The sequence below is a fragment of the Astyanax mexicanus genome, chromosome 4, assembly GCF_023375975.1.
Source record: "Astyanax mexicanus isolate ESR-SI-001 chromosome 4, AstMex3_surface, whole genome shotgun sequence".
In the NCBI taxonomy this organism is placed as follows: domain Eukaryota; kingdom Metazoa; phylum Chordata; class Actinopteri; order Characiformes; family Acestrorhamphidae; genus Astyanax; species Astyanax mexicanus.
In genome coordinates, this window is record NC_064411.1 from 43,082,628 (window position 1) to 43,610,854 (window position 528,227).

General features: G+C 37.6%; 17 protein-coding genes across 29 annotated transcripts; 6 read left to right on the plus strand and 11 right to left on the minus strand.

Annotated features, from left to right (window-relative positions):
* The first annotated feature begins 122,597 nt into the window (after positions 1 to 122,597).
* On the plus strand, positions 122,598 to 292,039 carry dock10 (dedicator of cytokinesis 10). 8 transcript variants are annotated; one of them, XM_049478669.1, is made up of 58 exons: positions 186,083 to 186,501; positions 187,746 to 187,977; positions 211,263 to 211,382; positions 216,706 to 216,795; positions 218,497 to 218,579; positions 226,187 to 226,259; positions 226,594 to 226,731; positions 230,554 to 230,688; positions 232,336 to 232,522; positions 233,862 to 233,947; positions 234,840 to 234,923; positions 235,701 to 235,853; positions 236,628 to 236,882; positions 237,876 to 237,998; positions 239,265 to 239,347; positions 240,492 to 240,614; positions 240,739 to 240,818; positions 241,246 to 241,433; positions 242,048 to 242,113; positions 242,205 to 242,297; positions 242,392 to 242,515; positions 244,081 to 244,202; positions 244,792 to 244,875; positions 244,972 to 245,064; positions 245,951 to 246,069; positions 246,236 to 246,305; positions 250,587 to 250,700; positions 251,495 to 251,566; positions 251,766 to 251,912; positions 253,731 to 253,814; positions 254,681 to 254,777; positions 254,890 to 254,922; positions 255,815 to 255,993; positions 258,077 to 258,193; positions 259,325 to 259,442; positions 259,753 to 259,847; positions 259,965 to 260,079; positions 261,052 to 261,118; positions 262,126 to 262,173; positions 267,083 to 267,184; positions 269,492 to 269,601; positions 270,333 to 270,451; positions 271,099 to 271,236; positions 271,860 to 272,042; positions 273,273 to 273,383; positions 274,086 to 274,301; positions 275,346 to 275,403; positions 275,968 to 276,066; positions 278,947 to 279,053; positions 279,724 to 279,846; positions 279,971 to 280,084; positions 282,860 to 283,006; positions 284,001 to 284,211; positions 285,298 to 285,488; positions 287,158 to 287,258; positions 287,815 to 287,953; positions 289,213 to 289,275; positions 291,182 to 292,039. In XM_049478669.1, the coding sequence occupies exons 2-58, from the start codon at positions 187,813 to 187,815 to the stop codon at positions 291,230 to 291,232; spliced, it is 6,606 nt and encodes a 2,201-aa protein (XP_049334626.1). In that variant the 5' UTR covers positions 186,083 to 186,501; positions 187,746 to 187,812; the 3' UTR covers positions 291,233 to 292,039. The 8 variants fall into 8 exon arrangements, with proteins under 8 accessions (XP_049334628.1, XP_049334626.1, XP_022534485.2 ...); XM_022678760.2 differs by having other exon boundaries at positions 186,084 to 186,501; positions 259,726 to 259,847; positions 291,182 to 292,038; XM_049478671.1 differs by lacking the exons at positions 186,083 to 186,501; positions 187,746 to 187,977 and adding an exon at positions 122,598 to 122,857 and having other exon boundaries at positions 259,726 to 259,847; positions 291,182 to 292,038.
* On the minus strand, positions 289,081 to 317,280 carry LOC103043150 (guanylate cyclase soluble subunit beta-2-like). 2 transcript variants are annotated; one of them, XM_049478674.1, is made up of 17 exons: positions 316,718 to 317,280; positions 316,355 to 316,428; positions 315,353 to 315,447; positions 314,535 to 314,695; positions 313,837 to 313,936; positions 313,527 to 313,750; positions 313,341 to 313,434; positions 312,826 to 312,929; positions 312,449 to 312,665; positions 311,803 to 312,123; positions 309,296 to 309,444; positions 308,726 to 308,872; positions 308,403 to 308,557; positions 307,656 to 307,873; positions 307,326 to 307,442; positions 306,924 to 307,166; positions 289,081 to 289,309 (listed from the first exon to the last, which is right to left on the minus strand). In XM_049478674.1, the coding sequence occupies exons 1-16, from the start codon at positions 316,718 to 316,720 to the stop codon at positions 306,970 to 306,972; spliced, it is 2,376 nt and encodes a 791-aa protein (XP_049334631.1). In that variant the 5' UTR covers positions 316,721 to 317,280; the 3' UTR covers positions 289,081 to 289,309; positions 306,924 to 306,969. The 2 variants fall into 2 exon arrangements, with proteins under 2 accessions (XP_049334631.1, XP_007258446.3); XM_007258384.4 differs by lacking the exon at positions 289,081 to 289,309 and having other exon boundaries at positions 306,339 to 307,166.
* Positions 317,281 to 319,537: 2,257 nt separating this feature from the next.
* cul3b (cullin 3b) lies at positions 319,538 to 338,244 on the plus strand. Its single transcript, XM_022678753.2, has 16 exons — positions 319,538 to 319,813; positions 322,750 to 322,947; positions 324,652 to 324,765; positions 324,860 to 325,020; positions 325,596 to 325,710; positions 325,931 to 326,159; positions 327,171 to 327,316; positions 327,512 to 327,688; positions 331,648 to 331,818; positions 332,610 to 332,717; positions 332,811 to 332,935; positions 333,418 to 333,514; positions 333,631 to 333,765; positions 334,242 to 334,428; positions 334,794 to 334,939; positions 337,088 to 338,244. Exons 1-16 carry the CDS (start codon positions 319,751 to 319,753, stop codon positions 337,217 to 337,219), a joined length of 2,304 nt encoding a protein of 767 aa, XP_022534474.1. The 5' UTR covers positions 319,538 to 319,750; the 3' UTR covers positions 337,220 to 338,244.
* A 1,717-nt stretch (positions 338,245 to 339,961) lies between these two features.
* LOC111194495 (protein FAM124B) lies at positions 339,962 to 348,846 on the plus strand. Its single transcript, XM_022678754.2, has 4 exons — positions 339,962 to 340,384; positions 341,638 to 341,669; positions 341,858 to 342,645; positions 345,758 to 348,846. Exons 1-4 carry the CDS (start codon positions 340,311 to 340,313, stop codon positions 346,319 to 346,321), a joined length of 1,458 nt encoding a protein of 485 aa, XP_022534475.1. The 5' UTR covers positions 339,962 to 340,310; the 3' UTR covers positions 346,322 to 348,846.
* A 665-nt stretch (positions 348,847 to 349,511) lies between these two features.
* On the minus strand, positions 349,512 to 381,240 carry mmp28 (matrix metallopeptidase 28). Its single transcript, XM_007258383.4, has 8 exons — positions 380,999 to 381,240; positions 376,282 to 376,358; positions 374,842 to 375,032; positions 365,518 to 365,739; positions 361,932 to 362,177; positions 352,470 to 352,613; positions 351,402 to 351,569; positions 349,512 to 350,332 (listed from the first exon to the last, which is right to left on the minus strand). The coding sequence occupies exons 1-8, from the start codon at positions 381,089 to 381,091 to the stop codon at positions 349,932 to 349,934; spliced, it is 1,542 nt and encodes a 513-aa protein (XP_007258445.1). The 5' UTR covers positions 381,092 to 381,240; the 3' UTR covers positions 349,512 to 349,931.
* Positions 381,241 to 381,979: 739 nt separating this feature from the next.
* Positions 381,980 to 391,437, minus strand: taf15 (TAF15 RNA polymerase II, TATA box binding protein (TBP)-associated factor). Of its 3 annotated transcripts, none has more exons than XM_022678756.2 (16): positions 391,330 to 391,437; positions 389,260 to 389,293; positions 389,092 to 389,137; positions 388,903 to 388,969; positions 388,663 to 388,804; positions 388,440 to 388,561; positions 388,073 to 388,256; positions 386,668 to 386,702; positions 386,076 to 386,108; positions 385,774 to 385,883; positions 385,325 to 385,454; positions 385,120 to 385,236; positions 384,944 to 385,028; positions 384,777 to 384,856; positions 384,458 to 384,569; positions 381,980 to 382,404 (listed from the first exon to the last, which is right to left on the minus strand). In XM_022678756.2, exons 1-16 carry the CDS (start codon positions 391,337 to 391,339, stop codon positions 382,365 to 382,367), a joined length of 1,347 nt encoding a protein of 448 aa, XP_022534477.2. In that variant the 5' UTR covers positions 391,340 to 391,437; the 3' UTR covers positions 381,980 to 382,364. The 3 variants fall into 3 exon arrangements, with proteins under 3 accessions (XP_022534477.2, XP_022534478.2, XP_022534476.2); XM_022678757.2 differs by having other exon boundaries at positions 384,458 to 384,488; positions 388,663 to 388,807; XM_022678755.2 differs by having other exon boundaries at positions 388,663 to 388,807.
* Positions 391,438 to 395,844: 4,407 nt separating this feature from the next.
* On the minus strand, positions 395,845 to 426,453 carry porb (P450 (cytochrome) oxidoreductase b). Of its 3 annotated transcripts, none has more exons than XM_022678750.2 (16): positions 426,339 to 426,453; positions 419,657 to 419,846; positions 409,208 to 409,256; positions 408,756 to 408,884; positions 408,033 to 408,182; positions 405,256 to 405,380; positions 404,306 to 404,395; positions 403,051 to 403,149; positions 402,320 to 402,436; positions 402,057 to 402,175; positions 400,252 to 400,433; positions 399,713 to 399,862; positions 399,333 to 399,600; positions 398,430 to 398,575; positions 397,592 to 397,677; positions 395,845 to 397,303 (listed from the first exon to the last, which is right to left on the minus strand). In XM_022678750.2, exons 2-16 carry the CDS (start codon positions 419,830 to 419,832, stop codon positions 397,159 to 397,161), a joined length of 2,031 nt encoding a protein of 676 aa, XP_022534471.1. In that variant the 5' UTR covers positions 419,833 to 419,846; positions 426,339 to 426,453; the 3' UTR covers positions 395,845 to 397,158. The 3 variants fall into 3 exon arrangements, with proteins under 3 accessions (XP_022534471.1, XP_022534472.1, XP_022534473.1); XM_022678751.2 differs by having other exon boundaries at positions 426,279 to 426,343; XM_022678752.2 differs by lacking the exons at positions 419,657 to 419,846; positions 426,339 to 426,453 and adding an exon at positions 413,487 to 414,076.
* A 1,619-nt stretch (positions 426,454 to 428,072) lies between these two features.
* On the plus strand, positions 428,073 to 432,962 carry sbds (SBDS ribosome maturation factor). The gene is made up of 5 exons (XM_022678747.2): positions 428,073 to 428,271; positions 429,317 to 429,446; positions 430,525 to 430,725; positions 430,813 to 430,977; positions 432,161 to 432,962. Exons 1-5 carry the CDS (start codon positions 428,144 to 428,146, stop codon positions 432,287 to 432,289), a joined length of 753 nt encoding a protein of 250 aa, XP_022534468.2. The 5' UTR covers positions 428,073 to 428,143; the 3' UTR covers positions 432,290 to 432,962.
* A 280-nt stretch (positions 432,963 to 433,242) lies between these two features.
* Positions 433,243 to 436,298, minus strand: LOC111194493 (claudin-4). Its single transcript, XM_022678748.2, has one exon. The coding sequence runs from the start codon at positions 435,116 to 435,118 to the stop codon at positions 434,462 to 434,464; it is 657 nt and encodes a 218-aa protein (XP_022534469.2). The 5' UTR covers positions 435,119 to 436,298; the 3' UTR covers positions 433,243 to 434,461.
* A 979-nt stretch (positions 436,299 to 437,277) lies between these two features.
* Positions 437,278 to 477,226, minus strand: LOC103032540 (claudin-4-like). The gene is made up of 2 exons (XM_022678749.2): positions 476,782 to 477,226; positions 437,278 to 438,773 (listed from the first exon to the last, which is right to left on the minus strand). Exon 2 carries the CDS (start codon positions 438,763 to 438,765, stop codon positions 438,133 to 438,135), a length of 633 nt encoding a protein of 210 aa, XP_022534470.2. The 5' UTR covers positions 438,766 to 438,773; positions 476,782 to 477,226; the 3' UTR covers positions 437,278 to 438,132.
* Positions 442,130 to 443,248, minus strand: LOC103032228 (claudin-4-like). The gene has a single exon (XM_022678746.2). The coding sequence runs from the start codon at positions 442,844 to 442,846 to the stop codon at positions 442,241 to 442,243; it is 606 nt and encodes a 201-aa protein (XP_022534467.2). The 5' UTR covers positions 442,847 to 443,248; the 3' UTR covers positions 442,130 to 442,240.
* On the minus strand, positions 446,820 to 448,872 carry LOC111194492 (claudin-4-like). The gene has a single exon (XM_022678745.2). The coding sequence runs from the start codon at positions 448,629 to 448,631 to the stop codon at positions 447,909 to 447,911; it is 723 nt and encodes a 240-aa protein (XP_022534466.2). The 5' UTR covers positions 448,632 to 448,872; the 3' UTR covers positions 446,820 to 447,908.
* Positions 451,239 to 457,504, minus strand: LOC103032635 (claudin-3). Its single transcript, XM_049478676.1, has 3 exons — positions 456,936 to 457,504; positions 454,228 to 454,237; positions 451,239 to 451,850 (listed from the first exon to the last, which is right to left on the minus strand). The coding sequence occupies exons 1-3, from the start codon at positions 457,418 to 457,420 to the stop codon at positions 451,254 to 451,256; spliced, it is 1,092 nt and encodes a 363-aa protein (XP_049334633.1). The 5' UTR covers positions 457,421 to 457,504; the 3' UTR covers positions 451,239 to 451,253.
* On the minus strand, positions 459,558 to 466,900 carry cldnf (claudin f). The gene is made up of 3 exons (XM_007240446.4): positions 466,330 to 466,900; positions 465,197 to 465,206; positions 459,558 to 460,731 (listed from the first exon to the last, which is right to left on the minus strand). Exons 1-3 carry the CDS (start codon positions 466,803 to 466,805, stop codon positions 460,006 to 460,008), a joined length of 1,212 nt encoding a protein of 403 aa, XP_007240508.3. The 5' UTR covers positions 466,806 to 466,900; the 3' UTR covers positions 459,558 to 460,005.
* On the minus strand, positions 471,488 to 473,258 carry LOC103033265 (claudin-4-like). Its single transcript, XM_049478675.1, has one exon. It carries the CDS (start codon positions 473,168 to 473,170, stop codon positions 472,544 to 472,546), a length of 627 nt encoding a protein of 208 aa, XP_049334632.1. The 5' UTR covers positions 473,171 to 473,258; the 3' UTR covers positions 471,488 to 472,543.
* A 10,587-nt stretch (positions 477,227 to 487,813) lies between the features above and the next one.
* LOC111189379 (claudin-4-like) lies at positions 487,814 to 492,183 on the plus strand. Its single transcript, XM_022663074.2, has 2 exons — positions 487,814 to 488,331; positions 491,052 to 492,183. Exons 1-2 carry the CDS (start codon positions 487,856 to 487,858, stop codon positions 491,716 to 491,718), a joined length of 1,143 nt encoding a protein of 380 aa, XP_022518795.2. The 5' UTR covers positions 487,814 to 487,855; the 3' UTR covers positions 491,719 to 492,183.
* Positions 492,184 to 502,094: 9,911 nt separating this feature from the next.
* Positions 502,095 to 503,972, plus strand: LOC103034216 (claudin-3-like). The gene has a single exon (XM_007240452.4). The coding sequence runs from the start codon at positions 502,110 to 502,112 to the stop codon at positions 503,109 to 503,111; it is 1,002 nt and encodes a 333-aa protein (XP_007240514.3). The 5' UTR covers positions 502,095 to 502,109; the 3' UTR covers positions 503,112 to 503,972.
* Positions 503,973 to 528,227: the final 24,255 nt, after the last annotated feature.

The following is a 528,227-nucleotide window of genomic DNA, read 5'->3' on the forward strand; positions in this document are numbered from 1 at the left end:
AGCAGTGCTGCTGGAGTTTTTAAACACCTCAGTGTCACAAAAAATGAATGATGGGTATAAAAACAACGAGGTTGTCAAAAGTATATCTATATATAAATCTAAAATATTCTGAAACAATTGCAGATTTTATGACTTCTTATTTAAATTAATTCATCCATCTATCTTCTTAGCTGCTTCTTTCTGGTCAGGTTCATGGTAGATTACATGGAGCTTACCTGGAAACACTGGTGCAAGACAGGATACCCCCTGGACAGAGTGCCAGTCCATCGCAGGGTTCCACAAACCTGTTCATTTATACAGTCATACTTTAGCATGACCAATTCATTTAAACTGTTTTTATTTGGGGGGGATGAGAGTACCTGGGGGAGGACAACACATCAAACTCCTCCCAGAGAGTGGCTGAAACAGGAATTAAACCCACAACCCACAACTTCAGGGCCTTGGAACTATGCACCAAAAATGTATTACCTACTTTAAGTTTTATGGATTAAGAGCCTTTTTGATGGGAATGTGTAATTACATTGAGCATGCAGAAAAATACTTTAAAAACGTGCATTGTGGTGCAGTGGATCAATGCAAATTTACATTCATTTATTACATTTATTGTATTTAAGGTTTAAACCATTTAAATGTGAATGCATATTAGCTACAGAAAAGTAACAATATGTATATTCACAAGAGTAACCTTTTAGTTGAATGTAAAAGTGTTTGCAATTGCATCCAACAAACCTACCAGACCACTTACTGTTTTCAGAATGAAATTATATTTTAGACATTGCAGGCATAGTCCACTGATATCGGTTGTTAGAACATTATGGCTACGTTCACATTACCAGGCTGAAGTGACTCAAATTAGATTGTTTTGCTCAATGTGGTTCAGATCTGATTTGTTCGTTGCTGTGTGAACGTGCCAAATTCGATTTTTTTCATAGCATTTTTGAGTCCTAAATAGGATATGTATTTGATCAATGGACATGTGACATGAATGGAATTGGAGTACCCACACATCTCTTGGTGCAGCTGTGCAGCTATAGCTGCAAAAACAGCAAAAGCAAACCACTTGGCCTTTTATTACCTCCTCGACCTGAGCATGTTCTTCAGACCAGCTGTTTACTCTCCACTCCAGCTAAAGATGCTCCACATATGAGCTGCTAACAAACGCACCCATTTCCCTTTTTAAAGCTACGAGTCGTCTCTCAAATATGAGTTTTTTGTTGTTGTTGGTAAAGAACGCGACGTTTATACATGTATCAGTGTGCGCATGTGAGATGTTTCAGGGACAGATTCGTTCACATTACACACAGATACAGATCAACCGACAAAATAACCAAATCTGATCTGAGTTAAAAATTTTGAGATTTGAGCAATATGGCTTGCAATGTGAATGTAGCCTTAGTTACCTCTCAACTCAGGAATACTGCTGTTATTAGTTAAAAAATAAATAAATAAATAAATCACATGGACTGCTGCTTTAATATGTACTGTTTTTTGCCTTTGAATGTGTTTTTGATTAGATTCTATTCTACAGTGTCTGCACGAGTCTTTTCTGAAGTGGTTATTAATCATTTATTATTGCTTATTGTGGTAAAGAAGGGCCTAAATTTGCAGTAACTCATGAGGGCATCCTTGTGAATAGCAGTAAGCTATTCGGTGTGATATGCAGTGATCCTCTGTCTTGTAGTTAAAAACAGTTGAGTTGGAGGCAGAGAGGAGTGGGACGATTCTCCCTGGAATTTGAAGCCGAGCGCTGTTAAAAAAAAAAGAGAGAGAGAGAGAAAGAGAAGAAGTGAGAAATATTGGTTTGGCCTTGCAACCATTTTTGGCAAGGCATTTTCACATCTATGTTAGCAACTACCTACATTCAGAAGAAGACAAAGAAAGAAAAACATAGGTAATTAGACCCTCAAGGCTTGGCAGCAGGAGTAAATGTTAGAAGAGCATTTCACACTGAAGTGGAGCGATTTCGGAGAGTAGCGGGCCAATTTTCCCTGCAATGAAGAGCATATTTGCGGTGAGGCCCGGAGAAACCACATTATTAACGGCAAAATGCACCGAGCTACATTCTACTCATACGCTTTGTGTACAGCCAACCAGGGAAAGCTAAAAAAGATCAAATCTACTTATAGCTTCAATAAGGCCTCTACATTCTGCATGGCCTTTTCTAACAATGGGTCAGAGAATCTCCGTTCCTGTGCTCTTATTCAATTTGGACAACATTGTCCAGTGTTGGGCCCTCATAATGCTGGTTATGTAGCCCACTGACGTTGCCTGAAGAGGACTGAAATAGGCCCTCGTCATCTATTGGCCGGACAATAATAGTATTACCACAGTAAAGCAGCAGCAAAGAACCTAAGATAATCGACAATTTCATATCAAGCAAAGATTTTAGTTGTTCAGATATACCTCTACCTCTAGAGCACACATACATGATCTTCTTACTGAAATTGCAAACAAACATTGTGCAAGTGCAAAAATACAAGCTAAGACACTGTATTAAAATATGAATAAATTTAGTCTGAGCATAACCAGTAGCTTAAAGATGAATTTTGATCTTTTATTATAATATACATAAAGCATTTTTTGGTAAAGTAAATATTAACAAATAATGCTCTAACCTCCCAAATCCACCCAACACCATCACTCTGCCTACTAGGAGACACAGCTATATCAACCACTAATACAACACCAGAAAACAATAAATAATCTTAATGTTGAGGGTTATCGCCAAGAAAATTATCCTCATGAACTGGAAAACAAAAGATAACTAACATCAATCTCTGAAGAAAGTATATATTAACAGACGATCTCCTTCTAGACACACTCAGAACCCACCAAAACAGAGATTCAGACCCAATTTGGACATATCTAATTTAAACATTAGACTAAATCATAATAATCCAACACAAGATAAACTGTAGCAAAATCATTAGGTAAAAATTTAATTTTTTGCTTCTTTGTTCGTTTTTATTTCTATTTTTTATTTTAGCTGACACTCTAATCCAGAGCGACTTATAAGGTTATTCATATTACAGAGGTGGACATATGTAGTGTTAGGAGTCTTGCCAACAGGCTCTTACTGGTGGTGGAATTGAACCCCAGTCTCCCACATGGTAGATCACTGGTAGGCGGTTGTGTTATCCACTGCACCACGCCAACCAAAATTAAACACCAGGGATGGACTAGAGGGGTATTGGGTCTTACACAGACAATTCTAGCCAGACACTGCTGGTCCCAATCAGAAATTTGTCATCTAAGCAAGAGGTGCCTACTTTTAAGAATCTAAAATAGAAAACATATCCTGGTTTGTATAACACTTTTTTGTTTAACAAATAGTTCTATATGTTTTCTGCATAGTGGATAATAGATGACTTTGGTATTAATCGACAATGCAGAACCTTTTTAAATGATGAAAAACCACTGAATGTAAGGTGTGTCCAAACTGTTGACTTGTGACTACTATATGTGACATTGTGATGTAAGGAATGTTAAATGACCACACAACTTTAGCAATGGAATGTGCCATCCATCTGCCTCTCTCCAACTACAATCATTCCCGTTGCCTTGCCATGAGCACACAGTCCAGTGTTTAGCCAGCCCTACTCACAAGATAACACCTAACCACCATTAAATACTACATTAAGTGACTTTACAGTGATGTGGGTGTTTTCAAGCCATTCCCTGAGATAACACTTCATGATCTACTTACACACTGCTACCCCATGCTGCTTTTGATATGTCAGTGTGGTTTGAATGGTGTGCGATGCTAGACTAATGTTGCTAACAACCACTATTGAATTTCTATTGCTACTACTTCTACTCTACAGAGACTAGACGAGCTGTGTGCGTGTACATTTCACATCTGTATCAGCAGGTTTGGATCTGTTTTTAGGATGATTTTGGTTCAGTTCAGAGCCCAGGCCTACACAAACAATCACACACAGGCCAGACTCTTCTAAGCCCACCATTGGGGTTTCTCTGTACCGCTGCATCCATCAGCTCGCATGCAGCAGAAAACTCTTCATGGCGCTCTCACTCCCCGCTCTATTCTTCCGTCTCTCAATCTCCCGGTCTTATCTAGACCCCGGGGCTTCACCTGGACCATGCCTGTGCTAAACGAACGTTAGAAAAACCTTCGCTCAACATTCCGCCCCCTACAACAAGCGCGATTCCCCAACGGTAAGCTTACTAAGATTCTTTTTTCAAGGCTCCTTTTCTCCCTGTTTTTCTTGTTTCTTGTTTTTTTTTCCCCTCTTCTTTTTGATAGAGAGAGCAGAATAGCAGAGCGCAGAACAGCTCCCTACCGTTTTTCAGCAACAGCTTTACAAATTACTTAACAGCCAAGCAGCGCAATAAAGCAACGCATACCGATTAGCATGCGTTAATTGATGCCTAATTAATTTCTGCTGCCATGCATAAATTAAGGGCTGTGCAGGAGACCCAGGCAAGGGCGCTACTCTTCAAGCGGAGCGCAAACATATGAATAAACATGGAGGCAGGCTAGTAAAGCCCAGCGTGCGTTAGAATCACCAGGTGTGGAAGAGTTGAGGGCTTAATAATCAAGCAGGCATATGCGGGAGGCACATACGAAGGCTCACACCCCCATACGCACCATCACCAGGCAACACACACAGTTTATCAGAGTCAACAAAATATGAGACAACAGCATAGAAAATATATTAAAAAATTGTTGTCACTTTGTTGAAGAAATGGTTGGAAAAATAGTGAGATTCATATACAGAAGTAGTTTGCACTGTATGTGTAACACAATGTGGCAGGCGTCCTAGTATGGAGTTGTAGAGGTTCCTAATGGCGTCCCAGCAATATTTCTTCCTATACAGCTCGAAAATTCACCATGACACCATGCCTTCAACTGTTCATATTTACACAGATTAATTGGGGATCTTCAAGACAGTCTGGCAAGTCTACCAAATAAGTTTCATTTCTGTTGGTTAAATTTCTTTTTTGGACAATAAATGTAGAGTAAATTACATATAACTGGCATCTGTGTAGTCATATCTATACTGCATATAGTATTTTACTTACCACTCAAAAATATATGTATGATCCACATCAGTGATGTTAATATATACACAATATTATATACACAATATTAATGTACATATACAGGAGATACATTGAAACTGAAACACCTGTCATTTTAGTGTGGGAGGTTTCATGGCTAATTTGAAGCAGCCTGATAGCCAATCTTCATTAATTGCACATTGCACCAGTAAGAGCAGAAGCATTGTGTGAAGGTTCAATTAGCAGGGTAAGAGCACAGGTTTGCTCAAAATATTGTAATGAACACAACATTATGGGTGAAATACCAGAGTTCAAAAGAGGACAAAATTGTTGATGGACATCTTGCTGACGCATCTGTGACCAAGACAGCAAGTCTTTGTGATGTATCAAGAGCCACGGTATCCAAGGTAATATCAGAATACCACCAAGAAGGACGAACCACATCCAACAGGATTAACTGTGGTTGCGAGAGGAAGCTGTCTGAAAGGGGTGTTACCCGGATTGTGTAACCCGGATTGTATTCAAAAAACTTAAAGCCACGTCTGCCCAAATCAAATGTGCACCTCAACTCTGCCGTTCCCACCAGAACTGTCCGTCGGGACAATAAATGATTGTGGTCTAAAACCAGGTGTTTCAGTTTAATTGTCTAAGCCCTGTATTGTTTATCATATTTTTTTTGTGATACATGTGCATATATCAGATTCCCATAGGCTTGTATGATTCCCTATGTTCCCAACCAGTTAGCTATTAGCGTTTAAATATTTAAATCCAATGAATGCATCCAGTATTATATTTAAAGGTATATATTTACAGACTTTACATTACATTTTTTAATGTGCTGCCATCTACCAGCTAAAATACTCAGGCTGACAGCTAATCACAGAACAGCCATGACTTCATAACAGACTCCTGGTACCACCGATAGAACCCTTAATTCACACTGCAGAACACATCTATCAGAAAAGGAACACCTTCAACCCTCAAACCTCTAGCCCTTATCCCTCTGCAGACACCAATCCAGCCCCAAATGCCAGTCCTCTGAGCTTCTGGGGGCGGAGGAAGTGTGAGGAGAATGACATGGGCAGATTTCTCCCCTAATTTGTTTTAATTGGTCGCTGATAAAGTGAACCAGGTCAGAGTCGTGGAGATCAGGCACTCGGAGCAGTGAGGTTAATGATGAGGAGAGGACGCCGTCAGATTAAAAAAAGCTCCTCTCGTGACTCCTCCATAAATCTGCACAGTTTAAGCATATACTTAACAGAAAAATAATAATGACTCCACAAAGCTTTGCTTTTCTTATTGAAATGTCAGTTTTTGTTGAGTAAGAACCTTTTTATTGATTGTTTTTAACATAAACATTTATTAAAAGGGAATGAAAATGGTTGTTATCAAGCAACTGCTTAGTAAAAAAGAATGAAAGCAGCAAACAATGTACAGTATTTAAGCATATACATGTTGGTGCATCCTTGTATAAATTAAATGGTGATCCTCAAAACATAAAATTCTCCTCTTATTCCATTTAGTATGACACAATCAGACTAAATATATAATATTATACCACACATTTTATATGTCTATTACTGTTGTGATTGTAATCTATACAAATGGATCCTTAACAAATGCTGCATTCAATTTAAAATCCTTTAATTTTTCCCCCCAAAAAATCACCTTATAATGCAGTGCATCTTATGTATAAATTTTACCGGTCAGGTTGTAAGGAGTAGTAAAGTTACTCTGCTGAAGTGCAGCGTTATAGTGCAGAGTTTCAGTTTCTCTGGCACTGAGAATAAGCACTAGTTCTTTTGCCATTCAGAGGTGAGTATTATCGGCCTGTAGCCTGCTGCTGCTAGCACTGCTGGAGCAGCATTAGCATTACCCGTTAACCGCGGTAAGCGATAGCTTTTTCGCCGATCAGAGGCGAATATTTCGAACTGTAGCCCTGTAGTTTTACCGTGTTAAAACAAGCTACGTGGGACAAACTGCTAGCTGATAGCTTCCTGGGTTACCGTAACACTCAGGGTTCCTCAGTGTAGCGCTATTGTGGGAGGCATCAGTGGAAAATCTGGAAATCTAAGCTTACTGTGAATAACCAGAAGAGTTTTTATCACCTAAAAAAAAAAGTTTTCTGAACAGAAATTAGTGTAGATTAACATCCAGTGCTCGTTAGCTTAGCTTTACAGGTTTTGTCACCCAGCTGGGAGACCTGCTGAATTAGAAGGAAAACATGGCAACATCCTTGTTCCTTACTAGAGTGGCATAATGTGCTTTTAATCCAGTGCGCCTTGTGTATGAAAATAGACCAGCAAATAGATGTTTTTTGGTAGTGTGCCTTGTAGTCTGGTGCCTTATTGTTTTATAATGCGAAAAATATAGTATATGGCAATATTAAAAATATTAATATGCAGCTCTGAGGTAAGATAAAGTTTATCTTTATTTTATAGTTATATTTAATGCTCATTTTACCATAAAAAAGAAACCAAAAAAGATCAGCTAACATTAGCTAACTGTTGATAAATATATTGATAGATTAGTCTGATTAAGCATGGCTGTGCTGTTCTCATAAATACAATTAGTTATACAACTAAACTGGATTAAATTAGATAAATCAGCATTTTAAATCACTGATATAATCACAAACAAAAACCTTATGAATAGTTTATAGTGTTAAAGTGAATAATCCACAAAAAAACATTTATCTGCTTGGGATGGCTTCTGCACTTGCACAGATCTCCCAATCAAGTGGGGGGCGTGTATAGTTAGTAAAAAGTATTAAGTTTAACATCAGCTCATCTCAGTAAAAGCCTCTGTAAAACACTGTTTGGCAACTTTTGTTTTTAAGGCCACAAAAAGAAGATGGAGCACTGAAATAGAACCTACAGCATCTCCCAGACATACCCATTATGACTCCAAGATGATCCAACGCGATGTCCCAGCATCTCTTCACGTCTGCTGCTTTCCTCCGTAGTGCTGAGTGTGTGTTTGCACGTGTGCAAGCTGAGGAGAGTGCTGCCTGGGTGTGTGTGGCATCGTACCCAAGTGCACTAGAAGCCGGTGACAACCACAAAGTGCATTAAGAGTGAGATATATCTGCATGGAAGCTCACTCTGGAGTCAGACCACCAGACTGATGGATGTCCGGCGGTGGCTATTTATGATATGGCGGCTTTTAATTCCTAAAAGGAGCCCCTTATCAATCCGCAAGACCCGGGCTCGCATTTAACCAAGAACACTAGATCATAATGCTGACGGGAAAAAGAGCAAATGTAACATTAGATTGGCCACTAAATGCATAAAAGCCGAACGCATAATAGCTCCTACAGTTGATCAAATCTAAATCAGCATCTAACCTGATACACCTCCCTCGCTCATTTTGTCAGTGGAGGTGATTTCACGGGCAGGATAATATTTTCAGCTTTTCTTTTTCAGTTTTTTTAAAGTAATACGTGGCTCATAGATGAAGGAAAGACACTTGATAATTATTTCATTACGTCTTTTCTCGCTCCTGTATGGGTTAAGCTTGACAGGTGAGTTATTAGATTGTTCCCTGCTCAGATAAACATATTAATTTAATGCCATGAATGACTGCATCAGGTGCGCAATATGAGCAAGGAGACTGCAGTCTTTTATTATTAATTGCATCAGACTGGAATAAAGATCTTTTTACTGAGAAAAAATAAAGATGGCAGTTATTGTTTGTGCATTATTATTATGTTAGTACAGCTGAGACATTTAGTACATGCCAAAATAGCTGTATTTAACTTGATGTAACTTTACGTAAGTGTAAGGCTTGGGAATGGCCACATCTGTTTTATAAGTTGTGAGGTGTTATCTTGTGAGTGAGGCCTGCTAGTGGGTGTCAAATGGATAGGGCCCTGTTGATATAGAATTAGCTAGAATTGCCCGTGCAAACAGTCAAGTGAGTCTTTATAAATAAAATCCACATTTATTGCAGGTTTAGCTTCCATGGGACATGGCAAAAGTCATGGGACACAATGCAAGTCCCTTATCTCATGGCTTTTAGAATGTCAGTGTATAATTGGTGTGAGGTTTCTGTCTGTGATGGTTGTTTGTAATTCTTGTAAACATTTTCTTATTTTTTATTTAATACATATCTTAAGTATTTTCATGTTTTAAACATCAGAACTGTTAAAAACTCAGCACAACTAAACAAAACATGGTGTCAGGAATAATGCAGCAGGGAGCAGAGGATGAGGAGAGCGAACACAAATGCAAGAAATTTACTACAAAACAGAAAACCAATTAGACAACAGAAATAAAAGGAGATAAACAAAACATAGACAACAATGAATACACAGAGACTAGGAACTAAGGAAAACCATCAACCAAATAGACATAAAGAGACGTCATAAAAAAGAACTGACACTGACACTGGGATAAAAGAACTATGTATACACATGGATGAAACAGGAAACACCTAGGGACAGGTAACAAGGAGGCAGAGCTACAGATGTAACACAGGTGAAGGCACTAGATGGGATGGAGACACAGAAGAACATACAACACGGCACATGGAGGAGATAAACAAATAGGAGGGCAGTAATAACACTGAGACAGAACAGGACAGACACAAAAACAGGGCCAGCAGGTGACACATGGAGGCAGCTATAAATAAGTGCTATAAGTGCTATAGTGCTATAAATAATTCTCAGTTTGTGTAATTGTTTTAGTATAATTGTATACTGTATACTTTGTTTTAGTATTTTTGAGCATTTATTAAGACGTTTTTTTGTGTGTGTTGTGTATTCTATAGTGTATTACTAATGATGCAGCCTTGTGGTGAACATTCCTTTATTCCAACATTTAGCAACATTTTGTAAAAGTTCCAAGAAGGTCAGCCTGTAACATCACAAAAATAGTTTAACATCACAAAATGTTTCAGGTGATAACTCTTAGAAAATGTGTGACATAATAATGGTTTTCCTTATAACATTATTTAAAGGTCACCTTCCGTCGTTTTTTCTTTCATTTTAAAATGTCTAGTTGTGGTCTCTAGTATGAATGAATGACATGTGAGCCGTTTTTGTAAAAAAAAAGTGCTCAGGTGTCTCTGTATAGCTCTTTTTTAATGGACTGTTTTAGGGGTGTGTCCAAAATGACCGGATTCCAGCTTTGCTCATGAATATTCATACATGCAAACAGCATGCAAATATCTCTCCTCTGATTGGCTAGGAGCACTGCGACGCCCCTCCGCCGCTCTGCCGCTCACTGCCTCCCACCTCCTAACTGATGAGCGGTGATGTTGCGTCGCTTCAGCTCCGCCTCTGGGAGTTTCTCGAGCCAAGGTGGGCTGGTCTGTGAGTTTCTGCCTACGTAGGCAGAAAGATAATTCAATATTCACCCGTTTTTCGGAGGGGGGGAGGGGGGATTTCTTTGCTTAGCTCCTGCAGACAATGGGGGCTGCAAAACAGTTTAATGTGCAGGTGTACACATTCAACTCGGAGAGACCTACTGTATTCCACAAAAAACAAGAAAAATCGGATTTTCGCGGAAGGTGAGCTTTAAACGTTTCTTAAACAATGTTCCCTGCTAAACAAATATTAACAGTATGGACACATTAAACGTAATTTTCCCAAAACTCAATTCAAACATTGACACACAACTGAGAGTGATGTCAATTGCAATGACTTTACCAGCTTGTTTGAAAACATTAAATAAAAATGTTCTAAGAACATCCACAAAACTTGTCAGGTTAAATATTCTAAGAATGTTATTTTTAAGGTTCAGATCAATTACATTTCAGTCATACAGAAATTAAAACACATGCATTTTTAACTGAGTTCTGTTAACCTCTTAAACTTCACACTTACAGACTTAACTTAGGAACAATTTAGTCAGTTTGCATTACTTTGCATGTACAATACATACAGATTGGTAAACCTAAGGGTTGAAAAAAGTCACATAAGTCACATAAGAAGCACAAAGTTAATTAACTAATCTCCCTTATGCGTATTTATATTTTTATAAAACCAATGCATGTAAACTACAGCTACAACGAAAGCTGCATTTACAGCCTTTAGAGCCAATGGACTTCTATTGCAGGTTTTTCGAGTTCTCCAGTAGAGTGATGGCCCCTATTAGGAGTGCAGCGTGTAGAAAAAAAGATGATTGGTTCAGATGATGGAAGATGTGCGAGGATGTGAGGATGGACCAGGTCTCCAGGAATCCCTTGGGAAATTCCAATAGGACCCAGCGGTAATATAGTCCCCTTTCAGCTTGATGTAGAGCTTCAACAGTGAGTGTTCAGACAAATGTGTAAGCTCACACACACACACACACACACACACACACATACATGCAGGCACACATTGCAGATCATCACATAAAACAAATGTGGATTACGAATGTACATGCTATTTATCTATTTAGAGCTATAGATTTAACAAACAAATTAAATGCGCCTAAATGGAATGTACGGTGTAGAAAAAAACCCAGAAACTTTTCAGAGGATGCAAATGAGGCTGGGCCTCCTTCGAAAATGTGATCTCATTAAACATTAGACACTCTGTTCTTTTTTTTATATTTTTTATACTATTGAACTGTTCATCCCCCATCACTAGTGATGCCACAGCACAAGAAGGATGAAAACAAGCACATGCCTCCTCTGACACAAGTGAAGCCAGCCACCTCCTTTTTTAGAACTGTTGCTGATGCATCATTGTGCTCGGAGGAAAGCGCAGCGACTCGGTTCCGATAGATCAGCTCACCGATGCCTTGTGCTGATCAACATCACCCTAGGAATTAAGAGGGAAAAGAGTGCCTCTACCCACCCAAGAGTGAGCAAGGCCAATTGTGCTCTCTCAGGGCTCCGGCAGCTAATCGCAAGCTGCATAGACAGGATTTGAACCAGTGAACTTATATATTCAGTCTGCTACAGCAGCAAAGCCTCTCCTTGCTCATCTCACATGCACAGCCAAAACTCAAATCATTTGCACATTTGTCTCAGGATGTCCACCAAGCACCAACTACATAAAAAGAAAAAAATGTATGAACCAATTAGCTATGAGTTGATCATATTGGCATAGGCCTTGTAATTTTACTCAACTAATAGGGGTTAACACTGTAGGGAACTGTAAGCTTTTAGTAGAAAATTACTTTGCGAAATTGTAATTTCTGCAGCAACTGGAATTATGTACTTTTCATTGATCCTATTATCAATACAGATGTGCAAATGCACGCACTTTGCATGTTTAGTCCATATAGAGAGGTATTGCCAATAGAAAATGAGTCTCTGGAACAAGTAAACATGGATGAACCTATTGACACCATGCCTGATGTCTAAAAAATCCTTAGCATTGAAATGTGGAGCAAGCGATCTGTGTTCTCTAGAATTATGGCTCTCCATATAATATTTTTGGGATAGGTTATCACCAAAAGTAATCAAATCTTTACAATAATGCTCAAAATTTTACCCTGAAGACGTTTAAGCTATGTTTATTAGCCTTGATCCTTTTAATTTTGGAACAAACGATGAAAAAAGTTTACAGTGTAATTCATGAAACTTCTTCTTTGCAGAAGCTTCTTTTAAAATATCCCTTTTGGAACTATATTTTAGTGCATTTTACCTTTTCTCTGCTGTTCTTTTCTCAGTGCACTGTTGTGTCTAAGGCCCCTCAGCTAATTTTCTTGTTTTGTCTAGAACAGACTGACGACCAAACAACCACACGCCCTGGATCTATAACTGCTGATGCATGGAGTTAGTATATACATCACCTTATACACACACTTTATCCAGTCATTGTTTCAGTCTTTCCGACATCTTGACATTTTGAGACCTGTCCAGACCTTACTGTAGCTGTCAGCTGTGTTTATGTGTGCTGAGGTTTAGCTGATCTTATCACACTGACACAGATATTCCTTCTCACACACTGGACTGTAGGTGTTCCAGTGAATTGAGCTGTGTCTTCCGAAAGATAACACCTCATCAAGTGAAAAGGAACAATAGTTTCAATCTCAATGTTGAACAAAACGGTGCAAAGAGTCATATTTTTAGTTCTGAGAAAGTTTTAGCTCATTTGATATACAGTATATTATATGAAACGTTTTTCAGACAGAGATTAATCCTAGGCTTGGACTACCCAACATTTTGACTGAGGAACTGACTTTATCCCTGCCTAGGAAAGCAACCCTACCTGGTCTGGATGTTCTTGAGTAGGGAGTCTAGATAATTAAGTTCAACTACTTTACATTATCTACAAATGGATGTTGTATTGCTTTATACTCCAAACACCATTGGATAAAGGCATGTACATTGATGATTGAAGAGTTTGGTGATTGCCACACCTGTATAAGTTGTGAGTTGTTGTCTTGTGGTCTCAAGCTGGGTGCCAGACGGATGGGACTTTACTGGAGTTCTGAAGTTCACAGTTAATCTGCACATGTGAACTGGGAATACATCATATGTCAATGTACCGTTTTTTTCCCAATCATATTGCAGCCCATCATGAGTCTAAGCCATAAGTTTGCTACTTGACCTCACTAATAGTCCCATGCTCCCTAAATGCCATCAAATCATCACAACAGTGTTCAATATTCTATTGTAAAACCTTTGTAGACAAGAGAAGAACTCTGGAGTAGCAGATATCTACAAATTATTTTATGTATACAATAGAGAATGACCCAAATACAGTCCTGACCAATAAAGAACAATGATAAAAAAGTGCAGAATATTTTGGTGCGTCTTGTATATGAATTTTACCAGTCAGTTTGTATAGAAACAGTAAAGCCACTCTGCTGAAGTGCAGCATTATACATGAGTTTCAATTTAGTTCTCCAGCAACGAGGCTGAATGAGTATTAGCATTAGCCGCTAACCACGCTAATCACTAGCTCTTTTTCTGTTCAGAAGTGAGCTAGCACTGCTGCAGCACTTACTGCGGCTAAATGCTGCAGCACCCAGCCTTATAGAAAATCTGGAAATCTAAGCTTAGTGTATATAAACAGAAGCTCTTCAATCACCCAAATATACAGTTTTCAGGAGAGAAATCTGTGTAGATTAACATCTAGTGCTTGTTTGACTTTAAAATATTTTTTTTAAGAATTACAGTTTTGTTTACTTAGCTTATCTTTACTTAATTTAGTTACCCTCCCCCACCTCCACCCAGCGTTGAGATCTGCCGAATTAGAAGGAAAACATGTCGACACCCTTGTTCCTTCCTAGTGTCACATAATGCACCTTATAATCCGATGCGCCTTATAGTGCAAAAAATATGATACATATAGACATGTACAATAGTAACAGCACTAACAGTAATATACATATGTTTTACATTTTATATATACAACAAGATTATTATTAGCAGTAGTGTATATTAATTATTATATTATAAATAGTCTAAGCTATAGAGAGCTGATTTTATTTGATGTGTGACCTCAGCCTGACCACCTCCTGCACCACAAATACAAACACAGAGCTTGTCCAACACACACTGTCAGTCAAACAGTAATTCATTTGGGCCTCCAGACTGATTGACAGGCCTCCATTGTTTCAATTGCAGCAGACTGCAAGCTGAGGTGACATTTCCACAAAGTGCATTAAGAGTGGAGCATTAGGACAAGGGCCTTCCCATGAGGCCTTTTACCCCCTGACAGTCCACAAAATACTGCCCTGTGTGAGGATGGGTTTAGAGTTCTGATGAGTTTAAGAAGAAAAAACCCTAATATTTATAATGCTCAGAAGCAGAACACCCGAAACATGTTCATTTACATATGAAGAGATTTCTTTACAAATCCTGTACACTGTAGTTATTTGTAACAAATCTAGACTTTAAGGTGTTTGAAAAGAATAGCAGCTGCTGATACATGTGATGTTAATGGCTATAATATATATCTAAATATTATAAAACAAGCTTTGTGGTGATTATTATGCATTTATTAATTATTCTATTATCAGCATTATTATTATTCTATTACCGGGTGTCCTCGACTCTGATGTACATCTGAGGATGGAACATTTTTTCATCATATTGCTTAGAAAAGTTTTTTATAGTTGCAATATATCTCGTGTGAGTAAAGCTTACTCCCAAATATCCATGTCTTAACCCATATTTAACCCTTTAAAGCCTGGACCTTAAAACATTTATTAAATTAAATACATCTTAAATATATTTCAGGATAATATTTTATGAATACAGCTCTGGAAAAAAGTAAGAGACCACTTCAGTTTCTGAAGTTTCTGTTTCTCTGATTTTGCTATTTGTAGGTATATGTACTGTTTATGTAATAATCCTGGCTTTAATTCATGCGTCTTGGCATGTTCTCCTCCACCAGTCTTACACACTGCTTTTGGATAACTTTATGCTACTCCTGGAGCAAAATTCCAGCAGTTCAGCTTGGTTTGATGGCTTGTGATCATCCATCTTCCTCTTGATTATGTTTCAGAGGTTTTCAATTTGGTAAAATAAAAATGAAATCGACATTTTTAAGTGGTCTTTCATTTTTTTCAAGAGCTTGTATGTTAATTTGTGGATGGGGTCATTGCCTGTGACGATGATGATGATGATGGAAACACTTAGCTGACGCTCTCATTCAAGTTATTCCTGTTACAGAGGTGAGTCAGTGTAGTGTTAGGAGTCTTGCCCAGGGACTCTTATTGGTGTAGCGCAGTACGGGAATTAAACCTCAGTTTCCTCATGATGTGGTAGCTCACTGGCAGGTAGTGGTGTTACCCACTGCGCCTGTCTACCTCTGGACCAGACTCTTTCCACTATGCCAACCCACTGATTTCCACACTTCTACAAACCCCTTTGTTTCTATGAATTGATATGACCTAGTGCTAATGTTCTGTCCTGCCCTGATTAATCTGACTCTTCACTACACTGCTGTATCCCTGTGGCTATATTAATATAAATTTAATAACAAATAAATGAAAGCATCTGTAAGAAAATGTTTTTATTCATGTGGTTTATGCATTTTTTTCTATTTTTATTCTCTAATACTTATTTTACAACTTGTATGTAGGCTTTATACTAATTTTATATACAGTAGGCTATCATCACCACTGATGCTAACACCACTGCTAAACTTCCAGGGATGACCAGTATCATAGAAAATGAGTTTATCCATACCTCAAAGCCAGTGCTCCCTCCTCCTCCTTTCAGATAACAGCGGCATCATGTAGATCCCAGCTAGAAGCAGTTAGGTAGAAATGAGAAGCACAGAGGAGGCGAGTTTGTTTTGATAATCTTATCATTTGCCTGCGCCTCTTAGGAGAGCTAATATGCAGGTAATGAAAGACTCTGAAACCGGTTCCTTTGAAGCGGGGGCTCGACATAAGCTTTGTGGTGATCATTATGTATTTATTAATTATTCTATTATCAGGACGGTTGGGTCCCCGGATTGAACGGGTGCCGTTTGAAAGGCTCTGATGTACATCTGAGGACGGAACATCAGTTAAAACACATAGTGGAATTAATGAAGGGAGCAGAATTCAGCATGAAAAGGCAAATAATTAACAAATGTGTCTTGGGGGAATACTTCAAAAAGGGCCTCAAAGTGCTCCGGTTCAGAAAAAGCTTCCCTTCAAAATGTAACGTAAACACCGGCGTTTAGGCAAGATCAGAGCTTCTGAAATCTGCCCTAACGTCTCCTATTAAAAACACAAAACGTCCATTCATCACTTTGAAAGTTAGCGGGGTCACGTCTGCGCCTGCGTGTGTGTTCCAGCGTGTGCCGGCGTCTTTTGATAGCGGTCGACCTCGTCCACCTGGACTGAGGACTTTGCTTTTACTTTGGTGAGAAACGGAAAGTTGGCCGTCGTTTGATGGTCTTTGATGACGCGGGCGGGGTCCGGCGCAGCGGTCGAACGCTGGATTCGCTCGCTCTGGAGTCCATTCTCTGGGTTTACAATGAGATTAGAGTGACATAAACAAAGTGAGCGCAATTAGCAGTTAGCTCGTCAGCGCTGGGGCCTTGTTAAATGATTTGGCTCGGCAGGAAATAAATGAGGCCACTTGAGTGGGCTGTGCTGTTGCGAGGTGACTCAATGCAGGAATGTAATTACTTGGGTTCAGTGTTGGCACACACACACACACACACACACACACACACACACACATACTGTATATACAGCTAGTTCTCCATTTCCTTTTCGTAATGCACAAAACGACCCTTGGCGCACATTAGGACTTTGTATTGGCAAGAACCTAATCATATGATACATGGAATTAATGGACAAAAGTTTTGGAACACCTGCTTTTTTATTGTTTATCCTGTGTTGATTGGAATAACTGTCTCTAGTTAATCGTTACTTTGCTTTCTACTAGATTCTGGAACATTTCGGACCACTACTTGGGGGGATTTATACCTCTATACAGCCCAAGCCTGGCATTTGTATGTTTACAGCTTTGTATGTTTATCTGCTCCAGAGAGTCTATACATTGTACTGGCAGTACTCTTCTTCTACTAGGACTAGACAAGCTGTGTACACATGTCTACATTTGTACATCTCTGTCAGCAATTGGGTGGCTTTGTGGCTAGCAAATGTTGTTGTAACTGTCAGTTCTGGGGTCTTGGGTTCAAGTCCCTACCTGAGTGGAGTTTCTATGTTCTCCATACTGTATGTCCACATGGGTTTTTTTTCTCTGTTGGCTTCATTCATGCCCTCATTAGAAGGCGTGTCCAAAAAACATTTGGACATATAGTGTACACACACACACTCTCACACTCACTCACACACTCTTACACTCTTACACTCTCCTAACCCCAGGCCACCAGCATCTGTGTGACCATCCAGACCCCACAGGTTCTGCCCAATGGCTGGCAGAGGTAAGTGTATCCACTGGCTTATGTTGAGCTCAGGAGTCAGGGGACACATTTACAGCACATTAAGAGGTTAAGAGCGGGGAAGCCCACCATTGTTCTTCCTCCACTTCCTCCTCCCCCTCTCTCTCTCTCTCTCTTTCTCTCTCTTTCTCTCAGGCCCACCACACACTCTGCAGTGCTGCAGTACAGGGTTTCAGACAAACGCCAGCCTTTTCAGGCCGGAAAATGCTTAACCTGACAGTTGGATGGCTCTCCAAGGGACAGGGGGATGCCGGGAATGATCCGGGTCGGAAGTCTGGGGCACGGAGGGACGGCGAGGCATTAAAATAAAGTTCCCACACTGACTCAGAGAGAGGCCACACATGCTGCTGTGGTTAGCGTGTAATGCAGTAATGACAAATGCCGCCATAAATGCTGAGCATTTGGCAGCGTTACGGGGTTGTAAGCCGGGCTACTGGCGTGGAACATCATGATTGTCTATTTCCTCGCTGCGCTGCGGCCTCTCCTCAGACACATAAACTTTATTTAATCTCTGTCCTTTGACTGAGGCACGCTGGGAAGGTGACTGGTGGAGGGGGGCCAAGCACCGAGCCTCGAGACAAATTAATTGTCTTGTTTGGGCGATAGTAATTTGACAGCCATTAGTGGAGAGACATGGGGGCAGTGGTGGGTTAACGGGGCTGTGTGTGGAGGTGTGTGTGTGAGAGAGTGAGAGAGAGAGAGAGAGAGAGTGTGTGTGTGTATATTAGAGAGAGAGAGAGAGAGAGAGAGAGAGAGAGAGAGAAATATGCCTCTCTTTGACTGGTTAAAGGGGTGGGCATGATTGTGGACCACTTATAGAAGGTGTGAGAGAGGAGAGGAAAGGAGATGAGATGAGGCGCCTGCTAGTGTGTGTGTGTGTGTGTGTGTGTAAGCATGCCTGTGCCCAGACACTGTAATCTCTAACCTCCTTCTTCAACCTCTCTTAATTCTCCTCCTCTCTCTTTCTCTCACTCCTCTTTTTCTTTATGATCTCTCCTTTCTCTATCTTTCTTTCTTCTGTCTTCAGTCACAAATTCTCTCTCTCTTTCTTTCCTTGTTCTCACTCTCTTTCAACTTTGTTCCACCTGTTACTTTCTTTCACTTATTAACATTCTTACCATAATTTTCACTTCTCTAACTTTCGCTCTCTTTTCTCTCTTTTTCCTTCTTTGCTCTCATCTGCCCTGTTTTTCATTTTCTTTCTCTTTCTTTTCTCTTTTGCTCTCTTTTTGTCTCACTTTACTTTTAGTTTCTCTTGTTTCTATCTTTATTTTGTTCCTGTTCTATTCTTCTTGTTTGTTTCTTTTGCTTCCTCTCTGCATCTGTTGTTAATTCTTTACCTCCATGTTCCCCTGTCTTGCCCTTTCTCTCATTCTTTTTTTCTTATTTCTTTCTTTAAGTATCCTCCCTTTGCTTCTTCTTGCTTGCTTACTTTCTCCCCACCAAACTCTTTCTCTTTTTCCATCACACCACTTTTAATCTCTCCATCGCTCCCCTGTACTTTTTTCTAGCTTTCATCCAGTTCTCTGCTCATTTTCCCTCTTTTTCTCCTTTTTTATTTTGCTTAATTTCTCCTACACTCTCCCACCATTTCCTTCTTTCTCTCTGTCTCTTTCTCCACTTTTTACCTTTTTACTTTTTTCTGTTTCTCTCTTCCTTTTTTTAAATTTTCTTACTTATGTCTCCCCATTTTCTCACTTTTCACTCATTATTTCAATTTATTTCTCCATTTCGCTCTGTCTCTTTTCTTCTTTTTTCCCACCAGCATCTTCATTTGCTTGCCACTTCTTTTCCCTTTCTTCATTCTCTCTCTCTTTCTCTCTCTTTCTATTTTCCCCATCTCTCCCTCTATCTGTCTTTCTCTCTCTTTTCCCCATCTCTCTCTCTTTCTCTTTCTTTTCTCAATCTCTCTCTCTCCCTCTTTCCCCATCTCTCTCTCTCTCTCTCTCTCTCTCTCTCTCTCTCTTTTCCCCATCTCTCTCTCTCTCTCTCTCTCTCTCTTGTCCCCATCTCTCTCTCTCTCTCTCACTGTTTCTCTTCTGGTAATGTCGCTGTGTCCAGCCTGCGTTACACGGCCGGCCCTTAATTTGACAGCGTCGTAGGGATCCATCTTCATTCTCTCACTCTTTTCATAATCCAATCCCTCACTCCAGCATGCAATTAGTGCCCCTAACCCCTCTCCACCCCCCCCCCCCCCCCCGTATCCCCCATGCGGCTCGCCTGGAGCGGGGCCGAGGCGGGCGCTGCCCCGCCGCCGCCAGATTGCTGCAGCTCTCTCTCTGCGCAATCCATTTACAGCCCTGCTCTGTAATGAATATGTACATTTTAAGGACCTCGGCTGGGGGAGGGTCGCCAGCAATCAACCTTGAATTCAATTATGGCAGTCAAGGTTAATGACTGTGCGCGGTGGTCAGAGGCACGTGCCGATTATACTCACCCCCCCCCCCCCCCAAACCCACACCCCAACACACACACATACACACACACACACACACACACTCCCCAACACACAGTGTGTCATCCCACCACCACCACCAAGATCCACACTGCAAGAAGAGAGAGAGAAGGAGAGAAGGAGATCGAGAGAAGGAGAGAGAGTGGGGGAGAGTAGGCTTTGAAGAGACATTGAAAAGAAAGTAAGACAGTAAAACAGAGACAAAAAGAAAGAAAGCAAATGAAAGAGAGAGAAAGAAAAAGAGATGTTATGAAAGACAAAAAGAAAGAAATGAGAAAATGGTGACAGAAAGTAGATGCAAGAGAGAGAGAGAGAGAGAGAGAGAGAGAGAGAGAGAGAAAGAGGGAAGGATGTAGGGGAAAGAGATGGATAAATAGAGAGGGGGTGAAAAAGATAATCAAGGCCTCCATAAGGCTAGGGAGCAGAGAGAGAGAGAGAAAGATAGAGAGAAAACAGAGGGAAGAAAAAGAGATAGAGACAGGAAATGTGGGAGAGAGTGATAGGGAAGAGAGATCTTTGGGAAAAGAAAGAGAGAAAATAGAGGAAAATAAAGAGTAGAGATAAATAAATAAGGTCAGAGTGAGTGAGAAGGAAAGAGGGGATGGATGGATGGATGGATGGATGGATGGATGGAGGGAAAAGCAAGAGACAAGGAGCTGGTTGGATTTTTGAGGGGTAGAGACAGAGAAAGAGAGAGAGAAAGAGAAAGAGAAACAGAGTAAGAAGGGATGGGTGCAGGGAAGAGCAAGAGGCAAAGCCCCTATGAGGGAGCTAGAGACTGTGCTTTGGGGGTAGAGAAAGAGAGAAAAAGAGAGAGAGAGAAGCACATGACGGTGTGTGTAGATAGATGGGTAGATAGATAAAGCAATGTCAGGCGTGGGCGCTCGATTACACTGAGTTCTCCCGGGCAAATCAGATTGCAAGGCAGGTTAAGCAGCCCCCACCTCCTCCACCAATGCCATCCCTCTCTCTTTCCCTCTCTCTCTCTCTCTCTCTCTCTCTCCCTCTCCCTCTTTCTCTCCCCTGGTTGCTGTAATATGATTAGTCTACATAAAGACGTGTCTGGAGTGTAATTCAGTGCTCGCTAATGAGCCGCCTGTGTGAACTCATCTCTCCTCCATCTCCCCAAGGCTGCACCCACTCACCTGCTGCTGGAGAGAAAGAGAGAGAGAGAGAGAGAGAGAGAGAGAGAGAGCACTGAAAAAAGCATGTATTAAATTTACTGCATGTAAATGTGTACATTAATATACAGCTATTGCAATTGCACTATTATAATGAAAAAATATTATTGGATATTGGGGAAAAAACTAAAACCCTGTGATAAAACCCTGTTGAGCCAGGATACAATACAAGATACAAGATGAGATATGGTTTGTCATTAAGACATACAGGTTCTTTACAGCATCCTGTAGCACATTTGCCCACAGATGTTGCAGTTGGGACTGTAGATCCTGCTGCACACTTATAGGGTCCCAACGCAGGTTCAATATATGCTTCCATACAGTAAATGCTCCATTCGGAGGCCAAGCAAATTTTCAAACTGGAAGACACATCCCTGAAAACTCCCTGCTGTGTGTGGGCGAGCATTGTCCTGCTGAAAAATGTGAAAAGCTGGCTTGTGGCTATGTGCAGCACTCTAAGTAGATTGGGGCTGACCATTATAGGTGCAAATTGGTGATAATGTGTGTCAGAGCAATCCAGTTTTAGACAGTTTTGTTTTTCAGGGTTTATTTTGAGCACTTTACTTATGTTATCCTGTTATCCTGGACTGAACTGAACTGAAGTATGCATACTCTACCAATAATCTATCAATAAAATCAATACAAATTCACTAATTAAAAATATAAAACCTTTTTTTTAAATGTGCGTTCTGTCTTAGGCATGTGCACAGTACTATGCGGCCTTTCATGAGAATAAAAAACAACAAAACTGCCAATCAAATCAATCAAAAATTAATTATAGTGTGTATTCACTGTTCCAGATGGATTAAATTAGAAAAGTTTATGTACATACACACGTGCTGTATATGGCAACACTTGTAACAGTGTATCTTCTTTTATGTGGTTATAAATGTGTAATAAAGAGAGAGAAGGGAAAGCTTAACTTTATACACATGTATAAAGCTGTACTACAATAATGCATCAATAATGATGAATATTTAACCAGTAGATAACTCATTACTACATAGGTTCATAATGTGTTATGTTCTATAATTATGTAAATAAGCTGGTTTCCATTTAAATATTACACTATGTATGAAGTGTCTGTAATAACTGTTTATGTATAGTTAAATCTTGTATATCTAATTAAGCAAATTTGACACATCCCCCTTTTCAGTGCATGTAAATACACACACACACATGCCACAGTGGTGTGACTGAGGGCCCCAGTCTGGCTATTTGTTGGGAACAGGTTGGGGGGCCATCTGGCCACTGGCTGATTTGAGAGAGAGAAATGACATTCTACAGGACAGAGGGCTTTGATGTTAAAAACACTGGCTTCATTGTTCTCTCTCTCTCTCTCTCTCTCTCTCTCTCTCTCTCTTTCTTTCTCTCTCTCTTTCTATCTATCCCCCTCTCTATTTGTGTACCTATTTGCTGTATCTCAAAAATGAGTCAACACAAACAGATCATTGTGTCAACTGAGCATAACCTTCCACTTATACACCAATATACACAACAACACCTTAGACCAACCAGACCAGAATGACATGTAGGCGTCACTTTTAGAAATTGTTACATATACACTTATCATCAAAAATAAATACATGCTATTTAGAGGAAAATAAAGATTTAGATAATTAATTGTTGCATACAGACGTAGTGTGCAATGCCTGTGCAATACAACAAACCAATGGTCTTGGCACTGAGTTGTAGAGGTTCCTAATGGTGTTCTGTTATAATCCATCATCCCTTGCAAATTGAGTATTCTAATGCAGTTTCTGCAGATTTTGTGGAAGGGGTAAGGGAGTGTTGATTGCCCATCCAATAGCATACCACACATTTTCAATTTCGAGGACAAGTCTAGTCATGTGTCTGGCCATAGCATAGTACATGGGCCTTTAGATGGCAGCAGAATGTGGTTGAGCATTGTCCTTTTGGAATAGGTTGTACAATCTTATTAATGTACCATTGGGCTGCCAAAATGCCTGTAATGAAGACCAAAGGTGATCTGGTATTGTAAAAAATTGCACCCCAAACCATGACACCGGGCATTCTAGATGTGCAATGAATGACAGCATGACAAACATGGATTCATCCCATTTTTTGGATGATGCAAGATCACATTTGCTCTTTACAGCTCAAAATTACATTAACAAGGTAATAAAATTAGACTTCCCAAAAGCCTCTAAAAGCTGTCTTTGTAAAAGTTATTGTACTTAAAATATTTATAAATACACCGCCTAGTCCTGAAATACTGGATTGTAATAGTTCTCACCATGGGAGGAAGGATACATGCAGAGAATTGTAAGAGAAAGTAGTCCCAAAAGAAAATCCATTTACTTTAGCACATCATACATATTCTTTCTTGCCCATTAATAAAGGTAATCCCTTGCAAATTTATAGAAAACACCCAATGCACATGCTCCAGGAATGTGCTCACACATACACACACACACACTCTTGCACACAGTCTGGCCTGTATCAATCTGTCCTGACGTATCATGCGTTATAGATGACATTCAATGCCATGGAGGGCCAGCTAGTTGTAGTTCAATCAGACGGGGGCGTAAATGTCACCATAAGGAGATTCATAGACAGCAGAGGACACGGCACTGCACTTGACCTTTCCCTGCCCTCTCCAGGGGTCACCGCCAGCCTTAAGACCACCCGCATTTAGCCCCAGTGTCAGCCACCCTCTTTTACATTAGCCTGTTATGCATATATAGCACAATCAATATCACCTATTTAATATTCCACTACTTGCACAATTTGCAGTTGTACACTGCAAAAAATATATAAAATATACATCTTGGCAACTAAAAGCAAATGTTGGCAAAATATCTGAAAATGATGATTTCTACATTCTATATTATTTTAATCTGTTGTTTCTTGAATTAAGCTATCTTTCAACAGAATAATAAATTAGACAATGAAAATAAGTAAGATATAAGTAATTAGAGATGACATCTATGAGTTTTATCACCTCACGTTTAATAAAATAGCTATCTGTCCACTGCTACACACCGTAATTACACTTTGGGCGCGTGTTTCCACAGAGATCCGCGTAAACACAATAGCGATTGGAAATGGAGGAGCTACTGAATGCGATGTCACGTAACTAGAAAGCCAAAAAACTCAATGGTCCACCTGTTTTTTCAATTGCAGTCCAGATACAAGAGTTTTATCACTGAGTAGAAGTGTGAAATATTTTTCACAGACGTCCCCCTGAGAAACTAATCCCGGGCTTTAGAAACTGCTGTAGATAGGTCTAATGTTTGGGTGTCCCAATAATTTTGTCCATAAACTTGGATTCCCTACATGAACAAATGCACAAATAAATACAAAATAAAAGAAATTTAAAATTAAGAAATGAAAAAAGGGAACATTTTGGAAATTTACTCTTGAGCTTATATTGCGTGTATCCAGACCACTGTCACACTGTGTTGCTTATAAGCAGCAATAAAAATAAAATTCAAAAATAGGTCAAACTTGCTTTTCTGAATTCAGTACAGAAATCTGTGTTGTCCATAAGCGTTGTTGATATAAGGTCCTCTAAAAGAACAAAATGTATAATGTATGTAATAATTTATGAATCCATTCATTAGTTCAGTCAGATTCTTCCCTCCATTTTTAATTCCATCCATTCCTAATTATTATTGTATTATGAATATATAACCCAGAGACAGCAGGTTTATTGCAGTAAACACCCTCTACTCCTCTGCTCCTCTGGGAAGTGCAGGGTGCTTGAGCGGGCATGTCTACTGTACAGGAACTGCTTTGATATTCATTTGAATGTCTTGCTTCATGCAGTCTCTGACACAAATGTTGAAAACAGATGTCAAACTGAGGTCCAGCCTCAGTGTAGGTAAGTGTGTGTGACTTGCATTTGGAACATGGACCCATTTCTCTTGAATGGCAGGGATTGCTGATTCCACTCTGGCGGTGCTCCGTGTCCAGACAATATTATTGTTAGTGAATCAGGGCTATATATATATACAGTATACACAAACTGCCATAAAAGCCCGGCAGCACGACAGCCAGCGCTAACAGCCTCAGCCAGTCAATGTGAAGTGCTCTCGTATGGCTGGTGGCTAAACGCACTGAAGGCCTGATGTAGTGAATGGGCTGGAGTAACAGCTGGCTGCTCTCTCTGGGTCAATAGGGGAGCATCCCTGGTGTGTGTGTGTTAGTGTGTGTGTGTGGATGGTAAATCTCCCCGTGCTCTCTGCTGCGCTCTGTAAATCACACACTCCGACGGGCTGCCCGACTAATGGTGGGTTAAGCACTTAGTGATGAAACGATTACTTCCAAAAGGTTGTGCAGCTCAGTCTGGCCACCAGCAGAATACCAGGTGTGTTAGTGTGCCTTTAAAAACCCATCAATACTTGTAAAGTTCTTTATCTCTTAACATTGTTATCTTCCTCTAAGTGCAGCAAATAAAGAGAACAGTTATTTAGAGCTTTGATGCCATTAAGATGAATTTCCGTTCTGTAAAGTGTGTGGCTTATTCTAAAAGTCATTTAAAACCATGCAAATTAAGGACAAAACATGGCAACCCAACATACTACATACATACTAGTGCATCTCAAAAAATTTGAATAGCATTGAAAAGTTATTTTATTCCAGTAATTCAGTTAAAAATAAAAATTATGTTAAACTAATATATTATATAGATATACTACACACAGTGTATGTTAAGTGTTTATTTCTTTTATTGTTGATGATTATGGCTTAAAGCCAATGAAAACCCAAAAATCAGTGTCCCAGGAAATTTTAATATTCTAAAAGACCAGCTGGTACTTTTGGCAGTGTGGGCAGTGTGCCAAGTCCTGCTGGAAAATGAAATCCACATCTCCATAAAAGTAGCCAGCAGACGGAAGCATGAAGTCCAAAGTCAGTGCAGTGTTTTCCCAGATTTTTGCTTCCCTGACAACTTTTATGGAGATATGAATTTCATTTTCCAGCAGGACTTGGCACACTGCCCACACTGCCACAAGTACAAATTGGTCTAATATTATAATATTCTAATTTTATGAGACAGTAAAAGAGCCGTAAAAATGTAAGGAAGATTTTTACTATCACTTTGATTAAGGAGATGATTTAAAAAAGGTGATGATGGCAGAGATTATTTGAGAGAGGTGTGAATAGACATAAAATGTTAGAGAGTAGGAACACAAAGAACATTGTGATATAATGTCTAGTTTTTCAAAAATGTCAAAAAAATTTAATTTTTTGGATTGGAATGGGAATGTGTACTACTGCTTCCATTGCTGGTGTGACTATTTTCCTATATGTATGAAGACATAAGTGGATGTATAATGACATTTTAATATTCATTTATAAGTGGTCTGACCAGAAGAGGGTGGGTTCTTCCTTATATATTAGCCTTGATAGTACATGATTCTTCTTTCTCCAGCTCTGCAAAAATATTTCCTTCTAAAATCACACTAAGATTTTCCCTTAGAGCAAATAGAGGAGGATATTTTAAAACAGTATGACTAGGCAAACATTCTAGAATAGTGTACTTAGAGGAAGACATTTTAAAATAGTAAGAATATTGAGATAGCACAGAGCGAGATAACATTCTAGAACATTCTAAAACAGTCTGAACACAGGAAAGCATTCTTGAATCAATTGAATAAAGGGATGACATTGAAGAAAGTTTACATAAAATATAAAGTATTTTTAAGAAGAATTCAGATAAGAAAACATTTTAGAACATTTTTAATGGATTGAACATTCTAGAACAATGAGTGAATGATAGAGAACACTTTAGAATAAGGCGTACAGTAAATGGCAGTAAAAGACGGGAGAACATTCTAAAACAGTTTAGATGAAGAAAAACATTTAAGAATAGATTGAATGAATTGATCATCCTAGAAAACTTTAAATCACAGAGAACACTTTAGAGTAAGTAGAGTACGGACAATGTAAATGAGGAGAATACTCAAGAATAGCATGGATGGGCAAGGATGTTGTAAAATAATGTGAGTAAATAGTTTTATTCTAGAACAGAGTAAAAAATAAGGGAATTCTAGATAAATGACTGGGTAAGTAGAACAGAACATCAGACACGAGTATGACACACAAACCCAACGTTTGTGTTCACTGTTGTTGGTTTGTGCTAGCTGGGCTGGTGAGAGGCCTTTAGAGACTGAATCTGAAGAACCCTTTGGGTCCCTTTACTCTGATCAGTGTAGGTAAGGTGGAGTTCATGTATCTGTGTAATTTCCAGACTCAGAAAAGAGGAATGAAGCTCATGGGCCAATGCAATATCAATAAACTGGCATTATTCCTCATCTAATTCTCACCAATCCTGCTTGACAGACTGCTTTTCAAGCCTTTTATGCCATTTCCATGTGTGTGAGGGAGTGTGTGTGTGTTCTTCGGAGGGTGTGTATGCGTGTAAGCCGGAGTCCCATCCATCACGGCCCTAAAATAGGCTCCTTCATTTCAGGACTGAGGCAAAAGTTTGCCTCTCCGATCCCCACCCTCATATAGTTCCCATTGTTCTCCAATGAGAGAAATATCAAATTTCAGATGAAAATTTATGGAAATCGCATCAGCGCCATTACGCTCGCGACTTTTCAGGGCAATATATTCTTAGCAGCACGACAGTCCTCGTCCGGATGATAAATTCAACGCGCTCTTAAAGCATATGGGAGGCTCTTCTTTTTTTTTTCTTCTTCCTCGACACGGAGCAGGGCCACGTATTTCTTATTAGAGCGAGTTTAAGTAGATGAGGGCGCATACGGAAAAAAAGTCTCCACCCTTTTCCACTTTGCTTCTCGGCTAGTCTCCTTTTTTATGGATCCCCATTATTATTTTTGTATTCTTTATTTATTTGTCATCAGGAGTCTAACGTCATTGCCTCTTCTTTTCTTTTTTTTTTCGGCCAAGTGCACGAGAGTTACTGTAAATTCAATTTATGGAGCTACTGCTTTACGGGGGTCCATGCAGAGGAGGCCTCGGTGGGGTCACCAGCTTTTATCATGTATATTTATCACTGTGTCAGAGTCCCTTCTTCCTCTCCCTCTCTCTTTCTCCCTCTCTCTCCCTCTCTCTCTCTCTCGCATGCTCTCTCTCTACCCTGGTTGCCATCCATTTCGGCTGCAGTGGCCCCCGTCCCGCCATGATTGCCTCGGTCACATCAAAACAACATTAATTCCTATCATTTATAGCCAGGCCACATCAAGGCGGCATTAATTCAGATGACGCGCCGGAGCTGAGCGGTATTGGCTTCCCAATCAATGCGCTGATTCTCATGGAAAGGGCTATTATTCAGAAGCCTGCCTCCGCCTGCCCTCGCTTTGATGCTCCAAAATATTGATTTTGCATTCCTCGCAAATAGCTATTAAGTTGCTTGGTGAGCAAACAATCAAAGGTGTAAATAAAGATGACAATAGGAACTCTGGAAGAGTCGTCTGTCTTTCTCTCGCAGGCTTTCTCTGTGTATCTGTTCTGTGTGTCTTGCTTGCTTAATCTATATCCATGTATATTATCTTTCCATGCATCTAGATATGTATAGAGTGTACAGTATATACAGCAATGGGAAAAAAAAAAATAAGAGACTGCTTCAGTTTCTGAATCACTTTCTCTGATTTTGCTATTTATAGGTATATGTTTGAGTAAAATGAACATTGTTGTTTTATTCTATAAGCTACTGACAACATTTCATCCAATTAACTATATTGGCATTTAGAACATTTATTTGCAGAAAATGAGAAATGGCTGAAATAACGAAAAAGACGCAGAGCTTTCAGAACTCAAATAATGCAAAGAAAACAAGTTCATATTCATAAAGTTTTAAGAGTTCAGAAATTAATATTTGGTGGAATAATCTTGGTTTGTAATCACAGTTTTCATGCATCTTGGTGTATTCTCCTCCACCAGTCTTACACACTGCTTTTGGATAATTTTATGCCATTCCTGGTGCAAAAATTCAAGCAGTTTAGTTTTGTTTTGATGGCTTGTGATCTTCCATTTTCCTTTATATTCCAGAGGTTTTCCATTTAGTAATATATAATATACTGTATATAAATATATAGGAAATACTGTAAGCAAAACTTCATCTTATTTATCTTATTTATCATCTTAGGAGGAACATATTCATAGATATACTGTATAGTGAATGGATTGAGGAGAAAGGAAGAGAGAAAAGTGGTGAAAAGTGAAAGTAGTTGAGAACATATCCACTTAGAGCAGCCTGTCAGCCACTGACAACTCAGAGTTGGTTGGATCAATACCCTCGAGCCCCTCCTGACAGCCCACCAGGCCGTGTGTGTGTGTGTGTGTGTGTATGCGTGTGTGTGTGTGTATGTGTAAAAATGTGTGGACAGGTGCCTGCCCTGTCAATGAGAATAAAGAAGTTAATTACTTTCAGCAGCAACACTGATTGGCCGGCCCTTTCTACTCCTAACTACCCAACTAACCAACCAACCACACACAACCACCCATTGACCCCTGATGACCTTTCACAGTCATGACGGATGGGTATGACAAATTTGCCGGAGGGAGAAAATTTGCATTTCACTCTCTTAACTGAGACAGGGGCTATACCCTATTGGTCCAGATGGAAGTGTCAGATTGTAAAGCTATTCGGATGGAAGATAACGCTTTGGAAACACCTAAATTCAGTGTTTTTCTCATTATTTTATAATACCCTGCATTCTCAGTCAGCTTTGTGAGGAGGTCACCTGGAATGGCTTTCAGTTAACAGCTGTGCTGAACTTGTCAATAGTTAATTAATTGAATTTCTTGTCTCTTAATACGTTTAAGAACATCAATTGTAAAGTTGTAAAAAGGTAGAGTTGGTATACAGTGAATAGCTCTGTTTGAGTAATGTTCTAATCCAAATTATGGCAAGAGCTACTCAACTAAGTAAAGAAAAAACTTTAAGAAATGAAGGCCGGTCAACCCGAAAACATTTCAAGTATCCTCAAGTGTTGTCACAAAGACCATCAAAAATGTTAGGATGGTAGGAGGTATGTTAGGAGGTAACCTCATAGCATATTTCCAGTTACAGCTGAGTTCACGCTTTTAATCCCAGAAAAAATGCTGTAATTTACCTTTGTAGCCCCAGTATTGTAGCTATATTATCAAAAACATGAACTCAAAAATAAACACAAATTGTGCTGCAGTTTGTCATTGTCATTGATTTGAATGGGATTTTTCTCAACATCCTGCAAATCTTGTCTAATCCTAACAGTAACTATGTAATAATGCATTTTGTGAGCTGAACACAGACCTGGTCAGTCGGTATTGAGTTGCTGAGTCATCATCCAGTGCTTGCTTTCCTCAGAGAAGCCTGCGTTTCTCCAGTCAGGCCTTCCGGTCCTGAATCAATCCTAATGCGCACTCTTCCAGCACAATGAACAGCGCCACATAATACAGGGAAGTGTGATAATTACTGCTATTCTGAGAAAACCCAAACGCAGAGCCGGAGAGGACGAGAGACAGAGGCTGAGACAGAGAGAAAGCGAGAGAGAGAAAGAGCGGGAATTATTGTTCTGCGCTAACAGTGACAGGAAATACACATTTCCCTGCCTGGTGGTAAATATTTGCCTCAGCTGACTAAACTGAGGCAGCGGTCAGGCGGAAATGTGCCCCGGAAAGGCTCCAAATGGACCATCGGCATGGCTCGGCCTGACCCCCGTCCTGCCCCGCCCCAATCTAGCCCCCATCTGATTAGCCAACCGCTGCACCCTATCGCAGCGATGACAGCTCGTTTCCCATCATGCCGTGCTGCCGGGGCCGCAACGTCCACGCCAGGAAACAGAAGGGTGACGGCAGGGGTGTAGGCCCACGCTCACGGCCCTAATTGAGTTGTGCTGTGTGGAACACGAGTGTGTGTGTGTGTGTGTGTGTGTGGGAGAAGCCATGTGCTGTGCGCACTTTACTTGCACAGGAAAAACCGATGAGAGAAACCCAAAACAAAACGCGATGAACAGAAAACTATTGTTTCTTCATACGTCAGTTTAGAAAAGAGTTCATCAGGCTAAGTTCATAATTACATTCACCTTTAGAGCACTAAATATGATTACTGTCACAATGCCACCTTAATTCATTTAGGTTATAAAGCAGTTTTTACACATCATCATTCAAAAATACAAATACAAATTTGTTTTTTTATTTTACTTTTTTGGCATAATATGAATCTGGCAGTTGTAATACTTTCTTCAGAATGCTTACCTCTTTCTGTTCTAAAGTGTTCTGGAGTTTTACCCCCAAAAACACAAGAACATTTACTAAAAAAAACTTTTTAAAAGTATTATTAAGTATCAAGAAAAATGCCCCAAAATTACCTGGTTTAAAACCTACATTGACGTCCACTTAAAATTAAGAAAGTTATTGTCTTCTCCTGTAAAATTGTTTTTCTGGAGATGGGAATTTGTTTCCTGACAGCAACACTTACTTACACACTGTAAAAGGGAAATTTCTCATTTCAATGCCAAAAAACATCTATTTTCTTTGATAAAAATTGTTGGAAGTGTAAGATAATTTAGCTTATTTTAGGAATAATTTTAATTTGTTAATTTGTTTTATTTAAAATGTTTACCTTATTTTAAGTAATTTGGACTTAGAATTTGGATAAGCACAAGTTATTCTGATACTTGTGTCCAAATTTAAACCTAAAAATCAGTGATTTTTGCTTGATTTAATTTTTTACTTCACTCATTTTGAGATTTTGTAATTACTTACTTTATGAAATCCTACTAAGAAAATTAGCTTACCCCATTGGTAGATGTTTTGCTCAAAATAACCCAATACGTCCCAACATACATATATTTTGTCAAATTTTTGCAAATGACTTTTTTTTTGCAGTACATTCTAAATACAATTACTTACTTACTCATTATACATTTTTTATTGACAGGTGGAAGTCGAAACCTTATTAATATGAACAAAATATTCTGCAGAAATATGATATATATTATATATAATACTTTATTTTCCCACAAAACATGCCATCTAATTTAAATAATTGCTAATACTATACAAGTCAATTATCTGCAATACTATTTAAACACAGAAGTGGAAAATACTTGATTGAATGTTTATATTATGGCTTACTCACAAGACTGCTTTTCATTTCATTTATTTATTGAGAGAAATGATGCAACATGTGTGAAAAAGTAATTGTGCCCATAAATAAAACAAATTTAACCACACCAACAATTTATTTTCCACATATTAATCATTTGTTAGAATTTTACAATATTAGAAACAGTTCCATTTCCATTTCTTTGCACAAATTGTAAAGTTTCTTTATCATTTTGTAACTTCTGATTTTATATTGTTTAATGCATAATAAAGTGTATGCATTGCTCAATTCTGTATTGACAGGTTTTTCTATTTCACAAAAAAATGCTTTCTGCAAAGATCCACACAACAAGAAAGTTAGGAATCTGATTATGACTGAAAACTTAGAGATTTAGTTAAAACAAATATTACAGCATGTTTTTATGGTCACTGGAAAACATTTCTGCAACTTCTAAGGGTAAAGTATCTTAATTAGCTAGAATATTTTAATAGATTTAACTTCTTTGTGAAAGTTTTAGCATGGTTTTGACCTTGTTGGGTCACATTTCCCATATTTTCCCCCTTCACCTGAGACACTATTCTGGTTATTTGACCTTTATACCCCTATAAACAATACAATTGTGTTACTGTAGGGTTTTAAAACATGTTCGGCTTTTCACCAACTGGACGGAACATATGACACTATACTGAAAACAATAAGCGATTGTGGATTTTTTTTTTTTGTGAGTCAGTTGGGGAAGTTTGTGGATGGCTGAAGTTCAGTTATTGAACATTATATTTGTAAGTTGTCTTCGTCAAAGTTTTTTTTTGTTATATGGAGAACAGGTGGTGCAATTGGGGCCAATGTTTACTGAGTATAAACTCTGGGTTATTCGTTTAACAATCGAAATAACAAAAACAATTAGGGTGGGCAGAATATTAGCATTAGCATTTGTTTATTTTTAATGTTGAAAACTTGAGTGTAGCCAGGGTTTATCAGGTAACTGAAACAATATGTTTTAATGACCTCATGCATTTCACATGATCTTGTGTGGACATGCGAGTGTATCTATACTATTAGAAACATAATTCATGTATATGTTTGACCTGCAGCTCATGAGGCCTTGTTCTGCCTTCTCACACCCCCTGCCAACCTGGCCTAGCAGACGGCAGAGATGAAGAACACACACACACACACATATGACCACACAAATACACACACATACACTCCCCCACATTCACAGGAACACAGCTGCACCCAACGGGTTCATGTGATATCTAACATACAGTACAGGACTTTATACACAGATAATTATAGAATGTGTAAATTTACCATGTGTTATCTTACTAAATTCCTATAGGGTTGTGGCCCATGCCACATGCGCCAAAAAAAAATACACACTGCAAAAAAATTATACCTTGGCGAGTAATATTTAGGTAAATCTTACCTAATCAAACATCTCTACCATCTCTAACCATACCTCTCCACTCTAAGAGATTACCAAATTGAAAACCTCTGGAATATAATCAAGAGGAAGATGTACGATCACAAGTCATCAAACCAAACTGAACTGCTTGAATTTGAATTGCACCAGGAGTGGTACAAAATCATCTAAAAGCAGTGTGTAAGACTGGTGGAGGCGAACATGCAAAGATGCATGAAAACTGTGATTAAAAAACAGGGTTATTCCACTAAATATTGATTTCTGAACTATTCTAACTTTATGAACATGGACTTGTTTTCTTTGCATCATTTGAGGTCTGAAAGCTCTGTATGTTTTTTGTTATTTCAGCCATTTCTCATTTTCTGCAAATAAATGCTCTAAATGACAATATTTTTATTTGGAATTTGGGAGAAATGTTGTCTGTAGTTTATAGAATAAAACAACAATGTTCATTTTACTCAAATATATATCTATAAATAGCAAAATCAGAGAAACTGATTCAGAAACTGAAGTGGTCTCTTAATTTTTTCCAGGGCTGTGTATCGGCCAATTAGCTCATGTTGTGTTATTTTGAATGTCAGTGTTTAGATATGGAAACATGTGACTTATATTATTTTACATTACTGTTTCTTATGCAGAAAATCGTGCTCAGTGCATTTAAAAAGTGCTGTTATGAATTGCAAAATGTGTGTAAAGCAGAAAATGTGTTCATAATTTTTGAGAGTTAAGAAGAGGTTATACCTTCTGTTTGCTAGTTTAAATAAATGTGCTACACAAGTCATTTTTAGTGTGTTAGCACAAGAGTTTAAAGTTGAAGGTGTCACACATGGCACAATTAGTAGTTAAATATTGTAATAACTCTCTGGTCACACAAAAGGGATAAAAACCAAGTATGTATATATATATATATATATATATATATATATATATATATATATATATATATATATATATATATATATGCAGTGTTTGACTCATCAGGCGATTTAATCAAAAAGAAACATCAACTGATGTGTGAGTAAGTGCTATATACATAGATACGCATTTTTTGCAAACTCCTATACCTTCCTCCAGGCTAATCGGCAGAAACTCTTTAACTACGCAAACTGAAGGCCTCAGAGCGAGCATTGTACAACTACTGAATAAATGATGAAGCGCTCACTGTCTGTATGTGCCTAACATGAAAAGGAGCGGCTTCTCGCATTCTCTGAATATTTTCGTCTCTTCAGGGAAACTAATTAATAACATAACTATCTCGATTATGCTCAGAGGGGTATCCTTAATTGGATTTTACTTTGGAATCGTTATGTAGTTAGGATTCATTAATTAATCAAAATAGTGTGCAGGAATGTGTGCATGGGGAAGGAGGCCGAGATGCTGTTTTAATGAGCTGTTGGGGAATTAGAACTCATCGGAAAGGTCACGGGGTAAGGGCAGGAAAAACAGTATTTATCTAAACGTTCACTCCAGCAGTCGAACCAAAGCAAGGAAGGGGGCTTTCAGGGGTGGAATGTGATCAGTGATTACGAGATCTCAGCGCACTGTGTTTTTACAACGGGCACGACCTCAACCTTGCCCTCCTCTGATGAGAGGGGGGCAAAGAGTTTTATAGCATCCATTGATGTTGCGCAAAAAATCTTGCGATTACTTTTATCTGTTTTTATTTTATTTTATTTTATTTTATCCACTTTTTTCCCAATTTAACTTTGCCAATCACTGGGACTCCTCCTCTCATATCTCTCATATTATACTTATGAAGCCAGATACTTCCTCTTTTCTAACCGGCCTCAATCGGGCATCACCAGACTGCCGACCCGCTTTGAGGAAAGCTACAGATCCCCAGCTCTGATACATCAACCAACAGATGCCTGTGCTGACCAGCATACCAATGGTAGTTTTGAGAGGAGAAAGTGCCATCTACTCACCCAGAAAGAAAATGAACAGTTCTGCTCTCTCAGACTCTGGCTGCTGATGGCAAAGCAGCATAACCCTGGGATTTGGTCTCACTGTTTTTGAGCCACAATGTTTAGTTTGCTAAAGCCTCTTAGGGCAGAATTTGAGAGAAAGGAATTAGAGCATCCAAGTCAAGACAAGACAGTCGTATATAGTTGAGTGAACACACATACATAAACCTGCAGTGAGCAAACATGCCCTGAGCGGTGGGTAGCCTTTGCTTTGACACCCAGGAGAAGTAAAAGTTAAGGGCTTTGTTTAAGGGCCCAATACTGTCAGCCCACCAAACCCAGCTATCAAACCCACAACCTTGTTATGGATGGATCCGTGCTCTAACTGCTGAGCCACCATGGGTTTGACTAAAGCTAGACACACTATAAAATAGACACATATTACACATGCATTTCTGTACAAGCTGAGAGATACAGATGTATCAGGTATATAGATAAATGGTGTGAGTGCAGCATTTGAGAAGAAGGAATTAGTGTGTCCAAGACAAGATAAGACAAGTCAACCATATATAGCATGCCTCGACCACTCAACCATGTAGTGAAGACACACATACACACCACCAGTGAGCACACATGCCCGGAGCAGCGGGCAGCCGTTGTTGTGGCACCCAGGAGCATTGATGGATCCCCAAACTCTTGGTTTAGCTCAAGTATGGCAAGATGTTATATAATATCATCCAAATGTTCGTGGACACACCTTCTACTGAATGATGAAGCTATTGCTGACAACGATGTGTGAATGCACATACACACACAGCTCATCCAGCCTCTGTAGATAAATTCTGTTGACCCTGGAGGGGCAAAAAATATATATATTATTTCCAGCTAGTGTAAATACAGTTGAACATTCTATGGAAGCTTTAATTAATGCACAGCGTGCAGTTTTTTTAAACTGTACATCAGTGAGGTGGAGATAAACATACGAGTGTAAATGAAGCCTGATTAACATTAACAATGTAAAAAAAAATCACGGTTATTTCTGAAGAGGCGATGTAAGAAAACAGGGTGAGCGCTGATTGGAAAGTTTTCTGCTTCTTTTGATCATGGGAGACCGGCTATCTGCGCATGTTTGTGCGCGGGAAAAGGAAAAGTGTACATTCCGACAGAGCAGCACTATTTCATCACTTTCTCTACGTTTCAGTTCTCTGATTAAATATTTCAAAAAGCTCTGGGCTGCTGTATTCTTCAGCGCACACACAGCGCCAGCGCTCAGCGAGAGCCAACTGTCGCCCTTCTCATCCCTCACTCTATCACTCTCTCTCTCTCTCGTATACACACACACACACACACACACACACACACTTTTAGCGACAGGCTTCCTCTTCAGTCAGAGAGGCTGCCGAGCCTCTAATCCCAATTAGACTAATTAACCAGAATTCTCAGTCCAAACACACACACACACACACACACTCACACACTCTCCAAACACGTACACACACACACTGCACAAAGAGCTGATTTCCTGTCAGCCAAGGAGAAAGAGACACAGCAGAGGTGTAGAGAGAGAGAGAGAGAGATAAATAGAAATAGAAATAGAGAAAGAGACAGATAGACAGACAGATAGAAATGCAGACAGGCAGAGATGAATAGAAACAGATATACAGAGCAAGGCAGGTACATAGAAAAATAGAGGCATACAGAAAGAACCACAGGAAGAGATGGAGAAAGAAAGACAGCAAAAGAGATATATTGCTAGACCAAAAGAGGTGAGAAAGAAAGGTATACACGAAGGAAGGGGGTAAAAAAGAGAGACCCAGATAAGGAAAGGGAGACAAATAGAGAGACAGGCAGACAGAGAGAGATAAAGAGAGAGGTAGACTAAAAGAGAGAGAAAGGTAGACTAAAAGAGAGAGGTAGACAGAGAGGGTGAGAAAAAGAAAGACATTCACAGAAAGAGGCAGAGAGAAAGAGAGAGAGGCAGAGAGAAATACAGAGAGTGGTAGACATTGACAAAAATGAGAAAGAGAGAAAGAGAATACAAGAAAAAGAGAGCAATACAGACAGGTGGACAAAAAAAGAGATTGTCAGACACAGATAGACACAGAAAGAGTGAGAAAGAAAGGTAGACAAAAAGGAAGAGTAAAAAGAGAGACATAGAGAAAGACAATTAGACAGACGGTGAGAGATAGAAATAAAGTACAAGAGAGATATAGAGAGAGAAGTCGACTAAAAGAGAGAGGTAGACAGAGAAAGACAGAAGGGATACATGGGAAGAAAAAGAAAGACACAAATAGAAAGAGGCAGAGAGAAAGTCAGAGAGTAGAAGACAGATTGACAAATAGAATGAGAAAGAAATAAAGAGAATAAAAGAAAAAGAGGGAGATATAGACAGGTAGACAAAAGAGAGATTGGCAGACAGAGATAGACACAAAAAGAGATAGAGATACAGAGAGGGATAGAGGTGGGGAGAAAGAAAGAAAGAAAGAAAGAGACATACACAAAAAGAAGCAGAGAGAGAGAGAGAGGAAGAGACAAAGAGACATACAGAGAACGAGGCAGAGAGAGAGATAGACAGATTGAATGAGTAAGAGGGATAGCAAGAAAGGAAGAGAGTAGAAAAAGAGAGAAAAAGAGATAGATAGACAGCGACAGATAGATATACAGAGAGAGAGACAGACAGAGAGATAGAAACAAAGAGTGAGAAAGATAAAAAAAGAGACTGAGCCAGAGATAGACAATAAAAGAGTAAAAGAGTGACAGAGTAAGAGAGGCACACAGGGAAAAATAGTAAAAGATAGAGACAGATAGAGATGTACAGGAAGACAGAAACATGGGCAGATACAGAGAAGGAGAGAGAGATACACAGAGAGAGACAGACAGACAGATAGAGAGAGATAACGATAGGTCATGGGTAAATATGGGCCCCATCTGGGTTGTACACTGCATACTGCCTAGATGAGATGAATGATGGGACCCATTTGGGAAGCAAAACTGGGCCCCAGTAAAACATATATACAAAACCTTTCAGAGCTCATGCCTGCCTGAAACCCACCTAACCCATGTTCCACACAAGTGAGCCTCACATGAGCATGCTGGATGGATTTTGGATTTCAATGGCCCAGCTAGGCATTTTACTTTTCCCCAGTTTTCAGCCTGCCCTCGTGGCCTTTTATCCCTTATTCGAGTATTTCTGCTAAATGTAGTGGACAGGATGTGCATCTGTAACCAGGAAATGAAAGTCTCATAATAAAACTGAATGTGAGGCTCTCCAAACTCTAATACACACTGTCACAAACCCTCCTGTAGCATTCATGACCAACACGAGGAAATAACATCATTCCACCCATCTATCCATCCACTCAACATCATCCCAGCTCAGCATAGAGATTGACGTTCGCTTCATTCACCAATAAAACATTACAAACAAACAAAACATATTTTTATACTAAAACAACAATGAAAAAGGATAAACAAGAAACTTTCCCCACTAAAAATGGCCATTTGGATATATTTGGATTTGAATGAGAAATATTTCTGGCTCTGGCTATGCTGTACCTGACCTTTTCACATCCACAAATTCAGTCCCAGCTTTTATATTTCATCTCAGTTTCATTTCATCTCAGCCTCTTTACACGTCTTCTTTAGTGTTAAATGAAGTTAAATCTTCGGTAACACTTCACTTGGATGGTCCATTTGATGGCTTCCTTGATGCTCAATTGACATTCAACTGAGTGTCTATTAACTGCAACTTATGTTGAATGTAAATTATTCAAAATAGAAAATAACCCTTATTCAACCCTAAAATCTAACCCTACACTTAACCCTAACCCTAACCTAAACTTTAAATCTAACTCTAAACCCAAGGCTAAAATATTAATACATATTTTAATAAAATATTAAGATTAGAGTTTGGGATAGAGTTGGGTGTAGGTTTACATTCAATAATAAAAAATAAAAAAATACTTTCACCTTTCAGTTCAGTTGCATTTAATAGACGTGCAGTTGAATGTTAGTTGAATATCAGTTGAGCATCATCAAATGGACCATCCAAGTAAAGTGTTACCAAATCTTCAAATAGGTTCTTGGACTTCACTTGGCATATGGTTTGATTTGCCTGTCTTACCAGCATATAAGCAGTTCTACCAGGATACTCCAGAGAAGAACATATGAAACATGGAATTTTAATGTAGACCATAACTTTACAGTTTGATCTAAAATGATATTTAAAGTAAATCTTTGATTTTAAGTAAAAGTCTTTGGTCCAGGTCTTGTCTCATATGGATCCTTGCAGATCCTGCCGTTTGTTAAAAAAAAAACACCCTGACAAACCACCCACTTCTGAAAGCAGAAAGACAGGTGTGATTAGACATCCTTTAAAGAAAGATGGAGGCTGGTGATTGGTCAAGATAAGGTTTTAGTCTGTCAGAACCGTGCTGAAGTTATATTTCTCATATTAGCCTCCACATTTTTTTTAACACTTCTGCATTGCAGACACCTCCCCTTTCTTGTAGGCATGGATTTTGGCCACACTTTCAGTAATTCTAACCATGACATGCTATGCCCCATAACAATACCTCCACCTTGTTTTAAAGATCATGTGGTGTTTTGGTGATTGTTAAACCTTCATGTATTTTTTTTTGTTCATACTCAAGTTAATGTTGGTTTCAATCTGAACTTTTGGAGCATTAAGAGTGGCTCCCAGCATGCTTTGCTTCCACTGTGGTTGCCATATCTTCTTTTTTGGAGTTATTTTAAGAGATTTTTAATGTGTGGGTACTGTGTTTATTTGTTATTGTTTGGTTTAGTTGAGGCAGTTCCTCTAAAGAAGCATGGCTCATCCTTTTGGTGTTAGTGTGGAAGGTGGATAAGGTCATCATTAGTGGGGTTTTATTTAAAGAAAGAACCACAGATTATTGGGTTGTTCCAATGAATTTGTCTAATGGGATTATGGCATGGCTTCATTACTCTGCACTTATTGGTCATTCAGTATATAGTACCAAAGTTTATAAGGTTGAGATAGTTTCTTGATATCATTTGATTCTGATGTTCTTTTTGCTTTCTGCTATTGAAATAAAAAAAAAAATAATAATAATGTTCCGTAACACTTTCTATGAATCAGGTATCTATAAAGCATTATAAATGCATTCATAAAGCTTCGAAAACCATTTATAATGCTTTATAACACTTGACAGAAGCCTTTGTAACTATACATAAATGTTTATAATCTCAAACATAAAATTTTATAACACCACAGTAAAAATCTTTATATCACAAAGCGATATAATGCATTATAATATATTTGCATTTGCTGTTCCTAACATTATTGGAGAGACCTGTTTCATAAAGCTTAATAGACGTAATGCTTTATCAAGGTCCACAGCGATGACTTCCCTCTAACTGCTATATGTTATAAATTGTTCTGTAAATGCACATAACATCTAATAAACACTTATAAGTGCTTTTCACAGACTTTGGGTAAAGTGATGAGTTATTCCACATTACCAAAGACATACAACAAATTATAAAGCTTCATAAGCACTTTTTTTACAGACTTTATGAAACAGGTCTCACCAATAATGTTAAGAACAGCAAATGTAAATATATTATAACGCATTATATCGCTTTGTGATATAAAGCTTTATACTGTGGTATTATAGTATTTGATGTTTAAGATAATAAACATTCATGTATAGTCGGAAAGGCTTATGTCAAGTGTTATAAATCATTAAGCTTTATGAATGCATTTATAATGCTTTATAGATAGCTGATTCATAGAAAGTGTTAGCAAATGTTCATGGCATTCAGAATAAGGTTCTAGTTCTCCCGGTAGAACCTTATATTCCACCATCAGCTAAAGGGATATATATATTGCAGATGTTTGGGAGGTCCTCGGCCCCCTGCCTGTGCATTTCTCTTAAAACATCCCTCCATTTAGCTCTCTGTCCATACATGCCCATCAATCGCGTCTGTCCCGGAGACATCCATATATTTATGTGTGTGTGACACGCGTGGCGGGCCACGCGCCGAGGCTTGATGGACGTGTAATTCCACACAAAGTAAATCAATTAAAGCGCCCTGTCACCCCCAGGGGAGCGTGTGTCTAAGGAGGAGAGACAGAGCGTGGGGGGGGGAGTGGGGGGATGAAGAGGGCTGAGAGAGATTTGGTATTAGTGTGCGATTTCAGTATTTCTCTGCTTAATTTGATTCTATCTTCTCCTTCATTTGCCCCCTCGGGGCAGTTCTGTTTCTCTTCTGTCCTCCGCGCTGGGCGTCCCGCTGTTCCGTCCGTTCCTCCTGTCTTGTGTTTCTCTTTGAACGAGGTAATCATGACGAGGTGGAGGTAAACGCTGTATCGGATTAGCGTGTTTGAAAAACAATGAGCTAGAACAGATTAGGCCTAATCCAATCTCCTGCTCGCAGGTGTCTTCACTGATCGCTAATCGCTAATTGCTAACACTCTCAAAATACACACACTCTCTCACTTTCACTCCCTCTCGCGTATACTGTACATTATATGTCCTAATGTTTGTGGACATAAATAGCTTGTCTTGTTCCTATAAAGAAGAAGTATTGCTATTAGAAAAGTTATCGGCTCTCTGTATTTATATGTATTGCCTGGTGTGCGTGTTAGAATTGGTGGTAACACTTTATTTTATGTGGTCTTTGTAAAGCGTCAGTAACACAATCTCTGTAGTAGCTATAGTAATGAAGCATCTAAATACACAGAGGTACTGTCAATATCTTGAAGATGTACTGTTCATGCATTACTTACATTGGTTTTACAGTGGTTTTATTTGGATGGTACACTATAGATGCCTCATAGATGCTCAACTAACATTTAACCAATAACCAACTAAATGTCTATAATATGCAACCAAGCTCTTATTTGAAGGTAAATGATTCTGAATAGAACCCAACCCTACTACTGACCCTAAACATAAATCTCCCTACAACCTTACCCAAACCCAAACCTTATAATATAAGCCCTGAATCTAACCTTAAACATCTTAACATTTTGATAGTCTTAAAATGTTAACATTAGGCTACAGGTTACAGTTAGGTATAGGTTAGCATTCAATATAGAGTTATTCACTTTAACCTAGATTAGTTGTATTCAGTAGACATGCAGTTGAATGTTAGTTGTGCATCAATGAGGTATCTACAATGGACAATAAGTGTACTGTTGTTATGTTACATAAAATAGACTTATTTATGCCCATTTCACTTACCTGAAACAAAGCTCTAATCTTAAAATCAGTCCAAAAGCTTACCCTAACCTCAGTCCAAATCCTAACCTAAATTCAGTCCAAAATCTAACCCTAATCTCAGTCCAAATCCTAACCTAAATTCAGTCCAAAATCTAACCCTAATCTCAGTCCAAGTCCTAACCTAAATTCAGTCCAAAATCTAACCCTAACCTCAGTCCAAATCCTAACCTAAATTCAGTCCAAAATCTAACCCTAACCTCAGTCCAAATCCTAACCTAAATTCAGTCCAAAATCTAACCCTAACCTCAGTCCAAATCCTAACCTAAATTCAGTCCAAATCCTAACCCTAAATTCAATCCAAAAGCTAACCCTAACCTCAGTCCAAATCCTAACCTAAATTCAGTCCAAAAGCTAACCTTAACCACAGTCCAAATCCTAACCCTTAATTCAGTCCAAAATCTAACCCTAACCTCAGTCCAAATCCTAACCCTAAAATCAGTCCAAAAGCTAACCCTAACCTCAGTCCAAATCCTAACCCTAAAATCAGTCCAAAAGCTAACCCTAACCTCAGTCCAAATCCTAACCCTAAATTCAGTCCAAAAGCTAACCTTAACCTCAGTCCAAATCCTAACCTTAACCTCAGTCCAAATCCTAACCCTAACCTCAGTCCAAAATCTAACCTTAACCTCAGTCCAAATCCTAACCCTTAATTCAGTCCAAAATCTAACCCTAACCTCAGTCCAAAATCTAACATTAACCCTAATCTTAACCTCAGACCATATTCTTACCCTTACCCTGGCCCTAATCCTAATCTTAACCTCAACACAAAACCTAATCCTAAACATTATCCTTGACCATGTTCAAAATTTAAACTCAAACCTTAATTAGTAGAGCTGTTACATTATCCCCAAATTCTCTGGTTTACATCTACAGATAAGTACAAGTCTAAATTGATGGTCTACTGAATGTTCAGATGATGCTACATCAAATACAGTGCCCTCCATAATTATTGGCACCCCTGGTTAAGATGTGTTCTTTAGCTTCTCATAAATTGAGTTTTGTTCAAAATAATATAGGACCACGATGGAAAAAAAGAGTAAAATACAACCTTTAACTCAAGTGAATTTATTCAGTAGAAAAAAAATCCCACATTAAGAAATAATTATTTAACATCAAATCATGTGTGCCACAATTATTAGCACCCCTGATGTTAATACTTTGTACAACCCCCTTTTGCCAACAAAACAGCACCTAATCTTCTCCTGTAATGTTTCACAAGATGGGAGAATACAGAAAGAGGGATCTGTGACCATTCCTCTTTGCACATTCTCTCTAAATCATCCAACGACCTGGGTCCTCTCCTCTGCACTCTCCTCTTCAGCTCACCCCACAGGTTTTCAATGGGGTTGAGGTCTGGGGACTGAGATGGCCATGGGAGGAGCTTGATTCTGTGTGCGGTGAACCATTTCTGTGTAGATTTGGCCACATGTTTAGGGTCATTATCTTGCTGAAAGACCCAGTGACGACCCATCTTCAGCTTTCGGGCAGAAGCCACCAGATTTTGTTTTAAAATGTCCTGGTATTTTAGAGCATTCATGATGCCATGCACCCTAACAAGGTTCCCAGGGCATTTAGAAGAGAAACAGGCCCACAGCATCACTGATCCCCCGCCGTATTTCACAGTGGGCATGAGGTGCTTTTCTGCATACTCAGCTCTTGTGTTACGCCAGACCCACTTAGAGCATTTGTTGCCAAAAAGCTCTATCTTTGTTTCATCTGACCAAAGCACACAGTCCCAGTTGAAGTCATAGTACCGCTTAGCAAACTCCAAACGTTTGCGTTTATGATTGTGAGTGAGAAATGGTTTCTTCCGTGCATGCCTCCCAAACAGCTTGTTGGCATGTAGATAGCGCCTGATGGTTGTTTTGGAGACTTTGTGACCCCAAGAAGCTACCATTTGTTGCAATTCTGTAACAGTGAGCTTTGGAGAACTTTTTATTTCTCTTATCATCCTCCTCACTGTGCGTGGTGGCAAAATAAACTTGCGTCCTCGTCCAGGCTTGTTTACCACTGTTCCAGTTGTTTTAAACTTCTTAATAATTCCTCTGACAGTAGATATGGACAGGTGTAGGCGAGTAGCGATTTTCTTGTAGCCATTGCCTGACTTGTGAAGGTCAACACACATCTGCCTCACTTGAATGGTATGTTCCTTTGTCTTTCCCATGTTGAAGATAAATGGCCTCTGTGTCACGTCATATTTATACCCCAGGGAAACAGGAAGTTGTGAATTACTAATTAAATGTTCCTACATACTCTGATCAACTTCGTAAACTACTGTAGAAGTGACAGAAATACTTTTATTAAATTTATTTCCTAAGAATTGTTAGGGGTGCCAATAATTGTGGAACAGGTGATTTTATGAAGAATAATTATTTCTTAGTCAGGGATTTTATTTCCCCCTTAAAATTTACTTGAGTTAAAGGTTGGACTTTACTTTTTTTCCCATCATGGTCCTATATTATTTTGAACAAAACTCAATTTATGAGAAGCTAAAGAACACATCTTAACCAGGGGTGCCAATAATTATGGAGGGCACTGTATATGTAGTTGTTAAGTTACTGAGATGACCGAGATGATCTGGTAGAAAGCCTTCACTCCTGGACAGTAGAGACTAGAGTAGTTACTCCAAAAGAAGCATATTTTCATGCAAAAGTCATGGGGCAGGAACTAGTATTTGACATGTCTCATGGAGGTTAAAGAATGCTGCATTAAGCTGTGGAATAAGTGTAAGTCGGGTCTCCTGCAATAATTTCCAATGTGATTTCTGCAAAAATAGTCGCTTTTGTCTGGTGTCGTGGACAAACTAACCAGATGCCGCTGGTCATAACCATTAGCATCCACTGCACTGTCCACTGTGAGTAGTAATGCCTTTTATATTCTGTACCTTTGGAAATGAAATGTCCCATCCATTTAATCTGACTCTAATTCTGCTGTTAAATGCTGGCCACCTCACAACACACACAACGTACAGTCATCCTCTGTTTAAGCCTGAGGTAAGCCAACACCTAAATAATCATTGTACAGTACATACTGTTTTATTTTATACTTATTTTATACTCATTAGTGAGCTTTTTATTGTATTTTTATTTGTTAAAACCTGCAATTTCCATGCAATTAGTTAATCTAATAAGTGATATACTGTACAGTAGCTTCCCTAGCTAAAACTAATCTGTCTGGAATAGAGCTGTGCTCAATCAGTGACACTGCGAGAAATAAATGCATCCCACTTATTGTACAATGATGAAAATTTGCTCCAGTGCGCCGTGGAAGCGTTTTTATTAAGGACACCTGCACTCCGTGACACGGATTAACATACAGCGCGTACGATAAAGCGTATTAGCGCCGCTAAATATTCTCCTGTCCTGACAGAATGGATGTAGGACGAGGGGGAGAAGCGTCCCGGTGCTCAATGGAACAGTCATCTCAATTGCTGGCAGGAAATTAAATGTCCTGAGAGGGCCCCCTCCCCGTTCTTATCAAGCCCATCTCTGAGCATTTAGCGACCCCCCAACATCCACACCCAGCCAGGCTCCCACATATCAACCCAGCCACACGCCACACACCTGCCCCGACCTCTCACCCGCACACCCACGCGCTCGGAGAAGGCCACGTGGCCAATCAGGAGAGCGAAAGATTAAGATTTTAATCGGCGTGCTGTAGGTTAGAGGAGATAATGATGACCGGTCTCTGTAGGCCAGAAAAGGGACCATTCATATGCATTTGCTTGGCGTCAATCAGTCTGTTCCACTGGGACCATTAAAAAAGCTGTTCAGCAGTGTGGCACGTGCCTCACACCAGCACTGAGGAAAAGCTTATGCCGGCATTTAATGTAGGAAAATACATAATAAACACTTCTTACCAAACAGTTCTTGATCTTAAATTACAATAAAATTGGTTAGCAAATTTAAGGCTTAAGTTAAATATGTAGATCATGTTCGATCCTACTAGTAAGTCCAATTTAATTTCATTATTATATTCTTTTAGAACATTTAGGGCCCTGTTTTAGCTCAATGTAGGGTGTGTTAGTGTGTCTTTGCTATCCTAACAACAGGAAAAGCTAAAAACGCAAAAAAAGACATGCTAATTCTCTTAAATTATCATGAGTGTGTTTTGGGTGTAACATACAATAAACCTTTCAGCGTTTTACTTGCCATTGCATTTAAGAGCCTTTAAGAGACTTTGGAAAATTGCTATGTCAGTGGCACAGTGTCCATGTTTGCATATCAAGCAGGAGTTTTGTGTTGAGAATTCACTGCCAAGATAGCAATGGACATTTTTTTCAGTCAGTGGTGCACCTGTGTTTTCCATTGCCAAAACAGCAATACGCCAGAAACTTATCTAATATAGTGCCTATAGAGTCTTTTTACTTTTTGATTCTTGTTAAGACACTTTATAGCAGTTTGGGGGCGGAGCATCCATCTCCACCACACCTGAGTTAGCTTAATGAAGTGTTGGTAATTGCCCTTTGGTAATAAGTTGCTAACAAACTGTAACTTACAGTGCTAGAGGATAGTTTTGAATTTACTGCACATACTGACTTAGGATTACGATGTTTTCTAATGTTTTATTAATGTTTTATTAATATTAATAGGCGTTGTTAGGTGATGTTGGTGCATTTCTAAGCTGATATTTTTTTACTGGCCAGATCAAGACTTTTATACATAATGGTGTACGATCTTTGCCAAGTATTGCCGGAAGGCAATGTGTTTATATATCGATACTGACAGCAGATGTGTAACATCTGTGTTTTTCATAACTTATTTTAGTAGCTTATGTATAGTATACAGAATATATACAGTACAGAACAATATATTTCATTGTTTTCATACTGTATAGTGTTTGGCAATGTATGTATGTGCATGTTTTGTATTTTATTGTGTAAATATTGTGTTGTGTAATTTATTACTGTGCGGGACAATGCACCAGTGTTTTTTAACAGCCAGCTTTGCACCTATGCTCATGTAATGCAACATTAAAAATATGTTAATAATAAGAAACACCAATTCATTTAATTTAAAATTTTAGTTTCTCTATTGCTGGCTCATCCTGGTACAGGCCTCCTATTCCGACTGCAGGTTCTGTGCATGTGTGTGGATGTAATGAGGAATAGGCATATGCAAAAGTTGTTACTCCAGGGTAATCATTCAATATTTCATTAGATGTGAAAAAAACACACCCTCCGTTCCCCCCTTTCGTTCTGGATTTATGCATGCCGGACTCTAACAATCCTTGTCCCAGGGCAAAACCCCCCCGTACACATGCTGAATATTTGATGCAGGCGATCATCAAGCACAAAGAAAAGCTACATTCTCTAGCTTTTCATTATTGGGGTGGTGGTGGGGGTGTTGGGGTGTGAGGAATCAGCCATTTGATATAATATATAAATGCCTCACTGTATCTTGGCAATGGAGATGCATATTGGCAGGGCTCATTTGCTTTTCACAGCAAATGAAAAAAAAAAAGAAAAAAAAAGAGGAAAAAAAGGCTCCGCCCCCCTTGGGATGAGCACGTGCACGGGGAGCGGCGAGGGCGCGCAGGCCCCCAGCAGCAGGTGGCCCATTGCAGCCTAATGAACGCGGCAATCTGTTAGCATCGGCGCGGCGCTTTTCACCACACAATTAGGCGACTAAGCGTGTCATTATGCCGGGGCCAACGAGAAGAGGCTTCGCCTCTAATTTCGCCTTTTCATTTTCTGTTTACTCACCCTCGCTCCTCTCATTAATGGGAGCTTCTCCCAGTTCTATGCTAATTGGTTTCAATAACGTTCATTTCAGTTGAAAGGAAAACGATTCTGATAATTGAGGACTTGGAAAAAAAAGGGAGGGGAGTGGGGGTTGAGGAGAAAAAAAAAGGCGGGAAAAAAAAAGGACCTGAATCTTTTTCATTCTCGAGTGCTTCGCTTTTTGACGAGCTCTTTTGAAGGAGCTCAACAGGTTCGGGGGCTAATGAAATTAAGGGATGCCGGCCGTAGCAGACAGGAAAAAGCCCAAATTAAAAGCAATTTATTTCTCATTTGAACATGTGGCAGCGCTCGGGCACAATTAATGTGCCCGCGTGCGAGGAGAATAAAGGAAGGAGGAAGAATGCTAATGATGCCGAGGTTACTATTACACTTGCATTGCAGGATGGCTGAAATGGCTAATATTAATGATTGTATTATTCACAATATGTGGACAGAAGGATTGGGGTACCTACACATTACATCTAGGACAGCTTTTATGGCATCACTTCTAAATCCATTATCATTAGTGTGGAGTCGGCCCTCTTTGTGCAGTTCTAACTGCAGGTTTGGAACGGTTCCACAGTTTTTGATTCTACAGAGTGTTGGAGACTTTCGTGCTCTATACACCTCTAATAATACCACTCACTGCTGATGATGTAATAGCCAGCAGGGAAGAAATCTCACCAAATGACTTAGTGTTGAAACATTGGCAACTATCCATTTAGTAGCATACTCGAATTCAGTGAACTCTTTAGGAAAACATCCAATCCTTCATAAAATATTGCAATGCAAAGAACAATGACATGGCATGATGCTTGATTTGATTGATGACCTGTGGTGGCAGTAGGACTAGTTTAAAAAACTAAATTTGTTGATTGGGAGCGGTGTCCCTCTACTTTTGTGCATATAGTATATTTATAGGCTATTTTAGATAGTTACTTTATATAGATAAAGTTGACCGACTTCAGCATGTTTAGCACAGCTTCACCAGCAAAGGCCAATGCTAACAACATCGCAGACACACAGGATACGTACCTCTGACTGAGGTCAATACATTTGCTAGATAAGAACAAAAACACGCTGATTTGTATTGAGTCATCACTCTCATATGATTCACAAAAGTCTTAACTAGCTCTAAAACAGGTTTCAGTGTTCTCCACTTTCTCCCTGTGGTCGGCGAGTCCAGGCTTATGTAAACTATGACTCAAAGCTTTTCTCGGCAGACCTCCTCCGGTACAGCTAACACAAGATAATTCGAGGCCCATTTGCATCTCATTTGCATCCTATCAGGACTCCAGCTACAAATAGGTATGAGTGTGTCTTAATTGCGATGGGCTGCGCTTTTCAAGAACACACGTTGGCATTCTAATTGAGTTAGCGCCGAGCCTGAATACATGAAGCAAATGGAGTGGAGCGAAAAATGCCTGTTTGGAATGTATATAGTGATGTTAAGTAATTATGTTCTATTAAGTAGTCTGAGCTATCCCTCGTCCCCTTAAGTGATTGACTTGATGAGTTATGAATTTTCATGTCAGGGGCTGATGCTGCATAATAATTGGTATAGTGTGGATAAACTATATGTACAAAAATATCACAAAAACACAACAACAGCTCATTCATTGTTTATTTCTATATTAATGGTCTTTAAAGAGTTTAGCAAGAGTTTACCTTGCTTTTGTTTGAGTAGCTTGTTGGAGTCTCTACTGTCCAGGAACGACTTTCTACTAGATTTTGGACGTAAGGATTTGCCTGCTTCCAGCAAGAGCATTTTAAAAATGTGAGGATGCTGGATGTCAGATGATCCCTACCCTTGTCCTAAAAAAATGAATGGAGCAGCACCTTCATTCCTGGAAACACATTTCTACTCCACCAACGCTCAATGCAACTTAAGGTAGCTTAAAACCATATTAAGAATGGGTATTGACAAACCTCGGTGTGTTAAAATATGGTGTATTATTTCTAATGTGATAAGGTGTCCAGATAAGCAAATCCAAATAAGTTAAGTTCATAAAACTCAAGTCAAGTCAAGTAAATTTTTTCTAGAGCACAATTAAAAACCATAATGGCCAAGATAAGTAAACAAGAATAGTGTCAGCAAACTAGATTATACTATCCCTGGACATACAGATAAGTCATTAGAACTTACTATAACATTGAAAGGCCTGAGAGTACAAGTAGGTTTTTAGATTAGACTTAAAAACCCGTAATGGTGGGAGATGCCCTAATAAAAACAGGCAGACTATTCCACAGTTTGGGTGCCGCAATGGGAAAAACCTCTGTGACCCTTTGGTTTGAGGATCTTAGGACTCTTTGAGTTGATTATGGACACAGAAGGGAAGAGATGTATGGTGAAGACATGCCATTTAAAGCTTAAAGCACATTAAACTCAACTCTTGATTTGACAGGCAACCAATGTAGGGAGGCCATACAGAAGAGATGGACTCCCTTTTCTTAGTCCCAGTTAAGAGTCGAGCAGCTGCATTTTGGACCAGCTGCAAAACTGACAGAGCTGATTGGTTAACACCCAGATAAAGAGAGTTGCAATAGTCTAAGCGTCAAGGATTTCAAGATCCTTAACACTTAAAATTTGCACTGACCACAGAGTTGATCCGTTTTTTAATTTTAAGTGCAAAATTAAAAATTACTCCAAGGTTTCTGGCATGACTATGTTCATTTACAGATAATGGGCCTAGGCATTAAGACCTGGTAGCCCAAAACTGCCACTATCTCATAAACACTGTGCTACAGCTATAGTCTTTAATTGGCTGATGTTAGTGACCCTGTTCTTAATGCAGCCTCAGCTTTCTGTTCTTGGCTGACAGTAGTGGAACCCAATTTGGTCAACTGTTAGGTGTAGTTCAAGGTATAGTCCTCAAGGTTTGAGGTTATGTTTATTCTAAGATGCTTTTTTTGCACAAGCTTAACTTGTGTGTACAGTGTCTCTTTGATGTCAAACAAAAAAGAAATAATAATTAAAAGAAATATATATATATATTTTTTTTGCCAACCTTTTGGCCAGCAGGGGGCCCCCTGATTCCTGGGGCCCCAAGCAATTGTGTGGTTTGCATGGTGGTAAAAGCCACCCCTGATACTACTACATCATACCAATGTCATAAACATATGACCATATAAAAAATTTAAAAAACTCATTATTAACCTTTGTAAATCTTTGACAAAACATTATTATGGGGGATCCAGGTGGTCCAGTGGGCTAAGTGCTGCACAATAATCGGGAGATCACTGGATCGAATCCTGTTTATGTAGCTTGCCATCGGCTGCCGGAGCCCTGAGAGAGCACAATTGACCTTGCTCTCTCTGGGTGGGTAGATGGCGCTCTTTCCCCTCATCACTCCAAAGAGTGATGTCAATTAAAACAAGGCATCTGTGAGCTGATGAATTGGAACCGATGCTTTTTTTGCATTTTACCACACACACTAAGAAAAGTAAATACAAATTTGTACCTAAAAGAGTACAAAGCTTGTCGCTGGGGCTGTACCTTATATTGAGGTACAAAAAGTACCTTTCAGTAAAAGTCCTTTTTTGTACCCATATTTTTGTGCCAGTAAAGATTATAAAATTACAAACATTGTCATCAACTAAATATGTGTCAAAACTTGATGATCCAAAATTGTCTGGCTTTCAAATGAAAAATGTGCAATTAAAATATATATATTATATATTAGTAAAGTGATACAGAATACTAAATGTAACTTTTGGCTGGTTAAATGGTACAAATCTGTACTTATTGCAGTTAGGAATCACTTTGTACTTCAAAGGCAACAAATCTGACCCTGTTAAAGGTACAATTATATAGAATGTACCTTTGAGTACAAAAAAGTACTCATATCGTACCTCTGTTTTTTAGAGCGCAATTATACAGAGTAGTTTTTGCATCTGAGCACCTGAGCACTTGTATCTATCCAGGTCAGTCTCTGTTGATTCCTCAAATCAACAAAACGTCAAGTAATTGTAGAGTTGGTCGGTCAGCAGGTTTGAAATGTAGACATTGTTGAGTCAGACTTTTTTTACACAATGCTCCTCAGCACTCAGACATTCAGACATGGTCTGACACTTAATGGCTGAGTTGCTGTAGTTCCTTAATGATTCCATTTGTTTATAAATAGTACCACTCACCCGATGATTCCACCAAGACCCTAAACAGGAAGTAGTGAATGAAATGATGGATTAATGAATGCATTTACTGTAAGAATAAATGGATGCATAGACATTATCACACCTTAAAAGTTTGCATTAAACACATTTTAATGAGTCTCAAAACTTTTAAAGCTGGATTTGTTGGATTTGGTTACAAACAGCAGCAATATGTGAACAAGCACAACGAGGAAAAACCAAGAGAAAGAGAAAAGGAAGGAAATGAAAGGTGGATGCTGCAGACAAAGAGGTGCAAATGAAAAAATTGTCAGCCATATTTTCATGCCTCATTAGCAGTTACACACCAATTAGTTACAGTTTCACTACCCCTCCTCTCTTTCTTCCTCTCTCACTCTCTCTCTCTTTCTCTATCTCCCTCCGTCTGAAGTATGGCGATTAATTGATGTGCTGCGCCGTATTCAGGGCGGGTGTAAGAGTACCTGAGGTTGCCAAGGTTACCAAATGGAATCCTCCCTCAGACATCCCTGATCTGCATAATTTCATCATATCATTCATGTGCGTTTCAAAGTGAGGTTGATGAATGGCACCTTCAGAAGATAATATTTCTGCTTGGATGTAATAAATCTTATGTAAAGTGCTCTGCATTTCATACACCGGCGAGGGGTGGGCGGGTGGGCATGTGTGAGTGTGTGAGTGTGTGTGTGTGTGTGTAGGGGGGTGTGTTCGATGAGGTTATGACAACAGGAAGGTTCTCTCTCTCTCTCTCTCCCTATTCCCCCACTCTCTCCCTCTCTCTCTCTCTCTCTCTCTCTCTCTTTCTCTCTCTATCTCTCTTGCTCACTCTGTCCTGCCGCCCTCTACCCATCATGAGCATTAAAGTAATTTCCTCCCGTCCCTCTCCCGCGCTGGCTGGGGCGGTGCGGCCCGGACTCCGATGCCCATTCATTGTATTTAATTACAGAGGTAAGATCAGGCCAGCTTTTATAGCTGCTTTACCTCCAATATCTAACACTAATTGGTCCTTGGGCTGAACTCAATTCTGCTGGGTTTGGCATCTTCGTGGGGAATATACTGATTATATTTTGCTAAGGTTGCACACTTATAAAAAACTTTATTTGTACAGACTTGCAAATTTGTGCAGACAAGGTCACGTTAATATGAATTAAAAGTCACCCAGATGGGTGTAAAAACACAAATATGTGTAGTTATCCCAAACTTTCTATTGAATTGCAGTAGAACCTTAATAAACACTGTTATAAATACTAACATTGATTTTATGAATAATTGCAGTATATTTAAATATAAGTACGATGTTGTGAAAAGACCTATTACAGTTGTTCTATTTTGCTAAATTAGCGCTTTAATAAATACACCATACACATCTTATAAATACTTCATTACACCTTTATAACAACTTGTGAACATTTTTTTATACATCTACTTCCATCATCTATGCAAACACACAAATCTGTTTTAAAACATTTTAGGTCTATATAACAACCTTATTAATACATCATACCATGGTTATTAACACATGACCATATAAAAATCTATTAGAATGAGCTTTAAACCTTCATTAAAACTTTGTAAATATTTGACAAAACATGATTATGGGGGCTCCGAGTGGTCCAGCAGGATAAGCGCTGCAACTATAATCGGGAGACTGCTGGTTCAAATCCCATTCATGTAGCTTGCCATCGGCTGCATCACTAGTGATAGGGGGAGTCCTAATAAGAGAGGTGATTGGCCTTGTAAATTGGTGAGAAAATGGGATAAAAATTTGACATAAAATGTAATAAATGTAATAAACATGATTGTGTACTGTATATACTTTTTTCCAGTCATCCTCAGCTCTGTACATGCATGCACCCTCATACATTTTTTCTTATCAAATACATCTTATAAATACTTAATTACGATATTTATAAATGCTTATGAACATGATTATGTCCATATATTTACCACCTACCACTTATGAACCTATGCATACTTATACTACATTAGAACTGTAATAAATATTACATAGCACTCATAGCACTAAGTTTTTGCATTGTTGTCCAAAATGACAACAATCCTCAACCTATAACAAATTATTAATCTATCTATGAAAATATTATAAAATTGTACTAAATAAAAGGCCTAGAAGTTGCCTAGTACTCCTTTATTAAAGTATTTTCTGAGCCTGTTCCCACTGCAGCCTCAGCTTTCTATTCTTGGCTGACAGAAGTGGAGCTTGATTTGGTACCATGCTGTTGTGGAACACAGTGCACTACTACTCTGCAGATCAGTGCTAAGGAGTTTTATACCCCTCTAGCCCACCAATGGTGTAAGACAAGTCAAGACAATCATAAAAAGACCAATGTGTGCTGGAATTACTGGAGTTATCAATGACTTTGCACTAAAATCACAGCCCAAATTGAATCCTGTCTATCTGTTTTATCATCTTCTATTCTATTGGCATATAAGTCTTGTATTTTTGTCAGGGATTAGACAAGTTTGAGGACACTTGTGTGTGTATGCATTTCAAGTAGCTGCATCTGTAAGCATTAGAAGGTGTGTCCTCAAACATTTAGACACTTACAATATATTTATATACATGTACAACTCTGGAAAACATTACAAGACCACTTCAGTTTTTAAATAAGTTTCTCTGGTTTTGATATATATAGCTATATGTTTGAGTAAAATGAACATTGTTGTTTTATTCTTGTTTTATAAACTACGGACAACATTTCTCCATCTTCTTCTTTCAATTTTTCTTTTCAATTTTGTAAAATCAAAGAAACGTATTTGTTTTACTTGTCTTTTATTTTTTTCCAGAGCTGTATATGATGAATTCTCAGAACTCTCAGTGCTTTCTGAACACCTAGAAGAGTTTCTAGACTGACCTAAACCCTTCCACACACACAAACACACCAAGAAATCACCAGTACTGTATCTTGCCTTCAAATATTAAGGGTCTTCTCCTCAAGGACCCCTACATCGACTGCTTTTACACAAATGAAACAACACACTTACAAAGGAAAGATGGTGAGAGGAGGCGGTGAGGCGGTGGTCTGCATTGGTCTATTGGGACCCTACTCAGGCCAAGACACCAGAGCAGCACCTGTGATATTGATCTCGGTTTCCAAACATTCGGTGACCAACAGCACGGGACGACATGTTCCTCCATACCCTCTATTAATTATACAGCTGAAGGGGTCAAGCAGCTCTGACCCCGGACCCTCGGCAGCGTTCGGAAAGCCGGATTGATCCCGCCTCCGGTCGCTCCATCGCTCTTCACTTATTTATGGCTGTGGTTACGTCTCTTTTCATGTCTCCGCCCCTGTCAGCCGCTTTTTGTTTGCCTTTAGCTGGTGCATGTATTTACCATGCATTAGGCCTCATTAGGCGCTAATTGAATGTTGAGTCGCTGAGGGGCAAGTGGCGACGGAGACGGCGTGATAACCAATAACAGGAGAGGGGAAATAAAGACAGAGGGAGTGTATGTGTGTGTGTGTGTGTGTGTGTTTCATTTTTCTCCTTCCTGTAGTCTGTTCTGCGCTGCGTCTTCTCGAGGTAAACAGTCTTTACTTAATTTCCCACTTCTGCTCTTTTGATTTTCATTAAAGCAGAGGAAGAGGGAGAAAAAAAAAGCCTCATTCATTTCCTGCCACTTTGTGAGCGCGAGTGCGCCCAAAATTAAAGTCAAAAAGTGTGTATTTCCTCCACTGTGGCTGTGAGTGATTGCATTTGTTTACTAATTAGGTTTTATTTTCCATTATTAATGTTTTTAATAAGCCCAGAGTCAGGTGGAGCTGACAGTAATGAATGACTTATTTGAGCTGATCGTTATTGCCGAGCGGCTTCGCTCCCTAATAAAGCGGATAATTACTCCATGTTTGCTCACAGACACATAAAGAACTGCGTATTGACTTTTTGACAGGCCGTGACGCCGCCAGCACTAATGGCTTTTTAAATTGTACCGTTATATCCATCAGGTGCTGCAGCCGCCTGTCATGTTTTCAATTAAGAAAGTCATAAAAAAACAAGTTCTTTATTTCTGTAAAATAAAGTGACTTCAATGTGCGTTTCAGAGCAGTGACTAAATGATCAGAACTAATCATAATCATAACTTATAGTGACCTAACCTGCAGTTAATGCCAGCAATAACAGGAGTAAAAATATGAGAGTAATTAGTAATTGAAATGAATACCTGTACTTATACTTAGACCAGCGAAATATTCAGCAGATAGCAGATTTGAGTTTCCATACTTTTGAACTCCTATTTTGTTACGGTTCAAACTGTCCCATTTCAAAGTTGGAAAAAGTTTTAAAACCTTTTTTTTTATCTTGAAAGAATTGAAATTCTTAAATTGAACCTTAACTAAACTAAATGAATAAATGAGTGAATTATGAGTAATTTAATTTAATTAAATGTTTTAACGCATTATTTTAAAACATGCTTTTCCGGTCAATTTGATTCAGCAGTGACAAAAAGGCCTCAAAACTTAAAATGTACATCAAAACTAAGGCCTACTGAATAATGTATTTATTTTCTAAATTTCTGTAAGATATAATTTTTTTGTGGGTGAAAACTTTGATTGAAGTATTAATTACATTTCTATTAATTGAGCTAAAGATAATCTTTATGGAAAAAAAATCTATTTTGTCTATTTTATCCATTGTATTGATTGTTACATATGGTAACATTTACATGGTTGAGCAAAGATCATTTTGTCCTGGGAATATAACTGTTGTTTCTTGAAGATGAACATAACCAGAGGGTTAAAAGGCCCATATCATGTAAAATGAGATATTTGGAATTTTCAAAATAAAAGACTTTGATGTTAAACTTTTAAATACACTAAAAAGTACAGTAAAAAAGTAAAATTCTTAGGCATAAATTTAAAAATAAATTTCAAACATTAACAAAAACGCCATTCTGATTTGATTTTAAAGATGGGATAATGCAGTGTTTAATATTATTGAATTATATTAAATTATTATTATAATTTCATTATTCAAATACAACATTGCCGATACAGAGTTATAGAGTGTAAAATAAATATACAGTACATTTGAATTATTCTAAATGTCATTATTATGTAATGTAATCAGAAAAAAAACTAATTCAATTTGAATAGTGCAACAAAATACATACTGAAGTTCTTTTGAGTTCAGGATCATTTTCCTGATGATCTGCTGTCAGGTTTCACTAATTTCAGCACGAGCCAGCGTTATTTGTATTATAATAGATAATAGGAGACTCCTGATCTTCTGCTGAGAGATAGCAGGGTCCTCTAGGTAAGACAGGAAATTACACACTAAGTGCCCTTCTGACTGATAGCGGAGTTATGGGAGAACACTATCAGATCGTCTTTAATTAAATACTGTCTAGTGGGATTTAAATATGAACAAATACATGCATTTGTTATGGATTTGTAAGTGGGCACTGGTGTGGGATGTAGCATTGAAGGGACAGCAGTAGCCAATGGTCGTGGACTCCTCTTTTAATGAATGCATTCAGCTACAGGAGATTATATTAACCCCTTGCTGACACACATGTGCAAATTCTCACACAGACAGCTTGTTTAGTCCCTGTAGGGAAGTATTGCCAATAAAATAGGATACTCTAGAGTTGTGGAGTTGAGGATGAGATCATCCAATATCTCCCTAATAACTCCCTAATACTTGTGTCACTAAATACAATCAAACTCTTACAGAGATGCAGAATCTAGTAGAAAGCTCCTCTGGAAGAAAACAGAAGAGACAGTTACTCCAATAAAAGCTAAAAGAATAAACTATTAATTACAAAAGAAACAACAAATAAGAAGGTGTCCCAATACTTTTGCCATACAGTGCAATGCTAGTTAGAATGCTATTTACTGTAGTTCTTCTGGATGTTGATTTGGCATCCTTTGATTGGTTACTTAGCAATGAGAAAACACTTTATATAGTGTCACACCCTATTTATTAACTGAATCATTAAACATTAATAATCTATTAAATAGCAATTATAGTAATTATAAGGGATAATGTCACTCTTACAGTCTGCCGTATCAGCCTGCCGTAGTACTTCTTATGCACTGTAAATGCATGTGTTTCTGTGTCAGTTTTGGGGGTGGGGCAGCATGGGAATGCTTATACCTGTATGTATGTAAGTTGTAAGGTGATCTCTTGTGAGTATGGTTAAACACTATTCAGCATGCTCATCCTCTGTGTACTTATCCTGTGCAACTCCGGTAACTCCGGATCTTCCTTTCCTGGGGTGGTCCTGATGAGAGCCAGTTCCATCATTACTAATCATTCCATCATGACTTTAGTATTAATCTACAATGCAGAACATTTTAAAATAATGAAAAAAATAAAACTTTTGACTAATACTACATACACTGAAAAAAATATTCTTTGGACCACCAAAAAGAATTACTCTAATTTGTTACACCTAAATATATTCGTTTTTTTTTTTTTACTTATATTTGTGATTTAGTTACAATCTAACATTTTGATTCAAAATCAATGAATAAATTAGTTAACCCAAGTACCTAGAAGTTTTATAAAACAAAGAAAAAAGATTATTAAAAATAAATACCTTTTTTACACTATTATTTTGATCTGGAAACAAATCTTTTAAATCTATAAAAGCCATGTATAGTATAATTTATCTTTGTATAAACTAATTTAAAAAAATATTCTGACTAAAGCAAATTGCTCATACAACCTACAACACTGCGTACAAGCATTTAGCCATCATATAAAACTTCCCTTAGTAGCTCAGAGAAGACACCATGAGGGAAACAACTTCACAAAGATGGTGAGGGGGTCACACCCTTTTCGTGTAATAGTGATGAAGTAAACCAATGGGAAGAGAGTGAGACTGACTGACAGAAAACTCCAGGAGGAGTGATCTGATGTGATGATGTCATAACCTCTGAAATAAAGTACAAAAAATATTATTTGAGTTAAATTATTTATTTTATGGACTCTTTCAGGCAAACTGAGAAAACCAGGTTTGAACTAGAAAACATTATGTTTTATTAGACCAATAAAAAAATGTACTTTGAATCAATGGCATGGTTGTTACACTTTTTTCAGTGTAAAACAACAGTTCAAACATTATTTTACTTCTCATGTAATTAATAGTGTAATCATACATCCATATGATAACAGAATAGTGCTATTTCTAATTAGAACAAATTCCCATAAACAACACACACACATACTTAGAGAGAAGTGTGTTTAGTCTTCACCTTAAACGCTGTTCTGAACAGTTCATTTAGCACTAATTACCAGCCCTTCCTGGCTACTGAGAGAAAGAAAGAGAGGAAGGAAGAAATGAAAGGATGAGAGTGAGACAGTCAAACCTCCCTTTTTAATCACGCCATTCCTAATTCATTGTTGTTTTCTGACAGCCGTTCACTGTGACTACACACACCCTGCCAGCTCTAATGACGGCCTGCGTCTCTGCAATCTCCCAATCAAATCATCAGCGGCATTATGAAGTTAATTTCAAATGATTGACAGTCTTTTATATGCATGTCGCTAATCTCCTGTAATTTATTTTCTTAACAGGAGGAAAATGGAGAAGACAGAAGGACGGCAGACAGGTTTGTAAAAGTAGGAAGAATTTAAACCTAGGTTTGAAGAAAGAATTTGTTGGGGTCAAAATGAAAAGTGTTGTTGACCAAGCTGGCCAAAAGGTTATACCATAGATTAGCCTTTACGTAATTTTAACCTTCTGTATTCTCCCTTTTTTTGTTCTAAAGGTTAAAATGGCCTAAAAAAAAATCAACTACCCTGTACCCTGGTGGTGTTTCAATGTATCTAATGTTGGAATCATATCTATCAATCAATCTATAGGAGAAACCAGTACATTTATTTATTTTGAGAAAAAGAAAATTTAGGGGTTTCTCTGCTGTTAAACATGGTGGCGGGTTAAAAAATGTGTACCAAGTGCTAAACATCAGGCAAATATGTAAATGGTTACAGTTGTGGTCTGATTAGACTCCGGTTCTTGCCACAGGAGGGTGTAAAAGTGTTTCCCCCTTTGACCTAACCTATCAAAAAAACTCTCAGAGGCTACTGAGAGTATCTCTTGGTGAGAGATCATATACCATGGGATGGCAATTAAGTTTGGCCATGTGCCAGATATTTTCCAAGCCATTATTTAGCGGGCCACAAAAAAAAAATCTGTTTTGGAAAGTGAAGTGTAATGGGATGGAGTGCTTCAGACTAGTAGCTCTCCAGCCCAGAGGGTTGTTGAACCCAGTTGCAGAACAGTCGATCTCAAAGCAGGTAAATCCAAGAAGAAAGGAACAAATAAATAAATAAACACACCGCTCCTTAAGAACATGGATCAAACCCAGGTCATCAGGGACACAGTCCAATACACTACCGCTGTCTCGGCTAGTGAATTGAGACATGGCCAGGGAGAAAAATGCTCTTATAAGGAGATAGGGAGCCCAAGAACGGGTGGAAAAAACGAGAACGGGCGTAAACTAAAGTCACATCGAGCTCCACAGAGAAACAGGGGAGGAAAGTAAACACAAACTCACCAGAGAAGTTTTTAATTAATTTATTTATTTTCATTATCATTCATTATATAAGTTCAAACAACCTCATGGGCCAGATGTTTCGCCTATTGCCGACCCTTGTCATGTAAAGATAGAAATGCCATAATAGTGTATTTAAAGATATTTTGCCCAGTGGAGCTGCATCTTCAGACTGAAAGAAGCAGGTTTGTTGTTTTGAAAAATTGCCAAACATGTAGGTCATTCACAACCCAGTATCCTTCAGCTTTGTTTGCAGAGATGTTGTAAACAAGAAACCTGATTTTCCATGGAATGGAACCATATCATCTTCCAATCCAGCCTGTAATGTGAAGTAACACACTAACCCAACTGTTGGTGTGATGATCAGAGGAACCTTTGTATACAACAGTCAGTCACCCCTAGTAGTGATGACTACTACAGTTCGTTTGTGCAGGACATCATGTGGCCACATACTGTATGTTGGGGTGACCAAACGTCCGTATTACCAGGGACATGTCTGTATTTCACGTACTGTCCTGGGCATCCCGGGTTTTTTTTTTTTTCAGAAAGTGAGGAAATGTGCTGGTTTTTAAATTACCTTCATTGGACCAGAGAGCAGTAGACAGCGTGACTGTCAGCGTGGAGCCCTCCCTCCCCCCCTTCCGGTGCAGTCTCACAGCACACACACAACGCTAGACCCCTCAACCCCACCCGCTACCAGGTGTCCTGGTTTACCCAAATGAAAATATGTTCACCCTACTGTATGTTGCCTCTCATGGCAGGGCTTCCAACTTTCATTTTTCAGCAGGGCAATGCACACCCACATTTCTTAACCTGCCAGTACAGTTATATTACCCAATAAACATATAATTTCACTCTAATACTGTAATCACTTACATATGTCATCATTACATTCCCACATAAACATTCATTCAATTCAACAACTCTTATTTTTGTTTGTGTGTAAGAGGAGGATTTTTTTTTTTAAATAACTACAGTACATGACATCCTAAAAGTGCATTTTTTGTACAAGAACACAATGTGTTTCTGTGGTAAAATATGTCTTACAATTTCTTAATGTATCACACTACAGTGGCACGACAGGCTATTTTTATTACAGCATTAAAGCAGATTTATAATTTTTATCCCTCTGTTATCCCATCCAGCATTTACTGCTGATATGGGCCTGATATCAATACAGCATATTGGATTGGTGTCATCTTGAGATTTTAGTGATTTAATGCCATTCCTTTTTGACTTGGTGCAGAAGTGTCTAAAGTGTGTGTGTGTGAGTGTTTATGTGTGTGTGTGCTGGGGGGTGGGGGGTCTGAAATAAGAGCGGCCCCCAGCTGTTGCCTCCTGTTATCTATCAGAGATTAGGGCTGATCTATCAATTAGAGAACAAGTGATTTCCCCTGACAGTGTGTGTTTGTAGCGTCTGCGGAGAGACTGGACATAGGGGTCCTATAGGGCACGAGGGGCTGTGTGTTTGTGTGTGTGTGTGTGTGTGTGTGTGTGTGTGTGTGTGTGTGTTTAAATAGCACTGGGCCAAAACATTTAGCTGCCCTGGCTTCTGCTGAAGCAACATAATCTAATCTGGGCCTGAAAACAATAAAAAATTACTAGCACCCATAGAATAAGACAAAATTTAAATAAAAATTAAAATTCATTAATGCATCCAGTTTGCCATTTTATTTTTCACTCCTTTAGAAGTTGAAAGTTATTGCTGTGACTTTAATAGACTACTCAAATGTAATTATGTAATTAGGCCTGTCAAAGGGTTTTAATCATTAATTAAGCTCCACTTTGCTGTTGTTTTTGTTTCTTTGTATGAACGCAGGTCCTTTGTCTAGCACATGTCCTTTTCTTGAAGTAGCAGCATTTTGCAATAATTGGTATATCTTGCTCTTTTGCTCGCCGTACAGTTGGAAAATGTAGCTATAAGGTATGTATAACTTTTGTGACAAAAAAGACCACCCAGCTAGAGATCTGTATACATGCAGAGTTTATTTGTCAATCTGTATAAGCCAAGGTTCTTGTATAGCAGCCTATCATCTTCCAATTTTTAAAACACCGGTAGATAACATGAGGGCAGTCTGATATCGATCAATGAGGAAACAGACAAAAGCCACACAGAAGAAAAGATAGTAGGATCAATGTGGTTAGGGTAATGGTTAGGCCAGTTCCAGCCACAACATTGAAACCAGCTCGAAGCAATGAGGTCATCTCAATGTTATGGCTGGTCAGTGTAATCAGTGAAATGTATATACGGAACTATGGTTTTTATGTTGTGACTGATCAGTGTTTTAATGGTGTATTATTGCAGTCTTATGCGAATATACCCATCCTCAAAAAAAAAACAAATAGCACTCAGAAGGAATTAACCAACAGGAATAAAGCAAGGTCCTGCAATCAGTGGCTCTACCTTTTCTAAACGCACACAACAGTGCACTATTCCAACAGGACAATTCTTCTCCACATACTGCTACAATCTCCTAAACTTGCCTTGAAGAGACAAAGACCTTGTGGTGGACAACAACAACTTTGCATAAAATTCAAATTAGAATTAAAGTGAAAGTCCGTATTATTTAGTTTCTAAAAGCTAACTAAAACAGAAGCATTTCTGCGTGGAGAAGGGACAAAATATTGTGTTTAATGGTGCCAGTGTGCTGGAACGTCCATCCCTGCTAAGCCTAATATATTTATTCTAAAAACTGGGGTGTCGGGTCGCTTTTTCGCAGGAGTTCTTCTGGCCAAATTATGCGTTATGTACTTACGTCACACGTACAGCCTCTAAAAGAGGATCCGGCTCAGTTTTACTGAACACAAGCGGCTGGTGGAGCAACGGAGACTTCAGAAGGGGAAACTCAGAGCTCAGTAGCTCATTCAATCATAGTAAAAACAAAGTGTGTAGTTGAAGTAAAGTTTCTGACTGAGCGCTCTCTCTCTCTTTCTCTCTCTTTCTTTCTCTCTGACTGAACATAACCTGGAATCGGATTCATCCGCTCTGAAAGGAGACCACATCACAACCGCCTGTTTTAAAATTATTCTTCCGCATGCTCGCTGCAATTACCAGTTCTCACCAGAGAGGGATCTAAATTTCAAAACTTACAGACTTTAAATATTTTCTCTAGTACTTTTACACCCAGTTGTTGTATGAAATGCAAATGTAGGCACCTTTTTATTATCTCTTTTAGAAAAGTGTTAAAAATGAAAACTTTTCCATATGTGTATAATAGTGCATTTCAAACAATTAGAATATTATTGAAAAGTAGTCAACCATGTCATCTACTGATGTTGGTCCACTGTGTTATATCAAATCCAAAGTCAGTGCAGAGTTTTCCTGGAAAATCTTACAGCACTTTATACTTCCCTCTGCAGATTTTCTTTTTCTTTTTATTGGCTGTGAGCCATAATCATCAACAATAAAGTAACTTTTCAATGATATTCAAATTTTGCTTTAGTATACTGTATATGTATGTGCATATCTGTATGCACGTGTATAGGAGCCTTCATCCCTAGAGACAGGTCAAATTTATATATTTATGTTTAATCTAAAGCCCTAAATCACAGGTAATGTCAGGTGAAAGTCATGTTAATAGAATCGGCGGAGGGTGAGGTCATCGCTGCAGGAACAGGGAAGATCACAAGAACCACCGTTCTCTGCAACTCTCGTTCCTCTGTTTATTTTACGGCCTCCAATAAAACGTTTAATTGCAAAGCTCAACATGAAGCAGAATTAATCCAGTGAAGAGTTCCCCCGGGGTTCCGTCCTGAGAGTTCACCCGTGGACCCCCGTTTACTAAACGTTCCCAGTGCGGAGAAAAGCTCCCTCCCCATCTTAATTTCATGTTTGAAAACATCTCCCAGGTTTGTTTGGCTCCATATCAATCTTTTCGGCTCCACAAAGTGCAGAACTGGGAAATATACATTTCAGCATATTGTTTGAAGTAGGCATGATTACACTGACAGTTTGTGAATTTACAGCAATGTGTGATGAAGACCAGCTCAAACTCACTCAGAAATCTGGGCCTGGGAGTTTTATACTGTTCAGAGTCAGACAACTGGTCTGGAATCAGGACTTTCATGTACAGTTTATATTGCAATAGGCCTCTAGGGGGCCATGATGAATTAAGGAACAATATGCTTTTCTGAGTTTGAACCCAATATTTTTTTTTCTGGACAGCTTCATTTTATTTATTGACATTATATAATTATATATAAATTTTACCTCCTTACAAAGACATGAATAGCTTAAAATGTTTTATGTAAGGTTTATTTTAACGAAGAGAAAGAGATAGAATATCAAAAACAATCCAGGAACCTGTTAAATAAAGGTTATACATTCATTTTTATTTGATTAAGTGAAACAAGCATTTGATCCTGAAGCAAAACCTGACGTTCTTAGTAAAAAATCCCTTCTTGGCAAACACAGAGTTCAGACACTTTTTGTACTTAGTCACAAGTTCGTATACACCTTATGGGGGGCGGGGGTTTGGCCTGAAGGATTCATGAATGTCGCTTGGCAACTCAGAGTTAGAGCTCCCTGCACAGATTTTCTATGAGATTAAGGTCCAGAGACTGGCTAAGCCACTAACGAATCTTAATTTAATTCTTTTTAAGCCACTCCTTTGTTGCCTTGGCTGTATGTTTTGGGTCATTGTCATGCTGGAAGACCCATCCACAAAGCCATCTTCAGTGTGCTTTCTGAGGCCAGGAGGTTCTCATCAAAGATTCCACATATAAGGTTTATTATGGGTACTTTCCCAAAGGAACAGGACTTGTTTATGTGCTTTATGAGCATATAATCTGCCTGTGTTGAAATTCTTGCTGGTTAGTAGTGGATAAAATACTTATTTCACTTAATCACATAAAAATGGATTTATAACACTCATTGATTGTCTCTCTCTGTCTAACAAAAACTACCATAAAAATCATAGTGTTCATTTTCAGTAGATCAAATCATTATTTTTCCCTCAAAAGGTCACATTTCTTCAGTATCTTCCAGCCTAAGCTGATCTACATCAAAACTGCACCAAAACGTTTAGACTGGACTTGAGGAATTCCAGTTCACGGTGTTTAGGTAAGCCACTCTAGACCTCAGGCTCGAGGCAACCCACAGTTTATGGAAGTTTATGGACGTTTTTTGGAGTACTCTTCAGAGGTTGCAGAGGGTAGAGTTTAGCACAGTTCCTGCTGATCATTTTTCTCATTTTTTACTCGCAGATGGAAGTGTTTTATCGTCTCCTGTAAAAGACGGAGGGTGTTGGTTGAAGAGGGATGGAATTTTCACTATAACAGATTCTCCACCACCGTCTTCTGCCAGTCAGGACCGAAGCAGGTCCGCCAGCTGGACTGTGGCCAAGAGTCGACTCACTGAAACACCGCAGGAAATTAAAGCTCGCAAATTCAGAAATTTGGTCTAAAGTTTTACTACAATGAAAACGTCACTCTGGTGAATTATGGAGTCGAAATGAATTCAGTGCCTGAGCTTGAACTGTGGAAATAAACATGTCTGACAGGCCTGCGCTGTTCAGTGTTCTTCTGCTCAGCACTTCAGCCAAGTTTTCACAGAAGTTGCTAAGATCCTCCTCAGGGCTGGACGGAAAATGATTTTCCATTAGATTAAATCACTTTATTGCCTTCAGCTCGTCCCTCTGCTGCTTGCTGTCTCTAATCATGTTTATTTAGCCTCTATTACTCTGCAATGATGAGACTTTGATTCACACAGTCCTGCTAATAGTGACAGATCACGGTCGCCACTATGAGATTTGGTGCACATAGTATAATGAGCAGCTTTCACAAACAAGGATTTCTACTTACTTCAGTCTTTGTGGTGTAAACAAAGTCATTGGTGTAAAATTATACATTGAATAGAGGACATCCCTGACTCTGATTTTATTTATGTACAGTGTTGGCAAAGTGAAATTACAAAGCAAAGATACTTTCTTTACCAGGCATTGATTTATGGGTCCATTTGTTGTGTTCTGATAAATAGCTTTTATTAAGATTTTTTGTTGTTGAACATACTGTATTATTCTCACACTGAAAAAATGTTTGAACTGATGATCTGTCCAGGTGATAGTCCAGCCTTACACCCAAGATTCTGGGTTGGCTCCAGACTCAGACTTGAAAACTGTGCCAGTAAGTATTATTTTTTTCTGTTCAGATTTACACAAATAATCTGATTTAAATCTGAGATGCAAATAACTCCTGTGTTTGCAACAAAGTCAACCTTTTTTTTTTTTGCTCTGCTCAGGAATCTTAAGAACAACTAGACTCCAATCAGTTATACAAATCAATTAGATTTGGATTACTGGAGTGAACATTTTGATAATTTGGTCTTTTTTTCTCATGTGAAATATTCAGATTATTCAAGTGTGTTGTAAACATATGTAAACACATCTCTTGTTTAGAAGTCAAAAAATCAGATAATTCAAATTTGCAGTGCTGGTCTGAACATTTGGACAATTTGGTCTTTTCTGTTCAGACTTCTGCAAATAAAAAATCTCAATTCAAATATTCAAATTTGGACTGCTGATGTAAAAAGTCTGTATATTTATTATATTCACACATTAAAAACAAATAAGATTTTCATAAAATATGAAAACAATTCAAAATTCAAATGTTGGTGTAAACCAAAACAACATTTCAAGAACAACCTCATTCTAATTAAATATGAAATAATTCAGATCTAGACTGGCTGGTGTGAACAAGGTCTGTAAGATTTAAGTGTCTAAGAATAAGTGCTGATCTAGAATCAGATTTCACTCTTATTTACAAACATATGACAGGCTATATAGTTATTATAATCCCTGGTCTTTTGACTGTAACCTAAAGCTTTAGCATATTCTCTTTACTGAACACTTCCATCGTAGGACTTTTCTTAATGAAAGTTCTAAGACATTCAAGGTGGGCTGGATCTTGCCTCCAGTCACCATTTACATTTACAGCTGCTGAATTGCATTTTCATAGCTGCTCCAAAAGAGAAATTGCGTGTCACAGGTGATTTATACTCGCTGGAATAATAAAAAAAATCTGGGGTGATATTAGATGGCTAGTTGTGTCACACTCCCAGTATCTCCCTCTCTGCTGTTAATGTTGTATATTAAAAGCACTTAATTAAAAGCAGGAAGGCAGAAAGCGGCGGAGAGCGGCTGCGGGCCGACGTGAGGATGATTGTAATTTGGTGAGTGGCAGCCGCTGGCCTTGACCCTGCGCTCACTGCGGCGCTGAATGACTGCTGAGCCTATCATTGCGGCAGGCATCATTAATTATCCTTATTGATTGTTGCTTTCCGAGATAAAGCGTTCTGCTGACTGGGAAACACTCACTGCTAGCACAAGGTCAAGGCTAAAAAAAGGGAACTTGGATAATCGCGCCAGGGGCAGGGCTGGGCCGGGCCTGCACACTGGAAATATATATGGCTTCATCTCTCTCTCTCTATCTCTTTCTCTCTATCTCTATCTCTCTCTCTCTCTCTCTCTTTCTTACTCTCTCTCTCTTTTTCTCTTTCTTTTTCTCTGTTTCTCTCTCTCTCTCTTCAGTATTCTGTATCTCAAATTGCTTCCCAATGATGAAAAGTTTGAAAGTTGCCAAAAGTTCCATATTCAGTTTAAATAAACTGTAATACTAATCTTTATCTAACAGTTTTATTGACATCACTACATTTACATTGTGTTTTAATGTTTGTGAATTAAATTTGTCAGAGTTTATCTAGTCTATCTATCTATCTATCTATCTTACTGCCTGTCTGTCTGTTTATCTATCTGTCTGTCTATCTGTATGTCTGTCTGTCTGTCTCTCGGTCTATCTATCTACAGCCATATTGACGTGATCATGTGCTGATGGACACATATTGAGCTCGATATCAAGGTCTAAATGTAAGGGTATTAACCTTTGATCTGTTTCTGAGTGACAGGCAAAGAGCGAGAGAGTGTGTGAAAGAGAGACAGAGAGACAGAGAAAGAGAGAGACAGAGACAGAAAGAGAGAGAGAGAGAGAGAGAGAGAGAGAGAGAGAGTGATGAGAAGTTAGCGGGCGCTCAGTCCGATTAGGTTTCCCACCCCCGTCTGCCATAATGGAACCAACCAGCAGTGGGCAGGAAGTGATGGTTTTATATTTACACACCAGTACATCACTCTCCTGCTTTCTCTTACTCTGTGTGTGTCTGTGTGTTTGTGTGTGTGCGTGTGTGTGTGTGTGTGTGTGTGTGTGTGTGTAGAGAGAGGGAGAGGGCCTGTGGTTTCAGGAGAGCAAAGAAGGCAGGAGAAAGAAACTCACAACAAGAGAGAGAGAAAGATGAAGCAAAAGAGAGGAGGAGAGCACAGCAGGCTCTTGTTCCTGTGTGTGTGTGTGTGTGTGTGTGAGAGAGAGAGAGAGAGAGAGAGAGAGAGAGAGAGAGAGAGAAAGAGAGAGACAGTAATGTAACACTGTAACTGTGAGGCAAATATGAAAACATGCTGTGCATCCCAGCTCATTAGCACAGTGCTAGCACATGGTGAGAACATGATGTCTGGCATGGTATAAAGACACACCCACACACACCCACACACACACATTCTGAAACAGCACTACAATAGACAACGCTACCTGTCACTGTCACTACAGGCACTGTAATACTGTATTTTGTTTTATGTCTTGTAATAAATGTGTTATTAGACATTAATTAATAAATTAATATTTTACATGTGCACACAACGCAATACCTATAACATCTAAATACTGTACATATAACTATAACATCATTAATACATGTAACAGTTTAACACAAAGAGCAAAAAAGCAGTATATATTTAAGACTCAATGTGATGTTAATAGTAATTTTGGGAAACTAAAACTTGCCAATGTATCTCAAATTAAAGTCCTATAAGAGTTCAGTACATTGAAGTGACAAACTGTAAACCACAAACACTGGTGTTCCTACTTCAAAAAAACAACCCAGCAGAACTAAAAAAAGGAGCTGTAAAACAGACAATTTCCAAACCTCCCAAACTGTTACATCACAGTCTTGACTCATTATATGTATGCCCTAAAAATGCCTGCCCAGTACAGAAGCAAGGCTTAAAATAACATGGCTAAAAAAAGCTCATGCTTGGCTGATTATGGAACAATGATGATGCTGATATATATATATGCACAGATATCTGTAGAGCAGCTGACTAAAACTAAAAGCTAATTCTAGGTTTTAAAATTAAAGGAGGAGGCCTGTAATGCCTGTAAGATATTTTAATGGGTAATTAGTAATGGGAGGGTCTATTCAGAGAAAAACTATGAAAGTAAGACAAAGAATATATATGTTCATTCTTGTTACTGTTTTAGGATGTTTTGGGCTATGCTATGCAGCTGTTTTGTTACTTTAAAGCTAGATAGATCCTAGATGTACTGCACACTACAGAAAGATGGCACTAAAAGTCCTACTAATAAGGACATTTAGGTATATTAAATTGCATCCATATTGTATCCAAATGTCTACCTTGTTGAAGAGAAGTATTGTCAGTAGAACTGGACACTTTAGAGCAGATAAGCGCAAACCTATCAACACCATGACTAATGCAAATCCAGTCATGGGCTAGAAGGCTAAAGGGGTATAAAGCCCTCCAGTATTGAGCTTTGGAACAGTGGAAGAACTGTGTTCTCTCAAATGATGATCCATGCAATATTTTTTGGTTGATTTGGGAATGCCATTAAATATATCCTCCCAAATACTCCAAAACTCCTAAACCTAGTAGACAGGTTTCCCTGGACAGAAGAGACAGTTTCTCCACTAAAAGCAGGATGAACTCTTTTTAACCTTCTAGAAACTGGCGTCCACATTTGTGGACAACACATTTAGTGTTGTCTAGACCACAACCCTAAATTTAGCTCTACAAGGGCCTGGTGTCCTCATATGAGGCCATTTTACTGTCACCTAGTCGATTTTGTTCAGAAATACAAATGAACAGTAAATACAGTAATACAGTCAATGTTCATTTTTTATTTTTTTTATATCTTCATGTGGAAGCAGCACTTCAAATGAGCCACATTGCTGAAAGGGGCCCAAATATTGTTTCTACTTTTGTTTTGCACTCAGAAAAAAATGCTGCTGTGTTCAGGCACAAAATACATGTTTTGCACATCATTACTAATTGTGACGTGTTCTATTAAAACAGAAAACTAAAGTCCTCATATGTGGACATCATTTTTCTCAGAAACTGTGTCATGTGAAAATATAATTATTTGTTTTTACACTAATCATTTGCCAATTAGCCCAAATATAAAAGAGAAATAAAAAATGGGTCTTAGGAGGATCTAAGGAGGTTAAAACCCTTGATTTCAGAAGAAACAATACATAAACATGTGTCCCAGTACTTTTTTGTTTTCTGCCCTAGCCTTCACGCTGAACCTCTTGACAGCCTTCCAACACAGCTCACAATGGCTTAGCTTAGCGCTAGCCTGCACTCTAGCCGTGCAAGACAGACAGAAAGTGGGTCTGACACAAATGCATTCGCTTTTCAAATGGCCGTTTGAGGGAGCCGGCCGTGGCCCCGGTCGCTCCACTCCTCTCCTCTCATCCCTCCTTCCGTGATTGGCATGTCTTCATATGAGGATTGTGTTCCTCCTCAGCCTGACTCTCTTTGTACAACCGCCTCCTGTCAAACACTAGATATATATAAATAAATATAAATATACAGACGGAGAGAGAGAGAGAGAGGGAGAGGGAGAGAGAGAGAGAGAGAGTCTGGATAGCTGTGAGGAAGAAGTGGACCCAAAAGCACCAAAATACACAGCGGCACTCATATAAAGAAAGACACAACTGTGCTAGCATTGCTAGCGCTTACTGAAGATAAATGTCTCAACTGGAGTGCAGAGTGAAGTGTGTTGGAAAGGACAATACTCCAGAGAACACACACACATACAAATACACACAATCACAACACACACACACACACACATATACACACAACACACACAGGCTGCTTTGAAGTCTATCAATAGCCGAGAAAAAAAGGTTAGAGCCTAGCGTTAGCGCTAGCCGTATAGACCCAGCAAACAAGAGAAGCAGAAAGTCTGTCTCTTCTCTTTTCTTCTCTTCGCTTTGTGTGAAGTTTATCACACGGGGCATCCCAAGGTCTGTAAATTCATTACGGCTGCTTTGGCTTCTGAAACAGCCGCAGAAATGAAAGGGCAGAGGCTGCCGCGCTATTGTATTCAGAACGGAATTGCTAAGCAGTAGCCTGCGGGCACGCGAAAAGCAGTCCGGCCCAGGTAGCGGCCAGTCATTACTACAGGGCACCAGACTCTCCTGAGGATACAGCCCAGCAGGTGTGTGTGTGTGTGCGTGCGAGTGTGAGTGTGTTATGTGGGTGAGAAAGATATTTTTTAGACCAAAAAAGATTAACAAATGATTTTTATTATAATAATTGTTTTGATTCACTGGAAACACGATAAAAGCAAATTGAGTCATCTGAATATAAAGTACTTGTAGTGTAGTTTAAATAGCATTATCTATCAGTTTATTATTAAGACCATTAGTATATTGTAAGAAAAAAAACATACTAATTTAACAATTAATTTACCATTTCCATTTTAAGCTTTAAGCTTTGATCATTGTTTTTGTTTAACCTTCCTGACCTGTTTTATAGTTAAAAAAATTGTGGTTATTTTTTTGGAGCATGAAACATTTTCCTCTGGACATAATTAGTATAATAGGCATGTAAAATAATACAAAAAGAATGTTAAAAATGCTTTTTTTACAAAATATAAAAAAAAAAAAAATTCATTTTACATGTTTGCATAAACCATAAAGCATATAGAATATAGAATAGGGGCTGCAACCGTAACCAATACAATAAATAAAAATATAAAAAGTGATTTATTTTCTTTTCAAAAACTGGAGATATAATATCAATATCATAAATAAACCACATATATTTTACAATGGATATTTTTATTACATTAAATATTTATTATATTTATATTCATTGAATTAAAGACAATGTTTATAGAGAAAAAAAATACATATATACTATTTAATGATTAGAAAATGTTCACCAATTTTACCCAGAAATATAATTGCTGTTTTTTACAATTATCGAACATAAGATGAATTAAATCCTCTAATAATAATAACAAAACCACATCTAGAGTTATTAATTTAGATGTCATTAAATATGTCCTATATCTTCTTCTATTGGTTTGATTGATTGTAAATGTAATAGAAAAATGTGGTTATCAGAACTTACTTGAGTGGAGTTAAGGTTTCTGTGTTATACTTATTGTGCTTGTATATTTTAGTACATGAATAAATGATTTAGCCATTAGTAAATAAAATAAAAGTCTCAAAAATGCCTAAAGTAATAGAAAGTTGTCTTTAATATAAAATAATAACAAAAAATGTTACAAAAAAAAGATCTGTAATTTAGTTTCATACATTAAACAAAGGAAGAATCAAGGTGGAGCAGAAAAGAAAGGTAGAAAGGAACAAAAGCACGCTGCCCCTATAGGAAAGGAAATATAGATTTGGGTTTAAAATCCATACTCCTTCTCTCCTGACACCTCACAGCTCCAGGGTGCAGACAACTACAACTCCCAGGGTGCCCGTGTCCTCCGGTGCTTTAAGTTCATTGGTTTTTGATTGAAGCCAGGTGTGATACAGACAGGAAATAACAACAAAGATGCATTTTAATGTCAAAGAAAAGGAATTATTTCACAAATTCCAGTTGTACTTACAGTAGATTAGGCGTAAAGACATTATAGATTGTACTTCATTTTTTACATGTCCTTCACAGTCACACATCTCATTTATAAAAAGCTAAGGTTATCTAAAGAACTGACACACTTTTTTTAGCAAATCAATAGTGATGTTGATCTGTGCCATGTTTAGTATTAAAAATCCATTTTTGTGTACTTTTAGTGACGCAAACAAGAACCACTTTCAAATATTTTACATTTTTAGTTACGTTTTTAGACTTGGTTCTTCAGCTGAATTTTTTATGTATAGCATAAAACTCAGGTCTTCAAATCTGGACCTTAAATCCAGTTTCCAGTCCTGTTTTTTGTTTGAACTGGAAAAGTTAAGGGAACACTAATAATGTAAATGATTGGCTATGTAGCATAAATAAGACATTTTAGGAGTAAATAGTGGATTCAATATCGATTTGATTCGATTTAAAAACTTTTTTTATAAAGCACTATTGGCTGTTTACGTTCACATTACCAGACTGAAGTGTTTTGAATCTGATCTGAGTTTTTCCCAGAGGTCAAATGTCAAATGGATGTCAAATAAGATAATGTAATTTTTGCTGTTGCTCCATGTTAAATTATTCAGAAATGCTGCATGCATTAGTCCACAACATAGGATCTTCTTCCTTTCCTTGCTTCTTTGTCAGTTTTAACCAATAAGCAGAAAGTAAATAAACTGGCTCACATGGTTTGTTGTGATTCGTTTTGTTGCTGCATTTGGATTTTTTTCCCCTGTGTGAAAACAAATCAAACCAAACCAAAAGGAAAGTGGTTCAAATTTACAAACTGCTTTTACTGATTTTAGAACATTTTTGTTGTTCTGAGTTTTGAGTTGGTCAATAATGTAAAGCTACTGTACCATATTATGATCTTATTCAATTTTGAGACTGAAACTTATGTGAGTAATGCGAGTTCACTTTTCATTTGGAGTTGCACGTCTGAGTGATGTTCCAGTCGTTTTAAATCTTTGTCATCATTGCTAAGCACATTATTATTACAATTATTTAATTGCTTTGTTTCTGGTTAAATTATCTAATAAGATCACCTCCAGTGTTACTGATGTAGATATATAAATACACGTCAAGCAAATGATATTTTAAAGATGATCCATCGGTCATTCCGGAGCCCAACACTTAGATGCGATTTCCATTTTCATGTTTACATAATGCTTCTAGAGGAAAGAGGACACATAAATTGCATGTGTGTCTATATTGGTATAAGGTTACATGCACACACACAAGCACATGTATGCACACATACACACACACACACACACACACACACACACATGCAAAATGATTTTGGGGCGTTGGTATTCCGGCATGATGCCCATCTATCTTTTTGACATCTCCTAACCCAATCCCCCGGGGGGGGTAACTGAATTTAATCCTGAACATTAGATAAGCACCTACCTCCTCCTAGCCTCCGCTTTGTGTGTGTGTGTGTGTGTGTGTGTGACAGAAAGACAGAGACGGACAGATATTGTTTAGAGACGTGGCGTTGGTACGTGGGATAGGCCCTGCGATGGGATGAAGGGTAAAAAGAGGATAAAAGAGAAAGATAGTACAGAGAGAGGAGCACATGCTGACATGGTGGATGTGCTCAGTGTTGCCAAACAACTGCAAACAACTTCTGCTTAGTTCGGTAAGTATCATCAATTAATCTATCTTCATGTTTGATTGATCAACTCATAGAACTGATCGAACAAGTAGAACACCATTATTAAAGTGTCAAGTTTTGACATTGCAAAGCAATAATAGCAATATTGCCCCCAGTGGTTTATGTGGGGTATTGCAATTTGTCAAAACTACTATTTGTCTCTTACAAACATTTAAAAAGTAGTGCACATCTTCAAATTTGAACTCATATGGATGTCAGTGATGAGCCCCCCGGAAATGTTAAATATGGGCCCCATCTGGGTTGGTGTATGGATGGATGCACCATCATTCTAGAAAACACAGTGAACATTTCCTTCCACTTCTCCACAGCTCAGTGCTGGTGGGCTCTCTAGCTGTACCTCTGTAGCCTTTGTCTGGCATTAAGCATGGTGTCGATAGGTTCATGTCACTCAGTGACAAAAGCATTAGTGAGATCAGGATGTTGGATAAACACCATCCAAACAAAATTCTTCTAGGCAAGTCACTCAATGCAGACATTTTTTGCAGTTATTTCCAGTCATGGAAAGTCCAGGCTCATATCTATTTGAATGGGGTGATAGCAAAATACTGGAAACTGAAGGGCAGAAATCTGATTAAAGTACAGTTCATGTTTTTTTTTCAGTTTGGTATGGCTACTGCACTTGCACAGATCTTTACAGCAAGCTAACCCTCCTCCACCCTCAGCACAAATAACAAGCTAATTGTCTCTTTTTGTTAAACAAATTTACTTTTTTTCTATTTCATGCTTAGTGATACAAGAAATCCCATCCCATGGTCTTATCAATAATAGCATCTTTCACTCATTATTAGGTCTGTCACAATAACTAAATTATCGAATTATCGTTCAATAAATTGACATGGCTTCAATCATTTTAATAATCGTGATATCGTCTATTGTGCTTAAATATTTTGCGACTGTGAGTGTGGCTGCAGTGACCAGGTAGTACAGGGAAGCACAGAGAAACACAGAAACAGGGAGTGAATGAAAGCAAAACATACCTTTATTAGAAAAAATGCGCTCCATTAACACCCACAACTTGAAGAAACATAATAATGGCTCAGTGCGGCTCTAGTTGCTTAAATTTAGCGTCTTAGGTTCATGTTGCCTCAACCTTCCACTCACCATCAGCGTATCTAGAGTGAAGGCCAAGACAGGGTCTTCATGCCGGTTCAACGTGGGCCAGCTGGGACAGATCGTGGCTGCACGTCATAGTGTGGGGCAGACCCGCGGTTCCCCTGACTCCGCACTTTCCAAAATTAGGTACGGCTCCAAAATTGGAGGAATGGAAAGTTTATTGTCTTTAAAAGGGTGTAATTCCAATTGCAATAATTTCTGGGACAAAATATCAGTCGCAAAAAATTGCTATCGTGACAGACCTGCTTATTATGGGCCCATTCTCCAACCCATTTCCATAATTCCAGAGAACACAGTTGTTCCACTGCTCTACAGCTCAATGCTGGGGGGCTTACAGGTAATACCCCTCTAGCCCACACCTTGCATTAAATGCATTCATTAGAATACTGTGGGTGTCCACAAACATTTCGTGTCAGTAACACCCTCATATTTACCATTAATCATATATCAGACACATACATTACACGGCAAAGAATCACTGTTCTCAGATCAGTTACGGTGCGTAAATAAAGCTCTCTGTAGGCCCTCTGTTAACCTCTGACGTGAAACAGAAGATGCCATTCAAAGCCAGAAGGCCGGGGTCCAGCTCCGCCGCTGTGATTTACTGGACACCTCAGATGGGAAATGAAGTGATCTTGCTCACTCGTGCCAGTGCCTGTCTTTTACTTATTAAAGGAAATCTGAGTGGGTTTGAAGTTTATTGGAGAAAGCACGGCTCTGTGAGGGTAGTCTGCATGCGGCGGCTCGTGAACTCTCGGTTTATGGAACGAGTCTAAGATGAGTTTCTGTGTAGGCTTGACCTGGGCTGTTTATGTTGGAGGGTTCTGGAGGATTTGTGGGGTAAGAATATGTGTGTGTGTGTGTGTGTGTGTACGTGCCCGGAGTGTAAAGACCAGGTTAAACTCGCATACCGAACTATCAGCGTGAAACTTTATGGTGGCTGCCTGCTTCCCACAATGCAATATCAGCATGTGCTGAAGAACATCTCAATCTCTTTTTAATGGTCAGGCCAGAACTTACCTAAGTGGGATGGTTGTAAGATGACTAATAACAAAAAGAGTGTGTGTGTTTGTTGTCACAAAGCTGGATGTACATGTGCTTATCTATGTGTGTGTGTGTAAGTGGACGTGCTTGCGTGTTACGCGTTAATGAGAGGGATTGAGAAATGACAGTGTGTAGACACTCGTGCTGGACCCAGCCCAAACACTGACCTATTATTAGCACATCCGAGAACAACAGGGGTCCAAGCACTTAGCCCTGAGGAACAACTGTAGAGGATGTATCTTTATGTGTGTGTTTATGCGGGTGTGCGTGTGCATGCATGTGCGTGTGTGCGTGTGTGTGTGTGTGTGTGTGTGTGCGTGTGTTGGCAAACCCATCAAACGATATATGTGTCTGTCTATCAAAACCATTAAAACTGGGAGGATACCTATGTTGCAATGTTTTATGACAAATTTCAATTTCTGTCTAAGAATGAACAAATTATAGAATAAGCAGAGAATAAGCAGATGTACAGTGTCAGTCAATTCAGTGTTTTTCTGCATTGTAGATTAATATCAGTATATGTTATTATTTTATAAACAAAGAAGTGCTAAACAAACCAGAACATGTATTATGTTTTAGATTCTTTAAAGTAGGTACCACTTATTCAAGATCTTTGAAAGTATACTCATGTGCAGTTGCAAAGACCATCATAAATGTTATGATGAAACTGGCGCTCATCAGGACCAACCCAAGAAACGAAGACCAAGAGTTTCCTCTGTTGCACAGGATCATCAGAGTTACTGAAAAAGCGTTAATCTGTCCATCTACTTTCAAGAATCTAAAATGTAAATCATTTTCTGGGTTGTTTAACATTTTTAAGTTACTACATGATTCCCTATGCGTTCCTCCATGTTCTGATTTGACTAAATGAATTTTTCAAAAAATATACGAATGTATATTATTAAAGAGGGTGTGCCCAAACTTTTGACTGGTACTTTGTTCAGAGGTAAAAAAAATTAATGGCACAAGTAATAATAATTTGTTTACTAAATTAAGAAATTTTCCTCTTGTGATGTCAACCCCCACTTCTGCAGTTCTGTGATTGGCCACCCTTTATTTTATTAGATCTTCTTTTGTCTAAAAATGCACCATTTGATGCATATATGTACTATTTAAGATGTTGTTTGATTTATATATATACATATATCTCAGTCTTGGATATTTAAAGTCAGTCTGTCTTACAGTAGTGTTTTAATTATGTGAGATTTGCTTTGAATAGTAATGTAAGTCATAATCTGTATCACTTGTATGTCTTTGTTGCTCATTTTTCATTAATAGAAAATGATAGGAGTCATCAATCAAACTGTGACCTGACTAAGCCCTGCGCTCTCACTTTTTCAGTCTGCTGTGTTTCTAAACCACACACACACACACACACACACAGTAAGTAACACTCATATGTAATTGTCTTCTTATCAGCTCAGTCCTTGTTACCCACTGACCCGAGGTCAGAAAAGCAGCGCATTAGCTATGACCCATTGAGCGCCTATCTACTGTTGTGTTAACAGTGTGTGTGGAGGCATCCTGCTCTTTAACCAATGTGTGTGTGTATATACAGGTATGTGTGTGTGTGTGTGTGTGTGTGTGTGTAGCTCCTTTCCAATGCCTAGAATGCCTGCAGTCGATGTAGGACTATGAACAGGAATTCTACTTTTTTAAAATTAATTTCTAATTTTATTACAATTTCTCCTCAATTTGGAAGGCTAATTATCCATCCCGTCACTAGGACTTCCCCTATCCCTATCACTAGGCCTAATGCACCCAACAAAAGTAGGGTGAAGGCTAACATGTCCTCTAGAGGACTTGTTTTCCATTTTTTTGCTCAGCATTTATCGTTTTCCCTTTGTGTTGTACATGCACAAATAATTGTGTGTAAACTCAGGCTGCAAAGATACATCAGATTGCTTCACACAATATGTCAGCAACAATTTTGTATATAAAGAATCATGAACTTCATAAAAGCATTTAATTACCCAGTAGCAGAGAAATGCAGCCTAGCAAGTTCTCCTCCCAGCGCTGGGGTTTTGGGTTCCAGTCTCTATCTGGGTGGAGTTTACATGTTTTCCCTGTGTCTGAATGGGTTTTCTCCCACAGTCCAAAACATGGAGATCAGGTGAATTGGATATTCTAAATTGCTCAGAAAATTGGATACCATAAAAACTGCCATGGTGTGTGAATGTGTAGGATAGGGATAGGGATGATGTAGGATAGGATGGCAAAAATGCGCCATATAAGTGTAATTGTAAGTAAGTGAAAATAAAAACATTGATAGTAGTAAAATTTCATCGATGTTACCAGAAATATTAAATAAAAATGTACTAAAAACATCCAGACAGCTTGATAGATTGAACGTTTAGAATGTTTAGAAAACATTCTACTAACCAAAAATTGGTAGCTGGGCTGTGTGTGGACAAAATTTTTTTTAAAGTGTACAAAATACTGCTTTTAAAGTAATGCATCGAGGTACATTTAATCACTAATGGAATGCTATTAGTATGTATTGGTATATTGTTACATGTTTCACTGTATTTCCTTGGCTACATTTAAATAGTATATGTGGTTTCTCATGAGACCTTGTGTTTAATTTTTTTTTTCAAATATATTATAAAAAGGGTTCAATCACCTGGCATGAACTAGAATGGTTGCTTGTTTTACCAATGAATGCAACTTAAAGTACTGCAGCTGAGTGCATTCATTAGAATGGGGTTTCCATTCTAAAACATTTGGACGTAGGTGGACTGTATTGTACGGGGTAGTACAATGTATTAACCCCTTAAATCTTGGGCTTGTCATTTAATTATTAATTATATTAAATGTGTGATATTAACACTGGAACCTTGAGGAATCCCACAGGACTTTATTCTAGGGTTTCAATATAATTGGTGTTGATAAGGATAACAATGTCATTATGAGAGCGAGTGTAAGGTATAGGTTTACATACCTTACTGTCTAAGATGTTCAGTGTGTGTGTATGTGTGTGTGTGTGTCAATGACATCATGTGATGAATGACTGCGGTCTTTAAACGCTTGTTGTGGGGTTTTCCAAACTGACGTGTGCTGACCATTATGAGTCTTTGATGTTTCCATACAAACTGAGTGTTTTAAAGAGATAATTAACAGTCCATTGGTCAGAATTACAGCATCCAGAATGTCAGCAACAAGTTCCGTCTGGTGACATTGAGTAACGCACAGCTATGTCAACTGTGTGTTTGTTTTTCTCTTTCTCTCTCTCTCTCTCCCTCCTGGCTGGACAGGCTGACATTTCACATCCCGCCCTGCTGGAAATCATCGTTGCTCTCAATAACGAAGACGAGCAAAATTACATTTCAGCGCCATCGATTTTTATTTCATAGTAAATGGCAGGCTAACAAACCACCGGCCTTGCTGACTTGCGTGTAAACGTTTATCGGATAAGCGCACTTAAAGAAGTCCAGAGACTCGATAGTCCCCTGGCCCAATGGCAGCAAAATCAATTCTAATTCAATCGGAGACAGCAAAACAAATTCCACCCATATTGTTCTCAGTGTAATCCTAGGGGAGGGAGGCCCAGGTGGGGGGTGGGGGGGGGTTGGGGGTATGTACAGAGATGGCCAGTGGAATACGAGTCATATTTCAAATCGAAGGCCCTGGCCGTCAAAAGAAAGTCCACATTATTTAAGTGGAGGATTTAACACATGATTAAAGGAGCAGTTTGGCCAAAAATCTAATTTACACATTTTTTTTTATCTCTCCTGCAAATGTGGCTGTACAGACAAGACATATCTGCAGGCTTAAATCTGTAACTTTAGCTTTAGCACTGGAGCTACAAACCCAAGGTAGCCTTTAAGCAATGCATTGCGCAAGACTATTGTCCTTAAGCTTTAGTAAACTTAGGCATTTAATAAATGTAAATAAACATAAAATTGGCAACATTGATTTATATTCAATTTATAACTGCTAAAAAAAATAAATGCTGAACTTTCCCTGTATTTTTGGGAGGCTTTTTTTTTTTTTTACATAATCTCATGGTAATTTTGATGCTTTTTAAAGTTAGAATCCTTTAATGTGCTGAGTAAAAGTTAAACAGAGCCTTATTAAAAACGAGCAGCTTTGCCTAGAGAGAGCATAAATAAATAACTGTTGACCTGAATCACAAAAAAAAAAAAAAGGTTTCCAGAATAATTATATAAACAGTTATTGTATTTTCTCCAGGTGTTTCTCAGGATACCAACTCCATTCAAACTTGGATTCATGCCATATGGATGACAAGGGCTTGTATACAGCTTTTGCATGAGTGCAACATTACCCAATTAAAATGTGTACATTTACATTTAACCAAAACTTCCAACTTCTCTACAGGGCCAGTTTGGGTGTAGATTTCCATTCTACAATGGATCAATCAACCATCACCTGATACTGTTCAGTGTAATCATAGGGGATTAATATTTTCCACACAAACAAAATGAGCCTTACTAAAAATTTAAAAATTAACCAGAAAGAAGACAACTTTCAAAACTGTTTATTTAATAAAATCTAATTTAAACAGTAGTAACAAGTAATGGAAAATAAAAATCAATAAAACCATGCTGATTACAGGATTACAGATCAGCAGCTTTAGGTATTGTGGCAGGGCTTCAGACAGTGGTGAATCAGGAAAAATCTGCAGCTGTGCAATGAAAAAGAAAGATTACATGAGTACAAAGTTTACATGATCAAGCTGTAGCATATTTGGATACATTAAGAAATTCACATGTTCAAAACACTTAATCATTTCAGAGGATTTAAAACTCATTGGTCTTCTGTAAGTACTTGAAAATCGTTTGGCTGATCAGGATTAGCCAGGAAAAATTTAAGTTAAAATAAATCAGTTTTTTTTTTTTTAAGACTCAAGCCACTGTTCAAAATCAACCCCCTCTTTCAGACAGCAATGTAAAACATTAGAAAACTTACTTACTGAACTGTTCCCATGTTAGATATGTACTGAAACATCTAAACTCTAATTAATTACTAAGCTTTCTAGAGCATTTTAACCAAATTATGTATTTTCAGATAAAGCACTTGTGCTCTTTGGATGATAAACTAAAGCCAGGTGTTAATCTCCCTCTATTATGCTAAAAGTAAAGTTACATGCTAACATCAATCACCTCAGTGCAAATCTAATCTCTACTCTCTCTTCAAGGTTTATCAGTCAGAAGCCAAAATGTTCTAATCAGTTACAAACATTCATCCACACTTACTCAAGTTCCAGCATTTCAGGTTCAAGACAAGCAAAGGCACAATAAGGAGATCTGCTGGCTTTTATAGGCCCAGGATTATTTGGAGCATGCCCAGTAAGGGCTGTATGGGATGGTCCAGGTTAGAGGGGAAAACAAAGTAATTAAGAGTTATATTTTTCTTTATTGTTCTTAATGTTTCAGTGTTTTCTGCTTCTTTCTTGTGTCTATAGCTATTTTATGTCTTATAGTTAATGAGTATATAGATATTAAATATATACGTAAGTGTGTAATAATGCTGTTCTGAATTAATTGTTCCCTAACAAATGGGTTATTCCTGTTCATTTGAACCAGTATCAGAGTTGCCAGGTTCATGGTTTTCCCGCCAAATTAGGGTTGTTTGAAAATCCAGTCGCAGGTGAAAAGTAGGGGTGGCAGGGTGCGTTTTTTGGGCTACTTTTAAAAATGATCACTGCTGCAAAAAAAAAAAAAAAGACAAAAAGTGCCTTGCATGTTACATAAACGAGAGAGAAAGAGAGAGAAAAGAGTTCAGGAAGGGCAAAAACATTAACGAGTAAATAAAAATCAGTTCTTTTTTTTTGTTTATTATGTTACTATTACCAGTAAATGTTATTGACTGGGATATAAAACTGTTATTAAAGAACATTTAAGTGAAATATTCTTGTGTTTGTATGTGTGTAAATTACGTTTGAGAGCATTCAAGTTTTATGTAGTAATTTTCAGTTAAACAATTCATAGACTGGAACATGGCGGTTTTACTGATGTGTATTTTATACACTGTGTATTTTATTTCAGTGTTCACGGTGGTCTTGGGCGTAAGACAGAACATACCTTTAATAAAACGTTTGAACCATCATTTGGAGTTAGGCACTTTTATCAACCAGTTAGTAAAAGGTTGGGTACAGCTATAAATATTATTAATGACTTTAAGATAAATAGCAATACTAATAATATATCCCTTATAAACAAAATACTAACTAAATACACAGACACTCAGCTGTTTTGATATTTGCTTCAAACGTGTGATAGACATATATTTTGGGCTAGTTTAAGCTTCTGAAGGGCGGATTTTAGACTGACTTTGTGCTGGATGTTTTTGTTGTGATTAAAAACCAGAGTTATTCCATCAAATATTGATTTCTGAACTTTCAAAACTTTATGAATAGGAACTTTTTTTGGGCGTTATTTGAGGCTGGAAAGCTCTGCATCTTTTTTTATTTCAGCCATTTCACATTTTCTGCAAATAAATGCTCTAAATGACAATATTTTCATTTGGAATTTGGGAGAAATGTTATCTGTACTTTATAGAATAAAACAACAATGTTCATTTTACTCAAACATTTACCTATAAATAGCAAAATCAGAGAAACTGATTCAGAAACTGAAGTGGTCTCTTATTTTTTCCAGAACTGTATTTGCTTATGAAGAATCAGCTATAGGTAGGAGTGTCTAATGAAGGTACAGTGAGTAAACACAGTGTTTAAAAACTCCAGCAGCACTGCTGTGTCTGATCCACCATGCCAATGTCACTGCAGTGCTGAGAATGACCCTCCACCTTAAAAATAGCTGCTCTGTGGTGGTCCTGTAGGGTCCTGACTATTAAAGAACAGGGTGAAAGGGGTGTTTTCAGTGTGAACACACTGGAAAGCATTAAGCCTGCAGAAGCAGTGATGGGATGTGACATCATTTGGGAATGCCCAACAAATCCACCCTGATCTGGATGCAGCTATATAGCAGTGTGTGTGTGTGTGTGTCTTTACATCTGTCTGAGGACTAAATTAGCCCAAAGACGTGTATTTTCCATGTGAGCACCTTGCCAAAAGGTGGAATTTGGCCCAATCTAGCAATGTATTATTAATTGTTTTGTGTGTGTGTGTGTGTGTGTGTGTGTGTGTGTGTGTGAGGGGGGTGAGTGGGTGGGCACTGAGAGGGTCTGGGCTGCTATAGGGGGAAGAGAGTCCTCGGGGCTGTCTGGCACAAAGAGATGGAGAGAGTGAGAGACAGAGAGAAATAGAGAGAGAGAGAGAGAGAGAGAGAGAGAGAGAGATGGAGGGGTGGAGAAAGAGAGGAGGAGAGGATAGAGGGATGAGTGAAGCTGGGAAGGGTAAGGGGAGCCATTTTTGGCCGCAGGCGCCCTCCTCTGATATGACAGCTGTTACAGCCAGCTCATAGATCCTGGCTGCTCGGCCCATGGGAGGATAGAGCAGGAAAGGTGTGTGTGTGTGTGTGTGTTTGTGTGTGTGGGTAGGTGGGTGGGTTTGTGTGTGTGTGTGTGTGTGTGTGTGTGTGTTCATTGTCATATCATATGAGAGTTCCACCTGTGTTTTTAAGAGATGTGTTTAAAGGTAAGTTCTTCCATGTCAAACATGTTCAGCTGCGTGACGGACAGCGGCTCCTGACGTTCCCAAACCTCCCAAAACATTCCCAAAAAAATCCTAACTGTTCCGAGTTTTCCCACATTCTACCCCTAAACTCTACAACTGCTCAGCAAAAATACCAGCAACCGCTATAATCTCTCATTATTCAGTTTCTTCTCTCTATTTCTCACTCTCTTTTTCTCTCATTCTTCAGTTTCTGCTCTTTATTTCTCTCATTTTTTTTTATTCTTTATTCTTTTTTTTCATTCATTTCATTCATTTAGATTTCTCACTCCATGCTTCTCTCTTTCTTCAGTTTCTGCTCTTTATTTCTGACTATGTTTCATTATTCAATTTTCCTCTCTTTTTCTCACTCTTATTTTTTCTCATTCTTCAGTTTCTGCTCTCTATTTCTCACTCTTTTTTCTGATTCTTCAGTTTCGGATCCTTATTTCTCTCTTTCTCTCATTTTTCAGTTTCTGCTCTTTATTTTTTGCTATTTCTATTTTTCTGATTCTTAAGTTTTTGCTATTTTCTCATTCTTCAATTTCTGCTCTTTCTTTCTCTCTATTTCTCATTTTTCAATTTTTGCTCTATTTAGCACTCTCTCTTTTTCTTCTGTGTTTGCTCATTATTTCTCTATTATTATTTCTCCTTCTTTAATTTTTGCTTTATATTTCTCACTCTCTTATTCTCTTATTCTTCAGTTTCCACACTTTATTTCGCTCTATGTATCATTATTCAATTTTTCTCTATATTTCTCACTCTCTTTTTTCTCATTCTTCAGTTTCCACGCTTTATTTCCCTCTTTTTCTCTTTTTTTCTTCAATTTCTGCTTTTTATTCCTCTCTATTTCTCATTTTTTCTTCAATCTCTGCTCTTTATTTCTCTCTATTTCTCATTTTTCAATTTTTGCTCTATTTATCACTCTCTTTTTTCTGATTCTTGAGTGTTTGCTCATTATTTCTCTCTATTTCTCTTTCTTTAATTTTTGCTTTATATTTCTCACTCTCTTATTCTCTTATTCTTCAGTTTAAACACTTTATTTCTCTCTATGTATCATTATTAAATTTTGCTCTATATTTCTCACTCTCTTTTTTCTAATTCTTTAATTTCTGCTCTCTATTTCTTACTCTCTTTTTTCATTTGTCTCAGTTTCTGCTGTATATCTATCTATCTATCTATCTACCTATCTATCTATCTATCTATCTATCTATCTATCTATCTATCTATCTATCTATCTATCTATTATTGAATCTCATAGAATCCATACAACACCTTTCATTCTCATACTCTCACGCTTTTCTCTCAGCCTCTCTTTCTGTGTCTCATTTCTCTCTTTTTATCTTCTTGTCCTTAAACCTACATCTCTCTTTTAGCCTCTTTTATTTCTTTTTTTGTTGCTCTTTTTCTTTCCCTTTATCTGACTGACTCACCTCCCCCCCTCTCTTTCTCTCTAAATATGCCAGCTAGGCAGAAATGTCACTAGCAGGCTAATAGGTGCAGCGTGCTAAATCTAATTGAGGCTCCTCTTGACCTCGGCCCACAGACGCTCTTTTGACGTGGCGCTCTCTTTTTGAGGGCGAAATCGGCTTTCTTTTCATGTAAGCACTACAGACAGGTGGAATTTTATCCGTCCTGAGATGAATGAGTGGCAGAGGACTCAATTACCGCTCGCTATTATGTTGTACGGCCCTTTTTCATCGGGCTGCCCGTTCTCTTGGATGTGTGCTTGTTAGAACAGAATGCTGCAAGACACTGTGTTGGCTTCTTTTCCTCGGGTCCAAGTGGCATGAGGTTTGGACCATTTCCAAGCAGCAACCAGGGAAGGAAATGAGTTTAAAGACAACACTGTGTACAATGATCAGCCATAAGATTAAAACCTCCTGCCGAATATTGTGTATCTCCCTCTGGTGCCACCAATACTGTTCTGAATGGAAAAATAATTGACGTTCAACTTATATAGCGCCTTTCTAGAAACCCAAAGATGCTTTAGGATTTAAATGTAATTCACACAATCATTCATACTCAACACCGGTGAGAAGCGGCAGCCAATAGCGCTTAGCGTACTCTCAACCGGAAACGACTGTCCACCTGCAGGACTGCATTGAGCACTACAGCATTTACCCAGGACAGAGTGCCATTTAATACCTGGGCACAGTCATGCATAAATGCTATGCACACACAGACAAACTTACATACATACCTCACACTTTCATATAGAGTATCCAATTTACCTTATCTCCATGTGCTGTTTAACTGGTGTGCAACATTTTGCAATACATTATGATGACGTGCTCACTAGAAATTTTGGTAAAGTGCTCATCTAGCCCTACTTGAAAATGTTCCAATGGTTACTCTTTCCTTTAGAAGAAAAATGGGACTGAAAAAAAATAGTCCAATTGTGGATTAAAGGTGATGTGATGCCCTATAGGTGCCCATCACAATGGGATAAATTCTACCACATAAAGTAAGAACTATTCAACTACATAAAGAAACTAAAAATGATTTTAAGAAATCAAGATCAAACTTTGAATGTATTCTCAATTGCAGTCTTAAAGACCACCAACACATTATGATGAAACTGGCTCTCATCAGGACCACCCCAGAAACAGAACAGCAAGAGTTACCTCTGTTGCACAGGATAAGTTAGTCAGCGTTACCAGCCTCAGAAACCACAAGTTACAGTAACAGCACCCCAGATAAGAGCACCTAAATGCTTCACAGAGTATTTTGGTTTGTTTAATCTTTTGAAGTTACTACATGCTTCCTTATGTGTTCCTTCACAGTCTGGGTGACCGTAATATTAATTTGTATTAATGTAGGAAAAAAAACATTGCATAAGAATAATTAATTCTTCATTATAATGTCATCCTCATTCATTTTCTCTTATAAAAAAAAGCCCTCGAAGAATCTTAGCTAACTGACAGGTCTCTGACTGATTAATTGACTCATCAATTTTCAGGGGGAAGCTCTGAATAAAGTGTTATCAAACATGACCTCAGTCTTAGTTTAGTCCAGGTTACAGTCAGATTCTGAAATGAATCAACTTTTCCCACATTTTCCAAAACCTGCACTCAGTCGCTGCTTTCTCTAATCCCCTACACTTTCTCCATCTACCTCCCTCCCTCTCTCTCACACACACACACTCACACACACACACACTCACATATAAAACCACATCTCTCTCTTCTGCCTTGAAGACAGATTTTCCAAAACGGAAATGAAAATGCAGAAAGAAAAGAGGTAAAAACCTCAGGCATTGTGGGACAGCTAACAGCGCTCTCTTACCGGCCAACAAGTGGTTTGTGTTGTTGAGGCTGAGGGGGGAGTACCGGGGGGGCTATGGTTACTCCAATTCAGGGGAGTCTCAGATTACATACACGTTCCATAAATGTTTAGAGCGATGTTAAAATTGCAGGAACACTAGTTACAACATGAGAACCTTAAACGAGTACATGTTTATTCTCTCTCTCTCTTTCTCTCTCTCTTTCAGTTTTTCTCACTCGCTAAATTTCTCTCTCCGTTTCACAGACTGAAGGAAGTTTATACACTTACAGCTCTTTCATTGTTTTACTGAGAGCAGAAAAAAGTAGTGAAGTTGTAATGAAATGTAAAGAAATTTGCATCTAACAATTAAAGGAATTAATCAAATTATATTATTATATTAAGCACAAAATTCTATTCATGATTAATCACACCTGTTCTTGCTTAAGGGTTTAATGATGGATATTTCAATGTAAATAAAATAATCTGTGATGGATTGGCAGAAGAGTGTTAATCATTGAAAAGTAATGAATCATACTAGACACAACAATATTCTGTGATTACACATTAATTTAAATTTAGTTGTGTAGTGTTGTATGCCTGGCAAACAAACTAGAGCAAGGTTGTTTTGATGATTTTCAAATTCGAATCTTTCAATGTGCTGAGTAAAAGTTTAAGGAAGATCTATCGGAGACAAACACCTCAAATTGAAGCAAACTGTGTAAAGTTTGTGAAAGAGAAATAGATTCAAAGAAAGAGAGAGAGACAGAGGGTTAGTTATGAGATTTAATCTATAATTGTCAAGGTGCGGGAAGGAAGGACGAGGAGAGCGGACGCAAATGCAAGTGAATTTATTTAACAAATAACAAAAGACAAAAATAAACAAATAAACTGAAACTAAACTGAAACCAAGAAACACAGGGAACAGAGACGCAACCATAACAGGCTAACAAAGCACAAGAACCGACACGAGGGAAAGGGAGCACGGACTATAAATAGTGTAACACACACACAGGAAACAGAAAACACCTGGGGCTAAAGGGCGGAGTTACAATTGAACACAGGTGAGGGCAAGAAACACTGAGGAACACGGATCACGTGGGAGACACACTCACAGGCACAGAAAAGGTAAATAAATACAGAAACACGAGAACAGACAGGGACCACGTGACAATAATTGAGCACAAGTAAAAGGTAATCTAGCTACCTTCTGAACTTGACAGTAAAGACACTTTGTTTATATCCCCTAATAAAACCGCTAATAAAAACAATATTTTAAAGTTTTTTACATAAATACTTTGTTACATATTGCTTAAATGCACCTGCTATGCTAAACATGAAATTAAGTTTTTTTGTGGCATCACTAAACCGTTAAACTAAAAATTGTTTCTTTTACAAGCTTATCATATAGACTGCTTGGGGTCAGGAGGGTGGCAATGGTATGTTTTAAAGTAATAACTGTGTTTATTTACAACATCAGCTGTTTCCACTCAGAATATCCAGTTTTCTGTGATATTGGCCATTTTAAAAAACACAGATCTGAAATAATGCAAGAAATCTATAGGTTCTAGCCTAAAATGATGCAATCTTTTGAGTCTCACTCAAATGCCTCTTATTAAATCATCCAATCGCTTTGAGCAAATGCCCTGAGAATGTGCTGAGATGCAGAAATTCCTTCTATGATGACGTTCCTTAGAACCAGTTGAGCCTCCGGCAAGTGCTGCTTAACCTGCTTTCTTTGGGCCGAGCGCTTCCCGAAACGTGCGAAACGTATCACGCTTTGATCAAATGCTGGAAAAGCTCTGAAAGGTCTTTGGAAGCTCATTTGAGCAGAGTTGAATACACAAATCAGGCAGGAGGACGGAGCAGCTCCAGAATGTACAGGGATATAGGCCAAAGATAATCAACACCTCTTTTCCACTTCTTTAAAGACCTGTGTGTGAGAGTGCTGACCTCTGCCTCGAGGGACTCCCTGCATGGCTTGTGTATACACAGCTAATTCTTCTGTAAACGTGGATTTGATGGACACAGGGTTTCAGAAGTCCAGAGCTCACAGAGCTCATAGTTCTTTGTATGTTCTGGTCTTATTGACTGTGGCTAACTGGACAAAGTGAATTTCAGCTGACCTGTCTGTGCTCTACTTGGGTTTTGTAGTTTCTTTTAACAGAATGGACAAACTGTATGAATATCTGTGAATAAATCTTTTTTTTAGACAGTGTAGTGAACTATTCATTTACATTTACACCATTTTAGCTGAAGCTCTTATCCAGATCAGATAAGGTGGGTCAATGTAGTGTTAGGAGTCTTGCCCAAGGACTCTTATTGGTATAGCACAGTATAGTTACCCAGACCTAGAATTGAACCCCAGTCTCCCACATGATAGCTCACTGGCAGCCGATGGTGTTATCCACTGCACCACACCAACCAGTTACTCATTTTTGCCAAATAATAAAAATATCACCTCTGTTTCCTTTTACCATGCATTTTTCAACAAGACAATGCAAACCAGATGCTGCATACATTACAAAGACGTGACTGTGGATGAAGAGGATACGGGGACTGGATTGGACTGGTCTGACTGCACTCTGGACCTGTCCTCACTAATCTACTCGGTATATTTGCTGCCTTTTGTTGATTTGTGATGCAGGCCTGAATTGCTTGATTTTAAATAAATTAAATTAAATGAGAACTCTGGTGTAAAAATGACTTTTGGTGTAGTAAAACATGATAAAATGTACTTACCTTTGTTGAATAGACCACCTTTGCTCTGCTACAGCGTTCCGAGATACAATAATGTTGTGCTTTTTACCCAGTACACTGTACAACGGCTATATCAGGGCATATTTTGCCCCAGTAAATCACTTTTAACACCGTTTTTTTAAGTTATTAATGCCTCGTTTGAAATGTCAGGGCTCTCCGGATTCGACCAAGGGGGTGTGGAGCTACTTTATGCCTTTATGCAGTGTAAAAAGAGACTTATTGGGCCAAAATATGCCCCGAAGTGGCCATTGTACAGAGTGCTGGGCAAAAAGCACAACATTACAAAAAGCTTTTTTTACACCAGAGTTCTTCTTTAAGTTGACCAAACAAACCATGAAATATCTTCATACTGTTCATACTGTCTGAAATGGAATAAATGCCAAAGCAAATGTAAGAAACACAGTGCATATACTCTATCTTCTAAAAAATAGTTGTACCCAGAAAGAAGTGTTTATTTAAAAGAAAGATATAGATTACCAGGAACAAAAAAATATTTAACATTTAGACTGATATGGGACATCTTTATTGCGATACAAATACAGAGGTAGTTTGTAATGCAGGTAAAACACAACCATGCCAAAGATCTAGGCATGAAGTTGTAGAGGTTCCTACTGGTGTCCTATAATAATTCATCCCATGCAGCTTGAATATTCTCAAGCAGTTCCTACAGATTTTGCAGTGAGGGTACAAAATATAGCTTTGGTGATGCTGCTGGACAAGGTATAGCATCTGTGTCTTCAAGTCATACTCTTGAGATGGCAGCAGTATGTGAACAAGCATAGTCCTTAAGGAATTGCACACAGGCTTGTGCATTCAACCAAAGTATGGCCACTGGTTGCAGGACCTCATTAACATAACGCTGGGCTGTCCAAGTTGTTGTAATGAAAACCTGGCATGACCTGGTATTGTAAGAAATTGAAGCCCACACCATCCCCCAACCAGGACTTCAGGAACAACAAACAGTTGAACTTATTGTAACAAAAAACGGATGATCTTACAAACAATGTACAGTATTTTAATGATTGGAGAAGAATCTTAACACATGGATTCTCTTTTTCTCTCTCTCTCTTTCTCTTTCTTACACACTGTGCTATGTTTAACTACACACTCCACGGTATCATTATCGTTAGCGCTGCAAACCACACTGTGTTTTCCCGCCATTAAAGTCTAATGATATGGTACTAAAATCACAGCGTGTTTCTGGACCAACGTTTACACAGGGACTTGTAGGAATGTCATCACTCGTTTCTGTCTGGAAGAAGTGTGGGTTCTTTCTACTTTCTTTTTTCCTTCCTTTTTTTCTTTTTATTTCTTCCTACATTTGATTCCCCATAGTTTCTCTGGCTTTTCTCTTGCCCCCTTTTCTCGTGACCCCTCTACGTATGTGAAGGCCATCTCAATAAAATTGCTCATCAAAACAATGCAAAACATGGAGTCCATTCCCATTACCCTGATGTATCAAACCCACCCTGGCGACGGCAACAACAGCGCTTTGAAAAGGCCTGCCGCAAGTCCACTGTGATTTATTTCATATTCACCAATGAGTCAGAGGACTTACTTGTCTCCGCCAGTCCTCTGCTGTGGTTCCTCCTGTGTTTATAGCTGGTTGCTGGAGAGAGAGACAAACTGGATTTGGACTGGAAGTGGGAAGTTGAGGGGGGGCTCAAGGTCTTCAGCAACCCATTCCAAGCAGAACACTCAGAACACTGGACCAAACTTCTTTAGCAGTGGATCAGCAAGGATCCCTAGACTACAGCTGTTTCTGGCATACTAAGATTACAAAAAGTAATATCTGAGTCTACTAATAAAATGAAAGCAAATAAAAATTAAACTACAACAAGTTAAACAGAGGCTATAAGACTTTATTAGACTGTTCAGTTCATGACCATTAGCACGTAAATGTGATAGACAATTAAATAAACCTGTGTGTACTGTATATAATACAGTTCAGGGGAAAAAAAGATTGAGTTTCTTTGATTTTACCAAATTGAAAAATATAATCAAGAGGAAGATGGATGATCACAAGCCACCAAACCAAGCTGAACTGTTTGAATTTTTGCACCAGGAGAGGCATAAAGTTATCCAAAAGCAGTGTGAAAGACTGGTGAAGGAGAACATGCCAAGATGCATGAAAACTGTGATTAAATATTGATTTCTGAATTATTAAAACTTTATGAATTTAAACTTGTTTTCTTTGCATTATTTGAGGTCTGAAAGCTCTGCATCTTTTTTTATATTTCATATATTTGTTATATATTTTTCATTTTCTGCAAATAAATGCTCTAAATGATCATATTTTTACTTGGAATTCACATATACCTATAAATAGCAAAATCAGAGAAACTGATTCAGAAACTGTGGTCTCTTAATCTTTTCTAGAGCTGTATGTGTTCCCTCAGGAGATGGCTTAAGAAAACCCACACCTACCGTATATAAGGTGTGAGGTGATATCTTGTTTGTAAGTTTGTAAGTTTGAGCAAGGCCTGATAGTGGATATCAAATGGATAGGACGTTCTATTTCCGAACTTGCACAGACATTTAACATTCCCCTATCCACAGTGTCATATATGTACAGTGAATACATCATCATTCACATTACCTCCCACAGTAGACAGTGCAGTGTAATGGGAGTGGTAATGATTGTGACCAGCAGCATCTGGCTAGAATTGTCCGTGTGAAAAGTGAAGCAACTCTATCAGAAACGACATCTATGTGTAGTGCAGGAGGCCACTACAGGCCAGTACACATTATTTAGTTTCTATGGCATATGGCAAAAGTCATGGGACACTATATTAGTCCCATGTCCCATGACATTTGGCATGTCAGTGTATAGCCTACGCCTTATCAAAATTCTAGATTTCACTGTTTGTAAGGATTGTAATTTTGTTAGTGTACGATATGTCAAGTTTGTTATGTTGCTAAATGGTGACATTACAGAATTCCACTGCTCTGATTGGCTTTGCCATGTTTAACACATATGTGTAAATATACTGATTTTATGTCTCCTCAAAACTGTAAATTTGAACTTCTACATGGAAATAATCAATATTATGTTTTGAAAAATTGAACAATGAACAGTGTTTCCACATTATCTTAAGTTTTTTTGTTTAAAACTAATATTTTTTCATTATTAATTAATTGTTAATTACTATTGATAAAATGTTAAAATAATAGACTTAAACTTTTACTAAGAGATTTAGCACAATAAAAGAAAATAGTGCAAAGAAAGTACAAAACTAGGAACTTGCCTTATTGAACTTATATTTCATACACTTCGGGTTTATAGGAAAGAAGATTTATATAAAGTACATAATAATGCATAAAGTGTACAATAACATTAAAAGTTTTAACATTACATTAACATTTATTTAAAGCAGTAGTAGTAATTAGTGTGCTGATCCTGAGTCTTTTTGGAGACTTTTCTCTGCTTCAAAAATTGTGATAAAACTGTGATAAAACTGTGATAAACAGAAAACACAAAGCAACAAAGAAAAGTTAGGAAGATGTTAGAAAATGTGAGAGAATAAAGTGAGTAAACAAAAGTAGAAGACAAGGGAAAAGAGACAAAATGTTTTTGGGGTCACCAAAAGTTTTTCTTTTTGCTAAAGTTTTGAAAGATGCTATCTGTAAATGTGTGTCTTTTTTTAAGCTTCTCAATATCTAAATGTCCCAATGTCTAAATATGGTGACAAACTTTAGAAAGTTATGCAGGACTTAATGAATTACAAAGCCGTCTGTAATCCTGAGCAGGAGCTTTGAAAAGTAGCTGGAAAGCAACTGATTAGCAGCTCCATCTCCTTTTATGGTTTATTTACAGGTTCGCTCGTTAAGAGTTAGCGATTTTGCTCCCAGGCTGCACCTTAGGTTACAGCTATCTTTGAGTTGGTTTCGCTGTTTCAAAACAAGTATATTATGCTGTTAGATATTTTATTTTCCAAATGCCAAATGTCAAATCACAGCCTTGTGACTGGAAGGAATCCTTATGTTAATATCCACGCCTGTTAGCGTTCGGATTTATAGCGGTGCTGCGTCTCATTCCCCTATGAACTCTGAGGGAAAGCGGGTTTGTGTACATATCTGTTTCTCTTTCTATCTGCGTGTCTTTTTCTCTTTCACCGTTAGACAGTAAAAGTAACCTTTCGGGGTGGTGGGGGGGTGTCGCGCCCCAGGGTATGCGTTCAGTCTACAGCTAGCCTAGACGGCTAGGCAGGTTCTGGGTCTCTCTCTTTCTGTGTCTTTTATTTCTCGCTCTGTTTGTCTGTCTCTCTCTCTCTTTCTCTATTTCTTTCTCGCTGTATCACAACGTCGCTTTTTTCTCTCCTCAGGAAAAGAACAAAACAAGCGGGAGGAATGTTTATTAACACCTCTGCTGGCTCACTTGGCCCCGCCGGGCTGACCTGATTATCGCCTGTCTGTAATTACGCTGAAACCAGAGGTGTGCTGCTCCTCATGGGGGGCTGCTGATTAGGGAGGCGAGGCGTTCTCGCTGTCTACCCAGGAGCCTGTGTGAGTATTAATATGGCGGGATAGGCCTGTTGTTTTTGGCACTTTGTTCTAAGGTACATATGGTTGAGAGGTGGATGCTACCTTAGGCAGTGAGATGCTGCGTTTCAACAGCAAAAGAGAAAGAGAGAGAAAGAGAGAGAGAGAGAGAGAGAGAGGGAAGGGAGGCAAGGGGAGCATGGCTAAGCAAAGGGTGCTATTGTGGTAGGCTGAGGCTGTTGTTTTTTTTTTGTTTGTTTCACGCATTCCTTTACCATGAGTTCTTTTGTCTTGAGCGAAAAAATAAAAACGGGAAATCAAATAGCAGAAGAAACAGGAAGAGATGCAGGGCTTTAGTTTGACTTTGCCAAGTTCCAGCACCCAAAGCAGATAAATACAGAAACCGCTTAGCTCAATGGTGTATCCACAGGGAATAACTCGAAAGTAGTCTCTGAGAGCGCTCGCCGCTGTGTTTGAACAGGCAGTTTGTATTAGTGGGAGGTTTGTGCATGTGCGTGTTTGCGGGAAAGTGCAAAGTAAGATTTTAAAGCTTTCAGATCACTAAAATAGGCCTCACTTCAAAATGAGGGTCCACGCCTGGTCCTATACAGATTCATTGGCCACTATAACCCTGTTTGCTAGATTGCAAAAACTGCTCAGACCATTTCCAAGCAACATGTCCCAACATCCCGGTTGCTGAGTATAATATGGGAATCGACCACTGAATCAAATGAGCCAAAATCCTGCTTGCCAAATATAACAGGGGAATTAGGCTGAGCTGTTTTGCCAACACCCCGGATGCAGAGTATAATACAGATATCGTCCCAAGTCACTTATGCCAACACCTCGGTTGCTGAGTATAATAAGGAAAACGACCTGAGCCAAATGTGCAAAAACTCTGCTTGCCAAGTATAGCATAGAAATTGGCCTCTGCTGTTTTGCCAACCCCCGGATGCAGAGTATAGTATGAATACTGTCCAAAGTCACTTATACCAACACCTTGGTTGCTGAGTATAATATAGAAATCGACCCTGGCCACATATGCCAAAACCCTGCTTGCCAAGTATAACATGGAAATTGGCCTGGACTGTTTTTGCCAACACCCAGATGCAGAGTATAATACGGCAGACTGCCCAAGTAGCATGTGCCAATAATCTATGACTGAGTATACTACAGTAATTGGCCTGAACTGAATTGTGCCAAAACCCTGCTCAAAATATAGCATGGAATTTGCCTATGCTGCCAACTCTCCGGTTGCAGAGTGTAATGCAACAGTCATCTCAAGCTCCATGTGTCAACACCCAAGTTACTACATTTGTACCAAAACAGCATGGCTGATGCTGAGTCTCAGCCTATGCTGCCATACATCAGCTGAGCCCTGTCAAATTCTTATTCACACTCTCTGGCTTACATCTGGTCACTTCATGTGACTAGTATCTGGATTGAATTTGGATAAGATTTTATTTAACTACATTAATTTACATGTAGTTCTCAAATGCATCTCTAGGGTTAGTCAGATTGAAATCTGGGAAATTTATAAAGATTTGTGTGGAAAATTCACTTAACTATCAAACTATTATTACTTCTGTTTCGATCTGTTGTACTGGGAGGAGTTTGTTAAATGAGTCTCGGAGTGAGTCTCGGATGTATTTAGCTACAGTGCTTCAACATGTGGCTCATATGCATCACTGATAAGTAACTCCTGAAATGGTATGAGTGATTTTGTCTTGGTTGCATTCACACTGTGGCTTGGTCTTATATAGATATAAATCTGATTTATTCACAGGTCACATGAAGGTATATTATGGTATATCACCAGGACCAGGACTGGGTCTTGTTCTATAAAACCTCATAAAGGTTAAAGAGTGGAAATTTGCCTCTCTTTGCAAAAATTATTAGCAATATTTTCAATTAGTGAATATACTGTCTTGAGCCAAATGTGCCAAGACTCTTCTTGCCAAGTATAACAGGGGAATTGGCCTGTGCTGTTTTTGCCAACACCCCGGATACAGAGTATACTGCGGCAACTGGCCTAAGCCGTTTGTGCCAATAACTGTTGCCAAGTAGAGTACTGTATATAGTCAATATGTAGTTAGTAAATATAGATTTCACCATACTTAAAATTAATTTTGTATGTACTGTAAATAGGCCCACTGTCTTTATTGGATCTCAAGTCAGACAGCCCAAAGTGTGGCTTGAAAGCCAAAATTGCCTCATGTGGATGTTTGATTTAAACCATCCCTCAATCTAAACTGAGAACATGTTTTGATATGAGTTATTATATTTTTATTTTCCTGTTTTAGAACATGTTGTCTGAAGCAGAACATAGTGTAGTGTTCCAAATTACAGTTACATACTGTAATTTGGATTTTGTAAATTTGACATAATTTTAAAATTGACATGTCAGGAAACATGACTTAAATCATATATTGTTCTTCACAGATTTGTCAGCTTCTGTAAATATACTTATTTTGAGAAATACAACCACTTTATATAAAATGTAATCCATTACCACAAAGTAATTCTTTGGCCTGACTTTGACATAACTAATACAAGTCTTGGACTTGACTCAGACTAAATTAATAAAAGTATTGGTCTTGACTCAGTCTTGACTAAAAAAGTAGTAAAACTACTTAAATCCTTGTCTTGACTCAGACTCAACTACTTAAAGTCTTGGACTTGACTCAGTCTTGACTAAAAAAGTATTGTTATCAACTCAACTACTTAAAGTCTTGGACTTGACTAAGACCTGATTAACAAAGGAATTGGTCTTGACTCAGACTTAACTATTTAAAGTCTTTTTATGGACACAGACTCAACTACTTAAAGTCTTGGACTTGACTCAGACTTGAATAAAAAAAGTATTGGTCTTGGTTTTGACTCAGACTCAACTTCTAAAAGTCCTGGTTTTGACTCAGACTCAACTACTAAAAGTCTTGTTCTTGACTCTGACTTAACTACTAAAAGTCTTGGTCTTGACCCAGACTTAACTACTTAAGGTATTGGTCTTGACTCATACTCAACTATCAAAAGTCTTGGTCTTTACTCAGACTCAACTATCAAAAGTCTTGGTCTTGACTTGGACTCAATGTGTTGCCAAAATCTTTGCGTGTTTATACTGTTTGCCACTTCAGCCATGCAAACAAATACTGACTTTTTGACTGACTGCTTCCTCCCAACCATTTTATGCTGAGAACCCAAGCACAGCTAGGTGCTGCCATCTACTGGCCAGCCGGCCGATCTCCAAAGAAGGATTATGATTGAAGACCTTGAGCCCTAACACATTTGTTCTTCTAAAAAAATCAATCTGCACTAATTGGTTTCGTTATGACTGAACTATTACCATACAGGCCATGAGCTGAAAGGTGAATTGTGTTAAATATAAATGATATTGTAAGTATAGAACCTCCTTCCTCACAGGGCTGAAGATCCTGCATGCTGACGCTACCTCTCTCTGGCATTTTAATTTCACTTCCCATGCAGATGTTGGTAGTGTGACCCCTTCTGCTTCAGCATTAACCTTTCACTTGCTTGGTTTTCTTGCTGTAGGACAGTATGACTCTCGCTCTGTGAGGGAAAAGGCAAAAAGACAAAAACATAAGAGCATCTCTGGTGAGCTGGAGCTGAGAGTGCAGCATTTTAATAGAGCGGGTTGCTATAGAGAGAGCGAGCAGATTAATGTGGTCAGTTCTGTGTGGAATTGGTATTGCAAAGGGTTCCTTTTATTCAGCTGAAGTTCATAATGGTGCATTGTTTATTCCTCAAGACTGGGAGAAGTCACATGACCTCACAATTGACCTGCATAGAGTCAGATCTTTAGCGAAGGCCTCTGTTGCGAGGGAGGACAAGTTCTTTAAATATCAAATACCAAATGAAAAAGCACACAAATCAGGATTTCTAATCTGTGTACATTTAGATCGTTATTCATCTCTGAACTCTTAAGACTTGGCAAGCATGGTTTTGTCGGATTGCCATTGTTTGTATAGTTTCTTCCCAGATAGCATGAGATTAGGGTGGGCTGTTATGATGGGACCCATTTAGGAAGCCCAACTGGGTCCCAGTAACAACATAAATACAAACCGAACGCAGAGATTAAGAAAACTAGACTGAGAAATATCTTAAATATTCTTTAAACACATTTTCCATTTTTTCCAACTTTTCAGTAGCTTGTTATTGATCAATAAACCTGTTGCTTTACCCTACATTTAAATCAGTAATGGATTAAAGCTTATAAATAGATAGAATGACATCGATATCAACAGATAATTACCAGATATTACCAGATATTATCATTGGACATACAGTATATACAGTACAGTTCAATATGCACACACTATATGAGAACTATACGGGAAACCTCTTTATTTATTGTTTCTCCTGAAATCAATGGTTTTGAAAATGGTTGCCACAGCATTGCTGTAAGGATTGTTGATTGCATTCAGCAACAATAGCATTAGTGAGAATCAGGATGTTGGATAATAATCTCGCAATTTTAACTCTTAAGCTCGTCTCAAACAGTATTGGACAGAGTATAATTGTGCACCATGTTGCCATTATGTTTATATTTATCTCTTCCAGAGAGGCCTGTTTTGTTGGCAATACTTCGCTACGCTGCGCTGCCCTCACTCTCTAACTATAAACTTTACCATGAAATTGAATTATTAAAATCCTTCAGATATATTTTTTGCATTGTTGTGTAACTCCAAATCCCAGCTATGCTCATAAAATATATAAAAATATATATTTTTATAATAAATCCATAATATTCTAGTTAAAACACACATTTTAGATGTGGATCTGGGTTTCACTCATTCCTGTTACCCTAACAAATTACCCCATATGAAAATATGACAAATCTGGAACGTTCTACAAGTCACATCTACAACAGGAAGTTACATGAGTTGGTTCTTTTGAAGATCATGGGAAGATTAAAATTAAGTTCCCTCTTTTGTTTTTCTGTATATTTGCTCTTAGTGTAACTATGAATGAGGAGGTCAATCTCAACACTTATTCCTGTTACCTAAATTAATTCATAGATCTTATTTATTTATTTATTTATAAATTTGGGGGGAAAAAAAACTTCACTAGAATATGCATCCTATATGTGTCCTCATGCTATTAGAATAGCTGCCATTTATTTATTTTTTTAAGTTTTTGCTAATTCTGTGCTAAAACTCACTCCTGTTACTTTCATTCCTGTTACTCAAAACATAAAAAGTAACAGGAATGAGTGCCAGTAACAGGAATGAGTGCCAGTAACAGGAGTGTTTTTTTTAGTCTTAAGTATCAATTATTTGAACATGCGGTCATCCATTTCTTTAAAATAAAGATTTCCTTGATAGAAAATCAAAGGAATTAGTGGACTTGTAATAAATTAAGTAAAGCTGCCTGAGATTGACCTGTACATGTTTTAAATAGTTAAATAGACGTGTTATTGGATTCAGCGTTGAAAAAAAGATTTTAAAATATGTTTAATTTGCAAGCAAATGGCTTCCATTCAGTGGAATGACCCACATACAGTTATGTACTGTATATTATGTACGCTATAAACATTGGCCTATACAATTCCATTATCAGTGCACCCCTACTTCTTCTTCTGTGTGAGGCAGTGTAAAGCAGTGTGAGGCTGCACATAAGATGAAGGTATACTGTAGTTTAGTTCGAAGTGATGGTCTCGATATGCTTTGCTGAACTTTTTATTGGAAAGCTGCGGAGTGCGGGCTAAAACAATTACAGCGCCATTAGCTTTCTGCGGGTCACGCTCGCGGCCTAATGCAATAGCATTCAACTGGGCTATTCCTTAGATAGGCCCATTCAATTCAATTACGCCGGCCACTCGTTGGCTGCCCGTGAGGCTGTCTGACAAAGAGCGAAGCGTCTCAGGGAAAAGATGAGAAAAACCAACAAGCGTTCCTTCCCCTCCCCCCTCCCCTCCTCCCCTCGCTTCTCGTAAAAAAGGACGGAGGGTGGTGAAACAATGATGGATAGACTCTGAAAAGTGCATTATTCCTGATGCATTTTTGATTATTCTTTCCTTTTTTACATAATGCAATAAGGATGAAATGCCCAATCTTATGACAAACACATGAGTACTGTGCTGTCCAACAAACTCTCTCTCTCTATACCCCCTTATTCTATCTCTCTATTTTATTCTGTCTCTCTCACTCTGTCTCTATCTTTGCCTTTACTTCATGCATCCTGCATTTTTATCTCTTATTATGTCTCTCTCACTTTTACTCTCTCTCTACTCTATAGACTCCACCAATCTCTCTCTACCAATGACCATCATGACCTATCTCTCTCTTTCTCTCTCTCTCTCTTTCCTTTAGTTTTTGCATCCTGCATACATGTATTTCTTTCTCTTTCTAATTGTATCTCTTACCCAGTCTCTCCCTCTATTTCTCTCATTCTGACTTTATACTCTATGTGCTGGCTTCTAATTTTTGCAGCTTTTCTTTCTAGATCACTCTATTTATCTAACTCTCTATCATGCAGGAGCATCTCTCTGTGAATCTCTCTATCTCCCTTTCCTTCACTAATCCTGTATCCTGCATATTTCTCACTCTAAGTTTTATTATTTCTTTATTTTATTACTCTATGCATTGGTCTTTTATCTCTATGCATCTTTCTTTATCTTCATCTCTCCCTCTCAACTACTTCAGCATCACGCATCTCTCATTTACTTCATGCGTCCTGTATCGCTCTGTCTGTGTCGCTATCTCTATCTCTATTCTTCTTGCTCTTATTCTGTCTTTCTCTCTCTCTCTCTCTTTTTTCTCTCTCTCTTTTTTGAGTCCTTGTGTCCTACATTTAACTGGCTGGTTTACATCTGGCATTAACATGCATTTTTGCTGAATGGATCAAATTCGGACTTCACTTTTTCAGGTTTAAACAAAAAGAGTTGTCTCCCAAATGCAATGTAATTGGATTATGACCTGATCACTCAAACCCCATTCGAAGGTAGTTAGATCCTGATCTCATCCACATGTAATGCATATATTATATTAATTCATTTGAGTGTACACAGAATCAGTTTTTATCATTCAAGCTGAAGTACGTCTGTCATTAAAATATATATATTAATATTAGTAATTAATACAGCGGATCTCGGCATTCCTCCCCTTAGTTAAAAGCAATCGAGAGTTGTGGTTTAAATTGCCTGTTACAGGGATGTAAAAACATATATTGTTTTACCACACTATAAACTGACCACTGTTACTCCAAACTGTTTACAGTCTCCAGGATCACAACCATTATAACAGTTTACAGGAAGTAAAACTAAAATGCTGTATGTGTTGATGTACTTTTTATTTGAGACAGTAAAAGCTGGGGATGCATTTTTGCAAAAAAATGTAAAGAAAATTCAGCCCAATTTTATACAGCTCTGAAAAAAAAGAGACCACTTCATAATTATGAGTTTCTTTAATTTTACCAAATTGAAAATCTCTGGAATATAATCAAGAGGAAGGTGGATGACCACAAGCAAACAAACTAAAATGAACTGTTTGAGTTTTTGCACCAGGAGTGGCATAAAGTTATCCAAAAGCAGTGTGTAAGACTGGTGGAGGAGAACATGCCAAGATGCATGAAAACTGTGATTAAAAACCAGGTTATTCCACCAAATATTGATTTCTGAACTCTTAAAACTTTATGAATATGAATTTGTTTTCTTTGCAATATTTGAGGTCTGAAAGCTCTGCATCTTTTTTGTAATTTCAGCTACTGTTCAAAATGACAATATTTATATTTGGAATTTTGGAAAAATATTGTCTGTAGTTGATAGAATAGTAAAATCAGAGAAACTGATTCAGAAACTGATGTGTTTTCTTAATTTATTCCAGAGCTGTATATACTACCCGGATACAAAGCGTATGTTGTAAACAGGTGTAAACAGGTGTACTTTCGGAGGTGGTCAGGGATGCAAATGACCAAGTCATTATTTGTAGTGTGAACACCAAAGTGTCACAATGGGTCTCAGCGTGTCCCCGACAGCAAAGAATCCCCAAAGATTTACCCACATCACTGCTGTCCACCGTCTGGAGGAGTTAGCCGAATACGCTACAGTAACAAGCTAATAGGTATAGTTGATACTTGTCGCTTGTGCACAAGATGAACTAGCTGTCTTATCTCAATTCAGTCAGATCATAAGTTGTTACAGGAGATGCATGGTTGGTGTGGCACAGTGGATAACACTACCACTCATCACCATGTAGGAGACGGAGGTTCAACTCCCGTTATTATGTTGCACTACACAAATATAAGTCCCTAAGTAAATTGCTCTGTTAATGCTTCTCAGTAAGTTTTTGTTTTGTAATTTGGTTGATTCTGATTGGCTCTGATCTGGTGCATACCTTATCTTTGTGTATCTGTCTCACTCTTTTTCAGTCTTTTACGTCTCCTTTCATTCTCTCTGTGATTTTCTCTCTCAGTCTCTCTTCTTCGTCTTTCTCTCTTCTCTGTCCCTCCTTCTCTCTCTCTCTCTCTCTCTCTCTCTCTCTCCTTCTCTCTCCCCAGCTGGATTTGGCGGGCCCTCCTCTGTCCCAAAGGGTGGCCTTCTTTCGCTGCCCGTCCAAATGGTTTCAAGGGCTCATTCAGAGTAAACAAATCAATAAGCAGAAGACAATTTCCATGTGCTGTGTTCACAGCGTGCCTCGCACTCTCCCACTACCTCTCCTCGTCCTCAGGAGAGACGATGACCTCTCTGCATGTTTACATAATTCATACACTCGCTAAACAGGAGCGTCCTTGCTTGTGTGTTTACATAAGCATCTGAGTCATTAAGATTTCATGCCCAAGTGTGTAGTTATATCAGTAAACCGAGCCGGAACGGGAAAAATAAATCCTGCTATCAGGGCACCATATGTGGATCCGTAGTCAAGGCCTAGATATAAACGTTGCGCCTCAGAGTAGCATTTGAGCTACATATCAATCAACATTCCATTCAGCATTCAGCACTATCAGCAATGGTCAGATGAACTCTGTTAGACATTGTCCTCCTTATCCATAATAGTACATCACTGAGATACACTACACTGAATGTCCAAATGTTTGTGGACACTCCTTCTAATGAAGACATTGCTCTATCCCTTTATTCCAATGGTCCATTAGAGATGCACATAGATTCAACTAAGCTTTAACTGCATGTCTATAAACTTCAACTAAACTCTAAGATGCAACCCTACACTTATCTCTAACCCAAAACTATAATCTTAACATTCAGATTTGTTTTAGGGTTTTAGGTTGTAGGGTTGATTTGTGGTTGAGGTTAGGCTAATGGTTAGGGTTATTATAAGGTTAGCTTCTATACAGAATCTAAATTTAACTAATGGGTTACGTTGCATTTAATAGACATGCAATTGAATATTACTTTAATGTGAGTTGAGCATCTATGAGGCATCTGTAATGCACCATCAGCAGTTAGGGAAGTATTGCCAAAAGAACAGCACTACCTGGACAAGATGAACGCGAATCTATTGGCACCAGGATTTAATTCACGTGTTTTTTTATTGGTTCAAATTGATTTGATTTGGATTGTTTTAAATGTATTTGGGTTATTTTAAAGATCTCTGTAAACAGATCTGGATCTCTTCAGAGAGATTTGCATAATTTCAAGTTTCAAAGTGATTTGGGTGCTTTCAAATGTATTTATACTGATTAAAAATTAGGTGGATTCAGATTGTTTCAAATTGATTCAGAATTTGCCAGTTTTTGTGGTGCAATTTTTTTCCTTTCCCTCTTTACGATGTATTTGCGCAGAGAACTTTGTGGTTAGCCGAGGGCCATGAGCTATAGAGTTAGGGTAACTGAGGGCTGCTGAAGGTACATCAGTTGCTTCTTCCAAATTGCGCCATTTCTCAGCTGTATATGAAGGGTTCTTCAATTTGGAACAACCTTTTATGGTCTATAGTGAGTGGAGAACCCACCCTACCTCGGCTGCATCCTAGGCTTTGAGACAGAGCTTTAATTTGGTGCTGCTACAGTATATGATGTAATGAATTTGTTGCTGAAGTGTTAATGTCAACTCTAGTATAAGTAAGACATCCGCTCTCCATCATCACCTCCACAACTATTATGACTCAAAGCTTACCCAAGCACTCCAAACACTGTAAAAATGACCTCAAACTCACATACTATTGACCCTTATCTGATTCACTGCTCTGTATTATAAATTACATATACTGTATTTCAAAGCCTACATTTGCGTACAGATCAATACAGCTTTTGACTGGGTGCCAGGCTTCACATTTGGCTGAGATTTACTCTGTCACTCCTTTACTCCTTATGCTGGAAGGTAACTGCCTCTGACACTGCTTTGATGTTTGCCAACGCTCAAGAGACCCATGCCAGTCTGCGTTCATGCCACCTTGCCATCCACTGTGATGTGGGTGAGCTTGGCAGCACAACTCAGGAGCTTGCCTCTTGTGGAAGATTGTGTTCACATCAGCGCAGAGCTTTGATAAGGCTTTTTCTTGGCACCAGACTCTTTTATTTGTTTAATTCAGGAGTGACACTGCAGAGTAGGTGGGATTCCTAAGGCTAGTGGCTAGTGGCAATCTGGAAGCAATGGATTGGAGATTAGTGCAGAACTTTAGAGCAGAACAGGACAGAGTTTGCAGCTGGGAGGTCAGCAGGGAGCTGGCTGGCTGGTACATCTCACAGGCAATAAGAAGATATGAGAGTGGGTTTGAGAGTGGGTGCACTGAAAAAAAAAGAGGAGTAAAATTTACTTTAAAAAAAGTTTAGCTACTTTCTGCATTTGCTTTTTTTTAGCGGAGAGTAAATTTAATTTCAGATAAATTTAAGTAATTTCATCTCGGTTTTAAGACTTAAAGGTTACATAGAGTAAATAAGTGCACTGAAATTTATTGAGTAACCTTTACTCAATTTCTACATACAATATTACCTAATTATAATTACATAATTTATACAATATTACTCATAAAATGTATGTTAGATAACATATTATAATTCCTGAAATTTAAATATTTTCAGTTAAAACACTCATTCAAATATTTACCTAATCTCAAAGATTTCTTTTGTAAACAGACCAAGTCTCACTGTCTCAACACATGGATGGCATGTAATATATTCTTTTTAGTATACAAAGAAGAATGTATTACATGCTATTCATATGTTGAGACAGTGTAATATGTGTAAATATGTTTTAACTTAAAATATTTAAGGAATTTTCAGAAATTATAATATATTATGTATCATAAAGTATTTGAGTAATATTGTATAAATGAAGTAATTGCAATTAATTAATATTGTATGCAGAAATTAAGTAAAGGTTACTGAAAGAATAGATTGATTCAGCAAAAATAAATTAAGTAAAGTTTACTAAAAGTAAGGATTGACTGAAGTTCAGTTCACGTTTTTACTCCATGTAACATTTATGTCATGCCCTTGCTCTATTTCCATTTGTTTCTCTCATTTTCTCTGTGTGTTTCCCCAGTAATTTTCCATCACGTGTCTACAATTTGTAGCTCCGCCCCTCGTTACCTGTTTCCCCAGGTGTGTGCTTCCTTTGTGTATAAATAGTAATAGTATAATAGTATAATTTTTTTCAGTGTGCCTGGACCCCTGACATTTGGCTGGAGTGTGTGTTTGTGTCATTGTGTTAAAAGGAGGGCGGGTTCAGATTGATTCAGCACAGAGATCTAGACCTGCAGGAAAAGGTCAAAGACTGAAGCATTTGCCTCTCCTATATCACTGCAAAAGACTTTAAGTGATGAGGCAAAAATACACAAAAACACACAGAATATATAAAATTAGTTTTCCATACTAAATGAATGCCAACTATTGGTGTCAGGTTCAGTCAGGTTAGAGTATTTTGACTCTGGTAAGCAGTTTATTCTCAGGCAGATATAAATACAGTATAAATGATTACAGGTGTGGTCTGATTAAACCACAACTTGCCTAGGCTATTTGGGTAGGTTGGGTAGTGCACCTCTTGGTGAGAGATTGCTCGCTGCTATACATATCTTTATTGCTGTGATACAGGATACTGAATATCTAAAATGGAAAAAACTACCAATGAAATGCTTATTTTAGGCTGAAAATCCTTGATACTAAACTTGGTTTGGAGCTTTAGTTAGTGATTTTCACTCAGACTAGGCTATGGTTCAAGCACAGGATACTTTTTTTCTGCAACTGAATCTAGACAGAATATTGTCTGGGTACAGATTATTTGTTAGGTTTACAACATTTCAGAATTTTATATCTTATGAATCAGTGTAAGTCTATTGAATTGGCATACAGTCAGATTTAGACAGACCTTTCTGTTCCTATAGTTGGTTTAAGATATAATTATATAGCCTACAGATGAATTAAATATTGCTTTAGTAAAATTTGCAGGTATAGATTCAGATTTAGACAGATTTTAAGACTGTATTCAGTTTAATTAGGCTTATAATTAAATTACGATAGATTTTAACACTGATTAAGAAATATTGTATTCTGTTGAAGTAAGAGGTACCCCTTTAAAATATGTTCCATTTAAAAAGGGTTCATAAATAGTTTATAAAAGAGTTAATTAGGCTGTAAAAACACTGTTATCAGAATGCCCAACAACAAGGGGGGCCCTCCAGTTAGTTGCTGACAGTAGCCAGCCAGCCAGGTTCATGCAGCTGGCAAAATATGAAACTTCAGAAAAAAACAGTTATAATGATATATGATCATTTACACAGGACAACTCCTTTATAAACTATTTATAAACGTTTTATAAAGTAGCCTTATTGTTGGCAGACAAAAAAACTTGCACACACACCAAAGGATAAGGAAACATTACTTTTATATTAATTAATTTTACTTTTTTTAATTAAATTTAGAGTATTCAGAGGTGAAATGAGTTTTATCCTTTTTCTTTTTGGAAGGCCCTGCCTCTGCTTTCCTTTTGGAAAAAAAAAGCCTTTATTTGACAAAAATTGACAGTTACAATATCACAAGAAATCGCACAACATCAAAAACATTTAATATCATATTACAATAATTATTAATATTGCCTCCGCCATGACCTGCTTTCTTTCACTCACTGAATAATTCCCATCCGGGCGGGGGGAAAAACAATGCCCGCCCACACTTAAAACTGATTGGCTGTCTCACAAACTCATTGCAGAGAACAGGCCAATCAGAACCCTCTCTGTTTTCTCTCTCTCCTTCCCACACGCGATTAGAGAAAAAATGTCTGTCGCCTGTGTGCGCGTTTGGGGCACTTGTTCTGAATTCCGGGAGAAGATTATATGTGACTCGCGGGCATCAGGGAGCCACTACCGAAATGCGGGAGACTCCCGCAGCTTCAGGGAGACTTGGTTTGTCTGTGTTGGGTACACTACAGACACATACAGACAGAAATTTGTAAAATGCAAATTGCAGTTTGTTTTCTTTAATTGATTGAAACTCAATATAGTAAGACTGTGGTCCACATGGGACAAAAGTTTTCTCTACTCACTATACTCCCATTTCCCATTTATGATTTCCTGAGTTACTTTCTTTCTTTCTTTCTCTTACTCTTTCTCTCACTCTCCCTGACGTCTGCTTTCTTTTCCTGGTTTCCTGTCATTGTATTCCTCCTCCCTCCTCCTCTCTGTGTGTTTCCTGTAGCTGTCTCCTTCTCTGTCCCACACCTATTCATCTGCTGCCCCACCTGCTAATTAATGTTAGCTTTAAATGCTCTGATCTAAAGCTAAGCACAACATCAGCCCACTTCTCTACATACCAAGACCTGATAAAAGAAAACAAACCAGCCTTCAACCTCCACAAAATCATCAGCACTCTGAAAATCCTGAGTAATGTTGAGTTCATGATTCACCGAGCCTCAAGAACAATTGTAAAGATTATTAGTAGAGGGTACTAAAGAATGTTTCAAGGGCATTTCCTCATCTTTAGGCAATTACATTTTAGTAGAAATTGACTATTAGCTGCCATCTAATCTTAAAATCATTAATAAATGTATTGATCATTACTACAGGTCAAAAGTTTTAGAACACCACTGTTTTTCAGTTGTCCAGTAGCAATGCCGTATGGCCTTTATTACTGCACTTACAGCGCTCCACTGCTTAGTACAGTATTAAGGTCAGCTAAATGCATTCCTGTATCAGTTTTCTCCAGTTTCCAATAGTCTTTTGAAGCTGTAGGAAACAGTACTCACTGCTCTCTGAATTTATTTGTAATTTCTCTAAAGAAAACACTTTTAATAGGTGCATACACTGTAAACCCAGAAGTTGTTTGAACTCGAATAAATTAAGTCTGTTTTACATAAAATTGGAGATTTCTAAACAATACTCAACTATTTTGAGTTAGATCAGGGGTGTCCAAACTATGGCCCGCGGGCCATTTGTGGCCCGTTTCCTGTTTTGAAGCGGCCCGCAAGGTATTTTAGAAATAGAATGAAAGTTGGCCCACTGTTAAACAGGTTTTTATAATCTGCGCATTTCTAGCGCAGAAAAACGAAGCAAAAGAATCTAAAAGCGGAGAGAGTGCGCAGTTTTAGCGCAGAAAAACGGAGCAAAAGTGTCTAAAAGCAGAGAGAGTGCCCATTTCTAGCACAGAAAAACGGACCAAAGAGTCTAAAAGCGGAGAGGGTGCGCATTTCTAGCACAGAAAAACGGACCAAAGAGTCTAAAAGCGGAGAGGGTGCGCATTTCTAGCGCAGAAAAACAGGGCAAAAGTGTCTAAAAGCAGAGAGAATGCCCATTTCTAGCACAGAAAAACGGACCAAAGAGTCTAAAAGCGGAGAGGGTGCGCATTTCTAGCTCAGAAAAACAGGGCAAAAGAGTCTAAAAGCGGAGAGGGTGCCCATTTCTAGTGCAGAAAAACAGGACAAAGATTCTATAAGTTGCCGTAATTAAGGAGTTTAATATTAAGAGACATCATGAAATTAAACATCAATTTGAAAAATCTTAGTTTACACAACACTGTCAGATAAAGATAGTAAGTCAAGTAAAATGGTGTGTAAATGAAAGGAATCAGGAAAAAGTATTATTTAAAGTGGTATATTTCATTGTTTGTTTTATTACAGAGTCTGTGGCCGGTGACTTCAAATATATTTCTCTTTCTGGCCCCCAACAAAAAAAGTTTGGACAGCCCTGAGTTAGATGAACATTCGTGAGCACATATACATTCAAACTGAGATCTTTGAGTTGAATCAACTTTTATATATATCGGGTTTCACAGTGTAGTTATCTCTGTTTCTATGTCTTTTTCTAGTTATTATGATGAAAGTGTGAATGTGTTTTTTGTGTGTGTTTCCAAAGTTTAGTTTATTTCCATTGTTGGCTAAAAAATTACCTCCTGTTTTTTTTTAAATATATGATTTATGTCCACTAAAATAACTTTTTTCAGGTTTAGTTACTTTGGTTTCCTTAAAGGCCCTGTCAGTTTACTGCACATTTTTGTACACTGGATTTAAAAAAAAAAAATGGTTATTGACTGAACCTAAAGTGGAAAAATAAAATGAATGTATTAAAAAAATGGATCATTTGTATATAATACATAACCCATCAGAAAAAGTGTAATTCTGATACGTTAAAAATGTGAGGCAAGTGTTCTGCAGTGTGTGTGAGTGTGTGTTGAGTCTGCCAGTGTGTGCTCTTTCCTCTCCATTAGCACGTCGTACTCGGGGTGATATTTTGTTTAGTCCTAATGAGTTGTAAGTGGTCAATACTTTCTTCTGCAGGAAACCGGTGTCAAACTAATTAACTTTTAATGAGAGGGAAGCCACTGATTAGTGTGTTTACATCGGCAAATGGTGGAAGTGTCCATGCGTACACACACACACACACACACACACACGCTTACACAGGGAGGGACGCTGTCTGTGTTTGACCAGCTGCCGGCCGCCTGTCCAAGACTGTGACAGGAAAGAAAACAAAAAAGTGAGAGAGAGAAAGAGTTGCCTGTTGTCAAGCAAAATTAGGCAAAGGCCGTGCAAACCTTTCCTTACAAGGCCTTCCTAAATGTGACCATGTACTCTAAGGTTCCATGGTACAGTGCTCAGTCAGGAAGGAAAAAACACTTTCCTACCAAAGAAAAAAGCTACCTCAACATGCCCTACAGTCATTTGCCCACCATGCCTTATTTTTATATTCCCTCTGAAGAACTGAACTGATGCACTATGAAACAAAGGGGTCGAGTGCAATTCTGCCAATAGAGTGCACAGATCAATCAGGATGTACAGTGTATTCATACCCCTTAAACCTTTTTTCATTTTGTCACCTTACAACCACAAACTTAAATGTATTTTATTGAGATTTTAAGTGATAGACAAAAACAAAATAGCACAGAATTGTGAAGTGTAACTAAAACGATATATATATTTAAAACATTTAATCAACTAAAAATCTGAAAAGTGTGATGTGCAAAAGTATTTGTAGAGCCACCTTTCACTGCAATTACAGCTGCAAGTCTTTTGGGGTAAATCTCTAGCGGCTTTGCACATCTAGAGACTAGAATTTTTGCCCATTCTTCTTTACAAAACAGCTCAAGCGCACCCATTTTTTTGTCTTGGTAAGTTTATAGTTACATTTTCCATTTTTGGAGGATAGATTGAACAGTGCTTCTTGGGTTGCTTAAAGTGTGAGGTATGTTTTTATAATCTAACCCTGCTTTAAACTTCTTCTCTACAATTTTGTCTCTGACCTGTCTGGTGAGGTCCTTGGTCTTGATGCTGTTTGTTCAATATTGTTCTCTAACAAAAAACACTGAGGCCTTCACAGAACAGCTGTATTTATAATGAGACTAAATTACACACAGCTGCATTCTATTAACTTATTAAGTGACTTCTAAATGTAGTTAACTGCACTGGATTTTATTTATGGGGTTTAGAGTAAAGGGGGCTGAATACTATAGCAATTCACACTTTTCAGATATTTATTTTATAAAAATGCTGAAAACAACGTATCAGTTTTTTTTATTTTACTTCACAATTATGTGCTACTTTGTGTTGGGTTATCACTTAAAATCTCTTTAAAACACATTTAAGTTTGTGGTTGTAAAGTGACAAAAAATGTAAAAATGTTTAAGGGGTATGGATACTTTTGCAAGCCAATGTACTATATAATAATCACTAAATCTGTCACTAACTTTCTCTGTCTCTTTCCCAAAATGTCTGCAAGCAAGCTTCAAATACAATATACTAATTGTCATTGCCTCTGTCATGTGTATGTGGGAGAATCCTGGGAGTCACAGGAGAGGTGGGATGTCTGTGATACCCATTAAAGTATCCATTAAAAAAAAGAAGTCACCAACTTGTTTTGTGTTTGTAGCTCAGCTTAACAAAGCTAAAACAAGTTTTAGTTTCAGATGTGAAGAGAAATACATCTTCCAGAGCATTGAACATAAACAAAATAAAATAAAAATCTTTAAATTACTTTTTTTCTATTTTGTTAGATCACTCTTTATTATATATCCAAGAAACTGTAGAGGTATAGAGCTAAACAGCAAAAATGGCGGCCACTTGTGGGCCTATGGAAACAGGTTAAATACCAAGGCCAATTCTATACCTTTTCATCCCTGAGACATTTGCATTGACCCACATCTACCATATGATTCTGAAACCCCCCTCATCAGTAATTATTGATCATCAGCATGCATAATGCAGCACATTCACCAATTATCAAAAAATCGGCAGCCTTTTAACAGCCTGCAGAATCTCTCATCGGGTCTGATCCGCGCCATAGTGTGGCTCGTTTGATGCTGCGAGTGCAGAGAAAGCTCTCGCAGGCCGAACGGCGTCTGTTTCATCTCACAATTACCGAATTAGTTTGAAGTGTGGATGTTCCGCCTTCATCTGCCACAATATGGCTCAAGTTTGTTGAAGTGTGACGGGGGAAAAAAAATATTTTAAAAAAGAGTCAGAAAAGAGGGGTAGAGGCAGCTGGTGGTGTTTCAAAGGCACCGGGGCCCTTAAAGATGATTCGTGTTTTGTTTCATGTGCCGTAGACCCGGCCTTATGAACTGGGCTTTGGGGTTTGCGGTGCTTTTTTTTTTTTCTCTTCTTTTTTCCCCCTCGTTTTTTTTTCCACCAGAGAAAGAGAATCTGTTTGATTTGTCTGAAGTTGTGTGTAGATTAATATACAGCTGTCACGGGCCCAAGGATCCACACCTCATCACAGGGCTTTCATCTGCGCAATAGCACCTCGGGCATTGCTCACACACACACACACACACACACACTATAGTGTGTTTCTACACACAGCTATGTATACTCCTCTGTTCTCTCGCTCTCTCTCTATTATAGACACTCAGTTCAATTTAAATTCCATTTAAGTATCTGAATTGTGCATATTAGGTAGATATGTAAGTGTGTGTGTGTGTGTGTGTTATATGTGCTTTGCTGTGCTGTGACGGGCTGTCTCGGTTGACTTTGCCCTGCTGTGTAATTGACTGTGATGTGTTTTTGAAAGGCCATTTGCACTCGCGGGCCCCTAACACACACTCGCGTACTCCAACTCACACTCGCGCAGGCTCACATGCCTCCAGATCAAGAGCCTGCCTGTGATTTGGGCCTCTTTAAATAAAGCTTTAGAGGGAGAGAGAGAGAAAGACAGAGAGAGAGAGAGAGAGAAAGAGCAAGGGATCTAGAAATACAGATGGAGAGGGAACCATACAGAGAGAGAGAGAGAGAGAGAGAGAGAGAGAGAGCGAGCATAATATCTAAAAATACAGATGGAGAGAGACCCACAGAGAGAGTTTGAGAGAGAGTTAGAGAGAGAGAGAGAGAGAGAGAGAGAGAGAGCATATTATTTAGAAATACAGATGGAGAGGGACCCACAGAAAGAGAGATAGAGAGAGCAAGAGATCTATAGAAATACAGATGGAAGGAGAACCACAAAGAGAGAGAAAGAGAGAGAGAGAGAGAGAGAGAGAGAGAGAGAGAGAGAGAGAGAGACTTTCACAACCTGAGGGAAAACCAGTGTGGACAAAACCACACAATATAAATGATTATAACTAATTTCTTATATTACTGATTTATTGCTTATTATTACACATTTATAAAGTATCCACACGCTTATTTACTTTTATTGTAAATTATCATTAATATATAATATTTATAATTGTTAATCCTGAAATATCCTAATTTCCTGTTGTTGTAATTGTATGTATCTTTCTTTTGTTTTTGTTTTTTTATATATGTTTTCTGTTATATGCCTTGGCAATAGTGTTGCTTGTTACATTCATGCCAATAAAGCACTGTTGAACTGAACTGAACTGAACTGAACTGAGAGAGCACGATACCTAAAAATACAGATGGATAGAGTCCCACAGAGAGAGAGGGGTGGGGTGATCTGGGGGTCAGGCAGGGATATATTAGGATTTGTGATAGGATTTTTTTTGGACATAAAATGGACTGTATTTTACCAACACTCTCACATCTAATGCACACCTGGAACACACCTAGCCCATGCGCATGGTGATGGCTGGGAGTATAGTCAACTGTGCATTAATTAAAGCCCCAGCAGATGCATCCTGGACGACCATCCTGCCTCCTTAGGCCTATGGTGTCAACAGAGAACAACAGCATAAAGGGGTACCGGGAATGACCAGACACTTTAGAGCTGATAGAAAGGCTACAGTAGCTCATATGACCTTTCTGTTAGGGAACAACAGAACAAGCTACAACAACAAAGGCAGTAGTGACATAGTCTAGTATGGACCTAACCTGTTTGTGCAAACAGTCCAGGCGGGTGGAGAATGTGATGTGGGTTTGAGAATGTTTTCCTGGCAAAATTTTTATCAATCAATCATCACTTGAATGCCACAGCCAAATTCAGCAGTGTTGCATCCCTTTATGATCACTGTTTATCTTATTTTAACAGATTTAAACAAATAAAAAGAAAAAAAGAACAACTACCATTAATTGGGGAACTTTATAATATCAAGATGTCTATCTCTTCACACAATCTGACTCTGCTGCTTTACAAATTACAGTGTAATTTGCAGCAAGAGAGATTTCAAAAAGCCAAAAAAAAATGTTTCCAATTTCTCCAATTCATTTTATTAAGATATTGCTCCCAAATGTGAGATGCAATAAACTGCTCAGCAGTGCATTTTGTCAAATTAATGTACAGACCATTTAGGAGAACATTTATTTTAAACTGGCCACAGCGTGGCACTGTTCACAATCATCTGCAAATATTTCTATAGAACTCACGAAAAAAGGGTTGATTGTACTTTTATGTATTAAAGACATACGTACTTTTAAAAATTTTTAACATACTTAAACTAATATGATAAACAATGGAGTCAAAAAGCAAGAAAACATACTAAACATTACAGGTTAAAAATACAATATAATTGAAATGACTAAAATGAATGCAACAAATAGTAACAAGATGTTATAAATAGTAAGCATTAAACAACACATACAACACATAAATAGAAAGGGCAACAGTGGCCGGTTGTGAACCAAATCTCTATTCCACATTCACTTATACTATACTTATATGATATAATAATTATAATTTTTAATTTAACTATATTATCATATCAAATGACTAAACTGACTTACTATATTATTTTTTTACATATGTTAAAAAGTCATTGCCACTGTTGTTCTTTCTATTTTTGTGTTGTAAACACTGATTAATGTTTAAAAGTATTTACAACTTATAACCATTAAGTTAGAACTATTAATTAACTCCTGTGTAAAATATTTATTTTTCTGAAATGCTGTTACTTATCTCATATGTAACAGGACACACACCTTCCAGAAAGTTCCACTTTTGTCTCATCTGCCAAAAGAATATTTTCCTGGAATTTGGAATATTTATACTTTATATAATATTCTGGAATATATTCCAGAATATAAGTCCTGGGGATAATCAAGATGTTTGTTGGTATGTTTCTGTTCCTTTTGGTCAACAGTCCTTTTCGCTTTGGAACCCAGCCTCTTTCTTATATTTGAATCATTAATAATGACCATGAGGCAGGTGTGGATTGCATTTGTTCAGATGTTGTTCTTGGTTCTTTTCGGACCTCCTGGATGAGTTGTCCATGCCCTTTTGGAGAACCCTTTGAAAAATCCGGATTGCTTTAATTACTACAATAATTAAGGCTGAAAATATACAGGAAGGTTCAAATCAGTTAACTTTCTAAATGTACTGTACAGTAAAGCTTAAGCTTAAGCAAATGCTTCCTAACCATAGACTAATTTACATACAGTCTATGTTTCTAACAAACCTCATACAACTGAGAGAGAGAAAAGGACACAGACAATGCAGACCATATGTTAAAAATGTGCAGAATTTTTATCTCTAATACTTTGGCTCCATCTACTGACAGAGGAAGGATCTGCAGATCATCCAACATTTTTGGGTCATTTGCACATTTTTAAAATTGCTTTTTAGTTTTAAAACTATGACATTTATGTTAAATTACTTACAAAACTGTGGACTTTGACTGCTACTGATGTGATATAAATAAATAAAGCTGTCATAAAAAAAAGATGACAAGGAGATTAATCTACAAAGATAAATACAAAGGAAACATACTCTGAATAGATATCTCTCCTGTTGTTACTACATTATTATTCATTATTAATTCACACCATTCAATCGTGTTGATGCTTTTGAATATGAACTAGTTTTCTTTGCATTATTTGAGGTCTGAAAGCTCTGCTTCTTTTTTTGTTATTTCAGCCATTTCTCATTTTCTGCACATACGTGCTCTAAATGACAATATTTTTTGGAGTTTCAAAGAAATGTGAAAGAAAAGTTGTCTGTAGTTTATAGAATAAAACAACAATGTTCATTTTATTCAAACATATACCTATAAATAGCAAAATCAGAGAAACTTATAATGCTTTCCAGAGTTGTTGATTTTTTCCCTTCTCTATATATTTTCATTATATAATATTTTGTTACATACATTCATTGGTATTAAAAAAAAAGTTTTCTTGATTGTTGCAAAACTTGTTTGCATGCTGTTATTATGTATCAGGCAGGGTCTTGCCACAAGAGGGAGTAAAAGTGCTTCTCCTGCTGCTCTATTAAAAAAGACTCCTAAAGACTACATTTGGGTAGTGTACCTCTTGGTGAGAAATAATTGACTCATTGACATGCCTCTACAATGCACTTAAAGACATTCTCCCTAATTGACAGACTTTGAGAAGGGGAACATTATTGGACTGAGAGAAGCAGGTTGTTTTAATGAACTGCCCGACACCTAGGCCAGAGGTGCTCATTCCTGGTCCTGGAGTTCTACAACCCTGGAGATTTCAGATCTAACACACAGTCTAGACTGTACTCATGTCCCTGAAGGCCTTATTACCTGGATCAGGTGTGTGAGTTCTGCAAGGTCATAGATCTCCAGGACCAGGAATGAGCACCCCTGATCTAGGCCAAACTTCAGCCAACCACTTCCAGCTTCATCTTCAGTGATGTCTTTAACAAGAAAGCTAGACTACTCTGTACTGGAACTGTATGGTCTTTAGCAATAAATTCAGATTTGGTTTGGGATCCAGTGTTGGTTGGGTTTAAGTATGGAGGCCTTGTGGTGACCACTTCAATCTTGATTTAATCCTGATTCAGTTCATTTTTGTATTATTATTTTAATCTAATTTATAGTCACTTACTTATTATTACATTTACACATATACAGTTTAATTGCAGTGGAACTCATTTTTTTAAGCAAGTTTATTTTCATCTTATTTTATTTTTATTTGTTTGCTTTGATCTTCTGATATATTTATTACTCTTACTAATCGTTTTGTTTTAAGTTATCGGACAGTCCTAGAAAATGTTTAACCACCAGTTCTATGGTGTGTTATTTGAATTTAATAAAGTATAATGCTTACATAAATAGGAGAATAAAATCAGATACACGTTCTCTCTGCTTGCACCAGAAATATACAGTAATCTCTTATATCTATGGTAAATTTATAAAAAGTCATAAATGGTCAGAAAGTTAAAAAAAAACACTCCAGTTACAGAATTTGTAACTTTTTGGGACAAAAATGTATGTGATGTTTTTTTTTATGTAGGCATGAAAGGGTTAAGTTAAAGAGCCCGCCTGTTCCCATAAATGTCCAGCAGGGGGCGCTATGGGACCACTTTTCACCTGATCCCTGGGGACAGAAACTATAAATGCTGACTCCAGAACAGAGCTGCGAATTCTGCTGAATTTCTGAGGCACTGGGTTTTATTGATTTCTGTCCTGCAGTCTATGGGGAGCAGTGTAGGCCTACACTGGAACCATAATTAAAGAACCCATACCTGCAGGATAGTACTGTACTGGGTGACCATTTAACTGAATTATGCATTATGTAATAAAACCGGGGTTTAATAAAGCTGGTGTGTAAGTTGTTTTTGCTGGTGAAAACATCATGAATTAACAGATCCCAGACTGAGAAAGAGAGAGAAAGGGAAAGAGAGAGGTTGGAAAAAAGAAAAAGAAGACTTATTCAGGAATTATTCAGTGCTATGTGGAAAGAAGATAAGGGTTACCAGGAAAAACAAATGATAAAAAAGTGGTGTCCTGTTATAATCCATCCCATGCACCTTGAATATTTACGCAGTTCCTAAAGATTTTACAGGAATTGTGGAGCATTGATAGAAGGTACACTAACATCCCACATTTTTTTTAAATCAAGGATAGATCAAGCATTTTCTTGTTGGAAGAGCGCACCTGAGTGTGTGATCAGAAAAGGTAGGACCACTGGTTACAGGACTGTGTGCCTGTCAGAGTGCCTGTAATGAAAAACAAATGTTTCAAAGAAGGGAAGATCTAAAATACTTTAGAGGTTGTAGCTTGGGAGACCGAGAGAGGGAGAGAGAGAGACTGAAAGAGGGAGAGAGACTAAGAGAGAGGGAGATCTGAGAGACTATAGAGCTTGAAGCTTTGGACACTGAGAGAGAAAAAGACTAAAAGAGGGAGAGAGACTAAGAGAGAGGGAGATCTGAGAGACTATAGAGCTTGTGGCTTTGGACACTGAGAGAGAGAAAGACTGAAAGAGGGAGAGAGACTAAGAGAGAGGGAGATTTGAGAGATTATAGAGCTTGTGGCTTTGGACACTGAGAGAGAGAAAGACTGAAAGAGGGAGAGAGACTAAGAGAGAGGGAGATTTGAGAGATTATAGAGCTTGCAGCTTTGGACACTGAGAAAGAGAAAGACTGAAAGAGGGAGAGAGAGGGTGATCTGAGAGACTATAGAGCTTGTGGCTTTGGACACAGAGAGAGAAAGACTGAAAGAGGGAAAAAGAGATTGAGAGAGAGAGAGAGAGAGAGAGAGAGAGAGAGAGAGAGAGAGAGAGAGGGAGATCTGAGAGACTACAGAGCTTGTAGCTTTGGACACTGAGAGAGAAAAAATACTGAAAGAGGAAGAGAGACTAAGAGAGAGAGGGAGATCTGAGAGACTATAGAGCTTTTGGCTTCCGACACTGAGAGAGAGAAAGACTGAACGAGGGAGAGAGACTAAGAGAGAGGGAGATCTGAGAGACTATAGAGCTTGTAGCTTTGGACACTGAGAGAGAAAAAGACTGAAAGAGGGAGAGAGATAGGGAGATCTGAGAGACTATACAGCTTGAAGCTTTGGACACTGAAAGAGAGAAAGACTGAAAGAGGGAGAGAGACTAAGAGAGAGGGAGATTTGAGAGACTATAGAGCTTGTAGCTTTGGACACTGAGAGAGAGAAAGACTGAAAGAGGGAAAGAGATTGAGAGAGAAAGAGGGAGATCTGAGAGGCTGTAGAGGTTGTGGCTCTATAGTAGAGAAAAGATGTGAAAGAGGGTGTGTGAGAGACAGAGAGAGACAGACAGAGAAAGGTAACACCCCCTAGTATCTACCTACTAATCACAGAAAGTGATTGGTTATTATATAACCATAATTATTGATCATTATTATAATACAGTTTTTCCCAAATGTTTACACAAAAAATGTGGAACTATGCACACAAATCCAAAAACATGAAGCTCATGTGTCAACATTGTGACTCCAAACTGCTAAACTCTAAACACAATTCTATATGTTCTCACTCAAATATCATTCTAAATCACAGCTTTGCAAATCACTAAACACAAATTTCATCATTTAGAACACCTTGCTCACCTGAGAATCACTGACCTCCAAATACAAAACTCTAATTACCAAGTAGTCTCACACAAGTTGCAGCTATATAAACTCAATTAGAAGAACGTTTCAATCATTTGTCAGAGTATAAAAGAGGCCTCATGTGACTGATACAGCCCTCCTATGTTGTCATCTGGGATAATGTAAGTTTCCACTGGGCAGCTCTGGTCAATGATTGGTTCTCTAAATCCACAGTTTGTTGTGCTGCACCTTCCACCATATTCCCCATCTCTCAATCCAATAGAGGAATTCTTTTCTGCATGGAGGTGGAAAGTGTACAAACACAGACCCCACGAGTGTGTGGCTCTACTTCATGTAATGGGGGAGGCATGTGATGACATCCACGCAGATGATTGCCAAAGATGGATTTGCCATGCGAGGCATTTTGGCGAGGCTGTTTGGCGGGAGAATATTGCAGCTGATGTAGATGAGGTCCTCTGGCCTGATCGAGATCAGGGGTCTGAAGAACAGTGATCTGTTTCTTTGCATTTTGCAATAAATACATTTTTGTGTCCTCTTTGTATGTGAATTTTCCTTATCATGTTTCTCATTGTGAAAATAGGTGGAAATTACAGTTTTGCAACATTTTACATACAGTACATATAGCTTACATTTGTATAGTACTGTAAATGGGGGGGGGGGGGGGGGGGTCCTACACCACACCAAATAAATAAAAACAACAGAAAGCCAACATATTTCCATGGACTTGTATGCTTTTGAATTTGTACAGCGGCCTCATGAAGTCAAAAACACAACCAAACACTTCTGATAACAGTGCTCTGAATTGATCTTGTCAGTGTTTATTTGATGCTCTGTAAGAGATAAGCATAAAATAGCTGTGTGTGTTGTTTTGGTGGAAGGAATCAGTTTTGCTGGAGATTTGTAGAGTTTAAACAAAGGAGTTAATAATTTTCAGTTTGTGTTTAGAGTTTTGAGAAACTGAGCTGAGTTTCTAAAAATGCGTTTAAACATTTGGGAAAAACTGTAATCATAATTGTTCGTTTATTTAAACATTTTAGATGTTGTTATTATTGTATCTGTTATGAGTTCATGTCATCATTGTTGTTCTTAATTTGTTATAATGATTTGGCAACAGTGTACCTCATACAGTCATGATAATAAAGCTACATTGAAACGAATTGAATTGAGAGACTGAAAAAGAGGGAGATCTGAGAGGCTATAGACTAGAGGTTGTAGCTCTATAGTAGAGAGACACAGTAGGAAAGAGGTGTGTGTGAGAGAGAGAGAGAGAGAGAGAGAGAGGCTGTGTGTGAATTAGAGAAAAAGAGAAAGAGAGAGAGGCTGTGTGTGAATGAGAGAAAAAGAGCGCGCGCGCGAGAGAGAGACTGTGTGTATGTGTGTGTGTGTAAGAGAGAGAGAGAGAGACTGTGTGTGTGTGTGTGTGTGTGAGAGAGAGAGAGAGAGAGAGAGAGAGAGAGAGAGAGAGAGAGAGAGAGAGAGACTGGAGGAGAGAGATACAGAGAGAGAGAGAGTAGGAGGGAGCGCGCGCGCTTTGGTCGCTGTCTGGAACAGCAGTAGCAGCAGCAGCTCGCGGGATTGGAGCGGGATTTTGATGCGGAGGGAGGTTTTGGAGGGAATTTCTTGTTCCTGATGAAAGAGATGGCAGCTGAATCGAGCCGGAGGTTCACCAAAAACCTGCTGAAGCCGGGCAGCGCCGCGGAGATCCGCCAGACAGCATCCAGCGCCGTGAGGAACTCCACCGTGACGGTAAGACCTGAACCACCCAGCAATGCCTCACCTTCATTACCCAACACTACCCAGCCCTGACACCGCTGTGCTGGGGTCCCTCACGCCGCTGGGGTCTCTTTCTGCTGCAGCCTGACCATTTTCTCCAGTTCTGTCTCGCATTCCCGCCCCCTTCCACAGCCAGACACACTGCTGCATTCATCTGCAGCCATTCCTCCAGAACACTGCAGCTGAGCCCACTGTCAATGACTAAATACCCGGGTGAAAAAAAACAGCAGCCTGCGAAGCTTCATCTGGTCAAGCTGGGTAAACTGTGTGCTTAGATCAGCTCTTGACCAGCATAGGGTATGCATTTGTTTGGGTTTGATGGTTTAGCTGGTCTACAAACCTGACCAAGCTAGACCACCAGTATGAACAAGCTGGTTGACCATCATGGCCATTAGTATGACCAGCTTGACCAAAAAATGGCAACCAGCTTTACTAGACTAGCCTATCACTGGTCTACACATCAGTCTAAGTGCATGACCAACCTGACCAAGCTAGATAAACAGCATCAGTATGAACAAGTAGATTAACCATCGTGGTTGACCATCATGACCATTCTGGTCTGTCAGTATTAGCAGTTTGACCAAAAAACTACTACCTGACTACCAGCTTAACTAAGCTGACTAGCTTGACCATCATTACTGTGCTAGTTGGTCATCATGGCCATTTTTGTCATTCTGTAATCAACCAGCTGTACCAAATGAACCCATCTTTGGTCCACAAGCATAACTAAGACAACCAGTCTGACCAAGCTGGTTTGTCAATCGTGACAACCTTGGTATTTCCAGTATTGCCAACACTACCAAAATGGTCAACCAGCTGTACCAATCCAGCTCACCAATTTGACCATCTTCTCGATCATCTTGGTCTAGTCCATCAGGCTGATAGACCAGCTAGTCCACCAGTCTTAAATGAAAACACACACTATGCTGCCAAAGAACTGGTTTGCTTGGGTAAAAAGCTAGCCTTTCAACCACACTGACCTTCAAAGATCACCTTAGACAACCTTAGACTTGCCTTAACATGGATTTTTTTAGATAGGTAGTGTTCGACCAACTGCAGGCTGATGTATTGGGAACTAAATTTTACAAAATCAGTGAATGTTTCTTTATAAAAGCAGATTGCAGCATTTATTTAGGGTTCTGGTTTTGAAGTGATGTTCAGTACTGCTTGGAGAACCTGCTGGCTTAAGCTTGGACTTCTGTTGGGTTGTTGTAGGCGTGTAATGGTGTCCAATTTAAGACCTGTAATACTTGATGTATATGCTATATGTCCTAACACCAGTTTTACTGAGTGGTACAGCTAATTATTGCTCCATAAAGAAGCATTTCCCAAGGCATAATCATATGCAGGAATCTTAAGGTCACCATGCCAAGTGCCGAGCTTTGACAAGAGGGGTATAAAGCATACCAGTATACTTTCTAGCTAACATGTTAATACAGCCTCTGATTAATGCATTGAAACAGCATCCTTGAACATAAAAACATCAATATCAAACTCTCACTGTCAGAACTGATCCATCTCTTAACCACTAATTAGACCCCTAGATCCAATTGAAATAAAAACATTCCAATGACTGAATGACTGCCCAGAAGTGCACCATTCAGCCATTGGTATGTTGGTCAGAAATGAACAGAATTGGGGTTGCATTGGGCTTTGGAGCAGAAAAACTGCAATTTGGGATTAGTGGCCACCTGAGAGTAGAGTTTGTAATTCAGAGCTAATCAGCACCTGACCTCACTCATGTTTTGTTTTTGTCTGAATGCAATCAAATCCTCACAGCAACATTGAACATGTAGTATAAAGTCTTCCCAGAGGAGTACATGGTGTAACAAACAGTGACAAAAGAGGAACTTTAAGATAATATTTATTTTACAATACAGGGATTGTGATTCAATAATCAAATTTTTACCATCATATGTGTAAAACAAAATAATCCAAACAGTAGGATCTGAAGACAGGGTACAGTACTGTGAACTAGTGGTTGGACATGTCTTTACATGTAAACTATTCATTACATTCCTATACAGTTTTTTTTGAGAATCAATACAATAATATTGCATTGATATTACATCAATATTTTTATACACCCATAGTCCTGGTCAGTAGGAGGTCAGCTTGGGTAGGAGCAATATATACCCAGTCATTTCCTTCCACAGGCGAAGTAGATGTTTGACATGTGGATGCAATCAGCGCACAGCAACCCGGCCGGCGGCCACATTGCCACACTAGGATGCCAGCGTGTTGCATGCTTCACACCATGTTTTATTTCTTGTTTTGCCTCGTAAAGTCTGCTCGGTTTGGTTTGTGTACCAACACTGAACACTTTACAGAAGAGCCAGGTGGCTTAAAAAGCTTGTTGAGGAGGGTCTAGCCAATGTGGTAAACTTGAACAAGAGTTTTGGGACAGATGCTCAATCATTGTTTTGTTCAATTTCAAGGGTATTAAAGAGAGTTTATTCTGCTTTTGTTGGAGTAACTGTCTTTACTGTCCAGGAAAGGCTTTCCAGTAGAAGAGTTCCTGCAAATGTTTGATAGTATTCAGCAATATTGAGAACATTTGTGAGGTCAGGATGTTGGATGAGTACCAGTCCACCACACCCTCAACTACCCAAACCATCCCATCTACTTGATGAAGCACCATCATGCCACAATTCAGCCAGTCAGTACACGCACTCACTCCACAAAGCTGAGCTTATTACAGTATCCTTGCTCCAGTCCTGTCAAAAGTGTGTTTTATCCCAGCTAACAGAGAATGTTATAAAAATGTTTAGCAACATATTTAGTAGTTTGCATCACAACATTAATAAAGTTACCAGCTAGAAGAATTCTAACATTATTGAAAGGTTACAAGTTCCATAAAACATTCTCAAAACTAAAAACTAAAACATTGACACACGTTGCAGCGGCGCTACAAGAACATTGTAACAATGAAAACATTGGTACCTTGGATCACTTACTTACCTTTTCACACCTAAATTTCACACTTGACCAAGAGTGCTGAACTCACAGAGCAAGCGATTCTATATCCGGACAAAAAAAAAAAGGCTAGTGTGAAATTGTGTGAAACAAGTAGTGCAACCATTCGTTAGAAGTGGTGTCCACAAATATTTGGACGATGTTTACAGAACCAGGCCATGTTGCAAGATTCTTGCTGTTAAATGTCATTTGTTATCTTTGAATTGCTTTAGAATTGCTGTTAGTGTTAGTGCAAGATTCTCTCCTGCTTTAATGAAGTTTGGTCTTCTAAGTCTTTGATCTTTGAGGCTTTGATGGTCTTCTTCTCATTGTCTCACCCTTTCTTTCCGTCTCCCTTCTCTCTCTTCATCTGGGTGTTGAGTGGCATTGACTGGCACTCCTGGTATTAGTCTATTCCAGGCTGTGTTATCAGGCTCTGGATGGCCTGTTGGCAGAAGAGTGCCACCGCTGAATGCCTGTGAGTCCATCACACACTGAGAGCAGCAGCGGGGGAAAACCCAGCCTAACTAACTTACAGGATTTAGCCGTATATTACACTGAAAGGTTCAGCGGGGCAGCAGTGGGCGGGGGAATAACAGTTTGGGCTGCTTTGATATGCTGACTTGCTGTTTGCTGACTTTTGCTTTTGATGGTATTTTCTCAGAGTGGAGGCGGAAGTCATTCATACGCAGACTGAGCTGTATGATATAATCAGGGGTGACCCAGCACAAATGCAGTGCAGTGCAGAGTAGTACACAGCAACAGAGGTGTTAAGTAATGAAGTATAAATATGTTGTTACCTTGTTACTTACTAATAGAAACATAGAAATGTTGGTTTTCTATACATTAATGGAGTAATTATGTTTTATTGAATTTTTTTACTTCTACTTCTTACATTTTCACACAATTATCTGACCTTTCAACTTGTTTTATTCTGGCTTCTCATCATTTAAAAAAAAACAAAAAACATATCCAGATCAATTTCTCCATCTGGATAGAGTAAATCTGATTGTGGTTGGATGAGAAGTATAAATATACAGCTTTGGTAACAATTTAGTTTCTAAATCAGTTTCTCTGGTTTTGCTATTTATAGGTATATGTTTGAGTAAATTGAACATAGCGCATAGAGAAAATAAGAAATACCTGAAATAACAAAAAAATGCAGAGCTTTCAGATCTCAAATAATGCAAATAAAGTTGTAAGAGTTTAGAAATCAATAATTGGTGAAATAACCCTGGTTTTTAATCACAATTTTCATGCATATTGGCATGTTCTCCTCCACCAGTCTTAGACACTGCTTTTGAATAACTTTATGCCACTCCTGGTGCTAAAATTCAAGCAGTTCAGCTCGGTTTAATGGCTTGTGATCATTCATCTTCCTCTTGATTAATGAAATCATAGAAACTCCTCAATTTTAAGTGGTCTCTAATTTTTTTCCAGAACTGTATATTATTCTGACATCCTATTGGTTTATATGTAATCACACCTGCACACGTCATGTGTTGGCAGCAATACTGTTGTTCCACTGTTCCTATTAACTGCAATTTCTTAATTATAATAAAATGGAGAAAATAAGTAACTAGCTAACTTAAGAACACTTGGTTACCTTTGTATAGTATTCTGCTTTGTGGGCATTGGTCATTTTAATATTCAGAGTGTTAGGCAGCTGCTTAGAGGTATCCGTAGCTGCCGATTGTTGAGACAAGCTAACTAACTAGCTAACTAAGACCTGAGACCTTGGTAAAAGTGATTTAGGAGTTAAAATCTTATAAGGGTGCCCCCAAACAAAATATAATACACATATTTGGCTTAAAAGGTTGGAAGAATGTTTCATGTTTCTGCATTTTGAAGATTGTTTCTTCTACTCACATTACTATTCGCAGTAACAGAAATGTGGCTAGGGTACCCAAACTTTTGCCTGCCACTGTATATCTGATTGGTTATTTTGTCTGCCAGTTCAGCATTACACCGCTGAAGCTTTTCTCTGTTTATGTGTGTGTGTGTGTGTGTGTTTGCATGCACGAGTAGTGCAAGTGTCTCCAGCTGCTCTGGTGATTTACAGGAGAAGGTCAAACCAGCCAGCAAACCTTTACATTATACAGGATTTAAGCTTCCTCAGGCGAGTCAGATCAGTGTCAGTGTGCCACCCAGTGTGTGAGGAAAGAGGTCAGGATTTAGCTATAACAGCATTGTGGTCAGTTTTCACAGATGTCCCTAATGCATAGAGCAAAGATGAGGTAATCGAACAGAGATTTAAATAACATATTTTCAAATATAAACCCAGAAACTTTGGGCTTTTAAATGTCGAGGAACAAAGCAAAATTATATACTAAGTTTACTAGCTGAATTATAGTGATGGTACACTGACTGTCATGGGGAGAATTTTGCCCCATTTGCCATGTGAAGGCTTGCCCAGAAATACATGTGCAAAGCGTGTCCTTTACGGTTTGAGACTCTTCACTTAAAGTGAGCATCTAAAAATAAGCTGTCATGTTCACACTACTTCTTATGTACTCTGTTACTCTACATATTGAAAAGCTCAGCTAATATATCTCATTACGCTGTGAGAGTGTGAGCTATTTCAGGCTCGATTTGTAACAGGATTGGATTGGATTCATTATTTTTCCCTGATACCGGACCAATACCCATCAGTACAGATAAGCCATTACCAGGTAATGGTTTTTCCCAGACGTTCAATGAAAGACCCATTAAGGAGCCATTTAATTTGCTACCAAAATGAAGTCCATGTAGTTATTTGGCTATAAATAAAAACATCTATACATTCTCTGTAAATCCTATGTGAAGCTTTTTTAGGACTGAATGAATTTTTGTCGTTTGGAGTAGTTGTTGATAGAATGGAGCAGTTAAGAGTGGAATGGAGGATTTTTGTTGGATTTAAATATTTTTGATGAACTGGAAGTTTTTTATATGGAGTAAAGGAATTGTTGGTGCATTGGAGAATGATGCAGCATTACCGAGCAGCCAGCGCGCTTGGAGGAAAGCACAGCGGCTCGGCTCTGGTACATCAGCTCACAGACGCCCTGTGCTGCAGACATCACCATAGGAGTGATGTAGGGAAAGAGCGCCATCTACCCACCCAGAGGGAGCAGGGCCAATTTTGCTCCCTCTAACGCCGGCAGCTTGATGGCAAAGCTGCATGAGCTGGAGTTCAAACCGGCGACCTCCTGCTCATAGTGGCAGCGCTTTAGACCGCTGGACCACTCGGCGCAGCTGGAGGATTTCTAATGAACTGAAAGACTTTTTGGTGTTTTGAAGGAACTTGGATTTGGAAGATTTTGATAAGGTTTTGATAGACTGGATAATTTTATGTAAACTAGAAATCTTTTAGACTGGAAAACTGGATGAATATTGTTGAATAGGAGGAATTTTTGTGTTGATGTGAGACATTACTGATGGATTGAACCATTATGGTAGACTGAGGGAAGTATTGGTGGACTGAAGGATGTGGTTGGACTTGAGAAATTATTGGTGGACTTGAGGAATTTGGAATTATTGGTGTAGTTGAGCTTTACAGGCAGCATTTTCTTTTGGATGGAAGAGTTTTTTGGTGAATTGGAAGATATGTTGATAAATTACTGATATTACTGATATTAATCAGTTTTTTGCTGTGTAGAAAGGGGCAATGCCCTACATCCATAGAACAGAGCTGTAGTGTAAACTTCAACAGCACATTATCAACTATTTCTTGAGTATTTCTTCATGTTGGAAACATTGCCAAGAGGCGTTTTTGAACGGCCCATAATTTGTGAATAAGACTGAAAGCCTGACTCTGCTCTCTCACTGACCCGGTCTGAATTGCTGCTTTCCGCTTTCTCATGGAGAGTGTTTGTGGCTTATATGAGTCTGAATGGTCTCCCACTGACCTGAAGCCTGGACACCGCCAGACCTGTCAACATGATGTGCTGGGCTGCAGCCTGTTTCCACAGGGTGCAAGTGTGTGTGTGTGTGTGCCAACCAATGCCCTTTATTTGCCCCTCCTTCACTGCACTAACCCAAATACTGTGCAATGTACCCAAACATCTAGAACATTCTAGAGGAAGCTGCTTTTCTCTGGATCCACAAAATCCAGCGCCATCGGCAGTGAGGTATGAGGGAAAGGCTTTCCACAGATGTTCCGCAGAACTGATTTGGTGTGTGTGACTGCATAAATATGAGTGGTTGTGTGTGTGTGCGTGTGTGTGACTGATAACAGTAACCCCTCCACCCAGCATATTTATGAGTGAACAGGGGCTGTGATCAGAATATTAACGCAGCCATAAGGCATCAAGCCATGAAAATCATAGCCATGTAAACAACCTCGAACCTTCACATGATCTCCATTTATTTTCATTAGAAGACATTTTTTCCTTATTTTTGCTTTTCCTAGCCTCATTTGTACCATATGTCCATATTCTCTGACTTTGATTCCCATGTACAGCAGTAGGGTTCTCACAATACTAACATTTTGAGAGTTCTTTAACCTAGTGTTGTACAGCAGTGAGGTAATCGGAACAGACGGTAATTTGATAATAAGTGAACTGTAAGCAGGTAAAAAGTGGAGCTTTTCAATACCTTTCCGAATTTCAAAGGATCAGCTATATGTGGAGCTGAGTGTAATGTATTTCAAATGGTGATTTTGGTTGACTGGAGAATGTTTTGGTAAAATTAGGAAATTTTTGGTGGGGTTGGAGGAAATTCTGGTGAAATAAAGGATTTTTTTTACAAAAATATAGAAATTGTTGGTATTGACTGTTTAATGTTGGTGTTGACTAGAGAATGTTTTGGTGGATTGGAGGAATTATCGTTGCACTTGAGGATTTTTTGGGTTAGATGGATGAATTGTTGGATGATTGGATGATTATTAATCAAATGGAGGATGTTTTGGTGGATTGGAGGAATTATTTGTGCACTTGAGGATTTTTTGGTTAGATAGATGAATTGTTGGTTGGCTGAATGATTATTAATTAACTGGAGAATGTTTTGGTGCATTGGAGAAATTTTTAGATAGTTGCACTGGAGATTTTTTTGGTTACTGGTTGACTGGAAAATCTTTCAGTGAAGTTGAGGATTTTGTTGGTGGGTTGGAGGAATTATTGATTATTAGTAGGAATTCTTGGTTGACTGGATGATTATTAATTAACTGGAGAATGTTTTGGTGGATTGGAGGAATTATAGATGCACTGAAGACTAGATGATTATTGGTTGACTAGAAAATCTTTCAGTGAAATCAAGGATTTTATTGGTGCATTGGAGGAATTATTGCTTGACAGGCTCATTTTTGTTTTTAAATGAAAATATCTTTGGCGAAACCAAGTCTTTACTGAAGGATTGGATGAATTGTTGGGAGACTGGAAGATTTTGGTAGATTGGAGGAATTATTAGTGGTCTGTAGGAAGTATTGGTCAGATACAGAGAAAAACACTCCTGTGTATCATTTGCACTTGCCATAGTCAGACGCCAATTAGCTTTAACATGCATATCCTGATACTCATTTCATTGTAGAAAAATAATAAAAAAACTATTGATTCATTTGCAGCTCTACACAATGATTTATGTGCAAGGACAGACAAAAGCTCTCTCTCTCTCTCTCTCTCTCTCTCTCTCTCCCTTTCTCTCTCCATTCTTCTCAGGCCTTGTAGGAATGGAACAGCATCATATTTGTTTCTTTTGACCCAAGGATTTACAGGCGTGCATGTATGTTTGCTTAGGGGCTTTAACATCTACAAGAGCTCGAGTGCTTCTTTGGCAGTTTGGATACACAGTTCTCCGAGTGACCCCAAGGTTCAGACCTACGCCGGGGTCTCAAAACAAATTTGCTCCAGTGTCTCACTGGTGTTTGTTTGGAGACAGCTGTTCTGGACTTAAAGGTTCATATGCTGATAATAAATCTTAATCTCTGAGATGTTATCTGGAATGGGGATCTTCCGGTCTTAGAAAAACACCAGAGGGGTTGATCCTTGCTTATTTGAATGGACTGTTTTGGTGCTATTTATCTAAATGTAATCCTTTTGGTTATTTATCTACCGTTAAGCTACTCTAAGTTGAACACTTAATAAACATGAAGGTGCTGACACCATGACTAACACCAGGTGTGGACTAGCGGAGTGAAAAGAACCCCCCAGCATTGAGCTGTGGAGCTGTGTTTTCTGGAATGATGGTGCTCCATCCAATACCTTTGGGGAGAGATGTTTTGGTTTGGTTTGGTTGCACAAATATTTCCCTGGATAAGAAGTAGTTGGTTGTTTTTGTTTACTGTGGAAGTCTACCTCAGTCTGCTTCACTCTACGTTGCTCTGCCTCGCTCTGCCTCCAGTCTAGTTATGTCACATGATCACAGCTCCTTCTGTTGCTGCACATGGGTAGTGCAGTTTAAGATGTTAAGCCTGTTATTGAGCCTGTTATTAGGTTGTTACTGGAGCTCTTTTATTGTGTTTATTAACTCATTGTGAAAATGATAAAAAAAACAGTAATTCCTGTAATTCCTAGTTATGCGCGTTTAACACCACTGGTCTGCTGGACTCAGTGTCAGTGCATCTGGTCCATGTGCTCTGTGTCACGTGATGCTGGTTCCCCACAGCTCCACCTGGCTCTTTACCCAGTCTAGCAGCCCGGAATGAGAGGATGCTGACCCCGAATCCCGGGTGCCACTGGAGATCCAGTGTGTGTCTTGGCTGCGAGTCAGACTCAGGAAGTTCGCCCGGCTTCCAAAAAATCCGCCTTGAAGAAAAGGTCACATCATTTTTGGTTTTCTTTCTCTTCGTTCCGTTTCCTCTCTGCCTCTGACTCTCCTCACTGTCGACTGAAAGAACCACACTGGGTCTTCTCTCACATTTTTTTTGCTTTTTTGCTAGAATTTAAAAAAATATTTTCTTCTTGTTCTTCTTGTCTTCCTTAAATTTCTTCTTCTGCTCCTGAATGTTCTTCTATTTTTCCTTCTTCTTGTCTTCATCCTGCTTTGTCTACTACTATACTTCCTTTGTTTCCTCCTTTTGAATCTCCTGGTTCTTATTATCACCATTTCTCTGTTTCAGCATCTTCTTTTTTATCTTCTTCTTAACTTTTGCTCCTTGTTGCTCTCCTTCTTATCCTTTTTCCTTTTCTTTTTGTACTCCTCATCTTTTTCATCCTCCTCCTTCTACTGTTTCTCATCCTAATCTTCCTCCTGGATCTCCTGATTCTTCTTTTTCATCTTCTACTTATCTTTCTCGTCCTTCTTCTTTTGTTTCTCCTGGTTCTCCTCATTCTTCTTACTCTTTATTTTTATCCTTCTTCTCCTCATTGTTCTCTATTTTTCTTCTAATCTTCTTCATCCTTCGCTTTCTTCTCCTCCCTTTTCTCCTAATTCTTCTTCCCATCTTCTTTATTGTTATCCTTCTGTTCCTCTATCATCCTCTTTTTCTGTTAGCATTTTCATCTTCTTCTTCTTCTTGTTCTCCTTTTCCCACTCCTCTTTTGCCTCCTTATTCTTCTATTTCTTCTCCTCCACTTTCTCACTCTCTTGACATACTTCTAATTTTCCTCACTTTATTTCCACTTCTTTTTCTTCTTCTTCTTTTTGTCTTAATAATTAATCTAATAATATAATAATTAAAAATAATAAAATCTTCTTTTTTTTCTATTTCTCTTCTTGTTTTCCCCCCATTTGGCCCACTTCTTCTCTTTCCTTCTTTTTATTCTTCTTCTTCTTTTTTCCTTCTTCTTGTTCCTTTCTTTCTCTCTCTCTCTTCATTCTATCTCTCCCTCTTTTTTTTTTCTTGAATGTATTTGTGGGCTCTCTTTGTCGTGCTCTCTGGTGATGGTGTGTGTTGTGCTTCACATCTGTCTCCCCTCTGCCCCCAACTTAGGGTCTCTGTGCACGAGGGGCCCTGCGTGAGGTCAGAGGTCGTGTGGTTATTTTTAGGGTTTTGTTGTGGGTGAGGATGGGGGGATGGGGTATAAAGCTGTGAGAATAAAGAAATGATTGGTTGTTCTCTCACTTCTGCAGTGCTGACAGACGTTCTGTCGTTTTCATCACTTGTGCATCTTTCTCTTTTTCTTTTGCTTCTTTTTTCTGGTTTATTGTGGGAAGATGTTCACTCCATTCACTTCACACACTGTGTATAAATCCTGTATATATACACATTTGCTTCTTTTTGTTTTTCCCTCCATCTGTCAATCATCTTAATTGTCCCTCTCTCCACCAACCGCGCCTCGCTGTAGAAATGATGACCAGCGAGAGTAAAAGCCACACTTCTCTTTAGAGCATGCCCCCCAATGGGCATGAACATACACATCTACACTGAGACTGGGGTCAGTCCGGGTCTTTTCCTGGGGGGTGAAGGGCGTCTCATGCTGTGTTTTTCCCTTCTTATCACAATCGTATCACTCCCTTTTTATTTTTTGACTTTAATTATTTAATACTGATTAGTGGTGGAAGAATGCATTATACCATTAAATAAATAATTACCACTATGTCACTTACATGTGTCTTACATTGTGGGACATAATTTATAACGTTTTTTAATGGATTAATTTAATTCACATAGGCCTGTCACAGTAATAATATCATCAACTTATTGTCCAATACGTTTGCTTAAATTTTTGTGTACATAAAAATGAATGTCACCAATATATTGGCCGGTTAAGTTAATCGTCCTGAAATAGGGTGTAATTGCAATAGAGGTGGGCGATATGGTCCTCAAATAATATCACAATTTTAACTGTATTTATCAAATTATATTCTTGGGTATATAAAAAATTCTGCTTTTGTATAAAATAAATAATGTACCTTAGACAGAATGTTTTGTATCACTAATATATTGAGCAGACATAAACAATTAGACAAAGAATACATACACTTAAAGCATTGCAGTAAATAGCAAAACAAACTCAAAACAGACTGCCTTCAGAATAATGCTGTTATCAATATGTATATGTATTTTTTATGTTAAAATATATATAAATTGCATTATTATGCTATTACATTGTCATTACATCAGTGGTAATAAATGGCCTGTAACTAACAATTATTTTGATAATCATCTAATCTGTCGATTCTTTTTTTGATGAATTGATTATCAGCTATTAATAAGGTAAAAAGAAAAAAAAAATACATTTGATTTCCAACATTTTATTTAAAACCCAAACTGTCTTTGTACAAAATTTGTTTTTAACAACTTGCATAAAAATTAAGGGTATGCTAACCAAACTTCGCTAATGTTAGCTTGATTAAAACTACGGCTTGATGAGCAGCCACATTTAGGTGGAAGGGAAAAAATGCTAAGGCTTTCTTGTTCGCTAAACATGAGTGAGATTTAAATTTACTTAAAATGAGACACAGCTTGTTTAACTACTCTAGCAGGCTCTAGGAACACTGAGTGAGAGAAAAAATAGAATTAACTTAATATGAATTACCGTGAATTTACCCATGGCTCCAACATGCTTCCTCTTTAGGTTCTCATGCAGTGATCTTGTGCCCCTGTGCCCTGTGAGATCAGCTGTGCACATTTTCCACATAATGCTGTTTTATAAAAGCATTCATGTAAAGAGCTTCCATACTTTCGACGATTTGGGTCTGTGACTGCCTCTGCTACCCAGCTCTAATGCAATGACTAGCAGATGCCTGAGCCTGCCAGCATCACAACACTGAATTAAGAGAGCCGTTTACTTATTTAGAGAGCACAGCTAATTGTGCTCTCTCTGGCTCCAGCTGCTGAGGCAAGGCACCTGCGATCCACAGATCTCAGTGGCAGTGTCTTAATCTGCACGTACATATTATTCCTTGTAGAATTTCATTAAACATTTTTTTCAAAAATATTTCATTTTGATAAATGACACTCATATTGTTACAAACCTAGTGTTAGTACTGTAACTCTGTGGCTCAGTACGTTAATGATAATATAAGAGTTTTTTCTTCTCTTTAATAGTGGGGTTAGTGACCTTTCAGATGGTGACTCTTCTACTGGTTGCAATTGGCTTAATTCTCTCAATTCCATTCCACTCCTTTTAAAAATGTTAAAAAAGAGAAATATTAGCTTTATTTAGATTAAAATTGCTAACATTCTGGTAGACAGTCTGGTAAAGACAGGCAGCAGCTTTGTAATCTGTGTTTATGCATGCATATAGGCACAGATTGAGTTTGGGCACCTTTGACCCTGTACTGATATTTCTGTTGGAAAGGCCAAATCCAGCAGCTGCGTTCAGAGCTTAAACAGATTACAGGTAATCTAATGGAGTAGAATGGATTGTTCTGCTATTAATGAATAATAAAGGAATTCCCAGACTGCACTGGGTGTAGTTTTCACCTCAATCAGACGTCTGTGCGTAAGATTACGACAAGTATGAGCAGAGATGTATAGTATACACTTGTCGTGTCACTTTGATTTTGTGGGAGGTCACTGTTGGTGTGACTGGTTGGGGTTAAAAGATACAGATTTTCAGATACAGTTTTAAAAGCCTATTTACCAACCTGTTATTTTACCCTTAAAGTAAAACACAGTCACTTTACTTGATGGACTCATGGATAAAAAAAAACAAACATAAGCTCTGCTTTTATTGGCTGAATATGATTTCATTTGACCGTATTTATAGGGGAAATCCCACATACATTCACGTGACAACTAATACTGATATACATTAATACTGAGACTATGAAGCTTCCAATTAAAGACGTATTTATACAGCCATAACAAGAGAGTACAAGCGCCTAACCCTGCGTTCACACTGGAAAGCGACAGACGACCATTCATTTCCTATGGCAGGGCGCGATTTCAGCGCAGCGCCGGTTGTGGACAATTTGAATTCTGTGTGCGTTTGCGTGAACCGAACCGTGACCGCCGAACCATGACCCCCGTACCGTGATGGTTCATAAAGAATACACGTACCGCTAACATCCCGACAGACGTACGAACAAAGCAGAATATGGGCCCTATTTTAACAATCTTTAGGCAAAGATATTTAAGGCGTGTCAGTCTTTGCTATCGTAACAGCAGGGAAAGTACGCCTGGCGATGCTCAAAGTGCACAAAAGGCATCTACTAATACTCTTAATTAATAATGGGGGAGTTTTGGGAATAATATGAAATAAACCCATCAGCGTGTCACTTGCTATTCCTTATAAGAGCCAGGTGTGCTCTGACTTTGGTGCATTGCTGTTTTAGGGGTGCAGCTACCTGGATGTGTCAAATGTTAGTAAGATAGTAATTAACATCTGACTTCTGCGTAGTTTGATTTTAGTCAATGGTGCAAATGCAATTTTTATTCTTATTCAACAATTTGTTTATTGTTCATTGTTTTGTGTGGTCATTAGATTTGATTACAACAAGCTGTAAATATTAAATAAATATATTTCATTAATACGTACATGAAAATAAAATATAATTGGATGTTTACTGTCAGAAAAAAACCTGATTCAGTGTCCATGAGTGAAGATCAGAGCCTGAGTGAGTTCAGCACATTAGGCTATAGTTCATGTCACAGCGTACACACACACTGGCTTTTAGGGCTCTTGACTAGACAGAAGAGCTCTCGGACATACACACACACACACACACCTCCCCCTCTGTACTATAGGCTCTCATTGACTATATTAAGCCTATATTCAAATCTCTATCTGCTCATTTCAGCTTTAATATTGCCTACATAATCCAGGATCAAAAAGGGATCCTGGATAAATAACACCACTACCCTTTTCTATTAACCCTTTATTAGCTTTTCATTAGAATATCTCATAATGTCCAACCTCTCCTGCTCCTGTTTTTATGCCCAGTGTCAGACAGAGGCTGGGAAATGTCTGGAAGAGGTCAAAAAAGACATTTTCTGAGTGAAAGGGTAAAAAATGATGAATTCTTTATTATTATTATTATTGTTGTTATGCTTCTTCTACAGTACAGGCCTTGGAGACAGTGTACCAGTGCGAATAAGGTCGTCTGGAGTTTGAGGGTTCAGATGAATCCAGGCCAGCTGTCAGAATGGCTGGCTGAGTGTCTTGTCATGATGGTCATACATTAGTTAAGTGTGTGTGTGTGTGTGTGTGTGTCTGTGTGTCTGTATGTGTCTGCATGGCTGGCTTCATGCTACTCACCCCTGTGGTTATACGATAAGCTGGGTGTGTCCTAATTTTCCAGCACCACAAAAAACACAGAGAGCAAAGCGTTGCCTACTAAACCACATTCCAGAAAAAAACAATGTTTGGGATCTGAATGGTCCAGCGGGCTAAGCCCTGCCACTATGATCAGGAGATCACCGGTCCGAATCCTGTTCATGCAGCTTGCCATCGGCTACCGGAGCTCTGAGACCTCTGAGAGAGCACAATTGGCCATGCTCTCTCTCTGGGTGGGTCGATGGCGCTCTCTCCCCACATCAGTCGGTGGGTGATGTCGCTCGGCACGAGGTGTCTGTGAGCTGATGTATTGGAACCGAGTTGGTAGCTTCACATGTGTCGCAGGAGGCATGTGTTAGTCTTCACCCTCCTGGTGTTGGGTCATTACTTGTGATAGGTGGAGTCCTAATGAGTGGGTTGGGTAATTGGCCGTGTAACTTGGGGAGAAAAGGCGGAAAAAAAGAAAACAGAACATCTTCAGTGTTTATATTCATACACTGCTATTCCAGACAGTGTTTTCACCTCTGACCAGAAAGTTTGGACCAGAATCAGCACCAAGTTATGTGTGTTTCTGTACATTTGCTCTGGTTATTTTTAGTTTTACACTGCAGTTTAGTGACCAGACCAAAGAACTTTCTTACATACTGTGATCATCACCTAGACTGACTGCTTAGTAGAATGGTGGCAGTTTGTCAAGTTGCTTTTACAGATGTTATGCTGAATTCTACCGCTGCCAGAATTCGACTCCCATTTGCAGGCATCCGCATCGTTCGCAGCAGAATGACTCTCTAAATTCCTTGTATTTATGCTTATAGATTATAAGTAAGGGTTAATATACAGCTACAGTAGATACAGTATTCACCTGTGTAAGTGTTTGCAGCCATACAGCTGTGTGACATATTATTTCAGTGCCATATTGTATTCACAATAATATCCCCAACATTTTATTTTGATAATTTTATTTCCGATTTTTTTTCCCCTCATTTTCTTTCCAACTTACACGGCCAATTACCCAACCCACTCATCACTAGTGATAAATGCCCCAACACCAGGAGGTTGAAGACTAGCACATGCCTCCTCTGATACATGTGAAGTCAGCCGAGTGACATCACAGCGCACTCGGAGGAAAACCCAGCCTCGGTTCAGATACATCAGTGCATAAATCATACATCATACGTCAATGGAGTGATATGAGAAGAGAACGCCATCTACCCACCCAGAGACAGCAAGGCCAATTGTGCTCTCTCAGTTCACCGGTAGCTGATGGCAAGCTGCATGAACAGGATTCAAACCGCCTATCCCCTGATCATAGTGGCAGCACCTTAGTCTGCTGGACCACTCAGAGCCTGTCAAATATTAAATTTAACCATGGTTTCATTTGCTTTTTTTTTTGCATGGGTATTAAATTCTCATTAAAAAAAAAAAAAACTGCTCGAAATTAAAAGTAGTTGAATGACCAGTATAACAGTGGCACATCATGAAGCATGTTCACCTCTGCTGCTAAAACCTCTTGGTAATCTGATATACTCACACACACACACCGCAGCTTCTGTATGTCACACAGATCATGCAAATACCAGCAGCTCTGCTGTGCAGCAGCAGTGTTATGATTGCCATGCTGGTGTGAGTCAGAGGGTAAGCAGTGAGATGGATCAGATAATGATTATGGTAATTGGTTGTGGTGTTTCTGGTAACTCTGACTTTAAACCAGTTTTAGTTCTGGTAAGAAGAGTTTCTGTGATGCACATGAAGCTGAATACAGAAAGTAAAAGCTGAAAGCACAGAAAGACTATGACACCCCAATTCAATACTTTGGTCTGGGAAAGATGTGCTTTCCTATAAAGCATAAGCATGACTTTAACAGCTCATTTTTCCTGTCTCTTATAGTATACATAATTTTGCACAGAAGGATATTGTGTTTATAATAATAATAATAATAATAATAATAATAATAATAATAATAATAATAATAATAATAATAATACATTTTATTTTTAAAGCACTTTTCAGGAAACTCAAAGATGCTTTACATTGCATAAAAAAACACAATATGAAAATACATAGTAAAATAATCAACATCATCATCATCATCATCAACATCATCAATACCATACAATAAAAATCAATAGAGCAAAACAATCAATGCATAAAAGATAGAAAATTTAAAATTTAATGAGTAAAAACAGATGAAGAAAAGGAGAGGAGAGGAAAAAGAAGAGGCACATAGAAATGTTGCATCATGCGTTGTAAAGTTCACTTCATAAATTATATATATTCATATTGTATTCATAAAAGTACATTTTTAATATTAGAAATCAAATTAACATTAGAAGCAATATGTAGCCATGTAGCCACGCAGCTTAGATGAAAATGCAGCATGTCTCTTCAGTTAACAGTGTTCATAGTGTTAGCAGACCTTAAACTGAGCTAAAAAAGCCCAAAACACACTTTTTAAACACTTACAACAATTTTAAGAGTAGTTTTAGCCATTGTTTACAAAGCTAAGGTTTCCTCATCCTGCAGATACAACTGCAGAACTGTTATGCCTCCATCCTGTGCTGACTTTTACACATCAGTACAGCAAATCTCTACTTTCCTATTGTCTATGTCTGTAAAAAAAAAAATATATATATATATATGTTTATATAAATATATATATATATATATATATATATATATATATATATATATATATATATATATATATATATATATATATCGTCCCAGACACTACAGTATTAAACCCAATGCGCTGAAGAACACTCAATCCAGTTTGCTTTAAAATCGTGACGACAGCAGCCAACTTTCTGTCTGAGGTTCAGTTGTTAATGTTTCAGACTGACTAATCTTAATGGACTGTAATCAGACGGCAGCGCCTCTCATTTCATCAATGCCATCATCATAATCTCTCTCTTTCGTGCTCTGTCTCTCTTTATTATGTTATTCTTTGCAGTGTGGAAGGCCTGTGAAATGAGCCCTGACGTTTAGGCCACCCAAGATTTTCCAGATTTTCCTCTCAGGTCTTGAGTTATGAACTTCACTCTCTTCAACAAAATGTGGAATTAATTAGTGCATGCGATTATATATATATTTTTTAAAATAAAAGTAACATGCCATCATTGTTAGGTTTAAAAAGCAACATATGGCGTATGTCTGTGAAAAGCCTGTTTCAAATCCAAATTTTAATATGGATTCATAGAAAGTTTTGCCCACCCTATTCACACTGAAGTTATAAGGAGTGTTTCAGCCCTGGCTGTTGTTTGAATGAGGCACTATACAAGGCAGCCAATAAGAACACAGTTCATGTGTTTAATTGAACGTATTATGTACAGAAGTGTAAGCGCTCTGTTTGTAGCTGCGCTGTTTGGTTTGTAAGAGCTGCATGGTTGCTAGGTTACTTGTATGTGCATTACCGGCTGATAACAGCACTCATAGAACGCCTCTCAGCCAATCATATTTCAGGGTCGTAACTAACTGTGGTATAATCATATTTAAAATGTAATATACTTACGAGAAATAGTAGAATATACAGTGTACAATACTAGAAAATTACATCAAATACATCAAAACAAAAACATGGCTCTGAGGGTCAGTGTTAACCATATTTAGACATTCTGAGGCAACATTTCAGATTGATGGGGCATTATACTGTTCCTGATGAACAGAATGAGATAAATCTCTTCTCCTTCTTTCTCTCACGCTGATTTCTTCTCTCTGCCCTGAGATATCTGTTCCTCTGATCTCTTCCCAGCTCCTCCCATCCTTAGAGATGCAGCCTCGTACTTTCCTCCCGGGGAAGATGTTATCCCCACCGAAAACATGCTGTCCCCTCTGTGTGCTGGCATGCTGGAGAAAAGAGTGTGTGTGTGTGTGTCCTGGAAGCTTTACAAACCGTGTGTGTGTGTGTATGTGTGTATAATCATTCTCATATGGATCCACTGATCTAAAGCTGAGGACTAGCCTTGGGCTGATCATTGATATTCTTAAACATTGTAGTTGTTACAGTGTACACCCAAATGTTTGTGGACACCCCTACTGAAGAATGCATTCAGCTATTTTAATGGGTTGCACCAAGTGTTGTGCGATATGATGATAAATATCGTGGGGACGATAGAAAAGTGTCTGTCGTGCTGCTTACCTTCTATCCTCCCTAATGATTCTACAGTTTTATGATTCTATCAGTTATTCATGCAAGTATATAAAGTAGGCTACGATTAAATGTATTGGCGTGGTCACTTTGCATAAACTCGGTTTATATAAGTGATAATAAAGTAATCTTCGCAAAAAAAGGCTTCTAAATGTGGTTTTGCGACATGACGCTGCTTTTCACATTTTGATGGACATGCGCTTTATGTTATTAACCCTTTTGTGGTGTTCGGGTCTGTGGGACCCGTTTTCATTTTTCATCAAATGATACAAAAAAATATTTTTTCTTACTCAAACTCATTGGCATTGGCTCTTTTTTTGTGAAAAACATATATCAAAACACATTTTCGATAAACACACACTGTACACCGCCCCCCCCCCCCCCCTAAGCATTTATATTACCTACAGTATGTTTGGCCAAGGGCTAATAAACATTTCTTCATTTGTAAATTTGAAACTAAACAAATGTTCCACTCATATCTTGAGTTTATTTCATTTTCTTTTACGTTTTATTAAAAAACTAATAAAAAAACTTTCTGAAAGAAATGTGACATAATAAAGGCAAAGGGCAAATATTATCCATGTAAGCTGTTTATATTGCTTGCAATTTAGGTGAAGCAAGCATGTGTAAAGCATTTTAATGTAAAATTGCTTAATTTTGCTGAATTAAATACAAATAACAAAGTAAACGAGTAACAAAAATATGAACACCACACAAGGGTTAAACTAATGAGGCCTGAACAATGGAGATGCTTTGCTCTTTTGAAAAAATTAGCTACTGCGTCTACCTCATCTGTTTTCATTTAGTATATATATTGCTGCAATAAAAGTAAGCAATGATATTATTTTGTAATATTTTTCAAAGAATAACTGAAAACATACTTAAATGTGGTATATCATGATATATATTGTTATCGTGATATAAAAAAAATCCATACTGTAATATATGATTTTTCCCATATCGCCCAGCACTAGTAACTACTGTGACTGCCTCCGCTGAATTAAGAGAGCCGTTTACTTACTTAGACAGAGCAAAGCCAATTGTGCTCTCTCGGGCTCCAGCTGCTGAGGCCAGGCACCTGCGATCCACATATCGCAGTGGCAGTGTCTTAATCTGCTCATACATATTATTCCTTGTAGAATTTCATTAAAGCAACAAAAACATTTCTTTTTGATAAATGACACTGTTACAAACCTAGTGTAAGTACTGTAGCTCTGTGTAACAGTACGTTAATGATGATATAAGAGTTTTTTTGATATATGATTTTTCCCATATTGCCCAGCACCCACAGTTGCACCCATTAAAACATTGAAATATATGTGCAAATGCACAAAGAACACACAGCTTGTCTAATCTCTGTACATGCATATTTCCAATAGAATAGAACCCTCTGGGCCAGATAAACATGAACATGTAGAGACACTTAATCAGTTCCTTTTTTAATACTGGTACTTATGATTTTACAAGACTCAATGAATTTGGCAGGTGTCCTAAAACTTTTGTCCACAAAGTGTACTATTCATTAACATATTAGAGCAATACTCTATATTTTTTTCTGTATAATTCCATTCCCATCTATTGTGTTGCTGTACAGTATTCATGCTTACACAGATGCCAAGTTGCTTCCCCTAGTTTGAGCTCCTCTCCTGCAGACACTGGCACAGGCAAAGCCGTGGTTACGAGGCCTGGTGCCCCTAGCAACCCATATTTCCACAACTAGCAGAGTCTGGAGGAGATGAGCTGCTCTCCAGTATCAACAACACGGTCTGAAGCTTCGAAGTGGGAATTGGCCTGTTTTGGTCTGCTGGATGTTCTTTGAAGGAGGAACAACAGTGTTTGAGGTTTATGGTCTGTAGGGGTGTGCCATATCTTATTGTACACAATAATATTGTCAAAATTTTTAAATATCGCGAACGATGTTATTCCTTTAAAATATCGTGCCATATCACCCACCCCATTTCCTATTATATATCTACTAGAGGCAGATTTTATCTGTGCAGTTTCATTTATGGATATAGGGAGTATCATGACATTCTGGATCATTGACTTCTGATACAAATCTGATAAAATTCTTGTGTTTTTTAAATATCTCACTTAGGGGTGTGCAGTATTATATTGTATGTAATAATTATTATTTTTTTCTTGCAGTGTATAGTGTATTTTTTAAAAAGTGTTTTGTCATATCGGCAAGAGTATCGCTATCGCGAAAATACCATGAAATATCATGATATTATTTTAGGGCCATATCGCCCACCCCTAATGGTCTGTTACTTCTATGCACTGGCCACTTCAAAACCTTTACTCACTTACTTAATTACTCTTGTTTTGCAGCTCTATTGTTTTTACAAACCTGTGAGAGAGTTTTGAGTTTTCTCAGCACTTCAGCACTCACACCTTCACTGTGCAAGTTGCAAAATGTGAAACCCCAAACCCCCCAAACCCCTGCTGAGATCAGGTCACGTATTCACTTCTGCTGCACAGGAAGTGGAGTTAGTGCAGACAGGTTAGTTTTAAATCTACTTTGAGATAGCAGCGTTTCTCATAACTGACAACAACCACAGGATGTACAGAAGCTCGAAGCTCACACACACACTTCATGTTTGAGACTAACACTGACTGCTGAGCAAAGAACATTGATTATTAATATATTTATTTTGTAGAACATATCATCGCTGTCCAATGAAAAACAAGTATCTCCAAAACAGCAACTTGGAGTTCAATGTAAAAAGAGTTTATTCAGGTTATTTTAAAGTATTTTTATTGGTCTGTTCATCAAGAAATTTTGGCACAGTTTGTCTGTTGAAATTATGTAGTTAACCAAAAATTAAGATACATGTTTTTTAATTGGACAGTGACAATATTATTGTGGGTAGATTCCACTATTTTGACTGAAACTAATTTTAAGAAGCTAAACAATCAGCTTCACCTGCACGTGTTTTAAAAAAATAGGGGTGGGCGATATGGCCCTAAAATAACATCATGATATTTCATAATGATAACGATAATCTTGGCGATATGACAAAACACTGAATTAAAAAAAAAAAAGATACAATTTTGAAGAATACACTACTGCAACGAAATGATAAGGCACACTCCTAACTGAGCAATTAAAAAATGCAAAATGATTCAGTGATTCAGAATCTCATGATACTAATAATTGCAATTCCATATATCTCCATATATCCAGGATTAAAGTCAAATAAATGATACTGGACAGATATAGTCTGTATCTAGTAGATATATAATGGGAAATGAGAACAGTGTGAATTGTATCATTTACAATATTAAAAAATATTGCTGTTATTATTGAGTACCATACGATATGACACACCCCTAATAACAATACATTAAAATTAATTTAACAATGATATTTGGACTCTCTAGTACATGATCAAGTGTATGGAGCCTCCTGTTCTGATTGTGGATGTCTTTGGATTTCTGCCAAGTTTGAGATGCTTATCTGCTCACACAGACGGAATTTTTTGGCCAGACGCCGCCAGTCACAGTCATTACCACCCACTGTACTGTCCACTGTGCCACAGGGTTCAGTGACAAACAGAGCATGCTCAGTTTTGGCTGTAAGTGTCATCTAAGACAACTCATTAGTGTTTGTGCATTCAGGTATGAGAAACAACCGTACTGAAACCCTTGAGAAGTGGTGTCCCAGTTTCGTACTTATTTGAACGTAATCTGACCATGATCTGGCCCAGCTATGAGGTGTAGTTTGCAAGTTTGGGCTAAGATGCTCAGCAGACATTGTTTAAGCAGATATATTACCCAGGTAATTACTACAGATATGATCTAATGACATCTCTGCTGGTAACAGTCCAGAACAAGGACCTTCTTCCTGTATTTACTTTCTTGATCTTGTGACATGCAGCTCTGACTAATCAATCAATGGGGAGAATGTTCTCAGGTGGTTTGTTGTGTGACATTGGTGGACTCTTGTTGGATTTTTTCCAATGTGAAAACAAGGATCCAAGTTATTTGCTCGTTAAAATGCCCTAGGAGTCTAGCCAATCAGCAACAAGCTGCACCAGACGCTTGATTTTGGATGCTTTCACACCTAACTTGCTTGGCCCAGACCTTGGTTTAGGCTTTTCAGAGGTGCACTTTCTGATAATGAATGATCTTAGCAATAAACTTTAAGAAAGCCATTTTACTCCTGTTCCCAAAAGTCTTTTAGTCTCCAGTTAAGTAAAAATGAGTGTTAAATACTTCTTTGTTAACTCCGGCTCTATAACTGGGCTGAAAAGACACCACCAGCTATACACTGAACCACTGATTTACATACATTTGCTTATTATTATACCACAAAAGTATCATTGGTATAATAATAGTATTATTAGCCACATGTTTATTATAAAGACTAATAACAGACAAGTATTTAAATAACTGATATTAATATATCACACATATCTACTCACACAGGTGGTTTATTGTTTCAGTAATAAATCAAGACAAACCAGGTATTACAATGTAACACTACAATGGATTAAAATAATACTCCATTAATGCTTGAAACTGAAGTAAGGACATTTTCAGTGTTACATAACCACACAAGTCAAGCAGTAGATTGTATTTTTGTTGGCATTGAATGTAGTTTACCTTAAAAAAGTGTTTTTCTTTATATACAGCTCTGGAAAAAAATAAGAGAGCATGTCAGTTTCTGAATCAGTTTCACTGATTTTGCTGTTTATAGGTATATATTTGAGTAAAATTAACATGGTTGTTTGATTCTATAAACTACAGACAACATTTCTCCCAAATTCTAAATTAAAATATTGCTACTTTGGGCATTTATTTGCAGAAAATGAGAAATGGCTGAAATAACAAAAAAGATGCAGACTTTTCAGACCTCAAATAAATGCAAATAAAGCAAGTTTATATTAATAAAGTTTTAAGAGTTCAGAAAAGGCATGTTCTCCTCCACCAGTCTTACACACTGCTTTTGGATAACTTTATGCCTTTACTCCTGGTGCAAAAAATTAAGCAGTTCAGCTTGGGTTGTGATCGTCCAGCTTCCTCTTGATTATATTCCAGAGGTTTTCAATTTGGTTAAAATCAAAGAAACTCATCATTTTTAAGTGGTCTCTTATTTTTTTCCAAAGCTGTATAAAAGATCCATCGCGTCTGTACATGTCTGTATTTTGGTGGCACTGACAAATTTTTATGAAGAACTGTGCATTAAACTTGCTCTTAGGAGAGCTACAAGTGGGTCAGAATTCTCTTAAGTTAGGAACAAGTTTAAGCACTATGTAACGTATGAAGGTTTTTTCGGGAAAAGCTTGAATTTTTAAGATTGTTCGTAAGTAAGAGGTTAAGAAGTCTTATAAATGCCTTATAAATGTTTTGGGAAATGCACCCCAGTTTAGTACAGACCAAAAAAAAAGTGTGAATTGTGCCATTAATCTCGATCTGTACCTCAATCAGTAACTATAAGAAAAGAGAAATAAAATGAATATTCTGCTTATTCTGCTGTGAACTTTCAGAATATGATTATTAACTCTCAGCTCTAATTTCTTTAGTCATCTCCAATGTATTTTTTATCCTCCACACTGTTGCTGTAATATTAACTGTTAACTTGCATTGCTCTGACATTTTCCCTCAAAATCCAGTCAATTGAGGTTTTTTTGGGGAGAAAATGGCAAAAGCAACACGCGCAGCAGAGCTGAAATGAGGTCATAAATGATGCACAAGGACACAAGGGAGAGAGTCTTATCCTCTCCCAGCTGTTAGAAAGCAGAGCAGAGCAGCAGTTTGCTCCTCAGTTGGAGATGTAAAATGAATGAGCCGGTGCTATCACTACCACTTCCATCCCCTTACATAAGTAGTGTCTTTTAGGAAGACCGGGCCAAGCGCTTTTATGTAACTGTACAGATTTTTTTAGGACATAGATTTTGCACACATTTAAGCAGTTTTAATTAACAAAGTGTGTGAGACTCTGTTCCCTCTTTAAACCCCTAATTTTCATTTAGGGATGTCCCGATATGATCCAGTGGATTGGGGCAGAACAGGTCAATCCATTTTTAACTTAATCCTTCTGTTTTTATCAGTGCGTTCTAGCAAAGCACACTCTAATGTGCTCTAGGAATTTATATGGACACCATTCTCAGCCAGCAGCAGTGAGGAGGAGAGGAGAATTCTCAGAAGATAACAGAATAGTTTAGAATTTGCAGTATGAAAATATATTTCACAAAGGAATGTGAAAACATGTGAAAAGCGATTGAGAGAATAAGTGAAAAGAATGAATCAATTATTCAGAGCAATATCTAGTTTATTTTAATTCATATTGCAGTGTTTAGTCTAACATGAGCCAGCAAGAAGCAGACAAACGACAGGTTTAAGTTCATTCTTACTCTCTGCTCACACAAATTAACTGAAAAAAGTATTAAGTGTCGATTTAATATGTACCTCTTCACAAACTGTCTGTTTTTTTTTTAGCTGAACAATATGACCTGTACAGGGCTAGGACTTACCCTTAGCATTTTTTTTTGTTTGTTGAAAGAGAAGCTGTGACTAAAATTGCACTGCTGAGGTAACTTTGTGATTAGCATGGCTCTGCTGAGATAAATTTGTGTTTAGCTTGGCATGGTTGAGAAAAATTTGTAGTGAGCTTGGCATTGTTGAGGTAAATTTGTGATTAGCACGGCACTGCTGAGATACATTTATGAATAAAATTGAACTGATGAGGTAAATCTGTGATTAGCATGGCACTGCTGAGGTACATATATGACTAAAATTACACTGCTGAGGTAAATTTGTAATTAGCATGGCACTGCTGAGGTAAATATGTGACTAAAGTAGCACATCTAAAGGAAACATGTTTTTAAATTGTAGTTTTATTTTTATTATTTTATTTTGGAAAGATTTTTGGCAACATTTCTTTCAAAATTGAATGGTCTAAACCAGCAATTTCTTGCATAGTATTTAGATTATCTATATCATTTGTAGAAAAGCAAAGATCAGGTTGGTATCAGAAGAAACTTAAAATTATTAGGCCATCTAAAACCCTCTGTTTTCAATAGTTGATCTTGAGCTGGATTTGTTAAGCAGGAGAATCAGTCAGGTATTCATATAATCCAACCAAAGTAACATATTTCCTGCAGGCAATACTGGAGGCGGCTTTATGTCACCCGTGGGAGATTTAGACTGAAGCTAAGGCAGACTTAGTCCAGCTGGTCCTTCGGTCTTCAGTTTGTCGTACAGCTCTCACTTGGCCAGTTAAAAATACAGTCCCGGTATTACTGTCATCACCTCCCACTTACTGATGCTGATGCCCAGCCTACTGGTCAGTGTGCCTCTTTCCAGCTCCTGCTGTCTTTGCTTTTCTTTCAATGACAATAGCAGACTTGTGTCTATGCGTCTCTGAGTGTGTGTGTGTGGGGGGGTGTGGTGTGGGTGTTTGTGTGTTACTGGCTAACTCTTGAAAAAAATGAGGTCATCTCAAGTGTGGGTTGAGGCTTATTTCTGACTTAACTTTCTGTGTAGCTGTACTGATCTCCTTTGTTACAAACACTCACTGTCACTGGAGTGGTATCTTGTTTGTCACATGTGACACTGTGGATTAAGGAATGTTAAACACCTGTACAACCTCAGAAATTGAATTCTCCATCCATCTGCACCCACTATCAACACTTGCTCGAATTCTTATCATTCACATTATCATAAGCCCAGGGATTGTACAGTGATGAAAAAACTGAAAAAGTAATATAATTTGAAAAAAGCCATTTCCAGGCCTGGATAAGTTTTGGAAAAATAAAAATAGCCAGAATGTTTTGGAAAAGTCATGGAAATTTGGTCTACAAATTATCAAAAAATATTCATGATAAAATTAATATTATATAAATAGGACTCCCCCTATCACTAGTGATGCCACAACACAGGAGGGTGAAGACTAGCACATGCCTCCTCCGATACATGTGAAGTCATCCACCGCCTCTTTTTGAACTGCTGCTGTGTGTGTATAGCATCACAGCACGCTCGGACAAAAAGCGCAGCGACTCGGTTCTTATACATCAGCTCACAGGCGCCTCGTGCTGATCGACATCACCCTTTGGAGTGATGTGGGGAGAGAGAGCGCCATCTACTCACTCAGAGAGAGAGCAAGGCCAACTGTGCCAATCTCTCAGGGCTCCGGTAGCTGATGGCAAGCTACATGAACAGGATTCGAACCGGTGTCTCCTGATCAAAGTGGCAGCTCTTAGCCTTCTGGACCACTCGAAACCCCATCTTGATGAAACTATCTTGATCATACTGATCATACTTGTTGACTAGTTTAGGAAAAAATGGATGAGAAGCTTGTTCTGGTTGTACAAAGTGATGCTGGTCAACTAGCGAGTAAACTACGCTGTTGAATCAGCCTGTCCAGTTTGATGAGTTTAAACTGGCTGAACTGGTTTTCTCAGCAGGGTTGACAGCTCACCCGCTGGCTGAACAGTTGATGGAGTGTAGTGTGCAGTCAGCATTATCTGCGTAGCTGTGATGAGACCTACTGTCCAGCGCAGATGGTCACTGCTCTTCCACTTCCAGTCTGACCCATTTAAGTCCTGTTTTCTTTGAACTGTGTGATTTACAGTATAACTCATGACAGAGGAGAGTCCACATAGGAATAATAAACAAACTCAGCTAGATCTAGATCTCTGATTCCTTGGGTTTGTTCAGCAATGCAGAGTATACACACACACACACACACACACACACACACACTGACACACACACACTGGATCTGCTGTATGTGCTCAGGCATTTATTAGCCAGCTGTGAGTGTGTTTTTTTGTGCTGCCTGGTCTTGATGATGTCACTCATGTTAGTACACCAACAAGAGAAACTTGTGACAGCAGTTTTTCTGTGTCAGTGTGTATGCAGTGTGTGTGTGTGTGTGCAGTGTGTGTGTGTGTATGCAGTGTGTGTGTGTGTGTGTGTGTCTAGGGCTGAATGGCATTTGAGGAAGAGAGAAAGAGGGACAGAGAGAGTGAAAGAGACAGTCAGAGCGAAGCTGCTGAGTGGTGACAGGCTGTGTGCATGCCTATGTACGTATGTGTGTGTGTGCGTATGTGTGTGTGTGTGTGTTGGTGTGTGTGTGTGTGAGTGTGTGTGTGAGTGAGAGAGCGAGACAGTGCTGAATTGCTCTAGTGTTTGAACTCGCTGTGATCTCAGAGAAGGGCTTGGTGCCGCGTGCTGTCCGTGCCTCTTCACTGATCTCACACAAACAGTGTGTGTGTGTGTGTGTGTGTGTATGTGTGTGTGTGTATGCACACTGAAAAATGTGTGTGTATTTCAAATATGTGCATTATTTCTAAATACGTTACATCAGCCTAATTACACTCATTATCATAAAAAAATAGTTGTACCCAGACAGAATCAATGGGCAGAAATGAAACTTGGTGGGTAGTAGTGCCACACTGTCATGGAGTGACTCAGAATGGCAGAAGATCATCTTCAGTCTCGAGAAGATCAAAGAATCCATGTGTGGATGATTCACTGTGTTCAGCAGTATAATATTATTTATGAGGTTCTGCAATCAGTGGCCCAAACTGTTTTGAATACACACTCCAGTGCACTTTTCCCACAGGACAATGCTTATCCACATACTGCTGCCGGCTGAAGAGACCAACCCCATTGACTGTACTTGCAACTCTCCATTTCTTGTATGTTGACAGTAGTGCTGGGCGATTTTCATGAATAATTCAGTTAATTTGAGTTACACTTTTAATGCGATTTTCAAAATGGAGTAATTGCAATTTTACAATTTTACATAGTATTCTAATATCTTTTTTTTTCTCTTCCTCTTTTTCTCTATACAGTCTATCATAATCTCTGCATGTCTGTACCATTGTGCCACAGTTTTGACCATGTGTATCCTGCAGGCCTGCATAGTTATACACTCTAATCCCCTCCACAAGCTGCGTCTGTGTGTGTGTGTGTGTGTGTGTGTGTGTTTCTGTCACTTTCCTCACAAATGAGGAGGCCAGATTTAAGGATTAACACATTCATTCTGATAGACGACAGGTCTGAACCCAACTCTGGGCTGTCCAGTGTGTGTGTGTGTGTGTGTGTGTGTGTGTGGCTGTTGTTGTGTGTACTGAGACAAAAAACAGCTTTTCTCATTCCTCATAACTTTAACCTCATTTTTTCAGGTCACAAACACACATCCACAGTTCACTATGACAGATACACTTTGTCCTCATGTTTTCTGTTACAATGGATCAAACGGGGCTTTAAAGGTTGGAATGTGTGTTCTATTTAGAGACGCCTACTCTAGAACTGAGCTTTGATAGAACACTATTTAATCCATAACTGTTTATATGATAAACATTGATTGTACTCCAATCTTTACTGTTTTAAAGAAATATCTAAAAGACCTGTTACATATGCATTTCTGAACAAGCTGAGAAATGCAGATCCCAGTGTTTTCTGTAGGACTATGTTCACTCCCACCTTCACTCCACCCATCATAGACTTCTGCACTCTACTAACATCAATTACCGTATTTTTCGCACTATAAGGTGCAATTAATATCCTTCATTTTCCCCAAAAACTGACAGTGAGCCATTCAGGTATTAAGAAGCAGTACAGCCATGTTGCTGAAGTGCAGCATTATAAAGGAGTTTCAGTGAAGTTTCTCCAGCACAGAGGCTGGAGCAGTATTAGCATTAGCCGCTAAACGCAGCGCTAGCTCTTTCGCTGTTCAGAGGTAAGCATATCGAACTGTAGTCTGTGTGTTTACCATGTTAAAACAAACATACTCTATTTATGTAACAGCCGATCTGAGTAGTCTTATTCTCATACTGTCACTATGAGAGACTCCATCTTGAGCATTTTTGTGGCTCTTTATTAAGAACAAAAATAACATCAAACTACATATATTTTCCAGATTTTTTTATTTATTTATTTTTAAGAAATATCACCATTAGACTGTCAAAATTAAATGTCAATTAAATGGTGTCAGTCACTTAAAAATGAATGAATTTGATTTAAATGAGAGATTTCATCTCAGCAGAAGGTGGGGACATTTTAAATGATCCGCGTGTTCGATTTTAAATGATCTCTGTGTTTGCCGTGTTCTTACGCGTTTCATGCTAAGTATCGGAAAAAGCACCAATTTTTTAAATACATTTCAATAGTGTCGAGACATTACGATCTGTGCCTTGTTTGGTATCGAATTTCGATACTCAGCCCTACTGCCTACAAAGTTTATTCCTGTCAGTTAATTCCTTCTGGGGGGTTTCAACTATTTTTGGACAATGAGGGTATAATGCAGGAAAATCACTTTTTGTTAATACATAGTTACATAATACATAGCATATTGTACATCGTTACAGTAACAGTCTGGTCTAGCAACAATAGAAGCACTGTTATCTCTGTTACAGTCAGCAGAGCAATGCCTTAAATTTAAAGCTGCTATTTTAAGGTAAAAATGCTGCATAATGGCGCTTTAATCATCCAGAAAATAAGCAAAATTGGAGTCCCCCTTTCAACCCAAATAAATCGTTAAATACGTAATTGCGTAGTGTAAATCGAATGTAGAGCAGTTCACTTCTAAAGCTAATGCCTAATCTCTCTCTCTTTTTCTTCCTCACACACTCTTTTCCCCTCGTTCGTTCTGCATTATTGATGCTAGTGGAGTGTGTGTGTGTTTAGCAGAGCTGGTTCAGGCTCTAATGCCCAGCCGTTAGCCCTTAGCTGAGGTTTTAGCCCCGGGCGCTGGGCAGCTCCCGCAGTGTGTGATCGGGTGGAGCGGTGGGGGGGATCTAGAGAGGGGGGGTGCTGCCTAGTGTGTATATTAATAGTCCCACAGTCTCTGTGCTCTCTTTAAACGAATTCCTCCGTTCTCTGAGGGCTTGCTGCATTCCTGAGTAGGAGGGCCCAGTATGCTGCTACCGCCACTCTGCCATTCCGCCATTCCGCCATTCCGCCCCCCTCCCGCTGCACAACCACCGCATGCTGAATATGCGATCAGGAGCGCTCGCTAAACACACACATTTTACCATACCCACACACACAAGTGTACCATTTGCATTTCCTCCTAACTCCAGGATTTCTGGGTATTTTCTTTTCTTTTTTTCTTTTCTTTTTTCTTTTCTTTGGATCTGTGGGTCTCTGGAGATGGAAGAGGGAATTTTGCACACAGACTCTTACTGATTCTTCTTCTTTCTCTCCTTTCTCCCACACACACACACACACACACACACACACACATACACATAGATTGATACACACACTCTCTGTCTTTCCCATTTCAAGGTTGAAGCGATAGTTCAGAGATAGTTCTTGCACCTGCGGCCTACACAGCGAGGTCAGAGCCCTGTGTGTGGTGACACAGTGGGCCCCTGGGATATGTAGTCTTTATAGTCCGTGAGTGGAAGGGCACACAGGGCTGTGATGTCGGGTGACTACAGAGAAACAGACTGTGTGTGTCTCTACGTGTGGGTATTTTACATGCACAGATGTGAACACACACACACACACAGCCAGTCTAGGTCCTTTAGAGTTGTTTTGCCAATAGAATAAGTCTCTCCGGAGCAGATAAACGCGAACCTATTCTTAATACTAGGCATGGGCTAGAAAGTTTAAAGAGTATAAAGCCCCTAAACATTAAGCTGAGCTGAGTAATGGGCTGAATTTCCACTATAAAGCTGGCTTAAAGCTGTTGGGCCCGATCCAACCCGGCCTGAGCCCATGCACGTTCTACACGAGCCCGATTTAAACCCAACCTTTTTTTAGCTTTTTCGGCCTGTTTTTTAACGTTTTCGGCCTGTTTGAATGAGCAAAATCTGTTTAGAATGATGATAATTAACATTAGAACACTGAAAAAGACCTATTATTTGAGAAAAATGTTTACTAAGAACAGATCTCCAAAATATTAAAACACAAACAATGCGAACAATGATCCACAGATCTAAACATCAGTAAATTAGGCTACATGAATGATGTCTGATTGACTTTTTCTAATCTAATATAATTTAACATGGTTTAAGAATAGAAAATTATTTCCAAACAAACGATTTCTTTTATATTGAGCTCATAGTCTTAAAATACAAAAAAACAGTAATAAGGCTATGAACTGCAAGTCAAGTGTGTAATACAGACAGGTGGAGTGTTTTTTAAAACACAGTTTGATTTATTACTTTGCTGTTTTGTGATTATCACGCCATATCGTTATATAAAATAAATAAAGCAATAAAAAACAGACGCCTACGTCACAGAGTATTTTCTTGAGCCCGACCTGACCCGGCCCTAGGAAAGTGGTGGGAAAGGGACCCGAGATTGGGTCGGGTTCGGGCAGAGAATCTAAGCTGTAGCGCCTTTGCCTTACTGACACCACGGTAGCATGGTAGTGCTGCAGTAGTGATTTAGGATGAGGCTGGTAGCTAGTGTGCTAATGCCACAAAAGCATTGTGGAACGAGCGTGGTAGCCAGTGTGCTAATGCTGCAGTAGCGATATGGGATATGGGAAGGCCTGTAGCAATGCAGAAAAAGTCTGATAGCCAGCGTGCTTACTCCATGCTAGCAATGTGATGTAGGATGAGGCCAGCATGTTAACCTGTTAACTATACTTGGCGGCCATGGAACTATTCAGTAGAAGGACTTCTACTGGTGTTGGATCCATTGATTGATTGGCCACGGTAGGCTGGTATCCAGAGTGCCAACACTAAGGAAGTGATGTGGAGTGAGGCCTGAAGCAATGCAAGATTCTAGGAGCCTCATATTGAATATAAAGACCAGATTTGGAATAGTTAAAAAATAGTATTTTTTTCAGGTAGTCAACAAAGCTTTATTGTAAATCTCTATGTACAAGTGTTGTAATTTTAGTGAACTTAAGTTTTCTCTTTTACTCAGGCTTTTAAGCATCACTCAAGGATGTCAAACTCATTACAGCTACCTGATGATTGACTCTTTCCAGGCCTCACTTAAAACTTGAGCAGAGTCCAGATGCTCTATTTATATTGGGGTGTTTAAGCTATTCATTAATTATTTTCCCACCATATTAAATTCCATGTCAAATTCAATAAGGCAGAATGTATGTTTTACTTTACATAAAATAAATATTTTATATTCACTCACTTTATAAAGAAAAAACAACACAGGAAAGCAGATGGCAAAGATCCCACTTAGTCTAATGGGACACTTTAGCACCTAAACACCTAAACTTAGAATGTGTGAAATTTCGGAAAGCTGCCTAGTTTCTGCAGAAACTGTACAAAACATAAATCATACATACAACATTTCCAGAAACTCCATTTAATGAGTAAGTTTCCTGCTTTTGTTGGAGTAATTGTTTCTACTGTTCAAAGAAGTCTTAACAACAGGTTTTGTAGCATTGCTGTGGGGATTTGATTGCATTCAACTACAAGCAGGCTACATGAATTCACACATTACAGTTTTACTGCTGCTGTAGTCTTTCACACAGTTAAAATTAACACACAGACATCTGTACCTTCGGTTTGAATGCATGACAAACCAAAAATGCTTTTGCTTTCCTCTCTAAAGCCTTGAAAACAACTGCAATCCTTTATTTTGTGCGTTCTGTCAGTCAGCTATTTGCTTTATCTGACTCCAAATCAAAACGAGAGCTTCAGCAAACTTAAACTGATCAAGAACTAACCTGATTCACACTGAGAAACAGCCCTATCCTTATTTACTCCAGCAAACAGCAAAAAGAAAAGTCTTTAGCTTTATCTTTATATGGTAAAAATGGTCTGATCCATGACTCCAAAACCAGGATACTTTCTGAATACTTAATATGATTGAGCTGGTATATCGACTTTATTTAAAAATATCGAATATTTTAACATTATTATATTTCAATTCCAATTTCTGAATTATCATTATTTTAGTGGCAAAAATATTTATCTTCCATTACTAAACAATCATCAGGAAAGGCCTACGTGTAATTGTAGATACAAAAAGCTCCCCTACTAAGTAGCGCAAACCCCTAGCCATTTTCCCGTTCCCGTGTGCTGTTCTTCCATAGATATGCTGGTTGGGATCTGGTTCCCAGCCATAGATCCCAGCTCGATATTTGGACAGCAGCTCTCTAAGCTACTTAAGCTGCTCAGAAAGGCTTGCAGGCCACTTCCAATGTTACCCCCTCTTTTATCACCACACCCTGCAACAAGCTCCTACTTGACACCCCAGCGCACAGCACTGCTGCACGGAGATCAAGACAGCGACCCCTGCGGATCAGCCTGGAACCAGCCTGGTGACCCCGGAGAGCATATTAGCTTTAGCGTGCTAATACCCACAGACCCACAGGGCACTGGCTGCACACTGGGCGTCTCGGTGGGGGCGCCATCTGCCAGCGCCGGATCACTGGGGCAGTGTTAATCTTTCATGGGAGCACATACTTCCACACATCATCGGCATCTCCATTCATAGTATTATACTGCTCCACAAAGCCCCGAGAGCTGCTATAATAAGCAACACTTACTGAGGTCGACTGCTCGCATGTATAAAAGCTACACTGTGCAAGTGTGTGTGTGTGTGTGTGACAGAGAGAAAGAGCACTCTTTAGGAAGTATACAAAAAGACATATAAGTGAAAAGCCATTAGGAGTCCAGTTATCTCTTAGTGATTCAACAGGATTTAGGCCAAAACAAATAATACACGGCTTGTCAGTCTTAGTATTGTGTCCCATGACTTTTGCCACGTCCCATTGAAGCTAAAAAATGCTGCACTGACCTGCAAAATATATGTGTGTGGCCTCCTGCATTAAATGTGCATATTATTTCTGCCAGAATTGCTTGTTTTGTTGTTTAAGTTCGCATGGACAGTTCTAGCCAGATGCTGCCGGTCACGATCATTTTCACCCTCTAAACTATTCCCTGTGGGTGTTCTTCTAGTCCTTTTCTGAAGTATTCCCCAGTACATAAGTTCATCTTGAGTATAATCCCTCTCAGTTTCTTGTTAATGCAACAACTACAGTTTCTTGCAATACTCATTGCTATCTTACACCCACCAACAGTCTATTTTCACACCTTCTGGCTGCATCGTTTAAATACCAGCGGTGCTTGTGAATATATCTATAGTGATGGGCGTTGTGGTCTGAAAGTGAGTTGTCTGCAGGAAAATTTCAGGTGTATTGCTATCTTGGCAGCGGAAAACACAGGTGCACCACTGACTGATTAATTTTTATGTCCTTTTGATAGCGAAGACATGCTGACACATCCTAAATAAAGCAGTACAGTGCACAGTTGACAGTTGACCCCTGTAGAAATAGGGCCCATAATGTCCCTATAGTGTGACGCACATAAAACGTAAAAGAATACAAAATTTATTTTTAGTTTTAAATACCTTAAAAAAATTGCAATAGGGAAAATATAATCACTTCTTATCTTAAATTCTTAAAATCTTTATTAAACATTTATTTTGTTGTGTTACAGTATAGGACATGTTTATGATTAGGGCTGTCCCTAACGATTATTTTTTAAACGATTATTCTAACGATTATTTTTTTCGATTAGTCGACTAATCTATTCATTGAGAAACATATTTAAATAATTATTTTACGTTTTAAAGCAAACGATAAATTACTATATTTATATATAATAACAACAACAACAACACAAGCCTACTAAACCAAACCCCACACTTATAATCACTTACATGTACAGCACGTTGTTTAGATCTATAACGCTAAAAATGGATAAGCTCCCATACACCACAACCGTGTGTTGCACTGTTTTCTGTGACCGCTAGATTTTGTGACCACCGGCAGTTAGTTCTCAGCAGACCGGTGCACTGGCCGATTCGAAACTGTTCGTTTCTAATGTTTACCCCGACTGGCCAAAACGGTTCAGTTTAGGGCTGAGGGTAAGGTGTAGGTATAGAAAGCTTCCGTTTTGCCAATGAACGCTCATAACCGTGAGCACTGGTCACAAAATTCCGACGGTGACAGAAAACGGTGTGACACCGCAGCGCCGACGGCGCTAGCTAAAATAACTTAAGGCAGCTAGCTTAGCTAAACACCTGAACTTATGAATAATGCTACTGTTTCTGGAAACTGCGAAATGCCATGCACAAATATAAACCAAAAATGTATAATTTCTGCCTGTGGCAGGTTTAAAACCTTTGGTAGACAGCCTTAAGTCTTTTTAAGGACACCCGCGGAGACCCTGATGTAAACGGTAACTTACTGTGTGACCCTGTTGACATAGTGCTCCTGGATGTTTGCGCTTCAAGTGCTCCTTTTGCACGTATGGCAGAGGACCACATTGTTGCCCTTTTGCGTGAAATGCTCCCAAACTTTAGATGCCCGCTGGCGTTTTTTTGTCGCTGGAGATTGCTCTCCGGAGTCCAAGCTCTCTAGAGCTTAGATTCTCTGCCCGAACCCGACATGACCCGAGGCCCGCCCGTAAATCCGACCCGGGCTCCAGAAAATAGTCCGAGATGTAGGCGTCTGTTTTTTAATTATATTTTTATTTAAAAAAAATAACGAAAACTGAAAGTGAAACTAAACTAATTTATTTATAAGCGCTGTTTTCACTACCGCAGTTATACAGCGCAGGTGTTGTGCCGATTCTGTCCGCGAAGCGGGAGTCAGATTCAGCAGAGAGTCGGATTCGGCACAAACGTGGCGGCACCTCGCGGTCAGCGGTGTTAGTTGTAAGCGCTCGCGCTAGCCGCAAAATACGGCAGAAAACACTGAGGGAGCTGCAGAATTATGAATGGGACTAGAATATGAGCACGAGGAGATCAAAGAGAACCTTCACCTGTGAGTAGCTCTCTCTCTCTCTCTCTCTCTCTCTCTGTCTCTCTCTCTCTCTCTCTCTCTCTGTCTCTCGCACGTGAACTCCTCCGCGTTTGACTTGCAGAACTGTGTTTAGCTGTTCTTAAAAATCATTTTAATTAAATAATAGTTCTATGCTTCTATGTTACCGTGTTAATTAACATAATTCTGATCATATTTCGCTCATTAAAACAGCCCGAAAACAGCCAGTTGGAATTTTTGGGCCCGATCTAACCTCTAATGCTCTCCACAGGCGCCGCCATGTTTACGACGCGCCGACGCACGTTATGCAAATCGATGTATTTTTGTAATCGATGACGTCGATTATGTCGACGCGTCGCCCCAGCCCTATTTATGATTCTATTAAGTAAAAAACAAAATCAATAACAATTGATACAATGGACAAAATTAGTGACCCCCTGTATTTTTATAAATATCCAATTTTACACAACATAAATATATACATTTTTCTAAATATATATCAACTACCAAAATACCTTGAATTAGACTTAAACCACTTCCTCCCTAGGGTCTCTGTGCAGTCGTTTTTAACATTGTTGTTAAAAACTTTATTATTTACTGTATTATTACTGAATTATTACTGTATTCAAACCTGCCAAAATAGCCATCAAGTTTAAAACTGTGACAGCTGTGAAAATGCCTTAATTCTATATATTTTGAGCCTATTTAATATTAATTTATCTAGGTATATTAGTTTTTAGTAATATCGCGCAATTCTAACATCAACTTGTTAGAGATGGTGAAATAAAGTCATAATTCTTCTCTTTTAATTGCAATTTTTTTTTTTTGATTGCATAATTTACACGAGACACAACTTCTTGTTGTGTTTCATGTTGTGTTTGCTTTCCAGAAATTAAATAATTTTCACTATTTTTTTGTGGAATTAAATTGCACACATGCATATGGTTATCTGCATTGCACGGCTAAAAATGAATCTTGCATAAAAATAGTTTTCATAAATATCGCTATTTACAGTGTGCATATTGCATATTGCTCATCACTAGTCCAATGTGCATTTGTATGCATTGCCATATGTCGACACTATCCAAGGGTGCATTGTTATCACACTCTCCCATAAACCCCCCTGATAAATACGCAGCCTACAGAACAGAATATACAGAATATACACACTTCCACTGTGCTTCAACCATCCTCTTCTCCTGCCAACACACAACAGTGGGTGTCACGCCAATCAACCGGAAAACAAGCCCTGAAGAAGGCAAAGTGAGCACTCGACAGCTCAAAAGTCACGCCGACAAATAGATTAACAAAAACAAGTGGCATGTCGTGCAAAAGCCTGTTTTTGGAAAGCTTTGTGTTGTGTATGTGTGTGTATGTGTGTGTTTGTTTGTGTGTGTGTGCTGTGTATGTGTTGGACTTGCCTTCCATCTGTGGATCTACTGGCAGTGAATGCTCTCCATGTTGGCAAGCACTTAGCGTGGATCTGCTAAAAGAATGAGAGTGGAAGGGGGCAGGATGAGGGAGGCTAGCAGAAAAAATAAAGAGTGAAAGAAAGAAAAGAAAGAAGGAAAATAATGTCCTGAGGAAGCCATAAGGAAAAGTCTTCATTGCAGCTGTGTCACCTCTCCAGGGCTCTGTCAATCATAGAGGAGGTTCTATGAAGGTTGAGGCAGCGTTGTGGTAATGTTTCACAATTCCACCAAGGTTGTAAATGAATTTTCACAGTGAGATCTCCTAACAGTCACTGTAAGACTAAAATTTCTAGAATGTTCTGTGGAAGATCTGAATTAGGGCAATCAAGCACTGAACAGACCATCCAGTGTGATCCAGTGCTGTTATCACAACATGGCTATATAATCCTTATCACAATACAGGGTAGAGGTCTTGTGGGACTCATCAGAATATATTGCAGCACAGGACATTTTATTTGTTTGGATATTTAATTGTTATTGGCAGAAGCAGGAGTTTAATCAATCCAGGCAATGCCAGAATGGGACCACATATACAGCTCTGATTTTGCTATTTATAGGTATATGCTTGAGTAAAACGAACATTGTTGTTTAATTCCATAAACCACAGACAACAGTTCAGCAATTAATATTTGGTGGAATAACCCTGTTATTTAATCACAGTTTTTATGCATCTTGGCATGTTCTCCTCCACCAGTCTTACACACTGCTTTTGGATAACTTTATGGCACTCCTGGTGCAAAAATTCAAGCAGTACAGCTTGGTTTGATGGCTTGTGATCATCCATCTTCCTCTTGATTATATTCCAGCGGTTTTGAATTTGGTCAAATTTAGGAAACTCATCGTTTTAAAGTGGTATCTTATTTTTTATGAATAAATTGATAAATAGTCTAGAGATGTATAATAATCATGCAATTTCCATGCTTAACAAACAGTATTTAATTAAATGATCTGGCTGTAATTTTAAAACAAACTTCATGAATATAAAAAGACTGGTACTCAAGGAAAAGCTACAAGAAAAGCTGCTAAGAAAAAAAGAAGCAGTTCAAAGTTAATAGCCAATAGCAAGTAACAAAAAAATAAGATATTACTCATAAATATCAAAGCAAACACACACACACAATCATGGCAATGACAATATTTGAATCTCCAGTTCACCTGACCTGATAAATACATACATAAATTTAGTCTCAGGTCGCAAAGAGATATTTCTGATCATGGGAAAGCCATTTGTTTTCACACAGATTTCAGAATCTCCTACAATTTTATCGTACATGACATTTTTCAGAAAGAGAGCATTGCCAAGAGAGCAATGCTCGAATAGAACTCTTCAAGATTTAGTGGTGTAATGTCAGGCATACCATACTAAAAATCATGGCCTGTTAAGGAGTTAATTGACCAGTTTGCTTTCACAAGCCAATTCACCATACATATCCCCACTAGTCTTCAATCCATATTGTGCAGCTTTAGTGCACATATACTTTACCTTTACTTAACTGTCTTCCATCCTCCCAGTCCTCCATTCCTCATTTTTCTCCTTTTCTGCTTCCCTGTCCACACCAGGTTCTCTTTCATAGCAGCGGTGGCTGTGCGCCCAGTTACAGCCATCAGTTTCATTTTCAGTCTGGATCTAATTACCCATTCCAGAGTCAACAAGGGACAGGAAAGCTCTGCTAGTCAGGAGCATGGCTCGTTCCTCCATCGCTCTTCTTTCTCTAAATTGCTTCAAACTTGTTTGTTGTTTGGAAGGCAAATGCTGGCGTTTAGGATGCCGGTGAACCGAAACGTTGTCTGTTGGGAGTTGAAGAAGGTACAGAGAGCACTGCGAGTTCTAATCCCGTTAGAATGACCTGCTTCGGTTGGGCATTCTGTCACATCGTAAACAGTACGAGATCGTATGCCATTTAAGCAGCATAAATGGTAAATCACTGGAGCTGCATGGCAGTTTTCAATCTGCCTGTGGCTCCCTCTGTGTGGTGCCGTTGCACGCAGGCATGTGGATCTGCGTGAGGTATACAGTTCCCTTTGGCTCTGTTAAAGTAGGTCAGACTCCGAACCGCTCGGGGTTCAGCCCCCCTGTTCACTCCCGCTTTACTCATTGTCCCTCTACCAGGTAATTAATGGAGAACATATAATAGGTTTGGATATATGAGGGAAATTTAAGTCCAGACGGAGAGAATGCAGGAGCTGTAGTTCTGTAGCCAGAAGAAATGAGAAAAGAAGCAAAAGCAGACAGTAGAGTTGAGTAGAGTTGAGTGGGGGAATGTGAGGAAAAAGGTTTCAAAAATGTATAAGAAAAGCATTGTTGTCTGAAAGGTCACAAACGACCACCCGCCACCATGTTTAACAGCAGAGAATAGTATAGTACAGTCCTCAAAAATCGTATATAACTTTCGTACTCTCTGTATGTCATTTGTTACAGACACAGATTGTCTTTGGCTCATTTTTGACCCATAGCACTGGACACAGGAAGAAGATATGTATAATTTAATATCATTTTTTTTTATATCTGGTAATAAATCACCTGTAAAGTTGCTGTTTTGGAGATAAGTGCTTTTCATTGGACAGCTACGATAAGACCTTTAGCTTAAGCAATTTCTGCTTTCTTACCTGGACTTAGCAGATAAGTTAAGATAATATTTTTTCTGAAAATCAAATCAAAATTAATTAAAAGTTTTGAAAAATATCATCAACTTAAGCTTACGGTATCAGTTGAATAATATTTCAGACACATATGTTAGGTAATAATTTTTACAAATAATTTATTATAGTTCCTGCTATTATGGGTCGCACAACAGGATATTTTGACACTTCAAATAACAGAAAAATAGCATTTAACTAGTGTATTGTGAGTTAAAATTACACCTGTAATCATTTACATATCTGCCTGAGAAAGTTTTACAGCAAGGAAAACGATGCTACCAGACCCAGCTGTAAGGATTTGTTTTAGAACTGTTTTTCATTGTGCGTGACTTTTTTATATATTTGGTCATAAATCACAATATATATATATATATATATATATATATATATATATATATATATATATATATATATATATATATATATATATATATATATTGCCAACTGCAAAAGTCCTACAGCAATACCTCCATCAGAAATCACATATAAAATCCTATTGTGGCTGAAGTAATACGGTATACTGGGTGTATAGTAGAGATTTACAGTCTCAGAGCGGCACCAGAATCCAGCATGCCGTGCTCTGCCATGGTGTTGTCATAACTGGCACAAGATCTGAATGGCATGTGATTCTGGGGTCGGCACGAAAGCTTGCTGGCACGTGGGCCGATGAATGGTGTTTCTGTGTTTGCCCCCTCTTCCCTTTTTTTTCATTCCTGCCCCTCAGTTTTTCTCTCTCTCAGTCCATCCAGACGTGTCTCGTCAAAACCTCGTGAGAGAAGCGGGGACCCCCGCTAAGATTTAGAGGGGGGCTTATGTAATCAACAGGACGTATTTCTGTTGGAGAGGCCTTTGCTTGAAGATACTTTCATCTTGTGCCGCTGCTGAAGCACCCGTGTCAGAGTCTGCGTGATTAATTGTGCAGTGGAACTTCTACTCCTTCACTTCTCGCTTCCGCACTTTTCTGCCTTTCTTTCTTTGTTGAGTCAGTAAAATCTACAGATTTTTTAACAGGTCAATCTTAAGACTTAAGATCTTTTGCATGAGTTTAAACTTTAAAGCAGCAGTCCCTAAGCCCCTTATTTTTTTTTTATATTGAAATCAATTAATAGTATCAGTGCCTTGGCATGACCATCTCTGCAATATCTAATATACAGCTCTGAAAAAAAAATAATAAGATACCACATAAAAATGACGAGTTTCTTTGATTTTACCAAATTGGAACCCTCTGGAATATAATCAAGAGAAAGATGGATGATCACAAGCCATCAAACCAAGCTGAACTGCTTGAATTTTTGCAGCAGGAGTGACCTAAAGTTATCCAAAAGCAGCGTGTAAGACTGGTGGAGGAGAACATGCCAAGATGCATAAAAACTTTTTTTTTGCATAATTTGAGGTCTGAAAGCTCTGCATCTTTTTTTATTATTTTAGTCACTTCACATTTTCTGCAAATAAATGCTCTAAAGGATTTTAATTCAGCATTTGGGAGAAATGTAGTTTATAGAATAAAACAACAATGTTTATTTTACTTAAACATATACCTATCAATAGCGAACTCAGAGAATCTGATTCAGAAACAGATGGTCTCTTATTTTTCTCAAAGCTGTATTAGATAAATACAATATATATTGAAAAATTGGCAAAACAATATACTAAACAAAGAAATTTACATTTACATTAATCTGCAATAAAAGTACTCTTCTACATGCTATCACATGATACATGATATTTCTACCACATTTCCCAGCTATATCATCAGGTAATTGACCCTTATAATGATTTCATTGTTTAGCCTTCTGTAGTGTGGAAAAGGGGAAGAAATTTTGTGGCTCTTTAGTTCAGTGACCTGGAAAAAGAGAAAGAGAGAGAGAAGAAAGAGTGCGCGGGAGAGAAAAGGAAACTCCTGACATCCACCATTTTGCCTGCCCCCCACCCCCCGTGGTCCTGGGGCTTTTAATTCCTCACCAAGGACACTTTAATAACTTCCTTCCATAAACAAAACGTTTGCAGAAGCCGTGGCCTCTGAACTGCATGCATCTAAAGGTGAGGCTGCCATCTACAGGCTGCCACAGGATCTAAATACACACTTTCTCACACACACACACATACATAGACACACACTCTTTTTCCATACAGTGTAACGGGAGTAGGCCTTTTATGACAATTCACAATGTATGTCCAAAACTTATAACAATATATTTGCCTCTATTGTTTATACAGATGTGGAAATCTATGCACACAGCTTGTCTAGTCCTTGTAGAGATGTATTGCCAATAGAATATGACTCTCTGGAGCAGATACAGTACGTGGGAATATATGCACAGCTCAAAAATACAAAAATAAGAAACCACTTAAAAAAATTATGAATTACTTTGATTCTACCAATTTGAAGATCTTTGGAATATAATCAACAGGAAGATGGATGATCACAAGCCATCAAAACAAGCTGAACTGCTTGGATTTTTGCACCAGGAGAGGCATAAAGTTATCCAAAAGCAGTGTGTAAGACTGGTGGAGGAGAACATGATAAGATGCAGGAAAACTGTGATTAAAAAAACAGGGTTATTTCACCAAATATTGATTTCTGAATATGAACTTGTTTTCTTAGCATTATTTGACAGCTACTATTTTAAACACTGGTGATAAACAGACTTTTGTCTAGCATTTTTCAGCAGGATAACGCTCACCCAAACATATAAGTGGTTTCCCAGCAATGTCTTTGCCAGGGGATAGCACTTTCTTGTCCTTCCTGGTTGCCAGATTTATCATTATACAAGTATCTATGGGACCAGATTGGATGCCAGCTTTTGTGCAGGATCTACAGGACAAGCTGCAACATATGTGACCAAATTTACTGGAGGATTACATACAGAACCTGAATGCCTCCATGCCCAACCATATCTCATCTTGTGGCCACCTTTTAATTGTACAATAAACATAGACATTTTGCTCATCTTCATTACATCCACACATATGAATGAATGTTTTATTCTTTTCCCACAACTCTTTTTTAGTGAAAATAGTTTTTTTTTGTCAATGAGTCTTTATGCACATGGCATTAGTAATCAAAAATGAAAGATTTACTCTACAAACCATGCACATGCACATCGCTTTGATGGTATCATTATTATTGTAACTCTATTATCTTGTCTTGTCTTATTACCCAAGCCTCTCAAGTTAACCAACAAACTTCAGAGCAGCCAGTGCTTCTGATACTTGCTGTGTGATGGGGCCAGCACTAGATGGCATAGGAGCAGTAGACTCTAACCCCAGCCGTGTGCTCCTCAACAACTACTTCATAAACTCCAGAACACAGAAAGGAAGGCCAGATCTGTCATCTTTATTTCAACTTTAAATCAATAAAGACAGTGTTTGATGGTAGTATATCTTTTATGCTTTTGAAAAAGTCATGTACTGTACATTACAAGTACTTGCTCGTATTGTTGCTAACCTGTACCTTGGCACTTTGCTTTGTTTATAAAGTTCTTTCAGAAAAAAATGATATATACAGAAGCCAAGCTAATGATGTAAATAATGATGGAAAGTTGGAAGAGGCTTGAAATGCTAGTTTATGAACACCAGTACTCTCTACTGCACTCCACCTAGAACATGGTTGTAAACCTCTAAACCTCTTTTAGTGTGAGAAACATCATATAAATTTGTGAAAGCAGTGTAATAACTGTACTTGAGAAGGTCATGGTCAAATATTAAATACCTGTGCTTGGATGCTGGCTGCTTGTTTTAGGGCTGTTTTAGGGTGTTTCTTTTATTTCACTTGTCTGCTTTGGTTCAGTTTATGACGTTTTCACACCTGTAGACCTAAAATTGGTTTGTTCTGGTTTGTCTCAGTTAACAAGCTGAGGTCGTTTTCCCACCTGAAGTTGGTTTCTATGGTCTGGATCAGTCAATGAGTTTGTTTTCTCCCTCTGTTTGGTTTGGTTTCACACAGACACAAACCTAAACGCACCAAAATGCGCACCAATAAACCATGCAAGCATGTCGTCTCCTCTGATTGGCCAAAGCTGTCTGGCGTGTGAGCAAGGAAGTAAATATATTAAGAAGATTATGTGTTCCAGCATATCTGTATCCAGTATATATGTGCAGTGTGAAGCTGCTTTAACCCTCCTGTTATGTTTTAATGTTTGAAGAGGAAAGATAGGAGGGAAAAATAGTTAAAAGTATTTTTTCAGTATGAAACTTCTTGCCTTAATTAGTGCCTTAATTAGTGTAATCAACATACAATATGAAAAAAACACCCCCTGCAAAAACAACGACTAAAACAAAATTGCAATGTTATGTTTCAATGTTATTTAAAACTATTTTTTTATATGTTTAGTCTTTCAAAAGTAATAAAGTAGTGAAACATTAAAAACGTTTGAACATGTATTTTCTTTTTAATAAAAAACAAGTGAATTATCCTAATTGAACCATTACCTTTTAGAGCACTAAATATTGACAATAATTAGCAATAAAATTATTTTAAAAAATATTTACACTGCTCGTTAGGATTTTTGGGGGTTTGAGACATCTTTTGGATAATTAAACATGCACCGGTTCAAATTAACCCCCAGAACACCACTGCTGTTCCTGATAAATAAACATAATAGGAAGGTTAACATAGAATGCTGAAACGCATAGCAGATATACACATAGTAAACCGATTTGCATGGCTATGAATAGTAAACAGCATGGAGAAGCAGAGACAGCATTTTTCATAACTGTGGTAATTAGCGTTATCTGGCTAATATATCAGATTAAACTGCGCCTTATTAGCAATTTAGCTCAAATATAAGAAGTATATTTGATTGCTGGTTTGCATCAAGACCTAATCACGTTCTCACCACACAGGAACTGCTCCAGAATTTGTTTGGAACTGCACCCGAGTGTGATTAGTCCTTTTCAACCAGACCAAATAGTGCTGGTGTGAAAATGCTCTTAGTAAACTTGGAGTTTCCCCTTTGGTTTGGTTTAAAAACTAGGACAAAAATGTATCAATGCATATTTTGTCTACACCATATGAACTGTATTAATAAACCCTTCGTTTTTAGGGCTGATATCTGTTTAAATTTTTGAGTGCAGTAAAGTCGTCCCAAACACAGTCTGCTATGAGCTGCGCTCCTCAGTTTAATTTCGCTTTCTTAGTGCTGTTTCTCAGAAGTTTGGCTAGGTGTGCCATATCCTGCTGTTTGAGGTTTTGCATAGAGAAAATAACACCCTCGTTTATCACACATACACACTCGCCCAACACAGACCCACAAACACACAGACACACAAAACCACATTAGACCTGCTTTACTGCTGTAACCTTATTCACCCCGGCAGAGCTAGGTGTGTGTATGCTGCCTAGGATTGTGTCAGTGTGTGTGTGTGTGTGTGTGTGTGTACACCCTTGTCTGTGGACACTCGGTCTACTGAAGCCATTTAGCTGTAAAACTTTAAAGTACACGCATTGCCGACACTGAGTGTCTAATCCCTGTAGAGGAGAAGTATTGACAGTTTAACAATGTGATTAAAAACTGATGATGTTTATTCTTCTCTATATTTCAAGTAAGAAAATAATATGTTTATTAAAATCTTTGATAGGTAACTTTGTGAGCCCCTCATAACCAGAAAATCTTTCAAAAAACAGAAAGAATGTCAGTGATGTCATTAGTCCCGCCCTTTACGTGCTACCATTTGGAATCAAAGTTCAAGAAAAGAACCAAGTTATAGTTTAGTGTTTTGATTCACTCTATCAATGAAAAGCTGAGGAAATAAAAAAATAAGACGTTTTAAAGCTCGGAGAAATTTAAACTTTGAAATGAATGTGAATTATCATTATCATTAAATGTGAATTATCATGTGATCTGTGTGGTGTTTGGTGACGCTTTGAGGAACTTACACTGTTGGCTAAATGTATATTCGACACATTAAGTGAATCGGTTCACGACTCAAGTGCAAGTTCAAAACAATGATTCAAACATTAAAGAGATTGTGAGAAGTGATAGACCAACACAAAGAAGCACATCATTGTGAATTAGGAAAAAAAAATTATACATGATTTTTGATATTTGAAACCCAGTTCAATCAATTGCCTTCAAAAGTCACTTATAGTTAAACGAGTCCAGCTGTGTGTAATTTAGTCTCAAATTGAATGGAAGAAGATTCACCTTCCAGCAAGACAATGACCCTAAACATACAGCCATGTATTAGAATGGTCCAGCCAAAGTCCTGACCTAAAGCTCATTGAGCAATTGTGGCAAAGACAAAATTGGCTGTTTACAGAAACTTTCCATCCAACCTGGTTGAGCTTGAGCAAGTTTGCAAAGAAAAATGGGCAAAATTCTCAGACTCTAGATGTGCAAAACCTTTTAGAGACATACCCCAAAAGACTTGGTGTCTCTATTAAGTATTGATATGGGGGCATGTATCATTTTCATTGCACTTCTCTCAATTATATGCTACTCTGCGTTGGTCTATCACTAAATATCTCAATACAACAGCTTTAAATGTATGGTTTGTGGTAAGGTGACAAAAGGTGGAAAAGTCCAAGGGGTATGAATATTGCATACATTTTGCGAGCCACTGTAAATGGGGTATTGTAGTGTTTTTAATTATGAAGTATTGAGATATTTTACAGTATGTGTACACCGTGCAACACTACCTCCACACCAGGCCAGCTACACAGCAACAGCTTGCATCATTTTTATAGAGCGTTCAGTATTTTCCCCTCAGATGCTGCCATTTCCAGCTGCAGGCCTTAAAGTGTGTACCTCATTCACACAGCCATGTGTGTGTACATGTGTGTGTGTACATGTGTGTGTGTGTGTGTGTGTGAGACCTCGTCTTGTCCTCTCTGATCCGTCCGACTCAAAGGCCAGGTGGCGACTCCGGGCCAGGCTTCTCGGTTGACGGATGGCACCCTGTAGCCGTCTCCCATAGCAACAGCCCAAAGTTTTTCCCCTTCCTCTAAGCCCTGCTCCAGTGAGCCGATCCTGCATGAGTCACTCTGAACTCTCTCAGGAAGCTTCCAGCAGCCGCTGCTCTCGCGTGTTCACACAGATGTACGAGAACCTGCACAGATAGAGAATTCAGAGTATAACCAGGTATTGAGAAGATCAGGTTTCTTCTCTTCTCATAACGGAACTCATGATAAAGCACTTTCTTCTCAGGCCAGGCCTTGTTTCTGTTCTGCCGTCGTGTTCAGTATCTGGTGTGTCGGTATTATGGGAGGAGGGGTCGAGTTGGAGAGGAGCTGTACGGTTGTGGTCATAGCCAGCCACCACAGCTGTGAAATGTTAGCGAAATCGTCACTGGATGCCTTCCTGTCACAATAAAACGCCTGGGATAATCTTTTCCCAGCACTGGGGTCTTAATGACAGAACAGAAATGGTGCAGATCAGAGACACTGTATGAGTGTGACGATAATACCAGCAAAAATGGATGGATCGAATATCAAAGCACAAAAGAATCAATCAGAATCTTGTAGCACATAGTGCACATTGTGAGAGAATCATGCTCTCTGGTCTCTCTCCTGCTTCCACAAACTAATCTAATGACTACATTTCCCATAATTCACAGTCTGTAGAACCCTTGTCATGAGTCCACCTTTTGCCAATCATGGGCAGTTCCCACAGGTTCAATCTCCTGAGTTTTGATCACATACATCTGTGTGTCATTAGCTCTATGTGTACTGTATAAACATGTGTTTGTTTGCCAGGTCTCTTTGCAAAGTATTGCCAACTGTTCAGGTACACACTGAGTGTTATCTACGCTTGTGTTTGTAAAGCCTGCCTGTATTCGATTTCTGCCCATTTTCTGTTTTTCTGTCTTTTCTTTTTTGGATTTAAAAAATAAAGTCCAATGTCTGAATATTCATAGGAATTAAAAGTTTATTAATTATTAATTATGCTATCATCATAGCATAATTCTATCAGTGTCATAATATGGTCTTAAAATAACAACAATATTGTTAATTACATACATAAATTATTGGAATTCAAGGTCATGCCAAAAGTCATAAGACACAATATTAATTCCTGTTCAGTCGTACAGTATGTGGCCTGTCAGTGAATAGTCTATTACTAACATTAGAAAATTAAAAAATGAGCCAAACCGTTAAGGATTTTAGCATCTTAAAATGGCACACCTCTACACCTGAGATATGTATTAAATGGTAAGTGAACAGTTGGTTTTCATGGTTGCCAGCATGGATGGGTGGCATTCTGTAGCACCTTTTCTGTTTTGTGCACACACAAATAAAACACTTCGAGTGAGAAAGGAAGATGAGCCAACTATGATAAGTGAGAAATGATAGAAGAGACAAGCCACAGCTTCCTTGCTTCAGTGTTCTCAGCTCAATAATAACCCAATTACACTCACTGTCCATTAGAATGGAGAGGCCGGTCGGAGAGAGAGAGAGAATCCCACATTATTGGGTTAATGTATTCAAGTGAGAAGGATTGAGTTTCATGCAGTCAGCTATCCAGGCTCTTGGCACACCAGACACAAACACACACACACACACACACACACACACACACACACACACACACACACACACTCAGAACAGCTATAATGTAAGGCTCTGGGTGGTGGCTGAAGCTTGGATTTTGTGTTGAGTAATACAATTCCAATTTATTCCTCTTTTATTAACAGTTATTGTCCCAAAAATAGTTGCACCCAGAATAGGGATGTCCCAGATCTGATTATGTGATCAGAAATTGGGGATGATCATGTCATGTCATGATCAGAATCAGATGGATAAAATACAGATATTTACATTTAAGTATCCATTAATACAAGTTTAAAATCTGGTAGGCGACATATATAGTTAGCAATTATTATCATTTTGAAGCACAGGCTAGTACAATATAAACATTTTTTGTGATTGTGTGAAGTGTATGTTTCAATATTGTTTTGATAATTCAAAAATTAAAATTTAAAGATTTAAAAATAACCTTAACAGACAACTTGGATGTGTTCTTTCTACTTTTCTGCCCAAGTATTGGATCAAGACTCAAAATCGTCAGATACTCACTATAAAATGACTCAAACTCAAAAAAATGACGTCAGCGCTTTAGTCGCCCGATCACTCAAAATGGCAGGAAAACAGCAAAAAAACAATAATCGAGAGTTTTTTTCTGGGATTAAAAGCGTGATTTCAGCTGTAACTGGAAATCTGTGCCAGACTGAGGCGCACAGCTTTCAACAGGCTGTCTGCTGCTGCGTTCACGAGCACGCACCCAGCCGTGTGGAAGCCATGCAGTGTTTGCACCTCGTGTTTACGCCCGCTCACCCCCATCCCCCCCCCCCCCTCGCGGTTCCCAGGCAGCAGGCAGGCATCCTGTCACTCACACAGACACAGAGACAGACAATTACAACACTGTGTATCTACTTCTTCTGTCAAGAATCAAAACATTGCAACATGACATGTTTGATTTAATTGGCTTAGTAGACATTGCATGTCCTGGGATGTGATGATTGCGCATGCACACATGGCTATGATGATGCTCAGAAAAGTAAAGGCTACTGGTTGTTGGACTTAATTTATGTGATGTTTAGCTGTCAAAAAGCCTGTAATAAAGACAACTGGTGATCTGTCATCGCATGCAATTACACCCCACACCATGACCATGACACCAGGCTTTCTGGACATGTGATGCTCAACCACTGATCTTGCCGCTGACTTACACTACATAAAGGTCTGGCCTGACTACCCACTAAGTTTCATTCCTGTCAGTTTCATTCTTCTGGGTGCAACTATTTTTTGATGATGAGTGGAATATAAATAGAAGGATTAAATGGATAGCTTTATTATAAACAATGCATAATTAATGTGCATAATTATTAGCTGTGTACGCACACTTCACCGACCCAAGCAAATCCCAATCTCTCTCTCTCCCATTCTCCATGCAGGTCTGCACAGTCTGCCTTGCTAATTAGTGTAGTGCTCAGTAATTGGGCGATGGTTGCCATGGCAGTGCCACTCAGAGAAAGGTCATCTACAGTACACAATGCAGCGGCGCGAGACGGGCGGTGTTTCCATGAGAACACTCTCTCCATCCACACACCAGCTCTACAGGACAGACAGACAGGTGCTGACAGACACACAGCTCCAAATGTCAGCAGTAAGAGTCTAATGGAGAGTCATTTCAAACAAGAACAGAGAGAAACGTGAAACTGGAGTGGGCAGAATGATAGATCTGCATCGCTTTAAGATTTTGTCAAGATTTTGAATGAGCTGTAATTATTGAATATATTAATAATCAAGCAAACTACCTATTATTCTGATGGAGTAATCAGTATTTCATCAAAGGAAAATTGAGAGAAAATAGCGTAATTTGAACAGTAACAAACAATACAGAGATTTAGATGTGTCTATTTGTAGATGTAGGTTAGTGACTATTGTATAGTGTTTAATCAGATTTAGTAATTTATTCAGTGTCTACAGTAAATTATTTATATCCCAGTGACCACTATATGCACGCAGTGTGCAACATGAATTATTCAGGCTCTACTAGGAATTGTTTAGTTTGCACTATGAATAATTCCATATCCACTATAAATTACTCAGCATCTTCTATGAATCATGCAGTATCTACTATGAATTAATTAATGTGAACTGTGCATTTTATATACACTATCAAATAACCAGTATCTGTATCTACTAGGAGTTTGTATGCACAATAAGTAAATCAGTTCCCATTATAGATTTGCCAGTATTGACTATAAATTATGCAGTATTTGCTATGATTAATTACATGCAATATAAATGATTTTATATCTTCTACAAATTAATCTGTGAAAAATATTTAAATATTTAATGTGCCCTATAAAGTTTCCAGTGTCCATTGTAAATTATTTTGCACCTACTGTGAATTACCCAGTATTCTCTTATGTTTATTCTGTATAATCTATTTTTTTTTTTTTACTATATCGACTACAAGTTATAAAACATCTACTATGAATGATTTAGTGTCCACAATTAATTAGTCAGTATGCAGTGCAAATTATTTAGTATCTACTATGAATTGTTCAGTATTCACTAGGCAATATTTTGTATTCACTGTTAATTATTCAGTATCTACTATACATTTTTCAGTATATATATATATATATATATATATATATATATATATACACACACTTATTATTATGTAGCATCTGCAAAGAGTGACTTAGTGTCCACTTTGAATTAGTCAGGGTGCAATGCAAAGTATTCAGTATCTACTATGATTTTTTCCAGTATTTACTACAAAGTATTTGGTAACCGATTTACTTTGGTATTTTGAATTTTTCAGTAACCATGAGTTCTTACAATAAACACATCAAAAGAGCTGCAACGACATTGTTAATAGCAGCCAGCAAGATTTTATTTGCAGGCTTAGTGTTTAAAGGGTTAATAATTACAGTACTTCTTTCTCTGAGCTATCCATCACTAGCCAAGTGGTTACAAGCCCTGGTCCTGGAGTAGCCCTGAGCTGCAGATTTAAGTGTTTTTCCTGCTCTAACACACACACTTCAGCTGAGGAAGAGCTTGTTAATTAACTGGGCTGGGTTTCCTGGAAGAATCTCTGTAGGAAGATGAGACTTAAATGGTCAAGCAGTAGCAGCCAGGGAATCTGAACTAAAATGTAAGCTTGAGAGGCAAATTTTAGCTTTAAAGTGCAAGGGCAGTGTAGATTATACACAGTATACATCATATTGCCAAAATTAATTGCTTACCTGCCTCTGCACACATAAAAAAATTCTATGACGTCAAATTCTTAATCCGTAGAATTTTATTTTACTGGGAAAGCTTAAACAGATGATGTACAAGTAGGCCTGGCTCAGAGTCTTCGCTCTAATTTATCCAATAATCAATGGTGTTTTATCAGGTTCAGGACTCTGTGCAGGCCAGTCAAGTTCTTCCACCCCAAACTCTTTATGTCTTTATGCACCTTGCTTTGTGCACCTTGCTATGTTAATGTAAAAATGCTCATTTGACTATTTGGAATAAAAGGCAGCATAAACTGGATTGGAAATTAATTGAAAAAATAGAAAACATTCTGTAAGAAATATAGCTTAAGAAATGGCACTAAAAAGAAACACTACAGCACCAGAGACCTTGTTTGAATATTTTGTTTCACCTTAAGAGATATAGGTACCGGAATATAACTGTTACACCAGTGTTTCCTGTAGTTTTTGTCAACCTAAAGGAAACTAGATTGAAATATTTTAAATAAAAGCATCAAAGCATAGTTTTGTAATTCCACGAAACTTCATACATTCTAAGGCAATTACAGTGGTAATTTTGCAGAAAGAAATGTATATAGCAAAAAAAAAAAACTATACACTATTTAAGGTGGAATAAAAGCTTTGGATACATTCAGCGCAGCTTATTTCAGTTTATTTCTATCATCACCTTCATACACTATTAATGCATCATTGCCACCTGTATCATGTAGGCCAGCTATAGTTTAAATTGCTCATCCTTGCTTACCAAGCAGCTGCTTTTTTCTCAGCCACTTATGCAGCACATACGGACACTTAAGGCTTTTATTTATTCATGGTTACACAGCGAGGCGGTCTCTGCTCTTTTTCAAAGAGATGAAGGGGAAACATGCTTGACGTGTTGCAGGAGCCCCAGAGCCCTCTGAGCTAATGTTCCTACATCAAGGGCAGAGCAGCCGCAGGCAGAGCAACAGCCCATCTCATCATACCACACCAGCATCCCAGCATGGCATGATACTCAACCTGGGATTTGCACCAGTGATCCTGTGGTTCATGATGCTGGGGTTGAAGGTTTAGTGATGGTGGTGATGATGATGCTGGGTCCCAATACGGCCTTATGTAAATGAAGAAATGGAGAAAACATTTGTTCTCCTTCCCTAAATGTAGATTAGCTTGGATATGACTGGGTCCCTACATTTTTTTATTTAGTTAATGTTGCTAATAAGTAGAGACATATTCAGCAGCCAAAATTTTGCCAAATTGCCAAAAGAAAATGTTTTTTTTTTAATGTATGCTACAGTGGAAGAAAAATGGTAAAATGTATGAAAATCTGTATAAATCCATGTTGGATATTCTGTATTTGGACTTGTTTGTTAATTTGAATGTTTTATTCTGTTTGGTTTTGGTTTCAACCAAAAAGTTTTCATTTTTGTGAATCTCTGCTTACAAGTAATCAAAGGTTAAAGTCATTAAATATGCATTTACTGTACTTCAGATTGTGCCTGATTTTAAAATAACATCATACCCATTTACTTATATTGTTTCTGTACAATGTTTTTTTTTTTGTTTTGTTTAATATATATTTTTTTATATAATAAATATAGTTTGAGTTTGAGGTAATAAATAAAATAAATAAAAAGGAAATATGTTAATATTTTCAGTTTATTAGAGTACATTTCCAGACTTTTTGCTGGTTCATGACCCACCACACAATTTCTTAAATCTTGGTCAGTAATCATTTATGTTGTTTCGTAGCTCTTCTGCTTTTTTTTTTTTGTTGTTACTTAATATTTGTCTTTTTTGCTATATATTTTGCTAGATATATTGCTATATATTTTATAGCTTTTTTGCTTGACTTTTTTCTCTCTCTCACCTTTTTTGTTTTCCCATGTTTTGTTTTTTGCACAATGACCACAGAAACTATAAGTCTGTATATGCACTAATAAAGCTTAATAAATCATCTGAAAAATCACACATATTTCTACTTCCTGTTTGGACACTTTGGATGCCTAACACACTTTTTAGTGCCCTTAATCATAAATAGAGAGCCATTTTGCTGGTAGCCTAAGAATAGTAGCTAGCTAGCTGGCTAACAGCTAGCTGAAACAACCTATACACAGCTTTGTGCTTAGCTATCATTGTTGTTAGCATTAGCATGATGAACAGAAAGCCCAATTAGTGAGTCCTTACCAATTTACAATAACTTCACGTACCTCTGTTTTAAAAACATTGCCTTATACAGCTGTCTGCATTCTCCCAGAGAGTGAACAACCTGAGGTAAAACATCGTTATAAAACCTTTAACATACTAAGAGAACATTATTTACCACAATATCCTCATTCAGTTTGAAAATAATTATCTGTTTCATAAGCCTTAATATGTAATAAACAAAATCCTGTAGCTGCAAGCTAAATTGTTAGCCCCAAGCTATCACAGTAGCCACTAATCAACATGCTAGTCATGGTTCAGTACCAAATATAGTAGAATTTTCTACGCTTAAATACAATAGGTACAATTACATATATTAGCTATATACTTTATATTGCTACAAGCCAGTATAATCATCCAAAAGCACAGAAAGTGTATTGAATAGCTGTATAGCAACTGTGCCAAAGATTATTTTTCTTGTCTGTTCCGGCTTTAAACATAAACCCTCACCCTGATCCTGGTTTTCTTCAGCAGTCTTACATCCTACAGGTGCTGGTCAACGAATTAGAATAATTTGAAATAGTGCAATCATGAAATTCTTTGAATGCATTTTTTGTGCAGAAAGCAAATCAGGTGTTCACCGCACCTGTCCTACTCGTTAGACTAATCACAGAACTCGTTACCTGGAAAAAAATTTGCTCAGCTGAGCTTTCCAAAAGGCCCATTTAGGCCATTTAACTGTGACACTGTTGTTTTATTGAATTAGAATAATGTAGAAACCGTTTCATTGAATTAGAATAAATGCTCGAATTTTTGTTTTCTGTGAAGAGTGTTCACTGTGCAGTATAAAGTCAGGGTTGAGTAGAATTTCTAAGTTGTAAAATCAATCATGGGTAAGCAGCGCAACCTCTCAACCGGAATAGTGGCTCAAATTCAAGCCCTTCGCCAACAAGGCTTGATCCAAACTAAAATTGCTGTGCAGCTCGGCATCAGCCAGTCTTCCGTCTGCAAAGCTCTCAAGAAAAACTGCAGCAAGCGCACCAACTGTTCCGGCGTCCGAAAAACTTCTGCTCGCGACAACAAGCAGCTGAGAAAGATCGCAGTCAGCAGTCCACTTCCGAGCTCACCGACTTGTGGAACAAGCAGACCGGCGCTGACGTCTCCAGATCAACCACTTACCGTCGTCTGCGCGAACTCGGCTTCAAATCTCGCGTTCCAGCAGTAAAACCGATGCTGAACAAGAAACAAATGTAGAAACGGCTGAAGTGGGCCAAAGAACACGGCGAGTGGACTGCTGAAGACTGGCAGAAAGTGGTCTTCAGTGACGAATCACGCTTCTGCATCTCCTTCGGTGACCAAGGTCCTCGTGTCTGGCGTCGTGGTGGCGAAACCTACAACCACGAGTGCGTGAAAAGATCCGTCAAGTTTCCCCAGAGCGTTATGGTCTGGGGATGCATGTCCGCTCGAGGTGTAGGGAAACTCTGCTTCCTCAAGAAGACTGTCAATGCTGCCGTATATCAAGTTGTTCTGGAAACGTTCCTGATTCCGACTGTTGAGGAACAGTTCGGCGAAGAAGACTTCATATTTCAACAGGATCTTGCACCGGCTCATGCGGCAAAGTCGACCAAAGATTGGTTCGCTAAAAAACAGCTTGAAGTTTTGGCATGGCCGGCCAACTCGCCTGACCTCAATGTCATTGAAAACCTTTGGGCCATCGTCAAGCGGAAAATTCGCGACAGAAAGCCTACTACGCTGGACCAACTGAAGCAGAACATCGCCACTGCCTGGGAAGCTGTGAGTGCGGAAACTTGCGACAAGCTGGTCAAATCGATGCCGCGGAGACTTCAGGCAGTCATACAAGCCAAGGGGGCAGCCACAAAATACTGAGAAAGTGATGATTGTAATTATAATAAAAATTATTCTAATTCAATGAAACGGTTTCTCCATTATTCTAATTCAATAAAACAACAGTCACAGTTAAATGGCCTGAATGGGCCTTTTGGAAAGCTCAGCTCAGCAAATTTTTTTCCAGGTAACGAGTTCTGTGATTAGTCTAACGAGTAGGACAGGTGCGGTGAACACCTGATTTGCTTTCTGCACAAAAAATGCATTCAAAGAATTTCATGATTGCACTATTTCAAATTATTCTAATTCGTTGACCAGCACCTGTATATCACCCTGACGTCCTCCTCTCCTGCTGCTTAAAGCAGCAATTAAACTCAGGGTCTGCTTTAGCCTCGCAGTGCTAATAGGATTAGCCACACTCCAAATCCCTTTTTTCCCACGCTGGTAATCTCTACTATAATGGAATTTAGTTCCCGCTCCTGCACAGGCTGAGCGTGCAGTCATCTTTCAGTGTATGCTCTGGAGCCTGCTGTTGTTTTGGCTCGACCGCTTGACATTTAAATTCACACAAATTGTAAGAAAAAAGACCTGACATCTGTTTTTGTGTGTGAGGGAATAAAAAAGATCAAAGAGGGCTTGAACAGATGATTTGTATTTGTATGTGTGTTTATATGTATAAATGTTTATGCGTTTCAAAAATTGAAGTTTCTGTGTTTGTTGGCTTTGTGTTTTAATTAGACCATTGTAAGAAGCATTGCAAAAAAAACACAAAAAGCGAAGATCTATATATTTGATTTTTTATACATCCTTAAAATTCACTGAACTTAAATTAGCATCCCTGAATTGAGCTTCATTTCCAAGCATTTGGAATATACCATACAAATTATTTAGCAACACTTCAAGCTTTTAGGACTTAGCAACACCACAGACAAAGCAATTCAGTCAGGGATGTGGCTAATATTTAGAGTGGCTAATATTTAGCATGGCAAATATTTGTGTGGCTAATATTTCGTGTGGCTAATATTTAGTGCAGCTAATATTTTGTGCAGCTAATATTTTGTGTGGCTAATATTTAGTGTGGCTAATATTTTGAATGGCCAACTATTTTAAGCATTTTTCTGTCAAAATTGCAAACCCCTTAAGTCATTTCTATCATTTTGAAACCTGAGTTTTCAATTGTTCAAGATGGTGGAGAACACAGAATTAGTATCGAATGGTAACATTTTAAAAACTATTTCAATATTACTGTTGTGTTATTGCATGTTATTGCAGTTGTCAAGAGAGTTCTTGTGCAGCTCGGCCAAATGCTTACACTTTCATAATTCAGATTTCACGCTTTATTCTGTCACTTTAGATCCTGTGTTTCCTTTTATGAGTGAGATAACAGCTTGAATCAATCACACAAAGGACAGACAGTCAGGCACTCCAGTGTTTGGCACAATTTCAAACCCAATTCAGCAAAGTCAGCACGGCAGGATACCTGCACTCATCATCAACCGCAACCAGAATGACTTTCATGTTCACTGGACTCCTGTTGGCGGGGTTTAAACAGTGAACATGCATAGAATGTTGACTCAAAGAAGACGGAAGTGTTGGATTTCAGTGCTGTTGGAAAGGAAGACTCGATATGGGCAACTCTTGGTCATATTTATTGAGGTACACATACAGTAGCAGTGGGTAAGATGTCTTGGCATTGAGTTGTAGAGGTTCCTAATGGTGTCCTGCGATAATCCATCCCATGTGGCTTGAATATCCTTGTGCAGTTCCTGAATATTTTGAGGTAGCTGTGGAGAATTGTTGGCCTTCAAGGCAAACTCTGAAGTATGTGGACGAGCATTGTCCTGATGGAACAGCGCACTTGAGTGTGCATTCAGAAAAGGTAGTGCCACTGTCTGCAGGACCTCTTTAATGGAACGTAAGGTCAAAAACATCATTGGCACTATTTGTCCTTTTCACTTATATGGATGAACACTGAGTTTTTTGCTACTTTAAGCTGAATATTTGTGGGTAATGAATATTTAGTGCTTTCTTTGGAGTAAACTTTATCTAGGAGATATGAAGAAAGTGTCAAAGGCAGGCACTACTTCAAAAGCTTCTCAGTGGCAACCTTGGCTTGTTCTTGTAGCTTGCGAGCTGTTCATGCATTCTGTTGTCAGTAAGCCTGGGGAATATTCAGACCCAGTGGTGCTTTGGTTTTCAAATTCAGAGCCAGTGAAGTCACTCACTACCATGCGAGCCGCTGGTTTCATAAAAGACCACTTTTTTTATTGGAACTTCCTCAGGGTTTGAATAGGACTGTGCCCAGTGTTATTTTCTTTTTCATTTATTCAGTGTGTAAGAAGTCTCTCTCTGTGATGTTTTAAGAATAAAAAGCTGACTGCAGCACTTTCTTGCCACTGCTAGTTGAAAGTTTGAAGATGTCTGGAGATGTTGAGCCCAATTAAAGCTTCAGATCTCGGGTTGGATCACTGAGTTGGCAGACAGCATGGTGAGCGCCCTACTTTCTTCAACCGTCTCATGCTGTATTACACGCAGAAAGACACCCTGATCTTCTTCAGGGTTCAAACCACTGACCACTGCAGTCTTAAACACACTGATTTCAAAGGTAAACCATGAAGAAAATAACATGGAGATGTGCTATTTTGTAGAACAAAAAAATATTGCTTCTCCATTTTTATAGCTATTATGTCAACTTGCTTGAGAGCATTGTGTTTATTTTCCATGTACAAGATGAAATCTGCATATTTATCTATCTATCTATTTTGGATTAAAGAACAAAATTTAAATTATGAAATGCTGTTTATATATCACACTAATAAACAACAAAATATCTAATGAATTCGTTTAAGATTGACCAATCAGTCATATTTCAGCTCAAGTGTGCTGTGAGGTTGTAACAGGAAACTGATGCAATTGTGAGAATTTATTGAGAAACACAAAATAAACAAACAAAGAAACAAAGAGTACATGGAGACTTGAAAACCAAAGGATCTCATAACTTGACTGACATAAAACATACAACCACGGACAGTGGAAACAGGTACAAGGGGACTATTTCTATGCACGGACAAGGACAGGAAACAAACCGGGAAACACCTGGGGGCAGGTAACAAGGGGGCGGAGCTACAAATGAACAAGTAAGCACACAGAAGACAGAGGCAGAGGGTAAATAAACACAGGGACAGACCAGAGAGAAGCAAAAACCGGATGAGACTGTGACACAAAATATCGACTATCGCATATTTCGCCTGATGATCTATCAATGAATGTACTATGTTTTTCTTTACATTAACTATTCAGTTGCTATGAAGGAAGACATTTGTGGGAACAAATAGCATCAGACAATATTTTGTCTTGTCAAAGCTTTTATTGACTGATTGACAGAAATGACTAATTTCTCAATACAATGTTTTACAGCTTTGGATGGATGTTTCCAGTTCGTCAGATCTGCATCAGAGTGCTTATAGATCACTTATTGGGAATGTCTGAGATGTGTCAAACGCACTCCATAAGCACATCGTCTAGAAGCGATATCCCCACAATCCATTAGAGCACTTGTCCTGAAATGTATTGCTACTTTTAGTGCTTGGTTTTAAAAGCTTCAGTCCTGGTACTTACAGGAATAGAGTGATCACAATTAAAAAGTTTCCTAATCCAGTTTGTATACAATTCACTTTACAATGGTAATGGCTAGGGATAGAATAGAAGTAAAGACATGATAAAGCAAAAAACAAACAAAAAAAAACAACCTTGGATGAAAGAAGCATATGGATTTATTAGCTCTGGTATTAGGAGGTTACAAGAATGAGAAAACCCTACATTTTGAGACTCTATGTAACATTGGAGAAATCAACTCTCCTGGTGGTATAAAGATATAAAGGGGTTGATTGGCTGTGTGAGTCCTTCTAAAACAATGAATCATGGGGCAGGAGGGAGACCAGGAAGCATGGCATCCTACTGTGGCCTAAAGTCTAGAACATTGGCACTTAACTGTGGCCAAGACAGCATAAGTTGCCCTATACTTTCTTGGTGAATGGAGGTTCCACATTCTCCACCATTACTCAGCAGAATGTTAGTACAGACATCTGTTAGTAGTGACTTAACAACATTGTAATTTGAGGAAGAAAGGCTCTATGTTAGGGCTGTTTTCACACTTGTAGTTCATTTCTATGGTCTGGATCAGTTAATGAGTTCATTTACGTGGAGTGTTTTCTCTTCCTGTTTGGTTTGGTTTCATACAGGCATAAACCTACACCCACCAAAATGCGCACCAATAAACCACGTGAGCACATTGTCTCTTCTGATTGGTCAGAGCTGTCTGGCATGTTATCATGCAGATAAATATATAGGGAGAATATTCTGTGTTTCAGCACATATACCTGTGCAGTGTAAAGCCTCTTTAACATAGAATGCTGAAATGCTGTGCTTTCAAAGAGTGTTTTCAGTGGGACGTTCAGCTCAGATGTACATGTCATGGGGCAGTGAACACAACACATGCTGCACGTGTAAACAGCATGAGACAGATCATAGCAGTGGTATTTAGCAGTATCTGGCTAATATGTATTGGATTAAACTGCACCTTGTCAGCAGTTTAGCTCAAATAAAAGGAGTATGCATTTACTAAAAGATGAATTCATAAAGATATAGAACATTTAGACATATAGTGCACTTTAAATGACTGTGCATATTATTGCTGCTGGCTTTTTCTTTTCTTTTCTTTTCTTTTCCTCCCTCCATACCCTTGTAGGTTTTGTTTTGTGTGCACAGAGCAGAATTCTGCTGATGTAGTGAAGTTTATTGCGTCAGTGGGACGTCTATTTTTAGATGTGGGAGAGATTTGGAGGGTCTTACACATTTTAAGGACGTACTGCAGTAAGCGCAGGGGCGGTTTGCAGTGGAAGGGGAAAAAAACAGGGAGAGTGTGAAGATTGGGCAGTAAAATCGATGGAGTTACAGACTGAGAGAGAGAGCTTAGCTCACACATTGCATTGGGACTGAATCACAGCTGCAGTGGGGATCGGTGTAATCAGTTTCAAAACCTAATAACTATTACCAGATTATTCAAGTAACCTTTTAATCGAATTGTAATTCCCCACTTGGTCTTGTGTGTTCTTCCAGTATCTCCGCCTTAAGTGTTTTCACCTGTGCTCATTTGTAGCTCTGCCCTCTCGTTACCTGTCCCCAGGTGTTTCCTGTATAATCCGTTTGTATTCATAGTCCTGTGTTTTCTGTTTCCTTTGTTGGTTCTTGTACGTTAATATATCAGTTCAAGTTGCATGTTTCTTTCTATTTATTTTGTTTTCGGTTTGTTTGTTTTTGCATTCTTAATAAATATCTTGCTTTTGTGTCCGCTCTCCATGTCCTCTCCTTGCTGCACCCTGACAAATTGGTTTAACTGGTTAACTACAGTATCAACTATTATCCGATTAATAGACTGAACTGTTGTGCCTTTTTAAGTCTCTTACAAAACAATAATTTGTAGCAAAAATGATTCTTACATTTTGCTAATCAAAGCAAAATCCAAACAGAAATCTTTACTGTTTAAAAACTTTCTGTATAATTCTGCAGCTGAACAGAATTACATCTAGTTTTGTAATCGATTAATCGACTATTATCTGATTAATCGGTAAGCACAAGACACAAGGCGAGGCAATTTGCAGCAGAAGGGAGAAGTTTTGGGCAGTACATTTGATGGAGTTACAGACTGAGAGCGAGCTTAACTTACACATTGCATTGGGGCTGAATTACAGCTGCAGTGATGATCAATGTAACCAGTTAACCTATCAACTAGTATCCGATTAATCGAATAATCTATTTTGCTCTCTTACAATCTGTCCAGTGTGTATAATTAGTGATTTATTTCAATAGAGTGAATAAATTCACGTTTTGTGAGGTGTTACAATTTGACTGAATAACTTTAGTAATCAACTATTATCTGATTAATCGACTGAACTTTTGTGCCTTTTTAGGTCTCTTACAAATCATTTGTGGCATAAGTGATTCTTACATTTTGCTCATCAAAGCAAAATCCAAACAGAAATTTTTACTGATTAGGAACTTTTTGTATAATTCTGCATCTAGTTTTGTAATCGATTAATCTACTATTTTCTGATTAATCAGTAAACACAAGACACAAGGCAATGGCAATTTGAAGCAGAAGGGAGAAGAATTAGGCAGAACATTTGATTGGATACAGTCTGCAACTTAACTCACACTCACTCTCTAAGCAAACCAGTGTGAGTGTGTTGCTCATTTTTTCCGGCCGACACAAGACTTCCTCAAGCAGTCCTCAAGTGTTTACACGTCCCTCAAACAGAACAGCAGGAGGAGAGGTAAAGAAAAGTGGTGTTTGTAGGGCAGCGAGTTAGTTGCGTGTATATGTTTCATGTGTTTTTTTGGCTATGTGCTTTGGTCAGCTGACTGCCAGGGTGGGCCGGGATTGGTCGATCCAGTTGTGCACAGCTGCAGTGTAGGCAGATTTGCACAGGACAAGGCTGCCAGTGTCTCCTCCTCGACTCGACTGCACTCCAGCAGCGGTGGAGTGTAAGAGAGTGTGTGTGTGTGAGTGTGGATGTGGATGAGAAGGAGAGTGTCTGTGTGAGGGTGTGTGTGTGTGTGTGTCTAAGAGAGGATTAGTGCTTTTACTTTACGCTTTGAAGGAAGATCTAGCAGCACTGAGGAACCAGGAGAAGGAAGGGTTCCTCGGGAATTTGGTTCTGCAGGAGGCGTTTTCTGTCCTCCCTGGAAAGATTTTTTTATTACACTCTCATGCTGGACAGCTGAAAAGTTGCAAAGGTCCAAAGCTGGAGCTCCAGGACCCACTGTGCAGGCAAGGACTGGACCCCAGACACCTAATCCTCCTTAGGCTGCTCTCCAGTGGGGTGTGTCCTGTGGTCCTGGGGGCTGGGCCACTGGGTCTGGAGCTCCAGGTAAGTAGGGCTGCAACAATTGATTAATTGCATGATTATAATTTGATTATTCGATTAGTCGGTCATGTCATCTTAAATTCTTCTTCTATTTGTACAATTATGCTTTCATTTTCCTATGGTGCATCAATACAACCGTTAATAGTGTTTGTGTAGTGATTTCACAGAATCAACTATTCTATCAACTTTTATTTGCTTAATTGGGCTTTATTATGACTGAATTACAGCTCATTCCATAATCGAACAATCTATCAACTATTATCCGATTAATCTAATATTCTGTTTTGCCATCTTAAGTTCTTTCTCAATATGTATAGTTTTTTAGGTGATTATTATTCTATTATCCAACTATTATGAAATTAATTAACTAAACTGTTCTACCTTTTTTTTCTTTCTGTAAGTGAATAATCAGAGCAACATCATCCATATACAGCTCTGGAAAAAAATAAGAGACCACTTAAAAATGACGATTTTTTTTTTTATTTGACCAAATTGAAAACCTCTGGAATATAATCAAGAGGAAGATGGATGATCACAAGGCATGAAACCAAACTGAACTGCTTGAATTTTTGCTCCAGGAGTGGCATAAAGTTATCCAAAAGCAGTGTGTAAGACTGGTGGAGGAGAACATGCCAAGATGCATGAAAACTGTGATTAAAACACAGGATTATTCCACCAAATATTGATTTCTGAACTCTTAAAACTTTATGAATATGAACTTCTTTCTCATTTTCTGCAAATTAAATGCTCTAAATTAAAATATTATTATTTGGAATTTGGGAGAAATGTTGTCTGTAGTTTATAGAATAAAACAACAATGTTCATTTTACTCAAACATATACATATCAATAGCAAAATCAAAGAAACAGATTCAGAAATGGAAGTGGTTTCTTAATTTTTCCAGCGCTGTAGTTTTAATACTTTCTATGTATTTAACTGAATATCAGCTAGTTCCCTAATCTATCAGCTATTGTCTGATTAATGGACAAATCTGTTTTTAAAGTGTTGTATGCAAGTCATTTCTTAGTTTTGGTCCATAGTTCAATCAGTCAATCAATTAATCAATTAATCAGTCAATCTGTTCTGCTTTCTACAATTGCTATCATTTGTATATTATCCATTAGCATGCTATCAGTGCAGATTTTTTGCCTGTTATAAAAATGATGCATGATCATCAATAAATATACAAACTCATTTTATTTTATAATCAACATTACTCAGACTACCTTATCACCAAATTGCTGCAGCCCTACAGGTGAGGGTGTGGTGTGGAAGTCTGGCTGAGGTTCTGAGCCCTGGCTGCGTTCTCCAGGCATGGGCTGCACGGCTAGCATTGTTCTGCTGCAGGCTTTAAGGTCACTGCTGAGGGGGAACTGCGGCCGGGCCCGCTCGTGTCGCCAGGAGCGGGTCTCCCTGGACGTCCCGCCGCTGCAGGACAGGGAGGAGGCGGACGGGCGACCGCACACTGTCATCGTAATGGTAAACAGACCCTGCTTGCATCCCTCTGTGCAACTACTGTTTTTAGACTGGCTTTTTTAGTTTTGCATATGAACAGATACTACTGGAACTATACTGTCCAAAAGTTTGTAGACACCTGGTACTTCAAAGCTGCTTAAAGGGCTTTAAGGGGGGTTTGCATTAACCGCCTTTACTTTTCTCTAAAGACTTTACACTGGATTGTGGAACATTGCTGTAAATAACTGATGGCATTTGGCCTTGAGAGCATTAAATAGGTCAGGTGGGAATATCAAAGATATCCCAGAGGTATTGGCTGAGGTATAAACAGTCTAGAGATATCCAGAAAACTAGAATTCCATTTTTTATAGCCCAGTTCTTCAGGGCTTTACTACATCTCTTTGCCTACATTCACATTACCAGGCTAAAGTAACTCAAATTCGATTTTCTTGCTCAATGTGGCTTTTTTATGGCTGTGTTACTGTATGGCTGTTATTCAAATCAGATCTGAGCCACTTCCATATGTGGTCCTAAACTGGATAGGTATCCATTCCATGGACATGCGACATGAATGTGTATGGTCAATTAGGAACTTATGCGTCTTTTGCATTTATGCTGCGCTACGTGCTTCTCTCTTGTACCCACACTCTATCACTTGGTGCAACTGTGCAGCTATAGCTGTAAAAACAGCAAAAGCAAACCACCTGGCCTTTTTTCCTTTTTTCAGACCAGCTGTTTACTCTCCACTCCAGTAAAAGATGCTCCACATATGAGCTGCAAAACCCATCCATTATTCTTTATAAAGCTACAAGTCTTCTGCCAAATATAAGTTTTTTTGTTGTTGGTGAAGAAGGTGACATTTATACAATATATAAGTATCAATGTGCGCATGTGAGGCGTTTTAGGGACAGATTCGTTTACATTACACACAGATACAAATCACTTACATTTGTAAATGTGAACTGTCAGCTGCCTCATCTGCCTTTTAATGTGAATTAAAATTTTGGTGGATTTTTTGTTTACTACATAAATCAAACAGAGAAACTATTCTTTACACTGTACCAACATTTCTTGATGAGCGGACCAATAGAAACTCTTCAAAATTACCTAAAATAAACTCTTTTTACATTGACCTCCATTGAAAGTTTAGAAGTTTTTTTCTCTCTCCTATAAAGTTGCTGTTTTGGAGATCCGTGTTTTTCATTGGACAGCCACAATATAGCCTTAGACTCTAGGCATGGTATAACACTTTTAACTTATTGGCCAGCCCTGTGTAATGCATTTTTTTTTTACAGTTTAATTGACACAAGGCAGAATATATTTTTGTGTTTTTGGTATATTCATTTTTGCCATTCCTCTGCTTAATAGTAATAATGTTACTTTAATGTCGAACAATGACATGCTCATATGTCATTGGAAATGGAAGTAGTATTTTGTATAGTGGATTTTAGCAGAGGGAGACCTTTAAATGTCTACACAACACATTTGGATTGTCTCATCTATCTAGAAAACACTATCAGACTCACCCAAACATTATAAAACAATTATTCATGTTACCTATCCATGGACAGACTGGCCAGTGTTCAACCTGACTCACAAGATAACACCTTACAACTTATACGGGTATGGGTGTTCCCGAAGAGGGACTGCAGGAGAGGTAATGGCATTATTTAAGGGCACAACAGTTGCAATGGCTTAGTGCAACCTGTGCAACCTTGTGATCAAGAACTGATCTGGGTAGACTCAGCAGCTCAGTGTCTAGGGTGTTATCTGTTGCCGGGTTTCTTCTAGTGGAGGAAGCTAATTTTAAGGTATGTCTAAAATTGCTGAAGAAATAGCAAAATGCGTAGGATAATAATAGACTGTAATAATAACAGCCTTCTGTCTTTTACAGAATGTACCAGAATGCTGCTGTGGGACAGTTGTGACCAGTTTCTGCATTGCTTGAGGCATTGTTGGGGAACTGTGTGGAGAAAATAATGTATATGATGCATATCGAGCACTCAGAGCTGCTTCCAGCACAGCTGAGAGAGAGAGAGAGAAAGAGAGAGAGAGAGAGAGAGAGAGAGAGAGAGAGAAAGACAGAGGAAATCAGACTGTGGGAATGTGGGGGTCTGTGGGAAAAAATGCTGCATCTGTGTTTGTGTGTTTTGTGAATGAGCTGCTGGTCTGAGATCAACATCTGTGTGTGTGTGTGTGTGTGTGTGTGCGCACGTATACTTGCTGTCATGCTGTGCTTGGACATTATACACTTATTTATTCATCATCCACAAGTTTTTTACATAGAAGTACAAATACTACAGCTCTGGAAAAGAATTAGATCACTTAATGAGTTAAAAAATAATTAGTTTCTTTGATTTTACCAAATTGAAAACCAGCCATCAAACAAAGCTAAACTGCTGGAATTTTTGCACCAGGAGTGGCATAAAGTTATCCAAAAGCAGTGTGTAAGACTGGTGGAGGAGAACATGCCAAGATGCAGGAAAACTGTGATTAAAAACCAGGGTTATTCCACCAAATATTTATTTTTAAACTCTTAAAACTGGGGGATTATTTGGGAGATATTTAATTTGGGAGAAATGTTGTCTGTAGTTTATAGAATAAAACAACAATGTTCATTTTACTCAAATATATACCTATAAATAACAAAATCAGAGAAAGTGATTCAGAAACTGAAGTGCTCTCTTAATTTTTTTTTTCCAGAGCTGTATGTTTACTGTATACAAGTGCACTACATGGACAAAAGTGTTGGGGTATTAAAGAGATTTTATCCTGCTTTTGTTGAAGTAACTGTCTCTACTGTCCAGAGAAGGCTTTAAGCTAGACTCTGGAAAGAAGCATTGCTGTGAGGATTTGATGATTTGATGATTTGAACAGGATGTTGGCATCCCTACTCATCACCATCATTTCCAAGAACACAATAGTTTCCACTGCTTTGTAGCTCAGTGTTTATGTTTTTCATAGATCCTGTCCTATTCTTTTGGCAATACTTCTTCTTTACATCAGAGACTTGCCAGTCTCAGCAATGAGCAAAAATTAAAGAAGCTGAACACTGTGTTCATTAGAAGGGGTGTCCACACTTTACTTTGTTTGGACATCCAGTGTCTTATTGCTGCTAATTAGTGATGCTGCTGATTCTGGAAGGATCCGTGTTCTCAGACTGTATTACAGTAAAAATTACAGGCTGTAAAACAGCAAGACACTGGACAGAAGCTTCTACTTAAGTTTATGGTGGCATGAAGCCAGGCTGTTTGATCTTTCTCGTACATCTTCCTCTTTCACGTCATCTTCATCTGTCTGAGATAAATTATTCTCTTTAGGTTTCGAGTAACGTAAAGTTTTGGTTCTGGAAAACAGGTCAGATGATTTGGGCTGTCCTCACATGTTTTTGGGAAATGGCACTGGAGAAGTGGAGTGGAAAAAAGGCCCCACATTTGGCAGGATGTTCCTCCTCGTCTTTCCCTCCTACCTCCATTTGTCTGTCCTTTCCTTCTCTCCCCTCTTGACTTTCATCTCTCTCCCATAACATTGAAAGAGGCCAGACTTCACCAGTGTGTGTGTGTGTGTGTGTGTGTGTGTTGTAAAAAGATAAAAGTTGAGAAAACTCAAACATTTAGGGCAACTTATTGCACTACATTTTTTAATTTTGACTCAAAAACGTGTTGAAGAAATCCACCATCGTAGGTATCACCAACTTAAAAAATTCACTTCATGTTTTCAGTTTTTAATTTAAGTTTTCTGAAATGTGAATTCAATTTCTGTCATTTAGCTGACACTTTTATCCAAAGTGACTTACAAGGTTTTTCCTATTACAGAGGCGGACCAATGTAGTGTTAGGAGTCTTGCCCAAGGACCCTTATTGGTGTAGCGCAGTAAAGTCACTCAGCCCAGGAATTAAACCCCAGTTTTCCACATGATGTGGTAGCTCACAAGCAGCAGGTGGTGTTATCCACTGCGCCACACAAATCACTGTGTTGTTCTGCTGACAGTCCTTCAGGATCACCTTAAATGTATGTTGTGTCTACAATACATTTTGCGTTAATCAAATTCATGTAGAATTTGATGGCAAACACTATTTTTTTATTAATTTAAGTTAACTACTGGGAACTGTGGAGTTATGATGATTACATATCTGTTTTATTGTCAGTCATGGCCGAATGTCAAATGTGACCAGCTGGACCAGCAGTTACACTCAGCAACACAAACCAATACAACTTGCTCTTTATGTTGTTGACTAGTCATTTTCTTCATTTTAAATCAGGCTTGAGCTCAATGACAGTAGTGCACAAATTGAGGGAGGAAATAATGAACCCTGTATTGTTGCAAAACAAGAAACAAAAGTCTATAAAAAGGTTTTCATGGGATACATTTTTGGGTAGTGTACCTCTTGGTGAGAGACCATTAACTGCTTGACATGCCTCTGCCTGTGCACTACACACTCGAAGACATTTTGCCACGTTGACAGGCTTTGAAAGGGGTTGCATCATCTGATATAAGAGAAGCAGCATGTTCATCCCCCATCAAGGTGGTCTGTTAGGCAGCAACTGTCACTTTTATTTGCAGTGATGTCATAAGCGAGAAACTGGAGGTGTATCATCTTTAGTGAAAACTGAGGGGGTTTGAGTTTGAAGGCCTTGTGGTGAGAGCTTAAATAGCACCTTTGCTGTAAATCAACACACTGTTAAAACGTATAGTGTGATGATCTATCTGCCTGTCTGTCTGTCTGTCTGTCTGTCTGTCTGTCTGTCTGTCTATCTATCTATCTTTCGCATAGACCCTACAATATAACAATGTGGCACTCCACAATAGTCGCATTGAAATAATTAATTGAATAATAAACCGAGGGTTTATGCCAGGCATAAAGTGACCCAACGTTCTGGAGCAGTGGATCTGTATTCTCTGGAACGATGATGAATGGTGCTCCATGTTCTTGTCTGAATCTAGTAAAAAGCACAGTAACTCCAGATAAACTCTTTTTTTTTTACTTGTTTGGTGGAACATCTGCACGTTAAGGTGAAAAGATTATTTCTTTAACACCGGGGCTGGAGTAGCATTAGCATTACCCGCCAGCCCGTGCTAGTTCTTTTGCTGTTCAGAGGCGAGTGTATCGGACTGTAGTCTGCTTGTTAACCGTGTTAAAACAAGCTACATGGGACAAACCTCTAGCTAATGTTGCCCTGGTTCCTCAGTGTAGCACTAGTGATTAGCCCCACATGCTAATGCTCCAGCCTTAGTGCTGGAGAAATGCTTTTTTTCAGGGGAGAAATCTGTGTAGATTAACATCCACTGCTCGTTTGACTTTAAAAGAAAGTATTTTTTATTACAGTTTTGTTTACTGAGCTTAGCTTTACTTAACTTAGCTAGTTATCCACTCACTACCATCTTTATAGTGTCTCTTAAAATGGGCCTTATAATTTGGTGTGCCTTATGTATGAAAATAGACCAGAAAATAGACGTTCGTTGATAGTGCACCTTATAATATGGTGCGCCTTATAGTGTGAAAAATACAGTAGTTGTTTGACGGTTATTTGGCTATTCAAGGGTTGTCATTGTAAAGTGATGGAGGAGCTCCATGCAATACATTTAAGATGGGCTGGAGTGGTGTTTGTGGTCCAATACTGACCATCTAATATCAGAACCTGGTCTGTGTAACACACTCAGATCCTGCAATATTAGTGGTGTGAGTGTTTTAGGGTCCTACAATATGTGTGTGTGTGTAAAAGCCAGACATACACTTCTCTCAGACATTCCAAGCGTCCTAGCTGTCACAGACTGCACAGATCAGTGCCAGCTCCATATGCTTACCATTCCTTATCATTCATATCTCTCTCTCTCTCTCTCTCTCTCTTTCGTCTCTGGTGATGATCCTTACAGTAGATTATGACTGATGGAGAGCAGATGGTTCATTGCAGCCCTGCAGTCTGGAGTAGACCACTCACTGTCACCAGTGTGTGTATGTGTGTGTGTGTATGTGTCTATGTGTATCCCAGTAGAGAATCCCAGAGTTTCCGCTACATATATTCTGTTTTATTGCCGCCTCAGCTTCAGATTTTTATAAAAACGGCATGAAATCACAATGTTAAAACTCAGCAGATGGCTTTTAATTTGAAGGAGAGACAAATAAGGAAGACAAGGAAAGGAGATAAGAGAAAAAAGTAGATAAATTATCTCTGGTTAAATTTTATTTTAGGTTTTACTGTTGAGAAGAACATTCATAATGTAAACTTAAATGCCTTCATGCATGAGAACAACAGTAGATCAAATACAATAGATCAAATAACTTGACATTTACACAGAGAGAGCCTGTCTATTGGAAAACAAACAAATGCGAAGGCTAAAGTAACATCAGCTGACTTTATTATACTATACTAGCTCTGTACAGCTTCTGTCTTTCAGCTAGAAAACAGTCAATTTGAGAAGAGGTAGTAACTTCTTTATTTTAAAAAAAATTAACTTGAACATGCCATTTTTTGGCTCTGCATGTCGACATTCTATGAAGTTGATGTTAATTTGCTGCTAATGTAAATTTTTGGTCCACAAATTTGGCCATCTACTGGTTAAACAAGGATCTGCAGCATCTTGTGACCTTGCACAATGCTCGCAAAAAAATAGATCACATGATTAGGGGCGGGTATCGTCACTGATTTCCCAGTTCGATTCGATTCCGATTCACAAGGTCCCGATTCGATTCAAAATCGATTAATTTAGGTACATTTCAGTTACAATAAAAATTGTAGCTTAAATATGAAATGTAATTATACAAGAAACACTTAAACTTCCTTTATTAAAATCTTAGCAACAGTTACATTCATCTTTTAATATCATTTAATGTAGGCCGCGTGTAAGGCTAGTAAACACGGCTAAAGGGGAATTAGCTTAACCGGTGAATTGGCGAACCCGCTAAGCTAACGGTGGATTCAGCCGTTCAGGTCTTACTTTAAGTGAAAGTAAGTGAAAATACAGAAGAAAGTTACTTACATTTTTACAGAAAACGCGAGACGTTAAAACTGTGGGAAATGGGCTTTTTCTAAAGATCGATTCAGATTTATATGAATTAATAATAATAATAATAATAATTTATTTATATAGCGCCTTTCCTGAAAACTCAAAGCGCTTAACAACACAGCCATAGACAAAAGGCATAGTGAATAAAGACAAGCATGCATACAAGCACTTACACGTAACAGTGCAAGTATTTATATATTTAAAAAAAAAACATTATTTAAATTATTTAAATGAATTAATATCGGATAATTCAAATGAAGATCAATTTAAATCGAAGAATCAATTTTTTAAAAACACCCCTACACATGATCTAAACTCTCTTTTATGTTCTCTGTCTCATCTGTTATTGGCAATATAGCATATTTGGTATGCAAATTGTCCAATACTAATAAAAGATAGCCAATCAATCATTCCATCTCTAGTACTATCCTTCTTTACCCTAAACTTTAGTCACATGATCTAGGCAAAAATAGGACTAATAAACATTATCAAGGCATCAGATATGTGCTAACAAAACTGTTACTGACCTCTTCGATAACAAAAGCCCTGTTTTATTGAGTTTCTCGCCAGTCGTCCAGTCTGCTATCTGAAACATTAATCGTGATGGGACTCAGCTGTCCTTGGCAGCATCTCTCTCTCTCTCTCTGTCTCTTTTTCTCTTCTGCATCACCGTATGATGAGTGCGGGCGCTAATCACACACGCCTCAGCTTCTATTTTGATCCCTCACAGCTGTAGTTTGCAGACATAATCAGTGCAATCGCTCCCCCTGCGCAGAGGGAGGGCAGGATGCAGAGAAGAGAAGAAAAGGAGGGAAGCGTGTAGATGAGCGCTGATGAACAGGAAGAGGGTAAAGGGTAGAATTAGAGAGGAGAGAGGGTGGCAGCAGGGATGTAAATAAGAAAGAGAGGATAGGCAGAGGGGGGTGTGTAGGAGGATGGAGTGTAGTGTGAAAGTGCTTGTTAGGGATATTTTGGGATGTCGGGCTCTTACAGTAAATCATCAGCACTTACAGAGTGTCATTGTTAATGGCTTGGTGTATTATTAACGCGTGTGATCTGTGGGTTTGATAAGACTTGTGCATGACTGCACTGTAATCTGTGTTAATTCAAGCCAACCTAAATTGGTAAAGCTCAAAATCTGTGATTTTATGATGTCAATAGAACTAGCTGGAAAAAAATAAGAAACCACTTAAAAATTATGAGTTTCTTTGATTTTACCAAATTGAAAACCTCTGGAATATAATCAAGAGGAAGATGGATGATCACAAGCCATCAAACCAAGCTGAACTTCTTGAATTTTTGCACCAGGAGTGGAATTAAGTTATCCACAGGGGTGATAGCGTTCCGGCGCCGCGCCGGAAATCCGGCGTAGCGTGGCTCTATAAAAAAAATATATATATATAAATAAAATAAATAAATAAATAAATAGAGCCGGTTCAGGTATTAAGTCCCGCCTCTCAGTAGAAACAGCCAATCAGCTTGCTGTTTTTTTTTTTTTTTTGCGGAGGAGCGGGGGAAGCCCCTCCCTTGCTGTGAGATTTAGCAGCGGGATCGGACGCAGCAGCTTCAGCTGATTTAAAAACAGATCTGGATATACGGAGATTTTTCTCAAAAAAAGATAACGGTAGGCTAAACACGTAAACTGTGATGATATGTTTCTGATAGCTGGTTAAAAATACACTTCTTGTATCAGCACACAGATTAAACCCACTGTGATTAATAAACTGCAGCTGTGTTAGTGAGTTAGCTTGATAGGGAGTCAAGGTTTTAGAAAATAAATAAACTATATATGTAATGTTCAACTTGCCCTGTACCTGATCAGCTAATCACTATTTCACATATTTCACTGTCGTTATTAGTTTAGGATTACAGGAGAAAATGAATATAGCTAATTAGCTAGAAGCCAGATGTAGTGGATAGTCAGAATTTAGTACAGTACTTTATGTTTGTAGTTTAAAGCAGTTTCTTAACCCTGATCACTGAACTAAAATTGTGTTTTCCACAATTCCACAATCATTTCACCTAGATTTTCACCTGATCTTGATTTTCACCTAGAGTGACAGCTGTCACAGTGAAAATGAAGCGGAGTTATGAAAGTGGTTGTGCTAAACGAAAGAAACGGGCAGAGAGCAAAAGAATCGCAGATGCACTGCCAAAATTCACCTCCTTTTTTTACACCTCCTGAACCGATCAGTGTTTTTGGGGCCGATTCCGATCGCCGGTCGTCTTTCACCACGATGGGCCGATCGCCGATACCGATCTTGGGCGGGGCCAAATGCCACATTAATGCCACACAGGTGCCTGGCAAACCTGGCTGGTACAGATTCCCCTAATTACATCCACACCAAAGCAAACACTGGTAATTTACGCTGCTAGTAAATAAACATGAATGTTACTGACCAAAATAAACGCTTTTTAGGAGAGATATAAGTTCTGTGTAAATATTTATAAGACAATACCTGACAAAATCAGTTTTAATGACGTTAAATAAACATCACTGTGACAGCGCTAGTCGCAGTTTCACCGCAGTAAAGGACGAGGAGGTGAATCACTTATCTAACCAGCCTTTACTGATTTCTGCTCCAATAACCCTTTCAATAACCTCCAATAGCCTTTAATAGTCTTCAGTAGCCTTCAACAGTCTAACCTTGCAGCCGTGGTGTGTCCACTAAACTCCGTAGTTATAAACATCATGAGGTAGCAGCGCTAACTGACCTGTTTATAATGTAATCCGAGCAGTGCCTCCGTGACAACTGCTGCTGTTAGCTGCTTTGGCTGAAAGGTGAACTGTAGAGAGCTGTATTATCCGTTTTTAAAACCTTTTCCTACACAGATGAACTTAAAAAAAAACGCTCCAGACTGGCTGAGCTGAGCTCTGTAGCCCGTGGCTGGGCTGTAGCTGTGACTGAGTAAAGACAGCGGGGGCTTGTGCTGCTGCAGCTCCCACTAGTGGTTGGATGAGGAACTGCAGCTTCTTGTAAGTGAGCAGTTTCACCGGTTTCACCAGTTTCATCCACACACAGCTCTGATAAACTGCTTAACCCTAAACTCCTGAATCAGATCGGCTAAAATCATAAGAATATCTGCAGAACAGTGTTAATATGCAGAAGAATATACAGAAGTGTTAATATGCAGAAGAATATACAGAACAGTGTTAATATGCAGAAGAATATACAGAACAGTGTTAATATGCAGTAGAATATGCAGAACAGTGTTAATATGCAGTAGAATATGCAGGATCAGGGTTGAGAAACACTGCTGTAATGTGACTTCTGTTCATTTGTAGTTCACAGTAAGACCACATGTCCTGACGTTTATAAAAATCTCTATGAAACATAAAGTTACACTATTTTACACAAGGACACCATCTTAAGAAGAGCTCTCAGTAGAAAAAATAAAATAAAAGTGCACTTTTTTTTACAAGAGTGGAGAAAATGTAAATATGAAAATGAAAACGTTATCTAAAATGTGTCACTTGACAATAAGGTTATACACAGACTATTAAATGTTTGAATAATGTGTCAACATTTATGCCTATGTTACATCACATATGCAGTCTGTTGTCCCTCCCCAACAACCCCCCCCCCCCCCTCCCCCCTTCCTCACCCTGTTGGAACAGGAAAAAAAAGTTCAGGCTCAGGATTTTTTTTCACTATCACCCCTGTATCCAAAAGCAGTGTATAAAACTGGTGGAGGAGAACATGCCAAGATGCATAAAAACTGTGATTAAAAACCAGGGTTATTCCACCAAATATTGATTTCTGATCCATAAAACTTTATGAATATGAACTTGTTTTCTTTACGTTATTTGAGGTCTGAAAGCTCTGCATCTTTTTTTGTTATTTCAGCCATTTCTCATTTTCTGCAAATGATGCTCTAAATGACAATATTTTTATTTGGAATTTAAGATAAATGCTGTCTGTAGTTTATAGAATTAAAAAACAATGTCCATTTTACTCAAACAAATACCTATAAATAGCAAAATCAGAAAAACTGATTCAGAAATATACATCAGTTAAGCTTCATCCATTCATGCTTTAGTTATACACTGTAAAAAAAAGTCAATTTAATTTATTAATTATTATTTCCAGAATCTTTTAGGTTTAGTTGAGTCAGAACCCCCTTTTTTTACTTCTGCGTCTCAGTTTGAGCAACAATGCATGCTGAGTTGAGCATCAAAACATTAGTAAATAAGCTGCAGCTGTTTAATAATTTGTTTACTGTTTATCTGCAGCTTAGGGTGCCCTTATTATGTAATTTCCAGACTAGGAAGAAGGCTTTTAACAGAGGAGCGCTGAGCCGTTCCTGAGATTTTAACTTCAGTTTCCTTCCCAGACGTGTAAAGGAGCAGTTAGACTGTAGGACCACCCTAGAACTTTCTAGAGCATTCCTAGTCTAAGAGTCTAAGAATAGAAATTTAGGATGTTACTCTAGCCTTCAGCATTAAAAGTATGTATAAATGAATGGTTGGCAAAGAAAAATGTAAAGCAGATAAATAGTGGTGTTCAGGTGTCTGGCCAAAGCTAGCCGACCATAAACCAAGCAGAAATCTGTAATGTTGTAGATTTTTCCAGATGGAGGCTTGTCAACAATGATTGTAAACTCAATTATTTTTATCTGTTTATTTCTCCTTTATTTGCTTTGCTTTTCAGCGTAGATATTTTCACAAAACAGTTCCCCAGCCATCCTGAACAAGGCTGTTATGATTAAACTGAAAGTAATGTTGGCAAATAAAATCTCCCTACGACAACAGGCTGGGGAAACCATGACTCATTAACCAAATAGGGGGATCTCTCTTTTTATGGGCATCACCGAACGATGATACATTGCAATGTCATAGAAGATAAAGGAAAGTCCCCTCAAGGTTGTTTTATTCTATAAACCATGGACAACATTTCTCCCAAATTTCAAATTAAAATAATAAGAGCATTTATTTGCAGAAAATGAGAAATGACTGAAATAACAAAAAAGATGCAGAGCTTTTAGATCGATCTTACATAATACAAAGAAAAAAAGTTCATATTCATGAGGTTTTAAGAGTTCAGAAATCAATATTTGGTGTAATAACCCTGGTTTTTCATCACAGTTTTCACAGATCTTGGCATGTTTTCCTCCACCAGTCTTACACACTGCTTTTGGATAACTTTATGCCTGCACTCCTGGTGCAAAATATCAAGCAGTTCAGCTTAGTTTGATGGCTTGTGATCATCCGTCTTCCTCTTGATTATTTTCAAGAGGTTTTTAATTCAGTAAAATCTAAGAAACTCATCATTTTTAAGGGGTCTCTTATTTTTCCCAGAGTGGTATGTTCTGGTGTATATAGCTTTCAATTCATTTAGGGGGTTTTGGTTGCTGTTAAACATGATTACTCATTGCTGTTAAACTTTTGAGTCATTTTTTAACCTTAAGCCAACACAATAGTTAATAAAATTTGCAGAGATTAGTCAGCATAGTCGACATTCGGCTTAAAGTTTGTCGACTTCAAAGTTTTGAATAATCATGAAAAAAAAAAAAAAATTGGAACAGGAAATGTGCCCCCAGGAAGCAGAAGAGATGGAGGGCATGGCAGACATTATAATTGATATATAATAAACAAACTAGTAAACTGCTAATATAATCATTAATTGTAGTTCTATAAAATGTGTTTTTCCCAATACATATGCTTAGCAAATAGTAGCATCAGTGTTCCAATTAAACTAACATTTCGATATTCAGGCTTGTCACAAAAGTCAGAAAAATAAAAAATATATATTTTGGTGTAATTTATAATAAGAAATATCTTTTTTCCAACCATAATCATGTTGACATAGTATTAGTATTTAAACTTCAGGGTTTCAGAATCCTAATCTGTCTGCCCTTATGTATCTTTATGTGCAGACAGACATTGTCGCTCAGCTGTGGGCGGCTTGTGGTCTAACAGAAAACTGGAAACGCTAAAGAAACATGTGACCTTGTGAGAGACAAAGATAGCACTTCATACAGAGTCCTCTTCACCTTCTGGAAGTGTGATGATGATGATGATAGATTAAAAAGAGAGAAACGATAGCAGTGTGTGTTGGCCATTCTTATTTTCTTCCATTTTAGTTCAATATTATGATCCCTAAACTCATACAGATAAGCTTACCTATTTAAACTTTAAAAATGGTCCAAGTGAACCAATGATCCAACCAGTGGTCAAGATCATGACTGTGTAAGGATTACTGATGTGCGTGTGGAGCAAAGTCTAGCTTATCTGGGAGGAGCTACTGTAGCACAAATTGCTGAAAATGTTAAGAAATTAAGGCTATGTTTTGTCTTGTCTTGTCTTGTCTTTTTGAGTCCATACCTGAGCAGGTCAGAGCTGGTATGGTGGGGCAAAAGGGACCTACACACAATGTTAAGTGGTTTTAATGATACGGATATGAAGGCTATGTATTAAAAATGTATGCTATGTTTTGAAGCATTAATACAGTATTATGCAAAATATACTGTGACACTTTGACAACCAAAATATTTAGCAAAAAATAGTATAAGAAAAAGTATAAAACTTAGCCCAGATGTCCATAAGTTTTGGGATTTAGGGCCCTCTCTGGTGAGAGTGGGTAATTGCACCAAGAAAGAATCCGAATCCAGGTTATGTTCAGTCTGAGAGAAAGAAAGAGAGAGAGAGCGCTCAGTCAGAAACTTCACTTTAACTACAAACTTTGTTTTTACTATGATTGAATGAGCTACTGAGCTCTGAGTTTCCCCTTCTGAAGTCTCTGTTGCTTCACCAGCCGCTCGCGTTTAGTAAAACTGAGCCGGATCCTCTTTTAGAGGCTGTACATGTGACATAAGTACTTAAAGACTGGGGATGTGGACAGAAGAACTCCCGCAAAAAGCGACCCGACACCCCAGTTTTAAGAATGAATATATTAGGCTCAGCAGGGATGATCGTTTCAGCACACTGGTACCATTAAACCATTGAACACAATATTGTCCCTTTTCACTCAGAAATACTTCTGCTTTCAGTTTTAGAAACTAAATAATACTGACTGCCAAACATATTTGCTATTCAGTATTCGACCCTGTGCCAAATGTTTCAGTGGGTTGTGAACGTATAATGTCCTTACACTTAATTAACAGCAGTTAGACTGTAGGGCCACCCTAGAGCTGTAAAAATGACTTAAAAAACTTACAAAATACAAATCTGAGTAAATTCACTTTTCTGTTTAATTTTGTTTGAATCTGGTTTCAGCCCCCCATTAATATTTTATATTACAGGTGGGCAATATTACAATATTTTAATGTATCCTAATGCTTTTTTTATTGTACTCAAAATATACTTTTTTTAAGCATATCAAGAATATGATAAACTGAACTATTTTTTTCATTACAAAGAGTGTAATTAGTGCTGTTTAATTAGATAAAAGAACATGATAATTTAAATATGATTACTGTATTACATGATTATATGGGACAGTGTGTGAAATTTAGTTTTTAATAGGGGTGAACAATTAAATATCGGAATAGTATCGTATTGTATTGGGCGATAATTGCTACTTTTATATTCATTGATTTAAGTACAGTATATTTTTATTTATTTTTATTAGCTATAATAAAAGTTGTACACATATACAGGGGTGCTTAGTCTCTCTGTAGGTTATAAATGTGTATATCTGTATCAGCATTTGCATATATATACATGTGTAATATTTGTACATGTGTATACATGTGTAATTTTTACAGTGTTGCCTAGTCCCATTTTATATATATTAATACTTTCTGAAACCTCTGTAAGATATTGATGTACTGATATCGAAAAAATACCATCAGTCATCTTCTCTCTCTCTCTCTCTCTTTCTCTCTCTCTCACTCTTTTTTTCTGGTGGTGACATCACACACCAGCTCTACTTCCTCTCCTGACCACGCGCCCTATGATCTGACAGGTTTCATATGAGGCCGGAAAGTTCTACTTCTCTTCTCACCGTGCGATCAGTCTCAGAGGCCAAGCGCTCTGCGTGTGTGTGTGTTTGAGTACGTGTGTATGTGTGCATATGTATATCCGGGCGTCAACACGCGTTTTAAGAGGAAATATTAGGCTTGTAAACTGTAGATCGTTTCTGCATATGTGCGTACCTTGATGCCAGGATGAGTTTTCGAAGTAAAATCACCTTTCGGAAGAAGATGAAGTCCAGGCGAGCTCGGGCAGACTGCACCAGAGTGAGCTGCGTACGTATCCGAGAAGTTCTTTTCTGATTCTGTAGCTTCGTCTTTGTTTACCGAAACTTATTACGTTGTTCTCGGGACTGCGTTTGCTTGTGTTTTAATATGAAACTGTACTTGGAGACGTTATGATCTTTTTATATCTGGAAAAGTCATGTTTTTGATGGTATTAGATAGAAATCGTGAAGTGTCAGAACCTGTTTTTGGAAAAACTTACTTTTCTTTTACTTTTCTCATAGGCAGGTTGTATTATAGCTACTGTATATTACATACAGAACTAGTGTACATAATGCATTATGCTGTTTATATATATATATATATATATATATATATATATATGCTTTGTATAGATGTATTTCATCAGTACCTTCGTAACATTGAAAGCCAGTTTTGTTCTTCAACTTGTCATTACAGACTCCTGGCCTATAGACAATAAGAGACCACTTAAAAATGATGAGTTTCTTTGATTTTACCAAATTGAAAACCTCTGGAATATAATCAAGAGGAAGATGGATGATCAAAAGCCATCAAACCAAGCTGAACTGCTTGAATTCTTGCAGCAGGAGTAAAGGCATAAAGTTACCCAATAGCAGTGTGTAAGACTGGTGGAGGAGAACATGCCAAGATGCATTAAAACTGTGATTAAAAACCAGGGTTATTCCACCAAATATTGGTTTTACAATGTTCGTTTTACTCAAACATATTTTCCTATTACTAGCAAAATCAGACAAACTGATTTAGAAACTGAAGTGGTCTCTTAATTATATTCAGAGCTGTATATATATATATATGTATGTACAGAATGTGTCAGTGTGTGTGCTGTTTGATCTGCTGAACTGCACTGCTGGACACGTGTTGTAAACCACTGCTGGTGGCATTGCCCCGAGCTGCTTCCCCCAAACAGGGAAGTTTGCTCCTAACACGCCCCTAACTGATGTAGACTAACACAATAACACTGCCATGGAGACTGGGGAACCCCCGGAGAAACCTGTATGAGCTCTTCTCTTCTGCTTTTTTTATATGACTGTTTGTGGGCATAGCTAATACGTCATCATACTGGGACCTGTGGTCAGAACTTCAGCCTTGAAGTGTTCCTTGAAATGTCATTCGGCTCATACTGGTTTCTGATATTATACGCTGGCACACTGTGAAACTGTCATTAACATGTTTTTAACCTGTTTTTGGTGATCGGATCATGTTCAGATTTCAGTTGTCTGCATTAAAGGTCAGGACACATTGTGGATCACTCAAGCAACAAGAATCTAATGTGGTCAGAGATGGATCTCATTCACAATTAATATACCAATGAATACAATTGATTGTGTAACAAGTGTAAACAGGCCCATAGTATTGTTTTTTTTGTTTTTTTGCCAAATTCAGTTTGAGACAGGCATGGTATGCATCTAGTGTGACCACTAACCATTACCAACTGTGATTCTGTGATACTCAATACATCACATGACAATTCTCTACTATACTTAATGGAATCTGTTTCTTAGTAGTTTTTTATTGGGTTGTAGGCCAATATTTCAATGCTGTGGATCATTCTGTTTCGCTAATATTAGTCATTGTTGGCCTGTAGACCACAGTCTATAGATCATATGATCATTATATATCTATATACCCAAATGTTAAGCCAAGTATTAAACATTTTGCCTGTACTGTCAAAAATATGGATAATAATATGAGTCACTATAGGCCTACAATGACTAATATTACCATCATAGAATGGTCCACAGTATTGAAATATTTGCCTACAACTATAATTCTGTGAAACTAACATCAATAAAACCTCTTTAGAAACAGATGCCATAAAGTATCGTATAAAATTGACTATATTGAGAGCCCAGTCTATGGATCAAATTGTCTTTATAAGTCTTTAGACCCAAATGCTACCCCAAGTATTAAATGTCATATATATTATGCTAAATAGCAAACAAAATCTAAGTGGAGGGAGCTTCATTGTTCAATCAACCTTTTTAATTTGCCATAAACCAGGGAATAGCTCTTCTAGCTATCAGGGCATGGTAGTTCCGAGGCCTAATGCATTTAGCTTTGCCATAGCTCCCGTGAAGGCCGATCGCCTTATGTACATGTGCCTAAGTAAGGGTGTAAAGTACTAAAATATGACCAAATCTCAGCCCTGTAGGCCTTATGGTTTCTTTGGCCAATCTCTTCAATGCCAGAAAAAGAATAAGAACTATAATAACAAGAAGAAGAATCAGAACAATAATAATAATAATAATAATAATAATAATAATATGAGTCATATAGGCCTACATATAACTACATATAGGCTACAATGTTAGCCTAAAAATGAGAAAATATTTAGTCTATATTAGAACTAGTCAGAACTAGTTAGACTTTGTCTTCGTCAGGATTCTGAATTCTGCCTCCACACCTGCTTACCCACTCAACTACAATCCCCATAATCCACCCTTTCTAAAGGGCCCACATGTCACATGTCTCCACATAACCAATCAGGAACTGTTCCCACACTCTAGTGCTGATCTGTTTCAGCTGTGACTGATTACTGATTCCCTGCACCTGTGACTCATTTCTCTCTGTATATATACTCATGATTGATTCCCCCGTTTTCTTTTTAAAATGCTGTCAGGCACACCTGTTCCATACAGACTAGGCTATTCTGTTCTGTATCTGTCTGGTTTATGATTATCTGGTTTAGTTTGCTAGTTTTAGTTGCTCAGAGTCTTTTGGATATTAGAATTTTAGCTAGTTTTGCATTTTTTTCTGTTTTGTTCACCCACTATTATTAAACCCATTTGTCCCATTTTTCAAATTGATTTTGTGTTAGTCTTGTAGATAAAAACTTGAGTTTGTGGATCAGACAACATTCTGACTATACTAATATCAGTCATAATAGACCTATACACCAAAACATCAGTCTTTAGATCACATATGACTGCACTCAGACTTTGCTGGCCTATATACCAAATATTTAGTCTGTAGGTGTCAGTCGTTATAGGTCAATGGACTCAAATTTAAGCATACATTTTTGCATTACTGCTGAGTGTAATAGCAAATGTTAAGGCCTCTATAATTATAAGTCTGAATATCAGAATATCTGTAGATCAGATATCACTGTCTATACTAATGCCAGTCTTTGTAGGTCAGAATACCCCAATTGAAGCATATATGATGATTGTAATGCAAGTCATTGTAGTTTTTTAGGTTAAAACCTTATGCCCTTCATTTTTAGTCCATAGAACCTAATGGAAGCATATGTATTTGATACATTGCTAATTGCAATGCCTGTCAGTATAGGCCTGTAGTACAAAAGTTCAGTCAGTGTATCAGATTACCAATATCTTAAACATTTACCTTAAGGTTTGTGGGAGCCAGTCAAAGCCAGATTTGCTAGAACTTTGGATGAGATGAGATGGCTAGAAATTCAGTCTATGGAGTATACCAAACTGTAATACCAAACTGTCTAGTCTACATTTTATGTAATTCTAACAATATTATGCCAGGAGTAAACACAAGGTAACCGCATTGTTCCACATTGCTGGGAACGTGCATGTAAACGCACAGTTTTGCGCAGATATTTCCAGTTACAGCTGAATTCACACTTTTAATCCCAGCAAAACACTTATTTACCTTTTAAAAGCCATTTAAATGCCTGATTAAAGGGCTGATTACTGGTGTTTTGCTGTTTTTCTTGGGTTTTGAATGCTCGACGCCGACTCGGACCGGAAGGGAGACAGCACGTCGGTGGGGGCAGGGCTGGTGTCGTCATGGGCCCTGCGTTTTTTAATATCACGATATATAATCAAAAAAGAGAACATTTGCAATGTAAACTTTTTACAGTATCGTGCAGCCCTAACCTGTAGTTCTGTTTTGATAATGTTTGAGAAACTGGATGTTGACCATTGCGGTGCTTGTAAACTGGCCCTGTGTTAGAACGTTAGAACGTAGAACTCGTGTTGACAGCATATAAAGGTGTGATGTGTTGCATCCTATATTCTTAGAATCCACCAACATGTGAGGAAGTGTAGAGTGAGGAGAGTACTGTGGAAAGAACTGTAAAGACCAACATGCATGATCTCATCTGGGACATTTTATCTGTAGTGGAAGAATGGCAGTCAGAGCTGTGGCATTTTTACATCTGACCAAAACCTCAAGTTCAACTTAAGTCTCCGGAAAGGAAGCAGATCCTGAACAGCGATTGCCAGCCAAGCTATTTAAGGATGTGCTAGAAATTGTAGAAGTTGTTGTAGAAATAGTGCTGAGGGATTTTGTGTTCATTGGTTTCATCTTCTCATTCTGCCTTGGGTATACACTTTATTGCTTTTGTGGAGTAATTGTCCAGGCAAGGCCCTTTTTGTTCTAAGGATTGAAGCATTACTGCAAAGATGCATTTAGAAACTCCATCAAACCTCATTCCAGAGAACAGTTCTTTGTTTCTAGAGAACAGTTTTACCACTCAATGCTGCAAGTAGCAGCATGCATTTATTAATAGAGGAGTCCACAAACATTTGAACATTAGTGTGCTTGATAAAAAGCCTGAGGTAATTCTCAAACAGGAAGTAACTGTTACCTTCTGCATAGTTAAAGCTTTGCCCCAGCAATAAATAGCTGCCCAAATGATCAGATTTTTATTGCACCATAGGGAATTCTTAAATATATTGTATACTAAACATAACACTAGCAGGTCACAAGATATCTTTTGGTACAGTGGTACCCATTAGAGGGTGGCTCTAAGTGAAAAGTCAGTTTTTAAAGGTGGTCGTTCATAGCAGGAAAAAAAAAATGTTAACCAGAATCACCTTTTTTAAACACATTTGTAGACCCAAAGTCAGAAACCTCAGGTGCATCTGATGTTCAGTGGTCAGTATCTAACAATTTCTTAAAGGAGGACTTGTTGTCACTGTCTTGTGCCTGATACCACAGGACACACTGGCATTAAACACTTAGTCAGAGCTGTTTTGGTGATGCAAGAGATTTACAGAATATATTGTTTCAGCAGCAAGTGCAACAGTCACACCACAGAGCATGCAATGTTTTTAAGTGTCAATTTTTTAAAAACTTCAGTTTAATGCAAAATTAAAATGCACACTATTTGTACGCGAGGCAAAAATTTTTTAACATTTAATATAAAACATTCCCTATAACCGTAGGAATAAAACTTTTATACTGAAGGAACAGAAACACATGCTGGTTAAAATAAACTTTATTAGTTCATTGAAGCACCACATGTTACAACAACTACATCAACAGGAAAAAAAAAATCAGTTAAGCTAAAACATTTGGATTTTAGGCATTTTAAGTTCTAACCAGATATGAGAAACAAACTTAACAAAATAACTAACAAACCATTTTAATTACCAGTTGTTTTTAGTAATCCAAGCCATCCATGTCTTCATTCTGGGGGGGGGGGATTGTGATTGTTTGGGGGACTTTTATGCACAGGTTTCCCTCCAAAATAACTGGAAATGGCATTACATCACTTCCTGTTTGGTGCTATTAAGCTGAGGACAAGGCAAGTGAGTTTTTTTTTTTTTTTTTTTGGTTATGAAACGGTGCTGGCCAAACTTTGTAATTGGCTGTCTGTTGAGTTGCTTTCTTAGTAATTTATTTGTTTCTTGGATATTTTTTTTTTTTTATTGTCGTTACATAGCTTTTTTTTTGGACTAAACTAACATTTTTTTGTAAGGTGAATAAGTGAACAACTTGTATTCCTTCTAAAAAAAAAAAAAAAAAAAAAAAAAAAGACCAGCTGGTTATCCAGAGATAAGAACATACCTTTAACTGGTGAACAGGGTAACTGCAGTTTTATGACGTTACACAGTGTCTGTTTTTGTTTAATGTTTCTGAGATTTGTAGATTTATTATTGTTTTTACAGCTTAATTTGACTTTGCTCACACTTTACGTAACACTGTAGAGGTGCCAAAATATGCTGCATTCAGTTTTTTTTTATCTTCCTTATTTATTACCTTAGTTATTCAGCAGTGTATGAGTGTTAGTTTTATTTTTAAACGTGTGTTATGATTATTTTGTAGGAGTTTTTTTGAGTGATGTTTTTGTGTGGATGGGGATATTTTAAAAAATGCTGCTGGTGTGGGAGAAGATATTTTAAAAAAAGCATGACAAACCTTCATGTGGTCAGGCCTTATAGTGAGGTTCTGAGCCAGCAAGAGCAGATAAATGGCAGGTTTAACTTATTTATTTATTTTTTCTCTTTTTCATGTCTCAGATAAATGAAATGATTATTACTATGTTTTTTCTCACACTTTGTTTTCTAGCTGAAAGATATGAGCTGTTCTGGGTTAAGAAAGAAATGTTGGCTAGCTAAGCTAACTTGAGCTTAGTTAGCTGGCTAGCTAGCTAGCAGCTTTATCTGTTTAGTCTGGCTGTTTTTTTTTTGTTTTTTTTTTGGATAAATTTCACACAGTTTATGCTTAGAAATGTGGTTATGTGGTGATATTGCGTATTGCCTGATTAAAATTGTAATGCTGAGGTAAATATGTTGTGCTTGTGTTGGTTTGTACATTGCTGGTATATTGGCGTGTAAGTGTTCAATAAATATATATGTGTTTTTTAAGAAACCTTATCTATTTGGGCATTTTATTATATACTGTGTGAACAAAAAAGTCATGAGATACTGCCTAAAACATTCAGTTTTCCTCAGCTGGTTAAATGTTTCAGTTCTGGGCAATTTTTTTCCCTCTTTTTGTCTTTTTTCTTTTTCTCAGTTGGAGAACTTTGATTAAATAAACACCTCCCCCTTGCATCCAACAGAAGCATTCTTAAGTCTTTGGGCTCCTGCTGAGCCCTCTTTACTTTTAGTAGTTATTATTTCTGAGGAAACCATGGAATTGTTGATGTTTGGACCTGGCTGATGCAATAAGGCTTTGAACTGTTGGACCAAAATCATATGTTAAAAATAGTGCTAAACAATAATTCAATAAATGTTTATACCGTGTTTTGAGGACTATAAGGCACACTCTTAGCTAAAGTCTATTTTCTGGTCTATTTTCATACATAAGGTGTGTTAATCCACAATAGTAAAAAAAAGGTTCTTATTTGGATGAGTAAAGCACTTCTCTAAATGCTGCCCAACAGCACTACACTGAGGAACCCTGAGTAACCCAGGGTGCTATAAGCTCTATCAGTTAGCGCTATGTCCCATGTAGCTTGTTTTAACACAGACTACAGTCCGTTATAATCACCTCTGAACGACAACAGAGCTAGCGCTGCAGTTAGCGGCTAATGCTAATACTAATCCAGCTTTGGTGCTGGAGAAACTTCATTAAAACTCCTTTTTACGCTGCACCGAATGTTTCAATAACAGTGGTGTAATTTCTGTTAAATATTTTAAACATTTCAGTACACAATGTTTTTAACATCTGTCTAAAAATGAGTTGGTTTGTAATTCCTGGATGATACATTGCTTAAAAAATACAAATTGAAAGATTCAGTTTACCATTAGGTTTTGACTGATAAATGTTTGTACTGTGTTCTAAAAGACTCTTTAAAACACTCTTTAGTAGCGTGCTGTGGTTAATGTGAGATGGCCGAGCACTCGTACTGAACTAACTGAACTGTGAAGAACCACTGTGAGGCTTGTTCGCTTTTGATTTCCTCTGAATTACACCTTCCTACTTTTTTCCATTTAATGAAACTGTATTTCAGTTGGCCTTTGGCTGCACTTTAATAAATAAGGCTTAGGAAATGGATCTTTTATTTTGCTGTATGTTTTTAAAAAGTCCTTTAATCAGTGTAGTATCTTTACAAGCAGGTTCAGAACATTAAAAAAAATCCTATTTTCCTTTTTTATAGAGCAATATTGTATGGTATTGATAATCTGCGTGAAAAGTTAAGAGTAAAATAATTTCTGTTTGGCAGATTTGTCTGTGGTTGGTATGCACATCTTGACATTGCGATGACCGGGCTGAAAAGAGAAATTGTGTTATTTGACAGACTGTTAATTGCATTAATTGCTCTTTTATTATGATATGTTCTCAATGTATCAGTGACATAAAATAAAAATAAAAAAAATCTTGAAATTAAAAATATATATATTTACTGCAATTACAAGTTTTTACATGTTGGGACTTGTTTGATATTGATATGTGTGTATATGTGTGTGTTTATACAGCAGGAGAAACCTAAGCTGATTGATCCTCTGGACTATGAGGCTGTGATCTCTGAACTGGAGCCTGAACTTAAGGAGGATCCTCTCCAAGACCTGCTGCTCTTTCCAGACCATGACTTCACTGTGAGTTTACTATTCTGTGTTTGTATTATAAGTGTGTGTGCTTGTGCACACGTGTGTGAGGTTCGGGCCTATCTGATATCCATTTACCAGTATCTTGGTTGGCTGATAATATCAGCAGATATTTACGTTCCACAGAACTGTTTGTATCGTTCTTAATAAAGGAAGCATCTGTTTGACTTCTGATATGGATGAATAACGTTAACCCTTTAAACGTCAAATGCCTAAATGTAGGTCTTATGTTTCTTAGCATTAAAATACATGTTGCATATACTTTTTTTTATAGGAGATACTAAAAAACTGTTTTCAAACTAAAAGGCTACAGATCTTGCCAGAATCCAGTGCCTTAGTGGCAGGGTTGGACAATTTATCAAAACTCTAAAAAAAAAAAATAATAATAATAATTTGTCCATATATGTATATAAAATACTATGGAGTATATAATCACATGAGGTTCAGTGGTTAAATTATTATTATTTTCTTCCACTAAGACAATCTGCTACCATTGAGAATCATTTTGAATATCCTGAAGCTCATGAACTGGCAATATTAGATCTAAAAGACTAATTATCTATGATCTATGGGCTTTGAGTTAGTGGTATATCAAAAAGATGTGGTGAATGGGTTCATATTTGTAAAGTTTTAAGAGTTGAGAAATCAATATTTGGTGGAATAACCCTGGTTTTTAATCACAGTTTTCATGCATCTTGGCATCTTCTCCTCCACCAGTCTTACACACTGCTTTTGGATAACTTTATGCCACTTCTGGTGCAAAAATTCAGGCAGTATAGCTTGGTTTGATGGCTTGTGACCATCCATCTTTCTCTTGGTTATATTCTAGAGGTTTTCAATTTGGTAAAATTAAAGAAACTCGTAATTTCTAAGTGTTTTTAATTTTTTTTCCAGGATGTAAGGCGCACTGGATTAAAAGGCACTTTTGAAAATTGAATTATAGGACTCTGTTCAGTTTTTACCTCACTGACTATTATATTGGCTGATATTATCTTTTATCAGAATTTTTAGCTCCTTATAATCAGTCTCAGTATCAGTTTTAAAAATGTCACAAGTGTTTAGGGCTTTCCCAGACTTGTGATCCTAAGCAAATCTTTTACTCATTTTACGTCCACTTTTACAAATATTTTGTTTCATAATATGTCATTGCTCATCCATCCACCTGTTTTGGAAAATATGGGGGGATTTCTGCCCACAGTTTCAGTTTGTTCAAGCGCAGGACCCTCCTTTTTAGAGTTACGTCACTTTCAGTTGCATCACTGCAGTTACACTTTAGTGTAAATTACTCATCTAGAACATCAGTAACTCCACACAGACAAACAGTCGTCCAGCTCCTGTAGAGAGTTACAGCTCGGCAGGGCTTGATGTGAGATTATTAGAGAGTTAGTGTCTCTGTATCTGTGTATCTGTATATATGTACAGGTTCTGGGTGTGTTTGCGAGTGAAAGTTCTCCTTCATGCCTGGCCCACTTAACTCAGCCAGCAGTCAGAGGCCCAGTCACAGAACCACATCCTCTTTCAGCTAGACTTAGCCACCACAGCAGCAGCAGCAGCAGCAGCAGAGCTGCGCACACTAATGCAAGCTTTCACTCAGTGTTACCAGTGACGAGAGCTGGGGATGGCTGACTCTGGGCGATATGGCTCTAAAATAATATCACAATATTTCAGGATATTTTGCGATAACAATCTTCTTGTCGCTGGCTTTCCTAAAAAACATGGATTTTTTATTAATTTCAAGAATATTATACTGCAACAAAACAAATAAATATTAGTTCTATTTGCTAAAAATGTGAGTTTAATACATTAATCTGTAAAAACATATTTAAATGTTTTGTCTATTTCATAAATAGAAACTCACCAGAATTTTTGCACCAGGAGTGGTATAAAGTTATCCAAAAGCAGTGTGTAAGACTGGTGGAGGAGAACATTCCAAGATGTATGAAGACTTGCGATAAAAAAACAGGGTTATTTCACCAAATATTGATTTCTGAACTCTTAAAACTTTATGAATATTAACTACTTCTTTGCATGATTTGAGAACTATATATAGAAAAATAAATTGCAAACAAAAAATCTAAACTGCTTTCAAGAATATAGAAAATATTTTTATTGTGTAATTTTTTGGCAGTATTATTGTGTATGAACACGATATGAAACATAGAGTTAGATTCTCTGCCCGAGCCCGGCCCGAATGCAAGATTTCCCACCACTTGGAGGTGAAGAAAATTATTCTTAAAATGATGCTTTAAACAAAAAACAATTTTGTTCAGAAAGTATTTTATATCATTAAACATTGTTAATTATATTAGAGTAGACAAAAGTAATTATAAATTATGTTATTGTTGTTGGTCTATTTCAGTTTAATGAATGTGCAGTGCATAGCCATGTTGCTGTTTTTTGTGTGTTTTTGGACCTAGGATATATGCTAAATATTAAAATGTTTGTTCAGAAAGTGTTTTATACTCTTAAACATTGTTAATAATATTAGATTAGAGGAAAGTCATTAAAACATAATTCTTGTGGCCTAATTTAACAATGTTTATGCCTGTGGATCATTGTTCTTATATAATAGATCTGTGTTTCTTCATTCAAACAGCCCGAAAATGTTTTTAAAAAGCTCTATTACTGAAAAAAAAATGTGGGGTTTAAATCGGGCTCTGGCTCATAATGACAGTTTATGGGGCTCGGGCAGAACATGTATGGGCTCGGGCCGGTCAGGGCCCAATCTGAGTTCTACTGAAACACCACTAGTGTGGAGTGCAATTACATACAATGCCAGTTAACCTTTGGTGCTCATCATAGGGATTTGACGGCCCAGATACTGCCACCATCTCAAAAACTTGCCCTAAAGGCACAGATTCTATGCCATGGCCACCATAAAGTATCTATATAGGTCCATCTTTCTCTTCTGTAAAGTCAGGGGGTTAATATTTAGGAATTTATAGTACACTCTAAATACAATGATTAATGATTAATTTAACAGACTGATCTCAGAAATATAAGAATCAATTTTGATCAATTAAATGAAGATCATTGAATAGAAATCAAAAAATGTATTTCTTAAACCCAGCCTTACTGTAATTGTTGCAGTCCCAGGATCTGTTGAGACATGCACTACTACTAAACACACTGTTGTACCAATAAAACACACATATACACACGCACACACCACTGCAGCACTGCACTGATCCCTTTTCGCCAGTACTAATTCTGTGGATGTTTGCTCATTAGTGACTTCATTAGCACACTAATGTACATCATCAAATGAAGTCTCACTAATTGGATGTTTAGAATGCCCGGACCCTCGTGCACAGAGCGAGAGAGAGAGGACTGAATAATTATTCTGCCCTGTGAGGCCTCGCTTCCTTCACTTTGCATAAATGTAATGAAAGTTCCTATTTGCTGATGCACAGTGCAAAATCAGCACTTCATTCCTGAGCATGTGATCAGTCTTTAAAACCAAGTTCAATCATGCAGCCATTAGTCCATGCGGTTATTGAGTGTTTTTTCCATAATGTTCACGATAAAATATTTCTATTCATCCATCGGAGTTATAGGAAAAGATTTTTATTTATTTATTTTTTTTGGTTGGGTCATTCTCAGCTCTGCAGTGACACTTACATGGTGGTGGTGTGTTAGTAGTGTGTGTTGTGCTGCTCTGAGTGGATCAGACACAGCAGTGCTGCTGGAGTTTTTAAACAGCTCAGTGTCACTGCTGTACTGAAAATAGTCCACCAACCAGAAATATGCAGCCAGCAGCTATAAGCATTTTACTGTTGGTAGCATCATTTTATAACAGTAATAACAGACTAATGGATGACCAAGTACATCTGCACCAATTTTACAAAAAATCAATTAAAAATACTGCTTTATCATTTATGTAACAAAATGTTGTTAAATAATATATATTAGTGCTGGGTGGTACGACCAAAAATGTTTATCACAGTATTTTTCAAGATTCTGACAGTTTCACTGTATATCACTGTATTTTTATTTTATTTTATTTATTTATTTACTTAATTTTTTTTTTTTGCATGACTGGTCTTTTATATAGGTTTTTGACTTACTCTACTGTGAGAAGTTTATTAAAAAAACACTAAGGCTTTAAATTAAGACTTTGATTAGTATTGGTTTTACTTTGTCCCGCAAAATTACACAATATATTAAGAAATCTTTAATAGACTTCATTAACAGAAAAAGAGCTAAAAACAATGTTTTCTGTAAACAATAGACCTTAAAAAAGAGATACGCCAACAACTTTAACACACCTTCTTTTTTAAATAGTTCCATAATCACTATAAATGGACCTAAAACACTCAATGTGTTCTATTTAAAAGAGATATTTTTTAAAAGAGGAACTTTTCTATTCCTCTCAATCCAGTCACTGCCATGTGTTAGCCTGTTGTGCTAACTGGCTAGCGCTATCTAGCAAGCTGTGTGCTTCTTTGGCAGCTTTGTTCTACACTGTGTGCTTCTTCTACATGAACCAATATACTACCCAGCGCTAATAGATATTTTCTATAATTCACAATAATCAACCATCAGTGTCTCTGACATTGACCAAGATGAAGTACATCCCACGTAATACAGTCAATACAGAGTTCTTTCAGCTGCGTGATGTTTAAAGGGTTTCCTAACAGGGCTACGCTGACCTATTTCAAATCACTTAACAGCAGGAGTTTTCTTTGGCAGTTTTAAAGCTCTTTGTTTCTTCCTAATGAGCAATTGATAAGTGCCTTTTACTGGAGTATGTTGGGTCATTGTCTTGTTGCATGATCTACCCCTGCCTCAGCTCAGGCCTCTGATACAATTAGGGATGCAACAAATGATTATGTTCATATTCGTCTAATCTGCCGATTATTTTTCCGATTAGTCAGCAATTAACTCTCCATGCCCTCCACGCTTTTTCCATCACTTCAAAACTATAGAAACAGCCGAGTATTGGATTTCAATGTCATCCAAATGTCCAGAATATTGCCCTTTAAAGGTGAAAAGTGTGGATATTTAGTGAGGAAATATGTAATCTGTTGTGTTTGAGCACTTTAGGAGACGCAGACCAATTAAAAATTAGTCGACAATAAATGTTTGGAGTTGACACACATTTTTAAAATCAACATTGGTGATTTTATATAATCATTGCAGCCCAAAATACAATAAATCATTTATAGATTTTCAGGTAATTCCATCATAAAGCAGTCCCAGACCAAGTCACTTCCACCACCATGCTCAAATGTTGTATTCTAACGTTTTCTTTACAAATATTAATATGTTTCATGCTGTTTTTTTTTTCTTTCCTATTTGTAAATACTTAAAGGTGTCTACAATTCCTCAGGAGAGGCGAACTCTGCAGTCCACCGTGCCTGAGGGTGCAGAGGAGCAGGCCGAATGTCTGCTGGTCAGACAGGTGGGTTTTACTGTGTGTGTGTGTGTGTGTGTGTGTGACACAGTGTGAATGTAGAGGAAATATGCTATCTAAATTCTAAATTGGTGGTCATCTAACGCACTGTCATGTTCAGCTTCCGTTACCGCTTCTCGCTTAACCTAATTAAAGACATATATATGTGTGTGTGTGTGTGTGTGAGAGAGAGACTGTGAGACTGTGTCTGGTTGGTAAGAGGAAATGAATGTCTTCACTGTCCCATTTCTCTGAGTAGGAAAAAAAAGAATAAATATACATCAAACTGTATATGTTTATATAGACACCCCTTCAAATGAATGCATTTAGCTGCCTTAAAATGGGACACTCTAGAACAGGTGAACATGAACATTTTGGCACCATGCCTAATGCCAGGCGTGTACTAGAGGTGTGCTGTAAAGCTCCCCATCATTAAGCTATGGAGCAGTGGAACTGTGTTCAGCTGTGTGGAACTGTGTTCACTGGAATGGTGGTGCTGCTTCAGCCAGATCTCTTGGTTGACGTGAGCTGGGTAGTTGAGGATGCTCTTGTCAATCGTAGCACTGTTCCAAAATGTAGTTTAAAGCCTTCCCTGGACAGTTGGCACAGTAAACAAAAACAGGAAGAACAAGAACGAAAAGAGTGAGACAGTGTGCAGAAAATTATTTGCAAATGTGTGTGTGTGTGTGTGTTTTAGGAGGAAGTATAAATTACTTCTCTCAAGACGTGTTCCAGAACCCTGAGCAAGCAAGGAAACAGACAACCGTGTGTGTGTGTGTGTGTGTGTTAACAGTTGTATCAGCATATTATGACGACGTTCTTGTTTCAACACTCACTCTTAATTTTATCAGCTCCACAGATCATGCAGGAGCAGTTTGTAGTTTAATAATTACAGACTGTAGTCCTGTATCTGTTTCCATGCATACTTATTAATTATTATACCATATTTTTCGCACTATAAGGTGCACTTAAAATCCTTTAATTTTCCCAAAAATAGACAGTGAGTCTTTTATTCCAGTGCGTCTTATGTATGAATTTTACCAGTCAGGTATTAGGGAGCAGTAAAGCCACTCTGCTAAAGTACGGCGTTATACAGGAGTTTCAGTAAAGTTCTCCAGCACCATGGCTGGAGTAGCATTAGCATTAGCCACTAACCAATATTTCCCTGTTTAGAGGTGAGTGTTATTAGCCTGTAGCCTGCTGCTAACCCTGGCTAGCACTGCTGCCTGGTGCGGTTAGCCACTAATGCTAATGCTCCAGCCTTAGTACTGGAAAAATTTGGTAATCTAAGATTACTGTAAATAAAGGAAAGCGCTTTACTCACCCAAATAAACAGTTTCTCAGCAGAGAAATCTGTGTAAACTAACATCCAGTGCTCGTTTGACTTTAAAAGCAAAAGGTTTTTTTTTATCACAGTTTTGTTTACTTAGCTTTACACTGCTCTAAAATCGTATCAGTGTCATGGCAGTGCTGTGAATGACCTACCACCCAAATAATACCTGCTCTGTGTTGGTACAGTATTGAAGTATATTGTTTTTTTTGGAATTGTAAGTGCTGTATTGTAATATGTATGGTATCATAAGGTTCTTGCCAATACTAGAGTATGTCCATCGTCTTAGTGTAACTCTAGCACTAAAAACTCAGGGAGGCAAATTTATTCAGTAAATGGGTACTGTAGCTCTTCTAACTTCCTCTCCCTTACCCTTTTAGGCCTGCCGGTACTACAACTCCCAGCAGCACGTGGTCGAGTACAAACATCAGGAGTATGCAGGGGACTTCCGCTTGCTACCCAGGTAATGGCTTCTGTTTTTCTTCAGATATGACAATTTTTGTCAGTGACAAGGTTAGAGCCTCAATGCTAACAGGCACAGCAGTCAGGCTCTAAGTATTTGGAGGTTAGCCACTATACTAACAGCCTGCCTCAGTGAGGTTGGAGCACCAATGCTAACAAACATGCCAACCACACTTAACAAAATAGAAAAAGAATAGAAACAGCAAAAATCGTCTTTAAGAGAATGGTTGAAGGAAGCTTGATGTAGTGACATCAACAGAGGGCCCTGGGGCTCTAGTGTTTAGAATGATGGGACCTGATTTCCTGTTTCAGTTCCTTATTGTCTGAGGGAGGTCTGTTACTCTAAAAGCCTTGAACCGAGTCATAGATTAAGAAGCTAAGTTGAAGTTCTTAGGTTTTTTACACCTTTTTTATGTTGAGCATTTTCCTGCTTGTTTTGGGAGCCCCTTTGTTTTAAATATTTCATTGTGGCCATCATGTCATTATTAAAGTTAAAGTCACATCAGTTATGGAGCTTGGATGCTTCTTCTGTAGTGAGCGGACCATCTTGAGGCGAGCCGTAGTGCTATCATAAAGAGTCAACAGGAACATTCTTAGCAATGATTCTCACCCATGATGTAAAACAGGTGCAGGGTTATACCTTTTAGGTTTATTTTGTTTGGCTGTTCGTAATTTTGTGGGTGAGTTGAAACTGACCCTATCTCACACCCTGTGCAAGGCATGTGACGATGCTCATTGCTATCTTACACCCCGCCAACAGTTTATTTTTACACCTTGTGCCTGCATCGTTTAAATAGTAACAGTGCTGATGGGCGTGGTAGTCTGGAAAGGTGTGTTCATGTAAATTTCTTAGCAACAGAAAACACAGGTGCACCACTGACTGTATACAACGTAGACAGATATCAGCACAAAGGCACAGGGCATACTTTTCCAGCCGTTATGATAGCAAAGACACACTGACACGCCCTAAATCAAGCTGTACGTAGCTTGTCTAAAAATTGCTAAAAAGGGGTCCTGGGTCTCTGTGCTATTATTGGTAATCTATTAAAACTGATGCTAATGTAATTGTATTTGTTGTAATTCCCTGTATGTAATGTTGAGGTTATTAAGATTTAAAAACAATATTTTTTATACATACAGCTCTGGAAAAAAATAAGAGACCACTTCAGTTTCTGAATCAGTTTCTCTGTTTTCGCTATTTATATGTAAAATGAACATTGATAATAATGCAAGGAAAACAATTTCATCTTCATAAAGTTTTAAGAGTTCAGAAATTAATATTTGGTGGAATAACTAAATAAATTTTCTAATCACAGTTTTCATGCATGCATTTCCTCCACCAGTCTTACACATTGCTTTTGGATAACTTTATGCCACTCCTGGTGCAAGAAATCAAGCAGTTCAGCTTGGTTTGATGGCTTGTGATCATCCATCTTCCTCTTGATTACATTCCAGAGGTTTTCAATGTGGTCATATCAGAAAAAAATCATAATTTTGAAGTGGTCTCATTTCTTTTCAGAGCTGTATGTATGCTAATAATTTTCATATATGTCCAAGTTTGTCCCTAGTTTATCCCTCTTTATTTTATTGTGTGTCTCTCTCTGAACAGAAGCAAGTTACTCTGTCTACTCGATACTCCATCATTGTGTAGCCAGTCTTTTCATCAAGCTATAGCTTTAACATCTTAGTTTTGAATCGGAGTTTCTGACAGTCATGCGGTTGTTTGAGGCCTCAGAGCTTCATTCCTGCCTCCCAATGGGTCACTGAGGCTCACTCAGTTCACATGACCTTTTATACGTAGGCCACAGTTGCAGTTCCCACAAGTCCCAGCCAATAAGAGCGATTGTTGACTCCAATTTTGCTGATAGATTACACTACTTAAAACGCATATTCTGATTTTTTGGTCTGTTTTTATTCTATACACTGACAATGACTAACATATGGTTCTTCATATTTACTTTTTTTTTTTCAAATATGTCATATGACTGACACATTTCAATAGTTAACCAGTTAGGGTTTTTTTTTTTGCATTGAGCTTCTCTTGAGGTTCTCTCAAGTGTGAATTGAGTTATGCTGTTGTTTCACAGGCCCGGGTGTGGGCTTCCTTAAAGATTGTGTTCTTTAAAAGAGTATTGTGTGGTTCAGTATGTCAGAACTATATTTTTCGCACTAAAAGGCGCACCAGATTATAGGGGGCACTATCAATAAACGTCTTTTTTTGGTCTATTTTCATATATAAGGCACACTGGATCGTAAGGTGCATTTTATGTGACACTGGTAACATGTAAATAGTAGTAGAAACAAGGATGTCACCATGTTTTTCTTCTAAATTCAGCACCACCCAGTGGCCAGACCTGTAAAGCTTAGCTAAGCTAAGAAAACAAAACTTAAAAATTCTTAAAAAAACAAAAAATATTTCAGACGTTAAACGAGTGCTCGATGTAACTCTACAAAGCTTTCTCTTCTGAAAACTGTTTATTTGGGTTTATTTACTGTAAGCTTAGATTTACAGATTTCCACTAAAGCTGAAGCTTTAGCGTTAGCGGCTAATGCCACCCGACAGCGCTACACTGAGGAACCCTGAGTGTTCTGGTAAACCAAGGCGATATTAGCTAGCGGTAGCCCCATGTAGTTTGTTTTAACACGGCAAACATGCAGGCTACAGTCTGATATACTCACCTCTGAACAGCAAAAGAGCTATCGCTGTTGTTGGCGCTATGCTAATGCTAATACATCTATAGCAGTGTTAGCCAGGGTTAGCAGCAGGCTACAGAATTATAATTCTCACCTCTGGATGGACAAATAGGTAGCGCTTCACACAGTTAGCAGCTAATGCTAATACTGCTGGAGAACAAAACTGAAACTCCTTTATAATGCTGTACTTCAGCAAAGTGGCTTTACTTCCTGTTGGGTAAGAAGCACTGAATTAAAAGGCACACAGACGATTTTTGGGAAAATTTAAGGACTTTAAGTGCAACTTATAGTCCGAAAAATACGGTATACTGTATACTGTGGTCTACTGGTGTGTATACAGTGTGTGTGGCGGGGAATCTGGGCATGGGTTAGGCAGTCATGGTGTCTCCAGGTGCCTAGACACAAACAAAAGGCCGTCAATCGTGAGTGCGCTCAAGCAGGCAGTTTATGGGGATCTAACTGTGGGGTCCTGTCAGAGTGAGTGATGTGGAAGGAAGAGAGAGGGCATCGTTACGACATCGCCAGCAAACGGTGCAGAAAACGCACACACACACAAGTTATTAGGCTTGGAGAGAAAACAGATTGAGTGGAATTATCTGTCTAATGTTATTTAACTCAATCATTGCCTATATTATATATATAAATTCCACATGAACAATGCTTTTTGAGCTACACATGGAAAAGTAGCGTGAAATACATGTGTACTGCATGGTTGGGCGATATGGCCCTAATATAATATCATATTTTATATCAATATTTTATTCATTATAAATGTAACAGGTTTACACATTCATTAGAAACAAAACAATAAACAAAGTTAAACTATTGTCATAAACAGTAACTTATCAAGAATGTAATTTTGTATAAAATGTTTGTAAAAAAAGATTGTGATTTTGTACAAAATAAAAATGGTGTAAAAAAATAAAATATGTAACAAAAATAAAGTAATGTACTAACAAAAATTAGTCACAGAACTAAAGTGCAGCATATTTAGTCTAGCATATTAACTGCACAAAAACAATTGAATGGAAATACAACAAATACATATACAAATACATATACAAAATATAATTATTTCAAGAATATCGCAAAACTATGATATGGAGGTTTTTTTTTATCATATTAAAGTTTTTTTGGAGATGTAGAGGTTCCTAATGGTCTCCTTAGATAATCCATCCCAGCAGCTAATTCACTGGTTGCAAGACCATACTGAAGTTATTATAATTTAACTATATTAGCGAACATAAATTTTAACTTACATTTTCCTGGTAAGTATCATGATTGTATTTAAAGAGTTTTAAAAGGTTGTTCGAGTTCAGATCCTGATTAAGATTAATTAGAAATATCTTTGGGTTACAGCAGCCATACTGCCTCAGATGTTCCTAAGCCCTGAAGATTGTAGTGGATTTGTAATATAAAGGCTTTAATTGGCACCGAAAAGTTAACATCCAGTAAACCAAGCCCCTTTGTGTATCATTTATTGTTACCATATGGTGGAAATGAGCCATAATGAGATGTCTGGGAAATGTTGTCTTGCTACTCTGTGCTTTTTTAATAGACAGCCTAGACCCAAAGTCTGACACAGGGCCTGCAGACCCGACAGGTCAGCCCAGGTTACGTCCTCCTACCATATGTGAGAGGCAGAAATGGAGAGAGATGGAGAGAAATGGAGTGAGAGAGAGAAGAAATTAAATAAAGAGCAGGATTCACAATGGCTGGTTTTATCTCAGACGATGGAGAGAGAGGGATGGGTGGTGGAAATGGTGCCTGGCAGCTAATGCAATGAAGATCTCACTCTCTTTCTCTCTCTCTCTGTCTCTCTCTCTCACCCTCTTCCTCTCCTCCAGCACTCTCCCTTCACTTTCTTTTTCATTGTTTCTCTAGACTAATGATGATGGATGACAGAACACTCTCACTTTTCTCCTTCTGTGTTGCCCGCCCTTGCCTCTCTCTCTCTCTCTCTCTCTCTCTCTCTCGAGCTGCTGTTGTTCTGAGTTCACCCTTACAAATCAGCAGAAATACGGGAAACATGTTGTAGTTTAATGAGAAACAAGCAGAGAGAAATTTAGTGCAAAATAAGGATTAAAACTTTGAATTCAAGACACATTTTGGTTTGTGAGTAAAAGATGAGATGTTTTATCATGTCTAAAATTAGGAATATACCAATACAACTTTTTCCTTTCAATATCAGTACTGATACCAAGGTTTTAGGTTGTATTTTAGTAAAGGCAGGATTATGTATCCCAAATGAGATATAATACGCTTTAGAGAACAGCATTTACTGGATAAGTATCTTCATATTTTTAAGGTTTTTAAGAAGTATAATTATCACACACTCAAATGTCACCTAGTGACATGCATGAATCAATATCTGCTTTACGTATCACGTATCAGTGATCTCTGATTTCTGATAAGAGTTCTGGTCTAGGGGTGGGAGATATGGCCCTAAAATAATATCACGATATTTCATGGTATTTTCACGATAACGATACTCTTGGCGATATGACACAACACTTTGAAAAATTTTATTTCAGAAATACACTATACACTGCAAGAAAATAAAAAATATATATTTTATTTTTACATACAATGTAATACTGTACACACGTTTACGAAACGATATGGCACACTGCTATTCTGATCTATACTGATACAGTATCAATATCAGTACAACCTAATCTAAAAGTTTTTGCAGTTGTGAGTTGCATTCCAATTAGTTTTTACCTTTCTTATCTTACTAAGCTTCTCCCAGTTTATAGATACTGATACATAGTTGATTGACTGATATTTTAATCTCTAGAATATATAAAATATTTATAAATTGAACATTGAGTATTTTTACAGGAAACATACCAGCAAAGTACAGTATGATATTCGGAATAAATTCACCAGACACTGAAATGCTTTTTTGTAATAAGTTTGAGTGATGTATATTAAGTGCAATCCAAAAACTATTCTAAAATTTAATTCAAAGTAGAGATCGCAAAAAAGGAGTAGTATTTTTTTTGTATACTTATATATTTAAAAAAAATGTTGGTCATTTAAATAAGTGTTAATAGTGTTAACAATGCTTATTTCACATTGAAAGGATTAAGAGAAATTTTCTCAAATTACTTCTTTTTACTTTGGTTTTCACTGAAAATATTTCAAAGTTTTTCTTTTTCTCCTTCTCCTACAAAGTTGTCAGTTTGGACATACAATACATAATATTGGTATACAGAAGAGTTTTTACACTGATATGACATTTTCCATGTTCTCTGAAAGCTAAAAAATAATTTCCTGACCCTCAGGATACAGTATGTATCTGCCAGAGTTGCTTGTCTGTTTACACTGGATGCCACCTCTCATGATCATTACCACCCACTGCATTGCACAGCACTGTCTACTGTAAGTGGTAATGTATTATAAGAACTGAGTATTTATGTTTTAAATATACATAAGCACAGAGAAGGTTTACCTTTGGGTCCCACAGAACCTGAAAAGTATCTGCCAGGCATAAACTATTTTCCACTTTTATAACAGGCAAACAGTCAACAGGTTGTGGTTTAGAGCAGAGAGGGTGCTTTCACACCCTGGGAGAGAAGGTCTTGGTCAGTTATATTATTAACTGTGTGTAAAAGCTGGTGGAACCAAAATATGCCACAAGCATACTTCAGAGAACTGCAGTGAACTGTTTATGACTCCCTAACAAAGCAACATAACCTACACCAGACATTTCTTATGCACTAAAATGGAACAAATTTTTTTTGGATTTTTTGTTTTGTTTTGTTTTGTTTTGTTTTGAATTTGGTCATTATTGTGCTCACTACGTGTTTGATGTTTCAGATATGCTCTATATATTTCCCAACTAAAAGTGTGCCATATTATATCATACACAATAAAATTGTTACATCTTTAATTTTGTGGTATAGTAAAGAGTATCGTTATCACAACAATATCCTAAAGTATCATGATGTTATTTTAGGGCCATAACACCAACACCTAATCCCAAAACAATCCAGTCCAAGGCTTTGGAGGAGTTCCTTTATTCATTTGAGTTTTTGGGATCTAACCTTCTATCTCAATGTAGAAACCTGTGAAACTTCTGGTCTGTAGATCTGTTGTGTTGCTTCAAGCTCCTCTTCCTCCCAAATTAATGTCCTGTTGGATCCATCTCTACTTTATTAATATGATCAGAAGTTTTCACAAACTCACTCATATCATATCTCATTCTAGATTCTCTAATGCCTGGTTTATACTACACAACTTTTTTGAGTTGTCAAGTTGTCCTTTTCATCTTGGCATATAAGGGATATGGGACTTATCTGACTGCTTTTCAAAAAAGCGTTTTGAAATGGGAGCATACAAGAACTAGCAAAGCAGAAGATGCATTGGTTGGACAAATGGTTCCTTTTTTTATGGGATCCCATTGGTTGTAGGTAGTCGCCGACTGGTATAGATATTAAACCTGCTAGATATTTGCTGGGCATCTGTGACTAAGCAAGCATTGTGCACAACATGGCAACTACTAGACTACTAGACTGTTTTTCTCTCCCCTGATGTGATTAATTTGTGCAGATGTGAATACAGTAATCATACTTAAATATGGACCAAAACTACTACAATAAGTCTTTTGAAAGGAAATGGTCCTGGCCTTGTCTCAAACAAGATTTTAATTGCCCTTACATTTGGTTAAAGGAGATCCCAATATATTGCCTTTCGATTCCCTTGCGATATAGTGCAGTATATAAAATCATAACCTTCGTATTGTGATACATATCATATATTGTTCCAGTACTCAGAGCTAAATTACACATAACTGTATCTGAAAAGTAGAGGAAAATAAATGTAACTCTTGACCTAATCTTTGTCCTCTTGTGTTTCCTCTTTTTCCCTCTTTCCCCATTTCCCTCTCTCTCTCTTTCTCTCCAACAGGAAATTATATAAGGCTCAGAAGTTGCCCTCCCACTCGTTCGAGATCGACCATGAAGATGTGGATAAGGATGAGGTCAGCATTTTGCCGCACGTCCAGCACACGCCCTCCAGCTTTCAGCACACTTCCAAATCACTTCCACAGATTGTGGAAAAACATGTAACATAAGGCCCAGTAGAAAGCGTGTGCAGGGGCTTGACTTAAGCCTGCACACAATAGGGCTCTTGGGGGGTCCTTTTGAGAAGCCTTCAGTCAGCTCTTAGTCCCACATGTCTTTGCACCCCTCTATCCTGGCTCTGAGCCACACCATGACAGATCTGAAGTTTCCTGCCCATTAGGAGTGAAACGGTGCGGCCGCTGGCCCATAATGACCCGTTTTAAAGAGTCTACTGTTTTTTTTTCTACACAGGACACAACGTCGCTGTCGTCGTCCAAAGGAGGAGGGGGAGGCGGGGGCAGCGGAGGGGCCGGGATCGGTGTCTTTAAGTCTGGCTGGCTTTACAAAGGCAACTTCAACAGCACGGTCAACAACAGCATCACTGTTCGGGTAAGAGCGTCAGCCAGAGGCTTCATTCAGTGACGCTCAGCTGGTCATACTAATCACCAAATCAAACATGTATAATTAAGACTTCTGGTCTGGGTTCTGCCTATACTGTGTAAATAGTCCAGTTCTGGTCTGTATAAGCATTGGATAAGAAAGTGAATTTAAAGATTTGTAATATAAAGAATTATCATTATTAAATATGTTTATCTAAAAATAAAGCCTTAATTTGTTGTAAAAAAAAAAAAATCTCACAAAGGTCTTAAAAGTGCCACAGACACTAAACATAATTTTTGTTTTATTTCCGTGCGTTGCATTTAGCAATTTCTAGATTTTGTATACAACCTAGCTTATTAAATGACAGATAAAACTAAGCGGAACCATCTGCATTATTATTTATGACGAGGAGCGCTAAATTCAAGTTCATTCATTATCTAGCTGCGGTTTATGGAGCACGAAACAACTTAAAGTAAGTAAAAAATAATTAATAAATATAAATTCCCATACCTCCAGATATCCTGTGCCAGTGACTGTGATAAATTACTTAGCTAAGTTGAGATAACCTGTTTAAGAGAAAATCAGCCATCTCTGACTCCATCTTGTACTTCTGGGCTACTTTTAAGCTTTTCTATTTATAAACAACAACAAAACATAGACACAATTTCAATAATGACATGCATTTTGTTCTGTCTCTGGACATGGAGCTTTTTAAAAGGAGGCCGTGGCCGCCTCTGCACTGTTTAGCTGTTATTGTGTTCCATACCTGGCGACCTGTGTTGTGGAAGTAGGAATAGGGAAATGGGAAATGGGCGGGTTTAGAGATTAAAACAGATTTCCGCTCTGAAACATAAAGTTCAAAGCAGAACATACTGGCTGAAGCACTGCTGTATAGAGACCTGTCTCTCTATATAAAGCTCTTAAAAAAATAAGAGACCACTTATCAGTTTCTCTGATTTTGCTATTTATAGGTATGTGGTTGAGTAAAATGAACAATGTTGTTTTATTCTATAAAATACCGACAATATTTCTCCCAAATTCCAAATAAAAATATGGTCATTTAGAGCATTTATTTGCAGCAAGTGAGAATAGGCTGAAATAACTAAAAAGGTGCAGAGCTTTCAGGCCTCAAATAATGCAAAGAAAACAAGTTCATATTCATAAAGTTTTAAGAGTTCAGAAATCAATATTTGGTGGAATAACCCTGGTTTTTAATCACAGTTTTCATGCATTTTGGCATGTTCTCCTCCACCAGTCTTACACACTGCTTTTAGATAACTTTATGCCACTCAAAATTCAAGCAGTTCAGTTTGGTTTGATGGCTTGTGATCATCCATCTTCCTTTTGATTATATTTCAGAAGTTTATAATTTGGTAAAATCAAAGAAACTCATCATTTTTAAGTGGATTCTTTTTTTTTTTTTCCAGAGCTGTATATAATGATGACATGTCCTTATTTCATGAGTTACCTAAAAAAGTGTATACGTATTGACCCTATAAGAGTTTTATGAATATGAATGAGTTTTGAATAAGTAGATATTGGCATAAAAAGTTTTCTTCTAAAGATCAAATGACCAAGAGGCAAGTTTGTTCCTTCCATTATTTTTGACCTATTGCTATTTTACCACCGCCACCATCAGACTTCCAGCTAATGGTGTAATGCTCAGTGCTGTGATTGCTTTGCAGAGCTGTAGAAATGCACTAAGTGTGGTTTTGTGTCTGAATGGATATTGATGTGTGAACAGCAAGTCAACAGTTTTATAGAACACTCCATGAAACCCCTCATTAGAGGGAACTCTTATGGTGGTCACAGAATTCAGATGAATGGACCTATTGTACGCGTGCTTGTTTCAACTCCATAAATTAGCCTTTCTCTGAGTACTTTTACCTCAGCTTACCCCAGAGCTGGGGCACTCTCAGTGACCTCATCACTCAGAGCACAGCCTGGCAGTTTGATAGTGCAGGATGCTTTAGGGTTAATTATATATAGGGTGGCTTACTGGAAAGGGTTTAAGCTTATGGTCCTAGACTGAAGTTTCCTTTCAATGGGAAATCTCCATTCAAAATGATGCAGAATTCTATATAATATGATTTTGAACAGGCCAATTTTAAAATTGTAAACATAAGAGTATATTTTGCAGTTGTTCAAAGTTTTTTAAACTTTTAGATTAAATGATTATAGTTTTTGTTTTGTCTTCAATCTAAAATAAAATTACAGTCATGTAGTGCGACTGTGAATTATCCTAAAATAAGTTCATTTTCTTAATTTTATCTTAATCTTAATTTTATTTTATTCTGTAATGTCACGGTTGCTGACTTGATTGTATTTTTCTAGTGAATCACTTAAAACTGTGAAGTTTTAAAAGAAATACTTAATCAAACTGTATTAATGATTAATATAGGCCACCAAAAAGAGATAATCTAATATAGAATAGAATAGAATATAATGGAATGGAATATATTACAGTTATTGCTATTATGGATGGCACCACATGATATTCTGACACTTTAAACAACAGAAAAAAATCTATATTTTGTAATTGTTCAAAAAAAGTTATGTTTTTTTTTCTCAGCAGTGTACGGTTATTTGTTTTTGCATTTTGTAGAGATTTTTAAAATAATAATGTTATTTTATTCTGTAATGTCACAGTTGCTGAGTTATTTTTCCAGTAAATCAAACTGTAAACTGTAAATCGACTGTTTAAAAAATATTCCATCATCTTAATCATACTGTAATCATGCTGTGATTAATGTCAGCCACGTAAATTAGATAATTTACAAATACTACAATTTATTCCACTTACTGATATTATTGGTCGCACCACATGATGTTTTGATACTTTAAATAACAGAAAAATGACAGTTAACTAATGCTGTGTGAAAAGTTGAAGTGAGTACATATATGGAAAAGGTGCTGCGTAAATATCATATATCATTTTATGCATTTAGACTTTTTTTTTAACTGAATATAAATGTAGAAAATGAAGGCATCACAATATTGATCCTGTATATTGAAGGCTGGTGGGTTTTCATATTTGCTCCGTTTAGTCTAAGTAGACCTTAATGCAGTTTCTTACTGAACACGAGCTTCTCTAGATATCTAGTGCACTAGGAGAATTAGGGAGGATTATGTGCGGATAATGCTAACTGCTCTTAAATAGGCAGATCAGACTTCCTGCTTCTACTAAAACTAGCCAATACAAAGTAGCACTATTGACAGACTTAACAATAAGAGCATGAGGTTAACACATTTTGCAAGGCTGATGTGTCGGTGTAATGGAGTGGAGCGTGATAAGCTAGCCTGTGCGGTTTAGATGTATTATCCTTTTTTTTTTATGTGTTTTCTCTCAGTGTTTAAAAACTCCAGCAGCACAGCTCTGTCTGTTACACTCATACACTACTGACACACCAACCCCATTCCATCATCAGTGTCACTGCAGTGCTGTGAATGACCCACCACCTACATAATAGCTGCTCTGCTACTTCTTTATTTTGTTCATATTGTTCATCATTTGACCTTCATTTACTTCCTAGTTAATTATCGGATAAATAAGATCAAATTCCTTGATAAAAAAAATTTACAGTTGATAAATATGTATTGTACAGTATTGAAAGTATCATGCAGTGTTAGCTGTGTTTTGTAAGAATGTGTGAAAACAGTATGAAAACGTATTGTAAAAGTGATGAATGTTTGGTTACAGTAGCTCATTTGAGAGCCAGTATTGCAGTACGTCTGTACTCAGGTCCACTTAGCGTTAACTCTATAAATAAATGCATGCAAGTGGATGTGGTTTGTGACGCTCTGTTGCTCTGTTTGCTTCTGTTTTTGCAGTCATTCAAGAGGAGATATTTTCAGCTGACACAACTGACTGACAACTCCTACATCATGAACTTCTACAAAGATGAGAAAATCTCAAAAGAGCCTAAAGGCTGCATATTTCTGGACTCGTGCACAGGTGTAGTTCAGGTAGGTGCTGAATAGATTAGCATGTTACCAGATAAATCCCATGTACACTGCTAAACTGTATTAATATTAGTACAGTATATTGATTTGAGCTATCAAAGCTCAAGTTTCTGCATATTTAAAAAGACTATACATTCAATTATACTACAGCCCTATCGGGACAGGATTAGTTTCTCAGGGGGTCCTCTCAGGGGGTCATTTTCTCTTTTATGGGGGTTCCTCTGTGATTTTATTCCCATCTGTAACGACAATGTATGTGTTTTACAATTACAGGCTTAATTACCTACTGTTTTTCACTGAACTCTGTGGTCCTCCAGTAATTTTAGTCCTGTCCAGAGTCACATCCCTGAGTTTCGTCACCTCATGTTTAATAAATTAAGCTATTTGCTACACACTGCTACACACTGTAATTACACTTTGGGCGCTTGTTTACATGGAAATCCACATAAAAACACAACAGCTAGTGGAATGGAGGAGCTACTGAACACAATGTCATGTGACTGACAAAGCCTAAAAACTAGTAGACGTGTGAAATATTTTTCACATACGTCTCCCTGAGAAATTAATCCCGTCCGGATAGGGCTCAAGCTGCTCTTTTGGTGATAAGGGGTCGTATCGTACACCCTGCGCAAGGTTTGGCCATCTTACGCCCCATCAACAGTCTGTTTTTACACTTTCTGCCCACACCATAAAAATAACTTACGAGTTTAGGAATATATTTATGCTGATGGATGTGGTGGTCTAGAAGTGAGGTGTGTTCAGGTACATTTCTGGTGTATTTCTATCTTAGCTGTGGGAAACACAGTTGCGCCACTGACCACTTTAAACCCTGACAACAGTCAACAGTCAGCTGCGAAAACATATCTTAGCCATGCAGGATTACTGTGCACACTGCACACCCTCAGTGCACGTACACCCCTGCTTGTTAAACACACACATAGATGTGCTGCAGAGCACGAACCCAAATACTAAACAGAATAAACAGAAAGAATACAATGATTGTGGTCCCCTTAAATTAGCTGCTGGCATACCTCCACAGAGTAAATGTGCAGGTCAGTTTCCTGTGCTGAGACGCACAAGAGCGTCGCACTGTTAAATCATACTTACAGCTCTGGAAAAAACAATTATTTGATTTTACCAAATTGAAAACCACTGGAACATAATCCAGAGGAACATGGGTGATCAACAAGCCATAAAACCAAGCTGAGCTGCTTGAATGTTTGCACCAAAAGTGGCATAAATTTATCCAAAAGCAGTGTGTAAGACTGGTGGAGGAGAACATGTCAAGATGCATGAAAACTGTGATTGAAACCAGGGTTATTCCACCAAATATTGATTTCTGATTACTTTATGAATATGAACTTGTTTTCTTTGCATTATTTGAGGTCTGAAAGCTCTGCATCTTTTAGTTGTTTCAGCCATTCCCTATTTTCTGCAAATAAATGCTCTAAATGACAATATTTTTATTTGGAATTTGGGACAAATGTTGTCCGTAGTTTATAGAATAAAAGGACAATGTTCATTTTACTCAAACATATACCTATAAATTGCAAAATCAGAGAAACTGATTAACTAATAAACAAGACATAAGTAATCCATGGCCAGTCTGAAATAATCTCAACTGATTACTCCATATTTTCCTGCTCACAGAATAACCGGTTACGGAAGCATGCGTTTGAGCTGAAGATGAACGAGGTGACGTACTTTGTTCTGGCAGCGGAGAGCGAGCAGGACATGGAGGAGTGGATCAGCACACTGAACCGGATCCTCCAGATAAGCCCACCTGAGGGTCCGGCTCTGGACCGAAAAAGCATGGATCTCACTGACTCCAAGCAGGGTAGGTCTAGGGCAGTGGTTCCTATGATATTCTTATGTGTTTTATTTTTGGTTTCAGCATTTTTTTAAATTAAATATTTTATTAGTTTTTATGTTTATAAAGAACTAGTATTTAAAATATACATATATTAGTATCAACCAAATTATATGGGGTTTACTAGATTGTGTGAGGAATATATTATCATTGGCATGCAAAAACCTTGTATAATTTATTTTTTGGCATAATTTGTTTTTTAATACTAAATGGGCCAATAGAAATGCTGCAAAATGGCTTTACACTAACTTACGTTGCAGATCAATCACACTGAGTTTCTATTTTAGAGATATGAGTTTTTTTTGTTACCTCAGGGGACAGCTTGGGAAAGCCCACAAGCCCAAGTCGTGAGGTGTTATCTTGTGAGTAAGGTTGAACACTGGCCAATTTGCTCATGGCAAGGCATCATTAATTATGAGTTGAAATGAGGAGCGTATCGAAAATACATTACAGAAAACATTACCACCCACAGTGGACAGTGTGATGTGTGGAATTATGATCATGACCGACGGCTTCTGGCTATAATTGTCCATGCAAGCAAACAGACAAGCAAATATCCTGGTGTACATTTTCCAAGTCAGTTTTAAATAATTGAAAACCCTGATTCCAAACTTTTTAATGGAAATAGAGTTAAGAATAAGAAAAAAGTGAAGATCTCTCAGAAGTAGGACAGAGAGTTTGTAGAAGTAGGAGTTTTGTGCTTGGTAAGGGAGCTGATGTTCTGTCAGCTATATGGAAGCCTCATTACTTATTAATTGAATTTCGTTTTTCAAGTGCTGAATTAATGTGTCTGGTTTTCTGGGGTTCTTTGCGGGTGATAAGAGGCAACATTAAGGGCAGATTTGATCTTTTCTTCCCCTTTTCTTCAAAATGCATAAATGATGACACTTGGTTTGCTTCTCTGTTTCAGCAAAATTAAAGATTAAAAAATGAGTTAAAATGTAGATGAGCAGAATCGGGCGCTGAGAGACGCTGAGTCAGATCATGTCCTGGAGCAGTAGACCAGATCATGCACTTTAATATTCCTTCTCTCTCACCCTTGCACTTTCTCTCTTTCTTTTTCTAGTTCTTATTCTTCTGCTTATGCTCTTGATTTTCTCTGTCTCCATTCTTAACTCTTCCTTCTGTTGTTTTAAGGGACGAAAATTACCCGCCACCATGTTTAACAGCAGCTTAATATTTTGAGTGACCCCAACATTAGAGACTCATCTTCACATGGCATCAATACTTTCATAAAGTAAAGTTTATCAGAACCCTTTCTTTATTTTGTAATAGTGTTGTAAATAATGTTATTCATTCTTTTCAGATGTGTTTGATCTGTCTGTGAATCACGTTTGTCTCCCTGAAAATGAGGAAACGACAGAAAATGGGATCAATCCCGAACTGGCAAAGGTATATTTTACTCCATTATATGTCACAGCCAGTCTGTATTGATACATTGTGTTCATACTGTATCTGACAGAAATGATTTATTAAAATACAATATAAAATGTATGCACATCTGGATTAGCATTACAAAAGAATATATGCATTTTGTTTCTTTTGAGTTATAAATGCAGTGTAATTGAAAATAAATTGAATTCTTAAATTGAATACTCAAAATGCTGATTTTATGTACTGTAATGGCCTGGAGTCAACTAAACATTTCGCTCTTCCAGATTATTTAGGGCTATGCAACATAGTAAATAAAATCATATAACATACTATAATAATTAAAGAAATCCGGCAATATTATTTCAAATATTTTGGCATGTAGACACAATAAAATATGTATCACAATACTATAAAATATAATCATATTGCCCAGCCCAAAACAATAACTTAAAATGTATGCAATAGTGTATATATAATATATGTTAATATGTATGTACAGTACTAGGCAAAAGTTTTGACTCACCTTCATTGTTTGTTTTACACTTTTTAAGTTACTACATGATACCTTATGTGTTCCTTCAGTGTCTGGACTTCTGTATTAATTTATGATGCAGGGGAAAAAAATTAAAACATTGAGAATGAGACGGTGTGTCCAAACTTTTAATGAGTCTTTTTATATATATATATATATATATATATATATATATATATATATATATATATATATATATATTTGTTTTACACATTGTGTAGTATAGTGTGAACATCTATGCATCTAGTGAGTGAATGTTATGTGACGTTGCAATAAATGTGATGTTAATATTTAACTTATAATTTTAAAATAATTGGCTGCGGTACTTTGCTTAGAAGATGTTGTGTCCTAAATTGTTTCTGTCTGTGTATCCATCAGTACATCACTGAAACGGAGGATGTGGTGAGAGCAGCCCGAAGAGAAGAGAGGCTGAACCTGTTTTCCCTCGACCCCGACACTCCTGTACGTCTCTCATCACCTTCTTAATGCCTCCAGTAAACGCTGCAAACCCTCTATGTTAACATCATAAGTGCTTATATAACTTGAGTGCATATTAATCTACAGCTTTAAAAAAAATTAAGAGACCACTTCAGTTTCTGAATCAGTTTTTCTGATTTTGCTATTAATATGTATATGTTTGAGGAAAATGAACATGAAAATGTTTTATTTTATAAACTACAGACAACAGACAAGATGCAGAGCTTTCAGACCTCAAATAATGCAAAGAAAAAACAAGTTCATATTCATAACGTTTAGAAATCCATATTTGACGGATTAACCCTGATTTTTAATCACGGTTTTCATGCATCTTGGCATGTTCTCCTCCACCAGTCTTACACACTGCTTTTGGATAACTTTATGCCACTCCTGGTGCAAAAAATCCAGCAGTTCAGTTTGGTTTGATGGCTTGTGATCATCCATCTTCCTCTTGATTATATTCCAGAGGTTTTTAAGTTCTGTAAAATCAAAGAAACTCATCATTTTTGAGTGGTCTCTAATTTATTTTCAGGAATTGAACTTCCAGTTTCCTAGTTCATTTCTACAGTGTTGTCCCATGAAAAGCTATCATAAAATATGATAAAATTATGCAGAAATGTGAGGAGTGTATACACATTTGTTGAATACTGTATGCTACAACGTGCTGAAACTCACATTTATTAGATCATTTTTGTTATTGAGAAGAATCTCAGGTGTTTTCTCCAGGTGCAGTTTTAGGGATGTGTGTGATGTGTGTTGCAGGTTTTGAGGAGCCCGCGGGGAGAATGTGGGGATTCAGCACCGATTCGTCCATTTGAGGAGAAGCTGGGGAGGAGACTGATGATCTACTGCGGCTCCCTCAACCTCACACTGCAGGGCTGTGTGAACGAGGCTGAGACGGAGCCTGTTACTAATGTAAGACACAAAAACAGACACATTTAAAACAATTTTTAAAACATAAAAAAAACTGAATCATCCTAATAGAATTCGAATCATGCATTACCTTCAGAAATGCTATTCTAATCATGCTTTACCCAAAGTAGTACTATTCTAATCATTAATTACCCTTAGTAGTGCTATTTTACTCATGAATTATTCTCAGTAGTGCTATTCTACTCATGAATTACCCTTTCTAGTGCTACTCTAATCATGAATTACCTTCAATAATGCTATTCTAATCATGAATTACCTTCAGTAGTGCTATTCTGTTTATGAATTACCTTCAGTAATGCTATTCAAGTCAAAAATTACCTTCGTTAGTGCTGTTCTAATCATGAATTACCTTCAGTAATGCTATTCTGATCATGAATTATCTTCAGTAGTGCTATTCTAATCATGAATTACCTTCAGTAGTACTATTCTGATCATGAATTTCAAAACACTGAAAAACATGTTCTTCTATTGAATGAATATTTACAAATTCTTAATAGCACACAACCACAGCATGTCTAGTCCCTGTAGCAAAATATGTATTCCCAATAGAATAAACCTCTCTTGAGCAAAGGAGCTAACATGAACCTGTTGGCACCATATACAGTACATAATACCAGGCGTGTGATGTGAACTAAAACTGTATTAAGCCTCTCAGCATTGATCTGTGGAGCAGTGGAAGTGTGTTCTCTGGACTCATGGTGCTCTATCCAGGTACAGGTGTTCTAATACCATCATCCCGCTTCTCTTTCTGTTTAGATTGAGCCTTTCTTTGTTACTGTGGCGCTGCTGGACATGCGAGAAAACAGAAAGGTCTCAGCTGACTTCCACGTGGACCTCAACCACGAGATGGTGCGGAAAATGCTCAGCGGCTCTGGTAGTCCTGGAGTTCAGGGGACGCCCGGGGGTCATGGTGGACCACAGGAAAATGGTCTAAAGTCTCCTGTGGAGAAGAGAAGTGGAGACTGCCAGCTCAGTCAGGAACTGGAGAACTGGCTATGCTTCCCAAAACAGGTATCAGTAGTGTGAAGTGATATATGTATGTATGATATACAGCAGTGGAATTCCAGTCAGTGCTATTCTAATTATGAATTTTCCTCAGTATTGCTATTCTGATCATGATTTATCCTCAGTAGTGCTTTTCTAATCATGAATTACCCTCAGTAGTGTTATTTTAATTATGATTTTCCTTCACTAGTTCTATTGTAATCATGAATTACCCCCAGGAGTGCAATTCTAATCATTAATTTACTTCAGTAGTGTGTTAGTAATCATGAATTACCCATTGTATTGCTATTCTAATCATGATTTATCCTCGGTAGTATTATTATAATTTATGAATTTCACTTATTAGTACTATACTGATCATGAATTTCCCTGAGTAGTGCTAATCTAATCATGAATTTCCATCAGTATTCCTCTTCTAATCATAAATTACCCTCAGTAGTGATATTCTAATCATGAATTTCCCTCAGGAGTGCAATTCTAATCATGAATTATTCTCAGTAGTGTTATTCTAATCAGGATTTTTTTTCAGTAGTGCTATTCTAATCATTCATTTACTTCGGTAGTGCACTTCTAATCATTTATTTCCCTCAGTAGTGCTATTCTAATTATGAATTGCCCTTAGTAGTGCTATTCTAATCATTAATGTAGTCCTGCAGTACAATTGTAGTCACATATTTACCTTATTTTAAGGTAACAAACAAATGCGGAAGTTAAGTTAGCTCAGTAGAATCTGTCTGTTTATCATTTACAGCTTATTTTTGTGTTATTGTGTTGTAATATAAACACAGATTTAATGTGATATTGAGTTTAATCAGTATCACCCTGCACTAGGTGCTGCCTGCTTTTAGCAGCTTGATTGGGAGGAGATTGTTTTCCAGAAAATGATGCAGGAAACACTGTGGTAGTTTATCTCTCCATCTGAGTTAACGCTTTATCTCTCTATCTGTTTTTGTGTGTGTTTGTGTGTCTGTGTGTGTTTGTGTGTTTGCGCATAAACAGGCGATCTTCTCCATCACAAATCCTCATACAGATATAGTCATGGTGGCTCGCGTAGAGAAAGTGCTGATGGGAAATATTACCAGTGGAACGGAGCCCTACATCAAGAACACAGACAACAGCAAGGTTTGTGGCATGAAAAATAATATATAATAAAATAACAAATAATATAGTATTGTGCAACACCCAAGTTGGTAGATGTCAGAGTAAAATGAACATTGTTATTTTATTCTATAAAGTGTTTTTTAATCACAGTTTTCGTGCATCTTGGCATGTTCTTCTCCACCAGTCTTACACACTGCTTTTTGATATTTTTGTGCCACTCCTGGTGCAAAAAGTCAAGCAGTTCAGCTTGGTTTGATGGCTTGTGATCATCCATCTTCCTTTTGATTATACTCCAGAGGTTTACAATTTGGTAAAATCAAAGAAACTCATCTTTTTATTTCAGAGCTGTATATGTATACTACCAATGCCTGCCTGCAGGAAAAAAAAAACGTGTGTTTGAGAACTGCATGTGACTTTCATTCTAATAGATCCCTTTTAGTTATGATTTAGTAATATTTCACCCAAGAACATGTAATGTAGCTCAGTAATGATTGAATATCTTCTATGGGCCACTTAGTATTGCTCTCTGGATCTGTGCCAGCTTTCATTTCCTTTTTTCTGTTTATTTAAGTTACCCCTATTTAAAGGTAGACCGCAGTTCTGCAAAGCTGAACGAGAGCGAGTACGTCCTGCTTGGAGCAAAGCGCCACGGCTTGAACATTTGCCCTTCATTTCCTAACCGTTTGGGGATACATTCATTCGAACCACATGATGAATTTCCCATGTACGCTAGATAGCGTTTAACAGGAAAGTTGTACTGCGTGCTTTTCTTCCCCATGTTCCCCCATACATTCCCCCTGTTTTATGGAACAGAACTATAGAGAAGAGCTCAGCCAAATAACACCAGTCTCCTAAAGCCGTACTGCTTAAATAACACAGGTTCGCTTGTGCTTTTCTACCTAAAAGGTTCCAGAAGGATATCTTGTAAAATCCTATTTTAAGTGCTTCATCATTCACGAGGCAGATGGTTTTAGAATAACTCTCCAACACAACCTAGAAGGTCCCTCCCCTATCCCTCTCTTTCTTGTGGAAAGTGAGATCCCTATCCCTGGCTTTTGTTTGACTAGCCTAAATGGATCCCCCAGACGCTGCCGACGCCTGCCAAAATCCAGACACCTTGCTTTGATTTAGACCCGAGCGTTATCTAGGTCAATGCGAAGGATAAGATTCTTTTCGGGCCAACTTTCTCATTTCAGTTCATAAACACGAGTCTTTTCTTTGATATCCTTTATTGCAGTTTCTGCTGTCTTTAAATCCCTACTGTTCTCTATTTTTTCTTTTTTCTAGACCGTTCAGAAGATGCTCAAATCCAACAAGCAGTTCTGTAGCAAGCTGGGGAAATACCGCATGCCTTTCGCGTGGTCTGTAAGGTGGGTAGAGTCTTCTGGAACCTTCTTCTCCACATGTTTAAAACTCATCATCACAAAAAAAAGAGTCTTCAAAGCCTCAGTCAGGGATTACTAGTACCTGGGGACCATTTCTGGTCCAATAACAAAAATGCTACAAAACCACAACTGTAAAAATGTGGGGATACATAAGTTTAACATGCCGTCATATACAGTACCTGGGTGTAGTCTTTAGGGGTGTAAGGACTGATTTATAATACTGATAAATCAAAGTGTCACAAGAGTAGGTTTTCAAATTCTGTTTTAATTCTGAAAATCACAGTATGAATTTTTGATTTGATTTGATAATAGTTTACATGTAAAGATTGGTGTCAGAGGGTGGGTTAGTTTGTGTTGTGTTTAAACACCAACCACTAGAAAAGTACGTCTGTCTGATTGGATAAAATTAAAATTTTCATGCATATGGTCTGTTATATATGCTATTACTATTGTGTCCTAAATTGTAATTTAAAGGAGAACTCTGATGTAAAATTGACTTTTAATGTAGTAAAACATTATAAAGAGTACTAACCTTTGTTGAATAGCACATCTCCGCTCTCCCGCAGCTTTAAGAGATCCAGTAATTTTGTGCTTTTTGCCCAACACTCAGCGCTTACAACAGCCGCTTTGGGGCATATTTTGCTCCAAAAAACTTATAATACAATACGATAAAAAACTATTAACACCGTTATCCAGTACAGATCATGACCATAGACATATTATACATAGCCTGCCTCCTGTTCTCAGTAAAGCAGTGTGTACAGTGAGTGTTTAAAAACTGAAGCAGCACTGCTGTGTCTGATCCACTCATACCAGTGAACACACACTAACACACAAACACTATGTAATACAGTGTCACTGCAGTGCTGAGATTGATCGACCACCCAAATAATTCAATATCTGCTCTGTAGTGGTCTCTTCTGTGTGGGCCTGAACATTGAAGAACTGGGTGAAAGGAGAATAATAATAATAATAAAGTATGTAGAGAAAACAGATACAGGTCTGTACTACTGAATAGACTGTATGCTTATTGGAGCTGAAACAATAAGTGGACAATGAGTGTAGAAAAAGGAGATGTGTATACAATTCTGACAGGACTGTGTATTTATTCTTTTATTCATTTTCTCAGGTCCGTGTTTAAGGACAACCAAGGAACGGTGGACAGAGAGTCTCGCTTCTCTCCTCTCTTCAAGCAGGAGAGCAATAAGATCTCTACTGAGGACCTGCTGAAGCTCGTCACAGAGTACAGACGGTACAGCAGCTTTTAATAGCTACATTAGCATGACTGGATTAACAGTTTATCCACTCATATACTGTATACACAATACATACATTGTAAATAATAAAACATATAAATCCCTATTTTGCTCTTTCAGGGCAGAGAAAACAAGCAAGCTCCAGACCATCCCTGGCAGCCTAGAGATCAGTGTGGACTGTGTCCCAATGGAGCATCCCAGTAAGGCTTTTTTACGAATTTTAACAGAGAGAAGAGTAAAATTCCTTGATAATCCATTATATCCATCACTGTAATTTTTATATATTTTTAAAACTATGATGTAACCTAGTAATACAAGTAGAAAAATAGGTAATTTACATGAGATCAAAGACTGTACTTGACTATAGCAAACAAATTTATTGGACAGGCTTGGGCATAGCATTCTGATTTACGTTAAAATGTCATTCCCAGTGTTGTAATCTGTCAACATGAAGCACAGCGAAGATATTTTTTCGTTATTGTAAAAGAAAAACGTAGTCAATGAGAGAAAACTCTACTTAATGCAAGTTTTCTTTGTAAATCAGTATCTATAATGTAAATTATTAACCCCTAATATTTATTGTACCTGCTGTTCTGTATTAATCCAGTGTTTTTCTTGTTGCTCCAGACTGCGTGACGTCATCATATGTTCCTCTGAAGCCGTTTGAGGACAGCAGTCTTCACGTTCCTACAGTGGAGGTGGACGAATTTCTGCAGGATTCAGCCAAATTCGCCCAACCTTACCGAGTTTACAAAAACCACATATATGTCTACCCAAAACACCTCAAGTACGACAGTCAGAAGAGCTTTGCAAAGGTAGGTTTTTTCCTGAGCATGGACTGAGTATTTAAATATATGGATGTATGTTCTTCATTTGAACAGTATTAAGATATGGAGGTAATATATTGAAACTAAAGAAATGTCTTTTAAAATCATGCTCCTAGAGGCTACTTTTGGGTAGTCTACCCCTTGATTGCCATCAGCTATCGGAGCCCTGAAAGAGCACAATTGGCCTTGCTTTCTCTGGGTGGGTAGATGGCACTCTCTCCCCTCATCACTTCAAAGGGTGATGTCGATCTGCACAGGGCATCTGTGAGCTGATGTATCAGAACCTAGTTGCTGCGCTTTCCTCCGAGCACGCTGTGATACTACTTTGCAATGCTGCATCAGCAGCAGTTTGAAAAGAGACGTTGGCTGAATTCACATGTATTGGAGGAGGCATGTGCTAGTCTTCACCCTCCTGGTGTTGGGGCATCACTAGTGATAGGGGGAGTCCTAATGAGTGGGTTGGGTAATTGGCCTGTAAATTGGGGATAAAATTAGATATTTCTTATTTTGCTCCTTGTTTTGAAATATTCCACACTGGCTGCACTCTTTAGGGTTTAGCATGCAAGCTTATGACACGTTATATCCTTGATTTTTCTACACAGGCCAGAAACATTGCAGTTTATGTAGAGTTCCGGAATTCTGACGAAGAGCATGCCAAACCACTTAAGGTAACGCTGCCAAACTTTCCATTTCTGCGCTAATGTTTTCGACAAGGGTTGCCCAAGTACTGAGCGCTGCATGTCTGCTTCCCTTACACAGTGCATCTATGGAAAACCAGGAGGTCCAGTTTTCACCACAGCTGCCTGTTCCAATGTTCTTCACCACTCGCAGAACCCTGACTTTTATGACGAGGTTTGTTCCTGTCAGCTTTTTTTTGGGCTTTTACGCTAACAGTCTGATTCTGTTTGTCTGTATTAAGAATGTGTTTGTTTGGTTCTATTAACAGGTGAAGATGGAGTTGCCCACACAGCTCCATGAGAAACACCATCTGCTCTTCTCCTTTTATCATGTGACCTGTGACATCAACGCCAAGACCAGCTCCAAAAAGAAAGAAGCTCTTGAAACTCCAGGTAAAGTTAGGAGGATTTGTAAACTAAGCTAGCTGTCCAAAAGTATATCAAGTATATCATTTCATCTCTTTGTTGCTGTTGGAATATCCTCTATTCTTTTTGGAAGGCTATTCTAGGTGTGAGAGGGTGTTTAATATTTACTACAAGTAAAAAGCCAGTATACAAATAGATGGGAAAGATCATGGTTTTAGTTTTAGTTTTAGTTTATCACCAAGCCCCAGAAAGGCAAGTTTAGATGCAAAACATAATTGATACTGCCAATTCAGCATATTTACTAATTATTAGACCAGCAGCCATTACAGAACAATTTTAAGTGCCTTTCTGGAAGGATTTGATTGTGTGCAGCCACAACAGCATTCGTGTGTTCAGGCATTGTATTAGAAGATTAGCTTGGATGAAGTTCCTTCACTCTTGAGAACGCGATTCCACTGCTCCACAGTCTAACATTGAGGGGCTTTGACGTTTCTAGCTGATACTTATCCACATCATCCTGGTCAGGCTTGCAGTAGTCTAGAGTCTACCTGGACTCCCAACAGAAATCCCAACAGATTCTTTTCACAATGCCATAACATTAAAACTAGCTCTGGGCGTACACAATGTTAGGCAGGTGGTTTTAATGTTATGACTCATTTTAAGGCGCACTTAAAATCCTTTAAAAATAGACAGTGCGTCTTATGTATGAATTCTAATAGTCAGGTTGTACAGAGCAGTAAAGCCACTTGGCTGAAGTACAGCGTTATATAAAGGAGTTTCACTGAAGTTTCTCCAGCACCAAGGCTGGAGCACTATTAGCATTAGCCGCTAACTGCAGTGCTAGCTCTTTCGGCATTCAGAGGTGCGTATATATCAGACTGTAGTCTGTGCGTTTACAAAGTTAAAACAAGCTACGTGGGAGGAACTGCTAGCTAGTGCCCTGGGTCACCTGAACATCCAGGGTTCCACAGTGTAGAGCTGTCTGGTGGCATTTACTAGCACTTAGCGCTGCTAACTGTTGCTATCCGTGCCTAACACTGCTGATAACCGCTTTTAAATACTGGAACTCTAATCTTTCTGTAAATAAACAGAAGCACTTTTTTCATTACCCAAATAAACAATTTTAAGGAGAGAAATCTGTGTAGATTAACATCCAGCGCTCGTTTGTCTCCGAAAGAAAACTTTTTTTTTTATATACAGTTTTATGTACCTGTGAAAATAAGAAGAGAAACATGGCAACACCCTTGTTCCTTACTATTGTCGCTTAAAATGTCCCTTATAATCCGGTGCACCTTATGTATGAAAATAGACCAGAAAATAGATGTTCTTTGATAGTGCATCTTAAAATACAGTTCACATTATAGTCCGTATTGGACTTATTTAAATAATTAACTGTATTTTATCTCCACAACACACACAGACCTGACAGTTCATTTTGTTGAGGGGTAAATGTGCATTGTTTTTCACATGATCTCAAACTATTAAAATGTATGGATTCAATACAGTTACGTTAATGTTTAGCGTAATTAATCAAATTTGTGTGTATTTGTTTGTGTGTGTGTGTGTGTGTGTGTGTGTGTTTATGGCAATAGTGGGCTATGCATGGCTGCCTCTTCTGAAAGAAGGACGTTTATCCTCTCAGGAGTTCAGTGTGCCGGTCTCTTGCAGTCTACCGAGTGGCTACCTGCTAATTAAAGAGCCTTCGTCCAACAAGGTAAGTATAAAGAGAGGGTGATATAGAGAGAGGTAGAAAGAGGTGTTATTGTTGGTGTTTTTTCTTCTTGTATCACATTAGAAAAGCCTCAGATTACCATCCACACTTTTGTAAATTGAACACTTGTGTTAATAAAGGGGAAAGCCCAGGAGACTGGGTTTTTTCAGGTCACTGACAAGGCTGAGAACACAGGAAACCAGACTTAAATCAAAGGCTATTGTAGGTCTTTTAGGAAGTGTATTGTTTTAGTCATTAAGAAACAAGCCTGATCTTCCTCCTCAGCTGTACTTGTGAGGAACAAAACACAATCTCACCAAGGACTTCTCCCCTGTCTGAATACACACATATGCACAAACAAATGGTCTGTGATGTACTCGAAGAAGAATTGATAAAACAGCACCGTGAAATCATTTGGAGAAAATCTTTCTGATTACAAGCTTTTTGGAGCATAAAATGAACATGAAATATAATCAAAATTTTAATTATAAGAACACAGGCATGAATAAAGCAATTCTATTGATAAAACCAACTTTTCATGTGTGGTAATATCACCGTCTTTTAAGATTGTATTGAACATTGCTGTTCACAGAACGGATCAGATGTGAAATGGGTGGATGGAGGGAAGCCCATCTTCAAGGTGTCTACACTTGTACTATCCACAGTTTACACTCAGGTATGTAAATCCTCATATCTTTCATGTAACAGTGTTGATTTTATGATGATATAAAGGTTACAACTGTTGTGCACTGATCACTGTTCACTGTTGCAGGACCCCCATCTGAATCGGTTCTTCCAGCAGTGCCAAAAACGAGAGACGGACCTCTCGCAACCACCTACCTCAAACTTCATCAACTGCCTGAAGGTAAATGAACTGAGAGAGAGACAATTGTTTATTCATGAATTACCACCATGAGGAAGTTTAAAAAAGGGAAATTATTAAAAACAGACGAAACTATCGTATTTTTTGGACTATAAGGTGCACCAGATCATCAATGAACGTCTATTTTCTGCTCTATTTTCATACATATGGTGCACCGGATTATAAAACGCATTAAGTGACACTAGTAAGGATGCCTACATCGAAGTGAGCAAGGATGTCGGCATGTTTCCCTTCTAATGGGAAAGCACATAAGTAAACAGAACTGTAATTCTAAAAAAAAAAATAATAATAATAAAAACTTCAGTCAAACGAGCGCTGAATGTTATTCTACACAGATTTCTCTACTAAAAATGCTTATTTGGGTAAGTAAAGTGCTTTAGTTTATTCACAGTAAGCTTACATTTCCTGTATTTTGGTGAGTTTTAAGGGTGAGTTTTCAGTAAAGCTTCTCCAGCACTAAGGCTGGGTGCAGCAGCATTAGCATTAGCCGTTCGTCCCATGTAGCTTGTTTTAACATGATAAACACACAGACTATAGTCCAATTAGCGGTTAGCGGCTAATGCTAATGCTTATAGCGATGTACTTTAGCTCAGTGGCTTTACTGCTCCTTAATACCTGACTGGTAGAATTCATACATAATTAAAGATTTTAATGCCCTTATAGTCCGAAAAATATGATAAATAATAACCATTCTCAACATTTTAAAGTCAACAATGTCAAGTAAAGCAAGTATTTCATTTTAAAAAATGCATATTAACAACTTAATCATGACACTCTCATTAAAACACTGTTTAATTCAAAATACTAGTCTATTATCATTGTATTGTTTGAGTAACTTGCCTCTATTCTCTTTGGTTTGTCTCTTCAGGGCCTTCTTAGTATGGAGAGGATTCATGTGATCATTCGCTTCCTGCCAGTCCTCTTCAACCAGCTGTTTAAAGTCCTTATTCAGAACGACTCCGACGACGTCACCAATGCCACCACCAGGTACAGAGGCTTTTTATATAAATCACAGTACTGTTTATTATGAGAAAAAGTTTCACAGCTTTAGCTGCCTCGGTTGTTTTATACAATAAAACTGCTTTCCCTGTTTTTAATGCTACATCAGTATTAAGGTACCTGTACCATTCCACTTCTTCATTGCTGTTTGCAGGGTCCTTGTTCATATCCTTGCCAAGTGCCATGAAGAAAACATGGACCACTATTTGCACTCTTACATCAAGGTTTGTATATTCCATTAAATTAAATCAACCAGCAAACAAACAGGTTATCCATTGTAAAAAAAAAAAAGGCATGAGTTGTGTAAATGATAGTGAGTCATCTCATGTACTGAGATCGCTAAATACATACATATTCTGTGATTTGGGATCTGGCACCCGAAGTGGATCATATTGTATATCGGCTGTTTTGATCCAAATAGAGTTCCATAGTCTTTGTTTTAACCTCAGTGTTCAAAACACTGAGGGGTGTTCTCAGGAAATGAAAGAAGAGTTTAGTTAGAGTCTGCATTGTGGATCTACGTATTTTACAGTAGAGCTTAAAACATAATACAATGTCTGAAACGTGTGATGTGAGGACTGGATGATTCTGTCATGATGTCCACCACCTCATCTGATCCAAATGCTTTCTGGATCATATGGAGCATCATATGCAACAGTTCCACTGCTCTACAGCTTAATCTTTTCAGACCCTGCGTCCATTACAATGGACATCACTTATTTTGTTGTGTTGCACATAACACTCATTGAAACCAGTTTTTAATCAGAATAGACTGTAAATGAGCAAAAAAAATGTTTATAAGGCCAATAAATCAATAGCTTAGCCTCGCTCACTGTACTGGAGAAAAAAAAAACAGCACTAGAGCCAAAAAGGCAAATTTACATTTACTTTGTTACTTGTATTTAATTCAGAAAAATTAAGCAATTTTACATTAAAATGCTTTACACATGCTTGCTTCACCTAAATTGCAAGCAATATAAACAGCTTACATGTTTAATATTTGCCCTTTACCTTTCTTATGTTACATTTCTTTCAAAAGACTGCTTGTCTTTTTTTTTTATTAGTTTTTTAATAAAATGTAAAAGAAAATGAATTAAACTCAAGTTATGAGTAGAAAATTTGTTTAGTTTCAAATTTACAAATGGAGCAATGTTTATTAGCCAAACATACTGTATGTAATATAAATGGTTAGGGGGGGGGGGGGGGTGTACAGTGTGTGTTTATCGAAAATGTGTGTTGATGTTTTTCACAAAAAATGAGCCAATGAGTTTGAGTTAGAAAAAATATTTTTTTAGTATCATTAGATGAAAAATGAAAACGGGTCCCACAGACCCCAACACCACACAAGGGTTAAAAGAGCTCATTTTTACTCATTATTTTAGTGTTTCAGGATGGCTTGTGAACAAAAAGGTCAATATTAAATCTAAAATAAACATTTTAAGCACAGACTTCCAATCCAATAGACATAATGTTACTTATTTGAGGTTTTAATGTTAATATAGATTTTATATTATAATATAAAAGTCTTCCTTTATAGGCACTGTAAACAGAAAACAGCATTATTATAATTATTACTATATTTTCAACACTGGCACATAGTTCAGGACTGAAAGGGTTAAAGCTGAGGGCATTTATACTCCTCCAGCCAAACCTTTGCATTGGGTATGGAGCCAATAGGTTCATGTTAATCTTGTCTAGAGAGTCCAACTGTATTGGCAATACTTCTCTACAGGGACTAGACAAGCCGTGTGCATGCATTTGCACATCTGTATCAGTGGATCAATGAATGCATCCCGAAGTAAAGGATGGTGGTGTGAATGCAGCATGTTTTGGACGTGAAAGGTCATTTCCCACAACAGGTTTACAGCAAAATAAAAGATAAGCTCAGATGATAGAAAATACACTCCTCTGAAGAGAATGGAGCCACCTTGCAGACTAGATCTGACCACTGGGGTCTTTAAAAACATGAGAATGAATGTAGCCTGCAGAATAGCAGAACTGCAGAACAGACACCACCTGCAGAGAGAGGAGAGTGTTAGCGGGGTTTGATTATCAAAGGAGAAGCTCCTCGTTAGACTGAGATCAGGACACACACAGAAACGACAAGATAATGGTCTGCCTTCCAGTGGTAGGACATTTTTCATTGTTTTGTAAGAGGAAGCAAATGCTCACACAAAAGTGTCATTTACACACACACACACACACACACACGCACACAGTGGTAGACGGTGTTTTGTGACTCATTAGGGAAGACGGAGAACACAACAGGACCTTTTTCATCTTCAATACAAACAAGCAAGGAAGCACTCCATCTTTAGAGGGTCGAGAGACAGAAAAAGAGAAAGGAGGGGAGAGAAAGAGAGAGAGAGAGAGAGACGGGAGGAAACTGAGGATGAAGAGGATAGTATAATAGAGAAGGGGTTGCCATGGCAACTGATTGGTATGGTGTCTGGGCTGGTAGCCAGTCGAGAGGTTTTTTTGCCAGTGCACTGCAGTGCTCCACCGGGTGTGTGTGTATGTGTGTATGTGTGTATGTGTGTGTGTGTGTGTGTGTGTGTGTGTGTGTGTGTGTGTGTTCTCCATCGTATTTCTGGAGGTCAGTATAACTCTTGTCTGAGGTTAACATGCATACCTAATGTCTATACTGAAGGAGAGAGCGAGAGAGATGCTAAGAGAGGGATTGAAGGAAAGAGAGAGACTGAAAAAGAGCAAGAGAGAGACACTGAGACAGACACTGAGACTAGAAGAGAGCGAGTAAGAGCCACTTAGCAATGAGACAAGCAATGAGACAAGGAGAGGGAGTGCAAAAGAGAGACAGACACTAAGACTAGGAGAGAGAGCAAGAGACACTGACACTAGGAGAGAGATAGAGCAAAGGAGAGACAAACACTAAGACTAGGAGAGAGAAAGTGAGAGGCACTGGGACTAAGGGGAGCGAGCAAAAGCGAGACAGACACTGACTAGGAGAGAGAAAGCAAGAGAGAGACAGACACTGAGACTATAGGAGAGAGAGAGAGCAAGAAAGAGACAGACATTGAGACTAGGAGAGAGAGAACAAGAAAGAGACAGACACTGAGACTAGAAGAGAGAGAGAGCAAATGAGAGACAGACACTGAGACTAGGAGAGAGAGAGCAAGAAAGAGACAGACACTGAGACTAGGAGAGAGAGCAAGAAAGAGACAGACACTGAGACTAGAAGAGTGAGAGCAAAAGAGAGACAGACACTGAGACTAGGAGAGAGAGTAAGAGAGAGAGAGAGAGGGACTGTGAGAGAGAGTGTGAGACACTGAGACTAAAAGAGACACAATAAGACTAAGTGAAAGAGCAAGCGACTTGAGAGAGAGAAAGAAAGAGAGAGACAGATAAAGACTAGAAGAGAGACAATAAAACTTAGTGAAAGAGCAAGCGACTTGAGAGAGAGAGAGAGAGAGAGAAAGAGAGAGACAGATAAAGACTAGAAGAGAGACAATGAAACTTAGTGAAAGAGCAAGCGACTTGAGAGAGAGAGAGAAAGAGAGAGAAAGATAAAGATTAGAAGAGAGACAATAAAACTTGGTGAAAGAGCAAGCGACTTGAGAGAGAGAGAAAGAGAGAGACAGATAAAGGCTAGAAGAGAGACAATAAAACTTAGTGAAAGAGCAAGCGACTTGAGAGAGAGAGCGAAAGAGAGAGACAGATAAAGACTAGAAGAGAGACAATAAAACTTAGTGAAAGAGCAAGCGACTTGAGAGAGAGAGAGAGAAAGAGAGAGACAGATAAAGACTAGAAGAGAGACAAAAAAACTTGGTGAAAGAGCAAGCGACTTGAGAGAGAGAGAAAGAGAGAGACAGATAAAGATTAGAAGAGAGACAATACAACTAAGTAAAAGAGAGAGACAGATAAAGAGAGAGAGACACTGTTAATAAGAAAGACAAAGAGACACCATGACTAGGGGATAGAGCGAGCAACTGAGAGAGAGACAGGGAGAGGGAGAGACTAAAAGAGAGAGAAAATCAGTAGGATGTAGTGAAGAGGTGAAACACAGCATGAAAACAACAGCAACCATCAAGAACAGCCACATCCTGCATCACTCACCTCTCTCTCTTTCTCTCTCTCTCTCTCTCTCTCTCTCTGTGTTTTCATTCATGCACAGTACAAAAATGGACTGACTTTTTAATAAATCTTAGCAAAACAAGAATGCATTCTAAAACCTGAATCCCTTTTATATAATGTGATTAACCTGAAACGAATTTAACTGAAAATATTTGAATCATATGTATATTGTAATATGTTTGTTCTATTTGTGTGTGTCTGTGATAGAGAGTGTGTGTGAAGGTGAGGGCAGTATATTTTCACTTTGAGATTACTTGCTGTGCTGTTCTGGTGTTTGGGGAGGGAGGTGAAGATGCTGTTGTTCACACACTCCTGGATCATCCCAGAGGAGACCAGAAAAAAAGAGGTGCTACAGATCTCTTTATTAAATCTGTTTCGTGTGTGTGTATGTGTGTGTGTGTGTGTTTGAACAGTTTGTGTTTAAGACTGAGGCACATGGATTCCGGACTGTCCAAGAAGAACTGGCCAAGGGCATGACCTCTGACTTAAAGAGCAACGAGCAAACAGCGGTGAAGAACATTCTTAAGGTGAGCCAACATGTTCCTCGCAGTACACACCTACACACTTTTCATCTGGTCTCTTCTTGTCTCTTCTCATCCCATCTCTTCTTATCTCTTGTCTTTTGTTCTTTTTTTCCTTTTTCCTTTGTTTCTCGTTTTTCCTTGTCTTTTCATCACTTCTCTTATATTGTCTCATTTGTTCTCTTCTCATTTTGTCTCGTTTTTACCCACCTCTTATAGTCTTATTTTTACTCTCCTCATATTGTCTAATTTCTTCTTCTCTCATATCGTCTAATTTCTTCTCTGCTCATATTGTCTCATTCCTTCTTTAGTCATATCGTTTCATTTCACGCCTTCTGTCGTCTCATTTCTTCTCCCCTCATATCATCTAATTTCTTCTCCCCTCATATTGGCTTATTTCTTCTCCCCTCATATTGGCTTATTTCTTCTCCCCTCATATCATCTCACTTCTTCTCCCCTCATATCATCTAATTTCTTCTCCCCTCATATTGGCTTATTTCTTCTCCCCTCATATCATCTCACTTCTTCTCCCCTCATATTGTCTCATTACTCCTCCCCTTTTATTGTCTCATTTCTTCTACCCTCATATTGTCTCGTTTCTTCTCCCCTTATGTTGTATAATTTCTTGTCCCCTTATATCATCTCATTTCTTCTCCTTTCATATCGTCTCATTTCTTCTCTCCTCATATCATCTCATATTGTCTTGTTTCTTCTCCCCTTATATCATCTCATTTTTTCTCCTTTCATATTGTCTAATTTTTACTCGCCTCATATTTTGGTCTCTATTTTTCTGTTTGTAGTTCTCGTGGTTCTTCTTGGAGATTATAGTGAAGTCCATGGCCCAGCATCTGGTTGATTCAGAGAAGCTGAAGGTAATGTTCAATAATGTGTTAAATTCAGCTTGGTTTCCTTTATGGAACTTTAAATAAGAACTGGGTGGTCGTGGTGGCCTGGTGGTCTAAAGACTGGGTGGCCATGATTAAGGAAATTAGATTTGCTGCATACTGCTATATCCTCCCTGAAATTGATTTTGTTTTAAGTGTGTGTGTGTGTGTGTGTGTTCGTGTTCAGGTCCCCCGGACACAACGGTTCCCTGGTACCTTCCAAAGCCACTTGGAGACTCTGATCATGACCATGTCAGATCACATCTTCTGGAAGTGCAAGGAGCTGCCTGAGGAAACCCGCAGTGCCAACCAGGCTGTAGCTGCCTTCGTCAAAGTGAGTGCCAGAGCTTTACAGAGGCTGACATTACTAACTGAAACTCATACGCTGCAAGCTGGAGAAATATTTAGTGTCAAAACAGACAAATCAGACAAAGGTCTCAAGCATACCATGCTGCCAGAGGCTGCTTTTAATTGCATATAGACAAATCATTTCTTATATTCATTTTAATTTACATCCACTTATGATTTGTGTGGATTTTATTTTCTACTTAGCTTCCATATACTGAAGAAAGACTGTGAGATCTGTGGTTAAAATTCCAAGAAAGTATAATTGGACTTGACCTCTCTGGGTCATTACAGATGGCCCTCCCTTTTCTAGAGCTTAGACCGGGCCCTAAAAATCCAGCCCGAGCCCGTGCACTTTCTGCCCGAGGCTGACCAGACCCGCCCATGAACTTTGTCATTATGACATTGTTAGCCTGAGCCCGATTTAAACCTGACATTTTTTTAGTCAGAACTTTTTTAAAATATTTTTGGGCTGTTTAAATCTGTGTGAAATCTGTTCAGAATTATGTTCATTAACATTGCAACACTAAAGAAGCATAGACCTATTATTTAAGAAAAATGTTTATTAATAACAGCTACACACAGCGCTGCAAGTCAAGTGCTTTATGCGGGAAAGTGAAGGAGCTCACGTGTGCGTCAGCCTCAGAGCTGTGTGATTTATAACATTCTGAAAACTTCTGAAACTTTTATTTTTTTTAAACACAGTTTGATTTGTTACTTTGCTATATTGTGATTATCACGCCATAGCTTTAGATAAAATAAAAATAGCAATACAATACAATACAATACAATTGGCAGTTAGTTTTCTCCTCCATGGCTGTTGCGTTAATTTCAAGAATACACTACACAGCAACAAAATGAATATTACCATTACATATTATTTAATGGGAAAATAGTGTGTGAATTTTCTTTTGCTACAAACTACAAATAAAAGTTGTACCCTGATGACCCATAAAGCCCAAGATATTTTTACGATAGCGATATTCAAATATTTTAGCGATATTTGTGAACACAGTAAGATATAGCACACCCCTAGTTTATTGTTCATCATGGTTTATTGTTTGGTGTATTATCTTGAATTAAAATGGATCTTTATATTGATTAGCAAATATTATAAATATAATATACAGTGTCTGTAAGGTAAAATTAGTACATTCTGGTGTATAATCAGGAATCTGCGGTCGGTTTGATGCTCATCTTAAACCCTACTAAGATGAAAACTTTCTTAAAATGAACTGTTCATGTTCTGCAGTCTGCAGGTGCATAAACTATATTATATTAATAGAATTTGGATGTCAATGAAATATTACATCTTCTGCTTTCTCTCTCTCTCTCTTTCTTTCTTCTTTTTTTAGTGGATTGTTTCCTTATTGTCTAAAACTAGAGATAGGGCTTTTTTTGAAGTTTTAATTTGGTCATAGTTGAGTGGTTGATTTAATTTCGATACTTCAGAGCGAGTAGCTTGTATGAGGGGTAACCTCCTGAAATTGAGGGCATTTTTATTATCACCAAGACGGATCCAGGAACAACATGCCGGAGGGGGTAATTTAAGCCGGGATGCTTGGATGAATTCAGTTGAAGGTTATTGTTTGCGTTTTGGAATTGCATCGCCTGCGGACAGCAATGCAGAACCGTCCTTTTCATTACCGGCTGTTTGATTGGCTGACTTGATACTGTTTATTAACGTGTCATAATATAGTGTGCATGTGTGTTAGAGAGAGAGAGAAAGAGAGAGAGAGAGAGAAAGAAATAGAGAGAGAGAAAGAAAGAGATATGAATTACTAACACTGTATGTTTTGTTCCACAGCGCTGCTTCACTCTGATGGATAGAGGATTCACCTTCAAACTTATTAATAGTTACGTCAGCAATATCACAGCTGGTGACAACAAGGTAGCACAATCCAAACAACACAAATGCTTTCTTTTATATGCACTAAAACAAGTCTAGGATTAGAGTTAAAATATAATGCTGGATGTATAATTCCATTTAGAGTATTTTACAGTGAATTATATTCTGATAAAGCCTTTTACCACTGAAAATGACCTCTATGTTCCACATTCTTGAGACTAAACACTTTAAAATAATAGCATAAGGCAAATAGGGACCATAAGATCTGCAGTATACTGGACATATACAGCTATGGAAATTAACAGATCACTTCAAAATGATGAGTTTCTTTGATTTTACCAAATTGAAAACCTCTGGAATATAATCAAGAGGAAGATGGATGATCACAAGCCATCAAACCAAGCTGAACTGCATGAATTTTTGCACCAGGAGTGGCATCAAGTTATCCAAAAGCAGTGTGTAAGACTGCTGGAGGAGAACATGCCAAAATTCATGAAAACTATTATTAAAAACCAGGGTTATTCCACCAAATATTGATTGCTGAACTCTTAAAACTTTATGAATATGAACTTGTTTTCTTTGCATTATTTGAGGTCTGAAAGCTCTGCATCTTTATTGTTATTTCAGTCATTTCTCATTTTCTGCAAATAAATGCTCTAAATGACAATATTTTAATTTGGAGAAATAATTGTTGTCTGTAGTTTATAGAATAAAACAACAGTGGTTATTTTACTCAAACATATACCTATAAATAGCAAAATCAGAGAAACTGTTTCAGAAACTAAAGTGGTCTCTTATTTTTTTTTTTTCCAGAGCTGTATGTCTCACTGAAATAAGCCAGTTTCTGTCCAGTGACATATGGCATATCATGTTCAATCCAAGCTTATGTTTCTTTGCTATTTTGGCAGATGCTGTGTGAGTTTAAGTTTGAGTTCCTGAAGGAGGTCTGCAACCATGAGCATTACATCCCACTCAGCCTGCCAATCCCCTCCGCCCGGATTACAGGTCAGTCCGCTCTGCAGATCTGCACTTTATTCCAGCTTCACTGGTCTTGTCTGTGTCATCTTCACATTGATCCACCTTCATTAACGCTGTCCTTCATTTCTGTTCATCTCAGATAACACCTCACCAGAAGCACAAAATGCTAAGGGTAACTATTCAACCTGCATTGGATCCTCATGTTTTAATATACATCTGATAATACATATAAAATACATAGAAATGTACAGTATTGTGCAGATGTTTTAGTTACCAGGGTTCTGTTTGGAAAAAAGTATTTAAAGAATACTCTTAATCTTGTTTTTCATCTGTCAAATCTGTAACCAAAAATCTGTACCAAAAAATATATATATATCTTTTTTTATTTTGGATGTAATTCCTTTATTTTTACAACTGCTGCTGTTATACTTTTTGTTAAATTTACTCCTCACACTTTGTGTGTGGTGTTTTGTGTGGATGGAGCCATTTTTTTTATTTCTGCTTTGTTTCTGTGCTAATATATATATTTTTTAACAATATCTTTATTACATTTTTAAAATGCCAGAAAAAATTGGAGCAGTATTTTATACTTTGAAGTTTTAAACAGTCTACGTGCTACTTGCTTTTAATTGTATGCCCTGAAAGATGCACTCTATAGAGGGATATCCAGTTAGTAGTGTTAAAAGTTGTCATTCAAGTTAGTCATTCACATACAAATACGTATATGAACCGAGATGTGCTATAACATACTGTCAATTGCTGCACACACAATGCATAATACAGGGAAGTATATCTATATGTTTTTTTCTCTGATAGTCCTCTATACACTACTGATGTCAAAGACACTATTCCTAACATTATAATCATCAGTTTTAGACAAAAACATCAATAACTCTCTGTATTCATACATTCTTGTGATTGTCTCAGGCAGCTGTGTCTTCAATCACATATCATGCCATGTTGTTAGCTCACCTAGGTCCTACAGTAAGGTGTGAATGTTCTTCAGCTGACCTCCCAGCACCCTGAAAATGTAAAATATCCACCTAAACTTTTTCACCCCCTAGTGGACATGCCAGAGTACAGCCTGACGGGCGAGTTCTGCAGGAAGCATTTTCTGACAGGTCTGCTGCTGAAGGAGCTCGGCTTGGCGCTGCAAGACGAGCAAGACATTAGGCACCTCGCCCTGGCAAGCCTGAAGAATCTGATGGCCAAACACTCTCTGGACTCCCGATATGCCATGAAGGTAGACTTCCTCCTCCTTTAAGCCTAAAAACGTGAGATGGACTGATGAAGAGATGTTTTTGGAGCTGATTCCTTTTAAGGGCAAGGCTGGATGTAACTTAACCTTTCCAGGCAAACTGGGTAACGTAACAGTACTCTCAAAATAAAATGTTCTTTACCTTTTGGAATCAGCCACATTAAAAATGCTTTGAAACTCCTTTTATTTGGAGAGAGCCATGGATTTGGAGCTCAGAGGGTAAACACAACCAAAAAACCTTGCTTATCCAGCTTACCAAAAAACTCTATTAGTTTTTACAGCTCTGCTGTGTTGCTATGCCAGAAGCTACTTGTGGTATGTCTAGAAAGATACACTCTATAGAGGGGTATCCGGTTAGTGGTGTTAACAGTTGTTATTCTCTTTCCTTCACGAGAGAAGTTAGTCTTTCACATTCTACAAATATATAAGTAAGGATGAAAACGCTACATGAGAATTGGTGTCTGCTGTTATGCTCTATCTCTTTGGTTCCATCTACAGTTTACAGGGAACTTCATCTTCCTGTGACTGAGGAGTCCCTAACATTGAGCCTTGCACAGAGCTGCTGTAATCCTGAATTCACAGTTAGGATCTGATCGGCTAAGTTAAAGAAAGTATCGTCCAAATTTGCGATTGTATATTTTGAGTATTGGAAAATTGGCCAATACTGATCCATAGCCAAATTATCTTTTTATCTGGAATTTTTCTTTTTTACTTTTGAGTGCTTTTTGAAAAGGTCAGCCAATCAAAACAGAGCTCATTTATCTTGCATCCGGTTCAGTAAAAACACAGTCTGTTTCTTTCTAAAGGAGAATGAGAGGTTGGAAAACGGTTATATAAAAGTGAATTGTGACCATTTTTGAAACATAAAGCTATTTAAATGTTGTAACTGGACCACAAGAAAAATGCAGTGTAAAAGAAATGTGCAGGATGTGGATTATTTATTATGGACTACTGTACAGGCCATATCCAGCCCTCAGAGCAGCTTCTGATCATGTCAGTGAACAACAGAAAGGTTTCAGAGTTTTGGTTTAGTGTGAGAAATAATAAATAATATGCGGGAAAAAAAATTGTGGATGAGCCACACTTATCATATTGTAGATAAATCATCATACTTTAATATAATTTGTCATACACATTATTAATCCTCCTTGTAATGATTTACTAAAAGATCTGTAGTTTATTCTGAATTCTGTTTGTTATTAACCCTTTAAAACCTGAAATAATGGACACCAATGGACATTAATAATTGGACTTAAAAACACCATTACAAAATATTTCATATATGCAAAGTGTATTATATATTATATATATTTGATACTTATATCATACTGTATTGCTCAGTGTAGGTTTTTAAACAAACTTATGCAGATTGAACACAAAAGTGTTTAGCTGTTTTTACGCTGAGTCAACAAAAAATGTACTTACTTTTTAAAACCTTTTTTTATTTTTATGCTTACTTTTTATTCGTACATTATTGTTGTTATTGTTTTTATTTATTGAATCATTATAAGTTTCATTCATTAATTATTGAATTATTACACTGATGTTTTAGATATCCCAAAAACTGATGATATGAATCAAATTTGACACACTTGGCCACAAAGGGTTAAAGTTGGAAATGGACTAAATCCAGCTATTGTGCAGGAAATCACTTTATAAAGCTGTGTGTTTGTGTGTTTATGTGTGTGTGTGTGTGTGTGTGTGTGTGTGTGGGGCGATGGCACAGTACTGTAGAAGAGAGCAGAGAACAGCAGGAAACTATTATAGTCTGGTGCCTCCACCCATGTGTGTGTAGAGACTGGGATATGTGTCATACTGTGAGAGGTGTGTGTGTGTGTGTGTGTGTGTGTGTGTGTGTGAGAGAGAGAGAGAGATGAATGGGTGCTGAGCTAGGACCAGGCTGAGAGATTGCCCTGAGAATAAAACTGTGCCAAAGTCAACACCATATACAACTGTGTGTGTGAGGGGATGTGGGGGGGTTGCTTCCCTGGTGTACTCGTTCTCATTCTCTTCTTTACTCTGTCAGTGCAGCGTGAACAGAAGTGTGTGTGTGTGTGTGTGTGTGCAGGAGAAGCAGGCCAGGATAGCCTCTCTGTATCTGCCTCTGTACGGCCTCATCCTCGACAACATGCCTCGATTCTTCCTCAGAGACCTCTTCCCCATCTACCTGACCTCTAGTGACCAGGTAAACCAGCCATACAGGTTTAAAACACACACACACTTTACATTTATATCCATATAATTGTAACATGTTTAATGACTTAGCAATTTAAAGAACCAGCACACACATTTTTTTTACAATAACAGCTAAAAAAATAAATAAATAATAAAGATACTGTTGTATAATTAATAATAATAAGTCCTACTGAGGCCTAACACATTGGCTCTGCTTCTTTGGTGGTGTTGTGTGTCTGTTGTCTTCCTCTCTTTTGTTATTGGTTGATTCCGCCCATGTTTTATGTGGACGTGACCAATAGACACTCAGGAAATCATTAAGGACACGCCCGTCCTGCCAGAAACCCGTCAATCTTCATCAAAAAGAAATGCGTGGGCTCCAAGTGGTCCAGCAGGCTAAGCACTGGCACTATGGTCAGGAGATTGCTGGTTCGAATCCTGTTCATGTAGCTTGCCATTGGCCTCGGAGGCCTGAGAGAGCACAATTGGCCTTGTTCTCTTTGGGTGGGTAGATGGCGCTCTCTCCCCACATCACTCCAAAGGGTGATGTCGATCAGCATAAGGCGTCTGTGAGCCGATGTATCAGAACCAAGTCGCTGTGCTTTCCTCCGAGCATGCTGTGATGCTACTCAGCAAAATCACCTCAAATCACCATCTCAGTTGATCAGGTTTAGATCAGGGGATTGTGGAGGACATTTTTTTTACTGTTTATTACATAATTCCATATGTGTCTCTTAATTGTTTTGATGTCTTTAATATTAATGAACTATGTAAAAAATCAATTAAATAAATAGCATTACATTGTGAACAAGTGCAATAGTCATAACGCAGGACATGCAGTGTAGGGCCTTATGATTTTTTGCATTTTGTGCACTGAATCAGAATGAAGACATCTTGAATGTATTTGAGAGTAAAATCTGAAGATCATACATATCATGCGAAGATTTGAAATGAAATTTAGCACACTTTTTTCTTTGACATACTGCATCTACGAAAGATATGTTAGTATATATGATTGCTCCAATCTTTAATAGATGGAGTGCATTTTAATTAATTTTATGAATTTTATAGAAATCTACACCAGCAGGAGCTCACAAACACACCTACATCTGTTCATCTTACTTTTTTTTTATCTGTACAGGGTTCAAGAGATGACCTCAGTGTCGGAGGAGGCCTGGCAGGTCAGATCGTCCACACCATTTCTCACGGCAACTCAGTGGACGCTTCTTTCTCCAAGGAGGTGCTGAACTCAATCACAGGTGTGTACTTTATTATCCATAAGAGCAGCACTATGATGAATCTGCTTTTTAGAAAAAGCATATAAAAAATATGCACTCTGAGTGAATTGCAATTAACGATTGTTTTTCACTTTCTGTGTATTATAATCATATTTATGAAGTTTGTGTAGATTTGAGTATTACATTTACAGAATGTTGGATTAGGCATGTGTTTGTAATCATCGTGTACGTGATTGTGTGTGCATGTCTGTATGTTTCTGTCCATCACGTCTCCTGCATCTTTTTTTTTTTTTTTTTTTTTTAGTGTTTTCATCCCTCGCCTTATCCACAGCTAACAATGCAGACTCCCGCGGTTCACTGATCAGTATGGAGTCCAACCCCAGCAACAGTGACCGGAACAGCGAGAAGATGGACGGATGTGAGAAGGTGAGAAAAAGAGGGCACTGATATACTATTACTGATCTACTCTCAGTTTACTTATTTACGTACAAAATATCAACAACATGAAGTTATTGCTAATTTGTGACTGACCACTTTGCACAGTTTGCCAGGCCACAGTCTCTGATCGGTTTCGGCTCACGCTTCGATAAACTGGATCAGGCGGAGACACGCAGTCTGCTCATGTGTTTCCTACACATCATGAAGACCATCTCAGAGGGTGAGAGACTAGAGCACAAACATACACTCTCTCTCTCACACTATCATATTTTTCACACTATAAGACGCAATTAAAATCTTTTTATTTTCCCAAAAATAGTCAGTGCGCCTTATAATCTGGTGTTTCTTATGTATAAGTTTTATCAGTCAGGTTGTAAGGAGCAGTAAAGCCACTTTGCTGAAGTACAGGGTTATACAGGAGTTTCAGTTTAGTTCTCCAGCGCCATGGCTGGAGCAATATTAGCATTAGCCGCTAACGGCACTAAGCGCTAGCTCTTTTGCCAGTCAGAGGTGAGTATATGGGGCTGTAGCCTGCATGATTACTGTATTAAAACAAGCTAGGTGTGCCGAACCGCTAGCTAATATCGCCCTGGCTTACAGGAACACTCAGTGTTCCTCAGTGTAGCGCTGTCGGGTGGCATTAGTAGCTAATGCTAATGCTGCTGCTTAGCTTTACTTAACTAAGTTAACCACGACCACCACCCAGCGGCGAGACCTGCTGAATTAGAAGGAAAACATGACGACACCTCTGTTCTATACTAGTGTCGTATAATGCGCCTTAGAATCCATATGTATGAAAAATAGTCCAGAAAATAGATGTTCATTGATAGTTCGCCTTATAATCCGATGCACCTTGTAGTGTATAAATATAAAGTAGTGTACCCTTTTTTCATTTTAGAAGAAACAGTGAATGAGCAAGTGTCCCAATACTTTTGTCCATTTGGTGTAAATACAGTTGTACATTCTAGGTCATTTTATTTAAACCTTTGTTTTGTCATCTGTTCTCACTAAATTGAGAAGTAACAGGGATAATCCTGAATCATGGGTTCTTGCTTGTGCCAGAAATGGTTTTAAAGCCAAGAAAGTTGATCACAGTAGACACAACATGATCACATGTTTTGACTGGAGTATCTTTATTGGCTGTTTGCACTTGTCTAATGTGTTCTGGTGTGTGGGATTCTTTGTCCTACAGAGGTCATGGTGGCGTATTGGCACCGAGCCATTCACCAGGAGATTTCAGACTTCTTCAACATTCTAGAGTAAGTGAGATTTTATTTGTATGAGTGGTTTTGGCATATCCAGACACATTTAAATGCATCTAGTATTGGTTATTTTAATACCCAGTTTCAGTCCCAAACAAGAGTCTTTGTTTGAGCTATGGTGTTTGGAACACCATCTGGTGTCAACCAGGCATCTAGAGTTAGCCACTAGAGTTAAGGCTAATGGTATCAGGGTTCCCACGGGTCATTAAAAAGCCTTAAAATTTATTTTTATTAAAATCCAGGTAATTAAGGTCTTAAATTGTCTTAAATGTACTGTAATTTTGCTGTAGGTATTACATTTTAAGACTGTGCAATTAATGCCAGTGGGAAAACATACTAACTTTAGTGGGGAGTGATGGTAAGCGGAGAGCTAACCAACATTAGCGGCCAGCTAGCTAACATTAGCGGGGAGAGAACTAAGCTAAGTGGAGAGCTAGCTAACATTAGCAGAGAGCTAGCTAACGTTACCAGGGAGAGAACTGAGGTTAATGGAGAGCTAGCTAACATTAGAAATTAGGACTACATTTTTGGGTCTCAGATTATATTTACTGAGGTCTTAAAAAGGTCTTATAAAGCATTAAATTTGACTTTTAAAATGGTTATGTCCTGGGTAATGCTAACAAACAAACACTATAGAAACCCAAATTCTAGCACATTCATAATCTAGCACAATCAGTAGTCGACAAAGACTAAATAAGTTCAATCAGAAGAAAAAGATTAGATTGGCTTAAATTGACACTCAGTTTTAAGGGACTTTAGACTATTTGTGTCTGGATGGACAGTTAGAATTCTCCTCAAAAATGAAGTCAGAACAGGATAGGTACAGGATGACCCTTGAAGTGTGTGTTTATATAACAGTACTGAAATACGTAAAAAGCTTTGGAAGGAAAGTGCTGCTAAGAAAATGGTTTAAAAAAATTTCCATTATGGTCATTACCGGTTTCCGGTTCTCATTAAGCTGCTCGTTCCATTTTCATCTCCTAATCTCTCCATCTCTTTAACAGACTGTGTCTCCAGCACTTCAGGTTTTTGGGGAAGCGTCACATAGCCAGGTATGTAAGTCTTTGAAGAGGGTCACTCATTGTTTTTTTTTTTCTGATCTTCTCCATAGCAATCATTCTGTATGCAACTATTTTTGCAACTATTCCTAAACAATGAACATAATTCATTTTTGTTGGATTTTATGAAACCATATAGGTAATTAAAGCACCCACAGAATTCTGACCCGTGCTGTGATTGGACAGGAAGCTCTTACTAGTAATTAACAAACAATACTGCATATCATGCAGCTCTAGCAGTCTACAGCTTTCTGTAAGAACAAGCGAGAACGTATGCAGAAGGAAAAGAAAACTGGAGAAAGTGAGAAATGTGAGAAAATGAGAAGAAAAAGAAAAAGGCAGCACTCCTGCTAGCATGATGGAGGTTTTATTATTCGTGGCACACACATATGGCATGCACACAACAGCCAAAATACACAGCTGCGATTATATGATTTGCTTTACTTCTTTACTGCATATTGCGATCGTGGGATGCCTTAAACTCAGTGAAGTAGCATTTGTGTGTCATGTGTAGGCACAGACATGCCAAAATTCATGGGATAGCAGTATGCAAAGTGATTATGATGGAGTGTTACCTCAGGGAATGGTTTGGGAATGCCTACACCTGTATAAGTTGTGAGGAGTTGTCTTGTGAGAGTGTTTGAACAGTGGCCAGTGTGCTCAAGGCAGTGTCATGATGTGAACTATGTTGGAGTTGGAGGACTGGTAGCAGGCGCAGATAAGGTTCTGCGGGCATTTAACACTCCTCAATCCACAGTTTCACGTGTATGGGGAATACATCATAAGTCGTATCCGGATGGGATTAGTTTCTCAGGGGGTACTGGGGTAATTTTCTGTTTTATGGGGAGTCGACCATATATGTGTTTTTCTCAGGCGTTCGGATGTACAGGCTGAATTACCTACTGTTTTTCGCTGAACTCTGTGGTCATCCAGTAATTTTAGTCCCATCCAGATGCACATCTCTGAGTTTCGCCAAATCACATTTAATAAAATAGCTTTTGCACTTTGGGCGCACGTTTCCGTGGAGGTCCACGTAAACACAACAGCAAGTGGAAATGGAGGAGCTACTGAATTCGATATCATGTGATTGAGAGAGCCAAAAAACTCACTGGTCCTCCTGTTTTTTTTTTTCAATTACAGTGCAGATACAAAAATTTAATCACTGAGTAGAAGTGTTAAATAATTTTTCACAGACGTCCCCTACTAATCCCGTCTGAATAGGGCTATAGAAGGTATTATTACCACCCACAGTGGTCAATCTGTGTGGTAATGATCATGACTGGTGTTGTCTGGCTAAAATTGTCCATGCAAATAGATCCACATTCCGTGCAGGAGCTTCACACACACATCCCACAGGACAGCATAGTGTCCTTTGACCTTTAATGGTACATACACGATACTAGTTCCTGTCCCATGACTTTTGGCATGTCAGTGTGTACAGCCCTAACACCCTATCTCTATTATGGTACAGGTATGTAGAAAAATGTTACATTAGAAGTGTGTGTTTGATAAATGTAGGTTTTTTTTATTTCTCACTAGCCGATTAAATTAGCTAAATAAATTAGCTTCTGCATCCTTTTACTTGGGAATTGGATTTCACCTCTATTCAGAAGACCAGACACACACACATAAAAACACCCTCAATGCCAGCCTGAGAGAGGATCTGCCCCCTCGCTCTGTCTCTCTCACTCTCAGACATGAACCTTTGATGCCAGGCTGTAGTCCACACCTTTTTTTTTTTTTTTTTGAAGCAAGGTGATGATTCGTGCTCAGAATCCTCCCTCGTTTGAAGGCTGTACACATAGACAGACAGACAGAGAAAGCTAGACAAAGAGAGGGATTCCAATAACATTTCAAAGGATGCTGCTCACTCCTACCTCCCTGAACTCTGCTTGTTGGTATGAATGGTGGCGTGTGCTCCTCTGTCGGTTTGATTTTCGCGGATGAGAAGTTGATGTAGATGGAGAGCCTCCACCAGTCTGATGATGCATTTGAAGTAACTGCTGTACATTAATTGATTTTAGGTGTCAGCCCAAACAAAGTCTTTATGGATCGATATGTAGCTCATATGAACAGACTATGAACAGGGGAATTACAATCCAGAGCCCTATTTGAATGAGATTAGTAGTCTTACCTGGGGGGGATGGGGTAGTAATGTAATTATTACCAGAGTTGTGCCATGTCAGTCATTTTTCCAGAAAGCGAGCTCCTGGACCATTAAAGATTCCAGCACCTTTTCCCTGCTGTAAAACAACCCATAAAAATAACCTCAGGTTATATTAGTCCACTGCAAATCGACATGTCAGCAAATATTGTATCGTTTAATTTGGAAAAGGTTTTTCACATTTTTTACTCAAGTATAGAGGCACTCAGGGAGGCATTTAGTTTAATCATCCTTGGCTCAAATATCGTAAAGTCTATTGTGTACAACATAAAACTTAGCCTACATATTTATTATGATCATTTAGCTGCTAATTTTCACACTCAAATTTAATTATTCCTATAAATGTGTTTCTGGAGGCGCCAGCAGGGTATATATCGAGTAGCCACTCCCATCTCAGTTATATATGCAGATGAGATTTCTTGTAAATTTCTTTTTGTCCTGTAGTAAAATTACATTACTCCTCTCGCCCAGGTAGAACCCAGCCTAGGTAATCCTGCATTTTTATTGGCCTAATTCACATTTTTATTTTTATTTTTTTGTAAAAAAAAAAAATGGATAAAAGTTTTTTTTCAGCTCCAGATAGTTACGTGTATGTTTAAGCTTAGGTCTAGAACTTTCACATATGGAACCAATTTTTCCATAACCTTAAAACCACTGACGTGAAGGTAATAACATATGTCTTATTATTCTATCTACATATAGTAAACAATTGTTTATTTGATTACTACCTACTAACCTACTAACTAGCTGGAAAAAAATCAATAGAAAACTTTTATTCTTACATTTAATATATGCATGTTTTTTTATTCTTAAGGTATACAGTTTTTTTATAATCAAAAATACACTATACTAATTTACACTACATAACATTTACATATTTCTGTTGTGTGCATGTATAACTATGCACTGTACATATAGTAACTCACACACACACACACATACACACACACATATATATATATATATATATATATATATATATATATATATATATATAGTACTAACATACCATCTATGTGCCACACACACAAACATGCAGAGGATTCTATTGGTCCATTCTTCATTTTGACACAATATAAAGAACAACTGCCAGATTCACATTACATCAAAAAGTGAAAAATTGAGATATAAGCTTTTTACATGACAGCTGTGATATTTATAATACATGTGGGATCCTGACTATTGACTTTTTCAAAATGTGCATGTGTGGTATGTGTGGTGTGTGTGTGTTTGTGTGTGTGTGTGTAAGAGAAAGGATTGATGTACAGTATATTATACATCCAATTGTTCTCCATTGTCCTGTGTTCTCCTCCCTTCTACAGCTCCATTTATTGATGTGTTAATCTCTCTCTCTCTGCCTCTTTTTCTCTCTGGTAGCTTATTGATTTTTCACATTTTCTGTGTGAGCGAAAATGTGATGCAACAAATGCAATGCTCTCATGACACCACTGTTCTGCACCATGTATAACGTGACACTCATTGACTTATCATAGAAAAAATTATATCTATATACAGCTCTGGAAAGAAATAAGAGACCACTTTTTTGATTCAGCTATTTATAGGTATATGTTTGAATAAAATGAACATTGTTGTTTTATTCTATAAACTATGGACAACATTTCTCCCAAATTCCAAATAAAAATATTCATTTAGAGCATTTATTTGCAGAAAATGACAAATGGCTAAAATAACAAAAAAGATGTAGAGCTTTCAGACCGCAAATAAAAAAAAACTACTTTATATTAATAAAGTTTTAAGAGTTCAGAAATCAATATTTGGTGGAATAACCCTGGTTTTTAATCACATATTTTACGCATCTTGGCATGTTCTCCTCCACCAGTCTTACACACTGCTTTTGGATAACTTTATGCCTTTACTCCTGGTGCAAAAGTAGCTTGGTTTGATGGCTTGTGATCATCCATCTTCCTCTTGATTATATTGCAGAGGTTTTTAAATTAGACAAAATATAGAAATGTATCATTTTTAAGTGGTCTCTTATTATTTTCCAGAGCTGTATATGTTTAGTTAAACAAATTGGGCTATGTTACATAGCAGAATACATTATGATAAGAGTTATTGTGGAGTATTGTAAATTTTTATGTAGCTCAGAGATCAGTGTAGTTCTTACAGTTTTATATTATACTTTATTTTCATACACTGATTACCAATGTTTATTTTTTAGGGTTTTAATATTAATGTCTGATTAATGCCATTTGATGGTTGATATAAAATGCTTTGTTTGAATATATGTGTTTGGATATGTTTGCGTGTCTTGCATGGCTTTGGCTTCTCATTTCCATCTCATGTTTAGACAAACGACTTTCCCCTCATTCCATTCAATCCGCTTCTCTATCATTTCGTCTTCCAATCCAAATACAGACGGAGCTCACCATTGAAACCTCATTTAAAATTGAAATTCATTCACCAGCACATACACACAAGCACACACACGCAAACACACTCCAGCCGAACATAGCTAGCATTACTCGAGATGCTTGATTCCCTCTGCACTAACATTGGCTAAGCGCTTCAGGCTAACGCTGCACTAATATCGTATAGCGTTACTAAGATCAGTGCAGATCTTAACCTCCCCTGAATGCTGCTCTGCTTGCTTGGCTCTCAGTTCTTTACCTTTAAATGCCAAGCTGCTTCCAATGTGATGAAGAGCGTGAGGAGGAGGAGGATGATGGTGGTAATGGTGCCTTTAACCCTTTGCTCTGATTGGGTCATTGTGCACAGGAAGTTAGCGGCTGCGGTAAAGCTGGCGCAGGCCACGCAGGGCAATGGCACACTGAAGGGTTCCAATGCTTCCTCACAGTCCTCAGGGCTCCTGCCCCAATGGTAAACACCCCCCGGGCCTACAGTTCCCACAGAGCCAGACTTTTACTGTATGGAGTAGACAGAGTGAGGGACAATGTATAGCACTTAGCATAAAAAAAATAATAATTTACCTTTCAGGGTATGATCATATTTTATTGCTTAAATGATCTTAAAAAGCTGTAAATCTTAGGTCAAGGTTATGTCCCTCAAGTCACTGGTCACGAGCACTAAATTATAACACTATTAATAAATGTGCATAACAAAATGTAAATGAAAAAAAGGACAACAGAGAAGAGAATCACATATCTCTTGAACAAAGTGAAAATGCCCAAATATCAAGTCGGAAATTAGCCTTATTTGCAAAAAAAAAGGTTTTAAAGATTTTTTTGGCCTAAATCCGAATACTTAGTACCACTAGTAACAGCAATTAGCATTTAAAAATATATTTTTTTTAGCTAGCTAAAATTTTATTATTCTAGCAGACAAACAAACAGCACACAATACGCAGCACAATTATCTCAGCGGTGCAATTTTAGTCATGGATGTACTTTAGCAGTGCTATTCCAGTCATGAATGTATTTCAGCAGTGCAATTTTAAACCTACATTTACCCCAGTACTCTTAGCTAGCTACCATTTTTAATATTTTAGCAGACAAAAGAACAATATACAATACCTTTAACTCAGCAGTGCAATTTTAGTCACAGATGTACTTTAGATGTACTGTAGCAGATAGCAAATTTAAAGCAAAAAAGCTATTGCAAAACTAGCATTTAAAAATATTTATTGAGTGCTTAGCTAGCTAACATTTTAAATATTTTAGCAGAAAAATGAATAACACACAATACACAGTACCATTAACTCAGCAATGCAATTTTAGTCACAGATGGTCTTTAGATGTACTTTAGCAGATAGCAAATTTAATGCAAAAAGCAATTGCAAAACTAGCATTTAAATTTTTTACTGAACGTTTAGCTTGCTAACGTTTTTAACATGCTACAAGACAAACAACACACAATACAGTTCCCTTAGCAGTGCAGTTCTAATTATACATTTACCTCAGTAGTGCTACTCAAATCACTTGTAAGTGAAATTTACTCTAGCTGTGTTCAGAATCACTGCCTATTACAGACATATATTTTGCAGAGCTGTTCAAAATCTCAACAGAAAATTTGATTCTGCCAAAATGTAGTGTACAGATGAGGTAAGCTAGAATTTCAATGGTATACCATGATGCAATGCTGTGTGTTGTGCAGACGTCCCTACTAGAGCAGGGCAGTTCAAAGAGTGTTTGTTGTTTGGTGGTTCCCAAGTCAGTTCGTTATACAGTAATTCTATATACTGAATAGTGAATGTGTGAACTCACTCATTTCGAACACAGCTACAGAGAAATGCAGCCAGAATTTTGGTAAACAAACAAATGCTAAGGCTAAGTTAGCTCAGCTAATGTAACTAATTTAGCACTGCACATCATATATATTTGCTATTATATTTTTTCTTCAAGCAGTTTAATTAGTCTAGTAAATGTTTAGTCTAACAAGAAAAATCTAAGGGAACAACATGACTCTACCTGACAGTTACTAAATAAAATCCTCACAGCTGCTGAAACTTTGAAAGTTTTGCTATCTTAAAACAATATAAACAGCTCTATGAGTAAAAATCTATACAGGCACACAGATGTCATTTGTTCTCTGTGAAAACATCATGGCTCAACCTGTTTTCATCACAGTTTTTTCCCCATGGTGTGAATCAGTGCTAATGTGCTTATACCCATAACTGTACAGTGTTATCCTGTGACACAGTGTGGCAGCCATTTTGTCTGTATCCAGCATGGCCGTCTCCCCTGACCTGCTGTGTTTAGTCTCTGTGACTTTCTATTCTTTCTCTGTGTCGTTTTGTTACTTTAAAACAAAAACAGCTAATATGCTAAAAAAAAATCCCTCTGTTAACCAGATATACCCTGATATACCCTGTGTGTAGTGTACAACAATAACCACAGCTACAGTTTAGGGGCAGTCAAGTTAGATACACTGTATAGAAAATAGTGTTGGGACACCAGCCCATTTAATGTTTCAAAAAAACAAAAATCATAGTTATTAAAAAGAGTTTATTCTGCTTAATTAAAAGGGGTCCAAATATTTGGACATGTAGTGTATTTCTGTTAAACGACCAAAAAAGACCAAAACAGCAACTTTCACATATTAAGCTCATATTTAGCTATCATTTATTGTTATCCACCTTTCCGTTTCTGTCTGAGTACTATTTTAAAGATTAAAACAAGATGCCTTTTCTTGCTGTTGTTGCAAACTCTTCTCTGTTCATTTATCCAGGATGCTGTCAGGTCAGGATGGGCACAGGCATGCCCGCTCACAGACCATGCCCATCATTCGGGGCAAGAATGCCCTTACCAATCCCAAACTGCTGCAGATGATGGACACTGGTAATGTTTTACATTTACACACCTAACTGCTCACACATCCTTTCAGCTCTTTATTGAGTATTTAAATAAATGTACCTCAGCACTGCTATTCCTGTCATAAATTTGCCTCAGCAGTGATATTCCAGTCTTAAATGTACCATAGCAGTAAACTCCGGTCCTAAATGCACCTCAGCACTGAAATTCCAGTCCTAAATGTACCTCCGCAGTGAAATCCCAGTTCTAAATGCACCTCAGCACTGCCATTGCAGCCCAAAATGTATCTCAGCAGAGATATTCCATTCCTGAATGTACCACAGCAGGACTATTTCTGTCATAAATGTACCTCAGCAGTGATATTCCTGTAATAAATTGACCTCAGCAGTGATATTCCTCTCGTAAATGTACCTCAGCAGTGCTATTTCTGTCATAAACGTACCTCAGCAGTGCTATTTCTGTCCTCAATGTACCTCAGCAGTGATATTCCAGTCCTAAATGTACCACAGCCGTGCTATTCCAGTAATACATTTACCTCCGCAGTGATACTCCACTTCTAAATGTACCTCAGCAGTGATAATACAGTCCTAAATGTACCTCAACAGTGCTATTTCAGTAATACATTTACCTTAGCAGTGACATTGCAGTCCTACATGTACATCTGCAGTGTTATTATTGTATTATACAAAGTTATTTTCTACTGACTAAATTTGTATTTACACATAATTGTTCCTTTATATGTTTTTTTTTTCTTTCAGATGGAAATTCACAACCTGAGAGCGACACCTTCAGTCCCACAGACATCGAGGCCAACCTCTCCACAGAGGTGGCCCTCACTGTGCTGGACGTGCTGGGACTGTTCGTCCATCACCACAAGGTCAGCATACGTTGCAGCTCTGCTGTAATCGATGGGCTAATGGTTATGAATTGAACTGTAGCGCATAGCTCAACAAATGCACGAAGGTCAGTCCTCTGTGGATCTGGCAGATGTTGAGATGTTTCTGTGCAGTAGATGCTTAGTGCCACCTGGTGGATCTGAGAGGAACAGCAGGAGCTGCCTGTCATCTTCAACAGAGAAGCATAGAGTGGATCTTTGAGGGGATTATCACTATTAATTTAGAGATTATTTTCAGTTGAATCACCACCTTAAAATCAGTGTTTCTTGATGCATTTTTACACAATTTACCATATTTTTCACACTATAAGGTGCACTTAAAATCCTTCAATTCTCCCAAAAAAAGTCAGTGCGCCTTATAATCCGGAGCACCTTATGTATGAATTTTACCAGTCAGATTGTAAGGAGCAGTAAAGCCACTGTGCTTAAGTACAGCTTTCTACAGGAGTTTGCCTGCTGCTAACCCTGGCTAGCACTGCTGGAGCAGCAGAAGTATTAGCCGCTAATCGGGCTAGCTCTTTTGTTGTTCATAGTGCAAAAAATATGTTAGATTTTTTGTTTAATAAATAGCTAAAAATGATGTGCCAACCCTCACATCTTCTCATTATCTCTTCTTTCTCTTTCTACAGAAACAGCTGCTTCACGATGAAGGACAGAACTCTCTGATGAAGAAAGTGTTTGACACCTACCTGCTCTTCTTCCAGATCAACCAGTCCACCACAACTCTCAGACACGTCTTTGCTGCACTGCGCCTTTTCATACAGAAGGTACCAGCACATGCACACAAACACACATAGATTTAGTTTAAGAACAACTCTACTCTTGCAGCGAAATCACACACTTAACTTTAGTGATCAGGTCAGTGGGATTGGTTATACATTGAGAAAGGACAGGGACATAAGCAAACATGAAACTCACAAAAGAAGAATAAAAAAGGAAGAAGAAAAAAGATAAAGAGGATAGAAACGAAGATTAAGAGTTAGAGAGTAGAGAGTGATTTAGTAATTCAGGGAATTGAGGGAAAAATGTAAAAAAAATAATAATAATAATACATTCATAAATAATACCTAGTATTGCTTTTAAGCCATTTTTGTAGGTCTGTGTGACAGTGGTCTTGGTTTGGGTATTGGATCTCAGTTTAGCTGTTTTCATGGTGGGGTGGATTTTGTGGTGTGATTACTATTGGAGGGACATACTGATGGGTGTCCAGATTTAATTGTATTTAGGGATTTTATATTTGGCTAAAACCGATATTTTTCCATGGATATATGATCTGTTAATAATCATTTAGATCTTATTTTTTCTACTGTTGAACATGGTGGCGGGTGTAAGTTGTTGTATATTTCTTTAGAAACTCACAAGGCCTTTCTCTTTCTCCTTCTCTCTGTAGTTCCCCGGTGTGTTTTTTCAGGGTAAAGCAGACCTGTGTGGCTGTCTGTGCTACGAGATCTTAAAGTGTTGTAATCATCGCTCCAGTAGCACTCAGACAGAAGCTGCTGCTCTGCTCTATTTCCTCATGAGGAAGAACTTTGAGTACACCAAGGGCAAGTCCATCGTTCGTTCCCACCTGCAGGTGAATATTCTGCATGTTTTTGTGTGTTTGTATTCCTTTCAATTAGCAGCACTGTGGTTTAGTTTGCAGATACAGCTCTGAGAAAAAGTTTCTTTGATTTTACCAAATTGAAAACCTCTGGAATATAATCAAGAGGAAGATGGATGATCACAAGCCACCAAACCAAGCTGAACTGCTTGAATTTTTGCAACAGGAGTGGCATAAAGTTATCCAAAAGCAGTGTGTAAGACTGGTGAAGGAGAACATGCCAAGATGCATGAAAGCTGTGATTAAAAACCAGGGTTATTCCACCAAATATTAATTTCTAATTTCTGAACTCCTAAAACTTGCTCTAAATGACAATATTTTTATTTGGAATTTGGGAGAAATGTTGTCTGTAGTTTATAAAATAAAACAACAATGTTCATTTTACTCAAACATATACCTATTAATAACAAAATCAGAGAAACTGATTCAGAAACTGAAGTGGTTTCTTATTTTTTTCCAGAGCTGTATATCTCCAGGATCAGAATTGAGCATGCCTGATGTGAAGACAATATGTCAAATATTGCAAAAAAAAAATACTTTTATTCAAAAATCTAAAAACAATTCTATAATTATTCTATTCTAAATCTGTCCTAAATCCTCCTAAAAAACACCTGCATTTTACACCTCTATAGCAATGCCATAGTGGTTGTGGTGTTTAAATTGTGTGTTTGTTTGGGAGAAAAGTGTTTACCATAAATAGCAATTATTTTACAAAGCCTGTGCTCCTTCTCATGCATTCTAAATCATTCATTTCTGACTGATTGACACTGATTGCTACTGACTCTCACTGCATCGTCGCTTTCAGAATAATTGTTTGCACACTATAACTGTGCTTTTCTTTTATTGGGCCATCAATCATCTGTTTATCTCCGCTTGACTGGCTCATTTCACACATGCCTTTGTAGTCTTTTGTGTTGATTGGCTGTGGTGTAGTGTGGAGGTGGAACTCATCTAGCGGTTCATTTGGCCCTTAGAATTACTGTTTTACCCCTTTTATCAGCCCCATACCAAACCAAATGGTGTAGGTGCATAGATAACTGTACATACAGTAAAAAATCACTTTGTATGAGTGTATATTGACATTAAAATCAATTTAAAGCTAAATAATGTCAATTACAGTAGCTTATAAGATCCAGTTTAAAAAAGATGATGTCCATGACCTTGTTGACTGCTTTGATCATTTGTTGTTCTTCCCTATTCCAGGTCATAAAGGCCGTAAGTCAACTGATTGCAGACGCCGGAATAGGAGGGTCACGTTTCCAGCAGTCCCTGGCCATCATCAACAACTTTGCCAATGGAGATGCTCCTCTCAAAGTAAGTAACATGCAGTTCTGTTACTGTTTCCCATAAAACCCTTAAATTATTTCACACTAAAAACCAATTGACAAAAGGTGGTCCAATCACGTTTATTTACCAATTCTGAACTCAAGTCTGAGCTGATACTATATTAATGTTAATAGCACCTTTTTATTAAGACATCTGCAGCATCAATTTGATAATAAAATAATTGATTATCAAAGTAAAATCATCATATTTAATATATATTATAACAATATTATATATTACATTATTAATGAAATGCATAAATAAGAGAATAAACCGAACTCTGCTTCCTGGTGGTTCATACATGCATTGCATGCACCAGAAAAATACATACATATAGAGTTAGAGGTTCGAAATTAATTTAAATAAGTAAATAAATTTTGATTACATTTATGTAAATTTATTTTAGCAATAAAACATGTCCTGTATGTAAAATTCTATTTAATTTGTTTATTGTTTTTTAAACATAATTGGTCAAATGGTCAAAAAACACCCCAGTTTAAAAAAAAATTGTTGTAAAATCAAGTTATTTGATGATTTAGGCTTTAAAGATTAAGTACAGTCCAGTTTCAGTACAACTAACAGATTCACCTGGAAAACTGTAGTAAAATAGTTTTTTAGCAGTAGAAATGCTCTACTCTCTTCTAGACAAGATATTTTATAAGTCTGATCCAGTCTTCTGTGTCTCCTCAGAGCACGTCGTTCCCAGCTGAGGTGAAGGACCTGACGAAACGGATCCGCACCGTCCTGATGGCCACGTCTCAGATGAAGGAGCACGAGAAGGATCCGGAGATGTTAGTGGACCTGCAGTACAGCCTGGCTAACTCTTACGCCAGCACGCCCGAGCTCCGGCGCACCTGGCTGGAGAGCATGGCTAAAATCCACGTCCGTAATGGAGACCTGTCTGAGGTAGGAGGCAGTCCAGAACCAAGAAACAGATTCCCATTTAAGTCTCACCTGAGCCAGGTGCAGAAATAATGTGGACAAAAGTTATATATATATATATATATATATATATATATATATATATATATATATATAGTTTGTTTTCTTGTTTCCTACCCCAAATGTAGTCAATTACTTAAATATGATGTATCTTCATCCTTAAGAGGAGTTGAAAAGAAGACCACACTGATTAGAAGAATTTAACTTTCTGTTTATTATAATATATTTTAAAATTAGTATATTATTATTTTTAATTCTGTATCTAATATAATATAATATGATGAATTGATGGGAGCAGGATGACACATTTGCCCCCCCTAAATGTATAAAGACTGCAACAGGTGTAACCATATTTACCAAAATGCTGCTATATTTAAATTTATATTTAAATCTGTACGGTTTTTTTCCTTTATTCTATGTTCCTTACACTTTTTTTTTTTTGGTAGTTTTACTTTTTTTTTTATCCTAATTCTATTTTTAAAGAGAGAGCACAATTGGCCTTGCTCTCTCTGGGTGGGTAGATGACACTCCAAAGGTGATGTCACTCAGCACAAGGCATCTGTGGGCTGATGTATCGGAACCGAGTCGCTGCGCTTTCCTCCGAGAGCACTGTGATGATACTCGCCAATGCTGCATCAGCAGCAGTTCGAAAAGAGGAGGTGTCTGACTTCACATGTGTCGAAGGAGGCATGTGCTAGTCTTCACCCTCCTGGTGTTGGGGCATTATTAGTGACTGGGGGGGTACTAATTAGTAGTTTGGGTAATTGGGCGTGTAAATTGAGGAGATAATTGGATAAAAATTTGAATTAAAAAAATATATATATTTTTAATTTTTTTATTTCAGTCCCTGTTTACTGATTAATTATTGATTCATTGACACATTGATTGATTGACTGATTGATTGATTGATTCATTGATTCTCTGACCACCCTCTGAAGTTATTTCAGAACTGTGTGCATTAATATCTGTATTTTCATGTAAATATTGTCTTATTGCTCTTCCTTTCAGGCTGCTATGTGCTATATCCACATCTCTGCCCTCATAGCGGAGTCACTGAAAAGAAGAGGTGAGAGCGCCCCCTGCTGGCTGCTATAAACATGCCTGCATGCACTGCCTGCTAGAAGTAATGTACATTCAGCATGTTTGTCAGCTTTCTACAAGCATAACCCGCTGCTTTGGAGCTTTCGTTCTTGGGTGTGTTCCTCTACACTACATGGGTCTTTGACCCACCTTGGCCTTTCCATCGTTTTCTCTCATCTTCTTATGCCTTGCTTTGACCTCACCTATAAAACATCGCCTATAATATGTATTGGCTTATTTTATACTCTGATTTTGAGGCTCATTGCTTTTTAATTAAATTAGACTTCATTTTTTATTAGGCTTTCAGCATCTGGCATTTGCATGTGTGCATGCTCATATAGACGTGATATGGCATGGTTTATTATATAATGCAAGTCTTTGAGGTTTGCACCTCCTCTCACTCTCTCTCTCTTGCGCTTTCTTTCCTTCATTCTCCGCCGTTGCGTCTTGCCTGTAGAGCATGCTCTAAGTAGAATAGCTTCCAGCCCGATTGATAGAAGATGAGTGAACTTGAACATGAGTTAAACCTCCTGCCCCTTTATAACCACAGGTTATTGGAAGCCTGAAAAGGCGCGGATCTCGAATGCCGGCACGGAGGAGGCTAATGTAATTAACTGTTGCCCTTTACTAACCCCCCGGGAAGGAGAAAGTGAGTGTTCCTCCGCCTCATTACAGAGAACTGTACACCCCATTTGGGGTATTGAGTGTGTTGCACCACCTGGCCTGGGAGCTAACAGATCTGCCTGAGTTTGAGCTGTTTGAATTTGAATGCATTTCAGTCGATTAATAACTGCCCCTGACAATGAAGCTTCGGCCAATTGGTGTTCTATTATATGTAAGTTTTGAGTTCAGAGTTTCAATTATTTTACTTGAACTTTTACTTGAAATTATTATCTGTTGCAGATAATATAGTTTGATTAAAAAATTGCATATGGATTTGTAAGTAAACTCTCCAGTGAAAGAAGATACAATAATTATAGTCTATAGTAACAGTCAAACGTCCAGACGCATCTTCTTATAAAAGGTCTTCTTTGTTTTGCATTTTTTTTTACATTTTAGAATAAAAAATGAATGCAATTGCATAAGTCAAAGTTGTAAAATAACACATGTTGATTATATGTTGATATGTTGGACAAAACCAACAGATACACCCTCAACAGACTCTTTGGATTTTCTCAACCAGCATCATAAATAAATAAAATGTAAAAACACTATTAAAAAAACATACTAGGTCATTCACATTATTAGTCTCTTAAGTTAAAAAAAATGGGCAATATTGAGGTCAGCAAAAATGATTAAAGCAGCAGTTCTTAATATGTTTTTTTTTCTTTTATATTGAATGCAGTAGTATTTCTAAAAGAGGAGTGGACAAAATATTGTAATGAATGGCATCAGTATGCTTCTAAGAACATCCCTGCAAAGTTACATATATACAGCTCTGGAAAAAATGAAAAGACCACTTCAGATTCTGAATCAGTTTCTCTGATTTTGCTATGTATAGGTATATGTTTGAACATTGTTGTTTTATTCTATAAACTACAGACAAAATTTCTCCCAAAATCCAAATAAAAATATTGTCATTTAGAGCATTTATTTGCAGAAAATAAGAATGGCTAAAATAACAAAAAAGATGCAGAAATTTCAGACCACAAATAATGCAAAGGAGTTACGAAATCAATATTTTGTGGAATAACCCTGGTTTTTAATCACAGTTTTCATGCATCTTGGCGTGTTCTCCACCAGTCTTACACACTGCTTTTGGATAACTTTATGCCACTCCTGGTGCAAAAATTCAAGCAGTTCAGTTGGTTTGATGGCTTGTGATCATCCATCTTCCTCTTGATTAAATTCCAGAGGTTTTCAATTTGGTAAAATCAAAGAAACTCATGATTTTTAGGTGGTCTCTTATTTTTCCAGAGCTGTATATAAATGTATACATATAAGGTCAGTGTGTAGTTGTCTTTCCAGTTTAACCGGTTTATTATCTCTAATAGCAAGCGAACAGAACTGATTTTATTCTTACCGAGGTATGATATCACAGGCCGAGCACATACTGCACTGTATGCATTTAAAGTCTGACAGCCGTGTTCATAAATTAATTCAGCTGCATAATGTTTGTTTGGTTTGAACTTGGTTTGAACTGCTGTGGGTTTTGCTGTGCACAAATACTGTACACTGTATTGAAACTGTGTAATTGTGTGTTCTAGTGTTCACAAAGCCACTTGACCACCCTGTCCCCTCTCTATTACCAGTTCACTACACCCCCCTCTCACTCTCTTGATTTGAAAGTTGAGACAGCATGCTCTAGTCTCAAGTTATAGAGTGAGAATGAATGTCTTTACAGTTCAGTTGCAGGTGCTTCAGGATCAGATTAGTTTTCATGCAGCAGTGATTATAGAATGACTGCTTGAATGGAAAACTGGATTTACTTTAGCATAGATGCATAATGAGAATTCTTAGTAAGGTCTGGGTTAGGCTAGAACATGAAATGAACCAGCCAATAAAAGCAGACCAGATATATATATATATATATATATATATATATATATATATATATATATATATATATATATATATTTACAAGAAAATGCGCTTGTTTGATTCTAAGGCAAAATAACAGGGTGGTAAATTTGTAAAGAAAATATAAATGTTTAAAGTGTTCTCATCCTTCACTGTGAAATAGAATTAGAACTAGAACTAGAACTCTCCTCAGTGCTGCTGGCTGGGTAATAATGTACAGTAGTAAGACATTAAAGGAGAAGTCCAGTGTGAAATGGACTTGGGTTGTAGTGAAACATGATAATGTGTGCAAACTTTTGCCAAATAGCCTACCTCCATTCATCCTGAGCATTCTGAAATAAAGAGCTTTTAGCCGATGCTCCCAACAAGCTTACAATGCTAATGATAGGGGCATAGTATTGGCAAGAAATGGCTCTTTTTACACTATTGACAAGCTCAAAATAGATCCAGAATTAATTGGTAGTATTCTGAGGACCCTGACATTTAAAACAAGGCATTGAAAACATTAAAAGTGCAGAAGTAGTTTATTATTAAAAATACTATATTTCTTTGCATGGCTAATGCTAGGCCTCATATCATTAGCATTGTAAGCGTGTTGAGATGTAATGATGTGCCATAAATATGAATACAATATGATATATAGTATATAAAACAAGTTACAGTAAATGTCACTATACACTATACAGTATGCTGTAAATGATTCAATCCTGGGAATAGCTGAATGCAATGTATTCAGCATATATTTCTGAAAATATGTATACATTCTGACAATGAAATGAACCTGTATTATAATAATATCTAATATAATTCTATTTAATTGAATGGATGAGTCACTGTTTGTATGAATGCATGGATAGGTCCACTAATGTGATATATATATATATATATATATATATATATATATATATATATATATATATATATATATATATATATATATATATATATATATATATAATGGATACCTAAATTGTCTGTGTTTTTGTGTTTATTATGTTGTGACGTGCAGCTTCATTCAGCATGGGCTGGGCTGCCTTCATGAACATCTCCCCCAACGTACAGGAGGAGGGAGCCATGAAGGAAGACACCGGCACCCAGGACACACCTTACACTGAGGTAAACCACCACCAACACATCAATTATATAATAAATATATAGATCTGGAAAAAATAAGAGACCAAATTGAAAACATCTGAAATATAATCAAGAGGAAGCTGGATGATCACAAGCCATCCAACCAAGCTGAACGGCATACATTTTTGCACCAGGAGTAAAGGCATAACGTTATCCAAAAGCAGTGTGTAAGACTGGTGGAGGAGAACTGTGATTAAAACCAGGGTTATTTCAACAAATGTTGATTTCTGAACTCTTAAAACTTTATGAATATGAAGTTGTACCTATAAATAGCAAAATCAGAGAAACTGACTCACTTCATTTTCTTCAGAGCTATATTTATTAGAATGGATTGGTCTGGTAGGTTGTTGGGTGTAATCACTCTCTACATTCACAGCAGTTTATTTTCATTATTTTGCATCAAAAGTGCTCTTCCACATTTTACACCTTTATTACACCTTCTCACCAGAGAGGTCTCTAAATCCACAACTTCTCCCCAATCTTCCAGACTTTTGCTTTAAGTTACCTTTGTCTCACTTTATGTTCTGCTTCTCATCAGCTGTCACTGTCTAATTATCTATGCAATCAAATAAAATCCAATAAATATTGAAATATTGATAAGATAATAATCAGAGTCGTGTTGTGTGTTGTTTGTTCTGTGTCTGGTCTGTAGGACACACTGGTGGAACAGCTGGAGCTGTGTGTGGATTATCTGTGGAAGTCTGAGAGGCACGAGCTCATAGCTGATATCAATAAACCCGTCATTGCTGTGTTCGAGAAGAGACGAGACTTCAAGGTGAGTTTTCGTCTTCTAGGTGAGCTTTGAGAGTGCTTTGATGATTTCTTGGAAATAAACAAGATGCATGTGTTCTGTTCTCTTTCTCTTACTCTGTGTGTGTGTGTGTGTGTGTGTTACACAGAGGTTATCAGAGCTGTACTATGACATTCACCGCTCGTATCTGAAGGTGACGGAGGTGGTGAACTCAGAGAAGCGTCTGTTTGGCCGATATTACCGTGTGGCTTTCTATGGACAGGTAAGTTGTGTTGTATTAAAACAAACCCTAAATAGATTATTATGGATAGAGTAAGAGATATTGCTCTTACTGTGATATTGTAGTAAATCATGCTTTGTAGATGCAGACAGGAATGATGTCTGTTAAATGTTATACGTTTGACCATGATCATTTAATATACAGAAATTAGAAATTAGATCTTGAACCTGGATAAGATCGTCTATGACAGTGTTTCATATTGTTAGTGTAAAGGACCAGTTTTATGACTCTGGTATCCCACAGGGCTTTGTATTAGGGTTGCTGTTCTTCCTTTGTGTATACAGTACCAGTCAAAAGTTTGTTTTTCTTACATTGTAAATAAATACTGAAATCAGACTATGAAGAAACACAATAGGAATCATTTAGTAACTTAAAAGTGTTAAACAAACCAAAATACTTTGTAAAGCATTTAGGTGGCATTTATTCTGTACAACAGAGGTAACTCTTGCTTTTTTTTGTTTTCTGGGGCAGTCCTGATGAGAGCCAGTTTCATCATAATGTTTTTAATGGTCTTTGCGACTGCATTTGAGAATACTTTTAGGATAAGTTCTTGATTTTTTTTTTTTTAGAATGACTGACATTAAGAGGGCAAGAAATTTAAGTAATGAACTCTTGACGAGTTCAACACAGCTGTTAACTGAAAGCCATTTAAAGATGTGCAAAGCTGTCATCTAAGCAAGAGGTGCCACTTTGGATGATCGAAAATATAAAATATATTCTGGTTTGTTTAACACTTTTTTCTTTACTAAATAATTCTATATGTTTTTTCCCTCATAGTTTGGATGACTTCAATATTAATCTACAATGTTGAGCCAATTATTATAATTCCTGTAAAACCATTAGTTGTTGGAGATTTTTTTTGTTTTTAAATGACCCACCTCACTTGTAAAATACCCACCCTGTTGTCTATCTGGAACTCTGCAGAACATTAGTTTTGTTCTATAGCAGCTACAAAATACACACTCAAGAAACCAAAACTAAAACACTGGTTGTTGGGTGGCGTTCTGCATCGAGCGAACGTATCGTGCATTATTTCATTGTTGTCTGTGTCGGTTCAGATGATGGTCAGTCCGGACCATCTCAGATATCAGTTTAAATCCCTTTAAATCCCTCGTCTGCTTTTTTTCCTTCCTTTTGGTTTTCTGTATCAGGCAGCGGTAAGTCTTCTGTTTTCTTTTTCGTTCACCTCCAGCCTTTTTCTTCCCGTTGCCTCCTCTAAATGACTTAACCATCCCACTCTCCCCAGAAGAGCTAATATTTGACTATTGTTACATACATACATGCTTTGTTATGTATGGTGTGTAATTACATTATATTGCATTATATTCCTTTTACGTGTTATCCTTACACCTAATCCAGACTTCAAATTTATATGTACTTATGTGGAATTGTTACTTTTTTTTTTACACTGTAAAAATGTTAAGCCAGTCCAACCAATATCAAAACGTAAACTTAGTTTAGTCAAAGTTTTGAACTAATAATTGTTCAGCAGCACATATTAAATACATATAGAACACCCACAATTCCTGTTCGGATTTAAATCTAGGCCCAGTTCTTACCCACATGCTCAGCTCAAATCGGCCTGAGTTTTAAGCGCCATCATGCCAGCTGCTGAGTATAATATAGAAATTGACCCATGCCGTCGTTGCAGAGTATATAATATGGAAATCGGCAGCTTTCCAGTTGACGAGTGTGAAGCACAATTCCGCATGGCCAGTCAAGCCTTACCATACATCAGCTGAGCCCCTTATTTGACTTTGCATGACTTATTTAATTGTATTTTATTTTAGTTAAATAACTACCTACATTTTTCAACGCGGCTGGATAGCGTTACAACTAAAACCTTTACCTACTTTGAGAACATGTTAAGAAATAGCCCCAGAGCCCCTGATCATGAAGGACTGTGGTGTTGATAAAATTTGAACTGATGGTTTACTGTGTCTCTTTTACTAGACAATTCTGCCACAGCTTTGAAACAATTTTCATTTAGGTGTCTAAGAAAGAAGAAAAAGGACATTTACTTTTTTTTACTGTTAAACTGTTTTTAAACAGTGTAAAGCCCTATCTGGTGGGGTCCTCTGTGATTTTATTCCCATCCAGATCGACCATGTATGTGTTTTTCTCAGATGTCCTCTGAGAGAATTACAGGCTGAATTATCTACTGTTTTTTGCTGAACTCTGTGGTCCTCCGGTAATTTTATTCCCGTCCGGACGCACATCTCGTAAACACAACAGAAATTTGTCTAAACATCTTACACAATATTTAATCAGGTTCACCTGCAGGTCATTTTATAATGAGAATTAACGCAATATGTATTGTTGATCAAACTAAAGTAAAATTACAAAATTACTAATGTGAGTTTAAAAGAAACAGTGTTTTTGGACTGACTTCAAGCACAAGGAAAGGTAGGTATTGTATCAGTTATCACAGATCTAGGCACCTCATTTCAAGCAAAGTATCTAAAAGCATTTAAAATGATGTTAACCCCTACTTGTGGTTTACTCCATGCCATCCTATAGTCACTACAGCCCCACTAATAGCAGTGTTACAGTTGTATTAACTGCTAAAACTTACAGGTGAACTGATTCTAATCTGAGTTGAACAGAAAGGTTATGTTAAGCTTGTCATTAAGCTTTTCACAGCATGTTATTGTCACTGCTGCCACATGAGGACAGTGTATACTCAGGTTTAGGCAGAAAGACCCACAGGCAGACACAGCAGACACAGGCAGATACTAACAGTGGTTTATTTAACAGGGCTTCTTTGAAGAGGAGGAAAATAAGGAGTTTATCTACAAGGAGCCGAAACTAACAGGACTTTCCGAGATTTCTCAGCGTCTTCTCAAACTCTATTCTGACAAGTTTGGAGCGGACAACGTCAAAATGATCCAAGACTCCAACAAGGTGCGGTGGTGTTACTTATTTACTCCTTAATTACTACTCATATAAATATATTTTTTGTGAATTATTTAAGCACATACAATTAATTATTTAGTGCTTCAGCGAACTAAGGTGCTGCCACTATGATTAGAAGATTGCTTGTTAAAATCTCGATCATGCTGCTTGGCATCAGCAGCCAGAGTCCGAGGGAGCACGATCAGTCATGCTCTCTCTGGGTGGGTAGGTGGCACTCTCTCCCCACATCACTCTCTGTGCTTTGCTCTGAGTGCACTGGCTACTCCTAATGCTACATCAGCAGCAGTTGTAAAAGAGACGGTGGCTGACTTCACATGTGTCAGAAGAAGCATCTGCTAGTCTTCACCCTCCTAGATTTAGGGGGCATTACTAATGATGGAGGAGTGCAGCTGATTTAATGTGGCGAAAAGGAATAATAAATTAAAGAAAAATATAATAATTAGTTATTAAATGTGATATTCTGCAGTGTGATATGCAGTGATATTCTGTCTTGAAAGCAATATATTTTGTACTTTGCTTTATTTACTGTGAAGCTATAGGGGTATTTTGTGTATAATTGTTCACACACTGCACTGAATATGTACTATACTTTAGTATAGTGATATTTTTTTATTTTACATTTTTATTTTGTTCTTGGTAATTTACTGTGGTTTACAAAAACGACAAAACTCCTTGGATTTTCATAAAGCTACATCATGGGCAGTTGGACAAGAGGCGGTGGCTGGCATGACATGTCAGATTTTCTTGTTTTTACTGAATATTTACTTATTTTTTTACTAAATAAAACTATCATACTATCAAACTGTCATAGCAAGAAGACTATACCTATAGCAAAAATAGCCAAAATAAAGTAATGCTCTTAAAGAACCATATTGGCCACTCTTACTTTTTATGTTTTTTGTCTCTTTAACTTTGAGAATAATGATAATTGTATTCTTAAATAACTGTTCGTTAATGCACTCTGATGTTTGCTTGTCCTCAGGTGAACCCCAAAGATCTAGACCCCAGGTTTGCCTACATCCAGGTCACGTATGTGGTTCCCTACTTCGATGAGAAAGAGCAGCAGGAGAAGAAGACGGACTTCGAGCGTCATCACAACATCAACCGCTTTGTGTTTGAGACGCCCTTCACTCTCTCTGGCAAGAAGCACGGAGATGTGGAGGAGCAGTGCAAACGACGGACCATACTCACCAGTGAGTCCCTAATTTATTATCAGTGTTGATATGGATGTGTATTAATAACTAACAAGACTGGCTCCTTATTGGCTCAGTGTGTTTCTGACACAAATGTAATAACTACTGTTAATTAGCATTTGGTACCAAAGGCGCATTATGTTTAATTAATAAACCAGTAAAGACAGAAATTGTCCTGTATTCTCTTGTATCTCCTATTTTGCCCTTAACTGGGATTATATAAACTTTTGTATTCATTTGTGCTGCTGATCAGACACTTGACATTTATACATTCCTCATGCCCCAAAAATTGTGCAGACTGGATTTATATTCTTTTATTTTTTTAATCCCATTTTCTCCCTAATTTACAAGGCCAATTACCCAACCCACTAATTAGGACTCCCCTGACTCATTAGGTCACCGCTGACACATGTGAAGTCAGACTCCGCCTCTTTTTGAACTGCTGCTGATGTAGCATTGCTGAGTAGCATCATAGTGCTCTCGGAGGAAAGCGCAGTGACTCGGTTCTGATACATCAGCTCACAGACACCTTGTGCTGATCGATATCACCCTTTGGAGTGATGTGGGGAGAGAAAGCCATCTACCCACCCAGAGAGAACAAGGCCAATTGTGCTCTCTCTCAGGGCTCCGGCAGCTGATGGCAAGCTACATGAATGGGATTCGAACCGGCAATCTCCCGATTACAGTGGCAGCGCCTTGATCTGTTGGACCACTCAGTGTCCTGGTTTTATATTCTTATCTATATTGCTTAAAAGAGGAGAATTTATAACACTATGTTTGAATTAGCTTGAATTACTCAGTTGGTTCCTTGGTTTATTGTGGCAGCATTTTGTAGTGTGATGGATTTTACCAGCTGTATTTGTACTTTACAAAGTAGGTGCACCCCTTGGGCTTCCAGTAGGGAGACCTAAAGTCACCCTTCCCTCAGCCCCCTTCCCATCTCGTACATCTCAGTTGAAGGATCTTCCCACAACCACAACTCTAAATTTGCTTGATTTGCTCAGTTTAACAGGGTCAAAAAGATAACTCATTTAAACACACAAAGCTCATTTATACTAAAGAGATGCTTTGTTTATTGTTTAACAGCAAGCTCCACCTTCCCGTACCTGAAGAAGCGGATCCAGGTGGTGAAGCAGCAGAGCACAGAGATGAACCCCATCGAGGTGGCCATCGATGAGATGAGCCGCAAAGTGTCTGAGCTGAATCAGCTCTGCAGCATGGCTGAGGTTGACATGATCCGACTGCAGCTCAAACTACAGGGAAGCGTCAGTGTGAAGGTAATATACCTGCTGACGAAAGCGGTGCATGAGTAACACTTATAGAGCTCTGCAAAAGAAGAGACCACTTAAAAATAACGAGTTTTTTTTATTTTACCAAATAGAACTGCTTCAATTTTTGCACCAGGAGTGTCATAAAGTTATCCAAAAGCAGTGTGTAAGACTGGTGGAGGAGCACATGCCAAGATGCATGAAAACTGTGATCAAAAAGCAGGTTATTCCAGCAAAAAAATAATTTCTGAACTTTATGAATATGAACTTGTTTTCTTTGCATTATTTGAGATCTGAAAGCTCTGCGTCTTTTTTTGTCATTTCAGCCATTTCTCCTTTTTTGCAAATAAATGCTTTAAATTACAATATTTATATTAGGAATTTGGGAGAAAACAACCAAGTTACTTTTATTCAAACATAAACCCATAAGTAGCAAAATCAGAGAAACTGATTCCAGAGCTGTATAGCGCCTTCTAGACAGCCATGAACACTTTATAATCACGTTTTTACACACAATTCACAGCTTTTAGCCCAGCGTTGCTTTCCAGGGTTTGTCTCTGACGAGTCTAACTGGTACAGAAAAAAGCTCCTATATTCCCCTTTTAATGTGTGATCAGCTTCAAATTGGTTCAACTAATTTAGTTCAGTTTAATATAGAAGATAGATAGTAAAGGCTAGTGGTGGAAACTGTATAGCTGCTGCAGAAGAACTTTTAAATGTGATTTAAAAATCACATAACTCCCCTGTATTCTCTATACCATGCTGAAATGCTCTCTCTGCCTTCACCTCTGCAGTAAAGTGGATGATCAGGATAAGTGACAGCTGCTGTGGTTTAAGCTGCAGATGTCAGACTGGGACAAAAGGATTAGCACCCCATGGGTCAAATATTAATACAGAAAGCTGCTTTACTGTCTCTCACCCACTACAGCTCACATCCACTCTTCCAGTCCTCCCTGCACACAGAGCTCCACTCCCACACTGCAACTAGTGCTGCCTGTTAAAAGTTTAGGGACATCTTGATCTTCTTGGACATCTTGAGAAATGAATGTGTTTTCTGTATCAGTTAGCAGTGATTCAACATAGTCAAGTGTATGATGATTTGCTTTGGAGAGAAACACATTTGTCAGTATCACATGTGGTACATGAGGTGGAATGAAATTGTATTGTCACAGTCCAATTACACCCAAAGAGCAATTGTAAAGATAAATATATGGTAAAATAAAATAAAAAAGTAATAAATCCAATATCGAGATAAATGCACAAAACATAAAATGAGAGTAGGGAAGGATTTAATTTAGAATTATTTAGATTTAATCCAAAAGCCAAAAAACACTTTATCATTTTATAATTTATGCTTTTGCATAGGCATGGTTGTTTTATCTATGTTGTCACACAAACAAATGGTATCTCCAAAACAGCATTGTTACAGAAAAAGAAAAAAATTAAACAGCTGCCAGTTCCAGTAATGTAAGAAAGTGGAAAATAGGGCAAAATGATTTTTTTTTTTTTAATTGTTACCCAACAAAGGTTCTTTTCTGTTGGATCTGCAGACTGAAAATGTGTTTATGTAGCTATAAACTTCTTTCTGTTTCTAACATACTGTTTGAAGATTAAAGCACACTTAAACAACTAGAGATTCTGTCAGAGTGTTTCTAACTCCTTTAACTCCCTCTCTCAGGTAAACGCAGGACCCATGGCCTATGCTCGAGCCTTTTTGGAAGAGAAAAATGCCAAGAAATATCCAGACAACCAGGTCAAACTGCTCAAAGAGATATTCAGGTACCTTTGTTTTTAATGTTTTCATATGGGAATATTTACAGTACTGTATTTTCCGCACTAGGAAGGGCAATTAAAATCCTTTAATTTTACCAAAAATCATCATTGTGCCATTTAATCCGGTGCACTATATGTATGAATTTTACCAGTCAGGTTGTAAGGAGCAGTAAAGCCACTTCGCTGAAGTTCAGCATTATAAAGGAGTTTCAGCTTAGTTCTTCAGCAGTATTAGCATTATGAGCGCTAGGTCTTTGGCCGTTTAGAGGTGAGTATTATTGGCCTCTAGCCTGCTTATAACCCTTATGCATTAGCATTACCGCTAGCATTTAGCTGCTAATGCTAATGCTCCAGGTTCAGTGGAAATCTGAAAATCTAAGCTTACTCTAAATAAGCGAAAGCACTTTACCCATCCAATTAAACAGTTTCAGGAGAGAAATCTGTGAAGATTGTACTCATTTGACTTATCTGACTGAAGAGATCTGCTGAATTAGAAGGAAAGAATGACGATGGTCTTACAGATATATACTAAAATGCTGTCTGCCTCCCTGTCCCCCTGCAGGCAGTTTGCGGACGCGTGCGGTCAGGCTTTGGATGTGAACGAGAGGCTAATAAAGGAGGACCAGCTGGAGTATCAGGAGGAGATGAGGGCTCACTATAAGGACATGCTGAACGAGCTGTCGGCTGTGATGAACGAGCAGGTCTGCACTCTCTCCTGTCCTTTTACATTCAGTGCTGTACTATTTTACTGTGCTTCCACGAACCACACATCACAGGCTTGGGGACACCATGATCATAAAAAAATGCAAAAAGATATTACTTGGGTGCAAGAAAAATAAATGAATTAATTCATTCATTAAATGTGTATTTACCTTCATCAAGGTACAGTCACATGCAAAAGAGTTTTTTGTAAATATTCGATTATTTATTAAGTATTAAATAGTGGATTATTTATGAAACACCACGGAATTGGATGAATGATTAGAACAGGATAGTAAAAAGATTATTTATATATTATTAAAAAATGAATTCATATGTTTGTGGGAAAGTATATATATATATATATAAGATTATAAAAAAAGTAAAATGAAACCCCTCAAATATTACATTGATGATACAATTTGTGATAAACAATATAACAGAGGCCAACAATTGTGAATAAAGCAACAAACAAGTGTTTGGCTTGAGTCCATTGTCCTCTCTGTGATGTGATATCTATGCAATATGTACAGTACTAGTTATTCAAAGTAAAACATAAAAGAAAACACAGTTTACTATTAAACAAGCTTTGAGGAGCCAGGTGTCTCTAAGCCAGATCCAGAAGATTCAGCATGGTGTTGAGCTGGGTACCTGGAAGACCACGGCACGGCACAGCACAGTACAGTGTAGTGTTTCTCCTGCTCTGGCACCACTGATTTAGGGGATCAAAGACTTCCTAATTAGCTAATGAATGGAATTAGATATTAAAGCAGGAAAAACATCAGACCGCTCTGTTTGGCCTGGACTCAGTTTTTCCACATAGAGTCTAAGCTAGAGCTTCAGTTTGTTTAGATTCATTGTGTAAAAACACAAAACTGACTCCATTGTAGGTCCAAAAGGAGGAGTAGGAGTTATAATAATAATAAATCAGTTTAATATAATATAATATAATAATAGCTGTTTTTTATTTAGTTATTTACATATTTTCTATTTATTTTAAGTGACTTTTAAGATACTCAGAATCACTTTAAAGATACAAAATAATAAGAAAGAATAAAAAAGATAAACAAAACGTTTTGCACTATAAATGTGATTTGTTGAGTTTAAATGTTGTTTTGATTGAATTAGTTGTAAATTTGCAACAAAACCTTTCTACACTGTCAGTCTTCATGCTTTTATACCTGTGCGTTTGTGTCAGTGCTCATAAAGACTCATCTGTCTGTTGTTTACTCTGCCTTTTTCTGCCATTCCACCCCTTCAGCTCTCTAAGAGCAGACGCTCAGCCATCCTCAGCTCCTCTCTCTCTCCACTGCCTCCAAACCTCGTACGTCCACTCCACTGATCACCCATCAGTCTGTCTGTAGATGAGAAAATACCCATTTGCTGTACTTTTCTATATCTAGTCTTATCTGTGAGGTCTCTGTGGCTGCATTCACATTACGTACAGTTTACGCTCATATTCTTTATCATGCTGAATTTAGTAAACTTCCATGTTGTGGTACAGAGCAGAACTTCGAGAACTAGTTGCGACCAAAAATGCTTAGAAGGTAAAGCTGCATTGTCCACTAGGAGTGGGACAAAATTTCAATTTTGCAATATATTGTATAGTTTTCATTTGCAATACATTGTCGATACATGGCACCAAATATCAGTATTTTATTGAAACAGAGACATTCTTTGCTCCCCACTTTGATTTACTAAAGTCACTGCCTTATTACTCCATGTGGTGGTGCTAATCTAAAGAATAGGTAAGAATACTGGTTGTCAAATTCTGTGAAACTGACACCAATAAATCCATAATTCCTGGTATTTTCTTATTTAAGTATTTTGCCTATTTTATCCTCTTCAGTAACACAGATGCTGGGAAGTATCATAAAAAACTGTCTTACGATATATGAAGTATCACAGAATCGTTTAGAGGGCAACGTATCATACGTGAATCATACAATGTCCTGTGATTCCCACCCCTATTGGCCACTGGTGTTTGAGATTATGGTGTTTACACCAGCATTGATACCACTGCATACTACTGCATTATGGGTACCTGACCAAGTTTACCACAAAGCAAAAAAATACTGCAGTCCATAAACAGTCCAGAAATCATATTTGGTGTATAAGACAAATGTATTACTGCCAAAATAAAGCACATGAACTAAGGCCTATTCACACCAAGTACAATGCCATTTTTAAGTGAAGCCATAGTGGAAACTTCACACCATATCTGACATGTTTTGTGCTGTATAAACAAGACTGAAAAAAAAAGCTCTCCATAATTTCCACTCTTCCTTTTTCTCTGCTCCTTTTTGCTCCCTTTTACGCAGCAACACAATCTTTCCATTTTTAACTTTTGGACGATTTCTCATCTGTAAGAATCTGACTTGCGGTGAATAGGCCTTTAATTGTGCTCGATCTCTATCAACCCCGTAATGTGAATGTAGCCGATACTAGTGCATCTCCAAAAATGTGAATATCATTATAAAAGTTACTTTATTTTAGTTGTTTAGTTCAAAATGTGAAACTCATATATTATATAGATGTATTACACATAGAGTGATCTATTTTAAGCGTTTATTTATTGTTGATGAAAACTCAAAAATTGAATATTATGTAAGACCAATTGGTACTTTTGGCAGTGTGGGCAGTGTGCCAAGTCCTGCTGGAAAATGAAATCTGCATCTTCATAAAAGTTGTCAGCAGAGGGAAGCATGAAGTGCTGTAAGATTTTCTGGGAAAACACTGCACGGACTTTGGACTTGATATAACACAGTGGATCAACACCAGAAGATAGGGATGCAGATTTCATTTTCCAGCAGGACTTGGCACACTGCCCACACTGGCAAATGGACCAATTGGTTTTATTCTAATTTTCTAAAACACTGATTTTTGGGTTTTCATTGGCTGTAAGCCATAATCAATAAATAATCAGCAATAAAACAAATAAACGCTTAAATTAGGTAATACATCTATATAATATATTTTCAAATTTTGAACTAAATTACTGAAATAAAGTTTTCAATTATATGATATTCTGTTTTTTTGAGATGCACTAGTATTAATATACAGAAGATAATAATGTTCTATTAGTTCTATTAGTACATGTTCATGCATATATAAATAAACTGCTGTTATGATGTATAAGTAGACATAATATAATATTATTATATTATTTTGTTGCTGTACTTGGGGAAATTAATCAGTGTGTTTGTCTCTCTCTTTTCTCGGATGTAAAGATCCCACATACAAGACAGCCAGGAACAGACCGACCCAACAGCACCTTCTGAGCCGCTGTGAATATTCCAGAAACTGCTGCATTTTAAATCCAAACGGATCCCAATGCCTCCCCTTCAGAGTTACTGCCAGTATGGACCTTAATGAACTGAGGACAATAAACACAGTGGAAGCAGAAGAGGAAAGTTGTGGAAGATGGAAACTGTTTTCATTGTTAAAGGTGTTGGAAGTCGTGTGGAAAACGTAGACTCAATAGCGGAACTGCTCTGTTGTTTTTGGTATTTAGAAGGAAACATTTCTCTAATCCTTCTAAGTACATCCCAGCCTAGACACACACACACACACACACGTACAGCTCCTATATACACTTCACATATGCCTTCTCTCCTAGACCCTGTTCCTCTAGAAAACAGTGACCTTAATTAGCTTGAGGTGTGTTCAACCAAGCAAAAACGATTTGTTATCAAACTTCTTACAGGGCTTTTCCATTTACCGCAACCCGTCGTGAGCCTTTTATGAATAGATTTTAGGCTGTTTTAGCAATTTTAGGAGTTTTAAGGGCATCATAATCACCTGTCATTTTTCTAGTGTATCTCCGCTAGTCTTGTTGAACACACCTCTAGTTCCTGTATGAATGTAGACTTGTTCAGCATAGCCTCGTCGTATCCTAACATTTGCCGGTTCCAGCGCTCACATTTTACAAACGCAAAGTTACTGTTTTATAACATTTCTATGACTGATATTGTTATTATTTCCTGTACTGTTTTAAATTGTAAATAAGAATAATTAATATTTAAAATGTTTCGTTTTATATATACAAAAAAAACAATATATGATTTGTTTTGTTTGTTTTGTTTTCGATAAATTAAAGAAAAAATGAACAAAACCCTGCTTTGTGTCTTTTCTATGTATGAAAGTGTTTAAGAAATATAATCCTTTTAATATGTTTTATTAGCGACGGGCTTGAGACAGGAACTTGAATGTTGAAGCTACAGAATGCTGCACTGATCCACCAGTCAATGTGGAAGTGATTTCGCTTGTGAGTATGCCACCAGTCATGATCATCTATGATGATGAAAGAAGGATGAGTTTCTTTGGGTTTTCCAAATTGAAAACCTCTGGAATATATTCAAGAGGAAAATGGATGATCACAAGCTATCAAAGCAAGATGAACTGCTTGAATTTTTGCACCAGGAGTGCAGTCATAAAGTTATCCAAAAGCAGTGTGTAAGACTGGTGGAGGAGAACATGCCAAGATGCCTGAAAACTGTGATTATAAACCAGGGTTATTCCACCAGATATTGATTTCTGAACTCTGATTCTGATTTCTAAAAGACAATATTTTTATTTGGAATTTGGGAGAAATGTTGTCCGCAGTTTTTAGAATAAAACAACAATGTTTATTTTACGCAAACATATACCTATAAATAGCGAAATCTGAGAAACTGATTCAGAAACTTAAGTGGTCTCTTTTTTTTTTTAGTTCAGGTTTACTAAACGCCAGCGGCTGGTGGAGAAATGGAAACACATTCACCCATAGTAAAATCAAAGAAACAAAGGAGTGAAGCAAGCTCTGAAGCCAAAAAGGAACGTGGTAGATTCCACGCCAAACCTGGGATAAATAACGGATTGGCGTTTGAACAGTGGAGGGAGCTCCATGACTGCGCTTCTTTCTCTGACTGAACATAACCTGGAATCGGATTCATCTGCTCTGAAAGGAGACCGCATTAAAATGATTCGTACGCATGCTCTGTGCAATCACCCATTCTCACCAGAGTGGGTCCTCAATCCCCCAAATCCCAAAACTTCCGGACATCAGCTGTAAATAATGTTTAGTTTTCTCAGAGACTGATGATAGATTTTCTAGCATTAGAATCAGAATCTGCGCTGTAAAACACAACATTTACATCTGTATAACTAAAGACAGGATCAACGTGTTCTACGTTTCATTGTTGTGATTGAGAAGCTCCTCCTGTAGCTATTATCCAGCTGTGCGCTGTTAATTTCCTTCCCCGGCCTTTTCACAGATACCGTAATTATAGATAATTGCTGGGCTTTTCAGCCGCCTGGTGAAAGGACGCGTGTGAAGTGGTGCCTTGTGATCACAATCCGCCTTCACAGTGTCCGTCACAGCCTTCAGGAAATAAGACCACAAAAGCCTATTGTGACTCGCTGGTTCAAACAGCCTGAATTCATCGTTCTATTCCTGATAAGACTGAGGCTGTGTCCCAATGACCTACTGCACACTAAATATTACACAGTGTTTAAAGTTGGTGGTGTAAAACTGGAGGCAGCTAGACGACTTGATGCCTCGCTGCCTATGAAGGCATTGTAGAGATGATGAAGATCTCTCCCATCTCACAATGTTTGGCTAGTAGAAAATGTTTCTGGAAGTTCTTAAAATGTTTTATCCAAAGCAACTTACAAATAATAATGTACATTTAGAAGTAGAGGTCATAGAAGTTCAAGGCAATAACATTTTAGACAGGGTCTAAAGGAGGGCCAAAGGGAAATAATGTGATAGAGGAGGAAATGGGAGGGACAAGGAAATGAGGTTAGAAGTAGTTAGTTTGTTAGGGGTGTTATGAGAGTAGGTGCTTTTTGAAGAGCTCTGTCTTCTGGAGTTTCTTAAAGCTAGCAAGGGATGCTCCTGTTCAGCAGCGGCTGGGAGGGAACATGAGCCTTTAGGAGGAAGTTCAAGTAGGAAGAAGCTGCTCTGTCATTATCTTGTAGGAAATTGTAAGAGCTTTGAAGTTAATACATCCAGCAACTGGTAGCCAGTGAAGATTAATGATGTTCTCTGAGAAAATTAAAGGCTGAATTACCTACTGTTATTTGCTGAACTCCGTGGTCCTCCGGGAATTTAGTCCCATCTGGACTCACATCCCTTTTCGAGTTTCGTCTCCTCGCATTTAAAAAAATATCTATTTATCCACTGCCACACACTGTAATTACACTTTAAGCGCACGTTTCCACGGAGATTCATGTAAACATAACAGTGAGTGGAAATGGAGGAGCTTCTGAACGCAATGTCATGTGACGGAGAAAGCCTAAAAAAACTCACTTTATCACTAAGTACAAGTGTGAACATTTTTTCACAGACGTCCCCCTGAGAAACTAATCCTGTCCTGATAGGGCTTAATTTTCAATGAATGAAGAACTGAGAACAACTAAAATTTGTAATAAAAAAATAAATAAACAAATGCCAAAGTTGTGTAAGAAATACAGCAAACAGATATGTTTTCAGCTTGTTCTTAAAATATGTTACAGTCTCAACAGAACGTCTCACAGCTCCTTGAAGTTTAGACAGCAGCATAATGGCTAAAAGCTGCTTCACCATGTTTAGTTCACCCGGTCTGTTAACAGATATGCAGATTTCCACTGATCTGATGAGCCTAAATAGGCCAGAATGTCTCATTACCAGCATATCAGATATGTAAGACAAGATAAATATAGTTCATGGCTCCATAGATACTTTAGCAAAATGTATTAAATACAGCTCTAAGAGACCACTTCAGTTCCTGTATCAGTTTCTCTGATTTTGCTATTTATATGTATGTTTGATTAATATGAAAATTGTTGTTTTATTCTATAAACTATGAACAACATGACAATGAAATAACAAAAAAGACGCAGAGCTTTCAGACTTCAAATCATGCATAGAAAACAAGTTCATACTCAAAGCTTTTAAAAATCAATATTTGGTGGAATAACCCTGGGTTTAGATGCAGTTTTCATGCATCTTGGCATGTTCTCCTTCACCAGTCTTACACACTGCTTTTGGATAACTTTATGCCACTCCTGGTTAAGAATTTAAGCAGTTCAGCTTGGTTTGATGGCTTGTGATCATCCATCTTCCTCTTGATTATATTCCAGAGGTTTTCAATTTGGTCAAATCAAAGAAACTCATCATTTTTAATTGGTCTTGTATAGTTGTATATGTTTTTGTCTAGATAAATTATGAATGTATATGTTTTCTTTTATTTGCCTGCTGAAAAATAGGATTGTTGTGTGATATTCAGCAATAACCCTACAACAGAACTACTGCTGTAACTTTTGACTCATTTGACTTTCTGACCTTGTGACCTGATATTGTCTCATTTCTGTGTTAATCAGATTCCCTCAAGAGCCGATGCTACATTTAAATACTGACTTCAAAGCCGAGTCCATCAAAGAGGTCAGACTGGCTTTGATCGAGAGACACTTTGGAGGCTGTGATGAATCCAGTGCTGGCGCTGGGATCTGTCTCTTAACTGCTCAGCCTTCTCCACACACACACACAGCAGGAGATCCAGATCTCTCTGCCTCTAATATATCTCTCATGTTTGATAGATGAAGCAGTTTTATAGCAGAGGTTTGATGTTTGGAAACAGCGCTGTGGGTTCAGACTGTGATTATTCAGACAAATACCCAAATATTGGGGGAAATATGTGTTAGATTTAAATCATTATACTGGTAATTTATCATTTTTAAGACAGAATAAAGGACAAGGTGAGTGAAGAAAGGTGAGTGGAAAGAAGAGTCTAGAACTGAGACACTTGATTTCCACTTCAAAGTCTGAGAGGAGCACAAGAAAATCAATGACCAGGTACAGTAAGAGTGCAGCAATGCTAGCAAGCCTTTTCTTTTTTTCTCTTATAAATTGGGATATTTAACAAAATGTAAGTATTTTTTAGGTATTTCTTTTGCTATAAATAAAATAATGCATCAAGGAATTGTTGGAATTGAATATAAATTCATACATGTGAATGTCATGCTGATATTATAATATTAAGGTACATTTTCATCTGGGAAAACTGCATTGTTTGCCAAAGCTTTGGTCCCAACTGGATGCTTAAATGCTAGATTGGTGATAAATCTGCTGAAGAAATTTTCAAAAGCTCATGCTGTGTGTGGGTAAGCATTATTCTGCTAAAAATGGCAGTAGGAAGCACTGTAATAAGAGAAAAAAAATATGAACCCAGAATGTTCTGCACAAACTGCTTAGCTGTGTATAATTCACATGTGTAATTATTTATACAGCTCTGGTAAAAAAAAATAAAAAAATAAAAATGATGAGTTTCTTTAATTTGACCAAATTTCACAACCTCTGAAATATAATCAAGAGGAAGATGGATGATCACAAGCCATCAAACCAAACTGAACTGCTTGATTGCACCAGGAGTGGCATAAAGTTATCCAAAAGCAGTGTGTAAGACTGGTGGAGGAGAACATGCCAAGATGCATGAAAACTGTGATTAAAAACCAGGGTTATTCCACCAAATATTGATTTCTGAACTCTTCAAACTTTATGAATATAAACTTCTTTTCTTTGCATTATTTGAGGTCTGGAAGCTCTGCATCTGTTTTGTTATTTTAGCCATTTCCTATTTTCTGCAAATAAATGCTCTAAATGACAATATTTTTATTTGGAATTTGGGAGAAAAGTAGTTTGTACGTTATAGAATAAAACAAAAATGTTCATTTTACTCAAACATTTACCTATAAATAGCAAAATCAGAGAAACTGATTCAGAAACTGAAGAGGTCTCATTTTTTTCAAGACATAACTGCACGCAGCATTTCCTTTTTGTCAATTTTTTGATTATCACAGCATAACAAACATTGTTTTCCCAAAATGTCCCATTATGTTTAGGACCATTCTTTAAACATAAACGTTGACCACAGATTATGCACATGTTACAGGTCAATGATATAATATTATCTTCACCATGTTTCACAGATACATGCATCATAAACCAATGCTTTTCTTCTCTGTACTCAGATTAATCTGGGTTTCATCTGTCCAAAGAATTGTATTGCATAGCAAAACAGGGTTTATAGCTGCTTTCTATCAGTCGTATTTTATCTTTCATTCTTACCAGTGTTTTGCAGCGTGAAGTAAACCTTTCGAATTAACTTTCGTGAAGGCGTCTCAGTGTCTTTTGTTTGTAATTCTTATGTCAGAGGTCTAACTTTACATCTTCACTTCTCTTTTTACTACTTTCTCCACCTGTCACCCCATCAGAGTCCTCTGCAACAAAGAGGTGGAGGAAGTTTGTGTTATGTCAAGGGGCGGCTTAGGAATGCCCACACCTGTATAAGTTGTGAGGTATTATCTTGTGAGTGTGGCTGAACACTGGTATGTGAGCCCATGGCAAGATATCTAAATGATCAGAGTTTGAGCGAGACCTGATTGTGGGTGCCAGGTGCAGCATTCTTAACTTCCTTGAGACAGACAAGGCAAAAATTACAACGGAACTCTATGCTAGTTCTAGTACCATGACATTTTTGCTCCAGGGCTCCCCCTACTGAGTCACCACAAAAGGACATGCTTTACACATGCCTTTCTGGGCAAGCTGAGAGATACAGAACTCTTACTAAAAGTGACACAAAAAAATAAAGCTGCTTTACTACCCTTGATTTAAGACAAAAAAAAAGACAGGTGGTCTACTGCAGAAGCTTAAAGACTATTATGAGACGTTTTTCAGCAGAATGCAAATGTGTGCAGTGAATGCACGAAGAACTCTGAAGGCTCCTGGCAGATTTGTGTGACGGATACCTTTGACCTGGAGCTGAAATCTTATAGAGCCGCTGCTCTAAACTCTTTTTCCATTTCACTGCTATAATTACTGCGCATGGAGTGGCCACCAACCAGAGTGGCTTTTTACTAATTCATGCTAAGCCTTATGCAAGAGAGCGGCCCATAGAAAACAGGTTAAGTGGCCTTGTGATCACTGACACAGGCCCTGTGTAGGGTTTATATCTAAGTAGGTTAAACCTGATAAACTCGTGTGCATACGCATGTCCAAGTATAGAGTATACAAAGGGGATAGATGAGAAACTCTGCGAGACGCCTGCTGTCTGAATGCACACAGATTAAAGCTATTGTTGAGAACTTGTTGCTTGGTGTTGGTCTACTGTTTGGAGTTCAGCTCTACAGTGCAGAACATGCTGCTATATCTAGGAATGATTGAAGTGCCCCAAAATCCTCCATCCACTTTCCTCACAATCACCTCTACTTTCATCACTATATGAACCTACCCCAGCACACACACACACACACTCTGGACCCGGACAGCGGGCCTAACATTAGGCTGATAAGGTTTCTCTCTCCCACAGACAGAGTCATACATGATTCATAGTGAGTGGGGAAAACACAGGGGAATCGGGTGTCTCTTGTTGCCAGCGCATCTTTTTGACCCGATTCAAAACAACACTGATAGTGTCGGTGCTGTATTTCATTTAGTGTAAAATTAACCATCTCGCCCATGCTACCTACCATATTTTGATTGTTCTGTTATCTCAGTCTGTAACAGGGTATGTGTTTAACAACAGCTTGGCTTCTGTGTTCAGTTTTACTTCTTTGTTAATTTCAAATTAATTTTTACTTCAGTTAAAACAGCATTATGTGGAATTTGTACTTTAAAATCATGTTAATGCTCATCATACTGACTCTTAATAAGGAAAATACTTTCTCTACCATTGCAAATGCTGCTATCTCCACTGTGTAACTCTGGTGAAGCAGGACTGGCAGGACAGTGCTCATAAGCCACATTTCCAGTCAAACATGTCATTTAACAAGTTATGCACAATCCAATAGAGTTTTGTGAGGAAACTTAATTCTTTGCTTTTAACAGAAGCATCTGTCTGGTAGTTTTCAGACTTTCCATGGATGTGTTGTGTGCAGTTCAGAGAAGTAAGCAATGCTCACCTAATGAGTTTTTAATTCTCTGCGCCTCCCTGACGATATTCACCACACATCTGGATGCACAAACACACCAGACAGTTTTAGTAGAGCAGTGCTGTTTTTCAGATCAGATTCAGATGCCAAAAGTAACGTGTGTCATGATTAGAGCATACCAATGTGTAATTATATTTTGCCTGTGAGACTATATCAAATGACAATCGCTAGAATCACTGCTATCAGATTTAATTTCTTACTTGTTTATAATATTAGGCTTTGGTTGTTGCAGATTCAGTGTTCACACAAAACTAAGAGTTCAACATTACATTTCTGGAGAAAATGGAAAACATGCACAATTGCAGGCAAGTTTTCAATAAAAATTGAGTTTGGCCTGCGACTTTGTCCCAGTTCTTAATGTTGGCCCACAGTGAATTTGAGTTTGACACCACTGCGAATCACCATTGTTAATGTTTACAGTATGGTATTTCTGCTGATACTGACCACTGCTTACTAGGAAAACCCAATACGCCTAATGTTTTGGAGATGTTGTGACCCAGTTATCACTATCACAAATAAATAAATTTGGCTCTTGTCAGAGTCATCTCTGATTCTTACACATTTTCCCTGCTTCAATACAATACATCAACGTCAAGAACTAACTCCTCACTTGCTGCGTAATATATTTGTCCACTGGCAGGAGCCATAGAAACCAGATCGTCACTTTCATTCACTTTTTATTCACTATACCGGTCACAGTGAGCTTACGCTTAAAGAGTCTGTAGTGTAGTGTGTGTTTAAAATCTGCTGGTTTTAAAGCACATGTTTTCATTTACATGTATCTTAATTAAAATGGGCAGCGCCCAAGTATGCACCCCTGAACACAGTAATACCCTGCAATTTTACCCATTGTGTGTTCTCTGTCTGTCTTTATTTGATGTTTGTGTTTGGCGCTGTGGTCTTTGAATCGGAATCAAACGTGTGCTTCTCTCTTTTAATTCATCTTCTTGCTCCTGCACTCTCATTATAGGGCAGTGCCCTTAACCCCTGGTTTCATGCTGCTCAGACCAATGCATATTCAGTGGATGGGCTGTGTTAGTGAAACATTTTGTTAGGAGTGCAGTATAACAAAACAAGGGTGCTAATTATGGGCAATTATGGCGTGTGATTGGTCTCCTTTGATTACACATCTGTGCAAAAGCTTTGTGTTCGTTTAATCTGTTAAAGAGTAGAACAGTACATTTACAGCTTTTTTTTTTGTTGTTATTTCCCAAAACATAGGCTGGAGGCTGGACTGACATTCTATCCAGTGCATATGAAGCCTGGCTGTGTATCTTATACAAATTTTGGCCATCATCACACATCGTCAATGTAGGTGTAAATGGTGGGGTCAAAGAGGATACTGGGTTCAATGAGATGCATTCCTGGACAAGCTGAGAAATACAGAATCGTCACCAAAAGTGAAAGAAGCATGTTGACTAAGCGGCAAAGTAATATTACAGGATTTTACACAAATATAATATAATATATAATACCTGATTTTGGAAGAAACAATGAATGAACAATCTTTCCCACACTTTTGTCCATATATGGTACAATATACTGTATCAATAAACTTATGATCAAAACCACAGTTCTCCTCAGAAAGTAACATTCTTGAAAGAGACAGCTGTTTTTCTCAGCATATTGTTTTTTTATCGTCCTAGATTTTCTGCTGCTTTACGTTGACAGAGCTGATTAATATTTCAGGCGCTTGAGAAAGCATCAGTTACCTGCAGCTCTATCTCTCAGCTTTATCAGCGCATTCTGCTGAAAACTTAATCGTTTTTTCCTCTTCTGCACTGGTGGAAAGTGAACAAGGCGGCCTAAACAAAAGCGTGAAGCATGCTCTTGGGGTGCTTTGGGACGGAGATTTTTTCAGATCCCCGCGAAGCCCGGCTGAACAAAACGATGGGGCGAAACTCAATAGCAATGGGCAATGAATAAAACATGGGCCCGCGTCCCCGAAGGCCGATCACCCGAAGCTCGCGGGCTGTATAACTGCTGAAAGGCGACATAATCTCCACGGGACAAGATCGCTGCCGAGATTGGGACGTAGCTACAAAAATGAGAGGACCCCTGTAGGTGTATGGACGCCGCAGTGTGGGCCCAGGGCCGGCACGCCTTCAAGAAGCATGGAGGGTGGCCGGGGCCTGGCCAGCCTCATCCGGGAGTTACAGGGAGAGATCAAGAAGCTGGAGAATGAGAACAGGGCGCTGAGAGGGCAGCTGAGCCGGCCCAGCTCGGGGTCGGAGCTGCCGGTACCTGTAGAGCCTCAGCACGGAGAGGAGAACTCCAGCACTGCTCAGTTGAGGAGAAATGTCTCAGCGCCGGCACTGGAAGCACAATTCAAAGGTAGGCTGTAGAACTGAGTGCTTGGTTGTTAGACTGGTTTGGTAAGAAATTGACTGGTTTGATTCCAGATTTTCTTTTTGTTGTTGCATAATGCAACATATAATTGTTTGGTCCACAGTGTAAGATATAATTGTATTGGATTATATTTTGTTGATGTTTTTTTTCAACAACTACTGTAAATATTTTACATAAAAAATGGGCATTATTCACCAGTGTCTTTCTAAACATTGTAGTAAATGTAGCCGTCACTAAAAGTCTGCTAAATCAATTTAAACACAGTTTAAATTGTGTTTCTTGAACCTGTGACAACCTACGTTGTGTTTTAACCCTAAAGACATAAACATATCTGCAAACATTTGATTAGCAAAAATATATAACCAAATATTGTAATGTTGCATTTTAGATATAGTTGAGCCTAAAAAATACACTCAGGTTTCAAATTGAAATGTACTTTTACATGTACTTTTATTCCAAATTCTATTTTATAATAATAATAGATTAACAAAGTTTTTTTTATTTATTTTAGCTTTCTAATATAATTAGATCAAAAGTGTACATATATTTTGTATGTATTTAGTGCCTTAGCCTTTTAAATGCATTAAAGTGTTGAATCAGGGTGGTCCTCTAGTGAACTAGTGAAAGGTTCATGGTTCCTTAAGGCTTATTAGTGTGATCCAGGAAGGTCGTGATCCATATTTTACGACTAATAAACTCAATTTAAGACAGTTTTTTGTTTTTTACTTTATATTACTTTCAATAAAGTCCTTGGCTATCTGTCCATTAAGTGTAAGTTTATTGCTAACTACTGCTTATTAAAGCATCAGTGATTTGATTTGTGTTTTAATTGTAAAAATGTAATATGAAAACAAGCTTAACTTTATGTATTAGTATTATCATTATTGGCTAATTCTTATTATTTTTAATGAACTGATTTACTGTTATTTGTTTTCTAGTATAGACCGCAGTCTTTGGGTTTAATTTGTGTCTTTTAAACTTTACACAAAAAATGAGTGGCTAGAAATGAAGAGATTAGTAAAGTAGTCATATCCTAGTGTAATTGTTAAGTTAAAATCACATTATTTAAAGGGACAATGAAAGTAGTAATGAAAGACATAAGGCCAATTAATATCACTGATACTGTACAATCATCAGTTTAATGATAGCATAATTTTCTAAAAGCTAAATTCCTTTTTAAATCAAGTCTCATTCGTATTAATGAGCTCTCCTTGTGACTGGCTAAAATACTGGTGATGTTTATTCTTATCTACACAAATGAATACTGAGGTCAGCAAAATTAATCAAAGTGAGAAATCAGTGACCATATTATCATGACAGGCTTACTCCATATTTATTCTAAGTCTTGGACTGAATGGGTTTGCTGTCTCTCATCCAACAGACAATATGATCATGACGGTACGGAGATATTCCATCTCCTCCAACACAATTACTGTTCCTCAGAAGGGCGATACAACAAACACCAGCAGCAGTAGCAGCAGCAGCAGTGTGTTCAGCAGACCGTCCAGAGCTGACAGCAGCAGCGCCAAGGAAACACTGTCCAGCAAACGCTCACTGCAACAGTGCGTCAACCAAACCAGGTACACATTTTACTGTATATTCTCACACTGAAATTAAGGGGATCAACTGGGTGGTTGTCCTCTGTTCTCTACTGTTACAACACTAGATATTATAACAGCAGGCCTAGACCCATCCACCTACCAAAATCACAGAGAAAATGTACTCTCAGTATTAAGCTTTGCTAAATATAAAAATATAAATATAAAGATATAATCCAAAATTATATTCTGACTTTGATCAATCAAAATATCAGAATAACTAATAAGTCCAATTAGTCCATTGAGGGATGTGTTCTTGCAAATCTAACCAATAATCAATCATTCACCACACCACAATTTCCAGCATAAACGCACTATTTCTAACTTTTGCTGATTGCTTATATACATATTACTGTTGACACAGTTCTATGTGTGTTCAAAGAGTACCGATGAGAGAAATTATATTATCCAAAAAATGTCCATGTCACGTGCTTTCACCAAGTTCGCCATCTGGATGATCCAGAGGAGGCATGGGAGAAGGCCATGTGATCAGATAAGACCAAAATAGAACTTTTTGCCCCCAAAACACTGCCCCTACCATGGGAAGCATTGGTGGAAACATCATACTTAGGGGGAGATTTTCTGCAAAGGGAGGACATGATGACTGCACTGTATTGAAGGGAGGATGGATGGGGTCATATATTGCAGGATTCTGGCCCACAACCTTCTTTCCTCAGGAAAACAATTGAAGATGGGTTGATGCTGGATCTTCCAGCATGACAATGACCCAAAACACACAGCCAGAGCAACTAAGGAGTGACCTAGCCAGTCTCCAAATCTAAACCCACCAGAACCCCAACAGAAGATAAAACTCAATGTTGCCCAGCAACAGCCCTAAAAAAAACATTTTCTGGATTTTTGAAGCGTACCTATGATTCCAGACCTCTCCATTCTTTTTAGGTGCAGTGTATCAAATACTTATTTACACCTTCAGCAATGGATGCAACTAAAAGTTTCTGAATTTACATAATTACATTTGCATAATGAATGTTTTTAATGTCCTGTGAACTAATTAGGCATCAGCTTTGGTAGCTGTGTTTTAAAGCTCTGAGAGATGCTGCATTTTAACACAAGTGCCTCATTTGCATTTCAGAGCCAGAGTGAAGACGGTCACCTTCTTACTACCTGTGGAGGACATTTACACCAACCGGCCTGTGTTAGCTAACCACGTGCCCAACAGGAGCTCACAAGACCTAAACGCAATAATGGAAACAGACTCATAAAAGCAAGAGAAGACCACTTATGGCGGGAGAACATTGATGGTGGCGGGAAAAGGACAAATCAGAGTGAATGTGGACACTGGTGAAAGAAAATGAAGAGGGGGTTCATCACCCAACCTAACTCACTGCTGGCAGGCCCAGTTTTCAGGTCAGGCTGACGTTTGATTTGTAACACTCAACCTCCAAGCACTGGCTCTGGTTACAGATTTGGTTTCCCCCAAATTCATCTGAGCACGGCGACCTAATTCTGCCCACTGTCTCCGTCCAGTGCCTGACTTCTCTACAGATCCCACTTCCTGCAATATGACTGCACTTTATTTTCTCAAAATGAGAAATGAGAATTGATGCTCTGTATTAGTGGACTGCCAGTAGTCAGCCCGAGTGGAAGAGACTGCATTAGTTTGAATATGAGCCTTAAAAAAAAAAAAACGCCCCATTTCCAGCCTCCCACGTGGATCAGGTGTCCACAGATCTGTGTGCAGGGTCAGATTCCCACGAAGCCACGTGGCCTCTGCACGTGACTCCAGTTCAGTGACTTTCTGATGTCAGTATCCTGTGATGTTTTAATACACTCTGTTTGAAGAGTCATAAAGAGGAAACTACTTTTCAAAATCTGCATAATTCAAACACTGGGTAAAAAAAGTAATTTAAAGTGGGGATTTGGTGTGAAATGGTGTAGCAGTAAATGTAAAGTATGTAAAGTTCAAATATAAAATCTTCTCCAAAGAAAACAATGAACACATGTCTATCTAGTGGTAAAATCATGGTAAATTAAAACAAATATATGTTTCCTTTAAGGATTGTTTTCTGTCTTTCTCTACCATGCTCTACATGTGCTTCCCAACCAACCTTTTTGCAAAACCTGCTGTTCCATGGGTGGGTAGATGGCACTCTCTCCCTACATCACAAAGGGTGATGTCGATCAGCACAAGGCGTCTGTGAGCTGATGTATCAGAACCGAGTCACTGTGCTTTTAGTTTTAGTTGGGCTTTCAATGGATCCATAGGATTCTGATTTGGCGAGTTTATCTTGAATAGAGCATTTCACATTCGATCTGATCAATATATCATTTTAACATCGATATTGCAATAAGCAATAGTCCAGTTGTAAGACTGCAATGCAAAAGAAAAATCTGCTTTGTTTTCAATTTTCCATGACATATTTACCACATACCTATTCTTTCCAGTATTGTTTATTTTAGACAGTATTCATTAACATAACAGGTTTTAGTATCTAAATATATTTGTAAACAAAGTAGTGCAATGTCAGTTTTTTTTTCCAAAATCTTGCAGCTGTATTCACACAAAAACTCCCTGAATGACTTCTTTAGAAACTGAATTGTATATATTTTGAAAAAAGGTGGCTTTATTTTTTTTTATCAGTGATTAAGTTTACACGTACAAAACCTTTCACACAAAATGTAAGTACATGCTATACAGTATATCTACTATATTTGGAATACTATACCACATATTACAGTATGTATACTTTATATGCTTATAAACACTACTTACTGTATACATACAATATTGTGTTATGTTAAATTTACTTTGATCTTTGGTATTAACTGTTCTCTTTGTTGGTCTGTGAAAGTTGATAAAAACAAACGTGTAATGTAAGCTCAAGTCCATTTACAGTTTATTGCTGCTGTAGTGTGTAATACCTTTATCAGCTATATGTAGCTTACAGTTGGTAGCAATGTTAGTTGCAGATAAAATCTCAGAGAATGAAAGAGCAGGTCCGGAGCACACTGTGATGTTTCTGTACAAAATATCTATTTTTTTTCTTTTTACTTAATGTTTACAAACTGGAACATTTGCATGTGATAACAAATACTGTTCATTCTATGTAAAATGTAAAAGCACTGGGACAATGTGTGGCATTTGTGTACTCATTGTTTTGTGTATCAAAATTAATTCAATGTAAAACTTATATTCTCATAATTAGTACATCATTAGACATTAGCTTTATGTTATCAGTGTTGCAAAGTACAAATATACACTTGTAGTGACAAAATACTTCACTCTGTTTTAAAATCTGTACTATATATTTAAAAAAATAGAGAACTGTTTTACTTAGTTGTATACAATAGTTAATTGACTAAAGATGTGTAATTAACTTACAGACTCCAATAAGTTGCAAGTTAAGTATAATATAATAGTTATATATATATATATATATATATATATATATATATATATATATATATATATATATATATATATATATATATATATATATGTATATATATTTTTTTTTTTTGTAACTGACGATAATATGCAGAACACTGCAAACATATACATGCATGCCTGGAGTGGTGGGCAGCCAACAGTGAGGGTTGGAAATTTGAACTGATGGCATGCTTAAAATCAATCATTATTTTATGTAAAATTATTTCTTTCAAATATTAAATTTTTGTATGGTTGCATACAAACAACCAGAATAATAAAGTAAGTAACTATTATAAAGTAAGTAAGTATTATAAGTAATATAAAAAATAAGTATGTATGCCTAAAATGTTCATAGCGCCTATGTCTACATAATAATCATGCCTCAAGCTTTTAAACAATTAAAACAATAACTAAACATACTGTATGTCATTGATATTAAACTGATAAACGACTAATAACTGAATTGAAAGCATTTTTTTATGCCTATGTAACACTTATTAACACATTCTTAGATAATGCTTAAGTTGCAATTTATTGGCACTGGTAATCATACAATGTCATTGAACAAAGTTTTATTCCTATAAATAATAAACAATATTTTAACAATAATATAGTATCATATTGGGTAACTGATAAATCAATCTGGAGCTTAGTGTATATCCATGACCACCTTTTCTACTATACCTCTAACTCCTCAGATACTGGATCTACTGGAATCCTCCGTGCTTTTTTAGACCACCACACAGAATCTGCTACAAACGTGCTGTTTTCTGTGAGCAGCAGCTGCAGCAGGGGGAGGTTCAGCTCCGTCTGGACCACGGCGGACAGCTTCATTCAAATGGAACGGCTCATCTTCAGATCTGTTCCCACTGTGCAGACTGCCGTAGCTCTCAGAGTCCCGAGATTTACCTTTTTGTGATAGTAACTCTATTTTATAAGGGATGAGGGAGCAAGTAAGTATCTTTATATGTGTCAGAAGTACTTAGAAAAAATCTTTAGCTACAACTTGAAACAGACCACATGACTAGCAGATCACTAGTCGTTTGAATTAAGCTCCTGACAGTTTTATACAATGTATAAATTTACCTGTTGGGCTTTTAGCACTGGGCAGGGCTTCAGTAAATGTGGCTGGAGGCTCTTCCTCATTCAAACTGTCACCGTACCGCATGGCTACAGTGGGCCGTCTGTCACTGCTTTGAATGACTTCAGGAAAGCAGAGAGAACAAAAAAGAGAGACTTCATATGCGGACACCTGCTCTTTCATTGTTTCTAAAATCAAGGATGATAAAAAAAAGAGTTTATTCTGCTTTAGTTGGGGTAGGGTGGAAACAGTTGAAAATAATTGGTTGTTATTCAGTATTAGGATACTATAAGGCTGAAATATTACCTTGCTTGAAAAGCAAAACCAAACTGTACCTTGCAAAGAAGGTCTAAAAGCAGGTAACTCAGAGCTGCAGTCACAATTGGACTGAACCGACGCCTGACCAGAGCCAGCTTCCCTTGTCCAGCGGCCCATGATCTCACTCTCTGTGGCTCTCAAGTTCTTCACAAGGAAATAGGTTCGCATCCTGCCTTTACCCTTCACATCGATCTCCCCACGCTCTTCTAACTGAAAGCCCTTATCCCGCAGAGCACTGGAGAGACAGAGAGCACAATAAATATACAGCTCTGGAAAAAAAATAAAGAGACCATTATGAGTTTCTTTGATTTCATCAAAATGAAAACCTCTGAAATATAATCAAATCGGGAATAGATAAACACAAGCCATCAAACCAAGCTGAACTGCTTGAATTTTTGCAGCAGGAGTGGAATCAATTATCCAAAAGCAGTGTGTAAGACTGGTGGAATATTTTATTTGCATGCCAAATATTGATTTCTGAACTTTGCATTATTTATGGTTAATTAAGGTTATTTAAGGATATTATTCAAGTAATCATTTCAAAACACACTAAACGCTATTAGGACCAGTCCTCATTTAGACAGTAGTGAAATATAGGCAATGAATGTCTGTTTACGAGCACTACAAAGTGTCATATTTAAATACAATTAAACCAAACCAATAAATCTAACCAAGAGCACATGTTCAGTTCATGTTATAATACTTTATTAACTCAACAATCGATATAGTTCAACAACTTTCTCAGGTTTCATACTGGAACTCACTAATATACATTGGGGCTGACATGGATCTTATCAGGCAGACCGTGGCTTTCCATCCGAGATGCCGTGTTCACCGTGTCTCCGAAAAGACAGTAGCGTGGCATCTTCTCCCCAACCACACCTGCAAGCACTGGACCACTGTGCAAGCCCACTCGAATCTGGAGCAAACAAGCAGGAGAGATATATGCAGTTTATGGTAATTCACTAATTTAGTCATTTAGATAAGCAAAGAAATGTTTTCCACTGAAGTCTGCAAAAGATTTCGCTATAATACACCATTTCACAGTGAACCTCCCTAAACAAACTATGTAGAAATTCCATCTTACCTGAATGGGGCCTCCTGTAATAGGGTTGGTGACCTCTTTAGAAGCTATAATCATCCCTAGGGCAAAGTTAGCCACTCGCTCTCCGTGACTGGAAACTGGGATTGGTACACCCCCTACTACCATGTAGGCATCACCTATAGTTTCAACCTGTAAGATCACTACATCAAATCACTGTATCAAGATAACACAACGCAATATACACAACTAAAACAAATTAGTTTTTAAATAATAAACTATCCAAACATCATAATATATAAAGTATTAAAATATAAATGTTTTAATACTTCAAGATATGTCTTTTATTTCATATAAAATTGTTGAAATGGAAAAAATGCTGGCTTGCTGCAACTTGCTACTGCCTAGTTTGTTATAACATGGTAAATCTATCTATCTATCTATCTATCTAAATCTATACATATCCCTCGAAAACTTTCTTTCTAACATTGCCATGTTAGTACTAACAACTATGTTGTTTCCATTTTTTTACCAATGCATAGACATAATATTATATCACTGTTATTGCCATGCTATTATGTTATTGTAATTTTAACACTGTTGCTATTGCTTTACCTTGTAAACATTGTGCACAGTTGTGAGGCGGTCGAACTTGAGGTACATGGAGTTGAGCATGATGACGATCTGAATCGGCTCACACTGGGAGCAGATGGTGGTGAATGTTACCACATCACTGAATAGGATGGTGCATTCCTTAAACTCACCTAGAGAGCAGAAACAATGTCCAAAAAGTGTCAAAAAAACTGCTAAATATGAAAAACTGTAACTGAGGATCAGTGTTTTCAAGGCATCTAATGCAGTGTGCTTTAATCCTTGTCTTTGTGATTAAACACACCAACTGCAACTCTAAAGGGCTTGTTAATGAGCTGAGTAGTGTTGAGAGAAGGGAAAGCCATACATGGGCAGGACAGTGGGGTTCCAAGAGCAAGATTGAGGAACTCTGAACTACTGGATTATTGTTATATTAGTAAGTCTGTCTTTCCCTTCAGTTCAGCAGTTACTTTAATGTGTCTTAACCCTTTACAACCATTTAATAAGTGCTTATTTAAGCTTCGCACAAAAAAACTGTTGCTGTTGCTGTTAAATTAAATTCACGTCTAGTGAAATTTAAAAATATGAAATAATATTACTATTTATGTATTATTTAACACTTGTTTCAGATAATTAAACATAGGGCTCTGAGTGGTCCAGTGGTCTAAAGTGCTGCCATTATGAGCGGGAGATTGCTGATTCGAATCCTAGTCATGCAGCTTGCCATCGGCTGCCAGAGTTTTTATGGTGGGATGTTGGCTCTCTTTTCCTCATCACTCCAAAGGGTGATGTCGATCAGCACAAGGCATCTGTGAACTCATGTATCAAAACCGAGTCACTGCGCTTTCCTCCGAGTGTGCTGTGATGCTACTCGGCAGTTTGAAAAGAGGTGGTGACTGACTTCACGTGTGTCGAAGGAGGCATGTGCTAGTCTTCACCCTCCTGGTAGTGGGGCATCACTAGTGATAGGGGGAGTACTAATGAGTGGGTTGGGTAATTGGTCTTGTAAATTGAGGGGAAAACGGGATACAAAAATTTAGAAACAAAATTATAAATATAAAAAAGATAATTAATAATTTAATTGTCACATGTGTGTTGCAGCAGTCTACCTAATACAAAAATAAAAACAACAAAAAAAAACAAATTTAATATGAAAGAGAGATTTTTTTTTAGCCTTTGTTTCCTTGTTGTATGTCAGTCTGATTAACTGCAGAGTAAGTAAACTATAGTAAGTAAGGTGATCTTTCAGTGAGTGTTTTTTTTTTAGTTCTGTTCTTCAAAGTTGTGTCCAGGAACCGCAGGCTTCCAACAGCGTGTCAGAGATTCAGAGACTAGCCGTCTGCCTTTATTAAAAATAGATGAGTGTGCGGCAGAGCCTGGGAAACAGCCGGCATCACTGCACTTCATTAAGACTTTCCAGACTGCGTTTGGATCGGATCACTTGACCCAAATGAATGATGATGTAAATTTATCTTTGTAACGATATTAGTTTGTAAAAAGACTTGCTGAGGGAAATTCTGCCTATTTTTCAAAATGTATGCATAAATAAATGGGTAAGATGAGCTCAGAGCTGAATCACTACTGTTCGCAGCAATCGTGATTGAGGACTTCTGAAGAAAAAGAAGAAGAACCATTCAAATCACCATTAGTATTGCACACCTATGATTTTAACCTGTTCATGCAATAAACACACACATATACACACATGAGGGAGTAGTGAAAACATGCTCAGAGCAGTGGACATGCCCTAGCTGCAGCACCCAAAAAGCAATTAGAAGGCCAGCCATGTAACAGTGCCCCACTTCAGCATGGCAGAACTGGGTATCAAACCCACAACCTTGTGATTATTAAACAACCACTTTAAAACTGCTGAGCCACTACTGCATTAAATCCCTCAGTATTCCAGGGCTTACTTATGAAAAGTGACACATGCAGTTGAACATTTTTTCTCCACTGAAAGGAATCCCCTGCAGAAAAATGTGAACCACAGCAGAAAAAGGCAACCCCTGGTAAAAACAAAAAGAGCTGGTATTCCATAGGATATAATCTCGAGCTTGCTATAAAAAGGTAACATCATTCAGCCACAAACACTTCTTTAGTTTGTTTCCTTTCTTTTAAAAAAAGGTTTTAAAAATGTGAAAGTCGCATCTTAAAACTTTATGAATATGAACTTGTTTTCTTTGCATTATTTGAGGTCTGAAAGCTCTGCATCATTTTTTTTATATAAGACATTTCTCATTTTCTGCAAATAAATGCTCTAAATGACAATATTTTGGAATTTGGGAGAAATGTTGTCTGTACTTTATAGAATAAAACAACAATGTTCATTTTACTCAAACATATACCTATAAATAGCAAAATCAGAGAAACTGATTCAGAAACTGAAGTGCTCTCTTAATATTTTTTCAGAGCTGTATGATAAAAAAGATCACATTTGGGCCACTTTTACCTGCTGTGTCAACATGGCCTTTGCCTACCAACCCTGAACACATTCACAACAACCTTTTCCTTTCCACCCATCTGTCATTCACCTGCCTCCACTTTCTTGCCCTCCTTCAGCTGGTTGGCCACGTGTTTGGGCAGCATGGCGTACAGCAGGTTCTCTGTCTTCTGCTTCTCCTGCTCCAGGTGCTGAGAGAGCTGCCGTAGCTCCTCCTTTTTGCGCTCTAGCTGGCTGGACAGCTCCATCTCGGCCAGCCGCTGCTGGTTGAGCAGGATGAGGTGGCGCGTGGCATCGTGCGGGGCGATGTCCGACAAGTACATGCGCCTCTCTTCCAGCTCCTGCAGGCTGCGGAGCAAAGGTGATGCCTGGTAGAGCATGCAGCGGAGAGAGGCCATCCACAACATCTGACCTGAAAAAAGAGAGGTGAAGAAAAAAAATATATATATATTAAAATGTATTGGAACACCTACTGTACCTGTACTGTAAACACCTATGTGAGTTGCTAATGAGATCCCATTCTAAATATATAGGCCTTAGTGTGGAGTCGGTTCCACATTTGCAGCTTTAAATGCAGGTGTGAAACTATTCAGTAGGTCAGTGAGATCTTTGGAACAACTAATTCTTTCACTAGTGTTAGTAAAGACAGATTCAATGATTAAGAGGTGTCCCAATACTTCTGTTCATCTCTGTTCAGTGTCTATTAAAGTTGTGTCAGTTTATTTCTGAGCTCCTACCTCTGAGCTCCAGCATAGGTGTGTCTTTCCAGCTCTCTGGCATCATCTCTCGACGAGTTTGCAGCACAAAATGACTGTTAATAAATTTGCGAATGCTGGCGATGGTGAAGGTGACCTCTGGGTGCAGGATGGTGAAGTATTGGTCCAGCTGAATCCCCATGGTCTGCAGTCCAGGCACAATCTTCTGCACTGCCACCCCTGCCTGCCTCACCCTCAACTAAACAGAGGAATGGTTGGGAAAAAAATGGGATTTGGAGCTTTAGTGCTTCACTATAACTAATTTCTAAAATGCGTCAACACCAAAAGTCACTGCATGTGTGTAACTTATTTACAATACAGTATGAATACAATTTACTATTTAGGTTTTGGTTACTTACTTCTTCATCAAACACAATATGGAAAGGAAAGGCATTGCAGAACGTCTTTAGATCTATGCAGAGCTCGTTAGGGTAAACAGGCTCAAATCCCCTCAAAAGTTTACCTGAGAAGAAAAGATTATATTCGTCTCATTATCCTGATAAATAACAACAAGATGTGTCAATGGACAAACAAACACATTCCAACCTAACTGCTCTGTCTGATGTAAAGCTCGTCTGTTGCTGCAAAGTTTGTTTTTGTGGTCACAGGACACTGCACACAGAACACTGCCAACAGGACACTGAGTGACACGGAGGTGTTTAAAACTCCAGCAGCACTGCTGTGTCTGGTAAACTAATTTCAGCACAACACACACTAACACTGGTGCTTTGAGCACATAGATGAAATGTTCTTAAATAATATTGTTAGGGTATTTGAATTGTGTTGCTTGTTTACATGATATCAACTAATCAAACATCTTTCTCAAATATACACTATTCTTATATTTAGTAAGATACATGAGCACAGAATTGACCTTTTCCCAGCTGCACCAAGCTCCTGACCATCTCCCAATGATTCCTCTGTGTACCACAGATTTGCTTTTTGATCTGTCTTGACCTTTCCACCTCCTAAAAAGACAGTAATAGTAATAGTAAATAGTAAATTATACTAATTTTATAAAATAATTCAATTAAATATTTTTTTAAAAAGCACCTCCTACCTGTTTGTTTATATGTACTTTGTTGTGTCTGCAACCTGAGGGCTTCTGTGTCTGCTGTGAAGGTGATGATGTGCTTTTACTGCATATTTTGTCTGGAAAGTGCTGGGTTATGAGGAAAACAACATGCTCTTTCTTTCCTGTTCTCTCCACCTCCTCCATCTGATTCACAATCTTCATTTCTATACGACTGTTGAAGAAGTCTTTCGCTACGGCTCCAATGATGCCTAAAACCATAAGTAACATGGTAAATAAACTCACTGGCTGGTACCTTGTAAAAGGTAGACTACAACTACAATGCAGTTTTCCTCACCAGGAACAATGTGACAGAGACCCCTGCGGTCAGAGTAATAATGCAAGAGCATAGTCCCATCACTGTTCTTCTCCACACGAAATGATGGAGCATTCATCTCCTGCAACCAGTATTAATAAAATATCTATTAAACAGTGAATTATTGTGAGGTAGCTAATAAATGAAGAAATATTTTACAACTTTGGTGCTAATAAAAAAAAATTATAGACCAAGCTGGTCTAATATGTTTCTTTACATAAACACATTACTGTGCAAATGTGTTAGGCGCCTGTAAAAATTGAAATGAAAATCGATTTTATTTAGTCTGTAAAATGCTAATACTAATATCAACACACAACATAGCAATTGTCCAAAGCTCTTTTAATGGGAGTCAAGCGTTATTTACAGTTATCATTTCAATAACTGGTTTGGTAGATCTGTGCTTAATAATGTTATATCAGGTAACCTAACGATGGAACTGAACACATCCACTGGGGTGCTGAAACCAAAATTGGTTCTCACAATATCTCAAGTACTTTTTTCAAAATGTAACCTGTATCTGTTCTGGGATTTCTATGAATTGTTTTGAATATTATGAATTGTTTTACAATATCACAATAGTCCTGCATTATTAATGAAACAAACACTTTTTGCAACTAAAACAATATAAACAAAGATGACTAAACACTCAATTCTAAATTCACAAGGATGGTACTTACCTTGTAAGAAATGGAGAGATAGCCGTGCAGAGCATCCAGATTTTCTATAAACTCAAAGAGATTCGCTCCCAGCGTGCGCATCATGTGGTCGTAGCCTGATCTTTTACAGAACTCAAAGAAGTATTCCCCAAACAGTTTCAGCACCACACTAGCCTCAACATCTTTAAAAGAGAATAAAAAAAAATGTCTGAAGCAAAGGTTTAAACAGAGATATCAACTAGAATCTGTAAAACAATTTTTAAGACATAGCTTAGAGATTACTCCATGAGAATTGTATTTTGAAACATTTTTGGGCTTCAATAAAGATTTACACAACAAATAAACATAACAATTACATTGTAGATATGCCACATGTCAGGTCGATTATATATACATAGTGTTATGCAAAGGTTTGGGCACCAAAGGTCCAAATTATTAATATTTTTCCTTTACCATTACTAGTCAAGTGAGTAGAAGAAAATCTGTTCTCCAAAATGCATAGCCATTGACTAAGTGAAGGTGCACTGTTCTACTGTGCAGCAACTACTGCAAAAAATATAAACCTCACAGAAGCAAACGCCCTTTCACACAATATGTACAAAAAAATGATGATGAAAAGATCAAGAGCTTTGACGATAAGACAATGACCCTAAACCTAAATCTGAAGGTTTTTCCACAGCCCTGACAGGATATACTCCAAAAGGGGCAGAGCAGCAAGATGACACAAGAATTTCACAGAACCGGAAGCAAACGGCACAAGCACTGAACAAGAGGTTTGCCCAAACCTTTGCTTTAGGACATTTTTCCTTTTTTTGTTCTAACTGTAAAGGATGCCTTACCAAGGAGTCTGCAGGCCTCAGTTACCAGTCGTACGGTAATCTCATCTTTGTACACTTCGTAAGTCATGAAGGTATCCTGAACACATGCGGCATCCCTGTAAAAAAATATGTTTTCTTTGTATATGTTATTTTCTCAAAGTTACAATGAGATACTTGTGTTGCAAAGCTTTGTAAGATATTTGACCAACTGTTCAGCAGAATTTAGTGCAGCAAATAGTGAATAAAATGCTTTTACAAATTTGATACAGCTTGTTTTTTTATGTTTGAGAAAAAATCTTAAGTTATGGATTGGATATAAATTATAGATGTTCATTTTGATTAAGTAATGAAATTAATGAACATTTTTAAGTCCCACAAATGTGAATGTGACATGAGATGGTTCAATTCCTATATATATATATATATATATATATATGAGTGCTTTCACATTCTCAGAAAAATGTCAATATATATCAATAAAAAACATAATTGATTTTTTTTTAATATATTGTTTTTAAATTATGGCTAAGCAATACTGTAAAAAATCCTTAATTTTTTTCCTTTACAAATGTAACCAAACATAACCTCTTAGTATTTCAGTGAAAAAAAAGCATGACTTCTTCTTCTTCAGGTTTCTCAAAGAAGCAAATGTCTATCTGCTGAGATTCCAATAGGCATATTTTTTTATGTAAAGATGTATAATCTCCATTATCCCATTTTAAAATGAAGCTTCAAAATGTTTTAAGGTACCATTATATAAGGCTTTAATTTTACATTTCTAATATTTTTTCATATTAATATTTTTATTCATTAAATTTTAATTTGTGTATGCATTTTGTAAGTCATTTGGGATAATGTTTAAAACTGGACTGGTTAATATTAATATTAGTTTTATTGTACAATAATATTATTATTTCCTGGTTTGCAGTGCATTAGTCAGCGATGCCGTGGCCAGTAGCGCCACCTGCTGGACAGTATGGGTAGCTTCAGAGAGCCACAGAGAAGCGATAGATAGATCTTCACCTGAGTTTATTCCATGTGTCTTCTCCAAATTTATCGATCACCAGCGACTTCAAACATGTGTTAATAAAGCCGTACTGTGGATATATATAAAGAGGGTTCAGGACAACACACAATAATATACTTCAAATCTGCTTTAAAACAGCACTGTCCCTGAAATTAACTTAAAATTCACAAAATGTCTATTTGAACTATATTTAAATGGGTTGGAGCTACTAAAACACGATTAATATAATGCTACGCACTACCAAGACAAAACCAAAGCCAAAATATTTAAATAAATGCTTTATAGACACACATATCTGGGCTAAAGTAAGCCAATTGTACAACAATATTCAGGGTAAATACAAAAAAAAAATATCTTACCATTTCTTTGCCTTAGGCCTCTACCGATAAACTGTTCATTTTTCCTTTGTAGATATTCCGTCCGTAATTAAATATAAAGCCAAAAGTGTTATATCCAGTTTCAGAGGAGAAATGACTGCAGTAAAAACGCAATTCCTTCTTCACACAACGAACACAAGTCCTTCCCTTTAAAGTTAAAGTTTAAATCTGCTAAAATATATATATGTATCATTCCTGAAGGCGTTGAGTTTGGTGTGCTGCAGTGGACAGTGGGACAGCTAGGCTGCTCTCTGCTGCTCCTTTATCTACATGTCGTGAGGAGAGTCTCTCATCTCCATTAACAAAGAAATAATTTCCCTACATGTCGCTCTAAAGCTCAGTTCCACAGAACTGATTACCATTAAACATTTAGACTGCCCATGATCACATTAAACCTATACTACTTTTTATATACTAACCTTTTTCAAGCCAATTTTCAGTTCACCTACTAAATGTGCTATTTCACAAAGTTACGTTTTTCCCATAGCAGGCTAAATGTTGCTGTCTGTTTACAAATTTAAAAAACTAAAACTATGTAATAACTAAAAATCGTACTCATAACCAGCATTGCTCAACGTACAGAATAAAAAAAAATCGGAATTAGTTTTTTCTGATTTTTCTATTTATATATATACATATATATGTTTGAATAAAATTATCATTGTTGTCTTATTCTATAAACTATGAACAACATTTCTCCCAAATTACAAATAAATAATTATATAATAAATAATCATTTAGAGCATTTATGTTCTAAATATAAATATAAAAAAATGGCTAAAATAACAAAAATGATGCAGCGAGATAATGCAAAGAAAATAAGTTCATATTCGTGACGTTGTAAGAGTTCAGAAATCAATACTTGGTGGAATAACCCAGGTTTTTATTCACAGTTTTTCTTTTTCTTTATCTTGGCATGTTCTCCTCCACCAGTCTTGCACACTGCAATTGGATAACTTTATGTTACACCTGGTGCAAATATTGAAGCAGTTCAGCTTGGTTTGATGGCTTGTGATCATCCATCTTCCTCTTAATTATATTCCAAAGGTTTTCAGTTAGGTAAAATCAAAGACATTCATCATGTTAGAAGGTCTCTCTTTTTTTTATTTGAATTAAGTTAAAAAATATTCGAATATTTTTTCTTAACTAGTGTGCAACACATTTAAAAAAAATATTCAATTTTCTTTTAGAATAAGTAGTTCTTTTAGACTAAAGTAGTTCAAATTAGTTGAAATTGCAAAAAATATAAACATCTTGCTAAATTATCATATTTGATACGTAGTGAAGTTTTTAAAAATCTGCAGCATCTATTTGATATTAATTTTATTATTCTTAGATCATATTTAAATACAATAATAACCATTAGGAAATTACAATAACATATAATGTAATAATTAAAATAATTCAGTACATAAATAATAAAACATAATTTGACTTTTGTTGCCCCCTGGTGGATTATCCTTGCACCGCATCCAAGAGAAAAATACATAAAGATTTCTGGATTTGAATTTATTTGAGTTAAATGTAGATTAAACCTTTTTTGGTTTATTCTACATGCTTTAGTTTGATTAATTTGTTATTGCATTAAGCAATACATTCCACGTCTACCAAACCTGAGACAAACTCATAAACACACAAAAAAGGTCCAGGGTTAACAATATAATGCAAAGGAATGGCTTAAACACTGCTTAGATGTTAATTATTAGAGAGTTCAAAGTGCAAGGTGCATATAGTAAGTTAATAGAAAAATTGTTTAGATCAGCAAGAGTCTGTACTGTGTGTTTTTATGGGGGCACTGCTGGTGTGACCAGTTTAACAGCTCTCAAGTAACATTACACTTGAGTCTGTGGGTTCTGTTTGTGTGATCTTGGGCAAAACAGTTCATTGTCTCTAGTGCAGCCAGTCACATATTTCCCTGAAGTTATTATGGCCAATGCCAAGAATCAGTCTGAAAGGTATAACCCTTACACTCCAACATTGGATTGTGGGGGTCTCTGTGCTGATATGTATATGGATTCTCCATATCTTTAAGATGAACTGGAGCGCAGAACTGATCATACTAATAATCCAACATTACCGAACTGCAATGCCATATATGGTTGGTCCCATATAGGCCCCATCATTACAGTGCACCTTAGCTTCACAAGTGTACAACTTGGATGGGGCTCATCACTAAAACATAATAGGCCACTTAAAATATATGAGTTTTTTTATTTATTTTACCTAATTGAAAACCTCTGAAATATAATCAAGTGGAAGATGGATGATCATAAGCCAACAAACAAAGCTGAACTGCTGAAAGTTATTAAAAAGCTGTGTGAAAGACTGGTGGAGGAGAACATGCCAAGATGCATGAAAACTGAGGTTATTTCAGAATAAAACAGCAATGTTCATTTTACTCAAGCATATACCTATAAATTGCAAAATCAGAGAAACTGATTAAGAAACTGAAGTGGTCTATTTATTTTTTTTCCAGAGCTGTATGTGGGGCCAATATGAAACCAATTTAAAAAGAAAACTTTTTTTTATTATTTGCTGTTTATTTTACAGACATTTTGAGAAGAAAACTCATAGTAAACTTAATAGTAATGTTTTTTTTTGTTTGTTTGTTTGTTTGTTTTATTGAATGAATGTGTCAGTGCATGAATATATGAAAATATAGGAGACCATCTCATATCTATTCGCATGTGTTGCAGTAGTGAGAGAGGTTCACATACACACAGTGTGTGTGTGTGTGTGTGTGTGTGTGTGTGTGTGTGTGTGTGTGTGTGTGTGTGTGTGTGTGTGTGTGTGTGTGTGTGTGTGTGTGTACCGTCCGCCATCATTGGAGAGCAGCACAGCACAGCAGAGCCGAGCAGTCAGGCGCTTGTCAACAAGTCCCAAACTACTGGGATCTCCAGCTATTAAAGAAGGTCAAGTGGAGGCTGATCATCGGCTCCACGGACTTATCTCCCTTCCCTTTACCAGGACAAGTCTTTCATGTGAGCGAGGAGACCACCGGGGAGGCAGCCAAACATGTCAAATCTCAGCAAAGGCGGCACCAAAAAGGACACCAAGATGAGGATACGAGCCTTTCCTGTGAGTACAGGCCGGCGTCTGGAACGCCGCAGCCGGCGAGGCCTTCACTCGAGCTCCGGGGATGCGGGCTTCAGGCTCAGGCTTGAAGGCCCGAGTGCTCTTAAGCAGGGGTGCATAAATGTTGTCACCCATCCAAGAGTGAGCCGAATTACAGAATTAGAAATGCTGCAGCAGTAGCACCAACACCAACACCAGAGTGTCCATTAACTAGAGACAAGTCACCTCATTATAGCTGCATGTTTCCTGCTGACAGATTTTAGCTACACCAACCTTAACGCTAGGTTATATCATTTAGGTAGAGCTAGCTAACGTATGTAAACGCTAGCTATGTGACCCTTACTTGTTTTATGCCGATTATTTTTTGGAAATGCTCCGAATGTGAACGACATTCATGAGCTTAGCTAAGTTATTCGAGCTGTTCGTCTTCTCTTTTCACGAAGGTCACGAATAAAAACGTCCTAATCGACTTGTGTGTGAGAATAAACCGTGTTCAGACCGTCTTTCAGTCCCTCACTGATTCAGTTAACTAGGTCCCTGAAATGCGATATAAACCTGTGTATGAGGCTAACGTAGTTAGCTAGCTAGCTATTTAGCTAACCTAGCTAAATAGCTAGCTTGGCTCACTTGCGCAGTTCGGAGACTTCTAGCCCCGTTAGCTTAGCTGGCTAACTGACAGATAGCGCTAGATAATGTATTTTCACTGTTACACGAATTCGAATTATGCTCTTACGTGACTTTCGTACGTTTTTAAATCCCACACAACTGGACAACTCGAGCAGAAATGTTGTGTGACGCATTGAACGTAGCTAAATTAGCCAGCCAGTTAGCTTTTAGTTAGTTAACGCTAACGTAAAACATGTTATTAGCCCTTAGCTAGCTTAGTTAGCTATCGGCTCTTACCAGGACTTTAGCTAGTTGGTCAGTATGTCTTAGCTGTAACTAACTAGCCAGCTAGCTATCTTAGTTATGCAGAAGATTAAAACATAAAACATGCTATGACTGTACGAGCTATGTTGTTTTAATTATATAAGCTAGCTATTTCATTTAGTATGTGTTAATTACGTTAAAGTTAGCAAGCTACGCTAGCTAAGGAGTCCGTGTTTCCTGAGTGCCACTTAATAATAAAAAAAAAAAAGGTTCAGAATGTAAAAATCCATCCCATGATTTTGTTCCAACTGCATAGACTCTTGAGCTGCAGCAGAGCCGTCCGGGCAGTTAAAACAAAATCCTGGGGTGGATGTTTACTTTGTGGGGCCTGGATTAGCCACCTGACATGGCTTTTTTGAAAGGGTTCTGTTTTGTTTTCTTCTCTTAATTGACATCAATAACATTAGCAGGACGTGAGCAATACTTTAATATTGCATGATAATCGAGTGTTATGTATTATTAATATTTTTAAAAGGTCTGAAACCTTTTCAAGGTCCTGGACAAACAAAAAAACAATATTGAAAACAATAAACAGCCTTGCAATGCAACCCTATTATAACTTGGGAGCATAATATTGTGTATATAATGTATAGTAAACTATGTGTATTATCTCATTATGTTAGCTAGCAAGGTATGTCTAATAGTATTGCAAAAATCTAAAAACAATGTGTATTTTAGCCATAGAAACCTAGGTTACAGAGCCCAACAGATGGAAAAATACAATTTTGTGACTTCATAAATATTTTGCAACCTCAGTTAAAAGAAGAAACATTTAATTAGGTAAATTTAGGGAACAAATGGCTTAATCAGGAGGATGATGTCCTTGATGTATGCCTGTATTTTACAGTACAGTATTCAAATTCCTTCAGACTAAAGAATAAAGTGTAGAAACCAAACTGCGTGAACAGTATACATTAACACACATTTTCTTCTCCCAACCTGTGAAACGGACAGATTTCACAATACCCCACCTGAAGGAATTCGGCCTACTTTTTCTTGTGAAACTATTACGCTATGTGTGAATTCCTCTGAACCACGCCACTGTGTTTGTACCTGTTCCAATCATTTGGCTTAGATACAGTTTTATCTTGAGCTTTGCTGTTTAAACAGTCTGAAATAATGTGACCTTACAGATGGATAAGGGCAGAAAGATAAATGAAAGTGGTGTGGACTTGGTCGAGTCATGTTTACTTAGATCTTATGGCTCAGTATAGCGTTTAGAGTGACTGCATGGCATTCTGTTACTGCGGACAATGTAAACGCTTGAGATGCTTTGATAAAAAATGGACTAGGTACTACTTTGTACGGGGCACGATTCATCCTAAATACTAAAATTATTTTCAGAATGTGTCAGATATTCAAGTTTTGAAGGAGCTGAAATCATTATAGTACTGTGAAACCGGACAAAAACATATTGATGCAACCAAAACAAAACAATGTGAAGCTCCGAATAAATAACATGTCTGTGTGATGTGTATAAAACACAGTAAAAAAAAGAGCAGCTTTTAAAACCATTAAGTGACACAGTAAATGACAAATAACATAATACACATCACAGTACACTGTATTAATCACAGTGTCTTGACATAGTGATATGTGCAATTTTCATTTTTTTTTTTTTTTTTGCAATTTTACACAGTATCAGATATTTTGATTGCAGCCCATTTCAATCTGGATATTGTGTCTTTTTAAATAATATAATTTACATCAATTACAATTAGCCCTAAAATTGAACTCAGTGATTCTATTGCTTTAGGATCAATAACTCAATCATTAACTCTGCATATAAGGGGTTTATGTGAAAGATATGAAGAACACTCAGCATTTGGGGGCATTTACCTTCTAATACAGTGATGATCAGTGGCATTACTGATATTGTGGTGGTGGTGTTTTTTTAGCTGTCCTGTAATTATACGCTTTATAAAATGGTTTATAAACTCGTCAAAAGTTGACTAACATTAATGGCCGGACTTTGCACTATTTCTGCTCTTTTTCTATGGACCACACAGATGACGATGGACGAGAAGTACGTCAACAACATCTGGGACCTCCTCAAGAACGCCATCCAGGAAATCCAGCGGAAGAACAACAGCGGCCTGAGCTTTGAGGAGCTGTACAGGAACGCTTACACCATGGTTCTGCACAAACATGGCGAGAAGCTCTACACAGGCTTGCGGGAGGTCGTCACTGAGCACCTCATCAACAAGGTAAGAAAGTGGAGCGGAGTTTATGCTCAGAATAGTGAGGAATTGCTCGCCGTATGTGTTTTGAACGTTGCGTTAAGCAGTTCTGCAGGTGCCTCAGGCCTGCCTCATCAGCCGGTTCGGCGGAAAGAGATATGGTGCTGCCTCATCTCTAAAGGGCAGTTTGTAGAAGCTTCTTCCTTTGACCATAAAGATTCTGGAGGGACGGTTTGTGTCTGGAGGAAAAGTTGCATTTAGGATGCACCATATGTACAAATGTTTGTAGACAATTTTCCTATCCATCAGTGGTGTTGGTTTATTCCTCCTTTTACTGCAGGAGCATGCTCTGCTTCTCTGGGGATGCTTTATGTTAGGTGCTAGGATAGTGCAGTGAGGATTTCATTGCGTTCAACCATAACAGCATTAATAAGGTTAGGAACTGATATAGGGTAATTTTAGTTATGGATCACAGACAGAACAAGGTTAAATGGAGCACCATTATTCCAGAGAATGTTCTGTTGTTCAGTGCTGGTGAGATTTGTACTCCGGGCAGTAGGAATGGTTATACCTACCTTGTTTGGTCTGGACCTTCTGATATTTCAGTTGAAAGATGCCTCAACCCATGGTCTAGACCAAAGGACCACAATTTGTTCCTATGTTTATTAGGAATTAAACATAGTCTTGAATTACATAGCATTTTGAATGGAGATTTTCCATTAAAAGGAAAATATAGTCTACAACTAGTCATAATCCCTGTCCAGGAAGCACAGACTATTAGAGATGGTTTAGACTTTCAAACCTATTACAGAAAGCTTAGTCATACTATCACCATTCATTAAACAATAAAGAAGGAAATAAGCAAGAAAAGTACAATATGCGGCTACTTGTGATGCCTGTGATGATACAACTGTTGCAGGACTAGTTCATTCATCTGGACAGTTGGAATAAGTCTGCACTTGAATTTGGAGCTGCTGGTAAAGAAGGGACCAAACTGATCCTTTATGGGTAGCAGGTCTAATATTGATGTCATTTACTTATCGGATATTGGACAGGCACTTGCCAATCCAGATTCTAATCCAGCATTATGTTGAGATGCATCACTGAGCCAGATTCCAGGTCCCAGTCTTATCATGAACAGCAGCTTTAGTCTTAGAGGGAGCAAACATAAACTGTTGGTTTGAATATGATTATTTGGGGTTATTTTAATCTGGAAATGCCTGAAAGTAAGACGACCACTTGTAAAGTGAGTAAAGCCAGCAATATAGTTATACATTAGACATTGTGTTAATCACAATACCAGCAACAGTAGTGATACTTTTTTATGAATGCTGTTTGTTGTAATGCTGTAATATCAGCAGTTTAGTGAAAACAAATAAAATTTTCTTATTATTTTGCGGGAACACAATGACTGACAACACGCTGGTTTGAGACTCATACCCCTCTCAACCCAGTCAATGTAACAAAACCATTAACCTTGGTTCAGAATTTTGATTCTGAACTCTCAGGTTTAAAAAAGAAATAGCCTCAGGCTCACATACTGCTGCTCCAGAGCACTGCATGCAAGTGTGCTTTTCTGTGGAGATTATACAAGCTGTGTGCACAAGTGAATGTCTGTGTCAGCAGTGGGTGTTCTTAAAAGTAGCTGAATTGACTCTTTTTTTTGGGCATGCTGTGTATTGTTTTTAAGTACATAAATTATTAAATGGATTTATCTTTTATTTTTCAAAGGTGCGAGATGATGTACTAAACTCCCTCAACAACAACTTTCTTCAAACTTTGAACCAAGCCTGGAACGACCACCAAACAGCCATGGTAATGATTCGAGACATCTTGATGTACATGGTGAGTTCCTGTCAGTATTTCTTGGTTGATTGAATATTATTGTCCTGTAGTATTTTGATTGAGATCATGAAGGACCTCTCTTCCCCTCCCACAGGACCGTGTTTACGTGCAGCAGAACAACGTAGAAAATGTCTATAATCTAGGTCTCATCATCTTTCGAGACCAGGTGGTGCGTTACGGCTGCATCCGGGATCACCTGCAACAAACTCTGCTAGATATGATCGCTCGGGAAAGGAAGGGCGAGGTGGTGGACAGGTAAGATGTTCTGCTGTCCAGTTCTAAAACAAACACTTTAAGAAATTCAGTTATGGGCGAATACTCCAGTCAAAGTTTGCTTTTATTTAAATACATTTTCATATATAATCATGTTTCTCAGTTTTTCAGAAGACTCCAACTGCAGACCTCCTAAATTCGGCTCTGCTTAGGAGCCAATTAAATTGCAGAACTCAACAATTAGATATGTTCAGGAGCCAGTGGTGTTAGATCTGTAACTGAATTGAAACATATAGAGCTGTATTATTGTCACGACACAGTTAGTTCTTTAGTGTAGTTTTGAAAGTTAAATTGTTTTTCAATATTTGTGTTACGTTCCTCATGGGATGGCTTGGGATTGCCCACACCTATGTTAGTTGTGAGGTGTTATCTTTTGAGTGAGGTCAAACACTTGCAAGCATGCTTGTGTCCAAAAGACTTTTTGTCATCTAGATTTTCACCAAAGACTTTCTTTACTTCACCATAACTAACCAATTCCTTTGATGAAGCACTGTACGATACTATAAATACAATGAGATCATTCAAAATGGTTTAACAATATGTTTTGTCTTCTCCAGGGGGGCCATACGTAACGCTTGCCAGATGTTAATGATCTTAGGCCTCGAAGGCCGGTCGGTTTATGAAGAAGACTTCGAGGCCCCGTTCTTAGAAATGTCTGCAGAATTCTTTCAGGTTTGTAAAGATGTTTCAATTTGTGACACAAGTACACTGTGCTGCCCAAATGTTTTGACTCCTATTTTAATAGATGCTTTAAGTTTAAGTTGTACCCATTGCTGCTCACAGAGATGTGCAAATGATTTGCAGCTTGTCCCATAGTTGCACTGGCAGGGGACTTTTTTTATTTGCTTGTTCAGGATAATTTTCAGTAATTTTCTTAAGTTTTTGCTTTTAGATGGAAAGTCAAAAGTTTTTGGCAGAGAACAGTGCGAGTGTGTACATAAAGAAAGTAGAGGCACGGATAAACGAAGAAATTGAGCGAGTCATGCACTGTCTGGACAAGTCGACGGAGGAGCCCATAGTGAAGGTGGTGGAGCGGGAACTCATCTCAAAGCACATGAAGACTATCGTAGAGATGGAGAACTCTGGTCTTGTTCACATGCTCAAGAACGGAAAGACAGAAGGTAAGATCGAAAGGATTTAATCAACGTGGCTGATGGAGGATTTTATGTAATGACATAGTATTTTAATATTCCATTTTTGGGTAGCTTGGGATTGCCCATACCTGTATAAGTTGTGAAGCGATATTTTGTAAATGAGGTTAAACATGGGCCAGCAAGCTCATGGCAAGGCGATGTGAATTATCCAAGTTTAAGTGAAAATGCATAATGAGAGATTCCATTTCTGAAGTTGTGCAGTATTTTGTCATTGCTCTGGTTCACAGTGTCACATGAATACCGGGTATACCTCACAGAAGGCATTACCACAGTGCAGTGGGTAGTAATGATTGTTACTGGCAATGTTTATGTTCCTCTTTTTTGATTGTTGTCTAGGGGTAAAGGGTAAAAGGTAATTATTAAAACAAAAAGAAAAAAGTCAGTTTGAAGGCCAAAAAAATTTGATTATTTTTACTTGTTACTTTAAACAACCAACACAAAAATACAAACTCTCTCTTTAAGAACATCTCAATGTCTAGGATGGACTATACAGTGCCACAAAAAGAAAATAAGTGTTGTAGTTTCTATTTTTTTACTTTCCATTTAACCAGACAAATCATTAAAACATGTTTTTAATTTACAATAACAGCCTGACACTCAGTTAATAGCAACAGTTGCAGTCTGTCTAACACAGAATTAAACTATCCAAAATACATAAATAATATGTGCTCTTTATTATATACAGTGATTTACCTATGTGTTAAAAGTGTGAAGGACTCTGCACACAAAAAAAAATACCAATTTTTTCTCTTAATTATTAATGCAGTCAAGTAATAGTGTTGTGCTGTCACAGTTTTGAACTTTAAGTGAAAGTGTTTGTTTGTTTGTGTACCTCATTGTTTTATCTCCATAAGTACAGACTCAAATCCATTCCCATCTGTTTCATTAATAAGGTATTAACAGCAATGAAGAAATAGTTTTGCTGTATTTGACTCATGGCTGCTTTTTCTGTTTGTTTGTTTGTTTGTGTGTGTGTAGACTTAGCGTGTATGTATAAGCTGTTCAGCAGGGTGCCAAATGGTCTGAAGACTATGTGTGAGTGCATGAGCTCCTACCTACGGGAGCAAGGCAAAGCTCTTGTGTCTGAGGAGGGAGAGGGCAAGAACCCTGTTGACTATATCCAGGTACCAGCAACCATATTTTAAGACCCTTAAAGGGGTCTAATAAATTCTTGTGGAAAATTTTGAAAAGTCTTAAATCGTCCCAATTTTCAGTTTACTCCTGGGATCAGCCTGTGGAGTTTTTGAGCTGTGTGGCCCAATGTCTTATTCTCTCTCCCTCTCTCTCTCTCTCTCTCTCTCTCTCTCTCTCTCATTCAGGGCTTACTGGATTTAAAGTCTCGCTTTGACCGCTTCCTGCAGGAGTCCTTCAATAATGACCGCCTGTTCAAGCAGACCATAGCTGGTGACTTTGAATACTTCCTCAATTTGAACCCCCGCTCACCAGAGTACCTCTCACTTTTCATTGACGACAAGCTGAAGAAGGGCGTGAAGGGAGTGAGTCAGCTGTTTTTTCTCTCAACCAGGCCAGCACCCACCATATCTCTGTGTTAGCAAAACAGAAAAGAAAGGAAAGATAACTTAACTTCTTCCTTGTGGCTGTGCAAAGGCTAACACATGGTGACTAAGATGTTTTTTATGAATGAATGAGCTTTCTGAGATGAGAAGTTTAGCTGTAAAGGGAATTCCGTACTGTTACTCATAATCTTATAATGGTCACAGTCCACATGGTGAGATCTGAAGGTGAAGACATGACTTTACAGACCTCAGCAGTTCTTGTTCTGAACTAACAGTGCCCTAAACAATCCACCGTGGACTCAAACACTGTATATTTCTGCACTATACATGTAAATCCATGATTTCACAAAGCATGCTACATGTCAGGAAGAACTGTATCCATAGCAGCATAATATGCTAAACATACTATTATGTCTAGGGATGTGACAATTGCAAAATTGTAGTAGTCGATACTATTCCCACTGGAATTTGATGATTTTTGATTACAGTTTCAATACATGACAAAAAAATCACAATGTTGCTGTGATATAAGGATCACTGTTCAAATCCCAGATCCCAGATGCTGCTTGCCATCAGCAGCCAGAGTCTGAGAGAGCACAAGTAGACCTAATCCCTCAGAGGTGTATAGATGACCTTTCTCCCCATATCAGTCTGTGAATGGTTAGCTGTTGTATTGAAGTGTAGTCAATGTGCTGTCCTGCAAGTGCGCTGGCTACCCAGTGATGCTGCAGATATGGCGGTTGGAAAAGAGGTGGTGGCTGGCTTCACATGTATCCGAGGAGGCATGTGCTACATTTGGGGGCATTACTAGTGATTACTAGTGACTAGGCCTAATTAGTGGATTAGGTAACTGGCCTTCCAAATGTGTGAGAACATGGGATAAAATTAGAAATAAATGATACCAGAATTCTCTAAGTGTTTTTTATCAGTGTGGTACAGAAGTATCAATTCTCCTACACTCTCTATGCTTACTATAATGAATGTGCTGCTAATAGGCTCTTATAATGTGCTGCTACAGAACCTTTAGCATGGTTACATGCGGTTTTGGACACAGCCATAGTCCCATCTCAGTTAGGCAGAGTGTCTGAAATCTAAGCTTAACTGTCACAAGTTTATTAACACCTTTGGTCTTAGGCGAGGATCGCTATAAAAAGAACTCCCTCTTACCCAGAGTTCCCTTTTAACAGCAGCTGGCCAATCCAAGTGCATGAGTTCTGTCAAGCTTTATGATTGTCTAGTTTATCCTACGGTTTTAAATCTTCCTATAGGTGTGTATATATGTTGCTTAGTGCAGATGTACACTGATTAGCCATAACCTTTAAAACCAATGTTCAATACAGCTCTGGAAAAAATTAGGAGACCACTTCAGGTCTGATTTTTGAATCAGTTTCTCTGATTTTGCTATTTATAGGTATATGTTTTGAGTAAAATGAACATTGTTGTTTTATTCTATAAACTATGGACAACATTTCACCCAAATTCAAATATAAATATTGTCATTTAGAGCATTTATGTGCAGAAAATGAGAAATTGACTGAAATAACAAAAAAGACACTGAGCCTTTAAACCTCAAATAATGCAAAGAAAACAAGTTCATATTCATAAAGTTTTAAGAGTTCAGAAATCAGTATTTGGTGGAATAACCCTGGTTTTTAATCACAGTTATCATGTATCTTGGTGTGTCCTTTTCCACCAGTCTTGCACACTGCTTTTGGATAACTTGATGCCACTCCTGGTGCAAAAATTCAAGCAGTTCAGATTGGTTTGATGGCTTGTGATCATCCATCTTCCTTTTGAATATATTTCAGAGGTTTTTAATTTGGTAAAATCAAAGAAACTTACCGTATTTTTCGGGCTATAAGGCGCACTTAAAATACTTATTTTTTCCCAAAAATCGTCATTGCGCCTTATAATGCAGTGCGCCTTGTGTATGGATTTTGCTTGTGTTTACTGACCTCGATTTTTATGTGGTACACGGCGCTCTGTTGTGCAGAATTCCTCACCCACGCCAGAAAAAGATCCCCCTCTTGGGCTAGCGCGCGGTTACCTTTGACTGCCGTACTGCCTCTCGGCTGTGGTTCAGGGTAGCTAGTTTCCACTGTAGCTCCGTGGCCAGAACAAGGTGCCGGTAAACTTTCCTTTCCACCCGTTCTGGGTTAATAGCACAAACTGTTTCTTTTTAGCGCCCACTTCTAAGTAAAGTTAACCTCTTAACACGCGCTGGCCCACCGGCGGGCCAGAAATATTTAATATTTCATAACTGGCTGTGTTTCTGAATAGTTATGAACAGTTACAGGTTCAATATAGACATCCAATATACCATTTTAAAGCTTAGAATCTCTGCTTTTGAGCTATTTAGCCTATTTAGCGGAATATCCTTTCAGAAAATAAACATTTAGGGCGAAATATGCCTTGGTTATGATTTTAATAATTAATAACTCTCATATTTGCGTTTATCGTTCGTCCATATTTCATCGAATGCGGTCATGTCATACACCATTCGAACCGTCTGGCTCTCCGGATTCCAGAACTGTGCTTTTACTGTAGGATGTATGTTTCATGAATTAGAGCTGCGTCAGAGCGCATGTTTCCAGTAATAAAAGGCTCTCTCCTTTTGTCCTGGGGTAACCTCCGGTCACTGCCGCCACCCCCCGAACACACCCGCGCTCAGCCACAGGTCCTACCTTCAAAACGCGTCCAGACTAAAGAGAATCCATCAATCCAGTCTCCTGTAATCCACAGTTATATCCAAACAGCGCTGGAAATCACTTCATCCAGAAATGAAACTTATCCAATCTTTATCTCTGTTTTAAAACCGTTTTATTCACCGAATTCGGCACAACACGCTATTATAGTCAGGAGCCTCGCGGAGTAATGCGGTACTTGCTGTGCTTCAACATAATATTATGGTCTGTCGGAGCGTTGCGGCTACCGTTGTCAGGAGCGTCGCGGAGTAATACGTACTTGCTGTGCTTCAACATAATATTATGGTCTGTCGGAGCGTTGCGGCTACCGTTGTCAGGAGCCTCGCGGAGTAATACATACTTGCTGTGCTTCAACATAATATTATGGTCTGTCGGAGCGTTGCGGCTACCGTTGTCAGGAGCCTCGCGGAGTAATACGTACTTGCTGTGCTTCAACATAATATTATGGTCTGTCGGAGCGTTGCGGCTACCGTTGTCAGGAGCGTCGCGGAGTAATACGTACTTGCTGTGCTTCAACATAATATTATGGTCTGTCGGAGCGTTGCGGCTACCGTTGTCAGGAGCGTCGCGGAGTAATACGTAAGTTACTTGCTGTGCTTGTTGATTTATTGCTCAGAGATGTTGTTATTTTTCACAGATATTGTGAAGGATTTATTGCTCAGAGTTATTGTTACTGATATAAATAAAGTTTCATTTAGTGCGCCTTATAATCCAGTGCGCCTTGTGTATGGACTAACACTAAAAATAGACCGTTCACTCATCGTGCGCCTTATAATACGGTGCGCCTTATAGTCCGAAAAATACGGTAAGTCCTGTAAGTTGTCAGGTGGGGCCTCTGTGAGCATCAATGAGCCTTGGGCGCCCAGGAACTGTTGTCCTACCTTGAAGCACTTTTGGTAGCCACTGACCACTGCATTCTGGAAACACCTCACAATACCTGCTAGATGTTTTGAAGATGCTCTGACCTAGTTGTCACAATAAATTAGTATTGAGGCAAAGTGCCCCTTTTTAATGCAAGCATTTGAACTGTTGGAGCCAGATAATCAGTGTTATTATGTACATGTCGGTGGTTGTAATAATATTGCAGATCAGTGTAGATTTGTATTGCAGATTTTGTCAGGACTCAACTAATTAGCTTTTTAATAGGACATCTGTTTCCATTTACCTTTTTTGTTTTTTTGCTTTGAGGTTATTCAAAAGACTCTTTCTCTCCCTTTCCTCACTCTTTTCTAGTTGACAGAGCAAGAGGTGGAATCCATACTGGATAAGGCCATGGTGCTGTTCAGGTTCATGCAGGAGAAGGACGTGTTTGAGCGCTACTACAAACAGCACCTCGCCAGGAGGCTTCTCACTAACAAGAGCGTGTCTGACGACTCCGAGAAGAACATGATCTCAAAGCTGAAGGCAAGTTTTTGCTGAGCTGGCAGGTTACATTCACTGTTATGAGAACCTATAGAGTGGGAAAGTACAGACTAGCTCCATCTGCTGGTTGCTTTCAAAACAACCTGAATTACTGTTCATTTTAAAAATAAGCATACCATAACTTAATAAGCAACCATATAACCGTAGAAGACATTAATATATTAAACATCATACTCTCATTCTACTGTGGGGGGAAACACAAATTATTAACATTCTGATACAGCCACTGATACACAGTATATTGAATAAGATTGGTGTGGTTCCATATTCTCATTCTGAACAAGCTGGGGTGCACTTGATTCTACTTGTATAATCATAAGTCATTACAGGTTGCAGCTGGGAATAATCACAAAAAAACACTATATGTCAAATATTTCAAAATATTTCCAAACATACATGAGCTAAAGTCATTAAAGAGTTTACCACAACTGTTTTTGACAATGCTTTACTACCGTTTTATGGCAAATCCAACCCAAATATATCTCAAGTTATCGTTTTTAGCATTGATCCAGGTTAGTATTGTTGCCGACACCAGTTGATAACTCATTAAAAAATAATTTTGCACATCCTAACACTACAAAAACATTTACACACTATGGTGTAAACTGATTTGATGACACACAAATAGATAAACATGCTAATAAAGTGTATACTGCTACTGTTGATGTGGCATTTGACTTGTGTGGGTGTTTCTGTTAACATTTCCTTCTTGGATCCTGTACCATGTGTTAAAACTGACTGGAAATTGTGTCTGGCTTTGATCCATTTTGCAGACTGAGTGTGGCTGTCAGTTCACATCCAAACTGGAAGGCATGTTCAGAGACATGAGCATCTCAAACACAACCATGGATGAGTTCCGCCAACACCTACAGTCAACAGGGGTAAGAGAAATAAGAAAAAGCAAATACACTGTCATTATTGAATCGACTGATGGTGAAAAGAAATGTTTGACCGATTGACATTTCCCTTTCTAGGTGTCTCTTGGGGGTGTGGACCTCACAGTGAGGGTATTAACGACAGGTTACTGGCCCACCCAGTCAGCCACACCCAAATGTAATATACCTCCATCTCCAAGACATGCATTTGAGGTGTTTAGAAGGTATGTAAACACCATTAGCTTGAAAGACCCAAGAATAAATTCATATGACCCTTAATACCACCCACACATTTGTCCACCAATTTAATTTTTACCCAATCGTTGACACAGATTGCCTAGTCCCTGAAGAGAAGCACTGCCAATTGAATAGGACTCTTTGGAGTAGATAAACACAAAGCTATTGGCAGGTGTGGGTTAGAGCTTTGGCTCAGTGGAACTGTGTTCCCTGGAATAACAATGATCCATTCAATACTGATAAATTGAAGCAGAGTTGCAGATATAGTGGGGCAGGGGTCATCCAACCTCCTGACCTCACTAATCAAATCTTTACAGCAAAGCTTCAAAATCTAGTAGAAGGCATTCCCTGGACATTAGGGACAGTTACTTTTATGCACATTCTGATGCTAATACTTTTGTCCATATAGTGTATTTCAGTGTATATGATGCACTGATTTTTTTTTCCTCTTGGTCTTTTTTTTTTTCAGGTTTTATTTGGCCAAGCACAGTGGCAGGCAGCTCACATTGCAGCACCACATGGGCTCTGCAGACCTCAATGCCACTTTCTACGGTGCAATCAAAAAGGTATTAAAGATTGAGTTAATCAGTCACATCTTAAAAGACATGCGCAATTAAAGCCCAGTTAGGGTTATATGTTTCCCTGTTACTGGTCTGTTAATCATCTTCATCTGCCTCACCAGGAGGATGGCTCTGATATAGGTGTGGGTGGAGCCCAGGTGACCGGCTCCAATACAAGGAAGCACATTCTGCAAGTGTCAACTTTTCAAATGACCATTCTGATGCTCTTCAACAACAGAGAGAAGTCGACCTTTGAGGTATTTGCATTTACCAGCTGTACTTGTGCATCTTTGCTTCTACAAATGCATGGACATCATCTTTAGCAGGGGTACACTATATGTCTATTATATGTATGTTTGTGGACACTCCATTTAATGAATGTTTTTAACTACTTTAAGTTGCACTTAGCTTGCACACACACAGAGCTTATTAGTTTCAATAGAAATAAACAGACCAACATGAACCACTTGGCACCATGTGGGGATAAGGTGTGGTGATGATCATTAAACATCCTGACATTACTAACAATCTTGTCTCGAAATGTAATCCAATCCTTACACCAATGCTCTGAAATGTATTCGCTGTCCCTGAACAGTACAGACAGTTTATTCATTGGCGTAAATCCAATTTTTATAACTGCAAATTATTTCTGACACAATCATCCAAAATGTTACTGTGACAAGTCCTACAGATTCAGCTCATGAAATTTTTCTATCACTGTTTGTCTTTGCAGGAGATCCAGCAGGAGACTGATATCCCGGAGCGGGAGCTGGTGCGGGCACTGCAATCTCTAGCTTGTGGGAAGCCCACTCAGCGAGTGCTTACTAAGGAGCCCAAATCTAAGGAGATAGAAAACGGCCATGTATTTACAGTCAACGACCAGTTTACCTCCAAACTGCACAGAGTAAAGATTCAGACAGGTAATGATGGACAGAATGTATCCTTATAATGATCTGACAATACCCTGTAACCATTTGCTGTAGAACAGAGGTTACTTAGCCCTATTCCCATAAATCTGCCATCTTTCAAGACTTAACTCTAACCCTGATCTAACACACCAGATAGATCCAGATTATGGTGGCCTTTATTAGCCTCAGAATATTATAGCCAGGTGCGCCATAATTAGTCTCGTTTTATAGCATTTAGAGAAACAGTGTAGGAATTGATCAATAAAAATCACTAATTTGAAAAGTGCACATAATAGATTTTGTAACAAGTGGCACTACTAATTCTGAACCTTTGAATTTGCTTGCCTAATTGCATGTGTTTTTCTCTGGTGCCACAGTTGCTGCTAAACAGGGCGAATCAGATCCAGAGAGGAAAGAGACACGGCAAAAAGTGGATGACGACAGGAAGCATGAAATCGAAGCAGCAATCGTCCGCATCATGAAGTCGAGAAAGAAGATGCAGCACAATGTGCTAGTAGCAGAGGTATGGTTCTATGATTCATGTCTACGGTGATCAGCCAAGATATTTTGTGTGTAGAGTTGCTTTTGCTGGAGCTACACGACTAATATAATAGATATAATAGACATCTATGTAAAAGGGACATATAGACTTTTTTTAATTTTTAAAGCTTAGTTAAAGCTATACCCACAGTGTGGAGGCTGTACCTAGGCCTGGTTAGCTCTTGCTGTAAGATGTTTTTTTTTTTTTTTAAAGACTTCAAAAGATGCTATGTTTTGGCACCATGAGGGAGATTTAAATATTATAGGAGTCACCTATACAGGTGCTGGTCAACGAATTAGAATAATTTGAAATAGTGCAATCATGAAATTCTTTGAATGCATTTTTTGTGCAGAAAGCAAATCAGGTGTTCACCGCACCTGTCCTACTCGTTAGACTAATCACAGAACTCGTTACCTGGAAAAAAATTTGCTCAGCTGAGCTTTCCAAAAGGCCCATTTAGGCCATTTAACTGTGACACTGTTGTTTTATTGAATTAGAATAATGGAGAAACCGTTTAATTGAATTAGAATAATTTTTATTATAATTACAATCATCACTTTCTCAGTATTTTGTGGCTGCCCCCTTGGCTTGTATGACTGCCTGAAGTCTCCGCGGCATCGATTTGACCAGCTTGTCGCAAGTTTCCGCACTCACAGCTTCCCAGGCAGTGGCGATGTTCTGCTTCAGTTGGTCCAGCGTAGTAGGCTTTCTGTCGCGAATTTTCCGCTTGACGATGGCCCAAAGGTTTTCAATGACATTGAGGTCAGGCGAGTTGGCCGGCCATGCCAAAACTTCAAGCTGTTTTTTAGTGAACCAATCTTTGGTCGACTTTGCCGCATGAGCGGGTGCAAGATCCTGTTGAAATATGAAGTCTTCTTCGCCGAACTGTTCCTCAACAGTCGGAATCAGGAACGTTTCCAGAACATCTTGATATACGGCAGCATTGACCGTCTTCTTGAGGAAGCAGAGTTTCCCTACACCTCGAGCGGACATGCATCCCCAGACCATAACGCTCTGGGGAAACTTGACGGATCTTTTCACGCACTCGTGGTTGTAGGTTTCGCCACCACGACGCCAGACACGAGGACCTTGGTCACCGAAGGAGATGCAGAAGCGTGATTCGTCACTGAAGACCACTTTCTGCCAGTCTTCAGCAGTCCACTCGCCGTGTTCTTTGGCCCACTTCAGCCGTTTCTCCATTTGTTTCTTGTTCAGCATCGGTTTTACTGCTGGAACGCGAGATTTGAAGCCGAGTTCGCGCAGACGACGGTAAGTGGTTGATCTGGAGACGTCAGCGCCGGTCTGCTTGTTCCACAAGTCGGTGAGCTCGGAAGTGGACTTGAACCGGTTGCTGACTGCGATCTTTCTCAGCTGCTTGTTGTCGCGAGCAGAAGTTTTTCGGACGCCGGAACAGTTGGTGCGCTTGCTGCAGTTTTTCTTGAGAGCTTTGCAGACGGAAGACTGGCTGATGCCGAGCTGCTCAGCAATTTTAGTTTGGGTCAAGCCTTGTTGGCGAAGGGCTTGAATTTGAGCCACTATTCCGGTTGAGAGGTCGCGCTGCTTACCCATGATTGATTTTACAACTTAAATTCTACTCAACCCTGACTTTATACTGCACAGTGAACACTCTTCACAGAAAACAAAAATTCGAGCATTTATTCTAATTCAATGAAACGGTTTCTCCATTATTCTAATTCAATAAAACAACAGTGTCACAGTTAAATGGCCTAAATGGGCCTTTTAGAAAGCTCAGCTGAGCAATTTTTTTTCCAGGTAACGAGTTCTGTGATTAGTCTAACGAGTAGGACAGGTGCGGTGAACACCTGATTTGCTTTCTGCACAAAAAATGCATTCAAAGAATTTCATGATTGCACTATTTCAAATTATTCTAATTCGTTGACCAGCACCTGTACATGTAATTCAGCAATCAAAAATATTCAAGTCTTTAAAGGAATATATATATGGTGAAACACAACCAGAATTCACAGATTACTAAAATAAAGTGTATATATTTAATGCATGACAAGCATTATGTTTAATATTTATAAAATAAGTTTATTTAAATGTTATCTCTTTTTTTCTGTTTAATGTTTGTTAACCACCCAACCGTTTTCTTTCACTCTCCTGCAGGTCACTCAGCAGTTGCGGGCACGATTCCTCCCAAGTCCTGTGGTCATTAAAAAGCGCATTGAAGGACTTATTGAGAGGGAATACTTGGCAAGAACGCCAGAAGACCGTAAAGTGTACACTTACGTAGCATAAACGCGGCGTGAATTTCAAGTGAAACCTGGTGTGGAGTGAAAGGGAGCGTGAGTGTGAGAGCATTAGTTCTGGGACTTGGTCATACGCATGAACTGGGAGGTTAATTGTTTTTTTTATTTATTTTTTGTTTTGTTTTGTTTCTTTTTTTTTTTTTTTCTTTTTTTTCTTCTTTTTTTTTTCATCGCTACTGGGGAAAACTGAGAAGTTAACCTTTAACCTGTTGTACGGACTTGTTTTAAATAGCTCTTAGCGATTCACACAAAAGCCTTCCAAAGCCCCCATGGAGCTGGATCAGATTCAGCTCTGGGCTTGTAGACGAGGTGTCCGTCTCTGTGAGAGAACTGTGATAGAGTCGCGATGAAGCCTATAAACCTGACCTACAAATCCAACAACGAAAGTGCCCAAATAAGACAAGAGTGATGTGGGTTTATTGTTTTTCTTTCCAGCGCGGGATGGCTCCTGAAGGCCATTCAGGTCAGAGTGTAATACGCACACCTTCCCAGACTGATTTTTATTTCAGCTCCCTCCCCCCAATGTCTGTGTAGACGTGTTTGTAGTCTGTGGCACCATGTTGGTTGTACAGGTTGTTTAACACTATTGGCTGCCTGCAGAAGATTTTAAAAAGGAGGACGTCGTCGTTTATCGAAGAGCCATAGTAGTTGCTTTCTGAGCATGCCTTTTCTGAAGAGGGGTGAAATAACTTTTTCAAAGTTTATTAAAGAAGTGGTTTGGTTGTATTTTTTTCCATATTTCTTTCCAGATTTGGCATGGCCAAATGTAAAATTTAAACATTAGCTTTTTGTAGGGGGTCCTTCCAATGCAGTTATTATTATTATTATTATTATTATTAAGTTTTTTTTCCCTTTTTTTCTTCTAGCAAAGGAGGAACTTCTGGAGCACCATGTCTCAATGTGTAAAAATTGTAAAATAATTGTTATTGTACTCACTGAAGTGGACTGTACAGGGCCTTGTTTTCATCATTATTAAATGTAGAAAAAGGAGGAAAAAATAAATGGATTTGCTGCTTTGGGTGTTTATTTGCATTGTAAGAAATCACGTTCCCCCATTGTCACAGTAAAGCTTGGTATATGGTTGGTATTTTAATAAACATGAGTATAATAGGGAAAAATATGGGCCAGTTCCAAAAACCTGAAACTGTTACATAACAGTCCAGACTGTATATTAGGGGTGGGTGATATGGTCCTAAAATAATATCACGATATTTCATGGTATTTTCGCGACAACGATACTCTTGGCGATATAAATTAATTATTTGTTTGTATTTAAGAATACACTACTGCAACAAAATGATTTTTTTATTTTATTATATTATTTTATTATTATATTGCATATGATTTATGTATACGATACTAATAATAATGCACTCCAAATATCCCCATATATCCAGGATTAAAATAAAATAAATGATACTGGACAGATATAATCTGTCTCTAGTAGATATATAATGGAAAATGAAAACAGTGTGATTATTCTTTTGCTAAAAACAGCAAAAAAAATGAGTACCCTGATGTGATCATGAGGGGTGGGTGATATGGCACAATATTTTTAGGGTATAATATCGTTCACGATATTCAAAAATGTTTCCGATATTATCGCGAACGACTCAATATGGCACACCCCTACTGTATATTTACCTTAAGGATTAACGTACACATACAAATTGAAAAAGCCTTTAGCAGCCCGAGACTGAATTTTATCATAACATCAGCATATGGCGCAGTGTCACTCCACAGCAAAGACAGCAACGTGTTCACAATAGTCTCACAACACCACTGCACTGTGATGGTGCCTGGCTGACAGGTGGCCTAGATTGTGGACAATTTGTGAAACAACCATCTTGCTTTTCCAGTCCAATGATGTGCTACTTTTCAAAGTCTTTCAACTGGCCAAATTGTCTTAATGTCCCAACCGTCAACAATCTCTCACCATAAGGTACACTATCCAAAAGTAGCTCCTCTTTTTTATAGGAAAGCAGGGGTTAAAATGTCATTGTTTATTGTGGAAATACCCAGTTTCTAATCAGACCACACCTGTAATCATTTACATATCTGTCTAGGACATAATTTCAAGCAAAGTTTTGCAGTAATCTTTTTTTATAATTTGAGCGTATATCAAGTATTTGGCTAAAAGAATTAAACAATATGCTGAAGACATACATCTGGGGGTATTATCTTAAAATTATGACTTGGAGGAGGGCAACATTTCTCCCAAATTCCAAATAAAAAAAAATTGTCATTTAGAGCATTTATTTGCAGAAAATAAGAAATGTCTGAAATAACAAAATAGATGCAGAGCTTTCAGACTTGATGCAAAAAAATACTGAGAATTATTTACACAAAAATGGCATTTTGATACTGTGTACATAATAATTTTCAACATTTTCATATTTTTTGTTGGTTACACTAATTAAGTTTCAACCTGAAAAAAATTACTATTTTTCCTAAACTTTTGTAACATAACAGGAGGGTTAAGCTTCTCTCTTATACACTGCATTAATGTTGATGACTGTAACTGTTAACTGGCTAATAGCACTGTCTCAGAATGCCTCACACCGTGTCTGTGTGGGGGGGTTAATCGAACAGACAATGTCTAAAACTCGCCAGATAAATAAATAATACCAGGGTCACCCTGCCTGTACCTTAAAATCTTTTCAGAGCCGTCTGCTGCTCTTTTGTCTCAGCCAGTCGTGGGCTGACAGCCATCTGTTTGAATTGTAATTCCCAGTCTGAGAGACTGGGGGTAGCCTTTCCCCATACAGCTGGATACTGCAGACTGCATTTTTGGAAGCTGTGCTGGAGGCTTTGCATCACGTAGTTAGTCTTACAGCACTGTTAAACACTTTTAGGGGACGGGAAAAGACGTGTCTAGTTTTATTTACTACGCTGAATTAGACAAAACCCAAAACAACTAACTAGCTTAGCTAGCGTTAGCTAACTAGCTTAGTTAACTTTACCTAAATTTATCTAACGTTACAAAGCAGCAGCAGCGGGTCGCTTTATTCCGCAATGGAAAGTTCGTGTGTCACTTGACGACGAATTCAGACAAGAAAAAAGGAGTAAATGGTGGAATAATGCTGCGCAAACCCTACCTATACCACAGCAGGGTGGAGGATGAGCCCGCAGACTCCGGAGCGGAGACCGCAGGGTGAGTTACTTATAGTTAGCTTTAGCTTTAGCATCAGATGCTACTGTTGGCTGAGGGTCGCTTAGTGACTTTGTTTGGTGTCTCCAGGAGGGCGACGGAGAGCCGCTGCAGCTATAAAAACGCTGAACTGGATTAATTACTTGGAATTCACTGTTTTTACTGTCTTTTTCAACTAAAAGTGTAACTAAACAATTAAAAAACGAGAAAAGAAAGGTTTAGAACTATTCTCAAGACTTTTCAGATAAAAAAATAAAGTTATCTTATGTTATTTTAAAATAATTACCGTTAATCTAATTTAACGTTAATCGACTCCAGATTGCCTTTTTCCCGCTGTGAAGTTAAGTTAGTTAACTAACGTTAATTATACATATATATATATTACTTAGGTTCCTAATATTAATATACTTTTTATTACAACAAAAAACACTTGTTTATTTGTATGATATTTTTAATTTTATTGTTTGATAAATAAAAGCCAGCAAACCCACAGCATTTGCCCATGTTTAATAAGAATTAATTACTTTTTTTTTGTGAACGATATATATTTTTTCTCTGTCTTTTTTTAAAGTTAAAGCATAACGTTAAGTTAACTGAAATATTCAGAATAAGCAATGCAAACAGATGTTATAACTAGTCTCAAGACTCTTTTCAGATCTATTTTAACGTTAATCTACGTTAATCGATTTCAGATTTGCCTCTTTCCCCCCCACCGCTGTGAATTAATTAATCATACAAAAATATAAGTTACTTAGGTTAGGTTTCTAAGATTTTTCGTATTATTATTATTATTATTATTATTATTATTTATAATAGTCATGATAATAACAATAAAGTTATGCATTTATAAAGTATTCGCAAAAGCTTTGCTTTATCGAGATATCACATGCTACAGTTAATTTTACATCATAAATATGAGAAGAAAAATAACTGATTTAATTTTTTTTGTTGAATATATTTCTTTAAAAGTGTTTATATTCGTATTATTATTATTATTATTAGTAGTAGTAGTAGTAGTAGTAACAATAGCAAAAGTAGTAATAGTAGTAGTAACAGTAGTAGTAGTAGTAGTATCAGTAATAGTGGTAGTAGTAACAGTAGTAGTAGCATTATTATTAATAGTAATATTGGGACTTGTACCTGTATCTTCCTAAGAATGTTCATAAAATTGTCCAAAATACTTACAAGAAGTCTATATTAGAGTATTTTGTGGTAAGCTAAGAATTGTTCACAGCTCTGACTGTCTTTACTTGCAGGTCCGACTGCAGCAAAATATCTTGCAGCAGCCGTAAGTACAGTTTGTATACTTAAATTGGATTAGGTCTTTATTGCAATTCAGTCATGTTCATGTTAAACCCACTGCATGTTGCAGTAATCAGCTTGAAGCCACAATTTTAAACCTGTTTTTATGCTTTCAGCACTTTCTATAATCCTCCCTCTTCCCCGCCTCTGCCTCTTTGTGTCTGTTGCGATTAGTTGACCTCATGGCAGGCCCGGGTCAGGAGCCCCCGCTGGTCACCATGCACCTGCTGGCCAACCCTGGAGACTCTCTCCTCCTCCAGCACACCCTGGACCGCCTCCTGAAATGGGTGTGCCCTGGTCTTCGCCTCTTCCATGTGTCGGAACGCGCCTGTCCAGTGCGTGACTACGCCCTGCCACCTGTGGCCGGCTACCCGTCCCTGGCGGTAACCCTGTTCCTGCATGAGTCGTATGGGGAGGAGCGTATCCTCAGAGTTCTGGACTTCCTCCAGTGTCCACCTTGGCAGTACCACCACACGGAGAGTTGTGGAAGTAGGACGGGACAGGGCGTCCACATCAGCTCCACCAGCTCACCCTCCAGTGCCCTGTTGCGGCCGTACCTGCTGCCCAGCCGGGACTTCTACAGCCTGGGCACTGGCATGCCAGTGTGGGGGGTACGGCCGGTGCACTGTGGAGGGGAAGTGGTGCGTCTGACATTACACAGCTGCTATGATAACTACGAGGACACTGTGAGGCTATATGAAACTGTTCTGAGGAGGAGGGCAGAAGAGCAGAAAGCCGGGTTCTGTTGGTTCACCCTGATGGCAGAGAGGGGACTCAGTCTGCAACTCGCCCTCAAACAGCTCTCTCCTGGGGTTAGGGTTGAAACATGCCACTCTGCTGTGCTGCAGTTTAGAGTGGGCGAGATTGGTCAATTGGTGCCATTGCTCCCGAACCCTTGTTCACCTATAAGTGCCACCCGCTGGCAGACCGAAGACTTGGATGGCAACAAGATCCTCTTTCAGGTAAGGTTGCTCATTCATCCTGCTTTTGTTGGAGTAACTGCTGAAACAGTCCTCTGGGGAAGGCTTTCTACTAGATATACTTTTCCAGGCTATGCCTGGCATTAGGCAGGTGCTTTTTGCTACTACATTGAATCAAAAAGCCTTATAAAGACCACAGAAATCCACAGTAGATCACAGTAGATAGCGGAAATGTGCACAAAGAAAGTCAGCCAGTCTTTTGGTAAACAAATAAATACTAAGGCTAAGTTACATTGAATACAACTACTATCCTAGTCCTGTACAGCTTTTGGTCTGTCAGTTGGAAAACTGTAAAGAGGTAGTAAACTGAGTAAACGGATACCAAGCATGAAATGTATTGCTAAAATGTGCTGCTTTATGCTATGTATTTATGTGAGTTAAGTGTAGATTTTGGGGAGTGTGGCCCTGAGGACACATTAACTACTGTAGCAAATAACATGACCTGGTGTAGTGTCTGTAACATAGGATTTTTCTGTATATGACTCATTGCATCTCCTCTTCATTCCATCTTTCACTTCTCTAAGAAAATTGCAGTGCTGACAGATACAGTCACAATACTGCCTAATATCGGTGTCACTAGAGTGAACCAAATCAGCTATAATGTTTGTCAAGCTGCTGAGCACATCATCACTTACTGCTGCAGCCAAAACTGTTGTTATTCCCTCAAAACCCACGTCTTTTTGGACTTTTTGGCTCACTGACTTATTTTATGTGAACACAAAACCATGCCACTAAAGGGGATGCGAGCCTTTCTTCTCAGATGTAAATACTTAGTCTTTTGGAGTGTGGATTTATGGTAAACGGCTTGCCAGAGTGAGGCTGCTGTGGTTTCTTGTCCCGAGACAAGCTGCCAAGAACAATCCTAACTGGCCGAGGAGACACAGAGCACTGCATGACGACCGGCAATTACCGAGCAGTATGCAACGGGTCTGCGGGGATGAACCCCACATCGATTCTTCTCAGTTCTGTCTCTTCAAAGCGTTCCAGGATGGAAAAAGATGGATCCTCTGGAAATGCATCAATAGACATACAACCCCACAAAGAAGGCCAGACCACCGCAGGACCTGAAACTTAGTACAGAGAATGAAAACTATGAAAAAAGTGTATTTCAAGATGGATCCCGCCGCAAACCAGAACTTCTTGGACGACATTTTATCAGTGTGTTTTTAAGTTTTGCTTCAGGAATTCATGCTCTAATTTACTAAAAACTCATTTAAAGTCCTCAAACACAGTGTTAAAACTTACTCAATACGTTCGCTTGGTTTTCAGAAGGCAGATGTCTTTAATGAGCTGACAACTTTTGGAAATCTGAGCAATGGAAAGCTTACTTAATGTCTGAGAGGTTCCACTTTGTTGCACATTCATGCATGGTTTATATTCACTTGAAGCCACATTTAGGAGTTGGCCAGAAACTCCACAATCCTTCATTTCAGTCTGGAATGAAATGTGAATACTTTTGCATAAATGTCTTTTTTTCATGTCTTTTTTGTTCACTGCAAAGCATTTAGCATAGTTCTACAAACTTGATACACAATACAGACAAAAGTACTTCATAAAAAGTGGGAAATATGTAAAGTGTGAGAAATATGTAAAGTGTGAGCCTCTCAGTAGAAGTGATCTTTGCTGATCTAATTGCATCTGTGGATTAGCACGCCACTAGGGTAGATTGCTCTGTGGACACCTATGTGCGCATTTACTGGTTAGAAATCCTATGTCATATTATTATCATTTTGCAGTACGTGTTCAGTCCATTTGAACAGGTTAACTGGTGTCGATATTACAAAATTGCAAACTTTGGCAAAAGCAAAGTATAAAAAATTTAAAAATGTTTTTTCTTTCCACAACCCAGGCCATATATAATTAATAAGCTTATTCACATTATATAATGAAATTATAGGACACACAAATGTTTCCTTTTTTATTTTTTGGAAATCTTGACCTGTTTCAGTGAACTAAAAATAAAAAACAGTGTTGAGTTTATTTAATCTGTATAATAACATTAAAAATTAATACGCTTATTATAACATTATTATTGTAACTCCGTATTAATTGTATATTGCCTAAAATAACTATTGAATAACTAATAAAAAAGCATAAATGGCTTTAATGGTCAATGTTAAATAATAAAAGGTGCAGAGAGAAGATAAATGCCAGGTTTAAGCTAATTTTAATGGTCTACTCTTGTAAATGAAATGAAATAAAGCATTCAGCATCACTTTTTCCTTTTTTAAATTTTGTGTCAGTTTATTTAGCCCCTAAAATTTACCTCTTTACAAACTGGCTGTTTTCAGGCTAGCTGAGTAATGATAACTGAGTCGGTTTAGACAGTCAGTTTACTTTACAATGTTTTACGAGATTTACAGTTTTCTTTTCTTACCCTTTTCTCTTTTCTCCATTGCCTGTCTCCCTTATTTCTCTCTCCCTCTTGTCACACTTCCTGTGTCCCACATATCAAATTAAAAGTCCTGTACAAAGGTTGTGATAGATAGGCCACCACTGTAAAATGTAATTTTGCACTTGCTTTTAATCTACTCTACAATAGCAGTACAGTAGATACAGTAGAACCATTTTTGGCGCTTTTTACACTTTTTAAAAAGGTTCTTTAAAGAAACCAGAAATAAAGAATTAATTAATTTAAGAATTATTTTAGTATAGTTTTAGTATGGTGGTTTTTTTTTTACAAAACTGTTGCCTTTCTTTAATAATACTTGTGTTTGATTGTTGTGTGTTGTTGGACAGTACATCTCTCTTTTGTTTTGTAAACCTGGTTATTTGAGTGTCTTTATTTCATATATAAGTATGAATTGTAATTGATTGATATTTGTTTTGTACATTAGGCCTGTTGAGAAACAGGTAAGAATAGTGATAGCAGTCCATGGGGATCCAAATATAAGAACAAAAGAAAAACATCAGTTTGTATGCTGATACACTGGTTGCTGGGTGTAGTAAGAAGTTCCATTGCAGTTCTATAAGTAACTCAGCGCTTGTTTTCCTCAGAGTTAGCTTTTTGCTTATAAATGGGTTTAGACTACAGAGTTCTATAAGTATTCAGTACAATGATAACATGGTGCTAATGGTTACCCTTCATTTACAGGTTAAAGGAGCTGCGCAGCCTCAGAGACTCCTTACCTCAGCGTTCCCCCTCAGCTGTCCCAGTCTGCCCTCTCGCTCTCTGCTGAGATGCCCTGTGCCCACCCCGCTCCACTCAGCTCCTCTCGGCTCCTTCAGCAAACTGTCCCAGCTAAAGGAGCGTGCCCTGGCCAAGCTGCCCTCAGACACTTCCCCTGGAGCCCAGAGACTAGGAGGGGAAAGCCTGGGCTCTGGCAGCGCCTGCAGCACCCCTCCAGGGAGTTCCTGCTACTCCTCCCAGCGCAGCAGCCCTGCCGCCCTGTCCGTCAACCCCTCCATCACCCGCCTCCTGCTGGAAGAACAGGATGAGAAGGACAAGGAGGAGGAGCCAGAGACCAACGTGGACACAGGTCGAACTGTCGGCCCCCCGACTCAAAGGCCCAGTGCTGTGGGAGCGTCCAGGCTGGAGACTCTTGCCAGGGACCTTAGACAGGGTCTTCCAGAGGCACTGATGAGCCTGCCGGAGCCAGTGTCACTGAGACTGGCAGGTCAGGAGCCAATGGAGCAAGTGGACGAATTCTTCATCTAGGAATTAGAGATGCTGGTTTCTGACCTCACAATAACTTAAAGCAATTCTTTAGGAACAAATCACTGCACCATTAGGTCTCATAGCCTTTGTTCGCACTGCAGGGAAACTAATTTCTTTTTTAAAATATATTTTTCAGATTTGAGTGTCCTCCATTTCAGATTGTATATGCCATTTATATGCATTTAATAAGCATTTGCTATTTAAACTCTTGCTTTAATTTTGCTTAAATCAAAAAGATTCAAATAGCCTATCTAAATAAAGACAAAGTGCACTACAGTTTGTAGTGAATATTCTAATTAATGATAATCATATTCTGGCATGACCATCCCTGCAACATCTCATATATATTTTTGTTGTCTGGTAGGTTTGTGGGATGTAATTGCTCTCTACATTTTAACAGTATTGCATTAATTTAAACAATTACAAAACAATATACATATTTTATCCAGAGAGGTCTCTAAATTCTCAAAATCCTTGGACTGCCTCTTTAAGAAACATTTTACAAATATAATGCATTTACAGATTTAAATGGAAAACACAGTACTAGAACCCAGATGGTAAAGAGATGAAATTGGACTTTTTTACGATAAAAATGAGGCCAAATGTATTATAACCACTTTTTTATCACTCGGGTGTAATCTATTGATTATCAAAACTGCAATTGGTGCAGTTAAATCACCAACTTCAGATGCATCACGCTGCATTTTCACACCCTTATTAGGAACACGAAACAACTAGCTCTGTGTACCATGAAGGTGGAGTTTAGACATTTGACAAAGAGGATCAAATTTAAACATGACCCAGAATTACTACACCAATGAATAATTAAGTCAATGGTGTTCAGCTCCAACCCTGGAGTATCCCTGACCTAAACACTACTGTATAAAAGCTTGTAATTACATATCATGTTTAGTCTTTTTAGATGCAATAATAAACAATGTGAATTTAGATATTACAAACTGTTCTCCAAAAGGACATTTTTAAATATTAAATATATATCAATTTATTCTTTGAAAAAAAAAAGCTATAGATAAACTACTGTAATTTCCAAGTTTCATCAATATGATCACTTTTGGATGTCATGTTCAATAACTCATAATAATATTTAATATAACTTTATAGTGGCCTACTAATTGCAGCTGTGTGAAAAAGTTTCTGAACCCCTGGCCAGGTCACATATTTTATTTGAAATTTGAAATGAAAAGAAGGAAATTCTTGTGTAAATCATGTTTTCGCAAGCAATGCTGCACAGCAGAAGTGTGCACCACCACTCCTATATTATAGCATACCACAGTGTTTTAAAACTGTGATTTTACACAGAAATAACATATAGAAAATATTTTTTTAATTTATCTGCTGCCACATTGGTTTTGCATTATTGAAAATACTGATTTTACTGAGTTAACTCTGAATCTGTTCAGTCCAAGCTTTTAAACATTAGTGTATATTGTTGCTGTCCAATGAAAAACGTATTTCCGAAATAGCAATTTTATAGGAAACTGATAAAACCTTTTAATTGTAATCAATGTAAAAAGATTTTTTAGATCATTTTGAGAATGACCTAACATTTCTATTGGTCAATTCATTAAGACATTTGGTTGTAAGAGACAGTTTGTCTGTTCAAATTGTGTAGTAAACTAAAAATCAACAAAAATGGAGATACTTGTTTTTTTATTGGACATGGGGGATATAAAATGTTATACGGTGTTATTGAATAAACAACATTGCACTTTTTCTGCTTGTCTTTTATTTCTTTGATTTATGATGTTCATGGTAAAACTGTGTAATGGGGAAATGACACTAATTCAATGGCAGTCTAATATCTTGAGTAGGGATGTTCTGATCTTATCCAGTGACTCCGGATTGGGGATGATCAAGGCATGTTTTAATTGATAGAGTATAGTCTATTTTAATCCCAATTCTGAGTCTTAGGGTGCCATTAGCGCACATTATTGCCCAGTCAGCAATAATAAATTGGAGTTTGGTTAGAGTCTGCAGTGTGGAACTATTTTACATAATGTCTGAAACTATATAGAAATATAGCACATCTTATCTAAACTGTATTATTTTATAAATTAAACACAAAGATCGGATCAGAACAGATTGGTATTGACTGATATTCAGCATTAAGTGACTCAGATTAACTTAATCAGGACATCCATAATTATGAGCATACACAATCAGTATGTAGCCTCTTGACAAAGTGTCCAAATGCTAAATGTATAGGAACCATTAGTGAAGAAAATGTGTACTAGTGTCTGCTTAATGTATCATGTCTGATGGGAGATTATTAGACCCATATTTTAGAAGAATGTACCTCAGTATTATAGAAAAGTAAAGATTGTCTAGATTTTTAGCACTAAAATGTACCATTATGTATTTAAACTGAGCTCAAAAGCAACTTATTTTTTTGTTTTATTTGTGAATGCTGTCTATGCTGAAGTACTTAAACTATAATGTATTACATTAACACAACCTTTACAAACATGACGAAAGTTTTTTCATTATTAAATGGGTAAGAGATACCTTCTGTATTTGTGATTCTGACTTCTTTTGAAATTGAAGGTGTGTACTCTCATTTAAATATGTTCATCATGCATAATTGTTTTCTTTGACTGATCACCAGCCAGTCCATCTTTAACTCACATAAACAGTGTAATCAAGGTGTTAGCAGCAAATCCTGTAAAATCTTGACAAACATCATTGAGCCTTTGGTTCTGCCACTTAGAGAATGCAAGTCATTCCCTGAAGTAACTATGTAAGATAAATTTGCATATTGTTGGCCTGTGACTTTTGGCATGTCAGTGGATTTTTTTGTTATTGCGACCCATGATTGGACTGGGTTCACAATTCTATTTTCTGACAAAATCTTAACAAAAAAGATGACTATGTTATTGCATAATTTATGCCTATTGCCTATACATGACGTTTATTATGCATATGACTATAGCATATTGATTACTACAGCTATTTGTTCATCACTGTAGTTATTATCTGGGTATGGATGGATGTTGGCTGATGTATCAGAGCTGAGGTTCCAGCACTTTCCTCCAAGTGTGATGACTGCCTTTATACGTATTGTGTTATTTATTTACATCTACATTTCAGGCTTTAGTTCAATACACAGGAGGAACTGACTGCTTATCTTATTACCAAAGTGGCCTTAAATAAGATTCCAAGACAATATTGCCACACTCATTGTTTTTATTGAATTGCACATGGCCCTCTTTTCTCAGTCACAGATTATAAACAGTTAAACACAGGCAGAAGATTCAGGTCCAGAAAGTAAAATTCCTGCCCAGGATTGCCTGGAGACCTCAGAACCATGTGGTTTGAGATTATTAGAGAAGCTCGACATGTTTTTTTGCCCTGAACCTGAACCATTTTCCATTTCTGCACAAGAAAACAAAGTTAGTTTAGTTTTTTTAATGCAAAGTTTTTTTCTTTGTTTGTTTTAAACAAAATTCGCCAAAAAATATTTAAATTAATTATTTAACCACATTTTAAATCAGCTTAGATTAATATCTTTTTAATTTTAATTTTATTTTCTGTCATTGTGCTGGTTCTAATCCCACCCCTCAAGTCTCTCCTCACAGGCTCCCTCTGCAGGTCACAGTGTGTCATTAGTCTGTTCTAAAGCAGTTCTGTGGCAGCCGGTCCACTCCAGTGTCTCTGCCCACTGTCCGGTCCCAGTGACCCTCACTTTTCCAGGGTCGAACCTCCAGTACTTCTGCTCTCTGAAGAAATAAATATGTCCGTCTGGCCTGGTCAGCGCCCCGTTAGCCCCTTTAGGCAGCCCCTTCCAGTCTGCCAGGCTGCGGGGGTAATAGGGCTCAGATCGAAGAGTCTTCAGATTCAGCACAAAGTAACGTGAGCCTTTAAAGAGAACCATGCGGCCCAGAGGTCTGTAGTAGAGGGCACAGTCTGGGTGGCGAGGGAGGCCAGACTCGCTGCTTTTCCTGGGGAAGCCTGGGTCCAGGTCAGGGCCGGAGTACCGCCACATTCGCTTACCTAGCAGAAAACAGGATAGAGAGGAAAACAAAGAAGATGAGGACACTGATGTCGTAAATGCTTTAGAATCAAATCAAATAATCATTTTGTGATTAAATGTAATAACTTTCATAGCACGTTTGATATAATTATTATTATACAATGGATAGAGGATTTTAATGGTACAAAACAATCCTGTAATAAATTTATAAGGCATGCCCAAAAATTAATTACTTTTTTTAAACTAGATCAGAATTAAACATTTTGGACAAATACTGAATACCAAAAAAAGTTTTTTTGTTATCCAGTAGCAGTGCTCTATGGCCCAAACAAGCTGCTTTTGTATTTGATCATCTTAGCAATAACTTCTAATTCTTCTCTTTACTGCTAAAATTAAGACTTTAACTGAGCTACAAGAGTTGCCATGTGTGTCAGCCAGACGTGACTCTTCCTGTAACAGTTTTCTCCAGAGTCTTTTGAATGTTTAGGAAACAGTACTTACACTTACTCACTGTTCTCTGGCTTCCTCTGTAATTTCTCTAAAAAATAATTATTGTTTTAATAGTTACAGAGTTCTCTGTGTTTCTGTGTCTTTTTCTTGTATAATGATGGAAGTGTGAATGTGCTGTGTATAAGTGTATGAATGCTGCAGTAGAGAGAGCAGTAACCTGATCTGTTCCAAGTAGTATACCTTTACAATATACTATTCTTTTTTTATTTTTTATTACAATAATATTTTTTTCTCTTAAAGTCCCTGGCAGTTTACTATGGAATTTTGTACACTGTTTTTTTCTGTCCTTAAATTAGTCTTGATTTAGGATCATTTATCACTTAATTCTGTGTACTAATTTTTTATTATAAATTTATTAATGAGGCTATGCAGGTTTCCGTGTCAATCTAATCATCATTCTAGACACATGTAATATCACTTGTTTTGTTTCTTTGTTTACTTTCTAGCTTCTAACTATTTTATGATATTGTTAATGTAACTTTAATTTAGCCAAGCCAAGTCATTACAATATTAAATTACTGGCCTGGCAGAGAGAGGAAAGCACTAAAGGAAAAAGAGAGAACAGCACAATAAAAATACCTTTGAAAAAGTACAGCTTTCCATCCAAAGGGGAGAAGGCAGCAGCGTCGATGGTGAATGGTAGATGAGGCCAGTGCTGCTGAAGAGGAAGTGGAGAGCTTACGTTCCCCTCAGATGACACCGTCCAAAACAATCCACCTCTGAAGATGAGCACTGTTCCATTCCCATCTGCGATATATAGATATGAATATGAATTCACAGCAGCCTTTCTATGAAGTCATACTAAGTTGATGTACAGTATATAACAGAAATAGTAAGTACAGATGAAAAACACATGGGGGCGCCACTTGCACATTATAATTCTATACATTTGCATGTTTAAAGCAGGTTTGAGTATAGTATGCAAGTATTTAAATGCACCATAAAGAGACTAAATGATATAGTAACTTTGGAATTATACTCTTAAAGAAACAATAAAGATTTTGGAATTATTTTTATCAATTTTTAAATTTTATCAATTGATGGCCTGTTAAGGTTCTTTATTTTTTATGGGTTGGTTTTTTCTCCTAAAAATGTTTTTTTACGCAAACCAAACATCACATGTCGGTTCTGGCACTGCTTTGTGCTAGAACCAAACTCCAACACTGCACAATTTTCAAAGAACTCCAGTTCCCAGCATGCTGCGGGCTCTCACTCAATGGATCAGATAACTGATCACAGGATACCTCCCAGACAACAATCACCTGATCACCTTTTAGATCATTCATATTATCGTTTATTGTGTGTTTGTCCCTTTTTATATTTCTAATATTGTTACCTGTCTCATCCTGCCTGTTCTGTCCTGGCCCATTCATGACACCAAAGTGTTTTTTTTTATGGCATCTTTGAAATTATAATTTGTAGACTGTACAAATTACAGTGGCGGATAAAATAGACAAATATTTACTTAAATATTTTAGAGTTAAAGAAGATATACTGCAGGTATTCTAAATATTTAACATTTACTATGGTAAGTATTAATTAATTACAAGTGGAAGTGGAACCTGTACTTGAGTAAAACAACAAAAGTACTTTTAATGACTATAGTATATAAATTAGAAAATCATTTGATTCTTTTGATTATCTTACCCATTGTGATGGCATCAAACAGGCCCTGGCAATAGTGTGGCTGAGCAGACATGCTTTTAGGTTCCTCAGCAAGTTCCCAGTCCTGCATGGCCCAGCTTAGAACCTGGCCTGGCAACTGGACCACTGCACCTCCAGATGGCTTACCTACACACACACACACACACACACACACACACACACACACACACATACAGCATTAACACTATGCATGATGTAGATGATTCAAAGAAAAGTTCAGCTTTATTTAGTTTGCGGGTGAGCGTTTTCAAATGTTTGTGGACACAACATGTAATCAATGCCTTTAGCTACTTTAAGTTGCACCCATAGTTGACACAGATGTGCAAAAAGCACACACATTGCTTGTCTGGAACCTTTCTAACATGAAACTCATCACTGTGGGCTGTGCAGTACTTTAGGCATCCCCCATGGGACTGACACTATGGGCATGATACTAAGTGAAGAAGGTGGTGAAGCAAACATATATTTTTAACTTTCCTTTATATATTGTAATAGCAATAGTAAGAGTATTAATTGTAATAGTATTTGTACTATTCATAGTAATAGTAAATTGTAATACTAGATTTGTAATAGTTTTTTTCTTTAAAAAAGCAAAAGAAATGGAATTGTAAATAAATTGACAAAATGAATGAAAACCAGTGTATTCAGAATTTCAGAACTCGGCCTTTCATTTTTGGTACAGTTTGTCTGCAAACTTTTGCACAGGACGCATTGACAGTTTTTATTTAATTTAATTTTTCATATAATAAAAAGTATTTTATGATTTACAGAAAATATTGTGCCTCATGTCTAATGTGAAAAAAAAAACATAAAGATCCTCTATTTAATGTAATAATAAGTTCTGCTATAATGCAACTATAATGTTTTTTGTCTGTGATTTCTTATGTCCAAACCAGAAGCCATTTATGAACTTTTGTTTATTATGGGAACATGGGCTATGTTTGCAAACTTGAGTTGTATAGAAAAGCGTCCCAATATCTTAGGAAGAGAGCAGCAAAGTATAACACAATGCTTCCTCTGATAAGGCCCGGGACAGCCGCACACCCATTTTGTTTGCAAAAGGCTGAGCAAACATTTGTCCTAGCCCCCGATAACATCTCCATCCCCAAAGGAGGGTAGCTGGTGGAGAGACTTTGGGAATAGTGGTCTGCATGGGGCTGATGATATGGAGAGGGGAGCTGTTTCTCCAGATGGAGACTACATGTCTCGTGTTTGGTTCTGGGTGGTTAAACTCTGGATATGTCTGCAGTCCACAGGATATACTTCACTTCCACTGTTTTTTAGATGCTACTGTGTATGTAGATGGACAGGATTAAGCGTGTGCCTCTCTACAGTACTGCAGAAGACTGTATCTATAGTTTAGATAAGTTGTTTATTACACTCATTGACAAAAAAAAATAGTGCACCAAGAAGGAGTTGTTGGAAAGGAAGTGTAGCAATCTGGCAGAGACATTCTTGGGAAAGCCTTGATGTGTGTGGACTAGCATTATCTTGCTGAAAAATGGCAGTAGGAAGCCCTAGAATGAACAGGATGCCCTGTACATATGTATGAGCTGTTAGGATTCCTCATATTACTACTAGAAGTGACTTATTGTCATATGCAATGGCTTCCCATATCATCATACCAGCAGTTGGGGCAGCACTCGTCATTAAGTCTCCATGCTAGAACCTGACTGTTGTCAGATCCAACATAGAACCTGGATTCATCACTAAAAACATTACTCTTAAAATCTGTAAGAGTTCATGTTTTTGTTCATGACACTACTGCTAACGAATAGGATGCTAGGTGGCTGACGGATAACCCAGTCCAGTGAGCTTTCCCCTCTCAAAGTCTGTCAACTGGGCAAAATGTCTTAACTACGCAATTTGTAGAGACAAATTTCTAGCAGCCAACAATCTCTCATCAAGAGGTACACTACCCTAAGGCAGCAGAAGGGAAGCATGGTCTCATTTTTATGGTCTCATCTGGCAAGACCCTGGCACCAACCTGGCTACAGGATACAGGGATTACGATTCAATATAGTTTAAATCCTATTCAATTTTATGAAAATTGTCAAAGTGTTAAAATCAAACCACCATATACAAACATTTCAGTAAAAGAAATGTGTGCTTTTTATACTATCAAAGGAACCACTGTCTGCCACCAATTTTCATATGTACAATATTATTTAAAATTTTTATACTGTGTTTTTGAGAATTGATACAGTATTACAAATCACAATATCATGATATATTAATGTAATATATGTTTTTTTACACTCTTAAAGGAGAACTCCTGTATGGTGTAGTAAACATGATAAAGAGTAGTAATCTATGTTGAATAGCCCACCTCCGCTCTCCTGCAGCTTTTAAGGGATCCAGTAATTCCATGCAAAATTTTGGGCGTTTCAGGGCATCCACATAATCCTGCAGATAAATCGCTTTTTACATCGTTATCCAGGCTCAAAGTAGCTCCACACCTCATTAGTAGAATCCGGAGAGCTCTGACATTTAAAACGAGGCATAAAGAGCTTTAAAAGTGCACAAAAAGCTTATTAAAATCTACTGTATATAGGTCGCTGTCCAATGAAAAACACTTATCTCCAAAACTTTACAGGAGAGAGAAAAAAACCTTGTAAACTTTCAATGGAAGTCAATGTAAAAGGTGTTTTTATTTCAGGTCATTTTGAAGAGTTTCTATTGGTCCGTTCATCAAGAAAGTTTGGCACAGTGTAAGGGACAGTTTTTCTGTTTAAATTATGTAGTAAACTAAAAATCGAGATAAGTGATAAAAAGAGAGATGAGTGTTTTTCATTGGACAGCGAGGATATACGGGTTGTAAACAGTGGTAATGTGGTGTGGAGCTACTTTGAGCCTGGATAATGGTGTAAAAAGTGATTTATCTGAAGGGGCAAGTGGATGCCCCAAATCACCTGCTGTAAAGAGCGCTGGGCAAAAAGCACAAAATTATTTTTATCATGTTTTACTACACTAAAAGTCAATTTTACACCGGAGTTCTCCTTTAACAGAATAGATGGATATCTTACTTTCACATTTCCAAATCATGGAAAAGAAGGTTTCATAAAAGGGGTGTCTGGATTCTTTAAAAAAAAAACACTCCAAGATGGTATTCTAATCATGGCACTGGTCTAAAATGTGTGTGTGTGTGTGTGTGTGTGTGCTGTATCAGCTTCTACATACAGTGTTCATGAGGGGCTATCAGGGGTCAGACTCAGAAGTGTGTATATTCACTGTGTACATTGCTAGAGGAAGTGTGTGTGTGTGATACAGTATCAGCTCCTCAGGACAGTGCCCAAGAGAGTAAGTTGAGGTCAGATACAGTGTGTGTGTGTGTGTGTGTGTGTGTGTAGGAGTAAAACTGTTTGGGTTGGTGTGTAGTCTGGTTGTTATCACTGAGTGGCCCCCAGTTAGCCTGGGATCCAGGAAGAAGCAGGAGGCCCACAGGCATCAGAGACAAGCATGCAGCGAGCTCCAACAGGCTGCAGGCCACACGAGTGTCAGCACGGTTTAAAGTGAGGTTAGGGCTGGAAAATTCCTCTCTCTCTCCCTGTCTCTCTCAGAATGACGCAAACCGCATAGTAGGGGAAACAACATAATGATATGTTTCATTATCAGGTGACAATATGCTATTATGATCACCAGAATAGGTGTTTTAAGCACACAAAAAACATAAATATACATAAAAAGGTTCTTATTCATTCTTTAGCAAAGGTAACACAATATAAACAGTTACAACTGGTTCAGTCTTGACAAAAATAGGTGTGTATAATATAAAATGTTTAGATTTTTTCGTGCTTTTTTTTTCTTGCTATTTTTAAATGTCTCAAATGTCTTTAAAACCTCATGCACAACATTTTTCTTTTACCAAATTTAGTGGTTATACATGGAAAGACCACTCAAAGAACCATCTAAATGGTTTAATGTAGAGTGACACGATACTGGAAAAATATTTACATTGCAATTAAGATATTTATTTTTCTAAACAGAAATTTGTGAATTTGTACTGATCCAAAACGTCGCTGGTAGAAGAAATAATTGATTATGTTGAGCAGGAAGATGCATGTCAAACTATAGCTATCATGGGATAGGAGTATAACTTGTGAGGTGTTACCTAGTAAGTAAGGTTGAACACTGGTCAGTGTGCTCATGGCAAGGCAACATAAACGATCATCAATTAAAGAGTTCTAGCTGCACATGAATTTAACATTCCTCGATATTTGGCTCCAAGTGGTCCAGCGGGCTTAGACGCTGCCACTATGATCAGGAGATTGCTGGCTCGAATCCTGTTCATGTAGCTTGCATCAGCTACAGAGCCCAGAGAGAGCACAATTGACCTTGCTCCTTCTGGGTGTATAGATGGCACTTCTTACCCTCATCACTCCAAAAGGGTGATGTCCATCAGCACAAGGCATCTGTGAGCTGATGTATCTGAACCGAGTCTCTGCATTTTTCTCAGAGCGCAAGGCTGCATCAGCAGCAGTTCGAAAAGTGGTGGTGAAAATTGGGGGGTCTGACTCCCCTAATTAAGACTTGAACATCCACAAAAGAGGGTATAAAAATGTTATGGGGGCTCCCTAAAATGTATCCACCTACTAAAAAATATGAAAATATAAAATTATTGTGATGTTTTCTTTTTGTCATATCGTCCACCCTGTAGATAAGTGATTCATAGCACTCGAGGTAATTCAGCCTTATGATGATAATCAGTGTTGGAAGCTTGTGCCAGACAAAATAGAAAGAGCTATCACAATCAGGACTGTGCATGTCCCAGAAACATTACATTACCACTCATTATTATACACAACATTACAGCAGTCCTACCCAAAACAGCTGAAATGCTAGTTTCTCAATGCAGGAAATGGTATGTTAGCAAGTGAAATTCTTCATAGATATAGTTATACACTCTTGTTATATATTATGCATTACATATTATGACGTTGTTTAAGGTTATTGTTATGATGAATAAAAAGTTCTTTGAGGAAAGTTGTGGCCACTGAGGGGCATCGGTAAGAATGCACACAAAGATGTTCCAGGGGGGATTATTGGAGATTTATTGTAAATAATAAATCACTAGAAGTACAGTACTTGTGTTAATTATGTGTGTGTATGTGTGGTTTTCTGAAAGAAAAGGAAACCAATAACAAAGGAGAAATTACTCCATAATACAATAATAAAGAAATTAGCATCAGTATATCCTGTAGCTTACAAACAAATATGAAATAGCTTGACCTAAGCTAAATACCAAATGCTACATTTACTAGTTAAGAATAAGTCAGAAATGCCACTGTTTCCCATCAAAGCCAACTAAAATAAAGATTACAAATAACCATTTTACACATACATCAACACCATAAGCATGAATATGCACAATATGAAGACATGAAATGAACATTAAGCACTGTAACCTCGCGGGTAACTCACGCAAAATATTTCGCGGTAGTAAATTACCTCCGCGATTTAAATGAAGCAAGGTTTAAACATAAATCCTGCCTATTAATACACCAGACAGCATACAAACACTAAATAAGGAAGTGTACTCACGTTTCTGCACGCACACAAGCCACAAGATACAGTAATAAACTGCTAACTAAATAATATAAAAGAAGTGAAAGATGGCGACCTCTCCCCAAAACTTTCTAGAATATTAAAGGTGCATGCATCATTCACATGCATGCACAGGAGGAGGTGCGCTCTGATTGGCTGATCCTATTACTTATAAAACGTCTATCTGGCACCCTAGTCAGACCCTTTGTCACAGTTATGTAACATATTACTATCTTGTATTTACTTATTTTTAGTCATTTTAATCTACTGAATTTACTGAAAGTGGCTTAGTTGTAAGAGCACTAGTTATGGATGACAGGGGTGTGGGTTTAGTACCTGGGTTTGAGAAGTTCACACTGTTGGGGACTTAAGCAAGGCTTATTGCTCCCTAGGCATGTGTGCTCATCATATCACTGTGTGTGCGTGTGTATGCTCAGTAGTGTGTATGTTGGGTTTATGAATGTGTTAATGGCTGAGGTCACATTACATCTGTGTGAACAATTTGGTTGTCTTGCATGTTTCAAGTTTTAATTCTTGACACAAGCTAAATAATTTGTTTTTTTTTTTTAATTAAGCCAAATTACATACTCAAAGAAAATACACATTTTTAGATAAGTAATAAGTGAATCAATCTTACTTAATTAATCCTATAACATAGTCATGGTCATGTTTTGCATAGCTGTACAGACAACATACCGTTCTGAAAACGAGACTACATCCACTCAACTAAATCTCCACCAAAGACATCCAGACATCTCCTAAAATTGTATCTTTGCGCTTTATCAGATGAGCTTTGTCTGAATCCATCTGATAGTGCCGCCTGTCCAAGAGCACACTCAAACATCCTCCTCTTCTAAAATGAGTCGGCCTTTGTTCTAAGAAAGGCTCGTGGAAAGCAGAAGCGCTTCCAGTAAGTGTGTTCTCCGGCTGCCAAGCCAGAAGCAAACAGATTCCGAGGTTTTTGCATTCAGGTGGTGAATTGTGCATTCCTCCACAAGAGCTGGAGGACTGACAGATGGACCGACTCATCAGGCAGTGCGTGTGGAAACCTGCCTGATAGATGCTTGCGAACAGTGAGTTTGAGTTTGACAGTCATCCTGCTGTGTTTTGCAGAAAAGACTGGAAACCTGTCCACAGTGAAGAACCTTCAGGCTCTTCAGTGCCTTTAGTGAAGGAGCAGTAAATAGATCCAGAATATTGTGCTAAAGCCTCAGAAATAAATATAAAAAAGGTTGAAGTTGAAGGCTTCTTATTAGAATTTTGATTTTTCAGGTACAATGGCATCTCTAGCCTTACAACTCAACCTTAAAACAATGCTGACATGCTGCACTATGTAACTCTGGTGAAGTATGGTGTCACATCAGTTCCAAAATCCTCAGGGGCACAAAAATACCAGGTAAAAAAAAAAAAGGTTTTTTTAAATTTCTTACTAGCACAAATGTGAAACTCGCAAAAAAAAAAAAAAAAAAAAAAAAAAAACGAAATCGAATGCGCTAGCGAACTCTCCTGCTGTCCTTCTTTCTCACCATCCTCCGGCTGTTGGTAGTAGGCAATCTGTCACAAAACCCTGGAGATATCAGCCAATAACTTTTGCTAAAGGAGGTGACCCTGCCCCCAAACTGTCAAAACCACCTCATCTACACTTGAGCACTAAAGCCTCACTCGAGCAAAAAGAGCTGCTGCAGGCAATTCGCATAGTGCATGAGGACAACTGTGATTTGTCCTTAGATCAAGGCTCAAAACATGAATTAATTAAACTTCTCAATTGTAAAGTAAGCCCAGGTGCAAGAAATGTCACATATTGTCTTTTTAAATGGTGCAGCTGTTTTTACTCGATACGATAAATTGTGCCTTTTAAGGTGGAAGATTTCAAATGTGAATATGATGGGTTCAATCACATGCTTAAATGCAGTGGTGCTTTTCTATACAATGTTGTCATTAAATTAAACCAATTATAGCTTTCTGATTCAGGGTTTATAACTTCACATATGAGAATTCTCTCTTTTGTTTCCAGTTGGTTTCTGTGGGAATGATACTTTTAGCTCACTGGTCTTATAAAAAGCCCCTTGAGTGTTTTCCCATGGCACCAGAATGCCATGAGAGAATATGGGGAAATGGAATAAGAGAATAGCTACATGCTCTATGAGCTATTCTCAGAAAATCAAAGAAACCTCAGCATATCGTCGCTGTCCAATGAAGAACAAGTATCTTGAAAAAAGCAACTATACAAAAGAGAAAAAAAACTCTAAACTTTTAACCTTCCTGTCATCTTCGGGTCAAATCTGACCGATTTACAACTTAAAACACTCATAAATATTGTGTTTTACATCTGATTGCCTTAAGGCCTTATGATATCCTCCACACTAGGCACTTGAACACATAAAAGTGATGATCACCTCTTTCATTGAATTTTGAGTGTTTTATTCAACCTTGTTACACCTGTGGTGTTCCCGGTCAAAAGTGACCGCCATAGGAAATGACATACACTAGAAGTCCCCATACACACCACCCCAACTCACTTACTCACTCACTCACTCACTCACTCACTCACTCACTCACTCACTCACTCACACATCTCATGTGGATGACATCAAGTTCAGCTTACAACTCTTTTCACCAGAGTTCATTGAGGGAATTATACTGGAGATGACAAACAGGGAAGCGTGTGTTTGGGGACACCTGAAGAGAAATTGACCTGGTAGACCTCCAAGCCTACATAGGTCTGTTGATTTTAGCAGGAGTATATCTCTCAAACAATAAGGCTACAAAAAGGGAAAAACAGGGAAATATGGAATAAAGATCTGGGTAGCAAGTGATGCCAGGAGCAGCTATGCCTGGAATATGCAGGTATACATGGGAAAACCCATGTGAGCTATGTGCCCGTAGAGACAACAAAACAAGCCTGAGGTGCTGCAAATATGATGCCTATGTTTGCAAGGCCCACTCTGACCTGAGTGTCACATGCCACTCATGTGCATGAATTCACATGCACACACACACACACACACACACCTTCATGTTGAGTTTTGTCTTTGGTTTTCAATTTATTATTTATAACGTTCCTTTTTTAATACATTTTCAGTGCCTATGTGTACTTTCACTGCAGTTATCTTATGTATAATTTTATACATTCAGGTTAAACACTGCTTTGAGACATTGTTCACAGCTAAAAAAAAATTTTGTATCAAAATTTGGTGGTAAAAATTGATTTCTGTGCTAATTTAAGAGCAGTTAAAATCTGACCGGTCAAATTTGACCGGGAACACTAAAGTAAGGGGCAGGAGGTGAACACGACAGGAGGGTTAATAGAGAGCAATGTAAAAGAAATATATTTCAGGTCATTTTTAAGTATTTTTATTCATTCATTGAGAAATTTTGGCACAGTGTAAGGTACAGTTCAAATTATGTTGTAACTTAAACATCGACAAAAATGGAAATACTTGTTATTCATTGGACGGCAATGTTATAAAATTGACAATTAGCTAGCCATGAACAGCTATGTGTTAAGCATTTGTAAATGAGTAGCCTTCACTGTTGCTAATTTGAAGCAAAGAAAAATGTAGCTATCAGCCTACGAACATGAAGGATTAATTTTACCTAATGATTTCTAAATTTGCTAAAATGCCCAATTCCTAGGATTAGCACCTAATTATGGTAGCTAACCCTAAGAAAACCTGCCGTCCCAGTGCTCCTTAGCCCAGTGCTGGTGTGGTATGTCTGGGGTGGCATGGCAATCCTATGTTCGTGTGTTGTTGCTCCATAGTTTTTTATTGAGTGGGTCTCGATACTTATGTCAGCAACAGATGCACATTAAAGTACCTGATTAGTTGAAGGGTATTATCTAGATACTTTTGTCATGTGGTGTAAAAGTAAAAGCATATAACAAATATTTATCTTTACCATATAACTGTTGCACAGCTGTAATGTCGTCCCAGCTAAGCAGTAGATTGCGCCCCAGCTTCTTGTAGTAGGGTGACATAAGAGCATGACGGACAGGTGAGTGCTCCAATCCCAGCGTGTGGCCGATCTCGTGGGCGGTGACCAGGAAAAGGTTATGTCCTTTGTGGCCATTCAGGGTCCAGCGCTCCGCCTTGTCAAAGTGAGCCTCGCCCCGGCATGGGAAAAAAGCATGGGCCAGGGCTCCGCCTGGGAAATAAGAGCAAAGAAGACGGAGAGGAGAGCCTGAGACTGAACTCTACAGTGCCTATGATTATTCTAATTGTCCTTGATTACAGAATACCAGACATTTCTGTTTAAAATGACTCAGCTGTGTCATTATTTTGCTTAATAATGAACCCCAATTTAGATATTATGTGGAACTGCACTAGGCTAACAGATTTCAGACTGCACTAGTCACCTATTAAGACTTATATAAGCTTTGTTTTCTTTTGTAGCTTTAAATCAAAATATCACCACATTATTAGCAGGGGTGGGGAGTAGTGTACAGCAGATGGTCCTTCGTAAATGTGGCTTTTGTACCACCCTATCCTGTGTTATTTTAAAACCAAAAATATAGCTACAAAATAATTGAATAAATGTTAATCAATTAGTCAGATGATGTTTAACTACTGGAAATCTTGAAAGAAGGTGATTAGCATTAGTTTAGTTAGCATTAGCATTACAAAGCAGCATTATGCAAGAATGGGCTATTATTTAATCCTGGGCTCCTCCTACAAATGGGTAGTATATCATGTGATTTTAGTCACCCTTAAAGGGCAGGCTTTTTTCCAAAAGAAAACATGCTTTTCTGGACAAGATGAGAAATACAGAAGCCTCAGTGAAATTGAAAGAAGCAAGTGAACTGAGACGTTAGAGTCATATTACAGGATTTTACACAGATATGGCTCATGCAAATGTTGTTCTGTACGCCTCACTAGAGTGACATTGTACAGTTAACAGCTTTTCAAGCCAAGAGTGGTTAAGTGAGAGTAGCATAGTCAACAGGCAGTGTTGGGAAGGTTACTTTTAAAATGTAATCCCTTACAGATTACTGATTACATCACTCAAAATGTAATTTGTAACGTAATCAGTTACATTACTTCAAGTGAGTAACGTAATCTGATTACTTTGGATTACTTACAATATTGTCATTTTTTAAAGCCTGAATGAATGTAGCAACCACATATTGCATATTATCCTTTTATTTTTCTTTCCAGTTAACAAATAGATAAACAAATAAAACAGCCTTTTCAATCACTCTATAAAAATACTAATGAAACCATTTCATCAAACAATTTTATGAAACACTTCTATAAATTGATGATAAAACAATTTAAAACCAAACAATGTAACAACAACTGTAAGCTATCTACTTGCAGGTTTGCCACCAGTGTTAATTTTGACAACAAATTTTGATTTAGTCTTAGTCATAGTTTTGTGACGAAAATAGCATTTAGTTTTAGTCACAATTCAGTAATTTAGTCGACTTAGTTTTAGTCGACTTAATGTCATAAGAATATAGTCTACTAAAATTACAGTAAATTTAGTCGACTAAAATGTAAAGGGTGTAAATGTAAATGCTTTTTTCATCAGTTCCCTTGAATTATTAACTCTACACGTATACGAAATGAAACGTTTAATAACCAATTGAGTAATATTGTTAATGTTTGAATGTGAAATATATTTATATATGATTTAATGTATATTATTATTATTATTATTATTATTATTATTATTATTATAGGTGTGTGACTATATATATTTTACATTTAAAATTTTGCTCTAGAAATCAGGTCATAAAACAACTGAATAGTTAAATTATAGTTTAAACAGAGCTGTAGATGCAAAAACAGCTTTTAAATGATCTAGTTTTATCTCCAGCACTAACCCAGCACACCTACTGGAGCTACAGTCTATAAATGAGATCAAAAACACACCTTCACACACTGTGCTGTAGAGATGCTCTCAGGATGTACTGAGAGACTTCATGAGTTAAAGTGAGAAACTTATGAGAAAGTGCTGTAAGGAACTTTACACAGACTTTTGGGTTCATAGATTCACTTATTTTATTGTTTTATTTTGGATATATTATTGAGTTTCTTTCTGACCTGTTCCTGCTTTAACACTAGCTGTATCTTTCCCACTGTGAGACTAAACAGATGATCTGATCTTAATGAGTGAGTTCTGTATCAGTTCTGTGTTTTAGTGCACTGCCGAGTTAAACACCCCATCAGCTCATGAAATAACATCAGTATTAAAACGCTGATCTCTGCATGGAGATCTGTGGGACTCTGGTCTGCAGAAGCTGAAAGATTAGTGGTGTTTTTACCGGAGATGGAGTCGCTCCACACGGTTTACACGTTATCTTGTTTTTTGCGACGTCAAAGGAGAAATATATCGCCCCTCTCTCTCTCCTGTCGAGTTAACTTCCAGTCGAGCTCCGTAAGTATCGACAGGTTAAGTCCCGGGTTTGTAACTGAGCGCGCAGCGCTACTGCAGGAAAAACAGGTACTGATTGGATGACTACCCCGCTTGTCCCGCCTCTCCACCTTCGCTAAAGTAGCAGTGATTGGATCTCTTCCTAACTGGTCACTACCTTTCACAGAACTAAATCAGTTCTGATTGGATTTCGTCCCTGCCAAACATTTTCGTCTCGTTTTTATTCGTTGACCAAAATGTCAATTAATTTCGTCTCGTTGTGTGTGCGGAGCCGCTGTCTGCCCCTCCTCCCTGTGTGTGTGTGCGCAGCGAGATGGGAGAAGGGGCAGACAGTTCCCTGTCATATCAGAGCGATTCACAGCAAAATGTTATTTGCGTTTTGTCAGTGTTGGAAGAGCAAAAAAATAGGAAAGTACCGCAATGTAATCCTTTAATTTTAGCAGAGTAACTGTAATCTGATTACCATTTATTGAAGCAGTAACTGTAACGGATTACAGTTACTTATAATTTGTAATCTGATTACGTAACGCCGTTACATGTAATCCGTTACTTCCCAACACTGTCAACAGGGCATCAATATGGTATTGAAGATGCTATTTTAAAATGAAGATCCTACAGGCAAAACTCCAAAAATTATTACTAAATGTTGTTTGATTTTAATCAATTCACTACAGTAGTACCGCATTTTTTTCAGATTATATGGTGCAAATAAATTCCTTTAATTTTCCCAAAAAATGTACCAGTCAGGTTGTAAGATGCAGTAAAGCCACTCCACTGAATACAACGTTATAAAGGAGTTTCAGTGAAGTTTTTCCAGCTGAGGCTAAGTGCGGCAGCATTAGCATTAGCCGCTAACCACAGCACTATCCGAGCATTCATTGATAGTGCGCCTTATAATCTGTTGTGCCTTATAGTTAAAAAAATATGATGGATAAATAACTAATGTAGATTCTGTAAGACTTTATCTCATAAAATATATGGTTATGACCAGATTTTGGATCATACTTTAGGCAGAAAAATGTGTAAGTTACAGTATGGATACAGTACCCAATTCAAATGAATGGTATTCAGAGTAGACACCGGGGCATTAGACTGGGGTCATTCCTACCTGGGCCATCAAATGCATTGCTTGTTCCATCATTGTGCTCTCCCTCATAAAAAGCCAGTCTGATGTCTGTGGGACCCTGGCTGACCTCCTGGAAGACCAGTCCGGACACGTTGCTCCAAAGCTGGAAGGCTGTCTGAACAGCCAGCCGTACGGGACCCTGCGAGAGGTGCCGGGGCCAGTTCACGATGCGGTAAGTCAAGTGTCGCTTGTACCACTTCTCTCCTGTAGGACATTGGACATGAAAAAATAGATTGGATTAGATTAGAGTAGACTGTCGTAATTAATGCATAGACATTTAAATTGAATGAACTGGGGAGCCCAATCACAAAAATAGCAGAAAACATAAAACAGATTTAATTTTCACATTTATATAAAAATGATTGTTTGCAGAGGGTTAAAAAACTACACATCTGTATCAAATCTGATTTGGCTTGAAATGGTCAAGTCAGCCACAACCACCAAGCATGTATTTTCAATCTGCTGCTATAGTTTCAACATGCTTGCAGGAGAACACTAAATTCAGTCATCTACACAGGTAATAAAACACAGATTGAACTTAATGACAATGATGACACAGTTGACACACTGAAGACCCCATAACTGTCAGTTTCAGACAAACCGCTCAACTGGATTATTGTAACAAGTATTAGAAAGTTAATCGCACATATTAGCATCAGGCACACCATATGCCTAATCATAAACAATGGAAATGTTTCACTGGATTTAATGTTAAAGTCAGTCTTCACTTTTTAAGCTGAAAAAAGATAATTTTGGAGATGAAAGAACCATGTGGGTCTCTGACATAAAATGACAAAAGTTCATTGCAATGCTAAAACAGAAATAAAAGTTTTTGTTCATATTTCTTCTTCTTCTATAGCAGTATGTCACACAGTTGCCTTCTATCTACAGTTCTTCAAGCATTCAAGCAGCATGTGCATGCTTTTAGACATATTATGGTATTTGTGCATTTAGGCTCGTTTGACTTACAGGCCATTTCGCAGTCGGTTCTCAGCTGTGTAAACCAAGACGAGCTCCACACAGAGGGATCTGTAAACAATTTGCTCAACATGTGCATGAGGTTTTGTGACTGGAACATAATTACATGCTTCCCAGCCATCAAAATGACACACTTGTCTGAGGTATGGCATCCTCAGTTGTTCGTGAAACGACCTTATGTCGCTGGATCATTTACTTTGCTTACTTGACATTGTGCTGTTTACACAACTGCAAACAAACAGCATACGTATGGGGAGGGGGGGCTGACAACATCTGGTCAAGAACACTTTGGAAATAGGTTAAGGGAAGCCATACATGGGGCCTAATGCTGCATTTTTATCGAAAACTGGATGTCAATAAGTAGGAAAATGTCAACTGAAATGGCCCCACAAGTTAGATATCCTACTCAGAAAGTCAGGAGAGACTTACTTAGCCCAAACTCAGAATCCAAGATACAGCACACATCTGTGGACATGTTTCCACTGTGTCTGGAAATGAAAAATGCCATATAATGTGCTGTTTTAGTATTGCTAACAGTGCTAACACTGTTAGCAAAGACAATGCTAACAATGCTAACCTTAACAATAAATTGGGACCTATTTTGGTTAAATTAACTTTAAAACTATAAGTGAAGGTGGAGTGACTGACTTAGTATGTTTGGTATAATTTTAACTAACCATCCAGTCCTCACAGCACAGATCCAACATTCAGAATAAAGCCGTCCCACCATTGTAGAGGCTGTTACTGCAAAAACGAGGACAAACTCCCTATTAAAACACTTATTTGTAGAAAAACGCTATAGGTGTCTATAAGTTGGTGTCTATAAAGGCATGTGAGAGTAGAGAGTATGTGGTGGTGCTGTAACTACAAAACAAAAGATATTGTGCTCATTTTAATTTCTTAGACAGTCCCAACCACAGGGCAAGCCTTTTTCCCCTATTACAGGGTGTGGCTACTGAGAGACACAGCAGGACAATACACATCAAACCAGGTTAATAATTAAAAGGACAGACAAGAGTAACGACTCCCCCCAGTTAGCAGACAGGAACAGAGATGTCTGCACCAGTACAGGTGATGAAGCATCAACATTTGACAGTACTAATGCTCTAAGAGCTGAATGCATGCAAATCCTCACAGCAATGTTCCAGAATCTAATGCAATACCTTCCCAAAACATGAGATGTTGGTTAGTCATTCTGTTTTTTTTATCAAGAGCAAATTCTTTTTTAAATCCACAACATAAAAGATATGTTCTTTCTAGAAAAATCCTAAAATTATCACTTTTATTAATACAATTAATAAAAAAATGCTAATTGATAATGTAAAGTTGTCCCAGTTAATCTATTATGTATGACAGAGTGGATAAAATGCACTTGCCAGATCAAGGGCCCTATCTTACACCCTGCGCAAGGTGTGTTGCAATGCTTGCTGCTGTCTTAAACCTTGTCAACAGTCTATTTTCACATCTTGCATGTTGTTTAAACAGTAAAGACGCTTTTGAATATATCTACACTGATAGGCGTGGGGACCTGAAAGTGAGGTGTGTTCAGGTAAATTTCTGGAGTATTGCTATCCTGGCAAAAGAAAACACAGGTGCGCCACTTACTGATTTGAACCCTGACAGCAGTCAAGCGCTAGATGTTCATTGCTATCTTGGTACACACATGGACGCAGCACAAACCCAACTTTTACATCAACACACCCATAATTAATTAAGAGAATTAGAAGAATTAGAAGAGAAAGAGAAGGTGTACTTTTTCCATTGTATAATAGCAAAGACACACTGACATGCCCTAAAACGGTGCGCAGTTGACAGCTCTCCTATAGATCAATAAAATAGGGCTCAATGTCTTTCTCAATGGTTCACATAGACAATCATAACCAAATGTAAAAATCGGTGACATCAAAAATGTGAAAATGTCAGACTACATTTTTATTGGGATTAATATTCGTTTTTTTTTACCAAATGATATCAATATATGTACTATATGTAAAAGTATTGGGACACCTGATTATTCATTGTTCCTTCTGAAATCAAGCATCTAAAAAGCTGGAGTAACTGTCTCTACTGTCCATTAAAGGTTTTCTACTTGATTTTGTAGCACTGCTTAGAGAATCTGATTTGATTTATAAAAAAGATGCATTTAGGATCTTTAATGATCACCACCCCAACTCAATTCAACTCACCAAAAAGTATTGAATGAAGCGCCATCATACCAGAGAACACTGTTCCACTGCTCCACAGCTAAGTGCTTGTGGATTATTAAGTCTAAAACCAATGCCTGGCATTAGACACAACTTAACTAGGGACTAGGCGTAACTTAAAGTAGTAAAAATGGTCATATATTGTAGATCATTTTAAAACAATGCATACATTTTTATGCATCTATGCCAGTGTGCAGGTTCGTTTCTACAGTTTCTGGAGGGAGGTCCTGAGATAAAGCTATGAGGGAAGTGGAGATACGGAACAAGGTCCCTAAGGAGACTGGGCCATAACTCAAGGGAGGGCCGTAACTCAAGGGCGAGTGGAGTGTAGGGGCTGTGGGTGGGAGTGCAAAGCCTTGGGCCAGCTGTAGATGATGAAGCCACAGGAATGTGTGCAGTGATGACATCCACTAAAACTGCATCTAAACACTGTTCCTCCTGTGAACGGAAGCAGGATTTACAGTTATCTATAGGATGTGTAGTTATCTAGTCAGGGTTCACGCTCATTTTAGGAAACCATTTTCCTGGACCTCCATACATGATGGCTTAATTACAATAACAGCAATAAAAGCCTATAGAGGATTAAGTCTTAAACAAAACTGTTTAGATATTCAGTTTAACCCTCCTATTATGTTTGGGGTCAATTGGACCCCATTGCATGTTTAACACCTTTAAATAAGCAGTTAATATCATTTTATTTACTTCATATTTGGTGACTTTTCCTAATTTATTGGGGACAACTGGGTAAACATAAAATTAATGTGATAGAATGTTTTTTGTGTCCTGTACACATTTTGTATACATCAGTGTTGTCTGGGAGCAGTTTGACCCCAGGCTGTTTTAGCTGTATAAAACATTTTTCAAAATCTGAATTTTACACACATTTGTGTGAAATGTAGTAAAGGTCACTTTAACATGGAATATTATCATTTTTATAATCCATGTTATTATAAAATGTTATAATTTTATAATAACTTGGAATTTTATAAACTTTAGAGCCCTAAATAAACATTCTTATATCTGTATTATATCTGCATTAGTGCAAGAAACACTCATAGTTCATTCAACAGGGGGGCGGAGAAAACATAATAATCATTAAAACTTTGATATTTCTCATTCAGTGGAAGAATATATTGTTCCTACAAATATATTGATAGTTTACACAACATAGCAGTGATGCAGAGATATAAAAGGTTTATACAAATCAATTTTGACCCCAAACATAATAGATTACTAATGTTACTATTGTTAATAACATAAAATATTTAAAATTCTAAAGGTTTTATATTACAAAAAGCTTTACTTAGAAATAATAAGAAGAAATTAAAATACCAATTAGATCTCTATTTTCAATTTTTAGTTAAAGCAATGAGATTTGCATATTTCTCCATAGTCGCATAACATGTATTCTGGTTGTATAAGAGACCACTTAATTTTCTGATGGCAAGCTGCATGAAACATGGGTACTATTTTAAACCATCAAACAATGTATTTTCAATAAAATATTGAAAGTATATTTACATAATTACTTTTATAACATTATACACTGTAAGACTTGTGTATGATTGTGGTGCATCTGTCCCCACATGGCAGGACATAAGACGAACAATAATCCCATTATAAAACATGACAATCCTTCAAATAATGAAACATTGAAGGTTTTTCTCTGACATTAATCCAAAGAGCCCTTTCTGGTACATTAAGAGTATTCATGTGTATTTATAAACATTCATAAAACATTAGGAGTGTGTAAATATACCCCAGGAGTGGCCAAAATGAGCCCAAAGTGTCAAACAGATGCTGTGGTAACAGAGCGAAGCCATTTCCAAGCCAAGCAAGGTGATTCTCTGGGCAGTTATGCAGTAATCTAACCACGGCACTTAACGTCAAGCCCTCAGGGAACGGAGTGAGAGAGCAAGTTGAATCTGAACACATTCCATGACTTCCCTCATAGAAGCAATTACAGATGCAAAACTGCTTGTAATGATGGTGCCCAGTATGAAGTAACTCGGCAGCAAGAGGCCCTGTGGCAGTCAAATGGTCTGCACTCAACTGAGGAGTAACATCCAGCGTGACTATATAGCATTAGTGTCGAAATTATTCAGATGTGGCCCACAAGAATGAAACAACTGGCTTGTGAGGTTGTTTGAACTATAATGAACGATAATAAAAAATAAATAAAAAAAGGTTCTCTGGCGAGCTTTTGTTTGCATCCCTCCCCTGTCTCTCTGTCGCCATTCTCGTTTTTAATATCTGGCCCGTGGCCAAACTTGATTGCCGGCCCCTGTGCTACATCGTTTGTACAAATTTAGGAAACTGTGAGCACAAATTTCTACATCTTTCGCACAAATTTAGGAAAACATGGGCACGAACTTCAAATCTTATGCATGATTAAAAAAAAACGTGAGCAGAAACTGCTAAATCGTTCACTCGATTTAATTATTATTGACGGCCCCTCCTGGGCTCCATAGTTATCTGAAAATAGCCAATGGTGCAAAGAGATACAAAGTTGATTAAGAAACAGCTGTTAAGCAAACTGTTTGCTTGACTGTATAATACACCCAAATTAAATCTGACATTTTCCACTTAAACCTCGTAATCACATTCAACACAGAGTTTCTTGTCTTGTACAGTTACTGTCTTCAGGCCTTCTTAGGCACGTCAAGTATGCATAGGCTCACCACACAATCACCCACACTCACAGAGCAAGCACTGCCTTCTCTGTTTATCCTGGACAAGGACGATGGAATGCAGGCTGTAACTATGAACAGGAGCCATGGTCAAATTCCCAAAAACGTGGGACATTCTTCAACGATAACGTGAGATGTGCTGGAGCTGCTGTGTGAACATCTATAAGGAATGCTAAGGTGGAAAGTAGAAGTACTGAGGAACTGAAAAATGTAAAAATAATTAAGAGACCACTTAATTTTCTGAATCAGTTGCTCCGATTTTGCTATTTGTAGGTATATGTTAGAGTAAAATGAAGATTGTTGTTTGATTCTATAAACTACGACCAACATTTCTTCCAAATTCCAAATAAATATTAATTTAGAGCATTCATTTGCGGAAAATAAGAAATGGCTGAAATACGAAAAAAGATGCAGAGCTTTCAGACCTCAAATAATGCCACAAAAACAAGTTCATATTCATAAAGTTTTAAGAGTTCAGAAATCAATATGTGGTGGAATAACGCTGGTTTTTAATCAGTTTTCATGCATCTTGGCATGTTCTCCTCCACCAGTCTTACACACTGCTTTTGGATAACTTTATGCCACTCCTGATGCAAAAATTCAAGCAGTTCAGCTTGGTTTGATGGATTATGATCATCCATCTTCCTCTTGATTATATTCCAGAGGTTTTCAATTTGGTAAAATCATTTATAAAATAATTTTTAAGTGGTCTCTTATTTTTTTTCAGAGCTGTATATGTTCTGTGTCAAGATCTTACTCGCAAAAATAAAACGTGGTGAAAATTAAAGAGTTCTTTGTTTAGCACACTGTACAATAAAAAGCTATTATAAGATTCCTTTAAAAACACACAACAGACACATGCCCAACATGCTGATTTGTTTTTACATTGGAAACAGATGGTTGGCATCAGGTACTGACACGAATATGAACAAACTCAAACTGCTGCTGCATTCCTGGTGTATTACCAATCCCAAGAATGACAGGAGGAATTTACAGTTTTTATGCTGTTATTTTCAAAACACACAGTCCTGCGGTCTTTCTGACAGATTTACAACTGAACCTACACCATAGCTCTTTGATGTGTGCTGAATTAACCAATCACTGCTGGGAAATCCATTCTGTGTGAGTGAATGCCAGTTGGAGAAGCAAGTGTTGGAGTTCCTCATACCACTATTATGAGTGACCAACAGCTAAAACAAGATTAAAGTGCTCACCACAAGGCCTCCATACTCAAACCTACATCAGATTCCAAACAGAACCTGGATTTGGTGCTAAAAATAATTAAGTTCCAGGTCTTTGCGGTATAGGTTTCTCCATTACAAAACCAATGCAAACTGTGGCAACAATGGCTGGCTGACAAATGACTTGGATGGATCTCTTAAAGTCTCTCAAACTGACAAAACACCATTTTCTAGGGTGTGTGAACATGCCAAATCCGATTTTTTTCAAATCATATTTGAGTCACTTTCATATGTGGTCCTAAATCGGATATGTATCTGATCCATAGACATGAATGAAATGAATATAAACAGTTAAATCAGAATTAATGCATCTTTTTACTTTTATGCATGCATCTCTTGGTGTAGCTGTGCAGTTATACCTGCAAAAACAGCAAAAGCAAACCACCTGGCCTTTTTTCTCCTCCTCGATCTGAGCATGAATTTCAGACCAGCTTACCAGTTTACTCTCCACTTAAGCAAAAGATGCTCCACATATGAGCTGCAAAAACGCATCCATTTCCCTTTATAAAGCTACGAGTCGTCTCTCAAATATGATGTTTTTTGTTGTTGGTGAACAGGGCTACATTTATACACGTATCAATGTGCGCATGTGAGATGTTTCAGGGACAGATTCGTTCACAATACACACAGATACAGGTCTCTTACATTTGTAAATGTGAACCATCAAAATAGCCAAATCCGATTTGAGCAAAAAATTGGATTTGAGCAATGTATCTTGTAATGTGAATGTAGCCATTAAGTGAATTGTAAATGCATGTCTACTAGTCACTGATCTCTCACCAAGAGGTACACAACACAGCCTCTGAAAGCCTTTTAATAGGGCACTTGGGGAAGCACTTATATACATAGAAATCCAACTGCATGCAAATGTTACAGCAATACAGGATGGATTGAGTGTATGTACTGTATAATCATAATAAGTCAGATGATCCATTAATATCCAAAGTAAAAACGAGATTTTACAATAAAAATAAAATAAAATAGCAACAAATCTACAGCAGTCTATAGCAGCCTGTGTGTATTGATATAAACTTTTTAAATCTTAGCACACTATGCAGATATAAAGTGTCTGAAGGAAATCTTCTTTTATTACACCTAGTTCAGTGTAAGACGTTTAAGAGAAAGCTGGCAGGTTGTGGTGCAGTGTCTGCTGTGTAAAGATGTTGTGTGTGTGTGTGTGTGTTTGAGGGGTGAGCGTGCATATGTTTTGTGCCCTGCAGGTACAGGAGTGTGTCTCCTTTGTTGAACATCTGAGCATGGGTAGTAATTACTTCTCCCCGTGATGTTAGTCATCAGCTTTTACAATGAGACACGCCCGGCCCTTGTTTCAGTGCGTTTCCTTCAGACGTCATTAACCTAGAGCTGGTGATGAAGGACATACGGATGAGTCTGTGTCTGAATGACATTGGATGTCATTTGGGTTTGAGTGGGGAAAAAAAGGCACCTAGTGTTTCTAATGTTGGACTGGAGTTTCTAATAATTAATAGTATTGTTTTAAAAACACTGAAAAATACTGATATTCAATATAATTCAAATGTGAACAATTTTAGTAAGAGCCAGTTTTTGAAATAACAACAAACGACAGACAAATTAAAAGACAATTAAGTTCACATTACCAGGCTGAAGTGACTCTTCTGCATCTTTTTGCTTTTACGCATAGGCATCTCTTGGTGCAGCTGTGCAGCTATAGCTGCAAAAACAGCAAAAGCAAACCGCCTGGTCTTTTTTCACCTCCTCGACCTGAGCATGTCCTTCAGGCCAGCTGTTTTCTCTCCACTCCAGCAAAAGCTGCTCCACATATGAGCTGTTAACGCATCCATTTCTTCGCCTTTATAAACCTACGAGTCGCCTCTCAAATATGATTTTTTTTTGTTGTTGGTAAAGGAGGCGTTTTAGGGACAGATTTGTTCACATTACACACAGAGCTCACTTACATTTGTGAATGTGAACCGACAAGATAGCCAAATGAAAGCCGATGAAAGAAAAGCACTACTGAGGTAAATGTGTGACCAGAATAGCGCTGCTGAGATACATTTGTAATTAGAATAACACTGCTGAGGTAAATCTATTGTGCTTTGTGTTGGTTTGTCTTGGAACTTGGAACAAATACGCTTAATGTACAAAACCATGGTGCTACAAGTCTTTGGTTGTGTTTTGTTAATAGTAAATTACTTTTAGAGTAAACATGCTGACCTGGTCGAGTGTAACGCTTCTTGCGGAGGTGCTGCTTATGGCTTTGGCCTGTGAAAACGGAGTTGACCCTTTGTGCCCAGGCTTCATGAGTTCCCCTGTCCTTTACTCCGCAGCGTGGTGAGGCCATCTTCACCAGGGTGGCACTGTCCACCTGTCCAGTGACTGGCAGATGGGACAGCCACTGAAATTCCCTGAAAAACATAAAGATCACATCAAGACTGTGGATATCTGATGTTTGATTAAACACAGACCTGAGAGTCATATCAGTCAATATAGTATGGTTTAACCAAAACTTTATACAGAATATCAAATACAATATAAATATACATTTACATTTATGCCAGCTGCATCTAAGTTTTTCCTGATTAAATGTCAAGTTCTCATCCTGTTCTGTGTCTCTTCTGTCTGTTTTGGTCTTTTTCCAGCCCTCTTATTTGTTTATTTACCTTCCCCTGCACGTAGCCTGTGTGTTCCTCCCGTGTTTTCGCCATAAGTGTTTTCACCTGTTCTTTTGTAGCTCTGCCCCCTCATTACCTGTCCCCAGGTGTTTCTTGTTTCCTGTCCCCTTCCTTGTAAATATAGCCCTTTGTTTTCACTCTTAGTTGTTTGTTGATGTACGTTTCTTTCTCAGTTCAGGTTGCATGTTTCTTTGTCTCAAGTCTACTCTTCTTTCCTTGTAGTTTTAGTTTTGGTTTCTTGTTTCTTGTTTTGTTTTCATTTTTCTGTTAATATTTATATTTTTGCATTCTCCTATTGCATTCTTCTATATTAATCTCACTTGTGAAAAGCAATGGTTGGGAAACAGTTGCTGGTTTGGAACATAAACAGAACATAAATGCAAGCTTGTACGCTAAAATTCTCCTGGGTACGCAAACATTTGCAACAATTTGTCAGATTGCTTTATCAAATCTCCGGCAAACTGTGAAAGACCACAGAGTTTCACAACAGGGTTAACGATGAGGGGGGTCTTTGCTACGCTGAGGCAGTGAATAAATGACCTCCCCTGTGGAGTATTTGACTGGACCTAATCATGCTTAGTTTCAGCGTAAATAATAGTCATTAAATTGCAACTCGGTGAGCCAACATACTGTAAACACACACAGGCCTTATTTACTGAATAGTGTAAAATGAAGAAAGATGGATATATACACTGCCTGACAAAGGTTTTAGCACAATCAGACTTCTGGATATATCCTCAACACCCCAACATATTCCAAACATATTGGATGGAGCACCATAATTCCAGAGAACACAGTTTCACTGCTCCACAGCACCATTAGACAGGGTGGAAATGGGTTCATGTTTTTCTGCTCCAGCGAGTCCTAAAGTATTTGGTAGATTTTGTATATTGTAAACCTTTTGGCAAACTTTTGACTGGTACAGCATGCATTCTAATGATTACTATTGTTATTTGTATGGCTATAGAAATGATGGCATTACCTGACGGCTGTCTTGACTTCATTGGCACTGTGCATATGATCCTCTTCATGAAGGTAGCCATACTTCTCCAGAAACCCCTGCACAGGAACATAAACTGCACTTTTAATCACCATCAAAACTCCATGAGCATCACTGTGAGCCTTCAGAATCCGTGTATCATTCGTTCATTTGATATTCAACTGAGAATCAAAATCGGAAAATTAAAAAACCAATTCGTTTTTTCGTTTTTCGTTTTTGAATATAATACCAAAAAACGAATAACGGCTTGTATTTTGTATTTTTATTTGGTTATCCAAACAAAAATTGGAAATTTAAAAAACGGACCAGGAGCCGAATTTGATTTTGATTTTGAACTTGACCCATTTGTGTGCCCCGGAAGTTACTGATTTGTTTATTCTTGGTGTTTATTCTTGGTGACACTGGGACCGTGTACCTTTTCAAATGAAAACAGTGAGGGAAGAAGTTTACTACACCATGTATAGACTAACCAGCTAGCTAGCTAGGTTAGTTAGCCAGCTAGTCACGTATATAAAAAAGTATGTAGGCGGCAATTCACAGAATAACATTAACTAAATATGACATTTAGCTACGGAACGTTAGACAAACACCTGAAAGATCCTGCCGATTTTTTCTGTTGTCATATCGTCTTCTTTCACTGCAAGTTCCTCTGAACAAGATAAAACTCTCCATCCTCAACTCCATCCAAAGCCTACAGCAATACAGACTGTGTAGATAACACTGCAGTGAACTCCCGCGCAACAGAAACCCACCAAGAATAAACAAATCAGTAACTTCCGGGGCACACAAATGGGTCAAGTTCAAAATCAAAATCAAATTCGGCTCCTGGTCCGTTTTTTAAATTTCCAATTTTTGTTTGGATAACCAAATAAAAATACAAAATACAAGCCGTTATTCGTTTTTTGGTATTATATTCAAAAACGAAAAAACGAAAAAACGAATTGGTTTTTTAATTTTCCGATTTTGATTCTCAATTGAATATCAAATGAACGAATGATACACGGATTTTCAGAATCCGTGTATCATTCGTTCATTTGATATTCAATTGAGAATCAAAATCGGAAAATTAAAAAACCAATTCGTTTTTTCGTTTTTTCGTTTTTGAATATAATACCAAAAAACGAATAACGGCTTGTATTTTGTATTTTTATTTGGTTATCCAAACAAAAATTGGAAATTTAAAAAACGGACCAGGAGCCGAATTTGATTTTGATTTTGAACTTGACCCATTTGTGTGCCCCGGAAGTTACTGATTTGTTTATTCTTGGTGGGTTTCTGTTGCGCGGGAGTTCACTGCAGTGTTATCTACACAGTCTGTATTGCTGTAGGCTTTGGATGGAGTTGAGGATGGAGAGTTTTATCTTGTTCAGAGGAACTAAACGCGTTGCAGTGAAAGAAGACGATATGACAACAGAAAATACATGTCTTTTTCGGTTAAGGTCGTGTTGAACACAGAACCTTCTAACACTCATTGCAGAACATCGCTGGATCCCCATTTGCTGCAACGTGCACGAAATCTCTTCATGCGTCTTACCACCTTCAAAAAGATCTTTAATTAGGCCAGAATGTGGTTCCAGTCCGGCCATGCTGCCTACAGCAATACAGACTGTGTAGATAACACTACAGTGAACTCCCGCGCAACAGAAACCCACCAAGAATAAACAAATCAGTAACTTCCGGGGCACACAAATGGGTCAAGTTCAAAATCAAAATCAAATTCGGCTCCTGGTCCGTTTTTTAAATTTCCAATTTTTGTTTGGATAACCAAATAAAAATACAAAATACAAGCCGTTATTCGTTTTTTGGTATTATATTCAAAAACGAAAAAACGAAAAAACGAATTGGTTTTTTAATTTTCCGATTTTGATTCTCAATTGAATATCAAATGAACGAATGATACACGGATTTTTCAGGCACCCAATAACCTGTTGCTGGTTATCCAGTTGTCCTTCTTTGGAGCATCTTTGAGGGGTACTGACAACCACTACTTACTGAGAAATAACAGTTTCACAACATACACGTAGCCAGGTGGTGAATTGAGAATACACCTTTAAAATGTGTGTCTGTAACTTTAAGAAACACAATCAGAAGTGTTGTCACCCTGAGAGAGGAAAGGGAGGAGCTAAGAGCATGGTAGAGAAGGAGGCTCAAGCAGCAGTGAATGGTGGTGCTCCATTTTAGGATCCATCTAGAGCCATCCTAATGAAATAAGAGGTAAAAATCAGGAAGTACTGAACAATATAAGGTTTATTTGGCCTATAACAGTAGTAGATGCCTATATTGCCTTTCTAAACATGTATTTTGAATGAATCACAACCAGATGTGGGCAGATGGCATTGTTTCAGTGGGGTAGTGTGCTCCTCGTGGTCAAGCCTTGTATTTTTCTGGGTTACAGAAGCTGTTTATCCAAGTTCTCTTAAAGAAATGCTCAAATCTTGTTGAGTAAAGCTGAGTAAATTGAGGTGAGCTTAAAAACAAATATAAAAAGAGCTCTGTTAATGGTATTAATGTGGTATTAATGTTATTTATCTATTTTCTGTAATTAGTGCCACTACCAAATATTGTACTGTGTTCTAAGCTAGGGTTTTTCCGGTGTATTCATTTTATTTTTGTTGTTTTAAATAAAAATCAGAATAAAATACCCCACGAAAAAAAAGTTCTTTTGTCATTTGGTGTGCGTCCTTTCCCCGGTGACATACAGAAGAATGCTGACTTTCACAATGCCAACATTCTCCAACGACACAGAACATGGTACAATCTGTTCCACAGGGAAAATCCAGCAACCCTCAAGCCATACCCACCAGTAATTCGTCTAGAAACAATGACATGTTTAATATACCTTCTGACTGCTTTTATGAGTATCATAGTATGCCTTAAAGCATGTCTTTTCATGCAGTTTCCGTGAAGCTGACAAAAGTGCAGGATCTTCCAGACCACCCAAACATGTCTAATTATAGGAGAACACAGTATTTGGATATGTTGATCCTGGCCATGGCTTCTTTACTTGCTTTTTTGTTATTATATGTGTATATAATTACTGCATCTGTGTAAACAGAATCAGTTTGATATCATGTTCCTTTAAGATACTATGATTTGTGTGGGACAGAATTTTTTTTTGAAGAATTATCAAAATATGTAGCAAAGTTATATAATTTACCTAATAGTGAAAACCAGTAGGTCCATTTTTGGGGCCCAAGTATCTCCTTTCACATTTTTTTATTTTTAATTAAGCTGAACAGTGGGACCCTCAAAATAGCATTTTACAGCCACTTCTGAAAAGGGGTTAAAACTCTTGTCACTGAATGCAACCAGATCCTCACAGCCGTGTCCTGACAGTAGAGACAAAAGCAGAACCACCTACAAAATCACATTTATTAAATGAGTCGATAATGATAAAGCTGTAAAAAAGTATATATAGAAAAATAGGTGAAAATTGTTTGGGGCTGCATGAGTGCTGTCAGCTGTGAAGAACTACAGTTGCTTGAGGCAATTATGAATGGCAAAATGAACTGTGACATACTGAAGCGGAGCATGATCCCCTCACTTCAGAAACTGAGCCACCACTGGGCAGTATTCCAACACTATACAGACCTCCAACATGACCATAGCTGCCTTGCTAAAGAAACTGAGGACAAAGGTGCTGGACTGACCAAGCATGTCTTCAGACCTAAACCCTACTGAGCATCTGTGGAGCATGCACTAGTTTCTTTCTATTCAACAGACTATAGTAATTCAATCAACAGCAGTATTGTATTTTCTGTCATCTAAATAATTACCGTTTCATAATAACCATTATCAAATAATTGCCAGAATACTCTTTTTTAAAATGGGGTGTTTAATAAACCTTCTTGCCTTAAAGAAAAAACTTTGTATAAGTGACTTTTATTTTGTATCACACAGTATTTAATACATGCAGACTGCATTACACGCAGCAGATAATTTACCATCGTTACTTTTTAATAAATAATTTACAAACTTAATTAACCCCCTGTCCATATAGAAACTTTGTATAAGTGACTTTTATTTTGTATTATAACAGTATTTCATACATGCAGAAATGCAGTATTTCTCACAGCAGGTGATTTACCTTTGTTACTTTTTACATTTTAATAAATAAATAAATTACAAACTTAGAAATCTGTTTGTATTTCTTCCACAGATATTTGAAGTAATGGATTTATTCTTTATGTAATTAATTACTGCGCAATTAATTTACTACAGCCTATACACAATTTTAAATATTTATTAATTTTCTAGACATATATTTAAAATATATATATATTTTTTTTTCCCCACTGCAATGCTTAAACACCAAATATTAAATATAGGCGGAGAATTTTATTTAACAATTAATTACTGCGCTTTTTTTTTATTTATGTGTAAGGGTACATAAATTAACATGACTTATGACAGAATGTCAACTGCTTAGACACTACTTAAGACACTGTTTATCAGTGTTCAAGACAAGTATGAGACTTTACTTAACCATTTAACAATATGAATTAAATATGAAGTAAAAATGTATTAAATTTTTTTTTATTAAATACATACCAACATAATGAAAACATTTAACCACCATTAAATTTACAGCAACGCTTCACAGAACCGCCCTCGGCTTTTCTGTCTCCAATCACAGAGCCCTAAACCAGCGTTTCACCTTGCAGTCAGATTAAACACCAGCACCACAGCTGAAGCTCACCTCCACCGGCTGAAGGTCCTGCTCTCTGAGAGGAGAGCCCCCAGCCGAGACCACCAGCCCCACCAGAGAGCAGAGGATCCTGACAGCAGCCATCACAGACCTGCAGCTTCTCCTGACAGCTGGAGGCTTCACTCCAACAGACTTCCATTAAACACCAGAGGAGGAGAGGACTGATCATCCAGATCCAGCTTCTTCATGCTGCAGCCGGGCTGACCTGCAGAGTGAGCGGGCTGTTCCCTCACTCCCCCTGATTTAAACAGACAAGATCCGCCTCCTGCAGGACAGGCGTGTCCACATCTGTCTGAACCAAACCTCCAAGAACACAAGTACACGTTACCTTCCTCACTATGACTGTTACTGATAAAAAAAAAAAAAAAAAAAAACAATTAGGTGGATTTTGAGAAAATTATGCAATAACCTTTTAAAGAATTACTTGTACATTCACAATTTTAAGCCAAGAACTGAATACATACTTTGATAGTTCATAATCGTGTTTGTATATAGGAAATATACAATATTTAAAACTTTCAATTACAAATATATATATATATATATATATATAACCAGCATTAAAAATGATCCTTTAAAACAAAAACAATTCTGACCCCTGGAGGATCAGCTGTGCAGTGCATACAAAGGAAAGGAATTAACGTTGTGGTTCATGAACCATTTGTTCTTAAAAACTCCAAAGGCAAACATTCAACACCATATCAGCAGCTAGAGCTATACTTCAAGTAGAATCCACGTTAAGAGTCAGTCATTAAATGCTGTGCATATATTGTGTAAAACCAGAATAAAAAAATCCCTTAAGATCAAATGGTATTTTCTGACCCCTGGTGAATCAAGTTGTGCATTGCAGAAAAGAATAAAATAAAATTTATTCCTGATAGAATAAAAAAAAGAAAAAAATAAAGTTGTATAGGAAGTAAAATTAGTCATGATAAACATTCCAAGAAAACCAAACACACACTGAAGCAGACATTAAGATCAGAACAATGTTTAATATCATTTGCAAAAGAAAAACCCAAGTAAAACAGTTCAATTCAATCTTACAAAACAATGATATGAAGTCTGACGAGTCTAACACATTAAATGCAAATTCCACTAGTCAGGGAAATTAAAAAGGGAGTAACAAAAATAATCACCTCTCGCCCACCCCCCTCATGTTTCATCTCCCCTCATCCATTCAGCCTCAAACAGTAGATTCACATTGATGCTTCCGAGCAGAGTGTCACTTGATACAGCAGAAACTGCTAGAAAAAGTATGAAGACCGGAAAATGGAACAATCCCATCCCTTCATTTAGCCTAATGTTAACCCTCCCCAGCCCCAGTTCAGATTCTTGGTTGCATCTTTGCTCAGATCCTTTAGTATGGCCGGTCTCGTCTGTCTTCTCTGTGCTCCCCTCTGAGAACAAAGCAGAGGCACGAGTGGGTAACAAATCAGAATAATTAAAATTACAATACATTAAATGGTGTACAGTACTTAGTTCTAACATTTAATATACATGGACTGAGCAAGTAAATACATAAAAAGTACACTCTTAAAAAGTTTAAGACAATGTAAAATGAATAAAGCTGACAATACAAAAGACGACTGTTGGCTCAGACAGGTCAACCATATAAAGTTTACAATTAGATTTTTTTGGGTGACCACAGTGTGAAATAGCAGTTCTGATCATCCTTAAATAACTCGGATTTAAAAGTACATACAGTTGAGGACGATATTATTAGCCCCCCTATGAAATTTTAAGTCTCCTCAAGATTCTGGCAAGATCCTTTTTAGCAGAGCAAGGCAGTTCTAACAGAGCATTTCTGAACATACAATTTTTCATTAGAAGGACCAAAATATTTATATTTGTGCACCAAAATATTATTATGTAAGAATAAGCTAAAATGACCAGGGACATTATTATTAGCCCCCTTTAAGAAATTAACATTTATTAAGTCATCACACAAGCCACTTTTGTGCAGTGATGTGCTTTACCTTCTCAGGTGATGTGCATAAAGGTGATCAGGTGAAACAGATCACTGCACTCAATTAAGTTAAGTTAATTAACTCATTTAAGTTAAAACATGGTATAAAAGCCTCATTATGGAGCTGGCAGTTGAAGCAACATGCCAAAAACAAAGGAAATCAGTTTGGACCTGAGAAAAAGAATTATTGATGCACACAAAGCAGGAGAGGGATATACAAAGATATCCAAGCGTTTCCAAGTGTCAAGAACTGGAGTGAGAGGCATCATTCAGAGATTCAAAGACAGCAACACAGTGCAGAACAAGCCTGGCAGAGGTAGAACGAGAAAGATTTCAGAGAGACTGGAAATAATACTAGTGAGAAATGTGTCTAGAGACCCCAGATTAACATCCAAGGCACTGGCAAATTACTTTGCCACATCAGGAATCATAGTCTCTAAGAAGACCATCACTAGAGTTCTGCACAGGAATGACCTGCGAGCGTGCAGACCAAGAAAAACTCCACTTTTGAGGAAAAGGCACCTTCAAGCTAGACTTAAGTATGCTCGGGACAACCTGGAGAAAAATTATTCATACTGGAAGCGTGTCTTATGGTCTGATGAGACTAAACTAGAGCTCTTTGGCCACAGGGACACTGCTTATGTTTGGAGAAAAAAAGGACAGGCATTCAACCCAAAGAACACCATCCCCACAGTGAAGCATGGTGGTGGGAGTATTATGCTATGGGGATGCTTCAGTGCATCTGGAACTGGAAATCTTGTCAAGGTGGATGGAATCATGAATAAAGAAAAATGTGACTATTTTGAAAGAGAACCTTAAGCAGTCAGCTGTGAAACTGGGTCTGAGACGTCACTTCATTTTCCCTCCTGGTGAAGAACTATCTCCAGATGACCAAAGTGAATGTCATTGAATGGCCTGCACAAAGCCCTGACTTAAATCCAATAGAAAATCTGTGGGGTGACCTAAAGAAAAATGTCCATGCAAGACAACCATCGAATCTAGAGGAACTTGAGAGATTTGCCAAAGAAGAATGGGCCAGGATTCCTCAAATGAAGTGTGAGAGACTTGTTGTAAACTACAACAAACGTCTGCAGGCAGTAATCCAGCAAAAAGGATACACAATTAACTATTAGGATGTGGGGGGCTAATAATTTTGACCCTGATAGTTTTTGTGTTTTGTGTAATATCTTCATTTCTGAGTGGAATACAACATAGTGTAAGCATCCAAAATAAAACTACGATGTCTAAAAAAAAGCTGTGTTTATTTTGCTCTGGTTAATATCACTTGGAAAATCCTTAGAAAACAAGGACTATTTTGTAAGGGGGCTAATAATATTGTCCTCAACTGTATACTTGAAATAACAAAATGCATTGTTTTAATATTAATAAATGCCCATCATTAGCCAGGGGTCATTTCTTCACAAAAATAGGGGTAGCCAATAAACTTTTGCTGAGAACAGCTGAATAGAATTTACACATCATACCTTCCTCCCATCTTGTATCCACCACCACGGTCTCCACCTCGGAAGCCACCTCCTCTGCCTCCTCGGAAACCACCACGGTCACCGCCATAGCCTCCTCTACCACCACCACGGTCTAAAGCAGACAATAAGGAGAGTTAGAGGCAAGAACTGGTCTGTGCACTTCAATAAAATTCAGTTGATTTAATCAAATTGAACAGTTATCTGGAAAACAACAGATTACTTCTTACTGATAAAGCAGTAATAAATACAGTATTCACTTTAATGCAAGAGAGCCCCCTAGAGGCACATTCTAATACAAGTCCTGACAATTCCTACTAACCTCCAAAGCTGTCTCCTGGTTTTGGTGCACCACATTTGTTGCATTCATATCTTCGTGCAAAGTTCATGTTTCCACAAGAGCTGTAGAAACAAACATTAAGGCTATAGACTCTTCACTGGGAAGATTTTACTAGTTTTACTTAGAAAAACTAAAATAGTCTTATTTACCTGTTTGGGCAGGGCCAGTCTCCTCCCTTCACATCAAAATTTGGACCACCTCCACCCCCACCAAAGCCTCCTCTTCCTCTGAATCCTTTAAAAACAGTTAGGAATTAGTTTAGATAAGGCCATTTTATACTGATGATGGCAAGAAAACAAGATTGCAGTGTTTAACAGTGACTCACCTCCACGCCCTCTGCCTCCCCCCCCTCCTCCTCCTCCTCCTCCTCCTCCTCTCTGAGTGAACTCAGCCCTTCTGGTGGCAAACGAGACCTTAATGGGCTTACCATTAAACTCCTTGCCTGTAGTAAGCAAAACCAGTCAAGAGTTACAGAACAGCACACTGGCATTTGCTACAATTATTTTAGAAGCAGGTTAGAAGGGACTTACCATCAAACCAATCAATGGCAGCTTTGGCAGAAGGAGGGTCATCAAAGGAAACTGTGGCTTCTCCCTTCAGTCTGCCAGTGGCTTTGTCTGTGTACAGATTGATCATGGGTTTGCCAGTCTTCTTATTTACCTAGAAGGAAATGCCAAAGTTTAGTTGCATGACAGCTTAATAAGTTAAAAACTATCCAATGCTTAAACTGAAACAAGAATTTTCAGGTTATTTGCTCCTGTGTCTGGATTTTGATCCACAGACAAGTGACTAATTAAACAAGGCTAAGGCAATTAAATTACAGTACAACTTACTTTGAAGAAAAAGTCACAACTGAACATACCGATCAGTATTTTAGTTGTTAGACCCCATATAGTTAATGATCAATAGGCAGCCTTTAACCTTTGGTAAACATTTAAAAGACAAGACTTCATACACTTTTAGCTTTTGTTAAACTTACCTTAATGATTCCAATCTGTTTGAAGTAATCACTGACTTCCTGTGTGGACACATCCTCACCAAGACCTTGGACAAAGATTGTGTTGTTGTCGGAGTTGTCCTGTTCATCACCTGTAAAAGAAAAGAACAAAAAACACAAATATAAATAAACTATATGTACTATATAGAGGTGTCTGGACCTCTGAGACGCACTTGACAAGCATTGTGGTAATAGGTTCATGTTTCTGCTATAGAATATCCTATTCACCTGGCAATACTACAGTTCTCTACAAGGATTTTTTAAAAGTTATTTGTAGTGCTTACCTCCATCATCCTTTTGACCATATTCTCTGGGTCCTGAAAAACAATGAGACAGGAAAGGGAGAAGAAAACCATTAGTAACTTGATGACTCTAATGAAGAACAAATAAAACCTTATTTCACTAACAGACGTCAGCTACAAAATATAATTCAGCCTTTTTTTTTTTTTTTTACAGCTATGCACCAGTTCTTTGTCAATTGGCTTCATTTCAACACCTTGTTAAACCAGCACCAATGTTCTTGAGTGTTTAGTACAATAAAAACCACCACGTAATCTTCAGCTAAAGCATGTGTCCCTTCTTCGCCCATAGGCACTGCTCGCATCCACAACGCTGGCTTTTTTTTTAATGTCAAGTCCTCATGCAACAATACCATTACCAGTAAAAATGAAGGGCTGGATCTTAGTCCAATAAGAGAATTACCACATTAGCAGAAAAGAAATCCTAAAAAAGAACAAAAGGAATGGAGGTGTTCTTTGGCCATTTTCCCATCAAAAAGGTGGCTGTCAAGAGTGCACTGCTATTTTTTCTCTTTAGTTATAACTCCCTTTCTCTCTCCTTTTCCCCACTGAGACAGTTCTGATGCTCATCACTTACCACCGTAATTTTTGTAGCCACCACGGTCACCACCACTGCAGAGGAAAAATGGAAGATATGATGCTTTCCTTTGTTGCAACCTGGGAGCCCAAGGCTCCCCTCTTATGTGCATTGTATCCTGTCATGGTTCAGTATTGTAAAGGCAAAATGTCTCCTGTTGATTTACATGAGCTAAAGAGCAGGGCCAATATTGGAAAATACAATTCAAATCAATTTACATTTGAGACATTTTATGAACGGACCACATTTAATACCAATTAGTCAAATGGGTGAAAATTTGGGGATTTGAGAAAGTAAAGTTGACAGTAGGGTTTCATTAGCTATACTTTGCCAAAACCGAGCAGAGCATGGAGGATTCCCTCACAAGCTCCCTCTGATCAGGAATGCAGTTTGATTTACATATTTCTACATAAGAGCACTGGTTTTCCTTCCATTGTGTGCTTAAATGAGCTCCAATAGTTGAGGTCCAAGTTTAATTTCATTCACTTTGATACCTGTAGTATAAAATGTAGACCATGTTAACACAAAAGCATACGACTCCATGTGAAAAATAAATACAACACTTCAATGATACCGTTCCAGGGGGTGCGCCTGAATTCTGTACTGTAGCTTCTGCGGTGTTAATCCAGAAGAGATTCTTCAACACAGGGGATTACTATCAAGAATGGTAAAACACGCCATAACAGTGACCTTCTTCCAAGCTTGACTATTTCTGAAAGAACTGACTCCAATAAACCATTCTTTAACAGAGTAAGAAAATAAATGACTGGGGCATGTGCTGACACTAGTAAATAACTTTATTACTATGTTCTGAGCATAACTATCTGCTTACTGAAGGAGAAGAAACTCCTCCCAAAGAGGTCTCTATTTTGTGTAATAATGTAGATATAATATAAATAATAAATATACTTGATAATTTGACACTTAAAATAATTATATAAACAGGACCTGGCACCTTGCTGTATTACGACCCATCCCATCAAGCTAGGTGCATTAGGTAAGACCTGTAAAATTGTAAACTGCTGGCATCAACAACAAAATACTAACTGCTAATATACCAAATATCTAATGTCTTAAGGTTGGTCATTTGTCTGTGCAGCACCACATGGAGTAAAAACTAAAATCAGACATTCTAACTACTGTTGAACCTGAAACAAAATTTCCCCTTACCAACCACCTAACATACTTACAGTAAATTACTAATGCTCAATCATATACTGTATCTTGAACCGGTTTATATGGTTATATCAAGTACACCTACAACTAAACGTAAAATGTAAACTAGATGAAGTATTCTCTACATGAAGAGAAACTAAATTATGGTGTGAGGACTCATGCATCTCCATTAAACAGAATAAGCAGTGGGTAGTTGTACCTGTTTAGGTGGGCACACTTTGGGACTTACCCCATACCAAAGGAAGGGCCTCCTCCTCCTCTTCCACCTCGCTCATAGCCTCCGCGGTCGTAACCGCCTCGGTCATACCCTCCACGGTCACTGCCTCCACGATCATACCCGCCACGCCCTCTGCCTCTGTAGCCAGTATCAGACCTGTCACCCCCATCATCTCCACCATATCTCCTGTTCTCACCTGGGGAAAAAAGAAAGTAGTTAATGACAAAACTGATTTTTACATATTTAAGAATATTGGTTTTTCGGGTGAATTCAAAAATATACTACTGAGTTTGACCAACAAAGTTCAGAAAGGAAAAATGCATTACAAATTCAAGGTCTAAGACTAACAGAACCATGACAATATTTTAAAGAATATTACCATCATTCCGCCTTCCATAACCACCCTGTGAGGAGCCACCATACGAGCTCCCAGATTGGCTGTATCCTCCTTCAGACTGCTGCCCGTAAGAACTCTGCTGCCCGTAAGACTTGTCCCCATACCTTTAAAAACAAAAGGAGAAAATGCTCAAATGCAAAAATGGAAACTATAATAAATAAAACTTGCCCAAAATACAAAACCACAATATGGCTAATTATCTTACCCTGATGAAGAATCAGAACTGTGCTGCCCATAACTATCGTAGGTTTGTTGTTGCTGTGGTGGTTGTTGCTGTGGTGGTTGTTGCTGCTGCTGCTGACCATATCCACCAGATGAGTAACTTTGTGATGACTGCCCATATCCTTCTGCTGAATTACAAAGACATAAAACATCAAGAAAAGACTGTATGAAGGCACTTCAGTTATGAACCTTAAACTCCTACGACTGGATTGCACCAACTTACCTGATTGACCATAACCTTCGTAGCTCTGTCCCCCATAAGAGCCACCTCCGTTACCTTGTCCATAACCCTAAATAATAAAAAAAATAAACAAAAGGATTAAACTAATTGATGAAAATATGCTTTCTATATTATAAAATTAATCACATACATCAGGATGGTGATACAGGCTCCTAATTCATGTTGACATACCTGCCCAGCCTGCTGATAGCCCTGGGACCCTCCATAGGAGCCATAGCTGCAGGATGACAAGAGAAGAAACACATAAATGCACATGAACTGTCCACTTCCATTTTTACTGAACTTGTAAATTTTAGACATTTTTATAAGATTTAATATCACGCTGTGACACTTACATACCTTTGTTGGGCTCCAGGCTGCCCGTAGCCTGAATCTACAGCACAATTTAAAAGCAGTTAGTGGGACACGCACAACATTTCGATACAAGAATAAAAGGTGTGTGAAGTGAGATGCCCTGGTCCTTATCCACTATATGACTACTCAACTCATTTCACTCTAGTAAAAGGGTTAAGAGGTCAAGGTCAAGAGCTTAATTTGATATCACTTAATCAGGAGACCACCAACATGTAACTTATTTCACACTAAATCTTGTTGTCAAACTATAAAACATTAGAAGGCAAGCAAGCTAGTATCTCAAACTAATGATTTTGTATCCATCACATCAGGGTACTACTTTTTTGCTGTTTCTAGCAAAAGGAAAATTCACACTGGTCTTATTTCCCATTATATATGTACAACAGACAAATTATATCTGCTCAGCATGAGCCATTTCTCTTTAATCCTTTGTATTGGAGATATATGGAGTGCATTATTAGGATCAACATTCTGGATCATTGACTTCTGTTACAAATCTGATAAAAATCTTGTAATTTTTTTTTCAGTTATGAGTGTGCCATATCATATGCAATAATAGAATAAATTATTTTGCTGCGGTAGTGTATTCTCTAAATATTTTTTTTCAATGTTTTATCATATCAAAAATCATATCATTTTATCAAACAAAAAAACACGAAATACATGATATTTTAGGGCCATATTGGCCACCCCTAATGGCTTAGCTAACCTATCTAGTTAGTATCTCAAAATAATGTTTCATGTTGGCTAGTATCTCAAAGTAACGATATTACATCTCACTTAACCCATGATAAGATTATGGGAGGTGACAGTATCTCAGAACAAGGGCTTAGGTCAGATAGCTAGTACCTAAACAATTACGTCTTAGCTAATCTACCTAGTACCTCAAAATATTGTCTTAGATTAGCTTGTCTCTCAAAGTAATAACTTTATATTCCAATTAACCTATTACAGTAACTCAATCATATTCACTAGTATCTCAAAACGACGACATTGTATTTTAATAATTGGGAGGGGGTGGGGTGTTACAGTATCTCAGATTAACCCTTTCAGATCCTGAATCCATAAACTTACAAAAGAAATCATGCATTTTCTTTATTTTTAAATTGTTTTGGTGTCCATCAGAGTATACCAGAGCAATGCCAATGAACAAGTTTATAAACCAATGAAAAAATAGCTTTGCCCCGCCCACTGCACTGTAAAAATAATAGTACAAGGGCCATTGAGACAAAGTAACAGCCAATTCTTGCTAATTAAATGGGATTTAGAAGATTTAATCATGTTTTTTTATGTTTAGGGGTTATTCTGTAGTAGAATGTAAGAGTTTTCTTTTCTGTGCTTTGCAGAAAGAAAACAGCTTTCTTACTTTTTTCAATCACCTAAGATAATTCAGGTCTGAAAGGGTTAATGGTTTAGGTTAGCTAACTAACGCTATCTGGTTAGTATCTTAAAGTAATGTAAACGTATCTGAGCTCCTCACTTAAACGACTAATAAACGTGTTAGAAATAAGCTCTAGTAAAGAATACAGTAGCTGGGCAGTAGTTAGTTAGATAGGCATCAATAAAGTCTGTATTTGTAAGATAAAGACCGGGATGTGTGGTGAAAGGTAAGGCCTGTATTTAGCCTAGCTAAGCTCTACCTCTCTCTGTTCGGCTGAACTGAAACCAGCTTTATTTAGCATTAAAGCTAAACCACGCTGCTGAAGGAAAATGGCGGTGAAAAGCACGAACACTGCGGCAGCCGTTTCTCAACACTCTCGTAACCAAACCAACATTTCGGTTGTGGTAAAACAGACATAGTATTCTAAACTACGATAAAAAGTCGATATTCGCTTAAACCCGTTTAGTCCCCAGTTAAAACCAGCTAACGATAACTAGCTAGCGCTAACTAGCCGGCTAAGCTAACATGCTACAACCCACACAGCAGGTTAGCTAAGTTAGCAAACTAGCAGCTATTTAGGTCATACAACAAAACCAGTACGCTTTTCTACAAAAGCGGGCAACATAATCGCAAACACGATATTAAACTCATACAGTAACGATTTCAGCTCTTACCAGAGGCCATAGTTCCGTATGAAAATAAAAAAGTAAACCTCCTCTTCTGCCCCGAACACAGGAAGACCCGCTGAGGACTGAGCGCGCACTGCAGTACTTATAAACTACGACCTGCCGCGGAGCAAACCAACTCCCCAGCTCACCGACTCAACTCATTTTGTAATCTTTAACTTAAATCACGGAGCCATACAGCAAACAGCATCAACACACACAGCATTATCCGCGTATTTATTACCGCATAAAGATATATGAGTAAAGCCTAACCGCGTTTCTATGTTTTTTTTACACTAAAGTACACCCCGCTTGGGTTGAAAGTGGTACAGTCGAAGCGCCTTTTCCCTTTTCTCCATATGAAACACTAGAAATCATCGGACCTGCAGTGGCGTAAATTCAATGATCTCACACATATACATATATTTACTGTTATATAACTGATATTTATTTATTTATCCCCATTAATGTTAACTACACTTTTACACCTAAATATATTATTTGTTATTATAACAATACATATATATATATATATATATATATATATATATATATATATTTTTTTTTTTTTTTTCTGTTATTATGATTTGTTTTATATGGAAGCCCATTCCCGCCACCTAAAAAATAAAAATACTCCAGCAATTTTTTTTTATTATTATTAAGTAAATTGCTATCTCAATATTTTGAGATACTAAGTCAATATTTTGAGATACTATCTCAATATTTTGAGATACTAAGTCAATATTTTGAGATACTAAGTCAATATTTTGAGATACTATCTCAATATTTTGAGATACTAAGTCAATATTTTGAGATACTAAGTCAATATTTTGAGATACTATCTCAATATTTTGAGATACTATCTCAATATTTTGAGATACTAAGTCAATATTTTGAGATACCTTAAATGCTGGCTGAATATACATGCGGCCACCTGTAGATAATGACCTGGGAATTAGGCCAAAAGTGAGAGCAATAACGTTTTAATTCATATTTAATTTTATTTACATTATATTTCACTCAGAGTTAAACTCTGTCCCTCGCATTGTGTTCTCCCCTTTATTCAGAGCGTTTTCACAGCACTTTGCTTACATGCTGTTTTTTACTGTTAAAATGCGACATCTACAGGCGGCCGCATGAATGTTCAGCCAGCATTTAAGGTGGAACGGAAATCTGAATAAGACACTGGCGAATAAGAAGCTAACTTCAGCCTCGTCCAAGATCCGGAGGCTTATTTTGATATTGTGTGATTCCTCTAAAAGTTCCAATATTTCATGATTTGTGAATCCACGTCTGAAGTAGTCCTCAATGATGGTATCCATTTTGCATCTTTGTCTCACCTGCTTCTGTCTCTGTACAGCCTACTAGTATCTCAAAATATTGAGATAGTATCTCAAAATATTGACTTAGTATCTCAAAATATTGACTTAGTATCTCAAAATATTGACTTAGTATCTCAAAATATTGAGATAGTATCTCAAAATATTGAGATAGTATCTCAAAATATTGACTTAGTATCTCAAAATATTGACTTAGTATCTCAAAATATTGAGATAGCAGTTTACTTAATAATAATAAAAAAACATTTTGCTGGATTATTTATTTTTTTTAGGTGGCGGGAATGGGCTTCCATAGTTTTATAATGATGATATAATGTATATTAATGTATTATTGTTTTGGATTATTACTTTTATTACTAATATTATTTTGTTTTATTACACTGTACTGTGTAATAACACAATAATGTATTATTGTAAATTTGTTATCTCTTATATTGTCATATGTTGTCTAATTTTGTAATTTTTCCTGTTCCATGAGCATGTTGGATCCAATAATAAAAAAGTCTGTACCTGTTAACTCTTGCAGAACTTCAGAATCTCACAATCAAATGTACTTTCTAGCTTTCAGTTATGTCGTCAATCTACAGGGAAATCATGGAAACTAACAAATGGCTGAGATCTTTGGGCTTGAGGTAGTCCGTGATCTTGGCGAAGGGGCTTTTGGCACAGTTAAGCTGCCTACATATGAAAAGCACCCAAATATGGTGGCCATCAAAATAATAGACAAGGATCAGGTGCCATGACATATTGTTACTAAACACCTCCCACAGGAACTTGCTTTCCTCAAAAGAGTAAAGCACCCTCACATTATTGAGGTGCATGATGTTGTCGAGACAGGATGTATGCGTTATGATGGAGGCTGCTAAAACATATCTCTTTAAAAAGGCGTTGAAGCTCGGCCACATCCCTGTTAACCAGGCCAAAATCTGTTTTTTTTTTCAGATTCTCAGCGAATTGGAATATCTACACCAGAATGATATAGCTCAAAGCAATAATGTGCTTCTGTGACTTCTGACAGTCAAGTCAAACTAATTGATTTTTCTACAGATGCTTTTCAAAAGGCTGTCCATAACTAAAATGCTGACTAGTAAGCTGTATGGTCCAAAGAAGGGTAATGTTTGGAGTCTGGGTGTGCGTTTTTTGACCTGATGACCTGGTCCTTTCCCTTCTGCCCCCTCAAAAAGGGCAGCTTTCCAGTGCCGACCCATAGAGTATCCAACTGATGTCACAGTGGATGACCCCTACAGAGCCTTTATCTCCTACATGCTGCAGTACAGTCCTGTTCTTCGACCTTCAATGAAAGAAAGGTAAGTCTACTACTATGCTGAAACTCAAGCACCAATTTTAAACGCTTCTAATTGTAAAAATGCACACTTAGTTTGTCTAGTCCCTGTACAGTTGTACTGCCAATAGGATAGGACTTTCTACATTGACAGATAAACATTGAGGTATTTGCATCATGTCTAGTATTAGGCCTGAATCTGGCACAAATGCTCAGCTTTTATCGTGGCTAAGTGCTGCCTGTGCCAACACCCCTGTTTGTTCACTAACATTGGATTTCCATGCTGCTCCAGTAATACAGAGAGAAGTGCTGGGACACCCACGTGGAATAATGAAGAAAGCAGATCTGCTCGAGCCTCCAAGTCAATTCAAAGGAAGATGAGGAAGCTCAGAAGGACAACATCTGTGCACAACTCCTCCTTCGGTCTCCAGCAGGGCCATTGTCATGCCACTACAGAGGCACCTCCCAGTCCTCCTTGTGTTCAGCTCCATGTACCAGAGGTTGAGGCAAAAACTGTGGAGGCACAGCCCACAACAAGGAAGAGAAGCTGTAGACTGAAAGTTTAAGGTACAGTATGGGAGTCAAGTGTTGACTGATTGTTAAAGCCACAGATATTATACCAAACAAATCCCTTTAAATATTGGCCAGTGTTTCATTTCATCAATCATCATTGTCCTTTTGCTCTTCTAACAGATCCTAAAAAAGAAAAACGGGGTTAACCCCCTGTAGATGTCTACCACGGCTCCCTGGAACAGTAAGGACTGGCTGGGTTTTATTCTGCAGAAAAGGATGTGCTCCCACAGACCGCATAGAATGACAAGGATGTATAATCAGATATTTAAGAAACTTAAGCAAACTAACAAAAATCACAGCAAAAACCATATTAGCTAGATGCTACCCAACCTAACAAGCTTTATAAACATAGACCATCTATTTTCCTATCAGGGGTCGACCTAACGAGGGTGGGTTACTCCTTTGAGGTGTGTTTCCTCTCAAGGTTTCTTCCTCTCAGTGTGAGGGAGTTTTTCCTTACCCCTGTTGCCATACTCAAAGGAGGTATGAACCAATTTCTGTAATGTTTCTTTGTGAAAATAAAATTGAAAGAAGTTTTTGTAATATAAAGATGTTAATGATGCTTAACATCAAGCTCATATATAAATAAACTATTGTATATTAAGCATTGTACATTAACTGTAGTCCTTCTTTTTCTCTGCATACCTTATAAACCTATTATCAGCACTGCAGTAACAGGGACATGGTTGGTGTGTGTTAGTGTGTGTTGAGTTGTGAGTAGATCAGACAAGGCAATGACACTTCAGTGTTTAAAAATCTGATCTCCACACAACTTAACACCTAGTGTAAGATGCTGAAGATAATGATATTTTAATATTTTACATTAAATTCTGCAGTAACGATTTAGAGGTAGTGTTGTAGGTAAACCTGATCTGTGATCAGGAATATGTTAATAATGAAAAAATGATTAAACCACTCACTTTTACACACATCAAAATCTCAGATGGTTAAAACATGAACAAGTGTTTTTAATTAATGAAATAATTCCTTATAAAATCACTGTTTAGGGAAGGTTACTTTTAAAAAACTGCAAAAAAAAGAGGAATATAGTATATATATTGTAAATAATGTATTCTATGTTTATTATTAAAATACACACTGTGATATTGTTTGCACTGATAACGTATTGTAATTTGTAATTCCGTGTGGAATAGAGGACAAAGTTTTTTTTTGATTGGTGCAATAAATAATAATATACCGGTACCATAAAAATAGCTTTTGTAGTTACATACATCCTTACCACATTGTGTGGTACATACCCAGTGTTAACTGAACCTTATGAATTAATAAAAATCAAATTCACAAAAAATAAGCAGTTCAACACAAACATTAAATCTCAGGTTCAATTTTATTAATTTAAAAAGACATGCCTAGATAGTAGTAATATATAGGAAACATTCATTGCATATAAAACCGTATGGTGCTGACAAAATAAGTGACAGCAACAGTACCAATTTACATCATATTCTCTTCCAAAATAATTCATTAAATCAACTGCAGATTCCATACATAATGAGAAGGCAAACTACTTCTTCAATAAGGCACGAGTTGACTAGTAAACAAACAAGTCTGAAAGGCCAACAGTCCCTTATATTGTGCAAGTGGCTGTGTAAAATATGAGACTGGAATGAGGTTTGAGATAACTGTAAGTCTGGCAAAATATCTGTAGACCAAAACAGCAGGGTAAGCGGTCATGTTCGTTCTGCTGAAATGCATAGGAAGGACATAATGCAGTTGAGTGTGTAATGCTACAGCATTCAAATGAAAAAAGGAGAAACTTCCCACTCAACAGGCTTTAGAGCTGAGAACATGAAATGATATCACTCCATCGCACTTCCAATGAGGTACCACAGTATCCTATAGGGTGTGGCTGTGAGTGTGTGACCATTTTATTGAAACCGAAGGGATAAGACGTAATTAATGTCAAGAACTAGGAATTCTGATGCCCGTATGTATTAATTCCTGCAGAATCCAAAAGTGAAGCACAATAGCCTACATATATATATATATATATATATATATATATATATATATATATATATATATATATATATATATATATATATATATATATATATATATATATATATATAAAGCATCAAGTGCATTGCTATAACTAAAGGGGCTACATAATCATAACATCTCTTTAGAGTTATTTGCAGCCAGCATTTTCACCAAAGTCACTACATTTTCAGCTGCATTAACAGGCTTATTAAATTAGTGGCTACTGCAGATTGCAAAGATAGTCATATCAAATTCTATGCATAAAGTGAAAGACTACATTGAGCAGCCCTGCACTAATACTATTCCATAATTAGTTTCATGGTCCCACATAAAAACATTCAACATTCTGCACATATGCTAAAAGAAGACCTCAGTGCCTTTTATGAGCTGCATTCTGTAAGGCGTTAAATCAGAAAGAGAATATATTACACACACTAAGACTGTATGTATGTACACTGTAAGAATCTGCAGGCAACTGCCAGAATATAAGCACCAGCTCCAAACTACCGTGAGTGAGCTATAAGTCTGCGTGCCCAAGGTTTTTCTCTACTATAATCCAAAGATTACATACATGTTTAAAGCACTCCTCCGAAACAATGAAATCTGTAAAAATAATATTGAAGAGCACGGGGAACACGTTTAACTCCAGACGTCTTGAGAGTAACGTCCCTTGGTCATCAGTTTCTTTATGTAATCTACAGCTTGGGTGTGCGTCATGCCGCCTAGCTCCTCTGCTATCTCGTAGAAGACTGACTGCACATCCCTTGCCATGTTACGGGCATCCCTGGAAGAAGAGCATACTTAAGTGAAAATTATGAACATTCAAATACTCATTTTCAATATAGCTGACAGTTAACAGGAACTGAAAGAGGACCTAAACCAAGAAGGATAAATCAATATATTACTAAAAAAATATATCAAAACATAAATAATCAATATAGGAAAATTTTAAGAGTACAATAAAATGAACTAATAAGGATTTATTTTGATTTTATATGGATTTACAGAACTATATTAGCCAATTTATTCAGCCAAATGAAAAGCTAAATTAAATTCGTATTTGACAACTCACCCGCAGATGTAAATGTGTGCATTGTCTTTATGAATCTGCCTCCAAACTTCTTCCTTATTGTTCTTCAGAAGATGCTGCACATAAACCTAGAGATGTGGAAATAGAAATAAAACAATAAATAAATAAATAAATAAATAATACATAGTTCTACATTTCTAAAGCTAAAATCTTTACACACCAGAACTTTATTAACCCCCCCTGCCTTGTAGCTTCACCTATCTGATGTACAATTAAGAGATTTTTGTACAGCTGTGATGGCCTGCCTTGTTTCTGGTTGTGGATTTTGTAAAAAAAAACTGAAGGGTATGACACTTGATTGCCAATAAGTTGCAGTTGCCATTAATCTTACATCTTAATTCACTACAGGATATTAATCAAAGCCATGAAACTGGAACCAAGCTTTGTATATCTGAGCCCTCCACTTCCAGCAGAAAACAGTTCTTGACCACAGATCTCTGCTGATTATTTTTGGATGGCAAATTCAGCACTACAAATAATACTGTATGTGTAAAATTCCCAACAACACTGCTGTGTGTGATTGTCATCAACATAAACACTACACCCTGAACAATGGCCTGTTAGTCACAACTGTGCAAAGAACGACACATGATCCAAACAATATCTGATCCCCAATGATCTTAATTTCAGAAACATGGTAAACATATAAATAAAAAGTGGTAAACATATAAATAGTGGATTTCTAAAGTAGCTGGACCTCAACATTGGTCCTAAGTGAAGATACAAAGCAGCTGTTTCTAATAATGTGGATAGCAGGTCTATCACAGTTACCTGTTCAGCTGATTTTCTAGCATAACTTTAACAAGGTGCAGGGGAGTACCTTTTTTTCCTGGTCCCTGGAGAAGGCCACGTTAAGCTGCGTCAGCACTTCTTCCTTCTCAAACGCCTCCAGCTCCTCCTGGTACAAGAAGTCTTCATTCTTGTGACGACAGCCAAAGTACATCACAGTTTCTCCCACTTCCTTACCTGAAGAGAAATTGGAAAGAAATTAATCAATTCAGAATCTAAGCTTAATGATTATACAAAAGAAAAAAAAAAGAAAAAAAAATCTATCTATCTACGAATTGTGAGTTTGGTACTGATTATGGATTATGACGGCAACAATAAGCAAATGTTTATAGGCAACAAGTCACATTAACTCTGAAACCAAAAAAATGTTTAATATGAGCTTCAAAATATTTTTTTTCACCCATTTTAAAAACAAGTGAAATATGTTTCTGTGGAAGTTAACGTAAAAATATTTTTGGAGCTTTTCTATTGATCCATTTACACAGAAGTACTCAACAGTTGTCGGCCATGTCATCTTAGACCAGGGGTCGGCAATTAAGTTTGGCCGCGGACCAGATATTTTCCAAGCCATTAAGTGACGGGCCATGTAACAGTTGATCTCAAAGCAGGTTGACCCAAAAAGACAGGAACAAAGAAATAAACACACTGCTCCTCACACGGGATCAAACCCATGTCGTCAGGGTCGCGATCCAATACACTACCACTGCCCAGGCTAGTAAATTGGCACAGGTTTGGGGGGAAAAAAAATCTTATATGGAAAAAGGGAGACCAAATACGGGTGGAAAAATGAGAACGGGTGAAAAGTAACGCATTTTATTACTTTTTTATTATCGTTTATTATAGTTCAAACAGCCTCACGGGCCAGATGTTTAGATAGATGCCTATTGCCGACCCCTGGCTTAGACCATTTACACAAAACAAATGCAGTTCTTACCTTGCTGTTTGAGCCAGGCCCGTTCCTGAATGAAGCCCATGAATGGAGCGATGCCTGTGCCTGGGCCTATCATGATGACAGGGTTGCTGGACTTGAATGGCAGTCTGAACTGGGACTTGCGAATGTACATTGGAACAGTGGCTTTGTGTCCATTGTCGGTCGGCACTTTGTTCTTCAGCCAGTTTGTGGCAACACCCTTGTTGGTGCGGCCTGTCTTTGTCTGGTACTCCACCACCACTGCGCAGATGTGGATGCTATTGGGATGCACCTGCCACAAGATGGTGCTATTTAGCAGCAAGTATGACAGAGTATGATCTAACAAACACTGGCACGTAGGCAATGGAGGAAGTGGGAAAAACAAGTAGAACTGAAACCCTCACCTTGGAAGAGGAGGCGATTGAGTAATAACGAGCCTGTAGGCGAGGCAGAAGCTCACACAGATGGTCAATGGGTGGCCTTAAGGATGGTAGATCCTCCAGAATGGCCAGAATATTCCTGCTTGAGTCCAGCACCCAGGTCTGGTACAGTGCCTGAACGGGAACAAAATAATATTAATAATAATAAAAATCTATTCTAACTAAATCAGGCTTAGTTTTATGGTTAACCCCTACAAATGTACAAGTTCTACCTGTAAAGTTAAAACAGTACTCAATCTAGACCAATTCATTTATAACTGGCAATAAAAACTGTATTAATGTTGACTAATATAACAACAGTTGATATCTTGATAAAATTAAACTTTTTTTAACTAGCATGTCAGGTTTATGGGTATCCATACAGCCTGAGCCTGTATGTTCAGATCACTGTACTTGTGAACTTGGCATAACTTGCAAATAAAATTTCACACAAACATTGTGTGTGCTAAAATGATCACTTCAGGCCATTCAACTAAAAGGCAGAAGGTGTAGATGGTACGTGCCTTGCCCTCAGGTGAAGAGGAAGCCATCTTGCGCATATTCTCTTGGTCCTTGGGGTCAGAGGCATACTGGGCTAGCTCATAAAGGACATTGGTACGTGGGCAGCTTGTGACGTCCAGGTAGTGAGTCAGGGCTGTGCGGTATGTGGTTGGGCATGGGAAGGGATGCTTCTTATTAGACTCCTCTGAAAACAAAAAACAATAAATGAATTAATGCTTTAGCTGTACCAAAATAAACAAGAACAAGTGAACAGAAACGGGTATGTGTATACAGGGGTTGGACAATGAAACTGAAACACCTGGTTTTAGACCACAATAATTTATTGTATTGACGGACAGTTCTGGTGGAAACAGGAGAGTTGAGGTGCACATTCAATTCTCCCGTGATTTGGGCAGCCGTGGTTTTATGTTTTTTGGATACAACCCGGTTTAGCACCCGAACATCCCTTACAGACTGCTTCATCCTGCGTCCACAGTTAATCCTGTTGAATGTGGTTGGTCCTTCTTGGTGGTATGCTGACATTACCCTGGATACCGTGGCTCTTGATACATCACAAAGACTTGCTGTCTTGGTCACAGATGCACCAGCAAGACGTGCACCAACAATTTGTCCTCTTTTAAACTCTGGTCACCCATAATGTTGTGTGCATTGCAATATTTTGAGCAAAACTGTCCTCTTACCCTGCTAATTGAACCTTCACACTGCAATTAATGAAGATTGACCACCAGGCTGCTCCAATTTAGCCATGAAACCTCCCACACTAAAATGACAGGTGTTTCAGTTTCATTGTCCAACCCCTGTATATAGGTATTTTCAAATAAGAACACTTTCATTACTCAAATATATCTGAATATATCAAATATAACTTTTTGCCAAATGCTCAGGATCTGATACAGGCACATCAAATTTTAGAACAACTAAAACAAACAAATTAGTTAAAAAGTTATTTTAAAGAAGTTTTTAGTACTCTCATGCTCAAAGAATTACTATATTCATTTTCTGGAACATGATAAAAGTGCTAAAAAAAAATCACTATATTAACTGAGTCACATGAATAAGAATAGGAAATAACGTAATCTCTGCACCATTTAAGGTGGACCAGAAAATTTGCTTCAGTTTCAGACACAAAACAATTATTTTTATTTAATATGATATGCTTTTCTGTGTGCTAATTAGAAGCTAAACGATATTGCTAACATTTTGATAACTATTTTTGGGATGTAAATATTTACATATATACTGAATTACATACTAAACTAAGCATTTGGAAGAAGTGTTCATTTCCATGTGTTTATTAAAAACACATTGAATTATTTTTTAGAGTGAGAGTAATCAAGCTAGTCACTGTATCTTCATAGGTAGAGTTTGCAGTTTTGAATTTTTCCTACAGTCTGTTAAGTAACTGACTGAAGCCCAACCCATACTGTTTCCTATGGGCCAGTAAGTATACTTTGATATGTTGGACTACACTCTGTTAAAAGTCCAACTCTGGTTAAACAAACACATATAGCAACAAAAGAGAGAGTCAGGTCTCCATCTACTGGTTAGGATCTTGTTATCTAAGCTCTGTCAAAGCTCTGGTCCTACAGATGCTAATGGCAGGTTTACAGCAAGGTGGCTGCTCAGCTTACACCAGTGATTACAACACACACACACACAATACATAAAGTCCACAGATCAAACAACATAAAAGTATTTTGTGAATGAAGTCCCCCATCATCAGTCAGAGTTCCCAGAGACATTTGTATAGAGCAATGACTCAAGCTAGGCAAACAGCTAGGCAAACTGCTCAAGGTCAGGGTCATACCGTCAAGGTTGTTCAGGGAGATAACAGTATCAAGGTCCACGCCAAGGACTTCCCCCAGCTTGTTCACGATATTGGAATCATTGGTGGGATACACAGCCACGTGGTCTCCTGATTCATACCTGGTTGGGTGAAGATCATTCCAGATCAATGTTAATTCTATTCAAGCCTACAAATGTTGCTTATAAGCACATTATGGTGTCTATTATTATACATGCAGAAAGTGTTTTTAACTGCTGTACCTAACAAGTTCAACATTAAGTTACCTGATCTTAGATCCAGTAATGTCCAGCTCCAAGTGCATCAAGTGCCGGTCACCTCCTTTGTTGAGCTTGCGGTTAACAGTGACAGGGGATAAGAATGGATTCTTAGAATCAAAAGGCCTAAAAAAAAAAAAAAAAACAGCAGAGGCACTTATCAATAAAAATACATTTTTAGGTTAAAGACAGAGAAAGACTAAGAAACCTTTGAGGATTTTTTTTTCTAAAGTCTGTGATTTTTTTCCGAGGTCACAGAATTTATGGGACATAACCATATTCTGATACTTTTCTACTAATTGTATTCATTTTTTTTCTTTTTTCTCATTTTTATCTCATTTTCACCCCAATTTACACAGCCAATTACCCAACCCACTCATTAAGACCCCCCCTCTATCACTAGTGATGCCAATCACCAGGAGGGTGAAGACTAACACATGCCTCCTCTGATACATGTGAAGCTTGGAGGAAAGCGCAGCGACGCAGTGGTTCCGATACATCAGCTCACAGACGCCTTGTGGTGCAGACATCACCCTTTGGAGTGATGTGGGGAGCAAGCGCCATCTACCTACCTAGAGGAAGCAAGGCCAATTGTGCTCACTCAGGGCTCCGGTAGCTAACGACAAACTACGTGAACAGGATTTGAAGCGGCGATCATAGTGGCAGCACTCAGCCCGCTGGACCACATGGAGCCCCTGTAATGACAGTAACAATAAACTTACGGTTTAACCATGACTTACGGTTTCTGGTTTTCAAAGCTCTTCAGGCGTCCCAGCTCTCCTGTGTAGATCTTATTCATATTTAAGTCTTCATGGACCTTTAGCTCATACTGACGAATGCTGCAAGACAAAACAAAAAACGAAATCTGTGATACTATACAAATCTTAACAAGTAAGCATCCTGTGCAGGACTTGTGAGTCTTAAAACTATTGTTAACTAGTTCACCTGCTTCACAGCTTAATTATGGGGGCATTCATACCTCTCTAGCCCACACCTGTCATTAGGCATGGAGCCAGTGGGTTCACCTTTATCTGCTCCAGTGTCCTATTCCTATTCATGAACTAGACGTATGCTGTATGTGCGCATTTGCACGTCTGTGTCCACAAACATCTGGATATATATTGTACATAATATGATATTAAAATGTAGGGTCAGATAAATTGAGAAATTAAAGTGAAAGGGTTGGAGCTGCACAATATTGGAAAAATCTGACAATATATTTTCATTGTATGGCAATATATTGTTGTGAAATCTTACTAGATTTCTACAGATATAGATTATCCAAAATATCATAATATTAATGCTCTTTTGTGCATCAAATATTGTAATAAAAAGCCATATACTGCTAAAATTATATGTCTTTGATACATGTGTGATGGGAAATAAGGACAGAAAAAATATACTTTTTTTGTATCAAGCATTTTTGTAGCACATGACTTACTTTTGCAAATCATGCCAACATGTGACTATTACACTTGTGCACATTACAATGACTAGGCAAAAACAATATACAGAGTTGTTTTAACAAATTAAGACTTTTAAGGACTCGCAGACCCCTTGAGAAAGTCCACTTGTTCCTTCACTAAAAGTCCTCTTAACATTCACATTCAGTACGTAACTAAGAAACGAAAGTAACAAAGAAAGAGTAAGAATGACGGCAAATACAGAAAGATAGAACAAGAGATACTGAGTGAAAAAACATTCTGAAAGAATCTGGAAGGCTGAGAAACAAAAGGTTTCAAGGTCACTCTGCCCTGCTCACAGCTTCACTGCTGTTCAGTTCAAACCAGAGAATTCATAGTGGCTCCACAGGTCTTGTGAATAACACAACTGACATTGAATGACTATGCAAAGGCAAATAATCACGGAATAAGGATGTTAAAAACAAGTCACAATGGAAAAAGTAGCCTGTTTGCGCCTCAAACATGAAAAATGTGAGAAAATAAAGAGAAAAACAGAAAAAAAAAAACCAAGAAAGACACTTAGTTGTCATACCTGGACTCTTCTCCAGTTGCTTCAACACCGAAATGTTCACACACAGCCGGCCAGAACTGCTCTCTCCATGACACAAAGTCCTCCTCGAGACTACGAACACATTATAGGGACACATTATAGACTCCGAGGATAGAGATGACCTTCATTTTCGTGGCTTAAAAGTGTGTTAACCCAAAAACCTAAAATATTTAATGCCGTTTTAGTTTAAGACACATTCTGAATAAAAAATCACTACAAATTCATTGCCATTCATTTCTTCGTTCTTGGCTGCTAAATCTTTCTGAATGTATCTGGCACTTAAACAAATCTCAACTTTCCTGTCAGTTGCCACTGTTTTTTTCTCTTGCCTTTTGGGCATCAGGGTTTTTTATGCTTAGAGTGTTAGGCAGCTGCTTAGAGGAGCCCATGGCTGCTGATCGTTAGAACAATAAACAATATCGCTTACATTTTAAGACTATTTAAATGCCACCAACATATTGATAATATAATAGCATGACAAAGCATTAATAAACTTTTAAAGACACCAACATTTTCAATTAATCACAGTTCGGAAAATATATAATTTTTCTATGTTTTTTTCAACCTACTGCAGTCCACACTGTGTGTATGGGGTCACAGTTATTGAAGCATGGCTGGCCAAAATACTGTTCACTGTTAAAGATGTGAACAAACATCCAAATAAACAAAATAGACAATATTACAATTATATAATATTATTTAGGTAATGTCCGTTTATTGTACAATATGTTGATAATGTCTGTTTGCAAATAAACTCTTCATATAATGTCTATACAAATTTACAACATAATGAACTTTGCCACAGATACCACAGTCAGTCAGTTCAAGCCTTAAAAAGAATTTAATTACTGTCCAACTCCGTAAAATACAGAGATATGATCCGTATCAGGCTATGGATAACGATAACTGAACGATCAGCATTCTTGACTTACTTGCCATCATCATCTCCCATGCCCAGGTCAAAAATCCTCTTGGCACCCAGCTCTGATAACCTTTTGTCTACATACTTGCCCATGGCATTGTAATGCTCATATGTTTTATTGCCAAGTGCAAACACCTATGAGAGAAAGCGAGAGAGAGAGAGAGAGAGAGAGAGAGAGAGAGAGAGAGAGAGAGAGAGGGGGGGGGGGGGAGATCAATTTAATTATATCCTATTGAAACCTTTTAAACCTTAACTGAAATGACATGACTTTGTATAGGGTGCTTTTGCTAATCTGCCAAGATCAAGGCATTCTGGTTTAGTATTTCCAATTTTGTTGTTATTTCAGATTCAGTTAGACTTACAAATCTGCACCACACAGTTTGTGCCTAAGAGTTTTAATTTCCTGTTAAGCAATCTAAATCTTGCACTTCTGCAAAAGCCACCCAAAGTTGCTTACATTGATCATATCATCTCAAATTCTTATTGAGATAAGTAATCTTAACATGTTGGCCAGTATCACAGTATATCAGTTTAGAATATATGTTCAAATGTTCACAAACACATATTACAAACTGCTTGTCTAGGTAATGTAGAAAAATACTGCCAATAGAATAGGACTCTCTGAAGCAGATCATTATACACCTATATTTGGCACCAAGCCTAATGGAAAAATGGTGCTCCATACAAATGGGATGTCTGGCAGTTGGAGAGTTAGGAATGAGGTGGAATAGTTATTAACCAGCATCCTGACCTTTTTTTTTTTTTTTTCTCAGGACACTTTATCATAGAGCGCAATCAAATCTAATAGAAAGCCTTTACTGGAGAGTACAGACAGTGAATGACTATTAAAAACACGCTGAATAAGCAGGTATACAGATACTTTTTTTCCCATTAGCGTGTGGCACTAACTCCAGACAGGTGTTATGCATTCCATCAACTCAGATTGAGTATAATAAATGATCTCTTTCCAGTCTAAAGCAGACAGACAAAACAGAGAAGCACAAGCATGCAAGGAAAGCAGCCAAGGGGATCGTCCGAGATCAAGGACTGTTTAACTTAAACTCTCAGAGGTATCAGCAATGGGGAGGCAAACAAGCGAGGCCAGCATTTCAGAAATCCAGCCAAACCCCCGGTCTTTGTAGCCCGACTTCAATGAGCGCGGCTCATCTCCGCATGCTAATGCATTCTAGTGCACACTTTCATCTAAGGCAGAACAGCGAGCCGGCTCACAGCAAAATAAAACACAGGACAAAGCAGCAGCAGATGTTTAATTACTAGGTCATGCTCGCAGCACAAAGTAACCTTTGTCGACATCGGTGGCAGGAACACTCAAAGAACATGACGTGTCATTTGACAGCGAGCCAAGCGAGCTGAGCAAGGATATGGGACCAGAAGCCTTACTCAACTTGCCCTTTCACACGCTATCTAGTTACATGACAAGAGAGTTCTCGGTCTCATGTCTGCTTACAAACACATCAGCAAAAACTATATATTTGTGAAGTCACTACAAGCTTTAAAAGAAGGTCCATCATGCTTAGTCACCGGGGTGGAAAAGGAACATTTAAAAAGGAAGAAAAAAAATTACTGATTAGCATTTCTGTATTTACTTATGACTAAAAGAAGGGGACTTTAACTTTATTATAAAAACTTCATATTTTAACATTTCTTGTGGTCAAACGTGATAAATAACAAAGAAATATGCATTACCCTGCAAAAGACACCTGTGAAAATTCGGAATTTAAATTTTCCAACAGGACAATGCTCAACTCAACAGCTTGCCTTAAAGACGCAGATACTATGCCTTTGCCAGCTGCACCTCCAAAGATTACCCTGACTGAAAACATTTGGGATGCTACCACAAAATCTACAGAAACGATTTGAACATTCATGCTCCATGGGATGGATTATAGCACCAATAGGACTCTCTACACATGCATTACACACTGCTTTTTTATGTGTAGCTCTGGGAAGAACCACTAGAGATACACTTATCTGCAAGCTCACTCTAAGCTACAAAGAGAAAAAAATTAAAAACTCATCAGAAAGTTCTCCATAACTCTCAGCAACTTGTGGTGCTTAGTCAACTTATTTTTCCCACGCACTTAAGAGGTATAAGAATGCTATAAGCAGCTATAAACGCATTACTGTCAGCTGGCCCAAGCTGCATTGCTCAACAATTGCATGACCTCACGTCGCCCACTGTGTCAATGCCATGTCACTGTGAGCTGGTGAGTTTTGGGAGAAAGCACAAGGTTACTGATGGTCACTGGAAAGCTTCTGGTCTACTCGAAAACGAATTGGCTGTTTTCAGCATACCCAGGTGATTCATGGTATACACTGTAGGTCCAACAACAAAACGTGGTGGGGGAGACAAGAACTACCCAGCAGTCTGTGTTATAGAAAATCCCTGCTTAGCCTACTGAGGTGTGAGTATTTCCTTTTCTTTTCTTTGGGTATTTCTTTTTTCCAACTATTCAGATATTTGGATAATATTTTATATGTGTTTACTTCTTTCATTGGCTGCTCAGATCTATGCAGTATAATGACTGCTTAAACTAACTGAGTACCACACATATGAGACATAGCATTTGGAAAAAAAAGTGACTCAGAATCTGAGATGATTTTTTCACAAGCTCTAGCTGTATGACAAAAGGTTCAAGCATGGTAAGTATTTCAGGCAAGTATATCAGATAAATATGTTACAGTACATCTACTGCTGGTAATGAACAGTTATATTGACATCACCAAACTAACAAAGATAAAAAAGAAGCAACTTGAGAAACTTACTGTGAAATTAACTCCATCCAGGTCAGCGTCACTCTCCTGTAACCAGTCATAAAAGTCCTGGGCATTATCCGTAGGGTCTCCTTCTCCGTAAGTGGCCATGCAGAAAATGGCCAAGGAGTTGTCAATCTCTTTTAAACGAGAGAGTTCACTCTGGGGAAAAAAAAAATAGTTAAAATAAAACTGAAGCTCATAGATGGGTAATAAATGGGTAATAAATCTGTATGGCTAATTATTAAACTTTATAATGTTCTTCAAATTAAATTAAAGTTTAAATAGTACTGATCGGTTTAACAAAACCACAAAATCAAACAAATATAAATCTTAACAGAAATAAAAATCAATAATACAGGTAATAAAATCGTAAAATTAATTGTCATATGTTTGAGCAAGGCATGATTATATAAAATATCCTCAAAACAGATTATATAATACTAAATTATGTTGTATGACATTAATACGTTAATAAAATTCTACAAAGATGCTTGTCCCCACAGAGGGAACATCTGGTACAAATCTCTTAAACAAAACAATTTAGCTACATGAAGAACATTAGAGAACATCCTGTCATGTCTCTATGCTGATAAACATCGTACTATGACAAGAAAGATGTTTATCAGCACCAGCAATAAACCCCAATAGACTTCAATGTGCTTAAACAGTATCATTAAAATACAATCCGTTTTATTACTGAAAGTAGCATTCAAAGCTCCATTGTAATTTTACCATGTCATATTCTTCTGGATCCGCTGCCATACCCTTCATGCCATATCGCTGGGCATCTTTAGACAGCCTGTTTGCAAATTCTTCGCCTGTGCCCGTTTGTGAACCGTAGAAGACCACAATGTTTTTGCCCTGGAAATTACAGAGAGAAAAAGATTACTACAACCTTGCTCAATTAAAGCAAGACACAACTAGTATGAAGTTATGTCTGTGATATAACTGTATTTTAAATCTGAACTTAAACAAGAAACTATTAAGCAAACTAAAGGTATACTTTTTTTTCCCATAATGCAGCTGACTGCAACTCTGTTTATATTTAGTATTTGAGATTTGAGTAGACTATAAATAAACACTCTAGACACAACAGAAATACTTCAGACATAACTAAGTGACGTAAAAGGATCAGTTCCAAGTTTGTTATGTTTAAATAAAGCAACAGGAATATCTAGACTTACCGTTTTCTTCATCTTTTCAATGAAGCTGGTTTCTCTTGCAGCTGGTGCCCTGAAAGAATAAAATATTCACGATCAGAAAAGAAAGTATTTATTTTCATGATTATAACTATTAGATTAAAAAATAATACTGCAGTTAAATTAGTTTGAACCAAATAAGCCTGCCCAAAAATTCTCTGTAATAAATGTAAATAAAGTTATTTATGACATTAAATAACGTCTACTTAAATATCTGAAATATATTGAAAACCCCTAGCTTTATTATTAAAACTAACTTTTATGAAGACATATATTCATAATAAAACATATTAATGCTTATTTAATCAAATTCATTAAGGATTTAAAATAAGATTTTCAGTGGTTCCAAAAAACTGACCAATAATTATTGGCAGTCAATTATTCATTGAGTTTTCCAGACCAATAAACCCCTGCTGTATGTAACTGTTCTTCTGTTCTATTCAGCTATTAGCACTTAGGTTTCATGCTGATAAATGCTAATCAGTGTAGAGCTGGAAAGTATCGATCAAATTCAATATCACAATATTTTCTAAACATAAATATATCATTACCTGACATAGTTTGGACTGCTTTATTCTAGATACTTCTATTAAAACAATGTACTCCTTTCTTTCTACACCAAACAAAACCTTAAACACTATTTCAAATATTATTATTTAATTAAAACTTCATTTGCATTCAAAAAATACCCTACACATGACACCCCTTGTAACTGTCCAGGCTTTAATTGCTTCAAAAAAATGAATAAAAAACAGCTTATATAAATGTATTTCTTTTTACAAAATTAATCATCATTATGGTGGTACACAACACAGTCAACAAACTGCCGCAAAGCCCCTGTTTCCCAAACAGTAAACAGCTTTATTTCTGCCTGTGTGACCAGCCTGAGGCCGCATGATAAACTGGACATTACCGAGGGCTTCTTAGTTACTGTTGCCTAGTTACACAAGCTTTACACAATGTTATCAAACCATATTCAGTCTAATGGGACACTGTAATGCACAACTGTAGTGCACAGAACACACACACAAAAAATATTTTCCATGCTTGCAAATGGTGCTACTATTAGGAGAGTATATTTTCAGTGTTTATTATGTTATTTTGAATTAGAAAAGTGGCAAATACCATGTTATGTCAGACCTACCTATATTTAAACTACAATTTTACACTACAAATATATGTAACAAACACTCTTGCAGTCCGACTTAACCGATTTCAGTACGTGCTACATCATCAGCTGCCATTATGCTTGTTTTTTGACAGCATTCTAGAAAAGTCTCACAACAATGCGTTTGCAGCTTCAGAGCACAGCTAGGTCAATTATCAAGATCAGCTCAGTTCAGACAGATACCATGCATACCACAGAACTTCAAATATGCACCCTGCCTGCAGCTCTCTGTAAACCTTCATTCTTCTGGGTTCAACAGTCCCTCTGTACTCCTGTCAAGGTTCCCAAACATGCACACACTTGAACTGCACTGAAATTGAATTTCAAATGTTAGAACTCATACATTGATATTGTCAGATAAAAACCTTGCATCACTTTAATGGCAAATTTACAGAAGAAAGAAAATTCTTCTCAACTTAAAATAACTTAAATATATTATATTGAATGAATTATATTTCAATTCAGTTTAGAGACCCTTGACGCAGTTTCAGAATGTCATAATAATTACAAAACCCTGTGCTAGATAATACTAAAGCTTTAAAAAAAAAAAGAAAATAAATTAAATAAATTTATACTTCTGCGTCAAACCTATGCCGTAGCTTATGCATCACCGGATATCCTACGCTGAAGCTTGGCGCGCACTGCTCTCGACAGCCGCAGCTGTGATTGGCCCACACATTCCCACTAAAAGTAGGAATCTAATATAAATTGTGATACGTGATGAACACTTATGTTTGCTTGCCACTGCTGCTGAAATCAAATCCTTATGGAAAAATACAGTCAATTTATGACAAAATGTAAAAACCAGCATACCACTTGGACTTTATAAACCTGGACTAACCGCCATCCTCTACATCATCATCATCATCATCATCATCATTCTGTTTCTGACAACCGGGCCACAATTTTGGTTAGTGGAGGGAGGAACAAAAAAAATCTTTACACATGAATCTAAAATCTGAATAGGGTTAATAAGTGTCAAAGTTTCTGTACATTGGTATAGACAAGGGCCACTGAACTATAGCTTTTACAACACCAAGCCAATATTTCCAGCTATACAAACACCTGTGAATTGTCATAATGAGCACCACACACTCAACAGGAGAGCAGCAATTACTCTGAGAGCTCATTTGATAAGCAGCAACTAAAGAACCCCTGATTATGGTGCAGTAGGAATTTTACTCAACAGAATATACTAATTTAATGGCAGTGTTTTACAAAGATCTATTAACACACAGGTTGTCCAGAGCTTAAACCAAAAAGAACCTAGAAAGGAAGGAAAGCTTCTGTTTCCAAACAAATACTAAATGCTATAGACACACATCCTACTACAGCTAAAAGGAAGGAAAAACACGAGTGAGGTGTTCTATAGTTCTGCAGATGGAAATGCCTTGTTGATGGTACCTCAGATAACTGCTCTGCACCACTGTGGTAAACAGGAAAGTGTCTCAGAATGTACAACATGTTTTACCTTGGTCAGCCAAGAGCAGAAAGCTGAGGGTGCTATGAGCACAGGCTCACCAACACTAAGCAACTATTGTGTCTAATTAATTAGCCAATTAGTTTACAAATCCATACAGGGGTTGTAACTTGAACCGGAGTGTCGAAAAAATAAAATAAATAAAAATAAAAGAAAATTAACTTTGAACTGTGCATGGTAAATAACACAATTCTTCAAATCCTAGCTGATAGCAAAGTCAAAGTAAAAAGAGCACAACTAAAACACACTTAGCAAATCATTGCAGATAATGAAAGCTAGAAGAAAGGGATAAAGCATTGCTCTGCACAGATCATCAGTCAAGCTCTGTATGTTTAACCAAAGTGACGGAAGCAGCGGACAAGGCCCTGTCATTAGTTTGCATACCAGTCCATTTTTGGTTTCCAATGAACACTGGATTATGTCTACAGTGATCACTTTCAATAGTTTTGTATAGCTCAGAAAAAAATGAGAACTTTCTACTTTCTGCTTAAATACTCCAGTGGTCTGCAATGGTATAGCTCTTATTCTTCTGTTTTACAAAGTAAAAAAAATCCCTCCTATTTCACAGAAACTCTTAAAATAAGTATCTTAAATTGTTTTAAAAAATGGTCCCATGACTACCAAAGATAACTGATGGTTAAGCAAGGTACTTGCGTTAATATTATGTTATGTTGTGTCCATAGTATGTGAGTCTAAGCTAAATGCTTCTATTCATCTTATTGTGCAAGTTTTGTCTAGCATGGATAAATGGTTTGAAACAGGGTCTTTCACAATGAAAGATCCTGGGGCAACTCAAGTCCATCAATCATTTTGATGGGCTTTCTTGTTGTGCGTTTTTTGTTTCAATTTGAAATGGTCCATTAAACGTGTGTGGGTGGTGGAACGTGTTGAGCCAGGTTGAGTGGCCTACAAGTGTCAAACGGTTGGAAAGTCCAGAAATACACAATACTGTTGCTGTCAGATCGAAACCTAGTATCCCCTAAATGGCATTTTTACAGGAATAGAAAAACTTTAAATGTTGAGCTATTCTTATGGAACAATTATATTTGACTATTCATCATGAAATTCTCATATAATATACATTATGTAATATAAAGAACGATTGTAAGATACACTTAATGCCATTGAGTAAAAAAAACGGTGAAAACTGGGATACAAGGTTGTGTGACAGCAACAACATAATTTTTGAGGACATTTCTTTCATTTACAATTTACATTTCTTTCAATTTCCTTTAAAAAGAGAGTACAAGAGTTAATGGTCATAAAGAAGGTTAGTATCTATACTCATCATTTGTTGTACCAAAAATGTTAGATATTTATTAGTTTTAACATTTAAAACTGGCAATAAAAAAATCTAAAAATCTAGCTTACAGTTTTACAATACAATGCAATATTCATATCCAGATTTCTGCCCATACACAGGCCTAATTATATGTAATGTAATAATATTCCTCATATAGCTGACCCCTACATGTACACGTAAGGCTTCCCTAATCCCTGACTAAACTGTTGGCTTAGCCCAACCATTTCCCCCCCATATATGTGCTTTCCTGACTACACAGGAATGCACCATTAGAGAGACCCCCTGGGAAGAGAGTGGTAGGTTAATTGCCTACCTGTCTGCAGCTGCAAGCCGGTCCTCCGGAAGAGAGAACACACAACCCATAGCTTCACACAACCAGGAAGAGCACAGAGACACCACAGCAGGATGCAATCCACAAGGGGAAACAAGGACAACTGCACATCACTGTGTTATTTGCATGACATGTACAGCAGTTTCTTCCTCATGTTTACACAGAGTAAGGGAGAGAAAGGGAGAAATTCCCACTACCCAAGAGAATCCTATGGACAGACTCGGTTGAGTCGGAATTCTGAGGCGAAGGCGGACAGAACTTCTCCAAACGGCACAGCAGATGGTACCAAGAGAGGTTCACAACTGAACAAGATGTTCCCTGTAGAGTAAATCCAGAAAAAGAAGTCCTCCCAAATCCATAGGGTGAATAATCCTGCAAATATTCCTTAAAAGGCAAGTCAAAAACTTATCCCAGCAGCATCCAGCAACATGAAAGATGTCTCATCTGGATTTCAACTATGACAGCTAGCTAAGACTGAAGAAAAAGGAGGTGAGAGTTGTTGAGAGAGGAACGTTCAGGAGGAGCAGCATCAGAGTGTACCAGTGTACCAGCGACTGTTCCCAAATCATTCCCTGCGTCACTGAAGACTGTGACGACGAAGGAGCAGAGCAGCTCTGTGCTTTCTATACTCACTCCCTCATTCTCTTTCTCTCACTTACTCACTCACTCACTCTCTCCCTCACTTCCCCCACCACACATACACACTCACATTCATACGTACACACATTCATACACACCATCCACAGGCGCCAGCAACATCTGGCAACCACAAAGACTGTTATGGTGGGCAAGAAACTTAAGACTCCTTAATGAAACATCCCATAAAACGCAGCAGCAGACCGGCAAGCTGGCAAACACCAAGACTTATTTCCAAAGAATTCAGAATCACTCCAAATCAAAACCAACAGGACCTCAACAGATCCCGCCCCCATTTTTCCAAGCATTTGTGTGCTCAAAAAAAGAAAAAAAGAAAATAGAAACAGAAACCTAAAAAAAAAAAAAAAAAACAGCAGTTCTGTATCCTGGCAACAGTTGTAAGAATGACAACGTTGCTGCATTTCTAAGAAGAATGACTGGATCCCCCCGTGCTCAAACGCCCTCCACCCCCTTCACTTGGATTAACCCGCACTGCCCATTGGTGGACGGACGGACGTGAACTGCCATGGCAACCTCATCTGTCATAAAAGGACTCCTCCAGTGACGAGCCAGGCTCCGCGCCATTCAAGGGAAGCGGCGAGAGCAAATTAGAGATGGTCTCGGCCAGAGAAAAGAAGGACGAGAAAAAAAATAGAAAGAAAAACAGAGAATGGCGGGCTTGTCTCAGGGCTCAACTTTCCACCTTTAGCGAGGCGGGGAGAAAGCCCTGGCTGGCCTTTTACTCTCACGCTCTCCGGGGAACGCTTGAAAAAAAGGAAAACAAGATTTCAGGACACAAAAACTTCCAGAGGGGGAAGAGGGGGGCTGGGGACGCCGGGTACGCTCAATACAAGATGCGCTCTCTTTCACGAGCACAGTTCAGGAACAAGAGCGGAAACAGTATGGGGGCAGGGACTGGACTGGACCCAGGCACAAACCATAGTTTTTACTCCAGCCATTCCTAAGAGACTCAGGAGAATATGTGGTTTTAACTTTCCTGCATAGTCTACACTGCGCTCAAACAAAGAAAGAGAGTTAGAGAGCGTGCACACACAAGAGAGCAAGAGAGAGAAAGACTTGTTTTCAGGCTAGACATGTTCTCTGCTAGCAGTCATGCCTGCGTGCTTTTTCACATGTACTCAATGGTCTTGGATCAAGTGCCAAAAAAGAGAGAGAACTAGTTCCTGTTCCCATTACACACCAGGTTCTAGGGAAGGATTTACAACTAAAAATGTTGACTAATCTATTAGGTTAAAGAATTTAACCTACCATTAACACTACCATTGGTCTATATTTATTTTAATATTAAATTAATATTGCAGGTCTGAGTGAAATGTTGAGTTTTAATAACAGACATTCAAGCCTATCAATCATTCTGATGGGCTGCATTGTTGTGCTGTTTTGTTCAGATTTTAAATGGCCCATTACATTTTGTGGTTGGTTAAAAACTGCAAAGGTTAGGAATGCCTAAAATACACAATATCAGGGCTTTTGAATTTCTCCAAATTGGAAATCTTACAGAGGAAAACTTTAAATGTAAAAATATTTTATGTCATATCATTTTGGAACATTTCTATTAGTCATGGTATTCAGATATAATATAAAACAAGGTCTAGTCAAACTGCTAGACAAACATGTTTCCAGATAGTTAGACTGTAACTAGTTTGCTGTGTGGAAAATGTGTCCCTATACTGATTTACATGAAGTTACCAAGTGTTAACAGGGCCCTAGTAATTACAAAAGCTGTAAAACTGTGTGCGCCCATCTTTAAAACTACATTATCTCCAATAGTACAGAACAGCTGTGAGTTCTAAACCTAGAACTATTTTCTTAAAAGCCCCCTAATACAAACACCCCCGCCCCCCAGTTGACTGATGTCAACATGGGTATAAATCTAATATTGGGCATTATTAGACCATTCTTACGGAATATGTACATTTCTGTGCTTTATTGCATGCACATGCTGTTAACATATTTCCCAACATCCAGCAATAAAAGCATTACATTGTATTTTGTTCATATCTTACAACCCTACTATAATAAAGCTAACAATATGTGAGTACACAGTGAGACGGGTACATGAACTTAATCACTACACCGAAATGACAAGGTGTTCATGTTCCCAAAGAAAGAAAACACTCAAAAGCTTAAGAGCCTGAGATTAGTAGACTGTGCCGCACTGATATATTGACCTAGTGCACAGCACAGACTGTCTTGAGCAATACTGAATGCAGTTTAGTTGTTAAACAGCTGTATGCAGCATTAAAAATGTGCTTACTAAACAAAGCACATGGGGCTTTCAGGACTACCCATTACAAGTAGTCAATGCTGTGAAGTGCAAACATAAGCTAAGGTCATAGGTGCATATACTCCTTTTGATGTCCTGCTTCTTTGCATATGAAAAATAACAAAAAAAACTAAATAGGTTTTATAAAAGATAACATATTGTAATGCATCAGATAAGAACTACATTTAAATTGGATTTGTTTTGCATGGGTTGGTGATGCATTATAATTTTACACGTAACGGACTAGAGTTGGGACTAAAACCGCTGGGATACACTTTCATTACATTACCAAACCTCCCCGTTGTAAAACTAACCTCATCCAAACAAATCTGGTCCACGTCTAAGCCTTTATTCTATCAATATTTGTCTATATTTTAAAGGGAAATTAAAATTCAGTCATTGCAAGGGCTCTGAATAAACATTGCCATCTATAGGGCCATTCTCAGTCAGGGGAGGAGTTTCAGAACCAACAAGGTAGTCAGTCATTAAGACCAAGCACAGTCCCTGGAGATGTCAAGACAGGCAAGGCCATCATTTAAAAAATCACAGTCAAAGGGAGGAGCATCAGGATAAACAAGGACATAATTGGGGCCAATAGCACTCAGGGAAAGGTTCCAGAAAAAATGAGACCATGATTAGGCCCAATCTCAGTCAGGAAAAGGTCTCTGATGAAACAGAGCATATAGTATAGGACCACCTGCATTCAAAAGGACCTCCCAATGAAGGCCAAAGAAGAAATAAGGGGAAGGTTTTACTAGAAACCAGACAAAGATTAGTACTAACACTGACATGGAGAAGGACAAACAAGTCCATCATTAGGACAAAAGGCAGTCAAGGGAGGGGTCTCAGAACAAGTATGGCATTGCTTAGGACCAATTGCCTTCAGGAGAAGGTCTCATAATAAAAGAGGAGGTCATTAGGAACAAATGCAGTTGAAGGAGGTGCTTCAGAACAAATGAGCCGCTGATTATGACCAATGGAAGTCAGAGGAGGGATCTCAAAACAAGCAAGAGATTGATTAGGATCAACAGGCCTTATGGGAAGGTCTCACGATATACAAGAAAGTCATTAGGACCAATTATGGTTGGGGAAGGGGTTATGATTAATTACAGTTCAGGAAAGGTCTCAGGTCTCATATACTGTATCATATAAACTTACCACCCCTCCCCGCCGCCTCACAAACACACACCTCTAAAAACATTGTTATACATAAGGCTCAATCCCAAGATAAGTATTATGCATTATAAATGTAATAAAATATAGTTATAGCAGTTAAAGTTACAGTAACTACCCAGATAGTCATTTTATTCATTTTTAGTTCTATACTTTTACATTAGATGCAATGAAAGCTCTAAAGACAAGTCTTTATCAATAAGACATGTATCCGTTAAGAATGGCGAGCTGAGTTTCTTTGAAGAAAAATGACTACACAGGTTTGCAACAGCAAAAAAAAAAAAAAAGGGTTTCTTGTTACAAACCAGAAATTACTCAACAAAGTAAGTGGCATGTATGCTTTTTCAAAGAACACGCCCCAAAAGCGAAATGGGTGCTTCCTATGACCTTCCTTTGTGGGTGTGGTAGACAGTAATCAGTCAAAGTGAAGTAAATGAGGCAGAAAGTGTAATAGTTATGTTTTGCGCCAAGATAAGTTGCATGAACAGAAGTCAGCTCTCTAAATGGGTTTAAGTTAATCAGTAATGTTGACCTTTGGTCCTTTGGGACTGTACAAATCAATAGTCTAGCAAGAAACTTCTAACAACTGTCTACTAGAACTCACTTTCACATTATTTCAAAAACACACCTCATGCTAAGAAAGTTGCAGATAATGTATAGGTGTGCAATACTCCATAAAAGCACATTTAAGGTGTGATTTTGTTATAATATGACTGTTCTAGCAATTTAAACATACATAGGTTAGATATATAGAAACTGATCAAGAACTTCTACCTCAGAGGACAGCTTAAATGAAATAAGGTTAATATGTGCAAATTATTATTGTTGGGAAACCTAAATGATTAAGCCTAGTTTTTGTCTGAAAGTGTTATAATAATATTCAATCATAAGACCATGTTTTTTTTTCTTTGGACTGCATTAGCACCCACAGTGGCCAGCGCAGTCAGTGGTAACAATAGGCAGTGTCTGGCTATAATTACCCACATAAACAAAAATCACACCCACACTCACTGAGCACGAGTCAGTGTAGTGTTCTTAAGCATCCATGGCACATGGCATTAAAGACATTAGTGGGTCAAATATGTTTTTTTGGGAACCCTAGAAAATCTATGGCATCACTCAAAGAAATACTTTGAGCACCTTTTGGAAAAAAATGGAGACTTCTGTATTAAATACAGCAGTTTCTGCAATTTATTTAGAATATGGAGTTGAACCTGTAACACATAAGGACTTTAAACTTGTTGTTAAAAATGCTTACCACATCAAGGTAAAAAGGTCACTGTGTATGACATTTGGTACACATATCCCTTTTAATCCTCCACATTTACTATAAAACGCTTTTCTTAAACCTTGCCCACAACTAGTGGTCCACTGGCTCCATAATAGTGCATTGTGCTGTTAGGACATTTGGTAAGCTCTTAATAATTAAAGTCCAAAGAAAACAACATGGTCTTATTATTGCACATTATACAACGGTTTCAGACAAAAACTAGGCTTCATCCAGGCTTCCAAACTATGGAAATTTGCACATATTAACCTTATTTCACTAATTTGTAATGAAACTCACTAAAAGCTGCTCGGTTTTACATTCCTTTAGTTCTAATTTGCCCCTAAAAACAATTTTTTTGTCTGTTTTTTGAAGCTTCAGTGGACTGCTGCTGTGCTGTTCAGCTAAAAAAAAATATATATGAAAAATAGAACAGAACTGAACTGAAGTGCCTGTTCTTATTAAAAAAGAAATTCTCCAGTCATCTGAATGTGGACACAAAGCTAGAAAACAGATTCAACCTTAGCCAATCAAATTTAACCCAGTTATAAACTTCCATTGCATGCTGTGGCAAAATATTATAGTTAAAAACAAATAAATTAATCTACAATGACATGCCCTGGGGTGTAAGTAGGATAGCAGAAAGATCAATTTACATACTGCTGCAGCTTCTTTAGTTTCCAGGGGTTATTCCAAAAAACATGAGGACACAAGACTAACCCCATGCCTCATGACATTCGACATGCCACATGATTTATGAAACAGATCTAACAAGAGGTTATCACTTACGGAGTTTCCAGCTTCTTAAATTCAGGGATGGCCTCAGCCTTTTTGCGGAACATGACCCAGTATATGATTAGGCCCGCAATGAGGGAGAAGAGAAAGATGTCCAGGTTACTGAGGAAAGGCTCCCCATCTTCCATCAGCTCAGGCTGGGTCGAGTCCTCCGTGTGAGAGTCGGCCATGTTTGTGAGGAGCTCTGAAAAAACAAGGGTAGAGTTATTTTTCCATAATTATACAAATATGTAAAATGCAGCCAAATCTAACCTTTGGTAACCTACAAGAATTTGAAGCAGTTATGTAAGGATTTGAATACCACGAGGCACAAGCAATAGTGAGTAGGGGTGAGCCATATCGTATCGTTCGTGATATCGCCAAAAATTTAGAATAATATCGTGAACGACGTTATACCCTAAAATATGGTGCCATATCACCCACCCCTAATTACCTAATTATCACATCAGGGTTCTACTTTTTTGCAGTTTTTAGAAAAAGAAAAATTCACACTTTTCTAAATACCCATTTTATATCTACTAGATTATATTTGTCCAGTATCATTTATTTTACTTTAATCCTGGATATATGGAGATATACGGCGTGCATTATTAGTATCATGACATTCTGGATCATTGACTTCTGTTACAAATCTAATAAAATTCTTTTTTTTTATATCTCAGTTAGCCATATCATATTGCATGCAACAATAAAATTCTAAATATTTTTTCTAATTCAGCGTCATATCTCCAAAAGTATTGTTATCGTGAAAATACCATGAAATATCGTGATATTATTTTAGAGCCATATTGCCCACCCCTAATAGTGAGACATGGTGCCAACAGCTTCATGTTTAACTGCTCCACATTTCTATAGTACTTAGGGGTGAAACGATTACTCGAGTAAATCGAGTAACTCGATTCACAAAATTGATCGATTAATTTTCTGTGCCTCGAGTAATCGTTTATTTAATTAATAAACTCAGCGCGCGGTATTTTCGCGACTTTTATTTTGACAACGCGCTCAGCGTTACGTCACCCTCACCCGGGAAGAGAGAGACGGAGGTTTGAGCAGCGGCAAAAATGGAAGCGGCGAGAGAAAACAGCGATTTTAAAGGAATAAAAGCATTTTATGTTCGAACTGTGACCTGTACTCGGTGCAGTGCCAAAACAGCGCGTTTTAATGCTGCACCATCTGAGCCGAGGACACCCGAGACGGGAGGACGCAGAGAGAGCAGGTAAATATACCTTATAATAAATCAATGAGATTAACATTAATGTGAATTAATAACAAAACGACAGCGCTTTGGAGTGTGAATTAATAGAAGCACTGTCTATAATGTGTGGTTAGTTTATTAGAACAGAGTTCATACAGGCTTTATGTAAACAGTAAACACAGCGCTGTGGAGTTCTGAATATAAACAATAACAATGTTAAAAGTTAGCGAAACTGAAGTTACTTTGGCTGAAAACTAAATGCATAATTTCTTCATCTAAGAGTACATTTGGCCGGTGAGACAAAAACTGTATGAACACTGTTGTTCATAAAAGGAAGTGTGTCTCTTATTTATTGGATAAAATATTAATTACCACTAGTGTCTAATGTGCCCCAGTGCGATAGGTGTCAATCTTAGTGTTCATAAATGCACGGCCATGAACTTATTATTAGAGTTATTAGTCTTAGTGATGTAATTAGACCCAAGTAGTCCAACATATAAATAAAGAAAAAAGCAACATTTGTAATACTTGTGTGTCACAATTATTACACAGGTCCTGATATATTTTGGAGAAGCGGCTTGGTGGTAAAAGAATACAGCACACTGATCCAACACTGGCAGAACTGTCAACGTCTCTGCTGTTCAGAAGCTAAGATGCACAACACAAAGACGATGTTTATGCCTTTTTTATTGATTTATACACTATATTTGATATTTACAAGAAATCCTAATGTGAAAGTAATGTAATTACTAATTTTTTTTATTGTGGTATTTATTTATTTATTGTGTTTTATTTATTTGTATTTGCAATTTGGAAATGTATGTTGTGAATTAAAAAATATAACTTATCTAAAAAAGGAAACCAATTGGTCATTCATTACTAAGTAAAATGCCTTTTTAATTGCTCTTTAACAAAAAAAAAAATGTTTTATCCGATTACTCGATTAATCGAATCGATTTTTCAGTAGAGTACCCGATTACAAAAATAATCGATAGCTGCAGCCCTAATAGTACTGGTAGTCTAATCTACAGGGATTATATTAGATAAACTGTGTGTATACATTTGCACATCTGTGTCAGATAGGTGCAATATAAAATAGTGCAATAATATATCAGCCAGTAAAGCACAGTTTAAGATAATAAAACAAATGGATTTTTAATTGTCATTTCCACACAACAATACCCAGTCCAAGATTTACGTTAATGTGTAAATTTTTTTTCCATAATCTGAGACATGTCTTTCAATCAGGTCCTTTTGTGCACAATGTAAGACAGCTGCATTCCTCTCTCAATCAGTCAGGACTTCATTGTGTGGAGAACATTATCTTTCTGGAACCAGGCTCTCGTGACTATGAATGAGCAACTAGAGAGGTTTTACCATTCAGGAGCATGTAAAAGCTCCTATTTACAGATTAACTACCCGGAAAAGCATGTCTGATGATGGATTCAGAGCAGAACACAACTGAAACGATCTCATTGAAAAGTCTCGAGGCGACCTCCTCACAGGCTAACAACAAAAACCACAGAGCTATTTATGTAAAGCGTGAATAAGGAAGACAGAAGAAGGAGAAGAGGAGATACAATATCTTGATACTAATAACTCAGTATTATGCTTATAAGTTAACACATTCAGTTTTCTTGAAAAAAAAAGCTAGCAGTAGATGTAGCAGGAGAGAGTCAGGAATAAAAATATTTAATATTTTATCACAATAGAAATGCTCAATGTATTATCCCTATACTCTTTTAATCTGACAATATGGCAGCAATCAGAAAGAGATGATCTCTCAGTACAATAAACAGTACCATAGTTGTTACTGATGATAAATCGTTTAATTAAGAGACCTACTCTGCTTGGTTCCAACTAGATGTTTCAGCTGCTTCTCTAACACAGATCACATACTAAAAAAATTAACTGGGGCTAATTCTAGGTAAATTTCACTGTGCTAATGGCAGTAAAAATCCATGCAGTACACTGCAGATGCGTTCAATAAAAGGACGAAAGATGTGGGGGAAGTTTGTCTGTCTTTCTTGTTTTAACCAGAAATTAAATAAAAACAGATTCAAAGAAATCAGACAAACCAACAAACCAAGACAAAATGTAAAATGTTCATGGATAAGCTGGCTGGCAGAAAATGATTTTGTGCAAATCTAAAAACTTTACTTCCTTTTATTTCTGACTGGAAAGTCAGCATAAAGCTTCTACAGAAATCTTACGCAAGACACACTGGCCTGTTTATTTTTTAGTTACGAATCTTTGTCATGTTGTCAGAACCCTTTACATACAAATATTGCATATACTATTAATTAATAATTGTAATAATGCACATATACATTGGTGAGGCAAATAATGTATAATTTCATATTATATTACATTCTTGTACTTAGATTTGATTAATATAACGATGCATTTAATAGACTATGGCAGTTTATGACCTAAAATTTGATATAAAATTGTATACCATGCAGTATCGCATTGTAATTGTAATACAAATTGTATCGCCAGGTTCTAAACAATAGTCAGCCCTCCTCTTATTTATTAACAAAACCAACAAACACAGTTTATCATTCTTAATCAGCGAAATAATTTAGTAATATGAGCTATTTTTTCACAGTCTTTCCTATTTAAAAAAAAAAAGAACTGTGGGAAAAATCATTCTAGATCATGTTCCTAACAGCAGACTAGTACCTTTGGCAACCAGTCTCTAGAGCCATTAGCCTGTGGGACACCCTGTGCTGCTCCCTAGTGTCATTGACAATCCTTAAGCAGGGAGAAGTGTAACAACAAGCAACAGTTAGTGTCCAAAAGTATTCAGAAACAATGAATGCATTGAATTATTTTTGGTTCAGCTGCGCACACACACCTTTTATGATCACAACAGACTTTAGCATCTTGCTAATATAGGCAGAAATTTTTTCTGAAGAAAATAAAGAACATAATAGTTGTGAGTTCCTTCATTCTTATGGCAAAAACAGTGTAAAGTGTACTTTTATATGATTATTTTAAAGTAGAATTATGATTTTATGCTCCTCAGTGAAGTATATGTGGCTTTAAATAAAAAAAAAATCAAATTGCAAATTTTAGTATACGTTTTAGAGTAAAATGTAATCAGTGCTACCATCATAAAATACAGCATTGTGTCATCTCTTTGGCAAAGCATTGCCAATACAAAGGTTACTGCCTTTATTGGACATTACTGGTTGAGTGGAACTACGTTCTATGGAGCAACATAGCTCTATTCAGTTCCCCTATCATGAGTTAAGTGTGGAATTACTGACCATAAATAATCAACTAAATTTACATTTTCTAGTAGCTAAATTATATCACGTCTTTTCTGCAGTGTGTACAGCCAAAGAGAGGAAAATTCTTCATTAATGCCAAAGATTTCAGAAAAAAAACACTCAATGAGCAGATGTCTACAAACATCTAAACATGGTGTAAAAATGAGTAAACTCAATCCTTTACACTGAAGTTTGATTCCACTTAACACAAGACAGAGCAGAACAGTTCCAAGACTGATATAGTAACCGAGCTAACTAATAGCTGGTGCACTGTAATGTGCCTGACCTACATTAACATGAGGCAGAGAGCCATTTATTTTCAAGATAAGACAACAGCTACTATATAGTTACGTAAAAAATAAAGGTTCTGACCATTAACAATATCTTATCCTGGGCTTTTTGTAGATATGAACTGGATAGTCCCAGTACATATTTGCATTAATTAATGAGTTAAAAACACTGTGCAGGTAACTATCTACAAATGCTGCACTCCAGTTAAAATGTTCTGAAAGATGTATTTAATAGTTCATCTCTTGCAGTAACAAAGTGCAATATGCAAAGATACCAAAGCCACCTAGATAAAAATAATAATTAAAAAAAAAGCTTAACACCATGTAAATATTAACACAGAGCCTTAACTATTTAGGAAGGAAAAAAAAGCTATGGACTACAAAACATTCCCTCGATTTAATATATACACTACACTGTGTTCTCTCTCTTTTTTGAGTTTTTTTTTTTAACACAGTAAATTTAATTTTGACGAAGATATTAACACTATACATGAACACATGCAGCATTATTTTGTGAACAAGTAGTGTAAAACAAACCAGAATATGTTTTATACTTTAGATTCTAAAGCCACATTTTGCTCGGATTACCTATTTTTACACTCTTTTCTCTGTGGATTCATGATTTAGATCCACCTAGAATAGTTTTTCACAGCATCTTGAGGGTGTACCTAAACTTTTACTTAACACTGTGAAGCTCCAGCTCATCCCAAATCACCCATCTCAGCTGGGTTTGGGTCAGAGGGACTGTGGAGGCCAAACAACTACATACATAATTTCACATTGAATGAGAGGTTGAGTCAAAACTTTTGATTGTTAGAGTTACTGTAGTTCCCTTAATTCAACACAATTTATAAACTTTTCTTTTTAATTAATAGATTATAGATTATATAGCTAACGGCTTACTTGCCAGGTTAACTCAATCACTGTAACTGCACATCTCAAGTCCGCTTTTTACCTTTAAAAGTAGGTTATTTATTATGTTAAATGTGTCAGTATTTTTAAATAAACAATCTTCTTCAAACTGATTGAAATACTTAGATTTAGCTAACTAACTAGCTGAGTGCCATAACTTTAAAAGGAAATGTTTCAGGTTAGCTTAACTAGCTAACTAACATAGCTAACGGTAAATATTTTAACTAACTTAAATAAACGTCTTCTCCAAGCTGATTGAAAGGCTTACATTTATAGTTAACTAATGTTAGCTAACTAGCTAGCGTTACGTATCATACCTTAAAAAGAATATATTTCAGGTTATCTTAACTAACGTACCTAACGTAGCTAAATATGAGAAATACAGCTAAATAAACAATATTCTCCAAACTAATAACCTAGAAAGACTTACGTTTAGCTAGCTAGCTAACGTTACTTAGCTATGTAGCTTATTTTTCCATCAATATAGTTTCACATTTATATAGCTAGCTAACAGAATCTACTTTTGTAAACATTTTTAACGTTTTAAAAACCTTTATAACCTTAGAAGCTATCTAAACAGTTGGTTCACATAGTAACGTTAATAAAAGAGCCAGCCAGTAAGCTAACGTTATGCTATTACAACATAGCAAGACAAACATCTGGCTAGCAAGCTAATAGTCAACACAACTGCACATTTTACGACTTGTCAATCAGTTTTCTTAACTTTAAAAGTATTTACTGTGTTTAAAATCTTACATATTAGCTAATCTAGGGAAGCTAACTAGCTTAGCTAACGTTACCTGTCTATTAACTTCCCCCACGAACAGCCTGCCCAGCTCTGAACTCAGCAGGCCAGGATAAACACCGCGCAGAAAGACCATTTTTGAAAGAAATAACAACACAAATGCTACAGAACAGTGAGTATAATATCTAATCTTTACCGTGCTGCCGTAAAACCCGCTGTAAAAACTTTTTAACAGCACTGCTGGTGCCTTCCTTACCTCCTTCCACTTCTCTCTCACTCTGACAAGTGTGTTACACGGTGTGGATGCCTGTGATTACGTCAAAGCCTCCACATACAACACCAGACCAGCCCATTCTGCACCGAAGGGGGGAAAGATTTATATTTCCCAACAATATGTGAGCTATTATATATTATATGCATTCGGACCAGTGAGCAAAAAAAAACGTAGAGCAACTAATATAAACGTAGATTATATTTTCATTTAAAAACATGTATTTTTTTTGTGTATAAAATATTATGTGAAAACATGTGTGCGCTCTATTCCTCAGAATGGACGAGTCCCCTGTTTTGTAATGGCATTAGGCTTCTCAGGATTGGTGTGGGGCGTGAATGCACGTGAAATCAAACTCAAAGTGCAGCGGGCAAGAGGTCAGGGTTATGCAATCTTCCCCACAGAACAGTCTGTCTTCGTGACCCTGAATCTCTCCACTCCTTTCACTCACACGCACTCGATAATAAGTTCACTGTCTTCCACAAAGAACTCAGTCCAATACTGTACTCCATTAATTCTATTATATGTGGGCCATTCCACCGAATGGTGCTTGTTGTAACTCTTCCTAATTAAACTTGACTCTAATAACACATGTATTTAACTATTCAGACCATGTACTGGTCAATCTCAGGCATCTTTATTTAATTTTGTTTGGTTTTTAAGCCAAAGATGGTTATAAAACTCAAATAACTTTTAAAATACATGTTTAGAATCAAGTCCACTAATTCCGTTGATTTTCTCTTAAAAGTACTTATTTTAGAGACATGGTTGAATGCATGCATTCAAATAATTTATATTTTTACAAACAATTCCAACATTGTCCCATAGCTTATATAATAGAAAGTCTTATTTTCTTGTTTTTTTTTTTCTGTGATCAGTTGACTTAATGGAGTTTTTTGTTAAAGATTAAAATCTTTTTTGACAACAGATGTAAACCATTCTTTAAAAAAAAAAAAAAAAAAAAAGAGAGCCAAATCACATTCAGGTAGAAATGGGCAAAAAATAATCTGCTACCTTTTATTGTTTTCTAGTAGTATATTCTAGTAGTGTATTCTAGTAGACAAAAAAAAAAACTCAATCTGTCCCATAAGTATAATAGAAGGTCTTGTTTTTTTCTGTGCTGTAAATGATCAGTTGATTTACTGGAGTTTTTACAGAAGCTGCAACTGCACATTTTTTTATTATGAAATAACAAGTTTATGAGGCAAAGCCCACGTTAAATCTCCTCTTGATTTGAGACACAGTCGTTATCTACTTTTATCCCTGAGTTGAATGCTTGTCCGGTGTTCTGCTACCCATCGATACGTGCTTTCTAAAGGCAATGCGCATGCGCCGACCTACAGTTTTTAAAATATATATATTTTTCATGTTTTTTTTTAAATAAATCTGTTTTTTTTTTGTACATTAAACAACCTGGACTCACTGTCATTGCACAAAACTGTACATGGAAATTAATAATAATACATACTTTTTATGTACAAATACAGTTTGTAATGACTTCTTATTCCCATAACTTTACCGTCATGCTACATTGATGTATACTATCCAAATGTACCCTATAGACTTCTACTGGGGACATGCTTTAATATGGTGCTTCTTTTGTATTTCTACAGATAAATGGACACTAGGGAAGCACGGTTTGACAAGGTAACACAATTCGACAGAACACCCGGACCCCAGTCCAGCAGGGGCGCAGCAGCGCTGCAGTGTGAACCGCGCAGCTCCAGCGGAGGGAGAGCAGGTGCTGAGAAGAAGCGAGGCGGAGCGGGGCTGATCAGAGGAGCGCAGACATGTCCATATTTACTCCCACTAACCAGATCCGGCTCACTAACGTGGCCGTGGTGAGGATGAAGAAAGGAGGCAAGCGCTTCGAAATCGCCTGTTATAAGAATAAAGTCATGAGCTGGAGAGCGGGAGCGTAAGTATCCAACCACAGTGAGCTGTTAGCACAGTTAGCAGTGATGCTAGGCTAACGCTAACGTTACTCTCCAATCAACACATAAGTTAACTTACACGTTGTGTTAATGTTCTTACTTTGGTGCCCACAACGTTGTCATAACGTTGTCTTAGCGTTTAAATATAGATAAATCTTGATTAGAATTGGCTAATTGTCCGCAACCTTGATATAACGTTAAAGTGCAATGAACTCCTGGTGCCCACAACGTTGTCGTAACGTTCATATGTAACGTTAGCTAACGTTAATTCTTTTAAAAATTGCTAATTTGGGGCAGCCTTTTGTTTTTGTGCCCAAAACGTTGTCTGGACGTTCAAATATGGAAAAATCTTGAAAAGTGATGGCTAATTTGTGACAGCCTGTTGTTATTGTGACCACAACATTGTTATGACGTTAAAAATGCACCGAATTCCTGGCGTCCCCAATATTGGTCTGACGTTCATATGTAGCTAATTCTTTTAACAAGTTGCTTTTGGTGCCGACAACGTTGTCATAACGTTAAAATGTCGGTATTCATTTAAAAAAGTGTCTCATTTGAGACACCCTGTTGTTTTGGTGCCCACAACGTTGTCATGACGTTTATGAAATATATGTAAAAAAGGTAATTATGTAATAATTTTTTAAAAATTTAGCTAGCTAAATTAGGACAGCCTATTGTTTTCTGTGGCAGTCATAACGTTAAATGTATATAAGTATAGTATTTTTTAAAAAGTGGCTAATTTGTCACAGCCTTTTGTTTTAGTGCTCTCAGCATTGTCATAAACTTAGACAAAAGTGACTAATTTGTCACAGACTGTTGTTATGGTGCCCAGAAGTTGTCATGACGTTTAAAAGGCATTTTTTTTTAAATGTAGCAAAATTGACAACTTTTGTCATAACGTTAAAATATAGATAATTATTTTTAAAAAGTGGCTTATTTGTGGCAGCCTGTTGTCCTACTATACAATTTTACCAATATATTCTCCACATTTGTACTGATGTTGTAAATGCTTTTTCCCCGCTTTGATAGAGAGAAGGATCTGGATGAAGTACTTCAGACACACACAGTGTTTATGAACGTTTCAAAGGGCCAAGTGGCAAAAAAGGAAGACCTGGCGAAATCCTTTGGAACAGATGATTTAACAGAAATATGCAAACAGGTAAGTGTGATTTAACAGAAAATGACATTCTTTGCCCCACTGCCACAGTTTGAGATTTTGCTTAAGTGCATATTTTTATATGAATCAAAGCCTCATAAATGCTCGTTAGGACTATAATTGTATAATTATGTAGCTTATTTTTGTGGAACAGATAGTTGCCAAGCTTTGCACTGTGTTAATATTCCTCATACAAATTTTTGCAGACTAGAACATTACCAAAGTTTTGTTTAGAGGTATTGCATTTTATAATTTTGGGTCACACTTGGATGCTTACCAGAAATCTCTTGACACAGTACATGGGACATCAAGAGTAATTGTCTATACACACAATTAGACACCCCTATCTGGTTTCTATTGACCTACTTTAACCCTCTATGGCCTGGTCACATTTACAGCTCTCAGGAATATAGATGATTCACTATATGAACAAAATGTTTGTCCATAAAGTGCCTTAGTCTAATAAATTGCTTAAGATGTTTATTCTACTTTTGATGGAGTAACTTTCCAGGCATGGCTGTGTACTTGTTTTTGAAACAATTTTATGAAGATTTGATTGCATTCAGCAACAAGAGCTTTAGTGGATTCTGGATGTTGAATGATCACAACATCCCCTCAATCCCCTGCTTCACAACTCAACGCTGGGGGGATTTTTACCTCAATAGCTCACACTTAGCATTAGGCATGATGTCAGTAGCTTCATGTATATCTGCTCCAGAGAGTTCTATTGTATTGTTGATATTTCTCTATGTGTAAACATTTGCTCATCAGTGTCAGCAGTGGGTGCAACCTACAGTACCTGAATTCATTCATTAGAAGGGATGTCCACAAATATTTATACAATGGAATTATATAGTTACAGTTGTCTAATCCTCTTGTGGCTGGGTGCCATCAAATTTCCACACCCATGATGTACCAACATAAAGCAAGAAGTGACTGACCCTGAAACATAAAAAAAGATGTATAGATACATTTGAGCAGAGATTTTGTGGTTTTCTGGTTCTGTTTATTGTTTTTTTTATTTGTTAACTTTATTTAATTTGTCCTAAATGCTTATGCTTGTTCTTCTCTTCTCTTTTAGATTTTAGCAAAAGGAGAGCTTCAGGTGTCTGATAAAGAGCGACAGACTCAGCTGGAGCAGATGTTCCGAGACATTGCCACAATAGTGGCAGAGAAATGTGTGAATCCAGAAACCAAGCGGCCGTATACAGTGAACCTGATAGAGAGAGCCATGAAGGATATTCACTACTCTGTTAAAGCAAATAAAAGCACAAAACAGCAGGTTAGTAAAACACTGGCAGAATAAGACAATAATGCATAAGCAGTTAGTCAAGCATAGCTTGCAATCATTAATATTATTCCCTTCTAGGCACTTGACGTCATCAGACAGCTGAAGGAATCCATGCAGATTCAGAGAGCTCACATGCGACTTCGCTTTACCCTGCCGGCCAAGGAAGGGAAGAGGCTGAAGGACAAACTCAAACCCCTCCTGAAGGTGGTGGAGAGTGAAGACTTTGATGATCAGCTGGAGATGGTGAGGGCACTGTGTTTAACAGTCTGTCAGTGGAGTTTCGTTTTCTTGTAAATCGTTGAAGTTAAGTAAGAAATGTCTGGCATGTCTTCCTCAAGAGCTTTGCTTACAGGAATTAGTCAAGTTTTTTTTTTTTTTTTAAATCTACAGTCTAACTAGTCGTATTTTGTACTTTCATAATGACTTTCCTGTTCTTAAAAAACTTAAACTTACTTAAAACACCTTTAGATAGAAAGACAATTAAATAATGAAAATATAAAGACTTTAAAGTTTTAATGAATCCACCATATTATGCTAATGCTCATAAACTTAGTTAGTCATTAGTCCTGGACTTATCATCCAACCTTTATTTTTTACTCTTAAGTACGTTTGAGACCAAAGCTCATTTTGTAGTCAAGCATCGGAGGAGTGCAGAAAAGTAATCATATTTAAATACTTAAGTACCATCAGATGAAAAAAGCAAGTTCAGAATGTTAAAAGAAAACAGAATGAAGCATATTTAAAATGAAGTTATCAAATTCAGATTAGAGTAATGAGAGATTAAAAAAGAGAAACAAAGGGGAAATTTGTAAAAAGAGAAAAGTACAATGTGTTGAGAAAAATGAAGCTAAAACTAACTATAAAATAATTATTGTAATAATAATAAAATATAAAATAATACAGATACTAGCAGCACTGATAAAAGGTAATGGATTAAAATGAACAAATACAATTTTAAAAGGGCAATAACTAAAAAGTAAAGTAAATAAAATAAGGTTAAACAAGAGGAGTGGATGACAAATAGGTTACAAATTTAAAGTTTCATACAACTGAATATTTCCTGTAATGAATTCCAGCTGGCGGGTGCATATTACCAAAAGTAATTTCCCAGTTTAGTAAAAACCCCTACAGTTGGGATGTGTAACTTTATGTGTAAGCGCTGTAAATGACACATTTTTACACCCATTTCTGGACAAGCTGAGAAACACAGATCTGTGTAATATGCGGACTGAGGCAGTAAATTAATATTACCGGATTTTACACAAATATGACTCAAGCTATGCAGTGTTTATTAATTCTGGCAAGTGTTGTGTTTCCTGAATCATTTCGAGCTCCAGCATAACATAATTTTCAAGCTAATATATTTTAAGTTAAAAATCTGTTTTCTACATAATGTCTAAAATGTATTTTCTCTCTTTCTCTTTAGGTCTGTTTGATAGATCCAGGCTGCTTTCGGGAGATCGACGAGCTGATCCGCTGCGAAACAAAGGGAAAGGGCTCAGTGGAGGTGCTGAGTCTCAAAGATGTGGAAGAAGGAGATGAGAAACTAGAATAGCCAGCTTGCACAGAATAGTCTAGAATGGTCTGCTTGCACACACTTTATTCACCACACTAACTAAAGAAGTATGCATTTTTTGTGGTTTATTTGTTTTTTACTAAAACTGTTTTTGACAGTTTATTAACTTAAGACTGGGTTTACTGAAGCCTTTAGCAGCTTTTTTTTTAATAATCTGGTTTGAAGAATGCTTAAGATAAATTGGTCGAATAGTTTTTGTGGACCAGTATTATATTATAATAATTTATACATAAAAGAACTTACACAACTGCTTGAGGCTTTACTAAATCTCTCTTAAAAGGTTTAAGCAGCTTTTGAGCAAGATCATATTTCAACTCAAATCACAATTAAGGGTTTGTTTTCTGTGAAAATTTATGTGATTTGTATGATTGACTGCAAGACAGACTGTGGACTGACTTATTGTAATAAATTACATGCACATGTAATGGAATAACAATAGGAAGTAGTTAAGTACCTTTGATTAGACATGTTTATTGATTAACACTGGAATATTAATCCAGCTTGCCTTTCTTGAACATGTGCCGCAGTATCTGCCTTTTAACAGTACAGCTTTTGCTGCTGAGGTGATGTCCAAAATATGTACTAAGATATATTTACAGAAGGTGAAAGTAAATAAATCACAAGTGTGATAATAATTAAAAAAAAAAATCTTTTTGTGTCTGTGTACAACATTGACTTTCATGGCAAAACAATAGCAAACAGTTAAGGAACTAGATTGTGATATTAAATTATAGAGTATTAATATTTGATGTTTGGAGTTCTCTGGAAACTCATAATTAAACTCATAATTAACATATTATGTAACAAGTTTAAAGGTACTGTGTATTGGACAATATATATATTTTTAAATAATCAAATGGAAAAGGCAGAGACAGCTCTGTCTGTGTCTGTATCCAAAATTAACATGAAAGACAAATGAGCCTTTAGAGCAGTATTATGTGAAAATTGTATTTCTAGGCTTCTTCTACAGTCAGGAAATTTAATTAAAACTTTAAATCACCCCAACAATCCACATTTTACACATGCATTTCTGGACAAGCAAAGTTATAGAGTATTAACATTTAGATTTTACAGTCTTTTAGAAAATGTACATATCCCTAAAATTTTAAGACAAATCATGTAACAAGTTTGAAGCTACTGTATATCGGGGAATATTTTAAACAATCAAAAAGGCGTTGTTTCTTGTCATGTGCCAAATATTTCATTGGTATTACGCAGTGTTCGCAATGTTTAAGCATTTGCAAGTCACACTTAAAGTACACATTTTACACATGCATTTTTGGACAATTAAAATTTCCTGTTTGCAGTCCTCTGGAAAATATACATCTCGCTAAAAATGGTAAGCACATAATGTAACAAGTTTAGAGCTACTGAACTTCTGACAATACTTAACAATCAAAAAGGCAGTATTTCTGTCGTATGTCCAAAAATCTTTTGGAATTGCTCAGTATTCCCAGTGTCAAACGTTCAAAAATAGTTTTCCCCCGAACAAAGACAGTGTAAAAAAAAAAAAAAAAAAAAAGCAATATTTCATGTCAAATGTCAAAAAGAATTAAGCAGCATTCCCAATGTTCAAGCATTCATAAAACTTTTACAGTTTTTATTCCCCCTCAAATGGGTTTAACATTCTGTTTGTATGGGCTTAAGTCACCGTAGAGTGTACACATGCATTCTGGACAAGCTAAATAAGTGTTAATATTTACTGTTTACAGTCGTCTTGAAAATGAATACCTCACCTTAATTCTTAATAGTGGTCTTAGGTAATAGCCTTAAAGCAACTGCATCATATTAGACAATACTTTACTTTAAACTATCAAAAAGGCAGTGTTCCTGAATTTTTCTTACAAAAGAATTCATTTTTGCATAGTACTGACAATGCTTAGGTCTACGGTAGTAGTCTTGTCTGCAAGAGATTGAGCCACCCCTAAATTACACACGTTACACATGCATTTCTGGACAAGCTAAAACATGGAATTAAGGGAGTATTAATATTTGATGTCTAATGTCCTTTGGAAAATGTACAAAATCAATACTTTAAACAAAGACGGTGTCAAAAAGTAATGTTTTGTAGCACATGTCCAAAAAATCAATTGGAATTGCACAGTATTCCCAATATTCAAGCATTCAAAAGTCCACTTTTTTTTTCTTCCATCAAATGGGACTAGTAGTTTGTCTGTAGGGGCTATCGTATGCAGTTCTTTGTATAGTATTGAGTGGGTGCTCTACTTCCTGTGGAACACTGGCCTGTACGGGTCCTCTTTGTATCTGTATAGGTGCTGTACAGCAGTAGATGCACAGTATTCCTCCTCCAACCAGCAGCAACACTGTTCCTATCCACCCTGAGAATAAAGCAGGTCCCCATTCTGTGGTGAGTTGGATATCAATGTCCAGACTGCCTTGTGTGATATGGGTGGTCCAAGATACAACTATCAGTAGAAGCAACCCCGAAATGACATAAACCAGTCCAGCTGTTGCCTTGATTAGTACCAACTGAGGAAACTTCAGTAGGCCTGTCAAGTAGATCAATACAGGCAGTATTCCAATTGCCATAGAGGAGATGACCAGGGCTCTCCGAGAGCGAAAGTGATCAGCCAGAGACAACAAAGACATGTAGAAGTTGCAGTGCAGGCTCCCTTTGCTGAGATCCTGCCAGTTTAACCAAACGCCGTTCCAGTACAAAGCGAGAGTGTCTGTGTTGTTATCCACTGTACCGGTCACATACCACATGGGAATTTGCCAAGTGACGATGGTGCAAATCCAGCCTAGGACGGCCAACAAAAAGCCGGTCAACTCGACCCGCCGATCCATGCTTCCCTTCAGCTCAGCTGTGAAAATGATCTGCTAACCGACTGCAGGGTTAAACCGGCAGCTCTGGATTCCAGCGGTGGGTGGGGGAGGCAGCACACAGGGATGATTTTTTTTTCTTCGTCCTCGGTTTCAGAACAGTCCCTATTCGCTTTCAGTCTCTTTTTCCGCCTAGAGGCCAAGACAATGATGTCAGTGTGCCTTCAGCAACCTCCTCTTTTGTCCTGTGAGAAACCCTTTGTAGAACACAACCACGTGCTCAACATTCGGAGGCGTCAAACATGGAAACTGTAACCAAATTATATTCAAATAGGAAACGCCATTAAAACAGAGACAGCACAGACACATAATTATAGACATGTTATAAACACGCACAGGGAGGTTACAAGCTAGAGCATGCTCTTAATTGTAAGGATGGTGCTTCAAACCATGTGTTTTAACGGTTCTTCACTTGATTAAGTGGATGTTTATCCACAGCAATGTTCTTAGCACTGTCACAACTTGCAAATATGGAGCCTAATTTACTAAATGATCCTAAATTCCATTTCTGATATTTACCAATGATTTCTTATTAGGGATTTGTTCAGTAAATGAGGATCTGGCGTACACCAAAGGGCCTGGACACAGGCTAATGCCTTTGTTTCTCTGCATACTTTATTATACTCCTTTCTTATTTAATAATATTATTAAGAAGATATTGGTGATTGGTGCTTAAGGGTTCTTTATGGAACCGAAAGTAGTTTTACCAGTCGTAGATCTTGTGTTCCTTGATGGGATACCAGCTTTATCTTCACAGTGCACAGTCGCACTGCACGCCACAAAGACTCTTTAACAACAAACTCATGTAACTTATATGTAAATAGTTGCTCACTGACGCATGGCACGTCACGTCATGAGACAGGATGTAGTATATCTACAAACTACATGACTTCTGCCATGTTCTGTGGAGGCTAAAGAATGCTGTGCTGATCTATGAGATATGCATGTGGGGCTTTCTGCATTGAACGTGGATAAAGATTATGATCTTTCTGACAGAGTCGCTTGTCTGTATGCTTGGACAGTTTTTGCCAGATATTGCTGGTCACAATCATTGCCACTCACTGCACTGTCCACTGTGAGTGGTAATGCCTTCTATAATGTATATTTTCTAGTATACATGTGGTCCAGGCCTTGCCCAAACTCTGATAAGTCATGTCAACTGCAACATGTAAGACTTACCTTGTTTATAATGGCATTAATTAACAGAACACTTAATGTAATTGTTTGGACATGTACAGTCATGTACTAAATTCATGATCTAGATCTCAAGCTCTCTTTGAATTTCTGTGGAAATTCTTCTTTGAAGCACCTTTACTACTACAGTATTAATAGTGCAGTATATTCTGTAATTCTGAAACACACTGTAAACAGTGTGTTCTGCTACTTCTAAACTGAGTAACAGTTTTACGTTATTGTCATGTTGTATTTTACATACAGTGAATTAATTGTCTTTTTTACTAAAGGCCTCAACATTGATGAACAACAGCATTCACAACTAAAAAAAAACAACAGAACTCTAAGATCAGTCCCAGCAGTCTGAGTTTGCCCGGGCATATCACTATGATTCATAGGCTCCATTAGAAAGATATGACTCAGAAGTACAGTCAGTCATATGACACAACAAGGCCTTTTGTAACATGGTGGTAAAGTTTCCCTTTAGCCTGTCTGAACCAAAGCAGTTGATATGATTGCTTCAAACTCTATTTCTCCATAACTACCAGTTAGCTCTGTGTGAGTTGTATGTTTGTACCATTAACTTTATTGCTTTATTGCAAAGTTATACTGTATGGACAGAATTGTTTGTGGAGACCCCTTCTAATGAATAAATTCAGCAACTTACCCCACTCACCTATGTAAACAGCAATTTGTACATCTTTAAAGTATAATTAAAGTATAATTCATATCTTACTAATAGTCTAGTATTGCATCCTATGATTTCTATCATGTTCCATAAAAGGACCTATGGGATATGCATGTTGGGCCTCCTGCATTGAATGTGGATGTGATTTCTGATCTTTTTTCAATGATTTCTTATATGCTCGCATAGACAGTTCTAGCCAGATGCTGCTGGTCACAATCATTACCAATTACTAGAGGCCCAGATTACTAACATGACTGCTGAGTCTCTTTATCCCTTTTTAATCCATATCCAGGTGGCATTGATTAAATGTCAATTTCTTGTACATGTGCAGGATCACAGGGCAGTTAACCAATCCAATGAGTTTATTTTAATTTGAGTTTAAGTTGCACCTATTGGCACCATGCCCAATGCCAGACATGGGCTAGAGTGGTATAAAGCCCCCCAGCATTGTGCTGTTGAGCAGTGGACCTGAGCTCTGTGGAAGATTGGCTTTTAGTTGGGCTGATTGGGGCAGTTGCGTATGAGGTGAGGTGAAAATGAGCATGCGATGTTATAAAACTGTCCCATGACTTTTGTCATTGTAAGACTGTTAGTGACAGTGCGTCTTACTTTTTTACTTGCATATACCAATGTGTTTTGGCATGATAATAAATGTGATTTGATTTAATTTGATTAAGAGAACAGTTGATGTAATTTTGATAGACCATCAGATCTGTTACACCTTCCAATTAACACAAAGCCCAGGAATGATAATTGGAATCAGGGGGCTGAGTAATAGACCACGAATTGGTAATTAACAGGTGTCCCATTACTTTTGCCCATATAGTGTCTTGACCGAATTTGGTGTAAGGTAAAACAACCTGACCTAATTAAAGGTCTTGTTGCTAAATGCAGTCAAATCTACAATTTTCAATAAACAGTAGAAACAGTTACTCCAACAAAAACATGCTCTTAATTTCAGAAGAAACTATGAATGAGCAGATGTCCTAATACTTTTGTCCATATGTTGTATTAACAGCATTTGGGTTAAGATTTAAAATGTGTACATTTGATATTTGACCAATTTACGCTCTGCCTCCTCTTTACTCAACCTGTCCATCATCTTTAGACCAGAACTTCAGACATAGTTCCTGAAAGCATAGCTGCTTTGGGTTCCAGATTTTGCAGACATGTATCTTGATGAGTGTTTGACCTTCTTTGTTGGACAGCTGGTACAAAGAACTGCTCCACCTATGAACAAGAACCCTGCGGTGACCCAGCCCAAATAGATGGCAGCTCCCATCTCCCTCTTCAGTGCCTCGTGCACTATGGGGTTGTGGAAGTCCCTGATGATGGAGTCGGCCGTCCAGGACACGGGCACCATGGTGGTGAGGCCCGAGAGCATGAAGGTGATTCCGGATGCCACCACAATCCGGCCCTTGGCTCCTGGGTTACTCAGGCAGTTGGTGCAGTCTGCCCCGAGCAGGAAGATCACAAAGGCCAGGCACGCAAGCGCCATGGTGGTGACCACAAGACCACGCGAGGCCTGCAGCGAGGGGTCCAGGTCCAAGAGGGCGTCGTACAGCTTGCACTGCATTTGGCCGGTGCGCTCATACACGCAAGTCATCCACAGGCCCTCCCAGAAGACCTGAGCCACCACAATGTTGGTGCCGATGAATGCCGTGACCTTCCACATGGGCAGCGCACAGATGATGATCGTACCGGCCAGGCCAATCATGGACAGAGTGATGCCCAGGACCTGCAGAGCCATTGAGGAACCTGTAGAGGAGGAAAGTAAAAATAGGTCAGAGAGACAAGAAACTTCTGGAAAACTTTAAAACCACATTTTAAACACGTTTAAAAAGCAAAAATACTTACTAAAATTTTTCCAAATTTTCTTTGTGTTACACACTAAGGATATTTCAAGGTTACAGCAGTAGATGGCAGTGTAGCCTAGCTCTAGGCCATGGTTGCATAAGACATTCAGATTTTTGAATTAAGTGTTTGGCTGTTTGGAGCTTAAAAGCTTAAAAGTATTTTTGTGAATTTTAATGAAAGAGGTGGTGAAAGTTGAATAATAATAATAAAAAAAAATTATTCATGCATGTTCAGATCCATACATTTAAATGCATGCATTATGGGATGTTTCACCTTTCAGAAATGTGTATTTTTGACTTTCGATTAAAACAGATTTGAATTTATTATTTTTTTTTTGTCTGAAAATCTGAGCTTGCCATATTTAATGGCATAATTCATACATTTGAATAATAACAATTATTTTACCATTAAATTTTTTTGTGTGTGATTTACTGGTGAAAAACAACTTTAAAAAATAATATCCATAATTTGTCTGATCCATAATTTCAAACATATCTACTATACGTTTTACCTTTGGCCTAAATTTATATTTTTGTTTGTATTTGCATTGTGAATCTAACAAATTAGAATTTATTAGTAATCTAAACTTTAGTGGCATTTAGTAAAATGTATTTTTTAACTAAAAATTCACTACCTCACAGGTTCAAAACACAAAAAGCAATGTTATATTACATATTTTGGGTTAAAATTCACAGGACACCCTTTTATTTCAGAAGCTATAGTCAAACCCTAGTGCATAATGAGTAAGAGGACCTACTGTGTCTGGAACAGGGCCACCATCTTGAAAACTGCTATATTTTTTTCTGAAATACCATAAATATCAAGTTATGTATTGTTATTATATACAGAATGCAGATTTATATACCTATGACAGCTTTTAAACTCCATATTCAGTTTATATAGCTTTTGCCAGGAGTGGTTTTGGAGAGTTGGAATCTTTCAGCTCAAACCACTCATCTCTCACATAACTTTATTAATGTTATGATGCTATTTTATTAGGAAGGTTGACTTGACCTGACATTACTCATGGACATGAAACAGGGAAATTACTAAATTAGGTTGAGGATCTCTGTATGAAGCTTAGTCTTAAAGTTCTTTTACACTGTTTTTCCAACAGCAGCCACATCCTCCTCTTTTTACTCATTGCCATCCTCCTCCTTCTTAAAACAAGGACAAAATCAAAGCTTTTTTGTGATAATGAGACAGATAGGATAAATATCTACGGATGCTGTAGTCGGTACCACACACTAAAACACTGGTTTCAGATGTGACGTGTTTTATAAAACCCTGTGTATTATCAGCAGGTGACTCATGGCATCAGCAGCAGCACAAATGGCCAGCATACCGTGTGCAATGTGAAAGCGCCTTTAGATTGCAGTTTGTCATGTTTTCATCTCTTTGTTCCAGCATAACCTGATTGTCTAGATTTTTAAAAGAATACCTTTGAATTTGTACACAGCAGACAGCATTTTCCAATGATTGCTTGAGTTTTCTCCTTGGAAATAATAGTGCACAAATCTTTGCACTAGGAGTGGCATAAAGTTATTCAAAAGCAGTGTGTAAGACTGGTGGAGGAGAACATGCCAAGATGCATAAAAAGCAGGGTTATTCCCCCAAATATTGATTTCTGAAGTCTTAAAACTTAAATAATATTAACTTGGTTTTTTTTCACATTATTTGAGGTCTGAAAGCTCTGCATTTTTTTTGTTGTTTCAGACATTTCTCATTTTCTGCAAATAAATTGCTCTAAATGACTTTTTTTTTTTTTTGGAATTTGGGTGTTTAAAGAATAAAACAACAATGTTCATTTTACTCAAACATATACCTATAAATAGTAAAATCAGAAGTTTTTCCAGAGCTGTATATATGTTTTCAGTTATAACCACAACCTCTCTAGAATATATAGGCATAATGTCATGCTGTAGGTTTTGCCCTTGCCTTTCAAATAACCTATATATAAAAACTATATAAATAACATAATTTAGACTAATGCCCAAAACCAAAGCTGATAGGACTTCATTTAAAATAGCTCAGTTCCCCAATACTCATATGTGCATTTCTATGAGTGATAAAGCTCCAAAATAGAATAAAATAGAATAAAACTCCATAATATCCTAATATAGAATCTGCATAAAAATTAATAGTTTAATAAGATACATAGGGTTCTAGAGGTTAAAAATGGGACTCTAAAACTCTAAAAATTATGCCATCAAAATTAATTTTTCAACTTTAAAATAAAGTGTGAGTATATTATTATGGTATTACATAGCTTGTCTTAAAAAGTACACATGACATACTGAAGGTGTGGGTGTGGTGGAAGTGTGTACTCAGATTTTCCTTGGCAAACTGGTTTTGTTATGTACTGACCTTAAGGGAAGAAACCTACAACACACTGCACCAAATGAAAATACACAGTATACAGTATACAGCACGGATCTCTTACAAAAACAACACTTTCTTTGGTGTTTAAATTGAATAATACATTTGTATTTGCATTTAAAATTATGTATAAATCACAATGAATGCATAACATGTAATTTTTTTTACAGCCAGCAATTGTTTAAGAAAAAAGGAAAAGCACAGTCTTTACAACATTTACATGCATTTCCAGTATGTATAAATGTATGAAGTTACAATTATATAGCGCCTACCAAGACACGTAAGAAACCTACACAGTACTTTACATTTAGCACTAAAGCAACACACAGTCGGAAACTGCCAGTAAATTTGTACATGGCATACACTTAACCGGAAATGACAGTCAACCTGGAGGTCCGCGTTGAGCATTGACCCAATCTGCTAATCCATGACTGGACGTACAGACATACATACACATATGTATACCTACTATACAAGCTCACACATACAAGGGCAATTTAGAGTACTAAATTTAACTGATCTTCATGTTTTTTTTTTTACTTTTTAAGGAAACCAGAGTCCCTGCAGGAAACCTTCTTGAACCATAGACCCCATAGCTGGCAGGCAAACATGCATCCACCAAAGACACCCTGTAACCCAATGCATTATCATATAGGCCTACTTCCATATTCCAATGTACATCATATCGTCGCTGTACAATGAAAAAAACTTATCTCCAAAACAGCAACTTTACAGGAGCGAGAAAAAACCTTGTAAACTTTCAATGGAAGTCAATGTAAAAAGAGTTTATTTCAGGTCATTTTGAAGAGTTTCTATTGGTCCATTCATCAAGAAATTTTGGCACAGTTTAAGAAACAGTTCATCTATTCAAATTATGTAGTAAACTAAAAATAGACAAAAATGGAGATAAGTGTTTTTTTTAGGACAGCGACGATATGCTTTCAGATGTAAGTTTTTGAAACAGATGCAAGAAAGCCTACTAGACAAGTTCACAAGCTGGTACTCAAGTGATAATGTTTTTGATCATCCGTTCTAGGACAAGTACTGCAAAGAAGTCCTCCTCCAACCACCAGCAAAAAGCTGGCCGCCCAGCCAATGTAGAGAGAAGCCCCCAGTTCGTGCCGTTGGCCGTTCTCCAGTCCACGGTTGTAGAGGTCGTTCATGATTGTGCTGGCTGTCCAACAAACAGGGATCAGGCACAAGACTCCACAGATGATCAGAACCACACCTGAAGCAAGGGCAGATTCCTTCTTGCTGTTTTTATCTAGGACGTAGTTGTTGCACTTATGAGAGGTGAAAGACATGCGAAGCCCAACGATGCCCAACCCCATTGATATAACCACCAGGGCACGAGCAACCTGAAAGTCCATGCTGAGAGCCAGCATTGAGTCGTAGACGGTGCACTGCATCTTCCCGGTGCTTTGCACCGTGCAGTTCATCCAGATTCCCTCCCAGACGCTCTGAGACGTGACGAAATTGCTGCCAACATAGGCTGTGATCCTCCACATGGGCAGTCCACAGACGAGAATCACCCCTACCCAGCCAAGCAGGGCCAGGGCGCCGCCAAAGAACGGCTTAAAGCCCTTCAATGGCATTGCTGCATCAACTGCATCCACTGTCCCTGAAGCTCGAGCTCTGAAGGTAGTCTGCTGTCTGTTTGCTGACTGTCTACGGTGTGAACGCAATTTGAGCAAAGCAATTAACTTGCTATGTCACTAATGAGCATTGAAAAGAGGTATGTGCTGTTCCAGAACATCTGGGCCTTCTGAAAAGAAGAATACCAGCCCTGCGGGATTCCTTGTGCCTGGTACAGTGGGGGGTGGATCTGCCCTCCTTTCTGCAGCTCAGTTTACGAGTCTGTGGTTGAAACTTATTACGAGGCATGTCAAAATGATTCATGCCTATTAAAACCAGCCCAATGTCCTTCCTTCAGTATTGGTTGTGCTTTGTTTGTTGACAAACCAACTTAGATGACCTCTGACCCACATTTTCCACTTTTACGTTGAGGATTCAAATGTACTGGTGAATAAAAAGAAAGTGGTAAAGATGGTCCTTTATGCTGTGTATCGTCAGTCATCATATTTTACTCATAAACTTTAGAGCTGTCTTTAATTTGGAGCCTGTGACTTGGCAAAGAGTGGAAGTAGGTCATGGACCAAACCTGAAACTCTCAATACCTTATACACATATTGGCAGTTTTCCAGGCATGGATTAAACCTATTTATTGACTATATTTGCTTAATCTTTAAGGCATTGTTTAAACTGTGTTTTTTTTAAGAATTATTTATTATGGAGCAGAAATCTGTTCATGTTTTAGTTTCTGATCCCACCTAGTCTCCATTCCACAGTCCTGTTTCCACACCCTGGATTGCCAGGTATAAAACACAATACCAGGCAAACAGTGTGCTGAAGCCTCTGCATTCCTCTAAAATCTCCTCAACTTCAAATGAAGTAAAACGTGTGTGAATGTTGGCAATGTTTTTGACAGATAAAGTCAGCTTAGAGTCCAGAAGGACTACAAGACAAACACAGAGCAGGCTAATTTTCTGCTAAACATAAATCCACCGAGCTTTTATTTTTTTTAATTTATCACAACCACTAAAATTAGCATGGATTGCTACAATGGAGGAGCAGATGGACCACAGCTGTTAACCACAATGCAACAACTAACAGAAATATATGTTACACAGTGAAAGTTTGACTTTTTGGGGAGAAAGGCCTCAGGGCAGACAACTCTCTCAATTAGATTTTTAATTGGACTATGGTAACCTTTTTCACACTTGCTGTCGTTTACAATGTATTTACTACATATCTAAAACTAAACCAAGAAACTAGCAGTTGTGTAGAGTAGTGGATAACAACACTGTCCTCCCTGTGGCAAAATAGGGTTCAGTTCCCTGACCATTTGAGCAATAGAAGAACCGATTTTGGTTCCTTACCAACGCTATGCACTACTACGCTATAACACTGGAAATCTTAAGTTTTACATAGGGCATATTTACATATATACATATTTAGGTTCCATTAAAATGGAACATCAAATGCAGAAGAAAATGTAAAAAAAAGCGCCTGTTATATTTGGAGTTTACAATGTTTGTATGGATGTTGGTGATGAAAAATCAGTGATTCTCTACATTTCCTGATTCAGTGGGGTCTTGACAAACAAATTACAAAATTTGAAAAAGATACAAGAAAGCATTGAGAAGCTACACAGCATTATATTAGGTGTCCACCAGGTGTGCCCAAATGGTTTAAAACCTCTTCAGAGAGCCCCTAATCTAATACAAAGATACAAGGAAGCAAATATGTCACTATACAACAATAGTTGTAAAAAAAAATTGTAATTTTTTTTTGGTTGTTTGTGATAAAACAAATTAATGTCTATTTCAGAGTAATATTATTTTTTTATGAAAAAATAATAACAGAAGACCAATCAGAGCCAATTACGTGTCAATGTTTTCATATAAGGGTGGACTATTGGTTGAAATAGGTGTCAATCACTTTTGTGACCCTGGAGAAAGGCTGTGACTTGATTTGATTAGACTATTGGTTGAAATAGCTGTCAATCACTTTTGTGACCCTGGAGAAAGGCTTTGACCTGATTTGATTGGACTATTGGTTCAAATAGGTGTCAATCACTTTTGTGACCCTGGAGAAAGGCTATGACCTGATTTGATTGGACACCACTGAACACCCAACGTGACTGTCACTCAAGAAAAATAGTCGTTTGTGGACCAATAAAAACACAGAATCTAGAAGAGTACATCCTTAGCTTTGTATTCACGTAAAATGCACGTGAAAACATTCCATTGGCTGCGTCCAGAAACCCCAAAAGTGTCTCCTTTTTCCTACCGATCCTCCTCCTCTCCTCCGTGACCCGGAAACTGATTTTGTGACGCCATCTTGCCGCCTGTCCGAATACCGTAGGAGACGAAAGAAGCCGCTTACAATCCACCTGTAGAAGGCTTCCAACGGAGGTTACATCAGTGTATCCTACTCCGGAAGACTTTTAAGGATTTTCCAATGACATCACTGCATCCACGCCCACAGAGCACGCGAAAAATGGGGAAGGCAACGCCCAAATATACGTCATAAACATATTAATTAACTAGGTTCCTTATCTAATTAAACAGCCAGTAAAGCAGTAATATAATTTATAGTTTAAATAAACTGTATGCTCAGTAAAACTATATTTATGACCCTATGTGTATCATGTTATACATATAAAAACATATATTATTTATTATATATATATATATATATATATATATATATATATATATATATATAATTTTAATTAATTCATTTATTTACTTATTTATTTTAACTTAGGGACTGATGAGGAACTGAATCCCTCATAAGGCTGAGGTCAGACAGGGCTGCCAGAGTCACTGGTCAGAGATGCGGCCTAAAATGCGGCTGGGAGTAAACAGGATTTTATTGGAATATCTGAATTGTTAGCTGTGTGTGATAGTAATGTTCTGAAACGTGCTGAAAGTGAGCGTTGTGATTGGCTCAGTTCAACGGTAGTCAACATCCTATCTAAAAGTGGTCAGCTGTCCCATTTCCCCAATTACAGCTCCTTCCCTCCATTCCTCCTCCTCCTCTCCTCTCCTCGATTCCTCCACCTTCTTCCGGGGTAGGAGAGGAGGAGTAGGAAAGGAGGAGTAGGAGAGGAGGAGTAGCAAAAGTTTCTGGACGCAGCCATTGTGTGGTCGCTAGGAGGTTGAGAATATTAAGTTCCGGTTGCGCTGAAAATAAAGGCATGTTTGTGAGGAGAAGTGAGCAGGAGAATAAAGGACTTTTTGATATTTTATCTGCGGTTCAGTGCTGTATTGTGGATGCTGTGATAGTAAGTGAACTTTCTATAATATTATCTGATGTAATTTTACATATTAATAATATTTTATAAGGTTAGGTTGTTGGGGAGGCCTGCCCCCCATGTAAATAATGTAAAAAAAAAAACAGGCTGCTTTCAGTTGGAGATTTCTGGCGACTGGTTCCATGTAGATGGCTGAAAATGTGCATGCATGTAGACACAGTATTACTAAGACATATAAGCAGGTTAGTTGGTGGGTGTGTTTAGAATATTTGACGCTTTTAAGCATTCTACTTTACATAGTCAGAAAAATGTTAACAAAAATAACATTAAAAACAGACGGCTACTGTAGCCGACACCACACACACTAAAACAATGGTGTTTTTCAGATGTGACGTGTTTTATATAACCCTGTGTTTTATCAGCAGGTGACTCATGGCATCAGCAGCAGCACAACTGGCCAGCATACCGTGTGCAATGTGAAAGCATCTTTAGATTGCAGTTTGTTATGTTTTCATATTTTTGTTTCCATATAACCTGATTGTCCAGATTTTTAAGAATGAGATCTTTGAGTTTGTACACAGCAAACAGCATTTTCCAGTGATTGCTTGACTTTTTTCCTTGGAAATAATAGTGCATTATCTGTCTAATAATGACCTGGACATTTTTAAGTTCCTAACATTTCATGAAACCCCTGCCCTTCTTCTAAGAAAAAGACTAGTAGACAGTGTTCCAAAGGGTCTTGTTTTCAGTGAAGAAAACAGGATGCAGTGACGTATACGTTTCTCCTTCAGGTGAGAAAACAGGACAATGCCCAGTTAGGTGTTCCTCTAGGGAAGAGGTGTCCCACCAATTGATAAAGTATGATTTGGTGCCAGATAGGTGCCCATTACAGTAAATTAATTGTATTTGATGGTACAAGACACTTGCATCTAATCCATATACAGCAAATAAAAACACAAATTTAAAATACATTAAACGTCACTTATGAGTTATAAAAGCTCCTGAATCATAAATAACATATTTTAGTCAGATAAGACTTGATAAAATTGTTCAGTTCCCCATATACATATCTGCATTACATTCCTGTGGAATTCCATGATGTCATAACAGTTTTTCATTAAACATTAATAGTTTAATAAGGTACATAGGGTCCAAGAGGTTGAAACTGAGACCTATAAGGCTATCAAAATTATTTTTTTGACTTGATATTATTATTGTATCCCATAGCTCACAATAAATGCATAATATATATTACATGTAGCAAATATTTTATAGAACTATACAATTAACTCAGTAATTCTTTAAGATAACATCAAAAAGAAAAAGCACAGTCTTTTCAACATTTACATGCGTTTACAGTATGTGTTAATGAATGAAGTTACAATTATACAGTGCCTTTCAAGACACCCACCCAGTCCTTTACATTCAACACTAAATCAACACACAGTCAGTATTTGTCAGTGTCGGTATCCGGAAACTACAGTCAACCTGAAGGACTGCATCGAGCATTTATAAGAGCATTGACCCAAAACAGAGTGCCAATCCATGACTGGGAACACAGACATACATTCACATATGTATAGTTTCACACATGCTCACACATACAAGGACAATTTAGAGTACTAAATTTTACTGATCTTCATGTTTTTGAAAACATCACCAAGTTAGAGACTTAAACCAAAGACCCCATAGCTGGGAGGCAAATGTGCTACCCACCAAAGACACCCTGTAACCCAATGCATTATCATATAGGCCTACTTCTATTTCCTAATGTCCATCCAATGCGTTCAGATGTAAGTGATTAAAACAGATGCAAAAAAGCCTACTAGACAAGTTCACAAGCTGGTACTCGTTTTGTTTGTTTGTTTTTGATCATCCGTTCTAGGACAAGAACTGCAGAGAAGTCCTCCTCCAACCACCAGAAAAAAGCTGGCCACCCAGCCAATGTAGAGGCAAGCCCCCAGTTTGTGCCGTTGGCCGTTCACCAGTCCACGGTTGTAGAGGTCGTTAGTGATTGTGCTGGCTGTCCAACAAACAGGGATCAGGCACAAGACTCCAGAGATGATCAGAACCACACCTGAAGCGATGTCAGATTCCTTCTTGCTGTTTTTATCTAGGACGTAGTTGTTGCACTTATGAGAGGTGAAAGACATGCGAAGCCCAACGATGCCAAACCCCAATGATATAACCACCAGGGCACGAGCAACCTGAAGGTCCATGCTGAGAGCCAGCATTGAGTCGTAGACGGTGCACTGCATCTTCCCGGTGCTTTGCACTGTGCAGTTCATCCAGATTCCCTCCCAGACGCTCTGAGACGTGACGAAATTGCTGCCAACATAGGATGTTTTCCTCCACATGGGCAGTCCACAGACGAGGATCACATCTAACCAGCCAAGCAGGGCCAGGGTGAAGCCAAGGAACTGCTTAAAGAGCTTCAACACCGTTGCGTCATCAACTGCATGAACTGCATTAACTGTCCCCAAATCTCGAGGTCTGAATGTAGTCTGATGTCTATTTGTTGTCTGTCTACGGTGTGAACGCAATATGCACCTAGCCATTAAATTGCTATGTCAGTTATGAGCATCGAAAAAAGGTATGTGCTCTTCAAGATTACCTGGGCCTTCTGAAAAGAAGAATACCAGCCCTGTGGGATTCCTTCTGCCTGGTACTGTGTGGGTTGGATCTGTCCTCAGTTTACAAGCACATGGTTGAAACTTCCTAAGAAACAGGCTGTTTTCGGTTGGAGATTTCTGGCGACTGGTTCCATGTAGATGGCTGAAAATATGCAAGCAGGTAGGCACTGTATTACTAAGAAATATGAGTGGGTTAGTTGGTTGATGTGTTTAGAATATATGACGCTTTTAAGCATTCTAATTTACATAGTCAAAATGGGCCGCCGGCGGTCCCGCTAGAGGGTGCTTCTGCAGTAACAGATTAAAGAATCATATATGCAACAGATATGTGTACCCTCTAAATCAGGGGTATGTAAAAAGAGTTTATCATGCTTTTGTTGTAGTATTTATCTTTACGTCCAACATTCGACTAGATTTTGTTATTGTTTTCAGCAATGCTGTGAGGATTTGATGGCATTCAGTGACAAGTGTGACCCGACCAGCCCCATAAACTGTCATTTTGAGCCCGAACCCGAGCCCTAATTAAACCTGAAATTAAAACTGAGCTTTTAAAATAAAAAATTGAAATGTTTCAATGAGCGAAATCTGTTTAAAATGATGATAATTAACATTGCAACACTGAAGAAAACCTATTATTAAAGAAAAATGTTTATTAAGAACAGATCTCTGAAAGATTTAAACATAAACAATGCTAACAATGACCCACAGGTCTAAACATTGGTAAATTAGGCTACAAGAATGATGTCTGAATGACTTTCCTCTAATCTAATATAATTTAACATGGTTTAAGAATAGAAAATGAACTCTAATTAAACATTTTTTTTATATTGAGCTTATAGTCTATGTGCAAAAACACAAAAAACAGTAATAAGGCTGTGCACTTAAAATACAGTTTGATTGATATTTTGCTATTGTGATTATCACACCATAACTTTAGATAGAATAAAAAACACTGGTGTTTTTCAGATGTGACATGTTTTATAAATCCCTGTGTATTATCAGCAGATAACTTTATATAGAATAAAAATAACATTAAAAACAGACGGCTACTGTAGCCGACACCACACACACTAAAACACTGGTTTCAAGTGTGACGTGTTTTATAAAACCCTGTGTATTAACAGCAGGTGACTCATGGCATCAGCAGCAGCACAACTGGCCAGCATACCGTGTGCAATGTGAAAGCATCTTTAGATTGCAGTTTGTTATGTTTTCATATTTTTGTTTCCATATAACCTGATTGTCCAGATTTTTAAGAATGAGATCTTTGAATTTGTACACAGCAAACAGCATTTTCCAGTGATTGCTTGACTTTTTTCCTTGGAAATAATAGTGCATTATCTGTCTAATAATGACCTGGACATTTTTAAGTTCCTAACATTTCATGAAACCCCTGCCCTTCTTCTAAGAAAAAGACTAGTGTAGTAGACAGTGTTCCAAAGGGTCTTGTTTTCAGTGAAGAAAACAGGATGCAGGGACGTATACGTTTCTCCTTCAGGTGAGAAAACAGGACAATGCCCAGTTAGGTGTTCCTCTAGGGAAGAGGTGTCCCACCAATTGATAAAGTATGATTTGGTGCCAGATAGGTGCCCATTACAGTAAATTAATTGTATTTGATGGTACAAGACACTTGCATCTAATCCATATACAGCAAATAAAAACACAAATTTAAAATACATTAAACGTCACTTATGAGTTATAAAAGCTCCTGAATCATAAATAACATATTTTAGTCAGATAAGACTTGATAAAATTGTTCAGTTCCCCATATACATATCTGCATTACATTCCTGTGGAATTCCATGATGTCATAACAGTTTTTCATTAAACATTAATAGTTTAATAAGGTACATAGGGTCCAAGAGGTTGAAACTGAGACCTCTAAAAAATAAGGCTATCAAAATTATTTTTTTGACTTGATATTATTATTGTATCCCATAGCTCACAATAAATGCATAATATATATTACATGTAGCAAATATTTTATAGAACTATACAATTAACTCAGTAATTCTTTAAGATAACATCAAAAAGAAAAAGCACAGTCTTTTCAACATTTACATGCGTTTACAGTATGTGTTAATGAATGAAGTTACAATTATACAGTGCCTTTCAAGACACCCACCCAGTCCTTTACATTCAACACTAAATCAACACACAGTCAGTATTTGTCAGTGTCGGTATCCGGAAACTACAGTCAACCTGAAGGACTGCATCGAGCATTTATAAGAGCATTGACCCAAAACAGAGTGCCAATCCATGACTGGGAACACAGACATACATTCACATATGTATAGTTTCACACATGCTCACACATACAAGGACAATTTAGAGTACTAAATTTTACTGATCTTCATGTTTTTGAAAACATCAACAAGTTAGAGACTTAAACCAAAGACCACATAGCTTGGAGGCAAATGTGCTTCCCACCAAAGACACCCTGTAACCCAATGCAATCATATAGGCCTACTTCTATTTCCTAATGTCCATCCAATGCGTTCAGATGTAAGTGATTAAAACAGATGCAAGAAAACCTACTAGACAAGTTCACAAGCTGGTACTCGTTTTGTTTGTTTGTTTTTGATCATCCGTTCTAGGACAAGAACTGCAGAGAAGTCCTCCTCCAACCACCAGAAAAAAGCTGGCCACCCAGCCAATGTAGAGGCAAGCCCCCAGTTTGTGCCGTTGGCCGTTCACCAGTCCACGGTTGTAGAGTTCGTTAGTGATTGTGCTGGCTGTCCGACAAACAGGGATCAGACACAAGACTCCAGAGATGATCAGAACCACACCTGAAGCAAGGGCAGATTCCTTCTTGCTGTTTTTATCTAGGACGTAGTTGTTACCCTTATGAGAGGTAAAAGACATGCGAAGCCCAGCGATGCCCAACCCCAGTGATATAACCACCAGGGCACGAGCAACATGTAAGTCCATGCTGAGAGCCAGCATTGAGTCGTAGACGGTGCACTGCATCTTCCCGGTGCTTTGCACCGTGCAGTTCATCCAGATTCCCTCCCAGACGCTCTGAGACGTGACGAAATTGCTGCCAACATAGGATGTTTTCCTCCACATGGGCAGTCCGCAGACGAGGATCACCCCTACCCAGCCAAGCAGGGCCAGGATGCTGCCAAGGAACTGCTTAAAGAGCTTCAACGCCGTTGCTTCATCAACTGCATCAAGTGCATCAACTACATCAACTGTCCCTGAAGCTTGAGCTTCGAAGGTAGTCTGCTGTCTATTTTCTGTATTTCTACAGTGTGATCGCCCTCTGTGCCGAGCCATTAACTTGCTATGTCATTAATGAGCATCGAAAAAAGGTATGTGCTCTTCAAGATTACCTGGGCCTTCTGAAAAGAAGAATACCAGCCCTGCGGGATTCCTTGTGCCTGGTACAGTGGGGGTTGGATCTGTCCTCAGTTTACAAGCACGTGGTTGAAACTTCCTAAGAAGCATTTCAAAATGATTAATCTCTATTAAAACAAGCCCAATGTCCTTCCTTCAAAATTGGTTGTGCTTTGTTTGTTGACAAACCAACATAGATGACCTCTAAACAACATTTTCCACTTTACTTTGAGGATTAAAATATGAAGTACTGGTGAATAAAAGGAAAGTGGTAAAGATGACTTTTTATGCTGTGTATCGTCAGTCATCATATTTTACTCATAAACTTCACAGCTGTCTTTAATTTGGAGCCTTTGGCTTGGCAAAGAGTGGAAGTACAGGGGTTGTACAATTAAAACTGAAACACCTGGTTTTAGACCACAATCATTTATTGTATTGACGGACAGTTCTTGTGGAAACAGGAGAGTTGAGGTGCACATTGAGTTCTGCCGTGATTTGGGTAGCCGTGGGTTTTAAGTTTTTTGGATACAAACCGGGTTAGCACCCGAACATCCCTTTCAGACAGCTTCCTCTTACAGCGTCCACAGTTAATCCTGTTGGATGTGCTTCATCCTTTTTGGTCACAGATGTGCCAGTGCCTCTTTTAAACTCTGGTATGTCACCCATAATGTTGTGTGCATTGCAATATTTTGAGCAAAACTGTGCTCTTATCCTGATAATTAAACCTTCACTTTCTGCTCTTACTGGTGCTTAATGTGCAATTAATGAAGATTGGCCACCAGGCTGCTCCAATTTAGCCATGAAACCTCTCACACTAAAATAACAGGTGTTTCTATTTCATTGTCCAACCCCTGTAGGTTATGGACCAAACCTGAAACTCTCAATACCTCAATACACATATTGGTAGTGTCCCAGACATGGATTAAACCTATTTATGCAGTTATCAAGGCAGTGAGTAAGATCGATAAAGTGATTTATACTGCTATAGCATGCTGCAACGTATAAACATGAATGGAGGAGCAGATGGGACCACCATGCAACAAGTAGCATAACAAAAATATATGTTAGAAGTTTGTCTTTCTGGGAAGGAGTGGCATATGACAGAAAACTCTCAAGTTTTTTTTTAAATATGGACCATGGTCACCTTTTCCACACTTGCTTTGGTAAGCAATTTGATTGGTTATTGTTTTGGTTAATACAATATTTCTACTGTGACTCTCAGAAGCATTTAGAGAGAAGAAAATAAAGTACACGAGAGCCAACCAGTGAGCTACAGTTTTTTTTTTATTTTTTTTTATTTACCTCATTAAGCTATTAACTGTAATGCAGAAACTGTAGTAAACTGTTGGGGACTGACTGATTGATGTAGGTTATTATATATAGTGGCGTTCCTCAGAGTTTTACTGTAGGACCATTAAAACTGATGTTAATAATGATAAAACTGTAGCTCAGAGCGAAGAACTGAAGTGTAGCTTACATACAGGTTCTAATTGGTAAAGTAAAAAACACTCACTAATGTATTGTTAGGAAAAGTACAGATGGAAACTTTTATAGATTTCAGTTCTTAATATTTCAGTGCAAGCAGATGTTTTTCTGAGGTCATCTAGTATACCACTTTGGGATGCTTTGAGTGCCCGTACCACTGTTTAAGAACAATGTATGTAAAAAGAGTGTATCATCCTTTTGTTGTAGTAACTGTCTTTATTTTCAACTTTCAACTAAATTTAGTTTTTTTTTTTTTTTAGCAATGCTGTGAGGATTTGATTGCATTCGGATTGATGGATGATCAGCACCCCACCTCATTCCCTGCCAACTGCCAACTCATTGTATGATATAATATGAGGCATGGCGCCAACATGTTAATGTTTATCAGCTCCAGACACATGTCTCCTTACAACCTATACGAAGATTCTGACATTCATCAATGTCATCTTCTATGGGATGTGTTACATTTAGGAGAATAATGAAATAATCACTATAAAAACAGAGCTATGAACATTTATGCTCTTAAAATAAATAAATATATTTAAACAAACATTTTTTTATATATTGAGCTTATATTCTATGTGCAAAAACACAATTTTTTTAAGCTATATTGTGATTATCCAGCCATAGCTTTACATAAAATAAAATTAACATTAAAAACAGAAGTCTACATCACAGATCACAGACTTTCTTGAGCCCGACCCAGCCTGTGGTGGGAAATCTCGGGCCTTGTGTTAGGTCAGTTCGGGTAGAGAATCTAAGCTCTATAATGTTGTTCTTATTTTCTGTATTGCAAATGTATTGTGCATGATTGGTCTGGTTTAGTACAGTCTCATGCTAATTTTGTAGCATTCTTTACTATAAAAATGAAGCAAGTTAAGCATATTAGTCAGTTCAATAGTCTATGTTCATTATTGTGGTTAATTTTTTGGTAACACTTTACTTGGATGGTCCATTTGATGGCCTCTTTGATGCTCAACTGACATTCACCTAACATACAACTGCATGTCTATTAAATGCAAATTAACTAAAAGGTGAAAGTAAATGATTCTCTATTGAATATAACCCTACATTCAACTCTAATCCAAACACTTATCTTAATATTTTAGGATTGGGTTTAAGGTTAGATTTTAAGTTTAGGTTAAGGTTAGGGCAAGGGTTAGGTGTAGGGTTCGATTTTATGGTTGATTAAGGTTTAAGGTTAGGGTTAGATTTTAGGGTTCATTAAGGGTTAAGGTTAGGGTTAAGTGTAGGGTTAGATTTAAGGGTTGATTAAGGCTTAAGGTTAGGGTTAAGTGTAGGGTTAGATTTTAGGGTTGATTAAGGGTTAAGGTTAGGGTTAAGTGTAGGGTTAGCTTTTAGGGTTGATTAAGGGTTAAGGTTAGGGTTAGGTGTAGGGTTTGATTTTATGGTTGATTAAGGGTTAAGTTTAGGGTTAGGTGTAGGGTTAGATTTTAGGGTTCATTAAGGGTTAAGGTTAGGGTTAAGTGTAGGGTTAGCTTTTAGGGTTGATTAAGGGTTAAGGTTAGGGTTAGGTGTAGGGTTTGATTTTATGGTTGATTAAGGGTTAAGTTTAGGGTTAGGTGTAGGGTTAGATTTTAGGGTTCATTAAGGGTTAAGGTTAGGGTAAGGGTTAGGTGTAGGGTTTGATTTTATGGTTCATTAAGGGTTAAGGTTAGGGTTAAGTGTAGGGTTAGATTTTAGGGTTCATTAAGGGTTAAGGTTAGGGTTAAGTGTAGGGTTAGATTTTAGGGTTCATTAAGGGTTAAGGTTAGGGTTAAGTGTAGGGTTAGATTTTAGGGTTCATTAAGGGTTAAGGTTAGGGTTATGTTCTATTTTGAATCATTTACATTCAACATATGGTTAAGTTAAATTTAATGGACATTCAATTCAGTGTTAGTTGAAAGTCAGATGAGCATCAACAAGGCCATAAAATGGACCATCCAAGTAAAGTGTTACCAATTTTTTAGTTACTCAGGTATTTTTTATATAGTTAGACATATTTTGTGTGGCCATGTATCTGACTTTGATGTTTCCTCTTAGTGTCCTGCTGCATTTGCACAGCAGTTTGAAAAAAAAAATGCACATGTCTACACTATCCTAGTGTTAAGAGCACTGTTCATGATGGGGTGAGTGCTAGTGAAAATGTAGGTGTACTGGCTTACCAACACTAAGATGAAAAATTGGGTAAGATTTTCAGAACATGTGTTTAAAGAGGCAAAAGAGCATCTACAGTAAATTTAACTTAAAGGTCATCATAGAGCAATACAATTTACCCATGTTCTTCTGTTTTTTTGGCTAGACTCCAATGAGCAACTGAGAAAAATTGCTCTTCGTGGTTCAGTCAGGAGTTGTCTAACCTGCTGCACAAGCCTAACTACATTCTAAATTTAATCACAGCTTGCTCAGCATCTCATAGTTTACAACAATACAATGATGTAGGAGGAGCTGAAGTCTAAGGATTTCAAAACACAAAATCAGAGAATCAGTGAATAAAACAGACATGAACGTATGAACATCTTTTGATAAAACATTTTACTTAATGTGCAAAGCTTATTCAAGAACAATTCTGTTAAACAAAATGTTAAAATATAAATTAAACAAAAATATCTTGAATACAAAACTAACAAATGGATTTTTTCAAGGTCATTCTTTTTTCAATCATTTATAAATGTTACAATAATTCAGAGTAATCAATATACAGCTTTGAGATTATACATTTTTAAAAACCTATAAACAACACAGCTGATTTATTTACTGTAAAAAAATGTTGGTTTGTTATGTTGGATTTTTTACAGTGTACTATTTGAACAGTGTGTAATTTTTTTTTTTGTATTTTTCTTCGTATAAAAACTGTAATCATGTAGTTTTACATCTGGAGTGAGTAAGAACCAGTCAATACTCTGTTAATAACTGTTAATACAGATAGCTGATAGGTCATTAAACTATGGTGCATATTACAATATCACACTCGCATTCTACTCTATTTCTATTTCTTCTGGACATTTTCTGGACATATTCCTTCATTTACAACAGAAAGTCATCCTTTCTTTCCATATATAAAGCTTATATAAGAACCTTTTCTTCCACATTGACCATGGTCACACAATCCAGCAAACATCCAAATATGTCCATCGTTTCTTCTGTCCATCATCTCCTCTCTGTTACCACTGGTAACAAGAAGAATGAACTATTAAGAAGAATCATTAAAACAAATAAAGTGTCTTTCCTTGACTTTCACTTGTCCAGTCCCGTCCAGTTCAAACGTAGGCCCTGCTGTTGGCGACGGATCTGGGCTGGGAGTACTTGTAGCTGACCTTCTCTTCCTGAGGAGGGCAGGAACTGCAGAGCAGACCTCCACCGAGGATCAGGAGTGCAGCAGCACCCCAGCCGATGTAGAGCGACGCCCCCAGCTCCCTTTTCTGAGAGGCGGTCATTATCGGGTTGTAGAAATCCTGGATGACGGCGTTGGCTGACCAGCAGATGGGGATGAGGCACATCACTCCGGCGATGATGAAGGTGACGCCACTGGCGATGGCCACCTTGGCCTTGCTGTCCTCGTTCTCCACGAAGTTGGTGCACTTCCCTCCGGCAAGGCCCAGGATGACCCCTGCCACTGACACAATGATGCTGATGATGATCAACGCTCGAGCCGCCTGGAGGTCCTGGGGAAGTGCCAGCATGGAGTCGTAGACTTTGCACTGCATCTGCCCAGTACTCTGCACCACACAATTCATCCACAGGCCCTCCCAGACGATCTGCGCCGTCACAATGTTGGCCCCGATGAACGCCGACATCTTCCACATGGGGAGGGCGCAGATGATGATGACTCCCAGGGAGCCGATGATTGCCAGGGCGAAGCCCAGTATTTGGCGGCACATGGATACCATGTTGCTGGAGTCTTGAGTTCTCTTGAGAGGGTAACTGGTGCTTGTCTGTTGATCTGCTGCTGCAGTGGAGCAACAATGACAAATGTCCTTCCTCCAGTCAACAGGCTTATAAGGTGCTTTCAGAAGGGTGGAGTTAAGAGGACAACAGCAGCGGCTGAAACCAGTTCACACGTCGGGTCAGGCCAGACCAGATTCCACAGAAAGAGAGTTTCGGTGAGATTCGCATCAAACAAGAGGTATTCGAAAGTCAACAGGCATTGTTTAAAGGTGAGAGATTGAAAGGAACAGAGTAGACGTCACCAGAAAGCACCTTAAAAATTGGGCTTAGGCGGAAGGGTGCGGTAGAAAGACGTTATTATTGCAGTTGCAAAATAATAAAATTATATTTTTAAAGAAGAAAAAGAATTTCACCATTGTTGTTTTATTATTATTATTATTATTAATTTTGTTCTGTCACAATCCAGCTCCCCACAGTATCACAGTATTATATAAATATTTTAACTAGTTAAAAAAAATGCTGAAGGTCATTTATAGTAAGTGAAACTTTCTTATGATGAATTGTGCCAATAGAATGGTCCAAAACTAAATCTTATATATATGTATGACAGTAACACAGTGTGTAAGTACAGTCACTCAAAAGTTTTCCATGAAAGGATGTTCCATTTTTACAATATTTTGTATACACTGTTAAAAATCCAACCTAACAACACTTTGAAAGATTTTTTTAAACAAATTGATAAATAAATAATAAAAAAATTAAGTTATGACATGAAACTGGACCAGCAGTTATATTTATCTTTGCAGTTACAAAATGATACATTTTTATTGATGCAATAAACCTAGAAACTTTAATGCATAAATAAAAAATTAATTAAGTCATGACTTTTTAAAGCGATTTTCACCTCTAGTAATAATATAATATTACATTGCCAATCTAACAATCTGTTTTTTTTACATTTAAATATCCACTATTAAAATCTTAAGTACTACCAAGTGTGATTTATTGCAATTAATCACAGAATATTGTTGTGATAAATATTTTTTAAGCAAATAATACCAATAATATAAATAACTCTATTTTGCCCATATTTTGCCTTACATTAATTTTGTATTTACTGAAGACAAACTAAAGACAAAATATTGCAATGAATTACTAAATATTGTTGTAATTACTCAGATTATTTTTTTAATTGTTTGTTTAATTGTTTTTTAATTCTTTTTAGTTCTTAAACTTTTGTGTTCACTTCATTTCTTTAGTTTTAAATTGCTTTTGCTATTTTGCTAACCATGTAATTTTTTTAGGCTCACTTAATGAGTGTGTTTTTCCCCTCCTTGTAAAACAGTGTACTTTTTTTATGTCAATTATATGTTATATTTTGTGTCATATTACTTACATGTTAATGCTACACATCTAATTGTGATCTTTTTGTAATAATTTAAATAAACTAAAACTTGTAGTAATGCTTTAAAAGAAATAGTATGTTTTCTGTTTTTCTAAGATTGGGAAACAACAATGACGCCCAAAATTAGCATAAGACTGTTTAATATTTATTAAATAGTACACATTAAGCTTCTTAACTACAAATCTAGTCAAGAGTTTAAAGTGTTAAAAATCAAAGCAATTATTACAGTTATTAAAACATTAGTTTTAGTCAGCAGCAAACTGATGCTTTTTTAAACTATTAAACTGTTTATATTTTACTTATAATTATTATAAATAGACTTAATCTTAAGATTGATTATTATTAAGTAAATTATATATATTTTTTTACTATTTTTAAATTTTTTTAAACTGTTTAAAAAAACCCTGCTGTATATTGTGATCACATGTACATGTTACTACAGTAACACTGTGTATAAGTATTATCACTCTAAAGGTTTCCAAGAAGAGAATAAATTGTAAACAATGTAGATTTCCAACCTAACAAAAGTTTGAATTACTTCGCAATTTGTAGCCAGTTAACAAAAAAATATTTATTTTAGGCAGCAAGAAAATATATAGGGAAATATAGTACCAAATTATGGTTGTTGTTGTGAAAAATAAATATTTATTACAGCGTAAGGATAAAGTTTTGATTGTTTTTATTAGACAGAAATGTTTTTAAATGATAAAAAATGACAGAAAATACACACAATGTCATATAAACATTTTTTTTATTGACAAATGGTTTTCTCCCAGTCTGAGAGAGTAAACAACCATCATGTTATATACAATCTTCAGCAATAATCACAAATCTAAATATTAGTGCAGTAACAACAGAAAACTGAACTCAAAACATGACAAACTGAACAAAAATATTAATCATCCAGTTAATCCTTCAATTGTTTTTAGATATAAAGACAAAATATGAACACTAAAAACATTTGCTGTCTGAGTATCGAGAAACTGATCTTTGTAAAAGTTGCTTAACAAGTTTTACTGATTCTGGATCAGAGGACAACAATGGACACAGATCATCCAAGCTTCTTCTTCTTCTTCTTCTTGTCAGAATTTGAATTCAGTACAGATCACAGTAAGCCTGAAGGTGCAAACGCCAAAAAGCAGCGAGAAAGAGTCCATGCTATGATTGCTTTATAGATGTCTCTTATCGATATTGTCTCGGAGCAGCTGAGTAAGCTGGAGCTGCATATGACCCAGAATATGCATAGCTGGGTGGATATGTTTTGACAGGCATATAAGGCCCACCTGGTCCCATCATAGGCCCTTGGTATGGGTACATGTTCGGGTTATTTGGGTAAATATCTTCTCTTGGTGGACAAGCGGTACACAAGATGATTCCTCCGAGCAGAAGAACAGCTGCAGTTCCCCAGCCGATGTATATGCAGGTCCCGATCTCCCTCTTGGTGGTCGTAGGCGTGAGAGGGTTCTGGTAGTCGGTGATGGTGACGGCCGAAGACCAGCATACGGGGATCAGGCAGATCACCGCGGCTATGATGCACAGGATGCCTCCCAGTATGACCACTTTAGACATGGAAGACTCATTCTTTAGGCAGCTGGAGCATCGGCCGCCGATGAAGGTCATGAGCATCCCGGCGAAGCCGATGATGATGGCGATAATGATGAGAGCCCTAGCGGCCTGCAGGTCCTGCGTCAGGTCCATGATGGTGGACTGGATCTTGCACTGCATCTGCCCAGTGCTCTGCATCACACAGTTCATCCACAGGCCGTCCCAAACGATCTGTCCTGAGACGATGTTGGCGCCGATGTAGGTAGTCATGCGCCACATGGGGAGACCACAAGTGAGGCACAAGCCAACGAAGCCGATGAAGCACAGGGTCTGGCCCGACACCTCCTTGGCAATCCTACCCATCTTGACGGGAGAGCAGGAGAACCAGGAACCTCTGTCACGAAGGCCTTCACACCGTCACATCTGAGGAACAAGCAGGAAGTGCTGGGCTGTTTGATGAGGAATCTCACAGGGAGGAGTTGTGCATTTGGTTCTACCAGACAAGCCAGTTTCCACAGTTCTCAGTAGAGTCGCCAGGCCGTCGCTCCACTTTCAGAAAATACACACATGGCCAAAAACGCCTTCAGGCTTCCGCCTTCACTAGTTTGCATAAGGGAAATTCTTCTGCTTGTACCAAAACAGATACCGTAGCACTATTTTAAGTATTCATCACGATCATCAGTATCATCAGCAGCATAACAAAACTTGTTTTCTCTCTTTTTTTTTTATTATTTGGGAACATCAGCTGCCCGTTTGTGTTGAATAGATTAAATAAAATGGTCAAAAATGACTAAAAACCCAAACTTTTTATTACATAAATAGATTAAAATGAATTAAAGCATATGCTTGTAAAAACAGATACCGTAGCACTATTCTGAACATTCCTCATGGTCATCAGTATCATCAGTATCCTAGCAAAATTTTAATTTTCCTTTATTTATTGTCTATTTTTTTTTTATATAATTTTTATATATTACTAAGAACTCCAGGTGCCAGATTGTGGTGAATCACTTTTTCATTTTATGATCAAAAATGACTAAAAATTATGTAACTTTTTATTACATAAACAGGTGAAAATGAATTAAAGCATATGCTTTGTTATGATTGCCACATTTTATAAGAAAAAGCAAGCACTACATACTTTTAGGTATATAGTTATTTAGTTTTGTTTGCTGTAGCTGTTTTATTTATTGCTTTGGTGTATGGTCCACTGATAAAACAATAAGACAATAAACTCATTCTGATTCATTCAGTCATACAGTGTCCAGTGTTTGGTTTGGCAGAAGGTTTTGGAAAAGAGCCCACTGTCATAATGTACAAGCAGTTTTGAAACATTTCTGGCACAATATAAAGATCCAATTATGTTAAAACAATGACAATTTGAGAGTTGGAGAAGACTATAATGAACATCTAATTTTACTGTACACTGCATAAATATGTGGAATGTGAAAATATAGCTGTGTGATGGTCAAAAAGTAAATATATGATTTATTTGTATGTTAACATATTTTTCTTTGGACAGAGATAACATAGAAAACTATGTGTAGAAGTATGAATAAAAAGTCAATACAAAAAAAGCACAGTTCTCACAGAGCAGAACTGCTAAGACATTACACTTGTATATACACATGTATACGTGTATACGACCAGAACAGGAAGTTTCTGCTAGGACAAATAAACAGAAAAATGTAAACACCAGCTGGTAGAAGCCAGTCATGTGGAGGATGGGGGTGTGGCTATACAGAAAGTCTAAAACATGGTTCAAAACATCACTGCCTGAAACAGATGACTCATCAATAAGTTCAGCAAGTCTTATTACCTTAATACAGGAACATATCCTATGTGTTTGTGTCAATTCAATGTAAATATAGTGTGAAGTGAAGTGACTTCTGAACACCATCACATTGAACTTTCATAGACCCTGATTTTTTATTTTTTATTTTACAAAAATTAAAAAAATATAGTACTATTTACCAACTATTTTTTCTAGTCCATCTAATTTTACAGATCAAACGCAATAGACACAATTGCACAATTCTAAATGTACAGATTATTTTTAGTACCTAAAATACTTGTTTTTGTAGATTCCATTTATATCAGCCAGTGCAGAAGGTGTAGTTTAAAATGTTTTTGTTTTTTGTTTTTCATTTTTGCGTCTATAGACCTATTTTATTTTGCATCCATATTAATTTTTTATTGCATCCAATGAAAAATAAGAAAAAAATATATCTGCACAATATGAGGGTGAATCAAAACGTCTTTCATACAGGAAACATAGAAACCAGTGGTCCATTATTTTCATTGACGACCATCTCACCTCCCACCCATTACATTTACATAATTGGTATCAAGGTAAAAAAAACTTAGCACCTGTACTGACCCAAAGAGACCATTTATTGGCTCATAATAAAAAGATAAATCAGGAGAATGCATGATGTTGCAAAAGTATGTATAGTTGTCCAAACCAAAAATACAACACCAGTTACACTATTGCTAACAATGAAACTTAATAAATAATTAAATGTATGCATAAAAATAGTCACCTCAAATTAAGCCGATCAGCAAAGGCATGTTTGTTTTCAGATGTTTCAGTCATGGAGGGGAGGCCTAGTTAGGCTTGTTAACTCGGTATCTAATCTTTAATAGGAATATTTTTGTCTTTTTTTTTGTCTAAAATGTATACTTATTATTTATTTTATATATAACCGTATGTCATGTAGTGCCAGAAACCACATCAGAAAGTTACTTTTACAGTACATATTTTTTTGCCAGACTGCCTTGTGGGCTGGGCAGGGAATTATCCACTGCGCCACACCACCATGATCATTAGTTTGGCTAAGGTTGTGCTGTTTCCTATGTCATAGTGTCTTAGCTTTAAAAGACTGTAAAGGGAAACAGAATGGCAATATAACTGTTAAAGTATATATTTAAAAGGAGCACCATTAGCAAAGCACAAACCTCCAGCTTTGCCTAGCATAACTACCATGTTGTTAGCATTGCTAACATACTGTTAGCATGGCTACCATGCTAACCCCTATCCAGAAAATCCTCAAAGAGAAGCTTACCCACTTAAGAGAGCGCTCCCAATTGAGTCCAAAATGAATGGGTTTATATGGAGTAATTGAACAAAATCAGAGTTTATAAATATTTGAATTTTTTTTACAGACACATGTTCTATTTTTCTTAACAAAAAACAATAACACATGTTTCAGTACAGATTTTATAATGTTGTAAAGCTTTTAAAGTCCAGTTATAAGTCTTTTAAACATGCTCTAGCTGTTACTTCAGCATGTGCTCATTAACCAGTCACCACACAGTAGCAGCAATACTAGCTTCTCTGTTGTCCAAAACTCGTGTATTGTAAACAAAAAAAGATTAAATATATAGTTTTCTTTGCTTTTTTAAAAAATATACATTTAATATATTTTACAAAATTAAAGGATTATCATGGCCATATGGTTACTTACTATTTCTACATTCACTAGCCTCACTTAGCATTACTACTGCGGTGTTAGCCCTGTCCAGCATTTTCCACAAGCCATGTTCATCACAGACATCACAGACATGTTTTTTCAGACATCCCCAGTCTCCCGGAAGTTGCGGGAGTCTACTGCATATCAATAACAGATAAAATCTCCTGGAACCTAGAAAGAGTGGCTCAAGATTCAACACAAATGCACACGCAGGCGACACAGACTTTTTCCCCATAATTGTGTGTGGGAAAGAGAGGGAGAGGGAGACAAAGGCACTCACCTCGTGAGTCAGCCAATTGGTTTTTAGTGTGGGCCGGCAGTGTTTTTTTTCCCCCTCCTGGATGGTATGTGTTCAGTGAGTAAAAGAAGGAGCATCTTGGTTCTCATCAAAACTCATTTCACCTCTGACTACTCCATGTCTGGTAATAGTAAAAAAAAAAAAAAAGTTTTTTGGGCATTTTTTTTGGGCATGTTTTTTGTTTATTAGCACTGGAGCTACAAAGATGCTATGCCAAACGTTAGCTCTGTAGCTTTTGTGCTAACAATAATAATAATAACTCCAACACCCTGTCTACAACACTCCAACAACAGGCCTAGGTATTAAGGAAAATTAAAAATTTTGTGTGAATTACATTTTTAGCAACTTTTACTACTATAAGACTTGACAGAAAATGATTCTTCATCAGAATCTTCTGTAGTGCTTAATTCCTGTCTGGAAAACAGGTAAGTCATATACTGCAGTCTTAAAAACATTGGTAATATAATACTATTAACAGTGGAGGTTGTTTTGGGTGACTGAGAAGCTTGTCAAAGTTTACAGTTACACCCTTATTACAAACAGAAAAAGAGAGAAAGCTCAAGACAAAGAAGAGAGTTGCTGCTCCAGACATTCTACCATCCTCAAAACCCAAAATTACACTTTTCAGCACCAAACACTAATAACTCACTAAGTCCTTTTAGAAATATGGTCTCCTATTGAATAAATGGTGGTTCTTCAATTGGTTTCAAAGAATCCATCAATAAAAGCATTGACAATTTTAAAAAAGAAGAAAAAAATATGATGCACTTCAACAGAAACTCATTTGAGTGAATTTAACAATATACATTTTATTATAATATTTATTATATCATTTTATATCATGGATCAGCTGCCCAAATGTACAAAAAGCCAAAGAGATAACATCAAAGTCTATAAACAGATTACTTATTCAAAATAAAAACATAAAACATACAAATGTGTATTATCAAACATAACTTTTTCACTTTTTTTCAGATTTGTGTGAATCTGGCAGTTGTTCTTTACATTGTACAAAACTTTCACAATGAATTGGCCAAAAGAAATGCTCCAAGATGACTAAGAATAATCTATTTTTTTTATAGCGATTCCCATTAAAAATTAAGAATCTTTGTTGTCCTAAAACATTAATGATTTTTTTTTAAATATATCCATACATTTACCTACGCATAGGATGTTAATGTTCCAGCTTTGCCATTATAACAAAACATACAATGTTAATTAAAACCAATTCATATAATGTAATATGTTTTAGCTATGTAGAATCTAGAAAGAATGTATTTTTTTTTCATTTAGGTTTAGCATTTAGATTAGATATGACTATATATTTTTACATATGTTCATAACATTAAAGCTCATGATTAAATGGATTAACAATGACACATTGATGGAAATGTATTAGTATCAGCAGATAAAATATATTAGCTTTGGACAAATGTTTGACCGATTGCTTTTTTTTTTCGCGTTAAAATATCTGCATTTTCTTCATTTCATTACATTTATAACCATTTTTAAGTGTTTGATATATATATATATATATATATATATATATATATATATATATATATATATATATATATATATATATATATATATATATTTTTTTTTTTTTTTTATGTATCCTGATATCCTGAGCCAGGTGGATTTAATTCCATTGCCAATTCCATTTAAATGCCTATTAATATTGGCAGAAAAAATAAACATATATCAGATACTAGCATTGTCGTTAAATCCCCATATCCCACATTAATGCGCATATATATGGAAGTTCATTTCTTATTAAGCGCATCACTTACATGTAACCAGAATGAATGCTAGAAGAGACAGCTGTATACAGAAAAATGAAGTACAACATTTACACTAATTGGTCCAAAGATGAAAACCCAGTTTTGTTGTCACACAAATCTAAACAAACAAAAAAAAAAAGCTAATGAACATCTACAATAATTTCCATTTTAACAAATTCCTTAAGAAATTTAACAAATAGACAGTTCGTTGGTTAAAAGGTATTCTAGTCTCTAGTCCTCTCTCTCTCAGACGTATTCCCTGGAAGTGGCGGTGGATCTTACTGGCGCAAACTTGGGGTTGTAGATGCGCTGCTGCTCTTTTGGTGGGCAGTTCCAGCATAGCAGTCCTCCGCCCAGGAGCAGCAGACCAGCAGAAGCCCAGCCGATGTAAAGAGATGTCCCCAGCTCCCTCCGCTGAGCCTCCAGCAGCAAGGGGTTGTAGAAGTCCGAGATGATGGTGTGGGCCGACCACGAGACGGGGATCAGACACAGCAAGCCGGCGATTACGAACAGAACTCCAGCGGTCAGGCATGCCATGGCCTTGCTGCGGCTATCCTCGACACAGTTGGTGCACTTCCCACCAGCCATGGACATTATAATCCCAAAGACTCCAGCCAAGATGGAGATAACGATCATGGCCCTGGCCGCTTGCAGGTCTGAGCCGAGGGCCAGCATGGAGTCGTAGACCTTACACTGCATCTGTCCGGTGCTCTGGACCACACAGCTCATCCAGATGCCCTCCCACATGATTTGCGCCGTCACAATGTTGGAACCGATAAAGGCCGTAACCTTCCACTGAGGCAAGCCGCAGGCCATGATGACCCCCAGCCAACCCAGCAAAGCTGTGATCATACCCATGATCTGAATTCCTTGAGAAGCCATATTCCTTTCCTACTTTCTACAACCCAGAACCGGAGAAATGCAAATGCATGGAAGACCTTCTTCCTCAGACAGCCAAAAATACGCCTTCAGCAAGACTTTCAGTATTTATAGGTTAGAGGGGCTGTTATAGAAGGTGGGGTCTGGTTCTCCACGCCTGAATGCTGCTACTGAACACTTGAACCCGCATGGTTCTTATAAGGAGTTTGTATACATCACAAACACAGCCTGAATAACCTTAGAAAGTGCTGACAAACAACATGCAAACACTTTAAGGTCAGCTGCTTCACTCTTTCGATTCACTTAAAAAACTTTTCACTTTTCAGTTTTTCCATAGAATCGAGGAAAAAGGTTTTGGAAAGTCAGAAATTTAGTTTTTACTTAATAAACAGTTAGAAGGATAGGTCTCTTAAATCTGTGCACACTTTATTATCCGCCTTATTATTCACTTTGTCCTTTAATGGTCGGGACTTCACAGGATCATTCTTAGCACTGCAGTGACAATGACAAGGTGATGATGGTGTACTGGTGTGTGTGTTATGCTGGTATGAGTGTATCAGACACAGCAGTGCTTCTGTAGTTCTTAAACAAAATAGCAGTGACACTGTATGCGCTAAAATGTTTCAGTACCAAAGACATATTTTTTTAAAGCTTTTTTAAAAGCTTGTTTTAAATGCTCTTGAGCATTGTCTAAGATGTCCAAGCTAAATGTAACCCAGCCAAAAATGTGTATGTGTATGTTACAACACAAAGAGAAAAAATAATAGTTAGTAGGTAATAATTATATATTGTATTAGAGAAAAACAGTTAAATATTAATAAAACTATTAATTGGGTTGTAAGAAATACATATCTAAACTAACATAACATAACTAAAATAATTATATGTAAAATATAAGAACTATTTGGGTAATCTACACGTTTAGTGTGTATAGTCAATCCTGGCCAATGAGGATTCAGCAGGTTGTTATAGAGACGGAGCAGTAGAAGGTTCGAGAGAGAAAAAAGAGGAGGAGGAAGGGTGAGCACGAGGCAGCAGCAGGTTGTGAGTTCACTGCCTAGCTAGCTAAAAGTTTCTCCACTAGAGAAAAAAAAGATAGTAAGAGTTTATTAAGTGGGGAAAAAACCTCGGACAGAGTGTTTGTGTACCTTTTTTGAGTTGTGCTGGACTTTATATGCACCCTTTGTCAGTGTTTCTGCTCGAAGCCTGGAACTCACCAGTCTGCTAGCTGGCTAAGTTAGCTGCGTGGAGCTAAAGGGCCTGGGTCAGAGCAATGTTCCCCGTTGAACTGTAAAGCAGGGTCAGTTATAACTGTGAGATATTGTCAACAGCAAGAGTCGACAGAGTTCATCCCCAGTGGAACTAACACAGTTGGGCTGAAGGAGGACTCTCTTTTAACTACATGCTTGCTGCTGAACTGAGAGAGAGATGCTGGCTAGTGAGCTGCGGAGCTCTGCTACTGCTGAACCGAGAGAGAGAGAGAGCTGAGAAGCTGAATGCAGCTGGATCCACAATACATCTGAGGTACTCAGTAACTACACATACATATTTTTGTTTGGCTCCCTTAGCGAAGAGGGCAGTTTCAGTTTTCTTGGGCCACTACGAACCCCAGCTACGTCCAGGCCTGCAACTTTTGTTGTTTTATTTCATTTAATGCCGGCTTAGACAGTACTATTAAAGGGCCCATAGAGTTTTATTTTGGGGTTTATTTAAAGCTAAAACTGTGAATGCATCGCTATGTTTGTTGTGCCATTTATTTGTGGTTGAACTCTGAGGTTTAAGTTGAGAACTAAAAGCTTTATTGATTGTTATTGTGCTAGAGAGAACTCCTTGAGCCCATTTTCTTAAGTAAAGTGTGTTAATACTTTTATATTCAAATTTAAAGGTTTCTGTCTATTGTTCTTTATACTGTTATTTGAGTGTTATTATTATAATTCATTGTTCCTACACATTATTTTATTTGACCAGTCAAGAAGGTTATTAAAATTAGCTATCTTCACACTCGGGTTTAAAAAAGACAGTGAAAGGCTAAGCTACAATAATACAATAACCCTAAAAGAAGTTCATTTATTTTACTTATAACAGATACGAACCCAACGCCCGTCCATAGTTTTTACTATTGCACAGAGAGGGATGTTACATAAACATTAGTAAAAGTAACATACAAAAGTAGTTACAATACTTTATAAATACAGAGATTAAGAATAAAGTATTTCCAGTTTGGGGGATTTTTTTACTTTAACTTTCCAACTTATTAAACTTTTCAAAATATGCAAAATCTGTTGTTATTTTAAACTTATGAGTGCTAAGGCCAAACCTGGCTGGTTGCTGGGAAATACCCCAATTGGCTTCAGTCAAAAATGATTGACATAGAGGTCAAATATGTACATGTCAGTTCTGATTTTACAAAGTTATAGGTCAAAACTGCCTACAAGTTCTCATACCAGGCCCTGCACGTTCTCAGACCAGGGCCTACACGTTCTCAGACCAGGGCCTACAAGTTCTCAGACCAGGGCCTACAAGTTCTCAGACCAGGGCCTACAAGTTCTCAGACCAGGGCCTACAAGTTCTCGGTCCAGGGACTACAAGTTCTCGGTCCAGGGACTACAAGTTCTCGGTCCAGGGACTACAAGTTCTCGGTCCAGGGACTACAAGTTCTCGGTCCAGGGACTACAAGTTCTCGGTCCAGGGACTACAAGTTCTCATACCAGGGACTACAATTTCTCAGACCAGAGCCTACAAGTTCTCAGACCAGGGCTTGAGAAGGATAGGGTATAGGATAATTCCAGACTGGGTAAAATATTGAGTCAGGATCTAAGCTTAAACATTAGCAGTAGAGGGCAGCAGTGGTATTAGTTTTGGAAAGTCATGTAGAGGACTGCTCAGACCAGGGTCTACAAGTTCTCAGACCAGAGCCTACAGGTTCTCGGTCCAGGGCCTACAAGTTCTCAGTCCAGGGCCTACAAGTTCTCAGTCCAGGGCCTACAAGTTCTCAGACCAGGACCTACAAGTTCTCAGACCAGGGCCTACCAGTTCTCAGACCAGACCCTGCAGGTTCTCAAACCGGGGCCTGAGAAGGATAGGATATAATATAATTCCAGACTGGGTAGAAATATTGAGACAGGATCTAAGTTTAAACATTAGCAGTAGAGGGCAGCAGTGATATTAGTTTTGGAAAGTGAACTGCTCCACTTAGATACACCTAAATCAACACTTGGTGTCACTCTTATGTACTTACAATATTTCTTCATAGAACCAGAATAGGTTCTTCTATGAAATGGAATTGCTTATAGAACCTCCTGTAGGTTCTTAAAAAAAAGCAAACATTGTATTTTATATAATTTAGGCAAAATTCTATAAATGCATAAAACCTATAGATTAAATTATAAAGTGTTATACATTACTGGTAAAAAAAAAAGTTTTAGACCATCCCTATATTTTAACAGTGCTCCAGACAAGCTGATTTATTATTTCATCATGGTATCAATGACTTTATTACTGCACTTCACCTGACATACCTTTAATTCTTCTCTTAGCTGCAAAAACTGAGACTGAGTCCAATTATGTTAAGCTGAGCTAAAGGCGCTGTTGCCATGTTGGTCAGCCAGACCTGACTCTTCCTGTACTATTTTTTCCCAGTTTATAAGTCTTTTGAAGGTTTAGGAAACAGCAATCACTGCTCTCTGGCTTCATCTGTTAATTTCTCTAAAGGAAATACTTATTCTTTGAATAGTTAGAGAGTTCTCAGTGTTTCTGTGTCTTTTTCTAGTTATTATAAATATGAATATGAAAGTGTGAATGTGCTGTGTGTAAGTGTGTAAATGCTGCAGTAGAGAGAGTGCAGTAACAACATCTGCTTTACTACAGACAAAGGATTTGTAAATTGTATTTTTTTTGCATCCATTTCTAAAGATCCGTTTATTTCCATTGCTACTTACCAGCTGTAAAAAATAATGTTCTAAAACTTTTGATCAGTAGTGTAACTTTGTCAGAAAACACACACCTTAAACTCCTCCTCTTCCTATTTATTCTATGCCTAAGAAGGACTATGCTTTCTTCAGATTCTTCAGTTTCCTGTGACGAAAATGTGCACCTGCCACACCCTGTCTGCTCCCCTTCTTTCACAGCTCCTCTCAGTCACACATCAGTCAAATAAAACCTTTCATTCTATACGGAGTTTAAACTGGGTATCATACTATTCCACTCAAAATATAAATGATAAAGTGTTAGATATGAAGCTATTATCTCAAATTAAATAGAACCTGGGGAAGATGTATTGGATTCTTTAAAATATAACTTCTTATGAACAGGAATAAGAGCCAAAATCAGAGAGAAAAATGTCCACAGGCTTACCTAAATATTTTTTTGTGTTAGATCTCATTTAATTTATAATTTATGGTTACATATAAGTTAGAATTTTAAACATCTGCAAAATCTTTAGCAGGCAAAGGTATTTATAATTGTATCCTTAAAGGTATAATATTGGTCTTTACAGGGTCCGATGTGTTCCCTCTGAAGTACAAAGGCATTACCAACAGCAATAAGTACAGATTAGTACCATTTAACCAGCCAAAGGGTACATTCAGTATTCTGTATGATTGTACTAATAAACTATCCATATTTTAATTATACTTTTTTTCATTTAAAAGCCAGACAATTGTGGATCATCAAATTTTTGACACACATTCAGTTGATGATAATGTTTATAATCTTTATCTGGTACAAAAAAAAATGGGTTAAAAAAAAAGATTTCTCTGAAAGGTACTCTATTGTACCTTAATATAAGATACAGACCCAGAAACAAGATTTGCACTCTTTTGAGTACAAATCTGTACTGTACTTTTAAGAAAAAAAGGAATTTTATCTTTAAAAAAATAAGCAAAGTATCTACAGTGGCTACATAACCTGTATTTTAATAATAATAAGTGCGGATTTGCTTTATTGTTTGCATAAACTTCTCCAGGTCACTCTGGAAGCAGTTTTACATTTATTGAAACTAGTGCTGCATGATACTGGAAAAATGGTATTGCTATATATATATTACATGCTGTAGTATACTGCAATTAAAACATTATATGTCACAGTTATTATCAAATTATTGTATTTGAGTATCAAATATAAGTAAAATAAAACATGTTGGCCAGATATAACCTGTCTCAAATATATTTTATATTCAGCAGTAAAAAGGGGTTCAAATTTTGCTATAAATTTGCTGTACTTGACTCATGCCAATGCCCACATTGCAATAATAATGATGAAACGATATATTATGCAAAATATATCAAATAGAAACCACTTTGCTGATTTACCTTTAATAATTAACAAAGAAACATAACAAATAGAAGGCATTTCATATGTACACATAAAGCAAAAATGTTATGGAAGAAATGCAAGGCAAATCTATCAAAAGTAGTAAAATTGATATACTATTTAATAAGCAACTAAACAAGACACATTTGAAATGAAGGTTCTAGTGAAATGTGAAAAAACATACAGTACATACATACAAACAAACAAAATATGACATTTTTGAAAACTCAGTTCTGAAAAATTGCCACACCCTGCTTTGGCACACACTGTCATCCATTATAAATCATAATGTACATCATTATTATTGTAACATGACTGGCTTGTCTTTGTTTGGCAGTGTAACAAAAATATAAGCACATATAAGCAGCTTGTCCAGCAGTTGACCAATGATAAAAAAGTCCAAAAAAGTCCAAAATGTCTTTGGAATCCTCTCACACATAACCCTTGGACCCTGCAGACTTGGCGGCTGAGAACTTGGCGGATGAGTAGTTGTCCTTTGGTGGGCAGGTACAGCAGAGCAGGCCTCCGCCAATCAACATCAATGTGGCAGCGGCCCAGCCGATGTACAGAGAAGCTCCGATCTCCATCTTCTGAGCACTGGCGACCAGTGGGTTGTAGAAGTCCCGGATGATGGAGTTGGCCGTCCAGCAGACAGGAATGAGACACAGCAAGCCGGAGATGATGAAGGTCACGCCGGACGCGATGCCCACCTTGGCCTTGGTGCTTTCTTCTTCGATGCAGTTGGTGCACTTTCCACCAGCCATGGCCAGCAAGATCCCAACGATGCCCACCAATAAGGAGATGACGCAGAGAGCCCGGGCGGCCTGCATGTCTGAATCGAGGGCCAGCATGGAGTCGTAGACTTTACACTGCATCTGTCCAGTACTCTGAACCACGCAGGTCATCCAGATGCCGATCCAGCTGGTCTGCGCTGTGACGATGTTCTGTCCGATGAAGGCTGTGACCTTCCACATGGGAAGAGCACACACCACGATGGTCATGACCCAGCCGATGATGGCCAGGGCCGTGCCCAGCATTTGCATTCCAGCAGAAACCATTCTTCAACACTTCTTCCCGCTTAGTCCAAGAGAATCACAAGTCAGAGCAGAGTGTATCACAGAGCTGTGCTGTGGATGCAGAGATATTGTCAAGGGCTTGGAGCCAGCCCCTTATATACACAGCTTCAAATAAGGAGGGGCAGAGATCACACACACTCACACACACTCACAGTCACATGTATGACAAGCACTTTCGTCATGACTTGCCCCCCTCCAGCTTTTTCAGGTTTTGCTAAACTAAAACAATTGTCACAACAATGAATCATATTCAGTGGAACTGGCTGGTATCTAGCAAATCTGAGTATTAAGCCAAAGCCATATATGTCTTCAGGGTGTGTCCAGACAAAAACTGAACAATTGTAAGACAAATTAACTAAACAGAGATCAAATCATAGCTCTCCAGAATGTGAAATACAGCCCACGCAGAATGAATAAGTAAATGTGTTCAGCAGAAACCATTCAAACCATGTACATACTATTTCATAAACTTCTGAATCTGCAAACAGATAGCTTGAGTTGGTTTGTATAAAGAAAGAATGTATGCACAGTCACAAGTAGAGTTGCACGGTGTACCGAAGGTTCGATTCTTTTTCGATACTACGTCATCACAAACGATTCGGTTCTTTAGCGTTCGATGCTTTCGATACTGTATATAGCCCGGTCACTAGCTTCAAATGAGTCAAATTAGTAGGCGCGATTTGATTCAGTTCATAAGAAAACTGATTCACACCGCAGCAGTCGGTGTGGCAGGATTCAGATAAACTTAGTGTTCTGAACAAATGAATCGATTCACGCGCAAGCCAGCAGAGCAGCAGCGAGTGTAGAATGGCGACGGCTAAAATAACAGATGTCTCTCGTCCGCAACTTGTGGACAAAACGGGCGCGAGGAGTGAAGTGTGGGAAAATAGTCTGAGATGTAGGCATCTGTTTTTTATTTATATTTTTATTTTTAAATAAAATAACGAAAATAACAAAAACTGAAAGTGAAACTAAACTACTTTATTTATTAGCGCTGTTTTCACTCCCGCAGTTGTACAGCGGGGGCTGTTGTGCCGATTCTGTCCGCGAAGTGGGAGTCGGATTCAGTAGCGGATTCGGCACAAGCGCGGCGGCACCTCGTGGCGGTGTTAGTTGTAAGCGCTCGCGCTAGCCGCAAAATACGACAGAAAACACTGAGGGAGCTGCAGACTTATGTGTGGGACTAGAATATGAGCACGAAGAGCTAAAAGAGAACCTTTACCTGTGAGTAGCTCACATCAGAACACGCAAATCTCTCTCTCTCTCTCTCACTCTCGCTGTGTCTCTTTCTCTGTCTCTCTCTCTCTCTCTCTCTCTCTCTCTCTCTCTCTGTGTCTCTCTCTGTCTCTTTCTCTCGCACGTGAACGCCTCCGCGTTTGACCTGCAGCACTGTGTTTAGCTGTTCTTAAAAATCATTTTAATTAAATAATAGTTCTATGCGTCTATGTTACAGTGTTATTTAACATAATTCTGATCATATTTCGCTCATTCATTTAGCAGACAAGCACCCTGATCTCTACAAAGAGCTGAGAAGTCGACAGGTTAGTGGAGTTAGTCAAGATACACTCTGTCTGTAGCTTTACTAAGATTTACTAGCGACTGCTAGTAAATCACATTAACACGGAGAGGAGTGTGCAGGAGTTTTGTTTTGGACCCGTGGTTTTCTCTATTTCTCCATTATCCCATTGGCTGTGAAACATGAACTCAAGATGTTCACGTTTTCGCGTTTCCATCGCAAATCTGTGGTCAGGCACGTAGCCTGCTTGATCGTTACACTGAACATGGGCTTATTAAAAATGGTAAACGGTTGATTAATAAAACGGAGCAGTGAGTGTTAAAATGAACATAACATTGTAATGTTCTTCTGTCTCTTTATTTTCCTTATTCAGAACTTAACTTCTGCCCGCCCGTCAGGTTCACATAGTCAGGCTACCATTACCTCTGGTTTTAGTTTTAGTTTTTAGGAAGTGGAAGTAGATAATTATGTTATAGTTAAGGTTATAATTAAAATGTTTCATTTTAGAATAAAAACGTTTGCACCGATTGTTCAGTGTTCAATCCAGTTCAGTCAAAAATAAACATTTTATGTTCAGATATTTTTATTGTTTTTTTTTTCTTCCAAGTATCGTTTTGGTATCGAGAATCGTGATACTACAGTTGGTATCGGTATCGAAGTCAAAATTTTGGTATCGTGACAACCCTAGTCACAAGTCTGTCCCAGTCAAAGAGTAAAGACAGGTGAGTATAAGTGAATACAGGTGGATGCAGGTGAATACATGTACATAGGTGTGGCTCAATTTCACCATGGATAAACCAAACCAAGCATAATCAAAATCATCACTTCTGTGATTCTAAAGAAAATGTCATGAATCTGTTCCAGCATCAAAAGAGGTCAGTTTAACCATTTGAAGCATGTTTTCCTATCTTTGCCACTTTGCAATGGTGTTTAAAAAGTAAATAAATAATTTTATGAACATGTTAAATGTTTTCTGAGGACAGTTTTAAATAGCACACAGGAGGTGAGGTAAGAACTTTAGTTTTTTTTTTTTGTAAAGCAGGATCTGGCCCTGATAACACTGATGTATTGATCAGCTCAGTGAACATTCATGCATTTGTGCTTATTTGATTGTTATTTTCAGCACATGAACTAACTAATATTTTGTCACCCAAGCATGGAAAACATTCCAGTCTGCTACTGTTATTAAGTGAAAAATTCAAGTGATTTAGTCAATGCTACCTAGTGCACAGTGGTTATTTAGAAAAAAGCAATGCAGAAATGACTTTAGACCAATCTGGTTAAGTTTAATGGTTTGTAATTTGTTCATTTTGATAAAACAGCTGTTTTGAAAGAAATGTAAAGCCATGATTGGTGTCTTAAAATGTATTTTCTTGTTATCATCAAACACTAGAACTCTTAAACTCATGACTACATTCCCTATATACAGTATATTCACACTTGACCACTTCTCAAATAGAGCAAATACAATAGGTCCAATTCATTTGTGTACAAGTTGTATTCAAAGCATCCCAAGGTGGTTTACTAGACAACAAAAATTGCGGCCTTTACAAAAATTTTGACTGAAATCTATGAAGTTTTCCTCTGTAATTTCCATAACTCTAAATTTGTTAGCTGTATTCAGACTCATAACAACTCAGCACTGCATATAATCCCACACTTCAGTTATTTTCTCTCTTAACTACAGTACTAATGAGTTGATTATAACTATCAGTTTCATAGGCCCTACTGTTGAACCCTGTGGAACCCCACACAAAGAAAAACCTCCCAGTGGTTTTTACATTAGTAATAATAGCAGAATAATCAACATAGCTTTACAGGAGGTGCCGTGCAGACACCGTAGTTCCATATACTGTCTCATTCTCATACTATTATGTGTCTCTGTCTCATTCTTTTTGAGATGTCTCAGTAGGCATTCAGCAATGATCATATTGATCATAAACACTAATCAATCATTTGCAGATTGCTAAATTAGGTAAGGCCCACACAGTAGCCCATCTACAATACAAAATATATCAGAATAGACAAACTAAAGCCTCCAAAATTGCATGGAATTATTAAAAAAAAGAATGCTGACCTTTTGCAGGCGGTCCTAGAATACGTAGAATCTGGTCCCTGCTGAAGACTCTGTGGCAGGATCTACAGGAGTTAACGGATCTGTCCCATATGCTTCAAGTGTTCACCGTCCAGGGGTCTGCCAGGGAAGGACGTGATGGGAGCATGGTGGCGGGGGGAAAAGCGAAGCAGCGGGGCTTGCAGGGTTTGGATTTTCCATCAGGAGGGAAGGAGAGCGAGAGAGAGTAAGAGATACTGATTGTTTCATTAAAGAAAGAGAGCACTGTTCAGTAGCCAAATCTGCCGTTAGGACAATAAAGAGTCTTTTTCAGGAGCTAGCTCATTAAAATCTCTCTTGGCTCAGGGTCAGTGGATAGAGTTCCATGAGCAGGTACAGAGGAAAGGAATTTCCACAATTAAGGAGCTGAAGAAAGACGGCTAGCAGAATACCTGCTTCTTTTTTTCCAAGACTGTTCTGCGCAGAAACCAGCCGAAATGCGAGATGCCCACCTCTCAGAATGGTCAGGGGTGCACATAAAAGCAATTGTTTGGCCAAAATGCGTCCGATCAGCCAAGACATGTTGGGTGTGTGATGTTTACTACTTTAATTTAATTAATCTGCAGTAGAGCTACTAGAGCTACAAGGCTAGTGTGAAGATGGGTAGAAACAGAGCATGGTACAAACTTCTTACCATGATAAAATCATCCCACACTGGGCTTAAACCATGTCAAACCATTAAGTGTTATAAGAATTATTGATTTCTGACACCACATAACCTTATAGTTACACTTCAAATACCCTACAGGCAGTTGAATAGATAAAGTAACATTAACATTAAGCTTCTGAAAATGTTTAACCTTAACATCACAAATATGTGGACTGTAATTATACCTGTATTTTTTCACAAATATAACTTAATATATAAATATGACAAAAACAATGTAAGTTCTAGTTTAATTTGCAGTAGTCAAAACCAAAACTGAGAATTTATTTATATATATATATATATATATATATATATATATATATATATATATATATATATATATATATATATAGATCTAAAATTAACTGAATCTGAAACTGCACATATGTTACATATGTAATGACTAGTCTAGGTATATGTAACTACCAGTATCTTAAATTAATATTTGCTGTAGGTTTCAGGAAGGTTAGCCTGTAATGTTACAAAAATAATGTTCCAGGACTGTTCTGAAAACATAATATAATAAATAATAGTTTGAATCACAATGTTATATGAATGCTTTTCACACAGTGTTTGCAGCTAAATGAATACTAACTTATGGTGCCATTAAAAGTAACATTTCCTACCACTATGATCTGAGGTTCGAATCCTGGCTAATACATAGTTGTAAATCGATGATGTGTAAACTTTGTGTAAGAAAATGATTGTTGTGATGAAAAAATTGTGTATTTTGTAATAACTTTGTAATGTGCTTTGAAAATGATTAATAAAGTTTATTTTAAAAAGTGAATCCTGGCTCATGCTGTATCAGCAGCCGGAGTCTGAGAGAGCACAGTTGGCCCTTCTCTCTCTGGGTGGGTAAATGGTGCAAAATCGCTTCTCTCATCACTCCCAAGATGATGTTGTTCAGCACAGGTGTCTGTTAGCTTATGTGTCAGAACCGAGTTACTGCGCTTTCCTCCGAGCGCGCATCAGTGGCAGTTGGAAAAGGGGCGGTGGCTGACTTCACATGTGTCGGAGGAAGCGTGTGATAGTCTTCACTCTCCTGGTGTTGGGGACATCACTAGTGATGGTGGGAGTCCTAGTCTGTGGGTTGGGTAATTGGTATTCTTAATTGGGGAGAAAATGGGATGAAATTAGAAATAAATAAGTTTAAAAAACACAACATGTGATGTTGCAGTGACTTTACCTGAGGTTTAAAAATGTCAAATAAAAAGGGTCTAAGAACATCCAGAAAACTTAACAGATAGAATGCCCTAATATTGTTCACAGTAACATTCAGAAAATGTTCTACTAACCAAAATGTTTAAGCTGGGTAGCAGATTTAGATCTTACATGCTTAATTTGGCTAAGTTTAACTTGACAGTAACCTTTTTAACATACTTTTTAAATAGCACATTTGAGTGAAAGGTAATACCAAAGCACTTAAAACCTGTCATTGCCCTAAGTATGTCTTCTTTAAGTAAAACATCAGACTGAGAAAAAAAGTAAATATGAATTAATCAAACCAGATGTTTGAAGGGAATGATTCTGATTAATCTAAGCTTTTCCTGGTAAAAATATAATTACAGTATGTATTGCTGATGGCATATTAGGCTAAAACTGCTCACCATATTTGCATGCTGTGAGAGTTTGTGTCGTCTGTGTTCTTTACAGGTTCCAACTAGTCAAAACTGGATTGACGTTGAGTGTTTGGGTATGGGAAAATCACAGACAATAAAACCCACAATATACATGTACAGTACATGCCATGACAAATCTAACCCTACTTTACATTAAACAGCCGTGAAGATCAGACTCTGTGATACTGGTGATCAGGTGGAAAAACTGTGAATTAATCTGTGGCTAAACCTGGATAAAACTGACTTCATTTCCTGTGAACTCCTGTGTTGGTTGGTTCTTTGTAATCCAGGGTGAAACTCAGGCCTGAGAGAGTTTGAGCGGGCGAGTGGGGAGGGGTCAGGGTGAGTGGGTTTCAGTGTGTGACATCACTGCTTTTACCTGCAGGACTTGTGGGTAGGGCACGGTGAATAATCAAAGAGAGTGACCAAAAATCAATCAGCCCAGTGTTGAGAGAGGAATAGAGGTCAACACACAATAAAGAAAGAACTGAAGAGTCCTCATTAATCTGGTTCCAAAACAATGTATATGCTCTGAAAAAATAAGAGACTACTTCAGTTTCTGAATCAGTTTCTCTGATTTTGTTATTTGTAGGTATATGTTTGAGTAAAATAAATATTGTTGTTTTATTCTATAAACTTCAGCCAACATTTCTCCAAAATTCCAAATAGAAATATTGTCATTTAGAGCATTTATTTGCAGATAATGAGAAATGGCTAAAAATAACAAAACGATGCAGAGCTTTTAGACCTCAAATAATGTAAAGAAAGCAAGATCCTATTTATAAAGTTTTAAGCATTTAGAAATCCATATTTGGTGGATTAACCCTGTTTTTAATCAGTTTTCATGCATCTTGGCATGTTCTTATCCACCAGTCTAACACACTGCTTTTGGAAAACTTTATGCCACTCCTGCAAAAATTCAAGCAGTTCAGCTTTCTTCTTCTGTAAAGTTCTTCTGTAATGTTTTGGACATACTAGGATTTAGTTGGACAGCAATAATTTGTACATGTTGGATATGATTAGCAATTGCTAGAAATAATATGTTTTGTATAACACAGCAATTTAAAAAATAATAAAAGAAGAAATCTCTAGAAAGCTCTACATTTTTCAATTTTTGCTACTATTTAACTACTACTTTAGTTAAAAAACGTTTATTACAGTACTGTTTTTGCTGCATACTACTATTTTCCTAAATCTTAGCCTTATATGCATAAGTTTGTATGTTGCTGTTTACTGAATACAGACCGTTAGAAGTTTAAAGGTCATTAATGGGCCCGAGACACTTTCCCAATCCTCTAAAGCACCTGTTGTTACTTCCAGGATTCCCAGCTAAAAGTGTGCATGCTCCTACAGGTGAATTATTAGTGAACAGACGCCTGCCGGCAGAACTCACTGGCTGAGCAGGTTCCTGCTCCCACGCTGGATATATAAATGTCAGCATGGAGCTCAGCAAGTCAGTGCATGTCCTGCACTCAATCCACTGCATGTCTCTATGCACACCCGTCCTAAAGTCCTGCTGTTGCATAACACTTATAGACAATGCATTACAAATTATAATTCAATGCAATACAAATTATATCACACTTGTGCTGTAATTCATTATTGGAAGTAGCTTGGATGTTCCTCATATTGCTCTGGTACTTTGTATTTTTAAGCCAGATCTTTAGGACATTTAGCACAGACTGAAACATGACAATCTGTGACAAAAAAATCACCTGATCTTTAATGATTAAAATGCCATTTTTTTCCTCAGCAATAAAAGAGATTCTATTGTGAACATGAACATATATATAGTAAAAACACAATTATTTCCTATTTTGAAGACAGTAGTTGAAGTTTTGTAAGTAGCATGAAAAACAAAGCTCAAGTACCTGCTAAAGTGCTCCTTCCTGCAATAGATTATGTTTGATAATGTGTGATAATGCGTTCTAATAAGCATCAATTTCTGGGAAATTTTGTCTCTTAGTAGAAAACAACACCATTATGGAGTTCCTTCTATACCACCTCTACCAGACTGTGTCCCATAGCGTGCATTTACCATTAGAGAGGATGAGATACAATATTGTATTGTACTGTAAGTGCCCAATTAGGTTCTCATCTGATGGAGAAATTGGATATTTTATTAAACATAGTGCATGAGGGCTTTTAAAAGCTGGGTGGGCTATCTCATTTTAGTAAGTGCCCTCTTTACTATTATTATTATTATTATTATTATTATTTTCTTTTACCCTTTTCACTCTTTACCATTGCCAGCAAGTGCACAAATGCTGATAGTTATTCAAATCAACAAAACAAACAAAAAAATATATATTTAATATTTGCAGTGCATTGGGTGTGGCAAAGTCAGTTCATCACATATCATCAGTCTTGGGTAACCTCCCAAATCTTTCATAATGCTAAGCATTTCCTAACCTCATATTTAAGAACATTATTCATCATTAACAAAAATATGTTAATATTAACTAATATAGTATTTAAAGGAGAAGTCTGGTATGATATTGAGTTGGGTTGTAGTGAAACATGATAATGAGTAAAAACTTCTGTAGAATAGTCCACCTCTGTTCACCCCAGCATTCTGAAATACAAGGCTTTTAGCTGATGCTCCCAACAGGCTTACAATGCTAGTGATAGGGGCATAGGGTTGCCCATGCAAATCACTATTTTTACAACCATTAACAAGCTCAAAGTTGCTCCACACTTCATTGGTGGAATTATGTGGGCACAGACATTTAAACTGAGGCCCTGAGAGCTATGAAAGCGCACAGATTATTGAAAACACTGTTTATACACACAGTGCCTTTAAAGTAGTTCTCCAGGTGCCACCCTCTTGAAATTAAGCCACGGTCAAATAGGTGGAATAGAAAAGAGAATGCCAAATATGTTCAGCACAAATGCATAAATATTAAAGAGATGTTTTCAGCAACAGCTGGAATTCATGCATTTCAACAGAATTTATTTTGCAATCTGTTCCATAAACAGTGTTTTTAATAATCTATCTGTGCACTCAGTGCCTTGTTTTACATGTCAGGGTCCTCAAAATCCTACCAATAAAGTGTTGAGCCCTTCAAGTTTATTTATGGTGTAAAAATTTTAATTTCTTTCCATGGGCAACCCTACACCCCTATTACGAACATTGGGATGGAATTAGTTTTATCTTGGAAGGTGGGATACAGTATTTTTGGCACTATAAGGTGCACTTTAAATCCTTTAATTTTCCTAAAAATCGCCAGTTGTGCCTTATAATCAGGTGCGCCTTATGTATTAAAATTGACTAGAGAATATATTTTTTTTGATAGTATGCCTTATACAGGTGCTGGTCAACGAATTAGAATAATTTGAAATAGTGCAATCATGAAATTCTTTGAATGCATTTTTTGTGCAGAAAGCAAATCAGGTGTTCACCGCACCTGTCCTACTCGTTAGACTAATCACAGAACTCGTTACCTGGAAAAAAAATTGCTCAGCTGAGCTTTCCAAAAGGCCCATTTAGGCCATTTAACTGTGACACTGTTGTTTTATTGAATTAGAATAATGGAGAAACCGTTTCATTGAATTAGAATAATTTTTATTATAATTACAATCATCACTTTCTCAGTATTTTGTGGCTGCCCCCTTGGCTTGTATGACTGCCTGAAGTCTCCGCGGCATCGATTTGACCAGCTTGTCGCAAGTTTCCGCACTCACAGCTTCCCAGGCAGTGGCGATGTTCTGCTTCAGTTGGTCCAGCGTAGTAGGCTTTCTGTCGCGAATTTTCCACTTGACGATGGCCCAAAGGTTTTCAATGACATTGAGGTCAGGCGAGTTGGCCGGCCATGCCAAAACTTCAAGCTGTTTTTTAGTGAACCAATCTTTGGTCGACTTTGCCGCATGAGCCGGTGCAAGATCCTGTTGAAATATGAAGTCTTCTTCGCTGAACTGTTCCTCAACAGTCGGAATCAGGAACGTTTCCAGAACTTGATATACGGCAGCATTGACAGTCTTCTTGAGGAAGCAGAGTTTCCCTACACCTCGAGCGGACATGCATCCCCAGACCATAACGCTCTGGGGAAACTTGACGGATCTTTTCACGCACTCGTGGTTGTAGGTTTCGCCACCACGACGCCAGACACGAGGACCTTGATCACCGAAGGAGATGCAGAAGCGTGATTCGTCACTGAAGACCACTTTCTGTCAGTCTTCAGCAGTCCACTCGCCGTGTTCTTTGGCCCACTTCAGCCGTTTCTCCATTTGTTTCTTGTTCAGCATCGGTTTTACTGCTGGAACGCGAGATTTGAAGCCGAGTTCGCGCAGACGACGGTAAGTGGTTGATCTGGAGACGTCAGCGCCGGTCTGCTTGTTCCACAAGTCGGTGAGCTCGGAAGTGGACTTGAACCGGTTGCTGACTGCGATCTTTCTCTGCTGCTTGTTGTCACGAGCAGAAGTTTTTCGGACGCCGGAACAGTTGGTGCGCTTGCTGCAGTTTTTCTTGAGAGCTTTGCACATGGAAGACTGGCTGATGCCGAGCTGCTCAGCAATTTTAGTTTGGGTCAAGCCTTGTTGGCGAAGGGCTTGAATTTGAGCCACTATTCCGGTTGAGAGGTCGCGCTGCTTACCCATGATTGATTTTACAACTTAGAAATTCTACTCAACCCTGACTTTATACTGCACAGTGAACACTCTTCACAGAAAACAAAAATTCGAGCATTTATTCTAATTCAATGAAACGGTTTCTCCATTATTCTAATTCAATAAAACAACAGTGTCACAGTTAAATGGCCTAAATGGGCCTTTTGGAAAGCTCAGCTGAGCAAATTTTTTTCCAGGTAACGAGTTCTGTGATTAGTCTAACGAGTAGGACAGGTGCGGTGAACACCTGATTTGCTTTCTGCACAAAAAATGCATTCAAAGAATTTCATGATTGCACTATTTCAAATTATTCTAATTCGTTGACCAGCACCTGTAATCCGGTGCGCCATATAGCGCAAAAATACGGGTGTAAGGAAAATATGTGGCTGATTCACACAGGATAAAAGCACATGATAAAATCATTGAAAATGTCTAGTAACTCTAGGTAAAATTAATCATGTCCAACATAAAAAGGCTTCTGAAAAACAGGTTTAAAATAGATATTCTTAAGTTTTTCCTAAAGTTGTTTGTAATTTACTAAAATTGATGATTTATTATCACTCAATGTGAATTATTAAAAACAAGTAAATAAAGAAAAGTTAAGTAGGTATATATAATTTTGAATGATGTCACTGTGGGCTGCATTTTACCTCCCCCCAACCTCAAACCCCTCCTCGGATCCCTGTTTATAAGAAATGTCTATACTGATTAATAATAAAGTGTTTGACTTTGCTATTAATATTAATAATATTACTCATATTTATTGTTCGTCATCAGTCTCGTATTTGTATTGTCTGGACCTGACAAAAGCTTCACTATAAAAAAAAAAACACTCATTTAACCACTTTGGACAGTTTTCCTTTGTTTCGATTATTTTATCTACCTAAAACCTTAAAAAAGTTAATGTTTGACACTATTGTAAGACGTCTCAGAATTCAAGTTTCAAAAATGTGTCTAAATACCACATTTATGTCTTATCTGTCTGCTCTTAATCTAAAATATTCCCCATGTCTGCAGTTTCAGTGAGTAATATTTACACATTTATACCTCAGAATGTCATGTCATTGTGAGTGTGCTGAGAAAATGTGCTAATGTTTTTCAGAAGACCAGTAAAAGATACAAATCTGATCTCTGAGAAAACACACACACCGGTTCCTCAGCTCCCTCTAGGTGTTCTCTGCTGTTAAAGCTGGAAGAAGCCGTTAGCCCAAAGCAAAACATCTCAGATCAAACACAGTGATTTACTGATAAAGATACAGAATGTTTGGCTCACAAAGATAACAGAATAGATGCCTATCATAGATAAGATAACCCCCCCCCACACACAATTAAAACAATTTAAAACAGGCTGAAACTAAAGGCTGTTATTTTTTAACTTTTTAACAAGTTATCAGCTTTGTCACAAAACAAAATATTTTATAGACTTCCCTTTAAAACTGAAGATGATATTGTTACTTTTAAATGCAAAGTAAGATTTTTTTTTTTTTGTGCATTAATAAAACTATGTGAAACAATTTACTTGCAATGCAGCAACTTATGCAACATTATTTTAAAAATGTTATAGATTCTGGTGATATCTGTTCTTGAAATCCCTCCTCAGCTCCAGACCTTTTGAAACTAGTCTTTTGTGGAACAATTTTGCAACAATGTGCAAAGCTATGGATGCAGAAAAAGTATTGCATAAGAATTTCATCTAAAGAACACCTCTCCAACTGTTAAGCACGGGGTAGGATGGATGATTATGCTTTGGGTTTGTGTTGCAGCAAGTGGCATAGAACATAGCAAATAATTAATTCTAAATACTAGCACCACAAATGAAAAGAGCAGATATATAAACAGTACATATACTGCTCTGGAAAAATAATACGAGACCACTTAAAAAGGATGAACTTCTTAGATTTTACCAAATAAAAAAAAAAACTCTGGAACATAATCAAGAGGACGAACACAAGCCATCAAACCAAGCTAAACTGCTTATATTTGTGCACTAGGAGTGTCATAAAGTTATCCAAAAGCAGTGTGTAAGACTGGTGGAGGAGAACATGCCAAGATGCATGAAAACTGTAATGAAAAACCACCAAGTAATTCCACCAAATATTGATTTCTGAACTCTTAAAACTTTATAAATATGAACTTGTTTTCTTTGAATTATTTGAGGTCTGAAAGCTCTGCATCTTTTTTTGTTATTTCAGCCATTTCTCATTTCCTGCAAATACATGCTTTAAATTAAAAATTTTTATTTGGAATTTGGGAGAAATGTTGTCCGTAGTTTATAGAATAAAACAACAATGTTCATTTTACTCAAACATAAACCTATAAATAGCAAAATCAGAGACACTGATTCAGAAAGTGAAATGGTCTCTTATTTTTTCCAGATTTGTACATATACATATACATACATATATATTTTGTTTTTGATTAATCTGTGTATACTTATGGAAATATGGGAATCTGACTAGCCAACCTGATTTCTTTATTTTCTTAAAATACTGTGAGAAACTATATGCTCTACATGTGAAAACTATTTTCAAAGTGCAAGTTTACTTCCATCTATAAAGTTTTCATGCATTTTGAAACTGTGCATAACTAAACCTAAATAAACACCAAAATATTAGAAATAGCTTTTTACACTAGAATAAGAGGAAGAATTTTATATATCACTAAAGCCAAGTAGTGGGTGGTAAAATTATTTTCTGCCAAAATTTCGAAACGTGTGTAAGAATGTGTGAGTTACTTATCTACAATTTGCTGCACATAAGAACGGATCACAAGCAAAGTTTCATGCTTACATAAATACAGCATTATTTATTTATTTATTTGTTTGTTTTTGGTATGATTGACTATGAGTGAAAGTGATATAAAAATAACAGAATATAAAGGTCTGAGATTCTTTCTGATCCAGTTCATCATTAAGAGTTAAGAGCAGCCCAACTCAGTGTACGAGTCCCACTAATGGAAATCAGAATCGTCACATAGGGAAGATAATCTGAGATCAGGTAACGTGCTTCACTCCATCCACGGACAAAGAGTGGAATTGTGCTGCCTCCATGCATGACTTATTGAAAGGGTGATTCAGCCGTTTTTTGTTCCTCAAGGTTAATGGGAAAAATGCACATATAAGAAAGAAGTGGGATCCCATTTCAACACTCAAAACGAGTTATAATGTCTTGGTGACAATGGATAAATGGGTGTATAAAAATGTAACATTGTATTTCCAAAATATGCAAAATCAATGCTTTTTTTTAAATTGGAAGTAACTTTGGAGCATTTCTATTTGAATTTCTATTTCTATAATCATCCATTTATTCATTTGGAACAACTGCCAGACTTACATTCTTGCATTACACGTTTACATTACTGGTCTAATAATGTCACAATATAAATTAACTTTTTATGCTGCTTCATACAAAAGATAAAATCACAGTGTTCTCAGTTTCCAGGACAGAACTAGCAGAGATAGATCATATCTGCCAAAAGTCATTTATTTTATTTTAATATTGGACAAAACGGGTGCATTATTAATATTAAATGACCTATTTGATTATTGGCTTATATATTACAATATGTATTGCAATATGTATTGACTAACCAAATATTACAGTGCCATTTTTGTATATATACACGTTTGTCATCCAGCATCTTTATTAATTTCATTTCAGTTCAGTTATTCACCTAACCTCCACCCCAAGGGCCTGTCTCTATGGATACAATTTCATTACTCTTATTACACTTTCATAACAACAAGTCATATTAATATGAAAATTGTTAGTATGATTCTTATCAATAACACGTGCATTTTCTGGGCTTGACATGATCTGCTACTACCATTCATATACGAGTTTGTTCCAACCAGATGCTCTGGTTTAGTGACAGAACCTTTATTTTACTCTTATACCAGTGTAAAAATGATGCCATTGTGGTCTGACTCCACCTTCAAACTTCTAAGCAGTATAAAGAAGGTAGAATCTGGTTCTATCCCTCTCAGTCTCCCTTCCTCCCTCCCTCCCTCCCTGACTCCAGTCTCCTTTTAAGAAAGCTTCATCCAGTGCCGGCAGCCGGAGAGATCTAATATCGGTGCTTTTTTTTTCCGGGGCTGCATCTGGGACACAGAGGACCTCAGTCTGCAGAGCTCCACAACGCTAAAGACGAGGGCGCAGGGACGATGGCTTCAGCTGGCCTGGAGATCCTGGGCATGATTCTGTCTGTGGCCGGCTGGCTGGGCGTGATGGTGGCCTGCTGCTTGCCCATGTGGCGCGTGGCGGCGTACGTAGGCCAGAACATTGTGATCACCCAGGTGGTGTGGGAGGGCCTGTGGATGAGCTGCGTGGTCCAAAGCACGGGACAGATGCACTGCCAAATCTACGACTCCATGCTCGGGCTACCTGAGGACCTCCAGGCCGCCCGTGCCCTCACCGTGGTCTCAACGTTCGTCGGGGTGGTGGGCATTTCCCTTGCAGTGGCAGGTGCGAAGTGCACCAACTGCACTTCGGATGTGTCCAACAAGCCACGCATCATGATGGGGGCCGGAGGGGCGTTCATTGGGGCCGGCCTGCTTCTGCTGGTGGCCGTGTGCTGGACTGCCAACACCATTATCCTGGAATTCCATGACCCGATGCTGCAGGAGACCCAAAAGAGGGAGTTTGGGAACTCGCTGTACTTCGGTTGGGGTGCCTCCTGCCTGCTGATCCTAGGGGGAGCCATACTGTCCTGCTCGTGTCCTTCCAGAAGACAGAGCAATCATGCATCGGCCAGAGCAGACTACTCTGCGGTAAAATCTATGGCTTCGACTGGATATGACAGAAGGGACTATGTTTGAGTGGTCTTAAAGTTCTTTCTTTTGAAAAAGATAATGAGATATAGGTGAGAATTGTGCTAGAACTTACAGAAAACCATTTGATGTAGAAAGTAATGGTACAAGTCTTACTAGGGAACTTTTTCCAGTCAACTACTAGCCAACAACTACATCTAGTAAGTCAGTGGGCTCATAAATGGAACATTTACATGACTACATGTCATATAGCTTATCTAGATGTTTATCAAAACCAAGATTGTGTCTTCTTCAATTTCTCTATGAATCTCTTTAATTCTTCAGGAAAATTAGCTTAAATGTCAATGTTAGATATTTTTCTACAATAATGGTTGGTAAAAAACAATGTGGAGACCCCTTCTAAGGAATGCATAGAGCATTGAATGTACAGCAGTAGGAATGTGTTCTCCGGAATGTTCCAATGCTTTTGGATTGGTTGGCCAACATCCTGAACTCATTAACCTCTCTAACTCTCTCTTGTTGCCGAACGCAATCAAATGCTCACAGTAGAAAGCCTTCCCTGGACGGTACAGACATCTACTCACTCTGACAACAGAATAATAATCAGGATAATACCCTTGATTATGGAAGAAACAATGACTGATAAATGACTGAACAGGTGTCCCTATACTTTTGTCTACATAATGTACACATTGTACCACAAGGTTGACTAAAAAGCCATTGTCTTAGCACTGTAAACACATTTTCTGAAAGTAATAAAGTTATCATCAGAAAACAATCAGCACATTCTTCTCTAACGATCCAAGAAACCCAAGCCTCTGCAAAGCTCCGTAAACTAAGCTACAAAACAAGGACTGCTCTCTGTGAGGTGCCTCATATCATCTGAAATCTACCCAGCTTCGTAGGAGCTGCTACACACTGAAATTAGCTTCTCCTCTCAAACGTGGATTTGACAATGCAGCCGTTGTTCCGGGACCTTCAGCTGCTACTCTGTGTCTGCTCTTCAATTCAAGGGAGCGTAACTGAAACTAGCCACCGTGCTAGGTGGACAGTGCTCTGGGCCCAGTCCTCAATAGCATCATTGATTGGGGAGGCTAACGTGCAGAGTCTGAGGAGGCGTGGCCTAGTGCTGTGGCATTTCTGTGTTTAGCAGGTAGAACCTTGTTTGAAAAACAAAGCTAATTGTGAGCAACTGGATTAAGGAACAATGGATTTAGGTAGTACAATAAAAGTTATTAGAAAATACTTATGAACACCAAACATTGGTGAAAACTTATTCTAATTAATGCATTTAGGTCATTGAAATTTTCTAATTTCTGGTAAAATGTATTGCCAATAGAATAGGAATCCTTGGAGCAGATAAACATAAACCTTTTGCTATCATCCCTAATGCTAAGTGTTGGCTAGAGGGGTTTTAAGCTACTTTTAAGGGTTTTTCCATTTCAGAGTGTCAAGGAACACTTCAAGGTGGAGGAACTTTCAAGGAAAGAGATTTAGAGAACATTCAGAATGTTCTTTAAAGCACCCTAAGTCTTTTTGAAGGTTCCTCAAAACACCTAAAGAGGTTCCTCCACAGTTTCAAATAGAAGAACCTCCTTAAACTTATACTTTTAACAACTCAATAAAGTCCTAAAATCCTAACATCTATTTGAAAACACAGTATATAGACTTCCCTGGTCAGTAGATACAGATCTTCCAAAAAATTAACTCTTTTTAATATTTTTGGTTTAGGAAGAAACAATGAATGAACACGTCTTTTGTCCATTAAATGTATCTCCTCCATTCCTATAAGATCTTAAACTAAAATAGCTAGGTCACAAAAGGTTTAATCAGGTGAACTGGAACTGGTTGACTGTTTAGTCTGTTTTTGTGGTTTTTTGATCAATATGTAGCGTCTGGTTTCCACAGACACTAAATGTTTTTGTACTGTGACCCTGAAACAAACCCCAGGTTTGTTTGTGGCTATGAGTGATTGCACTTTTGGTCACGTGACTAAAAAGTGTTTGCGGCACTTTTATTTAAATGGGTGCCATTAAATCTTGCAAACTCTCCATTAACACTCAATGTCAACAAATGATTCGCTGACAATTGTCTTCTAAAATTCTTGTAAAAGCCACTGTTGTGCGACTTCGCTCTGCACTGCCGACAGTTTATGGTCTGTATAGGCTCTGTAGATATGGCCGCTCATGTTTGCAGAAGCCCACCCCCTCCCAACTGGGTCATACTTGTCTCCTGAGGTTTTGTTCGCTTTGTGGTTTAAGGTTAAGCTCTCAGTTATCCTTTAACCAGACTCCCCCGGGCCTCGGTTATAAATTCACCTCCCCTTGTGCTGAATCTACCATGGGCAGGACATGGAATCATTACAAACTTTTCCATGCCAAGGTTGCACTGGAGAGTGAAAAAAGGGAAAAAAAAAACATTATTTTCAAAAGTTTGACCAATCCCCACGAGACTTCATCTGTTCAGAACTCCTCCTTCCCACAGGGAGATAGTTATAAAGCGCTGGGTCATTGCAGAGAACCTCCCTCAGCTTTTGAACCCTGTGTATTCATATCTGTGGTGGATTGTCTGAGTGTGGCACTGTTATCAGAAGTTCCAGAATGGTGGCTCAGGGTTTAGAGATATTGGGTGTCACTTTGGCGACTCTAGGGTGGATCGTCGCCCTCATATCTTGCATCTTGCCCATGTGGAGGGTCACAGCCTTCATTGGATCCAACATCGTGACGGCACAGATCATCTGGGAGGGAATCTGGATGAGTTGCGTGGTCCAGAGCACCGGACAGATGCAGTGCAAAATCTACGACTCCATGCTGGCTCTTAGTTCGGACCTCCAGGCTGCCCGGGCTCTGTGTGTGATCTCCATTGTGTTGGGGGTTCTAGGAGTTTTGGTGTCCGTTGTTGGGGCTAAGTGCACCAACTGCATTGAGGAGGAAGTGACCAAGGCCAAGGTGATGATCGCCGCTGGAGCCACATTCATTTGTGCTGCTGTCATGCAGATCATCCCAGTGTCCTGGACTGCCAACGCAATCATAATGAACTTCTACAACCCGGGGGTGACCGAGCCACAGAAACGTGAGATCGGCGGCTCCCTCTACTTGGGATGGGCTGCTGCTGCCCTGCTGTTGATAGGGGGGTCCATTCTGTGCTGCAGTTGCCCCCCAAAAGAAGAGAAAAGGTACGCACCACCAAGCAGGATGGTCTACTCAACCACAAGGTCTGTACCCCCCAGCGGCTATGACAGAAGGGACTATGTCTAAACCAGAGCTTAGGCTCTCTGGTAAGAGTTTTACTACACTGTACCCGCATCTGATCACCCTGATCCAGAGGAGAATTACGTTTTTTAACTTTTTGACTTGAGTTGCTTCAATGTTACGAGACAATGTTGTGAGCGAATTTGTTTTGGTCACTGTCATTGTCCAAAGGTCATTGGGAAAAGCTGTTTTGTATATTTTTCCTGTGGTTGCACATTAACTGTACAGCAAGATAACCATCACAACTGTAAATATATGCTTGTGTTGCAGTTCTTCTCCACTATTGGGAAATGGAATATGGTTGTTTGTGTGTTATATGTTTTTCCCCCCTCGCAATTTAGGAATCAACTTATTTTTGTAAAAAAAAAAAAAGCCATGGCCAAATATATATGTGTGTTTTCAGAATAATATACATTTACCTGTTAAGTATGGTGTATTTCACTGTATAATAAACATAACTGTTTCATAAAATGACTGATGTTGTAAATTATGAAAACCAAAATGACTGGGATCTTGGTAGCGTCTCCAAATATTTATTGTTTATTGAAAAGATTATATATTCTTTAAGGTTTTCTAAGTAAAGCCAATGTTTCTATACCACTGAAAAATTCATGGTTCTATTGCATACCATTACATACCACTGGAATTTCATAGTAAATGTTGTTGTTTAAATGGTTAAAGTTGGTTTTACTATGGTAACAGGCCCGAAAGCTCTTATATAAAAAAATAAACAAATAATAATAATAATAATAATAATAATAATAATAATATTATAATATACAGTTTGCATGCTGTAAACAGAGCCTTTAGAAGATGTAATAAAACACAGTAATGTCATAGAAAGTATTTACATAGTAGCATAGACTAACAGATTCAACTGGATTTTATATATATAGCTCTGGCAAAAAAAAAAGATTAAAGAGACCACTTAAAATTAGCTTTTGAGTTCAGTTAAAAAAGTTTTTTTTTTTATTTTACCAAATTGAAAACCTCTTTAATATAATCAAGAGAAAGATGGATGATGACAAGCCATCAAACCAAACTGAACTGCTTGAATTTTTGCACCAGGAGTAAAAGGTATAAAGTTATCCAAAAGCAGTGTGTAAGAACATGCCAAGATGCATAAAAACTGTAATTAAAAAACAGGGTTATTCCACCAAATATTGATTTCTGAACTCTTAAAACTTTATGAATATGCACTTGTTTTCTTTGCATTATTTGAGGTCTGAAAGCTCTGCATCTTTCCAGTGCTTTTGTGCAGTATCAGATTTATTGGCACACTCTGGACTTTCTGTAAAAATGTTTACATTACAAACATTACTCAGTCTTCTGCACTGCAAAACAATAATTAAACGTCTAAATTAACTTATTTTTATTTGTTTTGAGGGATTAAATCTAATAAGTGTTTAATTCTCTCAGCAAATCATTTTCTCCAGTAAAATAAAACAGATTCCATAGATCAAACAAATTCAAATAAGTAAAAACAAGCTGATAGTAAGTTTAACGAGTGTAAAAAATTCTTACATTTTATTTTTTCAAATATTCATGTGGATTTTGGTCAATATCAAACTGTTAAGTGTTCTTTGGAGTGGATTGGCAGCACGTCTCTAATTTAAATTTTTCCGGACTTTCTGGACTAAATAAACCTCAATAAATGACTGATGTTTCTTATCATTTCTAACACTGTTGTAAGGTTAGTATAAGATGAATACATTTATTACTACCTTATTTTACCTTTTACATTTTAAGGATTGAAAGTAAAACAGAGAATGCCAGACAGTCTGAAACTGGCCTGACTGTCAACAGATAATGAGGTGGTGATTTGGGGCCTCTGTCAGTGTAGTTATCTTCCTGCCTCTCAAAGCTCTATTAGCTTTCTCTACATGAATCTGGCCTTTGTCTCTAACCCCACTGTCTGAACCACCTCAGGATAATGAAGCTGTTTCAGGGCAGGCCGAGACCAGGTGGACTTCTCAGCTCCTGGCTGTGGAATGCGCAGGAAGCCCATTATTTGAGTTTCTGAGCCGTATCTGATGCCCATCCCTATAGTAAAGCTAAACCCGCACTGAGATGATGAGCAAACACCCATTAAATCCACAAACACAGGGGGGTGTCATTGTTGTAAAGGTCATGTTTCAGGGTGGGTAAGGGTGGGTCTGTGAAAATATAAAAAGCATGTGTTGATTTAACAAGTGTATCTTTATTGAATCCTGTACATAATTACTGTAAAATTATAGATAACATAGTAGGATGTTCCTTTAATAGCTAAATTCGTTAGATTCGTAACATTTGTTACTAAAAGATGTTTCTAAAAGATACTACCAGATACTGTAACTAAGGACCAGTCCAATTTTTCACCTCAAAATTGCCAGTGAATTAGCAGAAAGTAGAGGGGTGATACAGTTTAGCCATCTTATTTCTAGATAATTTAGAGCATTGTATCTCCTTAAAGGGTATCTACACTCTAAACCATCTTTTTTCATTAATAGCTGAAATGTGTTCACATTTTATTCTTAAAAACTGAATTAAACTTCCCAAATTGTAAAAACGTCTGCATTTGCAGTGCTATAAAAGGTTCAGCTATTACGAGAGGATTCTTCCTGGTCTCCATATACAACTCTGGAAAAAAATTAAGAGACCACTTCAGTTTCTGAATCAGTTTCTCTGATTTGCTGTAAACTACAGACAACATTCCTCCCAAATTCCAAATAAAAATGGTGCAATTTAGAGCATTTACTTGCTGAAAATGAGAAATGACTAAAATAAAAAAAAAGATGCAGAGCTTTCAGACCTCAAATAATGCAAAGAAAACAAGTTCATATTCATAAAGTTTTAAGAGCTCAAAAATCAATATTTTTTGGAATAAGCCTGGTTTTTAATCACAGTTTTCGTGCATCTTGGCATGTTCTCCTTCACCAGTCTTACACACTGCTTTTGGATAACTTTATGCCACTCCTGGTGGAAAAATTCAAGCAGTTCAGTCTTGGTTTGATGGCACAGGTAATGTAATCTATCTAAGTGCAACTTTAGCGGTTTGAGCCAGCAGCTCACACTGGTAATGTTAAAGAAACCCTGCCTGAACAGAAACCCCTTCCTTTGTGGAACATGGCGATGGTGGTGGTGAAAAACCTTCCTTAAGCACTGTTCCAAAAGTGTTGATAGATTCCGTACCACTTTCCATATTCTCGCTTTGGTAACATTCGCTATGAACACAGCAGAATCTCAGTCCACTCTGATCTCTCACCTTGCCCCACTCCTAAACCCATACATCACTGTAATAACCCTCCCATTATTTAGCATTTTTCAAGGTTTTTAGCTAAATTTGAAGTCAGCTGAAATCATGGGGTTAAAATAGAAAAAGTGATGCAACAATTATTATTATCACCCACCCCTAATTCCTAGGTGATGGGGAGCTAAAGTCAACTATTCGCACAGCTTCTTGTTTAAGTTTTTCATTCCACCTTAAATGATAAAGCAGCCTCTGACAACACAACGTAACCGCTGCACCATTTAAGGTGCTTTCTGTTTTGCCTCCAAGGGCCACTGGATGGCGCCTTACAGCTACAGACTGGACTATACATATACAGCTCTGAAAAAAATAGAGACCATATAAAAATGATGAGTTTCTTTGGTTTTATCAAATGACAAACCTGGATGCCATCAAACCAAGCTGAACTGCTTGTATTTTTGCACCAGGAGTGGCATAAAGTTATCCAAAAGCAGTGTGTAAAACTGGTGGAGGAGAACATGCCAAGATGCATGAAAACTGTGATTAAAAACCAGAGATATTCCACCAAATATTGATTGAAATAATAAAATCAGAGAAACTGATTCAGAAACTAAAGTGGTCTCTTATTTTTTTCCAGAGCTGTACGTTCACATTATGACAACTATCTATAGTCATGACCATGTTATGAATCTTGTAGATATGACATTCAATGAGGTCAATAAACAATAAAACTGTGTGTGTGTAGTTAAATTTATCCTGAGCCTAAATTCCAATTTTAGTAATAATTTATTTAGTTAATTATCATTTAAACACAATTTTAGAAACATTTACTTAAAACTATGCAAAAATAGGCCAATAAAGTGTAACCCCTTAATAGTTTTTTATTAGAGTTTAGATCGGCCCCAAAAAATCCAGCCCAACCATGCCCAGCCCTTATTAATAAATCATTATGAGCTTAATCCTAATATTGTTTTTTCCAACATTTGTTCAGAATGATTTTAATAAACAGTGCAACACAGAAGAAGCATATAGGCCTACTATTTAGAAAAGGAATTGAAATGTAATAGCTTTATATAAAAATAAAAAATAGCATTTAAAAGTAGGCCTACATCACAATCCTAGCCTGGAGCCTAACCTGACAAGACCTGAGGAAAGTGGGAAATTTCGGTCCGCCCTGTTCTGCATTCAGGTTGGGCATCAACACTTGGGCTCGGGCAGAGAATCTAAACTATTCTAAATTTTAATCGTAATCTTTTATAACTCTTTTATAGCCATTTATATTACGAGATTGTGTGGAGTCCCACAGGGTGCTATTATAGGGCCTATAAAATTGAAGTAAATATCAGAGTACTGAAGTGTGGAGCTTACACACAGTTTAGGAGTTTAGGAAGTTAAAAACATTTTGCCATTTTACTTTATTTTTAGTTTCTCTTTTATCTCAACCCCCTGTCAATGATTTAGTTTGTGTCCAAGTGATTTAATTAAGCAGACATTTTGCAGACTGAATGCTAGAATTCTACAGGTAATGCCAGGTCTGGTTCATGGTGCATGTCTACAAATGTGCAGACAGTCTGAACACAGAGAAGTAAATACTCATCATTCTTACTGCTTAACTGTTGCACAATTTCAAGTTCAGGATCCCACACCATGAAAGAAGGTCAAGAACGAAAGTACATATTGTCCAATAAAAACCAGTATCTACATTTTTGTTGATTTTTAGTTATGTACATTTTTCTATGAACGGATCAATAGAAATTCTCTTAGAAAAACACTTTTACAATGACTTACATTGAAAGTTAAGAATGTTTTATTTCTCTCCTGTAAAGTTGCTGTTTTGGAGATACATGTTTTCCACTGGACAGTGAAACTGTTGGCATTGTTAAAGAATTACTACAAATCAGTTCCCTCAGTGTTTTTAATTATTTAATCTTTTAGGAAGCTAAACATCTGTGTGTTCTGAATCAGTGTGTGTGTTTTAGGTGTTTTAGGAGGAGGAGATTTTCCTGCAAAGAGTCAAATGAAACCTTTTGAAATACATTTTGGAACAAAAAAAGAAGTCGGTCAACTCCTACACTCCCTCAAATAAACTCCCCACATTCTGTACGCACTGCATAATCTTCCTCTGCTGCAGCCATATAAATTTTATAACAATATTGTCGGCCAAGAACATGTTCTGAAACGTTCAGCCTAATTTGTATCACCAAAAAAACGAAAATACAAATCATGGCCCTCACTTTATAATAAGTGTCTGTAACTGTGTAACAAGCTACAGTATTGTGGAAACGTTTTAGGCACCTGTGGGAATTTCAGTAAAGAAAAAAGCTTCTTATCTGTAAAGAAAGTGTTTATTAGCTCAGTAAAACTCTAGCATTACAATAAATACAAATAGCAATTTTACAAAAAAACACATTCGTAGAAAGGGCAACAATGACCTGTTGTTTGTCAAATAGGGAACCCACAGCCATCTATACTGTTGCCCTTTCTATATATGTGTTATAACTGATTATTAATAGGCATTTACAACCTAATTACTAACCATTAATTACAGATGAGCCATTCCACCGTATGTGCGCTTATAGCTTGTTGTAACTCTTCCAACTTAAACTTAATTTTTTATCTTTTTTTTTTTTTAACTCTAAATCTACTAACATATATGTCATATTTAAAACATGTACTGGTCAAACTCAGGCAGCTTTACTAATTTTATTTTACTAGGTTTCTAAGCCTAAAATGGTTACAAAACTAACCATTAATGTGACATTTAAAAAATTATGTTTAAAAGCAAGTCTATTATTTATTTATTTTTTTTTTATAAAGAAGGTGTTTATTTTAAAGAAATGGTTGGCTGCATGTTCAAATAATTGCTATTTATGACTAAAAAATCACTATATATGCATGCAGCACATTATATTTTTCTAAAATATGCCAAGCTATTTTTATTTTTAGAAGACAGGTAACAAATGCTATTTTTCAGTATTCTAACTAGTTTGTATTAATATTTTTAATTACATACCTTACTTTTAAAATTAGATCAATGCACAGGATGCTTAAAAATAAAATGCATTTTAAAGTTTTTAAATGTATTTTAAGATATATATGCCAGATATAGTTCATTTAAAAGACATTTAGTTTAGGAAATTCATCTTTTCATATAAATTCAATCACTCCTGTCGTATTATACATGTATAAGCACATTATACACACATTATTGTAATTAAAATTAAAATGTAGTTTAAATTAAGTGAATACATGTGTGATTAGACAAGCTGTATTTCAGTAATCAATCTATAATTGTTTATACATCACCAGCAGTTTATTACAAGGATTACAAGGGTTATTAAAGTGTAATTGCACAGTTATTACAGGTACTTTATCGAAAGCCAGATCAATTTCTGACCCAAAAGTAGTACTCAGTTAGGATGCCACCAGCAGGGCTCCATAGTGTCATATTAAGCTGATATGGTTTAACTTTTCATTCGATATAGAGTTATTCAATCAAAAGTAGTTATTACTAATTTAATCTGGTGTGTTTAATATAAAATCACAATAAAAGCACAATACTGCAAAAACAACCAAAAGAAAGTTGGAAAATCCTGTGTGAGAAACTACCAATAAATACTTTGAAATTAAAGTACAGCAAGGAAAAAAATAGAGACCACTTTGGATTCTGAATCATTTTCTCTGATTTTGCTATTTATAGGTATATGTTTGAGCATTGTTCTTTATTCTATAAAATCCCAAATAAAAATATTGTCATTTAGAGCATGTATTTGTAGAGAATGTGAAATAGCTGAAAGAACAAAAAAAAAAACAAGCTTTCAGACCTCAAATAATGCAAAGAAAACAAGTTCATATTAATGATTTTGTAAGAGTTCAGAAATCAATATTTGGTGGAATAACTCTGCATTTTGGCATGGTCTCCTCCACCAGTCTTACACACTGCTTTTGGATAACTTTATGCAGCTCCTGTTGCAAAAATTCCAGCAGTTCAGTTTGGTTTGATGGCTTGTGATCATCCATCCTTCCCTTGAGTATATACCAGAGGTTTTCAGTTTGGTAAAATCAAGGAAAACATTATCATTAGGTGGTCTCTTTTCTTTTTTAGAGCTGTATATATTGAAGTTAAATAAAGCCATTTAAAGTGCTACTAAAACTGGAATAACTACAATATAAAATTGAGCTAGTGCTTCGAGACACTGCCAATAGTAAGCTGAATGAAAAACCACCAAAAAATATGTTTAATTCAGTAAAATTAAGTGTTTATGGTTGGGAACAGTTTACACATTCACATGACTGATATAATGACCATCAAATGAAACTATTACTTCAACAAAAATTTATTTAAAATGTACATTTTTACCATAAACAAATAACTTTTATCGCTTAATTAATTGTTTGTATTTATGACATTAGTGGTATGAACTACTAAAACAAGATCAGTTGTTTTAATTATATAATTATATATATTATATAATTATATTCTACTAAACTATTTGGCTTGACTGAGCAAATTTCGACTTCCTCAGTACACAGGTTGTGGGAAGATTCTGCATGAGTGATTATCACTACAAATCCTGTGAAGCGTTTAATAAGTACCCAGGAGGAGCTGAGCCTGAGGTGAGGTCTGGAAACAGGATCCACCATCCTCCCCATCACAGAGACACCTCCGGGCCAGGGCTCATCAGCGGGGCTGAGTGGAGGTTCAGGACAACAACAACAGTGGCTCTTTGAACTGCTGAAGAAACAAAGGAGATTGTTATTGGATATTGTCATCTTTACTCCACCTGTCTGTTCCCTCTACTCCTCCTCCTCCTAATTATTACTCTTTTATAGATAGAAGTGAAATAAACATGCAGAAAGAGGAACAAAGCAGACATTGAGTTTATAGTATAAATTAATGTAAAAGAAAAAAAAAGAAAAACCAAGCTAAACTGCTTGAAAGTTATCCAAAAGCAGTGTGTAAGACTGGTGAAGGAGAACATGCCAACATGCATGAAAACTGATTAAAAACAGTCCACCAAATATTGATTTCTGGACTCTTAAAATGAATATTCTTTATGAATATGAACTGTTTTCTGTTAATTATTTAAGGTCAAAAAGCTCTGCATTTTTTTTTTCAATTTCTCATTTTCTAAAAATAAATGCTCTAAATGACAATATTTTTATTTGGAATTTGGGAGAAATGCTGTCCATAGTTTATAGAATAAAACAACAATGATAATTTTATTCAAACTGATTCAGAAACAGAAGTGGTCTCTATTTTTTGCCGGAGCTGTATATTTTACCTTGCATGGTTTCATTCCATTTCAACAAATGTATCTGAGTTTAATAAAAAAAACTGTAAAATTACCTGTAAAATTGCTTGTTTCCACATAAAATGTCTGTTTTTACATTATAAACTGCTTTTATTCACTCTAAAAATAAACTGATGGCTTAGCTAAAAATGTTTAGCTGCAATAAAAAAGTGTTCTGATATTAAATTATTGTTTTAGATTTAAAAAATGAGACACCTTTAGTTTTACAATGTTCCAAACAGACAATTCTTAACTCAAAGTGCTTCACAAAAGTGTAAGCTATTTGTTTTTACTGTGTGCATTGATGGGTTTTGTTTTGTAGAAATAATAATTTCTATAACCATTACAAACTAAAACTAAACATGTTAAACAAATACTAGGCTGAACTGGTGAGTAATTGTTTTGTATAAATAAAACTATGAAATGAATAAAGATTAAAAGTAAAAAACAATGTAAGCACGAGCAATATGGCAATATTTTATTGCAAAAGTAAGACATGCTTCTATGAGCATATAATTATGTTATATTATATTATGAGTGTGTATTTTCTTTATAATATTTTAAGCTGTTTAATATGTATACATGTATATGTACTGTGATATAATGATATAATATAGCTTTTCCCTATTAACCGCCCCTCATTTAAACAGCTTATTTAAGTCCAATTATTCTTAATAACATTCTTGACTTGCCATTTGTAAGAAAAATTGATTCTTGACCAAATCCAGCCTCACCTCACACTCGAAGCTCAGATAACTGAAGTGCAGCTATCTTACTTTGGAGAAGTTATGAGAAGAGCTGCCGTTTGGTTATCTGGGCTTTGAGTGAGGAGTGAGTTTTGATATCCAAACAGAAAAAAGGACTTTCTGCTGAAACACTTTCCATATGGTCGTCTGCAGCTGGAACTAAGCTGACAGCACTCGACAGCAATTAATAATCATTAAAAAAGTTCACTTTTAAAACTTCGAAGAAGTGTGTCATGTTGTGACATGCAATTGAACAGGCTTTATTTAAACTCAATGACTTATTTTTCTTTGCTTAAATGGAGAAACATAAAGTGTGAATTAGAGGTGACTGGGACAGTTTTTCAGCTTTCTTGATTTTTATTTATTGATAGAACAAAATACCCAAACAAATGATCAATTATACTAAAAATATTAATTTTGATTGTGTAGTTTCAAAGTGAGGGCACACCAAAAACACCAAACATTTTCATTCATGGAAGAAAATAAACCCTTTAAACCCCTTAATTCACCCTACCATGCTCTTGTTTTTATTTAGTTGTGTGAATATCACAATACAAACAATGCTTTAAACATGAATCCAACCCTTTAAACTACCTGATTTAAGTTCTTCATACTTTTCTTTTATTTCTAAAAAAAAAATTGGTACAAAGTTTATGCTGGGGAGGTACCCCTCTTGTTATTGGGGTGGTATCCCTCAAGGCTATGTCTTCAGCATCTTTAGTTAGGAAACATATTTGTACTACCCCCTACTTTTAAGGAGCACAGCTGGAGCTTAAGGAACATGTTGTACCTTTGAAGGTACATCTGCACAATTTGTACTTTGATAAGCAAACTGTACCTGTAGACTACTTCTTTTCTCTCTTCTTTTCTGACAGTGTAGTTTGACTAGTTTGAATAGTGAAAAGTTTCATTTTAGCGCAAATTCAACCAAGTTAAAAGCACCTTATTAAACTTGGGCTCATTTAACCTTCTGTAAGCTGTACTTTTCACAGCGTAGCACAATGCAAATGGCAGTAATAACTCTAGACTGGACTGTGTTTTGGCAGGTGTGGAACAGAACGTTCGGAGGCTTTCAGTGCTACCATGCACTGCTTGGGACTGGGCTTATGAGCTGGCTGGCAGTTACAAATGGATGTTCAGTATGTACGAAAGCTCAACTCCTGGAACTGGGCTACCGTAATTCATAACATCTCATATCATCCTTCAAACTTGGCTAAAGCAGGTCAGCTTGGAGTCTTAGTCCTTCCTCTGGGTGATGTCACTGCTCTGGAGGACTCCTCCCCTCTACCTGCTCTGGAGTATAAAGGGATACTTGTTTCGCAGAGGAGCCACATCACTGACTTTGAGGCATTGGCTCAAGTAAGTGGCTGCGATTCCACCAGCTTGAGAAGCCAAGCATCCGTCCGTCCATCCAGGCGTCTGTTCTCAACTCAAGAGACAAGGAGCACCAAACAACGATCCACCACCACCATCACCACCACCATGTCAGCTGGATTGGAGCTCATAGGGATCGTCTGCAGCATTCTTGGATGGCTCCTGGCCATCGTCTCCTGCGCCCTTCCCATGTGGAGGGTCACCGCCTTCATCGGCTCCAACATCGTCACAGCCCAGATCATCTGGGACGGCCTGTGGATGAGTTGCGTGGTCCAGAGCACCGGACAGATGCAGTGTAAAGTCTACGACTCCATGCTGGCCCTGTCCCAAGACCTCCAGGCCGCCCGAGCCCTGACCGTCATCTCCATTCTCCTGACCGTCCTGGCGGTGCTGGTGTCAATCGCCGGAGCCAAATGCACCAACTGCATCGAGGACGAGTCATCCAAGGCCAAAGTCATGATCATCGCTGGGGTGCTGTTCATCATAGCAGGGCTGATGCAGCTGATCCCCGTCTGCTGGTCGGCCAACACCATCATCAGGGACTTCTACAACCCTTTGCTGACCGACGCACAGCGCAGGGAGCTGGGGGCAGCTCTGTACATCGGCTGGGCCGCCGCCGCCCTGCTCATGATGGGAGGATCCCTGCTCTGCTGCTCTTGCCCTCCGCAGGAGAAGAAATACAATCCCTCAAGAATGGCCTACTCGACCCCTCGCTCCACAGCTGCCGGTGGGTACGACCGAAGAGACTACGTATGAATGGATGAAAGAGAAGAACTTTGAACTGATCTTATACACACCTTTTTTGGTGTAGAACCTTTCCTGACAAGGGTATATATATATATACTTATATAAGTGCCCTCCCAGACTCCAAAATGTATGAAGGAGAACGTTTATTGTTTTGCGTTTTTGCATTTTTTTTGTCAGGGGGCTATGAAAAGAGTTTGCTCTCACAACAAGTCACAGCTATGAAATGTAGCTAAATGATGGCACTGAGCGATTTCGTAGGGCTTGTTTTGGGGAAATGTTTTAAAAAAGTTTCTGACTTTTATATACATTGTTTATAAGATTGTTAAGAATCTTAAATGCTTAAGTCTATGTTATAATCTGTAAATGGTAATGCTCCAACAACAAGCCTACCAACCCACAAGATTAATGTTTTTCACTGTTTTGTTTTTTGTTTTTTTATCTAAAAAAATACATTTCAATATTAGTTTAAAAAAAAGTATTTTGCCTTTGTACGACTTTAATGTGCTCGTTTATATGTATCACTGCTTTATCTCTGAGCGCTTGGCAAAGATTCGAGGACAAAAGAAAGAAAAAAGAAAGAAAGAGTTACCTGAGCTGCTGTACATTGTAGTTCGCCCTACACAAGGGAGGCTTGTGGAGCAGCAATGTGGGAAGAACGCCAGGAGACACAATGTGAGCACCTCATTGTGGGCAGCCAAGCAGAGAGGAACATTTGTGTCAAGCTGTGCCTACAGTGGAAAAGACGGTTCCCACAAATCCATCTTATTCAGTTCTTTTTTAGAAAGAAAAGTGTGTATTTTGTGTTTTTGCCTGTGTGTTTGAGTTTATGTATAAGGTGTAACATTGTAATAAATTTGGATTTTGTTAAAATGTTGTATTTGGTTAATTTATTCATTGGTTATTGGTCATTTGTTCTGAGTTGTGGGCTTCTGATCTAAGTGTAACCTCCCTTGCATTAAATTTGGATTAGGAATATCAAGTGATGTATAAATAAATAAAAATAGAATGAGGGAACAAATTGGACAAATTTATCTCCAGTTGCAAACAAATGACAAAAATGCTGAAAACAGCAATGAAAAGTGTTACTGCTAGTGACATCAAAAAATTACATCATACATTATGTTATTTATTGTCACAGCCAATTATAAAACTAGAACTATAAATAGATTTTTATATCTATTTTAGGTAACAGTTAAAAAAATAAGGGCACATTAAATAACATCACTTCAAATAGAAACTAATGATTCAGTTCATTTTTATTTACAACATTCATAAGTATTGAAATGTAGTAATGTTAAATAATGTCTTAACTAGTGTCAATTAACAATAAGTTGAGATTTTAATTGACAATTTAACAATGTTTGTTACTGTTGTAAGTACTGGTAATTAATGTACCCTTATTGTAAAGTATTACCAACTTTTAAAGTTGTATGTTATTTAAGTAAAAGCTAACACTAAAAAAAAACTAATACAACTTAAAAGTAAACATAAACCCAAATCCACATTCTTTGATATATTATAAAATACCAGGAATAACAACTTTACAAACTATAAGCATTTAATGGAAGTTAATGTTAAAATATTGACATTTTGATGCAAAACAAAAAAGTTAAACTGATTAATTCACATTATGTCAAACAGTGATAAAAAAGCCAAAATGGAGATACAAGATTTTTTTGGATTCTTATAATTTATATACTATTCTAACTATCCTAACCTTAACCTTACCTTATCCTTATCCAACACTAAAATGGAGATACAAGTTTTTTGCTTGACAGTGATAAGAAATTAATATAATATATTGACTCTTATCCTAAACTAACTCTAATACTGACCCTAAAATGGAAATACAAGTTTTCCTCCAAAAGCATAATGCTTACAAACGCCCCAGTATCAGGTTGTATAGCAGTAGAACTTCTATTGTCTTGGGATACGTTTGAGATGAGAGGAGTGCCATATGTGATCCAGAACTAATCCTGACTGAAATCAAATCCTCACAGCAATGTTCCAACATAGAGTGATCCTAAAGCCTAAAGCCATCTCACTACAAGAGTTTCTGCTGCAAATGGAGACCAATTATTATCATTGAGTCTCTTTAAATATCAGAACACGTTATATGTTATATGTTAGAACTTCTAGAATTTCTAGTATTTATACAAGTAATGAATATTCATCTGAGGATATTACCTTCAAATTATATTCCCTGATGTTTTTTACAGAAAACAGGTGAATTTCTCCTCAGTGGGATCGTTTTGTGCTACATGACCACAGAGTTTAGTTTCAGCACCTTCCAACAGATTCTATTTGAAATATTGATGTGGAAGGTTGGAGGTTACCAGCCAGCACCACCTGTTTACCGGCATCATACACAGGATCAGTATCACCTTAACAAAGCTCATTAAGATAGCTCTCTGACTAGAACACAAAACAGAGAAGAGTTTAATATATACATTACTGTAAAGAAGTTTTGGATAGCTAGTCACATAATTTTTTTTGTAATCAATGTCCTTTATTAAAGACTTTTAGACTACACAGAATAGAAACAATTCCATAATCCAGACCTATATAGAAATTATACTGAACGTGTAAATATATGCGTAAATGTCAAGTTGAATAAAACCTCTTAATGGACACTCTAGTTTGAGATATTGCATAACCTCTCTGATCCAACCTGGGTATTTGACAAGGGTATTTCCACTTTAACATTTAATATTAGTCCTCTGGCTAGTAAAGTGCACGTTCCCCTTTATACAATTGTTAGTTACGACCTCACAATCTGATTGGTTCAGAAGTGTTCTAGCTGTGATGATATTTGTGATAACATCACAGCCTTCTCACACTAAACTTGTATCACTCCGCTGACGCGGTGAAGAGTAACGGCATATATACACAGTACAGTTTTGAATCATCACCTCCAGTGGCACCAGCAGCAGCGTTAGCTTAGCACAGGCTAGCGCTCAGCCACGGCACACTCGCCCGCAGCGCTGGCTCGTCTTTTGTGGAAAAAGGGAAAGAAAATCCAATGCAGTCTGACAGCCAGAACCGTAACCAGCCAGGCTAGGCTAAGCTAAGTTAATGCTGAGCTAAAGCAAGCTACGCTAACCTAACCACAGTCCAGCCGGCTAGCTAATGATAACACATAGCAAAACAAGCAGATATGCTTAAAAAACGCCCCAGCTTTCACCTGAAGAGAGTATTAGCGTAATTTCACGGTCCTAACGTTTAAGTTACCATCTTCGCTTATTCCCAATTTTGATTTTAAGCTAACATTCGTGGTGTTAGTCTGTATAAACAATACGCCGTTTTGTAGTTAAGTTACAGTTCTGTTACAGTTGTTGTGGAACTACTTTTTGGCGGAAGGCACAGTCCATATTAAAGCATATTCATTCTTAATTTCTTATGGTTCTTTTGATTTACTTTATTTATTTATTTTGTAAAAAAAAACAAAACTGTTGTATAAAAGCAATAGAACACTCAAGGTCATGTGTTATTGCAAATAACATGCCTACTACCAAATCACAGCCGTGATGTTATTCACGATAACACACTCCTTTCGTGTTTTGTTGCTTAAATATTAACTTAAGTGAGCATCTGATGGCACCAAAATGACACCAAATATTGCAAGATAAAGCCAATAGTCCAGTGGTACTCCAAGATTTTTAGAAAGGGTATTGAAACAGATTGCCAGAACATAAAAAAAACATATCTAACAGACTTGAAGGGTCATGTTTACATCTATCACATGTAGAGTCCACAATTGGCCTAACTTTGCTCAAATGAAGAACTGTACTATCTTAAATTGCGCCAGAAAAAGTCCATGGCGGATGGAAGAAGAGATTACTCTCTGAATAATTTCCTGCCATATTTCTTCTGGAATTTGTTTGCCTTCAACTCTTTAAGAGTTGAATTTATCACTGTCCTAGATAACATATGGTCCCACTTGCTATAGTGTTAAAATAACTCTACCACAAGAGTTAACAATTTTAGAGTTAATTTAACACCGTATGGAGTCATATATTAACTTTATGTAACACCTTTCACTCCACAGGGTAAAACAACTTTTTACGTTTTTTTTTATTTATTTTTGTATATTTTCTGAACTTTACCCAAAACTATATACCAGAGATTTTATAAAACAGTATAATTATGTAAGCTATACCACAGAATAAATTACTTTTTTATTCTATCTAAGCTATATTTAGAAAAAGAGAGACAGACCATTAAAAACATAATAGAATGATTCTTGTATGGAGATCCTTATCCACCATCCAACCCAACACCAAGAGGGTGAAAAACCACCACAACTAAATCCCATTTACCTACAAACACATGAAACACACACATACATAATAACCCCAAAGAAAGAATAATAGTGACTGCAGAGCACACTGAGACTGAAGCTGAATATTAACTCTAAAAAACACCAACTCTTTGGATTGTTAGAAAAAAATCATGTTCACACTGTGATTTTAACACTGTTGCGTGTAGGTCCTCTTCCAAGCTGCTGCTGAGCTCATCCAGATGTGTCAGATTATATATCTAATCACATTGTTTTAACCCTTATGTGGTGTTCATATTTTTGTTACTCGTTTACTTTGTTATTTGTATTTAATTCAGCAAAATTAAGCAATTCTACATTAAAATGCTTTACACATGCTTGCTTCACCTAAATTGCAAGCAATATAAACAGCTTACATGTTTAATATTTGCCCTTTACCTTTCTTATGTCACATTTCTTTCAAAAAGTGCTATTTTTTTATTAGTTTTTTAATAAAACGTAAAAGAAAATGAATTAAACTCAAGATATGAGTAGAAAATTTGTTTAATTTCAAATTTACAAATGAAGCAATGTTTATTAGCCCTTGGCCAAACATACTGTATGTAATATAAACGGTTGGGGGGGGGGGTTGGGGATGTACAGTGTATGTTTATTGAAAATGTGTTTTGATATATGTTTTTCATAAAAAATGAGCCAATGCCAATGAGATTGAGTTAGAAAAAATATTTTTTTAGTATCATTTGATGAAAAATGAAAACGGGTCCCACAGACCCGAACACCACACAAGGGTTAAGTAACCATGAATAATTTCTCTCAGAAATAAGAGCTTTTAAAAAAAAAAAAAATACAACAGATACACATTAATGAAGCAAAAAGCAAGAGTTTCTCATTTTGAAGAAACTAGTTAAGATCTTTAAAAGTATGGTATACTCTAAAGTAGTTCCTATTGCTGCTGTAAATGGGAACATAAATCGTCTGAGGTCAGCTTGGTCCTGGAGATTTGGGCTAATCCCCGGATGTTTAAAATACCTGGCTCCACCACTGACTATAAATAATACTAGAGTCCATGAGGAGAGCATTAGAGATGTTTTAATGAACACAGTGATCTAAAAGCACTACTTTTTGTCTGAAGGCTGCTCAGATGAGCAAAATTTCATTCTCAGTTTCTTATATTTGACCGAAACTTATTTACACTTCTGTCAGACATAAGTTAAAGAAGATGATTTCTGGAGTTCAGTCAACTTAAACAGACTTAGTGTGAACAGCCACTGTTTGAGCAGATATCCAGTTAGAGTAGATGAAGTCACACCTACGACGGTAAACCTGCAATTGACAGTAATTACACCTGTTTGAATAATACAGTAGCAACTCCAGGTGATGTCAGGAGATCAGTTACACCTCTTACCACTTATTTCTTTACTGTTACCAAACAATATCTCCAGCCACTCATCCCAAATGACAGTTCATCCTATGATTAGGTATTTAATGGTAAGTAATATCATTTAAGATACTGTATTTTACACTGAGAATGCAAAACATTGTCTATTTGCCTCCTACCAGAAATACATACTATACAGATATAATGCAGCTTTGTGGACACATATCATTTCCTTATCATTAGATTTTATTCAATAGACTTCAGTATAATAATAAACTGTATTTATTATACTATATAAATGTCCAATATATGTATAATAAACCAGATTCTCCCTAATTGGAGTTTATAAATAAAAAAGACGACATGAATAATTTTAAATATATTTTGAATTGCTTGTATTACAGTATGTTATATTTAAAACTATACAGAACACATCTTGTTATTACAAGAACATATATCTTGTCATTATTAGATTTTATGTCAAAAAATTACATATAGTGTAAAAAATGTACCACAAAACATAATGTGAATATGAGAAAGTTTATTGTTTTAACATGATAGTTCAAACAACATCTTGTAATAACATAGAACCCAGGCAGGGAAAATACTACTACTAATACTACTGTGTACATTAAATATATATATATATATATAAATATATATTTATATATAATATAAATATATAATATAAATATATATTTATGTGTATTATATATATATATATATATATATATATATATATATATATATATATATATATATATATATTTTTTTTTTTTTTATGTATGTGTTTCTTTTTTTATTTTCTAGAACATACATCTGAGCATATTTGTGTAAAGGATCTTATTTAAATATTTATAGAATTTATTTTTAATGTACACAGTTATGTTAAAATTCACATTATGTTTTGTATTACATTTTCTACACTATATGTCATTTTTAACAAGATGTGTTCTGTATAATTATAACTATAACATACTGTTATACAAGCAATTATATATATATAACATATATGTAACCATTCTAGGAAAATATTAAATAGGTATAGAAACTTTTACCTAATGCTGAGGCCATTTGAATTTTTTAAAATGTTTTTATACATTTTAAGAAATTGCAGTTTTTGTGTCACTACCCCAGTTTTCCATATGTGGGGTCAAAAATGACCCCAAGCATTTCCTACAGATTCTCAAGGGTTTTCTTTGGGAATCTTTGATTCTTGCCAAATGTGAGTGTCAGGATACATGTTCTGTCCCACTTACACATCTGATACCTGCATTCTCACCACCAGGAGGTCAGCAGCAGCATACATGTAAGTATTATCTTTATTTATCAACTCCATGCCTTTTCTCTCATAGAGTATCATGTTGGTCAACAAAGTAGACAATAGTTAGCTAACTACAAAATAATCTTAGTAGTAATGTTAGTTCTATGTTTGCTGGCTTACTTAGCTAGCTAACATTACACTAGCTTAGTAAGCTAGCTGATATTACTGCATTTGTTATGTAGAGACTCATTGTATTCATGATTCCGTATAATAAAAGCTAACCTGTTAGGTAACCTATTATATCATTATTGATTGTGTGTGTGTGGGCGCACATGTATGTCTGTGCTTTTACTTACATATAACAGACATCCCAAGTTGCAAAAGTTGATTTCAGGGAGCCCATCCCCCCCAACTCACCAAATGATAACGAAACTTTAATTTTATATTAATTAATTTTACGTTTTTTTTGTTTTTTTTTTTAAATAAAATTTAGAGTATTCAGAGTTGAAATAAGAGTTTTATCTTTTTTCTTTTTTGGAATGCCCTGCCTCTGCTTTCCTGCCTATGCTTTTTTTTTATTTGACAAAAATTGACAGTAACAATATCACAAGAAATTGCACAAAATCAAAAACATTTCATATCATATTACAATAATTATTAATATTGCCTCTGCCATGATCTGCTTTCTCTCACTCTCTGAACAAAGAGGAAATGAAATGAAGGAAATGAAGAGCCCATCGGTGGGATTGACTCGGGATCTGACATCACAGATCAAAGGAGCTTGTAACTCCTCACATAAAAGTCGACTGGAAGGTACCCCGAACCTACCAACCTACATCACTGAAGCAATGGAAAGGTATGGAGTGAAAAAAACTGCAAACCAGCAACAGGGAGAGAGGCAAAGAGGGCAGACACAAGAGAAAGAGGTGCCAGATGTGTCCAAGAAACAAAGATCACAAAGCCACCAATTGCTGTTGGAAATGCAGTACCCCGGTGTGCAATGATCACAACCAAAAGCCAATAGTTTGTGAAAATTGCACACAGTTAATAGAGAAAATAATTTTGTGCGGGCAAATGTGAGTGGACAGTGTTCTGATATTATGTATGTTCATTTTCTTTTTTGTCCTGCAGACACATGGACATACTAACAATAATTTTTAAAGATTTTGATGTTATTTCTTGTGGAAAAATGTTACAAAAGTTGTAAATATGCAATATGTTAAATGTAAAATCTGTCTTTTGTTGACCCAAATATAATAAATATAATCACCTTTAACCAAAATTAAGGGCATTTTTTGTATTCATTGCAAAAACACTTTGATTCTAATTGGGGTCATTTTTGACCCCACTCATGGAAGAGTGTAGGTATTGGTCATCCATGCATCCAAGGGTTAAAAATAAAGATTCCCAAATGGTTCTTGATTTGGTTGTGCAGTTCTAGCTTTATTCTAAAGGTTACAGAACTCTGGGCTTATGACTTTCTAAAAATCTCAGCATAACGGTAAAGTTATATGCCTATTCTATATCTTCCTAGAATGTTTGTGTTCTGTTGGGTAAGACATGTGTTTTTATTCCAAACCTAATATAATTGTATTTACAAAACACAATGAAAACACAAGAGTCTAGGGGGGTGGGGTAACACAATCCTGCCCAAACATTGGGGGTGGGTAAGGGTAGTCGTGGGACGTAACCTGGATAAAGTTTTCTCCTCCCCCTCAGGACAGGTAAACATTTGTGAAAAAAAAACAGTCATACTTCCTTTAAAATCTAAAAGGAACTAATTGAACCGGTTTGAACAGATGCCAACCAGATTAGCAAGGTAGATCAGTGTATGCTGGATCATTCATGACCCAAAACATGCTGGGTCACTAGTTACCTCACAATGAGTCACTGAGCCACTGAGTCACTGAGTCACACTGAATCATCTACACACCACAGCTGTTCAGCTCTGTAAACAAACAAAAAGAAACAGAAAGTAGAAATATATCACTATAAAGACCACTTCAGTTTCTGAATTAGTTTATTTGATTTTGCAATTTATAGGTATATGTTTGAGTAAAACAAACATTGTTGTTTTATTCTATAAACTATGGACACGATATTGTCATTTACTTGCAGAAACTGAAAAATGGCTTAAATAAAAAAAAGATCCAGAGCTTTCTGACTTCAAATAATGCAAAGAAAACAATTCATATTCATAAAGTTTTAAGAGTTCAGAAATCAATATTTGCGTCTTGGCATGTTCTCCTCCACCAGTCTTACACACTGCTTTTGGGTAACTTCATGCCGCTCCTGGTTCAAGAATTCAAGCAGTTCAGCTTGGTTTGGTGGCTTGTGATCATTCATCTTCCTCTTGATTATATTCCAGACGTTTTCAATTTGGTAAAATCAAAGAAACTCATTATTTTTAAGTGATCTCTTATTTTTTTCAGAGCTGTATATGATAGTGTAGGAGTGAATAGGAGTGAAGAACACCTTTTTATTGGTTTGGCCCTTTTGAATACAAACTTAGTCACTTACAGTAAATTAACTTTAATTTTTTATCTCTGTTCAATCAAAAGTGTGTTATTTAGATATAAGTTATAATGCAGATCTTATATTGTGGATTGTTTGGTAACAGTTTGGTTTAGCATATCATGTGGAGTCCTATAGGATTCTGACGGTTCTTATGACAACAATGTCGTTATTAAAGTAAAGAAAGTGTGAACTCACATACAGGGTCTAAGAAGTAAATACAATAAAATTTATAGGGTACAAATCAAGCCTACGTGCCTGTTCACTGCCTTACAAAAAATAAACAGACCTTCCTGCTGTTTTTAAAACAGAGACTTGGGTTTCTTAAGAGTTCCCGGGGAAACCCAACCCTCCACTCACGGCCTGCTGCTTTCTGTGAAACTCTGCTCACGTGACCGATACTGGAAGGGGGCAGGGAAAGGAGTTGCTGGGTAACTAGAGTCAGCAGAGTATAGGACTTGGAAACAGTGTTTCTTTGTCAAGAGAAACAGTCACTTCCAGATCAAGCAGGTTTGAGTGGACAGTGGAGCTCGGAGCAGCTTCTCAGAGGTTCTGAAACTGGATCTGCTCTGGGAGAATAGAGTGGCCTAAAACTACCCCTCAGTAAAACAAGCAGCAGTCTGGTGGTTTTGGGGGCTGTTGGCTGCTGTATCCCTACATAAGGGAATACAAGCTAAAAACAAATCAGCTATTACGATTATAGTAAGAGTCTAGCATTCAGAATATATTATTGATTAGAATGTTTTCAATACCTTAAAAACAGTGCAAAATGCTTCCAATATGCAATTTCACAATATACATAATTACACACAGTCAGTAGGAAGCTTTAAATAAGATCAAATCATTTTAATACATTGTAGATGTACTCAGAAAGAAGAAGAAAAAAAAACAGGGGATCATTCTAAACAACTGCATGCGATTATAATAAAAAAAAAAAGTGTTAAAGGAATAATACACTGAATTTCAAATCCAAAAGATACAACTTGTGTTAGATCATTTGGCAAAACATTTTTAGAAATACACAGACCAGTATACTATTACAGTGACATACGAAACGTCACGGGATAGGAACTACATATATTACTGCTACCTTGCCAAAATAAGTCTGTTTTACATAAAATTGGATATTTCTAAACATTATATTTGATTTAGTTATTAGTTAACTGAGTTATTATAAGTTGCCACTGGCAGCTTCTTTTCCATTGGCTTCTGTCACAATCTATTTGCATACTGGGTGTGTCCAACAGTGTCTGACACTTACCATCAGTGTGTAGTGATTCCCCCTGGGCTAACTTACAAATAAATCCAGTTCCCCTTTAGTTGTAATAACTTGATGTTTTAATTTATGCTAATTCAAGTTTTCATTCCCCATTACTTAAAGCTCCACTAGGTAGGATTGAGATTTTGTGCTTGTGGGCTCCCTCTACAGTTGTAGAGTGTAATAAATGTTTCAGGCGGATTTTAGTTTCTCTTTCTCGTTTTCTGGCTTTCACAGACATATTCAGTCTCTTTCCAGCTTCTGTCAGAGTGTCTGTATGTTAGTTTGTAAAGAATGAAACAGTAGTCCTAGGAGAACCGTTAGAACTAAAGGTCGGAAAGCAGGTCGCAGTTCTCGCGAGCGTTGGTCGCGGCAGCCTTGGAAAACTTACAGAGTCTGGTTTGAGCTCAGAGGAGCTCCGACACAGACACGAGAGCACCGCTATTCCTCCTATTACACCTCAATTCAGCGCTGCAGTGAGTTTCAAGCTGTAATTTTACTTCTTTAAATAGATCAAAAATCAAGAAAATCCTACCTAGTGCTGCTTTAACTTTTTAAGGCAACCGGTTTCCTCAATTTTGTAAAGTAAATTCAACCTATCTGGGCTTACAGTATTTGTTTACCCATCCAATCATTGAACTATAAGCTATAATCATATAAAACCAAGCACCTAGGCATGCATACTGCTTCTACAATCATTAGTGAAACAATGATAAAACAAAACTCAGTGAATTCCAATGTGGTAATTTTATAGGATGCAACCTGTGCAAACAGAGCAATTCCGGTCGTGAAATTTCCTTCCCACTAAATATTCCATAGCCAACTGTCAGTGACATTGACTATAACACAGTGTTAGTAACTGGGAATGGCAGCAACCCAACTTAAAATAACAGAATGGGGTGAGAGTGTCTGCTGAGGAGCATAGAGCGTAGAGGTCTCCAACTTACTGCAGAGTAAATCACTACAGACCTCTAAACGTCATGTGGCTTCATGTGGATTAGCTTAAGAACAGCAGAGCGTAGAGAAGTTCATGAATTGGGATTTCATGGTCAAGCAGCTCCATGCAAATGAATACTTTTGGCAATATAGTGTAGAATCCCATGCCAAAAAATGCTGAATTGCATTCAATGATGCATAGAATCTTGATGTAATTTCTAACAGAGTTGCTTGTCTGATCGCAGTGTCTTCAATGGCACATTCTTTGTACACATGTGACACTGTGTATTGAGGAATGTTCATTGCCCACATGGCTTTGGAAAAGGAATAGATTGTTCTGTCCATTTACGAGAAAACTATGTACTTAAAGTACTAGCACTTGAACATCTGATTGAATTTGTGGGTGTTTACAAAATAGTAAATACCAGTTCATCTGAATGCTCAGTTAGTTTTCAGTAAAGGTTGAAATGGTTTGTGCCAATGAATGAATTTCTTTTAAAAATTCAATTTATACCCATTTTTGTTGAGAATGTATTACTACCTTAAACACCAAGGTTTTACTAAGGTATATTTTTGATGTATGCATTGTGTACGGTTAAAAAATAGATAAAATAAATTAAAGTCAGTACATAAGCTAAAGTCGTGTTTGTTATGCACATAAAATTGTATTATAAAACATGTTTATTAAATGTTTTTATTGGACAGAAATAAAACAGAATAAATTGATTGATGCCAGTTATTTGTAGTTTATAGATATACAACCATTTAATTTCATACCAAAAATAAAGAACCTTTTTTATCTATTTCAGTTACAGATATTTGTCCAAATGTTTATAGATACCCCATCAAATGAATGCATTCAGCCACAGTACTTTAAGTTGCACCCATTGCTGACACTGAAAGATTAGTATTGCCATTAGAATAGGACCCTCTGAAGCACATAATCAGGCAATAGAGGAACTGTGTTCTCTGTAATGCTGTTGCTATATCCCATACCTTTGTTATAAACTGAGGAGTTAGGGATGCTGTACTTGACGGGTCATCCAACATCCTGACCTAACAAATCAAATCCTCACAGCAATGCTCCAAAAAATTTTTGAATCAATGGACAAGCAGTCCTGATACTTGTGTCCATATACAGCTCCGGAAAAAATAAGAAACCAGTTAAAAATGATGAGTTTCTTTGATTTTACCAAATTGAAAACCTCTGGAATAAAACCAAGAGAAAGATGAATGATCACCAGCCATCAAACCAAACTGAACTGCTTGAATTTTGGCACCAGGAGTGGCATAAAGTTATCCAAAAGCAGTGTGTAAGACTGGTGGAGGAGAACATGCCAAGATGCATGAAAACTGTGATTAAAAACCAGGGTTATTCCACCAAATATTGATTTCTGAACTCCTAAAACTTTATGAATATGATTTGAGGTCTGAAAGCTCAGCATCTTTTTTGTTATTTCAGCCATTTTTCATTTTCTGAAAATAAATACTCTTAATGACAATATTTTTATTTGGAATATGGGAGAAATACGGTGGCCGAGAAAGCCCAACGCAGTGCAAATTGAAAAGCGCTGCAAAAGCACAAAACACATCCATCAAAATTACAACACAGGCGCAGCAAATAGAAAAACGCGCTGCAAATAGAACCACAACACAACGGAAGTGAGTCACAACACAACGGAATTTTCCCGGGGGACCTTAAAAGATACTGTACCAGCTAAGCTGCGTCTTCAGTAACGTCTCGGACTTCACTATGTGTACAAAGGACAATACGTGGCAAACAAGGCGTTTTGTGAAGCAGAACTTTTAATAATATGCACACAACCGTGGTAATCACAGGTAATAAACATAACTTACTTTTCAGAAGCTTGTTTGCCACTTATTGTCCTTTGTATACAGCTGGTACAGCATCTTTTAAGGTCCCCCGGGAAAATTCCGTTGTGTTGTGACTCACTTCCGTTGTGTTGTGGTTCTATTTGCAGCGCGTTTTTCTATTTGCAGCGCGTTTTTCTTTTTGCAGCGCGTTTTTCTATTTGCTGCGCCTGTGTTGTAATTTTGATGGATGTGTTTTGTGCTTTTGCAGCGCTTTTCAATTTGCACTGCGCTGGGCTTTCTCGGCCACCGTAGAGAAAGTTTGCCCGTAGTTTATAAAATAAAACAACAATATTTATTTAACATATACCTATAAATAGCAAAATCAGAGAAACTGATTCAGAAACTGAAGTGCTCTCTTAATTGTTTCCAGAACTGTATTGTAAGTAGTATAGTCGGGTTATATGTCAGATTTTACACTAAAAGACACATTCAGAAGGCGTGTCTTTTTATGTGAGAGTGAATTCCCCAAGAATGATGACCTGGATGATGTATCACTCTTCAAAGGGAGTTTTGCAGCAGATACATAATCTAAATATTGATGACACTGCCTGTAAACATTTAGATGTCCTTCTGACTCAGGTAACATCCATCTCTTACTGTTTAGTAAATGTTACTCCATACTGGAACACTGAATCCCCCCTGTGTGATAACATTTGCCAAGAACACTGTGTAACTGACAAATAAATGGTAAAGCAAACCAGAATAGTGTTCTTGTATCTGTCAGTTTTACACAGAAAGTTGGTATTTAGGTCAGATGGAACTCAGCAGTTCTTTTTTGGCATAAGTGTGGAAGGGCGAATCCAAGTTCAAGTGCAATAAAATCTTTATAGATATCGCAGATCTCTGCCTGAAGTGGATAGCCTCCTTAAATTCCTGTGTAATCCCCTCCCCACTCTCTCTCTCTCTCTACACACACACACACACACACACACACACACATACACACACACACACACAAAAGTACACATCATGCACATTTCAGCAAGACTAGACTGTAATGACACTTTTTCATTGATATCCAGACATAGCAAAACAACACCCCTAATTAAAGATGTCCAAGAATGTTAAACTGTGTTTTTCCTGGCAGAGTTCCAAGCTAATTATTATTGGTTTATTGGTCAGTAGAATGTTTTCTGAACATTTTAGTAACACAATTTCTGTAAAGTTACAAACTAACCTTCCTGGAACCTTTTCAAAACATTGCTTAATGTTCTTATTTGTCACGTCCTTGCCCTGTTTCCTGTCTGTGTTCATGTTTCTCTGTTTGTTTACCTGTTCCTCGTGTCTGTGTCTCCCACGTGACCCGTGCTCCTCTGTGTTTCTTCCCCAGTGATTTTCCACTTACCTGTGTTCATTTGTAGCTCCGCCCCTTAGTCCCAGGTGTTTCCTGTTTCCCGTGTGTGTCCACCACTATTTATAGTCCGTGTTCCCTTCTCTCGTGTCGATCCTTTTACGTTCTACGTCTGTTATTGGTCCTTGTGTTTTCCGTTGCTCCCCAGTCCTGGTCTGTATTGTTAAGTTTGTTTATTTTGTGTTTGTTTTCGTTATTAAATTCCTTATTTGTTTGCATTTGCGTCCGCCTCCGTGTCCTCCCTGCACCCCTCCAGACATTGTTCTTACTTTGTTAGCTGGCTTTTTCTGGGCAGAGTTCAAAGCTAACAATTTTTGGTTAGTAGAACGTTGTCTGAAAGTTTTTGGAAATGTACTTTCTTAAAGCATTCAATCTGTAATGGTTTTTTTTCTTGATTTTAATTCATGTTTCTAAACGTTCTGGTAAAATTGCTGCAATGTGACTTTATTTATATTTTAAGTTTTGGCAATGTTACTCGTAACGTTTCCATAATGTTAGTACTCACCTTGCTGGCAATGTTATGTAAGAACTTATGTAAGAAATAAGGTTGTAATGCGAAAACCATTTTTATGTCACGCGTTTTCAGACGGTCCTGAAACATTCTGTGGGTAACGTTACAGCCTAACCTTCCTGGAACCTTTTTAAAACCTTTAAAAAAAGAATTTTCTTAGAATGTTTAATCTGTCAAGTTCTCTAGGTGTTCTTAGCACATTTTTATTTTATATTTTTTAAACATTCTGGTAACGTCACTGCAATGTCGCGTGTTTCAAAACTTCAATATTTACATTTTTTGAATGTTACTTCGATTAAGTTAGTATTCGTCTAGATGGGACTGGTATGTGAGAACCTTCTAATAAAGTTGTGATGCAAACCATTACTATTTCCTTTAAAAGAAGGTCCTACAGAACCAAAACAAAGAAAAAATGAACCGCTTCCCCTAAACCTGTAGAAAAACTGTGAAGTTGTTCTCTCACCTTTAACATACAAAATGTTTAGGCTAATTGCAACTGAGAAATATGGAGAGGAATTAGTATCAACTTAAAACCAACACTACCATGGACAAAATGTAAATCCAATCCACAACACACATTGCTTTTCCACACTAACATGCAGAACATGGGCTAAAATTAAATGCAAAGCCATTGTTCCACTACATTTCACTGCACTTGATCTCTTTATTGAAAAACAATACACACTAATTTACATTTTCCAAACCAAAGGCTACATTTAAGTCATTGCATTTTTTCTCCTGATTATATTCCAGAGGTTTTCAATTTGGTAAAATTAAAGAAATTCATCATTTTAAGTGGTCTCTTTTTTCCAGGGCTGTATAACTGTTACAGTGGTATACATGTGTTTCCCACCCACACAAAAAAAATCTATATACAGTCCCAGCCAAAGTTTGGACATCTTCTTATTCAGTGTGTTTTCTTTATTTTTATTACTGTCTACATTGTAGATTAATATTGAAGGCATCTAAACTATGAAGTAACACTTATGCAGTTATTTTTGTAAATAAAAAAATTGTTAAACAAGGCAAAATTTGTAGCTCCCTTTGCTTTGATGACAGATCTTGGCCCACTCTTGGCGTTATTCTCTGTCAGCTTCATTAAGTATTACCTGGTATGGCTCTCCAACTGTGTTAAAGGGCAGTTCTACAGGAGCTCTTGTTAACTTCTTATTTCCTTAATATTATTCTACAATGTAGAAAATAATACAATAAAGAACAGTTTTTAAGAGGTGTGGGAACTTTTAGTATAACTCCTAAAACTATAAACACCAAACTCTAAAAGTAAATAATGCTAAATGTGAATGTCCTTCACTCTTTGTTCAGCATTTTGTAGATGTTTGCTGATCCAACTGCTCTCCATCTCTCCATCTTGTGGTGTTAATGGGAATTTCTATAGTGCAATACTCACAATCTTCCACTGGAGGACAGTGGTGAAGCATGGTCTTGGTTCATGGGCCTTTAAATGCTCCTCAACAGTAATGTTAGAACTACTAATAAAATCATCTGTTTGCAATCAGTGTAACATTTAGCAGTTTAATTTTCTGACCGTATATAGCTAAACACGAAAATAGAAAATTGGGTATAATTCATTATTAATCATTAACCGTTATTTATTTTCCATTCAGTATAGAGTAAAATTTTCATCCAAATTTTCAATCATCTAGTTTTTCATTTCTGTCTTTGGCAAACAGAATTTCAAGAAAGATGAAAAGGTGAACGTCTTGATTTTCAGATTTGTTTGTTTTTGTATCTTGTTACACAAATCTGATGGTGTAATCCAGCTTGCAAAATGAAAAAAATGAAAAGAAAAAAAAAACAGAAAATAAAGATGATTCCGACGATTGTGAGAGGCAGAGATAAAAAAAAAAACTAAAATTGGAAAAATGCATTAAAACTTATTTACTGTGCACTGCACTACATTAAAAAACTTAAACAATGGGTTTTTACATCCAGTGTTCTATTTTTAAAATTAGCCTCAAGTGGTCAGTGGTCAATTTTATTTATAAACATTACACTGACCCTTATTGCATAATAATTTATATTTATGCATTTTTAATATAGGTTGTCTGTGACAAAATCAGGAAAAAAAAAACTATTCATACTCAAATCTTTTTGGAAATCAGAAAACTGTGCTGGTTAATGGAGTCATATGGCAAAATTACTGCAAATCGCTAGAGGGAGCCAGCGAGTGAGTGCGGGTGAATAGAGCAAAACAGATCAAATAAAAAAAAAAAAAATAAACTAGCAAATAACTACTTGTCCATGAAATAAAGTGTTTAAAAAAAATTAATTTTTTTTCCCATTTTTTCCCACAGAAAAGTAAAGATATGCTAGCATTGCTGCTGCAGAGTGCTGACTGGCAGGTGAGCTGATGCTGGAAATATTTGACATTGTTCTGTACATTTGGACAGAACACGTATGTTGACTTATTATTATTATTTTTTTAAAATACAATTTGTTCCGTGATACGGACCACTGTTGTTATAACACTACTGTATGTACTGTGTTTGGGTGTTGGTGTAGCTTAATGAGTTTGTTTGTATTCTCTGACATACTAGTATACTTAAGAACATAAAAGTAACATTAAAATGTTCAAGTTAGGTAAAGAATACTAAAAGTGCATTTTCTATTTAATATACTTATTTTTATTTTGCAAATTCACATATGCATAATACATTTGGCAAAATTCTTAGCCAAAAATAAAACTGATTTCATAGGGCCCTACTATCCTATTCCTCCGGTTCACCTCCTGCTGCATTGCTGTACATCTGCTGGTCTTCACTATGACGTTCAATTCTATCTGCTAGATATGCTGCGGCCCAAATATGGCGTTCAAAATGTTTAGTCATCAGCCATGCAGGTTCTTCACTCTCGCTTGTAAAATAAATAAATAAAATAAAGCGGACCAACTCCATTGGGTTTTCCAGGTCCTTGTAAACAATTAGAAAATGTACAATCATCTGTATCATGATTTCGGCCTCCCGAATATCCTGTTGAAACTCTCTAATCATCTGTATTGGGGTTGCTTGGGACTCGTCATTACGTCGCAAATATGACCGGGGTTCGGCATCACTGCTTTCATATATCACAACCCCTGCTGGACCCTCAAGAAGATATCGCCAACGTTCCAGCTTCTGTACAAGGTCTGCTGCCGCGTCAATATGACGGAAAAAACGCTCCATCATCTCTGTTGGATCAGCTAGGCCTTCGTAACGACTATAAAAATCTACCGGGACCTCATTATGATGTTCAAAATGTTCCTTCAGCATTTGCTGGCCTGCGCCACTCCTTAGAGAAGGTTGAAAATGTTCAGCCGCCGCTCGTAGGCCTGTTAATGGTTGAAGCATCTCAGCTAGCTCTGCTGCATCCCAAATTTGGCGTTGAAAACGGTCAAGCATCTCTCCGTTCCCAAGTGCATGTATTAAATTCCCAATCACCTCTATTAGGTGTACTGAGCCTGTTCTTCTTCTACGTCTTCTTCTACGCATCTCTACATATCGTCCGTCCCCATTTGCATATATTAAATTCCTGAACCCCTCTATTAGGTGTACTGCGCCTGTTCTTCCTTTACGTCGTGGAAAATGTTCGATCGTCCCTTTTGGGTGTCCTTCGGCCTCAAGATGACGCAGAAATTGTTGCATTCTCCTCATTGGATCTGTTGGGATCCTAACAGGGTTTCGTAAATAGGACGGCTGGCTCGTGTCATAGCCTCCGATACGCCTTGGAGCCGGCGCAGCCCCAGCTGGTAGTGCTGGGGGGCTAACTTGAACCTGGAGACGTTCGAGGCTACGCGCCATGTATGCTGCTGAAGCAATATGATGGCGAAAACGCAGGATTGTCTGTAATGGTTCATTAAGTAAAGCTTGACTTTGAGAATGTCCAGCCATGATTCTCAAGGATACTAACTGCTTCAGGTCGGGTCGGGCCTTTTTTGCCACTGCGCACACCATGGCGTCATCGGTGCGATGACGTCACGGCCGGCGTTCCGCGCGCTGTGTTGGTGGACACGCCCCTTTTTTATTAGCGCATAAGGATTCGGCTGCTGACTCGCTCGCTCCTCACGTTAGACTAATAATAATAATAAACTGAGTCTGGTAGGTACAAATGCAAGCTTTAAATGCCTTCATCTGCCTACAGGTCAAAAGTTAATTACTCCATTCCACCTTAAATGCTGCAGCAGGTACATGGCGCCTATGTTATTTAAGCTGAATTGACAGTCCACCTTAAACAATACAGGCGCCAAATATTTATTCGCTTAAAATTACAAAACTATAATAGAGGACGCTCACACATGCCAGAGGTTATTTTCAGGAGATTTTAGACTACTCAAATATGTCTTAAAGAGTAACTACAATTTGTTCTTATTCAGTATTTCTGAAGTGCTACGTTCAGAGGCTCATAATAAAAAAATGGTACAGTAATATTTCTAGTTCTTTAGGCTATTCACAGTCTAATAGGTAGGGGGAGACCGGGTATGGTTGTATCATGGGGAGAGTTGTAACACCACCAGTTCCACCAATCAGGGATGAGATAGGAGTCAAATGATCATTCCAGTGTTTACCTATTTCCTCCCTGATCCCACATGGTGGTTGTCAAAGCTGAAAAGTGACACATGCAGATTCTATAAAGAAAACACTGATTTTGTGGTAAGAAAGTACATTTTTGAACCAATACTATATTTTGTTTAGCACATATACTATTGCAGATATAGCCATGTGAAATATATCACAATAGATTGTAGTTTTTCAGTCAAAATGTGATGCATTTTTCCCCTGCTAATTTCAAACTATTCTGCTAATATATCTAGCTAAACAATTGCTGACAGGGGTGGGGTGGGTTGTAACACATCTTTTAAAAGTTTACAACCATCCTCTTACTACAGACAACTAAGAAAACTTTCTTGGTGTTTTTTATAACCTTGTAGAATGCCTACGCAGTAGAAAAGAAAGACTGACATACGTGTGCCTTCAAATGTAAAAAAAAAAACATCTGATGAGGTCACAAAAAAGGGAAAGTCAGTCATATTAGTTGCAAAGGCACATGGGTTATGCCATGTAACACTCAGATCAGCAGATATTGCAAATTACTGCGACAGTGGGGTAGGTTGTAACAAAGGAACACCATGTATTTGACATCAACTTACGAGGTCTATGCTAATCACAGAGAGATTTTACAGGTGCTAAAGTAAAAGTGTTACAACCATACCCGGTCTCCCCTATATTTCCATAATTTTGTGTCAAATTCAACAGACTATTTGTTAATCTGGATTTAGGGCAACAGGAAATATGCAGAACCGGCCATTTATTCTCTTTTAAGCTTCTCAAATGCCAAGTTCAAAGGGTCATAAAAAATGGTACAGTCATATTTGTAGTTCTTTAGACTATTCACAGACTAGTAGTTCTATTTTCATAATCTGGTGTCAAAGGGCAACTGGAAATACCCAGAACAGGCAATGTATTCTCAATGCCTAAATGCCAAACTCGTTTTGCTCAGCTTAATCCTGCTCTCTACTCGCAAATCGTTGGTATTTCGACTGTTTAAGGTGGTTTTTAAGACACTTGCGAATAAGATGCTAACTTCAGCCTCGTGTTCCAGAAAAATATAACAATTCTTCTACCTTTTACATTTTAAATGATTATATTTTTGAGCAGTCGTATGTCTTCTGGAGTAAAAGAGATCAGGGCATGTGTCTGTCTGATATAATTACTGTTACAAAGACCTGAAAGAGGAACTGACAAAAACAGAGAAAAAACACACCAAAACAGGCCAGAGTTTAGTTAATATAATTGTTTATATACAGGCCAGTGGAAGAGCGTGTAGAGGGCATGTGCAGTAATTTTTATTTTATTGAGTTTTTTAGGTTTATATTCACAGAGATGTTGCACATATATATATATTTTTATTTTATTGAGTTTTTATTTTATTGAGTGACACTTTGTTGATGTAGTTCGGTCTGTTTGTTTCACTGCATATAGTTACAAATTTACAAATAACCCAGCTGGAATTTCAACGTTGAATAAATGTTGAATAAAGGTTGATTCAACTGTTGATTTTGAAAAGTGAATTAACGTTGATATAGCAACGTTGTTTCAACACCATATGTTCAACCTTTAATAAACCGTAGCTCACTAAAACTAGAAAATCCTATGATTAACCAAGTGTTAACAATACACATCACTGCAGTAAAGCTGAGTATAAAGAAAGTTACCCACCACTACCAATCTGATTCAACATCTGATCTTAAAAACACTAAAACAGTAAAACTACTAGAACATGAGGATGATGTTAAATTAAAAAGCAATTACTGCAAATATAATAAATTCTATAATTTAACACCAAATTAATATTTATATTTAGTTAGTTTATTTCTTTTTTATTGTATATTTTCTACATTTATCTTTATGCAGCATACTTGGCGAGGAGCAAAGGATGAATTTCATTGTACGATGAAACTTGTTTCTTACTGTGCACATGACAATAAACTCTTTGAATCTTGAATCTTCAATATAGTGATGAAATGTTAAATGCTGATTCAAAAGGCAGAAGATTGGGGATATTATGTTGATTCAACGTTGTTTAACGTTAAAACAACAACATACATTACTTTGGTCATATACTGGAAATATACACATTAAGAGATTGTTTTTGGATTTCACTATTTATTTTTTGTATAAATAAAGCTGTATAAATAATGCAATTTTCATATAATGTATGTTTTTACCCTTTTTTAGTGACCTGAGCCAGAAGAACGGAAGCCGGAATTCCCATCATTATTATACAGTTTTGGCACTGCCTGCTTTGTTAGCTTTCTAAATCACTTTATGCTTTTGCTTTTTATAATAAATTCTACTTCCCATTTTGTAAACCATGTGGAAATAGATCTGGTGTGTGGTTCCAAGTGTAATGGCACATTAATTGCAGTGATATTTTGTACATCGGGCTGTGGGTTGCTGCTCCTACCTATAGGACCTGTTTTATTTTGTGTTTGACTTCTACTATTGAGTCTGTTAGAAAAGGGGAATGTTTAAATGTGCATTTGATACTCCTTTGATTTTTTTTATTAAAAATAATAAAACTGTTGTATTCAAACAGCTGTGTGATCATTTTAATTGAACTATTGCGGGAAAAAATAATTGCTAAATAGGGCTCTCTCACCCTTCATAACTAGAGAGTAGCGTATTCTATATTTACATATATTTAAGTAGTTGAGGATATAAATATATTCCAAAATATCACCATAATGTATTAAGAGATTAAAATCAGAAAGAAACCAGTTCACTCTCCATTTTCTTAATAAAGATTACCCTTGGACTAAAAGGAGTTTTGATGTAATATTCAGTTTCTTCATGAGCATTAATTTACAGAAAAGCAATATTTATTATTCTCCGGCTAGATTTAACTCGTTCCCACGCCTTAATTATCTTGTTACTGCACATTATTATCTCGTTCCCACGCCGTATTCATCTCGTTCCTACACATTAGTATCATTAGTGTAAGTCAACATGTATAAAATGTGTGCATAATGAACATTGTTGTTTTATTCTATAAACACACATTTCTCCCAAATTCCAAATGAAAATATTGTCAGTTAGTGCATATATATATATATACACACACACACACACATATATATATATATATATATATATATATATATATATATATGTGTATATATATATATATATATATATATATATATATATATATATATATATATATATATATATATATATATACACATATATATATATATATATATTTATATAATGTGTGTATTTATTTATATATGTGTATGTACGTACAAATAATTATAAAATTAATTAATGTATACACTTATTAATATGCCATACCATATGTCTGTCTTTGTTAAAGAGCATAATATAAAGTATTTTAGCACCAAAGCACGTATTTGTAATGGGTACAAATTGGTGTATTTGTGATTATTATAGGTTGTGATTATATAGGTTGCCTCCTCCAATATGGCGCCCACGCTGACACACTGGCTCCAATAGACGGCGTCACGTCAGTCGCTGCGGCTCCTATGTATGCTGTCTATGATAGAACGCAGCATGCATAGAACGCGTGGCTGGCCTGATGACGTCACTGCAGGACTATAAGTAGTCCTGTAGTCCAATAGTCCTGCTTCATTTCACTTTTGCAGTGACGGAGAGAGACGCAGAGAGCTGCAGAGGATTTCAGTGATCAGCTAAGAAGTGTAGACGACATAATGGCAGAAGTTCAGGAAAGACTCCAGGAGCCGAAGGACCGAGGGTCATTGAGGGGTCGGATGAAGAAGAAGCTGATGCTTTCATTCAAAAAGGCAAAAACTGGCCTTGAAGCCCTTCTGGATGGACTGAGTGCTGTCTTTTCATGGATCGACACCTTTCTCCGTGAATTCTGTTGCAGCATCGGCTCTATCATCACGATAATCTGTGCGAGCGTGTGATGAAAATATTCCTGATTGGTCCCTACTGTACTTTCCCCACAGTAGGCCAAATAAATGTCTAAAACTGAATCGTACTATTGTCATTATTCATTTTTTTTAAATGCCCCCCTAAATGTAGGGGGGGGGGGGGGTGGTAAGGTGGGGGTGGGAGGCAGCAGAAACCAGAAAAAAATATATACCTTATTTTCGGGCTCCCTTATTCCCCTCATCAGGCAGTTCCCCCCCGCAGCTGGGTGAGTGATGAAGATGAGGGTGGTGATGGGTTGGAGGCGGGTGCGAGGTCAAAAGTCATGAAGGTGAGGAGCACCTGGGAGATATTATATAGAACCAGGGGGAGGAGCTCGGGAAATTGAGGTGTGGTTCATATCCCAAAATCTCAAGGAACCTGGAGAGACACACAGTCCAAACTGCTTGAGGTCTAGTGTGAAGTTTCTACAGTCAGTGATGGTTGGGAGAGACATGTGATCTGCTTGTGTTGATCCACTGTGTTATATAAAGTGTAAAGTCAGTGTAGTATATGGCGTCACATTAATGCCAAAAGTCGAGGGCGCCACGTGAAAAAAAATAATTACGAACGCAATTGTCTTATATCTCCAGGGTTCGTGACGGACCGCCTACCTCCACGAGCCGGAGGAGGGCAGGGAAAGAGAGACGGCAGGAGAGTTAGCTTGCTGGCTATGCTAACATCCAAACAGCCCGCTCTCCGGCGCGCCTGAGTTTAGTGCCCGGAGCGACCTGCTCTGTCTGCCCGGGTTTACTGCCCAGAGCGACACACTCTGTCTGCCCGGGTTCTCACCTGTAGCGACCGTCTCTCGCCTGGAGCGATCGCTCCTGCCGTCCTTCTGTCTCCGCCCTCCTCCGGCTCGTGGAGGTAGGCGGTCCGTCACGAACCCTGGAGATATCAGCCAATAGCTTTCGCTGAGGAGGGTGACCCTGACTTCGACCCCAAACTGTCAAAACCACCCCTTTCAAAACTCTAGCGCAAAACACTAAGTCGAGCACAAACGGCTGCTGCAGGTAATTCATAGGAAAAAAAGCACCCGAGAGGAGAAAAATGAAGCTCCAGAGCAACATTTTCTTCCGCGCGCACACAATTCCCAATTTTTTGCTCGCTAGTTTCACATTTGTGCTCACGAGAAGTTAATTTACACATGCAAAATGTTAAAACACACTGGTTAATTTTTTTCACCTGGTATTTTTGCGCCCTCGACTTTCGACATTAATGTGACGCCATAGTAGTGTTTTCCCACAAAATCTTGCAGCACTTCATGCTTCCCTCCCCATTTTTGTGTTTTCATTGGCTCTAAGCCATA

Bases quoted from the DNA above. Each gene is read 5' to 3' on its own strand.
- dock10 (XM_022678760.2), top strand. From the start codon at position 187,813: ATGGGCTGCACGGCTAGCATTGTTCTGCTGCAGGCTTTAAGGTCACTG. The intron at 245,065-245,950 runs GTAAATGAACTG...TTGTCTCTTCAG, and splicing joins ACTTCATCAACTGCCTGAAG to GGCCTTCTTAGTATGGAGAG. The intron at 284,212-285,297 runs GTGAGTCCCTAA...ATTGTTTAACAG, and splicing joins ACGACGGACCATACTCACCA to CAAGCTCCACCTTCCCGTAC.
- LOC103043150 (XM_049478674.1), bottom strand. The intron at 313,751-313,836 runs GTGAGGAAAACT...TTATGGTTTTAG, and splicing joins TCTCTGTCACATTGTTCCTG to GCATCATTGGAGCCGTAGCG. The intron at 312,930-313,340 runs GTCAATTCTGTG...TTTTCTTCTCAG, and splicing joins CTTGGTGCAGCTGGGAAAAG to GTAAACTTTTGAGGGGATTT.
- cul3b (XM_022678753.2), top strand. From the start codon at position 319,751: ATGTCAAATCTCAGCAAAGGCGGCACCAAAAAGGACACCAAGATGAGG. The intron at 319,814-322,749 runs GTGAGTACAGGC...TGGACCACACAG, and splicing joins TGAGGATACGAGCCTTTCCT to ATGACGATGGACGAGAAGTA. The intron at 327,689-331,647 runs GTGAGTCAGCTG...ACTCTTTTCTAG, and splicing joins TGAAGAAGGGCGTGAAGGGA to TTGACAGAGCAAGAGGTGGA.
- LOC111194495 (XM_022678754.2), top strand. From the start codon at position 340,311: ATGCTGCGCAAACCCTACCTATACCACAGCAGGGTGGAGGATGAGCCC. The intron at 341,670-341,857 runs GTAAGTACAGTT...TGTTGCGATTAG, and splicing joins CAAAATATCTTGCAGCAGCC to TTGACCTCATGGCAGGCCCG. The intron at 342,646-345,757 runs GTAAGGTTGCTC...CTTCATTTACAG, and splicing joins GCAACAAGATCCTCTTTCAG to GTTAAAGGAGCTGCGCAGCC.
- mmp28 (XM_007258383.4), bottom strand. From the start codon at position 381,091: ATGGCTGCTGTCAGGATCCTCTGCTCTCTGGTGGGGCTGGTGGTCTCG. The intron at 375,033-376,281 runs GTAATGCCATCA...TATGTTTTTCAG, and splicing joins GAAGTCAAGACAGCCGTCAG to GGAATTTCAGTGGCTGTCCC. The intron at 351,570-352,469 runs GTAAGATAATCA...TATATATCGCAG, and splicing joins GTTTGATGCCATCACAATGG to ATGGGAATGGAACAGTGCTC.
- taf15 (XM_022678755.2), bottom strand. The intron at 385,455-385,773 runs GTAAGTTTAACA...ATTTCCTTCTAG, and splicing joins AACAGATTGGAATCATTAAG to GTAAATAAGAAGACTGGCAA. The intron at 382,405-384,457 runs GTATGATGTGTA...CTTTGTTCTCAG, and splicing joins GGATACAAGATGGGAGGAAG to AGGGGAGCACAGAGAAGACA.
- porb (XM_022678750.2), bottom strand. From the start codon at position 419,832: ATGGCCGACTCTCACACGGAGGACTCGACCCAGCCTGAGCTGATGGAA. The intron at 400,434-402,056 runs GTATGACCCTGA...TTTTGTTTTCAG, and splicing joins CTCCCTGAACAACCTTGACG to AGGAGTCTAATAAGAAGCAT. The intron at 399,863-400,251 runs GCACGTACCATC...GTTCCCGTTCAG, and splicing joins CCTCTTCACCTGAGGGCAAG to GCACTGTACCAGACCTGGGT.
- sbds (XM_022678747.2), top strand. From the start codon at position 428,144: ATGTCCATATTTACTCCCACTAACCAGATCCGGCTCACTAACGTGGCC. The intron at 429,447-430,524 runs GTAAGTGTGATT...CTTCTCTTTTAG, and splicing joins TAACAGAAATATGCAAACAG to ATTTTAGCAAAAGGAGAGCT. The intron at 430,726-430,812 runs GTTAGTAAAACA...ATTCCCTTCTAG, and splicing joins ATAAAAGCACAAAACAGCAG to GCACTTGACGTCATCAGACA.
- LOC111194493 (XM_022678748.2), bottom strand. From the start codon at position 435,118: ATGGATCGGCGGGTCGAGTTGACCGGCTTTTTGTTGGCCGTCCTAGGC.
- LOC103032540 (XM_022678749.2), bottom strand. From the start codon at position 438,765: ATGGCTCTGCAGGTCCTGGGCATCACTCTGTCCATGATTGGCCTGGCC.
- LOC103032228 (XM_022678746.2), bottom strand. From the start codon at position 442,846: ATGCCATTGAAGGGCTTTAAGCCGTTCTTTGGCGGCGCCCTGGCCCTG.
- LOC111194492 (XM_022678745.2), bottom strand. From the start codon at position 448,631: ATGGCTAGGTGCATATTGCGTTCACACCGTAGACAGACAACAAATAGA.
- LOC103032635 (XM_049478676.1), bottom strand. From the start codon at position 457,420: ATGGTATCCATGTGCCGCCAAATACTGGGCTTCGCCCTGGCAATCATC.
- cldnf (XM_007240446.4), bottom strand. From the start codon at position 466,805: ATGGCTTCTCAAGGAATTCAGATCATGGGTATGATCACAGCTTTGCTG.
- LOC103033265 (XM_049478675.1), bottom strand. From the start codon at position 473,170: ATGGTTTCTGCTGGAATGCAAATGCTGGGCACGGCCCTGGCCATCATC.
- LOC111189379 (XM_022663074.2), top strand. From the start codon at position 487,856: ATGGCTTCAGCTGGCCTGGAGATCCTGGGCATGATTCTGTCTGTGGCC. The intron at 488,332-491,051 runs GTTTGGGAACTC...CACTGTTATCAG, and splicing joins CAGGAGACCCAAAAGAGGGA to AAGTTCCAGAATGGTGGCTC.
- LOC103034216 (XM_007240452.4), top strand. From the start codon at position 502,110: ATGGATGTTCAGTATGTACGAAAGCTCAACTCCTGGAACTGGGCTACC.